Source organism: Pithys albifrons, chromosome 10, assembly GCF_047495875.1.
Source record: "Pithys albifrons albifrons isolate INPA30051 chromosome 10, PitAlb_v1, whole genome shotgun sequence".
Lineage (NCBI taxonomy): Eukaryota > Metazoa > Chordata > Aves > Passeriformes > Thamnophilidae > Pithys > Pithys albifrons.
Window position 1 is genome coordinate 16,093,874 of NC_092467.1, and position 547,558 is coordinate 16,641,431.

General features: G+C 39.1%; 15 protein-coding genes, 2 long non-coding RNA genes and 1 other non-coding gene across 40 annotated transcripts; 9 read left to right on the forward strand and 9 right to left on the reverse strand.

The window, feature by feature from the left end:
* Nucleotides 1–11,062: 11,062 nt before the first annotated feature.
* Nucleotides 11,063–40,512, reverse strand: LOC139676676 (uncharacterized). Its single transcript, XR_011698693.1, has 5 exons — nt 40,346–40,512; nt 34,301–34,632; nt 32,148–32,202; nt 12,568–12,671; nt 11,063–11,113 (listed from the first exon to the last, which is right to left on the reverse strand). It is a non-coding gene; the product is annotated as an uncharacterized lncRNA (long non-coding RNA).
* A 13,534-nt stretch (nt 40,513–54,046) lies between these two features.
* On the forward strand, nt 54,047–61,322 carry F3 (coagulation factor III, tissue factor). The gene is made up of 6 exons (XM_071565224.1): nt 54,047–54,155; nt 55,112–55,226; nt 57,290–57,474; nt 57,807–57,988; nt 58,103–58,262; nt 59,346–61,322. The coding sequence occupies exons 1-6, from the start codon at nt 54,092–54,094 to the stop codon at nt 59,483–59,485; spliced, it is 846 nt and encodes a 281-aa protein (XP_071421325.1). The 5' UTR covers nt 54,047–54,091; the 3' UTR covers nt 59,486–61,322.
* A 6,635-nt stretch (nt 61,323–67,957) lies between these two features.
* On the reverse strand, nt 67,958–96,489 carry ABCD3 (ATP binding cassette subfamily D member 3). The gene is made up of 23 exons (XM_071564781.1): nt 96,306–96,489; nt 86,591–86,627; nt 84,440–84,541; nt 82,787–82,875; nt 81,957–82,026; nt 81,041–81,138; nt 80,299–80,422; nt 79,288–79,344; nt 77,962–78,104; nt 77,551–77,620; nt 77,038–77,107; nt 76,829–76,926; nt 76,659–76,750; nt 76,091–76,179; nt 75,942–76,014; nt 74,849–74,912; nt 74,412–74,489; nt 74,254–74,319; nt 74,062–74,151; nt 73,721–73,840; nt 73,185–73,289; nt 71,748–71,804; nt 67,958–71,014 (listed from the first exon to the last, which is right to left on the reverse strand). Exons 1-23 carry the CDS (start codon nt 96,419–96,421, stop codon nt 70,937–70,939), a joined length of 1,986 nt encoding a protein of 661 aa, XP_071420882.1. The 5' UTR covers nt 96,422–96,489; the 3' UTR covers nt 67,958–70,936.
* Nucleotides 96,490–96,517: 28 nt separating this feature from the next.
* LOC139676157 (uncharacterized) lies at nt 96,518–112,980 on the forward strand. Its single transcript, XR_011698609.1, has 3 exons — nt 96,518–96,569; nt 96,969–97,026; nt 112,840–112,980. It is a non-coding gene; the product is annotated as an uncharacterized lncRNA (long non-coding RNA).
* Nucleotides 112,981–121,742: 8,762 nt separating this feature from the next.
* Nucleotides 121,743–172,236, forward strand: ARHGAP29 (Rho GTPase activating protein 29). Of its 7 annotated transcripts, XM_071564900.1 has the most exons (24): nt 121,743–121,876; nt 124,556–124,900; nt 145,976–146,119; nt 153,552–153,648; nt 154,007–154,079; nt 157,110–157,170; nt 157,654–157,791; nt 158,069–158,133; nt 158,590–158,700; nt 158,831–158,911; nt 159,196–159,384; nt 159,628–159,765; nt 161,067–161,257; nt 163,049–163,215; nt 163,743–163,871; nt 164,043–164,141; nt 165,569–165,732; nt 165,983–166,171; nt 166,322–166,459; nt 167,824–168,056; nt 168,815–169,121; nt 169,285–169,396; nt 169,777–169,896; nt 170,379–172,236. In XM_071564900.1, exons 2-24 carry the CDS (start codon nt 124,639–124,641, stop codon nt 171,275–171,277), a joined length of 4,107 nt encoding a protein of 1,368 aa, XP_071421001.1. In that variant the 5' UTR covers nt 121,743–121,876; nt 124,556–124,638; the 3' UTR covers nt 171,278–172,236. The 7 variants fall into 7 exon arrangements, with proteins under 7 accessions (XP_071421001.1, XP_071420994.1, XP_071420995.1 ...); XM_071564893.1 differs by lacking the exon at nt 169,777–169,896; XM_071564894.1 differs by lacking the exon at nt 169,777–169,896 and having other exon boundaries at nt 169,288–169,396.
* Nucleotides 172,237–181,892: 9,656 nt separating this feature from the next.
* On the forward strand, nt 181,893–243,064 carry ABCA4 (ATP binding cassette subfamily A member 4). The gene is made up of 49 exons (XM_071565668.1): nt 181,893–181,958; nt 183,914–184,007; nt 184,531–184,672; nt 186,468–186,607; nt 188,709–188,836; nt 193,447–193,644; nt 194,863–194,952; nt 195,328–195,568; nt 197,036–197,175; nt 198,200–198,316; nt 199,047–199,244; nt 201,270–201,475; nt 202,627–202,803; nt 205,054–205,276; nt 206,138–206,359; nt 208,188–208,392; nt 210,556–210,654; nt 211,177–211,308; nt 213,988–214,165; nt 215,512–215,643; nt 216,368–216,507; nt 217,375–217,512; nt 217,774–217,969; nt 218,894–218,970; nt 219,562–219,767; nt 220,191–220,239; nt 220,758–220,999; nt 221,434–221,558; nt 222,205–222,303; nt 223,260–223,449; nt 225,276–225,370; nt 226,265–226,297; nt 227,444–227,549; nt 227,689–227,763; nt 228,245–228,414; nt 229,291–229,468; nt 230,881–230,996; nt 232,137–232,284; nt 234,104–234,227; nt 234,675–234,804; nt 235,678–235,798; nt 236,756–236,818; nt 236,930–237,036; nt 238,009–238,150; nt 238,714–238,848; nt 240,009–240,112; nt 240,200–240,292; nt 240,624–240,873; nt 241,732–243,064. Exons 1-49 carry the CDS (start codon nt 181,893–181,895, stop codon nt 241,852–241,854), a joined length of 6,903 nt encoding a protein of 2,300 aa, XP_071421769.1. The 3' UTR covers nt 241,855–243,064.
* Nucleotides 243,065–243,479: 415 nt separating this feature from the next.
* On the reverse strand, nt 243,480–266,528 carry TECR (trans-2,3-enoyl-CoA reductase). Its single transcript, XM_071564972.1, has 13 exons — nt 266,502–266,528; nt 257,059–257,109; nt 256,592–256,643; nt 256,223–256,267; nt 254,785–254,888; nt 252,562–252,677; nt 252,348–252,453; nt 247,873–247,945; nt 247,743–247,786; nt 246,301–246,358; nt 245,481–245,569; nt 244,437–244,482; nt 243,480–244,337 (listed from the first exon to the last, which is right to left on the reverse strand). The coding sequence occupies exons 1-13, from the start codon at nt 266,526–266,528 to the stop codon at nt 244,210–244,212; spliced, it is 939 nt and encodes a 312-aa protein (XP_071421073.1). The 3' UTR covers nt 243,480–244,209.
* A 1,935-nt stretch (nt 266,529–268,463) lies between these two features.
* GCLM (glutamate-cysteine ligase modifier subunit) lies at nt 268,464–281,621 on the forward strand. Its single transcript, XM_071565870.1, has 7 exons — nt 268,464–268,730; nt 271,174–271,239; nt 273,305–273,389; nt 274,159–274,215; nt 275,411–275,613; nt 276,951–277,065; nt 279,949–281,621. The coding sequence occupies exons 1-7, from the start codon at nt 268,611–268,613 to the stop codon at nt 280,116–280,118; spliced, it is 816 nt and encodes a 271-aa protein (XP_071421971.1). The 5' UTR covers nt 268,464–268,610; the 3' UTR covers nt 280,119–281,621.
* Nucleotides 281,622–282,205: 584 nt separating this feature from the next.
* DNTTIP2 (deoxynucleotidyltransferase terminal interacting protein 2) lies at nt 282,206–291,158 on the forward strand. The gene is made up of 7 exons (XM_071565868.1): nt 282,206–282,448; nt 283,196–284,910; nt 285,466–285,598; nt 286,192–286,278; nt 286,658–286,822; nt 287,943–288,052; nt 289,365–291,158. The coding sequence occupies exons 1-7, from the start codon at nt 282,242–282,244 to the stop codon at nt 289,456–289,458; spliced, it is 2,511 nt and encodes an 836-aa protein (XP_071421969.1). The 5' UTR covers nt 282,206–282,241; the 3' UTR covers nt 289,459–291,158.
* Nucleotides 291,159–292,055: 897 nt separating this feature from the next.
* TRNAR-UCU (transfer RNA arginine (anticodon UCU)) lies at nt 292,056–292,141 on the reverse strand. Its single transcript is given in 2 exon segments — nt 292,056–292,091; nt 292,105–292,141. It is a non-coding gene; the product is annotated as a tRNA-Arg (tRNA).
* A 10,666-nt stretch (nt 292,142–302,807) lies between these two features.
* BCAR3 (BCAR3 adaptor protein, NSP family member) lies at nt 302,808–378,679 on the forward strand. Of its 9 annotated transcripts, none has more exons than XM_071564879.1 (15): nt 302,844–302,892; nt 307,815–307,904; nt 317,090–317,199; nt 317,580–317,694; nt 333,526–333,853; nt 343,112–343,151; nt 367,076–367,204; nt 368,273–368,715; nt 369,304–369,404; nt 371,179–371,816; nt 374,469–374,584; nt 375,369–375,540; nt 375,729–375,852; nt 376,708–376,920; nt 377,759–378,679. In XM_071564879.1, exons 3-15 carry the CDS (start codon nt 317,113–317,115, stop codon nt 377,944–377,946), a joined length of 2,694 nt encoding a protein of 897 aa, XP_071420980.1. In that variant the 5' UTR covers nt 302,844–302,892; nt 307,815–307,904; nt 317,090–317,112; the 3' UTR covers nt 377,947–378,679. The 9 variants fall into 9 exon arrangements, with proteins under 9 accessions (XP_071420978.1, XP_071420980.1, XP_071420979.1 ...); XM_071564878.1 differs by having other exon boundaries at nt 307,815–307,889; XM_071564877.1 differs by lacking the exon at nt 307,815–307,904 and having other exon boundaries at nt 302,808–302,892.
* A 59-nt stretch (nt 378,680–378,738) lies between these two features.
* Nucleotides 378,739–432,021, reverse strand: FNBP1L (formin binding protein 1 like). 3 transcript variants are annotated; one of them, XM_071564887.1, is made up of 17 exons: nt 431,830–432,021; nt 406,856–406,971; nt 400,343–400,396; nt 398,825–398,972; nt 398,367–398,429; nt 396,727–396,831; nt 395,453–395,581; nt 393,509–393,655; nt 392,578–392,781; nt 390,207–390,365; nt 386,825–386,839; nt 384,940–385,049; nt 384,204–384,336; nt 383,670–383,764; nt 383,023–383,171; nt 382,487–382,645; nt 378,739–381,404 (listed from the first exon to the last, which is right to left on the reverse strand). In XM_071564887.1, the coding sequence occupies exons 1-17, from the start codon at nt 431,851–431,853 to the stop codon at nt 381,397–381,399; spliced, it is 1,818 nt and encodes a 605-aa protein (XP_071420988.1). In that variant the 5' UTR covers nt 431,854–432,021; the 3' UTR covers nt 378,739–381,396. The 3 variants fall into 3 exon arrangements, with proteins under 3 accessions (XP_071420988.1, XP_071420987.1, XP_071420990.1); XM_071564886.1 differs by having other exon boundaries at nt 378,739–382,645; XM_071564889.1 differs by lacking the exons at nt 386,825–386,839; nt 390,207–390,365 and having other exon boundaries at nt 378,739–382,645.
* Nucleotides 432,022–439,515: 7,494 nt separating this feature from the next.
* DR1 (down-regulator of transcription 1) lies at nt 439,516–450,483 on the reverse strand. The gene is made up of 3 exons (XM_071565574.1): nt 449,896–450,483; nt 444,696–444,859; nt 439,516–441,621 (listed from the first exon to the last, which is right to left on the reverse strand). Exons 1-3 carry the CDS (start codon nt 450,113–450,115, stop codon nt 441,475–441,477), a joined length of 531 nt encoding a protein of 176 aa, XP_071421675.1. The 5' UTR covers nt 450,116–450,483; the 3' UTR covers nt 439,516–441,474.
* Nucleotides 450,484–451,841: 1,358 nt separating this feature from the next.
* On the reverse strand, nt 451,842–457,734 carry LOC139676372 (retinol dehydrogenase 8-like). The gene is made up of 5 exons (XM_071565272.1): nt 457,182–457,734; nt 455,740–455,919; nt 454,822–454,915; nt 453,010–453,193; nt 451,842–452,701 (listed from the first exon to the last, which is right to left on the reverse strand). Exons 1-5 carry the CDS (start codon nt 457,330–457,332, stop codon nt 452,468–452,470), a joined length of 843 nt encoding a protein of 280 aa, XP_071421373.1. The 5' UTR covers nt 457,333–457,734; the 3' UTR covers nt 451,842–452,467.
* Nucleotides 457,735–458,460: 726 nt separating this feature from the next.
* On the reverse strand, nt 458,461–481,339 carry CCDC18 (coiled-coil domain containing 18). Of its 7 annotated transcripts, XM_071565269.1 has the most exons (26): nt 481,242–481,339; nt 481,117–481,205; nt 480,642–480,789; nt 480,299–480,449; nt 479,550–479,717; nt 478,515–478,624; nt 477,825–477,953; nt 476,195–476,291; nt 475,364–475,485; nt 473,706–474,015; nt 473,414–473,517; nt 473,144–473,304; nt 472,368–472,588; nt 471,485–471,595; nt 470,735–470,866; nt 469,866–470,000; nt 469,224–469,301; nt 468,976–469,092; nt 468,446–468,613; nt 467,873–468,015; nt 467,253–467,416; nt 466,226–466,439; nt 465,555–465,654; nt 464,389–464,505; nt 463,805–463,950; nt 458,461–461,441 (listed from the first exon to the last, which is right to left on the reverse strand). In XM_071565269.1, the coding sequence occupies exons 3-25, from the start codon at nt 480,785–480,787 to the stop codon at nt 463,819–463,821; spliced, it is 3,330 nt and encodes a 1,109-aa protein (XP_071421370.1). In that variant the 5' UTR covers nt 480,788–480,789; nt 481,117–481,205; nt 481,242–481,339; the 3' UTR covers nt 458,461–461,441; nt 463,805–463,818. The 7 variants fall into 7 exon arrangements, 6 of the variants coding, with proteins under 6 accessions (XP_071421370.1, XP_071421366.1, XP_071421369.1 ...); XR_011698646.1 differs by lacking the exons at nt 481,117–481,205; nt 481,242–481,339 and adding an exon at nt 463,049–463,173 and having other exon boundaries at nt 480,642–480,814; XM_071565265.1 differs by having other exon boundaries at nt 481,117–481,339.
* Nucleotides 481,340–481,438: 99 nt separating this feature from the next.
* Nucleotides 481,439–489,382, forward strand: TMED5 (transmembrane p24 trafficking protein 5). The gene is made up of 4 exons (XM_071565122.1): nt 481,439–481,707; nt 483,292–483,389; nt 484,086–484,269; nt 486,507–489,382. The coding sequence occupies exons 1-4, from the start codon at nt 481,522–481,524 to the stop codon at nt 486,723–486,725; spliced, it is 687 nt and encodes a 228-aa protein (XP_071421223.1). The 5' UTR covers nt 481,439–481,521; the 3' UTR covers nt 486,726–489,382.
* A 7,157-nt stretch (nt 489,383–496,539) lies between these two features.
* Nucleotides 496,540–516,269, reverse strand: MTF2 (metal response element binding transcription factor 2). The gene is made up of 15 exons (XM_071564851.1): nt 516,061–516,269; nt 508,062–508,260; nt 507,834–507,915; nt 506,218–506,313; nt 505,734–505,834; nt 505,262–505,410; nt 503,991–504,086; nt 502,852–502,920; nt 501,879–502,002; nt 499,970–500,037; nt 499,457–499,627; nt 498,728–498,836; nt 498,504–498,562; nt 498,269–498,373; nt 496,540–497,441 (listed from the first exon to the last, which is right to left on the reverse strand). The coding sequence occupies exons 1-15, from the start codon at nt 516,063–516,065 to the stop codon at nt 497,087–497,089; spliced, it is 1,788 nt and encodes a 595-aa protein (XP_071420952.1). The 5' UTR covers nt 516,066–516,269; the 3' UTR covers nt 496,540–497,086.
* A 15,946-nt stretch (nt 516,270–532,215) lies between these two features.
* DIPK1A (divergent protein kinase domain 1A) lies at nt 532,216–546,237 on the forward strand. The gene is made up of 5 exons (XM_071565819.1): nt 532,216–532,575; nt 541,525–541,659; nt 541,947–542,054; nt 542,759–542,935; nt 544,210–546,237. The coding sequence occupies exons 1-5, from the start codon at nt 532,522–532,524 to the stop codon at nt 545,020–545,022; spliced, it is 1,287 nt and encodes a 428-aa protein (XP_071421920.1). The 5' UTR covers nt 532,216–532,521; the 3' UTR covers nt 545,023–546,237.
* The last annotated feature ends 1,321 nt before the right edge of the window (nt 546,238–547,558 follow it).

The following is a 547,558-nucleotide window of genomic DNA, read 5'->3' on the forward strand; positions in this document are numbered from 1 at the left end:
CCCTTTTTATGAGAAGTTCAGTATTTTGATTATATCAAGAAAAATAACCAAAATTATTAATAGTCTTTAACCTAGACCTAAGAATATTTTTAGACAGAATCATTATCTAAGAAAAATAATTTTAAAAGAACAATGCCAGTGATGAAAACTGATATCACAGTGTGATGACTTGCTGTCATCACATGCTAATATTAGTTTTGTTGTTCATCTGGCACTTTTTGAATGATCCTCCTTAAGCTTTGTGTTATATTCTTACTATGAAGAAAGGAAACAGCAAGTGGAACACTTATTTTTTAATAAAATCCAGATTCCAAGCCAATGAAGTTCATGTAAAAACACTGGAATCAGCAGTAAGGCCTGGTTTTACCGAGAAATAAAAGTCATAATTCTTGTATTTCTTCAACTAGCTTAGGAAAATTTATCTTATAAATGATAGAAAATAACTCCGATTAGAATAGGAATTTTTTAAATTTTGAATTTAATATTTAAAAGGTAATATTTTTTCCCCTGAGTTTCCATCATGATGAAATAAAGTATTTATTCTACTCAGTAGCAGATGAGTACTTTTACCGTGTGTCACTAGGTGGGGCTCCTCTCCGTGTTTCGAGCCGCAGCACCGAGTCTGGGATGGTGCGCAGGGACTCCTTCTGTGGTTACCCACTATTCACAAATGAGGACAAGCTACAGTCACAGAAAATACCAGGCAGCAAGGCTCTGATCGAAAAAGGGATTTAAACATCCACAACCAAAATGTAATACCCAAAACTCTTGCTTGTTATTTGTCCAGTCCTGCAAGTGCCCAAATTGCCAAGAATGATTTAAAATTTTGTGTCTTACCACTTTCACAGGATGGAGTGTAGTTCTGCAGCTGAGTCTTTCAAGCACTAAGTGAAGAGCAGGGAGTTTTAGAACTGAGATTTTGTAGGGTTGATTCAGTTTAATCTGAAATAGAAATGAGATTAAAATGAGTTCTGGAAAAAAGAATATTGGATTACAAAACTAATGACTTGGCCAGAGAGGTGTATGCTGGTTTGTGCTCTCTGTGGTGAGAAGCCCATGTTGGAGCCTTTGGTCTCAGTCCCTTTGTCTATACACACAAGATGCTGACTTTTTAATTTGCTTAATTTCTTTCTTGTATCCAACTACAGCCCTTTCCCTGGGTGATTAATGTGTGAGGGTCTGAGTTCATTCATAAGCCTTCACTGATCTTTCAAGTATGTACTGTTTGTTGTAAAGGGGGAAAAAAATAGTATTTACAATCCTGGAGTACCCAGGAACTCAGAGTGATTTAATTGTGTTTTAACACATTCACCATTCAACCTGCTTGGTGGGCTGTGGTGGGAGAACCACAACAAGGGAGATTAACATTTGCACATTCAGGACTGCTTATAGTTTTTAAAAGGTATTTTATATGTTAACCATCTTCAGAAATACCGCAGCAGTGAAACCTCATGAGAGTTTTCAGAGAATTTTTCTCTGGTTTTGATTTGTCATTTTTTCACAAAGTCACGCAGAATACAAGAAAAAAATGAAACATGAACTCAAGTTTCCTGACTCCAAGTCTCTGCTTCAATAACAAAATTCTCATTATTTCTTATGAGCCTGGTGTTTGTTCACTGAGAATGAATCCTGGTGGTGCCTGCACTTAAGGCTCAACTTTCTTACCAAGAAACTTACCTTGTTAAACTGGGGCAGGAATGCGGATTGGGAGAGGAAGCGTTTAAATTAAAGCATGACAGTTCCTCACTAGACTGGTTAAGTGAGATTACTACCCCTACCTGTATCCCTTGTGGGTCAGACAAGGAATGGAGACCAATTACTTTAATAGCAGGACACAGCAACTGAGAAACTCAACTTAAAAGCAAATATTTTCTGCCTAATTAGGGAAGGTGCAGCTGAGCATAATTTCCATCACTCTCAAATGAACTTGTTTATGTACAAGAGCTTAGCAGGCAGGTACTGTTCTCTGTATGTAGCTATGTTACTCAGAATATCCTGACCTGAAACACCCAGAAACTGAACATAATGCCTCCTATTATGTTCAAGCTGTTAGTCGGGTTTGCATTCTGAGACCTGGTGTTTATGATAATAATGCTGCAGGCAGTGGGTTGTGATCCTTCTGTTGAGCCACAGTAACAGACTGAAAGCTATAACTGGCTCAGCAAAGACACTAGAAACAGAAGTTTTGAATTAAAATGGAAGACTAGAACAGTAGGGGAATGGCAGCCAGAGAGAGAAGGCAGAGAGGGAACAGTATGCAGGATTCGAGGGAAGGGTAGGACTGGATGAGACAGAAAGCCAGGAGGAAATAGGTGGAAAAGGGCAGTGAAGATTGAACAAAGAAGGAACCTGAGAGCTAAGGGCAGTTAAAATTTGTATAGGGAGACATACAACTGGCCAGGGAAGAAGAGGGTAGATCAGAGAAGCATGAAAGCTGTGTGGAGATTAAAGAAGCAATAGCACAAATCTTAATGGTACATAAAAGTTTAAGACTGTGGTGAACAATCAAAAGAATTTTGGTCTCCTAACACTCATGTTCACGAGCAGAGTATCACCCTTCCTTTGCTGTCAGCAAATATCCACAATGTTGGCCTGAAAGTGCTGTGCCAGTCTCTGGCCTGGCTAACACCCTGCCAGGTTTCTGATGAGCCTGTTAGTACTGTCAGCTACTGCATTGGATCCACTGACAGGCATCTGCCCTATGTATCCAGGGAATCCAATCCTTGTGATGACTTGAGTTAGTTTCTTTACGATGCTCCATGTTAGCTTTTCTGTTTGTTTATCTAGAAAATCCCACCTAATAATGTATTTACAGCTGGAATGTTTAAACACTCTATTGTACATATAATGATGAAAATAGACAAAATATAAAATAAAAAATTTTTTTTCCTAGTAATCTGATGATTTCTGGGGTGTTCCACTTCTCAGCCTTAAAAGTCACTTGAATTTCAAAAATTAATCATCATCAAGGCTAGGCTTTGTGAACGAAGATTTGGGAAGGGTTCTCCCCATGTGGGTGTGCCCTTCCAGCCTGTGCAGTGGATTTTTTAGGTGAGGCTCAGCATGCACAGAACTGGCCCCACCCTTTAACTTCTCAGGTTCATCTGCCATGGCCGAGCGAGCTTGGACAGTGACAGTGAAGTCCTCAGTACCAGAACCTACAGCCCCCGGTATTCCCAGGAGGTCTCCCATCCAAGTACTAACTGAGGCTGACCCTGCTTAACTTCCTAGATCAGACACGATCAGGCATCAGAGTGGCATTTAACTGCCTTAAAAATTAATGACCAATTAATAAGCTATTTATTTCCAGCTTTTAATTAATGATAATCCCATGTTCTTCTGGATATCTCCTGTGCATTGAGAAGCTCTATTTTAATTTCAGGATAATGATTATTGAGTAGATTATCCAGGGATCCTGAAGAATAGAATATGCACATCTTGTTGCCAACCTCAATAGTTTTAGCTTACTCCTGCTAAAAACCATCCCTCCCGTGATTTACCAAACATATGAATCATTCAAGGAAGGAGTATAATGCCACGAAGTTAATTTGTTCCACTTTCCTCACAAGCAAGCAGAGATCCACGCAAAGAGCCCTTTATCCCTGTCAATACACAAGCTAGAGCACAGGCTGACCCTAGGAAACTGTTTGCCGAGTTGAGCCTGATAATAGACTTTAAAGGTGACTCATTTCAAGCTTTTAGAATAGAGCAAAAGGTTCAGTGTTTCAGGATTACATGTTACTTTACATACCAAACCAGACAAGAAGCAACACTAGAGCTGTACCTTTGCGGGATGTCAGAATTGCAATGTACTTAGGGCTCTGACTGCTAAATGGCATGGGCACCTCAAGACGCAAAAGCTTGAACTGGGACTATTTCTGTGGTTCAGGACTGTTATGTCCCTCTCTGGTCCAAAGAGTCGATGTACCAGTACATCTGAGTGCCTCAATATAGAGAATAGAGAAGTAATATTACTCTACAGAACACCTCCAAAAAACCAGGGAAGTGAATTGCTTGAATTTCAGAGAAACTGAAAAGTGAAACATGTGGATTTGTAAGACTGGAGAAGGGTGGCTTGTTCTCTAAACTTTGTAAATAGACGACAGGGTGGAAGACATTCTTGAGAGCACCAAAGAAAATGTAATTACCCAAGATAAACCCAAATCAAACAAAGTTGCAAAAGGCATACAGTTGGACCACATGGACTCTGTAGAACGATCTGTGACCTAAACAGTCATGTCTAGTTCTGAATGAAAAGAATAAGAGGTTTTCATTAGTTGGTGAAAACATAACTAAACAGGGCAGTGTTTTTTTTATGAACACTAAGTAGCAGAACCATTGCAAGGACTAGAGGGAAGTGTTTTCTGCCAGCACAAGATGCTTCATTGAACTTTACATTAATGGAATCAGCTACAGAGTGCCAATGAAAAATAATCATTTTGAATCCAGAGAGACATCTTGGACTGTAGGCTTGGCATTAGGCCCTTTCAAGGTGCTGCGACTGCACAAGAAGCAGCTGCCCCACACATTTCCCACTTGATGTCACTCTCGGGCAGTTCTGTCAACCCGTGCACAGCAGCTCCAGGTGGCAAAATAAAAAGCACCACTTTGTTACAGTATCTTCTAAGCAGCTTAAGTGCGATTTTATTGTTGCTTTTAGAGTTGGACTTTGTCAGCATTTCTTTTCACTGGTTCCTGTAGTGACATCAGCCTAATTCAATTTTATTGTGTCTAGAGGCTTATTGTACAGAGGTTTAAAAGCATGTACAATTCTCCCTGTATTAGTTGTCTTTTTAAAAGACAACTTTTAAGAGCATGTTAATGTCTAGCAAGGTTTGGACAGCAGCATATATTATTCTGCTTTTTCTTCTTAAAAATAACACAGTTTTTACATAGAGGCGATAGTAGACCATCTAGTTTATTCAAACCAAATGCTCCCAAGAACAGTGCAGGCAACCAGCAGAGAATCTACTCACATTGCTAGTCCATTTGTAGACTTCATTGTATTCACTGTGCAGTGTGGCCTATTACTGCAAATACTATAAATCAGAATAATCATTATTTTAATCAGGAGTTCCAGAATAAGGGTCTTCATGGGTAATACTGTACTGTTGCATACTTTTATAAAAGTGGGCAGGATCCAAAATTCTGCTGCAATGCACATTAAGGAGACTTGAAGACATGGCATCTTCATAGCAAAAAGGAAATACTTAACATGCTGCTTTGCTCAGCCTGTTAACAGTAGGAGGAAAGGTGCAATTTGCTTAGTGCCAGTAGGCTCCCTTGTCAAAGAATCATCAATGTGCTCTCTAAACACTGAGGTTTGAACAGCAAGTTTAAAAAAATCCATATGTGGCTAGTCATGTTGAGTCAGATAATGGCCCGCAGATGTCTATTATCTTAGATCTATTCTTTACACTACCTTTGGTTTACCTTCATGTTTTTACAGAGACTTCTCATAAATTATCTGCTCAATTTATGTATCACCTTAATTAGTCACGAGAAGAAAATCAACAGTGAGTGGAATGCAGTCATGAAACCAGCAGCCAGTGGCAATGTTTCAGAATATGTGATGTCATGACTTACATAAACAGTTTATTCATCTTCATTAAAGTTATATTGAATCAGCACCAAGGCCACTCTTCCAGGTGTAGTTCTAACTCATGGAATTTCTGTAGTCATCCTTATAGGTACAGCTATTTACAGGGTAAGAGCCCAATAGCTCAAATATGTGCTAACAACAGTGGTCCAGTACTGAAAAATAATTGTGTCGAATAGTTAGAGAAATAATTCATATTCTATTAAGAATTTCTGGGATCTAACATTGTAATGTACTATTTCAAAGAGAGGAAACCTGAAATCTAAAGACTCTTCCATAATACTTACTTTTTTCCCATTATCTGAAAAGATATAGAATACTGCTGCATGTTATATATCAAACTTTCTCATAAGATTTTATCCTGCACATATGCATGAAGTTCAGCTAGACAGAGCAGCTGCATTCTATAACCAGAAGCCTCAAATCAACATGTCTTTGGCCAGCCCTACTCTGCTTCAGGGCTCCATCCATTTGCCTCCCAGTACTTCCACTTCAATATACAGTTTCATACAATATTTAATCACTTTGTGTCAATGTTTCCATTGATCATTTAAAGTGAAAGAAGAAACAGTTTTCCTATAATAGCAGTAAGATCAATATTAACTGATTTTGTAGTATTGTCACTAAAGTTAATTTTTCTCCATTACTAGGATTAAAGAACTGTATTCTTCTGAGACTTCTTGTCAAGTAACAATGCTGCTTCTGCAATAACAACTCATCACTCTGTTCATAATGCTTGTTATGAGCAAAATCATTGCACAAATGTTTTGTGGAGGTAGGTGACATGAGATACAGTATTATACTGAGATGTATGTAAAGAGAAATATACGTAAATGTCTAGATATTTTTGAAGTTTTGATTTATTTTAATCTTTGCACGTAAACCAAGTAGTGTTACTCATCTGTTGGGATTAAATAATAGAACAACAGTATTCCTAGTCTGTCCCACTGTGGGTAAAGTTATGGAATTGTTACTGTACTTTGATAACATTCACACAATTAAAAAGATTTTTCTTTCTACTAGCATTCCCTTGAATCATTCTACTAGCTACAAGATCTGCATTTTTCCTAGTAACTGTATCATTGCAGTGGAGAAAACTATTAAGCAACGTATGACGGAAAAGCATTTGATAGAAGGTAAAAATATCTCCTTTGAGCAGCTATTTGAGGAAACTACATTTTGCAGCAATCATTGAGTGTTTAATAATGGAAAGATACTTTGAAAAAAGGATGTTGACCCTCTTTCTAGTGACTAAAATTTGAAGTTGTCTGAGCAATGGCAGTATAATAATTTCCTGTTCACGTAATATATTTGCACAACATAATATTGCTGATAGTGATAACTCATATGGTGTATAACCCAAAGAATGTGCATGTGTCTGGGAATTCCCATGATCCTTCCTGTCTACCAGTAAAGGATATTTGTAGGAATAAAACAAAACAAACATCTATGGGCTAATCATGCAAAGTCTTATTCACAGAGTTTACTACTCTTCACCTTGCTGACCTGTGAACTTTACACTTCAAGTTTCCCTGTTTAAAGTCAATTACTTAGCTAGTAGTGATCCAGCTTTCTGTCAACACTTGGCCCAGAAAATAAGTACATGCCATTAAAAAACCTATTTAGAAACTGATTGTTTTGTGTATGTAACTGTTCCAGGAGAGCTAGAGGCAAAGGATGTTTCTGCTCAGCTCCTGACTTCTCTTTGAACACATAGAAACCCATGGGTCAGGTAGTGGTCTGGCTGAAAATGGAGTATTTGGAAACACAACAGGACTTACCAGCAGCTTGCACTCACAGTGTGCCCCCATATGATTACTCATTTGTAGTAATTTGTTTGCTCATTCTTGTGAGAAAAATTTGCATAACATTTACGTTATATGTAGGGATATATATCCTTTAGGTAGTTTTTCTCTTCTGTGCCTCACTTTCTGATGTCAAACAAGTATATTCAACTCTCCATGCCACAGTCCTGCCTCTTGCTTGCTAAACTGGGAGCAGTTATGTTCATCTACTCTCCAAAAGCACTATCCTATTTATGTATAAAAAGCATGTTATCTTTGCCAGAAATGGCTTTGTTTATTGCATTAAACTGATTATGGTCTATTAGGCACTACACTCAGTGTAAGGAGAAAATTACTTATACTGCATGTAAGTTATAACTTTGATAGTACTCATGTAATAAGACTGTTGAAGGTTTTAAACCAGTGGTCAGAGTACAACAGTTTTCCTATTTCCAGCTGATTTATTAAAAAAATTTCAAACACTCAATTTTGCACTAGGATAACAGTTATCAAAATGAAAATACATTTATTTTAGATAATGTAATCTGAATAAAAACATTCAATTGTGATATGTTTCCCCCAGGAACAGCTATCTACAAAGAAATTTCAACATCCTCGTCACTAGGAGTCACAGCTGGAGCCAGATGTCCTTGAATTATTTTGAAAATCATTAATAAATGCAATAGTTTTGTCCCTCTCCACAGAACAAAGCAATTTCCATTCTCACCAAGATACAATCCCAGAAAAGTAATATTCAATGTGTATTTGATACTTTTAAAAGGGCAATAGGCATAACCCACAGAATTTTAATGTGTGTGGTCTGCAGTACTTACCACTCGTCTTTTGAGGCAGTTATGAAACAACTACTGGGGGCCAAGGTAAACAGTGTTTCAGCCATCACTTAACAATGCGTGTCATGGATGCAGCCTGTTAAATGGCATCTGATCAGTTCTCTGGGAAGTAGCTGCAAGTTTTCTTATCCACATTAACAAGCTATACTGCACGTTTCAGTTCTTGTCGCTGTGGAATGTCTTGAAGCCTTTGTTTAAAACTAGAAGTGTAAAGATAATTTGCAAATGTGGAATGTTGCTAGTCTGGGCAAAGCAGTGTGTTTCTTTACACCTTATTTTAGAAACTCCTCTGTTCATATATTTGTAAATCAAGCCACCAGCCTTTGGTGTTGCAGCTTGCTTTTCAGGCTTTTCTGTGAGAACCCAATGCTGGTACTTTAGTGTTCTACAACACTTCAGATTTCCGGAAATATCTGTAATTTTGGTAACTGGAAGGAAGTTCCTTATTGCTTAGACTCATGTCTGTCGGAAGTTTTTATAATTTAGAAATCCTCATGTGCAAATCTCACTTCCTCTAGATGTTTCCCAATATGATCCCTCTAGAGATCAGTGAAGTAGTTTTTTAACAGTGGCTGAGGAGTTTTGTTTTTCAGGCAGTTGTCCATTCTTCTTTAGATTCCATTACTAAATATTATCAGGCAATCAGTAGAGGAATAATATAGAAAATTCGGTGTGACAGAGCAAATAAAATGACCAATGTCTCAAAAGTTCCCAGGTCAGAAACAGAAGCTTCTGCCAGAAAAGCTAAGGAGAGGGAGAGAGAGGAGAGATGTGCTTTTAATGTGATATTGAGTGCTTGGGTCATCAGGGAGAAAACAGACATTAGGAGTGTGGACAGCAAGGTTTCTCACACAATCTCTTGGGGCTTTTTTCTTTGTTCTTATTTATAAGATTGAGTATTATAGAAAGAATGAATTCAGAAATTTTATGAATCTCAATCCTAGTCATTATTTCAATGTCAAAATACAGAAATGGACTAAATCCTGTTGGTCTATGAAGAATCATTCAGAAAGATTGTAAAATATTAAACAATAGAACAGTAAGGTTTGGGGACAAAACTAAAACAGGTATTCAATATGATTCTCATCTGTCATTGCTCACTGTGGTGAAGGGAAAAAAATGTATGGAAGAATATACATTGGTTGCTGATACTTACTGTCCTTTCTGATGCCTCAACAAATGAAGCCTGTACATGCCACACCTCATGCCTGAAGCTCTGCAGAGATGGAAACACCTTTGTCAGACTGTATCTGTTTTCTGTGTTTGGTGCATATTGATTCAGGGACTTTGAGTTAGCCACGCTGCTAGTTACCGATGCCGTGCAAACTTTGATGTTCCCAGAGTACAGTCCACATAATATCACTGCTGAGGCACACACTGTCTGTTACAGTAGTCACTGCATATACATTTTCCTCCTAAAACAAAACTGATTGCATAATGGGGTTTATGACTGATTCAGCCTTTTCTTCTGTTTATAAAATTATAGTGATGGATTTTTTTACGTTGTATTTTTTAACTTTTCCACCCCTTTATTGATGACCAGGTCTAAACCCAATTTGTCTGTTCAGCTGTGGCTGGCTGAACAGAAGTATGTGTTACCATTATTTACTGATGATAAGAATCTGAAAACTTTCATGGACCAAATACTGAATGGTCAGATGTTTCACACTGGCAAATTGGAATGCTCAAGTGCTCTTGCATGTAAAATAGATTTAAAAAATTGGTTAATTTATATACTCAGCTTGCTGAAAAGTGTATGCATTACTCACCCTGTGTTTTTTAAAATCTGATTGGCATATGGGTAGCAGCATGCACTTTTCGATACACTGCATGTAGTTAGCAATACTGAGGACATAATTGCCTGAATCACCTGTGTTTTAACAGTGATGATAAAATTATATCAGAGCCTGCTAAATACAACTACATTAATAGTTAAAAACCATAGTTGAATAACGCATAGTTAAAACTGTATTAAATCTAATGATTGATGCTAACCTACTTAGATGCAGGCCTACCAATTTGACAGCGTCTTTTCCAGGGATATATGGGACAGTTTACTGGTCGGCTGGAACCACACATTTAACCCGAAAGTAATAGCACTGGGAGGATACAGGTGACCAGATATTTATAGTTTCAGGGCATTCCTGAAAGGAAACATAACAAACCAGTTGGTAACCAGTTGCCTACGTGGCCACATTCACTTTGCATGGTTCTCTAAACTGACAATTGTTAAGTCACAATATTGTGAACCTGCAGTATGAATGTGAACAGCCAAAAGAGCAGTAAGAAGGGGTGGATATGTAAGCAGACAATGGACAGATGAGCAGACAATGCAAAACTATCCATCTGCACTTTGATTCATAGAAATGAGTGGGCCAGGCACAATGAGAGATGGGCAGAGTCATTACTTTGTTTCGTTTCATTCTTCTGAAAGGAAGTGATATAATGAGGACAGAAAATAGCATATGCAACACATTCCTTTTTTGTCTCTAATGTACTCCTTTTGTGCTTTACTTCATCTTTTTTTTCTTTATCCTCTTACACCAAAGTTAGAAAAGAGCACACAAATGAAAATAGATAAAGGAGAAATGAGTGGTAGAAACTGAGTCACTCTGATTCACAGCCCCATCAAATGGGCCTTGCACAGTTCAGGTGGTCTAAGTTGGGGTAGCTCTGTAGTTACAGCCTATTGGAGAGACAGAAAATGCCTCTGGAACTGCCAGGCTGGATTTTTTTACAAGAATTAGCATTGTTGTATTAAGAGACAAAGTGGGCAAACATACTCAGTAAAGTCTATTAAAAACAAACCTTGTGTGTATGCCTGTGCTTCCAGTTGAACTCCAGGCTGGCAGGAATCAGCCTGTTGCTGAGAGGCACCACTGCAGAACAGCAAGACATCAGAAGGCAATAAGCAAAATAACTTTATAAAGATTATTCCTCCGTTCACTTCACATATGCATAGCAGTGCACCCAGTTAGGAGAGTTGTGTCAGTGCATCCTGGCAAACACAGACTGCCTACAGGCTCCCACAGGCTCAAAAGTCACATTATATCTATACCCTCTGTGTTTCCCATTAATATGTGTAGAACAGCTAAGATGTAATACTGTAAAGCAATAAATAACACTGTTCTTACTCAAACAATTAGAACATACTTATCTTCCCAAGAAATACCAAACAGTAGTGGTTTACATAAAGGCTTTTGCTCAATACAGTTAAGCAGCCACCTTACCAGAAAAGGCAGCAAACACCAATCTAGACTAAATAGTATGTTCATCCATGCAATGATGGGACACAGTATAAGACAAATATTTTCCCTGCTGCAAGAGTCCGTATGAGACAGAAAAGTGGCCCCAGAATATATTTCAGGACCTGACTTTGCCTCTGTAGAACGGAACAGAAAGATTCCTCGTGCTCCAGCTCCTATCAGCCATAGTGCTTTGAAAATATATCATCTAATCCAGAATCTAGTAACCTTGGATAATCTAACTAAACATACATTTCGCAGACTGTATGAAATGCATTTGCTGGACTAATTGTTCTGCTCTAAGGTTTTAACGAGTGCCATACATGAACAGTTGAGTCTGGACCAATTTTAACGGAGGTGATCTAATCAAGATTTTGGCACTTTTGCAGGATATGTGTTTGATAGTCTAAATACATTGTCCCCAGAATTAATCTAGTAATCTTTTTTCTTTCCCATTCTACTGTTTACTGTTATAGTGCTATTCCATTCCCAGAATTGTCAGTAATCCTCTTAATTCCTCTGTCAGATCGTTGTTGACTGATTAAGGAAACAGTGTCAAAATGTCTGAAGTGAATCAGACTGAAAGTTTGTAAATAATGGAGGAAGGAGCTATGCAGTATCTTCACATTACAAAATATTTACATAACAATCATCTTGAAAGTGTGTTCTTTAGGAAGAAGTTGCTTCAAACAGCCTTCCCAAATTATGGCTTAAAATTAAAACAAAACAAAGTAAACCCATAAAAGTGGAAACAAGACAAGTCATTAACTCTCTTCATTTATATTATACAGGATCCATCCTGGTTCAATTTAATGCAAGTGTTTAGTCCTCTGTAAAGATGGACTAGGCATGACTGCCAAGAATAACAACTTGATGAATGATGATTGAGAGTAAATACAAAATGTTTATCTCATGTTGTGTATGGAGCCCTGAAAAAGTCATTACAATATTGAGTCATTGATTTGACTAACTTAAACAGACATAGAAGGTGTCTCAGATGGAGGAGGTGGTGCTGTGGAAAAGATTAAATATGAACACAAGACGCAGCCTCTTTTCAGACATACCCAAAGGATGATCACAACCATTACCTGCTTTGCCGTTTGCAGGACATTGCTATTGAAACAGGCTCTGGGAAGCAGGGCTTGAGGAACCATATGTAAGTAATGCTGGCTTCTTAAAAGTTACATTTATCCTGCAAAGACAGAAATGTCTTTCCGAAGTGACAAGGATTTTATATGTCAGTCCTGAAGGCACCCAATTCACTGCAGATGCTGCAGAATATGCAATGCCAGATTCATCTCTGGCATCAGAGCCACTGCTGGTTTTTGCAAGGTGCAACTGATGAAGCTTGCAAATGATGATCCCTTTGACATTCTTGTGTGATTTTAATACATTTTTTACTAGAAATGTTTTACTAGACAGTGCAAAGAATGGGGACATGAAACTTCTCAAACTCCATCTCCCTGAAGACACTGAAAGGAATACTGTTTCGTTCTGAATCAATTTGAAATGTAAGCAAGTGGATATTAAACGTTTCAGAATCATTAGTATTTCAATATGTGGAGTTTTTTTCTGACAATGACACAATGCAGTATTTTGGCATTCTGGTTCTTTTTTTCATTTCAGACCTCTACGAAAATGTCAATATTTTACTTATGATGAAAATACAATATGTATTTTAATGACAAATACTTCTGTTAAAACAAAAACGTTCTCAATGCACTAATGAAATATTATAAATATAATTGAAATTTTCACTCCAGATATGTTTCTGTAAAATAAAAGTATATTATTTACAATCTCGAAGTCTATGTAGTCTGAAACTTAACTGCAGTTCCCCTCTGCCAAATGAGTCTCAGAGTTTGAAGGGGATGTGGGTTTGCATTTGAGTTTTAAGACTCTAATTGTAGCTATTTATCAAGAAGGATCCAGTCGTCACTGGAACAGCATTTCAGACCCTAATAATTGATTTGACAATCCTCAGTAGTAATTTAGACTAACATAGGAACATGTCAAAACAAGATGAGAAGAGAACATTTGTTTTTACTAGTATATGTCAGAGACCCTATCACCAGAAATAAAATGTGTTTGTTTTCTTCTGATGATCAAGAGAGTACATGCTTAGGTAGTATATGAGAACTGTCTTGGTTATGATCTGAAACTAGAAAGGAGTTCATACTGCACACTTTCCTTTACTTAAGAAAAGAGGGGGAAAAAAGGAAGATAATTAGATAAAAATATGTAAAATTTACTTAATGCCATAATGAGAATAAGAAATTCAGAGAGACAGATTTCGTGTACTTTAAGAGTACTTGTAGTTTAGGAATAATGATAAGCACAGTTCTCAGTGGTCTCAGTATAAGGCTAAGAACGCCAGGACATAAAAAGTACAATATAGAAAGCACTCAATCATGTCAAGTCAGCCACAGAAGGTAGAGAATGAACGCACAACAGGTCAGTGCAGAGACCTGTCATCCCAGGAACCATCTGAGAGCTGTGATACTTGAAATCTTGTCCTGTATTTCATTTCATGCCTACGCAGAAGAACAACAAAGAGACCACTACACCTAGTAAAGCATAATCTCAGTGTTCATCTGAAGAGAATAAACCACAAATTAGCAAGGTTTTTGCAGTGTCTGTGTTTAATTTTACATATGCCACCAAGCAGTCATGACATAGGACAGTGGGACTGAGCTCAAAGTTTGCAGAAAGGGAGACTGGAGACAGAATCTGGAGCACTGGGAGGAGGTGTGGTGGCAGTGGGAGTGCAGCACAGAGCCTCAGGGCCCTGGGCTGAGAGAGGTGGTAGGACGGGCAGGGCAGCACTGAGGAGCTGTGGCCTCCTGCCGTTTTGGAAGCAGAGTAAACATGGTGGAGTAAAGCTTAGGGGTTGGGAGGATGACACCAGGTGTGGTGAGAAGGCAGATGGCAGGGCAGAGTTCCAGGGGCAAGGCAGGCACAAAGGAGTGAGACCTGGGGCAAGGGAGGATCATGAGAACAAACCTTGAGCATAATGAGGAGGTGCAGATCATGGCACCATTCAGATGTGAGGCAGGCACAGAGGTTGGGTCTTGTGGCTGAGGAGGGCCAGCAATGGGTCAGGCTGAGGGTGGGCCAGAAATAATAATGAGTCCCTGGCTTGGCTACAGAGAAGGCAGTTTCCAGCAGAGCTTCTGTACCATGGGCACATGCTGAGCTCCTGGGTCTCCACGGTTGGCTGCCAGGCCCAGCAGATGCTGATGACCTGGGACGGGACAGGCACAGGTGTGGCAACCAGGGTGTGGTGAGAACAACGAACAGCACAGCTGAGAGTGGAGTATCAAAGTGCCCAGACCTTGGTTCTGTGCCCAGACAATCATAATGAGAAAGGAGAAAGAAAGAAATCTCATACAGCAAGTGGCAACATGCTCTGTCCCATGATCTGCCCTGGAAATACTTGGCAAAAAATGGGTTGCGGTCCAGAGGGATTTGTGTCAAGTGACAACAATGTGTCTGAGAGGCCAAAAACTCTGTTCAGTGCACCACTGTGCAAGGCAGGAGGCTGCAGCCTGATGATACATTTTTTCTTTGTGGCAAAGTTGATTGAACAGTTTGTCATTTTTTCCTTTTCTCCTTCTCCATATACTTAGCTGAAGGGTTGCCTTTAATACATCCTCTGACATGGGACAACTCACATTTCTAAATTATTTTAAACTTCAGAAGTGAAATAGCTCATGGCACCGTTATTGTTGGTGGTGGTGGTGTTATGCTTGCTTTCTTTTAAATGTCTCCTTTCCCCAATTTAAAAAAGTGAACATGAATTATATACTCCCCATGGCCAGCTAAAACTGAACATCTGAAAACTCTAAACAAATGAAAAAAGTTGACTCCTACATGTTCAATTTGCTGAGTAATGCTACCCCTTAAAAATTCTACTCTAACTCTTGCAAACTATTTGCTATTCTTTCAAACCACATCCTTTGGAGACAGATCTTACTACTCTATGTTGCATAATGTCTGTGGCAGTCATGCTCTTTATCAGCTTTATTAGCACTTAACAACTCTACACTTAATAACTCTACAAATGTTTTCCATTTCTTTTGCTTGTTATGTCTCTGTATGGTTATACTAAACGCTCTGTCAGAAATTGCTATGAATAGGACTGTTACATTCCTTAGCAATGAGCAGTGATCTGCCTTTAGAAAGAAGAGGCATAATTTGGAAATGAGCTTTTTCCCTCTGTGTGGTGCATACATACTTAAACATACGTGTAGGTATGCGACAAGTATATTTATACATATGTACATAGCAGTACATATACATACTGCTAACACGTGTACATACTATGACACAAAATACAGTATTTCTGAATGTTACAGTTCAAATATGCTACAGTCTAAATATAATAGCTTCGATATAAAAGGTGGTACAACCAAGATGTGTTAGAGACACATTTTAGAGTTTAATGCCTCCTGGTAACAAGACACAAATAAATACCAAAACAGTTAATTTTTTGTCATAGAAAACAAAACTTAATACAGAAAAATAACAAAGAAATCAAAAGGGAAGAGCTGCCCTCTATCTACCTTACTGAAATCTTACCATATCTTAATATTACATTTGTTGTGAACCCTCAATTCCTATAACATTTGATATGGAAAAATAAAGTGAAAGTTGGTGTTTTAAAAATCCATTCACACAGATTAGCAAATGGATATTGACACAAGTACAGCAGTTCTTTTAGGACATTAGAATGGAGAAATGAAAGTTTGTTTACCTCAGAAACAGAACTTAGTGTAACAATAAGAAGTTGTATAATCAGACAATCTTCCATGTCTTATTTCTTTTGCTAGTTAAACAGTTCCGTGACTAAAGGTGTTCAGAAAAACACTGGGATGTGGAAGCTATGATAGCATACCTCCTGGTGCATAACATCTAAACACACTGGAGATGGGTTTATAAAAATATGAACTTCATTTTCTAACATTTATCAGAAAATGCAGTCAAATATGAAGTATTGGAATAGAAAACAGCAGTGAAATCTGGGATGTGTTCAGATTTGATAATAAGAAAACACCCTTCTCTATTTCAATAGAGCATTATTTGAAGTCATATAACCTTTAGACATTGTCTCTTACATGAGAAAAACTTTGTCTAATCTCTACATCAACATACTGATTTCAATATGATTGATTTCAAACTCTTTGCCAAAGGTTTTTTTCCACTGACTCGGAAACTTTGCTTATTATGCACATTACTTTACGCCACTTGCTTTGATGTGTCACTACAGTAAATCAATACTATTACCATTTCACAGGGCATTCATTTGACAAAATTGTGACTAAAGATCATGGTTCTAACAACTACATTTGAGCAGAGCTAACACTGAAAAGATATGCCCTATCCTTACAACAAAGGTACACATGTTTATAAACAAATGCACCATAGCTCAGTTCAGCAGAACTGACAGAAAAAGTTTGCACATGACTTTAACCAAGGCATTTAATTCTCCTTGACAGACAGTATCACCTAGACTTCCACCTTCCTTTTATGGTGTTTTTCAGATTAAAAAAAATGTTGTTAGTATTATTACTTTGGTTTGCTTTCTCCAAAATACCTTGTGATATAAGAAAAAATATAAACAAATGCTCCTTTGATAGTGGTCTGGTAGTAGGGAAAGAATACTAAATACCCTTACATTTCATCATTTCCTATTATACACTACCACAGTGAAGAAGTACTTTATGGAATATGATCAGTAATCACTACAGTGCTGAACTACTTGAAGAGGCAAGGACAGCTAAAAAAGGTAAAACTTGGGGTAGGTTTTAAATGAAGAGTAGGAATTTAACTGTATGTTTAAACTCTTTGAACCTACCAAGATTTCAAAATTGTGATGATGACTTTGTGAAAAATTATTATCCTCCCCAAAGCATTTCTGACTCGTATTTGCTTCTACTTGTAATAAAAACAATATAAGCACAGTATTTCTGAAGGAATTTCAATGCCTTTGTGTTTGATGCTGGTGAGAAGTTATAAGTCTCCATTTTAGGAGGCTGTTTGATCTTTTCTGTAGCATATGCAAATATGGTATGAGATAGCAGAACTTAATACTGTGATCAAGATTTTCATCTTTGGGAACTTAATCAAAATCTGGCTTGGATCAGATACACCAATAGTTTTAAATTTAACACTGGAAGAACATTTGAGTTTAGCAAATAATATAATGCCTAACTACTGAGTGCCCAGAACATGCAAGGAATAGGATACCAAATACTAAATGCAACTACCAAGCACTCAGTTCGGCCAACAACACTACAAATATGGACACACATTTTGTATAGTCATGGTCTCTTAAAATTGAGATTGTAACTTTTTATGTACTCATTTTCTAAGCTACTAAATAATTTTTAAGCAATGTAGTTTAGTAATGATAGTGTAAGATGTGTATCTGTTTGCCTGATGATGCAAACCATAAAGAATGCATGGAGTTCATTCTCTGTTAATTTCTGAGCATTCTTTCAGGTGGTGTTTCAGGCTATCTACATGACTGCTTACAGGATGTCTGTCTTTATGCAGTATTGTGACACTCGGAATCATCCAATACATTTTTGCCAATGAAAATGTCGTAGATTCAGAGAACTCTCAGCTCACATATTTGTTCTGAGAAAGCTTAGTCTTGTTGACTTTGAAGTCAGGAATCTGTTTTCAGGGGCTTTTTGCATAGGGTTTGGTGGTGGGAATTATGTTGACTTCTGCTGAAGTGGAATCTGTTAGGTATAAACATTTATCCACATATTCAGACTACACTTTAATAGCTCTGCTTATACAGTAGTTTAAACATAAGTGTGTCTTTGTAATTAAACTGTGTATCCAAACTCCGAACATGAGCCTGTGCTCATACATGGGCTCTGGGTGAGCGTGCTAACATTGGAATGGGACTTCTTGTGTGCCTTCTACCCTGTCATGCAGAACTATTGGTAGTGTGGATAAGAAACACAGACATAGCTATGTCTGCTCAGCCCAAGTGTGCCACTGTACATCCCATCATACTTTGCAGCAATATCAGATGCCAGCCAGGTTGCTATTCTGTTCAATGACTTCATGGTTCAATAGAAGTGCCTTACCAGAAGTGCATGTAACCAAGCCTGCCCTAAGCGTTGCAGGTATCCAGAGCACCTCAGGCTCTCAGCTTGCCTGGAATTGGGACTCCTATTTCCTTTGGCAGAATAAAGATAGGCTGCATATGAAAAGAGGGTTAGAGGTTGTTTCATACATGTTTCCGAACAAATATAGATGGGGTCTTTCTGTATAAATATTTTTCAACTTTTCCAATAGGCTTTGTTTTGAAATTTGTTATTTCCAAATACTCTGGAAGAACCAGAAAATCAGTAGGATCTTGGAACAGACTGCTGGAGTGGGAAACCTCTGGCAGAGTTCTGGGTAAACAGGAATCACACATAAAGAGCAAAGTTCCTTTGAGTTTGGAAAGAGTTCAGCCATACATTTGACTTTAAAAAACATCTGTCTTCAACCATTTCCAGCATATTTATTTAATTTGAGACAGATGACTCTCATTAGCCTGTTGGTGGGGCTTGGTCCCCTGAGGGAGTGTCGTGCTCTCCACTGCTAGCTGTGGCTTTTTTAGTTTCTGAATGAAGAGCTATAGAAGTTCCTCATTAGAACAGACACAAACATAAAGGGTCAGAAGCCAGACCACATTTTTTCTGCAGTAGAGTTCGTCAGTCCACCTATATATTTTCAAGTCTGTATTTGGATAGCATATTTTAAGAAACTGAAACAAATGCTACTGGATGCCAAACCTCCCATTTTTCAAAACAGTTTCTTCTAGTGCACTATCTCCTCATTACTTATCTGGTTTCTGTTTTCAATGAAGCTGCAATAATTCAGCAAATTCTTGGTATTGAGTGGGTCTACCTACTCACAAATGTGGTTGGACCAACAGTGGTTAGGAAATCTCAGTGCAGCTGCGTTTCTCAGAAACCAACAATCTGGAGTGCTGGCCCTATAACTGGCAAAAGAAGGGATCAAATTGTTTTGTTCAGCTTCCTTTTAACCAGACACGTACTGCACATATTAGGGGAAACACATTCTGCTGCAATAATTTGTCTGCAATTAAGTTTTTCCTTTCACCAGTGTGGGAAAAGAAATACATTCAGCTGCCTTCGCTGCTGTCCCCTCTGGCTATTCGATACAAAGGAGTCATTAGAATTACTTTGGGGTTTTTTTAACTGGAATTTTGTGTGCTAGGGAATAGAAAAATTGAGATAAATATCTCATCTGTGGCTTAAAATCTGTCCAAAGAAGATAAATGGGAGGTTCTTAAATTAAAATTTATACTCTACAGAAAAAAATTCCTTTGTTTCAAAAAATACCTGGTGTTTGTTTTTTGGTAGTTGTACTTTTTCAATTCAAAGACTAGCCAGTTTGTTTGTAGAGATTAAACAACTATTACTTTTTAAATTTAGAATCTTTCATCACATCTCTCAGTTCTCAAATGCTTTATATTTCTCTACTCCATGAATCTGGAAAAGACTGATGCAAAAGTGGGAGGCTATGGAAAAGGAAGAACATCTGACTCACACAGTTAAAAATCATGGCCAAACCACTCTGCAAGGAGGAGGTACAATGTCCTGGGAAAACTGAAAACTAGCTGTTGGAAACAAGAAATGCCAGCTGTGTTCAATAGTCTGTGTGAATCTGCGTATTTGGTGTACTGCTCTAAATATGAACTTACCTATGTGCATTTAAAATTAATGTGACAGAAACTGACATAAATAATTACTGAATTAATGAAACCAATTAAACTAAATGCAAACTTACTAAGGCCTCTCTGTGTTTGAAAGAAGAGTTGGGATATTTATATATTAAATTGTGTGTATATCTGTAAATATTAATAAGACTGATAATTACATAAGTAAAACAGAAGTTTTCTTTTGTCTAAAAATCCATTTTTATGCTCAAAAGTGATGTAATCAGTTGTTTAATTAAAAGTCTGTGCTCACAGACAACTCTGTTATGGAAAAGAAGAAACTAATTTTTGATTTTTGGAATTGTTACAGTAGACTGCAGTTATCCATGTGACTCAAGCCAGCAATTCTCTTTTTTTTTATTACTAGATAGCTTTTATTGCTATTTGTCTTTATTGTGTATATGGGAGGTCTGTTTTTAATGAGCAGAATTTTTTACAGTGATGTTCTCTAAGAAATGTATCAACAACTGAGATTTCAAAATATTTCTTTCACACATGAAAACTTAAGTAACTGAGGCACCATAACTGCGAGAATTCCGAAGGGCATAAGGGATCTCCCCAAACGCGATGAAGTGGAGAGGCCTGATGGAGACAGGAGCAGCACAGACACTGCCAAGTGCTGGCTACATTCCCAGCCCTCAGTGACAGCCACTTTACCTGCAGCAGGAGCAGTGCAAGAGGTGCTGGATGGATATCTAAGCGCAGGCACTGAAGCTTGTTCCCTCCTCATTAGACCCCAGATTGGCTTAAGGGCATAGGTGCTTAAGAAGATTATTTATTTTTTCATGCAGTGGCCTGAAATACTTCATTTTTTCAGATTTGACAAGCAAAAAGGCCAGAAAAGTTTTCTCTTGGAGCTGTGACAAACATTGCTTGGGGTGGGTTACCTGTATATCATGGAAAACATGAACAAACAGCTGTGAGAAAACTTGGATCCAGAAGATGTGGTAAAGGGGAAGGAGCAGTAAAACCAACTCCATAGCATATTCTGGTGAAGCAACAACTGCAACCACCAATAACAAATGCTATGAATAAGTATTAAAGCCCACTGATAACTAGCAGCAAATCCAACAGAAAATACAGGAAAAGCAGTGCTTTTTAGCAATTACAGCAATGCCTTGCCTAACATTGCAGTTTCAAAAGCAGAAATTCTAGAAAGAACTTAAAGCAATTTCTGCTCTTATCTATGAACCCACAAGAGCTGAAGTTCCTACTGTGGCACTGGGAATTGCTATAAGGAATATGGAAGTCCTCTTAAAAATGGAGTTAAGTCTACTCAGAAGTCACTGCAAAAACTTTTCAGATCAGTAATTTACAACGGGATGCAAGAGCCACTCAAATGGATTACTGTCTCACTGGGAAACGCCACACAGTGAGTATGAGGTGCAGGGTGTTAAAGCCACCAGAGACAGGTATCTCCATGAAGCTTATCCAGATAACATTGACCCAAGTAAGAAAACTTCAGAAATCAAGCTCTAAGCAGTAACTTAATAGTTCAGAGTTCTGTATGTGCATGGAGGCTGAAAACTGAGACATGTTGCAAAGGCCACACAGAGTAAGGCAGACTAAAACAAGCATGATGTATCTTCAAGATAGAACTTGGTCCCACTAGTGGCTTGTATTTCAGCTACCAGAGGCAAGAGATCTGATAAGAAATTACTTGAAAATGGTACTGGACTATCTACCAGCCGAGAATTGAAGGAGCAGTGCATCTTGTAAGGATCAAATCCAAATGTTGAACCCTTTCTGACACAGTTTGGCTTAGGTTATTCTATGTGTTGTCAGACAACATGAAGATTAAGCAGTTTCAAGAGGTGCATGAATGAAGAGAGAGGTCTTTTCTTATTTTATGTTGTGATCAGGAGGTAACAACAGCAGAGGCTGCCCGTTTGTGTGGCACCTCATTCTGTATTTCAGAATCCAGGGGAAGATCCACCAGATAATGTTGTTTGTCATGTCCATGTACGTATGTGGGCTGCCTCTGTGATGATGTGCATCTCTAGTCTATGCACAGGCAGACAAATAAGATATTAATTGTTACTAAGCAACTGTGGTACCTAGTAATATAGACCTAAGTTTGGGCTGCCGGGCCTGGCCCCTGAAAAGAGTCTTGGAAGATTTAATGGAAAAATACTGCCCTTTCTGACCCTCACTTGTTGATCATTAGCCAGTATGCTGCTGAAAACAGTGCTGAGGCAGCAGGGAGATGTCTGTAGCCCAAAGGAACCCGAGGGGGTCGGGGGTGGGGGGCGGAGGGGGGGGAAGCCTTGGAGTGCAGTGTAGTACCAAAGCTCTGGGAAAATATCTTAGGAAGCAGACTGCTCTAGCAAACCCTCTGTGACTGTTCAAGATTCTCCGGTATCAAGACAGACTTTATCCAAGGTCAGAGAACCTTGTGTTTTGTACACACTGTTCAGCAGATGGTTGAACTGCTTCCTTTATTCTGAAGCTTCCTGCAGATGATAATCCCCAACATGGTGGTAGGACAGGGAATTGAAAGCACACAAAAAGAAACAATATGTTCTTTGTGTTTTTCACCATTTTGAATGACTATGTGGAAGGCAGCCCAACAAAATACTGGAGTTCTGCTGGGAATACGATCAGAGGGCCTGTTTGTTCTTTTGTCTTTGGTAGTAAGTGTAGCATCCAAATGTAATGTTTACTCAATATCTTGGATTAATGAAACACTAGAAGGGTCCAGGCAGGCGTGATATTTGTATAGCCACACTTGATATGACACAGGCAAACAGCATGGGTCCCAGAATTCAGAGCAACTCCCTGCATGTTCAGAGTGTCCTGTTTAGAAAGAGTCTTAGTGATATTTTAGAACCTGATTTCCAGGCAGGTGATACACCTTGGTGGTCTCTAACAACCACTTCATGGGCAGAGCCGAGCTCTGGCAGAATGAGCAAATTGCCCAGGAGTCTCCAAGTCAGTTTGGCTAAAGGTTGAGTAAGGCATGAATAGAGAAAACACATGAAGTATGAGCTGAAGAATTGAGCTGCCTTTTGTCAAGAATTAAGACAAGATGTCTTTAGGTAAGGTAAGATTTTCACTGGAATCTCCTTTTGTATTAAGCAATATAGGAAACTTTAGGGATGGTTTCAGTGAACACAAAATCATTAGCTGATTTGCTTGGAACAGGAAAGCAGAAAGTACACTACAGTGTAGAGAAGACCTGTATAAATGCTTTTGGCAAGATACAAAGCCAAATGTATAGCATTCTAGATTTTACTCTGTAGGTGGGTGCTTCTCAATGGTGATCTTACACCTGTGGGATTTTGGTTGCTACTCAGTGGCTGACATAATTAGTTACTACTTACTATGTGTGGGTAATGTGGCCAGTATAAACTCATGGAAAAAATCTGCACATAACTCTTTCAAGAGATGCATGTAATTTCTTTGCTACAGGTAAAAGTTAATTAATTTCTGGTATCTTTTAGTATTCTATTGCTTTTTAATTTATTAGTGAAAGGTTTTGAATAGGCTGTGGAGTTCAGTGCTACAGTGGAAACTTATTCCTTATTCCAATGAATACATAATAAGAAATCTGTTCTCTGCTGGTGTTTTGCTTGGAATAGCACTCACAGGCCATGAACATCATTGGTATGAAACCTTGGCATTCTTTCGCTAAGGGTTGTGCACTTTTGTTCAGCATCCTGCTTGCAAACTGCTAGATGATGATGATTAGAGCCATAAAATCTTCACCATTTCATGTGATAAGAAGGAAAGAAATACAGGTTTGTATAAAATATCTGTGTTACAGAAATACACGTGCAGGTGATTGTAACTTCATCTAAGGTTGCTGTCTATCTAATAAAGCTGCCTAAAGCTTCCAGATGTCTTAGGGCAAAAGATTGTGGCTTTTTCAATGCAAAATGTATTACATGAAGTGGAGGCCCTTTTCAACCCATCAGAGGAAGACCTTGAAAGCAAACTCATTTCTGCCCTTTTTTCCACCCCCTTCAAGACACGGAACTATACTCATGCTAAAATACAAACTCCTCCTTGTTGTTCTAATCTGTTTCACAGTATGAAAATGCAGGAATTTTGCTGTAACTCCAACTACACTGTCTAGAATTCAAAAATTAGAAAAAATAAATTAAGTAGAATAAATACTATCTTTTCCTCCTGATTTTGAGAGGACTAAGCACCACCACTTGATGGATGTTTCTGCCATTTCTATCGCACACCTAAAAGAACCAAAGGAAAAGAGAACACCCAGAAGAAGTACTGGGAAGTGCATGCTGCTTTTACAGAGGAGCGAACTAGAGTGCAGGGTTACCTTTGACCTTTCACCCCTATGAAAGCATGACCTGCTGAGTTGAGTCCCAGGGAGTAGGACATCCCTAGGAGCACACCTGAGGAGAAATTTCATGCTTGGAAACTAAAACCATGGAGACTGTTCTTGGCAGTTTAGCAATCCTCCATCCAGAAATAGATTATGTTGCAGACTTTCCCCAGATGTGAAGTGCTGAAAGCCACAGCTGCACAGAAGCAAGCTGAAGGAGTTAGAAAGGAAGCAGCCAAGGCTCTCTAACAATGTACTGCAAGGTATCAGAAGCCCTAAAATAAATATTCTTTACTAATAACTCATTTAAACAAACATTCACTCATTTACTAGTGAAAACTACTATCACTTTTTTATAAGGCTTCCATTCACAATTGGAAGAAACACTATTTCTTACATAATTTGATCCCCTTGGCCTTTCAGAATAAGATGCAGCAGATCCAGCTAAAACTAAAAAGCCAAAGCCATAAAAACCTAGTCAGATGAAGGGAAAGCAATGACAATCTCACATTCCATATCCTCCTCCTGTGTTATGAAACCAAAATCAGAAATTTTTTAGACTCTATTAATCTCTAATAGGTTATCTTTAACAGACACAATTCAAGAGGTGCAACACTTATTGACTTTAAAGACCTTATGTGAGGCATAAACCTCTAATATTGCTTTGTGCTCTATTTTAAGAGCATACACAAATTTGCTGAGCTCTAAACTTTTTTCAAAGAAGTAAGTGCCATCTCTAAACTCTGTGCTCCCAGACAGACAAAACATCCTATGTGGATAGCAGTCTAATAACAAAATGTTCGTTTCTGAAAAGAAGCTGCATGCAGTTATTGTAAAAGCAGCTCTTCTTTCTGGAAGAGGTATGCATGACCTGATGGCTTACAGATGTGCACTGAAAACTGCCTTTGGCCTCCTTCATAGACTACCAGATGGTCTCACATCATGAGATTCCTCTCATGTATGACTATTGCAGTCTATGTGCTTAGTCACCAGAGCTATAAATAGTCTAATTTCTACTAATTTTTTTTCACCAGCAACATTCTTCAGCCATTTTCAAGATCTTTCTCAAGGAATTAGCAACAGCTTGAACACAGGGCTGGTTTATATAGTACTTGTTAAAATTTACAAACATAAGTATATCAAGTAGTTTCTGGAAAAAAATAATAAAAAAGGAAATAATTGTTGGAATTGCTGCCCTGAGTTCCCACAAAGAAGTTTAGCTTTTAGTGGTTGGTGTGGGAGGCACTGGTAGGAAGGAGCTGGTAATAATTACTAGTCAAAGTTTCAGCCTTTTGCTTAGTCTATATTCTTCTGAATCTTACCACATGTGTTCTTTATTGCAAAAATCTGTTAACAATAATTACACAGTTCTACAGAAAGCACCCTGGTAGTCATATCAGATTCCCATGGTTTGTGCTGGGAATGGTTCTTGAAAAAGCAGAAAGGAGCCTTCCTTAACCCTGTGCTCATTGCATTATTCTCAGCACGTCATCAATGATATCACACTTCTCTTGTATTGTGCTTTTACCAGAAAGCCATAAAGAAACTCAAAAGACAATTAAATGGTCTGGTCTAAAACTCATTGAGGAAATAATTGGAAAAAGACTAATGTTAAGTTCAGAGGATTTCGATTCGAAAGGATTCTTTTCACCCTGAAGTGCATGGCTCCTTCCTCTCTTTTCTGAAAAATGGTGGATTTGAAAGGGACCCAAACGTAAATTCCAGTTCCAAATTCTTCACATATCTTGAGGCTGTACTCACTGAGCTCTGAATTGTGCATCTGACTCCACACTAGTGGCTGAACCAAGCACCTCATTTGCAGGCACCTTAAGAGCATAGGTTATTTGTGCCTTTTAAAAAAATTAACCTATTTGATTGCCATACATATAATGCACCGTGGTGGAGGAGGGGGAAGGTCACTTGTAAAACACAAAGTTTAACCAATGGTTTGCCTGCAATTAAAATGAGAAAATACCTAAACCAAGTTTTATTATAGAACTAAACATTATTTGATTTCAGTTTGTTTAAGGGAAACCCTCAGTTTTGGGCCAATTCAGACATCTCTTCATTCCTTCTTTTTTAAATAAGAAGAGATAATTTCCTAGGCAGGTAACATAGTAAAATATCTGAATATGTTTTGTCAATGTTTAAGCATCAGTTTGAATTTTCTGGGGGTTTTGTTGTTTTGGGGGTTTTTTTGCTACAAATGAAATACGAGATACTAGTGAAATGATCTTCACAGTGACAGAGAAATAATTCCATTTTTAGAGGACAGTTTCTCTCAAATCCATTTCATACACTCCTCTCCCCAGGCATTGCAGACTTGACTCACGTACTGTGATGATCAGCGGAAAGCACTCCATGTGCTCACAGCTGTTTTCTGAGACACGTGTTGGAACTGGTATGAAATGCCTTATAAGGTGTTGCTCTGACTTGGCCTTCAGCATATTATTCTGAGATGTTTTTGCATGACTTATATGAAATAAAAAGTTATGTAATCCAAAACCTGCAGATGTACAATGAGGAAAAGCCTCGCAGGGATTAAGTGATGTGGGTTTAAAATAACTAAATACTACAAAAATAGCTATCAATTGTCTCCAGTGACACGGCTTAATCTACTTCCTTATGAGATATTCTTGAGTCTTTATCTTCTCACTTAATGGAAATAATTAAAATTTTAGAGAAAAAACTTAGTACAGTTCTTATAATGTTCACTGATATTCTTCAAGGGCACTGGCAGCCACACAGTGGGGAACATGAAATGTTTGTGGACCATGTAGTTTTCAGGATCAGTTTTGAACATAGTGGTACTTGATTATCATTTACAGAGAAAGAGCTGTTCAATCTCTCCATGCTAGCAGACACACCCACTGGTGAATGAGATAGTCCTTGACTAGCAGTTTGAAAAGCAGGAAATTACCCTTCATGTGACAGCACCTTCACGTGAAAAAAAAAAAAACAACCTTATCTCTGACTGTTTTAACTTTGCCATTTGTCAGCACGTGTTTTATGGAGCCATACCACTACCTGTCCCCTACCATTGGCTTTAAAGCATTTTAATACTGACATTTAAAAAATAAATTAGAAAGGAAAATGGTATCTTCATCAATGATTCCATTTGTTTCAGTAAACAAGATAATGAGAACGTTATTGCTGCACCTGAAACAGAAAGTCGCTGAGGATGAGGATACAAGTGAGTTGAAAGGACCCAGTGGGGTCTCCTGACTTTATTTATTTTCTTGTTATTGATCCAAACTAAAGTTCCTATACCAGTTCCACTTTTGATCAGTCACTTCACATGAGCATTAGAGCTGAACTTTACAGAAGAGGCATGTAACTTGAGAGCTACAGTTTGGTGTCTTGTGCTAGAGGATCCAACAATGTCCTCCTCTGTTTTTTCAGATGCGCTCTTCTTCTCATTTCCTCCAATACAGTGAAATACCCTGGTTGCCTAATAAATTCCTCTGATATAATGTTATTTTATGAAAGCTTGTATAAGAAAAGCCAACGGCTTCTAACCTTTCAGCTGACTAATTTCCAGTCCTTTTCTTTATAGGCAGAGGTGTTAGTCATTGCTTCCCACTGCCCTGCTCCAGGCTGTTGCCAAGCTAGTTTATAGTAAAGCCATATTTCGGAAGACCGCTGTACAGGTCCCAAAACCATCTTCATCCCACAATGGTTTTGGAAAGAGCACTTCATTATTCCCATTCCAGCCATGCCTGGAAACAGGTGAATGCAAAATCAGAATTCCCCCCTCAGCACTGGAATATCTGCTGACCATGCTCATAACCTTCATCCACTGCCAAAAGCTACCAGTGCTTCCAGGGCAGTAACACCTCAAGTCTGTGAGTTTCCCTTCACCTGACAGGAAACTACAGGTCTAGCCAGCAGTAGAACTATTTTCATTCTTTACGTTTTTCTGAAACCACAAGGTGCATGAACATTTAACTGTTTAGTTAGCTCATTCTTGAGTGCAATGCCCAGTGCCCCTGATGAACACCAGATACATTATAAGTTTGTGTGCAGTCTCTGGGAGAGGCATATTGAACATTCTGTCAAACTAGTGCTGTGACTGGATGAAGTCTGTTTGCCTGGGAAAGGGAAGCACTTCATTGTGAGAGCAACCGGACCTTCTTAGGGTGGAAAAGTTCTCAGGGTACAGCCTGGGGCAGCCACAGGGAGAGAGAAATGAGAAACTGTACAAACTGGGAGAGTCCTGTGAGAAGGGGTTGCACCTGCTGCGGGGAGCAGCTCCAGTGTCAGTATGACCCATAACAGGTAGAAGGCAGCTTTGACTGCAATAACATGTGAGGTAGGAGCAGATCTGGTCAGTTGGTTGTGCAGACCAGATATCTACAGTGGTCTTACTACAGTCAAGTTCTACACTAGTCCTGCGACCAAAAAGCCCTACTGTAGTTGTAAGACATGGAGTGTCCCGGAGCAAATCTTGCACTTCAGTTCCATCTGAAAGAAGTCCTGTTTGTGTGCTCTGAGTTTGCAATACATCTGTTTACAAGTCTTCTTTTTAGACTCCTATGCCCAGCAGAGCAGCATTTTCTATTATTACAGATTTACATTTTTAAGGTTTATTATTTGTGCATTCTAATGTATATAGTTATAATAATGTACAACCCATCTTAAAGGAAAAGGCCTATGTGGAATGGAAGGGTCCCAGTTCCTTCTCACATCTCTGACTGACACAGCTTAATATTGTGTCTTGTTTCTATAAGCCATACAATATTCAGCAAAACAACACAAAATGACTGAGAGGATACCTAAACAAACCCATAAGCTAAATTCTGCAATTTTCTCAAAGGATACAAATGCCTATTTCCCATTAAATTAATGAGTATGGGTTTTCCATGGTTTACTGAAAAGATAAGACTACAGACTGTAACAGTCAAAGTAAGTGGATTTTTCAGTCATCTGAAGAACATCAATCTTGTTCTTCCCTTAATAAACCAGTACCCCAGAAATTCTGAGCTGCTACTTATGTAACAATATTCAGGATCTATTCCTCTGCATTACTAAATTTACAAACATGAAGTGCTTTTGGTATTAATAATATATTCCTGACCTTTTTCATGCAGTCAGCTTCTCACCATTCATTCTGTGATGTGATGATGATAGAAGGAAATGAGAAATGGAAATTCTGGCACTGAAAGGCAAGCTCAGAGCAGACAGAAAGGGAAGTATCTGTACATTCAGATCATTGAAAAGGTGTATTACAGGAAAGCAGAGTCAAAAATCTTCTCCATGAACTCATATCTGAGGATAACAGTTTTCAGCTTGTGCTTTTTAATAGTACAAGATGTGAACTAATTTATTTAATTAGAAGAATGCAAATGTATTTTATAAAAATTTTTAAATCAGCATGTGTTTATCTGATTCCATTTTTACAGTGAAACTTTAGCTTCTCTATTATGACTTCCTTTTTGACCTTAGTCACTTCTGAAGAAAGGAGAAACGAGCTGTATTGCAGTCTAAAGCTTTTGTCATCAGCCATAGAAGACTCCAGCCAGCAACTGGAGTGTTAACACCCGAATTTGGTCTCCTGTTGACACTGCATCAGCCCTTGAGCCTTGTTGCCCTTGCACAGCCAATTTGGTCATATGAATACAAAAGGTGGGATCTGAGAAGACAAGACTGCAAATCACCTTGTATTTGCACAGGCTGGTCTTAAGATATCCCATCTAGCTAGCAGCTCCCTCCTCCTGCCCTTCCAGATTTTACGACTGACCAAAATTCTGAACTCTGCAGTTTTCCCAAGCAATGCTGCAATTCACCTGCATATTTCTAGATACACAATCATGACAAGTTTTATCTTTTTGATGTCTATTCAAAGCAGAACTCATAACCTCTATCACAAGGTCTCTCAGCATCTTGTCATTAAGGTGGACCAAGTGACGTGGGAGAATACTGAGAGGCATGAGGAGAATTTGAAACTAATTTTTCTTCTAAACATTGAGGAACATTCTTCTCTCTGGTACATGTACACTACGAGGTATCACCTGCCATTCCTTAAGAATGCTGTAGAGCAAGTACACTCACCCATGGCAAGGTCTGTTAGGTAAAATTATATTTCCCAGGCCATTCAGGTATTATTGCCTTTTTTGCAATTTCCTTTTAGCAAAACTGTGCTGATGGGATAACACATCAGCCAAAGGAGTATCAAATGGTCAAGTCACTTGTGGCTTGACAGCACAGTAGACTCTATATTTTGGCATGAATTTAACATGTACAGAAATAGATTACTCTCTCAGCAACTGCATGGTATGCCACACAATATTCATCAAAACAACACAAAAAGATTGAGAGGATACCTAAAGAAACTCATAAGCTAAAATTCTGCAGTTTTCTCAAAGGATACAAATGCCTTTTTCCCATTAAATTAATGAGTATGAATTTTCCATATCCCACATATAGCTTTGGCCTGTAAATATTTGATAAGGGTCCTTATAGGAATGGCTTGAGAGATCCCCTGCTCAGTAATTGCTGCAATACATTTGTTAATTTACTTGTTCTTGAGCAAAGAGTCAGTAATTGAGAATACTACAGACCAAATTAGATGATTTACTTCTGCTAAGCCTGTTATTGGGGTTATACTGTCACAGATGTAAGTAACGAGAATAAAAGTTTCTGGTAAAGCTCAAGACAGTAGTACTCAGCTCCTACTTTTAAATGTTTGTGGGGAATAAAATAAGAAGGAAAAGTACCGAAAGAAGAAAACAAACAGAAAAAAGAAAAACACACCAAAAAGCTCAACAAAATATACTTCTGAGACAGCAAAAGTTTTAAATGCATTGTTTCTATTTCATAAAAAGAATGAAATATTCTTCATACTGTATACTACCCTTTAGCAGTTAAATTAATTTTCTTCAATAAAACCTTGTAACACGGACTTGGAAAATGCATAATGAATTGTCTAGAAAAATTGATTTTCTGAAAATTTAAAGAACATCCATTTTATTTTTTCTGAACAGTTCACCTTTTTGTCATAATATCGTGCTGCAGATGTGTAGCTTTGTGACCTTTCAGACTCCTGTGTTTAATTCTGGCTTTGTGCTGCTCATTAACAACCTCAACAGATATGGAAAAATTTGCTCACAATATATTGATTGTTTGGGGGCTTTGTTATGGTTGATTTTTTTTTCACTTTGTCATTACGCTGTGGCTACAGGAATAAGAAATTAATTAGATCCTTTTCTGCTTACTCTAATGAAGCATACTTGACCTTAGCAGAGATATACTAGCACAAATAACAATTAAAACCCGAATAAGACATTTTGGCAGAAATTACACCATTAAAGGAGTTCCATGTGAACAGGGCATATTATGATACATTCACTCTAGAGATTTTCAAAAGCAGAGTTACACAAAGAATTAATTTGACCAAGGATAAGAAACTCAACTGTGCCAAGAGGAATGGCATTTGCTATGTCAATACATCCATCAGTCATCACTATAGGAACCTGATACAATAAACAACTTCAAATGCAGCTGGACTGTATAATCCCTTGAAAAATAAACTGATATGAACTCATCTGTATGGATAAACTAAACCCATCAGAGGTCAAGGACTGTTCCACAGAAGCAGTTATGCAAAAGGAACAAACTGTACTCACCTGTGAGCAGGCACAGGAAGACAGGCTGGGACATCTCCCAAAGTGTAGCAGAAACCTGAGCAGTGGGAAGGTAAACAAGCATAATCAGGTCTTAATCTCTCCAGAATGGTGCAAAGAAAAGATTTCTCATGATTTGTCCTTTCTCTTTGCTTGATGGGATTCAGGCTGCCCAGTACTGAGCAAATTACTGCCATTTACAGAAGTGACAGTAAACTATGACGAAAAACAGGTATTAATAAAGCCTAGACCAACACCGTATTTTCCAGAGTAGACAGCTGGGATGCCACAGGGCATTACAATTCTAATTCACTAACCCGTTGAACCTTATTACCTTAGGACTAAGCCTTTCATACTTAGTCTTCCTGACTAAAATAGACTAAGTTACATTTCCAAGATTTCAGTATCATGAAGATTTCAAGAACACAAGTTGTTTTTATAATCTGCCTTTCTACACCTTTTTGACTGATTTGCCCATAAATTGTGAAACTTTGTTATTTGATATAGCACCTTTGCCCAAATGATGCAGGTTTCATTAGACATGTAGAGAGGATGCAAAGGTGCATGACCAGAACATTTTTCTTTCATAATGAGAGATGATCCTAAAGCTGTTTCCACAATGGAAACAGTCTGGACCAGTCCTAGAGGTTTCAAATTTGCAAGTTGAAGCAGTATCTGAGTAATAGCATTTGCCTCATAAAGACATTTAGTCATTGTGAATAATCTCAAGCATTATAAAACCTATAATAATATTTGTATCTAATGTTCTGCTTTGCAGTGACTATTGAAAATTTACATCCTATTACTGATCTCTAGATTGCCTAATTTCAATTACCAAGCACTATCTGGCATCGTAAGTAGACTTAAGGGAGTCACCTCTTCTGCCAGCAGTTTCTTTTAGACTAACAGGAGTTGTATCTTGGTCTTCACATCAACAAGTAAACAGGTAGCGAATTAATTTATTATTGAACTAAGTAAGGCATGTTTTTCTATTCTAAAATTATTCTGTTATTCTACTAGTAATTTCTGTTATTAAGCTAAAAAGAAACAGTTAAACTCTCTATTGCTTATTGTTTCTAAAAGTGACACTGGATGGTGACTAAAACCAAATGGGATAGTTGAGTAATTAGAGAAAATAAAACAATTGGAAGAGATCATAATTTTTCTGATTCTGTGAGTGAAATCAGTTCCTGTGTCTAGCCAGGAAAGAGCCTGAAGGTTTTACAAAACATGATGCTTTGTTCTTTTTCCTTTTAGTCTTCAACTGGAAGGAAGGACAACAATTATCACTAGCATTAATTGTGCCTCTAATGCAGTACCAAAACATTTCAAATATGAGTTGGTACTACCACGATCTGACCCACGGTGAGTCAACTCAGGGAGCTAAGCTAGTAGAAAACTACTATTTTATATTACCAAATATAAAAACTTTTATGCCAAATGCTTATGCGAAAACATAAGGAAATAGGGCTGTGGCAAAACTTAATTACTTTACTAAAGTAATTCTGGAGCAACACTTTTACTGTAAGATTGATCTGATTCTAACACCTGCAAATGAAAGCATCTCTTATGAATCTATTTACTCTGTGCAACAAGAATGCCCTTGCAGATGACAGTGATTTATGCTCACACTTCTACGTTCTTTCCAGCAAGACAAGGCCAGCAAACAGCTAGAGATGTGAGTTAACTCCAGCTTTGTCTCTTGGTGTACTTGTAGCAGGGGTGTTAGAGAAACCAAAGAAGCATAGCATATAGGAAACTTTCAAACATCAGAAGAAAAGCTATGTCAAAATTAAATTTTTATGGCTTCAAGAATGAAGGCAACATTCAACTTTGCAGTGTCAGCAAAGATTCCAAAAATGAATAGGTGAGAGACCACCCAAGTTTGAACAGTCTTGGTGCAGTCAATAGGGTCTTCGGAGTGTCCTAGGAGTTGTCAGGGGAGTGACACAGGCTAACAGAGCTCCACCTGGCTGGAGGTTGAGGTCTTGTTCTAGATTTCCAATGAACAGTGTAATTGTGGACATGGCTGTGGCCTTGTGACTGAATATGGGCTCTAGGATTCCCAACTCTACCCAGCTGCCCCCCAGCATGTTCCTCCTCCTCTCCAGACCACAGTACAGAACTATCCCCCAGCCCAGTGTCTTATCACCCACCTCATCTCCCCGCTGTAGCATATCACCCATTGGTGCCCCAGACCCTGCTCAGCTCTGCTGCATTTCCTCCTCTGGCTCCTTCCACTACCAACAGCATGTGAGACACCATGGGAAGCAAGGATCTCTTCCAGCAGCGCTAAAGCTTGTGATTATGTTCAGGATGGCTCTTTACACAACGTGCAGTGCAACCAGCTCAGATGTCACACACCATCCGCAGAACAGGCTCTGTGGTCTTGCTTGAGCGCTGCCTCCTCAAAACCCCAACCAGGCTCTCCTGCCCTCTTTCAGGGGCCTCCTGTCCTCATGTGCCACATGTAAGCGGCTGATTAGCCCTGTGAAAGACACCGGGGGCAGAAAACAGAACAATGACAATTGGGTTTAGTGCTGTTGTGTTTACAGCATTCTGTTCTAGTTTTGAAAAGCTGTGGATGCTGGAGCCAGGGGAATTCTTGTAGCCAAAAGAGCCCTTCCAAGCTTTACACAGAGATGATAACCTCAACACAAATTACAGAAAAACAGGGGTAAAAGTAAAACCAGGCTTGGCTGACATTGGCTTTTTACTGACACAGTCTGGGTTTCTGCCCAAACTACCCACTAAAGAAAATATCATAAAATCTTTCTGCACCGCATTTGTGTGTCATGTCAGACTGGGCTTCAACCCAAACTATCGACTAAACAAACAAAACACTTGCTGCCCAGCGTTTGCACATCATACATCGCTTACTGCAAAATATTTATTGAACAGATCTATGTAGTGGAAGGCTACAAGTTCTTAACACGATTAGTTTTCAACTGGTCCATTTAATATTCACCTGTTCATTCACAGGTAAATAGACTTATTCCTTTTACCAAAATTCTCAATGCTTTTGAATTTAAACATTTTTTAGTTTTTTAGTATTTTTCTTATATGCTTTTATGGTGTATTAGTGGCACTTATTACAAGTGTTTGAGACAGTTGAAAGGGCTAAAGGGAAAGAGTGGCCAAAAAGTGAATATTTTAATAACAAGAACTTCAAAGGACTACACAACTACAGAGTGATTTTCAAATTCTACACCCATTGAACTAAATTTTACTCATATGAAGTTGTGTAACTGCTGAAGACAATGAATTTAGTTAATCTGAGGATCAATATGACAATGATACGGGAAAATAAACATCTATTACTTTAGATTTTAAGTTGTTTTTTTGAATCTGATCATGTTTTGAAATTGCGAAACTTTTCCTAATCTCAAAATATTTTTACATGCATTGATTTTATGTAGCAGAATATGGAAAGTAGAAGAACGATATTTAAATGAATAAATATTTGCACATTTCTGAGGAAATTGTGCAAATTTCCCCATTTAGAAACTCACACGTCAAACTGGCAGTTCTGCTGTTCAGAGATGTGACCCCACTAACCTGGACTTCCCTCTGACCCCATTCTCAGAAGTGACCATTCCAGGAGAGCAAATTATACTCTTCACTTGGGTTTTGGAAAGCTAACTACAGAAGGAAGCATTCTCAGTGCTCACCAGCACTATCATTATTGCCTTTTTATTTATGTATGCAGTTGCACTATTTACACTTCATGTTACAATATATTTTCTAATTCTAAACAAAGGAATCTGAGGAACAGCATATCACTTCAGCAGTATTACTATATTTTAGTCTGGAAAAATCATGAAGTTGCCATATTTATTTGCTCAGGCATTCTGAAAAACAGTTCAGAAAAGAACTTCTAAGACTTCAGATTTTTCAAATAGAGGAAAATTTGATGAGCATTACAGGCATACTAACCTCTCGGAGAGGGCCTTCCTCCTCATAATATCAGAAGAGAGTTTAAAGAGAGAGATCTTGCCATTTTTAATTTAAATATTTGAACAGCTTCCTCTGTTTGCCACATTTAGTCACTAAAATAACATTGTCCAATGTGAGCTGCAGGGTCACATGTTCAGTAACCAAGGAGTGTTTTGTGGAGTTGCTAAGTATTCTGGTTTTCTCTCCTCTACTCTGAGCCCGCCGTGCTCATTAGACAGTAGCTGCATGTGACCTGCCACACTTAACCCCAGTCAGTATTAGAAACTCCACTTAACACGTGTAATCATATCCACAGCCATATTTCTATTTCACTTCACTTTTTAGCACTACATCCCTTATCTTACTATATACCAAGACTGAGGAGGCAGTGAAAATTTATGTCTTCTCTGCATCTTATCTTCTTATCTTTAGGAAACAAAGCACACCAGTTACAGTACATTTCATGTATAACAAGTGCCCTTACAACAGACTGCATCTTGCAGGAATAGTCTACCTACACTGCCTGCAAAATAAATTCAGTAAGTATTTCTACAGTGCTTTTCACAGTAGCGACTAAGTCAGTTGACAGCATTTGTAAACAAATCGTCTGCTAGCATGGATTCCTCTCTACCTGAAATGAAAAAGCTCCCGAGTTAAACAAACTCCCCCTGCAAAAAGACTGCTCACTGTGTCATGTCATCACAAGCAAAGAAAGAGCTCTTTCCCATGCATCTTGCAAACTTCCTGAAACTTCTCAGAGTTCTCTAGCCCTCATTTCAGAAGTGATGTAATTTTCACAGTGATGGCATGTTGCCAACTGCCAAACTTAGGACTGAAGAACCAATCCATTCTAGTTTCAAATGCTTTCATGTTATGTTCTCTCTGCTCTCCAAGTAATTCCTATGGACATTCCCTAGAATACCTAAGGAGGCAAGGATAAGAACTTTTCTTAGACACCTATAACTGAGAAAGTTTCAGGAATTTATGAAGATTAGAAATGTACTGATAGGATCTTTTGATGTTTTACCTAAATAAGTTCTTTCTTGGCTGTAGATAAAATTCAGCTGTTTCATAAAGGACACGTATTTGAGTTTTGACATTGAAAGCTTTAGACCAAACTTCTGAATTCTTATCACACGCCTTTCTATATGCTTCACAGGTCTATCCAAGTCTGTGGAAATGGGCACAAAGATTAGAAATAACACCTCACTCCCTGGTCTGCCCTGCCTTACATTACATAGTAAATATTGCAGTACAAACGAGTGGATTGAACAAACATATGTGTGTATTTAGATTAATTAACATTCAACTTTAGCCTAAATTAGGAGGTCACTCCCTTCCTGTAGAACCATTAAAATCTAGCTAGGCTACTATGAAGGGTCATTCAGAACAAGATATGCTCCATCTCCACTGACTGAAAAGGGGGTGAGGCAAAACTGAAACTCCAAATCTCCGTATTTAAAGTTAAAAGCATAAAGATAAGCCATGTGAATATCCTCTTATCCTTATATCCAAAGTACATTCAATGTTGTTACTCGTATCCCTCCTGGTTCACTTCATTTTAAACACACATTCATTCTTCATTTTTCATTCAAAGTCATCAGCATATTTCAACAGGCATTAAAGATATCCAAATCAGATTTTATGTGGTCACAGTGTTTTATGTTCTATAAGTTATAGTTACTTTATCAAAATCATTGGCTTTTGACTCCAGAAATATTGTTCCAAGTTCAGGTAATGTATGGTAAACAAGTTTAAGAAAAATATTATGGCAAAGCAACCTATATATCTCTCTCACCTGAATAATGTTAGCAAATCTACTGGGTCAATAGTTTCACTATATCTACACAAAATAGTAAATTGACAAGTGCTGGTCATTAGGTTCTACCTTAAACTTTTATAAGGTTTTAGAGTAGACAGAAGAAATAAAATAAAATAAAATAAAATAAAATAAAATAAAAAAAAAACAACAGAGGTTTAATTAAACCTGCACCACCAAATCCCAAAAATCTTCTGGCATAAAATAGAGCCTTATTGGAAATAAACTTTAGGGTGAAAAAGTCCTGGGATATTAACTGATCACAGAACAGCAACCAGACACTATGGCTATCGCACCATGGCCAGTCTGCATGTGATACATGTGACCCTGTGCTGTACCAGAAGAGTTATTTCCAGCAGAGAACTATTAGTGCCTTTGTGCAAGTCATCACCCACGTTAAGGACAGGAGAACTGAAGGTTCTGGCCTAAAGGAGCTGGTACTTTGATCGGGGGAACAGAGATCCCAGCTGGCAGAAAAACCTCAGAGAACTCACCATGTTTAAAAGTAACACATGAAAATTTCCAAGCTATGATTTCTGTGCTAAGTGCACACAGATAAAACAAAGATGAGGGGAAAAAGCTAATCAGGTTAAAACCAAATTTGAGCACAATTAAAAGTGAGTGCAAAGTGACTTATAGTACTTTTAGGTTGATTATCAAAGGAATTACTTAACTATTACAAGTAATCATATTTTAGAACAGCATTATAGTGAGGAAAAATATCAAAACCCAAACCACATGTTCCTCGTGAAATTAAGCATTTTATGAAAGATTACATGATTTGGCATCTGCAATAGTCTCAAATTCCCACAGCTCTATGTTCCAATTTTTTTTAATATACATCCCAACATAGTAACATTGTATAACAGTGTATTTATCACTAGCTTACAGTCATAGCTAGTATGCTTACCTTTTGTCAAAGGTTTTACAGAAAGAAGACATAGGATTAAAATGAAATTATGGATCAAGAGAAATGCGGTGTTATAACAAAATCTGATTTGTTAGACTTCTTCCAATATATGCCTTTAAAATATGACTATTAGTAAACTTCGCTGGCTATGATCATAGGCTATGCTGAAAAATCATTTGAAAGGAAGATACTTGAAAAAAAGGTAATTCCCTAGATCCTGCAGACAAAGGCAACAGTGTACATTAGGGATTGAATCAACAGCAGGATTACATTGAGTCCTTTCTTGTGACAATTAGCCGGTTAAGTTTTCTATTGCTGCCGCTGAAGTCTATTTCAGGACAAATTCCTTTTGACCAGCCTTTTTTGTCATTCCAATGATTCACCAGTCATCTCATTCATTGTCTTATTCTTTATCTCTGTATCGCTCTCTCAAGTATCCTAAGGAGAGGTGAGATATTTCAGTGCTCCATTTTTTACTTGCTGCATGACTAATCTGAAAACTATATTAAAAACAAAATTGTATTCATCCTCCTATGACTATTAAAGGCTGAGGACCACAAAAATCTCTGTGATTATTTGGTATATAAGCAGGTTTAGCTGCTTATACTTACATATCACTATGGTGCTATCTAGACAGTATCTACTGCTGCTATTCTGAGTTACCAATACAATATACTAACTGTAAGAAAACCAAACAGAAGATAGGCTTCTGAAGTCATTATATGGTCTCATCTCCTGCTCCTGCCCCCAAAATGAAAAAATCAGTCTGAGGAAGAGCACACACATGACCAGCTACAGCAATTGCAATACTTAAAAGGACAAAAAATAAGAAACAAAACACATAATTCTGAAGGAGAGGGAAAGATATGGCAAGAGAGCTGCATGACAAACAAACCATTAAGGAATAAAACCTTGAATGCACCCAAGTCAGTTAATAACCCAAGCCAGGCATTTTGGGCTAGACTGCATAATGTACATAAAGGTCTGTGTTGAGGGTGTGACTCAGCTGCACTTTATCAAACAATTGTCACCACACTGTCTATTATAGTTGCATAGTGTTTTTGCAGCTCTAGTCCTTATTTCTCATCCTGTCCCTCAAGAGGAGGAAAGCTGGGGCACATGGATTTAACGAGCCTTAGTCTGTCTGGAGTACATTATTATTAGTTCACTGGAAAAAAATATGTTCTCAAGTCCCCACACTACACTTTGCGACATGTCCTTGTGCAAGTCATGAAACAAGACTGGAGAGAAACTCGTTCTGTGTAATCACCCACACTTATCTCTAAAATGATCTGTTGCAATTTTTACTGAAGGGCAAAGTAGTACCTATGAGCAGACACAGCACACACATGTGTCATTAAGCGGTAAATGGTACCTTGATCATTTTCTTTATTAGTGCCAACAGCTTTTAATCTCTTCAGTGAAACGTCTGTGTTTATTATAACAGTACACACCCAGAAGTGTCTCACTGAGGTTATGAATCCCAATCAACGTTAGAATAAGTAAATAAAATTTCTCTTATTAAATTTCTCTTACCTTACTAGGACGAATCATTTCCTATTGGTCTATTTATCTTGCTGGTTCAGTGAGACACAGGCTCATTCTTTTGCCATATTGCTTCAGTATTTTATTTCAGGAGATCAACAATTCCTTGGTCTTTGTCTTCTATGGTCACACAGATCAAATGGCTGCAATTCACTGACTACAAATACACAATTTCTGTTAGAGTGATGAAAATTTTTGCTTTCCATTTTATCAACATGCCAAGATTAGTACTTTAAATGTCACTCAAGATGCAAGTTAACCTACATAACATTTAGATTTATCAGAAGTCACCAAACCCCCTATAACTGCAATATTGATTGAAGCTATTTCCTAATATGGTGAAATGTTTGAAGTTATCACTGAGTTTAAGTTTGTGACATTTTGCTCAGTGAAGCAAGAAAACTTGTACTGACATGACTGAGCCCTAACCATGGAGGTGAGGAGAGTGCTGCTGAGCATGACAGGTGTTCTGCACAAAAACAAAAGAAAACGTGAAATGAAGATTTGGAGCTAAGAAAATTTACCACTGTTCTGCAGTTCTACAGCAGCAGAAATGGTCAGCTGACAGCACATACTACCTGGGAACAGTATGGCTGGTTCCTCAGTCTACAGCTTACTCACAAATGCCCCTCGAACACTGCATTTGTCAAAAAAAGGGCTTTCAGGAGATACAGTGCATGCCCTCAAGGGGAAACATGACTGATATCAAAGTTAAAATTTAGCACTGACTATGTGATGACTAGAGAAAAACAAAGTAATAAAGACACTTTAAAAACATAAATTCTGAAAATGGCAGTGGGATTACTTGAAGATATCTAAGGAAGTACTGGCAGAAATAAAGGAGAGAGATTGAAAAAAATGTACTATTGGATAAATACTATTAGATCTACTAATTTCAAATAAAAGCATAAGGAAATCCTATAACTGGGAGCAATTATGTTTTTATAGAGGCATGGCCTACATCACCTGAAAGACTTAAAAGCTATGGAAAAATCTATGACTTCATACAGTTATTGTAGGACAAGTACAGGAAGAATTATTCTGGTCTACTAACAAGAAAGAATACTGCCTGTTAGCAGCGAGAACTGTAAAAAGATTTTGCATATAGTTGAAAATAAAACATTCAAGTAACAACACAACATCCCTTCCTCTCTGTTTTGCATGATACAAAGAGGGGGAAAATACTCCTAGTTGTTTGTTACTGAAATCTTTATATATTATTGTTGGTCTGTTATAGCCAGTCTGTACCAAAATAGAAGGGATCTTGAAAATTGAAAAAGCGTAACTGTAAGCACTAATAAAGGATTGTTATGAAGCGATTTTAGCCTGTACCAAAACTAATATTTTTCTATTATAGTACAGTTCTATGACAGATTAATGTTTGTCATTTAGACATCTAGCATTTTGCTGTATCTCATGCTTCAGCACATCCAATACTTCTATATATTAGACATTAGATATAACTACTATTATTTCATAAGTAAACATATTTCAGACTCCACAGAGGTCAGAATCCCCTCTGTCCCTTTCCAAAGTAAGCCAAAATAATACAGAACAATAATGTAACTGATCATAGAGTCCCACTGATGGATCTGGCTTGAATGAATTATGAAGTCCAAACTGTTAAGGTCCCTTTTAAATACAATGCTTCCTTCTGAGTTTTGGAAGTATTCTCAGCCAAGCCCATAGGAAACATAGAATGATTCTTCTCTAAGAAGCCTGTTTGGGACAGGCAAGGAGAACAGACTCCATCTGCCTTCTGCCCAATAAGCCCCCCAAGCCCCTAAGCAGTCCTACTTTCTACTCTCCCCTTACCATGCCTTAGCTGACTCACAGGACAAAAATTTTCATGACTGAACTGCTGATAGATGCTTTAGCTGACTCACAGGACAATAATCTTCATGACTGAACTGCTAATAGATCAGAGTATTGTCTCTAATTGAAACCTACTGACACTCTCATATACTTTCTGTTGCAACAACTGAATTCATCAAGGTTCTTCTCTGAGAAGCACTAGAAGCAACAGCTGGTCTTTCCAGCTCCTGGGACAGCAGCTAAACTAAAATTCTGACATGGACAGTTCTTTTCCTACAGTGTTATTATCTTTCCTCCAACTAGAAAGCTCAAAACCTTGTCAAATCTTGCTGCTCAGATTTATTTCTAACCTGGTCTCCATGGCCTTACAAAGGCTCAACTTTTACTAGTAAAATCCTTTGTGTATTAAAGACTTACAACATTGGCTCAGAATCTTGTCTAACTGATAACATTGCAGTCTCTGCTAAAGATAACACTTCTTCAAGAAATAAAGTGGGTTTGACAAATATTTGATTAATACATCTATTATATAACAACTAATTGATTATTTACCATAAATACTGGGGCTGGCTGTAACCTAGTACATATTGTTGCACAACTTAAGTTATTAAAAAAATTACAACACACTGAAATTCTCATTGCACATCTGACAAGAATTTCTGCTTTAGGTAAGTAAAAGAACTCTATCACAGTGGTCATAGTAGAGAACAACAGAAAACTGAAATAAGTGGGATAAATCTATGATATAAGCCTACATTCTAGAACTGAAATGTACAATGTATCTTCATAACTAACGAACTTCTTTACAAAGCTGATCCTTTAAAACAACAGGGAGCTTCAGAGTAAAAGCAGGTATTGGAGGAAATGTTTTGTTGAGAACAATCTTTGGCTGGCTACAACCATCCCTTGTTCCAGTTCCCCGAATAATTAGGAGATCTTTAATGTTCCAAGAAAAAAGATTAATTACTACTCCTTAAAACCCTTTCCTGCTCTGGCTATCTGTCTTGGCAGAAGATCAACTCATCCCTGCTTGATTACATTCTGCTGATCTGAATATATTTAGAGTATGGTGAGCCTTTGGGACAGATGTCCTGGGATTATTTAGGATACAGCCAAGAATGTTGTACAATCATTATGCACATCCTGCAGTGACAGAAGACTAAAAGGGAGCTATATTCTATGCCTTTATTCTCATATTGCAAGTCATCATGGCAATACAGATTTTTTTGTTATGGTACAGATAAGCAAAGTCTGTAGAGTATTCTAAATGCAATTAAAAAGTTTTTGTAGAGAAAACAAATCTCAAGCTTTGAATATACTAAAAACAACATGATGGATGATAGCAGTATATAAAATTAATTTCATTAAACAATAATTTACATTTTATTCAGTGACCTCACTCTGTCTTCTTTACACTGTCAGCAAAAATCTTAGGGTCATAAAATCCTAAATGGTTTGAATTGGAAATGACCTTAAAGTATATTTTCTATTTTGCACGCCCATTGCTCTACTTCTCTGTCCTTCCTTAAAAATTAACTATTGATGTAATTGAAAATTTTTAAGTTACGGATAGATAAGATAAAACCACTTATAAATGTAAGGTAGCTGCAGTGTAAACTCCACTTATTTCACCAGTTTCTTGTTTGCCACCACACAGCCCCATCCCTGCACCAAAAAACCCCATACCTCTAAAGCCTTCAACATGATTCTTTGGCTCTTCATACATATACTGAAATAATCTTCATACATTCTTTCTGCAGAAACATATTTGCGTTGTTAAATATCTTTAAATTGAAAATACCATTAAATTGAAAATTGAAATTGAAAATACTCTTAGGAATCATAGAAAGTGTTTTACAAAATACCAACAGGGACCAAAGATAAAGGACCAAAAAATAAGCTTTATCCTCTGGCTACCACAAACTACAAAGAAATACCAGAAATATACACATCAAAACATGGAAAACAGAATTATCAGTTAGAATGTATGAAAAAAAAAAAGATAGAAAAAGTAGAGTGGTTACAGATGCAATAATACTTTACTTTTGGTGGAATTGATAAGACCTGAATTATAAAACCTAAATTACCTAATTTCAAAGAAAAAGAGGTTTGTGTTTGATGGTACAAGTAGTATTTTAAAAACTAATTGCTAACAAGAAGGAAACATTCAAATAAAGTGTCTGAGCACATTTTTACAGGCTTTTTTCCCCTCGTGGTTCACTGAAGTAGATGTAGACATGGTGCCTAGGGACCTGGGTTAGTGGTGGACTTGATGTAGTAATAACCATAGTGTACCATTTATATTGGGCGCTCTGTTAAAATCTTCAGTCATAGGAATAGTTAATGACTATTAACAGGTTAGATTATTATTATTACATGTGTCTAAATCTCATATACCCTGAACCTGATTTTCCTCTCTATCCTTTCTATCAACAAATTAAATCCATAAAGCTTAAGCTGTTATCCAGTCAATGTAAACAAGATTAGAATATGTGTCCTTGTAATAGGATTGCACAACTACATAAAGATTACAAATAAATGCAAATTGATTAGAACTAGGTTATCTAAAACTCAGTTCCATGTTCAACAGGTTCAAACTTGTCATGAACTACATACCTTCAAATTATAAATTTAAGTTGTAATTGAAGAATCTCCTGACAACTTCTCTCAGATCTAGAGAGAACTCATGCTTCTTTATTAATGGAAGGTAGGTTTTGATCTGTCTCAGTAGTACACACTTTGGCATTCAGCTAGAAGGGTAGAAGGAAAATCTCTGAACCTGAAGTAGGACATAAGTAATTGACTTTATTTACTGTCTTTCTCCTGAAAGCACTGTAGTGAAATTAGTAAAGGGTTGGGTCACTCATCTTCAAATCAGAGACACCTGAAAGAAGACAAAATCAAAAAAGCCATTATACACTGGGGAATAATTCCAAGACTAATGACAAAAATATTTATAAAACTGGAGTTGGGTCTCTGGGTATATCCAGCTTAAATATATTTTTTGCAATTAAAAGATGTCATTAAGAGAAAATGAAGTCTCTGGACAGATAAATATTTTGACTATGATTCTGGATTTATGGTTTGCTCATATACTTAAACCTGTGTAACTTTCTTGGTCAAAGGATTTCTGTATAGTTGTTTTCATAGTCCAGCCTTGCTGATACGGTTCACTTATCTGGCACAAGTAAGCTATACAGGAACACTAAACAAGAGCAGATGTAATAAATATATATATTTGGCATATCACTTCCTATATTAATTAGCCCTGTCTCTGGAAACGAGAGTAACACATTTCACCTTGAGCTACAGTTCTGAAGAATAAAGTTGAGGATATAAAAATATCTAATGTCAATTATATGTCCATTGCACTTAACAGTCTCTGTTATTTGCCACTTCTCTATTGAAGGAGAGAGAACTGGCAGAGTTGCTGGAACAGACGTGAAAGGAAACAGAGAACCCAGCAGGGCAAAGGCAATTAAACCTCACAACTAATAAGGGAATTAGTTGCTGAGCAACAACTATGGGAACATATGGAACACAAGCTCTGTTTACCAAGTGATCAAGGCAAAATAAAGAGCTATTATAGACACTAACTAGAGTGTAAGTTTAACTTGGCAGCATTTTTAGCTGTAATATTCCTTTTTAAAAATACAGTTTTCTTTCAGAATTAAATTAGATCAAATTATGAATGTAAGCTACAGAAGACAGAGAAAGGGGATATGGCAAAAAAGACTAATAAAGGTGGTCCCCCATCTGCCTTTATCAAATGGGAGTCTACACTGCTGATCACTGGCAAAATATCCAAAGAAGCAGAACAAAACTTGCTTGTTTCCTTTCTGGCAGCAAGAAAATGCATTTCTCTGTGCACTTTTGTTAGTTTCTTTTGACTTCAAGTTTCCTTTGTGACATCAAGTCTAAGTCCAAGAAAGTGTCTGTCTTCATTCATTCTTTCTTTACCACATAAAAGCTTTTGCGAGTCTAGTATTTTTTTGCTTCTCAGATTCCTGTTTCAAATAAATCATTGAGCAATGCATTAGTCAATTCATGGGTAAAGCAGGCCATATTTATATTCAAAAAATGTCCAAGTTCCTGTTCCTAGTGATATGTCCTTTCTTTCCTAGGAAATGGAATTATCATAATCTTTATCAGAAGAAGGTTTAGGAATTAGCACAATCAATGAAAAAGAAATTCCCAGTGCATGCTTAATTCAAAAATCTTGTTAAGAATCAAGACCTTTAGTTGTATATTTTGTACACCACTGCAAGACTTCTCAATTAATTCAGTCAGTCTTTTCAAACAAGTAATAAAGAATCAACACTCACTGAACTTTGAATGAGTCTGAGAATCTATTCACAAATATTTAAACAGAAGAGCACTAGGGCTGGATGTAATTATTCAGATTCTGAGGATATAGATTTGGACTCAACACAAGATAACAAGTCTGGATATAAGCAGAATAGTACAGTAAGAGTTTAAATACTGCATCAAAAGAACTTGGAAGCTGAAATCCAGCCAATTCTAGCCTCTCTTAATGGAATTCCACCTCCCCCACCGAATGACTGTCTCTGCCTGGCAGTCTCTGCCTGGCAGTACTACATGTTTGAAAAGGTAACACCTCGAGTTCAAATTCCTCCTGAGATTTCAAAATTCCAAGGCGATACAATCTCAGCTTAAGCCTCTGCTCTTTGTCAAGAGGTGCCTGTGTCAATCATGCTTCTCAGAATAAGAGGAGAGAGGGAGGAAATTGTTCTGTGAAACATTTGAAAAATGCAGTTCAAGACTTTGTAGCCCGATTTTAAGTTTAATGAAATACTTAAAACACCCACAAAGTTATTAACAAAATATAGTAATATTTAATATTGGAATTGGGTAACCTAGATAATAATTTAGACTTCTTTTTTCTAAAGCATTTCAGGAAAATTTATCAGGGCTGATTAGGAGAAAAAAAAAGACAGGAAAATGGAAACACTATGGCAACAGCAGGTCCACAGACTATTTTACTCTTCTTGGGACTGCTAATTGATCAATACATTGTTACCTATATTTAGTGTTTTGCAATATTGCACAATACTGTATTTGATAAGATCAGCATAGATGCTATAGATTATTCACAAGAAAGGGCAAAGCTATGCATATGTAGTTAAATCTTTCCAAATCTCTCTATATATTTCAAAACCTAGTATGCTGCTAGCACAGTTTTTCTTTGTTCTGAGGAAAACACTCAAGGTAAGAACATATTTCCTCTCTGCACTTTACATTCCTTTCAAATACACTCACAAAACCCCAAACACTGCTAATCAAACAGCTACATGTTTAAAGTTAACAGTTTGGAATGTCAGCATTTAGGCTTTACAAGAGACCCTAACTTGACTCCTAACATAATAAAATACAAAATACAATGACACAGTTGTTTCAAAATCCTTGAGACTTTCAGGGTTCAACATTCAGCTCTCTGCTACAAAACATACAGCTTTACTAGTGAAATACTGGTTACTGGTGTGTTACTCACCCCTTCTTTACTAACTGCTGAAACAATTCACACAATCACTAGAAGTGCACTTTGTCAGGCCCCTGATATGGTGAAGGAATGCATTTGGGTGCTGGCTGCTGCAGAAGGATCCTCCACACACAGGAACGGAATGCTCAAATCAGTGCTGCTGCATTAGCCTTTTATGTACTTTAATACTTTCTTTGTTCCTTGAAAATGAAATTTCAAGTCTGACACTGGGGGTACAAGTATACCTATTGCAGTAAATTTTATGTCTTATATAAATTGTTATTTCATTGGAAAAAAGTGATGTCACTTTACAGTGATATTTAATGATTCAGTAAGCAATTATGTCAAGTTAAATAGATATTACACAGTGTTTCCACTGTGTTCTTTCCATTATGATTTCATTAAAGAATAAGGTACAACTTTAGATCTATTCTTACAAACAATATGCCACTATTTATTTTCAAACTATCTAAACAACAGCCTTTCTTTAATTGCATACAGTAACTAATATTTTATGAAGCACAATTCTAGCTACCACTGACGTGCTTTGTTTTCTGAGGAAAAGAGAAACACAAGGATATTAAATTCCAATGATTATGATAATGTGTTTTCTTACTAAGTTAATTCCAATAGAAACTTGGAAAGCTCAAAAGACTGTGCTGTGACTGATACAAGATAATCGTTAGAAATCAGCCATTTTACATGGTACAGAAAACGTTCAGAATTTTAAAGGCTGACTAAAATCAAGGAGAGAATCAATGCTGATTCTTATTCTAAGTCATAGGAACATACAAAGTGCAGTGTACAACACTACTTAGCTAATGTTCCCCAGGAAGGAGAAAAATGGGGTACTGTGATGGAAGAGAAAGATGACAGAAAGGACACAGCAATCTACTGCCTGAAGCTGGAGAATCAAAGCCATATCTACAGAGATGCAGGTTATTAAAGAAATTCTCAATTTAATATTGCTGTTTAGTGCTGAATATATTTTTGTTGTATCAAATTACTCTAAAAGGGAAAGCTATTTCACAAGAGAATTAAACATTTTAATAGCAAAGTCAAACAGAGTGCTGTTTACCTTTTCATCTCTCACAGTTCCTAAGAATAAGTCTAATGACAGTCTAGAGACCACACTTGTTGAAAATGAAGCTTTGTTTATTTTACTGGTGTAATTGCCTAACCTTCAAGACACGCTTAAACAAATATTTTAAAAACCACTGAATTTGACTAGCTCTACCTTCACTGGGAAGTTATACATGCCACATCTAACATTAAAAAATCAGTACTTTTTAACAGTTGGTGAGAAAGGGAACTAAGTTTTACTAACAGTTTTAAATAACTGTCTACTAAAATGCACTTATTTCATCCCTCAGATGTAAAGGATCATGAGCTGAGATTGAATTCAGTATGAAAAAAGATGCTACTTTTAATATACTTGCCTCCTTTTAAGCAGCCTTTATTGTCAATTAATGTTTATGTTGCCTTTTGGTTTTTTCAGTTTAGTCTCTTCCTCATAAACTCAATGTACAAGACAAAAAAGTAAATAAGGTCTGGTAGTTGCACTTCTGTCTAGCATCATTTGTGAAAAATAAATCTTACAAGAAAGATGCACAGGAACTGCAAGATTAATTTGTGTCATTCAGATATTATGGGGTAAACTAAATACCCCCAGAGGCTACTTCACAGTTGTGATGGAACACCTGGAATAAAGGGAAGAGAGACAAAATCAAACAATAGGTTTAATCCTGGAACAGTTTGGTTTGGACACCCTAAAGCATCTTGGCCCAGAAGGAATTGATACAATTTAGTGTCTCTATCTTCATAGTTTCTGTTGTACTTCAGTGACATTTACTACTACTTTTGTGATTGCTTGCCCTCTGGCAGGAGGGAGTCACTAGTAAACAAACACAGCTGCACGCAGCTCTAGGGTTGTGCCCCAGCACTGCTCACAACACACTGTGGGACTGCTCTCGCCACCCGCTTTCTGAGGGCATCAAAATAACTGAAGCATAGTTTAAATTTTCATTTACACAATCTTATTTACCCCAAGGGGTTCCTGAAGATAATAGAAATTAAATGCACAAAAGTCCGCTGGTCAAATTCCTTTTTTTTAAATAATGCTGTAAAACAAAGATTCGAAAAGGATAATAAATGCATCCCACATCATTCTGTGAGTAAGAAATAGGAACTTGGAGTTAACACCAAAGCAAAGACAAAAATTTTCAGTGTGGGAAAGGTTCAAAGCCTCCCTTTCCTGGGATGTCTCCCTTGCCCCTCAAGCAGGCATCATTTCCACACAGGGATGCCAAGCCCGTCCAGACCCAAAAACTCCCATAAGATGTGTTCTTTTGCTAGGGTCTCTTTTTAAAGTACCCATATGAGGAGATGTCTGTATGACTAATGGGCTAACAACTCACATTTTGGAAGCAGAATGTCAGAAAAAACATTCAAATATTTGCTTCATGATTTCTACTATCAATGAGAAATTAATATTTTATGTGTGATTCCCCTGTAAGAAATATATTTTGCTAATTTCAAGAGTTTTATATCAGCTTTGCTTATTTGTTACTTTTCTTCAGAAAGTGAAAGGAAGATCCATTAATGTCAGAAATGGATTTAAAATATTTCTATCCCAGTGCAACTCTGTAGTTTTCAGTTAAGCTGCATGTGATTTTATAAAATCACCAGGCAGTTTTAGAATCACAGAACAATTTACTATAATTTAGGAAGGAAGAAAATCTGGGATGCACAAGGAACTCACTGTACTAGGTCTTCCATTGGTATGGGGATTTCAGGGATAAACACAGCTACTTTTAGGTATAAGTGTTGATTCTTCACTCCATTACACTAGTTTAATGACATTGCTTACCACAGGGTCAAGAAAACTATACTAATTAAGTTTCTACACATCAAAAAGGGAATGTGGTAACCAATTTTAATTAGAAGTACTGTTACACTGGTATTTATGAGTCTATGGATGCATTTATGACACAGTATTTGATACAGCAGCTCTTCAAGAGAAATGCTAAAATACTAAAGAAGCAGGTACCACATCAGAGATTGTTTACCTAGAGTTCTGGGTTTCCTAATTAAATACAATTAGTTGTATAATTACATTAATTACCCAATCATATGGGTCGTTGAGACAAATTAAAGATCTAAAATTCCAGAGAAATATCAAGAGCAGTTCCATTGTAGAAAAAGCTCCCAGGGGTTTCAGAACTTGCTCACATGAGTAAATTTTACACTATGGAGCGTGACAATATTGCTGACTTTTACATTACCACAGAATGATGAATGTTTTATAGCACTACAAAATTTCAAAACACTAGTAAGTATTACCAAATTTTACTTACAATCTTGCAAAAGCATCAGCGTAAAGAAACTAATCTGTTTCTGATGTCACCTGAGGCATTACACTTCAACAATTATACATGACTGTACGGAAAACACAATGTTGCATTGCTTTGCTAAGCACAGAATGATTTTGTAGCTCTCTCTAAGTGAACCAGTTTAGAAATCTGCATTTCTTTTTTAGAAAAGGGAATTTTACAGATATAGTTTTGCTTTTCTTTTCACTTTTCCTATAATCAATATGTGAATTGGTTCTGTAACTTGCATATCAAGACAAGAAAATCTGTAGAACCTGCTTGTAATCTGGCAAAGTGTTCCAATGGTGAACAACCTTCATTCCACTCAGGTCACCAGGGTGAAGATGTCACAGAGTGGAAGAGGTCATGTAACATAGAGCATCGAGCCAAGCTTGTGCTCTTGCATGTCTCCCACATATTCTAAATAGCCACAGCAAGATCTTGGCCTACACCAATAGAAATGTTCCATTTATTTCAACATACAAATAAATTATTTTGAATTGGTTTAGACGCCCATACTAGGACAATATGGATTTCACCTTAGGAATAATTTTTTCTGCTTGTTGTAAAATGAGCAGATGATGACTAAAATAGTTAGCAACATGTCTACATTTTGACATTTCACTATGGAAGCTAAATACTAAATTTCTAGACAAATTTCCAGAGCTCTACATCAGCAGAATTCTTGCCTGCATTTAGCAATATGTTTGAAAAAACACACAATTTTTCTGTGTTGAATGAGCTGCTGAAATACCATGAAGTGGGCAGGAAATGTGACCAGAATGTCAAAGTCAGTAGTTGCTGAACAGGCTTCTGGCGAGGGTCATCAGCTCATGCCAGGTAGTGCCAGTGAGGTTCCTCGCACTGGAGCCAGGCAGTGCCAAGCAGTTCTGAGTCTGTAATGAAGTCTGCACTTGGTCAAGAGGAGAAAGAAGAGCAGTGGCAGCAGCAGCTCTTCACCTCAAGTGCTTCTCTCTTTTCCATCACACAGTTACCCTGCTAACCTGATCTAGCTACACTGCCCCCTTGCCATGCTGTCTTTCCCCCATCTTTCTTTTCCTTTCAACTTCCTTCCCTCAAAATGGCTAGCTTGGGAAAGTTATCCTGTTTTCTCTAACCACACAACTCCCCTCAGCTGGTAGGTAAGCTGGTTTAAACAGTTTACTTTGGCAAACTGGTGGCCTCGTTCTCTCATTCTGCAGCACGGAGAAGGACATCTGAAAGTTTAGTTTTACTGAATATTGAAATATCTTGCTAGAAATTGAAATAAGGTAACAGCGGTCACACCAGTTAGCCTGGCCAGGGTCTGGATGCTTCCTTGCCTACCTCAAGAATGGGAGTTCATGACACAGGAGGTGGGAATGAGAAGGATGGGCAGGAGAAGGGGACCCTGAGACTATCTCCATAAAAACTGGAAACTCCTGCTGTCGCACTTTCCATCTTTTGTAACTGAACTACAAGAAAATTAAATGGAATTAAAGCCTGAAGGTGATTTTAAAGTTTTATATAAGCTTACCTTTTCTTTAAACAAGAGGTTACTGCTTCTCCTTGTAAAGTCTTCTGAAAATCAACTGTGATCTTATAAGATCTTGAAAAGCTAGACACACAAGGTCTGTATCCTACAAGTTAAAAGCATGCAATATTTTTGGCTGATGCAACACTGGCATACAACTACATAGAGACATGGTTGAAATTTGATCAAAAACAAGGCAGGAAAATAAGAAGGTATATGTCAGACTTTAATGAAGGTATGTTAGTAATTTAAAAATCCAGGGTTTAGTTGTGCCTTGAAACACAATATATGAATTTTAATGCAGACTCTAGTTTAAATAGATATTGTAGTTTCGTTCATATGCATTTATTCTGCGTTATGAGACAGAACTGATTGTTTCCATCTAAGTATGTGTCAATCATGAAAATTAAAGGCAATTAAATATGAAACTTCCCTATTACCTTCTTACCTATGTTTTCCAGGTACATTGTAGAAGTCAGCATCAAAATATAAAGAAGAGTCAGCTTAAGATTGTAAATGTATATATACCCCTGAATTATGATACAGGTTCTACTGCCTAGTCTGTTTGCCACATTCCTGCGTCAGATTCCTGAGCTCAGTACGAACAGAGCTCCCTCTAGAGCTTGAGCATTAGACAGAACCAAAGCACGCACCCCCCGATTCCGAAGCTTGGTTAAAGCTCCTAGAAAGGGAGCAACCGCGAGAGCCACACACATCCCAGAGGGGCCTAGGAGCCTGGCACAAAGGCTGAGATTAGGAAAACCTTCTGTCAGGGACTGATTCCCTGTTAACAGCGAAATTGGCATACCTTTCCAATGTGAGCTTGTAGGAAAAGGGCCAACAAGTCCCCGGTTTACGGGAGAGGTGAGGCACTAAGGCCCGAACACTTGAAACAGCTGGTGCCTGGTGTGACAGGTGAGCCTCGGCAGGGCTCACGTTTGCACTGCGTGAGGGAGTGGAGGATGTGACCCGGCTAAGCAGCTGTGTCCAACGTTCTCTGTGGTGAGGCAATGACTAATATATTTAGCCCTTCAGAATGTATAGGGTCAAAGCTAATTAACCCAACCACTTCTGCCTGACCAGCTGCCCCACAGAGCAGCCATTTCTGAGCTAGGATGCTGTTTGTCCCTTGACAGCCGACCAAAGGCTGGCAGTGGGTGAAGCTGGTTATCCACTAGTGTCCACTTTCACCAGTATTCCAAGAGGGGAAGGGAGGGCTAGTGCAGGTGTATGGTAACACCAAACAGGCAGGGGGACACGGACTGTCCAGGTGTGCCCACACATCCAGGTGGGGCTGCGCCCGGGAACGGGGTGGCGGGACTGGAGCCCGGGGGATACTCTGACCGCCCCTCAGTGCCCCTCCTCCTCATGACAACACCCCTTTCCTCGAAGATCCCCCCCGCTCCCCTTGCTCAAGCAGAGATATTCCCACCGCCCACGATCCGACTTGCCTTGCAGTCCCCGCCTCCAAGTCCATATAAGGCCGAACCTCCGGCCCCGCCGCACTCACCGTGCTGGACGCGCTATCCCTGCCGAGGATGCTGCGCTGCGCCGCCGGACGGGCCGTGCTGCTGAGCGCGCTGCTGAGCCGCCTGGCTGCGGGTGGGTGACCGACCGGGACCGAGACCGAGACCGCGGCGGGGGCGGAGGGAGCGGCGGCGGGACTCGGGCTGTCCCCGAGGGAGCCCGTGCCGGGGGAAAGGGGGCAGCGGCACTCACTGGGCACTCGCCCCTGGGCCGCGCTGGGGCAGCGGCACTCACCGGGCACTCGCCCCGAGCCCGCGGCGGGACAGCGGAACTCACCGGGCACTTTCCCTCGGACAGCGGCATTTACAGGGCACTCGCCCCAGGGCCGCGGCGGCCCCGCTCCAACCCGGCCCTGCTTCGGCTCCCGGGCGGCGGAGCGCTCGGGCCGCCAAGGGCTGGCTCCTCCTGAAGGGTATCCTCGCTGTTCATGACCGGGACAGCGTCGGGAGTCGGCAGTTGCAGTAAGGCTGCAAGATTTCCTCCCTTTATCCCCAGCTCCGAGATTGCCGAATAGGTAGAGAAGAGGGTAATTTGAAAACAACTAGGATACCACTCAGTTAAAGTGCTTGATTTCCAGAGGTTACAGGGGTGCGAGGGGTTTTCCCATCCGACTTCCTCCCAGGCAGTTCCCCGACGCGGCAGTGACTGTCATGGGCCACTGCGGCGGCCTCCCATCCGCTTGCGGGGGTCAGCGGCTCTAGCTCTGGTGTCTGAACATTCTCATGTCTATCTCCAAGCTTTTGTATCTTCTTCAGAGGCCTTGAATCAAAAAGGGTGCATTAGACAAAATTCCAAATAATTTAACTCATCAATTTCAGAGTTATAAGACAGAAAATAATATTCTTCTCATATTTCTTACTTCTGCCAGGACACATTCCTTTAGTGAGCTCACAGGGCAATACTAAGCCTTTTCCCCAAAAAAACTTTTCCAAGTAGGAATTAACAGTAACTGCTTCATTTAACTTAACAGTGAGTGCAGGGAAGCAGGAATTACATATGACTCATGGTACTCTTCTCTTTTCTGTTTAAAGGCTATTCAGAACTACCAACAGCAGTCAATATAACTTGGTCTTCAATCAATTTTAAAACTATACTACAGTGGCAGCCAAAACCGTCAGGTTACTTCTATACTGTAGAAATACATGGGTAAGTTGATAACTCCGAGGTATATCCACTAATGGCAATCGAAGAAGATGCAAGTAGAGCATGTTTGAATATTTCTGAGAGTAAATGTAACAGGAAAAGGGCCTGAACATTAGGATTTAGGAGAATGAGCCCAAACATTAGGGTTTAGGAGAATTGCCATCCCGGCTGTTAATACTTCTTTCTATCCAACTATAAGAACATGTGGTTCAGGCTTCTGGGTTTGCCCACTTCAGAAATGGAGGGTTGAGCTAGAGACCAGTATTTCAGTTCTGGGGTTTGATGCAGGCCAGCTGCCCAAGAGATCTAGGCCAGGATATTTTGAAGAAGTTGAGGCTCAGTTTAACATACCATGTATTAGATGGAACTTCCCCTATTTTGTTTTCAAAGTATCTGGTCTGAGTCTTTTGTCTTCAGTATTGGGAGGTGTCTAATAAATGAGTCTGCATTTTATTCTAATTGGTGAATCACAGTAAATGAATAATTTGTCTTGCTGGCTAATACTAAAAGTCACCTTAGTTTGTCTACCTCTGTCAAGATTTTCTCTGTCATCATGTATTATGTAAACTATAAAATATTGTGGAGATAAAAAGTAGCTGGTTTACCTAAGCATCTAACACCTCTTTCAGAACTGCACAAAAACTTCCACGAAGTTCAGTAATAGATCTCTGGTATTCTGAGATCCCATTTTAATACACAGAGCACTATCAAACATGTTCCAAAGGGAAAATGGGTCATCAAATCTTCTACATATTAATGAAAAACTGATTCTGCAGTTCCTTCTCTCTCTAAAAGTGGCATAGAAATGAGAGCTCTCTCATGATTTACAGATGAATTATCAGTGCAATGGCTTAATGTGCCCTTTCATTCTTTAAGGGAGTGATTAGATTAGTAAATTTAAAAGCACACCCATAGCATAACAAATCTTAGTAAATCTATGAATCTGGAGTTTCTTTCCAGTGATTTTGATTGTGAAAAATTGAAATCCATTTGCCCAAGATTCAGTGTAGAATCAGGTGTAGTTCCGTGACAGAGGCACCTCTTTAGACAAGTTGCTGTTCCAGCATAAGTAAGCTTAAATGTTTGCTTTCTTGTGTCTGTACATTTACAGAGTACTTTTGTTTCAGCACAAAGATCAAATCTCTGTCCCATTTCAATGCATCTCTTGTGACACTGTCAATAACTGATCTGTGGCATAAGAAATCTGGTGAAGTGAGAAAGGGAGTTCAAGTAGCTCTTAAAAATAAAACTTTATCTACTTTGAGGAAAACCCATGTGTTAATTTTCAAACAGTAAGCACTCTTGCTCTTCCAGCTGAGATCACACAATTTTTCTTTTCCTCAATTCACCAACAAAACAAGGAAAACAATTGAAGGAGTAAAATCCAACGTGGTTTTTTTCATTCCTTCTTGTATCATTACTATTTCTCAAGTAAATGGACGTGCTTTTTTTTTAAAAATCAAGATAAGTGCATGGGCCATGGTTTTGGTCAATATTTTAAAAATTTTGATTCTGCAATGAAATTTGCTGCTATTGTCTAGTTCTTACTGTCATTTGCCACTGCATAAACACAAAACCAAGTGACACATATGCAGAGAATCTGCTGTGACATTAAACAATCAGTATCAGTACAGCTTCCTATAAGATCTGATGTTTTTTAAGGCAATAGTTTTCAGATGTATCAAGGATAATATACGCAAAGTAATTTATCTTTCTTATACTTTTAAAAATAAATTCTGCCACCACAGAAAAATGCAAAATCAGAAATACTGTTTCTAATAAATTAATATTAAAGATTGAATGTTTAATTGATACATGTGTCCAATAACATATTTCTATCCTTAATATGGATCATACTTGATTCTGTTTTGAATTGTGAAATATAGCTGTACATGATAGGGTCTTTTGAGGTTTTCTCTTCCCTTTTTCAGTCGTATACCCCTCCAAGACTGTTCTAATGGATGAGAAAAATCTATACAGTTAGAGGGGAAAAATATTTTTCAACACATCTAAATATGTAAGTGTCGGGTTGGAAATTGTTGACACTTCTGTCTTGCTCTTTTCAGACAGACATCTGACATTAAAAAAAAATGCATACTGACAACAGAAACAGAGTGTGATGTTACTGATGCACTCCAGGATGTAAAAGAGACCTATATAGCCCACATACTGTCTATAACATCCACAGAGATGGACAACTTTGAAGAACCACCCTTTGCAGTGTCTGAAAAATTCACCCCTTATAGTCAGAGTAAGTAGGATTGCCAATTAAATCTTACTATCAACTTCCTTTCAAGATTACTTCCATTGACTTAAACAAAGTTTAGATTGAGTTTAAAGGTTTTTTCGATAGATTCTTACAGTAGCCATGCTCATACCAGAGAAGACATTCAAGTATAATGCTTTTGTTAAGATTGTGTACTAAATGAAAAGACTTGTTTACAATCCATGACTTCACTGTATTACTTTGGCTTCGTAAAATTAAAATAGACTTGAGAAGGGAAGGTAATGGAGGGTGGAAGAAAGAAGATATTGTGTAGAAAAGATGATGTCAATATGCTAATTCTAAAAATCTTTGTTTAGCTGTTATTGGAAAACCAGAGATAAAGAATTATACACAAAAAGGTTCTGAACTGACTGTTGTGATCAACGATCCAGTTACACCATATACATTTCCTAATGGAAGCTTTCAAACTATTCGAGATATTTTCCAGCATGATCTGGAATACAAACTCTATTACTGGAAAGATCAAAGTTCTGGAAAGGTAAAGTCTAATTCTAGTTTTTGTTCTGTGATACTTTTTATATTCTGTATAACACTTACACAGTTTCTGGGCTAGCTTAAGAGTTGACACTGGAAATATTTTTTTCCTCTTTAGAAAGATGCAACAACAAAAAGCCATACATTTGAAGTAAGTGTGGAGAGCACAAAGAACTATTGCTTCTATGCACGGGGAATCGTTCCGTCACGAAGAAAAAACCGGAATGGTCAGGACAGCACGATGAGTTGTACGAGTGTAGGAAGGAGTATCTTTGATGGTGAGTATCGGATGGCGTTTGTCACACAGTCTTTACATTCTAACAAAAAGACATATCTTATAATTGTGATGCCTGTTATAAAATGAACCATTTACTGTGTGAGTTAGTTAGAAGACACAGATGGAACATGGGAACTCATGGGAAGAATTCATTTCAAGAATCCAATGTCTTCAGCTAATTAGAGCTGGTTTTTAGGGTTTTGATTAAACTGTTTGAATTGATGGCTGGTCACTGAGGTTTCAGATCTCATCACTACACTTCAGCTTTGGGGTTTTTTCCCATTGTTTTCCTCAGATCCTTCCAATAGGAGGTACCATAGTAAGTGTTTGAAGGATTAGCTCTAAAATGTAGGTGTGCTGGAAACCTGTGTATCCACTGACTCACAGTTTGAACTGACCTTTAGTTACCCCTAAAGGAAGTGATGAGACTAAGACTTTCTTTACTATTACAAGGTCAGAGATTGGCAGGTTGACTTCTTTACTGGTAGATAAGTTAGGGAGTGGTCAGGGAATTGGCCAGTCAAATTTCAGACAAACAATCTGGATAACACTTTCTTCAATATCAAGTCATTGATATTATTTAAATAATATCACATTGCTGTACTCTATCTTTCTGCTCCACCAGGTAAAAATACTTTCACTCTAGAAAATCTCTTCTAAAGTTGGCAAATAAATTAACTTATCTAGATATGTATTTTTGTTTATCACAACAGTGATAAATTACAATTTAATTACAACTTAAACAGAAAACACTTCTCTTGGTGTTTTCTAGCTTATAACCTAGAATAAATTTCTACTTTGGTGAAAATAATGCAGGGAGAATGTATTGACTTATTCTTGTGATGTTAGCATGGTATTTTAGTGCACTAACTAAACAGATTAAAACCTAGTGTGAACAAGGTGAAACAAAACTTTACCTCAGTTCAACAAATTCATGTTAAAATGTATTCATTTCTAAAAATGTATCCAGTTCTAAAATATAGAAAGCATTCTTTCATTCAGTGGAATGAGTGCTAAGTTTGTAGCACTGTGTCATTATGGGTTCTGATAACTGAATCTTGCTTTTTTTTTTACTCTCCCACAGAATATGGAGCTGAAGTCTTTATCATCATAGCAGTGATAGCAATTGCAATCATCACTCTCGCCATTGTCCTACCAGTGATTCTGTGTAAACGCAAGAAAGCAAGAGCTCCAAGAGAAAAGGAACCACTTAATGTTATCTAAGGAAGAACTTTTGTGAACACTAGTGTCTGTACCAAGGAAAAAAAACCACCACAACAAAAATACCCAGAAATTGGGTAATTGGGTAGAGCTTTTTAGGCTCTCTGAAGCAGGAATTTTGAAGCCCAATCTTCATGTGGATTAAAAAAATCCATTAGGCAGTCACAGATGAAAAATCCAGACAGCAGAAAGCCTCTATGTCATTAGTGGCCCAGAGGCTGGAAGAGCATTCTGGTGATCTGTTGCAAGCACAGAACCATAGATTATGCTGAGTTGGAAGGAACCCATCATGATCATCGAGTCCAACTCCTGGCCCTGCATAGGATACCACAAGGCACACCACATGGTATGCCTGAGAACATTGTCTAAACACTTCTTGAACTCAGACAGGCTTGGTGCTGTGACCACATCCTCGGTGAGCCTGTTCAGTGCCCAACCACCCTTGGGGTGAAAAACCACCTTGTGATAGCCAACCTAAACCTCCCCTGGCTTGGCTTCATGCTCTTTTCTTCAGTCCTGTCACTGGTTATGAGACTGAAGAGATCAGTGTCTGCCCCTCAACATCCCATGGTGATGTTGAAGATCGCAATATGGTCTCCTCTCAGTCTTCTCTTCTCCAGGCTGAACAAACCAAGTGAGCTCAGCCACTCTTCAATGCCCTTCACCACCCTCGTGGCCCTCTCTTGGACACTCTGTAATAGCTTAATGTCTTATTTTTTATATTGTGGTGCCCCAACACTGCATCCAATATTGCAGGTGAGGCCGCCCCAGTGCAGAGCAGAGTGGGACAATCCCCTCCCTCGACTGGCTGGCAATGCTGTGCCTGATGCCCCCCAAAACAGGGTTCGCCCTCCTGCCTGTCAGGGCACTGCTGACTCACATTCAACGTGCCATGACCAGGATCCCCAGGTCTCTTCCTGCAGCACTGCTGTCCTTCCCCAGCCTTTACCCATAGCCAGGGTTGCCCTGTCCCAGGTGCACAATCCAGCACTTGCACTTGTTACACTTGGTATGGTTGGTGATTGCCCATGTCTCTAATTCATTGAGATCTCTCTGCAGAGTATAACCATGCTCATAACTGTTCCCAAGCCCCTTCTGTTGTCCTGTCTGAAACAGGATTCTGAACTAAAGGTACTTGTGACTTGATCAGTATGGCCTTATTGAGCCAGAAGATTTATGGTACTTATGAGGGAAAAGAACACTACTTTTGAAAAATACATGTCCTTTACCTAACTAAAGGAACCTCTTTTTGTTTCTGTGAAACAAAACCTGTATTTATCTGCCTTTTAATGTTAACTGGTGAAATGATCTGTTAGCTCAGATGTGACAAAATTGCTACTATTATTTCTGCACTTCTTGGATAAAATTAATTTGGTCTGTTTCTCTTTGGATATAGACAATCATAGGAAAACAAACTGAAACTACTGGTGACTTGTAAGGAACACTCTTGAAGCAGGTACCTGCTATCCACCTGCAAAGTATATCCAGATTACACTACACTGAGAGTTCTACAGACAAGGTAGTCTGGTAGTTCCAAGTAAGTGTTAGAAGAAATACTTTGCAGGCTTTGAGTCAGTAGTAACTCACTTCATGCAAGCACTGAATAGGTAGCAGTATTTACTATACTTTGAACACTATTTTTAACTAAACAGTTGATGAACAAATGATTTCTATGGCATAGATTCAAATCATCTTGGTATTGGGATTTGGAGGTACATTTTGCTTTGTCTTTTAGTATTTATTTTATAAATGAGAATCTAACTTTTATACTGGTGATACCTGTATTTATAATGGTAATTTATACTTTTCTAGTGAAATAAAGGTGACTGGAAAAATAAGACTTTCTTTTCCTTTTCAAAACAATGCTCCGTTTTTATCTAGAACTAAATTAAAAATATGTTTAGAAAACTTACTTTGCGGTAACAGGGTAGGCAAGCTGCCAGAAGTCTAACCAGGACTCCTCCTCAAAACAGACTACGAGAGCACCTACTACCTGTAAGGGTGAAACTATGAGAAGCCACAACTGACAAGCTGATGAAAGGTTTTGAAGACCCCTGAGTCACTTCCTGGCTGTCCACTTATGTGAGCACTTAGCCAGAGTTTGCATTCACAGCTCCTCGTTCTAATGGAAAGCATACCAGACATCTCTGGATATATTACATAGGGATTCACAGGCACAGAGGTGCCTGTACTGCTTGTGGTACTAACATTTATTCAAGGCAGCACAGGGCCTGGCCCCAAGACAAGAACTGCTAAAGAAAAAAAATCAAGAGAATGGAAAAAATTCATCTTGTAGTTGGCACTAATTGGCTGTGGACCTCAATACTTCATACATGCCTTAAAAGAAGATATCCATTGTATTCATGAGAAGGAATATATTACAAAATTAGTAATCTGATCTACCACTTTGTACAGAATTGTATTTTATAGTTTTCATCCCTACTGTGTTACAGATGCCATCTACATATGGATTATGACTCCAGTGAGTGTGTAGTAAGTGTGCTTTTATGGGGATCTCTTTTTGCAGAAGGGAGAAAACAAACACTACCATTCTCCCCCCAAGTCCTTTGCCTACTTAATATTGTGCAATAAATGCTTAATGTATTTTCTGCTGATACACAAGCCTTGTATGGAAAAGGAATCTTACAACAGCAATCAAAAAAAAAAAAAAAGCTTGTGGGAGTAAATTTAAAAACATTCCAAAGTTGTCATCATTACTTCCCTTCCCTGTGGTGTTCTGCTTCCTCAGCTTCATTCAGCACCCAGCTCAGAAAAGGGAAGAGCTAACAGGAAAAGGAAAGCCTGCAGATTACAGCATAGCATTTATTAAAGTAGACCATGCAGCTGCTTGTCATAAACTGCATAGAATGATGCCATAAATTGTACTTCATTACTTAAAGAGATTTTTGGGGTTTTTCTGAATATAAAGGAGGGAAAGGGAGAAGCAGGGGGTAAGGAAGGGGGAAGAAGGCGGAAAGGAGGAGGGAAGAGAACACTCAGTTTGCAAATAAGTGCCTTAAATGGCAAGAGTGTTCCATGATTGCACAAGTTCTGGAAACCTGAAGCACTTCTGTTTCCTAGCTGCAGTGTTATCATCCAACAATGCTGAGTAACCAGGGTCACGGGGCTCACAGATCCTATTTCAAAGATACTTTTTGCTCTTTCTGGAGACAGTTGAGAAAGAGGCTTTTTAATTGCAAACTTCCGTATGTATTATCCCTTGGACTGAGCCCAAGTAAAATGTTTTATGCAGAGATTTTTCTCAGAGTATCAGGGTGAGCAGAAGTTGTTGTACCAGTAAAGGTGTTGTCAGCAGGGAGAAGGAATAGATTCTATCTACAACACACATGCGGCCACTTCAGCACTGGATTTAAGATGGAGCCAGACACCCAGGGAACTGATAGGACATAGGGAAGGTTTTTCCTCTGCAACTAAATTTTCTGGCTCATCTTCTAAGCAGGTTCCTACTGATGCTCCCAATTACCCTGTTCTGTTTTGCCCATTGTCATACGAAAAAGTTATCCAGCTATTTCAAGTGGATAAATACATTTGCATAGTTCCCTGATACAATGTGTATGTCCTCTCCTCCACAAGTGAATGTGTAACATTGCATACTATAATAAGCCACTTTGATTTTATAGTACTGTTTTAAAATAACATTTTTCTTCACATGAATAAAGGTTGATATTGTTTTGCTACTTGTCTATCAGCCCTAACAGCATTACAGACAATAAAATTATTGCAATTACTTAAAATTAACAACTCTACAGGACTTCATAAAAGTATATATGATAGATATGGCAGCAAAGAGCTTAGCTAAACTATTTTTAGCAGATTCAGCTTTCTACTGTGAGAAGGCTGCTGGTGAAAGGCATGTAATGATAAGAACGTCATTATAAGCTTAACTTGGATCACTAGTTATGTGGCAACTCAGGACAAAGAGTTTCTGCATTAAGTGAGAATAAACAGCTGTGATAGATTACCCTCTCGGTTCAGATTTATAAAGCTGATTATTTTGCAGATTACTAGTGGTTGCCACACAGTTTCAGAACCTTGTAATACATAGTACCAGATCTAAGACTCAATCGAATCTTCTAATTACACCAAATTTATCCACATACAACTAACCATGCTTTCTACAGTCTCTGTTTGTCCTGGTGTTCATGTTTGAGAATGACAGGAAAAGAACAACCTGCTAGAGAGGACAGAAGCAGGAACTGGCCAGCAGAAAATCTTTCCCCAACCCTTAGGTGTGGTGTTACTCACCACAGCATACACTCCCTGACACAGTAAACCCGTTCCATTACAAAGAAACTGCCACAGAAATCTGCCCTTCCCTTACTTGATTGTGTGTGCCCTCCAGTGCCCTCCAGCAGGATTCTTTCAAAAGCCCGGGGTGTAAAATGCTGCAAATCACTTCCTTACACCATATGATGAGAAATTTTCCTACCAGTGAAATCCTTTTGCTTCTTCTGGCACAGGTTCTCATTCAGCCCACAGAGCCTCTAAGCATACCCACAAAGGACCAGAAAGAACATCTTTGTAATTCCTCAATCTCTAGCAGTATCTGAATTAGCCAAGCTCATAGGAAGATTTCCCTCAGGATGATTTCTACCAGTAAAAACTGGTTATAAACCCACAGCCACATTGACTGCCTCCAGGGTTTCTCAGCCAGGTCCTGTCTCACATGTCCAACAGCAGAGATTGTGCCTGTTTCTCATCTTGTCAGAATTTACACCCTGTTAGTGACACACTTTAGTGACTGGCTTCTGTAAGAAGCTGGCACCATTCTTGCTCCTGACTTCCCTTGGCTCCTTTGCTGATGTTCCCATTTCTCTCCCCATTCCCTACTCATTTCCATTACCCATTTTCCCCAGAGATGAAGCCACTGCCTCTTTCTGCAAACAACTGGGCAGATCTCATTCAAGTCAAAATATACTACCTGAATAAATCTATATCCCTTAATCACAATCAAGAACATACTAATATCATGGAAGGAATTTTTTGTTTTACACTCTACAGCTTTACTTGGGCAGTTAGTAAGCCAGTAACTTCCAGAACATTTGCTAGCACTGCTTTGAGTACCTTCTCATTGAACCTAGTATTTTTAGTACTTTATTTAAAATAGCAATAATCTTACTAATCTGAACTCAAAGAATATTCAAAGTTCCAGATCTCATTTATTCTCCCTGATGAACTTTCTTCTAGTTTTATTTTCAAATTTTCCACCTTAGTACTTCAAGACATATTTAAGTAGCAAAGTACCGTCACTGTTTCATTCACAAAACTATTTCATCAAAAGAGGTTTAATTAAAACTCACCTTCTTCTGAACAGAGAAATATTTTCCCAATGAGATCACATGGTAATTTTTTTAATTAGCTACTCAGTAATCACATAACTCAATTAAAAAGCTAGTGTAATAAAACAGTTTAGAATGACAAGTGAGGTTTTAAAACATTAATAAGGACTTCTTATTCCAGGAAGAAATGTGGGTTGTTGGGGTAATTTGTTTTTGGTTTTTTTGTTTATTGTTGTTTTTGTTTGTGGTTTTGTTTTGCCTTTTTTTTAGTGCATGCATTCTTGATTAACACAAACATTTTTCCCTTGGCTGCCTTCATACTTTACCATCCACTCACACTGAGCATCATCTCAGTCTCATTTCCTGTCTTTCCACTTTACTCTTACCCTGATCACTTGCTTCCACCAAGGGTACAACCACACCACTGTATGTCACCACAGTAACAGGCATTATAGCAGTGGGACTGTGAACACCAAAGATCTGTTCCTCCTCTGCCCTTCACATTGCAGGTTTCTTACACTGGAACAGTGACCCTGCAAACACAACTTGTACTCTGTGAACAATCTCTGCAACATTAATTCTGCAATCTGTCAGGTTCTTATGCTTCATGTGACCCCAAGCGGCAAAAAAAGGCATAATCAGCATGTTAACTATCAAAATGTTCCTAAATGGCTTGCACCTTGAGACCCAGTTAGAATCCAGATTTCACCAAAATTTCAAGGAAGAGGGCATATGAAATTTGTTAATCTTCTCTTTTCTAGTAATGAAGAGCAACAGATAGATCTCATTGAGTTGTTCAAACATATTAAGGGTGGGAGCAGCTCTCTCTTCCCAAACACTCCCTATCTTCCATTTAGTGCTTCCCTATGACAGGTTCTTCAGGAATCTTGGATTGCAACATACCTGTGTTGTCCAACTTTCAAGCACTGCTGGAAACCAGGCCCCAGTTAACAATCCATCAGTACTTATTTACCCATTGTTTGCACATTGGTGTTGAAGCTCACACAAAACCCATACTCCCTTCTCCTGACATACTTCTCCTTTAGTCTCAGAATCTAACTCAGGAGTAGCTCAGAATTAGGAGATTTTCATGCTGTTAAGCTTCTTACCAGACTTTCTTTTCTGAGTATACTTCAAACAGAAAACAGTTTCCTCTTGCTGCCCTTTTAACTCTTACAGAAATAGACCGAGAACCTCAGTCTTGTAGAAGCACTGAAAAAAGTTGTACATATCATACATGGAGAAGCCCTGTAAGTTACACTGAAGTACAAGCTGTTTGGGACTGTGACAATATGCTATCTGTCCAGCAGTGAGAAGAAAGGCACAGGTAGGAATAGCTGGAAGGCAGCTGTGTTTGTAACCAGGGCTATTTTGGGCTGTGTGTGCTTTGAGTTCTGCTGAGCTTGTCTTGAAAAAGCAACCCTAAGAACATCTTTCAAGGAAAATGACCTTCCACTCTAGAAGAGGCAGTGACAGGCACAACAAGTCAAAACAGGTCCCTGCTGAGAGGCTGCTCTTCGGTACCCAGTCTCTCAAGCAGGTCACTACACTATAGCACAAACTCAGGGACAATATACATGGTGTACACAGGAACTGTCCCTAAGACACATCTACTCAAGTACCTTCTATTCCACCAGCATGATGCACCCCAGGGCCTTTGAGGAAGTTTAGGGAGGTAACACCCAAAGTATGAAGAGAATTTTGTGAACTTTTTGTGAACTTACTGGAAGTAGCCTTTACAAACCCCTCTACTTAGCACTATTATAAATACAAGTATTCTAATAATAAAAAAAATTAAAGTGATATCTTTAGTTAGCATTTGTGGCTTAAAAAAAGGAAAGCATATCAAAGTGTAGATTTGACCTTGGCCCTTAATACCCTAGTAAGCTCCAAAAAAATTTTGCAAAAGGTTCCTGGCTTTTCAGAGAAGTCCTGTTGCAATATATGATTGGATCCAAATTTTAAGAAGCCTATGGCACAAAAGCCTTTGTCCAGAATGCTGTATTTTTGCTGCCTGGTCCTTTAGTAAACATTCAAAAATCCTGCACCAAGGCTATTGAACATGCTCAGAATATGGTGGATTGATCTTTGTAAAGGAGTTTGCATTTTCTGCTCCATGGCTTCAGTGCTACTGTTCAAGGAACTAGTGTCTTCCCACTATATAAGGAAAAATTTAAGTGTTGAGGCACACAAAGCAAGCATTTGGAAAAAACCGATAATTGAAAGCCCAGAGCAGAACAAGCAACAGACTTCATGCTAATCTAAAACAAATTTTAGTATCAAACATCCCACCCACAACACAGAAGTTCCTTTTTTTTTTTTACTCTCTAGCTCATCAGCTAAATTGAATGACAGATTTTCAAGACTGCATCCTTGGTTGAGACGTTTCTTTCAAAGGGAGCTCTACCCTTTAAGATTAGTAATGCAACAGATGGGTTGTGTAGCCATCTCAGTTACGAGAAGGAAAAATCAGTATTAGCATTAGAAAACACTGATCACTTTAAAATCAGTTAATTCAAGCATATCTTGGTTGCACTTTTACACTTCTGTGTTTCAAGTATCCTGATAGCTGATATATCTACCACAGCAAAGGAAAACCATTAAAAATCATAAACACAACAAAAGAGGAGAGTGATTATCTTATTTTCCCTTAAGGAGCACTCAGAAGAATTACCACAGTATGTACTATATTATGTTAATCCTGTTCAGGTCTATACTCTTCTAAAATCAATAAAGGGAAAAGAAATGGCCAGCAGACAAAGGAGAGAAAGATCAGAATCACAGAATATTCTGAGTTGGAAGGGACCCACAAAAACCTTCAAGTCCAGCTCTTAAGTGAATGGCCTGTACAGGGATTGAATCCAATGACCTTGGCATTACAAGCACCAAACCGTAATCAGTTGAGCTAATCCCAGTATGGGCTTAAAACAGATTACTGCACCTAGAATCCAATTGCTCTAAGTACATATCTTCAAGTACTGAGCTCGTGGACTTGGTTAAGCCTATAACTGGATGGCATCACCTGGCTGATTCTAGGTCAAATTTCAGACAGTACTGCAGACTAAGTGGAACACAAGTCAACTGGGTCACTGAGTTACTCTGCATTTGTTGAATATGCATTCTCTGTGTTATTACAAAATTCCTCATCATCAGTAAGAAACATAAAAAGCCTAGATACATTTTATCTTTAGATTTATTATTATTTCAGAGGCACTTAATGTCTTACATTTATATAGCGCCATTTCCCCCTCCAAAACACTTTACAGTATTTACACACAGGAATGTTTCCCACCACTGTTGAAATGCAGCCATCTGACTATTACCAGTACCGTCTTCAAAGCACCAACAGTTTGAGACTGAAAGTATTCATCAGTACTTGTCTTACTAAGAGAGTTCAGAATTCCGATTCATGAACTTCCAGCTTGTGCTATTAAAGAAACATAACAACTAAAATACAGTATCACAGTGCAAATCTGCAACAGAACCGAGACTTGGATCATTTTCATTAGTTTTTACAATCTTTCATTAGATCAAGTCTATCTCAAAACACTTAAGTGTAAGGCCTTTTAAGAATATAATTCTAAAACATCATTCCATTTTATACTTTCTTTATAAGTATCTCTTACAATCAAGCACAGAAGAGTATTTTAATTTCCTTCCAGTATATTTAGAAACACTAAGTCCTGGCCCTAAGGAGATACCAGTATCCTCAGTTTCAATGAGTTTCATGGCATCTAAAGGCAAACCTATTCCTCCTTGGTTTTGGAGATGGATTTTTTGTTTGTCTGTTGTTAGTTTTAAAAATAAATACAAGATTACACAAAATTCTGTTATAACGTGTTAAATTGTAAAGTACAATTGGGATTGGCTGCTGGGGGGCTATGTAAGTGTGCTGTGTGTGGTTTTGCTTGTCAGCATTAAAAATACATCTATCCCAAGTTTACTACTCCACTGCAAAAGACTGCCTGAATCACAAAGATCATAGCAACTTTCTCATTTTAGAGATTAATTTTTTTCTCCGTAAAAGGCTACTAAAACAGCCCTTCCAAGAGAAGTTGCATCTGTGCTAAGAACTTTCAAAAAATAAAATCCAAACAAAAAAACCCCCTGACACAATAACCTATGTGGCATCCCTATTTTCATGGTTACAATTAAAAAAAGACTATGACTCCCATACAGCATGCTGCTACCTGCTACCTTACAGCTGATGTGAGAATGTGAATGAACAGGAAAAGGAGATTAGTTAAATCAGGTATCTATTTGCCTTCTCATTAAACAAGCACAAAAAAATTATTCTGGTACCTTATTCTCTTGAATATGCTTTTTTGATTTTCATTGATGCATTATACTCTGAATCTACTGTGGTCACTAGACTCTTATACCACGATAGCTGTTTGCATTTGAGAACTTCAAAAGAATAGTGGCAGGAAGGGGCAAGAACCATGACAAAAGAAAAAATATTAACAGATAGCAATTTCAGCATGAAAGATTATGACTAATCAGACTGGGAAAAAATTAACAAATAGCAGTGCATCCAAGCATATGTCCATTTCATAGAAACTTGGGGTGTTTTTTTAAAATCTAAATCCTTGATAAAAGATGTACAGAGAACAGATGTATCGCATATTTTATGCATGCCTTCATTTAGTGCATTCCTATATTATATCTTACATGGAACACTAAAAAACTACTAGACCTTCACTGTACAACAAGTATCATAAATATTTGTTTTAAAGCCTAAACAGAAATTCAGTTTGAATTATACCTTCCTATTCCTTGATCACAAAAATCACCTTGCTGCATTTATGTTTGTCAGAGTCAAATGACAACCACGCTAATCACTTGTATGGAAAAAACAAACACAGTAAACTATTTTAAGAGTTTGGTTTCTTCAAGGGGATTTGGCAGCTCGTACAAGAAAACCAGCAAAGACTAGAGATTCTTAGACAACAGTGAGAATCACTGGTAAATAATTTGTATCAGAAATCAGGAAACACTATGACAAATAGGAGAATAAACAAAGAATGAAATCATTGCTCTCAGCTTCACAGCCTAGAAGGCCAGAATGGGAGTACCACTATCACTTACTTTCAAATTCAGGCCCGAAGGGTAGCTAAAACCAGAAGATCTGATTTTTTGAAGAGGGAGAAAAGGAGTAGCTTGGAAAAAGTAACTGCTGTATTACAGGACTGAACACAAGACAGACAACAGTCTGCTATTTCAGATTAACATTCTTGAGCCCATTCTAACCTCTACTGATTTAAGAAAAGGAATGACTGGACCCATACACTTTTCTCTGTTTCTTCTTGTGGGAGTCATTCATTTTTTCAGAGCTAAAAACATGCACAAGATTGTTCAATACAAGGATCATCACTCTTCTTGCCCACCTTTTTTTTTGTGCATCAGTCCTTTCCTCCCTCAACTTCCTCTCTACTATTCATTCCTACACTACTTCTCTGAGAGAAAAAGGACAGCTGGGGTAGGGGATGGATGAAGCTCTTGCTAAACTGGGAGAGAATGGGATTGCTGAGCTGCAGAGAGAACTGCATGGACAGACAGATGTTAAAGAGAATCCAACACCCAGCAAAGAACAAGCTTGATTTGTTGGGGTTTTTACCACCAGAAGGAATTAGTTTTGTCTTTTAGTTTCAGTTCATTCCTTTTCAGCAAGGGCACATTGGCTACATCACAAGGCTGGAACAAGGAAAAGGCTCTTTCATTTAACAGGGCACAGATCTGAAGATGGGACAATGTCGTGCACCACATGAGATCACTCTGAAATATGCATAGAACAGAGCAAAAATCCAAGACTGCTTTGCAGGAACAAGAGAGGTAGAAACCCTAATTTTAACAGGGCTTTTCACTGAAGGGAAAGAAGGTCTACAAAAGTCAAATCAGCTGATTTCAAATGGTTTGCATCCCAGGATGAATCAGGTTACACCAATTTAAGCCCAATTTAATTTAGGCAGGTTTTTAAACCACAAGAATAAGGACATTCTTAGTACATATCAATAATTAAACCAACATATACACAATTAGCAATATCCTACATAATAGTAAATGCTTAACAAGCTGACTAATTTTATGGTACATTGTCTGACATTCTACACACTTCCTGTAATCATCAGTCTCTGTAGCAGTTCAGTTTTTGACTTTAAGATCCAAATTCAACTGTGTCTTCAGTTATCTTCTTGAACTCGTAGTTTCCTCTGCCATCCATATGCAAATAGAACTGGAAAAGAAAAGGTACGTTATTAGCCACCTACAAGCTACTAGATCTATAAATGCCTTACTAAATTGTATTTTAAAGTAGTTTTAAAAATAAAAAAAAGCTTTAAAAAGTTTTAGCAAAATATTGAACTCAACTAACCAGCAGAGGGTGAGCTGCTTCTACATCATATTTCAGTAAATGCCTCTGTAAAAACCTTAAACTGTTTTTTTTGCATATCATACATCAGCCACCCTCAGGCTTAACACTGCTCTCTTGGGGTTTGTGACAATATACTTTAAGTTACACATTCATCCCTGTGTATTCATTCAGCATTTTTACCCACACATACGGTATGTCTGCATAAAAAGAAAAGTAAAATCTTAGTTTGCAAGAAAAGAAGTTCATGTATTAGAGACAAACTTTTTTTTACATCACAGATATATTACGTATAGTGAAAGCAAAACACCAGATTCTAATTCAAGGGTTTTTCTAAGAAAGAAGACTTAAGCATCTAGTGAGCCTTTCATATTTTTGTGGCTCCTTTTACAGATACATATAGGGATTTTTGGATAGTGTTCCTTCATAAATATAAGCATAACATTATTTCAAATACTGAAACTGGAATATGAAAGTAAAATATTAAAAAAAACCAAACAAACAAAATGCCATCTTGAATTTCAAAGTCAATTTAACAGTCAGTCAACAAAACCACCACCACCTACAAGGTATTCTGAGTAAAGCAAAGACTACATACATCATGATGTTTCCAGAGTGACTTCCTGTGGGAAACAGTGAAGAGAGTGATGCCAACCTATATGATGAAAATACCCACAAAACAGTTACTTTTTCTCATGGGTTAGACATTCTTTATTTTTCAGCATTACATCAGACGAAGATCTTAAATTCATAACCGCAAACTTCTAGATAATTATTAACACTATACATATATAGCCTTAATATAATACTTGCAGGGAGGGGGAAAAGCAAGCAGGAGGGATTTATCTTTTTTAATTGATTTCACCATTCTTTTGCTTCTAATGATTTATCAAACAGAATGGCAAACCAGGCAAAGGAGGTAAGGTAGGAGGCAGGTAAAACAATAAACCTGGTGAATAAAGAAAACCTGATAACAAAAAAACCCAAACCCACAGAAGTTATACTGAATTATAGAGCGATAATTTAAAGGTGACTAATCTTCCTTTGTTTCCTTGTAACTCAGTTAACTATTCATCCTTAACAGCAGCAGCAAGGACAAAATGGCTCTGATGATAAAACAAGGCAATTTTTTTCCTTCTGCAAGGCCAGCTTAACCAGGAATTCTATTTTTCAATAACATGTATTAGCCACTTGGCAAGTACAAATGAATATTCAAGTTAACAGAATAATAAATATATGGAAAATACACTTAAAAATTGTCAGCGTATTGATATCAGTGTCGTAAAATTATTTCATGAACTAATGTCCTTTCTTCTGCAGAGTCCTCACCTACTGTCCATTCACTACCTACAGAAGGCTCCTCAAGTTTCCACTTCAAGTTTCAAGCATGTATTTCAGTGGATGCACAGCTTTGCTCCATTATCATCCTGAGAATACTGCTACTAATAACTAACGTTATTTCAAGCCCATTCTTTCCCAGACTAGGAGTGTGAAATTGGATCTTACTGATATTTCACATGGCACTACATAGAATCTGAAATGGTGAGCTTAAGAGGAAAAGAAAAAACAAAATTATATTTAATATCATGTTTTCGGAGAGCGCTTGGCTTTTCCTATCTCAGAATAGATGGAAATGTAAACTTCCAGCCTTTCACTTCTGTTGCCCTGGCCAAAAGAAAGCTTATGATCAATAAAAAAGTCTAAAATTTTAGATCCTTTCATCCGGACATTCTAAGACTATCTGGAAAAGTAAGGTTGCTCAGCAGTTAGAAAGAGTTCTCTGTATATCACAGAGCCTACATGTACACCTAAATTGCCCTGATACAGAGGCTACATGTACACCTAAATGATCCTAAGACTACAAAACAATTACTGAATTCTAATGTGCAGAACATTGCATACAATTCTAAGCTTTTTTTTAGTTGGTTTTTTTTTAATTTTTAGTCTGCACTAGGTATAAGGAAGAGTGAAACTAATACTGCTGTTAAGTTTCCTCTTAACACAAAGTGATACAATTATAGAATAAAGAGCTTACCTTTCTGCAGTGGCTGTAAATGTAGCCTTCTACATCAACACTAACAGCACTGGTGCACTCATCCAGAATTGCAAACTGGGGCTTGTGATAGAATAACCTTGCCATCTGGAATACAAAGCAAAAAAAGCTGCTGTGGATACACAACTACAACCAATAGGGCAGTGTTGGAAGCTAAACCAAGAATTAGTGTCAAAAAATTTACTATGTCAAGGGAATTAAGTTGGTACTTACTGAAATCTGAAAATTCAAGAGTGGTATACTATCTTTGCTACTCCTTTCAAGACAATTTTTTAGAACTTCTGTTTATACAATGAAAGCATGAGGCATGGTAAAAGGGTGGTAAAAAGTCAACATTTCCTTTTAAATTTTGAGTGCAATAAACACAATTTTCAGTTGTTTTCTCCATATTCAGTTATTTCACCTTTTGGTGGTTTCTCCTACGTAAAATATTTAGTTAGCAAAGCTAGTTTACAATCCAGATTATATTTTTTACTTATGTTCTGCATTTGTTAAGCATTTATGCTTTTGAGACATACTGCCATTCTCTGTTTCTCTCCCCCGCTGAGGACATCCATCCAATCCTGAACGCTGTCCCAGCCTCCTTCACGTTCCAAGATCTGACCCAGCTGGACATTATCCAAGTACTCCTTCAGCACCTTTTACGGAAACAGGAATCACCAATAAAGCTTACATGAACTTAACAAAAAAATGGCTGAAAAAGGTTATAAAGGATTATACCTTTGTGTTATCAATCCTGATTTATCAGTATTAAAATCAAATTAAATGCAGTGTTTTTAATAGCAGTTTCAATATTACTAAATCTGAAGCATTATTCATCCTAAGTAAGACAAAGGGTTAATGAACTAAGTATCATTACCTGGTCAGAAATCCCTTTCTTTCTCTGATCTTCCAAAGTATCTGGATATATAACTTGATCTCTGAGAGTTCCAAGAGTCATATACGGTCTCTGAGATACAGTTAGAACCAAAGAAATATGTCAAATATTTCTAAACATAGTGAAAGTGGAAAGAAAGAGAACACTATTGTCAAGTAAAGCACTTGGTCTCACCTGGGGAACATAGAACAACTTTCCTCTTACAGGTTTTGTTAAACGTCCACCAAACAAGGGCCACAACTGCAAGAGGAAAAAGGTTAAAACTTGACAAAAAAGTCCGATTACAACAGTGCTTTGCACTCTCTCCTATTTGTCTCAAAAGGTTCCCTTACCTCACCAAGAACACGGAACAGTGAGCTCTTCCCACACCCATTTGGCCCACAAATAAGTACATTTGCACCAGATCGAACCTAAAAATCCAAATCCAACACATTAAAAAGGCAGTGAAGAAGTTCTGTTGAAAGGTTCTACAAACAGCAAGACAATGTGGTATCAGCATAGGCTTGTACACACATACTTGCTGGAATTCTAATGAGTAATTTCCAGCAATAATTGATTTTTCCCCCAATCAGTTTAGCGCCAACTGCTGGAAGACAATACATCTGTAGTAATAAAAACTTCTTGGGGGAAAATAGCTCATTGTCCCTTTTTAAAACTAACATGATGACTCGTTTGTACTTTTTTTATAAATCAGATGACCTTTGAAGTTGTCCTCTTCACTTGAAAATTTTATATTAATATACTTTTCTATGATATTAAAAAACCTTACCTCAAAGTTAAGATCTTGAATCAAAACATCTCCATTAGGTGTCACCAACGGAACATGATCAAACCTGTATGTATTGCAACATGGGGGGAAAAAATGAACAGTAAAAAAAGTTAATACTGCATCCTTACTTCAGAGATTTATGGAACAGGGCAAGACTTCAGCAGTACTTCATTCACTCTCCCAGTTTCAAACTATTAACAGCTGAGGAAGTCAAAGTACCAAAATGGTACTTTAGCATTGAAACATCTAAAGGGATTTTTTTTTATCGCCTTCACATATTTGTTTTCCAAATCCTTCTAAGCCTTTGGTCTCCAAAACATCTTGGGGATATAAATGTACATGTAAGGATGCACTTCATTTTAAACCTACTAGTGAAGTGTATTTCGTTACTTCTAGGATACACAATGAATGAATTCTTTGGTCACCTCCCCTTGCCTTTCTTTTAACATGAAAATACTAAAAATAGCTCTATCATCTCTTTCCTCTTTTCCCCCTTCCTCCAGTCTTTCTCCTCCACTTCCCTATCTTCTTTCCACACTGACCAGATTGAGGTTACTTAATCTCTTAACTGGTTGTATTTTATGCCTTTAAGTAGTAATACTATGTCAGTGCCATGTTCCTCTGACAGCACACAATGAAGGAACTGATCCCTACACAAGTACATCAATGACATCTCTAATCTAAGCATGTGGAATTACAAGCAAGTATTTTCAAAATGAGTACAGATTCGCCCCTGATTTTTACAGCTGAACTATATAATGGAATAAAATCTGTACTTAACATGTTATTTCTAAGAGGAAACAAAATGGTCTAGGAAGTCATTTTCCAAAGGACAGTAGGAAATGTTATCAAAAAGCCGAGGTTCAGGGAGCAGATTATGTCTTCTGCTACCATGAGTGGATAAGGATTGACTTACACAATAGAAAAGCTGAGTGGGCATGAGATGGAATTATTTGTAAATAAACAATAGCACAACAGGAACTGCAAATTGTAATCATGTGTATTAAAACCTCTATTAATAGTCACAAAGGAGAAGACTTAAAAGCCAATCTACATGAAAAATACCGAACTCAAGGAAACTTGGTACACATACTTGATAAGGTTATCAGTGTTGATAATTTCTCCAGATCCAGGTATCAAAGGCAAAGCTTGCTTTTTCTCCACATCTTAAATTAAGAAAAAAGTATTAGAGACTGGAACACTACACAGAGATGCATATATTACATATTATGTCACATCTACCTTTTTCTTGTGATATCATAGTACGTTGGTATTTGCCACTATTCAAGTCCTTCAGAACCTGCATTAATTCTGTAATTCGAGCTGTAAAGCTAAAAAAAAAAGAAAAAAATCCATAGAACCTCTAATAAAGACTGTTTAACTGTCAAAATGACAAAGTTATTTATCCCAGCATAGAAACAGAATGTTTACATTTTAGAGTTGCACCAGATTATCCAATATTCACAATATTTACATGGTCTTTTTAGTGTAATAGCCAAATTTTTTTTCTTAAGATACAAAAAAAAAGTTTGGTAAATAATCAATGTATAATTGATTTAAGAGCATTTGACAACACTTTTCAATTAAACAGTCGAACTGTATGCTGCTACTATTCAGATGTGAAATAGTGGACGTAATTAGCACATCTTCAGGTATGTTTCCAGCATAAAATGTTTTTAATGTTTAGATTTTTAGGGTGCTGCAAGGAACAAAGTACATAAGTTTATATTAATTCTACAGGTAGTTTCTTAAAGTGAGACGAGTAATAGCAACAAAAGTTTAAGAAAGATTCTTTTACAGAACTGCTTACCCAGCCAATCTTGTCATTTCACGGCCTGCTAGGACTATTCTCCCCAAAGCTTGCGACATTCTCAGTAACATTCTTCCACTTTGGTAGTAATCCTAGAGTAGAAGAAAGTCTCTTTATGTGGACTAACAAAACATAAAAACAGGAGATTGTTTTAATTCTGGTCTATTTACCTCCAAAAGTTCTGCATGAGTACTATTTTGATGACGAGGATCAGACAGGTTCAAAAATGGACGACTCACAACCAGGTAACCAACCACAGTGGCAAGGTCTGCAGTTTAAGAACAAATATTAGGCTACACAATAAGAAAAAAAGACAATTCTCATGTCAAAAATTTGTTTTGCTATTTACAGAAATTCATTAGCACTGACAAACACTTACATTTGGCAATGATTGTATCAATGAAACCCATAGAGAACCGGAACAGGATGAAATTATGCAAGTGTTCCACCTGGTAAGTTACAGAAGAAAAAAGTTCAAATTGTATCAGTACTTGTTTTACTATCCTTTATTATTTTACAGACAGTTGATTCCAAACAGTTTTTTTTCAGCATGTCATATACTTCAACACACCTCTAGCTGTAACAAGCCCTGCAAAGAGTTCATGCTGGCAAAGAATTGCACTTGAGATCAAAACAACCTACACATGAAACTGCATAATAAGAACAGTAATTGTGGTGGGTGAAAAGGAGGTAGGTGGCAAGGGAAAGACCATTCTATCAAAAATTTGTGTTCTGATTAAAGCCTTCTGGTTTACTTTCCAATCTAAGGACTGAAGCAGCAAAAACACCAAGTCACTGTAATTCAATTTCTATGAATACATGTCAAGGATCACCACAATAGAATTAAAGCATTTTAAGCAAAACTTCAACTAAGATATAAAAGAAGGCTTACCAGTTTATGGAAGGTTTTGTGAATAGTCTGCTTTTCTCTCAAGTTTCCATTATAAAAAGCAATTTCTTCACTACAAAAAAACAAATGGAAAGAACGCAACTTTTGTTAAAGACAGTCTTTGCTAAAAGTCAGCCATGAAGTATGGGAATGTAGCACTTTCAGTTACATTTTGAAATACAGGTTTGTACTTTTTCCTCACAGTAGAACATAAGCTTATTATATCCCAGCTACAGTTAGTCTTGATTATGGAATATAATACACTTACAAATTACTTTATAATACTCTACAGAAAGATGCGAACACTTGGCTCAGAACTGAAAGCACCAGACTTCCCAAATATATTTTAATGCACAGCTTCCATTTACCCCACAGTACTGTCCTTTATATCTTGCCATCCAAGTAAATCTATACCTGTTTGTAATGAGTCGTGAGTTGACATATCTGTACTCTCCTTCATATTTTTGTTCAATAATAGTCATCTTGCCAATTGGTCTCCTTAAACGTGTAAGGAAAAACCCTGATATAATCAAGTATGCCATCATGCTAGCTGGACCCTGTGAACATCAAAAAAGAATAAATCTTACCATCTACACAGTCTCAAATGGCAACATAAACACCCAGAATGCCCAGAAAGCATGAATCCCTTAATTCTTACCTCCTATGTACCTACATTACCAATTCAACTACATTTGCAATTCCCATCATGTTCCATTCTTTTGTGTTACAGATACTGCTTTACTAATTTTACTAATTCTCTGTCTCTAGAATCCCTTCCTACTCCAGCCTTCCACACAAGCTTTTATCATCACCCAGTGTCCTACTGTCACAGCTTTTTTAATTAATAAATTCCTGGTCCTCTCTCATTTCCTCTCCTATCTACCTAGTTCTTTGTCTCTATGTTTCCCACACTGTCATCGCAGTCAGTATTTCAATACCATTCTCTTCTTTGATCTGTATATCCCCAACACACTTCCTGGTTCCCTCCAGCAGTCCTGGCAGGAATCACTTACTCTTCTGAATCCTAAGCTTCCATAGACAAGGGCTCCCAAACAACACGCCTAAATATTACTGAAATGTGGTGTGGCATAAACTGCCTGTAGTAACTATCACAGAGAGCTATGCAAAGACATCTGAGACTGGAAAAGTTACATAGGTTCTGTTAAGCCTTACTGCAAGACTGCCTCAACAAAAACGGCATGATGTGTTCCAGAGCTACTTCTTCTCAATTCCTGAATTGATTTTGATAATGCATCATTTCACCATGCTGAAGAACTATTTCTGAAATGATTCAGTGTTTTGGTGGGAGGGGGGCGAGAAAACAGAGATCACACAGTTCAGTGCAAGGAATGGCTCCCCTTTACAGAGGTTGCACAGAAAACTTATTTTTGCCCTTAAATGGAATTCATGCAAGACATAAGCAGTGAGAAGGGTACTGTACTAAATGGGACTCTCAAATAACTGCAAGAAGAAAATAAAAAACTTTCTCATGTCTTCAAATTGTTGATCAAATGTCTAAAAATTCTGGGGGTTATTTTCCCTGCCTCAAAACAGAGTACACTAAAGCATACAAAACATTAAGTGTAAATGCATATTTTCAGTATATTCCTTCAAATAATGGAGGAATCTATAATTAACACCTAGAGTTTTCCTCAGATTCCAAACAAGTCTATACAGGTCTATACAAGGCTATAAGCAAAGAAGGGAAAATGTAATTCAAAAAAACCCGATTCAATTTACCTGTGCTCCTATTGCACTTGTTAGCTTGAAGATATACAAAACTATATCCAAGAAGGGCTGTAAGAAAAGCAGAGGAAAAAAAGCCTTAAAACACAAACACAAAGTAATATAAAATGGTACAGAAACCATGCACCACCCCAAGAACAGTTACAGCTCTACATAAAAAGAACAATAATGGTTAACCTACTACACAAACTAAAAGCTGAAACTAAAGTACTCTCAGCCACATGGTTTTTTCCTGAAAACATTAACTCAAGAATTGAGCACAGAAGCATCATGATCTTCAGATAAATACAAACCATTTAAAAAAGTACTTCACTGTTATAGGTCTGTAATAACACTCTGCTCACTAATCAAAGGTGGACTAGACTCCATAACTACTTAACCGAAATAACTGTAAGAAATAATAAAAGAAAGGATAATGCCATATATTTGGCTACATCTTGAAGGAACATTCCAAATTGCAAGCATCCTGTTCCATAACCTCTTTCTCAAAGCTAAAACAGCTAAAACAGATTTTGAAGTCAGAAGTTTTTGAGCAAAGTAACTTGTACTTTGCTAATACTTCAGCTTGTATGAAAAACATAGCATAAAAAAATTAGTCTAAAAATGTCCGTAAGTATTCTCCTTCACTACCTAAACCCCCTGAAATTTACACCAGAAATGGGAAAGAGCTTATTGAACCTCACTTCCCTACCCAAAGTAATATTTGTATGTATCTAAAAGCTATAGCTATTGATTTTCTTCTGAAAGTGGACTAGCTAAGAAAGCAAATTCATCACTGTTCAACTGCAAAAGAACCAACAAATTCTTTAAAAGAAAATGTAATACAAATTAGAACAATTCCCAAACAGCACTCTGAAAACCACAGAGTGTGAAATCATATAATACCATAAACAATTTTTTTTCATACCAAGTTCCAAGCAATCCACAGAAAAATGCACACACTTGTTGACACCACATCCTAAACATCTACAGCTGTTACACACAGTTCTCTCCTGAAAGACTTACCTTGCTTAGGTTTGAGTACAGGTCCACTACACTGTTACAGAATTTTTCCACATCCTGTGTAAGGAGTTGATCTGGATTAGCTATCCTGTTGTCCAGATTTCCCATTTTGTAGTACGTATAAGCTCTGAAACAAAACAATAGCTAAGCAGCAGAAAAAAAATCATTACCTGGGATCTGAAATAATTGGAACCCCCTTCCTTCACACAACTTATATGAAAAGCAGTGCAAACATTAAATGACTGTATGGAGTCAACATAGCTTGTGCTTCTGCCTGGCCAAATCTGCATTAAATCCTGCAGGGTTATAGGCTCCAGGATGTCTTAGTAAAAGCTCAGGCCCATGCTGCTATTGAACTTAGTTAGAAAATGCTCACAAACTCTGCTTCAGCACATCCCCCAACCAAAATTCAGCATAGGACAGAAGGAGCTACTCAAGCCTATGCATCCAACTCAGTCTGCACTAAATGAAAGGAACTGAGTACTTTGGAAGCTGACCCAGTCATGGAAGCAGTACTGTGCTTCTTTTTTAACCCCCATTTGAGCCAAATGCGCGGTCTTTGTGCCATATACAACCCGGACAAGCCACTTATCCTCAACTGCAAGTTAATGGAAACCAAAAGCCTTTCCTGAGCAACATACCTAACCTACTGAGCACCTTGCAACTTTCTTACAATATACTTAAAATTATTTGAATCCATTTTAAAAAACTTTATACTATAACCAGTTAAGAAGGTGTTACTTACTTAAGGTATTCCTCATAGAGGTATCTGGTAAGTCTGACTCGGAAACAAAGTTTCAATTCATTTAGACCATACTTCAGGAAGTTATTCACTAAAGAGATCTAAAATGAGAGACAGTATTTCAAAATTTGGCTAACACGCTTGAATATACTTAGATCAGTTTGCAGCATAAATTATGTAAAGACTTTAGAACAGGTCAATTCTTCCCTTAAAGTCAATAATACCATTAATACGCCTAAGACCAATCATACAGGGTCTGCAGGACCACTGTGTAGGTTTCTGTCTCCAGTTCCCAGTGGCTCTCACTACTTCAAAAAATTATGTTCATACAGCATATTTTCAGCTCATCTGATAAGCTCTAGAAAAGGAGCCATCACTTGAAAACCACTCCCTTAAAGTATCGATTTGTTTCAGGTACATTATCTATTAGACTGTAACAATTATTTCTGTCTGGTGCTGGTCAAAGATGTCAACATGACAGAAAGTTAAAAGATGGAAAAAATATAATAAATCTGTGAAATATAAAAGAATTACAAAAATTAAAGTCTAAAAAGAAACCTTCATCTTCAATGGTGCCAAAAGAATACCAAATCTACTGAGACATAATCCAATCCATAAGGCATTGTTATGCAACACTACAGATGGCACATTAAGCTATAGTTAAAATTGCCATCAATAAAGCCAACCTGAGAATCTAAATATATTGTTGGAAAAATAGTTGTCACCAATAAAGAAATATGCTGATAAAAGTCTCCCACATACTGGAGTCAGGAAATTAAATGTGTCTTAATACAGACACGTGTGTAAAATAACTCATTTCCATGAGTTTTAAGACACTCCTGAGAGATCTTTTCCTCAGATTCTTAATTTACATATAAAATACGTTCTGCTAAAAGGTAAGAACAAGTACAGCACTTACAGCGGGCATTGCGGCAATGAAGTTGAACAAATATTTCTTGAAATCTTTCCTGCTGCGGCCAATGATAGCACTGTAAGTGACCACAGCTAAGCGTTAGTTACAAGAGAAACAACAGTCTGAAGTGGATAAATTGTCAGTGACAGACCAAGCAGTTATCTCCCTTCTGCTCCTGCTGTAATTGCCCACATCAAGAGCTCAGAAATTCATGGTCTCTCCCTTCTCTGCTTTCAAAGATTCTCACACTAGAAAACAAAGCACTAAATGTGTCTCCTGAAACACAGTATCATTTGAATTCACACTTCAAGACACATTTTCGCTTGCTTCCATTGGTAAAAAGACCAACAAGAATAACCAGAGGTCTAAAAAACATTTTCTAACAGAGAACGACTGAAAGCACTGGCTTTACCCAGCTCAGTAGAAAGAACTAACACTCCTAGTATCTACATATCTAAGTCCATGACAGAAAACCACCATGTCACTATCATTCTGAAGTGCCTTCTTAGACACTCATTTCAACAAGATTTAGAGTTTTCAGCATACTAAATGTGACCAAAAGAATATGTAATAAATCACATATCATTTAATATTTCTATTAATGAACAAAAATAATTTAATAAATAAATCTTTGCTTAAAAAGTAAACAGTTCGCAACAGCAGAAGCTGATTAGTTTTTTTCTTTACAAAAATATAGTGATCCCTTCCCAAATTGCAACTACACCAGTTTTGTTTTAAACAAGCAAGATATAAAATGTCTGAATAAGTATTCTGACAGCCAACTTTCCCTGTTAAATACAAGAAAGAATGTTTAAAAATAACAAGTGTATGAGTACCTTTCAATGACTGTTCCATTCTGAATCATCCAAATATCACAGTAAGTGCGGACTACCAGCATCACAGCAATAAGCAGCAAATAACCTGTCTAGTACAACCACAGAAGTGTAACAGTTAAACAATGGGCAAAATTCACCATTTTTTTCCAGTAAGTAGTCCTATCATGTCTAGCAGAACCATATTACCCTGCTGCCCCAGCTACTGTAGTATTTGTTTACTTTGCAGGAAACGCACTAGCATACAATATTTTTAATAAACTATTGAATACATTTTTATGGGGGAAGTTTGTCTTTTAACAAAGCTGTATTTGTACCTATACCCTTTAAGATGGACGACTGCAGGGATAAAGATGTTACTGCTATTCTGACACCTTTCTGCCATAAGGTTGCAAAAGACCTCTGAACATCACCCACTCCTAACTCCCCACTGAAAACAGGGCCACTAGTAACCAGTCACGAGTCAGACCTTGTACCATTGACCAAAACTTTCAGCTAAACTAGTCCAGTCAGTTTTTCACCCACTTCACTGTCCATTCACCCTTCCAATTTCGTCTGGCTATCAGAGTCCTAAGTGAGACCTTAGAGTTAAGGTCTCACTGAAATCAAAGGAAGTACTCAACATCCTCTGTTCTTCCCTTATCCACACAGTCATTTGTCTCATTGCAAAGCAATCAGCCAGTAAGGCATTGTCTGCCATTGGTAAATCCATGCTGGCTGTTTGCTATCCCTTTTTTGCCCTTTGTGTGGCCAGAGTTAGCTTCCAGGAGAAATGGCTCATAGCTTTACTAGGAATATGATGAGGTGGACCAGCCTGTACCTTCCAGTGTACTTGTTTACAAATACAAGAGTAATACTTGGTTTTGGTGGATTGTAACCTCTTCTGATGGACATGACCTTGTGAAGTTGATGAAGGCCAGCTCTGTGAGCAATGTCACAGGCATTCCCATCCATGCTTCTACCTTCCATGTACCTTCATTTAGTAAATGAGGTGATGAAGGTCCCTGTTCATGCAGGCTAAGCTGGCTGTCAGGCTTGCTCTACATTCTGTACATTGGAATTCACTGCTTGTGCCCAATGTACGTTGAAGTTCTCACAGTTCATCACTTAGAAGTTCTGAGCTCAACTAATGCTCTTTTTAAAAAAAAAAAAAAAGTGTTCTGGAAAACATGAGAAAGATTTTGAGGTAAACAATTTTATTTTTCTGAATTCTACTCTGCATAGCTTTCCTAAAATTATGCAAAGAGATTTCTTAACAAATTCATTTTCTAATAAGGGTTGGCCTAGACAGAAGTCACTAAAGCAAAATTATGGATGAACTGCGGGCTATTTAAAGATAGGCAGCATTTGCAAACATAAGTGTACTACACTACATCAAACAAGCAAAACCCAGACGCCCTTTTAAAAGTTATGCTACAGACAATAGTTATCAGCTGACAGTAAATGGTTTCTCTTGTAATTGAAACCAGAATGTAACTTTTTAGTGATATAACAACTGAACATAACCATAGATTTTTATATTAATATGTTGCTATTTTAAAATACATCACACAATTTCCTCCTTTTCAAGTAATGTATATGCTTTTGTTTAAATTCTAATATAATTTCAAAAGAAACTTAAGTCCATCTTTATTTGTTACTGCAGGCAATGCTTACCTCTTTGCAAAGTGTTCTAGGGACCATTATTTTCAGAATTCGACATATTCTTGCAATAAACACTCTGTCCACCATTGCTCGCTCCTTCTTTCCCTCTTTCTGCTGCATATAAAACAAGCAAAACAAGGAAAGTGAGATTTTGTTTATTTGTAATGTATTATTTAACTGTTGATGTGGTATATTCTCTATCCAAGTTATTTACAGCTACCTTCCCTCTGAAGCATTTGCAGTATGTCCTTCCAACTTGCTCAGACAAACTAAATAAAATATAAGAACGGGGAGCTATCAAAACAAACTGGAAAAGGAAGTAGTTGACATGATACAAAATACTTTTATTTTAAATCTATGCTAAGGGTGACATACAAACAATGCAGACCACAGTACTAAAACATCCAACCACGAGTTGTAATGCAATGTATTATCCCTTAATATTGCCTGTCTCTAAAAGACACCATCAGCCAGTACTTCTAAAGATGCCTTCCAACATTTGCCTAGACAATCAATTATTTAAACTCTTTGACTGCACAGTTCGAACTTGCTTCAAGGGAAACCAGAATGTTTTATTTCTTTACTTCTACAAAATAGTGCAACACACTCCTAGTGAGCTACATCTGCCAGACTAAAAACCCTTATGTACCCAAACACCTTTTATTTGGGTTGGTTGCACTTGTTCATTCCATATAATCCTATCTTCTGTAACTTTTTGAAAGCTAATAGTCCAAGTATTTTTTCTGTTTTTAATTTTTTTTTACAAAAGGATGTTACAGAAGAATTCAGTCCTGAAAAACTGACCAAAAGGGCACATGTGTACTTCAAACAAGTCCTGTGTAATCACCCCAATCCTGCTATCTTTGCTATCCAAGGCTCATGTGAAGTTATCAATGCCTATATCAATATTATAAGATAGACAGGAAACCCGAAAGAAAAAAAAAATCACTCTGAAATGCTCTGTGAATAAGCCTATGCCTGTTTTTCACAGGATGAAGTCAACTATAGTCCCACCCTTTTCACACAACTATGTGAACACCAACTAGGAATAAAAATTCTAGTCAGATAGGCTGCTATGTGGTAGATGATGAAAACATTTTAATTAAAAGTTAGTAACACAAAAATCCAACCAATCTAAACAACTAAAGACTACTGCCCATGTCAAATGAAGCACAATCCTATTTATGTTATTGCTTTCCTGTAACAGAAACAAGAAACACAATGTCTGATGTGCTGCATTTTCCAGGAGTACCTGACTAAACATGTTTGATGCATGAGTTGAACCCAGTCTTCCTCTGTAATCAGCTCTTCCCCATTTCTATTTCTGCATTTCACTTGTATTCATTCTAGTATCTCCTTTCCCAGAAGGGTTTTTTTTTCCTTAGACTGTTAATTCTTCAGTCAGTGTAATTGTCTCCAAGATGGGTAGGAACAAGAGCAAGCTGGTTAAGATTTTTACAAATAGGTGTAGCTGTGCAAAATGCAAGCTCATGGCAGATAACACAGCCAAGGTGTGGCTCAAAGATAACATGATGCTTGCACACACCTCCAGATTTATCCAGTGCAAGCCATAAGTTTTCAGCAAAAGATTAAACTACATGAAATCTATTAAGACCATCATAAGACCTGATACTTCTAATCATGGACTTTGCCTTTTGATCTGTCATATTTTATTTGAATATAAACCAATAAACTTGGCTTAAAGGGATCTATGACAAATGAATGAACAAACAGACAAAAGATTGAGGATGTACCAAACCTCCTAGCAGAAGTTTAAAGAAGTTTTTAGAAATTGTCAGACTCTATATTTTTTCCCATGCTTTTTTCTTTTAAATAAAAGATACATACAAGTTATAGCAAATCTACACACAGCTGTTTGTTGTTATGCATACAGACAAACTTACAACACTAATCCTTACACATTCATAAGGCACTAAGAGATAAAAAAGCACATGGTACACATCAAGCGCAGGTCATCATGGAGTCAAACCTCCAGTGATTAACCTGATTCTTCCATTTGTTTCACCTGTGCAAGTCTGTATCATTCAAGCTACATTTGCACCATAGCCATCATTCTGTCCAAAGTTAAACTACAGCAAGGTTTAAAGTTTTAAAACATCAGATTTATTATTAAAGAATATATGGACATGAAGAAAGAATTACCTCATTGTTCTGCAATGCTTGTTTTCCACTTCTTTTGCTGTAGAGGGAAGAAAAAAAAGTTTTATTTGTTACTTACATACTTGTCTTTGTCTTGAATCTCTACACAGAAAAGAAAGCTTGCCATTTATCCCTGTTTCTTCCAAAGTAATGCAGCATGATTAGCAGGGCTACATTTTAGATCAAACCTATGTGCTGTTTTTATACAATGTCAATGAAACTTTACTCCTTCCACCAACCAGTGTCATGCAGGGAAACTAAGCCTCACTTTCATCTCAGAGTTCTGCTTTACCTTGGCTCTATCATGAACTCCCAGCATGTTTATGTTTCTCACATATACTCCACAAGAATGGCTACATGATTCCATTGACCACAAATGAGAACTACAGGAATGCAGATTCAGCAATCCAAGCAACTCAACTTTGATGTTTCCACATGATCTACATAAGCCAAACAGATTTGTTTGCATTGTGTGTATGTGTGTGTATGGCCAAACTTTAACTTTCACATAACACATTTTACTATATATGGAGATTATTTGTTCATAAACATATGATGCAGGGAAAAAAGATCCTCTGAAACCAAGATCCTGCAAAGGTGTGCACTGGAATGGGAGCTAGTTTTTATTCTGTCCATTTTCCTTCTCCTGCATTTTACAGAACAGTTAGAAGAAAAATATTGATCAACTAGTGCTAAACAAACATTCAAAAGCACAACGTTATTCTTTTTCCTCTACTTTTAAGAAAGACAAGCTGACATATAAGACAGTTACAGTTGGTCTTTCTCGCTTTTGGAACACTCAAGCATCAGACACGCACAGGAAGCCACTGGGGGAGTGTGTATTTACATAGTTTAAAACTGGCAGCCAACCATATAAATTGTAACTCATTATTTCTGAACCATGATACCAAAACACTGAGAGCAAGCTGCCTTAAAACTACAATATTCACATACTTTCAAGGCACCACTTCAAATTACAAGGAAGTAGAAACTAAGAAAGGCACTGCTCCCATCTGCCTACAACATCAGAACAACTGCAGACTGCCACATAACCAGCCATCCCACAACTTCATCAATAGCATCATTTCACACTTGTGCTTCAAAGCTCTGCGAAGAAAAATCTAGAATGAAACCATGCCTATTTTAATTTATGATGATTAGAAAGATCTATGAATGTCTGACCAATGAAAAGAAGTAACTTAATTACTCTGAAAGGAAGAGGCAAGGTAGCAGAGGAATATGAGAAAAGAAGGGAAGGAGGAGACCATGAAAGCAAGTATGGAGAGATGCCAATTTAGCAACAACTTAATTAAAGGTAACAGAGACAGAAGCCTCAGAGAAGACAAAAATCTTGTAAGACTACTTGTGCAAAAGACAAAATGAAGAACATGAAGGGCAGCAGAGGGCAGTTTGAGGGAGAAATAATACAAGTTCAGAAGAGTGGTAACGTTTAATCAGGCTGTGATGGACGGACATCTGTGGAAATGGTAACAGTGCACAGTCTAAGAAATAATCTAGTCAGAGACTGAATCCTGGTGACAGAAGAGCAATGTATTGCTGGTACAAGAAACTTCTCAATACATCTTGTAATTTTTCAAAGTAGAAAAGACTGACCTATATAACTAAAAGTGTCCTTGAATATGGATCATATCTGGTTTGGTGCTAGGAGAAAAGTAGTATTCTTAAGCAGAGTAAGTAGTTATCAAACTATGTGGTTATTTCACTAGATGATTCATGACTTGCCGCAATGTAAAATGAAAGCATGATGCTCTTCCAGATATGCTGTAATAATTCCTATAAGCTTTGTTGCTTCAAGCCTTGCCAATGTTTGAAGTCACAACACTTGTAATACACAACTATTTCAGCTTTAAAAGAATCAGAAGTGAATACATTAAGAAGGCCCAGAATTAATCTGGCAGTTAGTTGAATATCTTTGATGTATTTAGTGATATATTTTTCCTAGAGTAGCTGTTGAAGGAAACAGAGTAGCTGGAACTACTGAGCTGGAACTGATTATCCATTAAAGAGAGAGAAGGATTGTTCAGAAATCATAATCTTACAACTCGTTGTGAACTCACATTTAATTAGAATTTATATTTATTAACTTGAGATAAAAATTAAGTATTTTCAAATTTAAAACCTAATGGAAAAAGAGTTTTAACAGAGTTTTGTTCTCTTTTTCCAGAAAAAAAATGTGCAAGTTCAGAACAAGACCAATACTTCAAAAGGAAAAAAATCTTATATATGAAGTCTAGAAGCAAAAAAAAAAAAAATGCCTAAATAGCTCTCATGTGGCTCTTGGTACTAAAAAATAATAACCCATTGTTATTTTAACAGATAAAAACATTTTACTTGCAACAAAAGACTGTGCTACAGCTCTGCCTGGAATAAAACTTCCACCAGTTGATTACTGCAGAACTCTTTCTTCTCAAGAATCTCATTCTTTCAGTCCGATACCGACTGGCACTACTCCAGGCTCCATTACACTATTGCAGAACTTTTTCGTGAGAACTGTGGCTGCACTCTCATTGAATTTAAAGACTAAATAACACCCTCAGTTAGTCAGCAAGAATACAGCAAGACTATCTGCTTACAGCAGAGAGCTCTAACATTTGGAATAGATTCAAGCCCTCTGTTATTCCAGACCTCTCATTTACTTCATGCTGGAGCATCACAATCCTTATTGGTGGAGAAGGTAAGTGCTACATGCTGGCCAAGTAACTCCTCCGTATAGAGGCCACTGCTCTTTGTGCTCTGACAGGTAAGAAGGGGTGGTGATGAAGAAGTTCTTGAAAAGGGTTACCCAGACAATATATAGAAAAAAAAGAAAAAAATATAGTACTAAAACGTTTCTAATGCTGAGTCAAAAACTGTAGAATTTGTCATCAGATGCTTTCAAGATCCGACTGCATAAAGCACTCAACAAACCAGTCTGGATTCAATGTGGATCCTGCTTTGAGCAGACACTTAGATTAAGTGACTTCTTGAGGTACCTTCTATCCTAAGTCACTTTAAAAAGAATTAAGAAAGTAAATTTTTTTTAAGAACATGAGAAGCTAGAGGTATAACGGAATATGTATCACCTGAAGAAGTTTCAGGAAAAAGCATCTCAGATGTCTGTTATTTAACTGCTCAGAACTTTTACAGCAAACATACGCAAAAAACAGAGAAAAATATCAGCAGCACTGGAATGACATAACTAGACCAAAGTTGTCATTCATACATGCATGGAAACTGAGTAGCAACTCACTAAAGACAAGTAAATAGGCAAGTAATTACCCAACCCACAGTAGGCAATACAACAAAACACCTTTCTCCAACACTCCAACTCAATTTACATATCAGGTAAGGCTATTCTCTCTAAAAAAACATGCAACAATACTGGTTACTCAAAAAGGATCATTCTCAAGACCACTGAAGAAGAAAGTGATCTGAGAAATTGTGATGTCTTCAAGCGGCCACTGAGTCTACTTACTGAAAGGCCTCAGGCATACTAGTTCTGTGGTATTTATTAGCAAACAGGAAAAAGTTAAAGGATTACTGTCTTTAGAAACACCTGCCTCCATCCAGAACAAAGTTCTAAGGAAGCAACCTACACTGAGTTAAGTATAACAGGGAACTTAGATGAGAGTGATAAGCAAGACTTCCAGTTTAATGAGAGGTGAAGAGGAAATAAGGGCTTGAAAATCTTACATTGTCCTTAACTGGAAAAAACCTACAGATTTCAGGTCACCCTACCTTTCTTCTGTAAAGTAGGAGGACTAGCTCAATGCAGTGCAAAGGAAGAATATTCATTTTTGGATAAAGTGAGCATTTCAAAGAGCTGCTCCCTATAGGCAACCTTTATATTCTGCAGACCTTACACTGTAGAACAGCACTGGGCATTTTGCACACCTTTAAAAAAAACATGCAAGACAAATGATTTTGTAATAGTTCATGATCACTTGTGCAGTTTGCAGGTTAGTTTAGCAGAAAAGGTAACTACTGAGACATTATAAAGACAGAGTAAAACTGCATGAAGAAGTAATAGCTATAAAGAGAAAAGTGAGTTATTGCTCACCCCACATTCACTGGCAGGCACAGCTTCACCCTGTACACCCTGCACAGAGTGGAGAGCAACAGCCCAGTTACCTCAGGTCAAGGGCAGCAACCTTACTTGGAAGCCTGGGCACAGTCCAAAGCATGACCATTTGCACTGTAAACCCTGAGCGCACACACAAACCAAGAGCACAAGTTTCTTGGCTCGAGGTTGGTGCCTGGTTGCAGCATAACCAAAAATAATGAGGGGAATGTATTCAGGCAACCAAGAATTGGACTCTGAGAAGGTCACAGACATCTATGCCACTGCAAGCAGGAACTCTGGATTGCTCTGCAATGCTAAAGCTCAAAGGTTTTCTTTAAGAAGGCATCAGAGCCGTACTGTTGTGGTGGAAAGTCTAAGTTTCACTAGAAGAATGCATCTCAGAAACAAAGTTTACATGTAAGAAAATTCTTACCACTATTAATTTTGCCATAAGCTGTGCTCTGGCCTGAGCTGTGGCTCTAACTCTCCTTCAGGGATAACTGGAAAATGACTTCTAGCTAGTTACCCAAAAAAGGGAAAAAAAAAACCAAAATGGTTTCACAGTGTTACACACACTTACACTAGATCTTACCTTAGATAGAAAGCATTTTATGCACCTTAATAAGAGAGAAACCACTAATTAGCTATAGAGGCCCAAAACAAAGGCAGTCTAAATACAAGGAGAGGGGCTGAGTCATCTACTTTCTCCTGTCTCCATACCCTCCAGCTGAACACAAATTTTCTGAGCCCCAGGCAGGTTTTCCTATAAGATTGCCAATCCTATCTGTGTATTTTGTCTTTTTTTTTTTAATGCTAGCAGTAGACTGAACAGTCAAATTCACATCCTGGATAAATTTACTTCACTGTACTTAGCACAGAGGTTTTTTTGGTTTTGACACCTGTCACCTTTTACCCAAGTAACACAGGTTCTCTTTAATGCTTTTACATATAAGAAAGTCTATTAATCTGCAGCAATATAATTTCTCCCTTCCTGTCAAACAGCCAGGATTCAACTAGAACAGGTCCATTCATGCGAAGTACACTAGCAAGGCTCAATCAAACACCTTCAGAAACTAAAGAAATTAAGCCAACTGACAAGTGAGAATAACATTATAAATATACAAAAATTGTCACCTTGTTTCAAGTTACAACTACCACTTGCTCTGCTCAAACTCCTGTGTTACATGTGAAACCTTCTCCAAATGTTGTGTCTATCACCTCCAGTACATTGGTATCCATCACTGCCAAACTGCACTGCCACAGGCTGTGCAGCTAATGACACAGAGTGACACCCACTGAGTGACACCCACTGCCACTCTGTCAGAAGAGAATGGATGAGGAGCCCAGTGACAGGCAAGATGAACTGTGTAAAACTGAGTTGATACACACTGTGACTACAGCTCTGCTGACCTCCCTCCACTCAGGCCTTTTCCCTTGCTTTAGGCATGTCTAACCTCCAAGGCCCCTCCAAGGCCCCAGGCATGCACTATTGTTGCTTTATGCAATTCTTCCCTCACAGGAGGGATACCAAGCACTTGGATTTCAGAAGTTCAATTCATATAAAATTGAGTTCATGTCCTAGCACCCTCTTGAATGCTCATGGACACAGCTAGGTGACAGGAAAGGTCAGTGTGCTTAGGAACAGACTCTAAAATATTTTATTTTGTGACCTTTCCACATATTATAAATTCCTTCCTATTAACTCCGTTCTGTTTATTCCCTTTCCCTCACCTTGCAGTTCTAAACTCTTTACCTTAATTACCTTCTATTACTTCAGTCTCTCTTTCCAGCAGAAAATTATGAGTTAAACACATTCTTTTTGAAAGTAATCCAAGTTCATTCTCTAGTTGTGTAAATACTTTATTTTAAACTACATGAATAATCAAGAAAAATTCTCATTAGAGGGATAACAAAAAACATCCAGCTCTTTCATATAACATCCCTCAAGGTTTTAATTCTGAACCAATCAAATCTTAAGCAAATATTCTGTTGCTTCTTGTTTGAGACAGGATTAGGGAAACGGAACAAACAGAATGGAGCGACTGATTTTTCTGCATCATATACCCAGGATAATGCAGTTTCTCAAAAAATTCTTATGACTCTAAAAAACTCAAATACTCCGACTGAAGTCGCACTTCCATTTAGATATAAAAACTTTCCCCTTTCTAAGAAGACATGAAGCTTTTCTGGAAACAGACTTCTTGACAAGAACAACTTGAATAAAGAAGCAATGCATTTTTCTCCATGCTTTACTCCAAGGAAGTAACATGGAAAACTAAAAAGTTACTATAAGTAAACAGTTCTGTATCATTCTACTTTGGGAGAGTTCAAACAATTGCGGTTAAAATGTATTGCAAACTGCAAGAGATACCACCTCTCAGTTCTGCAAAACTAATGAGCAATGTAATAGCTCTTACAGAAGAACATCTGTGACTAATCCAGCCGGTACTAATTAAGTGATCTTTGACCTACTAAGGCAGGTTGGCATAACATATACAGCTTAATTATTCATACATTACTACTTGATACGAGTTGTACTGGACCTTGCTCCTATTGTTTGACAGTAGAAAAGTAGGTAAAAGTTACTCCCTGTCCTTCCTGTTATCAATTTCTGTAACTGGCTATTCTATATTAAAATTAGCACATGTACTATGAACAGCCTATAAAATAACTTTCTTATTACACATTCAAACACATTTGATTTGCTAAAAGGTGGTTTTCCTTTTTTTTTTTTCAATTTGTATGTTATTTTACTCTTCAACTTTGACCAGGAGCAGACCTGTTGCTGAGACTGCAGCAAAATTTAAAAAAAGCACACAAAATAAAACAGCAGTTACTCCAAGAAAACATAAAATAATAACACCTTATTTTAAACATAAAGTATGTGTAAGTATAAACACTGAAATGTGTATTCTGAAACTATGTGAGGAAGGAAAAAGTTTTGCAGGTAAAGTTTACAGTTGCACCAAAACACTTCCATGATTCTCTGCAATGTTAAGGCCAGTGTTTGGCTGTTTATATTCAAGTCTGCAACATTCGTCTTTGCCCTTAGGAAGCTTAAAACTAGATTTTCACCTTCCAGAATTCAAGCAGCTGAAATTCACCTCACATTAGCATGACACAACATTTTCAGGCATTATATACCAAGGTTAAGAAAGGAATTCACACACATAAAACTAAATCAGCACTATTCTTTACATATTTTAGCCAGTTAACCTAAAGCAACAAATACACTTCCAGTCCTCTTCTAAACTATCTACATTGTCAAGTTCTTCTCCATAGGAGTAAGTGCAAAAATTGAGGTCAGCCATACCCTCCCAACTTCTCCCTCTCCCCACAGAGGCAGGGAAATACAACACAGAAATTAAAGGGTACACAAGGCCCTGGAGATTTTTATCATTACTGCGCAAGGGCTGTGTGTTTTTTATTATATGTCAGCATCATATACCAGCACAGGAATGCCGAAAATATGTAAAGATCTGGCAGGATGACAATCCTTTCCAAAAGTATGCCATAATTTACCTTAGCCAAAAGCATGAAGAAATGAATGATACATGAACTAATGAGACTAAAGGAGGATGAGGCAATGGTAATAACCAGATGGTTTTGTCTAGGCTGGTGATATAGGCAAAGTAGCTTACCTACTGCCTAGTCCTCACAGGTAGCATTCTGTAAGGCTCCTGGCAAGGTTTGCCTCACAGGGAAACATGGAGAAAAGAATGAAGACCAGTGGGCAAAAACCATCCTCAAAATATCATTCAAGCAGCAGCACAGCTATTATTGAAACAACCAAATGTTGGACGTTGGAGTTCGGAATCCATAGCCACAATACAGTACCAGCAGTAAGTAAGACCTAAGCTGTGGAGGGACTCAAAAGCATAAAGCAACACACATACACAAGTGAAACAATCACGTTTGCAAGCCTGGTACTTACTTTAGCAACTCCATCTCTAATAGATTCAAGATGGCAAAATGACCAGAAAGAGAAGATTACAGAAGTAAAAGACAAGGGATCAGGAAGACTGCAGTATAGACAGAGGAAAAGGGACACATCAGGTCAGGCTCTCGCAAGTTCATTCAACTGCTGAATTAGCCGGAATCTAATTTTTAAGGTATCTCCGCTTTCCAATCCTCACTAATCTTGTAATAGTGTTTGGTCCACCTAATACATATGAATGCCTCTGTTTTTTAACACTGTACCTAGCAAAACTGAAGATGCATACAGGAAGGGACACATTCCAAATATAGTCTTCAGTATTAAGGCTAATGTTTACTTTCAGTACATAGACTGAAGCCCCATACATGCATTGCCATTGTCAAGTCCTGCAGATCAACATCAGAAGACATACAAGAAAACGGTTTAGTGGGAACAACGCAGGACCCACATAGTTGTTTCAGGGACAGGGAGATTACTATGGACAAGTTCTAGACTTCCATTAAATTAATACTATTTAGTAGCAGGAATATATTAAATGCACTTCAAACCTTTGCTGGACTTGCATCTATGTTTGAAGATGTGCTTCAATCTGAATGTAATCTGGTTTGTGTGCTCCAAGATCACACCTCAATAAAGGCAGAGCAACATAAGTGTGGACAATTAAGATTCCTCTTGACCCAACAACACATAGATGCTCCCAGTACATCTGCATGGCCTACTCTTTCTTACCAACACTATGATATATCAAGTGGGAAAATCTCACAATACACTTTAACTGTTCCGGTTCATCATTTTTGTGCCCTTCCACACAGCTCTTCTCCTTTTATACAACACTATTTCACTAAATTAGGCAGAGATATCTGAAAAAATAATCTCCCCCTATAAGTGTGATAGAAGAGTACTCTCAGCCACAGTTTGGGATCTAAAGCGAACAATATAAGGTAGGAAATACATGAATTGTCAGCAGCGTGTCAACGTCTGACATGTCGTATGACAGTTACCCAATTCCATGAAACTCTTGCAGATATCGTGTATGAAAGGATTTAGGTAAAATAAAACTGGATTGTTGCTTAATCACAGGTATGTTATTACTTAACTCTTGAGTAAGTCCCTTTCACGAGTATCACTACAAGATGCCTAACTGTAATTCTGTAACATACCAGATCTTTAGCATATGGTCATAAACCTACAGCCAAAAATAGAGACTTGTAAAAGCACTGAGTTTGAGATATATTCTTCCTCTGCCACATTTCATGGCACTAGTGCTTTGTAGGATATTAACAAATACACAGCCAAGCAGCACACACCTGCAAAGCAACCTCACAGGGAGCATAACCAGATTTTGCCTCTGAAATTGTAGTCCGTATACCTCATTTTCACACGGCTGCACTCAAACAACACCTGAGCTCCATGAGCGGTCTATGCAGACACGGACATCGCTAGAACTCAGATGTTAATACTTGGTCACTGCCAGGAAAACAAAAAGCTCGAGTACAATTTGGGTAACAAGGTGACAGTGATTGGATACTCCCAAGAGGGGCACCGATCTCACCTCGGGGGAGCGCCTGACCCCAAGCCCAGGAGCGCCCGGGGGTGGCCCGGGGGCGGCCCGGGGGCCGCGGCTGCCCATGCGCTGGGCCCGGGGAGGGCGAGCGCAGCTCCCGCCGCTGCGGCCTCTCCCGGCCCGGCCCGCCCCGCGCCCCCCGGCCCGCGCTCACCCGTGCTGCGCTGCCGCCCGCCGCTTGCCGAGCAGGCACAGCAGCGCGCAGGCGGCGGCGGCGGCGCCGGCGATGGCGGAGTGCCGCGCGGTCAGGAACTTGCTGTAGGCGGCCATGGCGAGCGCAGCGCAGAGCCGCCGAGCCGAGCGCAGCCGAGCCGAGAGTCGAGCGGGGGATGCCGGGAGGGGGCGGTGCCGGTCGGCCCCGCTCCGCCGGCGGGACAGGCCGCGCTGCGCCGGGAGCGAGTTGTGCAAGGGGGGCACGGTAATTACCCTCCCGCGCCGTTCCCCTGGCAAAGGGCGCGCCCCTGCCGGCCGCAGGGAAGGGGCGGGACGGAGCGCGGCTGGGCCGGGCCTGCTGCCGGCTGCCCTCGGCCGAGGTCGGGCTGAGGAGGACGAGGCTGGGCCTTCCCCCGCAGCCCCTCGGCTTGGCCCTCCCGGCACGGTCCCGCCGGCCTGGCCCCCCTGGGCTGCAGCCGTTCACTCCCACCGGGGACCGTGTACAGGGGTGCGGTGTGGCTCTCGAGTGTGTGTTGGGAAAGAGTTGTGGCAATACGAAATAAAAATTTGAAAACAATAATCAGAAAAACTTTGATGTAAGTTTTGCCATGCTGGTTTGTTTTCCCTTTCTTTTTTTTTTTTTGTTTTTGGTTTCTTTTGTTAGTGCCGTGAGAGGAGCTGCCAAGGCTGGCTGTCAGAGCATGGAATGAGTTGTCATCCATGTAAATACAGGAAAACAATCCCTATGAGGTACAGCAGGAGATACCAGCCGGCCTTCTTCCACAGAACCAGTTATACTTGCACAGGTGATTTTTCCAGCAGAATTAATAACAGGTTGCCAAGTCAAGTTGTACCAGCAAAAACACCCATGCCAGCATAACTGTATTTACACAGGATCTTCCCTTGTGACCATATACCTCAGAGACCTGATAATGTATACGAAGTGGTTGTACTTTCTCTAGGAACTGGTCAGTCATACATAGAAAACCTGTATTGGTGCAATGGCTGACACTGAAATGAAAAAACAATTCCTCTGAACAAACTTAAATTCAGATCAAAATGCAGTTAGAATCAACTTATCTGCTTCTGGTCTTAAAAAATGTTTTCATACAGCCTTTTAAACACGTTTGAATACCTTTGAATGTTGTGCTTTTGTTACTGTAGTATAAGAGTGTGCACAAAGGTCAGTCCATTTATCAAATATTCCCATTTCTTCCCAATATGTCTGCTTGGAGTAGCAGGGCTGAAGGTGCAGTTTGAGAAGTAATCCCTGGTTCTTCATTCTGAATCATCACATATACTTTTCTTTCTTCCTCTATCTCCTTGTCCTTGGTATCGTCAGATATTTTGAGGCAAGTTTGTGTTTTGATATAAAAGCCGGAGTCTCAAATTTGGGGCAGGTTTATGTTTTGATGTAAAAACCAGAGTCAAACCCTCAAACTGTTACCATTTTCTAGAGCAATAGGGGCAGGACTGCTACATCTAGTTCTCTGGCACTTTTCCTGTGACCTTGGACAAATCAGTAACCCCCTGCTGTATAGTATGGCTGTACATTGGTGTTTTTGACAGGGCAGGGTAGGAGGGATGGCTAAACCATTTGAAGTGTCCAGATCCTCAGGAAAATATACAGCAGAATCACACAGCATTGATAAATAAATTTCATTTTATAAGATGAATGTTTGTGAAAATATCTTGGTTATTAAAATCTTGGATACTTTGGCAGCAGATGAATGTGAGAACCTTAAAATAATGGTAGTTTCTTTATCAAGATAAGTTTCTTATATTAGAATCATTATAAAAATGAAAAATTCTGCAAGTTTTCCAGTTTATGAATCTTTATAGTACAGTTCTACTTTTAGTCTCAGTATCAGTTTCAGAGATCAAGAGCATTATGATATTGCTGCACTTTTCTTTAAAAGTCCTCTTCCCTCTTTAAGCTTAGGTTGATTGTCCCCTTCCACAGAACTTGCTATCTAACACAGCCTAACTTTGTTTACATGAAATGTCCATCAGTTTGGGCCATGCTGACCTTTGTTGTTTGCATGTCTGCGTGACTCCTGGTTTGCTGTTTGTCTGCTTCAGTGTCCTTATCCCACTTGGTGACACTAGTCAATACCATGTCCTACTACGTATTTTATTTGTCTTCTAACTAGTCCTTAAATAATTTTGCATGTATCTAACATCTTCTAAGAAATTTGTCTCATGCATCCAGTCCTCCACTGTCTCTTCTGCTGCCTCCACTCTTGAAAGCTGCTTTTTTTTTCCAGAATAACTTTCTTAGCATGATTGATAAGTGGGCACTTAGTTCAAAAGATGAGGTTTTCATTCATCCGTTATTTCATCAGTTGCCAACAGCACTCATGGCTAAACATGTCCTTGATAGAATCACACACACTGATCAAATGCTTTTGTCATAAAAGCTCTTTGTTTTTTCTATTCAGTTTGGAATCTGCTTCATTTCAATACTTTATACATTGCAGCCATTTTGCTTTCTTGGTATTCTTGGTACAAGTCAATCGTGAGGGTTTTTCAAGGTGGCAGAGTGACATTAATTCAAATGTATCTCAAGTGTAAAAGCTAGAGGTGAGAAGGTAGCTTGGAAGAAACAAAGAGTAGCATCTCTGTCACCTGTATTAGTAATACTGTTTCTCAGAAAAAGCAAGACTAACTTGACAACTGTCCTTTTAATACCGTCTATGGTATGGTTCAAACTTCTATGTAGAAAGCAAGCTATTTAAATGAGAAGTGCACTCTGGAAGACTGAAGCCTGTAGGAAGAAAAATGTGTATTTACTCTTAAAGCCTTAAATTCCTGTAGCAGACATCAGGAGACCTTCTAACAGCAAGGCTTAGGCTGTGGTCCTGTGTCTGAAGTGTTAAGCAGTGGTATCTGCCTACGCAGTTCTTCTGTTTTGCAATTTAAAAACAAAGTTTGATCAATAAAAAGCAGTAAGAAAATTCCTAAAGAGTTCAGATTCTCAGTTCATGTCCTCAGCCAATCTTGATTTTAGACTCTTGAGTTTTAAGGAGTCTAAGTCAGAAATATAAGAAATTTTTATGAAGCGAATATTTTGTCCCACTAATAGTTATGTGAATACATTTTTTTAATGGAGTCTAGGTAACCAAATAAGAAGATGCTCTGATTTGGTTTCTCCCAGAACAGGAAGAACCTGTATTATTTGCTGTTGGCACTTGGCATGCAACACCCAGCTATATTCTGAGAACAACATGTCATCTAATAACTAAATGAAAAATCATGTTGTTTATTGTACGTCCAATGTAACATACATTAATATCATGGAGAGCAATTTACCAATGCTGTGAAAGGTGGCAGAAGAATGAGATTAGTTTATGTGAGTTGAGGTAAGCTGTAAGATGCAAACTGTATCATGTAGGTTAGTTAAGTAGAGGTTGATTTCTGTAGTAATGGACTCCATTCTGTAGACTTAGATTTGCTTAATTTTTAAGTCCATATCAATTTGGTAGGATCATTCACTTGTTTAATGTTAAGTAAAGTACTATGATATTGAAAACTTAATAACTAGTGGAACAAGAAGGGAAGTTCCAGGAATTGATGTGGTCTCTTTTGTGAAATCTGTGTTATCTCCTATCTATATCTCATAGTTGTAGAATCTGGCATGGTTTGCAGGGAAATTAATGAATTTCTCTGTTAATGCAGTCATTAGCTTTAAGTAATAAGGTTTTGTCATTCAGCTGAAGAGCTGTACCAGAATATTAAGTTTGTTGCTTGACTTTTAACAGTTGAAAGTTACACTTCTGAAGTTGAGCTACAGTTTATTGTGTCAGTTCATAGATGTGCAAATGTGGGTATATGAATAATGGTACAGATTATCCCAAATGACAGCATCTTTAATACAATTTATGTCTGCCAAATGATATCACTGTAAGTTTAGTCACTTTGTAGAACTTCAAACCCCATTACTGGTGAAGTAGTGTCCATATGGTATCAGCCACTCCAAACCCATAAGCCTCCACCTCCGTGAAATGTATGCTGATGATAACACAGGTTTGTTCTTCAGAGTGGGGCCTACAGGGTGAAAATTAAATGGATATAAACTTTCTTTTCAACTGAGCTGTTCACATACTTCTTTTGTGAGTCAATTTCATTGAACAATCTGTGTAAAATACAGAATTAGATTTTCCTCTCAGATGCAGTGCTCTGCATTTCTAAACAGTCAGTGTCAAGTTACATTTAAAGCTTCTCTTGCCTACCTTGTTTGGACTAGGTGAGTGGGTAGAAAAAGGGTAACTGAAACTAGATGTTCCTGTTCAGCTTGTTCAGTTTTTTCCTGAAGTAGATCAGAGCTTAGTTTGATCTTGATAGCTTTTGGTGATCTGAATGGCAAGGTATTTCACTGCTCAACATTTATTTCTAGCTTATCTCAAATATTGTACTGTTTTATGTTTTATTTGATACATAATAAATAGAAGACCAGAAGTCATTGATGTTAACTTCTTATCCTACGTAGTATAATGTGTGGCTTACAAATTGTTCAGTTTTTCATCAAAAAGTGAGAAAACTGAAAGAAATTTGTAAGGAACATTTTACAGAAATGGAATTCATGAACAGTATCATGGATCTTTGTGAAGTCAAACTGTCAAGTTTCATATCTGAATTCAGTAATTTAAACCAAAGCATTTAAAATAGATTTGCAACTAATTTCTATTCCTAGATAAAGCTCTAATTCTTTTCTTGATATTGCTTCATAATTCCCTTAATAAGTAGTGTTTTTCAGCCACTTATATTTTTGTTGATTTATATAATACTGGATTTATAATGATGCAAACAAAGTTGGCATAAATTTTCCATCTCGGCTTAGATATTAATTTATTTAATAAAAAATGTCATGCCAGTGTGGTCCAATTATTTCCCAGAATGAAGCAATGGAATAGTAGATTACTTTCAATATCTTAATAAAATGTAACAAGCTTTTAGGTCCTTGTATTTTATTGCAATGCAGAGTTGAATTTGGCAGACTTGCTTATATGAAAGACATAACTTTTGAAAAACTATGTCATCATCACTGTTAGTGCTTCTTATTTGAGGTGATGAAGCTTGAATTGTTAAAACTGTTGAAAAAAAGGAATCATATCTCTCATATTTTTTCAAGAGATAGCAGACATTAAGTTTAAACCATAGTAACCTCATCAGACCCATCTTCCTGTTTTCCAGGAGCTATGGCCACAGATACATATCATGATTATGTGTTCTTTAAACAAGTGTAATTTGGTTTTAACATTGGTAATTTAGAAAGGATGCTAATGTAACAGAATAAGGATTTTAATACATTCTATGTACAGATCTATTTGCTTAGTTAATTACTGTCATGATCAGTAGTGAGGGTCCAGTTTTAAATTCCTCGAAATTCTTCTACCTATTGGCATAATTCTGGAAACTAATGTCTCCTACTTCCTCTCACTAGATGGTCTTTCAAACTATTTAGTATTAAGTGCATGTTACACACTAGACTTCTATCCTTGACATGTGATAATCATTGTTTTGAGTCAATGTAGTTCAGATCATTTTTTTAAAATAAAATTAGAATTTCTCCTCTATATGCAATACTTTGCATTTATTAACACACAAACTCAATTACCATTTTGCTACACACTCACCAGCTGAAGAAAGATAGGAGATGGAGGAGCAGTGTCATAACTTGAAGTGGATTTCTAAAATCAAAGTCCTGTCTCCACCCATTGTTTCACAAGTTGGTGGTTATTATGGGAGCCCTTCTGATTAACTGTGAAGAGACACTGAACATTCTGGGGGCCTAATGGTCTGCTCTTATACAGCAATAACAGGTGAAATATTGAATGTAGCATTATTGAATAAGTTTTTTACTTACTCCTTCACACTGCCAAATTACTTTCAAAACCAGATTTGTATGACTTCTGTAACAACTCTTAGGCTACCAGCAGGGCCTCAGATTCCATCTCTCAGTACGCTGACATTCCGTTCCTCACAGCTCCTGCTGCAAAGGAAACTCTATCACTCTGCAAAGCAAACATAAGCATCCGTTTCCTTACAGATGCTGCTATCCAACCTTACAGCTCCTGTTTTCCAAGTCTCTGCAACCTTCCTCCATAAAGACTCAGCAGTCAGCTGCTCAAGCATTGCACAGGCTCAAAGGTTTTTTCTGCAATGGGTGTTTTACACCAAAATGCAACTCAGGCTGGGGATGAAACTTAGGTAACAGTTTTTGACCTTAAGAATTATCCCACTCATCTGAATGCAAGCAGATAAAACCAGATTAAAGATGCATTAGGATGAGGCAAGACTGAGACAACGAAGAGAAAGCAAGTGGCTTAGCAAACAGTGTTTAGGACAGGAGTCTGAGCCACCTTGGTTCAGGAAAGCAGTGGAAGGAGAACCGAAAGACCAGCTGAACAAGGAGATTACATGGGCTGAACACTGATTCTGTTATTAGGAGGGAATTAAACTATTAGACAAGAAAATCAGAGTGGATATATGTGGCAAAGCAAGACTGTGACTCTTAGAGCTACTGAGCAAAGCAGAAAGGAGGGATTTAGAGCTAATTGACTGGAGAAGAAAAAGTTTGAGAGAAGCCATGATGGGGGAATCATGGTAGGAGTTCAAGTTCAGTTCTAGAATCACAGAACTATTTAGGTTGGAAAAGACCTTTAAGATCATTGAGTCCAAGTGCTAATGCAGCACTGCCAAGTCCAGCACTAAACCATGTCCCGGAGTGCCACATCTACATGTCTTTTATATACATCCAGGGATGGTGACTCAACTACTTGTCTGGGTAGCCTGTTCCAATGCTTAACAACTATTTTGGTCAAGAAATTTTTCCTAATGTCCCACCTAAACCTCTCCTGGTGCAACTTGAGGCCATTTCTTCTCATTCTAGCACTTATTACTTGAAAGACTAACACTCACCAGGCTACAACCTCCTTTCAGGTAGTTGTAGAGAGTGGTAAGGTCTCTTCTCAGCCTTCTTTTCTCCAGACTAAACACTTCCAGTTCCCTTCTTGCATGAACCTGTACTGGATTATGATTGTACAGGTAAGTAGGCTGTTGCCTACGGGCCTACTCTGTCATACGTTACAAAAATTTTGAGACACAGCATATGAGGCAGGTGGTGATGGAAAGAAGAATGACAGTTCTATGGCTAAGGCAGATAAATGCTGATAAGATGATCTGAACTACCACTTTAACTTTGTTAAAGAATCACTGTAGGATGCTGCCCCAGGGTAAGTTACTGAACACATTCAAAGTTGGCCCACTATTATTCCCCTTTTTCAGACTATTTGTCATGAGGTAAACCAGAGAGACATTTGCAGAAGTGTTTTGTGCTACTAAGTTGTTGCTGTTTGGTGGAGCTTTCTTTAAACAGAGTGGTTTTTAAAATACTTTGTATTTAGTAATATATTTTTAGATTTTGCATGTTATTTTGATGGTGTTCATTAAAGTCTAGTGCTAGATACTGATTACAAATTAATCCAGTATTACAAATTAGTATTAAATAGCTGTCTGCTCACTGAATGGGGCAGCAATACTGTGGTAAAAACCATATGAAGCCATATAATTAAGGGTTGCATCCTGATACAGCCCTAATTCAAGTTTCTTGGGCAGTTTGGGGCAGACTTATTTTGCACTGTTCCAGAAGACACACATGCAGAATCCATCTGCTTTACTTAGCAATATTTTCTGCAAAAGGGTGTTTTACTAGTGCAAGCACTGATACTTGTCTAGTGCTAAGAAAATAGAGAATGCAGTGGAACTATAGAGAAGGTACAGTAGTGGTGGATCTTCAAGTTCCACTGAGGAAACCGAGAGAGACTTTAGATCTCTGTGTTGATTAAAGGTCATAGAATCATAAAAAAAGAAGGCTGGAGGATCATCCAGATGATTTTTAGCAAAGATAGTATAGAGTGAGAAGAATGAAGAAGGCTAAGGAAACAAAGTTATTAACACAGTGAACCTCTGAGTTGCATGGAACAAGCAGGGACAGACACATTCCTAGTATACTGTAGAATATGTAACAAAATGTGTCACACAAGAAGTAAAATTCAGATATGTGAAACAAATAGTCTTTTGTTAAATAAGAATAGAATCAATACCAGTAAAAGAGAAGGCAAAAAAATAGACCCTGGAAGAATGTGAAAAAAATAGTAAAGTTTTAAAAAATTATGAATCTTCTCTCCATGAATATACATAGAAAGAGGCTGCTGGTATTGTGGTTTTCTCTTTTTTTTTTTTTATTTTTAAAGAAAGGATGTTGCTAAGTGTTATTACCATTACCACTACTTGCTAATATTACATATTGCTACTAATGCTATTTTTTGCTACTAATTTATTAATATTACATCTTGCTGATTACAGGGCTTTTTAGTCTAGCTCCTGTCCACTAGAAATTAAAATTTGAAACTGAATTTACTGGAGGATCTAGTGGACATAACTGTACAATGTAATACCCATTAGGATAGTTGCCTTCGTGCTATAGAGGTGAGTGTTCTACATTTTAGACAAAAAATTACGGAAGTTTCTCTAGGTATATAGATAGACATATGTGTGCATGTGTGTATATATAAATACACAGATTTATAACCACATTTGATCCTTTTTTGATACAGAAAATAATATTTCTTTCATAGGAAAACAGAAATAGTGAAGTTTTGTCACACTGTAGCAGAGGGAAGGAAAATATTACTCTTCAGCCTTAGGGGATAAAGTTGCATGTCTCCAACCAACGTGAGAAAGTTCTCGGTTCCTTCCTACGTAGAGCTACACCCTAAGCCACAGCTGGAAGCTCATCCTCTCTGACTGCCAGCCAAGGCACAGGTTCTAAGGTAGAGCAGGATTCTTAGCACCAGCTCATCAAGACTGAACCCACAGAGTCCATCTTAATGCAGAACATATAAATAGAAGATACCCAGTTTAACTATTAAGTAAATAATCATCCAAATTGCATCATTCCAAGTCAAAATTCAGCTGCCAATTGCCCTGTTATCTGAAATGAGAGTGAATTTTTAACACAAGTAAAGACATGTTTCTACGTGAATATCACAGCTTAGTTACTGCACTGAATGTTCACATGCTAATTTATTTCACACTAACTTGATGGAAATAGCATAAACAGCCAGCAGAAGTAACCAAATATTAAGTATGGAGCAAAACTAACAGTTGTGTATAACTAAGCGAAAAGAAATATAAACTTAATATTCCTAATTATTAACCTAAACTTAGTTGTGCTGAATATTTTACCCTCAGAAACACCTGTAGCATAATTTTTAATCTTATTATAGATTTCTTTTTGTAATCTGAAATTGTAAGTCGTAAGGCTTGGCTCACATGACTACCAGGATAAGTAAGAAGCACAGCAGTTGAGTTGTCTGGATTGTGTTGTTGAAATACCTTTCAGTCCAAGAAGCCCTGCAGCCTGGCAGAAGAGGAGGATGAATAGCTAGAAGTAGGCAAGAGATCAAGACATGCAAGTATTGAGTAGTTCTTGCAGGCAAATACTGAGAGTTTACTTCAGACACCATTGAAATTGCCATTTCTCCGATGAATGCTCAACAGGCTCCTCTTCTGTGCCTTCTCACAGCTTAAAGCAATTTTCCAATTACAGGGAGACCTTCACATATTAAGCAACATAAGTCTCTACTTCTTTCAAGATCATCTCAGCAAGGAAAACTGAAGTTTTTGTTCATAACAGAAATAAGATGTGTAGCAATGTAGCACAACCATAGCACCTGCTGCTGAGAAGAGAATATCTGTGAAGAAAAGATTACATGCCTGAATAAGGCAGGACTTTAGGGAAAGTGAAGCACTGACTCCTACACTGGATGAAGGAGGGAAGCAAAGTAGTAATTGAAATCCCAGAAAAGAAGGTTGAAATGAGCAACAAAAGTCTAGGGAAGGAGAAAAGAGAAAAGGGGAAGGTTTTTACAAGTGTAATTTAAAGTCATAAGGGTTGTTCCTGAGAAGTTCAGTGTTTTGAAAAGGACTCAAAATTACTGTATATAAGGTAGTGAATTCTTGAGCTGGGAAGCCAAACTCTTTACATATTTAGTTTGGTGGTTGGTTTTGTTCATTTGTTTGCTTTTCCAAGGCAATATTAATGCAAGCAAGAACCTAACAGTAGCACAAAAGCCTTCATCCACTTGTGCCATAAAACCAGAAATGTCACTATGCTAATGACCATTTACTCTATAGCCATTCCAGTATAGGTATCTTTGTGAACTATTTTCTTTCCTTTTGAAGGTAGACTTCTGCTTGTTCCTAGTCAGCTCTAGTACATTAATATCCTACCAGTCTCTAGTTGATAGGATCATCTAGGAAATACCCGATCCACCACAACTAAGTCTGAGCTGGCAGTTTATGGAAAACTCAGCATTTCCTGAAGGACGATTTGTTCAAGATGAACACTGGAGAGAGCAGTGCTATGCATGACACCATGCTGTGCTCTGGGTTTTTCCCTAGAAGTGTTCTAGGCAATTGGGGGCTAAAATGCGAATAGTATAAAGCTAATAATTTCATATTCCAGGATCATATTTGCAAAAAGGCACAATTAATCTTCAGAATAATAGTATAAAAAGAAGATACAGGAATCAAGTCCGGTTCTTGTCATCAGAAGCACTGGATCACTTAATTTCTTTTGTTTAGCTTTGCTATTGAAGACTTTGTTTACATGTTTCAGTTGGAAATCTGAAACTCACTCCTCTACATGAGTATCTTTCTCCTAAACTCCAATCTAAATTTTAAAATTGACAGTTTATACTGGCTTGTTCTTCATTGCCATTGCCCTTCCACTCCAGTGTATCTCCCACCTTGTTGTTTACCTGGTTAACATATTTACATGACACAATCACATGTAACCTCAGCCTTTTTTTTTTCCCTTTGGTCACCTCAGCAGTCATTTCTGCACTTGTGCCAGTGGAACACGTGTCTTTTCTGCATACTGATTTACTTGAATATTCCCATTTAAAGCTTTACCAGTGTCACCCTTATTTCTGCAGGCAATACCTCATGTTGCAAGTAAATCCTGATATTTTTGCAATTGTATCACACATCATCCTGTATAACACAGACAATTTCTTTTGGTATTTCAAAATATTGTATTCTCTTTATAGCACATTTTTGTTATTCTTCAGAAGTATGATGTTATTGTTTGTATTGCAGAATTTCATTCCATTTCATGCCTCCATTTCTTGGAATCAAGCTTTTTTTTCTGCATGATATTAATGATATGTTTGAATTATTTCTTGTCAAGAGAGCCCTGGTAACATTTATGTCAGGTCACTAACAACTGTACCTTACTGCTTTTACCAAGTTCCTTGCCTGAACTTTAATCCTTATAAAAATTATCAGTTTTCCCAACTTTGTTAATAAATTTCTGAGTGGCACCACATAATGTGTTTTATTGAGGTTCACTTCAATAAAGTGTCTTTGCCTGAAAATCAAGTTATTTTTGAGGAAAGTCCAGCTAAGTCAAATATAAGCTTGTGTACTCTGATTATTCACCACTTCACCATTTTCTTTAAATTATTGAAGATAACTGAATGCAAATTCAGGGACTTGTGAGATATGAATCACTTCTGGTCTTTACATCTCTTTTACAGTCAGATACTGTATTGTCTGTTCTCTAGTTAAACACCACTCTGACTCTACTGGAAATATTTCTCACAGAACTGATCCCACAGTCATCTTATTCTAGTTAGTTTCAGAATTTTGGAATGAATATTTGCAGCCCATCTGAGTAGTTTCTCTTCAAATACCAAGTCTATATTTTATTTGTATTTATCATACTAGCCATAGGTTGAGGAGTATATTTGAATCAACTTTAGGAGAGTAGGGAAAACTTCCTTTCCTTCAAGCCACTTTCCCAAGGACTCTACTTTATTAGAGTAGCCAATGTGATATTTAGCCACAGAAAGAGACATGACACTGAAGCTCCAAACCATCCTCTGCTCCCCCACGGTTGGTGGAACGGTCATAGGCAGGTAATAGCAACTGGAAAGCAGTCGAGAGCCATGCAAGTGCCAGATGTGCCACAGGATGGTGCCACAGGGTTAGATTTGTACATGACTCAGCTGCTGTTCACGTTAAGTTAAAAAAACCCAAATGCTAAAGTGAATTATGATATACACTAAAGAGCTGGCAACATCTGCATTTGCTATAATCTTGACAGACAATTTAAATTCTACAGTGGATTTGCTGTTTTCTTTATCCCTAAAGTAAACAAACTTTCGCGGAGAGAAAGGACTTCACCAACAAGCTTATGAAGTTTATAGTGAAGACCTTTTATTACACACAGCACACGGTTTATATAGGGTTAGAGGTACATCTTATTGGCTAAAAGGGTCTCACCCCAACACCCTAGAACTTCTAATTGGCTAAAAACCTATCTCTCACAAGTCCGGTGTTTGTATTGTCTCATCCCGATGTTTTGAGGTCCATGTCCGGAGATCAGGAAGGCAGTTGAGACGTTCTCATGAAAACACTTACAAGGAGTGACCGTCGCCTACCGGACAAACAGCAGGTGTGTGTCCTTGCAGGCTGAAATATCTGCATGATTCTCACGGAGCTAGAGCAGTTTGGATTGCTCAGAAATTAACTTTTTGCAAGCAATATCACAACATATCCCTACTCATCTGATCTTCATTTCCAAATCCCATGAATGTACAGTCTTATGTATGACTGTAGTTAGTCCACAGACAGTCACAAGTGAACATCTGTACAGCAGGGGCTTATTGATGATGAAACAGCATAGCGCTCTCTACCTTTGTAACTTTGATTTTCTAGAATACCTGTAAAACACACTGTGCAGAAATAATTTTAGTAGTCCAACTATGAAGCTAATAATCTACAGATCTCTTTGCATTCAGTTTTCCAAAGATGAATTACATGAGCATATTTCTTCTGCTGTCATAGTAGTTAAACCAGTCTAATGTTAGTCTGCTTTGGGTAATGTTTCAGTAATTCAAGGAGTAATGAAGAAGCATATTTGTACAAGACATCTAAGAAACAGGTATTCCATTCTTTTCTTGTGGAGTGATAGGGTTCTTTATACAAAGAAAAAAAAAGTTCTCAAGAATGCCTGTATAACTGAAGTAGTTGATGTGAGTATCCAGACTGATCTATAAAATAAAAGCAGTGAATGAACATTGTCAGATGCTTTTTTGTTGTTTGTCACAGAACTTAATTTTTTGAGCTTAAGAACAAAATGATACCATTAACTTCACTCTAGTAGGAGCCCGGAACACGTTTAAGACCCCTCTGTCTCTCAGGTTTATTTTGAAATTAATCACAAGCAGCTACAGGACTGGAAGCTGTAGCTTCCAGTATCTCTGAGTACAACCCAAAATATGGATTCATTGATACAGGATACATACAAAACTATGCAACATATGGTAACTGTATACCATTTTCAAAAAGCAATGTTTGTTTGTTTTACCCTTTTTTTTTGTCATTCCACTCTGTACTTGTCTCCCACTTACATAATTCTCTTATGTTGTTGTCAGAAGTCTTATACTAAATCATTACTGATCTAGATTTTTTCTTCAGTGGAACAAACATGGGTGAAAATGGAATTGTGAATAACTCTGTTGTCTATCATCCTGGTTGTGGTCTTGCACATTTTTGGAGTCATGTTTACCATGATTTTCAAGGCTTAGAAGCCTTCTGGTCTTACTTACCCTATTTTCATTTCTGTAGTGGACACATGAATAAAGAGCTGGTTTATGTTGAAACTTATTCTGACTACCTGTGCAATATTGTGACGATGCTGTCTAGTCAAACTCACTGGTATCTCATCAAACTGTCAAAATATTTTCAGGGAAACAACCGTTTTCAATTCTATTCCAGAGTTATTCTCTATAACATTAATGTTTCATGTCACTTGGAACAAAATCAGGCAACACAAGTGAGCTTTCAAACCTTATTACAAAATACTTCATAAGATATGTTAGGACCAGAACAAGCACATAAGAATGACAAACTGCTTGGTTTGAGTGCATATGCTTACATATTTTAATTTTTCTTGTCTAATTGGAAAAAGGTATAAATTTGTTGGCTTACTACTAATTTAGAATTTAAGTCTTGAGACTCCTTTTGGCATTCTGTGTGAATGGTAACTACAGAATGAGAAATTATGACCCAGTGTACTTGTTGACAATATTTTGTGACAAGAATTATTTATTGTCTGAATAGCTTTGCAAAATTTCAGCTGCCTTGTGGAATAACACTGCACACCTGATCATGAATTGTTACGGAAATGTATCTTTTTCACCACTAGTGAAAGCAAACCAGCAACATTCCCTTCTCTTGCAGACCATTCATTGTAAGGAAGCAAATATTTCACTCACTACCACAGCTTATTACAATAAACAGTTCTTCATCTTTCTCATATCTGTTCTAAGTCTTTACGGAGTAATTATGTTTGATGACACTTATAGACTCAGTTATAGGCACAGTTACACCCAAGAAACTCATAAATCTTCATATGCAAATGAACCTGTGAAACTGTTCATGACCATGGGGCTGGGTGCTTAACCCACTTTCATCAGAAAGAAATCGTAGTTCCTCTCTCAGTAGGTGCTGTATTAACTGACAGGAATGCAGGCAGTGGCCTCCAGGTGAAGACAATTAAGCTATCCTACCAGATCTGGAATGTGTTGGGAGCAATTCACTGACTGCTTATAAAGGAAGGAAGGAATGTGTCCTGCTTCTCCTTGTTAGGACTTGCTACCACTCTAGGGATAAGGGAACTGTTTATTTTCCTCCTGGAGGGATAAAAAAAAAAAAATAAAAAAAAATGGTTTTATGTTGGACATGAAGCAGGTGATCTGAGCAGCTTAAGCCTTCTTGCTGTATCTTCTAGATTCAACAACATTCCTTTTCACAGCTTCTTTTTCTTTTTTTAATTGCATGGATGCAAAGCAGGAAAAATCTGATCTACCTTATCATTTGCCTGTAAGCTTCTCTGTCCATATTGGAGGCTTCAGGAAATCAATGCTTTGACATTGGAACAACAAAAAAAAGTAAATTAAAAAGAAATCCATTTATGTTACGCATTCCCAGTGCAGAGATAGAGGTCCAGAGCTGTCACAGATTCTCCCATACTTGGTAACCCTGCAACTGCGTGCTGAAAATTGAAAACAGAACCTCACAAAAAGGAAAACACATAAATCAATGGAATTTTAACTACATCCCTGTGCACTCTGGCACCATGGTAAACCACAGAGAGCACACACAAGTATGCTCTAATGCATTTTGAACATGTCTTCCTGTGGTCATTTTGATGTTCAAGATCATATGCTGCTGCTATTTCCTTCTCTTTTCCAGTTTGTTTCACTTATTACACAGTGGCATTGATGGAAGACCCATTCCTGCAGCTTGCTCCAATAGAGTCTGTCTTCACAGAACAGGTTTTGTGGCAGGAGCCAGATTCAAAAACCCAGACTGAATCTCAGTACAGGAGATATGACTCTTAGATATCAAAACTTACCAAAAAAAAAAGGTGTAATTCTTAGTATTTCTTTGCAGTGGCTGTAAATCTGGGAATTCCTTGCTTCAGGATATTGTGTTTCCTAAAAATTAACTTTCAGGAGAGGATGACACAAGTACATGGGAGAGGAATTCACTGAGAATTTACACAAGACATGCTTGGCTCAGGAAGTTTCTGAGCTGTAAATGGTTGCAAGCTCAGGAATATATTCCTGTCCAAGGTTTCATATGTCTCTTAAGCATCTATTCATGGCTATTATGAGAATCAGGATACTGGTTCTACTGGACTCTTTGTCTTATCTACTCTGGTCATTCTTATTTTGAAGCCTTACCTATTTCCAGTTTCAGAGTTCCTTCTGCATAAATGCTATGCATTTTTTTCAGGTTTTTATTGATGAAAAATCCTTGCTTAAGAGATAAAGTACCAGAGATTATTAAAAAAAAAACCAAAATAAAAACCCTTGTACTATTGAGATTAATCCATAGCTGAATAAATTTCCTACATTAATGCCTTCACTTTTGGGTGTTTTAGGTTCCACATGTGGATTCTGGCAGGTTATGAGAAGGACCTGATCCTTAATGGTGGTGTCTTTCACTATTACATACTACACTGTGATAAACTATGTTATTTTTTAAAAAAATCATATTCATCATATTCTACAGTAAGTACCTTTAGGTATGCGAGTAAAAAGAAAAATGTGGATATCAATTACTGGTCTCCTTTTGAAGCATTAACTGTCTGTGTCAATATCCTGACCATAGCAATACATACACTTTGAAGAAAATACAGCATGTGCTTATACAGTGCATGTACACATGACCATAAAAAGCAGTACATATTTCTCCCTTTTATTTCCTTTCCCACTTCTACTCGTCAGAGAAAATTTTTGTTTCTCCATCTGATTTTGACCAGTGTTGTTAACTTCTTGCCTGTCTCCTACCTTTGAAGTCTTTTAACATTATCTCTGAGGATTTTCTTTTAGATTTTCAGTTTTCAGCCCTTGCAAAAGCGTTCTCTGACATACGTTTTGATGTTTTTGTAGGTCACTGACATACAGCTTTTACCTGCCAGCAGACTTCAAAGCCTGTAATGCTTGGCAGTCAAGCCTGTCTCAGAGATTTTTCTATTGGTTGGAAGAAGTTACTGAAATTAGATGGCAAATGCTCCAGCAGCACTGAAGTCACATTCCTACACTAAAGAAGATTGCCAGTGTGGCTTTCTTGATTATATGCTGCTTCCTGGCTGCATCTTGAACTGGAGGCTATCTGTCTGAAGAGGATGGTGTCCAAAGCTGCTCCACAGAACAATATCAGGGTGGCAAGGAAGGAAACAGCCCAGGTTTGTGCCCTGCCCTTGGTAAAGAACTCTGGTTCAAGAAGAATGGAATTTTCATCTCCAGTGACTTGTATGCACTTGCACTGTTCTTCCCAGAGCAGCTCCCAGCAGTCTGCCAAAGCAAAAGGACTGTCTGCAGTCACCTTGACATGACATGCAGCCTAAGCCTCCTCAAAGGGGCATCCCGTCTTTGTGAATCGTGGGACAACCTGGGGTACTCTCAGTGAATCCCCACGTGTGCCTGTTGCCTAAAATTGGTTCTTAAAAGAGGCCTCTAAAGACTCAATTTGTGAGTCTTTATACTCTCTGTTGCCCTATAACCATAAGTATCAGGTTGGATGATTTTACCTGGGCAAGATGACAGAAACAGATCAGCTCTATTACTCTAATCCTTCCATGATTAGTATCATATTTCAAAATATATACCGCTCTTTTAGATACAATTATATTTTCTCATGTTTATGCATAAAATAAGAATGCTCCTGATTTTGTACATATTATTCAGTAAAGAGTTTCAGAAAGAGCAGTAAGCCTGGCTTCAATAGCACAAGAAAATGTTAAATAATATTAAATAACAAGTCATTTAAAGCAAGGCTAGAGTCTGTTCTCACATCTGTTATTCAAATATTATATTGCCATAGCATCTGCTATCTTGCAGCTAATCAGATTCATCATTACTATTTAAAGCAAGAACAGGAAACAAAACAGACAAACCACTGTTGGTATTGGATTAGAAATTTGTTGGGCCAAGTCCGGTGAGACATTGATGGGCTGTAACGCTTGGTGTCCCAGCCCATGGCCTGCAGGGAATTCTGCATTAGGCACCTATGCTCCCTGTATTGTGAATAAGAAGATTTAAGAGCCTCATTATAGGACAGCTGAACAACCTTCGCCCTGAGCAAAGAGCAATTAAGGTCAGTAGGAAATCCCCTTAAGGAATTCAGGTGCTGCACCAAGGCTGAGAGCCACTCAGAAATTGCCCCTTGGGACCAAGCACCTACAACTGCTCCATCAGGAACTGGATGGAGTACACCATTTTCAGTTCAGGGATTAGCATACTCAAAGATATGTCAGAGGTGTTTAGTAACTTGCTTGGCTTTAAAGGACCCATACCTGTATCTTTTTTACTTGTGTTTGTTTATACAAGATCTGCTCACATGAACAATTCTCACAACTGCATGGCACATGTTTCTTCCCTGTTTGTAATTATGTCACTTGAGTGAAGATCCAGTATTTTGAAAGAAAGGAAATTGATGAGTGCAAAAACTCTGTTAGTGAGTCTTCTCCCAGAAGCTTTATCTGAAACTCATATTCATGATCAAGAAGTATTCATGATTGTCATTGACAGAGAGCAGACTTTTTTAGATGAGAAATATCACCAATGAATTACGTAAACTGTAATACAGGACTAAGAGCAGAGCCCTCTTCTCATGCTGGTGTAGAGACATGCTGCAGAATTCTTATGACAATATTGCCTCAGGAGACTGATCTGCATTCAGTGACACAAAAGACACAGGCACTAGCACTGTACTTTCCCTATGAACACTTCATAGTCACTTTAGCAACTTCATTGAACATTATTATACCCTCTAGCATATATGCTAACACCTGTGTTCAATAAAGTGTGATGTCATTTTAAAGACCTCAGTTAGTACAGGTGGTTAAAACTACTGTATGACAAAGCAGACTGTAATACATAATTTGGTAAGAAGATGTTAGGAAGAACTTGACCGAGATATTCAGGTTATGAAGTCCAGGATGAAAACTACTGAATGAGCTCCTTGTACAAAAAAATACTTCTTCAGGTAATGTGATCAGCATGTGAAATTCAGTAAAGCTTCAGATCAGCCATACATTATAGCTAGATTATGTTTTCTTAGCCTTACTAATATTATGGTCAAATGCTGCCTCTTTAGTTAGAGAGAAGAGTAATCACAAAGCTCTACTTTAGCATAGAGCTTAATTGTCTATGAGCTTTAGTAAAGATAAAATATATCTTGCTCTGTACTGATGAGAATAACCTTTACTTGCCAGTCCTTTTTGGTCCTGCAGTACCCAATAGTGGCCATTAGTTTTGCACAGGAGAATCCAGTTCATCCCCTTTCCCTCACAGTATCTGAGAAATTTCCTAGAGCAGCTCAGATACACTGTTGTACCAACACGCACAGTCAGAACACTCCAGTTTCACTGTGAGGAGCTCAATTGTCCTTGCCAGCCAATACTGGCCAGCTTTATATTTTAACTACACATTAAATAAGCTTCACTTACTTTATTGTGAAGATACCCATATTGAGAATATCTTACCTTGTTCCAATTGCAGTAAAAGACAGGGGTTTTCTTATTTAATTACAAGCAGCTAGAAATAGCTTTGGTTTAACTCTTCTTGTGTGTGTTCTCTCTTTTTTTTCCCCCAAGCAGGGAAAAAAATCACCAGAAAACATACATAATTGTGTCTGAAACAGTTAAATTGACATAAAAACTGAATATGAAACAGTTTCTTCCTGCACAAACCACATAACAGCAGAGGTAACAGCAGTGCTGATCTTTAGCTAAATCCTGCTTTTTTTGTCCAGGCTCCAACATAAAAATATGAGCCCTGGCAACAAAACTGCACATAGAAGCCAAGTAAAGTCCCTGAGACTAGCACAGAAAACCCTAAGCCACAATGAGAAAAGCTATTCCAGCTTCCCCTAAAGCAGGTCATGAGGTTGCAGCTCCCTACCCCGTCACAAAGTAGTACACTTAGGTTTGCCAGCATCAAGGCAAGCTGTGCTTGCTGTGTTGGCAAAATGATCCCAGTGAAATGCGTGACCTTTAACCATAAGGGTGGTTTTAACCCAGATCATTTTGTCAGCTCTGGATTTGAACAATCATGACACAACATCAATGGTGGGAGAAGGAAGGAAGAGGCAAAAGCATAGATCTGGAAATAGAAACCACTTAATCACATGGAGCGCATTTGATTGCTACTTAAGGACCTTACCTGCTTTCCCAACCTGAAATACACTCCATTTTTCCTCTAACAATTGTTCTTTACCAGAGAGAACAGTGTATGTTAAATAGTTCCGAAACTATGGAGGATTAAGGGGTTTGTTTGCTGCACTTGAATGGACTTAACTGTTATGTTAATAATTAGTCAAATTTGGGGGAAGGAAAAGTTTCTTGCCACACCTTTTTTTTTTTTTACCTTATTTATCAAACACTTTAACTAGTAAAACCTGTCAAGAAAGTACAAGTTAATTTTTGCTTTAACGCTGAGAGCAGCAACAGCCAGTGCTTTCAGAAGGACTTTGCATCTCTCCAGAGCAGTGAGACAGAAACCCAGCGACAGTAGGAGCCCTCCCAGCACCCTGAAGGCCCAGCATCAGGAGGGCTTCCAGAAACTGGGTGACACTGTCTCTGTATCTTATAATCTACTTCCAACCCTTAATTCAAATCAGAAAGCCAACAGAAGCTGTATCACAACCTCCTTCTCCTGCAAGGCAAATTCAACAGGACAGTTTTCCTTACCCCTCGCCCAGCTGGCAGACGGCAGAGCTGCTGCCCAGAGCACAGACCTGCAACTGCCTGGCGACAGCCTTTGGCAAGATACCACCAACAAGGAGTTCCCAGCCAAGCCTCCTGTTCCCTGTAGAAACAGGCTGTTTCTCTGCTGAGCATTAATTGTTGGGCTTTCTCTCCCTTCAATCCTGCTGGTACCGGTAGGGCAGGTGGGGCTAACTGAGCCAGGCTGGTTTAGCTTCAGGCCTCCTGGATCCCAGAGCAGCAGGTCCCTGAGCCCTAATTACTGTTGATTAATAGTATGTTTGGCAAGCTGCAAACGTTCTGGAAGTTGTTTCCTTCATGCAGTCTTTCCTCTCATTCCTCACCACCCACTGTTCTCCTTGGCAATTGCTAGTTAAGGTGGAAGTTTTTTAAGAAACTGCTTGTTAAAAGTTAGGAAATGGGGTGCTGCCCATGCCAGTGGCAATCCTTTTCCCTGGATAATCAGCAAATGGACTTGTTCGGTGTCCAGCTGCATTTCTCACATCATGCTTCCAGCCTTGCATAATTTTTGAGGAATAATTTAGGATGTTATGTAGCTCATTCTGAGCAGGACAGGATGCCATATAAATGAGAGAAGACCTGGAAATTGGATCAGTTGAACTAACTGAAAAGAAAAAGACAACAATTTGGGGGCTTCAGATTTGTGAATAGTTCTGCATCAAGCTAAAAACCTGCTAGATCAGATGAGACAAAAACCGGGCAATAATTGTGAAATAGAGGAGATATTAGTGGAGAAGAAGGCTATTAGCAAGGGGAGAGATGACTGAGTGATTATCTCCTGTAAAAAGAGACCTTGTTCATCGTGTTAAAAAGCATGGAGGGATTATCTTGGGGTTGAATTGCAATGAGCCATTAAAACAAAAAATGCATTTTTAAATGCCTGCTGAAGCTATGAATTTCATTTCCCATGGTCATCTTTTGAAGTATTTTGTGGCCTGCCTTGAAGATTGGGACTGAGAAGAGAGATGGCTGATCCCTGTGTGAGAAGGACTTCTGCAGGAGATGGGGTGCTCCTGTTTTCTCTCAGTTGCCTTTGCAGGTTCATTCCAGTGCATAGTGGCTGCTGCAGTTTCACCCACGTAGTTCCCCTAAGGGCATTTGGTGCACTGACTGAAATGTAGGGTGTTCTAGGAAGGGTGCATGAATCTTATATCTTGATGGGTTCTCAGGTAGGTGGGTGGCATTTATTACAACCAGAAAGTTCTTGTGAGAGAAAAAAAATATATATTTTTTAAATCATCAGAAGATGTAATGGGGCTGGGGGCTCAACCTTCTGAGTTTTCTCAGACTTTATACAAATAATTTTCAGACTACTCATTAAAACTTAAAATATAGCAGTGGGCAAAGTTTTTGTTTAAGCAACAATGTAACATTATTTCCTTTAACAGAAGCTGAATCTTGAATGGTTTTCTGATACACAGATTATGTTTGGCCTTTTGCAGGAGCCTGTATACATGTTCTTGAAAAGGAATGGTTTCTGGAAATACTTCCTGAGAGCAAAATTCTGCTCGCTGGAATGTAAGCAGGAAGTGGAGACTTCTACCAAGTTACCTCTCTAAGTGATTTGTTAAAAATTATTTAAAGTGATGCTCAGTGTGTGGCCAGGGTCAGGTTCCTTGCTGATGCTTCTCTCACAGACTTGCCAGTTAACAATAGTTACAAATGTCCAGCTCTGTCTCAAATGCTTATTGCTCACAGCAAGCTATATATTCATAATTTATGTCTTCCAACTAGTCTAGAATATCTGGCACTTCTACATGCACTGAATAGAGATAGTATTTTGAAATTGATTTCTTAAGGAAAGTCACTTTCTCAGTTCTAGTTCCATTAATGCTGCTACCTAGAAATGTTTCTTTCCTTAACAGTGATTGGAAGCTGCAATGTAGAATTTCAGAGAGACTTTTTCTGTGTGTATTCAGCACTAAGAAGGAAGAAACACATATTTGGAATTTTGGGTTTTGTTGGTTTGTATTTTTTATTGTGCCAGAATGGTGCTATATATAGGTTTTATTTCACTGTGTAGACACGTTCTATCGGGAAAAAAGCCTGTTAAAAGAATCATACAAGTGGCTCTTAATGAGTTAGAGATTTCAGTGGCTGCTCTCAGGAAAAAACAACATTTTTAATGAAAACATTCAATTTTAGTGTCTCTTCTTGGAAACTACATTGTTGAGACACTGTACTATTTTTATTGCCCCAGTGTTCTCTAGTTTCCTAATAACTGATTGTTCAGTTAAAGAACTGATTGTTCCAAGTAAACTATGATAGTTGGATAAAGCGCAGAAAAAAGGAGACTTTAAGCAACCTTTCACCTGCTCAGCTTCTGAAAATGCTCTGAAGCATTAGTGATGTTGTAGATTATCCTTGGCTAAAAAGGGGTGGTAGCCCTGTAAACTAGTAAAGGATGACCAACATCCAGCAGCTGTCAGACCCTTAATCCTCCTTCCAGTTTATCTGCAGCACCAGTAGTTGCAAACTGTGACGTACCCCATGCCTTACACAAACCATATTTTCTTGAAGGTACATCTGTAGGTTCCATTTCTCTTTCATGAAATATTTTCCAAGGAAGTTTAGGAGGTAATCAACACTACACAGTCTGGTACATGATTGCAGCTGTTTTGTGCTAGATTTGATTCAGGGGGAATGCAGAGGACTCTCTATTCAATTTGGCAGCCAAACTGAAAATGGGGAGGAAAAAAGCACTGAACAACTAAAATGCAAAAGGAATATTTGTTGTTTTACTTTGAGGAAAACCCAAAACTTCATTTAACATTCCCATAATGTGGCAGATGTGGGCTCAAATCCTTTTTTCAAAAGACGTTTGAAGCTAGGCCTCCCACAATGAAGAACACTTTCATGTTTCAAATCAAAAGTAACTGAAAAAATATTTCAAAAGCATAAAAACATGTAATCTTATTATTTCTATTTCTTTGTCACTTTCAGTTTGACATCTGGGTCTGATTCTTTTTTTGCACATAAACAATTCACCCATAACTTTGCTGAATTCTTGTATGGACTCAGGTTAGCTTATGTGGGAGCTGAGATAGAGAGTAGACTAATGCATGGAGGGGCTGAAGTCTAATAAAATGTATGTCTACTTCAGAAACAGTAAAAGGACTAGAGCCGGGTATGTACTTGGAACAGCTGAGTTCATTCTTCCTAGCATTTTCTGTATTATGCCTGGGAATGGTGAATCATGGCAAGATAAAGTCACTTCTATTTTCAAGAGGAGTGTCTGTAAGGGAGAGTCTGCTGTACCTGTATGCTTGTCTTTTGAACAAAGTTTTGACAGACCAAATAGTATCCATTGCTTTGCATTCTATCTATGGATAAGTATAGGTGGAATTTCTTGTTTCTCTTTTTTATTGCTATCTAACACTTACCTAATGGTTTCAATGTAAACACTTAATTCTTTTTTTGATGATGTGATTGTTGATTGTACTATTTAACTCGAATTCCCTACTGTAATTCCTTGCTTTCACATTTAATTAGTTTACAATTGTTTACTCTGGCCTGATTTTGACATCTGCAGAATCAATTACCTGAATGATCAAAATCTTTTTGAAGCTCAGGCTATTGTTTTCTTTGTTTGCTTTTCTCCATACTTAGAAACTTACAGAATTTATAACACTGGATTTCTAAATTTACATCACATTTTATTTAGGATTCTTTCAAGGTAAAGAAAAGTTATTGAACAATGCTTAACATTGACACTAAAGAAAAGAATTGTCACAACTTGTTTTAGTTTGGTGGCTTAGTTTCAGGCTTTAAAAATTCCAAAAGAAATTGAATAAAGTTCTTCCAAAAGAATAAATTATGGCAAATATGGAGAGGAAGGATGAACCAAGGAGAAGATTGGTGCTCTAGCACAAAATCTTGCATGGACCGTCTGCTGGAGTGTCTGGGGAAGGAGACTGGAGCAAGGATGGGTGAATTCAAGATGTAAAGCCTGGAACTGCTAGGGTCGAGGAACTGGGCTAAGAATTAGATGCTGAGGGCTTTGGTATATTATTGAAATTATGTTCCATTCCAGAGCCTGGGCATTGGATCTAAGGTTGCTGAATTTAAAAGGCTTTTTATAGCGAGGAATAAACTGTGGATTTATAGTCCCTGCCTCTAGAAGGTAGAAAAATTGCTGCTGCCATCAGTCACTGTGAGATGACATAACAGAACCCAGTAATGAGATCTAAAAGTCCTCATGTTGCTGGGAACTATTTGAGTTTCTGTTTGATTATGCAAATTTCTGCTTTTCCAACTTCTCCTTTAGCAGAAAACTCTGAATGTATCTGCACATGCAAATGAATTCAGAAGCTAAATTATGCTGAAATTTGGGCTGTCTGGATAGGTGAATCCACTCCCATCATGGGGGTAGAGTCTGATCTTGTTATGTTTTGATTTTGTTACTGCTTATGTTTTCCTTAAGTAGCCCACACAGCTTGTCCAGGAATAAAAGCAGGCTGAGTGTAGTAGAAAGCAAAGCGTGTCTGTGTGTGTCTGTGTACGCTCACGTTACCCATTCGTAACAATTCTGGAAGCCGTACAATGAATGATAAACTGCATTCAGGAGTAGAAAGCGTGGGAGGTTGAGCATGAGAAATATGTTCTCCTCTTTGCTACGGTGTTTTTGTTTCTTCTTGGGCAAATCACTTAAAAGTAAATCCTGTTTGCTAAACACCACGTATCCCAAATTTGGACTTTTCCTCGCTTCTGAAGCTTGTTTTGTGTACACCAGTTACTCCTGTGCCTCTCTCCTTTCCTCGAGCCGTGCACACACGCGGAACGCGCGGTCGGTCTGCGCTTCTTGCAGGAGGCGCGGGCTGTGCAGACGCTGCTCGACGGGGCCGCTGCGGGTGCGGAGGGGCCGCTGCGGCGGGAGCCGGAGGGCGAATCCTCCCTTTCCGAGTCCCACCTCCCATTGTTCACCTTATCGGCGCATCGCCCCCGGCCCCGCACTCCGGCGCCCGCTGCGCGCCCGCGGGGGCGTGTCCGCGCTCGCCTCGCCCCCCGGCGCGGCGGCCAATGGCGGGGCGGGGGCGGTCCCGCGGGGGGCGGCGGGGCCGGGCGGGGCGCGGAACGGGCGGATCGCGGGCTCTCCATGGGCAGCAGCGGGGCGGCCGTGCGAGGGGCCCGGGGCGGCCCGGCCCGGCTGCTGTTGCTGCTGCCGCCGCCGCCGCCGCCTGCTCGGCCGCCGCTCTCGGGTAAGGGTCGGCCGCGGGAGGGGGGGCGCGCCGCGGAGGGAAGGACGGTGGTGGCGAGGGAGCGTCGCCTGTCGTCGCTGTGAGGAGCCGCGGGCGAGCGTGTGCGGCAGGGTGGCGATGAGTGGCGGGGCCGCCGGGGGGGTCGCCGCCCCCGTCCCTGTGCCGGCCGGCGCAGGTCTGGCCCCTCCGCGCCCCGCCCTGCCCTACGCGGTGCCGGACGGGTCCCAGCGCCCACCGCCGCCTGCCCCGCTACCTGCCGCGGCCCCGGCCGGCGCTGCGGGCGCTGCGGGCACCGGGAGCGCGGCGGGGGCAGGGGCAGGACCGAGCGCCCATCCCCGCCCGGGGCACCGGGAGCGCCTGCCCTCGGCCCGCCAGCGATGTGGCCCCTTTCCCTTTTCCCCTTTTTGTTTTTGCTCTTTTTTTTTCCTCCTTTCTTCGCCTCCCTACCGGGGAAATTGTGCTAGGAGAGCAAATTTCTGAAATATCTGGCGCTTTAGTTTTTTTAACTTTTTTCCATCGGAACTGGCAGTGGCTCGCTCTGAGCCAGAGGAGTCTGGAGGCGTTTATAGCAAAGCTGGTGGACGCTTTTCGTGTTCAAAGCCAGAGTCTCCTGAAGAAATATGAAACACTTCTCAGTAATGAAAGGCATGTGTTCTGGGAGGGAAACTTTTCCCCATCTGCCTTGTAACACAGGAGGAACAGACGTAAGGGCTAATATTTATGAGGAAAAAGTGCCTTTTGTACTAAGCTGCTCAGTTTTGTTTATGCTTCTGCTTTACAGCAGAAGTTTCTCTCAGTTTTTTTCCCATTCAGAAACACTTTGTCATCACTTTTATAATTTCCAGAGTGGTGGCATTATTGTACTGCTTGTACAAAAGAAAGCAACATCTCTGAAATAGCACAGCTTTAAAAGTATGGACTTGCCACTGGAACAGGTCTAACACATCATGCTGCTTAAAGTTGACTTTGAAGCTGGCGGATTTAAAAGAGGCATGTCTTTTAAATAATATGAAAATATCTGTCTCGATATAAATAGATATCACACTTTTTAAAGGGAGAGAAGGTTATGTGGCTTGTTTTGCCTTAATTGGAAGGTGGAATTGCAAAGTAGCTTTATAGCCATGGGAATTATATGTGGGAACAGAAGAAACTTAGTTAAACACTGTGTTTAATGTAAACCCCACTTCAATCTACTTGAGGTGTTTGGAATTGCTTAATTATCTGCATTATTTGTATAGTGTCATGTGTACTCTTATTGGTACAGACTTTAAACAGTAAACAGAAATTAGAGCAGTTAATTTGTGTTAAATTCTGAAGTTTTCTTCTCTCTCCCCCCCACCAGTGCACGCTCCCTGGAAGGCCTGCCAGATTAATTACAAAAACAACTGCTTTGACCATGTTTCCTCCGATATTTTTGAAATGCAAAGAGAAATGAAACAGAAGTAATAGAAAAATAATTGAAGTGCATTAGCGTAATGCCTATTGAATTCATAGTTGGAGTGTTTGAATTGTTAGAGGTGCTACTGTTTCAGTTGGTCTAACCAAATACAAACATGCAGGAGAACCCGTTTCAACCTGCATTTTTTTAGTTCATCATAACTTTTATTTTTAAGTTAAATAATTGAATTTGAGAAACTGCTGCAGATGTGTCTGCAACTTATTTTAACTTTCTAGCCGTCATGTTCCAATTTGGTTTTTGGTATTTTTCCTCTGGTGTTTACGCTAGAGTGTAAACACTGAGTATTTCTCCTGGTGTTGAGAGAACAGCAGGCGTTGTGAGAGCTTCTGGAAGTGTACCTGACTCTGCCACCTGCAGTTTGCTGCTTTGAAATGAATCGCTTAACCCAACATGGTGAAATTAGCAATAGCTTGCTCTTTTTTTCCTAAATGAAAAAAGCAGTTAGTTGCTTAGTTATACTTCCCCAAATTTGTGCATTTTTATGGTGGAACGTTTAAAGTGTACTAAAGCAGCATAACATCCTTCAAGATAACTGCACTGAGATTTGCAGATAAACTTTGGTACTAAGGTATTTTTCAACCTCTTCACTTTACTATAGCTTGCTTTTGATTGCCTTTCATATTAAAAGATAGCAACCTGAAAAGCCTAAGTAACTTCTTTCAGTATGTTTTCCTTTGTGAGACAAATTGTGATAGGCCATGATGTTGGCACAATCTATACAAAATTCATCCTATCAGATCAAGGCTTTATCTTGAGAGACAGGATGCTGAATACAGCTTGGTGGTTTGTGCAAGAAGGGCTATTGGTTGTGGTCTGTATCACATCAAGTGTTTTTGCAGTTGTACTCAGTTGCAGTAACATTTCATGGTAAAGAATAGGTCTTGGTAAATGTAAAGTATGTGATTTTTAAGGTTTGCAGAATAAATATTAAAGGAAGAAACTTTTCCTATGAAATAAGTATGCATCATAATTTAGCTTTTGAAATAATTTCTGCATACTACTGATGTTTTTTATGCAACAATCTACCTACTTTACAAATTTAAATAACTTCAAACAGTTGAAAACCTTTATAATACTCAGTACAGCATTGTAATGTAAAGCAGTAGCATCTTTAAAGAAGTTCTGGATCTTGTCAGTACAAAAGTATTGCTTAATATGTATTTCTCTACTAATCAGCATTTTTCCTTCTCCATCGTGTTCCCCCTCCCCAATTTTTGAAGGCTTCACCTTTGGCTTGTCAGATGGGTATTAAGCGGCAGTGAGTGCAGAGTGCAGGAGCTCCATCAGCACAGTGGCTGCTGGGATGTTGCGACAGAACGGCGGAAGTAACAAGCGTGGTTTGGGATTAGCCCGACTGTCTACCTCCAACTTCTTCGCCATCTCCAATTCAGGAAATTGGGGAATGGGGCGCAGCACCAAGAGCAGCTCTCTGAGCAGCATTAGCTCCAACTCTGACTGCTATGATAATCCCGTTGTGGATCCAGAATATATCATGCAACTGGCAAACGATGTCAGAAAATTTGCAGATGTGCTACTCTATTTGAAGGAAGCCATTCTTTCAGAAGGTATGTCAATTGTTCTTTATTCTTAATTCTTAGTTTTATGAAACTCTTAGAACTCCATTGATATGTTTTAATTAGTGTTTACTGTGGTTGTCCTTTACCTTTGCTATTTATCCTCCCTTCCTCTCGCCTCTCCACCCCCACCATGATGATTACGGGAAATAGTGGTTTTTAGTTTGGGTTCTGTATTTCCTCATCAGAACAGTGCAGTCTGTTTCGTAATGATAACAAGGGAAAACAGGCTCTTAGCAGGTTGGTTAGGCTGATGCTAAAAGTTAGTGACACCATCAAGTGGTTTGTTTTTAACTGCTTCAATGTTTTTTGTAATTCCAAATAGTTCTGTTACTATTTTGGTGAGTGTTTCAGTTTTCTACGCTGGTTTGGTTTTCAAAAGTCTAAAACACTAGTAAGTTTGAGTTTTAAGGTAGACTAAAACTCTGCACTTTCTTCTTTTGCATGGAGAGTATTTATCGTCTTCTGCCAGCAGGTAGAAACTTCAAATTTTCTTGCTTATGAGAGGTGTGTACTGTGGGTTCCTGTTCCTTTAGGGAAATGCCATTAGCACATTTTTGGTCATCGGGAGGAAAGCTTTTATCTAATTTCTACAGAAACATTGTTAGGTTAATAGCTGAAATGACATCTGGAGCAGTTTTGTATAAGATGTCCTGAGTGCTGAGCATTGGCAGTCTGTGTTCAAATGAGTGTGCACACAGCTGAAACACCATTGCCAAAAGGTGTAAACAGCTAACAGAGCGATAATTTGACACTAGTGATCACTTGGTGTCCCCAAAGTTTTTGCTTGAGCACACAAGACAAGCAGAATTGGTTTTGAGTTTCAGTGTCTGGTGCCTACTGACACTGAAATAGACATCCTGTAGGAAAGGACTATCAAAATACTTGTGTTCCATTGCCATGCAGCAGCAGTTAATTAATGTTTAGTTTAAAATATTGAACTCAGAAGATCAAAAAACTAACATGGAAACCAGGAGTTGTCATCTTGTGTTATACTACATTATAGAATTAATTTGTGAAACAGCGTTGTCCATTTAAAGGATTGTTAATGTATAAAGGAGAGATGTTTCTTTTCCACAGTTGGGAGTGTTCTTTTGATCTCTGTCCCCATAATACAGTGAGTTCTGTAGTACTGGGCTTGCTTACTGCTGGCTGAAGAAAATATCCTGGAAACTGCATAGTTTGGTTTGCATTTCTCTGTCTTGCTAATCTTTGGATATGTTTACAATTATCCAGAAATTAACAAAAACTTACTAAGGTGGTCCTTACACATAAAATTCTGGTATGTAATGTTTGCAGCTTACCACTAAGTGCAATTAGTAATATTAATTATTCCAAGGTGGAATCAGTTGCAGGGATGAGAAATTTAATTTCTTCTTTTTTGGGTGGCATTAATCTATTGACTGGTTGTAGGCTTTATTGGATAGTAAAACCTTGCTCCAAAGTTGATGAAATAAGAACCAAAACTAAGTTTTGCTGCTGGCTGCGGGTGAACAAAGTGTATTTTGGAGCGCATGCGCTGGATGCATCTTCAGGCAGTGCGGAAGCGGCAAATATAAATGGTGCAACAGGGTTGCATCACTGAGTGTTTGCATTTGCCTTGTAAGCGTTCTTAGAGTCTGCTGTGGGTCCTTCAGCCTCTAACCACTATTCCCTCATCAGCTGTTAATCACAGTATTGCCTCTCCGGCAGATTGGCCTAAACTGCTTCTGATGCACAGGCGCTTCACTCTTGAGCACGCAGCTCCCTGTTGGCCTGGGCTGGCATTCCACTGCTGGGCTCTGTGTTGGCAGGGGGGCTGGCTGTGCCTTGGGTTTCATGCCCACTGGTGCCTGTATTCCGGGGTTGTGTTCCCTCAGCTGCCGTGGAAGAAGAGCCTAGCAGTTATTCACTCGTGGTTCACTTAACAGTCATACAATCTTGGATGAAAAATCTAAGATATTTTAGATGATAATGTGTATTTGAGTCTAAACTATATTGTAAGTGCCTTGGGATTACAGACATGAACTGTGTTTTGTTACAATATTAATGCAAGGAATGCATATGTAACAGGAAAATAAGTTGAGGTCTCCTTTAAGGGGATTGTTACATAAATTAAATGTTCTGTAGATTTCAAGGCAATTTTTTTGCATTCTTTATGCTAATACAATTCAATTTCTTACAGTAGTCTAGTTATCATAATACTGAATAAATTTTGGGTACCTTTCAACAAAGATAAACCCAGCATTGTACCATACTTTGTTTTCAGACTGTCACCCAACTAAGTTTTCTGTATAAGCTGAAATCTAAAAAACTTGGAATCTCCTTGCTGGTATCAATTAGGAAATGTTTTCCTTAATGATACTTCACATAAACGCCACCTCCTACCTCAAAAAGCCCAGACCAGCAACCAGGCAAACAAAACACCCCAAACCCACAAACAAAACACCCTCTGAATGTAACTGTAGAGTTTAAAAGTTTGTCAGCTGTTAGGACATGAGGGAGCTGCGGTTTGCTTTTGTGTTGAGTGAAATACTATGTGTTCCATACACTTCAGTTCTTGCTGTCTTCTTTTAAATTCTCTTTTGAATCTAGGCGTTGTACTAATTGGTTATAACATTCTGTTATTAGTCACCCAATCTGAGGCATAGGACCAAGATACTTTACCGTTGTCTTCATTAAGAAGCGCTCTGGGCAGTTTTTGAACCGAGGGCAATGTGCTGTTTTAGAAGAAATTTTGTATTTAATTTTACTTCTTGGCAGGCTGAAACTGTAGTGGTTGTTAGTGCATCTGATGCAGTTAATGCATCAGTCTCTTGGTCCAGTCTCCAGGTAAATTTCCGGAGTAGCAAGATTGTTGTGTGGCTGACACTAGTAAGAATAGTTATGTTGTCTTCATGGTTTTGTGTTTGAATTGAAAAGTTGTCTTCATTTGTGATGTTTGTACTTTATGAAGTCAGAGATAACCTAAATATATTAAGGAGACTTAAAATAAGTCAATCTTTCTTTTCTGATGAGAAGAAACCGAAAACAATTTCCGAGCAATCTCTTCCTGGAAGGCCAGTCTTGAGAGTATATGTAGAGTTAATACTCAGATCATTACCTGTAATTTGTGCTACTCTTAGCACTGTTCATTTGACTGTTCGGTTTTATTGATGGCCTTTTGTTTTCTTGATCTGCCCCAGATTTAGTTCTTTCGGTTTTGATGTACATTCCAAGTACCAACTGTTAAAGTGTAATGGCTTGAAAGCTGATGAATTTTCTCTTTATGCTTTGAGTTCTAATAGTAACTTTGGTTGAGTGTGTGTGAATCTATTTGTTGCCTTCAACTTGCACCCCTCTTTGGGCCAGTAGGACATGCAGTGAAGCACAGTCTTAAGTAAGGTCTGGAGCTGTCTGTGCTTTTCAGAGGTAGTGGCACTCAAGAAGTCACTTCCCATGGTAGAGAATGTTTTAGGAACTGAGAAGTTGTTTGCCTCCCATGGAGACCTGCAGGGGGATTAACAACCTGACCACAGTACTGAAAATACTGAAGAATTTGAAGTGTGTGAGGTATATTTAAGGTAAATCCTGCAACTTGAAAAGTCCTTAGTTCTTGTCCTAAAGCACGGGGTTAATGCGCCTGCAAGTAAATGATGTTAAATTTGGAGACTGGGTGGCTTCTGCACATGTGTAATAAGTGCTTTTGAAGAATAGGAGATGTGGGCTAATTGCTGTATACTGTCCAATCTTTGCAAAAGGTAAGAATGTCTGTACCTCATACAAGTTGTATAGAAAGTTTGTAAGCCACTTTTGGGGACTAAATATGCAGAAGCTGCCTCTGACAAACTTGTAAACTTGTATTGGACAATCTATCAGTGCAAAAATAGTATTGCTTTTTGCACTGATGTGTGAAGTTGAGAATCCTTCTAATAGGTATTTATGTATGAGATTGGTGACTACAGTCTGTGCTTTTACTGTATACAATAAATTTTACTGTTGGCAAATGATGTCTCTGTGTGGTCTTTGCTCAAATGAAATTCGTTTACTCAGGTTTAAAAGGACCACCCAAAAGAATATTTAAGATGGTAAAATATCCTGTAATTAGGAACTCAGACTAAGTATTTCATCTTTAAACAGTACATAGTATCTTTTACTTGTATTGCATAGAGAAGGGGGAGGCATTTCTTTTTCCATACTCTGAAGACAGTCAGCTACTATTTTTTTTAATGGAATGTAATGTATACTGTAAGGTCTGCCCTTGGGACTGTGGGAAATACTGTTCCATTATGAATAGCTCTAAGCTAAAATTTGCATGTGGTTTAAAAGTGCAGGAGTAATTACGATTTAATACATAGTCATCTTGACTGTACTCTAGAATATCTTTTGGAATTATTGCTTACTTTATCACAAACTTTAAAGTAACCTTCAAAGTGTGATATTGTGTGCTTCATGTGGGTAATTCTGCATCTCTTTCAAGAACAAAAACTTTTTCCTCAAGTTCCTCCCATCTTTGCCTAATGTAAATTCAAGTTCTTTCTAAAATGTCAGTATACTGTTTTTCCAGGTATCTTAGAAACCAGAGTAGCAAGATAAAGCTCTTACATTTCCTCACAGATTTCTCTGTGAGGATCAGATTTTGTCTTATTTCTTAGAGTTTGATAGAGTTTTTGTTTTTTTAAACTGAAGCAGAGTAACTGGTGAAGCTGGATGGCCTGGTCAGAAATGTCTGCATCCTCTGTACTGTGGCACCAATACTTTCAAAAGGATCAGGAATGCTACCTAACTTGAAACCTATCAGTTCCTTATTTTTGAAGGTTAAATATTTTCAGCCCAGTGGGACAATTTTAGAGGTGTGCCAAGTTAAATAGTTTCCTCAAAATAAGGAACTTGCAATCTCTAGTGACTTCAAAACCTGCTTTTAGCACCACAGACACTGCTGTTAATCGCATGCTACTGAGGCTCAAAGAAGAACGATTTCTCTTCAGCCCTTCCTGGCTTGATAACAAATACTGTCTGTATTTTTAGTATGATTAGGCACTGTAGTATTCTTAGCATTTGTTTTTCATTTCTTTATTTTCATGTAGTCTAAAATATTAACGCCCTTTTTCTGAGACAGTGTTTTTGAAAGTCAATTTGCCCTGTTTTGCTAGGGAAATCTGAGGTTCATTAGCTTTGCAGTGAAGATTACAGATTGAATTTATGATACTTTGTAATACCAGGTGTAATTTTGCTGTTTGTTCTTTATACTAATTTTGATGTTTCTCTGTGAAAGGTGCTGTCTTTGATACACCTTAAACTAGATGTATTTACCTGTCTAATGACACCTTATACTATTAATGCTTGGTAGGTGGGCAAACTGCTCTAAACAAGGATCTGATAAAGTTTACCTTTCTTTGCAACAGTTTCTGGAAGGAATGTGGGGCTTTTGGGGGGGGGAGGGGGGTTGTTTTGTTTTGAGGGAAGCTGGACTGATTTCTTTGAACGTTTTGTGGAAGACAGTGCTGGTTTTCTGCTCAGTAGTTCTTTGTGTGATAAATCAAAAACTTCTATGAGAGAAGGGGAAGTAAAATGCTGCCAGGGCACCTAACTTTTGGGGACTCTGAGAACACAGTGATTATCAAATGTGTCAACAATCTGCTTGTGAATTATTAAATGACCTTTGAGGATTGTTAGAAAAAGATGGAGGAATCTATGTAAAGTGTAGCATATTGTTTCTGTTATTCCATGTAGCACAAAAAAGTGGGAAACTAACTAGTTAGTAGCTAATTATTTTACAGAATTAAAAATATTTGAGGATGTTGACAAATAGACTAAAGTGGAATTTTAATTTTATCACTTCCAGAATTTACCAAAGTGCAATATACTTGCAATATCTGAAGAATAATTTTGTGATTTATTACTAAATTGTGAGCTTTTTCCTACTTTGTAGCTCTGTTTTAACTTGATCCACAAAGAACTAACTGCATGTTTTAAATGTATCTGCTTGTAATAAGATTGTTCATCTTCTTGCTGAACCAAATTAGGTGTTAAAATATGAATTCTGTCAGTTTGTATTTCCTGGTTTGGATGTTATTGTTCCTATGGCAGAGTTAGCAGAAGTGTCCTTGTTAACGGCAGTACCAGAGAGGCCAGGACTGAATTAAGCTGGGACTGGTGTGAGGCATCTGGAAGGAGGAACTTCTGAAGGTGCTCCTGCACAATTTCTTTTTTTTTCCTGCACACCAACAGCTGAATTGTTGGTATGGTTCTGTAATTTAAAATCTACAAGATGCATCTAAAACTGCTGTTTTCTTATTATAAAGCTTGTAATGTTTAGGCCTCTGTTTTAAACATGCTAATAGTTTATTTCTACAGCAACTTAGGGAATAAACTGAAGTGTGAGCTGCTGTGATCTCACTGCTCCCTCCTGGCACTCTGGTGACTGCATAGCAAGCCAGTTTTGATGGCAGATCTGCCTGAAAAATAATCCTTGGAAGAAAACTAGTTTTTAGGTAGATTTGCCTAAAGAAAGAAAGTTCCTTTCTTCCTAGGACTAGTTTTCAGGCAGATCAGTTCCGTGAGCTGACTGTAAGGGTTGTACTGAGTACCAGCAAAGAGGGAGAAGGTGGCTGGCAAAGGAACAAGAGGCCAGAGGTTAAAATGGAACAAGACTGTGAGGCTCTAGGCAGAGTTGGTGTGGCATTCCACCCTGGCATCCCAGCATACACTTCTAAACCCTCTACCAATCCTTTTGTCTCCTTTACTGAATGCTAAGTTTGACAGGGGTGTATGAGAGGTGGGATGGTGATGGGGAGAACAGCAGCAGAAAATGCCCTTTGGTTTGGTTTTGGGGTTTTTTTAGCAGTTTCCGGTGGGTTTTTATGGCAAAACTGAAAGGAAGAAATTAGACAGGCATATAAAGCGCTTCTCACGGTGGAGCTCCAGGACCACAGCAAGCCATGGACCTCCTGGTCATTTTCCCATGTTTCCCTTACTTTCACACCATCCTCTCCTGGTCCCTTCCATGAACGGAAAGCATTGAGATTCCTGGCTGTGAATCCTGTTCCTGTCCAATGCCAGATTCCTCAACCTTGAGAAGTTCTGCAAAGAAAGCAGAAGTTTGATGTACAGTGTTAATGAAGACAAACCCGTAACAACCCAACAAAAAGTAGTTTGTTTGTCTCCCATAAACTTTGACTGTATAACTGCAAACATGCTTTTCCCGGGAATGTTGCACTTAAGCTGAGAGAGAGAACTTTTCACCCTTCTTTCCATTTCACTCCAGATCATTCCACAATCTGTTTTGCCCAATTCTCTTGTTTTAGATGAGTCTATCTTGCAGGCTTTTGTTAGGGAGTCTTGAACTTCCAGATGGCTGTGAGCAGAGCCAGAGGAGCTGGACATTTTGTTTTGCTTTGCATGTGTGCAGTGGTGGAGCACTGCTTAAGTCACCTGGAGTCATGGAACCCTCCTGCAGTTTCCACTACTCTGAGGGAAAAAACAACCTGCTCTTGAAGTTGAGTTCAAGTAAATCCGTGTTCTTCATAGTCAAAGTGTAAACTGTCTGTTAAATGCAGGTTGCTAATGTTCAATAGTAAATGCTGTTTCTTCAGTTCCAGGGAAGACTGAAGTTAAATAATAACTTAGTGGACCAGGAGATAAGTTTGTGGCTGATAGTACTACCCCTCCCCCACTTGCATACTCCACATTCCTTCAGAACAAATGTTCACTTGTTGCTATAGTGTCTAAGATCAGCAGTCAGGAGGGGGGGGTGTCTTGAAGGCCTGTGAGTGTTTGAAATGTAAAATCAACCCTTATGTGCAGTCCGGATATTTTTGTTGACTTAATTAATATCCCTCTTTAGGAAAACCCTCAACTATTTATTTATAAGAGAGCATGAGCATTTGCCATTTTTGTGTTGGTTTTGAAGTGCAAAAAAAAATTGATACAAGGAAAACCTTCATTCTCCTGTTTGCATTTCTGATGTACAGAAGGACCTCAAAACACTTAGAGCCTTAGCTATTTTGTTAATTAAAATTGCTTCCCTTTTCCATCACAGCAACTAGAGTAATGAAACTGAAATTACAAGATTAGCAAGATGCAAGGTGACTAGTGAGGAAGAGGATGAAAAGTGAGATTTTCTGTTTTGAAAAGGTTTTTCAAGAACAAAAATTCTTCTAATATATTTTGAAGCTTAAGAAATGGGAACACTTGAAAAAAATTAACTTGTATCTCTCAAAGAACTCTGCCTTAACACCTGAAAGATAAGATTTGATCCATATCTAGTGTGAAGTCTTCTGTTCTAAACAGCAATTCCTGTGTACATGTAGGAGCTCATGTGTTTAAAAACAAAACAAAAACCCATTGCCCTAAATTAGTTTCCTGCTCTTGGCAAAATGGATTATAGTGTATCCACTAAAATATTCCATTTTCTCATTTCTCTGATGCATCAATTTATCAAAGTTCAACTTAAAACATCAATACAAATAATTTTTTTATGCCTAACAGCCTAGAGTTGAGAGCTGTGATTGTCATCTTAATGATCTTGGCTTCGTGAAGATTTTATGGATTAAAACATTCCTTTTCCACCAGGTTCATTGGAAGTGTTCGTTCTTCATATTTCTGTAGCTTGGTCACAGAACTGAAGCTGACTTGTTTCTCAGTTCTGAGCAATGTGGCAATTGCAGTGATTTGGTGGTTAGATTTAATGTCCTGGTAATGGAGTGGCGTTAGAACTGCGTGGCAGGATAGGAGATTTGATTTAGAGCCTGGACCTTGATCTTCATAGGGAGCTGTTTCCCTTTTTAATGGAAAGTGGGGATTTTATGAGGACTCATTCCCTTTTCTGCCTAAAGTGCCCCATTTTGTCCAAGATTGAGGTGATTCGTGTAAGGCTGTAGAAGATAGTTGCGTTTGAGTTAAACTTTCATCTTAATGACATTCATTACAGAACGGTGTAACTGCAAACCTAGGATTTGAGGAACTTTTTTTTGTAGAGGCTGTGATTCAGCTGAACAAAGTATTTTTTTCCTTTTTACCATTTTTTCCTTCTTTCCTGCTTGCATACTTTCTTGGACTAATTTTTTAAAGTATGTTGGAATTTCTGTTTGCCAATTCTGGTTATCTTTAGTTGATAAACCAGTTTTAAATTGAGAAAACTTACCTCTTCAGTGTTTTGTTCTTTGTCATGACTGGATTGCTTCAGATAGTTAAGCTATTTTAGTAGTATAACATGTTCCCTCTTAATGTGTTGATTCGCTGTGATGTTTATAATTTGGGTTCAGGGCCAACAGGTGGGTGTTGCAGTAGTTCATTGCATATCTGAAAGTTCTGTTAGTACTCCTTATCTGTGAGACAACAACCGTGGGATTATGTATATTGCTACATATGCAAAAGGGAAAGGGAGGATCTTATTTTGGAAAGAGTTGAGTGTTTCTTCTAAGTCTTGTAATGTCTCAATCCTTTTCGAGTTTTAGAAATCTGCAAGAAGTGGAAGGCCTGGTGAGGAAGTTTCAGCAAAGATGCTTTAAAAACAATTGAAAAAATGAATTGCAGGATTGTAGATCAGTAAGTTGCAGGAAGTGTATTTATACGGTGGAGTTAAAGCACAAGTGTGTCCTCTTTCTCACCTCATGCCTTTTCAACAAGAGGCTTTGACATCTTTAGGACTTGGGGGCAAATTTCAGTTTTGTAGCCCAGCATTTTCAAAGGGTGCTCTTCTCTGAGTATTGTATTTAATTTTTTCCAGTTTATGCAGGTGTGATGGTTTTAGGGCTCTGTCTTGTGAAGAAATGTAACAACCCAGTAAATGTTCTGCTTTTGGGCTACAGCACATTCTTAGCTCTATTTGTAAGATCAGATGTTTCTGAAATAGTTATGAACAAGGTATTCCTGAAGCATTATCTTAAAGACTGCTTAATGTTCATAAGTAGATCTTGATGATTGTCTTGATAGTGGTATGAATGGATTCACTAGTAGAATATTCAAGGTTTTTGGGGGGGTTTTTGTCTGATTTTTTTTTGTTTGTTTGTTTCTCCTGTGTACTTTTTCTTTCACTCATTGATTGTACAGAGAGCATATAAAGGACTTTGTGCTACCACAAATATGAAAGTGAAAGGTCTGTCCAGAAGTTCTCCAATGCTGATGAGTAGAAAAAAAACATTTACTGGAATGACTGCAGTGGAGGTGCAGAGAAACTGAAATGTACTGGTCAAGAAAATGGGCTGTGGTGTCAGCTGATGAGTAGGTTAATGGCTTCCAACAGAAGAGCCTTGAGGAAGTGACCATGAGAAATAGCTGATGCCAGTGGTGAAGGAGGAGGATTAAGACTGCAGAGTGGTCAGATTAAAGGCTTTTTGGTATTCATGTGTAAGCTTGTGTTAAGGACAAGCAAACAAATTTGTCAAGGAATGGAAAACTCCTTCTAGCTGTAGTTGGCTTCAGATAATGACTAGACATGAGGTTTTAGAGAAAGTGGCTGAGAACTTAATTGGAAAGGCACAATAGGTCTGGAGCATATAAATAAATTGGGTTCTTAATAACGAGATAAGCTTGTTCTACAGCATCAAATGCTGCATGCCATTGGATGAAGAATTAAATGCATGGGACTATTCAAATATGTACTTGACTAAGTTCCTTCTGTTTCTATTATAGCTCTCACATTCTGTAGGTTTTTTGTTTGTTTGGGGGTTTTGTTTGTTTGTTTTAAAGAAATGTTGACTAGGTGGAATGACAACTTCAGTAGTACCAGGGAGAAACAGCTGTGTAAATCCAGAACAACAAAGTAAACAAATTCTGTGGTTTGTCTGTTTCACCTTTCTATCGCAAAGTATTTATGAAGACATACTACTTAATTGGAAATTAATAATGAGATGTGCAGTGGGTTACAGTTGTCTTTGAGTGTGCACATAACAGTATGACATCAGTTACTGTGATAATGACAACATTGTTATGTTTTCACTTCATACAAAATCAAAGATATTTGAGTATGAAATAACTGATACCAAAACATTATATTGCAGAGGGGATTAACTGGTTTTGAGTCTAGGAAATGGGAAGATTTTAAAGTGTTTCCTTTGGAGCATTCAAATGGCTGTGTGTCACCTGTGTGAGTTATGCAGGCAGGCTTTACTCTCTTGGGTGGTTGTTTCAGCAGGACTTCAATGCAGGAACTTCAAATAATCCTTAATCCTTTATGTTCACCAGTTTTCTTGACCATTAATGTTACTGGCTGCTGCTTTGGTGATTTGAATACCACTTAAAATCTAAGTTGATTTTGTCACTTTTTTCTATTAATCAACAAAACAGAAATGAACTACTATCATATCCTATAGCAGTCCATAATTGTGTTTTAAAAGATTCTTTAAAAAATGCACAAAGTACTGCACCTCTTGTTTAACAGCATATAATCTCATAATCCTGGCTTTGTGTGGTCTTTTGAAAACTAGGTGGGCAGGCAGCAGTAAAACAGCTTCTTCATACAGGCAGTGACTTAGGCTAAAGGTGGAAGGAGCAGCCATGTAGAACAAACAGTATTTTAGACTAAAATTAAAATGAGCTGAAGGTTAAGTATTGTTTTATAATCTCTTGATGTTGGTTAGCAAAGGTTAAATTTATTTTATTTAGAATGAAAAAAACAGAATTTTCACGCTACCCTTTCTGTGTGCCAGTTTGATACGGTGTGATCAAATGGCTGGGGATTGTCTTTCATTTTCTGACTTGCTTTTTTTTCAGAACTTTGTGCTGTGAATGTTAAGTGAGTATTACTTCATATGCTTTCAGAACTTGAACCAACATGCAAGAAACATAGTTGCTTAAAGCATAAGATACTTATTTAAAGTGTCTTACATTGGCAGCTGTTCAGTCCAGTGACTGACGAAGTTTTAGTGAAATGTCTTTGAAGAAGAAGTAAGTAGCAAGTTGCTACTAGTGATATAGTCTCCTGTCCTGATGGGTATCACTTTCTGGTGAACTGTGACTGATCAGACTTATTGCAAATGTATTCATCATAAAGAATGGTATCTTATGTCCTCTTAACAATTTACAATTCCGACTCAAAATCTGTTCTGAATCATCTGCAGCATTTTCCTCACCTGGCTTTATTCTGAGGAAAGGCTGACAGACCTGGAGTTGTTCAGCCTGGAGAAGAGGAGGCTCAGGGGTGACCTCATCACTGTCTACAACTACCTGAAAGGATGTTGTAGCCAGGTGGGGATTGGTCTCTTCTCTCAGGCAACCAACAGTAGGACAAGAGGGCATGGGCTTAAGCTCTGCCAGGGGAGGTTTAGGTTGGATATCAGGAAGGAGTTCTTTACAGAGAGAGTGTTCGGGCATTGGAATGGCCTGCCCAGGGAGGTGGTGGATTCTCCGACCTTGGATGTTTAAGGTGAGACTGGATGTGGCACTGAATGCCATGGTCTGGTAATCAAAGTGGGGTTGGACTTGATGATCTTGGAGGTCTCTTCCAACCCAACTGATTCTATGATTCTATGATTTATCTCCTGAAAGATTCAGGGAAATTATATGAACAATGTCTAAAATGGCCATGTAGTGTTTTTACTCTCATTTGTGAGAAACAGGTAAATAAGGAAAAACTAGCAATTTTTATTACTGGTTTCTGGTCTTTAAATTTTGAGTTAATAAAAGATTAATGTATTCTAAAGATTAAACTGCATGGCTGAACACATCTAGGTTAGTTGACTGGAATTTCGGGGCTAGTAAAATAAAAAAGTTGAAGGCATGTAGTGTGCAGCATATTGAAGTAGATTAATGAAAAGCTGCATTGTGGCAGCTTTTTTCTGGAAGGCTTCCCCACATACACAAACAGGGAGTTCATCTATGAATTTAAATGCAAAGTGAATGTGAAGTAACAACTGTCCTGCTGATGTCAGTTGGCAAACCAACAAAAGGAAAATAGGTAACTGCTCTCAGTGTAGGTAGAATTACAAGATTTTGATTATTCTGATGTATTTTGCATGTGCACCAATTTTATTGACTTTTTGAGATTATTTTAAGACATCTTTATTTTTAATTTAGTCTTGGTTTGCTCTGTATCTCTAGTCAAGAAGGACTTCTTACTAAGTTTTGACTTCACAAGTACAGACCTGGTCTGTAACTGAAATGGAGTAGGAATGTTAGCCCAGTTTAATAAAAAACAAAACCCACCATAGCTCAAGGTCACATCAGAGGCTAATCAGCATGGTTAATGGTCGAATCTGCATGGATAGATTGATGTAGTTTGGCCAATCCCTGATAGCAAATGACAAATCTGTTTGGGTATTTGTGGTACACAACAAAAGGTCATCCTGCTCAAAATAGTTTGTTTTATCTAAGAACAATTTTTCTGCAAAAATTGCAAGCCTGAACAGTCACCCTGTTTATTTCAAAAAGTAGAGAGAGAATTTCCACCCTTAACACAAAAAGAAATGTATAAGTACGAGGTGCTTTGCATCTTAACCTAAACTTGTACAACCTAATTTTAAGATAAAACTTAGTACTTTAACAGTAAATAGGCAACTGACTTGTCAAATGTTAGAAGCATTCTTCTGTTATAAAAACATTATTTGCATATAAAAACTGAAGTCAAACATTGCTGCTGCTTTCAATATACTGTATTCAATGAGCTGTTTGCATTCTCACTGAATTAGGTCAGTATAATGCTCTTCTCCAAAAACCCCAAACTAACAAACTTACCAAACTTTAATGCTTTCATATCAAATGTAGGGTGTTCAATTACTATTTTTATTACTTTCTGTTCCTCATTACTAACCAAACTTCACATGTCCTTAGATTTTCTTAATTGAAATAATTGCTTAACTGATTATTTTCCATAAATTGTAATTTTTGCTGTGATATAATGTGATTAAAATATTGGTTGCAGTGGATTCTGGAGCACATGTTGCCAAAGACTTCATGAATTTGGTGTAGTGTCTTCTAATGATGCCATGGCAACAGGGGTTGCCGTGGTAATGATTAGCAAAAAATCTAGGATTGGCTATTTTTGAAGCTTCCAGTATGATGTTTCTTGGCAGAGGGATGAGTAGGCAGCTTCCAGTTCTTCACCATAACACAGGGGCGAGAGGTAATGACTTTACTTGTGCTTTTGGTGGCTTCCAGCCTTGGTAGAGAGTTTACAAGGATAAATTCATGCAGAAATTCTCTGAGTTTTTAGTTCTCAGTGAATTTAAAGTGCTACATTCCTTATTTATACAGAATGTAGCCCAATAAAGGAAGAAATGTGATAGCTAAGACTGCTGTGTTGTCATCACTCCTGAACTATGGCCATCAACAAACAAAATACACCACCATTAAAGGAAAAAAGTTTTTTTCATTTTATATCTGTACAATCAATGAAAATCACATTTAGCTTATACATTTATTGCCTTAAAAAAGCTTACTTGACACTAGACTAGACAGCAGTGACAGAGATAACTTTGCTATGGTCAAACCACAATGTAAAATGTGTTTTCACAGTGTGTTTGATTAATTCTTGTGGTCTTCCAAGTGTGGTAGTGACCTCTCTGAAATCAGACAAATATGACAGGCTGTGAATTATGTTAGAATGGGGACGACAGGGAGAGGAGGGCAAAAATAAAATGATGGTTTAATCTGGGACAATTTCCCAAACTGCAGATACAGGAATTCGGTGATTTCCACACAGTTCATTGTTGTATGATTGTTTTGCTGTGATGCTCACTGGAAAGTCTCATAGTCTGGATCATATTCAGACCTGAGTGCTGACAGCTTCCTGGTATGCAATATGGAGATGGGTGAAGAGGTTAGTAATATGATTTTAGTTTAAATCTGTTTTACTTTGGATCAGCCTTATTTCAATTCTGATTTTTTTCCCCCTGCCCTATGTGGTATAATCCTTCTATAAAACATAAAAGAAACAGGATGTAATTTACCTTAAGTCAAGAATTAGTTTTTTAGTAAATAAGAGTGGACAGTCTTTTAGCCAAGATGTTGGTCTTGCAGATCGAAATTTTGGTTACTCAAACTTCTTTCCTCTGAATCCTTCCAAGACTGAAAGTGGTGAGAAGTGAATATTTGCATGCCATAAGGTGAGTCGGTAATAAAAATTTCTAGATCCAAATAATCAGTTTTTGGGAAAATCGTTTCACAGCTTTTGGGCTTGTTCTCACCACCATCTGTTTTCTCTGGCTTCTCCTTTGTCCAGAAAGAGGTTGGGATTTTATGCAGAAGATGTGAAGTGATACTTAAAGCCAGAGTTAAGACTCCTGTATTTCAGTGGAAGTAAAAAAGGAGCTGAAGTACACACTCTTCAGCTGATCCCAGGACAACAGATTTACAAAGAGAATTTTTAAAATGAGGACTAGACCTGGTGAGGGTGGTGGTTACAACCAGCACTTGAGTGTTCTCACACAGTTGCATTTATTGCAGTGGTAACAGCCATACAGTGAGTGAGTTCATGGTGGACACTTTTCATAGTCGAGGCATTTTATCATGTTCATGAAGGTAGATGGAGAAAATATTTGTGCAAAAATAGAAGTTACCTTGATTGTAGGAAGATTTTTACAAGTGAGATGAGTTCATGCGTATTTTGCAGCCCCCACCCCTGGCAAAAGAGACTGGTCTGTGTCTGTAAATTGTGGCTGCAGGGAGTGTGCATGGCAGGTTCTTCCACACTAACATTGCTGAGAGCCGTTGAATGCATGACATAACTAAGCATACCTTTCTACTTGTAAAAAGGTTCTTACTGAAAGTAGGACCTTATTAGGTGGTATGAACCAGCATATCTGCTTTGAAAGTATCATATGTATTCAGACGTCAAGATTTTTTCACGGATATGTTACTTTTCATTTGTTTTCTGTAGATCGTTACCATGTCTTTCATCAGTGTGATCAACTTCAGTTCTAAACAAACTTTTAGCCACAAAATAACAGTAGTTGTATTAATGGTTTCCTTTCTCTTGTGACTGGTGAAAATTCGGTAGTGGAGTCTGCTGCTGTTAAAAAGCATTAATGTTCTAGGTGGAGAGTCTCTTCTGTGTGGGTCTGAACAGCAGTGTAGGATATGCAGTGGCCATGGAGGGGAAAACTGTTAGTCTGTATTTAAACTTGTCCTGGCAAACATTTGTTGACATAAACAGCTTCAGAAACGTTTGGGCCAACAATAAATCGGGTCAGACAAAAGAATGCCAGCCAACTGACACAGCAGTGCCTTTCCTGACTCTGTGTATTGTGGCCAGCCCTGACTTGGCAGGGAGGGTGACTGGCACTGACAAGCTTTATGAGCAAATTTGATTTTGTTGTGCGTGAATAGAATCCATAGCTGTAAGGCCATTATTGCTTAGTAACTTACTAAACAAAGGCTTCCCTTGGAGAAATATGTAAAATTAGAAAATACATAGATTATGGTGTTTTTACATTAAAGATGAGTAGTTATAAAATGTGGTGACCAAAACCATTGAGGAGTGGGATGCTAATCACAACAGCATGCTGCTGAGATGGCTTAGCAAACACTGACAGACTTCCCAGCTGCTTTGTACTGTCATTCTTGTGCATTAGGTTTGTCAGCTTTGAATACATGCTTTTTTCACCCTGTTCTCTCTCTACTTCTCCTACAGAGTATGCTTTCATTTTGGAAGAGCATGTTTTCAGCTATTGTAAATGACAGTTGAAACCCTAATGAAAGATTTGCAAATAGGCTACTGAGCTCTGTCCAAGTCCTGTTTTTTTCCCTCCTTCAGTTTTAAGGGCTGGTTTTTTCCTTTTGAGAGGTAAGGGGCTGACTCATTCCTCCAGGAGATTCCAGGAAATTGTGGTCACCTGAGTGAACAGCTGAACTCAAGTGCCCAGAGAGGTCCTCCTCCTTGCTCCTGCAGTCACAATCTTAGTCATGGTGTTGCAATTCAGATTATTAAGCTAGAGAGAGATTTTAAAACAATATAGCATCCTTTGTTGGAGAATTTCATGCTGGACTTCATGTAGATAAATGTGTACAGGGATGCAAGGGACAGAAAAACCCCTGAAATTAAGTATTTTTTATGACTACTTATGTCAGATTGAATTGCTGTGGGAACTTGTTGGACACTCGCTTCCTCCTGCATCCCTTTCACTCTAAGCAGTATTTGCTTTGCTTTTGTTTTGGTCTCAGCCATTTTTGGACTTCTTACGATCAAATTGTGTTTCTGTTGATCTGGCATATTTAGATTGTTTTGCTGCCTGAAGTGTCTAAATCTGCCCTGAACAGGAAGTCTCTGGTTCAGTGTCTGTTTGGTACCAATCACTGAATGCAGTGTAGTTGTGGTTCCTGATGATTTCTGCCCCCACCTCTCCCCAAGCACCACTTGTGTCACAGACCTTTTGTCTGTTGGAGGCAGAGAAACAATGTTTCAGATATTTTGTAAACAAATGATACCTAATGGAATACAAAGAAATCTCACTTGGGTGTAGCCAGACCGTTGCTTTTGAGAACACAAATAACTAATCTCGTGCTTGAGTGCATTATTTTAGTGATAGTGTTCTCCTGGATGGTATGATAAACATCTAATTCAACTCAGCAGATGTTTTCAGCTTGTATTTCCCTTTGAAACTTGCTGCTTCTATTTCAGACTTGAAGAGGCTTGTGTCCTCTTCAATTTTGGGGTTTTTTTTTCCTTTCTTCCCCTCCCACTTATTTTGCTTTTTTCCCCCAACTCTATTGTTCTGGTAAGATACTATAAAATTTTAATACTAAGAAACTGCATTTGAGATCAGATATGCATTAATAAGTCTTATATACTTTTTTCTGCCTTTGTGTAACCTATAAGGAACCTTAATAGACTTTTTTATCACATAATGACAAGTCTGTAGTTGTGGGTCACACTGAACTCCAAAGAGTAATTCATGCAGTTTGATGTATGTCTGTGATGCGTTCCTTCCTCAGCACTCTCAGACACGGAGAGTAATCTCTGAATTGGTTTGGCTGCTTTATGGCCTTGTTTCCCCTATCCTATTTGTTAGGGGTCCAAAAGTCCACCCACCACATTGCCTGATCATGTGATTAGGAACACTTCTTTCCAGACACGAGAGAGCATCTCTGCATCAGGAGCCAGGGACACCTTTGTCTTGACTGGGCAAGAGAGGCAATTCTAGTCAAACAATGCACCTGTGCAGACCATCTCTAGTCTATTGACCACAATATTCATGCCCTTTGTGTGAGGTCTGCACATAGTAGACAGAGGCAGCTTCTGGGGAAGGTTTGTGGCATATAGAGCCTTCCAATGCCTTCATAAAAGCCAGTCCCAGTCCTGCCAATATAAATCATTAGTTCCAATGAAAGATTGTGGAATATTTGTCTGCTTCTGGAGAACTGCGAGATGAGAACTCCTTAGACTAACAGATAGACTAATAGACTATCTCCTTTCTAAGTGCTTCAAAACTTGAGTCTACACACTAGACATTTCTTGGTGAACCAATATGAATTATCTTTAAATATCGTAATCCCTGAAGATAACATGTTGCTATAATTTTAAGATGCATTTTCTCTGCTGACTGATCCACTTTGGGTTTGTAGGCATCAGCACAACTCTGCTTTCATTTTCCTCATTGCCTTTGCCTGGAGCTGCCTGGTACTCACATCAACAATTTATTCCTGCACTGATGGGGTGCAATTGAGGCTTTGATGGATTAAAGCCTGAAGGGACCATTAAAATTATTTGGTTTCATTTTGACAGCTGCAACATTTCTCTGAGTGTTAGAAGGTGGGAATGGTCATACTGGCTTCGGCTAAAGCTGTGTCTAACAGTGTCTGAGCTCCAGTGATTGTCAAAAATGAATAGCTAGAGAAAAATAAAAATGACAAGTTTTACATACCCTCTGAACTGTTTTTGCTTGGGAGAATTCTTGAACTGTTGCACGTTACATTGTTTGTTTTATACAATGCTTAGCAGTTCCATGAAGAGTGGAGTAGTTGAGTGAAAAGAAGTTGTGGAGTCAGGTTCAAAAGGAATTAATTCAGACACCAAGGCTGTAAATAGTTACCGAAATGCGTAGGAACAGCTGTGGTGCCGCAGTTGTGGGTGCTGGGTGACTGGACTGTTCAAAGCAGCCAGTCTGGTGTAGTCTCCTAAGCAGCATCACCCACTGCTGTGAAAGGCACAAGCTGGCAGAACCCATGGCCAGACCCCCTGAGGCATTTATTGACTCATTAGTAATCCACAGGGAAACTTAAAAGAACTTGTCTAGTCTCTCCTGGTTTCCATGTAAACTTCTTGTGCCAATGCTGTTTTGGCAAGAAACTCCGCAGGTCTCTTACATGAAGAATCACCCTTTCCTGCTTTGAATTTGGCTCCTGCTTGCTCAGTTTAATTGTCTGATGTGTTTACATATAACTGAAAGACACGGATAAGCAATTGATTCTACCCGCTGTTGTAATAGGGTTTATAATTTTCTAATCTCTCATTAACTTCTGCTGTTGTTGCTTGCATGGAAACTACTTCAAGTCTGGGTTACTTTCCCCAATAAGTCCCAAACTCTGAGCTATAGTATGCCTTTAGATCAATGTGTGTTTGTCATAAACAACCTCTGCTGCTAATGTGGAAGCACTGAATCATGGCCCTGTTTAGTACCAGGCTTTTCACATTGTTTTTCCTTTGCTGTGTTTGAGTCCTAAGTTAAAAATCATTGTGTGTATGTGTAAATGAAGATAAAACCACAACTAAGTTTCTTTAACAAATTGCATAGAACTTTCTTAATTTACTGCTGTGTAAGATGGGTTTTCCTAAACTTTTGTGTGTCCTGTTACAGATAGAGCTTCCTATTCCCTTCCATTTCCCTTCAGGAAAAAACATACAAAGTGCCAGTGAATGGTAGATAAAGTCTTTGCCTTAGTCCACTTCCTGAGTCAAGGTTTTTCCTTTGACCATGTATAAACCACTCTGGCTTGGAGGAAAAAAAAAAGTCTGATATTTGTCATCTAGGGAGGTAAAGTCTGAAGCACAGCAGTCCTTGGGAGACTTGCTATTGCACCTGATACAATTGTATGCAATTTGTATGTAGTCCCCTGACAGCCGTGATAAACTGTACTGATGTACCCTATTGTACTCCATTTATTCCTCGGAAAATTTTAAGTGCCTCTAGCCTAAATACAATAAATGCAATAAAATAAAATGGCTCTGATTTGAAACTGTTCTCTGAGCAGCACTGGATCAATTTGCACTGTACTGTAATTGTCTGTATTGACCTGTTTGTTATCACGGCCATGGAGAACACAGAGTTGCTGTTCCTTTTTGCTCAGTGGGGAAGTGAGTCAGCTTATATTAGATCCTCTTTTTCTTTTTCATAAGCTAGACTTGCCTGAATTTCAAAGCTTTTTACCACAGCTTGCAACACAGCACTCTAGTGCATGTGAAACTTTAATTCCATGCACCAGCACCTCTTCTGTAACAGAATGGAAGAGCTTCTGGTTGAACCTGTGCTATGAATGCAACAAGAACTATTTTTGAAAAAAATCTAAGACAGAGTGGAATGTAGAGGCACATAGCAAGAGACATATGCTGTAAAAAGCATCACCATCTTGGAGTGTGTGTTTTGAGAATTTTTCTGATTAGGCTTAATTCACAAAATAATTTAAGTATTTAATTTATTTATCCAGACTGATGTGCTTCAAGACAGACCTTTGTAGATCAAGCATTATATACTAAGGATGCCTAAGTTTTCATGATACTTTTGCCAGAAATGTTTGTTTAATTCTAAAATATACAGAAATGGTCTAAAATTTGTATCAGGTGAAGAAATATTTAATGAACAGTCCACATCTGTTTATTTTGATACCTTTTTTCCATATGTATAATTATCAAAATAGTGATTGATGCAATGACATGAGAAAAAGATGGTTTAATTCAGAAACCTTAGGGTATTGGTGTAAATTCCCCCACACCTTTTTTTTTTTAAAGTTTGACTTTTCGTGAGAAATGAGTTTATATGTAAATGATGTACAACATTGCAAGTAACCTCTTGGCAACTGCCAGTACAACTACTTTTTAACAATTTCTTTGTTCTAAATAGACCCAGCTTCAACATAGCCTGAAAGTCCACGCAGCTGAATATCATCAACGTGGTTTGTAGTGTATTTGGGTGTTAATTCACTGCTCTAATGCAGTTTCTCCTTTACTTTTTTCAGAGAATCAAGATGACCTGCATCAAGTTGTGCATGAACGCCTGGGGGAGTTGCTACGCGTTTTAAAAGCAGTGATAAATAAACATCAGACTCTCAATTCAGTTGATGTTCTTAGTGCTGCAGGAACAGTTATTGCAAAAGTAAAAGGTAAGGAATTATTACCTTTCATATTCTTGGAACATTTTTGTAATTAGTGACTTAATTGACTCTGGCTTGGAGTTATAGATAGAATTCTATGTGTACAGAAGAACCTGGGGGTTTCTTAAGAGTAATGTTTCAATACTATTAAATAGCTTGTGCTCACATTGATGTGATAAAATTCTGTTTATAGGAAGCTAACTGTAAACCCACATCCAGTTTTAAAAGCACAAGCCTTTGTGACCTTGAGCTTTTCTTTAGCTGTGTATCACTGGACAACATCACAGAGTCATAAACCTCGCATTTATCCACTTGGAGATTTACCCAGAAACTTTGCCTAATTCTGTGCATGTATATGGATGGTATTGTTTTTATATCAAGTGAAGAAATATCTAAATGAGCAATCCAAATCTAAATGGCCTGACAGTTACTAATTAACAAGATGGATCATAGCCATGGTAAAGGTGTCAACAGCAACAAAAAAAGTGCCTTGCAGTCATAACATATGTTAATATTTTTATTGCTGACCTGTTTCCACAAAAGCAAATAGTTAAGCACTCAGTTGTTCCAACCCCATAAACCATAGCTCTGGTTCCCTGTGGAACCTTTGACTGCAGCTCTCCCCACTCTGGAATAAAGTCTGGTATGTTACTATGGAACTAGCTTTGTGTCAGGTCAAATCTCCACCTCTTGCCTGTGTTAAATAATAGAGAATACCTTCCTTCAGAGACACATAAATTGTGTTTCTCCTTGTTCTGGGGTTTTCCCCTCTTGTTTCCTAATTATCTTGGTATGTCTGAGAAGTTATGGCTTCTGTTTTTCTGTCAAATGTGTTCAAGTTGGTCGAGTTGTAAGACCATACTTTAGGTACAAAAGAAAAGTCTGTGCTCAGGCATAACTCACTTGAACTGTCTTAAAAATTATCTTGTATGATGAGACACTTCTTAAAGAAAAAAAGGCATGAAAGGAGTAGATGTTGTTATGGTAACAGTCTTTGTCCTTGAGCTGGAACAGAGCTCAAGTTTTGACTTTGTTCCCCAACTTAGTTACATTAACTCTGTGAATAATTTTCTCATTGGAATGGTTTGACAGTACTGAAAATTGAGCTATAAGACTCCTGCTACAGCATCCAAAGTACAGCGTTGTACCCTCAGAGGTTGGTATTGGCACTGATGTTGTTTAACATCTTAGCTGGGGACATGGACAGTGGGATCGCATGTAGCCTCCGCCAGTTTGATGCTGACACTGAGCTGTGTGGGGTGGCTGACACACTGGAGGGAAGGGATGCCACCAGAGGGACACTGACAGGCTTGAGAGGTGGTGGACCTGTGGAGACTTCGTGGTCAGTGCCACAAGGCCAAATGTGAGGTCCTGTACCTGAGTCAGGGCAATCCCAAGCACTAACACAGGCTGGGCAGAGAACGGATTGAGAGCAGCTCTGAGGAGCTGGGACATGTTGATTGGCAAGAAGCTCAACATGAACCAGTAAGGTGCACTCACAGCCCAGAAAGCCAGTCCTGGGCTGCATCAAAAGCAGCATGGCCAGCAGTGGGATTCTCCCCCTTTACTCTCCTCTCACGAGACCCCCCCATCACCTGTAGTACTGCACTGAGCTCCGGGGCGCCCAATATAAAGACATGGGCCTGCTGGAGTGAGTCCAGAGGAGGGTCACAAAGATCAGAGGGCTGGAGCCACCTCTCTTATGAAGACAGGTTGAAAGTTGGGGTTGTTCAGCCTGAAAAAGAGAGGGCTCTGGGGAGACCTTAGAGCCCCTTCCAGTACCTAAGGAGGCTACAAGAGGGCTGGAGAAGGACTTTCTACAAAGGGCATGTGGTGACAGGGCAAGGAGGAAATGGCTTTTAAACTGACAGAGGGCAGGTTTAGGTTAGATGCACAGAAGAAATTCTTCACTGTGAGGGTGGTGAGACACTAGAACAGGTTGTCCAGAGAAGCTGTGGATGCCCCATTCCTGGAAATGTTCATGACTAGGTTGGATGGAGCTTTAAACAACCTGGTTTAGTAGAAGGTGTCCCTGCCCATGGCAGGGGGGTTGGAACCAGATGATCTGTAAGGACCCTTCCAACCCAAACCATTCTATGATTCTTTGGCTAAAGTAAACACAAACATGCTCTGTGGCAAATTGTTGTTCCTGTGATCCAGACTGTGTGACCTGGCCACACAATTGCAAGGAAAGGGAACTCTAGATCACACTAAAGATGATGGTCTCAGTTAGTCCTACCTCAATATTTGTAGCCATTGATACAAACACCTACTTTAATATGAAGATTTTGGTAATGCCTGTCAGTTTTTGCTCTGACCGTATTGTATTCCTCACGTCTCTAGAGATGGAATTGGGGAGTTACGAGACTTCAGCTCTTTCTGAGTACTTAAGTCCTGCTTCTCTGAGAACAGCAAAACCTTTGTTGTATGAAAACAGACCCCCCAACATAACCTGTGGAATATGTGAAGACGATTTGTGTGTAGCACCTGTTTGGTTTGTGCAGCTGGTTTTTGTGTGAGGATCATACTGCTCCATGTTTGTGTTCAAACTGTTGATACTGAGGAAGTGGAAGTGAAAATACAGCACGTTCTGGTGAATTGTAAGCATGTTATTTAGGCTTCAAGTTTGCTTCCAGTGGCCTGTCTGTAACACATGCATTCACAGGTTTTCAGCTGTGGTTATTTCACTAATGTAGCTTTTGAATAAACAGGAAGCTACAAGAATGTGAGGAGCTGGTAGAACAGAACCAGTATCTTTTTTCCTCTGTCTTCCCTGTCTGTCTTCATGTGACATTATAAAAGAAGTTCATGTGACTCATCTGTTTCTTGTCATTAGAGGACAGAACTATAAAAAGATATGGAAGCACTGTGTATTTGTGGTCAGATTTATGACTGGGAAGAAAATTAACCTGGCATGGAAAACTTGTGATGTTTATTTAGGACAGGACGAAATAGAAACAAGCTGGGATTTATACGTGATTCCACCTCCTATTTTTTGAGTTGTTGTTTAATGCCAGGGTTTCAAATATAGTTTGTCTTTGGAGCTTCATACAGGGAAAAATTGCTGTTTTAACAAATTAATGCCATTTGCTCTTCATAAACCAGTTACAATAACTTTGGAACCTCAGTGACTGTCTAGTGAAGTATTCTCATAACTGACAGTTTGTGGTGTGCTTTAAACATAATGTCCAGTGCAGATAGACCATTCCCTTTAAATTACTGCAAGTGTAAGTATTTTGAATGCTAACAAAAATTAGGGTGTTTATGTCCCTCTTTCAAGCCTCTCAGAACCTTAGAATTGGAATGATACAAATGTGGTTGTAGTTCTCTCTGGATGCCTAATGCTTTTTCTTTTAGATAGATTGAAAGAAAAACTAGCTGTAACATGTTACCTGAATCTTGCTAAATGATGCTTGAGAATGGTGCTTGGCAGAACAGATAATGTCAGACTGGTACCTTTTGGGACTGAGGTTGAAGGAAAGTGGTGGGGTGGGGATAGGATGGGATGTAACACATTTGATTTCTCTGATTATATCTCAGACATGACTGGTTCACCGGGCCCCTTTGGACTCTATTACTTACACTGGAGTGTCTTTTAAATGACACCTTACTTGAGCTGGAAGGATTGAAACTTTATTGAAACGTCTTGCTTGGAACCTGTTTAGACTCCTGTTTACTTCCCAGTTTGACACACCATGATATTCATAGTTGTTATTTTCCCACTTAGTGCCTTTAAATAGTTGATGGCCCCAGAGTACATGATTCACCTGATCCCATGCTGAATTCAACTTTGTACTGTCCTTTTGTTCTAAATTACAGCTCTTGACTTAACGGAATCATTAGACTGAACATAGATTTCCTGGTAAAGCCGAAAATTGCACTTGTAGAAATTTCCTATTTAGGCATGGAGGCTTTTTGTAGTAGTTCTGCATCAAAATGAAATACCTCAAAGAAGATGAAGTAATTTAAATTTTGTTGGTTTATCTGTGATGTAAATTCAGAGCAAAATTTATTGTGGAGGGAAAGGAAAGCAGTTCTTCAAACTTGTCTTGTTGGCATCAAGCTCAAGTTGAGGAGGCTGCCAAACCTGGTATGAAGTACAGGCTGGTAAAATTATATGGCACTAAGAAAGGCCCGGACAGCCTGCTGATGCTTGCCGGCTGTGAGAGTCAAAGAATACTCTTCTGCCTCTTTCCCGTCTCTGTGCTGCTGGTCTTTACTCAGGCTTCTCTCCCCATTTATTTTATACAGTTTTAAAGAAGAGAGGTAATAGCAAGAAGTGTTGCAAGTCTTTGTTTTGGGGAGAGGGAGTGTTTTTTGGTCTTAACTGGGTTTTTTTGTTTGCTTGGGTGGTGGTTTTGTTTTTGAAATAGTTCTGAAAGTTTCTTGAAAGTGTTCTGGGGAGTTTAAAGATAAAATTGGTTGCAAAGGTATTCAGTTCTAAGAAGTCATCCAGTTGCTTACTGCTTAGCAGCCAGCTAATAAAGTATGGATTGAAGATGTATTCCTAGTCTAAAAAAAATAGATTATGATATTACCATGTATGTCTATTAGGTACGAGAAAATTGGCCTGAAAAGAGCAGATTCTGCAGGCTGGGTTTTGACTTGTCCAGGCTCTGCAGAGCTGGCAGGGCAGTGTTGCTGCTGCCAGTCCCGCATGTGTCTGTGGGGAGGGTGTTGAGGGAGCAGGTGAATTCTGCGTGGCTGTGTCCCATGGGTTGTGTGCCTGGGAGTTGTGCTGTGGTTGTGTGAACTGTCCAAGCATCACCTTCTAAAGGTGCTGGTTGCACTTGGATCTTGGCAGTTGTAGCCTCTTCTTCTTAGCTTTCCAGAGGCATTACTCAAATGGCCTCAGGCTGTGCTTCAGCTCTTGGGATTCTCACTTCCAAAATTGCATGGCTGTTTTGGGTTCCCCAGCCTGCTCTGTGCTCGATTCAGAAATGTTTTGATGGCATGACTGAAGAGCTGAAATGCTGCAGCATCTTGCAGCATTTTGATGAGATTGCCACACCCACCTCAGTTTTAAGACAGCTTTGGAAATAAAGGTCCACTATAAGCTAGATGTGCATTTCAGATACTTGATTTGGATTTTAATGTATCACTCTTGTATGATTTTTTTTCTGACGTTCATTGTGTGTCATCTGAAATTTTACTTAAAAGAGTTGACAAATTGTAAACTTGCTTTGAAATCTGTAAAACTATAGATAGATAGTTGTCATTTCCAGCCATGGCAGGATTACTGTAGTTCATTGTTGTCAGGAGCTATTGTGTGCAGTCAGGATGTCCTGGGGAAAGAGAGTGCGTGGTTTAAAGTTGATGTTAAGTACCTCAGCATTCCTTTGGTGGTAAGCTAGAAGAAAGCTGTTTGTATTCTACTGAATTACAAAGAAATTGCACTGATCTGTTTTGTGAGAAGGGGTAATTCAGAAAAAGTCGGTTGTTCCTTTTGGGATGGATCCTGAAAAGAAAGGATTTGCCTGGCATATGAACTGTAAACCTTAACAAAACTCTTCCTGGAACAGGAAGGCAGAGCGAAACAGGCGGCATTTCTTTAGAGAAAGTCTCCCTATATTAATCTCTTCTTAACTAAGTGAAAGAAGTTCTGTTTCTCTGAAGACACTCCGACTAATGGATATACAAATGTTTCAGTGGTAAGTGCTTTGAATGTATTGACAGTTTTTGTTAGTTCCTTTTAATTTTGAAACAGTTTGCAGTTCATGCTGGCACTCAAGTGATTTTTCCAGTCATTAGTGGCTGGTAATCAATAGGTCTCATAGTAACTGTTGCTGCTTAATAGTTTGGAATGCAAGGTTTGGATAAGCAGCATTATTTCTGGAAAGTTGAGATTTTCAACTAGCCTCAGTTAAAAAAAAAGAAAAGCCACTGCTGTTTACAGAGTTGTTAAAAAAATTTTCATCTGTTGACCTTTATTAAATCTGATTTCAATCAAAGGTGCCAGAGGCCTTTTTTTTATGCAATGACAAAGTGTAGCAGAATGAAGAGGTGGGAGAAGCTGTAGTTTAGCACTGAACCGTGGCAACAGAGACTGGTAATATTTTTGTAGTATATGGTGATTGTTTTTTGCTGTAGGCTTATTGGAACACATTATTCCATATCTGCAAGTAATTGTTAAAATAGGCCATGAGAAGAGTATGTATTTTCTGTAATAGCTTTGTATAGAAATAGTTACAAAAATGTTCTGCAGGCCTGTTGACGTGCTCTGTAGAAAGGAATGGATTTGGCTGTGTAACTTTACTGGTTAAGAACTTTTCCTTTCACAAAGGAAGTCTAATGGGAGAGCAGATTATTGTACTTTCTTTGTTTGTTACCCATTAGTGTTTAGGCACCTGGCAGGAAGTTTGAATACTTTTTAAGATTAAAGCCTGTTAATTTAATTTAGTAAGAAAATGTGTATAGAATGGGCAACATTTTAACATTATTTTGTTTTTGCTACTTCTATAAAACATTATAGCCTATTATTTCCATATTCCTACTTGAAATGTAAGGAAAATACAGAAATTAACCTTGTTATGGGTTTTGCAAAAAGTGGTGAATGGGGTGAATTACCTCTGCCTGAGTCATTGCTGCCAGTGATGGTGTGAAGTTGGAAATGGACAAAAATAGTTGCGCTTTTTGTCTTCTCCTTTCTCCCTCCTTCTTGTTTGGTAGTTGTTATTAGAAATTCCGGATGAATCATTCTTTTCTTGTCTCATTATTGCAGTTTGTCATGGAAGCTTCCTAAATATTCAGGGTTGAGTGACTGAGTATGTGATCAGTTTAAACTCCCTAGTTTGTCTAGCAACACTGCTCTTCTTATTGTGGATCTTATCAGCTGTTATGCTGAGTTTCTTATCCACTTTTAGCAGGAAAAACTGAGGGGCTTTTGTCAGACTGTGAAGCTAATTATGAAAGGGTTTTTGCAATGGACACTACTGTTTGATACCTTTCTGTTTGCTTGTACTCAAGCCAGAAATGCTGTGTTCTGGATTGCATTTGGGGAGGCAATCCCATAAATGACTGCTCCTGTTCTGAATTCTAAAACTTCTGCTCAGAAAAGAGTTTTTCAAATATCTGACTGCATTTTGAGCTGCTTTGCAGTGCTGCTGCTGTGTGCTTTGACTCTTGCTGGTGAATTACTGTTTTTTGACTTCCCATCACATTACCAACATGTTCCCACACAAAGCTGCTTCTTAAGTGGGAAGATACAGGAAGTGAAAACATAATCTGATTTCATTGTGGGAAGTATCTGGATTGTGTTAATTTCTTTCCTTTTGTGTTTACTTTCTAACTAATGTTGTTTAAAACTGTGTTTTTTCAATTATTCAGAAAAGTTTAATGTTGAGTGTTCTGCAGGAGACTGTGTAAAATTCATCTTTAGGCCTAGAAAACTCCCTTGACTGACCTCACCTCTCACCCTTTGGTTTTCTTTTTTTTATCTAAGCGGTGAACTTCAAAGAAGTTAACGAAGAAAACAGGAGAGAATTCTTCAGTGAAATATTTTCTTCCATTGACACATTGGCATTCACCTTTGGAAACGTGTAAGTTGGAATGCAGTAGTTTTTAAAGAGCTCAGTGGAGCTGAATCAAATTAAGACTAAACCCCAACAACAAAAACTTTAGTTTTCTTTTGGACAAATATTAATTGACAAACTAATTTAAATGAACCACATCTAGATTAATTTTACTGCTTTGTGTGTTTGTCTGTTTGGTTTTTTTCTTAACAAGGAAATCTGTGATGGTATAGAAATTGCAGGGAATATAAGACTTCTAAAAATGGTTTGTAGAACTTTCAAAGGATGTTAGACCTTATCCAAATTTTTATTTTCAGTGATACAAAATTGCTTGGTGAGGTAAAGTAATGAAGTAACACAATTCAATTCTTTGTTTTTCTGGCAGTGTTTCAGACTTCCTTATGGGAGATGTAGACAATGGCTCGTCATTGGGACTTCCTGTATCTCGGAGAAGTCGGGTAGGCTAAACACGTTCTCCTGGAGTGTGGAATGATATCTTTTAAAGGAGACTTCCATTTCCACTGGAGCTCTGTGCATCTTGGGGCTGGGATGCTTGGAGTCATCTGAGTGCTAAACCTACAATAAACTCATAAAAAATATGTATTCAAGGGTCCCAGTACTTCAATGGATTCTAAAAGATAGTGGTGACTCAACAGGGCAAGCGCTCAGATATGTAAATGATAACCTGCTGTAATTGCTTCTGAGATTTTTAAAGTGGTGAAGTGAAAATAAATACTAAAAAGTAAGATCAAGAATGATTTGCATGCTGTAGTAGTTAGAATATACCTGTTAAACTTAGAAACGAAAGACTTAATGACCTCTTCTTTGGCTTTTAAAGACTAATATTCATTACAAAATAAACCTCTCTTCTTCCAGAATTCATCTTGTGCTGTAACTGTTTCAGCAACAATTCACTAAGAGAACTATCAACTTAGAGGTAGTCAAAGAAAAACTTTAGCATTTTAAACTCCCCTTTAAACACTTTGAAGGTGTGACTAAAAAATGCTCTGTACTAAATTTTGTTCTGAATTTTTGTGTATCTAGAAGCAGACTTTCAAGTAAATTAAATAAAATTAGAAGTTACATGCAAAGCAAGCGCAGTTGGTAATCAGTATGTAAGACAAGCTCAGGTTAAAAATTTAACATTTTGGTATGTTTTTTTAAAGGCTTTGTTGAAACATACTTAAAGCTTTGCATTCCTTCACACAGACTTGATCACAGCAATGCTGTGCAGCCACAGCTGAGATGTGGTATTTTTAAATTGTCTCTGTTTGATAACACACATGAGAGAAAGATGGGTTATCATACAAATTCTGCTTCTGTAGTTGCTACTCATCTTCATTAAACAATATGTAGGCCACACAGAAAACTGTTTCCAGCAAACTTAGAATCAGGTTACTGATAAGAAGTATGAAATAAAATAGCATAGAAGCCAGCATGTCATGGAAGTTAAATGAGATTATTTGAAGAAGTACTAGTTCGTCTAACTGGTTCACCAGGAGAAGGAAGGTGATGAATTTGCCAACACTTTAATCTTGAAGTGGTTTTGCATTGCAAAAATATATGCCTGTGAAATAAGATGGTCTTTTATATATTGCATTTTGAAGTGAATGATTGCCTAAAAGATCACTCTTCTGAACACAGGAGTGGGGGAAGGCCAAAAAGAAGTTAGAATACACTAAAATGAAAAAGGAATTCTATTCTAGGTGCTTCAGAAGTCACCAGCTTATATTTAAAAGCCCTTCTTTATAGTGTCTCTTCTTGATGTGGAGGTGAACAATTACAAATTTTGGAGCAGGTAGAATAACATAGTTCAATTTCTTAGAAATCTGTCTTAAGTGCATTTTCATTTAGGCAAATAAATACACATTTAACAGATGAATAACTTCAGTTGGATCTGCAATTCGGAGAGCAGTTTGGAGGCCAGCTGGGAGTTCAGTGTTAGAAGGAACTAAATGCAAAATGTTTAAGAGTTATATTAACTTTTACTGTAGATGTTTGTGTTCAATGGTTGATCATAGCAGCCTGCTGTATCTTAGATAGAGCATAGCATTCTGGTAGAATTTAGCATGTAAATTTTTTGAGGGTTGATTAAGAAGTAAGATTTTAATTGCCGGTTTAGTTAGGGACTTCCCTTGAGAATCCGAGGAGGAGGAGGATGGGCAACACTGATCTTGCTTCTCTTGACTGCAGGGAAGTCTACATTCTTTACTTCAGGCATTCCACTTGGAAGTTTCAGTTGACTGATATGTATACCCCATCTTAGCAAATGTCCTTGTTCTCATTTTAGCCCTTTGTAGTGCAACCAGAAATACCAGGTGGAAGCAAAGATATTTTTTTAATTAAAAACAGAAGGACTTTAGAATACACTGGAAGAGACATGTCTGACTTTTCATTACTCAACAAGCTATTTGAATGCTATTTGATGCTATGCACATCTAAGAGCATAATAAAGGAGTTAGGATAAAGTTTTCAAAATGTGTGAAGAGATTTTCCTTTGTCATGTTTTAGTCTATGGAAAAACTGCTTTTTCTGTGAAGTAAGCAATTATTCTTGAGAGATCTTCATAGGATTTATGATCCATTTTCTTTTACATTAAGAAACCCCAACAAACCAAAACTACTTGCATTGTTGATACTGTGTCCTGTTTTAGCAAACGTCTGAAAATAAACCAGCACTAAATTTAAATGGAAAGAAGCTGTTCTTGTAAAACTTAAGGGCACTCTGCAGCTATTTCTTAGCCTTTGTTTTCTGTCTGCTCTGTGCTTCAAAGTTGTCAAGAGCAGTTTATCCATTTAAAATTATGTAGGGTTTGTAATTTTTCTTGGTTTTGGTTTGGTTTTTAAGGGGATAGTGTAAACTTTTTCTTCATTTAAATTTGTTGAGCAGTCAGATCTACAACACAGTCCTACAAATAGTTTAACTTGCACAATTAAAGGGGTAGCAAAATGCAGCATGAGGTCAAAGCTAGGGATGACATGATGTGCTAAATTCCTTTTATTATTGGATTACATTCTGTCAGGTTGTACTGATTGTCAGGGCTTCCATTAGCAAGTGCTACTAGTCAGCTGTGCACATTTGCAAGTAATTTAGGAGAAATAACTTTATTTCTTTGAGGAAGAAATCCAGAATTCTAATGGCTTGTAGAATTATGGCTGTTACATGACATTAGGTCTGTATGAAATGGTTTTTAGAAGATGGATAGGGATCTAAGAAAAGCTGGAACTCAATTGTTTAACAAATCTTGTTGACTCTTTCATGGTGGTTGATTTAAAGGTATATAATGATTCCTTACTGTTCATTATGTCTTATTTGACAGCTATAGGAGGTTAGAAAGAGTTGTGCCTTAGTTGAGAGGGAGTTACGGTGCAATTTGCTTTATCTGCAAAAAAAATAAAGGGGCAGATAATGCCATTTATTTTGTTATCCTGTCAGTTCCAGTGAGGGCTTTTCCTTGCTAACGTAATGTTTTGTTTCTTGTACACCAGTCTTTTGAGAATCTTTCTGTGGAGTCTGGGGGTTCACTGCATGAGAGGGATGATATTCAAGGTAGGCAATTCATTTAACATTGATAAACACCACTTTGTATCTGTGGGTTTTATTGTTTCTAAAAATGTTTTAAGTAAGGTGCTTGGCCACTTGTTTACACCCATGCTGCCATTAAAACTTCACTGTAAAAAAAGTGCTATTGCAAAGGTTTTATTAATTTGTAAATAATCAACTTGGTTGCTTTTTTGGGGGGGAAAACAAGCAAGGCCTGAAGCACTTCTGTATGTCATCATATGACTGGTGTTTTGTTGGGTCACTTTCTTGAAGAAAGTTATGCTGGCCATATGACTACTCCAGCTAAAATACTATGACCCTTTAATTTGTTCTAAAACCTCTGTCAGTGCTGTTTAGAGTCAACCAGCATTAAAGACCAACTCAAGATCAGAGCTGCTTAAGCATTCACAGTTGGCTAATACTGGCTTTGCTCTCAGTGTGTGGTCATGTCTAAAAATCACTCCTTTGTGTTTGCTGCTTTATTTGCAGGACATCTTCGAGCAGAGGAGGTGGATAGCATGCTCCTGAGGAATGACAGTGGGATCGAGTCGGCTCTGGCCTATGCCAAAGCGTGGTCAAAATACACCAAGGATGTAGTCGCCTGGGTAGAAAAAAAGCTTAGTGTGGGTGAGTGGCTCTTTCTGGCATTTAATCAGCTTTGTCATGATGAAATTAAATCTGTTGTCAGGCCTCTGTGCTGCAGACTGTCAATAATGTGATTTCTAAATTAGTAACTGTTCCACTGAAGTAGACAGAACTATCGTGCATTTCCTGTAATTAAGGGCCTGTAACAAAGTGAAGGTGGTCCCTCCTGTAGCCTGTTTGTTAAAGGAAGACTGTAAAAAGCATTTACCATGTGTTACAACTGTTAGTGTAAACACTAACTGTGAATTTTTTTTAACAGAAGTGGAGTGTGCTAAAAACGTAGCAAAAATGGCTGAAACTGCTAAAGCTATTGTTGGGCACCAGGTGAGTACACCTTATTAGGGGCTCTGTCACAGACTGAAATCTGTATTGAATGCCCAGCCCACATGCAAAATCTGGGGATGTTGAGAAGTGGGTTTTTAAGCTGATACAGAATGGGTTTATACCACAAAGCAGTGGTTAAAAGATCTGCTGTATTTTATGTTTTCCATTTGTTCTGGAAATTTGGTTACATTGTATTACTTTTGTTGAATATGCAGAATAGTTTTCACAATATGCTTTTTTCTGTCTAAAGTCTTGTATGCTTTGTGATTTGGACTTTTTTCCTAGTAAAATGAAATACAGCTGAGTAATTAGTAATACTCTGCATTCATACCTGACTTCCACACACATAAATTTCTTACTAAACTTAAGTGAAAATCTGATTCAGTTATACAAACATTTAGAATGTCAGTATACCTTTCTTACCTAGAACACTAATGTGTTTTGTGTAATTTTTAGGATTATATGCCATTCCAATCAATATTCATTAATGCTTTTCAAAATGATATCGAGAACAATCAACTTTGGCAACAAACAGCTGCTGCTCTCCAGTCTAACAAATTTGTGCAGGTAAGCTTAAAGAAAAAGGCCAAAATACTGTTTAGGGGTTTTAAAAGTTTTGTGACACCGCAGAATATTTAAAAGAATGAACTTGCAACTTATAAGCCTTTAATGAGCTCTCTTAATATTTCCTATTTAGCCTCTTCTTGGGAGGAAAAATGAATTGGATAGACAAAGGAAAGATATCAAGGAGCTTTGGCAGCGAGAACAGAAAAAAATGGTTGGTAATTCTTTCATATCTAATGGTTCAGTCTAAAATTCTTCAAAGGGATGAAACTTTCAAACTAGGCTGTTATGAACTTATATTCACATGTAGAGTTTGCAGGGCTTGTTGGAAGTAGCATGTAACTCTCAATTCCATGGCAATCTAGTATTTTAAGGGGTTATCTTTCAATGACTGCAGCGTACAAACCTTTACATAACACCCTCTTCAAACATCATATTAAATGACTGAAAAATTAATATCAGTTATTCTTCTGTTTTGTCTTTCATTACATTCTCCAGCAAGAGCTTGAAGCTGCTCTAAGAAAAGCAAAGTTGTTATATGCACAGCGTCAGGATGAGTATGAAAAGGCAAAATCCTGCACTGCTCGTGCTGAGGAGGAACATCTGAGCACAGGTGGAAGCTTTGTGAAAGATTTCAGCAAGCAATTGGAGAAAAAACGAAAGCTGGAAGAGGAAGCTCTTCAAAAGGTAGAAAGATTTTGTTCCTTGCTTTTAAAGTTAAGCCTATGCTGTCTGTATTCATGCTTTCCCAATGTAAGTGTTCAAGTAAGAGTTCAGTTTATAATTTAATTTTAATCGTGCTATGCTCTTTTGGGCTCTTATCCTAAATGGCAATCTCCAGTTACAAGCATCTGGTGTGGGTTTTTTTGTTTTTGCTTCTGTTATCAAGGCCTGCACTCCATCAGCCCTTTATACTTTTGTTTTCTCCAGGCTGAAGAGGCCAGTGAACACTATAAAGCAAGCATGGCAGAGGTTGAAGAAAAAAGAAATTATCTGGAAAGCTTTAAAAGTGATGTTTTAACACAGCTTCGGGAGCTTATTTACCAGTGTGATCTTACTCTTAAAGCTGTAAGCATGGTTTTTAAAACATATTTTGCACAGATTTATAAATATTGTTAAAAGTAAAAAAGCCCCATCTATAGTGTTACCACTTAAAATAGAAAGTTTTCAAAGGACAGAGGTTAAGCCAATAGAAAAAGAAAGAAAACTTTTAATTTTTTCTGTGGTGTTCTCCTTCTGATAGGCATTAGGGAAAAAAAAAGCGAGGGGGAGTTACATGTCTTGAACATTTCTGGGTGTTTCATGAGCTGTGGCCTTGCAAGCACCCTCACTACACAAACCTTGTAAAATATCCCTTAAGAGTATTGATAGCAGTTATGTTCCTCTGTTGCTTGAGTGCATTTGCCATTACTTTCATTAGTTCATTAACAAAGACATCTGGATCAAGCACAGAATGGTCATTAACACGCTTCAGCACAAAGCCTGCCAGTCTTGATGGCAGTCTTAATTACTGCAGGATCAATTGCAGCTAATTGAATGTATTAATTTATTGTGCGTAAATAAGGAAAGGATGGTCAAAACTGTACATGCACAATTTCTGAAAAAGCTTTAAGAACACATATGTCAAGAGATTGTTCTTTTGATTTTTCTTTTAGATGAGAAAAGGACAATTTAATGCCAGGACAGGGAGGGAAACTAAAACTTCAAACACACACACCTCTCCTCAGGCAACCCCAAAACCGACCTGTAAGACCAGTAGAAAGCTTAGACTTGTCAGGTCAAGTACATATAAATTGCAAACTACTTTGCAACCCCAAAGCTAAAGAAAGCAGCCACACAGAGTCCCCTTTTCTGGTCTCTGACTTGTGATAAAATCATTTAAAAGCGTTACGATGTAATTTATTGAAGAAAGTGTTCAGTTAGTCTTTCTGTAGGGATAGAGTTTTGTCTGTTTCATGTCTCAAGGCAACATGGAGTTCACCTGGGTTTGGAATTCCAAGTGCTTCATCATCACAGTGCTGACTGAAATTCCTTTCAGAGCATGAAAAATACATTTTGGTAGCAAAAAACCCTTGCTGCTTATCTTGATCAATGCAAATTGGGAAGCCATTGGAATTGTCTTTGCGACCAGGAGGATTTGATAACCCAGAGAGAAGAGAAATACTAATATCTGTATTACAGATGAAGTTCTTACAGTTGACTTTCAGGAATCTTCCACAAAATAACATATTTCTGAAATTTCTATTTTCTGAAATTTTTTTAGTCTTACTGTTTAAATAATCTTCTGTTTGGATATTAATTTGGGTTGAACAAAGTGTGAGTATCTAGTAAATGATCTCCAAATAATGAAAGTCTTTTTCTCTCAACAGGCAACCGTTAACCTGTTCCAGCTGCAGCATGCTCAGGTTGTATCTCTTCCAGTCAACTGCCAGTCCCTCTGTGAGAGTGCCAAGCTCTATGACCCTGGTCAGCAGTATTCAAAGTTTGTGAAAAGTTTGCCAAAGGATGGTGTTCCTATGGAATCAGGCTCTTTTGAAACCCAGAGCTCCCAGGTCGATGGGTAAGACCCAAAGAGCAAGTGGCATCTGCTTGGTCTAGAATGGAATACTAAGCAAATGGGCTTAGCAGTAAAATGTTGGTCTTGGAGGAATTAAAAGAATCCTGGTATTTTACCATGCTTTACCATTCTCTGTCTCTGTCCCATCTTTTGGTAGATTATATATAATGTTGGCATTAAAACCTGCCTCTAAATTCCAAAGCAGAATGTCATTTCATGCAATAAGACTTGCTAAAACATTGACAATTGTTGTGCTAGACTTGACTTGTTACTATTTTAATGTAGATACTGGTTAATAAGAAAAATGTGAATTTTGGACTTGGTAGTGCTGTGTGGCAGTAGTATTTGATAATCAGTTTAGAAAGTCTGAGGAGGTAGTTTTCCTCTCCTACAGGCCTTCCTGCTACGGTAGCTTCTTTCATATTGTTTACACTTGACAACTTTTTGGCAGGAAGTATTGCTCCATTTCTGTCTCTTGCTATGTGACTAAAAAAACCTGAGTCTGTTTGTAGGGACATGTTATAACTTAATCATTTTTCTTCCAACCTATATGAAATGGAAGTTTTTTACTGTTAATCTGTGAAAGATCCAGCTAATGTGGAAGTAAAGACTTCAAGACAAAAACCCAGCTCCTTGTGTCAGCGTGCCAAATGCTTTTCTACCTTTAATTTGTTGTAAAATAGTCATCTTGGCACTAAAGCACCAGCATATCCATTCCAATCTGTGTGTTTCACAGTTCTGCAGGAAAGTGTCGTCATAGTTTTTCAAAAGGAAACTAAGTACAAAAAACTGAATGCTTGAGTCAGACATCTACCAACAAAAGCCAGGAAATTCAAAGTTAAAGCTGAGATTCTTAGTTCTTGTCTGTAAATTTCCTGCCTTTTAAGACTGATTCAGGCTATACTCATAAACTTTGACTTAGGGGGATTTAACTATGTAGCTCTCTGAGAAACTGGTGAGCATGAAATTTCCAACTCTTTGTGTGCTCTCCCAGCTATTTACTGCTTAAGATTTATGGGAGTGTGTTTTTTCTCCTCCTCACTCCCCTTTTGTTATGTTTGTCAGGCCTTGTGATTCTTCATGTACTTGAAGTGATCATTTCTGTTGTTTAGGTCTGCATTAATTTAAGGGACAGTAGCTTGAAAAAATCCAAATCTTAATGTTTTTCAGTCTCTATTTCCTTACGCTTGATAGGGTAGAACTGATTAAGGAACAGCTTTCTGACTGCTAAACTTGGCCAGCAGGCCATTTTAGTCCACAGGGTGCTTCAGCTTTTACATTAATTACCATTAACAGTGTTCTGTCCTTATCGTGAGAGCAGATTTTCACAACAGATTGACTCTCTGGTACCATCAACATATTTTCTGTGCTTTTTAAAAAGCACAGCATATTAACATTATAGGTGGATGGTCCTGATGGCTGGGCAGAGAATCTTTTAGAGGGGAAAACATAGCCATAGGTGGCCATGGCTTCTGAATTATTCTGATGTTCAGATGAACAGATAGGCTGCTTTTTCAAAGTCTGCCAGATAACGTTCATAATATCATGCAGAGATGTGGAAAAGCTGATTCATGGCATAGAGAGGAAGCGCTGGAAAATCACACATATTTAATCTAAAGAAATGTCTACCTTTATTTTTTTTTAATTTGGACTTTAATAATTACATGTAAAATATATATGTTCATGAGTAGTGATTAAAGAAAGCATTTTTGGTGCCCAGGGATTTTAAAAATATGTTGATTTTCATTCATTTCTGTCTTATTCATTCTTCAAATTACTTTCTTCTTCCTGAAGGGTTTTTAATAAGCAGTCAACAAACAGCATCCATACATCACATGGTAACTTATCTCAGTGTTCAGGAGATTTTCCTGCGCAGACATTAGATGATGTGGGAAGCCCAATTTATCATCGTTCACAAAAAGTTAGAGAGAAGAGGTCTTCCAGCAACACAGATATTCAAGGTAGTTCTGTATTTCATCTGAAGCTCAGTCTCTGATAAGTAAAAAAGTAAAAATTAAAAAGTACACTTGATGTCTCAGTCAGAAGTGTAGCACTGAACAGTTAAAAATGTATTATAAAGTTTGAAGCCTAGAAAGCATTATGTACTTGAGCATAATAAGGACAAATGGAAAACTATATGCATACCCTAAATTCTTTGACAAGAAAGGAAAGATGCAATTCAAACAGCAAGTACTGTCAAGCTCAGTGGACTAAACTATTTCAATTAGCCTTAGCAATTGAAAATCCATTGGTTTTGTAAATACTGTGTTGATTTCTGTGAAAGCACAAATACCAGTTTCTAAAATTAATTTTCTTAGATCGAGAAGCTTTTACAGGAATATATGATGATGAGTCTTTTCACTATATTGCATGCTCATGTAGCTTTCGCAATGTTTTCCTATTTTGAATGTAATCAATAGTCTTTAAATAAAAGACAAAGTAATTTTTGTCCTTGACATTTGGAATTAGTGGATTTTCTTTTCAAAAGCAGTACGAGGGCCGCCACCGTTCAGATCGTGGTCAGTTGGCAACCAGAGTGGAGGAATGTGCAGTGATTCTGAAAGCGCAGGGGGAAGCAGCGAGTCACGCTCCATGGATTCTCCATCTGCCAGCCCAGGTACAGCTCTGCTCACTGCTGTACTAGTAGGAAGTTTTCTCTTTGTGCTGTTTTACAGTAATGGAGATATCACTGTTAGATAAGCAAGTATGGGGCAGAGCATATAACGAAAATGAACAGTTAGGTAAAAGTGATAATTACAGCTTCCTGAAAATTCTTCTCATCTGCTAGGGGATTTTAAGAGACGACTTCCCCGAACACCTTCCACTGGTACTATGTCATCTGCAGATGATCTTGATGAAAGAGAGCCACCATCTCCTTCAGACTGTGGTAATGTTGTTTCCATACCTGAAGTCCCCAGAAGATGCTTTTTGTTGCTTTTGTTTCTAATGTGCTTAAGAAAAGTACTTTAACAAGGCTCTGATTACCAACAGCGTTGTTTTGCAATACAGTATGTATCCACTTGAGGTTAAAAATAATGTTCAAGTCATGTTAATGAAGAGGTGCAGAATTGTCTTTGTACTTTCAGGTTAACTATATGGGCAGCCATTGAACATTTCTAGTGTCTTCTGGCTTATGTAAGGTAACTTCTAAACTTTGAAGTAAAATGCACAGATACATAGAGTTGGTAATTGGAAAATTGGAAAAGAGTGAATCCAAATGTTTAGGGTAATAACTGAGATTCTGCCCTTTTCAGCTAAGAGAAGCAAGTTCAGTAACATCTGTCCCAGATTTAACCTGGCCATTTCTAATTTTTAAATGAATTTTGACTGTATAAAGACAATGTTGCCAAAGGTAACCTGAGTAACTGGATTATCAGAAATAGTTCTATGGGAATAGTTCTACAGTACTCACAAACTAATTTTGAAATGTTTGTGGCACTTGCTCAGTAAAGCCTCTAGGAAATTCTTCAGTTAGTCCTTATTTCCTAAATGTATACATTGCTTTCTATCTATTAATGAATCTGTGGTTAACAATAATAATTTAGATCAAGATTTAATGTATGGCAGTGTGTTAATGAGTGCAAACTTTCACTTGTAGTGGTAATGCTTAATCAATGTTTGAGCTTTTAAGACGTTTTCTGAACAATTACTTCATGTGCTAATTTTAAGTTATCTGTAAAACAAAGGATTTTGGTTTACAGAGTTGTTGATAGCATTTTAAGTAAATTGCTTGAAAAAAACAGGACACAAAAAGGACCAGTTGCTGTTCTTTCCAGTTTAAGAATCCTCTAGAAAATAGTCTCATGTTGTTATAGGACACTGAGAATCAGTAATTTTTTTTTCTAAATTTTATATGCATTCTGCCATGGGTGTGGGTTAGCTCTTCCCTGCTGCAAAGCATTTTTTTAAAGTATTTCAGAAACACTACAGGCCAAAACATATTGCCATCTCTCATCTTCTTGTACAGGACCTTGAAATACATAAAATGAAACTTTCATGACTTGTTGCCTGACTGCAGGGCAGCTGGAATTAAATGTCCTCATATTTTCACATGCCATTAATACAGAAGAAAAATGGAATATTTAAAAATGCAAAAATCATTGTTTGATTCCACTTTTATGTAAAATTCTTTGATAGTTAATGTGTCTGTTATGTAAACTGTAATGTAATTTTGCTTCCATGTGACTGGAATGTTTTTGATAGTTGCTGTCACTTAGAGAATTGTGTGTTCTGCAGCATAGTTCTAAAAAATCAGAATAAATACTATCCTAATAGTAGATACTAAAATGATTATAACAGAGAAATTCTCTCCAGGCTTAAATGATCTGACATCTGAAACTGCCAGCTCTCCAGGACCTTTTAGAAATGCTATTATGTCTAAAGCAGCTCAAACACACAAACTAAGGAAGCTGAGAGCTCCATCTAAATGCAGAGAGTGTGACAGCTTAGTGGTATTTCACGGAGCTGAATGTGAGGAGGTAAGTGGAGAATCAGTTTACATTTCTGCTTGGGATTTATGTGAAGTTGGGAGTTTTGGAAACTTTAATTATGTTCCTGTATAAAGGCTATAGAGTTTGTGGCTCATATAATCACTATGAACTCAAAGCAGAGTCACAACATACTACTAAATCTTGCCTTTTGCTCATGTATGGGGTGACAAACATCAGAGATATTGTTTAGGGTGTCAATTTGCATCAAACTGTGTTGTTTTTTTTATCTCCCCTGTAGTGTTCACTTGCATGCCATAAAAAATGTTTAGAGACTTTAGCTATTCAGTGTGGGCACAAAAAGCTTCATGGAAGGCTTCACTTGTTTGGAGTGGAATTTGCCCAAGCTGCTAAAAATGTTCCTGATGGCATTCCTTTCATCATCAAAAAGTGTACATCAGAAATTGAAAGCAGAGCACTCAATGTCAAGGTATACTCAAGTTTGTTCATGCTTAAGTTTTATAGACAATCTCTTTAAAAACAAATTCTCTTTGGGTGTTAATGCTGTACTGTCAATATCTCTATGTTCTACACTTTCCTTTCAAATTGAAATAGGGTTGTGCTGCTCTTTTAATTTCAGGGCATCTATCGTGTGAATGGAGCCAAATCAAGAGTTGAAAAGCTTTGTCAAGCTTTTGAAAATGGAAAGGATTTGGTTGAGCTCTCTGAACTCTATGCACATGATATCAGCAATGTTCTCAAGCTGTATCTCCGCCAGGTATGCAATTGAGAGGTCAGATGGAAAACCAAAGTACTGTAATATATTTCTTCAGTGCAAGAGGGAAAACAAAATCCTTTTCAGCAGTCCCACAGCAGAAGGTTCAACGAGCGCCTTGTATTTTTGCAGACTTCTTTATTTTCACATGGAGCCTGTGACAAGGGCAGGAAAGCTGCCGGTATTACATGGTATTCCACATGGGTGTTACAGCTCCTTAAATATTAGTACCACACACAGCACAAGCTTTTGCTTGTCTGCTCTTGGTGAAGCTTTAGTTTCTATAACCTTTCTGATTAGTGAATATACCTGTCTTACCTGAAGCTTAAAAGATTCCCATGTTCTTGCCTCCTCGTGCAGACAGTTGCTGATATATTGTTAATATCTGCTAACAAAAATGTCATGAAACATTCATAAAGGTTAGGATGTGTTCATTATGTAGGGACTATCCATTTTTTTTTCTAAATGGAGCTCTAAAGTTTCATGATTGAATTTTCCAAACCAGTTTCAATAAGCATCTGAAAAAACAAAGCTGCGATGTTGCCAAGTGAAATTATTGAGTTGCTCTGAAAATTTGTTAACCCTGAAAGGAATAGTTCTTAGGTGCATAGTCCTGTCCTCTTCCTTACACTGGCTGTCAGAGATGAGCATTCCAGTCTTATGATCGTTGCCATTAAGTGATTTTAAAAAATTACAAGATGTACCCTGCCTACATATCCAAGTAAAAAGGTAGCATGCTACATACTGGGGTACCAGTTTGAGACACTGTGCTGTATTTTAAACAGGACTTTAAAAAAAAATCAAATGTTTTCTTCTGGTCTTACTACCTCCTTTGTAGCTGATCTGTTGGTGTTAGGTAAACCTGCTTGTTTTAAATACAGGAGCAGTCCTAGAAACATGCAGTTAAAACATTTTTAGACAGAATTCTGAGCTAAACCATTTGAGACTGATTATTAAAATTAATCATATACTACTGATAGACTATCAAAGACCGGAAAATTAAGTAATGCCTCTGTTATTACAGTAATTGAGCACATGCGGTGTAACATCTATCTCATAGCAGTCACATTCCTGAAATCTTACCTTTTTCTTGAAATCTTATTTCAATAAAGTATTGATAAATGCTCAGTCCTGCAGCTATTGTAGGAAGGGGCTGGCAAAAGATTTCTGGGAAATAGTGTAGGAAGAGTGTTTTCTTTACCTAGGATTGGGTTTGAAAAAATTGGGGTTTGAGCTAATGAACAAGAATTATACAATGTCATCATCTAAGAAAAGATGATAGACCAGACAAAGCTGAAGAGAATCAGGGAGAAAACAAATTAAAATTCAGTTTTGAGCATGTTTCTGAAATGTTCTTATTTCTTCAGCTTCCAGAGCCCTTGGTTTTGTTTCGGCTTTATAACGAGTTCATTGGACTTGCAAAAGAAAGCCAGCATGTTAATGAGGAGTTGGATGCTACACAAGCTAGTCCCAAATCAAAGAAAAGACAGTCAATCTGTATTGAACTGAATAGAATCATCATTAAAATTAAAGATCTTCTGAAACAACTCCCTGGACCAAACTATAACACTCTTCAGTACCTTATTGGACACCTTCACAGGTGAGAGAAGACTTCACATTCAAACTGATGCTGAAAAACAAACAGCTGCATGCTGGCAATCTCTTGTACCATTTTAATGACTGTAGAGGAAGTAATCACATATACCTTAGAAGACATTGTTCCATTGCTGTTGCTTTTTCCATGTAATGAGTTCTCAAGTGACAGAAGAATATGAAAGGGAAATAAAGCAGGGAAAGCGCTGAGCTCCATTATTATTGATTCACATCGTGGTCAGCCAGTAGTAACTACTGTCAGGTGCAGGGATCTAGATGAGATTTAATCATGATATGACCCAGACAGAGCAGTGATCTGGGGGCTGTTAACAGAAAATTGAGACTTGTATCATGTCTCTTAAATAACTATTCTCCAGTTACATTTCATTTCCTTGTCCTCCAAATGCTGGTTTGTATGACAATGTACAACCTGATGACTACCAATAAAAATGGGCAATATTGGACCACGACTATGTTATTACTTAGAGTGAGATGCTCTTTTTCCCAACACCAGAAATGCCAAATAGCCACAAATAACATTAAAATATAGGACATAAAAACATCCTATTTGGAGAGTCCAAGTTGCTGTTAAATGCAGTCTGCACTGAAGAATCTGCCTACCAAACCAACTTTGACTTTTTCATTGTCCTTTATCCCTCTTTAGACATAAGATAGTGTTTTAATATCTAAACTATTTTGGAAGCAATAAACCCCTCTAATTCCTGGGAATGTGTTTTGATTTTTCTTTTCCCCCTCCTTATGCAGAGTAACAGAACAGTCTGATGAAAATAAAATGTCAGCCAGCAACCTTGGCATAATATTTGGCCCGACTCTGCTCAGACCACGTCAAACCGATGCTACAGTTTCTCTGTCATCGCTTGTGGACTACCCTTATCAGGCTCGGGTGGTGGAGCTGCTCATAACACACTATGAAAAGATATTTGATGTTTCATTGAAGCCACTTCTGAGCACAACACAGTCCGAAGAAACAGCTGTTACGGTCAGAGTTGCTTTATCAGCAGATGAGAGGGAGCCACAGCAGCAGAGGAATTTGTTTGTTGCTGTAAAGGAAGTGAGTGACTCTTCTTGTGCTGCCAGAATGTTACTTGTGCCATCTTAACTTTTGTGTTAAATGCTGCAGCATTCCAGAGCCCATTTTTAATAAATCTTTGCTGGCTTCTTGTTAGTGCATTTTCTCTTGAGTTCTCATTTACTTTTTCTCTGACTTTTGTTAGCAGGGTTTTCTAATAGCTCCAAGTGAAGGCAGAGCTGCAGAAACAGCTGCACTGTTTTTGGAATCGAACAATAGGAAGAATACAAAAGAACAAGAAGAAACATCTGTAACTGGTTAGTATGCTGTTAACTCTAGCAGGGGGAATGAATAAGGACTTCTAGATGCATTAGATTATTGTGCATGTAGCTCTTCAAATTAGACAGAAGCAAGTGATAAAACCTGCTTGCCACTGCTCGATATGCTGTTTCTTTTTGTAAGAACAACAGAATTAAATCTTTCTAAAGGCATTCAAGAAACCTGTGTTTATGGAATCTGAGCTTAAAGTACTTGGTAAGAGAATACAACACTGTTTTAGTTTTTCCCTTTAAAAAAAAACCAAACAAAAAACAAAACAAAGCCATAATTACACTGTGATTGTGGATTTCTGAAATCTACTATAGTGTTACAAACTAATACCCAGCAATGAATGTGTTTTGACCATTGTTTCCCCCAGAATGTGTATCATTGCCACTTACTGGAATTAAACCAGAAGTCTTTGGGAAGAGTAATTCTCTGACAGAATCATCAGCTAAGAGCATTTTGGATATCAATATTTCTGCTCAAAAAAATCTAGGTTTGCTAACCTACTCTAAATTCTTTTCTGTTTATCTGCCTGTGCTATTGCAGTGGGTTGTTTTAATGTAGGTATGATTTCATCTACTTTATTTAGGAGTAGCTGTGCATAATCCCTTTTAATTATACTGATTTTCAACTGCTACCAGTTCAGTCATGTCTTGTACATTAACAGTGCCACATCCTGAAACATACTAAAACTGCAAATATTCAGGGATGGGAAGGTACCAGCCAAAAAAATATAGTGTGTGTCTGCCCGTTTTCTGTTTGGTGTCTTGGTTACAGCTGCATAGTACATGTTTTACTGCTATTGAAATGCTAACACTTGGTTAGAGTAGGATACTCCTAGTATGCATACAAGCTCTCCCTAAAAATTGTTATGCCATTAAAATACCGACTGCCAAAGGATCATTAATAAAGTCTTGCTGACTTCTCTTTATATGTAGTGCAAAGGTCCAGTTGCATCTATTTGTGTGTTTCTAGGTGATGCTGTGAGTCCAGCTTCAGAGAAGGACAATGATCCGTTAATTTCTGTAGGTGAAGACAGCTGTAAAATTAACTTACTTCCTGCAAAACCTAACCATCAGATTACCAGAGTCCCACTGCGGGTTCCAAGGACAAAAGCAGCTTCTCGCCCTGTGAGTCTGCCTGTAGACCGAATACTTCCTCCATGTGTTCTGAATGAAAGAAATTCACGAAATGCAGGCGCAGTAAGTTCAGAGAAGCTGGGCAGAAGCCCTACGATTGAAGAAGTTTCAGAGGTGAAGGCAGTCCCTGCTGTTAATCCCTGCTGTAGATTTCCTTGTTATGATACCCAGATGCTGCGAAAAACTTGGGACAAGCAATATAAACAGTATGATATCACAGCAAGGACAGCAATGATCGTGACTAATGTACCCCAGGAGAACCGAGCCCTTGAGAGTGGAACTGCAGGTGCTTTATCATCATCATCATGCACCACTGATAACTCAGTTACTGCCATTCTTCCTAGTAAGCCATATTCTGTTGTTGGATCAGGAACGACAGCTACAGAAGAGAATGGTCCTGATGTTAATCCTCTTGCTGCCGTCAGGGCACCAAGAACATTGCAACCACCCCCAGGGACATTTTATAAACCACCTGGTAACAAATCCAAAGAAAATGGAGATGGTTCTTCTGCTAAAGCTTGTGCACCAACCAGTGCTGGCTCTGTTCTTCACCAGGAAAATACTGTGAAACTGGCTAGGAGCTCTGCACTTCCAACAGGTGATCCTGAACAAAACACAAACGAACAGAAAGCTAGCTCAGAGGATATTCACCTCACAGATCTGAAGCCTGCTTACCAGAGACTGAGACCAAAGAGGATCCAAGAACTGGAACACAGGGAAGCTCATTTTGTATAGGGTGCAAATTTCTCTTGGACTGTATGCAATTTGTTGATGTTGCCGGTGGAGGCTTCCCTTTGCCCCCTTATCCTTTGCCTTCACTTTAGAATCCCACTTTTGTGCCATATTGGAGTTATTTTTATATATGCAGCATTTTAAAACCAGGGGGAGGGCTGGGGAATTGTGAATGAGGTAAGTCAAACTTTTTGTAGTTGAGTAGCTTTCAATAAAGATGTAATACATTCCCAGTGTAGATATAGTTAAAGATTTCATTGAATAAGACACTGAGCTTCATTTCATTGTGTGGAATGGAGTGTTTATTCGTAGAGAAACAGCTATTTTTCTTAATAGATGTTATAATAAAAATGGAAGATTTAATGTTCACCGTCTAAGCATAAACCAAAGCTTGTGCTTTGCTCTGTAAAAGCATTTGTTCATTTTTCTAATTTGTGCAATTAAAGCTTTGCTTATGAACAGACTTACATACTGGCCAGCATGGCCATAATTATGTATCATATGTGTATATTTTAAGCAGACTTGGTTATCTGTTGCCAGTTTTCTATGTTGTCAGTTTAATATTTTTTTTTGTACAGCGAGGATGCACTTACTGAGCTTTACTATTCAGAAGCAGCAATCAATTCACATCTGGTTTCTTGTATAGCTTAGCAAGTGCGGCAAATGTGCACAGCCTGTTTTGTTTGGATGCCCTGCTGGAGAGCCTATCAGTTGCAGTGGTGCTGTCTTTCCCAGGTGGATGAAAAGGCAGTGATTTGCTTGCTATAGATCAGTTTCACCACTTAAGCTGGTGTAACTGAAATGAAGAGCATAGTTTCCAAGATTCAGTGAAAGCTGAAAATAACCAAAAATCTGCATTAGTAGGTGCATCTAATGGTTTTCACTTTGTATTAAATGGTTTTAATGTGTACACTGTGTTATATTTGCTTTAAAATATATTAATGTGTTAACATTTCAGTGACTCTATGGTTTCTATATCTGGATTTCTTCTAACTTATTAAAATACAGACATTTGGCCTTTGCAATAGTCTGATACTCTGCTGCCTCTGTCTTCTGGGGCTGGGGGTGGAATGCTTCTCCTTAGAGGATTACAGTTCTCATGACCCTCTTTCACATACTGTAGAGCACAGTTACTTTGCCGTGGTACTTTCTACTGATGTAAGAATGAAGAGGATTCCCAAAGGACAGCAAAAGCAAAGAATCACTTTTTTTTTTTTTTACATTGTGAAATACACTGGACTTTCTTACTCCTTTACCTTTACCCATCTTCCCAAAACATCCCAAATAGAATCCCAAATTCCCATCAGTGGACATAATCTGATTTTAATTTCCAGAACAAGAGATACTCGACTCACAAAGCTGAACTTCTGATTCGATATCACGTTTCCACGGAAGCCTGGCTTGCATTCTTGGTACAAGCCATGCTATCACTAGATGGTTCTGGCCATGCAGGACCTGTTTCTGGGGGGAGCTGCCTCATCCTGCAGAAAAGCTGAAGATCCCAGATGCTGCTGTGTGCCCATACTGGTGGTGTGAGCTGCATAACACAGTAAGTGGAGGGGTAAAGACTTCTTGATGTAGATGGAAGTTTGTTCTACTTTGACAATAGAGGAGTGGAATATAATCCACACAACTGGTAATGAATCATTACAGATACTGTAGCAGAACTTAAAAGCACAGCTGTGAAAGGATGGTGCTGGTCTGTCTTGATTAGGGCAACAAGATGGCAAAATAATTTGTGAATTACCATTAAATTTATAAATCTATGTGTTTTAGCGTGTCTGGCACTGACTATGCTAATGGCTTAAGAAACAAGTTTTCTCTGTTTAATAATTTCTTAATTTGATAAGCCTGTTCCCCTAGTGGGATGGAGGATCTCTGGTACTCCCCAGAGCAGGCTGCTGAGATGGAGAATTTTATTACCGAATACTACTAATCTGTGAGAAACAGACAAATGTTTCTTAATCAAGTCATAATAGCAGTTACTACTACTAGTTGTTGCTATACTGCTTTTTATATATTATCTCCTTCTAGGTTTTGCTGCTGTGAGAGGTTTCTGCCCCTTGAGATGCAGTTGGGGTTTCTGTTCCGTGCTCACAGCGGGGCCGGCGGGGCTGTGCGTCCCCACTGTCAGTGCTCCTAACTCGCTTTATTTCATGGAAAATGCTAACTTCAAAAGATGAATCACGCGCCTCCCAGCTTTTTAATGCCTTCGCCCGGTTTTATGCAATACAGACGCAAGGACGCTTCTTTGGAAATAAAACCTTTGGAGCCCGTGTGGGAGCTGTGTCCCCGCTGCCCCGCGCGGGGCCGGGGCTGTCCCGGGGCGCTCCCGCCAGGCCGGGGAACAGGTCAAGGGGGCCAGCGGGGGAACTGCGAGGCAGCGGCTTAAGGGCCGGGGCCTGCCTGCTTAACTTGTAAACTCGTACACGTTCGCCCGTTGTGTTCGGGCCCGTGCCCTGAGGTGGAGGGAGCGCCTGGGCCGGCACGGGCAGGGCATGCAGGGCCGTGAGGAGCCGTGCGGGGCCACGAGGGGCTGTGCGGAGCCGTGAGGGGCCGGCCGCGGCACAGGCTTTGGCTTCCTTTTGGACTGGAAGTGTTACTAATGACCCCTGTGGTTTCTTTGGCCTCTGATGCAGATTTCCCCAGATCTAGCTTTGAAATGGCCTCAGTCAACCCGCCCACCTGCTCCAGGGGACCAGGCTGCGGGTCATGCAAAGTGCCACAACCCTGCGGCTTGTCCTCTGGAGAGGAAACCTTTTATGTCAGATTTGCCCGATAATTGCATTTTCTGAACTCGTAATGCACTGCCTCATCCCTCTTAAATCCTTGGCAGAGTACAAACTTCTCTAAGTCGCTGACCTAATAAGTGATAGCAGCTGTTTGTTTAGTAGGGCCCCCGGTGCTGCCAGAACTGCTCTTCTGAGACCATCTTTCAAATACAGTTTGCTCAGATCTGAAGAAATACATTCAGAAATATCAGCCTCCTCGTACAGACTTGATTTTGCTTGTGCTGGTCATACGGGTTATTTGGGAGTATTTTTATTCAGAAGTCCTTAAACTCGCTGATTAAGCTGTTCTGTGTCAAGTAGGGGATTAAGACAATCTCCTTACAACTGAGCAGTGTTACTCTGCAAGCACTGACTGCATCCAAGGGACACGTTATTTGCCACCAAGCTGAACATTCCTTCAGAAACCTTTCAGTAGTGCTCACACATGACGTAAGCTTTTGTGGTAAGTGCTCAAGCTTTTTATTGCTTCTATTTGAAAATCTGTGAATTTTTTACCTTCTGTGGCATAGCAGAGCCCTAATGGAGTTAATCTGAAAGGAGACACGAAATGCTCTGTGAAGACAGGTGTGCTAAAGTTGGTAACTGTGCTCAGAGCGTGTTTATACTTTTCAAGTGACTTCTCTACATGCCACTGTGGCTTACAGTATAGTGTGATCTCAGAGCACACAAACTCGATTCTGTTTGGGTGAGACTAAACTGGAACTTGTGCTTCAGCAGCACACCTGATGTGCTGCAGCTGCTTATGCATGTTCAGTCTGAAGTAACCCTTAGGCAAGCAGTGTGTGGGTCCTGGATCCTCAGCACTCACTCACTGTTTCACTGTAAAGCCGCTCTTATTGGGCCATCTCACTTGTCAACGTATACATAAGCTTAATATGTTGGGAAAATTGAACAAACCAAATGTTTTAACTTTCATTACTAAAGTTGGAGGAGGAAGGGACAGAGAATGTCTGATATTTACAAAGTATGTTATTTTGAATATTCATGCAAGTAAGTTTCACAGGAGGATTCTTTGGAGACAAGCCATTCTGAATAAAATGTTCTATCTGTGTGCCTATTTATATTCATAGAGAGAGGAGAAGTCTTTTTCTGATTTAGAGATCTGAGGGATCCGTGGAAAGTGTTTTTACTCACAGGTAGAAGAAAAACTATCCCAAATCTTCCAAAATGTAAAATGTTTGAGGAAGGTGAATTCTAGGAAAATCCTCACTCCTCAGCCCTTATGCAGCTGGATGACACAACAATGTCTACATGAAGTAAACTGAATTACACCAAAAGTAGAAAACACACCTTTTGATCTTCTGCTTGCTGTGCTTTGTGCATCTGTATGCACAGATTGGGGTGATTAGCCAACTGCTGGTTTTGCACATGCATGGGATCTGTTTAAGATTCCACATTTCTCTGCATTTGACATGTGGAAGAGTCTGATTTTGATTATCTTTGATTTGTAGAAATACACCTTTCAAACAGAAGTTTCATGGTGCACTTTCTTATTCTCTCTGATTTTTCTTTATCATTTGATCCCAGCTTGACAGAACTTGCTGTTCTTGTCCCTCAGGTCACTCCTTACCTATTTCATGGAGGGAAGCCTCTGAAATACACAGGAAACACCTAAAAACCTTCAGCTTATGTTTTCCCCAGCAGTTTAAGATAGCTGAGTGCAAAACTTACCTTAACTCAAAAAGCCCCAGCTTCTGTGTGTGTAGTTTTTTCTATACACACATAGATATGCCTGTTAATCTATATAAGATACATTTATACATACCCACTCCTACAGTTAGCCTAGGCAAAATTGTGTTAGCACTAATTGTGTTATGTTTCTAGTGAGGCTGTGTTTAGGGACATGCTCTTCTACATATGTAAGAATATCTCACTGGTTAAGAAATGGTTTGGGTGCTGGAAAGCATTATTCTTGAAAATTAGAAGTGTTGGTCCATAAGCATACCCAATATGCTGAGTGTGCATATTTTCAAAGCTATCTTTTCAGGGAATTTTTAAATTCTGTTATTTTTAGAGAAATATTTGATTGTGGTGCAGGAGAGATTAGCAGGGATGTTTGTATAATTTGCTGGACAAACAGAATTTAACCAGACTTGATTTTGTAGTAACAAGTCAGTAATCCGTCTGGAAAAAAGAAAAAATAAAATGCTGATATTTAAAACAGCTTTAAATCTATGGCATATGTGTGAGGTGAGGGAACACAACACACATGCCATGTGACCCTATGTGTGGCACGTAGGCGCTCGTGAAGCATTGTCACAGGGCTGGTAACTTGTAGGCACAGTGTGAGAACTATTACCAAATACGTATTCCACCTATTGCTTTCTTTATGTTCTGATATATAAATGGAATGTCTCATTTTTTGTTGCTGGTGGCAACAGCCAAGTACCAGTGACAACTGTGGGTAGAGCTACCAAAGAAATTGTGCAGTGTGCTCTATAAGCTGAACAGTGTTTTTCACTCCCATGTAAAATGTTAGGCCACACATAGACTTTCTCTTATTTACTTCCAAAGATCCCTTTGTAAAGCTACGAAGCAAAAATGTGTCACAGGAGCAGCTGATGTAGTTGACCATAAGGAAGCAAAATATACCCTACCATCATCCAATTGTGATGTAAAAAATCTAATTAGGAGAGATTAGTTTAATCTGTTAGAGCTGTCTCTGTGAATATGTGGACAACAAAAACAGACCCACTTTCTTAAAATAACTTGACTTAGGATTTTAGGGTTAAAATTCTTGTTTGCTGAATAAAACTATTTAAGTATCTGTTTGCCTCAGACATAGTAGTAGTACTTGAACACAGTTTACAGCTGAGCAGCAGCAGCAGTACTTGTTTCTCTGCTTTGCACTGCCAGTAATCAGAGTGAGCTTCCATCTGTGTCTTTAGGCAGTCTTTGTTTCTCTGTCCAGATGGAAGCAGGGTCAGTCTCAGCTGTAATATGAACATATGTCCATCAGAAGTTAGATCAAAGCTGCATGTAAAAGGAGATGTTGTCATAGGATGATAGAACAAAATCATAGAATCATTAAGGTTGGAAAAGACCTCCAAGATCAAGTACAACCTTTGAGCAAACACCACTTTGTCAACTAAACCATAGCACTAAGTGCCATGTCCAGTCATTTCTTGAACACTTCCAGGGGTGGTAACTCCACCACCTCCCTGAGCAGCCTGATTCAATGCTTGAACCTCCCCTGGCACAGATTTAGGCTATGTCCTTCTGTCCTTTTGCTGGTTGCCTGAGAAGAGAGACCCCCACCTTGCTACAACTTGCTTTCAGGTGGTTATAGAGAACATTAAGTTCTCCCCTGAATCTCCAGGCTAAACACCCCCAGCTCTCTCAGCTGCTTCTCATGTGATTTACTCTTTAGACCCTTCTCCAGCTCTGTTGCTCTCCTCTGGACACACTCCAGCACATCGTGTCTTTCTTGCAGTGTGGGGGGCAGAACTGGATATGGTACTCAAGGTGCAGCCTCACCAGTGCTGACTACAGGGGGACAATCACTGCTCTGGTCCTGCTGGGCACACTGTTTCTGACACAGGCCAGGATGCCTTTGGCCTTCTTGACTGCCTGGGCACACTGCTGGCTCCTGTTCAGTCTGTCAGTCAGGACCCCAAGATCCTTTTCTGCTGGGCTTTCAAGCCACTCTTCCCCAAACCTGTAGCGCTGCCTGGGGTTGTTTATGACCATTTTGCAAATGGTTGTCACATTGGCTTATCTCTGGTCCTCTGGAACCTCCCCAGTTAAGCAGGACATATACTAAATGATGGAGAGTGGCTTAGTGAGCTCTTCTGCCAGCTCCCTCAGTACTCTCAGGTGGATCCTATTCTGCCCCCTAGACTTGTGTGTGTCTGAGTGGCTCACCAGGTCCCTAACTACTTCCTACTGGATTGCAGGGAGTCTTTTCTGCTCCCCATCCCTGTCGACCAGCTCAGGGGGCTGGTTGCCCTAAGGATAACCAGTCTTTATGTTGAAGACTGAGGCAAGGAGGGCATGGAGTGCCTCAGCCTTTTCCTCATCCTTGGTTACAGTGTTCCCCTCTGTATGCAATAAAGGATCGAGATTTTCCTTGGCCCTTTTTTTGTTGTTAATGCATTTATAAAAACAGTTTTTATTATCTTTCACAGCAGTGGCCAGATTGAGTTCTAGATGAGCTTTTGCCATTCTCATTTTCTTTCTACATGACCTAACAACATCTTTGAGTTGCCCGTGCCTTCTTTCAAAGGTCATAAACTCTATTTTTCCCTGAGTTCCAGCAAAAGCACCCTATTCAGCCAAGGCCAGTCTTCTTCCCTGTCAGTGCATCTCTCCGCATGTAGGGATGGCCTGATCCTGTGCCCTGTCATCCTTTGTGAAGGAAGCCCAGTTAACTCAGTGGTTTAAGTGACACATCTGCACAGAGGCCCGAAGGTCCTGCGATAGCGCTGAGAAGGCAGTGGAGTGCTGAGTGAGCACTCTGCTGTCAGAGCTGCAGTGTGCTCTGGGGTAAATCTAGCTATTATTAAATCCAATGAAACAGTTTTGTGGAAGAATATTCCCAGCAAGGTAGTGAGAGAAGCTCCAATAGTGCTTATACAGAGCCACTGCCAGGCATGAGCACTGCTGCAAGGTTTTGCTGCATTGCTGTCTCAGCCGTTACAAGTGAAAATCTGTAAAGAATTCAGTGTTCACTCAGTGCTCTTTTGCTTCTGGATTTGACCATGCTCTCCTTGGGGGAAATTTAGGTTGGTGATGTGAAATGAGCCATTTAATGCTGATATGTAACTTCATCTAGTATATATTAGTTGAAGTAGGACAGAACTTGCTGAAAAGCTCTCAGAGTGCATCGCTGGAGCTCTGAGTCTAAACACATATGGTCATTTAGCTTAATGTATTCATCTGTGATAGGCAGTTAAATGCCACCCTGACACCCAGTCCCATCAGACCTCAGAAGCTCAGCAGGGTCAGCCCCGGTTAGTACTTGGATGGGAGACCTCCTGGCAATACCGGGGGCTGCAGGTTCTAGTCCTGAGGACTTCACTGGCACCATCCAAGCTCGCTCGGCTATGGCAGATGAACCTGAGGAGTTAAAGGGTGAGGCCAGTTCTGCACACGCTGTGCCTCACCTAAAAAATCCACTGTGCAGGCTGGAAGGACACACCCACGTGGGGAGAGCCCTTCCCAAATCTTTGTTCGTGAAGCCGAGCCATCATTTCTCTGTGAACCTGCAGTTTGCTGGCATTTTAGAAGTTCCAGAAAATAGAAAATTGAAAATTGGATTATAAGAATGAATTTTTTTTCTCCTCTCCTGGTGTTGTGAAACAGTCACTTTTGTGTTTCACTGTCTGTTCTTTGAGAAGGATGGTCCACAAAAAAATGTGGTAAATTACCTGTAGATCTCCACACATAGATGTTACAAGAACAAACTTCCCAGGCCTTTCACAAGAGAAGTATAGCAACAGCAAGGTCATTAATTTTGTCAGAAAATGTTGTGAGAAGTTATAGGTGACAAAATCAGAAAATTAATGAAGAAAAGGCTGTTTTTATTATCCTTTAAAGATATTTTTGACACTTATTTTTTTGCTCTGGTTTTCATAGGTGTATGGGTCTTTTTCTAATTTTAGAAGAGTGTTAATATCTATGCAATTAAACTTCTTTTCAAGAAACTGAATTACTTTCATTGCCTGTATTCTTTCTAATTGCAGCAGTCTCAAGCCATAACTGATGAGCAGGGTTGCCTCTAAAGAGGGATGATAGATGTCTACCATGACTAATCACTCCAGAAGTTCATCTACCTCCTCAGCCCAAGTGGAGTTCTCCACACATTGTTACTAGGTACTATTTTTATCATGGTTCTACTCCATTAGTTTACTATAGTGTTTTGCTCTACTTAAATTAGTAGAGCTTGAATCTTAACCACACAATTCTATGTTATTTTCTTTAAGTATTGCCCAGATAGAAAGGAAATTTCAGGATTGAAAATTATTTCTTATTTATTCTGTTTATTCCTTCTACAGAATCTGGGACTTATCTGTCCTGTGTCTTCTGACCACATTATTTAAGGGTTTTTTTCCCCCTATTCTTTTGTCTGTGTTCTAATTCATTTATTCTTTTATTCTGTCTTTTAATTTAATTCATTAAATCTGTCTGATTCAGATTGCTAAGCAGCACAAGATTAGCTCACATCTCTGAAGCTGTTCCATTTAGGAAAGCAAGGTTGTTTCCCAGTAGCTCCTAGTGAAGGTTTTATAAACCAGCCAGCCTGGGGAGATATAAGTTTGTCCTTGTTCATCCTAAAATGAGAGATGATCCTAATTCTGATGAGCAATATAGAAACTTACTTTGAATTTTATATATAGATTGGACTTCATGTATTAACGCCAGTGTTGCTTTATTATTTTATCCCCAGTAAGCAGCACAGCCAATTCTAACTATTTGGCCTTAAATACCCTTCTCCAATCTCTTTCATGCCCAGTATGTCAGAAGAGATCTGCGCATTCTTTAATGTCCCTTTTCACCAGGGTTAGTCAGGGCTGATGTCAGCCCTTCCCTAGTGCTGGCCACCTCCTCCCTTGAGGTCAACATTCCTTTTCAATTCATAAAATGTGACCTGAGATGATTTTCTGAAACAATCAAATCATTATTACTGATCTATATCTAATGTTTCTAACTATAGCTTTGTTGACACATTAGGCCAAAATACTCTGGTGTGTTTTCCAAACTTTGTCTCTTAAAATCCAACAAAATCTTCTTCAGTTAGTATGTTTTCCAGAAACAAAGTTCTAGAAGAACAGTGACAAGTGAGACTTAAAAAAAATTACCTAATCCATGAGCAGTTTTGCTTGCGTAGGTTTTGATAGAGCTTTGAGTAATCTCTATCAATAGAGACCCACAGCCCACCCACAAAATCAGTTCTGCTACTTCACATTCTTATAATTAGAGAGTGCTTTCCAACATCTAACTTCCCTTTCCTTTCCCACACTTTCCCAGTTACTAATTATTCATGAAGAAGCAACTCTTCAATCATTTAAATCCCATAAAGCAGCTATAAAGTAAGAAGTTGATATAGGTAGCAAATTTAAATGGATTTTTTAACAGGTCCCTGTACCTCATATTTGAATTGATATGTCCAACTCTCTTTTTCCTTTTGAAGGTAAAAATTCGTGGTGATTATAATGAGTCATGGATCTAAAAACAGAGTATAAAATAGTTTAAATTCTGTTGTATTCCTACTAAAATGTCATAGAAACTGTTGAATTTAAAAGCATAAAAATATGAGATCCTGTATTTTTAATGAAGTGGCAACAAAATGGATTTGCTTTTACAAAATTCATTCCAGACTGTTAATCAGTATATATTTATAGTGTCTGAATGGTAAACCTAATTGGGTCATAATAATGAAACAGTTTTGTATAAACTGATGTCTAGTAGTAAATTCATCTTTTCATTGAATAAATAGTTTGAAAACACAGATTTATTGTATTACACAATGCAACAGTTAACTGCCTTCATTACATACAAGTCCAAGTTAATAGCCGGATTTAATGTTAATGACTTCTTTTTTTCGAAAGAGATGCTTTTCCTCTCTACTGCTTTTTGGTGCTGATAAATGTGTCACAGGAAACAGCCTCCAAATAATGGAAAACCACAATTTTTCATGTATGATAGTGTATCAAGTGCAAAATTAAATGGTGCAGACAATGAAAGGAACCAATCTCTATGATAACATAATCTTATAAATAAGAAGAAAAAGCTGTTATTTTGCTCTAAGATCTGTTTCATCGGTCAGCTGAGAAATGACAAGGCATCCTTTGCTACAGGTTAACCAGAAGTGTTGATGCAGAAGAATGAGCTTCTTTAGACAAGTCAGACTTCTACTCTGGAAGAACTGGATCCTCCGGAAAAGACAAAAAGTAAAGTATTAGTCTTTGGATTTCAGCTTTGGACTGTGCACTCCACTGGATTAAGTGACTGGTACATTTATCAGCATATAAAAACCACTAATCTCTCAAAGAATCAAACATGATCTTCATATGGGCCACATTTCTCTGTGTATGTTGCTGGGATTTCTGACTATTTATCTTGTGGTTCTGCAGGCTTGTGGGCTGCTTTCTGATACTTAAGTGAATTCTGAGACACCTATGTGTCCTCAGGAGAAGGTTCACAGGAAAGAATCAGAGGGCAGACAGCATTTGGTCCGTCCTTACCGCACGACACACTGTGTACCAGCTTGAAAGAAAGCCTCCCTTGTGCTTTAGACTTTAATCCTTTCCAAACTAGTTAGCTCAGACAGAGAGGAATTACCAAATTCAAGTCTGAGGATTTTGTATTTCCTGGTGATGAAGAAAGAATCTACATCTGAGTATTAACAAAGATTAACTCTGCAACAAAGGTGATGACCTGTCTCCCCACATCTTGCCCATCTGAATTTATGGGTGTGTAGTGCTTGTCCCAAATGCCTTACCAAATGGATGGCAATGGGTGTTGATCAGCCCTTGTGGGCCCTGCAGGAAAGTCTGTAACGTTGTGTTTCTGAGCTGTGCACAACAGCTGTCAGGTTTCCTTCCCTAATTGTATCATCTGCCCTTTGCTGCTGGCAAGATTCTGTCTGGCTTTAAAAATATTAGGCAAGCATAACTTCCTAGGTGGTGGTAGGTGGGTTTTTTTGTTTTGTTCTGCTTTACAAAAGAAAGCCTCACAAGAGAAAAAAAATACTAAATAGGAAATTGTTGCCTCTGTAAAGCTTTCTACCCTTTTGCTGTAAGGGTTTGTTCTACTTAACCAAAGCTATTAGACAAAACTATAATGATAAAAACAGGGCTGCTCAAAAAAAACTTTTCTTAATTATGCTCTCTTGTCCAAAACAACATTCACATGTGACACATCCTGTCTTTTGGTTCTGCTGCTACATGCATCATTGTTATGTTTTTGGTACCTAGCTGGAAAGGAAGGAGCAAAGGTAAAGAAGCAAGGAGGGCTTTCCTGTGCATGTGCTACAACCCTGGTGCTGAAGGTACTTGTCCTGACTCTTGTTGGGAGGAGCAAAAAAGTGCCACGTGTCTGGACACAAAAATCCCACTGTTGTTCCTCAGAGCCCAAAGCCTGTGTCACAGGATGAAAGGATTGTAGTTTCAAGCCTCTGCCAAAGCACACAGAGGCAGTAAAACAAACTGAAACACAGGAGGGGAGGAAACAGACTGAAAACCAGGCAGGATGTTGCACTGTGGTATACCAGTGCCCTTGATTTTCTGTCATGACACAGGAGCCAGTGACTGTTCTAAGTGTACTGAAAGATCTAGACAATAAAGTGGCCTTTGGTGGGATCCTCTATGTTATTGACTAAAGTGTATGATTTTAATGTATAAAGTTCTACCTGTATTAGGAAATTAATAATGTTGAAATGAATGATGACAAAAAGAAGCAAAAATAAAGGTCAAAGAGTGTTAAGCTTGGGCTGAAGTCTTTTACCTTTCAGTAAGCACAGTGCACTGACAGCCTGCTAATGAGCCCAGCGCTGTTAGAGTGTGGATACAAACCCCACACTTTTTATGTCTTGTTATCTATTCCTTGTAGAGTCATCCACTACTTGCTGCCTGTTTTTACCTCAGACAGGGTGCTTAGATATTTCCTTAGAAGAGGTGGAGAACCCACTGAGTTAGTGGTACTGCTTCATGGCACTCTGATAAATGCTTGCTCTTTGTAGGTGTCCTGTTCAAATGGTGAAAGAGGCAAAGAATAGCCATGGGCACATGCTGCACTGGGCATTGCTGCTGGGAGAAGAGGCCTCATCCTGTTAGTTGCTTAGTGACTTTATGGTAGTTTATTTCTAACATTTATTTTTAAATTGTGTTGTTCTTTTTTTTTCCAGCTTCGTTTTCTAGTGGAGCTTGTATGGCCTCTGTCATTATTTCTTGCCCTTGTCTGGCTGAGGAAAGCGAATCCCCTGTATCGCCAACACGAATGTAAGAACATTTAAGATGTTATAATGATCTGACTTGTTCTAGGTAGTAGCTAGAAGTTCTTAGACAGAGATACCGGCACCTCTTTGTGGACTATTGTTTTCCAGTGGCAGAAGAACAGACTTTAGTTCAAGTAGCTTAGCTATTTATAGCCATATGTTGTAAGAATTACCAGTGAGGAGGAAAAAAAGTGCTCTAGTTTTCCCATGAGGTCCTTTCTGGTCAGACATACATGAAGTCCTGAGATGCTATCAAGTTTTGAATTTCTGTAATTCTGTTACTAAAAAAGTACTACCTCACTACCTATTAACACCCACACACTCACACAATAGTTCAAAATTTATTCCTGTTGAAAACAGCCTTATTGGTTATACTGATGACTTCTTTCTCCTTGGCAAAAGATAAACCTATAGGATTCCTATCACATTCCTTCTTTAGTGAGCCAACTCATCATGCTATTTAGATTCCCATAGGCCGCATTAGAAAAGACACCTAACAATTTATATTTTGTGTTTCCATACTTTAGGTCACTTCCCAAACAAGGCAATGCCATCGGCAGGAACATTGCCATGGTTACATGGCATCTTCTGTAACATGAACAATCCCTGTTTCCGCAGCCCAACCCATGGAGAGGGTCCAGGAGTAGTGTCCAACTACAAAAATTCCATGTAAGCAGAGTTGTATATATGAGACTGGGTTGCAGCAATACAGGCCTGCTAGGCAATGCTGGTGGCCTGCTCTTGGCACCTGTTGAGTGGGCATCAATTAAAGGATGGAGTATCCTCAGCCTGCTTAGAAAGGTCCCTTAGTGCACCCAGGAATATTTTAAAGAATAGTTCTGTGGTGTGAATGAAAAGGGAAAGGTGAGCATTAAGACACCAGCATGCAAACAGTGGAAGGCAAAAATTTTCAATTCTAGTATATGGGTGTCATGCTAACAATGGTCAGTGAAGTTGAAACAGCTTATGATGAGAGGTTTGGGCCTTTTGAAGGAAGACTTCACTTGTATTAGTCTCTAGGAAGCACATGTTCCTTTAAGAAAATTTATTCTTTCTGTTGTTGACTGCTTACTGAATGTCTGGGGGCAGATCTTTTTGATGTAAGAGCATGAAACCCCTAAGCCTTCTTTTCTCATCACTTGAGTTGTCCCTTCTGAATGAGAGTTCTAATGAAGTAGCAGAAAAGAAAAACCTTCACTGCCACTTCTTATGTGGCACCTGTCTTGGCTGTATCCTTGTGAGACTTTAATCAGCACAGTAACCTTCAGTACTAAGCTTGTCAGCAAAATAGAAGGATGGGAGGTTTCCTGACTGTTATTTAGAAAGAGCTGTGGGAGTGCTTTATTGCATTGTTTGTTATAGCTGAGTCATGAAAGACAGCATAGCAGACAAGGACCCTTAGAGTGAAAACCTATTAGAAAAAATACAAAAAATGCTCCAAGTCTTCCTTTGCAAATCCACTTTGGAGCATCCAGTGGTTAAAATTAATGAGCTATCTATGTCAAGGCCTTTGAAGCACCAGTCATGTGAAAGTCTGTAGCTTGGAGTTAACTTACCACTTGGCCTTTTTTTCCTAGCAAACAGGGTTGAAAAATAGCTGAACAGGTTTGGGGGGGTATAGCCAATCACACAGTGAAGCTAGAGGGTTCTGTTTCCTATACATTGTGGCCTTTCTAGGTTACTTACAGTGCAAACTGTCGCTTTGGCAGTCAGAGTAAATTCAGTGCATTACAGCGGAAATAAATACATTGTGTTTTATGAAAGAATTTGGTCCTTCCCATTTGCTGTTTCCTGTAAGCTAAAATAAGTCATGAGGGTTGACGTATGCAATTCCACATATGGAAAAACATAATACTGTTAAAGAAATATAATGGCCTCCCCTGATAATAAGAATTTTCTATACTTGTTCATAAGCACAGGACCTGATGGCATCTGCATGTTCTAACCCAGAAACAGTAGGTGAACAGCTGCCTGTGACCATTTGTCACTTGTGTTTTCCTGCCACTCCTAGAAGAAATGTTCTGAAGTGACCTAAACACCACCCTTACATTGGAGGGGACTGATGTTAGAGAGGGAGGAAGATTCTGTTTCTGAATGATTCTATGTGCCTTACCTGGCTGAGCAGTGCTGCATGTGCCCAGGGTGCCCCATTCAAATGCTGGAGCTGAGTCTGGGCCAGAACCAGAGCAGATTGGCACCATAACTGTGAGATGTGTGCAGTCTGGGGAAGGTCCTGTCTCCCCAGCAAGATCAGCATGGCTAATATAGGAGAGGCCAACCTTCTGCAACACCAGTAGCCCTCTTGAAGCTTCTGTGGACTTCCAAATTTAACTGAATCTCACACTACCTGAGACTGAGAAAAAAATAACACAGAGAAAGTCAACTTTGCCCTTTTTTTTAACATAAAAGTTTCTCAAGAATCATCAATCTGAAATTATTGTTTGTTCACTATTTCTTTTTACAGCCTTGCAAGGGTATATAAAGATGCTCAGGAACTCTTACTGGAAGCCCCTGAAATCCGCGACCTTGGCAGAATCTGGGAAGAACTGATCATTATGACTCAGTTTATGGAAACAATGAGAACTAATCCTGAAAGAATTGCAGGTAATTGTTTTGTCTATATCCTTTAGACTATATAATTTTTCCTTCTGAGAACTGGATAGTAGTTACTCTGTAGACTGGCAGCATTAAAATGTATTTCATGTGTAGCTGTTACTCTGCTTGCTGTTAGGGTAAGTTAAAACCTGTTCAGTGCTGTAACACTTGGCATTTAAGAGAGGAGAGGGATGATCAACTCCATTCTACAAGCATCTTCCTTAAATAAGAGTAGAAAAAACTCAAAACACAAAAGCATGGATATCTCACCACCCAAAGTAAAACATGTGGCTAAAGAGACTTCATTATTAATTATTACAGTAGAGGCAGAAGCAGTAAGAAAGTGTCACTGGAAGATGCAGAGGAATGGAATGCTGGGAACATCCCTGAACACATACTAGGAGCATAGCCCAGAGAAGTGCTTAGAGGTACCTTGTTACAAGTGTTACCTAAACCAGGTATGGAGCAGTGAAGAAGGAAACACTTTCCCCTTGTTTTGATAAAGAAGGCATTGAACACTTCATATAAAAAGACTGCAAATAGCAAATTGACTGCATTAATTTTTATTTAAAACAACCTTCCACACTTAAAACACAGTCCTGGAGGAAAATAAGAAATGATATAATAATAATTTTTTATTTAATATTTGAAATTTAAGCACAGAATTTGAAAATATATTCCTAAAACTAAAGGCATAAAAAGGGACTGGCTTTGAGAATTGATATGTCCCATTCTCCAAATCCTTTGCCATTTAGCAAATGTCAGAGTTGAGATTGCTCCTTCTTCTGATTCCTTAAACCATATCTAACTCTTGAGACCTTCCTTGTCCCATTCTCCCCCTGCACTGAACCGTTTGATGAGATGTATTCTTAAAATGTGCTTTTTCCTCCATGATGCCTGGGTGCCAGGAAAGGCATCAGTGAGAACGTGAGGGGCAGTCCCCTACTATTGTTTTCAGTGTTCACTGCTTGAATAAATCCATAGAGAAACAATTGAAGAAGTCCTGCTCAGCCCCTGCAGTCTTAGGCCAGAACATGCTTATTGCAGATGGAATTGTGGAAGTTAGTTAGTTGGCAAACTGTGCTAAGACTCTGCTTAACTCCCAGGTTGGAGTTCCCAGCAGTACATTTGTGCATGTTTATGTGGAGATACCTAAAGTTGTGTTCCCGATGCCAGTGGGATACGTGCTGCTCCTGGCAGTTTTTATTCCCTATTCTAAAGACTAGGAGAACTAGTGCTTTTCAAGCATTCTTTACCAGAGTTTCTTAATGCTGTATGAACTACCCTTTAAAAAGACTGTAGTATTCAATGGACATGAGCAACATTAACTTCCCAAGCTTTTGTCTTGGACCATACTGAGGCAGAATTCTCATTAGTATGATTTGTAAGCAAGACAATTTAAAAAGGATTGGCACTGTTTGACTTTTGAAGCAGCAGTACTTTTAATATTGTTCTAGACAGGATTAAGGAAGTTTGGTGACCTCTTACATGTGTTTAATTTAATGTTGATTTGCCTGAAGATTTGCCAGTTTTTAATTTAGTAGTTGTTAAACTAGTATAAAAAGAAGCATAAACTACAATTTCTGCTTCTCCAAGGAAACTGAGTTTTGTGTTGGGGAAGATTCTTAATGGTCACTTCTGTTATGCTAGAGAATAAGATGAACTAGCTAAAATTAATTGGGATAAATTAGTGTAAATGTAAAGGGTTGGCTAAAGTTATTTACACAAGGCCTAGAAGAAAGGACACTAACAACAGTAGTGTACTTGAATCTGAACATTTAAAATAAAACATTAAATTAAAAAAAAAGGCAGACACTTTCAAATGCAGTCAGAGCTGCTTTCAGTGCATCCATCACTGTAGCTCTAGTCTGAAACATCTTTGAGAGATCAGGTTTGCAGAGGCAGAACACTCAGCGTTTTCTGATTATCATTCCCCAACAAAGGATTAAAATGGTTTTGAATGGCAAAAATAATTTTAGACCCTGTTAGTCACTACTCAGTATATGAGCCAAAGTACATTCTTTTTGAAGGTGTAAGCCAGGGTGTGAGTTGTTCTTTAGGTTCCTTTGTTTGGTATCTCACTGATCTGTGCATTCCTTTCTTCATCCAGGAAGAGGAATACGAATTCTAGACATTTTGAAAGATGGGGAGACCCTCACTTCCTTCTTGCTGGAAAATGTTGGCCTCACAGATTTTGTTGTTTACCAGCTTATTAATGCTCAAGTGCGCCCTGAACAGGTGGGTAGAGTTTCACAGTTACCAAGCTGTTTTCTGTGAGGAAAGACTCTCTTGAGTTTTATGTGCAAAGTAGCCTCGGTGAGGGCCTTGGGCCCAGGGCACCTAATGTCGTATGGGTTGTTTGTGCAACTTCTCTCTTTGTTTTTTATAAATCTAGAAGAAGAGATTGTTTGTTTTGTCTTTAAAAAAGCATTTTGAATATGCATTAAATGTAGGTATTTATTCAATGCTGTTGTTGCTTCCAAATAATGAGCATCAAGAAACGATACTGCCAAGCAATGCATCCGTCCCCATGACCGAAGACTTGATTCAAAAGCATAAAGCACCCTTGTGCAACAGTAGTCCTGAGGAATAACAAGAGAGAATTATTGGAGGTTCTTAATTTATTATTCTCTGTCCCAGTGTCAGCAGAGTAATATGGCGGCTTTTTGGCATTGTCTCACATCATGAATAAGTGGGAGTAGAGAAGCAGATGCACTTTCTTAGATTCTGACTGAATAATAGATCCGCTCAGAAAATTCAGAGTGAAAACTACAGGTCAAATCCCTCCTGAAGCAGCTAAGCAGGGGACTGTTTGACCAAGCACAGGCTGTCTCTGCCTCTGCATATACTGGTGCTGGGAGCTGTGTGAGGAATGCTGTACTAATGAATGAATGTTGCTGAATCGGAATTCTGGAACAGTTTCTGCACTGTGTTAGTGTGTGGGTGGAAGCAAGTGAATAACTGAGGCTGAAAGACACAATTCCTTTTTTTCACTGCCACAAAAAACACAAATGCTGGAACTGTGTGTGACCAGAAAGAGGGAGGGCATTCATGCACTTGCATGCACTTCCTTTTTAGCAGCACAAGTTCCAGCTGGTGTAGTCAGTAATCAGATAACTTATCTGCTCTATTCTTGATTAGTACCAGGGAAGCCCAGCCCTCTCCTCACTTTATCATGAAGCAATACCACATGATCATACCAAAGCCACTGTCATTGATATGCACTCCTTATTTTCACACCTCCATATCGGCTGAGATGGTGAAAATTTACTTCCTTACTGCTTGTGACAAGAAGTAAATATATAGATATCTTACCGGGCTTCTCTTTCCCTGTTAGTCTCTGACTTCTTCTTCGCGGCAGATCTGCTGTGTCAGGAGGACTGGGTGCTTCTGTGTTAGTTTCTACTAGCTCCCTAGTGGCATTCATTCATCTGCTGTTGAAACTTCTGCTTGCTGGTGTGTGCAGGACTGAAGTTTTCAACACCACCACTGAAAATATCATTGAAACCTGCTGGTGTCTTTCTGCTGTGTTTTCTGTGCTAAAGCAGAAAGAGATATAGTTCTCTTATGCTGGAAATTGTATGTATGTATGGCCAAACTTCGTGAACGAAGATTTGGGAAGGGCTGTCCCCCACGTGGGTGTGCCCTTCCAGCCTGCGCAGTGGATTTTAGGTGAGGCTCAGCGTGCGCAGAACTGGCCCCACCGTTTAAGTCCTGAGGTTCATCTGCCACAGCCGAGCGAGCTTGGACAGTGCCAGTGAAGTCCTCAGGACTAGAACCTACAGCACCCGGCATTTCCCAGGAGGTCTCCCATCCAAGTACTAATCCGGGGCTGACCCTGCTTAGCTTCCGAGATCTGACGGGATCGGATGTCAGGGAGGCATTTAACTGCCCACGATTGCTGGAAATTAAAGATATCTGAACACTTCTTAGAGAGGAAGCTGAAGGACATCTGCTATTAAATACCACTTTTACTGTCCTGTCTTCTTTTTAGCAGTAATCACAGGAATACAAGATCATTTCACTAGAGCTGATTTACAACTAGGAGGAAAGAAATTGCTGTGAATACTTCCTCCAGGAGAAACTGATGCAGAAAAACTAATCTCAGAATTTTCAAGAGATGGCAAGAGAATTATTTTCAATAGGAACTGAACATTTCATGTGAGAGATAAATTGCTTCATATCTGTAGACCTTCTTGTTAAGCAAGTTTCTTGGGCTAGACTTAGTATGGTTGAAGTAGAAGTTGCAGAGCAATGACTAGATCCTGGATCTATGCTTGGCTTCATCCTGAACTGTGATAGTTCATCTCTAGTTCTTCAAGCTTCTCTGCCCTCTGTTTGCTTGCATATTGCTGTATACCCTTTCCCCCTCACTCTGATGGCACAGAGCTGATGAACCGAAAGCAACTTGTTTACAAAAGCCTGACTGTTGCCAACAGCTGGCTGCAGATCTAGGTCTGAGCCGCCCGGGAGTCAGGAAATGACACACAGAGCTAAAAGCTAAACCTGATCAAACAGCCAACTAGCTGAAAAAATAATTTGGGCTTCGTCTTGCCAGCTTTGGCCAAACAGTGACACATCAATTAAAAAAAAAAGTATTGACGTTTCCCTCTAAAGGCCTGCTTTTTTGAGTCATTCTAAGATAAGGATAAGAGACTGATGTTAAAACACAAAAAGAAGTTCAGGAAAGATTGGCAGCAGCCCACCCTACTGGAAAAATTGGAAGGGTGGAGGTTTAATGTTTTTCTAACCCCATCTGTTCATGAACATTCTTGAAATGCAGTTAGAGTTTGTAAATACCTCTCTTTTTTTGTGTGTGTGGGTTTTTTCTGTGTTTATCCTTCTCAGTGATGTTAATGTCACTGTTTCCTGATTTCACAAGTCAAAGCAAAGTTCCCTGGCTGCATCCCTGTGCAGCTCAGTTTCATTGCAGTTCACACTGCATGATGAGGGTCATGCCAGATCAGGCATATATGGCTAAAAAATGCTCTTATCACACGTCCTTGGGACGTAAATGACTAAACAAATAAGCAAATTCTGTCACTGACATAAACTCAGTTATTTCTGATTCATGTGTTCCAGTCTGAGGGAGGGCAGGGGTGTTTGAATTTGGAGGTTTTAAGCAAGATGGACTGTATTTCCCCTTAGCATTCCTTCTTTTGCATTCTGCCTCTCTCCACACTCTATCTCATGTTAACAATGCCTTTATATGAGTACAGGTGTAGTGATGATAGTGTCTCTCAGTTACTTTAGCTAGAAATTCACATCCCTTTTTTGCATCATAATTCCAATACACAGTCTGTGTGTAATTCAGATGCCTTTTTTATTTCCCAACTGCAGCTCCATAAGCTGGAACTCAGGGCAGCCATAGCAGACAAAATACAATGTGGTACTAGACCTCCCTGCAAATGCCTTTTGTATTCTGGATGCTGACTTTCCACAGCCACACTCACACTTTTGTTGATAGCTTCTGACAGATAAAGCACTTAATGCATAACTCCTCAAGCTTGAATCTATTCTCCAAAACAAATGATTAAGTTTTTTCTCATTCCTCCATGTGTTTAAATATTCTCTTTAGAGATACCACCAAACAAGTCGCAGCTGCAAACTGGAGGAGGTTTGCAGATATAAAATTTTCATGTTTAGAATCTCTTAGGTGAACTTCTTAATTTGCTAAATAAGAAACAAATATGCACCTATGTCTGACCTGGTATGGATGTGATGTGTTTGTTTTTATGTATAAGTCTTAGAGATTGCAATGCTCAGCATATTATTTTTCTAAAGAAAATTTTATTCTGGGTAGATTTTGACAATTTTTTTTCTATGCAGCTTATTAAATTCATTTAGCCTATTGATACTGTATCAGTGTATAGTTCTTTTTATGTGAAGGTCTGTGTTTGTCTCAAGCACAGTAAGCATTTACAGTCATCACGGTGTTCTGAGCTTTTTTTCCTTACAACTTGTACTGTGAAAGGAGATGAATAGAGGATGGGAACATGAGCTTATGAGCAATTTCCAGTGCTACTTTTTATTATATTGCAATGTATTCTGTCCATTATAAAGTAAGTAGGACTTAATCATAGACTACCAAGAGTATTCTATAACAAAAACGTAAATCCCAAGTAAATCTGATTTATATGGAGTTATTCTGCATTTACATTGGTTTAACTATGAACTAATCTGTTTCCAGTGGTTGAACACTAAAGATAAAAATTTGGGCTTTTTCTGTTTCATGTTTATATTAGAAGCAGTAATCAGTAGATGGGTGTGCTTTAATGTAAAATGGCTTTGTAAATCCTGGCTGTATGCCTGTGCACAGTGGTAATGGATAATGGGCTGTGGGAAAGCATTGCAGTGGAATAGTCATCACTATGAAATAAAACACTGAGGGAAATCAAAGCTTGAGATTCAGTGGAATGCAATTGACAGCAAAAATATAACCAAACTAAACATAAAAGGTATAGAGTGACGTAGTGCCATCAGTCAGTCCTGGAACAGTAATTTCCAGCAAGCTGTAGCTATCCCTCCTTAGCCACAAGGATGGGTGGCATGGCCTCAAGTGTGCTTAGATGAGAGAGAGGAAGGGAGAATGATTCACAAGAACTTTTGAAATGAGAGGAAGAATCACTAATGAGAAGAGGAAATATGTGCCTGAAGGCAAGGTGATTGAGCTTAGCATCTAGTGAAGTGATTCAAGAGTTGATGTTTCAGCTGACCACATTTTTCTGACGTTCATTAAAATAATAGCAGAGACTAGGATCAAGGTTACCACTTTTGATAAGTTTTAATTGTTCCTGGGCAATATGAAAGTTTCACAACAGTAAATGAAACACTGGTTTTGGTTGCAGTTTGCCTATGGGGTCCCTAGCTTGACTCTGAAGGACATTGCTTGCAGTGAGGAGCTCCTGGACCGCTTTATTATCTTCAGCAGCCGCAGAGGTCTCCCTTCTGTACACAAGGCCATGTGTGCCTTGTCCCAGGAAAGTCTACAGAGAGTAGAAGATGCCTTGTATGCAAATGTTGATTTCTTTAAGTTATTTCAGCTGGTAAGTAGTAACACAATCGTCCTGCCTTATGTTGTCATTTCTTTTGTCTGATATTGCATTGCCCTTCAAGAATTTTTTTGTAATATGTCACCAATTTTCCAAGTGGTCTTTGTTTATTTACCCCTGCAAATGTAAGGATATGGATATGGGATGATCATGCTTTTCCTTTTTCAACAATTAATTTAATTTGCTAGTTTTCACCTTATAATTTAGTGTCATGAAGCAATCACATTGTCAGTTTGCTGTATAGAACCTGGCAGGGTATATGAACCTAGGAATTATTGATTGGGCTTCTCTGCCGCAGCAGTGTAGCATCATCATTAATTTAACATGGATTTTTTTCAGCTCTGAGTTGCTCAAAACTGGGAGCATAGGATACCAGAAGCTTTAATTGACACACCAGCAAATCACTGATTATTATAGCACTGATTGTAGCGTTGTCAGTCATTGTTCCCATGTGATTTTACCAGTCCTGACAAAAGTCTTTAGTCAGCTTCTGAAACTGTTTTCCATTTCTAAAACTATACTCCTAAATTTTCATAAATCAGATGCTTGCAGAAGTAGCAGAGAATTCATGCCACAGTACTTTTAAGGTAGATCTTCAGCATTTAATACCTTCCTGTGAATATGCACACTACACTTCCCAGCTATTTACAGGTTGCTTACAATACCTGTTCTTCACAGTTTCAAAAAGACCAGGTAAAGGCAAGTGCTACAAGAACCCTGTATAATCTTTCCAGAGACTGGTTCCCCTTAGGGGACAAGAAAAGTGTATTTTGATGCACTGCGTGCATGGTAAATGGGAGCTTCTGTATCACACTGTGCTAAATTTGGAAGTTACCACGAGCTGGTAGATCTCACTGGAAGAGTAGCCTCTGTGTGAAGCAGCTTCTCAGAAATCCCAGTTCCTGCATTCCTCCTCCATTTTTGCACCTTTTGGCACGATGGGCTTAGATGTGCGGAACAATCCCAAGCTGTATTTTTGGTGACCTGTGATTATTTTGATCTTGTATTAGAAAGAATACTTACACCACAGCCCACTGTGTGAGTCTGCACATGAGTACTGGATTTGTGGCCCCACAAGACAGGCTTATAAGATACTGTTCCAAATAAAGTGTTTGAGCTAAAGAGATGCCATTTGGATTTTGTTTTCACTGTAATAGCTGTTGTCATGGAGAAACTATACAACACTCCTGTGTATATCTTGTGTGTTCACAGCTTCCCACTGTGTTGGACAGAAACTCACCAGGTGCTGACCTGAGAGCCTGGGGGAGGGTGCTGTCTAATGTCTCCCAGGCAGTACAAAAGGTAAGTGATCTAATAGATTGCTTTTCTGTGTAGCACAATAGTCCTTGTTTTCCTTTGTTCTTTTTATGTTCCAGTTCCCTGCTTTACCAGGGGAAAACCAGACTTGTTTGGAAGATCTGATTCCTTAAAAAATAATTATTCTATTATTACAGAATAAATGTAGACATAAGCACTGGCAATTGTGAAGTGTCTTCTTTTCTTCAGAAAAGATATGAAAGAACAAGAACTGAAAATGGTGCCTGTGGCCAGGACAGAGGAGATAAAATGATGAGGTTCTGACTGCATTAGTGCTTTACCATCTGGTCACAAGTGAGACCTCACCAGATACTTACCTGCTTTGAAGTTTGCAATTAACAAAGTCTTGTCTTACTGCAGCTAGCCAGGAAGCAAAGTGTTCAGGACTTTTTGGTGGTCCTGCAACCATTTGTACAAGATGGAAGGCCAGAATCCTTAGGCCACGTGGTGAGTTCCCTATCGGATCTTTTCTGTGGCTACCCTGAAGGAGGTGGATCCAGAGTGCTTTCATTCAACTGGTATGAAGATAACAACTACAAAGCTTTCCTGGGGATTGACTCAACAAGGAAGAAATCCAGTTATGTTTATGATAATACAACCAGTAAGTTTTTCCACCAAATCATTAAGAGATTGTAGACAGGTGCAACTTATGTTAGAATACCACTGTTCCTTTTATAAAATAACATTTTCAAGAAGTTAGTTCAGGAAATGAGAGGCAGTTGAAATGATTTTACTTCATAAGTACTCCATAGCTGCTGGAAAGAGAGAATCCCAGGAATTGACAACTGACAGACATATGCATTTGCTTTTAATATGGAGGCAGAAACACAGTCATCATCGAAATTAAGACAGTCCCTCTGTTTTATCTTATATGCTATTGATAACTGTAACAACAAGATGCCTCTGAAGAAGATTCAGGAAAAGACAGTGCTGTATTCTGGAATTACTTTTCTCCAAAATATTTTTTCTAAATTCTTTTTTTTCTCTTAACTTGTTTGATGACCTGGAACACAGGAGTTTAGTAATCTCTCCTTTTAAATAATACTCCATTTGATACATGGTGGCTGTTCTCTTACTGCATAAAAGTACATATGTTCTGTAGCAGTAATGTCTTACAGCATGATTACATTTTACGTAGAAAATATTTCAATTTACCACTTCCTGTTGCTTTGATTTCCTCAGTTCTTTCTATTGTAGTAGGAGACAATGCAAAGAGAAACCAATTGTACCTTTTCTACCTTTGGCTATTTTATCTTTTTATTAGGTCCTCTTCTGTTTGCAATTTAGTTTTTCTCTACAGTGAGCTCACCAGCAATTTTTTGTGTCCTACCACCCATGTTATAGCTGGCAGTGTGTTTCTGTGTCCCGTCTGCTGTGATAGATGTGGTTGCATATTTACGAAGTACAGAAAGTACAGCACACTTTGCTTATAGAGACTCCTACCTTTCACTGTTTGTGTTGATATTTGGCTCTACTTATGTATGAACATTCAAAAGACCTGTAAAAGTCCCAGTACTCCATTTCTTCAGCCAGGGAACAAAATAAGTGCATGCTATCCAAGTAAACTAATTACTTCGTAGTGCAGAAGTAAGATAAAAATATTTATATTAAAATGTTTAGTTGTAAGTTATTGTAGAATCCAGTTCTGAACTGTTCCAGATTTCAACATCCAAGCCTGCTGGATCTACTTTGTATCAGGATCAACTACAATACAACAGAGCTAGGTCATTAGAAGTAAAGCAATTAAAGCTCAAAATTGCTCAGTAAGTTTTGAGCTGTCTAGTTTCCTTCCATTTGAAATACCATATAATTAACAGTAACTTTCAAATGGTTATTTATGTTTGTTTTTCCAATTTCCATAGTGTGTACTTTACAACTCCAATATCTATGAAATAGTCTTTTCTAACCATTCAGATGTTGTACTTCTATATTGCAGAATGTGCTTTAACCCATTCAGATTCAAAATGCTTTAAACTGTACATATTGCCAATAAAAAACCCTGTAGGATGTTGTATATGACAGGATTTGTGTAGGGTTGCATAAAGACTGTCTCTCTTTTTGTCTTTAGCACCCTTTTGTAATGCATTGATCCAGAACTTGGAATCAAACCCTTTAACCAAAATAGCCTGGAGTGCTGTGAAGCCCCTGCTGATGGGAAAAATTCTCTTTGCTCCTGATTCACCTTCTGTACGGCAAATCCTAAAAAATGTAAGAAGTTCTGAAATTAAAAAATGTATATTTCTTAAAAACTGCATCTTTTGAAAAACAGTGACCTAACTATCTCAGCCTAATCAGATTTTCTTCTCAGAACTCCATTTGTTCTGATTCCAATCAGAGGAAGCACAGTTAATCTTTATTTAAAAAACAGGAGAGAGGTCTGCACTGATTCATTCCATCTTGGTCCTTGTACATGCTTTTTTCTGCTCACTCAGGCAGCCTTTTGTTGGTGTGATTCCACATTTACACTAGTGAAAATAGTAATATTTACATTTGTCTTACAGAGGTAGGAACATGAAGAGCTCTGTGCTAGTAAATATTTAAATGGGGCAGGTGTGAGGCTTGGATAGGCTCATGGAGACCTAACACCGAGAGACAGCAAACCAATTGCAACATCATGGCTTAATATTATATCTGTTGAAATTCTAAATAATTTTCACTTCATGAAAATATGATGGAATCTGGACTATTCAGCAAAAGGTTTGAAGTTGGGTGAAATTGATCTGAGCAGTTCAACCAAGGTCACATATGACCTGGGTTTTGGCCACCTAATAACCAGCAATTCACTTACTCTCAGCATCTGTACAAGGCACAGAACTGCTGCTCATATTCACACAGGAGAACATCAGATTTACAGCAGCTCAACATTTCACATCTTAACTATGAGAGTATCTGTCTTTTCCAATTGCCTCCTATTCATTCATCTACCCACATCATCTTTCTTTTTAGTTCTTAATGGAGAGAAACAGTCCAGGGGGAAAAGAGAGGAATAAATAGTTCTACCTGAAGTTTCAGTGTTTAAAGGAATTGAGGTTAACTATACTTAAGGTGCACTTGTTTTTTCCATTACATTTTTCCATTACAGAATTTTATCAATGTTTATTTAGTTTTGAAGGTAAAAACTACAGCATTTGTAAATTATAGGTTTCTGTCACTGAATCTTGGATGGGTCATAAGTTCTGTTAGTTTATCTCCTTTGACTTCTAACACTCTTTTCTGCTGTTTTTTTCATCAGGCAAACTCCACTTTTGAGGAACTTGAACGCCTCAGACTGTTGACCAAAGCTTGGGAAGAAATAGGACCTCAGCTGTGGTACTTCTTTCAAAGCAGCCTGCAAATGAATATGATCCGTGTATGTTGTAACTTAGCGGGGATCCCCAGTAAGAAAAGCTTTTCACCATCCTTTGTTTTTACTAATGGAGAAGATAATTAATTGTAAAGGTTTGGCTGGAAGCACAGCCTTTGCAGCAAGGAATCTGTGGCCTTCAAGGCTACTGGCTTGTTTACTGGGCCTAGTTTGAAGGCAAGTGATAGATGCATTACAGCATCTCTGCGACAAAAGCTCAGATCTGGGCAGTCAAGAATCTGGTTAATGCCTTCTTAATAAAGGCAGCAACTGCTTCTTCCCTGTCTCTCCAAAATGTCCCTCAAGAGCAGACAACTTGATTTGCTTTGATTCTGTACAGGCAAATATATAGGACCTTCCTTTTGCTGGGCCAACAGTTTGCTACTTTGGGAAATTGCTTATTTCTGCATCTGTCAGATATGACTTTGATCAGCTGCAATTACTGCCCATAGTTAAATTTTATGAAGCAGTTCTATATTGAATTAGACATTTATAATATTTATCTCTTGCTTATAAGGAAGGAATGCAATAGTCAAGGGTAAATTTCTTTTCATCCATTCTTCAAATCTCACATGCAGTTATGCAATTACCCATTTGTAAAATTAATTGCTTAGCATACCCTTTCATACTTGTTGCTATCTCAAAAGAGCTATGGAAATGGAAACCTTCCTAGCTAAACAGGGCCAGGGCATGGAAAGACAGCACTGTAGTGAAACTGTCCTGGTGTGTTTCTCAGGACTCTCTGAAGCACCCTACAGTGAGGGACTTCTTGAACAGCCAACTGGGTGCTGAAGGGTTAACTGCTGAGCACATAATCAACTTTCTCCACAATGGATCTCCAAGGAGCCGAGAGAAGGGAATGGCAGACTTTGACTGGCGGAACATCTTCAGTGTTGCAGACCAAGTTCTGCGTTTGCTCAGTCAGTATTTGGAGGTAAGGCCAGCCCTACCCTCTCTGGGAATAATTCTGGACGATATCTTAAAGATGGTTAGGCAGTACTGGGGTCTGTAGTAACAGACAAGTAGGTTAAAATCATAAGCTGCAACAAGTACCTTTAAAATAATTTTTCCTGGTAAAGAAATAGGAAATGATCCTCCAGACACTGAACTCAGTTAACCATGTGAGATAGATGTGCACTCAAAAAATTAATAGGACTTGAGCCATCAATCTGATTTGATTTCTCTTCTGGCAAGCAAATCAGAGACTTTTTCTACCTTATTTTGCTTTCTGATATGAAATTCTATGTAGTTTAATTTTCTGAAGCAAACTAGGAAAATGAACACTTGAAAACACCAGGAAGAGTAAAGTTCCAAATTTAAGGTTATCAGTTAAAACGCTGTTTTGTTGTGAGTTAAAAAATATATTTTCACGTAGATCCCATTAAATTGTGATAATTCAAGTTTTAAAGGCAACAGAGCATAATTTACCACAGGGAAAGGTTAAGTAAAGGAGTTTTTAAGATTAAATAACAAACTGCCTTTATAAGCCCTTTGATGTGGTGTGATTTTTGGTTTTTGACTTGGAAGAGATGGTTGCAAAGATAAGATCAAACAAGTTAGTTTGTTGGAATTTTATGAAGCAAGGTAATTCACAAAGCGTCTTTCCAGTCCATTGGGGTTAAATTCTTCTGCTCTCTCATAATGTCCTGCCAGTTCTGAAGGGCAGAACCTAAATATACAATTATAAGTCTTAATTTTACAGGCAACTAATGCTAGAGTTTATGATGTACAAAGTCTTTGTCTTAGCATGCCTTTTAAGCAGGAGCTAAATGGAGGAACATAAAGAGCTTAGATTTTGATGATTTTGTTTTGTATATGGAGTGGTAAGAATACATTTTGTAGCAATGACAGAGACTAGGAAAGAAGACAGTTAATTACCGAGGTAGCTGAAGCTTGTTAACTTAAGCCAGCACGTTAATCACATGTCAGAATTCAACAGGGACACAGTATTACCAGTAAGATAGATCAACTAATTGTCTGGTATTACATAGGAATAGATGTCTAAACACTTAAGAAACATTAAGATTTAAATACATGCTTTGACTTTCCCAGTGCTTAGCTTGACAAAATGTTTTTCAGCTGAAGTCCGTGGTCAACATGCTTTTCTTATGGATCAGTCATCCTTCGTCTCCCTAGTGTTCATTCAGTCACTTCCTAGGCTGAAAAAAAGTCCCAGAATGAAAAAGGATAATGTTTTGATTGAAATGGACTGCGAAAAGGTTCTTGTGGCTAGATTTATTTTATAGCTGAGTTAATTTAATGTTCTGGACAAGGACAGCGGAAACAGTTTCTGATACCAGGACCTCATCTGTGCTGTAGCTTTAGCCTTTCTAAGGCAGATATTTGCCTTTTTGAGGGAACCTTCCAAGCATAGTCCAAGTGGCAGAATTCATGTTTTCATGCCTGGATGATGACAGTGGCTTAAATATATTTTTAAAAATTCTTTTATTCTGTCTAATTAGTTAATGTGGAACTTAGTACTGGCTATACATTTTGTACAGGTATGTCAAAATTTACCCTGTCATACTTAGATTGCAACAGCAGCTGCTGCTTTTGTGGCCACCATTTCTTGATTTCTTACTTGTGAGGGTGGAAATGTCTTGAGCTTGAAGGAAGCAATCCTTAAATATCAGAAATAATCTACTTTCAAAATTATTCCTTCCACTCACACTGACCACAGCAATGTTAAATCTGAGAAGTACAGTTCTTTTCTTTTTAGGAAGAATTATGCTCTGAGCTTATATTCATAATGCTGTGTGTTTTGAATTTGTCTTTTTGAGGAGAGTTTCAGGAGGTAGGTAGAGTCAACTTTTAATAGTTTCAGCATAAACTTTTAAAGCTGAAAAGAGCAACTATTTCAGATGAACCTACCTTCCTTTTCAACCACTGATGTTTGCTTTAATGTATAGCTCTTACTAGTCTATTCCTATGAAATTTTTCTCTCTGTAATTATTTGTAGTGCTTGACCTTGGATAAATTTGAAGGTTATCTTGATGAAACTCAATTGACTCGTCAAGCCCTTTACCTACTAGAGGAAAACAAATTCTGGGCTGGTGTGGTTTTCCCAGACCTAGAACCTACAACCAGCAATCTCCCACCACATGTGACATACAAGATCCGGATGGACATAGATGCAGTGGAGAAAACAAACAAAATCAAAGACAGGTGAGTGACGGTTGCTTCACAGTTCTTGCCTGCCATAACATGAGACATAAGGATATTAGAACCTGCACTGGATACATAAGTGAAATCCAACTGTGTTTGTTAATAGTTACTATGTAATGCAGTGCAGAATCCATCTCCAGTTACCAGGTACAAACATAAGTGGTACCACTTTTGTAATAAGTGAAGCAGTGGGTATGTATGTATATGTATGGCAAGGCTTAGCAAAGGAAGATTTGGGAAGGGCTTTCCCCACGTGGGTGAGCCCTTCAAGCCTGCGCAGTGGTTTTTTTAGGTCAGGCACAGGGTGTGCAGAACTGGCCCCACCCTTTAACTCCTCAGGTTCATCTGCCACAGCCGAGCAAGCTTGAACAGTGACAGTGAAGTCCTCAGGACTAGAACCTACAGCCCCTGGTATTGCCAGGAGGTCTCCCATTCAAGTACTAACCGGGGCTGACCCTGCTGAGCTTCTGAGGTCTGATGGGATCGGGTGTCAGGGTGGCATTTAACTGCCTGAATCAGTGGATATGTGCAGGAATACATGGCAAAGGAAATTACTCTGCTCAGAATCTGTTCAGTAACCTGCTTAAGTTTATAGTTGGCTTCATCACTGGGAAAGGCAGACATGAAGTCCTACATGGATTGTCACTCATCTGTCCTCCACCTTGACTGCAGAACTTCTCTGCTGTTCCTTCTCAAGTCCTCTCCAAATGGATTCACTTAAAAGGACTCTCTTAAAATTTTGATAGCAGAAATTATTTCTCAGGAGTGTCTACAGAGGAATATAATCGTGTCTGGTAGTTGCAATCCAGCTGTTCCAGTTTAATCTCCAAGGATACTGTATTCCAAATACCATTATTTCTATTGTAGAACAGTTACTTTGATACATGATTATTTTATGTACATTTTTGGCCAAAATTGCTCTTCTGAGTCAGTGTAGAGAAAATGAAAGAAAACAAAAACCTTCCAGATCATACTTTTTCCAGCAATGTGGTCTGATAAAGTCTAGAAAAGACAAGTCCAGGCACTACCCCTACAATTTCAATATCTAAGATTAATTACTTTATTCATTAGTTCATTTATTTATTTCCCCCATGACCCTCCCCTAAAGCCACTGTTTACCCAAATAATTTCCATATGTATTTTCTTTTGAGGTACTGGGATCCTGGTCCAAGAGCTGATCCTGTGGATGATTTACGTTATATCTGGGGAGGTTTTGCGTATCTCCAAGACATGATTGAGCATGGGATTATAAAGACCCAGACCAGCACTGAAGTGCCATTGGGAATTTATCTGCAGCAAATGCCATATCCATGTTTTGTGGATGATGTGTGAGTAAAAGCAGTTTGTCTTAATTCTGTTGAATACCTGGATTGCTGAATATTTTAAGTCCCTCAAGCACCAGAATTAATCCTAGACCTAAAGTGTATATGCAAGAGCCAGATTGCTCTTCAGGAATGTCTTTGGTGAACAAGTGAAGATTTACCTTTTGTTTTGACAATGAAGTAGCTATGATAGCATATGGCAAAAGTGTAGTTCTGTGGGGCTCTGATTTAGGAAACTGAAGGCTCCTTGTTTTTAGCAGCTCCGAGCTTTTGGCCTTTAAAGAATCAACTCCATTTTATTTTCAGGGTAAATTCATTGAAAAAATTACAATGCCAAATTCATAGAAAATGTTTTCAGCTTTTTCACCCCAAAATCTCACCAGGTAATTTCTTTTGCCTGTTTATATTCTCTCAATCCTTTCTTCAATTTCCTTCTTAAGGGCTATCTTCTTGATCAGACCCTCTTCCTCTCCTCTCTCTCCTCTTCTTCCTCCCTTTCTAATCAATTATATGGACCTGTTCTCCTTGTCCACCTTTTCTTTTTCACTACTGGGCAATTACTGTAGTTGCTGTTTGGGTCCTATCTCAGCCATCAGGTCCTGGCCTCAAGTGTGAGTCTGAGGGTACCCAACTGTGGCTCAATGGGCACAGGCCAGGCTCCAGTACAGGATGAGAAGTTGCTGGTTTCCACTGGGGTAGGCCAGGCACCCTCCTCTCAGGGGAGATGTCAGTTTGCCAAGGTTGATTACCTGTTCAGGTGTAAATTCCCAGGGTATAGGGGGTGATAACTGTGCTATGAACCTGCTCAAATCCCTCCACATGCCCTGCCACACAGGCACCAGTTGCTCAACACCCTGCCCACCCGGGGCACATGGCAGTATCTCCTCAGCCAAAATTTGCTTTCTCATACACCAGGACAACACTGGATTCCACAAACCCGGTAATACATTGGTAGTGTCAGTTAGTAGTATTAAACAGCTCACATAAGGATGAAAAAGGACCCTGGGAGCCTGAGTGATAAAACCATCCACATCAATGCCAGCCAGGGAGATGGAGATGCATTCCCTCATCTTCTTCACAGGTTAACTCCACTGGCATGGCAAGGCCATCAATACCAGGGCAAAGCTTGGAGACAATATTTTTGTTAATGTGTTCCCAGACTCAGCAAAATAAAGAGATAAGCACTGCAGCTGACAAACTCCGTGTCCTGCACAGGACCTTGCTACTTAATAACCACTATAACTATAGCAAGCTTCTATGAAACTGCTGCTGTCTCACCTCGTGTTGGGTGCCAAGGACTGTGGTGAGTTGACTTTGACTGGATGCCAGGTGCCCATCGAGCTGCTCTATCACTCTCTTCCTTAGCAAGACGAAGAGAGAAATAAAGATGGAAAACAACTCATAGGTCAAGATAAGGCTCTTCACAAAAGTAAAACAAAAAAAAACTTCCCAAGATTTATTCTCTACTTCCCATCAGCAAGAAATGTCCAGCTGCTTCTGGAAAAAGTGACTTCAGAAGACTAACATTGTAAATATGGAATGCCCCTCACTTTCTCCTCCTTTTTCTTAGTTTTTATATCTGAGCAGCCATTGTACAGAATATGGAATATCTCTTTGATCAGTTTGGGTCAGCTGTACTAGTTGTGTCCTCTCCCAAAATTTTGCCCACCCCCAGCCTACTGGTGAAGTGGGAATGTTGGAGAGACAGTGCTGATGCTGTGCCACCACTGCTCAGCAGTAGCCAAAACACTGGTGTGTTATTAATGCCTTTGTAGCTACCAATGCAAAGCCCAGCACTGTGAGTGCTGCTATGGGGAAAATTATCTCCATCTCATCTAGATTCAATACCCTGAGTCATGGTTTTTATGAATTTCAGCAGTCTTGCTGGCAGCATCTGGTGCTTTTAATGGTTAATTTGATTAATTCTTTGGCCAGTGAATCTTAGAAGCGTAAAAAGAAAGCAACACTCCTAAATTGTGAACATTAGCATATGTCTTGAAATATTCTTTCCAGATAATAGTAAAATAATAGTGACTAGAAATAACATTTGTCTAGCTCATGGGAATGCAGCAACCATTAGTTCATTAATATTTAGGATGCTTGAGAAGTTCACTAGTGATACATTATTGATGTTTAAACTGAGAATTTCCAGTTCCATATTTAATAAATGCATTCTTTCCCACTCCTTTTACTTTTCATCTCAATATTTCTCTGTTTTACGAAATTTAATTTATTTCTTCCTTCTTGCTTTGGTAGCTTCATGATCACCCTTAACCGCGCCTTCCCCATCTTCATGGTGCTGGCTTGGATATATTCAGTGTCCATGACTGTGAAGAGTATCGTACTGGAGAAGGAAATGCGTCTCAAAGAGGCTATGAAGAACAGGGGTATAACTAATGGGGTGATTTGGTGCACTTGGTTCCTAGACAGCTTTCTCATGATGGCTGTGAGCACATTCCTCCTCACAGCACTGATTATGGTAAGGATTGCTACTTTCAAACTCACCGTTGTGTTTGCACTGCTCATATCTGTTTGCTGTTGGGGAAGAATAGTAGCCATTGATAGGGAGATGTGAATGGTGGTGGCCTGTTAGATCACAGCACGCAGCCTGCCCATTCTTCTAAGCAGACCCCATAACAGTGTCAGCACTTGGCAGAGAACAGAAGGATAAATTCAGTAGTAGAGACTTATTGTGAGATCCCTCACAGAACAATACATCAGGCTGATTTTTCTGTATGTTGTATTTTCTGTAGGCAGATGCACATCTCATGTAAATAATAATTGTTCTTTTAAATCAAAGAGATAATAATTTGAAGATTTTTCATCTTGTAACTCACTATATATGGTACATGTATAATATCCAGTACTTGCCTGCTTAGAAATTGTGCCACTATTTCCATGGAAAGAGAAACTGCATAAACAGAACTTTCAGGAAAACCTAAAAAAACAACCCACCTTTTGCTTCAATGGCTCAGAATTACTGTTATTTTTGTAATTTCTCAGGATAGTTCGGATGTTGTCTCTAGGGACTATATCTTATCTCAGTTACCTGCAAACCAAACATTACGGGCTTGCTGCTATATTTGATTATATAAATCTGTAGCCTTTTGATAAGGACTGACTTGAAGTCACAATCCAGGAGCAGGGATAAAGTTAGATGTAGAATTCATGACTGTAATGACCTCAGTTGTTGAAACTACAACCTGGGAGAGTTAGTAGTCTTATTAGGTGAGAAAGACCAGCTTATTACTCATTACTGTTACATGTTGATGGCAATTCTGACCTTTTCTGCCAGTTCAGAAAGCTGCAATATTTCTATATGTTTTCCTTTTGCTTACAGCGTGGACAAGTACTACATTATAGCAATCCAGTTCTCTTCTTTCTATTTCTACTGACATTCACCACAGCCACCATAATGCAGTGTTTCTTGTTCAGCACCTTCTTCTCCAAAGCAAATCTGGCAGCTGCCTGCAGTGGAGTCATCTACTTCACCTTGTACCTGCCCCACATCATCTGCTTTGTCTGGCAAGACCGTGTGACTGTTAATCTGAAGATCCTGGCAGTAAGCCTTTCACTGGTTCTCTGGTGTCTTTGCTCCCCTTCTCACAGTGCATATATGAATTACAAAGCATTGCACGTCTCTTCCTCTCTACTTTTTTGAGTCAGAGAGGGACACCTCTAAATCACTCTCAAATCATTAAGGACTGCAAGTGTGTAAGCCTTTAGCTGGCCTAGTGCAAGAGATATCTTCATGGTTTTTCGAAAATTCAGTAAAATTATATTTTACTTTTTGAAGGCTAGTAAATTAACATACTGTTTAAATTGTTTTGAACACCTCCTCAGAAGTCAAAGCAAATTTAACTTCTGGTGTGTTTAATAAATATGAAAGCAATTCACAAAATGGGGAGAGTTATCTTTCTCATGTACTATAACCTAATTAACACCATAATATCTAAGGATAAGAGGATATTCTTTACTTGACTGTAGAGCTGGGATTTGAACCCAAGTGCCAAGGCTCTGAGAAATACCTTTCATCTAAGAATTTGTAGGTGTTCTCCATGCAGTGTGTCCTTGTTGGTTCTCTTCCATTTTAGGTAAGATACTTAACAAGTCAGGGAAGCTGGAAAATTCTTGCTGTTTTTTTAAATGGAACTGTGATCTTACAAAATCATTCAGACTGATTTTATGTTGCCCAATGAGCCAGAAAGGGGAGCAAGTGTTTGAGACCAGTCTCCCCATCTTTACTGAGCATTCCAACAATACAGGTAAAAGAACACTGTTCTCCCTTTCCACTAGGAAATCTATAGGGAAAAAGAAAATTAAACACTTTAAAAGCTATAACTAAGTGTAAATATGGCTATGAATCAGCTTTCTTAACAGATGTACTCTACAGATGTAGAGTTCTACCATTTTGTGTTTCTCTTTAGTTCTACTAATTATGGCAATAAAGTGCAAAACTTGATCCCGTCATTGACTCTGGAAATCAATAAGGTTGGCCCCTGACAGACTCTGATTTAAGAGGAAACGTTGAGACTGGCACACGGTTTAAGCATAAAAGCAACTCTCTCTTCACCTTAAAGGGAAGGAGGAGGCTTCCATGTAAGGAAGGATATTTGCTGGCCAGAAGCCATGAATGTTTCTGTCTGTTCCTAAACTTTTGTCTTACCTTTGTTGTTTAGAGGTTAGTTTAAGGGATGACAAGGGCAGGGTGTGCACATGTAGGGGGTCAGATAGAGAAGTTTAAATTTAAAGGACAACAAATGTTCTGCTGAAAACCAGATTCTTCACTGAACACACTATGATAATGCCTCACTGAGAGTTGCCGTTGGAATCCCTCATTTTCCTGAGGTCTGGCATTTCTGGCTGAACTACATCCTCTTCTTCCTCTGTTTTTGCAATGGAGTATTGAAGAGGATGTTTAGATACTCTCTGGTTTATTAGTTTGTTGTGTGAGAACCAGCTAGCAGACATGATGGGGAAGAGATGGTTGTGGTTTTCCTTATCCTGTGCATCTGGTGTACTTTCTGTCTTGTTACTTGTAGTGGCCCTGCCCCATACACTCATGAAATATTTTTTTCTCCAAAATAGGCAGAGGTGTACACTGCAAACTTCTAGGTGCATCTATAGTATTTTCTGAACAGAGATATTAATGAAAAGGCTCCAATCTGTGAGGGTTGCCAGGTAAAGAAAGTACAGTCAAGGTTCAATTCAGTGTATTATGGCTAAAACCTGCTTAGAGTTTTTGCCATTCAGAAAATTAAACATTATAGGCCAATATAAAAGTGAAACAACTTTTGTAATTTTTTCCCATGTCCCTAAAAGGTGTCTTTTTTTTTTTTTCACAAAATATCCCCCTGTCTGAGTTTAACATAATTTTTCCTTTATTCCAGAGTTTGCTTTCTCAAGTAGCTTTTGGTTTTGGTACAGAATACTTGTCACGCTATGAAGAACAAGGTCTTGGCTTACAGTGGGGTAACATCAGAACCAGTCCCTTGGAAGGAGATGAATATAGTTTTCTTTTTTCCATTAACATGATGCTCTTTGATACATTTCTCTATGGAATACTTTCTTGGTACCTCGATAACGTTTTTCCAGGTATGTCAATTTCTTATCCATATGAAGTAGTGATAGTTTTTGTGAACTGTGTTAGTCCAATCAGTCTCTGAATGTTTCACTGTAAAAACAGAGTCTTTGGCATTGTAGACCATGAATCTTACCCACTTTAGCACCACTGGTTTATTAAGGGTTTCCACTTTTCTCTCTTTCTTTTTTCTTTCTTCTGTTTTATTCCTGAAAAGAATGAAAAAGGAGGAAGTAGTAAAAAGAAGGATGCAATTTCTGGTCCAGTTTTATAATTTAAATAGAAAATAAATCTAGAAAAATATCATCTGTTAAAATCCAAATTGTGTACATGTTTTCTTTTGAGAAGTTTCAACCTTTTTAAATTAAATATCTTTAAATTTTTAAAAATGCAGGAGTAACAGTTCTAGTTCACATATATATTATGGCCACATTAGGCAAACTGTTTCTTAAAGGTTGGTACTAATTCCTAAGGCACATACTTTGTTCCAAGCAGTTGTGAAAGTTCATGTCTGGATTTGTTTTATTTCTAAATGAGAATCATAGTCCTAGTGTGAGTTCACAAAAGGATTTTCTTTGTTATCAATTACAAAATTCTAGAACTTTCTTTGTGAGCTAATAGTCTGTTCTTCTAGCTTAAATGCTTATCTTGCTTCATACTGAATATGGTTACAATATATTTAATGCAAACTCTTATGCTGAACAAGCAAATGAACTTCTCATTAATTTATTACTCTTGCATGTGAACTGCAGTTACAGAATGTGTTCTTGGCAGATGGCAATTTTTTTTCTTTTTCTTTTCTGCAACTCATTTTGTTTAAAGGAGAGTGGACAATGTACTATTTCCATGAACACAGCAGGAATCAAACAACAGGAGTTTCTTCATTCATATATACAAATTGGGTTTTTCTCTGTCAGCACTTTACACAAAAGTAACACCTTTCAGGGCTTCTGTTCGTATTTTCACTTCCCTCCAGTATTTGCTCTGAATGTCTCATTGGCTTTGTGCTCCTCTGTTTCTGTAAGATTTCTCACAGCATTTCTCTGTCACGCACATTCAGACCTACCAAGTCAATGCTGTAGTCTCTGAGGTGACTATATGAGTTCCCCAGATAATCCTAGAATCCTAGCACAATGGTCCTTTGGCTACTTGAGCAGTCCGCTCCATAGCAAATTTCACTTGGGTTTTGCATTCATCCTGAATAAGAAGCTGTCATTTTAGCCACCAGTTTCAGAGGGGCATTGCCCAGTCCATAGCAAGGGCAAGGCAAACTGTGGATGCAGACAGAGCATTTGTGTACATTAATAGGAGTATAAGTGGTTGCCTGAAATACAGGTAATTTTTGTTAATTCAGAAATGAGCAGACACTTTTGTAAACGGTAGTTTTCAATTAAGAAAAACTGGCCATCTTTCAGTGAGTATCCCAGACTCCCTTTGCTTATTTTGAGTAAGTAGCACAAGGCAAATAACACCTGCTTTCACAAGGATGCCGGTTTTAAATATAGCAGCTCAAATTCTTGTATTCAATAAATCAATATGACCAGGAAAGCAGTGGTGACTGGCTGTAACTCTGATCTGGCCTGACAAGAATTAGTAATGCTGTCGTACCTTCTCTTACCCAAACTGAATTAACCTGTGATCAAAAAAAGCCCATTTTTGCTTAAGAAGAGGATTACTCTGTTGTCACTTTTCTTGAAAGGCTGTGTGCTGAAATAACAGTCAGCATGTCTTTTCTCATTGCTAGTTGTGAATTTGGCCCCAGGGTACTAGTTGTAAGTATAAAAAAGTTTTCAAGCATGTCAACCCTGAAGTGTTATGTGGACCTTAAAAGCCCTGAGTGAGGCTAGTATCCCATCTTAAACAGTCAGCTGCCCCCTGGTTTGTAAGGATTTGGGGAGTAGCTTCATTCTGTAATTAAATCACATTCTACTTATCACAAGGTAAGGCAAATCACATCAGATATTTTCTTAATATTTTTCTACTGCCCATAATTGAAAAAGTATCTGTAAACAATATCTGTTCTGTCAGGTACTGGGTGGAGGATTTGCCTTTCTGATATGCAACAATAGGACTGCAAGAGTGTTTATAACTATACTCAGATTTTGCTTAGTTGTATTTGTGCCTACTGAGAAATGGGGTTATGAAGTGCACTTTACCTACTTTTTTTTTTTGTTTAGGGGACTATGGGCTACCACAGCCTTGGTATTTCCCTGTACAGGAATCTTACTGGCTTGGCTCTAGAAACACACAAGATGAGAAAACAGCATCTGCTGATGGTGAGTTCTTTTAAAACTTTGGTGTTAGAAATAACTTCGTTGATCTGCTTAAAGAAGACTATGTAACATTTCCATTACCTGAGCTGCTGCAAAGGTGAGACAGCCATACACTGGGAATCTCAGCAGGTGCCTTTGAACTTGGAGTGGACTGCTGTTATGAGAGTTAGTAGAGGTGAGTCCCTCTTCCATCTGAGAGCCTTTAAAGTGTGGGTTAACAAGCAGCATCAGACTCCCACTCTCTAACCAACACCTTTTGAGACATTGAAGGTGTTGCTCAACACAACATTTTTGAAATGTTGATCTTATTTACACTGAGGTTCTATCTGATCTTGACACTGTGAAGCACATTTTAAGCTAGGTGGTTTTGGATGCTGTGTTCCTAACCTGAGTAAAACACTTGATGGTTAATGCTCTTGGAAAGCTCAAGGCTTAGGACTATCTCCTTTTCCTCAGAATACCTCTAGAGATAAGAGGATATTAAATTTTGATTAATTAAATCTTTGTTACTTTTGGTTTATATAGAAAAATGTCCAGGTTCAGAAGGTTGTATGGATCAGAAGACTATGGAAGGGGAAAAAAATGAAAGCAGAACAAATAAATCTGAAGAACCTGAAAAAACAGAAGAAAAGAATGACAACCAGGGGAAGAAGGATGGTAAAAACAAACAATGTAAACACAAACGAGAAAAAGAACCCGGCGAGCAGGGGAAGCCTAAGACAGATGTCCAGGACAAAGATGAAATTAATAGTAAGGAGAGAGAGCAAGCTGAGTACTTTTGAGATACTATACTCATTGTACTTCATTACAAACCAGACATAGGAATGATTAGAGCCAAAGTACAAGAGCCCAGTCGGGTAGGCTCAGATACATGCAACTGCCAGAGACACAGTGACTCTTACTGATGCCTGAACATTCATAATCCCTTAGAATATTTTAGCCACTACACCAGACAACTGCCTTCCAGAAGAGCTCTATAACTTGTTTTTTGTTGTGAAAATGCAGGCTGTTTCTTTGGCAAGTTAGTGTTCCCGCTGAGGGAAACCTCAGAGACAGATACATTGACTTCTTAGAATTAAACAGAGCTATGACTTCAATGAAAATACTTACGCTGACAGGAATGTTCTTTACTTCCAGCCCCACCCCTCCTTCTTTTTTTTGTCTATCTTTAGTGTGTCTTGCATCTGTAGGGAAAGGCTGTTTTCAAAGGGATTTATCTGAAGTGCTCTGTGTGTCTGTCTGCAGCCTTTTCTGATGCTGACATTAACCACCACCTAAGAATTCCTGAATGACCTGCCTTGTTTTCAAATCCCAATGTCTTCTTTTGTGGGAAGCCAGAGTTTTCTGTATGTGATGCTCAGAGGAATGCATGTGGATTCTGTAGCACAAATAACTGCTACAGGCAGCTCTGAGCCCATTCTGACTCTCTTGAAAAGATGGAGATAAAAGTGGGGTCATCAGAGCTCCTCATGCAGGCACTGAAAACATGCATTCAGGGTGAATGGAAACAGGACAGGACTTCAAAAGGAAAAAGACAGGCAGAGGTCAAAGGTTATTTTACCCAATCTTCTCCTAGTACTGCCTTATCTTTGTGGTGCTGTACTCATCAGTTCCCATGTTCCAGCTGCTCCATGGCCACAGAGGAAGGGCTTTTTGCCTGTCAATGCACAAAAAAAAGCCTGTCTTCCCTTTCAACTACCCACACAGGAACTGGAGAGCATGTGGAGAAGCCAAAACCAGACCTAATACAGTTCAATGACACAGTTTCCAACATGGTTTCAATATAAGAGCCTATGCTTCATGTAAGGGTAACAAGATTGGAAATGGAGAGTAGTTCTAGTGGCTTAACTGCAGTGTGATCCAATACTAGCAGAGGTTAGCAGAGCAGGGCCGATGCTAGAAATCTGCCCTAATTCTTTGATACATTTTAATTAGAGCTTTCACCAACCCCCTATCCATACCCCACAAATGATGGTATCTCTGAGGAAAGACCTGAATGGCCCAAAATTGCACTGAGGATATAGGATCAGAATGGAGAAATATGAAACACAAAAAAAAGGGAGCTCACCCTCTGCCAGCATCCTTCAGGTGATGGGGGAGATCATCAGAGAATTTGCCTCAGAACTTGTCAGTGAGCCTTGCAGGAAAATATGAATTGAGCTCATGAGACATATAAAACCAAGGAAGGTGTCTCAACTGCCAATATATGCATCAATCTAGCCAGACTCGATGTGAACTTCTGTGAATACAGAGATGTTTGAATTTGTCCCAGTAAGGTAAATGGAAGCACAGATTCACAAAGCAAAATAAAAGTTATGTATAAACGTAATTTTATTTAAAAGAAAGCTACCCATTCTAGATTGATTATTTCAGCTGCTTGGTAGTATGCACAGCTCTCTCATGTCCAATATATTTGTGACTTTTCCCTGAGTATTGTATGTAGTGACAGTCACACAAGCTACTGAAGGAGGAGCTGGTTTCACCCAGATAGCATTGGCTGCTCTCCACACAGGCCTACTGGGCACTGAACAATTTAAGTAAACTACAATTGCAAAACAAGCCTCCCTACAAAGCCTAAAGCATTCTGTGTAAACAAAAGTGGACAGGGTCTTTAGTTTCAATTTCTCAACTCCCATAATTCACATTGCCCAGAGGCTTAATTTGCTTCAAAGGAAGTTTGTTTTGTCTAGAAGCTGATGCAATAAAACATCCTGATGGTGCTATTTACAATAATGGGGTTTTAATCCTGAGAGAAAGCCATCTCACATAGTCCTTGTGTTAGGTACTGTCTCAGTCTTGAGCTGGCCTCAGCAAAGGGGTACATTTCACCCACCAGGATTGAAGGCATATTTTTTTGTTGGTTTTGTTTATGTTTGGGGGAGGTTTTTTAATCATCACTGTCAAAGAATGCACAGCTGGACAGATTATTTGAATGGCAGATTTCAGCCTGGCCAGAAAAGCAACCTGCTGCTTGTGTAATGTGATTTCTCAGCCTATTTAAGTATCTTCAGAAAACAATCCCAAAAATCGTCCTGCTACAGAATGAGAACAGAAATCATGTTCAGCTTCACTTGATCCAATGAGTTATCTCTCCACATACCACCACAATTCTGGGCTCCACTTTTCCTGTCATTGATATGAAGGTAAACCTAAATAAATTACACTGCAGTTAGAAATCTGGCCTCAGTTTGGTACTGGTGTGACTTGGAGAAACTAGCCCTGGACCATGATGCTGTAGTGCAATTGCTTCTGCACTTATTGATGTGTCATCATTGAACTAGGGTTAAACCAGATGCTTTTTATTCTCTTTTGATTCTTGATATCTTGCCTTTCAAGTAAATACCTTCTTTGAGCCTGAGCCAACAGGATTGATTCCAGGAGTACGCATTCAGAACCTGGTGAAGATTTTTGCTAACAGACCCAAGCCAGCAGTAGATGGGATGAATATTACTTTTTATGAGGGTCAGATCACTGCCTTCCTTGGTCACAATGGAGCAGGAAAGACAACCACCATGTAAGTCTGTTATTTTCGAAGAAGCAAATCCAGGGCAGTGCTCTATTGCTGTATCCCAAGGAGCAGTCTTCTCTTTTCACACTTCCCTTGTCTCCCTTACCATCCCTGCAGCTGGCTTGCCACACAACATCAGGCTTTTTCCATACAGGGAAATGCTGCCCTTAGGCACAGAGATATATCCTGGATTAGCTAAAGCCCTGGGAGAGCGGCAATGCATGACACAAACAAGCGAAAGTCTAGAGAGAAGGAAGAGATTCTCTCACTCAGAATTCGTTTCCCATGGCCAAACCACCCATAGGTGAAGAAGGAGAGGATCTTCTGGATGAAAGCACTGAAGATTTGCAAGCCACCACATTCTGTGTGCTCTTGTTTTCTCTAACTGGCTTTAAGTCAATCACATATTTTGGTCTGTGTGCAAAGGAGTATAAATTACAGGCCCTCTTTAGATAAAATGGTTACATGCTTGCAAGATCCATGTCCTGATTAAAATGTGCCTCTAGTCCTAGAACTCTAGCATCCCAGGAAGCTGGACTTTAGGAATGTTTCATTTTTTTTATAAAGAACTTTATTTGGCAAAATAGGATTAATTGGTGAACAAAACATTTCAAGAGTCTGTGACAAGCTCACCAAATGTTGAAAGAACCGAATGTGCTTCATTATGACTTTTTCCAGCAGAATACTTCAGGGTTTTTTAATTAAAAATACTTTCATTTCAAAGGCACTGTAAATTGCCTTTTAATTTTTTTAGTTGTTCCACAAGAAATATGTTCAATCCAAAATAAAAGCATTCTAATCTGTTGAAATGTTTTATAAATTTGGGGGAAGGTTATTCTCCTTATAAAACCCAAAGTCTTTATTGCTTTGAACTTTTTAGAATTGAAAAATCCAATATTCACCCAAATCTAGTAACAGATGCCACCCATTTGCAACATAACACTTGGTTCCCTTCTGTATTATAGAAAATAAAGGGGTAGGGCATGAGCCAGTACGGCTTGAGACCTGAAACCATCATTCTCCAACTTCATCCTAGTGAGCTTCATTTTAGACCCTTTTATGCGAGGGGTGATGTAACACACCAAACGACCTACTCTGAAACAGAGTAGCAGACTAGAACAGTTTTCTAATGGAAGCCAGAACCATACAGACAGGTGTATCAAAAATCATGTTAGCAGATCCTCTCTGTAGTAGGGCAAGAGTACTTACATGCATGCTTTTCACTGGAGCTTTTTCATCAAGGTCCATAGTAAGAGGTTGTCATGCTCCATCTAGTGGAATCGTGCACTCTAGGTTCCTAATCTAGCACAGAAAGATAGGAGAGTGGGAATTTCCTCATTTTATTTTCCCAGGTCGATACTGACGGGCCTCTTCCCACCCACATCTGGAACTGTGCTGATCAGTGGCCTGGATATTCAGACTCACATGGACTCCATTCGGCACAGATTAGGCATGTGCCCTCAACACAACATCTTATTCAATCAGTAAGTATCATTCCATACCAGCTTTAAGAGGCAGCATCCCAGTCTGCATGTGTGAAAATCCCCAAAGCCTGTGTTGTTTCTCTTAACTGTGCTGGCAGTACATGTATTTCAGAGGCATTTCTCCATCTCTTTATACTCAGGTGGGGGATAAGTGTCCTTCTGCAGTAGAAGTCTCCTGCATAATTTTGCTGAAAACACAGTAGTTTCTTAGGAAAGTGAGAGTGGTCTCGGTGTTTTCTGTTGCAGTGTGGGTTAGCAGTTCATCCTCAGGGTTCATACACTATAATTTAGGACTCCTTAAGCAAAAGAGTCTGAGCTGACAGTGCAATAGCAGGAAATTTTTATGCCCATTTTGCACTACCACACAACCACTTACAGCCTTCTCTGGTGATTTCCAGCTTTGCTGCCATTAGTTTGTGTTCATCTAAACAGCAGACTCTCTTCCTTAATGCAGCTCCTCAGTTTAGCTACCATTTTATTCCCATAAATGGATGGTTTGATGCCTGCTATACCTGTTCCTTTAGTAGCAGGTTCTGCTTTGAAAAGGCAGAGAAAGAGCCTATGACAACCAAGTGAAGTGTGTTGATCCCGAAGATCATCTTCTAGGGTAATGCAACCTCTCTTCTTTAGCAAGATAAAGCTAGAGTGAATTTATTGCTGCTTGGGAAAAGAACCCAGCTTATTCATTGAAATTGTTTTGATGCCTTTCTGTCTGATTTCACAGCCTTACTGTAGCAGAGCACATCTTGTTTTATTCTCAATTGAAAGGAAGATCCAGGGATGAAGCTGAACAAGAGCTGGAAACAATGCTAGAAGACATGGGCCTCATCCATAAAAGGAATGAAGAAGCTCAGAACTTATCAGGTGCCCACAGGAACATTCTAAGATCACAGAATGGTTTAAGTTGGAAGGGACCTTAAGGATCATCCAGTTTCAGCCCCTCTGTTATGGCCAGGGACAACTTTCACTAGACCAGGTTCCTCACGGTCCCATCCAACCCAGCCTTTGCACAATTACTGTTTGAGTCACATGTTTGAGGCCATGTTCTGACACATCAATGTGCACTGGGGAGGTCTTTATTCTCAAAGAGTAAATGGAACTGTACAAGTAGTAAAGCTGGTACAACTTGTCCCTAAAGCTTTAATTTCTTACAAATATACTTAAAGCTATTTGTTTAAAATAAATATATATTAAAGAGGTTGGTTAATATAGGGGGGGAAAATACAATGTTCTATTATTTCAAGGTAAATGAAATATTGTGGTATCATGCTGCCCCACTGTTTGGATCAGTGCTCTATAATACTGTATTATTTGGGATTAGTAATTTCTTTCGTTTTAAAGGTACAAATGCACAACTCTCACTTTCAGATTCCAAAGCTGATTTGAATAAATAGCCAGGTGTTCTGATGCTACTTTGTCCTGATTGCAATTATAAGTTGGCTTCTTTCACAAAAGAACATGAAAACCTCATGTCTTCCTGATTTTTCTTCTGGCAAGAAGCAGAAAATGCAGTATATAGATAAAAATATATTTATTTTTTAAAATTGAACAAGCTGTTATGAACTTCAGAAGAAAAATTCCTATTGATTTAACTTTGCAGAAATATTTGTCTGAAGATGAGTTTTGTTTTATTTGTAGCCATTTGCCCCCACACCAAAAAAGCAATGTTAATAAATCCCTGCCACTTATGTAACTCATATCAGACTCCTGGATGTGTCTGTCCTCTGGTAGGTGGAATGCAAAGGAAACTGTCTGTTGCCATTGCTTTCGTGGGTGAAGCAAAAGTGGTAATCCTGGATGAGCCCACTTCTGGAGTTGATCCCTATTCCAGGAGATCTATCTGGGATCTTCTGCTGAAGTATCGCTCAGGTAAGAGGTTTCAGAGTAGAAATTGTTTCAATTTTTGTGGGTTTTTTTAAACTTGACATAGATGATGCCTGTGCCTTCTGTGTAAACTGTCATGAGTAGTGGGATATGAATGCAAGCAAACAAGATTCTTTGAAGAGATACCTATGGTTGTGGCAAACCTGTAGTGCAGAAGAAACCCTGCATTAACTGACAAGAAACTAAGCACAACTTCAAGTTCCAGAGAGACTCCATGCCTTGAACATTCCTCCTTGTTCCTTATAGGCAGAACCATCATCCTATCAACCCACCATATGGATGAGGCAGACATCCTTGGAGACAGAGTAGCCATCATATCTCAGGGGAAACTCTTCTGCTCAGGCTCTCCTGTATTCCTAAAGAACTGCTTTGGCTCTGGCTTCTATCTCACTCTTGTTCGCAAGATGCGAAACATAAGAATGGAAAGGGCTACAGTAAGTATGTATCTCCCTCCCTGCATGTGTAATCTGAAAAATACTTGCCTGCACCAGGGTAAAAAGCAGTTAAGTGCTGCCTGAGACTGTGTGCAAAACTGACTTCAAAACGAATTGCAGAATGTTTTGGATTGGAGGGGAAACCTTAAAGATCATCTGGTTACAACCCTCCTGCCATGGGCAGGGACACCTTCCAGTAGACCAGAGTGCTCAAAGCCCTGTCCAACCTGGCCTTCCAGGGATGGGGCATCCACAACTTCTCTAGGCAATCTGTTCCAGTGCTTCACCACCCTCATAATGAAGAATTTCCTCCTAATATCTAATCTGAACTTACCCCTTTTCAGTTTAAAGCCATTCCCCTTTGTTCTATCACTACATGCCCTCTCAAGCTCTTTTGTAAACCCCTTAGAGGCTCCCCAGAGGCTTCTCTTCTCCAGGCTGAACAATTCCAACTCTCAGTTACCTTTGTCCATATACAGGTCTTTCTGATGCTTGCTTTTGCAGTACACTGATTTTAAACATTATGTAGTCTAGTAAGTAGTTCAGACACCAGAAGAGTCTACATTTATCCACAGCTAAAACAGCCTCTCACACCTTGAAAAGTAAGGTTCTCTATTCTTTCTGCTGCTGGTAGTGCTCCCAGTCCTAGTAGCAACACAATCTGTATACTGATGGCCACTGCTGGTCACATTTCCCCAGGGATTTTGCATTTTAGAATGTACCGATGTGATTTGTGCAGGTGGATTTATGTTTTCTGCATTTTATAGTCCAGTTTTCAGATGACTTTCAGTATACTGTGTTCAGGATGCTCTGGATATGACATATTTTTCACTGACTCAAGCTGTTTAAATACTGACAACCCTGAAATCCTGTTTTGTGTGTATCTGAAGCACATTCTTCTTTGTTCCTTGTCCATGCTAGTCACTTTGTAGCTGTGGATCTCAGTGCTCGTGCTCCTGCTCTAGCTGTGTGCACAGTGATGAAGGAGCACCAGACCAGGAATTGGATGGTAAGAAGTGGGGTGATTCAGCACTCCAGCACATAGCTATGTTTCCTGTTATGCTGCAATCTCTTCTTACAGATCAGTGCTGCTGAGGCCCCCTTCTTCAGTCTTGTAATCTAATATTTGTCTAGTGTATTGTAATATGAATTTGATAAGGATTCTCAGTGATTTTGCTTACCATTCCCCATTTGTGGTGTGTATGTGTTCTCAGGTACAGATGATGAAATGGAAGTTTGTGTGCTTTGAAAGTGTAGTATAGAGTTTTGAACTACTCTGCACCAAAATGTGTAGTTTCTTAGTGAAAACCGAAGCGTATCTAGAGCAAAGGAAACTGATTTTCTCTGGAAAAAAATTTACTCTTCTGCAAAAGAGAAGAATATTTTGTGGTGCTTTGTTAACAAATCTGAAATAATTTTCTGCTACATAGTTCCAAAGTATTAATAGCAACATAGCCCAGTCTAGTACAGAATTAACTGAAATATCTGTAAGTCATGTAATAAAGCAGTCCCCTTTTAGATTGTGCAAACATCAGCTTTTGAAATCATGCTTAGTATGGTTAAATATTTATTCTATGAACACTGTTTTGACTTTTCATAGGCGATCTAAATGAGCTTGCAGAAGTAATTCACCATCATATCCCAGAAGCAAAATTAATTGAAAGCATTGGTCAAGAACTCATTTACCTTTTGCCCAATAAAAACTTTAAACAGCGATCTTATGCTAGTCTCTTCAGAGAACTGGAGGAAACACTGGATGACTTGGGACTCAGCAGTTTTGGAGTTTCAGACACACCACTTGAAGAGGTAACAGACAGATTAAAATACCTGCTGATCTTACCACAGACCACCAAAATGTTTAATGAGACAGTTCCTATTCTTAAACATGTAATTCATAATTCCTAACATCTCCTTCAAAACCTAGTCACCTATACTTTGGCATACTCAGAGAATCTTTGAGAAGGGCACAGGGAAAGATCCAAGCTTTCATTGTAGCCTAGTGGAGCATGACTCATTAGCCTGAAATGTGTCCTCTTTTTTTATATCTTTGTTCATTCATTTATTTTCTGAGGATTTCATAAGAGACCTCTGATTGTGTAATAAGTTGAAGTACAGAAGAAGTATCCAAATTTTTTTTCTGTTACATTGAAGGATGATGTCTGATGTTTTAAAGGTCAGGTTATTGTAACTGTTCTGTTCTTAACCGAGAGATGTATTTGTCTATGGCAGGTTTTCCTAAAGGTCACAGCAGAAGCTGACCCTGGAATGCAAAAAACAGGTATAAATCCATGAATCTGTATTTGATAAACTTTTAGTGGGAGTGTTCTTTATACTGAACACCCTGTAAAGAGGAGCATCAGAACTTACAGATTTGTATGGTGTTTTTTGATAAAATAAATTTGGTCAGCAAGTATCTGTTTTTAGGGCCTGACATGATATCTGAGAAACAAGATTTAGTCAGCAGAAAGAGTTGTATTTGGATTAGATGAGGTTCTTAACTATGTAAATAAGAATGTGGTTTTAAGCACACAGACAGCAGTGGTTTTAGTAGTTTTATAAAAAGTATTTTACTGACCATTAGTCCATAAACTGCATACACAATTAACTTGTTCATCCTGCTGAGTAAGAGGAGTGTTAACCTCCTGGTGTCACTAAATACAACCACAGTGAAACATTTGTATTAAAGCAATCTGATGATGTTATATATATGGTTGGTGAAATCTGGAGCTTTTAAAAATGTTTATGCTACTTCATGTATGGAGGAAAAAGTGTCTTCTCTGCTGCTTCTCATCATAGGAGACACTCAAGAAAATAGTTCCACTCTTGGCAAAACATCTGCTGAGAACAAACCAGTTGAACAAACTGCACTGAAAACTAATGACACTTCTCGAATGCCAGTAGGCAAAGCAGGAGATCAAAATGAAGGCAAAGGGTCCCGACAGTATAAAGGTTTTCAGCTTGTGCATCAGCAGATCAAAGCACTGCTCATCAAACGGTTCCACCATGCCTCCCGCAGCCATAAGGACTTCCTAGCCCAGGTATTGACTGACTTTGGCTGTTCTTGATTCTTTCCCACAACATTCTCAACACTGTATTTCCAGCAATGATAGCACTATGGAAAGTAATGGGGTGCTGGAAATGGGTAACAGTGTTCCTAACTGTGTAATTATGATTTCAACTCTTCTGCCTCTTCTTCTATTTCTTTCTGCCTGGAGACTATCCCCTGCACAAAGTTCATTATTCAATCACCACTAGCCCAACATTTTATTTTTAATGTAAAACAGTTCTATGACAACAAGAATTTTAAGTGAAAGCATCGGAAATTAAATTATTTATGTTCAGGAACTAAACTAGATTCGAACTGTGTGTTCCTGCTGTCCCTCTTTTCTTTATATGTATTAGGAGGTGTGTACAATGTCACTCTACCATGTATATATAATAACCTAATGTGAAATTTTGATGTTTCCTGCAGGTTGTTCTCCCTGCTAGTTTTGTGTTGCTTTCTCTGATACTTACAGTCATTATTCCTCCATTTGGAGAATATCCTGCCTTAGTGTTACACCCTTGGATCTATGGACAACAGTTTACTTTTTTCAGGTAAGAGGAATCACTTAAAGTACATCTGTCATATAAACACCTTTTCCTCCCTAGCATTTAGGATTATGTGGCCCTGTCCCACTGAGCTTTCCTCACTCTGTGTGATATAAAAAAAGATTACCTCCACTAGAATCAGGAGATTTAAAATGGCATGAAATTGGTGCAAGTGGAGAATACAGCTGCTCATACATCTAACAAATAGTCCTTCAAGTACCTTGCTATCCTTGTTACTCTGTTCTTCCTACCTGAATTCATGACCTCTACACTTTCAAAGTCACATATCTGGCCTAACAGGAGATCCAGATCTCAGTAAATGAAAATGAAAAATTTCTTTTTCATCTTATGATTACTGACCATGACAGTGCTGAGAGGACAGAAATGGGGATTCCAGCTTTTTGAAGAGTACTGCTGTTGCACTACGTCAAAAGTTATGCTTTAATATTAGGAGAAAAAGACCATTGCTTAGCCAGTTAACCATTTCAGAAGGTTCTCGGGTTTTGCATAAATAAATGAAATAATTGAATTACCAACATTTGGAGCGGGGCAGTTGGTTCTACCGTATGGCAGTGCTTCCCTATTTGCTGTGTGTATTCCAGTACAGTGCTTTGAAAAAAATATTTTATGAAGTCCTATCTTATCCTCTCAGCAATGAACGTCCTGGCAATGAGCAGATGGTCTCCCTTACTCATGCTTTCTTGAATAAACCAGGATTTGGAAATCGCTGCATGAAGAATCAGCCTCTTCCGTAAGTTGCTAGCTGATTTCTCTTGCACAAGATCCTAGCAGGGTATTACGATGTGTTGTTGGCAATAATATCTAATATCAGGTCAAAAGTAACAAACAAACAGCAAGACACTGCCACTGGATTAAGAATGATTCACAGTGCTCAATGTGACTAACTAGAAAGCCAGCTCATGTAGCCTTGTAACGAGAGTTAAGCAACCTTGATATTTATGTCAGTAGGTCAGTGGGCTTGGGCCCAAATCTTCACAGCTTCCCTGGCACTTTCCAAGTGTGAATCTCTTCAGGTTCCTCTGTTCCCACTGGTGTTTATGGAAGCGATAACTTTAGCAATCGTTCAGATTGTGAAGTAGCAATAGGACAATTACTATTATTTGAAACTGTTCTTACTCTGAAGTGAGGGGAACATTAGGATTGCTCCAAGATCAACTTTTGTTCTCCTATTTGCTTGTGAGTTGTGCTTTGCAGGCAGTTGTCACTGGCTTGTATGCTTTGACATTTTTTCCCTTTCTGCCACCTCCCTCCCAGTCATGATACCCAATAACTAAACTTTTCTGACTATCCTCTCATTTTGCCTTCCTCTCTCTCCTACCTGGTACAGCAGGAACAAAGAAGAAACTTTAAAAAGAGAAAAGATACTGCATGAGCAAGGAAAAGGATAGTTTCTTCACAAAGATATGTGTCCACTGCAGATTTCATGTGTTCTCAGGGGCCAGACATAGTCCCCTTGTTCCTTCAGTGTCCGATCTGCAAGCTCAAGTCTATAAACTAGACAGAGATGTGCAGGGAAATTATATTTATTCATGTTTACCAAGTACTCTATAATGTTCTTCTTATTCATAACTCTCAGGATAAGGGCTAAGAGGGGAATGTCTGCTGAGTGTGTTGTGACATTGTGGATTTGCAAGTTCTCATGAACTGTTATCTCTGCACAGCTTAAAGCTCTGTTCCTCTGCACAGGAACTACCCATGCAGTAATATGCCAACTGCCTGGAACACACCTGCTGTTCATCCCAACCTAAGCAGCCTCCTGCTGAGCCAAGAGTGGAGCTCTGACAATCCATCACCTTCCTGCAAGTGCAGCACTCACAAGAAACTCACCATGCTGCCAGAATGTCCTGCAGGTGCAGGAGGCCTTCCACCCCCACAGGTTGTGTCCTTGTGCCATAAATCTTTGTAGAAAAGTTTCATGGCTAGTACTAGAAAAGGGATTAGTGTGTAAGTACCTTGCCATGCTAATAGACCTGGAAGGAATTGAGTACTTTTTTTTTTTGAGGGAGAAGAATTGCTGGGACTTGGAATTCAGTTTCAGCTTGAACATTTAAGTGAAATTTGATTACTCTTTTCATTCAAATTGCAAACTTTTCATGTAGAACAAAATCATAAAAATTTTAACAATTTGTCACATAATTTTGTGAAAAATCATGCTTTCTTTTGCCTCAAAGAATAATTCTATTTAGAAGATTACTTTTCTTTAAAGCAGGGAAGGGAAGGAGGGAAAAAGAGGAAAGAAATAAAATTCACAATTTTGAAAAATACAGAGTGGGGTCATCTCATTAAAATCGAAAAACTAATATTCAGTCAACTTCAAATTATTTTTTATTGTGTCTCTCAGTTCCATTTCTAGAAAGAATGTTCTCAGCTACCAAAATGAATGTTTGTATGCGTGTGCATGAAGATGAGTAATTTAATAACCACTGATGCTGTATGGAGGGGAATAAAGCTACATTCCCACCTGCTCCTATCAGTGAAGGATCTTAATAGTGCCCTTCATAAAATGTGCTTGCTCTTTTCAAGAGCAAAGGAAAATTACAGCCTGTTCATGTTTACATTTTATAAATGTTTTTCTAGGGGGTTAAACAGAACTGCAGCCACTCTCAGAGTAATAGCTCACTAATTTAATGTGTCACCATGCACACTGTTTGGCTTTAATATTCCTGTTTGCCAGGCTGCATGCATTAGTCAAATGACTAAAATATTTCTAGTTTTCATAGAATCATAGAATCCTTAAGTTTAGAATATACTTGTAAGATCTGAGTCCAACCATTAACCCAGCAGTGCCATTTTCACCACTAAACTATATCCCCAAGTGCCACATCTAGACATTTTTTAAACACTCCATTACACCACTTTCCATGATGATTTCTTAAAAATACATCTTTCTTTGACTGTTCGCAGTATGTAAATAACTGTGAATTACCTCTAAGCATAGACAACTCATTTAACGAAAGCACTGTAAGGGTGCTACCGATCTTCCAGTCTAGAATCAGTGAGACATCTGTAATGTGCCTTCTGTGTCATTTGGTACTGCCCCTTTGTGGACAACTGTAGGAACTTCTGGAAAGTTCAGTAGGCTTACTTTCTAGGTCATTATCAGATCATTTCAGGCTGCAAGCTTTGCCCTCTGAAACTGCCCAGGAACCTTTTAAAGCATATTCTACGTTGGGATAAACTTAGCAAGTGTGACATCTTGCATTTTACAGTGGTCCCGTATTTGCAAAAGACTCAGCAAAGTTGTCATGTGACATATTTTTTATTAGAAAAAAAGAGTGCTTTTCATTCATTGTATCTTATGTGCTAGTGAAGGTGAACATTTCATATTAATTTTTACCTAAAGTTGCTGAAGCATAGAAAACTGCCTTTTTTTTTTCTTTTTCCTGGGGCCTCAATATGTTTTAAAATCCTCCTTCTTTCACACAGAAGAAAAAGCCTTTAGCAACCCTGACTTGTGTTGCAAATAAGTTTCAGAGTGAAGTGGCACACATCACGAACTTCTTGATTTCTTCTCAAGTCTTAGTAAAGTTAGTAAAGGATGTTTGGGTTAGAAAGTGAATGATCCACTCTCAGGGATATTACAAATCTGAGCATTTCCTCTGAATCAAAATTAATTTTGCTGTTTTCCTGACAAACTCTTATTTAATAGCTTTAGACAGTGTAAAGTTTACTGTGATTGATTAGGTTTTCATTTCTTGTCAGAGAGTGCAACGCAGCACAGAAATTCTTCAAGATCTGACCCACAGAAATATTTCAGATTTTCTTGTGAAAACATATCCCACTTTGATAAAAGGAAGGTAGGGGTGAATCCCTCTCTGTTTTCCATATGCAGTATTTTGTACCTGGCCACGAAATTCTTGTTTAACAATAGTATAAGAGCTGATTTGCCACAGTATTCTGTAGATTTGAGCACCATGTCCATATTTCTGATGTAAGACTGGGAGAGGCTGATTTTAGGGGAGTTAAATATTTTCAGTTACTCCTATTTACATAATCGCATACTCCTTTATAGGCAGAGCTGTTTCAATGTTGATGGAAAGCCATGTTGATGGTAACTGTGTTAATAGTGAGAAAAATGTCGCCTTGAACAGCACGGGGAACTGCCTTGCAGAGATACTAGTTTGTCTCCCTAAAGAACTGTAGCACAAGCGCATGACCATCTGCCTAAGTTAATTATTACTTGTTTCCCAGAAGTGCTAAAGAGCAGCCAAAGGACAAGGCTAGACACATTTATCCCACTGATAGCAAGATCCTCAGCTTGCCCGAGTGCTGTGCAGCATCCATGGCCTATTGGTTTTGATTCAGGCCTTGCTACGTTCTCAGTTCGCAGCAGAGTTCTTGAAATTTACATTATATTAGCTGTGTGCTGACTGCCTTTGACTGATTTCTCTTAGTATGTGTAATAATTGCTTTAGATACATCTTTTAAATCTTTTAATTATGGATTAGGATAGCTCAGCATGGATCACTTTGGAATCTTACTTATGTCAGTGTGAATTGGAGATGAATCATGTCAGAAAACAAAATAAAAACAAAAAAAACACTGCAGGGAATGTCAAAAGTCCTGTCAACCTGACAATTCAAACTTATAAGCAGCACACTATAGGTCTGCAAAGTATAGGAATTCAACTTTGCTTTTCATTTAAGCCTGATAATATCATTGACTTTCGTTTTGTGCATTTTCTCTTTCAGCTTGAAGAGTAAATACTGGGTCAATGAGCAAAGGTAAGAAACCAATTCACAGGTTAAGGAGGTAGATAAAGTAACAGTGTTTAACCAGAGAGCCTCACAATGTTTCTGCAAATGGCCAAGGGAAATTGTGGCAGATAGTGTAGAACAAAGAGATGGCTTCAGTGGGTTGAGGATCAGGAAGTCTCATGAAGACAAGGGGTTATTTTTGTTTGAACTCCCTCAACTAGGATGAAGGCCAGAGGTGCACAATGGAACTGTCACAGTTTTATTATCTACAAGAGTCAAACTAATGGGAACTGAGTGGTGGAAAGTTACAATACAATAGTGCAGAATGTTGTGATAGCACACTGACACAGCTCTTTCAGAGTGCTGCAGAAAAAAATAAACCCTCCAAAGAAAAGGACCTGAAAAGATGAAACCTAGACATCAGCCTATCAAACACAGAAGGAACAACCACAAATTCCTTATCCCTGCTCTGTACATGTGCAGTAGTTACAAACCAGATTCCACTAGTGCTGTGCAGTCAGCGAGAGGCATCACCTAACCCCAGTGATGTCTATACTGCAGATAATAGGCTTAGAAAGATGACTGGTTAGCGTGAAACATATGCTTATTTCATTTTTTCAGCAGCAGTAGGAGTTCACTTCAAAGACAGCAACTGGATGACTGGCTTCCTTCATGGAATGTCTGCTTGTTCACATGCAAACATTGCCCTATGTGGGATTAGACTTCAGTTCATCTCGTGCAATAGTATTTACCATTATGGAGTGCTGGCTCGTACCAACATTGGTGAATGAATACCTGCTCCTTGCAGGGCATCTGCAGCTTTAACTGAAGTCCATGCTGTCCTCAGTCCTCCATGCTGTCTAAACCATTATATATCAATTATCTTGATTTAAAGATTTTGCACTGTAGAAATCACTGTTTGCTACAAATCTTCTATCTAAATAATTTTTTAGGATCCTGGCATGAATGTCTGAGAAACTGATAGAACTTCTATTATTTGTAAATCTTATAAAGACCTAATACAGCTTGTTAGGAAAAGAGTAGAAATTGCTATACATGAAATATATGATTTATAGAAATTAAACTTGCATTAAGTGGATTTTTAGGGTTTCCTTCAATATATGGTTTTGAGTCTGTGGTTCAAGTTATTGATGATACTTTTCTCTTTGCTAGATATGGAGGAATTTCTATAGGAGGAAGGCTTTCAGTCCTTCATGTCTCTGGAGATCAAGTTGTCAATTTTTTAAGTGATCTTGGCCGAATGATGAATGTGACAGGAGTAAGCAAGATTTTGTTTATTTGGTTGGTTGGTTTGTTGGGTTTGGTCCCTTACTAAAGCATTGTTAGAAAGATGAAAACCTGAAGCATCAGATTTCATCCAGACTGCTGATCTTTAGGCTTTTTTTTTTTTACCTTAGGGACAAACTTCACTGGCTGCTTCTAAAGAAATCCCTAATTTCCTTAAATACATGGAAACTGAAGATAATATTAAGGTATTTGCTGGAAGTAGTCTGCTAACTCACAGTCTCTCCTGAGGTAGACTTCAAATTGTGAGAATATTGCTGATGGTATTCCCAGATGCAAGAAGAGCTCAAATGCTATACTACAGAACTAACTTGGCATTAACACTGTATCCTACATTATAAATAATTCTTATTTATAGTATTTCAAGTATGAGATTTTTTTAAACCATGTTCTCCATACTTCTTGCTGTCCTAAATGCCTAGAGTATTACATTAAATTTTAAAATGTTTCTATAAAATCCCCTGACAGTAGTTGTCTAATGCTTTTAAAAGCACAGTATGTGAGCTCCTCCTGCAGGACTCTGCCTAGGAACAATGAATTCCTAGTGCTGGATTCACACCTGCTGACAATGCCCACTGACGTAGATAAAAGGCAGCCAAGTTTTCTCCTGCAGCTCAGGGTTATTAGTGAAGGCTTCTTAAATGAATCTGTGCTTTCTGACTCTTCTAGGTGTGGTTTAACAATAAAGGCTGGCATGCTATGGTTAGCTTCCTCAATGTAGCCAACAATGCAATCCTTAGGGCAAACCTGCGGACTGGCCAAGCCCCTGAGGAACATGGGATAACTGCTATAAACCATCCTCTTAACCTCACCAAGGAGCAACTCTCTGAAGTCACTGTGTAAGTCTGCTTGTGCTCTGTAACTGGCTTTTACTCCTCTATTTCCCTGAAGTTTTATTCTAAACAAGAATGTATTCATACCTCATTATATTCCTGTAAGAGTTCATCTCCATCTCAGATAGGAACTATGACCATTGGTTATACATGACTGCATATTTCTGTTGATTCCCAGGCACAAAGATTGTGAAATCTTTGTTCATGCTCCAAATCCAATACATGTACTTGTGAAATAAAACACATATTAAAAGTTGGAATAAGAAGTTGTCCTTAACCGAATACAGGTAGGCCATAGTCAACAACCCGGTCTTGGTACCAGGGATAGCACACAGGTAGATTTTCAATGGCATGTAGTTGGGATGGTATATTCCAGAATCTAAAAGTCATCATTTCTTTAAAAAGACATCCCTAAAAAAGACAAGACTTTTCATTCACATCTCCTTTAAGGTTCAAAATTCAGTGAAACTGAAAACTGTGCATTATAGCACAGAGGCAAAATCTGTGCTTCATCTCACTGTCTTCAACTTATCTTTTGAACTCCTTCTTTTCCCAGCTACCTGAGCACTTTGGCTATTGTGCCTTAATGTCCAGTTTGAGTTGCCTCATATGGGAAAGGCTGTCAAACTGAGATATATATAGGAGTTACACAGAATGAAGGCAAGTAAAAAATCAGGGACTGGTGCTATATTTGTTAGCTACAGTCTCCAAAACAATTTGGGAAAATACACCAGCACATACTGAAACTGGAGAATTCTTCTACTTAAAAAGTAGCCCTGCTACTTCTAGATCTTAAAACACCTTCCAGATCCCCTGTATGCTAATACAGTATTGTTTTACATCATTCCCTTGCTTACAGTCCCTTCTTGTGCTCTGTTTTAGACTGACCACTTCAGTGGATGCTGTTGTTGCCATCTGTGTGATTTTTTCCATGTCCTTTATACCAGCCAGTTTTGTTTTATACCTGATTCAAGAACGTGTAACAAAGGCCAAGCACCTCCAGTTTGTCAGTGGTGTGAGCCCTGTGATCTATTGGCTAACTAACTTCATGTGGGACATAGTAAGTAACTGCTGGTCTGATTTCACAGCCTGTGGTTATCCTGGGTGTGCATGAACTGGGGACTAATTGGTGAATCGACTGAAGGTGATTCTGAGTGTTGCAAAGTATTCATTTCTTTAAGTGTTTCTCAGAGAGCACACTAAGGATCAGACCTCTGAACTAATTACAGATGTAGAAATTAATTCAGGTGCACTAACTCACTGTTCAACTAATGAAGCTGAAATTTTTGTCATCTTAGGATTTCCAGTCCTTATAACTGAATATATAATAAAGTACAACTTACCATAGCAGGGAAAACCTCATTGTCTGGTGCTAGTCACTTCTATCCTCCAGAGGACTCAAAACTTGTTTCAAGATGTTCAAGAAATCTAAGTGGGGAAGATTCACAGGCTTCTGGAACAGTTGCTGTGTGCCTGAATCCAGGGTGTCTAAAATGACATAAATATGTTTATTTTAGGTCTCTGTACTGTGGTCACTGTATTGTTCTGAAAAGATTTATACCACAAGTCTAGGCTTGCTTAGGCAGGGCTCAGCTTCTCTCCTGTTACTCTGCTTTGTCACAAAGAAGAAAATTCTTCACCTGGTTGAGGCACAACAAGGTCTAGTTTTCTATTCATGTCAACAAAGAAAGCAGCCAAGGGCTTATGGAATAAGAAAAGCATGAATATGGAATTGAAAAAATTAAAAAGGAAAAAAATCTAAATACTTGAAAAGCCCCAAACTCTTCAGGCTTTTGAAAGTGCTCTCTCAGGAGAAGATAAAGCATTATTTTAGTAAATGAGGGAAAAGAAAGCAGGTCTTTGAGTTCTTGTTCCCTGCTGTTCACAACAGCCTCCCAGCATCTTCCTTGACAAGAATTCTGCTTGGCTGTTGCCCTTGACAGCATGATGCAAAGGTATTAAGTGGTGTTAGCAGTTCTGAGAAACACCACCTTCCATTCTGCATGGGGAGTTCTGTGCATTGCAGCACACTAGTGCTGCTAATACTGAGCAGAGAAATTGAGCAATAGCCAAGCATACTCACTTTAGCCTCCTCCCAGGAACGTGGCTCAAGTAACTAGCTTTTTCTTTTGTTTGAATCACCAGAAACACCATTTTCTTTGCATACCCATGGCCCCTTCTTGTAGGAAGCCTTAGCAGCAGGACCATGAAATAATTGACTCACAAACCATAATCTAAGAAATAATAATGTATGTTGTATTTTTGATGAACAGTCTTATCTAATAAGAGATTTCTCAGAAAAAGGTTGAGTGTTGCCAGGGATCCACTGATCCAAAAGCTTCACTATGACTAGTTAACTCAAATTCTGGTGCTCCTCAGTATAAAATCCTTTTGGAATGGTGTGTAGGATTTGGATATGTTTGCAGACCTTCTCAGGTATTACACACTGATCTTCACCCTGTGATGTGGCAGGTGAATTACACACTGAGTGCTGGAATGGTTGTGGCTATATTCACTGGATTCAACAAGAAAGCATACGCTTCTCCGACCAATCTCCCTGTGTTTGTTGCCTTGCTCCTTCTGTATGGGTGAGTGTTCAAGGTTATTCCTGCAGTTGTGCCCTGTATTTCACATGGAAATTACTTCATGTTACTGAGCATGGTACTTAGTGAAATCCAGCTTTAAAGAATAAAACTGAGTGGATTCAATACAGGTTAAAACTGGATTCTGTCTCTACTACAGGATGTTTACACATTCTGTCTGGCTACATGCTGCAAAAGAGATTCTTCTGTCACTGCCTTACATTTTTAAGCATTAAATGTGATCCTTGCAGGAAAATATATTTGTTTGGTTTGCTGCTTTCTTCCTTGTATATTGTGTAGAAATTTAGTGGTTGTTCATTTGCCACATTCACAGTGGCTACTAAATATCTTTCAGCATTCAACCCAAGGGCAAAGAGTACTGAGTCTTCAATACTTTGTTTAACTTCAAATAAGCATTTGTGTAGGCAAAACAGCATTTTATAAGGCTGACTGAAATTCTCTTTCTCTCATTTAATTAGTGATCCCATCTTTTTTCTATAAAATCATACTCCTGATAGCCCTTGGACAGATGTAGTCTAGGCAAAGCAGTTGACCAGATCTATTTCTAGCCTGAAAGAGAGAAATTAATCTTTTCAGATCCTCCTATCTATGTCACAAATTGAGCCTAAGAGGGAACCATTCTTTTCTATGCAAACCAGCTTAATATTCTGAAGTTATTGTGTTCTTTCAACAAAAATCCTGAGAAAATGTAAAGCATTGTCAGCATTTAATCTCTGTAAAACTGCTGTCAGAATGTTGATTTGTTTTAATTTTTCATTATATCCTTTTTAAAGTACAGTAGTGGTATCTTTAATAAGTTGTCTGTGGCATTATGTATTTTTTTAAAAAATATGGTAATTCATGACTGCATGGATGGGCATCTTAAATGTCTTTGCATATTTTAAAGCATTGGCCAAGATGAAATTTTCAGAAAAAGCATAATCACTTTTGACAGTCACTTCAATAATTTCATAATTCAAAATCTTATGTAGTAACAAAAGAGAGAATACTGTAGTGGATCTCTGGTTGGTTACACCATTTAGTTACACTTGGGATGAGAGGAAAGTTCAACTTCATGTTTTTCTTGGGTCAACTGACCTGAGAATACTGAGAAATTATCACAGTTTTTCTATCTTTTGCATGCAGATGGGCAGTAATTCCCATGATGTACCCTGCTTCTTCTTTCTTCAGTGTCCCTAGCACTGCTTATGTGGCATTGTCTTGTATCAATCTCTTTGTGGGGATCAACAGCAGTGCCATTACATTCATCCTGGAGTTATTTGAAAATAACCCAGTAAGTAACGTTTTTATTGACTCCTGGCTTTAGAGAGCTGTGCAAAGAGCATCCAAGCATAACCATTCCTAACAGTAACTGTCTTCCTCTACATTGCCAGTTTTTCTGGCAATAAATGAGTGAGAAACTTGCTGAGTAACTGCAGGTACAGGTTAGCAGAATAACCCAGAGAAGTGACTCAGAGCAGTTGGTATCTAGGGTTGCACACACAAGGAATGACACTGAGAGCAAACTTCTGTACACTTTCACAGTTGGGGAGGTGGAGATGTGGCACTTTGTGCTTGATTCTGCAGCCTGTGTTGTGTGGGAAGATGTAGATGGTAGGCACTTACTCCTTCTGGTTATTATGTTAGAGATGTTCTGCTTATAGTAGCATTTTGAGAATTGCCCAAAAATGAATTTAACACCACCAGGAAAGTGACAGAATACAGCGAGTGCCAAAATTAGTTCTTAGAGAGGCTAAGAGATCAGTTTATGAAGTGCTGTTGGCTTGCATGCACTACTGCTGTCACCTCTACAATTGCTGAAGCTCAGGCCACTGTATTAGCTATCATTACTGATAGTGCATTTTCAAACACTTTGTGCTGATCAAGCATTGTTCTGTGCTGTAAAGGAGAAACAGATCCTGGTTGAATTCATGGGTGTGAGGGCTGACTTGACAATACTTTCTGTCCCTAATGTTCTTGCATTCACAGACATGCTTCTTAATAGCACAGGGTTCAGTCTAGTGCCATTCAGTCTGTGGGACATCACGGCAGCATTGTTACCTTTGAAAACATGTCTGTTGTAGACATATCTCCAGAGGGCAGATGGCCCTTCTCTGGATTCAGTGCTGATGCAGCTGGACTGCTGCTGTTACTTACACTGTTTTGGGCATCTGTACATTGTACCAAAGTCTACTGTGTGGTTATGCCCAGACTAGTCCTTTCCAGTATTGTGGCAGCCCTGCCTATCATCATGGTTTCATCTCAGCCGTCAACCAAGCACTACACAGCCACTCATTCACTCCCTGCACCACCCACCCACCCCGCCTCCACATGGAATAGGGTAGAAAATCAGATGGCTAGAAGTGAGAAAACTCATGGGTTCAGATAAAGACAGTTTAATAGGTAAAGCAAAAGCTGCATGCACAAGCAAATCAAAACGAGGAATTAATTTACCATGTCCCATCAGCAGACAGATGTTCAGCCATCTCCAGAAAAGCAGGGCTCCATCACACATAAAGGTTACTTGGAAAGACAAATCCTGTAATTCTGAACACTCTTCTCGTGCTTCTTTTCCCCCCAGCTTTATGTGCTGAGCATGAGGCCATATGGTGTGGGGTATCTTTTGGGTCAGTTGGGGTCAGCTGTCCTGGTTGTGTCCCCTCCCAGCTCCTTATGCACCCCCAGCCTCCTCACTGGGGAGGTGGGGGGGAGGAACAGAAAGGGCCTTGACTTTGTGCAAGCACTGTTCAAAAGTAGCTAAAACATCAATGCTGTTTTCAGTGCAAATCCAAAACACAGCCCCACAGCAGCTTTACATGTTACCACCAGAATTATGTTACCTCTGCTGCATAGAGAAATACTTCATTACAAAGACTAGTTTTTCTCCCCGTTGACAGTTTTGCAAAGCACCTTGTCTAGTGCAGTGTATTCCAGCATTCTGCTGTGCTGTGTCTATGTTGTTCTGGGTGTAACTTGATACTCTGTTTTATTCTGTTGTAAGAACACAGAGCATCCAGTTTCCCTGACATGACAAAAAATTCTTCAGTTACGTTGCCATTTTCTTAAACAGGTCTGGTTTCAACAGCTTATTATGTTGTTTCTGTTTCTTATAGTCGTTGTTGAAGTTTAATAAAACATTGAAAAATGTCATGCTTGTCTTCCCACATTTTTGCTTGGGCCGTGGACTCATCGACTTGGCCATGAATCAAGCTGTGACTGAAGTATATGCAAGGTTTGGTAAGTAAAGCCAATAAGCAACAAGTTACATCAGTGTCACATGTCCTGACCTTGGATGAGATGTTTGGAAGCGTTATCTTAGAAACGTAGATGTTTTTGAAATTCTCACCTCTCGTATCATCAGATGGCTGAGGACTCTGAAAGCTCACCCTTTCTGAAAGGGTTTTATTCAGAAAATTTGTGTGTTTTCACATAATCCATGCTAGCTGTATGTTATGATATCCAGACTAGTACATATTCAGAGAGCTTATATTTATTTTTACTCTCCTGCAGCAGTGTACTCACCTCCAGAGCATTTTTAAGAATCTTCCAAGACACTGAAAAATGAAAACTATTGCCTGGTCATGAGCAAATAAAGTACAGTAAACTGTTTGGATTATACCTTTTGTACTGAGTAATGGTTTTTTCCAGCAGTATTTCACCTGTTCTGGTGCTCTTTCTCCAAAGGGGAGGAACATGTTTCCAATCCCTTTCAGTGGGACTTTGTTGGAAAGAACCTGGTTGCCATGGCTATTCAAGGGGTTGTGTTCTTCATTCTGAATCTCCTTATGCAGCACCGTTTGTTCTCCGCAAGATGGTATGTCTGAGAGCTTCTATTAATATTCCTTTGTTAACAGGATGAGCGTCTTTGTTATGTCTCTAGGTACCTCTCTTTTTTTCTTTAATTTGTCTCTGAATTTGTCAGCTTTTTTCTTTTCTGTTTACTTAACTGATCTCATGTTAATTTATTGATACCCCAATTCAAGAAAGCTTTTACAAATAAGCATTATCTTGACAGGATTTAAGAATATTTTGTTAAAGGAATTGGTTTTCTTGAATTAAGACTTTAATGTAATTTTTTTCATTTAAGACATCATAATAGTGAGATTTTAAAATTCCTTGGAAAGTTTGTAGTGTCCTACGTACTGTAATGAGGTACTAGCCTGACATGCCAAGACAGCAGTTCCAGTCTATGGCACACGACAGTTTTATCCTGGACACTGTGCAAACTTCTCCTCTCTGCTTTGCAAATGTGCCTCTTCCTTGGTGAAAACAGCTACTTACTAGGGGTCATTCACTCCTGTTCAAGATTGTCAATGAGAGTACTAATTGGCACAATTATCAAAATACTGTCTTACAGAGATCTACTCAAAACTTCTGCAGGACTATCTCTAGCTACTAAGAGCAGCCAAATAGCAAAAGCTGTGGCTAAGGGGCAGCTTTGTGTCATATCAGTGACTGACAAGGCATGTGGTTTTGATCAAGCCATTTCCTCACTTTTTACTAATTAGAGATGAACTTTCAAAGGTCAGAGATTCTTCCAACTGCGGGAATACTCCAGTCAATGTCATGTTGTGAAGTTTCCACCCTACTGCTTCCACCAGTCACATTTTTGGCAATTGATTAGCCATTGTTTCACACTGTTACTCTAATTGCACCCAGGATAACTCACTACCTTGGATTTTTCCAGGTTTGCTGAGACTGCCATGTCACCTATTATTAGTGAAGATGAGGATGTTGCAGAAGAAAGGAAAAGAATTATGAATGGAGGAAACAAAACACATATCTTAGAATTACAAGAACTGACCAAGGTAATATTTTAAGAATAAAATAAGTAACTCTAGTGTAAATTTCTTCTTTCATAATATATTTTAGGTGTGGATACAAATGGCATTGTTTTCAAAATCAACCTTATGCCTTAGAAAAAATTAAAGATTTTAGAAGTCCAGGTTATTTCCTTTGATTATAAATAAATAGGGAAGTCCTGCAAGGACAGTGCAGCTCCCCCTGCTTAAGCTGGGTTTTTTACCTCTAGTTGCCCACCATGACTTATCTATTGAGTGTCCATTTCTACTATCAGTCTTTTCTTCTACAGTGCTTTTTTTCCCCATAAGTGAGTTTCATTCTCAAGTTGCTTTCATGTTGAGAACTACAGTTATTCTTAATTTATCTTCTTTCCAGACATTGAAGGCATCTGAGTTATGCAATCATAATGCATCCAAGCTTGCGCTACACAAATATAAAGATTACACACATTGCTGGGATCTCATGAATAGATAACTGGAGTATCATTTTTCAGACTACCTTGCTGTATTGTTAGACTTTGGTTTGATTGTCAGAGATACTATGAGATTAACTCAGTTGGTTACAGCCTTGGTGCTAATAATGCTCGTGTTGTGTGTTCAATCTCTGTATGAGCCATCCACCCAAGAGTTGGACTCAGTGATCCTTGTGAGTCCCTTCCAACTCAGAATATTCTGTGACTCTGTGACACTTTGTTTCAGAAAAGCATTAAGTCTGTCTTCTAGTGCTCAATATATGAAATAAGTGGCTGTAAGCAGAAAAACTGGTATTTTTAGGAATCATCACATTTATTTAATGTAAATACATGACCTTGTAGATTGCTTCCTGTTTAATTTTTTTTATTTACTACTGTCTTAGTTCTAAAGTTGCTTCATCCCAATAGCATTAAACTAAAATATTCAGATTTTCTTTGCTGTAGATGTCTTGAAATAGGAATTTTCTTTTTTTTCCTCCCATCAATATAGATTTATGCAGGTCGGCGCAAGCCTGCAGTGGACAGACTCTGTGTTGGCATCCGTCCTGGAGAGGTAGGTTGTTCAGTAAGACTAGATTATGTTCCATGGATCAGTTCAGATTTTATGCCCCTACTGATTTGCAAGTTGGAAATACTAAAGAATATTATAAATTCTGCAATTTAGTGCTTTGGCCTTTTGGGAGTGAACGGCGCTGGCAAAACAACAACATTCAAAATGCTGACTGGAGATACTGATGTGACATCTGGAGATGCTGTAGTAGCTGGCAATAGGTAAGTACCTTAATAAAAACCCTGTGACCATCCATTTACTGCAGTAGAACTGTCCAGATCATACTGTCAGTGACCCAGCAGCTCTATGGCACTGACACCACAGCTAACACACTTAAAGCATTTAACACTTTGATGTAAAACCTGTGGATAAGTTGTAGTAATGCTAACAGTGGGACAAGGCAATCAGATCTAGTGGCAAGAGCCTGCAAACATAAGATAACCAGTCCAATAGGGTATTTTGACCTGAGCTTTGGAACTTTCCTCTGGCTGTTTCTAGCAGCTTCGTTTACACAGTGCATGCATAATGGCATAAGTTAGTACGGTATGATCTGGTATTCACTTATGTTAGTTTACTTCCAGCTTGTGTGCCTTGGTTTCTTAGGTGTAGTTGGGTTTTGATTCTTGTGTGTTGATGTGATTTGAACAATAAATATTTTGTTGCCAGGACATGGTCCTGGGTACCCTGTTCTAGGTGGCCCTGCCTGAGCAGGGCTGGTGGACAGGATGACCTCTAGAGCCCCTTCCAACCACAACCATCCTGTGATTTTGTACTTCTCCTACTACTACCAACAATGTGTTAGCCTTGTGTCCCACCTGTCTGTTCCTAGTGACCACACTGAGTTGAAATCAACTGCTATTTTTCTTCTAGAAATAAACACTGTTCTCAAAAAATAAGATTGGAGTGGCTAAACTGTTTAAAGAAATTCTTGTTAAGTTAACCTATACTTAAACAAGAAAATGGGTGAGGGGAAATGGGCTTACCCTCTTAACCAGGAGACAACTGACTTAAGAGTTACGAATATGCTCCTTGCTCTTACATACAGACATATTTTTGTAGGATGTTTTATCAGGAAGAATTCATTATCCTCTTACAAGAGTTGTTGCCTCAGAAAATAAAGACTTCATTCAAACTGTTCTTCTCTGTCTTAAACTAGTAGTACAGAACTAAGATTCTTTCCTTTGTTTCTCCAGTATATTGACCCACATTTCTAATGTCCATCAAAACATGGGATACTGCCCTCAGTTTGATGCCATTGATGACCTGCTCACGGGACGAGAACATCTCTACTTATATGCACGCCTGCGGGGGGTTCCAGCAGAGGAAATCAAGAGGGTAAAGTAATCTTGCTTTTAATAGTTATAGTGATGATTTGTTATGATTAACTGCATTCATAACACGCCAAGGGCCAGAATTTCCAAAGTGGACTTGCCATCTGGGGGCTAAAATCTGGCAGTGGTTCCTGTCATTTGGACAGTTAAGTACAAGACTGCATTAACAAATGCAGGTTCTCAGGCGTTAATGGCACTTGTAAAACTGTGGCAGCAAAAGTGGAATGCTAAAGATGCAATTACCCGACTTAGAACTGCACTGGTTGCTGTTCTCGTCTTTGACGTTGTTTATGTCTAAGAAAGAAAACTTGAAGGTTTCAGAAGAAAATAATTTAAATTTTTGCAGATAGGAAATCTACAGCCGAGGCTGCTTTGTGGCTTTCCCTCAAGTAGTTAGAACTCCCCTCATCTTCACCATCATAAATTTTTTGTATTTCCCTGGTCCAGTTCCAAAATGAATGTGCTAAAACCCAGCAGACTGTCATGTTTCTGCCAGAAGAGCGATGTGTCAGCAATCCTGTCTGTTATGCATTAGCCACTCTGTAAAAAAGATGGTCTCTCTCACAGGTTGCCGAGTGGGGCATCCAGAAGCTGGGACTTCCCCTGTATGCAGACCACCTGGCTGGCACCTACAGCGGGGGCAACAAGCGCAAGCTCTCCACTGCCATTGCACTCATAGGCTGCCCACCACTCGTCCTGCTGGTAAGTGTCATGGTAACACAGCCCTGTGACACTGCAGTGCAACATCTCATAACACTACATGCTAAAGAGGTGCAAAGATGTTTATGACAGTCCTTGCAAGCTTGTTTCTGCCCTCAACTTACATCTATTTTAATGGACTTTTGAGTTATATAATTTCAGGCATAGACTGGGGAACTGTTTCCAGTGGATCCCACGGGATTACAATAGAAAGATCTTCAACAAAGAATGTTTTGAGATAAAATCTATAATCCTGACAAATCTGAATTTAAATCCTTGTTTGGTTTCAGTCTGCCTCTCCTTGTCAGAGTGTATCTACTCATGTAAAATATGATCTTCTGGCAAATATCTTGCTGCTTTATCCACCACAACAGAGGAAGATTACTACACTTTCGCAGCCTTTAATATCTTTGGAATAAATTACATGAATTTATATTAAACTATACAAATGCTGAAATGTAGTTCTTGTCAAATAAAGTAAGTTATCAGATTTACTATAGAAATTCTTTATTTAGAGTATACTGTACTACCTTAATTTGTAGGCTAAAAGGAAGTATTTCAATAACATTTTAGTAGCATGGTTCCTAGTGCCATTTAATACACCTTTACATGTATTCTGCCTGTACATAGTAAACAAGCAAAGAAAAGGTTTTCCCATAGTTTCTGAAGACAAAATGTTCAATAAAAATTTTTCTATCCAAATTTTGTTTTACATTTTTTGGTACTAACTGGGTTAACTGATTTGTGCAGGACCAGATCCTTAGCTGGTGTCTATCAGGGTAATTTCACTAGTTTCTTGGATTGAGCAATGTCCTATACATTTATGTAAGTAAGAAGATAACTTAGTGAGAACTCATTCTCTTCTTACAAGCATTGTTGCCCAGAAAAGGCATTCCCTGTCCTGTATCTGTGCCCTACACAGGCAGCATTGCCTTCTTATCTGTAACTTCTTTCCTTACTGCTTTGTGCCAAGAGGTTGTCCATTGGTACCCATCCACTCATACAGTTCTCAAGGGGTATGTGCTTTCTCAAGGCACGGATTACAATAGAGAAGCAATTATATGCTATGGTCCAAACAATAAACAGATTTTCTTGATTATAAACAGATTTTCTCTTTTTTATCTGATTTTCTGATTCTGATTGTCTTAACATTTCCCTTACAGGATGAACCAACTACTGGAATGGACCCTCAGTCCCGGCGCCTCCTGTGGGACTCTATTGTTGGTGTGCTCAGAGATGGGCGAGCAGTGGTTCTAACCTCACATAGGTAAAAAGAGTTGGAATTCAGAATCCAAGAGTAGCTGAAGTTCATCTGTTGACTTTTATCTCAAATATCTGTTCTCTCTTTTGAAAGTATGGAAGAATGTGAAGCACTCTGTACTCGTTTAGCCATCATGGTGCAAGGTACCTTCAAATGCCTAGGCACAATTCAGGAGCTAAAATACAAGTAAGGAGAATATTTTTATGGTGGTTTTTTTAGTGGGAAAACTTGGTGTATGTCAAATGTACCATTTTTAATACAAGCAATTCAATGTTTAACCAGACCCATTTCTGGTTGCAACTCTGTGGTAATCCAGACAATCTGAGCAGATCTCATTTCAACTCTGTTATGCTACACACCACTTCTCAGGGCAAATACAGGGCTTCCTGCAAAGCTAGATCTTATGCAATAGCTTTCAGACACTGTTAATGTTTTCATAGCTGCAGAAAATTAATTCCCTTCCTGAAGGATGAAACCATCTCTGCATCCAATTCCCAAATCCACTTGTGCTTTCCAGGTTTGGAGATGGCTACATTGTCACTCTGAAAATCAAAGCTCCAAAGTCTGGGCTGCCTCCAGATCCTGCTCCTGCTGAGCAATTCATACGCATGAACTTCCCAGGGAGTGTACAGAGGGAGAAACACTACAACATGCTGCAGTATCAGATTTGCTCCTCCTCTTTGGCTAAGATTTTTCGGTTAATAATCTCCAACAAAGAAAACTTGCATATTGAAGAATATTCTGTGTCTCAAACAACTTTAGATCAGGTGAGTGAAAAGTAAAACATCCATGAGAAAGTCTGTCTAGTGAGAATTAGGCAACATAGTGGGGATATATCTAAACAACTGAAAGACCAAAAGGTTCACAGTACAGAATTATTGTGGCACCTCTTTCTCAGGCAAAATTCCCAGGCCTTTCATCAAGGAGGGTGGATCAGTATGAATCGGTATAATTAGGTGCCATTTGAAAGTTGGTAAGACAGCATTTCCCAGATGACAGAATTCGCATAACCCATTCCTTTGGGAGCAGCAGTCTGAGCAAGGTCACCAATTTGGAAATAAGGCTGAGCTGAGAATAACATTTTATTTTAAATGAGAGGTTTGGAAGGTGTTGTGTCAGAGATACTGTGAGAAGCAGTAAGACACACAAAACCTGGAAAGTCCACTGGGACTTTGGGCAACTCTCACTTGCTAGAGGGTATCGGCCCCATCTGCCTGCTTTCCTAAGTAACTGAGGGTCCACATATGCAAAGCTGCCTTCAATGGGATTGCTACAGAGACATTCCTGGCTGTCTTTCAGCTTCCTACTAAAATATTGTGTCTCCTCCTTCCTATCACAACCAAACTCACACTGTGTAAGCCATAAAAATGTTGCTGAACCCATCTCCTCCTTAGGAAAAAATTGAATTTTGGTTGCAAACAAGTACATCCAAAGGAAGTTTCAAGAAAGGAAGTTACAGAGAAGTTTATCACAATAGAGGAATTCATGATCCTGGCTGATAACGCAGTGCTTCATTTCAGTTGATGTCTATGGATTCCCCTTTCTGTCTCTTTCCTGCAGAGTGGTCATTCCACTAACTCATCTCAGTCAACAACATGGTGACCTTTTCTGCTTTCCTCACACAGGTTTTTGTGAACTTTGCTAAACAGCAGATGGAGGATGAGGAAATCCCTTTGCATCCCCGTGCAGCTGGAGCCAGCCGAGAAGCAAAGGTGTCCCCTGCTTTGCAACAGCAGGCAGTTGCATAGACTGTTCTTACAGTCACCAGTGCTCAGTGTGTGCACAGTGCAAAGATGTGTCATATCAGAGCAGAACAAGGGTACAACAAAGGTTCCCACACTCAGTATTACACTGATTCTTTTGCACCTTTTTGAGCACTGTGCTCTCAAAAACAGCCCTAGCAACAGCCAGCTTCTACTGCTCTACTAAGAACACTTCATGCTGACAGTGTCAGAGGAAAGGCAGGTCCTTGCTATGGAACAAAATCTTCCACTAAGTTGATTGTTCAATCTGAAAAGTCTCATCCCTCCTTTTTGACACATAAATAGCATCAAAGACAGTTTCTCTGTCTGGTACTTTCAGTCTGGTAGGTTTTTCTCGTTTAGCCCTTATGTCAACTGGTCCCAGCCAGCAGACAGGTCCCAAGGCAGAGAGCACTGCCCAGCTCAAAAGTGGATTTCTGCCATGCTGAGTGCATGGGACTTCCAAGGTCAGAACATCCATGCTGGCTGATGGGCCTAGTGCTGGGAGATTGCTTCACTGTCTCACCAGGCTGCCAGTGAAAACAGATGGTCATCTCAGCAAGCATGGAAAGAATTAATTCAGATCGCAGACCCAGAAACTTGCTTTAAAAAAAAATTAATTAAAATGATCTCATACGCATCTTCAAGTTGCCTCAAATAGAGGCCAAATGTCAAAATGGAAATTAAAAAGAGAGAATGTCCAAATCTGCCAAAAGTTTTGTTTGCTTTTGGAGCCCTGGAAAGATATCTTTTTTACTAAACAAGATCAAATTTTTCTTCTTTCCTGTGACTGGACATTAAGTGGATGTAAAGTGTGAGTAGGCTATGTGCTTTCTCTCTCCTCAGAAGGAAAATTTGAACCTGCTTGTTCTCCACACTGCACGTAGTGGAAAATCATTTGACATTTACCTCTTTTCTCTGGTTCACAGTTAAACTAGTTGAAAAAACCAACATTGAAAACAAACTCATAATGATGTATTGCTTCAGTTATCTATCAGATCTAACCATTCCTAAGAAAGGTTCTCTAAGATATGTTATACAGAAATAAAGTCTGGGTCATGTATTTTTGCTTTGAAAGGGTTTTTTTCTTCAGTTGATGTAGATATTTTTTTTGTAAGGACATTCTTGCTTTGTACTGTACAAAGCACTATGAAACTTCAGCAACCAGCTGTAGCCTTCTCTTTTTGCCATAATTATTTCAACTGATTTCAAAACATAGTCTAAAATTTATTGCATATTTCACCCTTACGGGTAGTTTCAAAAGTCTTTCTATACATCCATTTTAGATAAATAAAGTAATTGTGAAACAAAACAGTATCTATGCATTCTCTTCATATTCTAAAAAAGCTTCTTTAAGATGTCATTCAAATAGATTTGAATAGCCTTTTTTACTAGATTTACAAAAACCAACTAAGTCCCACTGAACATCTTGTGAAAAAGAAAACACAGGAAGTCCAAAGGGTAGCTGATTTTTCTCCCTGGCTCTGGAAATAGGAAGAGGATTCTGAGGAATAGCAATCACTTCATGTATTTACAAAGTGTATTAAAAACTGTTCCAAGAAGCCTGATGTAAAATGCTTTGGTAAAAGCTCCTTAAGAATTATAAGGACTTGTTATATGAAAACAGGCCAAATAGCAAAGATACAGCATAGATCAGATTGCTTCTGAACCTTATTTACTAGTATGCAATTTACTAATGAAGAAGACCAAAAATAAACAAAAAACCCCCCAACACAGGATGCTACATTCACAAATGCAACAAATCCTTCAGACTCTTTTGGCAAATTAGGGGTTAGACCCAAATCAGGTTTTTTGGCCTATTTCTTTATTCCTGGAACCATTCATATTCTTTGGTAATGTTATTTGTTACAAAGCACCTGCCTCCAGCTGCACTCTTCTTCAATCAAAGAAGGCAGATCATGCAACTGCCTTCAGGCCAGCTGGCCGTGCTGGCTGAACTGAGCTCTGGTAGTGAGCTGGTATGTCCTCCTTCCAACACACTTCTGTCTTGCAGAATGCCACTGCTAAATTTGGAGCTGCTTTTCAGCACAGACTTCTCAGTATCTCTGATCCATCAATCTAAATAGACTAGTACAGAAAAATCTAAGTCAATCAGGTTACAGTTAACTGCAGGGGCTTTTGACTACCAGCTGTGCAATGAGGGCCTATTTTTTAAGGTGCTTCTGAGTTGAGAGTTCTTGAACGTAAGGAAGTGTAGCTTTGAAGTGCATACAAGTTCCCTTAGCAGTGGTGATTCAACATGCACCAAAATCCTTTAAATTAATTCATTTACTTGGCAGGAGGTTTATGAGGTTTTTCTTCTTGAAGTTCTGTGCAACATTCAAATTAAATTTTCTTTTCTTATAACAAAAAGGGGATAATTGGCATTCTGTGACTTGGATAATCCTTGAATTCTCGTTGGTAGGTGCAGTGCTTATCCTTTGCCCAGACTGTCATCTGAATGAAGCAAAGCAAGGTAAACAGCCCCACTGGAAGGAAGGGAGAAAAAGATACATTTCATTATGAGATGAAAAACATGCTCTTCCTGCTGACATCACTTCAGGTTGAAGTACCAAAACATTACTCACCTGGAACACATTGAGTCATGATAGTGAAACTGATCCAGGTCCCCACCTGTTTTGGCCAAGGAAATTTAAAATATTTCTGGTGACAGCATTTGCATTTATGTCTCTATTGAGCAAAATAACCTTGTCCTAGTATAGGTAAATAAAAAAGCCAAGGTCAGCCAGGTCAATTTCTATTGTTAATAACTTTTAGCCAAGCTGGTGAACAGTGCCTTATTATCACAAACAAAACCTTCATGTTTGCTTCCATAGCTATGACAATGACAAAATTTTAAGCATTACAACAATGTCCTTTTTCTCTGCCTACTTAGTATACTTTTTTCAGACCTCCATCAGTGCTAGGAGTGGTAACTTTCTACAGTCTGAGACCAAATGCTCTTCTCATTAACATCTGTTAATTTCCTCTGAATTTAAAACCTGATGCTGTCCTTCTGTGCAAGAGTGAATGTTACACTGAATTGCACTGATTTTATCTGCTTTTGAACTCGATCAAGAGTTTGGCTCCTGATTAAGGAATATCAAACGATAAACTGATTCAAGCTTCCAAAGCAGTCACCACCAACACAAGTGACTGTGTAATTTCAGAATATGGGAAAGAAGAGTTCAGCCTATTTTCTCTATCACAATATCTTCTATTTGTCTGACCACTGTCTTCCTGCCTGCTGTGGTATTTCTGGGCTCTTATGTTATAAATCCACCAGACACCCCCATCCCCTCATTGCAAAACACATTCAGTGGGAATCTCCCTGCTGTTGGCTGCAGAATTTGCACTGCTTTGCAGTGTGTCTGGTCTAGCAGCCATACTGATACACAGGCTCAGCATCAGGGCTGTCTGCTCAAGGTTAGCCCCATCAGCACTGCCTCAAGGAAGAGGAGGAAGAACAGACAAGTTCCTGTCTGCAGTCTGATTTCATGGGGTGTAGGGGAGGAGTGGAACTGTATTGAGCTGAACTGTTTCAGAGGTTTCTTCCATGTTTAACATTCCAAAAGAAATGAAAATATATTCAGCAAAACTAAAATCTGCACATCTTGTCTGAAAATACATACCTCATATGTATAGTTAGGGCAAGATACAAAGAAAAACAGCCATGTGAAAGGATTCTTTGTTGGATATGGGATCTTACGGGTTTTGGATCCTATAGATTAGAAAACAAATCATAAAATATTCACACTCCTAAATACATTGTTTCCTATAAAGACAATCCAACTCTACCTACTCCTGTGTCTCATGACTGTGAGAGGGACAAGCAGGACAAGTGGGGAGACAGGATGTCCTCTGGACTCACAAGAAGGAATAGGATAACTGTGAGGAAATGTTCCAGGCATTAGAAAGTCATTTACTTTGCCTTTGATCACAGTCACTCCTGTAAGAAGAGGTACCTCAAGTTTTAAATTTAGTAGTCAAAGGTTTTCTCAGATTGTCACAGAATGGGATTTTACCAGCTATAATTGATTGTTTTAAGATATATGGCTTATGCCCAAGGAACCCTGATCTGCAGAGATCTTGTGCCCCCTACAGAAGTCAGTGGAACTACTTTCCCTTGCTCACCAATCCAGCTTTTACTAGCACTCTTACCTTTTGCACTGCCAGTGTAACCAAAATAACTGATCCCCACAGCACAACCCAGCCCTCACCAATGCAAATTACAGCAAGATAAGAAGTGCTGCTCAACAGTCTGATGTTGCATTCTTTGCACTGTCTAATCTCCCTTAGAATCCAGCCTTTACAGTGCTGAGAAACCTGTGCTGCCTCAGCAGTCAGCTGACAAGTATCAACATCCCCCAATATCAGGTCTTTCACAAGGCAGATAACTTAAGAAGGCCTGAATGGCTGTGCAAAAGTGAAAAGGGATCATGCAGTTTTTACCATTTCTCCGGAGGTCACTGAGTGCAACATGAATGGAAAAATTTCCAGCTTCACACAGCTGTAAGAAAAAGTATAACAGAGTTAAAAATGTACTTCCCTTCTTTTTGTTTTTCTTCCTTTTGTTATTTCCTGAGGTGTTTTAAAAATTTAAGGAAAGGAAAAGAATTTTTTATAAACATAATAAATATCCTTAACCAATATTGCTGTCTGACAGGAGGATGAAATGTCTTCATTCAAACATGAGTCCATATCACACTCTCTTATATCTTTATGATATTTTCCAGAAAATGTGGTCTCTGTGTCCAAAAGATCAAATTTACTACTTATATAATCTCTGTGAGATCTAAATGAGACAAAGGGGACAAAAGTAAACACAGGAGATACTTGCTTTATCTTTTGGTCATTCTTATGTCTTTAAAAACACCCAAAAATGGATTTGCATAGTTTTGGTTTCTCAAAAGTTCTTAAAATCCCAAGAAATATATGGGTTGGACTCTAAGTAAGTTTTCTCCTCTAGAGCATAATTGATATGAATCATGAAGTATAATTGACCCAGCTTCCTTCCCTCTTTTTAAAGGATGCTTCCCCAATCAATTCTAAAGGAAGTATATTGAAATGACCCATTTATATGATTATGAACAGTCCCCAGTGTCTGCAATACACAACTATTAAAGCAAATGACTAGTGTCAGAGCTCCTGAGTATTATTGTCAGCTCTGTGCTTTCAGTTATGGAGTGTCTCTACAAAATGTGAATAGGTTATGAACACAGAATTTTCATACTAGGAAGCTGCTTTGAGATCCTGCAGTCACTGATGACTAGTTTGTCAAAGTGAACAGCTGATGTTTTAAACAAGTTACACATACAAAGGAAAAATCTTTGTACATAGGTACATCTTTATTGGCTACAGTAACATTGCTTCTGCAGGTGTGAAATGCTCCTAGGAACTGTGAGAATGAAGTGACTGAAACATTTTGATTCATAAGGAAAGCTGTAAAATTTTCTCAATCTCAGCAAAATGACACTATCCCTGGACATTCTCAGTAACACACTTTCTTATTTGGCCAGTTCTCTGAGTTTTATGATCAGTTGTGAATCTTAACACTCAATAAACAGTTCACAAAATAAACTCACTAGCTTTTAAACATAGTGCCACAAACTATGTGACAAAAGTTCCAGCCTCTTTTAAAAGGTCATGAGAGATCATTCCAGCAGTTAAACATCCTACTCTTAGAATGGATATTGAATCAAAATATTCCCTTGTGTGCACAATCACATTAAAACCTGACAGATTTATCTATTCTGCATGCAAGTGCTCAGCTTTAGTAGTATGTTCCAAATGCAGGTCTAAGTACCTGCTTATCCTACTCACTCCTCTACTTATACGACAGAAGAAACAAAGTGAGATATTATAGCATTTTATAGAAAGAGCAACAAACCTACCAGAAACATGATCACAGCAAAATTTATCTGTTTTTTTCCATAAGCTATTAAAAAAAAGGTTTACATGTGATTAGTACTAATATAGAAACACCAAAGTACTTAAATCATTGTAGGTTGTTTTGCTACTTACAAGGAGGAGTGTAAAGAGGATGATTGATGTAATATGCAAGCCAAGCTGCAAATCCCCAATAATATAAGCAGTTCTGAAAAACAGGCAATTTTTCTTTGTTTTAGTACAATCCTCTAGGCCAGTATTCACTGCAAGGACTGTTGATAACAATGGGCTATTCAATTTACTGATAATACAACAAAGAATGGCAATACTAAGTGTGGTAAGGTGGGAGCAGATAACAGCAAATAACAGAAAGGATATAGTGCTCACAGAATTAAGATTTCCTCTCAAGTATCTTGGAGCTGCGAAGCTTATAAACAGTTTTAGAAAGTATGATCACACTACTGAAACCAAATTTATCTTGTCACACAAGCTACTGGGCAAAGTTGAAGTGCATGCAGACTGTCTGTTACAGAGAGATTTGGTTTGCTGACAAAAATATGCCCTTGTAAAACCAGGTTTCGGCACTGTCCTCTCTTCCCTGCTTATTACTTTGCACTGCCCAGTCTCTTACCTATCCTCTTCCCCTTCACTCCATCAGTTTTTTCTTTCCTGTGCTTTAACTTTTCCTACCTAAAATCATCATGCCTGATACTTTCCCCTGCACTCGCACTGTGGTATCTTTAGTTTGTCCCTTTTGCTGCTGTCCTTGTCTTTCTATGATCCAGCTTCCATTCTCTAAACTCTGACAACATAACTGTCATTAATGGCTGTACTGACTCATTCCTGACCAGTCTCAGGGCTTGTTCACAGACTTCATCCATGAAGAAAACTATTCACAATGACAATCTTTACCTCATGTTTGGTTTCCTTGGCCTTGCCTCCTGTGGGGTTTTTCTGACGCTCATTGCTGCTTATATGGGTTACAGGTTATCTTCTCCCTTCTTACATATTTATAGGTAGGAAGGAGGCCCCTTCTGGCCCCTTCCTCTTCTTCCTCTGTGCTCTAACCTCTAGGAACTATTTTCTTGCAGTCAGACTTTAACCCTCATCATAAATTTGCTTCTCATCACTTGAGTCTTCTTCTTTTATCAAACCTACTGCCTCAGTTATGAATGTTTTAGAGCATGTTTGTTTATCACCTGGACTTCAGAAAGACCAAAACTGAGCTCTCTATCTTCCTTTCATCACTTTCCTTGTTCTTTTCCTTCACTTTATCTTTCCTTGCATCCTATTTTTAATCTTGAGTAAAACACTGTTCCTCTTACTCTTCCTGGTGACAATTTTTTCTTGGCCTTCCAAATAGGTTCCAATACCTTAGACATTTCTAACTGTTTCTGTTTTCTCCTTCCCAGCTTTCCTTTCCTGCTCATGAAGGCAAAACTCTTATCCAAGGCTGCATCCTTCACTGTGCTGACTGGTTTAATGTTTTGGGTTTTTTTGCTTTGGATTATGCAGTCTTTTCCCCCTGTATACACCAGAACTGCATTTCTAGCAATAATACCCTGAAAAAGTGATTACCTCAGTGTCTGCAACCTGCACTAGCTGACTGCAGTGTCTGATGGTGCATTTTTCTGAAAATGTTGGTGCTCCCTCATCTGCTGCAAACAGTTGTGTCAAACATTCAGTTGCATTTCCACCTTCTTTTCAGAGACAACTGAACCACTGAAGTGGCCAGAGGCCTTTTGGGTATACTGTAATAAAAGCACATAATATGTCCTTGCTCTGAGGTTATATATGAAGAGATAACTGATGAGAAAGGGCAAATTATTAAGCAATAATTACAGATTAGGTGGGACAAATGAGCAGAGAAATAACTTCCCTGTGATTACTTCATTTTTCCTCAGGAAATGCATCAGAACCAGAAAAGGGACTTCAGTTAGGGACAATCTAGTTAGTGTCCTGTCCATAAACTACTGCTCCCTCCCTAGCACTTCTTCAACCAGCTCTAGCAATTTACTACCTGCTGTACAAACTTAGGTGGAAACAGTTTCTTGTAATCTTGGAATGGCATATTCAGAAAAAACCTTCCCTAGCTTCACAGCTTGGCACAGGAAGGAACATATGGCAATGGATTTCAGTAAAGTAAAATTAAATAAATTCATTATCATGGCTCAGCCCCCAACAATACATGTTGTAATTAAATTAAACAAGTACTATTCAGCCAAAGAACATGATTCACTGCAAGAGTATTCATCAGTTACAAGAAAATGAGCCTTAAGATGAGTAGAGTCTCCCACTGCTAAGGACCTTAACAGTAACACTATAAATGTCTAGATCCTACTAGAAGCCTTGTTGCTCTTACAAAAACCTCCAGTGAGGTTTAGATAGGAATATGCAGACTTCATAAATTCACTTGAAAGAAAAGTGTTTCTTTTGTAAAGAAAGTGAATCTTTCATATTCCAGGTGAATAATACAGCTTTACAACAACCTCTTATAAAGTTGTGAACCAAGTTCAGATATTGCAGGGATCCCATAAATAAATTATTCCTAAATTCACAAAGTTATGGTTAGGATTTTTGTCTTCTCTACTGCAACTGATGATCCCTATTTCTTGATGTCCTGCCTATGTTTATTCATGACCAGCATGTTTGTCTTGTTATATTATCTTCTGATTTAATGGTATTCATTTAGGTCTAATGTTTTCTTTCCTCCTGACATTTGTCTAAAAAGCAATGATATCCCTTTTTTTACTAAAAAAAATATTCATGGGTAAAGAAAGATCATGTTAGGCTAGTCACAAAACTAATTTTTCAGGAATTCCACTGGTACCTTCCTATTAAAGGTCTGACAGATCCTTTTCTGCACCACCATAATCATCCTTCCTTCAACCAGTTTCCTTATCCCCACACAATTTTTACATATTAATCCCTATTTTATTCACCCTGAGCCAGTTATTTACTAAGTCCAGATAAACCAGGTATTCTACGTTTCCAATGCCTAGAAAAATCATGTATCTTAAAAAGAATTATACAGTGTTAGTATGTAGCATGAAATGGTTCTGGTGAAGCTGCTGTATTGTAGAGCATAATTTATTCCTATTTCCATTTGGCAAGCAAAGGATGAAAATTATAAATCTCACGATTAGTGTTCTGTCTCAGATTTCTGAAGTGTCTTCTGTAAAGGTAGCATTGCATTGTACTTAGGAAATAAGCTGCCTATACCTGCCGTGTATGTGATCAAACACTGAAAGGAGGAAGCTTTGTCCACCATTTGTATGTGATGGAAAAAAAAGCAAAGACTATGTGATATTTTTCTCACAGTTACAATTTTGGAGTAACACCACCAAGGTCAAGGAAACTACAAAAGCATTGCTAAGCAGGTGGAATAACGACTGTAAGCAACTTTACAGATGAAGGCAAGTGCCACCAGCCTGAGAGGATGGAAAAGAGGAAGTGATCAGAATGACTGCTACAAATGTAAATTTTAGCAACAACAGTTTGTATGATCTGACAGGAACAAGCAGTTGTCAGAGATGGCAGTGAGAAAAAGATTTATCATACTGAATGGATTTTTTTTCCAAGGTAAAGTTGCTTGTTTATCTGCTGTTAGTATGCATTAGCTACCATGGTGTCAAAAACAAGAGATTTGCAAACCTTTTAACAATGCCTGTGCTCTTCTGCAGGAAGCACAATAAATTGCAAGGGAAGATCCCTTTGGATGGCCACTGCTCCACTACAGGCCCTCCTTTCATTTCAAAAGCTCTCACCAGACTGACCAGAGCCACTGGACAGGAAGAAGTTAGCCAGGAGGCAGAGCTTCCACTGCTGGAAGTATCACTGCCATAATGCAAATTACAAGGGACTGTCTAAATCCCAAATGTTAAATACCCAAGTGCTGATACTTTAGGCTTCGCCAGTTGAGATGATACTTTCTTGTCTTCATTAGTATAAGGCGTACTTTTGACTACTAGTGTGTACCCTGTTGCAAACATTTGTAAATAAGTAGAGGCCATGCATAACCATGCAGTCATTGTACTACTTCGCAGACATCTGAGAACCAGGGAGTGCATCCCAACAGCTGCCCTGAGCTACAGCAGCGATGGCAACACTAGAGAACACTCCAGTGGAAAAGAAAATGCAGAACAATCACGCTGCTTTGCAGTGGATCAAAGGTAAATTAATAGGTGCTTAACAGCAAAGAGAGTATATAGGGCAAAGATGTAAAATGGTTGTTACAAAAAATAGGTTGTTTTTTTTTTTTAAAAAAGCAACTCCCAACATTGTGCCTGCCTGTGCTACCTTTGAAGCTAACATTGTTTCTAAAACCTTCACACACAAGGAGCTAGCTGAGTAAAAAGGAAAGGGTATGCTTAAGGTCTAAAGTTCTAAAAAGTAATGAGACTGCTATAATATTAGTAACAGCATGGCAGCATGTGGGTTATACAATAGTGACATTAAGAAATCTGAAAGAACTACAGCTTTATGGGTGAGATTTGTTGTGCATTGCTACAAAAACCACACCAAAAAGTCTGTGCTGCAGAGGCAGAGAGCATAGGTTGGCTAGGTTGGATTTGTAAGGGGGGCTATGGATAGATTCTGACACAATTTACCTTCACAATTTTCCTCAGTGGCATAGTCCCATGGGAGAATCGATGAACAAATACTGTTTCAATCAACCTTTTGATGTAGTGGAAAGAATGGCAGATACATGCCAAGCTAGAAACAGCAAGACAAAAGCATTTAAGAGTGCTTAAAAAATCAAGTGTGGCAAGACATTTGGAATAAGGCTAAAAGAAACACTGCTCACACTTCAAATGGACTTACTTAACTACTGGGTGCGGACTTGATGTAAATCTCTCATCCAGTCCATAGACAAAAGTCATGCGGAAATAAAACAGAAAATAGATGAACAATGGACCTGTATATTCTATCAAAAATACCTGCAAAAAGAGAGAAAATAATTAGACAGCTGAATTAGATGATAGTTTTGCTCTGGTTTCTTTGTGATAACTATTGCAGTGGGATAAACACCTCCACCGACCCAGGATGGCATTAAGAGAGGTAGGGAGGGAATAGGAGGTTTGGGCTTGAGCCATGAAACTCGTAGACATGCACGTAAATATTTTGCAATTATTTGCCTCAGTTGCATTCAAACAGCCATTGCCAGTGCAGCAGACACATTATGGGTATGAAAAGATAATAGTGTCAGCCCATAGACCATGACAAATATGCATGCATGTTACATTTATGCATCTCTCACCCTTCTCTTGCACTCAAAAACTGTTTCTTTATTTTGGGTTAAAATGAAATTTGGTGAAGAATGTTGTCTTGAAGAAGAAGAATTCTGCTTCTGCTAAATGATTTTTGTTTAAACTGAAAACACAGCTTGTTCACTGCGACCCCGTCTGTGTGAACAGTTAGCACAGCAGTTGTCCTGGGAAACAGTAATTTCATTCTATGTTCAAATAAGCTTTAATTTTAACTCAAAGAGAAAAATAAAAAGAAAGGACAAAAAATTTTAAAAGGAGAAGAAACCAAAGAAGCTATTCTCTAGCTTGATTTCATTTCAGATAGGTGTGCATTTCTTAGGAACATCACTTTAAACTGAAGTTATCTTTGGACCAAACATTAACAGTTCAGTTTTCCACACTTCTGTAAGCCAGGAAAGTAGTCCCACACCTTGTTTACAGAGAAAGAAGGGAAATTGATTGTATTCCTGTCAGAAAAACCGCAAACAAAAAAGCCCAAACAAACAAAAACCCAACAACAAAACAAAGCAAACAAAAAACCCTAAACAATCACTGTTTTCTAATGTGTTTAGAGTTACTTTGATACTCAGAAAACCTGTGTCATTGACTTCTGTTACAATCACCATTTTCTCTGGGGAAGATAAGATTTGGTTGCAGATGAGAAGTTCATCTTTTTAATTTGAAAATATTGAAGTATTTCTTGGCTTATGTTTGAATGAAGTAGCTTGAAGGGCAGGGAGAGCACAATGTAAAAGAAAGATTATGGAATGGCAGCAGCCTGGTGTTACTCTGCACTGTGAAATTTTGGTATGTATTAATGTATGTGTGTCTTGGAGTCTTCACTGCCATTAGATAATTGTGCCTGTCTTCCTGTTCTTTTGAGTTGTGTAATAACTGCCTGATTTATCAGCATTACACCCAAAGAAATGACATGAAGATTCAGTCCTGCAGAACATGACTATTGTCTTTGTCCTCCTATTGTCTTTGTTATTTGTAGTCAACACAAGATTTTATTAATGTCTCATAGCTAAGAAATGGTAAATATGCCTTTAAATTAGGGGCTACTATTTCCTTGATGTTGTACTGTTTTATTGAAATATTTTATTGAAAGTATGTGCAGCAAGGACCTTCTAAAGAGCTGGAAGGGTCAATGGTCACCTCACTGCATAAACAGCAGTGCTGTGTTGCCTCCCAAATGAGTTGTGATAGAATTTGCATTTGAACTAAGACAGTAAATATGCAAGGTCTTTGTGGATGGCTGCTAATTTTGCAGAAATTACCAGCTGTCATTAACCTGCCACGAGCACCCTGGGACACAGTCACATGCAGACAGCTAACTGATCTTACTGTCTGCATTTTCTTGCTAAAGTCACTTCAGGCACTGATGTGAAGTTGCTCCCATGCCTCACTGCAGGACCAACTCATAGGAGTATAATCCTAATCTTTGCCAGGAGTTACACAGGTCCTGTGAAGCAGATCCCCAAAGGCATTTAGGCACCTAGTTCCTAGTGATTTTGCAGTAGACATCTAAATCCATTTGAGAATCTGGACCTTAGTTCTGCAGAGACAACCCACCCTGCAGCAAGTTTTCCACTGCTGCTCTCCCAGGGAACCAGGCATTCAGAGTAACTGTTACTGCTTTCCCTGATTACATTACTGAAGCAATGAGGATTCATTGCCTGCATCCACTCTCAGAGCAGACATCATGCAGAAGTATTGGAGAGAGACAAAAAGTGGTGTAAGGATTAATTATGGAAAATCAGCCATTAAAATGGCTCAGACTTGAAGCATAGCTCACCGTTGTCCATCCTATCTGTGGCCCTAAATCTTTAAAGTATAAGGTAGCAGTTGTGCCAACAGGGAGGTGCTGCAGGATTTCTTCATCCCTCAGGGACTTTCCTTCTGAGAAGGAAAGAAGTAATTACATCTCAGTGGAATTCAAGTAACTTTGGTAGCATACTAGCTTTATATGGTGTTTTAACCAATCTGTGAGATTCTTTTATGTGATGTGGGTTTACTGGAATCTCAATAAAAAGACTATTTAATTTTTATTTATCCTGTAATCACATATAAGCCTGGATCCTCTATTCACACTGAGACAGCTAAGCGAATTCGCAATCCTGTGTGCCTGCCTATTCTGGCAGATTTGCTTCATCACTGCTAACAGCAGAATTTGCTGATGGGTCACTGCCCTCTATCATAGTTCACTGACCTCCCAGTCACCTGCACCTCTCTCTCTTTCCTCTCTCTTCCACGCTTCTCATTGCTCATCATCAAACAAACAGAAGATAGGATAAGCTGTGACTGGAAATCTCTCCTACAAAAATTTTCATTGCCTTTGTTTTCCCAAACAACCAGCTAGGAGGTGATTCCCCAGGGCTTGAGCTTGCACTCAGGCTTTAAATGCCTAGATTTGGGGGAAATATCCAGAAGGCCAGCATTTTCTCATGGCAAGTCTCACAACATTCATGGACGAATCTGACAAGGCAGACCTTCAAAGAAGGAAATAAGATACTCATACATCTGTTTTCCATGGATAGATTTTACACAATGAACTAATCTTCACCAGCATACTTCTAAGGGACTGTTTAAATAAAATTATGCTTAATGAAAGCAAAGGGAGAAACTCTTATGTTTCATACCAAATGCTACGATGAAGTAACACAATTTGGCAATTAAGACTTTCTTTTGTGCACCCAGACCATGTACTAAGAGGCTTCTAGTAGCAATACCTACAGCTGTATTAATGAAGTCAGCCAGCTGGCATCAGCTTTGTCAGCAATTGCTACATCCATGGCAATGTGTTTTGCATTAGCTTACCTCAAAAGAACTGTAATTCCTGCCTGAGAGCAGAGGATTATGTGAATTGATTGCTCAAACTCACAGCCCTTTTTAGTACTACCAACTGAGCATCCCTGTGGAGATCATTTCACTGCAACTAAGGGAAATTAATATCTAGATTCTGTGCTGCCTGTCTTGAGAGTAGGAGTGCTCAGTAGTTAGAAGGTGCATTGGAACAATGTGCAAACTCCTGAGTTAATTACCAAGCACCAGGCACATGGGTGGAACGCTGTTCAGTGCTTCCAAAGAATTGTATTTGTTCTGGATTCTCTTCAGCCTTCACAGTGCTAATTAAAATAGCTGGAGCTCTCTTAAGAGCTAATACCCATTAAAAGTACACTCTTCATGCCAGGGCCCTGCTCAGTTTCGTTACTGTAGCCTTCACAAGCACTTACTTGGATCGAGTTTTATTGCCTGCCTTGCTGGATACCACCGAGGATCTGTAAGACCATACAGAATAGTGTGATATACAATGTTTGGGTTAGATCATCCACTATTGTAATGAATGCAACACAAGATAAGATTTAGTTAAAGATTTTTATGAACATTTATTCAACATTAATATCAGTGATAATTTATGTAGCAGAAAAATTGGTGTACTCAGATAGTATAAAATAATTATACTGAAAGCTCACTGTGATCACAGTCACGTGCAAGTTATCAGCATTATGTGTGTGCATATCATATTTCAAATTACATAATTTTTTTCCTATTTATACTGGATATGCTGGTGTGATGTGAGCTGCTGCAGAAGTTATACTCACATAATTTATGGAACATCAATCTGATCTCTCTAATTGTGGCATTTGGTTCCACCTAGGCAACAAAAACATTGCATATGTAAGATCCATATTTTGAAATACAACTACCAGGTGTAAGACTACCGAGTCAAATGGAAATGTGACTTAGGCAATGTAACAGTGTAACTTTCTTACAGATGTCTAGACTTGGTATGAATGATTCAGCGCTGACAGAAAAAAGGGAGGACAATTTTTGACACCTGTTTCAGAGGCAGCTTCTCTACCAGTGACCAAGAGTTACTACAACAGCAGTGAAAGCTGGAAAAGGGCTGAGGTACCCAGCAGTCAGTATGAAGTTCACATAACTGTTACAAGGGGCCAAAGAAAAGCTACCAGGAGATAAAATACCCTTCATAAACACTAAGTTTACTTAAGAAAAGATGTTAATTTCTAAAAAGTCTCCTAGCCTTTTAAACAGATTTTTGTTTTACCTTATCTAGGAAGCATAGTTGTTTCTTTGTCTCCCAGTCAAGGATTTCCACCTGATAGGACACAAAATTATAATTAATAATTATTGGCTAATACCTACACACTTACTTAATTTCTAAAATCACAATCATTGTTCAGAGTGAGCCACCATTTTTCTCTGTTTTGTGAATTGTGTTAAAAATCCTCTTGTTGTTCTCAAGAGACAGCTTTAATCAAAGCCAGGTTCCAAAAGCACTCAACTTACAAAAAAAAAATTGTCAAATGAATTGTCTTCCTGTATATATTCAGAAGCAGATGTAGCTAAAAACACATTGATCTGGGGTATTGTCTTATGCTAGAGCAAGAGGAACAAATAAGGGATAGATAAGTTTCACAGGAATCAGTCTTTTTTATTATTCATCAAATTTGACAATTTGAGAAAAAAAAATTAAATGCGTATATATATGCATATAAGAAAATATTCTGAGTGCATACTGCTTAAAGCTAAATGTGTATTGTCCCCAAAATATTTTAATTGTAAAGAGAGTGGAAAATATTGCTGGACATAATGAACAAATGGACTTCACAAACCCTTAAGCTATTACAGGAATACTCAGTGTTATTCTTGCCTCTCAGATCACCTGTTTTTGTAAATACATATTAGCATTTTATATTCCAACCAGTGGTTTAGGGACAGCTCTGAAAAGGAAAGAAAAGTTTACTCCCGTGATCAAATGGCACTTTGGCAAAAGGTTTTGATTTTCATCAACAGCCAAGCAGAGAAGTCCCCAAACACTTCAAAGCCTGGGTGCAGCAGGCTACGAAACCCTAAAATACAGTGATGGTGTTTTAATGTAATTTGTTCTCATCAAACACTGTAATGGAACTTTGTGGTATGGCTGATATAAAGTGAAAGTCCAAAGTTTATCTGTTGCAGTAAATGATAGGGACGTAGTACCAGAAGAGTTTGTTGCAGTTGTTGGGGTTTTTTATATAAGCATCTAGCATTAATAATGTTTGGTATGAACTGGACAAGAGGATAGATTAACATTAGACTTTAAATATGATTCCTCACTAAAAATAGGAGTCACAGTCCAGTGTCTTTCTAATAGGGTTGCTTTAAGGAGATCACTTGGTTAGAGTATCTTATTTCCTTGTTTTACTTGTCCCAAATGGTTCTTTCTCTATTGGTGCAGCAATGGAGCACTTCAGCTCCAGCCAGAACTATCAAATCTGACCTCCACAAAGGATATTAATGCATGATATTTTCTACCTGTGCTTTGTAAGCTCTAACTGGGACATCAAGGGAGGTAAGCACTGTTCCTCCTCTGTGATAGGTAACAAATGTGACAGATTATTGGGATGTTTCCCCTTAATTTTTTATATGAGAAATAATACAAATTTCAAGTTTCAATGTCTGTTCGTGTGAAATCTCCATGGGAGAGCAAATGAAGTGGATTCCTTTCCCAGAGGACTATTCTTGAAATACATTGTTCTGACTCTTGTAGTCCACAAAACAAGTGCAGGGCAGGGAAAAGGCTGTATACCATTTCCTGTCCCTTCTGATGCCAAGTTACTACAAGGCCTATTGAAAATTTTGGTGTATCTCAAAGCCCTTTTGTCAGTGAATACCACTGGGCTGCTCTACAGACTGCAGCATTGCTCAATACAGTGTCCTTCCCATTCCATACCCAATCCCAAAATACACATTTTTTTAATCGGAATCCTCCAGGGGCAGTTTTAATCTATGGCCTTCAGCGGTTGTATTGGAAAGATCTTCTCCAGGTCAATTACAGAATGGTTTGAGTATGTTTATGCCCTCTGCGGTATTTTAATTGGATTATCTTGTCATGCACAAGGCCAGACTGAAAATTATAGAGCCTTTTCTTTTGCTCTGTGGTTTTCATGGGAGTGGCTGTACAGAAATTTAGGTACTTCTGTGAACCTTTGGACTCAGTGTGGAAAACAAACAAATCATCCAAGATGTTTAATTTTAGTTGGTTCTAATCTGGCATGATTCTTTGAAGTGCCAAACTGTCATACTTGCCTCTACTAGCCCCTTGCTGCAAACACCTAAAGGAAGCCTAGAGAGATGACAGATCCAGACTCTTCCTGAGGGTGCACAGTGCTAATGGTGGGAGGCAATGTGTCTGCTTGCAATCTGGGAAAACCCAGACACAAGAAATTCTTTTCACCATGAGCTTGGTCAAATATTGGAAGAAGTTGCTCAGAGAGGATGTGGAATCTTCGTCCTTGGAGATATTTAAAACTGGCCTAGACAAGACCCATTGCCATTTGATCTGGTTGTATCTGCTTTGAGCAGGACTTGGACTACATAACTTCCAGAAGGCCCTTCCAACCTAAATTGCTCAACATTGCTTTTTATTTTTTGTTTTACTTCAAATATTTTATTTACTTTCAGTTACTTTCAAGATCCATGCAAATATCAAACATTCTTTCCCTCTTCAGAAACATGGATGCAGGAACACAGTTGTTTCCTCTAATTATCACATTTCTTGGCTTTCTCAGAACAACCCCAGTGTGTAGATGTTCCCTACATAAGAGACAGAAGAGTGTGATACAAAGCAAGAAATGGTGTCTTTTCCAAACCTCATGGCCAATCCCATGAACTGAGTAGCACTGAACACGGTGTTTCCAGTCTTCAGGCACAGCACCAACTCAGTTAATGTATTGGTTGGCAACAGTTTTTAGATATCCGGCAATCTGTTCTTGGAACATCTCCTTTAAACAAAAATTCTTTAGCTCAGAGAATTTAATTTCCTTTGTGTTCTCAAAGCATTTAGCACAATAGGACACTGACTGTTGGCCTGCACTAGAGCAGCATGATGTACAGTGCACTTATTTGGTGAATTTTCAAAGGCATGTTAAATTACAGCTTCTCTAAAACTACTTTGAGTAGAACTTAATCAATAGGCAGATTTGTGCAAGATGTTAAACACTCTTGTATAAGCGACTATAAATATATATCTTTGAGGCTTAGAAGACAAATTTGTTCCTTGCATAAGGATTAAAGATTGATAGTGTCATTAACAAAAGAAAAAAAAAGCTTGGTTATTAATATTTAGAACAGGTTGAAGGGAAAGAATAATCAATACACAATATCAGCAGAGAAAAGTACATTCAGTTGTTAAATTTTAATTCAGAAAATAGAAATGTTAAATAAACGGAGGGAACGTTTATTCATAAAACAGCTGAACAAAGTATTTTAAGAGCGTTTTTAAGATGCAGTGTCTCTGCAATAGGATTACAAAAATATAGTCAATCAAATTCCTGTAGTTTAAAGCCATGTCAAGTGCTGAAGGATCAACAGATCTTCAAAAATGATGTAATACCTATTACAGAAATACTGACACATTTATCATGTCTGTGCATCTTAGAAGTTTTACTTGAAGCCATTTGTAATCAGCAGATTAAGTAAACTGTTGCTGAGACTTTGTAAGCACTGACATAAGCATATATTGTATTGATTTCTTTTGAAATTACTCAGTTAAAAAAAAAAAGCTTATTTCACAATGTAGGAACCAACCAGTCTGAGTAATGCAGAATGAATTCTCCCTGAGCTGTTAGAATGCTTATGTAAGTCAGTTTCCTTGAATTTAACTTTAAAAAGCAATCCAGTCACAATTAAATCTTTCTAAACGTATTTCCTATGGAATTAGCTATTTTCTCTATCTCCTTTGACTTTTCTGGTAGACTGTGTTGTTCCTGAAGGAAGTAAGCAAGCCTTAGTGTGATCTCACACTAGGGCATATCAAGAATAGCTTTCTTGAAGTCAGTAGTTAGGCCAAAGGGAAATTGCCACAAGTGTACTTACACTGAAAATTATATTTGTGCTGTTGTAACAATTGACACTCAGTCTGAAACCTTCCTGGCACAGGAATGTGCTGTTGCAGATGATGAGTCTAAGGATCCCTCTAGAATTGCATCTTTCTGTAACTGTCAGCAGTGGGTGACTCAGAAAAAAGTAATACAACAGGACAAGAATGTAGTAACCCCAGGGAAGGGAAGAGACAGACATGGTGATTGTGATTCTTCTGCACCAGAAGTGCTGCCGGTGTATTTAACAACTTCTCGTGGATTATTTCCTCAATGAGTTTATCCACTTGCCTTTTAAACCTGTGTAAACTTCTTGCATGCACAGAGTCCTGAGGCAGGGAGTCCCATAGCTTGGCCACATGCTGCATGAGGAATCCCCAAAGCAGAACCAAGGCAAATATTCAACCACAAAGCAGTATTTCATCATCTTACCTGTGGAGTGCTGTAAGGAGTCCAATAAGTAAAGCCTGACCTCTCTGAAGCAATTGGCTCATATTTCATGAGACTAGAAATTTATTACATTATTTCTCTGTGTATAAAGAGATACAGTGATGCCCATACTCTAAAGGTTTTGTAAAATTAATTTTCACTTTTTGTAGCATTTAGATGTCTAACATTTACAAGTTCACAAGATACACACTAGGTACTTACTCCTCAGCTTCCTAAGTTCTGCTCCCATGCAAGCCAAGTGTCTGACCAGTGCTGAAACTCAGAGGGCATTTTGATCTCTTCCACCTGTTTCAGGTTTGTTAGTTAGACAAGCTCTCGTCTAAATCCCTGAAGACCTTGATCCGGTAAGCATCTTTATTGCAAGGTCAGCACAATGCACAGCATTCAGATTATTTCTGAATGAAACTAAAATGTCAGCAAAGGAGATGCTCTTGTTCTTCCTGCTTTATATGAAATAGTTTGACACACTGCCAGGAAGTGGGAAAATTGATTTAGAATGTCTTCGGCCATTCCCCACTCCTCCCACAGGCAGACCAAAAAGTACGGGCAGGAGAGGAGGGGAGTGTATTCCAGTGAAAAGGGCAGTCTCCTACCAAAGAGAAATCCTGAATTTCTGCTCTCTGGGCTTCTTCAAGCACTACTCACTTCCACTGTAATTCTGTTCAGTATTTCTCTACAGTGGATGCCTTTTGGGATAGAACACAATAAAGGGATAGAGTTAAAGTAAACTTGGATACCTTAACCAAGTTGTCATTATCTCACCTCAGAGCTGGGTGCCTAACACAAAGACATGGGAAAAACCAAGTCGCTTTGTGGGCACAGATCTAACAATCATAACAGGTATAGAGCTACAAATGGTCATCCTTCAGAAAGACAAATCCATTTGTATAATTGTCAGGGATAAAATGAGTCAGTATAACAATGGTCAGGAAGGAAAAGGAAGGTCTACTCACTCGGCTGGGGGAGTCAGTTTATTTTTCAGAAAAGGAAGAGCTGTTAGGGGTTTCAGAGTGAACTCTGGCTCTTGAAACTCTATGAAAGCTTTTCACCTTTTACTACTATGGCGTTTTTCAGGAGGATGAACAAGATGAAAAAAGAACCTGCACCAGTTAGTACTGACTCAGTGGGTATTTACTTACATTGGCTAACATAGAGCTGCATGTTGCCAATTTCCCAGGCACACTAAAAAGTCACATCATTCACTGAGTGTCACTGTCACTTTGAAGCTCATTGGAGTGCCTCCATCTAAGAACCTGAGCCAGCTTTGACTCAAAGCTAAGTAGACATTCAGATTTTTCAACACCACTGCATAGCCCTTTTCCATGTGCAAGAGAATATTCATTGCCTCGAGGCTTTAGTTTGTGGTGATTATTTTCTACAACAATACTGAAGTAGAAGACATTAGAAATGCTTTATGAAATCACAATCCAATCTTTACATCAGCACTGTGACTTGCAATGTTGAACTTCAGTATCTCTAATTTCATTACAACTCTTCATGCATCATTTGGTGTAGGGATGCCAAAATGTATATCCAGTGAATGCTTTTGACATGGAATGGAAGAAACTGAAGAGAGATTTTTTTTCATTGTTTTTCACCTAGTGGCATTAAGAGTGGGTCTGCTGCCTTTTTATAGGGCTGGATGACTGGAAGCCCTGGGAAGTTCAGAGACATTATACAGACATGTGAACTCACAAAATTTGTATTGATTAAATATACTTCAAAGAAGCACAATATTTTTTTCTAAAACAAGCCTTTTAATTTCAAATGTAGCATTGAAATTCTGAATAGCTCCAGGTACTTCCTGCCAAGTAATGTTTAACTACCACCTTCTCCTATACAAAATTTTCTCCCTCAAGATTCATTGAGAAAAAGCACAAATTGCTGTCTTTTAAGTGAAGCAACTCAACACAGTACTGAAAATCCTGGTATGTGTGTGGAGAAATGGTGACAGAAGAGAAAGGGAAGTTTTTCCCTATAGTCTGATCTCTTTCTGTGATAATTATCTTAAGTGTTACTTGTGAAAACAGAGCAGATGTCTTCAAATAGCAGGGCAATTTTCAGGAGTGTCCCTTTATATGACTGTTCAAATATCTCACATGTGGCCTTGTCTTTTCAGGCAATTCTTGGAGGATACAGAACCTCAGAATGTTCTGCAGTCCTGCTTCTGGCACTTGCCCCCAGTGCTCTTACTTGACGAGGCTTTAGACAGCACAGCTCTGAGTGGGAGAAGCCTTTGTAAGAGGAGCTGTGACATCTCAACCATGCCAGCCACGCAGCAACCGCCATCCCCCTTACATTCAGAGGGTTTTCATCTCAGACAGAAGTGGGGGGAGAACTTTAAATGCCAGCAAGGGGGGCCAGTACATTATTGCTTTTAGACTGTACTGCATAGGTCAGTTCAATCTATCCTCAGGGAGTGAACACTCCAAAACATTTTTGAGTGTCACTGCTCACAAAAAGCATTTGCCATACAAACCAGCCAAGGACACAAAAGTACAACTATGCCTCTTGTGACACTCATTTTCTACAGTGTGAACATGTGTATTTGTTCAAGGATCTTTCCTATAGGAAGTCAGAATGCCATACTTATTTCTTTATATGAAATGCTTTTGAGGACTTAAACCTGCAAGTAGAAAAAAAAGGTAGAATTCATTAAGCTAAATTCAGAGCTCTAATATAGATATTTACATCTTAGCATGTCACAGAGACATCCCTTGTGTGGAAAGGAGGAAAGTAGGCGCTTTTAGGATAAACTATACCATAAGCTCTGAAATATATCTCAAATAAGTCATTAGAGTTGTTCTCTAATCAATCTGGAGAAATGAGCACTCTGAGAGAACATTAATCTAGACACAAATCTCTGTCATACATTTCTCAATCTTTGGGGCCGAATCAGGCACAGTATTTTCAGATATACAGATACTTCTTTATAGCTGTCTTTGCCACGCTTCTTCTGAGCTATTAGTGATTAAAAAAACCCTGAGGTGAAATTAGAAACATAGCAATATCTGAAGTAAACAAAATAGTTTGGTGATTGTAAAGTGCTCTGTGATTCTTATCAGGATGCACCACAGAACAGCAATAAAGGGTAAATGGTTCAGCAGTGTACTGGGGAAAGTACAGATCTACACAGTTCCTCTAACAGAGAATGCTGAAGTTGAGAACACCAATAGAGATTCCCCCCACCCTCCCCAGGAACTACTGGGAGAAGTGGGACACTCACCTTCTCTCTCTTGATAGCTCAGTTTTGAATGTATGGTGGAGAAATATAATTCAGAATTCAAAGTCGATGACTTTGTAACAGAAAGCACATCAGCAGAGAGAACAGTGCAGAAAGCGCTATGTAACAGCACTGCCCAGTGCTACCTCGCCAGTCTTTGTCCACATCCTACCCTCTGAGCCAGCTCAGACACACACTGGAGTAGCTGGGCAAATCTGTTTTCACCACATTATCTGCTGTAAAGAGAAAAGGACTAAGACATACAAGGCTGTATGTAAATTCATGAACCATACTGAGTTTGGATTAGTGTTGCTTAGACACAGGATCTTGATTTAAGGCTCAAAAGACCTGTATCTGCTACTATTGTACTGCCTAGGAAGACAGAGCGTATCATTCAGCTTGACAAAAATGATGTCCATAGGTTTTAGGTTTTCTAGTAACTAGTTCTATTCAGTTCAAGTAAGGCTGAGACAGAAGAGCAAACATGAAGACCAGACAATGACTAAAGACAATCAGGAGCATCATACACGTGTCTGCTCCTGCATTTTGCTCTCACTATAGTTTGGGACACTGGTAGAAATGCAAGAGGCAGTGAAAAGCTTGGCTGTTTTTCCTAAAAAAAAAAACAAACACGGAGGTCAACATTTCTGAGGAAAAGGCATGGTGCAGGTGTGCTATACGACAGCAATAGGCAGCTAATTTTGCTGAATTGATTTCCACAACATTTTTATAGTTTTGAAAAGCAAATCGGAACTTCTATGTCATGGTAAGCAGCAGATGCTTTTCAGATAGTTTTGGATTCTGTTTGTGTTATAACTGCCTTGTAATTTGCACGAGGGGAAGGAATTGTTCCTCCCCCTGTGCATTGCTTTTAGGCAAGTCGTGATGGACAAACTGAAGTATAAAGCCTGGAGAAATACATTCAGGATTGCTGTCATTTAGCTGGTACAGCCCTTCAGCCGCTCTTAAATTTTTTTCTTTTTGTATTAGCCAGCCTAACTAATTCTAACAAAGAGTCAGTGTGGCTGTTTATAATGTTACCCTTGACGCTCCCCAGGTGCGCGGTACTCTGCGCTGTCTGTAAGCACAGGAGCTGACTGTACTAAACTCCGCCCGGCAGTTTCCCCGTTCCCACGAACGACTGGACGCTCCGTGTCAGCAGAGGCCCCCTCGCTCTGCCGCCGCACGGTGGGAGCCGAGGCGGGATCCGTCCCCTGTGCCAGGGCACCATCTCGCTCCCCGGCTCCGTGCCGCCGAGCCGGGCCGAGCCGAGCCGAGCCGAGCCGAGCCGAGCCGAGCCGAGCCGGGGGCGCTGCCGCCCGGGGCCACGCCTGCACCGGGCCAGAAGGCTGCGCGGGACAGCTCCGGGTGCTCGGTGGCTGGCGACGGGGTTTTCCGAGAAGTTGGGGACAGAAGGTGCCGAGAACATTCCTCGGTCTCTCCGTACGGCCGGGACGCGCTGCCAGACCCACCCGAGGCAGGATCCGCGGGAATCCCACAGCCACTGACGCGGCGCCTCCGCCGACCGCCGGGGATTCCCCCCCGCGCCGCTCTCCGGAACCACGTCCGAGGAACACCGGGGACGCGGGGATGAGAAACGGCGGGGGAAACGTGCCCGGGGAAGGAAAAGACGGGGCGGGCGACAGCTTCTTTCGCCCCCTCGCCCCAATGAAACGCCCGGCAAGCAGCGTGCCCCCCCCCCCGGCTCCCCCTGCGCGGCTCCACCGGCGGTCACTTCCCTTGGCAGACCCTGGAGTGGATGGCTCCGGCTCCCCGGTGCTTCAATGCAGATGGAGAGGGAAGAGAGAGGAGCCTGCCGGGATCCCGGGCAGCCCCGTTCGCCGGCGGCAGGAGACTGCGGGGCCGGACCGGCCCGGCCCGGCCCGGCCCAGCCCAGCCCAGGCTCGCCTCGCCTTGCCTTGTCCGCCCCCCGCCCCCGGCGCCGCCGGCACCCACCTCGAAGAAGCCGGCTCTGCCGCCCATGCTGCGGGACCGCCGCGCCGCCGCCGCCCCGGCACCTTCCGCGGGCCCCGCGCCGCGGCCAATCAGGCGGAGCCGGACCCCCCGCCCCGCCCGGGGCCGGGTCGCTGCCCGGCGGGACCGGGGGGCGGCGGCGGGAGCGGTGAGCGGCGGGGCCGGGAGCGGGACCGGGAGCGCTCCCGCGGAGGCGGCGGCGCTGCCCCGGCAGCCGCAGCGGTGCGGGACCGCCGGCACCCGCGCACGCCAAGTTCTGCAGCTCCCGCTGTTCGGAAGCGGAGAGGAGACCAGTATTCACCAGCCGCCGGGAGTGACGATTCAGCGGCATTTCATTCAAACAGGGTGATTTATTTTCCTTCGAGCATTACAGAATTACTGCAGGAAATCAGTCACTTTTTTTTTTAAGAGCTGAAGTAACTTAATGAGAAAACCTGCAAAATACAACTGATCATGAGCTCAGAAACATTCTCCTTTCTTTCTCTGATAGTTTACGTGATGTTTCAGGGGTGATTGGACTGGCAGAGGAACTCGCTGAGATCTCTTCTCCTGTGATCCGTTTCTGCTGCCACTGAGAATGAAATGCATGGCATAAAGAGGCTGACACTGTTTTCCTCCACCCATTTGATATCCATTTTTTTCTAGAGCTAAGATAATTAAATATCAGCAAAATCTACGAGGCTACAAAGGAACATGGCTTTTTCACTGCCATAAATTTCCATTAGACAGAAAGATTTATGTATGCAGTTTGAAAACCTTCTGCTATCTCCAAGTTTAACCTGCTTCCATACAATTATAACCATCAAAGCTATTTAAATGAAATAACAATTAATAAATTCCACCAAAAGAAAAGGCCTCTACCAGAAAGCCTGAAGTCTGATCAGAAAGACCAAACAGAACAGCATTCATTACTATGGGGAAATATGGAGAGGTACACTCCTTCCCAAGCCAACCCTGAGCCTGGAGTATTACCCTTTGGACCATTTTAATCTTCTGGATTTTTATGTTACAGAAAAAGAAAAAAAATACTATTTTTCCAAATAAGCTGGCATTTCTTTCAGTACATGTCATTTCCACATGCTTTGTAATCATATACGAGGCAAACGTTTCCCAACATGAAAAATTAATCAGAACACAAATATAAGGAATATTTAAACTAACCTTCTGTACCAAATCTGATCAAGCAGTGCTTCAGACAGACAGAAGTTATGCAAATTGGTTCTCTTTATTAGCACAACATGCAGCCTGAGAAAGGAAAATCTATTAGAAACACAATTCAAATTCCTGAGCTGACAGCAAAATTACAATTTGTGACTCACTGTTGCCTTTCACTGGTGTAACAGGGGGCAAAAAGCGCCTGCCCCCTGATTGTCTAGTACAGAAGGACTTAAATGGTCACAGTGTGGCATTCCAGAAGACTTGTACTCTTAAAAAAATTCCCCAAATCACAATTTTTCCAGAATGACCTGGTGTAAAACTGGAGTCCTGCTCTGACATGGTTTCACCTAAATGCAAACATAGCCAGACGGGATAAGCACTTGGGTGCCTTTTCTGGGCCTTTTGGCTTGGTGTCTATCAATGTCTGCCTGTTCCTTGAGTGCGCCATGGCCACAGTTCAGGTGGTTTCATTAATTTACTGAGACTGCAGAGCAGCCCACGGCCCGGGCGTGTTACCGCACGCTGGGCCGCTGCGGCTGGCCAGCGCCACATGTGCCGCCGGTACTGCTGCGGGTGCCGCGGCCGCTGCTGCCCCGGGCCGGCCCTCGGACGGACACACGGACACGAACAGACAGACACGGACAGGCGCACGCCCCGCCCCGCCCCGCCTCGCCGGCCCCGCCCCAGCACCGCCCCCCCCCCCCGTCCGCCGGCAGGGGGCGCCCGCGGCGCGGCCCGCGCGCCGTGAGGGAGCGCCGGGCGGGGCCGCTCCGCTCCGCGCCGGGCCCGCCCCGCTCCGCTCCGCGCCGGGCCCGCCCCGCTCCCATTGTCCCCGCACCGCCCCCGGCCCGCTGAGTCACGGCCGGCGCTCTCCGGGGCCGCGGGTATCGTGCAGAGCCCGGCGGTCGCGGCCGCCGCAGCGCCAGGCTCCCCATGGGTACGGAGGGCGCCCGCGCGCTGCTGGGGCGCGCCGCGGCGCTCACGCTGCAAACCGGCAACCTGCTTAACTGGGGCTGCCTGCGCAAGAAGTGCCCCGCCACCCCCGGCGAGGAGGTGAGGGCGGGCCGGGCTTCCCCCGGGGCTCGCGGGGGCCGGGCCCGGAGCGGGGTTGGTGTCCCGGTGCCGTCTCCGCCGGGCAGAGACTTCGGCCGGTCGCGCTCCGCGCCCGCGAGGCGGGAGGTGGGAAGGCAGAGCTGGGGTTTATTCCTTTGCGTGTGTTCGGCGCGTTCTGCCCGCGGGGAGCGCGGCCCCGCCTGCCCCCGGAAACACTTGGCCTGGGAAGGAGCCGGCCCGGGCTCTGATCTGGGGAAGGAAGGGTTAAAACCCCTGTAAAGTTTAAGTGCTGTCTGTAATGGCAGAGAAGATCCCTGATACTTGTGTAGCAAACTAATATGAGTAGATACGAGCTTGCATTACCAGATGATGAAAATTCTTTTTCTAATCTGAGCTAATTTAATTTCTTGGTAGTGACAGGTCTTGGCAAAAATAGTCATCGCTGTCTTCTTTAAAGAGTATAGCTGTCATTCTTTGTTAAAAAGTTGAAAAGAACTTTTTAATCACCACTTTAAAAGTATTGCCTTAAGCACTATGTGTCAACACTAGAAGAGTTCGCTTGAAATATCTGGAGATCCTACAGCCATGAACTTCAGTATTTGCTGTCTCATCATGACACAGTAATCTCAGAATGGCCACTTAATAAGTAGAAAAACTACAGGTTTGGCCAGTTATTGCTGTGTAGTGACACTGTGGATAGCCTGGAAGCTGGTTGAGTGCATACTAATCATGCAAAAATGGTAAGCAAGGTGTTTGGGAGGATGATGTAACAAGAAGGAGGAATTCATCATACTCTTGTTTAGTTGTCCATGTGGTAATAACTTTTTTATTTGTCCTGATTGCTTCTTAAACAATCTGTGATGTGTGAAATACAGCCAGATTCTGTAGCAAAGACATAGCTGTATCATTATGGCCACCCTTGTGCAAGTAGTTTCTGGAGGGCTTTTAAATAAAGAGTGGCCAGTGTACATAACTAATCAGTCGAGGTATTTAAATTCAGTTGTTTACAGAGGAATCTGCCTGCTTTCCAGAGTTGGTGAGTTTCCAAAAGCAAATACTGTATTAATTATCAAATATAAATTAGCTTTTAACTCTTCTATTTGGTGCAGTTAGTGTGTATATAGATCTCAGTGGCAGAATGTAAGCTACAATTTTGCAAACTGTAAACCCAGTGTTAGGAGTTTGGGGATGCAGCTGTTTGGGAAAATCAAATACACTGCAGTTTGCACATGGTCTGAGGGCAGGATGTGCTGTGGAGTCAGAGGCTTGTGCACACCTGCAGGAGAAATATGAACTGTGACAGTTGCAGAGCAGCAATATATAGAATATATATATATTTAGCACTGCCTCACTTGCCCTCGGAAAGGAAAAGATAACATTATAAATTGCATCAAAATAGGATCAAGAGTTATTTTATTAAAGATTTATTGTGGTTAGCTATTTACTGGGTGGTCAATTCTGGCCTTTTGACTCAGGTTTTTTTATGCCATTTTAAATGACTGGGAAAGAATGTATAGAATTTGTGCTCACAAAGTATATTACTGTATTGTGTCTTTGTGATGTCGAGGGTCATGTTGACTTCTAGTTGGCACATGTTCTGAGCTCTCTGAATTAATGTTAGGTGTCACAGGAAATTGCTGTTTAATGGTACTGCAAACTGGTATGCACACAGTTATGTACTGTTGAGAGTGAAGCACAGCAGCAGCTCGTGGCAGTGCCCCTACCTGTGGCAGGGGGCAGGCAGGCAGCACCTGTACTGAACTCCCAGATGGATCAGAGGGAAGCTGGAGCACTGACCCAGCTGTCATGCTGCCAGAGGATGCATTTAATCATTTGATTTAGACTCACTAGTTATGTCTTGCTATGTTCAAGAAAATCCACGATCAGAATCTTAGTCAAGTTTATTTTGCATCTGTGAACGCAGAAAAAATGCAAGTGTGGGTTAGGATCTGAAGATTCCCTCTATAGCAATGAAGGGCTTAAAAGCATTAGTGGTTTGGGAGTAGGTAGGCAGTGATTGAGAAGGGTTGGATGCATCTTGAAAAGAGAACGAAGTAGTAAAATGAGTATTTAGCAATTTATTGTAAAGTCTGATTTCTACAATGTTACAGCACATTTGCTCTTATTTGACTACTTTGTAACTTAGGAATCTCCGCACAAAAAACCCGAAACCACCCCTCACCCAGCTATTGCTTGCTTAGCATTGTTCTTTCCTGGCATTGAAATAAATGAAGTACTTCTGCTAAAACTCTGTGAAAGAGGCTAGAAAAATATGTAAATAAACTAGTCTGAACAATTTTCACATAGAAGATACGAAGGAAGGATCTTTTGTGGAATGGTGTTACTAGTTCACCTGCTCAGTCTGCCCTACATGCCTACGAGCCCTTGTATTTCTCTGCAGCTCTGACATTCCTGAGCTTCAGTGTGAAAAACTGTTTTGTAGGTGCGGGACTGCATCCAGAAAACACTGACTGAATGGAGCTCAAAGGTTGGGCAAGACCTAAATCAGGTAGGAGAGATGTTATGCATGTTATCCACATTACATGTTAAATCAGACAAATAGGAACGTGGTTACACTTCTAAAATATAAATCAATCTATTAAATTTCTGTAAAAGTATCTGCAACTCCAGATACCTTAAAGGAATATTTTTAACTCCCTTTTTTTTCTCCTTAATATTTAGTAAATTTGGAGAGGTTAAGATATATCAAAGCAAAAAAAGAATCCTGTGGATGGCAGATAAGACAATTCTTACAAAATAAAAGTTCTGGGCTGTAAGATTTTAAATGAATTTTTGGGACAATTACATTACTCATCTATATACCTTAGAAGTTTGCTAGCTTGCTTATTAAAACTCAGTGGAAAATTCTCTAAACTATGGAGATCATAGAGAGCTGAGACCATCCCATTTGGAGGGGAACTCTGAAGCTCTGAAACTGAAGGGAAAATCTGTTGTTTCAGAAATACATCTGAAGATTCAAAAGTGGCAATTTTTCCCTTGAGAGAGAAAAGCTTCTACATAAGTCTTAATGCCACAGACATGGGCATCTGATATTAAGATCTTGGTGTCTTTGCCTGCTACGCTTTCACTTTTGCTTCTGAAATTCAGCAAAGCAATAGTGTATGTATGGACAAACTTCGCGAACGAAGATTTGGGAAGGGCTGTCCCCACATGGGTGTGCCCTTCCAGCCTGCGCAGTGGATTTTAGGTGAGGCTCAGCGTGTGCAGAACTGGCCCCACCGTTTAAGTCCTGAGGTTCATCTGCCACGGCCGAGCGAGCTTGGACAGTGCCAGTGAAGTCCTCAGGACTAGAACCTACAGCACCCGGCATTTCCCAGGAGGTCTCCCATCCAAGTACTAATCTGGGGCTGACCCTGCTTAGCTTCCGAGATCTGACGGGATCGGATGTCAGGGAGGCATTTAACTGCCCGAAGTAAAGCAATAGTAGGTTCCCACTAAATACATTATTTGCTCTGTGAAATATTAGCATGTTTCAGGAAAACAAAAGGCACCCAAAAAACCCCCAAAAATTCCAAACCACAACAATAACAAAAGAAACTTAAAAGATCTTTCCTGATCGTTTCTTTGCATTTTATTACCAGTTCTTGTGTAAAGGTGGCATCAGCTGCACTTTGCTGCCTTCCAAACTGGAGTGTATAAGGCAGTTATTGCTGAATGATTTGTGGAAGAACTAATGATTGCTCAAGAAGAGAACATGAACAACCACTTGTCTCTGTAAGATGTAGGGATCCATTAAAGTAACTGATTTAGTGTAAGCTAGATTTTACTGTCAAAACATGCTAACTGCATAATTCCAAACTCTGTCTTGAATTATACTGATATCCAATAGTTTTTTAAAAAAAGTTGACTTTTGTTTAAAATGCTGGCTGCATGGAATAACTCAAAGGCTCACTGGAGGGCAGCAAAAATTACCAGTTTTGGGTTGGGGCAAACTGGTGTGTGTGTGTATAATACAAGGTCTCATGTAGGTAAAGACTTTAAAAAGTCAGTGTCAGCTGACATGAAATGTTAGCCTACTCTTAAATGAGGTCAGAGGGTGAAAAGTCTGAAACTTTCCTAGCTTGTAGTTTCAAAATCACTTTCTTATATCTGTGTTTTGCAGCATTTTCACTGTAAGTTTTTCAAAAGCTTCTCTGAAATTGCAAAATACTTTTATGCAAAGATGTTCCCATCCAACACTCAAACCCCCTCATTCTCATGTGGTTTTTTTCAGCTGGTCATGAGGCTTTTTTAAAAACAAGGTATTTTGAATTAACACAGCAGCATTTTGGCATCACAAAATCAAAATTACATCTTATTCCAATAATTCTTCTCTCGTGTATTTTTATTTACATTAGGGGTATCTAGGGCCTATCTTCATTTTTTGACTTTCCTTCAGAGATCAAAAAGCCTTGGATTACTTTCTTTTTGTCGTTCCATTTTTCTACTATTTTTGTTTCTAAATGCTGTAAGGTGCTTTTTTAACAAAAAATTTATAATTCTGAAAAACATTCTTCAGGAACTTACTGTCTCCTCTTAGTGAGTTGCTCCTAAGTGTCCTGTACTTACTACAGGAAACACTGGACGTTCTGGAATGCACTGTAGCTCAAGCTATAGAAAAAATAAGTCCTGAAGAAAGGGATGAGTTGAAGGTATCAGGTAAGAACATAGTCAAAAATCCAGTAGCATAAAAAAATTTCATATGCAATCATTAATGGGATATTCATACCTGTATGTTTTCTGCTGCATTTTGTAATTGCCAAGCCAAGTTACACCAGTGCACACCAATGTGCTTTGGGTAATCTAGACATTGGCTGTGAAAGGCTTAAATTCATATTGCAGGTTTTAAAGCAGCTTTGCATTTTTCTAGGTTAACTTAGATCACCTCAAGGTATTTTAAATGTATTTTTTGAGTATTTGACTTTCTGAAGCAAAATATTACAGATAATACTGGAATCAAGAAATAGCATTGGAAGCACATTTATTTGCATAATTTTTCCAGGTTGACTATGATGAACTTGAAGGAGGCAGTCCAAACTAACACTAACACATTTTGAGTCTCAGTAAGTGGTGAAGAAATGTGTTTGTACTACTACTACATTTGGGGTTTTTAGACAGGTTGTTATGCTTATTGCTTAGTGTCTTGATGCTTTACAGCTTACAAGATTATCTAACTGGATGATTTCTTGTTCTGAGACTGCACAACAACATTGAAAGTTAAGAGAACAGCGTCTTTATGGGGTAGTCACCTTCAGAGAGTTGGGGTTTTTGCAATTTTTTAAGTAATCAGTGTATATTCTAAAAACCTTTTACCCAAGAACTCTTTAGTAGTGTATATAGAAAAATAAATGGTTATATGTTAATAATACCTGGCTTGTTTATAATACGTGGCTTGTTTAGTTATTGATTCCAGTTTCTTTGAAAATAGCAAAGCTTTTCATGGTTGGATCAAACTCTTCATCGATCAGAGATGCAGTTGACCTGGGTAAGTGTGAAATGCAAAATTGTGGTAGGATTTCTTTTTTACTCTAGAACTTAGATGGATTAAGTTCTAATTTTGTTTCAAAGAGGTGTATTTAGTCACTGTCACAAAAATATCCTGTTTTCCTTTTAAGAGGCACTTCAGTAATCAAATCTATTTGCACATTCATTCAATCCATAAACTTATTAAATGTGAATCACTGTGGCCTTGGGTACCCACAAACTCAGATGTGATTCCTTGCTCCAAGCAGGAGCAAGTCTTTATTCTTTCACACAAAGCTTGTTAAAAAGTGAATAGCATGTGATGTTTTAATAACAGTGATACAGTAGTTCTTGTTAGTTGCCTGTTATTTTTAACATTATAAACTTTGCTACTAACTGTGCAGTATTTCAGAGATTATTTAGGAAATCAAATAATGCTGCAAGTAGCTGATGCAATAGTTTTATTGAAAATACCATATAATGTCTGTACTGATATATAAAGTTATGTTGGCCTAATGTAGCATTTGTGAGCAGCACTGAACTTCACTACTTTGGAAAATTGTTGGGCATAAGGAATGACCAAAAAAAGAGGGTCACATATAGTTCTTTGCTAATAGAGTCCTCCTCTAGAAGAAAATTATGTATTTAGCTACTTAGTTTTATTCATTTTGCTGTGCTGAAGAGGCCTCATGACTTGCATTTTTCCTATAACTCAGTGATACTCCAAGACTTCCACTTCTCTCTGTCAAATTAAATCTCCTTATCTGGTGTGCTGTTAGTCTAACTCCTCATGTGCATTAAGTAGTTTTCCGAGTCCATTCCCTGTACTTGAGTTATAGTTCAGAGTTACAAAATTTGGAAGAAATTGAGAGTGAAGTAATAGAGAATTGTGTGTCACCACTGACTTCAGAGAAAAATATAGTTTTAACATTGAAAAGAAGAAAAAAGCTTCATGCTTTTGTTCATTTTCTGTAGGTTTTGGGTTTGCTTTTTTGTTTCTTTCCCAAGACCTACAGTTGAAATTCAGTCTTCAGCTGTACCTTTGACTCTGCTAAATGGGTTGTGTTACTATTCTCGACTGCTGAGACACTCATCGTTTCAAATGGTGAATGGGAAGCTGGTGGAGTGAAGCAGGAGGTGTGATTTTTGCTGAGTTTGACAAGTCCTGGTGTTTGTCTCAAAAAAGATTTTGCAGTGTCTCTGTTCTTTTTCCTCAGCCTGTTCTGCCCTTGGAGTTGCTCAGTTGGACTCGGTCATTATTGCCCCACCTCCCCTTGAAGATGGAACTACCCTCTCTTTGGAATATTTGCAACCTTACTGGCAAGAACTTCAAAGTTTAGTTCAAAACAAAAAGATTGTTGCTATAGGTACCTCTGACCTGGATAAAACACTGTTAGAGCAGCTGTATCTGTGGGCACAGGTGAGAACAAACTTCCTACTCATAACATTTCTTAGGTCAGAGTAACTGCTTGTTTTATTGGCTGACACACTGTTATAAATGTCTGTTTATATACAAAATATTAATTAGGCCTGTTATTTTCAGTGTTTTGTGGATGGTCACAATGTTGTTCAAGGCGGGGGAGGCTCAGTGTGTGGCTGTTGCTTGTTCAGTGTTCTTATGTACTGACCACCAAGGGCTGGAAACCACATACCTATTCAGTAGCAGGTTCTTTGAAGTACTGAAGGTTTGAGTTTTGAATGCTTTTATATTTAGAAAGGAGTATAAACAGTACACTTAAACCTTCAGAATTATTATTCCAGTGACTCTGAAAATGTAGATATTTTCCCTTTAAAGTATGTTATGAGTAGAGGGATTTCCCTTAGGAAAAATGCTGTTTGAATGGTAAGCTTAAATGTAAAGAGGAAGGCAGACTCTCAATATTTTGTTGTCCATTGAGACTAATTAATAGAATTGTAGAAGGATTTGAAAGATCATCTAGTTCCAACCCCCCTGTTGTGGGCAGGGACACCTTCCACTAGACCAGGTTGCTCAAAGCCCAGTTCCTTGTAGCCTTGAACACTTTTGGGGCAGCCACTACTTATCTGGGCAACTTATTCCAGTGCCTCACCATCCTCATAGTAAAGAATATTCAATCTAAAGCTGCCTTGACAGTTCAAAGCCATTCCCTCTTGTTTTGTCACCACATGCCCATGGTGAAAGTCCCTCCCCAGCTCTCTTGGAGCCCCTTTGGGTACTGGAGGGTGCTCTAAAGTCTCCCTGGGGCCTTCTCTTCTCCAGGCTGAACAGCCCCAACTCTCTCAGCCTGTCTGCATAGGAGAGGTCTCCAGCCCTCTGATCCTCTTTGTGACCCTCCTGTAGACTCACTACACCAGGTCCACACCCTTCCCATGGTGGGGCTCTCAGAGCTGAGTGCAGGACTCAAACTGGCCCCAGCACCTGACTGATGGATGGCAGTGCTGGCCTGTGCTCACATCAGCTTTGTCAGAGAGGGGGAAAAAGCTGCTGCTGCTCAGGGAGCAAGCAGACAGAAAGCCAGAGTGGAGTGGGTTAGCACTCATCTTGCTATGGCAGCACCTACTCTTGTTTTGGGCTCTGTCCTGCAGGGAATTACAGATGTTGGAGTTGCCTACATTAATTAATCATGTAGAATTAATTAGCCTTGCTCAGACTTCAAAACAATGGTCAAAGGCAAATTATTCAAAGCAGAACTTCTGCTGTAATAGAGGGCATGGGGGAAACAACTAAAGTAAGTCTGTTAGTGTTTTTTTCTTATAAAAGTGTTTTGTTACTTTCAGGTGAAACCAAGCAGTAATCAGGTGAACCTGGCTTCCTGTTGTGTGATGCCACCTGATCTCACAGCATTTGCTAAAGAATTTGACATACAGCTGTTAACTCACAATGACCCAAAAGGTAAGACTTGGCTAGCTAAATTAACAGAAGACTTCTAAATGCATTTATTCAGTACAGAATTAGGAATAATCTTCCCCTGAACTTCAGAGTTTGTTACATTTGAATCCTGAGCCAAGGATTCTAAAAGCTTCTCCTTTAGAAAATATTTCTATTAAGTTCTTGCTGTTGCTTTAAGGAGGAGTGAGGAAAAGGCAATCTTGCAGGCTCAGATAGTTTCTTGAAATTGTTTTAATCAGAGAAAATAAAGTAAATAAAAGAACAACCTACTGAGAAATTTGTAATGCATTTGTTAAAGAAATCATGTATTTCCACAAAACAAAGAATAAAATGAAACTTGTATTGCTGAAGATCAGTTGTCACGTGAAAGGGAGGAGGGAGACAGAATTCAAAGATTTCTTAACTGTATTAATTAAAAGTTATTAGCTGTAAGTGCTTCCAGACAATCAGATCCTTATGTACCCAACACTGTCTGTCTTTTAACTGACAGCACACAGGATGGAAGGGGTTCTGACCTCTGATGTGAAGCCACATTTAAGCCAAAAAACAACAGCTCCCGAAATAACATTTATTAATATAAATATGTGACAGTTATTGTGGGTTCTGCTTTGCCAGTGATAACGTTCAGCTGCAAGATTGTATTTAATTGATAATAAAAGACCCCAAAAGAAACCAGCACAAAACACATTCTACAGAGACAAACACACTAAACTCAAGTTACAATACGGCAATGCGTCCCATTTTCCCAACAGACAGAAACTAGCAACAAAGAACTACTAACTATAAACACAGCCACCTAAAACATTTATCCAGACACTCTCTCAATAACATAGGACAATAAAATATCTTGCACACCACTCTCTCTGTAACACAAAACAAAAGGGAAGAGCAGAGCTGCTTCTTATCAACATACATGTGAAAAAAGAAACTGCACCTTGAAAGTAAAGCAAGTTACTGTAGTTGCAAAGTAAGAATAGCAAAAAGCAATAACCAATATAAAGTAGCAAAATGTGAAGCAAGTTACTGTTATTAGTATTAAGGTAGCAAAACACATTTAGTAAAAGAAAGGCTTATAAAGTAAGAATCAAAGTGAGAAAGGAAGAAAGTAAATTAAGAAAGTAAAGTTAGAAAAAATAGAAAGCACATGGTCTCCTCACCCCTACATTGTTCCAGGAGAAGCTGCAGCAGTTACCCTCACAGAGACACACTGGCATTTTTCCCTCTCCTACTGGAGTTTAAACCTCCAAAACTTTTTTTTTACCTTTTTTTTCTTTCCTGTGGTTTGTATGGCTAAAATTCAATCTGTTGGGGAGGTGACATTGATGCAGATGCCTGAGGGGAGGTGGCTCTTTGAGTGGCTATAGAAGATATCACGCAGGGAGGCCATGTCATTCCTTAAACAACACTCCACCCTATGTTAATCTTACCAGTTTGAAAGCCTTTGTCCTCGGCTTGGATCATCTCTCCAGAGGGCTGAGACATCTCCTTCAACCCATCAGGCCTTATCAGGGGCCATCACCCCACAATCAGTAAATGGCAAATCAAAGTCTGCTTGCCCAGTACTTGTCTGTGAAATAGATTAAATAGAAATACTAATGGTCAGTTTATTTTTGAGTAGTTTGGTAATACTAGATCTGTAAAATTTTGATGCTTTAACATTTTTTCAAAGTCTTCTTAAAATAACATGATTACAGAAAGAGTTGTAAATTCTTCACTTGTTTTATGCAGTGATTCATTTGCTAAATGATTGAAGACATTGGAGGCTTTCCTTTGGGCTGCAGAACTGAGTTACCAGCTCTAGAATTTTCTGGGATTTACATGAGTTTCTCTCAAACATCATATAATCTTCTTCACTATAAGGACACTTTAAATACCTTGCTGTAATAATGAGAAGTCTTAAACAATATTTAGTTAATTCCTTTCTTACATTCTTCGTTATGATCAGCTGTTCATGATGATCATACTTTTCCTTCCTTCTCCTTCCTTTCCATTTGGCAAAACGTATATTAAGTACTACTTTTGAAGTACATGCTTTGTAGTACCACTGTTACAACTAAGGAATTTCGTCAGTGCCTGAGCACGATTTATCACTGCTGTGGCAGGATGCAAAATGAATTTCCACTCAATCCGGCAATTTCCATATCCGTTAAGTCCAAAATGCAACATGCAATTTAATAAATACCCTCCATCAAAAGTCATGAAATGAAGGAGAAGAGGATTTGATAGAAAACAGTGCAAGTAGTGATTTCTTTATACATTGTTTGCTAAGTTTAACTTTTGTGTAATGGTTGCTGAAGAGTATTGAGACTCTTTTGGGATCACTCCTCATCAAAGAGATTGTTCTCTTGACTAACTTTTTGGAAGAAGCTTGGAGGGTTTGTATTTGCCTCTCTTTCCTCCTTTCTGGCATTTTAAACCCATTTTTCTTAATGGTTTCCAGGCTTGTGGTTATTGAGCCCAGTTACAGGAGATGCTATAAATGTTGAGCTTCCAGTGACTGCAGAAGTAACTCCGAATGCTCAGTACTTGGGTGATTTCAGCCTTATGCTTAACTTACCTCTAGTTTGTCTGGCTGGCTTCTCAAATTAAATTTTCATTTTCTCCTGCTAATAGCTCTACTTACCAACTCCATTTGATATGGTCAGAATCTCAGTCAATTAGTTTTGTGGGAAATACTCAATATTGCAAAAAAAGGGGTCCTGAAGATTTATTCTGTAATATTCAGCTGCTTTTACCCTACCTGCATTCTGGAAGAGTGGATCTGTGGAGTGTGTGGCACCACTTAAGATGTTTGACTGTAAGAAAAGGCCTTTCTTACTAAGTGTTGCTTTTTGCAGCTGATTACATGACATTATTTTAAGCACAAATGTCCCTTTTTAACTTTAGAATTACTTTGTGAAGCAAGTTTCCAAGAAGTTCTTCAGGAAAGCATCCAGAACGTGAAAGCAAACGAGTGGATTCCTTTATGGCTTCTGCGGTATTCAGTCATTGTTAAAAGCAGAGGAATTATCAAGTCCAAAGGCTATATCATGCAAGCTAAAAGAAATGCATCTTAAATCACTTTTTTTTTAATGGCTAACTGTTTAAATTTCTTTGGGATAGGGGAACATTGCATTTTTCATAGTAACACTTTTACAGCATTTATAACAAAGTACCAAGAGTTGTAATTATTCAGTGTGATGTCAGCAGGAGTGTCTGTACTGTTCTATCATTATCTTTCTTTCTTGACCTATTGACCAGTTCATTTAAAATATGGTTTTTTCAAATTGAAGTTATCTAGACAGTAACAGTTTAAAACATTTTTCTTTTTATGACCAGTTCACTGTAAAAATTATCATTATATTTTAGCTGCCATTAGGTAGTATAGAGAAACATATATTTTTGGTTTTTTAAAAAAACAGATTTCTCTTAAATAATACTTATCTGATAGATGAATAGATTTCAAGCATTCAAGGACTAGTTTTTATAGAAATTTGTCATCTTTTATGAAAAATTACTCAAAAAAACTAAGCTGGTATCTCATTGCTTGGTATGTATATATAGGCAAGTTGGTTTAATTTATGGGGATGGGAAAATTGGTTTATTTTTAATAGGGTGTAAAAGATCTCTATGATTTAGAAAAAAAATGCTTCTTCCAAATTACTTTCTGACTGTTACTTGAATTCCTTCTGGCTTCTTTGTGCCTCAATACGCTTTGTTTAATGTTCGCACAAGTGTGATGGCATTTTTACTGTTTGAAATTGAAAATGCATTATTTGTGAATGTTTAAAATAAGATTTGAAAATAAGTGATGAAGAAATCTGTTAACAAAAACTGTGCCTGTCTCCTTCTCAACTGTGGCTTGTTTTTCTGATATTTGTGACCTGCGCAATCAATTGGCCAACTAGAATAGACAGTAACTATTGGTGCTGTTCATTTTAGGATTGTGTACAATTAATTACTTCTTTTGCAGTTGCCTAGGAAACATTGTTGCTTGAGTGCCATTCCGAAATGATGAAGCAAAGTTCAGCTTGAGGTTAGGTATCTTTCTGACTGGTGGGGTTTTGAATCCTAGAGAGCTTGTGGCAGCTAAGGCAAGGGTTTTGGCTTAACAGTCTATCAAAAAGGCCTTTTACTTCTCTTGGCCATTAATTCACAATAGATAGCAAAAGTTCAACTTGTAGTTCAGCAGGACTTTTGATACAGAGTGTCCACGATAATAAATTTGGGTTTGATTTCAGATGGGGGCATGACCCCATACTAGTAGAAGGCATTAACCTAGTTGTACATATTTTGAGATTTGGACTGTAAGGAAATGAATTTTCACCAATAGCTTTCAAATTTTGTCATGTAGGCAGCTAGTGGAATTTGAATGCCTGTAGGTAGTATCTAGAGCACGAGGTTCCTCTAGTCCATTCCACAGTTAAAAGGTGAAGGTTTTTCAAGATACCTTTTAAGTCTTCAAATATCTTATTTGTAGCAAATACTGGGAAACTTTCTTTGCTTCTTCAGTTCTTTTGGTAAATGAGAGAGACGGGGAATTGGAACTATCAATAAAAGTTTGGATTTTTTTCTCCTAATCAAAATGTAGTGGGTTTTTTTTTTAATGTTGACCAAGGGTGTATCAGAGTTCAAAATTACATGAGTTTATTTTTAAACTTCACTACCAGCTGTGAGTTGTGTGCTGCTGCTGATTAACTACTGCCTTGAAGTTCTGTCTGTATTTGGCTGATGACATCCTGCATTTTATTAGTCTTGAGTGTGTGTGTGTGCTCAGTTTTATAAACTGAAACAAAACACGAATTGTTCTAAAACAATGGAAAGGCTGTTCTAATTTATGTTCTTTCTGTAAACCGTTAAGTTTGCTTGCTGTAGAAAAGCAGCTTTTAAGACATGGTATTTCTCGAGACACTTTACCAGGTTATCGAATTTTCTCATTCGTTGGTTTTGCCTCAAGGTGGAAGAGATGGGATTTCTTTCCCTGAGAAACCTGAAAGCTTAACTAAATTTTAAATTCTTGTCAGCTTGTAGCTTATGCTTCTCATCTCAACTTATTTGCATCTCAGTAACAGTATTTAACACTTAAGTGCCCTGCCCACCGAGAGACAGCCCGGCCGCGCTGCCCGGCGGGGCGGGCCCGGAAAGGGCGGGCGGCAGGAAGGGAGGAGGGAAGGAAGGAAGGGACGGGCGCGGCGGCAACATGGTGAACACCAGGCCGGCGGCGGCGGCGCGGAGCGAGGCGCGGGCCCGGGCGGGCGGCAGGAAAGGAGCAGGGAGGGAAGGAAGGGACGGGCGCGGCGGCAATATGGTGAACACCACGCGGGCGGCGGCGGCGCGGAGCGGGGCGCGGGCCGGGGCGAGCGGCAGCCCCCGAGGGCCTGGCCCCGATGCGCCCGCTGCGGAGGAGGTGAGTGCTGGCGGGAGCGGGGCCGCCACCCTCGCACACCGGGCGGGTGCGGGGCCGCCACCCTCGCCCGCCGGGCGGGCGGGTGCGGGCGGGCGGTGCAGCCCCCGCCGGTACCGCGGGGCCGGGGCCGGGCGGCAGCAGCAGCAGCAGGGACCGACCGGGCATCGCTGCCCTGCCCGTGCCGCACCCACCCTGCGGGACGGGGCAGCCGCCGTAGGGCCTTAAGCCATTTAGCATTCAGCTTTAAAGGTACGCTTTTTTTCTTTGCATTACAGATTAACCTCTCTCTGTTACTTACAATAATTTTTGGCAGATTATACCTAGTGTTGCAGTTGTTGTGAGGCCTGCTTGTTCCAGAACATGCGAATACCGGTTTTGGAAACCATTTTGGGGCACATTCTGACAGTTCTAGTCTTTAATGTTTTATAGTTGAGCAGATTATTGAATATTTCTGAACGTTGCTGCTGCATTTGCTTCTCGTGATGCTTGCCAGGACTTTTTAGAATTGGAAGTTATTTGTTTATGTTTCTTAAAGGTTGTGTGTTTTTCTGCCTTGACCACAAGACAGTGGAAGATAAGCAAGGGATAGTTTGTTCACACTTCTTCCACATAGATGAGACTGCACAGATATGTAATGTCAGTTTGGGTAGATTTGTTTAGAAAGATTCTTTGTGATTTTTATAGCATCCTTTTTATAGGGTTATTTTATGTGTCAATAGAATACTTTTTTTTCCACACCTTTTCTAGGTGGGATCTGCTGAAAGAAGCACTCCTGTGACTAGGAGCATGACTAGAAGAAGAACTAAATCCATTCATAAGCCAGAGGTGATTCAGGAATCTCAGTTTGAAGAGCTGGAACATGCAGAAATAAAGTCAGATGTCAGTGATAGGTCAGAGGTGCAGATTACTAGGAATGAGAACACAACTGTTCCTCCAGCACAATCAGTTGCTGAACCACCAATTGATGGGGATGTGTCAGAAACAGAATCCAACTGCTCTTCTGTGTCTGGTTTCCAGACACCTTTGTTTGTAAGAGTAACACGAAGACGACAAATTGTAATTCCTTATCAACCAGATTCTGCTGACAAAAAAAGACGTGACAATACATCTTTTGTAAATAAGTTAAGCAGGATTCTGGATGAGGAGATCTCTGAAGCTGAGTCTTGTTCCTCTGCTATTTCTGGTGTCCAGATGTCTAATGTTACCAGAACTACAAGAAGCAGGCAAAGCAAAAAGAAATTGCAGACAGATACAGTTTGTGAAGCTCAGAGTGAAGATACTTCTGATGCAGAATCGTGTTGCCTGAGTTCTCCTATGGAACCATCCAGCACTACCAAACGAATTACTAGGAGCATGCAAATGAAATCACAAGCAGAAAATACTAAGGAGAGTGAGAAAAAAATTATTTCAAAAGATGAGGATTTAACTGAGGACACCGTTAAATCTGAGCCCATAATAATTTCTGATTCTGGACCTGCAGAACTTGTCTCTGACACAGAAGATGCTTCCATTGTCATTAAGGGTAATAAAGAACCCATTTCACCTATAAGCAAAGGTTCTTCGAAATCTGCTACTACAACCCAGAGTGAAAACACAGAAAAAGTTTTAAATTATGTGACACCCAAGAGTCTTACAAAACTGAAACAAAGTGACGCTAAATCACCTGTGAAAAAAACAAGAAAAAACACAGAGTCCATTGAGGTAGACCAAGCAGCATGTGGCCAAATACAAGATCACAATAAAGTACTTGAGAGGGAAGGGAAATTAGAGCGTATGGATATTTCTTTGACTGAGTGCATGAGTCCAAAACAATTACTAGAATCCCAAGGGCAAGTAATACCAGATGAAAACAAAAAAATTCCAGAATGCAAAAGAGTAAATACTGAGGCACATGCACAGCAGTCTTTCACACATGCTGATAAATTAGGAAAGACTAAGCGAGCTAGTGCAGTGAGTAGCCTGCCAAAGGATGTAGCTGTTGCACAGAGAACTAGTAGCATTGATAAAGGCAGGGTGCTTGAAATTGATGCAGACAGTGGTGAAAACCAAATAAAAGAATATGAGGTATCCCACAGCTGTGAAAGATCAAGTACGGGTAATGATTCTGTTGCATTGTTTCTGAGCAACAGTGAAAGTGAGGAATCTGAAAATAGTGATGTGGTGGACGTAGACAGTGAGAATCTGTGTTACAAAAAGTCAGATGGAGGGACTCCTTCCCTCAGCAAATCTTTAGAAAACAGTTCATTGCATGTTGAAGGTCTTTTTGCAATTGATACTGAGCCTGGCATGAGTTCCAGCCAAAAGTACTATCTAGATGAGGTAGACCAAGATAGTGATGCTGAAAGTAAGCATGAAGGAAGTGAAAAAGCTGAAGAATCAGATTTGGAAGACACTGAAGAGGAATTGATAGATGAAAATGACAAAGATGAAGATGATGATTTATTGAATAATAACATTGATGTGTAAGTATCTTTCTGGGAGTAGCTAAAGTGTTGCCTGAAATCAAAGAAAAATTCTCCGGACAGTTTTAATATAGTTAAGGTAGAGAGTCTTTAATTAAAGCACTTTAGGGTGAACAAAATACATTAGCCCACACACATACAGCTTTTACAGTTTTATAATACTAGCTAATTATCATGTCTAGTGGATACACCCATCTCGAAAACGGTCTGTCCCCAGAGTTCTTTTGGCAAGGTGAAGCAAATTTAAGAATTGAATTTTATAGAGTGTATTAAATAAGAATTCAGTGTCAAAGTTAATATGAAGGATTTGTGGAAGTGATTCCATGGGTACTTTTTAATAATAAAGTCTCATTTCATATAATGGCACAAATCCCCCCCACCTTCTGTCACTCCTGAATTACATAGTCTAGATATCAAGACTTGAAATCATTGCAGAACCAAACCTAAATAGGAAGAACAAGAAAAATATTTTTTGTTTCTCTTTTTCAAAGAACAGTAGAAGGTTTTGCTGCAGGCATGTCACAATATTCTAGTAATTAACTATTTCTCTTCTAGTTTACATCTTTCCAGCAGCATAGACCCTGGTTTGAATATTAAGAAGCTTGGCGGTTTATATATTAGTTTTGATACAAAAAAGCAGAAGCCTAAACCGAGTGTAATTGAACAACTGAAGGGGAAGAAGGATAAGGTAATGTGTTTACAAATATTCTGTGAGTACAGTAACACAAAGATGTTAATTTAATAAGATTAGTTTGTTTGCCTTTAAAGAAGTATGCTTTTTGTGGTTTGCTGAGAACTTCCATTCTTTTTGGCCAAAGTGTGGATTTACAGTTGATTTTAATGGTAAAAAATTTAGTTATACATGATACTGTAGAAACTGAAAAGCAGTGCAAATTCCAGCATTATCTTGTAAAATAAACTGATTATATCTGCAGTTTTGTCTAATGAAACATGAGCTGAAGGTCTTCTGATAAGATATATAGTCCACAACCAGAATGAATTTCAGTAAATAAAGGTCTGTAGTCTCCCTAACTTATTCCAGAGCTTTTGCTATCTCACTTCTTCCAGAGCAAGCCAAGTGCCTTCTGTTGTTGGCCAGGATTCTGTTCTGAAGATCCCTGCTGCACTTTTTGTGGATCAAGCAGCTCAAATATTGCATTATACGACTTGTTTAGGTTCTGCATGATTCCTTTAGTAGGTTCAGTAAATACAGTTAAGCAGTAAAATTTCTATCAGTGAGGTGACTGTCTAATGCTAAAAAAATCCTTACACCTCTTGCAGAAGAGTGTAATAACTCCAGACTTTGAAAAAAAGGAATGTGTCCCACCCTTGAGGGAATCGCTTCACCAGCTAAAGAAACAGCGCAGGGTAAGTGAAGAGCTGGTAATGCCTCAAATAACAAAACAAGCTGTGGGAGAAAGCTTTGTGCTGGGACTGTGTGCATACACTGGCCTTGCTGGAAGTGGAGTGAGGGACTGCAATTTAGCAGCATCTTTGAGCTGTCCTGTGAAAAGCCGCCCATTCAGTCACCAGGACAGTGAAGTGACAGACAATGTACTGGGATAGTACGAATCTGTCATTGATACAGTGCTGATGACCTTCTTTATAATGAGTCATAAAATACACATTTTAAAGGTACATATTTACATTCTATATGCTTTATACATCTTTTGGAGGAAAGAGTTTTCTGTTCTATCCCATTCTAGTTCCTGAATGCAAATTCATTTTTCTTGGTGTTGCATCCTAGGCAGAGCGAGAGAAAACAGCAGGTGATGGTTGGTTTGGTATGAGAGCCCCAGAAATCACAAGTGAACTGAAAAATGATCTTAAAGTTTTGAAGATGAGAGCTTCATTGGACCCTAAGCATTTTTACAAGAAGAATGATAGAGATGGTCTGCCCAAGTACTTCCAGGTAAGGAAACAGGAGAAAGTGGCATTTTACTGCTGAAGTTTTGAACAGCTCTTTAAGAATGCCTATTTTGTAGGTAGTCTCTATGTTGATTTAATTTCATATCTTAATTATTAAACCATTTTGATTACTTGGCTGGAGTTTGCAAGTGTTTATCTGTATTACGTGTAAGTATATGCTGGGGTTTTTTAGTTTTTGCTGATCTCGTAGTAGGGAACAAATATCTGACTAAATCCATATTCTGAACCATCAGAGGACTAGATTTTCATTGCTTTTTTTCAAGTATTAGCCTTTTTAAACAGGCATGTAGAAAATAATTGGTATCTATTTTTTTACTAGCTAATACAGTTTGGAGACACCTACCTTTGTGATCAGCCAAAACTGCTGCTGCTGTAGCTCTCAAGTGATTTACACAAAGAAAGAAATTACGCAAAAGCCATGGAAATAGGCTTCCAGCAATTTTGAACACTTAGCATACATAAGGAAATGTTTTCATTTCTCAAAGTATCACCACTTCACTCTAAAGCATGGGGGCAGTGTTCTATGTTTTGAAGTTAGAAAAACTTAGATTGAAGTGTTCCACATAATTAGATACATGCAGGTTTATTTTCATTGCGTGAAATGTTCTCCATGTGTCTCTACTACTGACCTGAACTATCAGAGCTGAGCAACATGCTGGTTGGAAAAAACGTGATGCATTTCAGGATGAAGCCCTTGTATTAAGCCAACTGTTCTGTAGTCATCTAGCAAAAACACCACAGTGACAGAGACAGGAAAGAATTAAGGTGGTCATAAGGGTTTCTTTCCTTTATACTTCAAATGTTTAAAGGTTGAGAACTGGATTTTATTTATGAATAAAAGCATTGATAGAGCAGTCCAGCACTGAAAACTGTACCATCTTAAAGCTCAGGCTCTCCTCTCTGTGCCACGCAATGAGACCCGAAGTGACTCTGCATACAAAATATGACTTCGTTATTTGTGTGCTTTGTGCTTTCATTAAGCAGCTGTCATTCTGATCTGCTCTGTAAGTGTCTTTACATTTGTCATTGAGTATTAAAAAAACCCCCTGCAAAATAATCAACATCTTGCTGTACAGTAAGGTTGTTTTCATTTTGGTTTTTAGGTTGGAACTGTGGTTGATTCTCCCATAGACTTTTACCATAGTCGAATCCCTAAGAAACAAAGGAAGAGAACAATTGTTGAAGAGCTGCTTGCGGATTCTGAGTTCAGAAGGTATTTTAAAATAGTTTTGTAATATTAATATCCCATTTAAGAGAGGAGTATTTTTAACTGTGTAACTTTTTTTTGTTTTATTCAGCTTGTATGGTGTTATTTTTATACTTCAAAGAAAAATTTTTCATCTTTTAGCATTTTGATAGCACTGGCATCTAGAAGGACAGGCGATAATTAGACTGCGATAACATGTATTTTATCTTCATAAAAGGGTTTTATCCAACTTGGGTTATTGCTACTAGCAGTCAGTCTTAAAGACTGATAACTTTTTCTGGGCATAATTGATAGAAAAGAGCAGACTAATTCTGTGAATGTTTATATTATTTCATTTTATAAGTATATCAGTCTGCCACCTATCATGGGAATCAAAATTGTGATAGAAGACTTGAAGATTGGTTGGATTAATTAGTATCTGCATAACCTACGGTTTTTGGAGTAGATCCTTTAGTTGATCCATTTTTGTACTGGTTATTACAAGATGTTAATCTGCACTTTTCGCATAATGACATGTTTTCTTTGAAGTAGTGCATGATTTGGGATTATAACGTTAATGCTGCCAGACTTGTAAATTAACTGTATAATGTTGGGAATGCAAGTTAGTATAGCTATTTCTTAACTAGTTTTCTGGCTTGACCTAATTTGTAAGGTATTTATTAGAAGGTGGTTTTAAACATTAATGTATTTGAAATGTGATCAGTTAATTTATGTTGTGGCTAATTAAGGGCTTTAACCAAATACTTCAGCATTAGTTCAGATACTTGTCAGATCTCAGTGTTGCATTTAAAAGCCTCAGTACTGCTCAGTGTGCGGTGTCTGTCACAGTAATCGGTACAGGTACGTCAGGATCTGTATTAGAGGAGCTGGCAACTCAGTAAGTGTATCCTGTTTAGTGTTCATCTTAATCAGTTTTCAGCCTCCAGTAGAGCAAGGTTTCTTATCTTGAGTTTGGTGAGAAGGCAGTATAAAAATGGGTAAAATTTGTTCACAGTATTGTCAAAATTGATGAGTCTTCCCCTTATGAGCAGCAGCAGTTTCAGCAAACTATCCAAAATGGAATTGTATATGCAGTGAAGAAGCCCCTACTGAAATTAGTGATTCTTCAATGCAAGTTACTTCCAAAACAAATTTACCTGCATTTATCATTGATCCAGCTGTTGATTTCCCTTTACCTATGCATAAGTGTATAAAATCAAAGAAATCTGATTCAGAAAACAGAATTCAGTTTGGCAAATTACGTATGTAAAGTACTTTCCAATGTTATCTTTTCTTGAACTTTGGTTTACCATGCTTTAAAATTATCTATTTTGTTCAGATATAATAAAAAGAAGTATCAGGAGATCATGAGTGAAAAAGCAGCTTTTGCAGCAGGGAAGAGGAATCGGAAGAAGAAGAAATTTCACAATTAAGAATTGAAGAAAAATACCAAGCTGGAACAACTTATAAAACCTTTTACAGAACGCTTTGGTTGTGGTGGTTTTTTCCTTTTTTAAGATTGCAGGTCATGTGCAAATTGAGGTTTAGGGAAATTCTTGCAGTGAGAATGTGGTAGGGAGCTTTATGAAATTATCAAGTATCTAAATTTAAATTAATTAGGTTTTGAAATTAATTTTATTTAAATTTATTTAAGATAATATTTATATAAAAACATATTGTTAAATCTGAGTACTGAATCCAGCTTCATACGTTGTGAATTCAGGCTTCAGTCTTTACATCAATTAATTAGTAAACTCAGTTTAAAGTTATATGTGTGATTCACTTTGGCACATACTGTGTGCCAGAACAAATTTTGCCATGGCTCGTCAGAGGTGCTGCTGGCCAAGACTGTAATAGAAGGTATTGAAAAATAGTTTGGTTGTAAAGGGTTTATTTCAACACTGACCATAATAGGATTGAGAATAACCTGGAATTCAGTGTCTATACATATACTTTTATATTTGTGTGTATATTGTAGATTATATATATAATTTATAAATAAATAAGAAACCAGTTACATATTGTTTAACAAATAAGATAAATAAGCAATATTTTTCTATAACATTTTAACAGCCATATATTGCTTTTATTAGTTTTTACCATTTGGTAATTCTCTAATCATTTTGAAAGCAATGGGACATTGACATCCATTGTGTAGTGTGTGGTGTGCAGATTGTGTCTGGTGGCTGACCTGGCATAGTCTGAAGGTAAACAAATCCAGTGGGTCTGGAAGGCCCCTGCTACCATTGCAGAGCCACAGATTCCTCAGCTCAGTTCCCCATTAGTGACGAGTGACCTTTTGTGATTGTCAGAACTGTTGTGGAAGTGTTCTGAAAAAGTGTGTAGGCTGTGCAATATTTTTCATAAGAGTATATTGTGGGATTGTGTTCTGTACTTTTCCACTAGAATTCACAATAGAATCTGTTACACAGCCAGTATCTCGGGAACTGTCCTCGTGCTTACCGGTAGAAAATGTCCGGCTCCTTGAACCAGAATTTTTTTTTTTTACTATATCTGTAATTAACTTTTGCATTTTTATAATATTGATTATGTAATAATTACTTGCAACTTGCCAAGATGTATGTCAGAGCCTCTGCCTTCAATTTTTTTCAGTAGGAACTGAGGAAAATTTTATCAAGCTTAAATACAAAAAGTAGGAAGGGAGGCAGTATTTGGATTGAAATACATTGGGAAGTGACTCAACAAGGAGAAACATTTTGTCTTCTGTCATCTGATTTAGTTGCTTTTGTGAGTTTACTGTAGAGAGGTTTTGGTTTTGCTCTTTGCAAATTGTGAGGAGTCTGTTTTTGTGAAGGGCTGTATTTTATTAGGCAGATGGCATTTTTGAGTGGGTTAGTGCTGCAAAACTGATGGTTATTGGTCCCGATGGTGTGTTTCATTTTCAAGTTTTCCTTTATTCTTTTTAAATAAGCATTGTTACTCTTGGAAAGTTACACGTGCAGGATAAAAATAATTTATAGAAAAAATCAAATTGAATAATTCAGGAATAATAAATTATATTAATTTATGATTTCATCCTCCCTGCACAAAATCGAGGAGGTTTGTTTAGTGCTGCTGCTGTCTTGATTTACTACCTGATTTGATTGCTGTTATTAAAACTGCTCTTCATCTATATGTGAGTATCTGTAGGTCAGAAAAGATGGTGTTCAGGTGTTCAGTTTGGCTGCTGCACCTAGTGGGCTTGGTTTTTTGCTTGAAAGTAACCAGGAATTTACCATGGTGGCCGATTGTAACTGAGGTGCCTCCAGGAAAGACAGTCTTGGTTTTTCAAGTAAAACCCCTTTCCGAAGACTGTCCGGAGGCGCGGAGCGCCTGAGGGAGGGCGGGCGTGTCTGTCCCGGCGGGACCGAGGGGGGCAAGGCGCGTGTGTCCCGGCGGGACCGAGGGGGGCAAGGCGTGTGTGTCCCGGCGGGACCGAGGGGGGCAAGGCGTGTGTGTCCCGGCGGGACCGAGGGGGGCAAGGCGTGTGTGTCCCGGCGGGGCCGGGGGGGGAGCAAGGCGTGTGTGTCCCGGCGGGGCCGGGGAGGGGAGCAAGGCGTGTGTGTCCCGGCGGGGCCGGGGAGGGGAGCAAGGCGTGTGTGTCCCGGCGGGGCCGGGGAGGGGAGCAAGGCGTGTGTGTCCCGGCGGGGCCGGGGGGGAGCAAGGCGTGTGTGTCCCGGCGGGGCCGGGGGGGAGCAAGGCGTGTGTGTCCCGGCGGGGCCGGGGGGGAGCAAGGCGTGTGTGTCCCGGCGGGGGGCAGGCTCGGGGTCGCTCTCGCACTCCGCCCGCTCGGGGCACGCCCGCAGGTCCGTGTGGCGGCCCGCGCTGACACGGCAAGTTCGCTCCCTCGTCTCGGCTGTCTCCACCCACTGCCGGCCCGGCGGGGCCCAGCGGGCCCAGCTGCGGGAGCCGCGGCCCGGACAGGGCGGCGCTGAGGGAGGTGCCGGCAGAGCGGGGCGGGAGGATTTCCGCCGAAAGGTGAGGGGGCGGGGAGGGGAAATAAATAGTAAAAAAAAAAAAAGAGAAGACACGACTCCGCCGGGACTCGAACCCGGAACCTTTGAATCCCTTCAACCCTCTAGAAGTCCAATGCGCTATCCATTGCGCCACGGAGCCACCTGTTGGATTTTCTCCGCACCGCCCATAGAGCCTGCGCCCAGCGTCACGCGTTAGCAGCTAATTCTTTGGCTTTTTTCTTTTTTTTTTAATTTTATTTTTCCTTAAGCTGTACGAACTGGCTCAGTCTCACACGCTGCCGGACACAGGGGCCCCGCGGCCCCCCCACACGCCGCCCCAGCGCTGCCCACGGCCCATGGGCATGGCCTCATCTCCTGCAGGAGTGCAGCAGCGAGCAGTATAAAATACGTGCTGACATCCACTCGGGCATTTTCAGTATTAATCTCTGTGTTTGTGGGAATTGAATAACATTCGTCAATTGCCTTGTAGTTATGAACTCTTCCTCCAAACGGCCATGAGCTCAGAGTGACACCCGCCCGCCCCCCGGCCTTCCCCGTGGATTCCGTAAAACAAGATATTCACTTAAAAGCTGTAATTGTAGCCTGAAACAAGTCTATGATACTACTTTTTAAGATCATGAGTAGGCATATGAGAAAGCCCAGGAGATGAGTGTGAGGTTATTCTGCCTCTAACTCTCCCCGCGGTATATCCGAGCGGAGCGGTGGGTTCTGCCCCGGCGCGGCCCGGCCCGGCAGTGCCCGGTGGTGCCACGGCCCGGGGTATGCACCGAAACGGCTCTGTGAGAACCTCCTGTGGCACTTCTATCATCACTTAAAAGCACCAGTATTGGTAAGAGTGGAGAACGTGGAAATGGGCGCACCCAAAAACCCAAAAATCGAGTCAAATAACGTGACTGGGACACGTCTCCGCTTGCCATTGCACCCAGGGCAGAGGTGCCGAGGGTAATGGATAACCGGCGTGACTCAGGCACAGGCAGCGTGTCCCGTGATCCCAGAGCTAGCCGGGGCCAGCAGCGAGGCAGTCAGGAGCTGGCTGAGGACTAAACAGATCCTGCAGTGCTGACCAAAACCGGGGTTGCTGGAAGGGTTCAGTAGTTACAGCAAGTACCAGGTTGGAGAAGCACTCCCCAAACTAACAGACTGTAATTGTAGACACAGACCAAGAATCACTAAGTTGTACAAGATTCAGAACAGGTCTGGTTGAATTTATAAGCTCTGGCCCCATGTGGTCTTGCCACAACTGTTCTGCTACGGGCAGAACTCCTCAGAGGTGCTCCTGGTAAAGGAATGCAAAGTATGGAAAGTTTGAGTCCTCAAAGACTTGTACTGCATAAAAAATAGAAATCTTGTTTTTAAGAACTGAGTTGATCTTCAGAATAATAAGCTTGAAATAATGCTTGTGCAACTCAAACAAACCACTTGTAAGTAACTAAGAATGACCATAAACATCTTGTAGTTTGTGAATACTTGGGCACGTTTATTGTGGGTGGAAGGGAGTGTCAGGACCCCACCAGTGTGATCTGTAACAGGCCCCTTTGGACAGCAGATGGTGAAGAATCAGTTTGCTGTCAGAAGACTGGTTCTGAAGCTGTGAGAGTCAAGAATTGTGACACATATGTTTGTTATTTCCTCTCATGTTTTCGTTTTGGTTAGCTGATTTATAAAGGTAGGTAAAGGCTGTTGGTTCCATTCATGCAGAAGGACTAACTGTGGAGGCGTTTGGAAATTTTCCAGAAATATTTCAAATTATTCAAGTCAGTATGCTTTTTTATTCTGTGAATGTAGTCCCAAATGCAAAGTCCACCTTTGCATATGGGCAGCAGATGGAGCTGCTGCATGAGGAAACAGGACAGCTCTCAGGTCATGAACTTACAAAATGTGATGTGCTAGGCAAAAACGACAGACCTGATTAACCTTTGCTGGTGCCTGGACCTACATCCGTCCTTTGGACTTTACCATTTCTGGGAATGTCTGAAGTCCACTTCTATTGCAAGCTGGCTCTTTATGCTCTGTTTCAGGGAGCAGAAGTTTCTTGGAATACAGTTGTGCTGGTTTTAGTTAATGGCACTTAGAGAAATTTTGCTGACCTCAACTAGGTGCCATTTTGCTAATCTTAAATAGGAGGAGAAACTGAGGTAAGAATACCTTGACACAAGACAGCAAACGCATCAGTGCCAGGCCAGAAACAGAACTGTTATAAACCACTCTTCTATTGATTAAAAAAAATCTGGAAAGTATTGATGAAATTGAAGTGTTCTTTGAGAGACTTTTTACAATTTGGGTTTCAACATTAACTTCTATTAATATACTGTAGTGCTAAGTACTGTATATTCAATTACTTTTGGTAAGATTTGAGCTTAAAAATTTATTTAAAAGAATTTTCAAAGTTGCAGCAGTTCCAGAGATGTTTGTTGGAAGTAGCATCATCTTTCTCTAACAAGTGTAGTTAATACACTTGTTGAAAGAGGAGGTGAAAGAAGGCTACAGGCAAAGAGGCTGTTATGTGTAGATCACCTGAATGGGACCCTTACATAGCCTGTATATTTCAGGTTCTTTTCTTTCTCTCAGGGATTATTCCAACCCTACTGCCATAATGATTCACCTGTGCAGTGCAGCAAGAGAAAGCACTCTTCAAACTGGCAGAAAAAATGCTTGGGGGCACAAGGTCTGAGGGTACTGAAATAACTCCTTGAGGGATGTTTTCTTTTGGTAATTTACAGTTTGAATTTTTTAAAATTTTCTTAACATGAAAATAAATGCTTTATATTGTAGATGCTTCTGCATCTCTGCCTTTTCCTCAGTGGGGGCTGTAATTGCCATGTGACTATGAGGGGATGGGAGAATTACTCGTCCTTGTTTGCCAGGCTGCCAGCAGGCAGAGTGCTGTTATGAACCTCTTCCAATTTTCTTATTTATGGCCATTGTTGGACTAATGCATGTTCTGTCCTCTTGAGTGTATTTGGGTACAAAGGAGTAATTCCTGAGGGAAATGCCTTGCAGAGTTGGGGAAACACGAGCAATCGTGCCAAGCCACTTCTACAGGGGATTATAATGTTAATTCTGTGTAGCTCTATTAACAGATCAGCTGCTGCAAAGCCAACTGTGAGATGAATACAGTCTTTTGATGGAAAAGTAAAAATTTTTTTATTCGTGTTCCATAAGTCATTTTTTTCATAGTAATTTTGACATTCCTGTTGCACAGACCGTAGGTCTTAGTGATTGTTCTCTGTGATGAGGCAGTTGGTGAAGAGCCTAGGAACTGGTTAAATGGTATCACTGCAGTTCATTCATACTTGCTCCAATTCCTTCTAATATCTTCTTTTGGAATAAATGCAAAATTATATTTTCATTATTTACAGTTTAACTATGTTTATGTACCATGCACTTGTTATTAATTTTAGTAATTTGTCATTATTATTGTATTTCTATATTTACTGTTGCATTTTCTTCAGAAGGCAAAGTACAGAAAGCCAGGTATCTACACTGACTTTGGTTTTGTGAGGGTTTTTCTGCCCTGCTTTTCCTGCTTCTTGAATATCTATGTTTGAAGGCCATTCACTGCAATGGTATAGATAGATGGTCAAAGGAACATTTTGAATAAATGCAGGTTATTGCAGTCATGGTCAAGAGTATTTTCTCCATATTACACAAGAATGAAAGTCATGGCTCCAAGGTATCACATTGTTTCACATTTCTGAATGCCCATTTATGTCCTTTGTGATAATTGCAATTGACTGTTTTCACTGAAAATAGTTGGAGCATGAACATCGTGCAGGAAATCCTCAACACTTACAGAAATCAATTGCAGTAATCACACATACAGATTGGTTGGTTGGTTTGTTTGAAGTGGCAAATGCTTGACCAACATTGACTTCAGGAGTGCTCCCTAATCCTGCCAAACCTATGCAGCCGTATGGAATCTCTCAGAGCACTGCAACAGGACATTTGGAGAAGTCCTAGTGCCACCTGCCAGCAGTGGAGGACATCTGACTTCCAGAGATGGGAGTCTGTTTCAAGACAATTTCAATGCTTCCTTTTGCTAACTGGATCTGGTTTTTTTTTCATGAGAGAATGAATGTCATCTTTTTTTTTTTGTTCAGAAATGCATAAGATTTGCGCCAAACACCCTTCAAAAATATCCAAAGTGATGCCTTTAACTGTATTTTAAAATTCTATTCTTAAAAAGCCCCATTTTTTGTTTTTCTTAAAAATCACCTTTTATTAGAGTTTTCATAATTTCATGCTTGTTTACACTGGGAGTTTGCTTAACAGACTTTTTTGTTGCTTCCTTGGTGGACCTTTTCTGCTTCGAAATTTTCTGTTTATATTCTGCAGCTTAACACTGTGAGAATTAGCTATTAGCATCTTTTCAGTGGTGCAACACAGTTCTGCATTTCCCTTGTCTGGCATTGCACTGCATTTCAGCAGCATAACTTCCTGTGCATTTCTGCTGCCAAAGGAGAGCCTGTCCATGTTATATGTTTTCTGAAAAGATACACATAGTCTTTTTATTAACATTTCAGGTTTAGTAATAAGCTCAAGTTTCTAATTTCTTGGTTTCTCATGCAGCTCTTTTCAGTGTCCTTTTGTCTACTTTTCTCAAGTTATAATCTGTGCTAAGTACTCTGTGATGTATTTTGAATGAATTGTCTTAACTGCAACTACCCTTGATCTTTGGCCTCCCCCGTTAGGATTTCTTCCTGTGCTGCAGCTCTCCACTTCCTTTTGCTTAGTTCCATTCCTTTTTCCTTTTTTTTTTTTTTTTTATGAAATGCCAGACAAGTTTTCATTCCCCTTATATTTCTGTAAGCATTTGTATTTATTTATCTTAGAGTATTTGTAAAAAAAAATCTCTTTGGTATTATGAAATTTTATCTAGTCTCTTTTTAAGTTACTTCTAATTTTCAGAGCAAAGTGATAAGCAATACCTATTTTTGTGTCAAGTTAATCTTCAGATTTATAGGGAATACACCTCAGTTTCCCTCATTGCCAAAGCAGTATTGAAGGCTGCATCCTACACTTAATTATCGAAGATAAAGTTAACAGTGCCAAATTTTGTTCCTGTCTTACATTTTGAATGTAGGTGTAAGCTCTGGGCTTTTATTTCTTTAAATTAACACTAAGCTAATGAATATTTACAGCCAACTTGTTTCTTTAAAGCTTTTCAGGTGACACTGTAACTCTGCTCCTCCTATGCAGTTTAGAAGAAAAAGGTGTATCTGTGGAGTAGTGATTTAATCCTGAACTTCTGGATTCTAATTCCAGCTGTACAACGACCGTGCTGTGTGACTGCAGGCAGTCTGCTGCATTTTCCTCTCTGTGAAATACAGACAGCAAACACTTTCTTATTCCACGTTGTGTAAGTCAGTCATCTGCAAGGTAACTTTAAAAAAATTGGGATGCAACTTCCTCTGGAAATTCCTTATTATTGTGTACTTTATTTTTTTTGTCACTTCATACCTATCAAAACTGAGTGGCAAAAGGTATATAGTAGAATCTCCACAGATGGCTTAGCTACTTTTCAAAAAGTTTCCCTTCTCCTTTGAACAGGTTTACTAAATGCCATTGGGTGATGGAGTCCTCCATTTCCTGTTTATTTGGTTACTTCCTCAGTTCAGTTACTTGGTTCTTCATGTTGTAAGAATGAGGCACTCGTATTGTCCAAAGAAACTTGAGGCACTGACAAGCGGATGTTGCCTCTGCAGCACAGCATATTTTTTCATTAGAAACCCAACAACAAGTGTACACATTCGGTCTCAGGACTTCCAAAACAATGGAGAGGGGTAGGGACATGTTTCTCTAGCATATGCACTGAGGTACAGTACTTTGAGATGACCAATATATTCATTTTGCTCATTACCAAGTGTGCAGATTAAAAGCAAGAATTTGAATGTACAATTAAAAGATAATTAACCTGAAACAACTAAAAAAGTCTTACCTTCTGCTGCACTGTTTAAATGCAGTATTTGTTTTCTGTCCTCCTCCATGTACTCTGGGAACCATGTGTGGGGTTGAATCAGTGGTTCAGGGCACTCCTCTGGTTCAGTGCAGAGAACAGGAATGTTCTGGGTTAACTTCTGCTTTCATTTGAATCAGTCTGAATCTGAACTAACAAAACAAACAGTGGAGTTATTTCAAGGCTATATTAATGTTACTAAGAATGTAATTTGGCCTGAAGTGCTTTGCTTTTTGTAATGAACAGAGTCATCATGCTCAGGTTAACAGAAAAAAAAGCTATTAATCTTTATTGATTGAGATTTTTTTCTGATTAAGGCTAGAAAGAGAAATGGCTGCAGACTCTTGTCTCTTCGATGAGGGATACATTAGTATCATGGGTTTTATTTCTGGTTTTAAATCTCCCAGAGTGTGGCGTTAGTACTGTGTGGACTATTTTTCTTGACAGCCAAAAGTTATTGTGGGGTCACAGTGTCCTATCTACTGTTTGGATCATTGCTAGGTACAAGTTGTGCCCCAAGGGTGGATGTGTGTGGACACTGCCATTGCTGGAAAGAGCTTTGCAAGCATCCTCTAAAAGGATGACAAGCTTTTACTCTGGGTTAAATTTTGCTTTTCACTCAGTCATGAATATAAGTGACTAACTCAGGATACCATTTGAATACTGACTGATCTAATCACAGAAACAATGCTATTTGAACATCATGTTCTTTTGTCACACCTTTAATTACACATATTATACATGCTAAAAATCTAGCCCTGAATTATATGTACGCTTTTCTCCATCCCCCAGCAAAATTTTGTTAGATCTGTTTCAAATGTGTGTTGATTTTAGTGTACTGGGAATTTTCAGCAGAATTATCCCTCTTGGATTTTAGAACCAGTAAATGTGGATTTTATTTTAAAGGGTTTTTTTTTTGTAAATTTGCTTTACTTGAATATTCCCTTAATGAAACTGGATCAGAATTTATTAATTTGATTTTTGTAGCTGAGGTCATTGTGCAGTATGAGGTCATGGACTGGATGGCAGGAGTTCCCAAATTCTAACCCTATGTTTGTCCTGGCCTTGCAGCAGAGCTTGCCAAGCCATTCACATTTTCTTGTAGGTAAAGTGAGGGTGATAGCCAATGCGTGTTCTGCACAATTTTAGCTCTGTAATATTCCTGTGAAATTCACTAATGCTTCAGTCAGTATCCATAGCCTTTCTTAGACTTTCTTAGGTATTCCTAGCCTTTTAAAATTTGATAATATCAAAGGGTTCTATATCAAAGACATCTGCCAGTCCCTAGCAGAGCCAGGTCAGCTTTGGGTTACCTGTCTGGAGTTCTACTCCAATCTTCTTATTTTCCATCCATAAAATTGTATAAAGAATGTGGTTATGTAATGCAGTTAGACTAGTATTTGCAGAACTGTAGATTTTCTAAATGTGTTGCTACTGGCAACAGATTATGCTCATTTGACACAGATTTACCATCTTATACTGGCCAGCTTGAAATCTGGTTAATTTGTATCACAGTTGCAAGACTTAATTTACCATGTGTTGAAGATAATAGATGTATGTAATGAAAGTGAAAACAGCGAAGTTCATACACCAAGTAAATTAAACTTTGCTCTTGAGAATATTTATTTCATAAATGGGCAGCTGCATTGCATACTGGTATATTATAATGGAGAATATTATAGTTTGATCAGTGCTTCAAGACCAACAAATGAAAAATATTATTTTTATGTGTAAGTAATAATTATCATCTACTTTTATTTTTATTAAATTTGTTGTTGTTATTATCGTATCTGTAAGCAAATTTAAATGTTTTGGAAGTCATTTAGGTATTGTGTAAGTGAATGCCATGTTGCAATTTTGCACTTCGCTTGAAAGCAGAACACCAAACTCAGATCCTACACTTGTGGAATCTATCAGTACACTTTATTTCTCATCCCTAGTGGAAGAATGCTGAACTAGCAAGTGATTTTTATAGCTAATCCTTGCATAGTTGTTGCTCTATATTCTTCCTTCCAATTTTTGTCTCATAAAACCAGTCATTGAAGTTAATGCAACTTATCACCCAGCAGAAGTTACAGTATGAGGGAAAAAATGCACATTAAGGAGTCTTCTGTGCAGACAGAGCAGACACAAAGGTTTCTTTGTCATGAACGTGCAGAGTTAGCTCTGCCACTCTAAATCAGCAGTGAATTTTCTTCAATTCTAGCATTGAAGTAAAAGAATGTTCTTTGTTCTTGTAGTGGGTTTTACTTCTGTTTCAAATATGCTGGCAGGCAAAAAGCATTGATTTAACAACCTAAAAAATTAATTTCCTCTGTTTAGGATTGTGATAAACTTTTACAGAAGTTTATCTTGGTTTATTCAATTTAGTGACAGGTATCAGACATTTCTGCAGCAAAGTGAAACAAGCAGCTTCCAGAGTCAGTGATATCTGTAATTCATAGGAATCACTGATAACAAGAGCCCTAATTTTTTGCCACATCCACCATAGAAGTAATGTTCTTCTTATTATTGCAATATATGACTGTAGTTAATTTTGTAAATATCAGAGTTTTCATCCACTAGGGTGGGGTATTCAGAAAAATAATCTGAAAAAGACAAAAGAAATGCTATCACAGCTCCCATCCAAAATTACAGAAATTAAGGTAGACATTTACACCCAGATAAGAGAGTCAGGGAGATTTCAGTCTTGTTTTTATACAAGTTGCCTTTGTTCCACACCACACCATGCCATGCCATTCCATTCCATTCCTACAAAATTATGGCTTGCTTTTGTTAGTGTTGGGATGACAAGATATCCTCCTGTGTGTCTGAAAGTGGGAATATGGCTTCTTAATTTACCTTCAAGCTCTAATCCTATTCACAGCTAGTTTGGAAAGGGAAAAGGCACTTTTTGTATTTGGTATTAATTGCTATGTAGTCGGTCTTAATTACATAGAGGATTTGCTTTCTTGACTGATGGTTTTGAATCTTGTTTTCAGCAATGCAGTTACTGACTAGAGACAGTTGTGTGTTTTATGGTACCAATCAGAAAGAGAAAAAGCAAAACAACATTTGGTGATAGTGTGAGAAATGGTATCTCTGGACAATCTGGACAAGTAACATTCACACTGAGTTAAAATTCAGTAGTCAAATCTGGCAGAGGAGTTAGTTTGGAATCCTTGGAAGATCTGAGAGTACAGGTGAAAAAAAGAAGTAGCAAAGGAGAAACATAAAGACCTGGGCTATGGGGAATGAAAATAGTGTTTATTGTGCTAATAAAACTTCGGTAGAAAGTTGGCTTTGGTTTGAGATTGTTTTTTCAGGGTCTTCATTCTTGCAGTGTAGGATGGGTTTGGGGTGAGTGTGCAGCTAATCCATGGTAGAACATGATGAAAGGAGTGCCAAACAGCTTGTACTACTTTGCTTCTTGATAAAATCAGAAATTCAGGTTGTTTTTAGCCTCTGTGCTGGCAGAGCTTGCGTGACATATATCCAGCATGGGAATTTACACCTGCAAGCCATGTATAGCTTAGCTTAAATATAATTAAGTGATAAAATCACTAGTTTTCACCTTATGAGTTTTAATATTCCTGATGTAGTACCTCACTTTCTTTGGATCATACCTAAAAGCAATTTAGTGACCTGTTGATTTGTACCAGGAGATAGTGGTTTGGTTTTGTCCCAGTAAGGAAGACACTCAGACTATGAGGTATTGCTTTAAATACCATTTATTGTGGCTAACTCTGTAAAGAAAAAGGACAACATGTAGTTTTATGTCCTTGCAGATGCTGAGTTGTGTGGTATTGAACAGGTCTTACATCAGAGCCCACCATGCTGGGGAGATCCTGTCAGGAAAAGGTCATCTGACACTTTGGTCTTTTGAGTGTGTGCAGGATGTTCTTGGAACAGCTCTAGTTCTCACTTCTCCTGTCAAACAGAAAGCCAGTTCACTTAAGAACCGTTTGCTCCCTTTTTATGTTAAGACAAGGGCAGGCAGGCATGTAATCCCCAGCACTGAGCGGGCGCTGCCCGCGGGCTCCGCGGTCCGGCTGCCCGTGTGTCCGGCGGCCCCGGGACGGGACACGCGCGGCTCAGCGCGAGCCGGCAGCGCAGCATCCGTGTGTGCCTCGGATGGGCAGCACCAACCCCGCAATAAAATGATCCTCTGGTCACCATCAATACACCTGGCATGGAGGAAAAGATTCCTTGGATGAAGAATTAAAAAGTGATGCAGTTACACATGTAGGTTTGGGGAGCATCTGTGTGTTCAGGGCAGATACACAGCCTAGGCAAGGGGGGAGTGATCCCAACTGAAACTTCTAAGTGGTTTCCATAATCTAATAATCGTAAAAATGATAGTGATAATAGTACTAATGCATGATAATAATACATGATAAAATATAATGTGATGCCTGGAGTAAAGTTTGCCTCTCCCTATTAGTCTGTTGAGCTCTGGACTGATGGAGGGTGTTTTGAGCTTGTGCATAGTTTTACATTGATGTAAATGAGTTAATTTTGGTTTTGTTGTTTGAGGGGGGTTTTGTTTGGATTTTTAATTTCTTCCAGTTTATAAGTAAACTTTTTAAAAATAAATTTTTAATAGGAAATATTTTTTTAAAGTTGCCTGCAAAACTCTTCAGCTGAAAGTAGGAGCTTCTTTTATAATGGCTCATTAGCAAATAGGTAGCACATTTTTCACTTAGTAGAAAAGTAATAATAAAAGTTAAAAATGAGTTGTGAAACAATTTACTCAACACAATATACAGCTTCTCCTTGATTTAGTGGGGAAAAACCCAACCTCAGTGCTCAGCTATCGTCACTGTGATTCATCAGCTGCTGCCTTGGGCAGGTCTGAGTGCTGATTGGGCACAGCACTTCTCAAGGTGTGTCTTTCGCCAAGAAGCTTTTGCATTCTAAGAGCACGCAGTAGACCATGACAGCCTCCTTCTGTGGTAAGAACTTTGTATGTCGATTTATTCTTATGTTGTATATCTGTTCTTATTGTTATGAACAGTGCTCGGTGGTTAGTTACAAATAATTAGGTGTGCTAGCAGATGTTTGCAAACCAACTTTTTGTGGGTTTAAAATCCGAAAAGATCTTAATCTTGGATCTTAATTATGGCAGCTGTTGCTCAATATAATAGTAATGTTTTTTAAAGTTCTGAATTAAAATAAATGTGATTATATAATAGTGAGGGTACTCTCAAATCCGCAGACAATTAAATTTAAGTATTTTTGTAATATTGTAATATTTTGAGAGAGAAATGTTTATAAGATTTTATGTGGTCTTTATTTTTCCTAAAAATTGTATGTATTAACTATTTGCATTTTAAGTAACATAAGGAAACTTTCTTCTCGTGTTGTACCATGTTCAGGGGAATTTTATTTTTTCACAGATATAAACTAGCTTTATATATATTTTTGTTGATTTATCAGTCTAAATTATTTGGAAGATAAAATTAATCTTATTTTAACATATATTTTCAGTTGCCTTTGAAAAAATAAGGGAGAATCTTGAAGAAAAATACAGGAATATATTGGATAAATTTTTGGGTTGTAATTGCTAGTTTTATGTCAGCTTTGCAATCGAATGAAAAGATGCAATCATGGCTTTGAGAGAGACACACAGGGACTGAAAAGATTTAAACTACATACACAAGTTTGCATATAAATGTCTGTTGGACTATGGTAGAAAAGGCTTAGGAAAACAGCAACTGTAAATACCCAGCCAGTGTAATGTCTGCTCTCCTGCTTTTACAGCAGCTGGGAGCTCAGAGCTCATTTCACATGACCGTACTTGTTTCTGCTCTTGGAAAAATGTTGCAGTCATGGCACAACCACCAACTTCTTTGTGAGGGATGATACAGTGAGCCATACTAAAAGAGGGGTTTGGTTTAATATTGCAGTAGTAAAGAAGTTAATTTTAGCAGAATATATTACTGAAAACAAAAAACCTTTTAATTATAAAGAACTGATTTTTAAGAGATATTTAAGAAGTTACCAAATGATATCAGAAGTACAATGATTTGCTTAGATAGTCAGAGAAAGGTTTCTTGCTATTGAATTACATAGACTGGGTTCTAGTGCTTCTGTATATTTCTTGGGTTTAAAGCACGAATTTTGTGCTTTAGAATAATGGGATCCTGGTTTTATGGACATCAGGGGTGTCTTCACAGTTAGTAATGTTAGAGTGGATTTTTGCTCAGAATTTTAACTCTCAGGACCAGTCAACACCAGAGGGTGCCAAAATGCAATGCAATATTCTCAATTTCCTACTAAAATAGCGATATATCCATATATACTTTTTCCAAATATAGTTGTTTTTGTATCTCCCAGCCTTTGCTTGTTTGCATATCCACCACTCTGATACTGTAAAACCAGCACACTCCTGGTTCTAGGTTTCCTTATAATGGCAGCAGCACATTCCTCTCACCAGCAGCTAGCACTGTCAAAGAAAGATTTTTAAGTATGCAGATAAACTTTGCTTAGGTACAACAGCAATTTGTGTAACTTGTGTCATGTTCTTGTCTTGCTTGTCCTGGCCTTAGTTGTACGTGCAGGGGTCAGAGATTGCTGACAGCATGGCATATATAAATAGAAACAAAGGAAGAAGTTAGTAAGAACTTTGAAATGCATTAATCATTCTTGGTCAAGACCTCATGGTGCAATTAATTTTACCATTCCCTTATTTATGTGTGTGATGTTTTTGTCTGGGCTGAAGCTTTTAGCAGACATGTGTGTTCCTCTCTTCAAGCTCATTTCTTTATGCTGTGACACAAGAGGGACCTAAGTGCAAATACTATTGAAAGAGGCAGTTGCATTTTATGAGCTTAGAAATTTGACTTCAAGAAATCAGGTGTTGTGCCTTTGTTGCTTGGATGGCAAAATTATAAGATACTCTGACTGAATTCCATATATTTTGGTGAGTTTTGCTTTCAAAAGAGAAAGCATATCATACCTTGTAGTCCCACTGCTGACCAACCACAGGGTGTTCCTGAAGTTGGTTATGTATCTGGCTGAAGAATTCTCTCAGACAGTGTTTGTCAGAACTGAGTCAGGCAAATCATTCAGCAGTTTACAGTCATTACAATGGTGGACCAGGGATGTCTGCTGTGTACATGTGCATTCAGACAAGTGCTTGTAAAAGAGCAAATGCTTCCTTCTTTGTGTCTTCCTCTCTGGTCACACTCAGTAATAAACTGTGTTCAAAGAATAAACTGCTAGGTCTAAAATTCTTGAAAGGAACCATTAATTTCATGCCCATAACTTTCTCTTTTTGTCCCAGCAGCTGATGGCAGTCACCAGTGCCAGTGCTGGGACACTTACATATCTCATTTGTTGCACTGAAGTCACATATCTAGGTGCTTTATTGGTTCCTGCAGTAAAGTAGACTTTCAAATTGTGCAAAGATTGCAGAATCCTTTGCAGTGGATTATATGATTTGAATTAAAGTAGATGCCAGGCTAAGAATGCTTTTTGTCATATAAAAGGCTTTCTGAAAAAAAAAAAAAAAAGGGAAAATAATCTATTCACTGTTGTAGTCTTTTCTGTATATCCTTAATGAAAGACCTGCCACTTTATTTGATCGAGTAGAGTCTTCAGATTAGTGCTGCTTTCTTAACTGTGTCTAATCTCATTTGATTCAAGCATGATGGAATAAGAAAAAATCAGTGTAGCATAGGTTTGTTTTGAAGTCAAGGAGGGGGTGAGAAAAACAGTAAACATCAGTGCATCCTGTTTAATTAGCTAACAGGAATTTTCTGAAGCTGTTAACCAGAATTTTAACAAGCAAATTGGATGTAGGCTTATTAATTTATAGGGAAGTTCTGGTGTGGAAAGTGAAAACTTTAAATCTGATTTCCTTTATACGGAAATTAAAAAATAGTTTGTCTATATAGTTTCAGTAGCTCCTTCAATGTTTCTTTTAGTGACCTTCCACTAAGCTATGAAATTGAGAAGATTAGTATTTGTCTCCATCTTTGGATCCTTTGCAGGAACTAAAAGATCATAAACTCAGAAATTCCTTTACATAACAATATATCAAATGCAAATTAAGTGAAATGTGCAGTGTTAGAGCACTGACCTTCAACCAGACTCCGAGTTAAGAATTTCTGTTTCCAAGGCTTCTCATTCTTGCTGAGTATTTTGCTGGCATAATGTATGGATCTTTTGTGTTGTGTTGTTCACTGGAGAATAATGAAGGCCCTCCGGCTCATTTATCCCACTGTCTCACTTGGGACTTGAACTGTGTTGCTAGAAAAGAACGTCTAGTGCTCTCACTTGCAATTCTAATCCCCCCATCATTAAGCTATAGCAGTTCCCTGTTGCATGACTTTTTTTTCAGCTATAAAGACCAGTGGTAGCTTTGGGGAGTTCACAGAGGCTGAGGGGTTTGAACAGTAGCTAATATTTACTGGATATTGTATGGTTGTGCTTTCAGAGCAATCCATCATAAACATTTTGTATCTTAAAAAGAGAAAAAATACCTCTATTTTAATATCTTTATTTCACTTCCTCCATTCACTTTCTTTTTTCAGTTTAGCTGGTCTCTTTTTGTATTGTCCTTGTCTCACACAGTTGAAATGATGGTTAGCTGATATGTTGTTATAACACTGACATAAAAGCTGTAGTAGACTAAAAAACAGTGAATTGTTTTGGTTGGTTTTTTAGGAGGGTGGAGTGTTTGTTGGTTTTGTTTGTTTTTACAAAAAATAATTTTAAAAAAGATTCATTTTGTATGCAGGCAGATGCCATTTAAGAAGAAAAATGTTATTAAATATAATTGTTTTGATTTCCAAGTCAAGGAAAAACAAATTTTCTTGGAATAGATCATGGCTTTTTTGTTCACTACATGTAAGACACAAGAGTTCATATATATAATTAAAGGTTTCTCTTGAAAAAATATTAATTAGACCCAAGGGGGGAAAATTTCAGTGTAACCATTGAAATTGCACATAGGTTCTGTTTTAAATTGTGTGTTTACAGCGTAAGGACATTGATTTTTATGTGAAGCTCATTTAGCAGGTTCAGAAATACATATAAACATTTAATTTGGTGCACATTTTCTTAATGAAGCAAGGAACAAACTCCATTTCAAGCATTCTTTAGTGGGCATATATGATTCATTTTGTAGTAAAGAACTGGATTATGTAACAGTATTTGCATTTATTAACCTCCCGTTAAATTTAAAAACTGGAAACCTCTTATCTAGGCAAGTGCTGATTTGCTTCTACAGTTATTAGCATGTTTACAGTCTCTTCCCCTGGTGAAAATGCACTGTTGCTCAGGTAAGGGTGGGAAAAAATTAACAAGGAAAAATCTAGTCATTCTTGCGTGTCACTTTTTTCTCTAATCATGGTTTACTGCAGGTTTTCAGCTTTGGCCTGTGCTAGATTCATTTTCTCTTTACTCTTCTTACTAACTTCAGCTTAAAATTTTCTTGTTGTCTTTTCTTCTGGCTGGTTTTAGCTACTGCTTTTCTTCTTCTACTGCATCTCAATTCTATCTGTCTGTGCCTTTGTTATTAATATGGAGTTTATTTCCTGCATTTTGAAACTACTCTTAGAATAACTTCTCTGAAGTACAGTCTATGTAGGAGGGAAAGTGAGAAGTTAAAAGGACAGGATGGCATGAGAAGGAGGATAAAATTTGTTGTTTAGCTTTACCAAGAGAGAGAATGACTTAAGAAAAAAACTGCAGTAAAATTTAAAAATGTCAGAATTAGCAAAAACTAATTAGGAAACTAATTTCTGGATTTATCAGTTAATGTTAGTGTGACTTTTAAAATGAACACAGATACTTGTGCTAATAAACTTCAGGCTTTACAATGCAATGCTGTCAGTCTTCACACTTGCCTGCCCTCTTGTCCTGACAGAGACAGACCCTCCTCCCAGCAAGACTCATGTAGGCTCACTTTGGAAGCCTGTCTGTTGAACGAGCCCTCCAGGAGGTGAGCTGGTTCTGGGTTAGTTTCATTTTGTGGAATATTGCTGCTGATGTGCAAGTCTGTGTTGCTTTTGTATGCAGATGGAGTTTTGTATTGTAAACACTTGGAATGTCTTTGAAATAGGTGGAGTATTAAATGCAGGGAAATATATCAAAGCAGAGCTGCTGTTAGTACTGCAGAGGGTTGTAAATGAGCTGTTTCTGTCCTCTTTTGCTCTTCTAATGAGAATACATAAAGTTTCAGACAGATGTCAGGGAAATGTTTAGGTTGTTAAACTTCAGTTCTTGAAAGCACTGAAGGTCTCCTTTCAGGTTGTACTTGATACAGCATAAGATTTGAGAGGATCTGGTAATTGCAAGATTACAGACAGCACAATCAAAGGCAAAATAATTCAGAAGCCCAGAGCTTCAGCTGCAGTGTTGGGATTAACCCAATCTAAGACACACCTGTGTCACTGGACAGGTGTTCAGATATTGCTGCAAATTAAGGGTGTGGCTAAAGCAATCAGTTTGGCTCTGAGTCTCAGCTGAGCTTCATTAAGTTCCACTTGAGAACCGAAGTTCTGCTTGAAGGTCTCCTGTACTGCAGCCTTGTGGATCATCCTGTCTCCATTTTCGTGCTGTTAGTGGAGCAGTTTGGTACAGAATATGGGGAGGCAGGGCTGGAGAGCCTCCTGCTGTAGGGTGCACAGCGTGGATGGAAGCTTGTTATGAGGAATGCTGTGGTACAGAAGTCAGCAGGTAAGAAAAGCTCAGTGGTGATGACAGAAATGAATAGAATCCAGCCTTCACTTAGAAGTGGTTCATGGCTGGAATGCAGTAACACTGCATCACAGAGTAGGAGGGAAACAGGAAAGGACTGGAAAGAAATCCTTTGGGCTATCTGCAGAAATAGCAATAAAACTGCTGTGTAGAAAGACTTGGTAAAGAATTGAGTTTGCTACCACAAAATTAATCAAAAATACTCTGAACAAATTTGAATTGGCATTGCAAGTTTAGACTGGCTCAGCATTTTGTGTTATCTACCTGTGGTGTTTTTTATCTGGCTCTAAGACTTCTGGCACTGCCTGTACTGTATCTTCAAAGGGAAAGGAAACAGTCTCTTTTTATGAGACTTGCCCTGCATTCACAGAAGTATGACTGGTAGCTTTTTTGCCTGTAAGCTCAGTTGATTCAAAAGAATTCCAGACTTGATACTAGTATTTTCTCCAGGCATTTTAATGTTTCAGCTCACTGGCAGTTTGGGTCCAAAGGGGCAGGACAGAAACAAGCTATTGCTTTTTGCACATCTGATCAGATGTAAGTGAAGGATCTGTCTGACTCCTATGGGCAGATTGATTTACAAAGAAAGTTGACGAGATTATGACTCATCTGGCCCTTTATGGCTGAGCCACCATAAAGCAGTTTCTTCAGGGTTGCAATTTCTAGCCCAAGTTGTAATGATACTTGGACTTTTTTATTGCTGGTTGTCTCAGTGTAAGTTCTGTAGCATTGTGAGTTCTGGCCCTAACTCTCATGTATGCCAGGAACATTCAGTTAAGAAAACAGAACATCAATCTAAAATTAAAACACAATTTATATTACAATTTCATTTCTTCTGGCTTTGTGCCCAGTGGCCTACAGAATTATTCTCACTGAACACAGTAGTTTATTTTAGTAAACCCACTTATTTGATCTTGACCATAGTTTCCAACCAAATGATTCTATGATTAGTGATCATCTTCAGGAAAAGCACTATTTTTCTTTTCCTTTGTAATTATCAGTTGGTTAAAAAGAAACAAATCAGTGAGTGATTTTTTTTTTTCTGATGGTGTTGAATTTACAACTACATTATTTTTAATTGCAAAGTTAATTTATTCTTATTATGCAGCTTTTTGAAGTATATCTGGGGGTAGCAACTAACATGCTCTGTTCTGCTCTAAACCCCTAGACAGTTCTTATCACCTCTTTGTAAAATAAAAGTCAAGGAAAATAGATAGGAAAATGCACCAGGCATGACTGTGGCTTGGAGTACCAGCCTAATGGGGAGGAGTGAGAGGCAAAGAGTAGGAAGGAGGAGACACATCCTGTTGTTAGACACAATTCAGAAGCTCAGAACAGCCAAGAATATATAGATAGATAGATAGATAGATAGATAGATAGATAGATAGATAGATAGATAGATAGATAGATATATAAGGAAATATATAGATATATAAGAAAAAATATATATAATGCATACATGAGAGCAAAGGCAGATTGCAGAGTGAAAACTCAGGACTACTAAACTCTTGCAGAAAAGGAGAAACTAAGTTCAGATAAACTGAAACTTTTGTTCTAATCCATTTCAATGCAAAATCAGCTGGATTTGCTGGAACCACATTTATCAGTCTTAGGCTAAGAAAATTGATGTAGCACTGGCATATGTGAGAAGTGCCACCACAGTAATTTTTGTTACACTGCAAAAAACTGCAGTGTAGGTGCGTAATGAAGCACAGCTTGAGAGCTCCTTTGTCCCTTGGTCATAATTTAGTAAATGCACCTGGGATCTATTTTGTTGTTATTTCTGCTGCCAGTTTGCCATAAATCTATTTTGGTAGGTTAGGTAGCACTCATGTCTTTGAATTAATTAGTCATGTGACTATCTTAGCTTTTTTAAAAAAAAAGTTATATTGTTTTTAGAACACTTTGAAAGAAAGACCTAAATTAACCATAAAAGTTCAAGAACCAGAAGGCAAATATAAAGCATATTGTTTAAAACAATGTAATTGTGGAGTTTGATTCAGCAGTTCTGTGTCTATGAGCAGCCTTATTTAAAAAAATGGGGCAGTCCTACCATTTCCTTCCCGTTCTGAAGGACAGAAGAGACGAAGAACATAGTAAATAATAAAACATTTCAGAAACCTATTGCAGTAGAACTAGTAGTTAAAGAAGTTGAGACAGGCTCTTTTAGTGGTCCTTGATGTGCACATTTTTGAAAAATGCACACTCTGCGGGGGCATGGTTTGGTTTTGTTTGTTGAGTAAAATTAGGAGCATTTCATATGTCCAGTTTAGCATTTTACCACACAAACGGTAGACTTGTTGCAAGAGAGGTGATGTTGCTGTGGCTGAGGAACTGAAAGGAGCAGGACTAGTGTGTTGTAAATTGGATCAGTCCACAGTAAAACTTTAGCGTGGAATCACAGCTGTAACTTCATTTTCTCTGGGTCTCCTCTCTCTCCAGAGAGTGTAGTGTGCTGGCTTTAACCAGATTTCTGATGGTGTGGCATGTGCACTTCCAGTCTGTGACTGGTGGGTGCCCTACAGGCTCTGGCTGCTCAAGCTGAGCGGCAGCTGTGGAGTCTTTTCAGCGGTGTCCTCTGGCTCTGGTCCAGCACTGAACTAACAGACTGCTTGTGACTGGCTTCATGTGCAGGTAGGATGGACTCCCACCCAGCTACAAAAGACCACACAGAGGGAAAGAGTAAAGTCTTACTAGGCTGCAGTGATCACCACTTTCTGTTGAAGTGTTTTATTATCTTAGTTCTCTTTATTTATTTATCTTAGTTCTCTTTATTTATTTGAGTCTGATCAGATAAATACTGTTACAATTAGCCCCACCCTTCAAAATACCTAAGTTGCATGTACTGAATGTATTTGGAGATTTTTATTAGTCTTTTCTGGTGACATGCTAGGTTCATTAATATTTGATCCCCTGATTGCTGTCATATCACCTGCATTAAGCACAAATACTTACCATTTCTGTGAATCAAAAAAACATACACAGTACACTATTCATTTTAATTTGGCCAGTTGTGGAATGATGTACAATAACTAGTCTGGGCACAGAGACAGAGTTATAGAATTGCCCATGTTCTGGGTCAAGTATTGTTGAAGTCTGCAAAAGCAAAGTGACACTTTCAAAACTTTGAACTAATTTGTACTAGTGGGCAGCTTTGTGCCACATCCACACTCTGAGTCAAATGCAAGAATATTTGCATGAATTGGACCGACTATCAGTCTCTTCCTACAATAAGCTTATGCTTATAGAAATGTTGTAAGAAGATAAACTTATAGGGATATTTATTGCCCCAGCATCTCATCACAGCTGCTGGTAGTTCATCCTGTTTCAGAGCTTTGGCTTAATAATTAAAAATATGTTGATGATATGAAATGGAAAAGGTTGCACTCCTCTACATAAGGAAAGTAAGTGAAGAGTGGTTGGTCTATGCCTTCCATAAGAAGTACATAAATAATGATGAACCCCTGTTTTAGTTGTTTCATGTAAGCTACTGGTCATAATTATTGACTACCCACCAACTGAATATACTTGATTTGAAGTCTGACACAAGGCTCAAGTAGATCAGTATTTGCGGTATTATTTGTGAAATGTCTGGAATGAAGATCTGCTGTGTGGTTGCTGAGTTAGTTTGTATTCAAGTACTGATTGGTACATTGTAGACTATTTATCTTTACATAAACATTGGCCAGAACAGTTTATACAAGTTGAGTAATGTTTTGTATTTTTTCTCTGCAGTCTGCAACAGATTTGCTAAATGTTGGATTGATGTAAAAATCCATGTTAAAAGTATGACTTGAGTAACTAGATTGCCAACAGTATTTCTGCTAATATTTCTTTTCAAAGAATTCAGTATCTGACCTTCACAACAATTTGTCCAAATTTTACCAAAAATATATGGAGTGTAATAGCTCAAAGCAACTTGAACAAGAAAACATGAAGCAAACCAGGTACTAAAGTGAAGGAATGAGAGTACTGATAGTCTGTTCAGCATATTGTGTGAAACTGCATATTCCTATTAGCTCTGTCTGCTCTAAGCTATTGTAGAAACCACTCCTCTAGGTTCAGGCTGAACAGCATGTGTAATGTCTGTGACAGTTTGAGCCTTGGAGATGGAATTGGTTGAACAGAGTAGTCTATTCAGATAAATGTAGGAGATTCATTCACATGGAAATCATTCCTGGCACAGCTGAAACAAAGTGTGAGTGAAAGAGGAAACAAAAAGGAGCCATGGAGAGCTGCACTCCCAGCACCAGTAAATCAGCAGAACTTCATTGTTCATGATAAATGTAAGTTACTTTACATCACATCAGTCTCACCCAAAGGTTTAAGAGGTAGTGGTGACACACAGTCCTCCAGTAAAAGATTGCTTTAGAATAATTTGAAGCTTGATTCTCATTTATGTGTACAAATAAACCATATTATGCTAGTATAACAGTGAAATTATTTTCATCTTCCTTAAAAGCCCATAGATGTTTCTCTATAGCCCTGAGAAATTAGATGAGACTAGTTTAAATCAGTAAAGAGTACAAAGAATGCAGAGCTAACTAGTACCAGCAAAACCCTAGTATGATACCTGGCAAACCTGTGTTTGCCAGATGTGCTTCCACTAGGAGGAGTTCTCATCATATCCTTACCCTGCAAGATTAGCAGACTTGTGCTTTAATTTAACTAATTTGATGAAAATGCGATTCCTTATAGTTACACTGTGAAATATATATAAAGTTTGCCTGTATATACCTAGCTTGTAGTACATAAACAGCTGATTGGTATCAATGTAAATATGAAAGAAAGCTTGCAGTTTGTGATATCCTACAAGCAAGCTTATATTTGTCAAAAAATTGAGTGCATTTCCTAGCGATTACAATTTTATTTTCAATTTTATGTTTTCCGTAGAATGTTGTGATAACTTGAGAATTTCAGAGTTTTAATAGTCACAGTTAAGGGAAAAAGCTTAATATGAAATGTCTTGAAAGTTCAAGAAAGAGGCAAGAAAGGTAAAAGTTAAATCACATATATACACAGTCTTAGGATTTTTAGGTATTTTTGTTTAACATTGATAGTTGCAAATACTGATTATGACTTTTAAATATGGTGATTTAGAAGTTCCAAAGGGACATTGTTTCATTTGTATTTTAAATTCAGTGTAATACAGTTACTGCTTGGATTTAAGTGCTTCTTTTGATCTGTTTGCTGCTCAAGTGTTACAAGATAATGACATACTTGGAGATGCAGTTTTGCTTTGAGTCTCCTACAGTTTTCAGGTGTTCATCTGTTTTTCTCAAATCCTGAAATATGGTTCTAGTAAAGTGTATGTTCTGGTCACTTTTCAGCAATGCAGCTACTACATAGGCTCCCATGGGATAAAGAGATAGAGACCTTAATCATAGAATGGATTGAGTTGGAAAAGACCTCCAAGATCATGAAGTCCCAACCTTTGGTCCAACTCCAGTCCCTTTACCAGATCATGGCACTCAGTGCCACGGCCAATCTCAGTTTAAAAACCTCCAGGGATGGTGAATCCACCACCTCTCTGAGCAGGCCCTTCCAATGCCTGATTACTCTTCTCTGGAAAGAAATTTTTTTTGATATCCAACTTAAATTTCCCCTGGCAGAGCTTGAGCCCGTGCCCCCTTGTCCCATTGCTGAGTGCCTGGGAGAAGAGACCAGCCCCCACCTGGCTAGAACTGCCCTTCAGGTAGTTATAGACAGTGATGAGGTCACCTCTGAGCTTCCTCTTCTCCAGGCTAAACAACCCCACCTCCCTCAGCCTCTCCCCATAGGGCTTGTGCTCCAGTCCCTTCAACAGCCTTGTTGCTCTTCTCTGGACCCACTCCAGCACCTCAATATTTCTCCTGAACTGAGGGAGTTACCTTCTGAGAGAAAGGAGATTCTTTTTTTTTTTTTGTCCTGCAGTTAAAGGGATAAATCTACATAACTGTTAACCAGGACTTAATAGCACATAAAAGTGTGCCATGAAATAATCCTATCCTCAGGTGTAATTGCACTACATTTGAAAGCAATGCATCTTGTATCTCTTAGTACCTTGTCATGTGGTAACATCTTTTGCTTTGAATTTTGCCTTGCCTGGGCATTTGGAGGTGGGGGCTATTGTCATGTTAGTTTGATTTCTTTGGGTTTTTTTTTCATTTGGTATAAATTAATAACAAAGCAAATGCAGCTGGCCAAGTAAGATTAGACAGCCACTGTTTATCACTGTATTGTTAAAGAGAATACTGCTCTGTGGAAATTCCAGGATTCCTTTCATGCTTAGTGCAGAGTTCCTCTTTGTTCTGGAGTGATAAGTGTGATGATTCTCCATGGATTCTTGTAGACAGTTTTTTTTAATTGTCATGTACTAACCTAGAATCTAAGTATTCACAATGAAATACAAAATTTGTAGTCTTAAAAATATATTCTTAGTAAACTCATGAAATAGTTTTGGAAACAAGTTCGTTTATGACAACAAATTTAAAGTGTTACTTTAAAATGTATGAACCAGAAAAAAGCTACTTATCCACAGCTTTACTTCTGTTCTAACCAAGTAGCTGTGTCTCTCCTTTTATCTCTCTGACAATCATATGCCTTTCATGCTGACCATCTTGCAATCTGAAAGTACCTGTTTAAAGCAAGCCAATAAATGGAAGATGTCAGTGGCTGAGCCTGTCCTCGCCTCACGTAAGAATGTTCTCTGTGGCTTTTACATTCCTCAAGGAAATTCTTTTGTGGTGTGTCAATTAAATGCTGAGATTTTCTGGTTAATGTTACTCCACAAGATGCTCTTAGTTACTGTAACACCACCATTCTTTAGATCTAGTTTACTTATCAATCGTTGCCTGCGATATTTTCACAAAAATAGCAAACTTACAATAAAGCAAGTAATATAGCAGAGTATTCCAGTGGACGATAGAGGGATTTCATAATGTGATTTGCAAATGAGCAGGTTTGTTCTTTAATCATGAAGTGAGGAATTCCAGCTTTCACAGTGTAATGGTGTATGTGTCTCTAAAGTGTAACCATTTTGACTTGTTTCCAAGGTTGAGCACTGAGGCAAAATTCATAAAGGCTTCCAAAACTGTCTGGGCCAAACCACTGTGTGTGTTACTAACAGTATTTGTTCTCACTGAAATGCTTTTAAAATCTTTCTAGGAATGTATTGTACTTCAATACAGGCAATACTGCTACTGTGGCCTATCTTTCTGAAGAACAGTAGTTTTAGGTTTGCAATTTGTATTAAAAAAATAATTACAAAAATGCTGAATGTCTTTCCCTGTCTGACAGAGCAGCGCTGACTCTTTGCCGACCTTTACATGTCAGCCTTTGGACGGCTTCTTGTGTGTTCAGAGTAGGGAGATACCTTGGAACATGTGGTGTGTAGCTGAAAAGTCGTAATTCCCATTGGTTTATACAGAGCTAATGAACAAGTACTTTTCCTGGAGTAATGAAATGAGAGGAAAATCTTCAACTAAAAATAAAATATCAAAAATGTATGATTAAAGACATTAGTGGTCTGAACATGAGCATTTCCTGCCTCTGGCCTCAGTGTTCTGGTAGGAAATGTTCAGATCACAAGTTACAGACTGGGCATCCTTGGATTGATTTAGGATATGCTCAAACTTGCACATAGAAATCTCATCAGAAACTCAGCAATTCTTGGAAGCTTAAGTATTTGTCTATGTAGATCTTGCATATCTGCTTACATAGAGCAGTGACATTGGGAGAGTATTTTGTGTGTCTGTCTTTTATCTTCCAGTGTCTATCATGTCCATCTTAATGTCCATCTTTTATTTCATTTTAGCAACTGAGAAAAAGTAACAAAAATATTTTTATTTACAGATAACTCGAATTCAGACATGATGGAGAGCAAACTGTAAAAAACTCTTGGTTGCTTTTTCTTTAGAAATACTCCATAATAGGTTGACTTTAGCTATGTTCCCATCTTCAACAAACACCACAGACTCTTAGACACTTGGGCTGTCCTACAGAGAATGCAGTTCCTTCACATCTCCTACAGAAAACGCTGGTCCTTCTGCTATTATTCTTCATTTAATGCATTTTGTCCTATGTGTCACACATGTAAGAAAATGGTGTTATCACTGAATGAGCATATTGAGGAACATCCTCTTTGAATACAAAAGCTGAGCACACTTTAATTGATATTATGGTATCAAGTAACTCTGATTCATATTCTAAAAGATTAACTGAGCTGTGAGAGCTAAACAAAATACAGTGTTCAACATTCCCTGCTTGCATGAGGATTACACTGAAACAATGAACTAAATGTAAAAATATTAATGCACAGATAACTAACACCTTCTTGGCCACTTAGGAAGAGGTAATCTCTTTGGCCATAGCAGTGAAACTTGCATGTTATAAAGTGCTTTCTGTGTTCAGTCATGTAACATTCCTAAGCAATGTTATTGGCCATTTGGTTTTGTTTTTCAGAGGCATTGTGGGGGGAATAGATAATGAAGTACCTACCCGTTTCTAACTGGCTGAGCCAGCTTGGTCTTGCAGAATATTGCACACTCTTTGAACAATATGATGGCATAGAGGTAAGAATCATCCTCTTTCAATAAAGCTCTTGAGAAAATGTTACGCAAGATGATGTAACACAAGTGATTAATGTTCTGTGATATGATGTTGGAGCAAAAAAACCAAAGGGGAATAGTTTGTTTTTGTTTTGGGAAAGGGGAAAATAAAAACAATGTCTCTTGCAACTGTGAGAAAGAGACAGTGAATTAATGTTCTAAAATAAAAATTCTTCATCCCTTCAATGACATAGCTAAACATGACAAAGAGGCTTCATATAAATATACTTATGTTTGCTACTGTGTAGCTTATGGTGTCAGAAACAGCAAAGCTATCTGACAGAAATTTGAATTCTCCTGTACTAATATGTATAATATGTTCCTTACTCTGGCATTTGCTACAGGACTTATTGCATCTTACAGACGTTGATCTGAGAAAACTGGGAATTGAAAACCAAGGCCACCGAACACACCTCATTTCCAATATCCTGCTGCTTCAGGAGGTGAAAAAAAAGAGAGGTAAGATTTCCATGTTGTCTCCTAAAGACTAAGAGAATGAGTTAAGGCAACCCAAGCTTTCCTGTCACAAAGGGTGGTAAACTGATTCAGCCTAGGATACTGCTCTAATATCACAGGGGTACTTTACACAGACGATAAGAATAGTTAAACATTAGTTTAACAAAAGTTAAACATTATTATTTTGTCACAGTTTTACAAAATAATATAACCTGTACATTTTTAAAAAGTTGTCATTTAGAAAAGGTTCCACTTTCATTTCAGTTTTTATTGCTCTCACAGTCTTCACCTTAACAAGACAGAGTGATGTTAGCATACCATGATTGGTAGAAGACTATCACAAATGCCTTCCTCGCTTGGAAAGGTGGTATCCAAAGGTCTAAACCAAGCTAACTGGTGTATATGCCATCTTATCCCTCCTGAGGAGAGAGGGAGGGAGCTTGCACAGGCAGTTCGGACCCTTCTTTTCCATTAGGAACTTTGCTATAAATTAAGACTTGATCACTCCATCATTTGCTGCTTTTATGATGCTTTTATCAGTTCAGTACCAAAATTCAGTTCAAGTTCATGCGAGTTGTAACAAGCCCTATAAGACATTCTGTTCTGAGTGGAAGGATATAGTGAGATGTTACTCAACTAGGACTTGTTATACAGGATATTTTGAGAATTTTTCACAAGATAACAAGATGCAAGTATTATGCATTCTGGTCAATAATTCTAAAGATCACTGTCTAAGGCTTTTACAAATTTAATGTGAAGCAGTTATTTATTTGGCTAACAAGTAAATAACTTCTACCTTCTCTTAGTCAAGATAAAACTTTTGGAGCATGTGTAGAAATCAAGTATTCGTAGAATATTTTTAGCTGCCTAAGTTTTCAGAAGCAACTGAAACTAGGACTGGTTGGTGTACAAGTAGGTTGGGGTATGTCTTCAGTGTTGAAAATCAGTTCAACAATTTCATATCTTCTACAGTTCTTTGGTTTGACACTGTTAAAATTTGAATATAAATATTAAATTTTTGTAACTGTCACAGAGAACAGATTAAGAAATTGTTTGTCTGCAGCAAAACTAGGTGTGTTTCAATTGGTATCTGTTTTCACGTGGCATTGAGCCTGCATTTTGTAGTCTTTCCAGGTAGTGGAGGGAGGAAGGTATTACAGTTGTCAACATAACACTTGTTTTCAGAAAAAGGACTGTTCAAACTGTCATTCATATGGTAAATTGATTCATAGATAGTTATGTAACATTTCAGTCAACTCATTGGAATGTTCCAACTCAAGGAATGTTCAGCTTCAGGTATGTTAAGCTACATCTAATCTTACCATATTGCTGATGATTTCAGTGAATTTGAGCTGAACATCTTTTTTCTTGACTGGTGTGTATGAATGGGGGGTTTTTGTCCTTCAGACACAGGTATTACAAAGTGACAGCATGATAGCTCTTGGGGTTTGGGGTGGTTTTTTGGCAGTTGAGTGCTAGAACTCTTTAAGTTCAGTAAAAGTAGTGCTGGTTCATATTTAGATGGGCATTTATCTTGAGCAATGTTTCCATTTACAGTTTGGTTAATGAAAATAATTAAGTGTATAATTGAATTTTGTGCTTGAAAAATGAGACAAATTGATCTCTGAGTTCTGTTTACACCAGGGTATTTCTATACTAGGTAGCTTTGCCTATTGTATTCAAGAATTCTGGGAAGGTTGCAAAGCAGTCGGTTCAGTCAGTCATACACTAGTGCAGACTGGTCTGTTTTCACAGGAGGGATTAATGGTTGTTATCTGGTCTCTACCCTATTATGACATGGCTGTGTTTTGTGTCTGACACAATGCTGTGTCTAGGAGCAAAGTGCCTAATCAGTTAGACTGAAATGCTTGTTTTCTAGAACTGAACTGTGCTGCAGTTGGACATTAGGAAATTTTTTTTTTAAATTTTCATTCTATTAAATAAATACTTATGTCCTACTAATGAACTTACCAGAACAGAATAAAGGCTGTCTTGTTCTCTTTGCTGTTATTGTGAGCTTTAAACAACAGCATTGTATTTGTTGCTGGTTCAACAGTTGCCAGACAGCGCTTGGTGTGATAAGTCACTTTAATATATAAGAATTTCCACAAGGTTAATTTGATATGATATTTCTTTGTACAGTAAAGTTAAATTTTGGAAGATTTTGTGAAAACACTTTCTGTTTTCTAAAATGTTATCTTCATTCTGAAACTACTTTGAATAGTCTCACTACACTAACATTTGAATTCATCCTTTTCGAACTCGGGTTACTCAGACTGTGTTTCCACAGTAATTAATATCAAGATCTGTGCATTGACATAATGCCCAACAACACGTTTGACTTGGATGAAATATGTGCATATGATCACATATCTGTTGACTTATGCAGTGGATGCTTTTATGCTATCTTTATGCCAGCCAGTGATACGAAAGTGGCTGGGATAACTGGCTGGTGTAAGTAGCATTAGCTAATCAATAGGAAAATAACCATTCAAAATTGTTAAACCTCCTCAGTGCAGCAGAATAAATTTCACAGTGGATCAGTGTGTAGAATAATGGAGCTCCAATACTTTTGATCAGGATCAGAAAATTCAGCTGCTGTGCTGATGATTTTTGACCTTAAATGAAGTTGGGGTTCCAAAATGTCAGCCTAAGCACTCTGTGCCTTCTTCTTCTGCTTTACTTTAGCTGCTTTTTTCCTGTCTCTGTAATTCCTTTTGTTGTCAGCAAAACTATCCTGCAGCTGCATGGTGAACCCATTGGGGAATACATCCAGCTGAATAACAACCTTTTTCCCCCTCATGTTCGTCCACATCCCCATGCCAGTTCACTGTTTAGCTGCACAAACACTTGTACAAGCATGAATGGTCATGGAAGGCACAGCAGAGCTGAGCCCTGGTGGCTGGAACAGCCCTGCTGCCTGAACTGGAACCACAGCTGAAGGTGCTGGTGGGAGGCCAGTCACGCTCTGCTCCCTTCACTATCGAAGAGAGATAGATGAATTCAGCAGATAATTCAGTTCACTACCTTTTGTAGGTGTGTGTATTTTTTTTGGTGATTGTAGAGATATCTGAGGATGGATTATTTCCTGACAGATCACTTAGCAAATGCAGGTGGAATTAATTCAGACCTAAAAACTGCAGCTGTGGTTGGCCTGAAACATTTAATTTCTTCTTTTGAGTGCAGCCTTATAAGTTTTAAGCAAGCATTTGTTTCTTTTTCTCTAAATATTTATGAACACCAGTATTTGCTTAGGTCTTATCACTGTATTTCATTTTCTTGCAAATCAAAGTCTGCAAGTGAAAAAATGTTTCTAATTTGTAAAGACTTTGTTCCTAAGTGCAAAATTGTTATCAGTTCTAAACATACTTTCTACCACTGTTCCAAGAAGAGAAGACCAGGTGGCTGTGTAGAGTCAAACTGGTAGTTGCTGAAGTCAAGGATCTTGTATCAGGTAGTGCCAAAGTAGATGTCAAGTGAAAACAGGAAAGAGCACATCAATCCATGGTGATGCTTTCCCAGAATACTTTCTCAGCCTCTAAGCATTTAATCTAATAAAAATGAAGTTTCAAAAAGGTGTGAATGTGAAAAGACGTAAATACTCTTTCCACAGGCCTTTTGCCTGTACCTTAACTTAGGTTTTTATGTGCACTGCAGCACACCCTGGGTCCTAATGTCCTGCCATCTGTGCCAGTAGCCATTCATGTATTCATAGGATGTTGTGCCTCCTTTGAGATGTACATTTGCTTTCAGTTTCAGGGAAATTGTAGAGCCAGGAGGTGAGGCCTGCAGCTTGCCTGGGCTTGTCAGACAATGGGATCCAGAGGCATCCAAAATTTGGGTACTAGCTGCTTCTAAGAAAGCAGAATATGGGCTATGCTCATAGGAATGTTATCAGTGGCTATCTGGCACCTTTTTGAAATATTTGTTTGGCATCCTAGAAAAGTCAGGAAATGACATATCCTTCTAGAAGTACCTTCTGGTATGAGAGAAACTGATGACAGATTAGGTATAATCTGACTCCTGTATTACTCAGAAAGGTCTTCCTTCCTTGAGCATGAGGCACAGCACTCTGTCCTGTAAGAATCAGCTCAGATTGTTTGCACAAGACAAACATCCTGAAAGTTGTACTGCAGTACTTGCAGAGTAGTGCTCCAGGAAGGAGCTGTGGTTTACTCAGTATCCTCTAACACAACTAAAGCAGAGTTTGGTGCTGTGTGGGATTGGAACAGACCCTTATTTTAATCATGTTACTATACTGTGCTACAGTCCTTAGGAGAATGGTTTTATTATGACTTCTTATGACCTATAGTAAAAGAATGAATCATGCCTCAGGTGTGTGGAGGAATCCTGCTGGGATGTGACCAGCTCCTTCAGTGCAGTAGAAATGTTACCTATACAGAGGGTGCTGTAATGGTATAAATGAAAATGTTTAATTTAATACAATAGGAAAAGTACTCTGGGTATTTCTAGACATGGAAGATATTTCTTGGTTCCTTTATGAGCATGAATTTAAATATGAAATTGTATTTGAAAGCTTTCTATCATTTGACTATTAAAATATTTGTGTACACTTGTATGTATTTGTGAGGTTCTTTTCTACTCACTGATAGTTTTGAGTGGAAAGATATATAAAAAACAAAGTGGCAAGGTGTTTTTTTAAGGAGGTGTTCTAAGAGCTAGAACTTTGTTTTTCCGTAGCTTCTTTACTGAGGTGAATTCTGAATTTTATGACTTAATGCAATTTCATTTGCATCTTGGAGTGTTTTTCTTTGAGAGGGAAAAGATAGAGTATTTCCATTTTGTCTTGTACAAGTTTTCTTACACAGAGATTTTTAATAAAATATACATTTAGATCTATTATGATTTCATTTATCATACAAAGAAGGCCAGCTTTAATGGATTTAAATAAAATATATGCACTGGCATAATTTATTGTGAGTAAATATAAAATAATATGCAAAATCTGAGATTAAATGCAATTAATATTCCATAGTGTCCTGATTTGGTAGGGAAAATAGAATTGCATTTCAGTTGCTAAATAACTGTTTCTGCCTATGTAGTATTTCTTGCCTTGCTGCAGTAGTGTGAAGTTAAATATGAAGTGCTTTCTTGCCGTGTGGGTCTTTTCTTTGTCATTGTATAGAAGACCTAAGTTGTATTAAGAAGGAAGCCGAGCAAGCAATACAGAGCCTGACTTGTGCTTGGGAGACAAACACCTCTTCAAAGAAGGTGTGAAATAACTGAGGGACTCCCTTATGTGTTTTTATTAGACGACCATTGTAATTAGCATAAAGCCATGACTGGTTTTGCCTTGTCAGCCCCAAGTACATTGTCTTTGTCACTCTTGGGTAAAGTCCTTTTACTTATTCTGGTTCTTTTGCTTCTCTTGGAAACATCACAAATGCACCCAGAGTGCTTTGGAGCAGTGGTATGTGGTGTCAACCTGTCAGATTCCAGACTCGTGCTGGAGAATGCTGGTAGCTTGGCCAGTAGATGGAGAGAAAGCTGCTTTGAGCACTTTGATCTGCATGATAGTTAGAGGTGGCATTGCTACCTGTGTGGTCTATTTTGCTTTCACTGAGAGAGACAAGGATTTGAGGGGTTTTGCCATTTTTGAGAAGGTCATAAACGTAAATGCTGTTACACAGTTGTTAACAGACACATCTGAGAGTACCATTTCATCTGTTGGAAGTTCCAAATTTGCATATTGTTGCCTTCTGTTTTTCCTTGCCTCTATGTCAGTTATGTTCTAAATGAAAAACATCTGTCATGTGTAAAGAGAGGCTGTTTATTCTCCTGTATTTGAGACTTTTTACAGAAACATGGAAAACCAGACACTTACAGGGAAGTTTTGGCTCCACTAACAGTTCTTCCACTGCTAAAAGCAAAGAGGAACACAGACCCTCTGGTAAAAGGGGACCCATAAAACTTTGTCCAGCTTCTTTCCAGTTTAAAATGCCATTTATGAAAACTAGTCAGTAAAAGAAAACCAGGTTTAGTGCCATTTTACCCATGTATTTCAAGTTTCTGAGACAGGTGTGTCTAATCAATGCCAGCAAAACTTGCTTCAATACCAAACTGAAAGAGGGAGAGAGGAACACAAAATATTATTGACCTGGAATCCATGAATAATTTATTTTTAATAATTGTTTAAATTATTATTTTTTGTTAAAGATTATTCTCTGTTTTCTTCAATTATATCTAACAATGACTGTTCTTGGGGGGTTTGCCTTCAGCAGTGGCTGATACTGGCTGACTCAAAACACTTGGAATTCTGTAGCTTTGTGAACTTTAAATAGCTGTTAACAGTCATTTTTTCCCACATTCTTCCAAAAGTTTCATTTTATTTCTGGCTTAAGACTTTCAATAGTGAGCTGGAGATTAGGGGAGTTTAATAATAAACTAATTCCTATTGGAAAACACTGATTTGTGAGACCTAAATTTTTTAACTAGTAATGAATAAAGATGAGCCTTCTCGTATCATAGCCAGTCTGTACATACCTAAGTCTGCAAAAGTTAAATGTGCTGTAGCCAGAAACTCTAGCAAGCCAGAGCACGTTCTTGTTCCAGTTTGTCCCTGAATGAGCTGAGGTTTATATAACTCCTGAAACTCCCATGTCATACTACAGCATTGTTTACAGGATCATCATCTATGGCCATTTCTACTTGCAAACTTTTCTGAGGCTAGGGGTGGTGAGGTTTCTTAACACTGACTCACAACAGATAACACTTTGGGAGTTTCTGAAAGACCTCGTGTCTTCAGAAAGTTGTTGGTAGTTTCATTATGGAGGTCTGGATTACTGCTGACTGAACTTGTCTGCTTCGGTTGGCAGCCAGGGAGGACCTGAGGAAGCACAGTTGCCATAGCTCATAATTTTCAAACTAAATATTGTCAGATTTCAAGTGCTGGAGCATTTGTCTTTGCATATTGCCATTTTTATTTGCCCTGATGTCTTCAATTAATTTGAAAATTACCAGTTAATAAACTTGATTTCCTAGCTAATAATTATGCTAATCACTACTTTTTCTATGTGGCATCTGTGGGAAGTTGAGGCTTGAGTGTAGCATTTTGTTTGTGTCCTTTTTCTTCTGAGACAGGTCTACAGTAGAAACTTGTTTTGCCTTTTGTTTATCAGGGAATAAGAACTGCTGTGTGAGCAATCCATGCATACCGTGCTCATCATGTGTAGTTACTTCTGCATTTTGTAATTGCAGCTGCAGAACGGTGCTTTTGGAGTAAATGCATTTTCTCCTGGTTATTTTAGGACTGGAATTCTGATGCTTAAGGTCAAACTGAAAAGTTCCAATGAATCCTCTTGTTTTGTCCCATTTTTTTCCCCTTTGTTTCTGTAAGCCACATTTGAAAATGGTCTCAAGAACTGGCAAGGACACAACTTGGTATAATTAAGGCATACAAGCTACAGCATCAGTCCCAGTTGTGTTCCTCCTCATTTATCTGTTCAGTTAGCTGCTTGTGTAGGTGTCCTTGCACTGGGTGAAGAGATGCACCTGTACATAGTCCCTTCCTTCAGCAAACAAGAGTCAGGGGTGACCACAGAAGGGCACAGTTAACATGGAATGCTGGTGGAGAAGGCTTGACAGAGGTGCTGTGCTTCTTTAATGCTTCCACATTTCATCCCACATCTCAGTAAACCCATTTCCAAAGTGGATATAAAATATGAAAACAAAAAAATTTTGCAATGAGGAATCTAATGTAGATTAATTCAAAGTAACGCAACTAATGGAGTCCTGTGAGTTCTTCCTTCTTGCAGCTTGTAGAAAAATTCTCTTTAAGAACTTTGCATCAAGTATGTGCAAGGATGGGTTGTGTAAATTGTCATATATGAAGAAAATGACCAGTTTTCAATTTCACCAGAAGACAGAATAAAATTTTAGGAAAAGAATGTAATGACTCATGCGAGAGTCATCACAGTTCAGGCAGGGCTGCCCAGCTACCAGTCCCACTGTTCAGCACGTGGTCATGTTACTGAGGAAATTACAGCTCCTTTTCTGGCTCTTACTCATAGAAAATGACAGCATGACACTACTTCCTACTTAATTACAGTGCCTGAAAATTTCCTGAGTTATTAGAATCAGCCAATAGAGATCATCTTATGTGCTAACGGATCAGAGTTTTTGGCGTGGTTTTAGATGTCTTTTACCTGAACAGTGGAATGTGTGGTTTAGATAGAGGAGCAAGACATTTTCCTTTATGCAATTAGGAAACTAATAGTTTGCACTGCTGTGGCATCTTCCACTTGATAAGCTAATCAAACACTATACAGTCTTCCCTGTGAAATATTTTCCACTCTGACATATGTTACAAAAATGTAAGTATGTGTCATTCGGGAAGTAAGTGGGTCAGAAAAAACTGACTGTGGAATCCAGGTAACTTCTCTTTCCCTGTCCTCACCATAATCCCATTTTTCCTGCAGTGGACATATTAGTGAGGCATTTTGGTGTCCAAAACAAGATGACAGTCTGTTGTTCTTTGGTTCCTTTCCCTTCCCTCTAAAGTCTCCTTCCCCCAAGTATATTTTGAAGAAATATTCTGCGTAAAATACCCTATGGGAAATCTCCACAGACTGTTATTGTGGCAGAGAAATTCTAGGATCTGTCACTGTGCCTGAAACATTTCCGGTACCTCTGTGTTCTCAGTACTTACCTGTTTTTTCACAACTGGCAATGACAAAAATATAGTGTCATCAGCTATTCAAGATTTTCTAGCTTTCCTAGTTCATCAGTAGCTCAAATAACAATGCATTTGGGGAAAAACAGTTGGCAAAAAAACGGAGTGAGGTTTTGTGTGCATTTAGGCCTTCTTTTATGTGAAATTAGTTTGAATTTAGATCTTTACTATTTGACAGCTATTTGACCCTTTGTTGCAGAAAACGCGTTTTATCTCACCAACCTCTTGCACAGGTAACTTCACGGGACCTGGTGGGATGGAGGCAAATCTGCTGGCATGAGTAACTTCTGTGTGTGAAGTACACAGTAATAGTCTCCGAATTGCGCGCACACAGGGTGGATTTAGAAAACTATTACATTTTGCTGTAGTGCTCATTCGAGAGGCGAAATTATGGAAGTCACGTTCTTAAATCAATGTAAAAGGGCACTGAGAGGTCACGGCACGCCAGCGGCTGGTGTGCCGGGGGCTCGGCGAGACCCAGCCCGGGCGGGGCGGAGGATGAGCTCGGGAGCCCCTCCTGCGGCCTCGGGAGCTGTGCCTGTCATCCGGGAGCCGTCCCTGTGCCCCGGGTGGCTCCGCAGCGCCCGCGGCCACCGGCTGAGCCGCGGGGGCTCGTGCCGGCCGGCACCGTCCCCGCGCTGCAGGTGAGCGGCGCCCAGGGGCTGAACGCGGGAGAGGCACCGAACCCGGTCTGGGCTGCCCCGGCTCGGGCGAGGGAGCCGGAGGGTGCTCTTAGAAGGCTCCGGTTGAGTCACCCCTACTTAAGTTATCGCGAACTGCGCGTCTTTAGGGCAGGCCGGTGCTGGTGTACGTGCCGGCTCCTGCCGCGGCACGGCCAGCCTTGTGCTCTCCCGAGGAGGTCCCGGTTCATCCACGGGAAGCGCTCGGGACCGCTGGTGTTGCGGGTCCGGCCCCGGCCACCCGTTGGTGCTGCCGCTCCCCGAGCGACCCCGGCGGGACTCGCTGCCAGGAGAGCGCTTCGCCGGGACAAGACCTCCAGCTGATCCACAGAAAGCCTGGAAAGAAGCAGCAGCGATCAGACCCGGTAACTGCGGGCACAGCGCTGTTCTCTCGGGCAGAGAATGAAGGGTCGGGTTTGCGTGTGAGTGTGTGCGAGCGTCCCCTGTCCCCGCTCCGCCATCGGGGCAGGGACGGGCGGCACGGCGGGCCCGCACCCCGTCCGCGGGCTCGGAGATGCCGTAGCTGCGGCAGTGACTACCGAGGCGTTTGATCCGGTGCTCAGGTTTGGTGGGATGGATTCCATGGACATGTGTTAAATGCTCTTTAAGTATAAAACACTGGTGTGTAGTCGAGATAATTCACAGAGTAGAAAGAAAAGAAAGGCAGTGTTCTTTTCTACTTCTTTTATCAGTTGAAGAGGGGCATATGTGAAAGCATTTCTTTCTGCCGGAATTTGTAGTTTCCATAAGTTGGTTGTTAGTTTGACATAACAATACTGAAAAAGTTTTTTAAATGCTTCATTTTCAGTTATAGTGAGGTTGTTGTTTTGTAGTAACATTGTGGGAATAGAGAAGCCAGCAAAATAGTAAATGACTTCCTATGCCAGAGAAGGAACAAAAGATTGTATTTTGAACATTAGCTAAAGAACACTTAGATTTGACTGTAACCTTGGCGAAGTTCTCTGTTTATGCCAGAAAAAAATGGGGAGGGAATGTTTACTTCAAGTCAAGGCTTCATACTATTCAGGATTACTGATTGGACACCCAAATTTCAGAAATGGGGCCACATGAGAGCTCTACTTAGAATTGAATCCTCTTCAGTGATTACTTTTTCATGGCGTTTTTTAGAGGTATGAAGGCATTCTGCATGTAAAAACTCAGAAAGAAATTGTGGGGTTTGTCTGTTTCTCTAATCTTGGGGGGAAAAGGCATTTCAAAGATAACTTATGCTGACCTGTGTGTCTTCTGTTGTATGAGAATAACAGTTAAAAATAACTTTTTATAGAGGCTGTTAGATCACAGCGCAAGATGTACTGGGGGGGTGGCAATTGCATGACGTATATAAGGAGAGAGAAGGAAAGCATGAACATTGTGATAGCACTTCAAGACTCTTTGGAAGCACTGACCTGACTAATCTTGTGGGGAGTTTTTGATGTTTGACAGATGCATATTTTTTCTGATAGTAGCTTAAAGCCTTTGAACTACTGCATATGCTTTCTCAGTCTGTGTCTCTGTATCATAACAGGCTGTAGGTTCTTGAACCTTACTGTTCTTCTCAAAGTCCTGTGATCTGTTTGCTATAGCAGCTACTTTATCAACTTAGTTTTTAAAAAACAAAAGCAGAAAATAGAGGTTGTAGAAGACTGCTTCTAAGCCATTTGGGGGAGCAAGAATCCTCTTGTTACACTAATGAAGAAGACTACATTGCTTCCTAGGGAGACAGTCCACCTTGAATTTATAGTGGCTATGGTTTTAACTGTTTTTCTCCCTATGAAATGTTAACTTTAGTGGCTTTTCAGTCATGCTACACAAAAAAAAAATCTGAGGAAATTGATCTGTCTTTTTGTCCTGAACTTGGCTTTCTTCACCATTAAGGCAGATCACTTTCATTATTTTCTCTGTGTGTCTGCAAAGTGCATGCAAACGTGCCAAGTAACTTAGCAGGGAAAAGGGAGTAATGTATCTCCCACTCATCATAATTTATTGTTGCTGCTTTGGAGAGAGGGGGGGCAGGTGGGTGGGAGGAATTTGTGAGATTTGATGCGGTGAAAGAAAATAGAGTTGTTACAAAAGTTGACTCCATCTTTTAAAGGCATGAGAACATAAAGCAGTTGTTCTTCAGCTGAATGTATTAAACCATATTCAAGCCCTCTTAGCTTCATAGCATATATAATGGAAAAGACATGGTAATACTTTGAGTAACACGTTGCCACAACACCAGGTTTAGATTTCGGAGAATTTGATCTAACAGGGAGAATCACCCAGATTTCAGGTCAATAAGACTGAGAGAAACATGAACCCTGTGATGTCCAAAACTGGTTTAGGTATAACTCAGGGTTTTGAGATACCTTGAGAGTCTGATTTGGAACTCTGAAATTGCTTTTCTGTTACCTTTTATGAAGTTTATATTGGCATGAGCATATACAGTGTTGAACTGTCTGTTATGCCATTCTTGCATGTCTGAGGCCAAACTGGAGATTTCCCTTTCCCTCACTTCCCTTCCTCCAATATATTGAAACAACAAAGTAGAAGCCATTGCCACTAGTTGTGTTATGTTGTGGTATGAAAGGAGCACTTACTTCTGTACCTGTGTCTGTTTGAATGAACCATCAGAGCACTTCTTCAGACTGTATGAACATCAGAAAGTTTTCATGAAGATAAACTGAGCTAGAAAGTTTGGATTTGCATCCCAAAGCCAAGGAGGCATGAGCAGAAGGGTATTTAGTATGTTGCTTTAGGGAGATGGAAGTTATTTGTTTCATTGTTCCTATGGCTCATTTTTATTTCAAGCATTGATATGAAGAGATGCACATCCCAAAGGTCAGAACTTTGTGCATGTTTGGTCTTGCCCACTAGATATGTAGTTTATTCTGTGTTCTGATCTCATACTGTTGTACTAAATGTCATGTTGATTTTAGAGGCTTCTTAGTTTGTATTTCCTCACCCTCTCTCATAATCAAAAACTGGAACATGTCAGAAGTTACCTGCAAACCTTTCATGTCCTCCACTTCTCTGAATTCACAATCTGACTCCTGATGATTCTGTTCCCATATATTTTTCCTATTTATAGAAAGAAAAATGCCACTCTCTATATAAAAAGAAATTCACTTAGCATTTCTAACATTATATTGGCATTAGTCCATCTTGTTTGCACCTAGCTGGGGGAAATTTGTGTGCTTTCCAGAGTGCTGCGGTTTTTTTGGGTGCTGCATTTTGACAAATAGGAATGTGTACCATTAAATTTCATTTCCTTTGAACTATCATTCTGTTGCAATTTCAGCCATTTCCATTGCTGATTGCAGATGTTCACAGAACAGTTTCTTGGGGAGTAACCTTTTCAGGGTTTCTGTGTCTAGTGAAGTCAAACATTCTTTGAACCATATACTAAAATATTTGAGACATTCCAGAGTCTTCAGCTGAAGAGGCTCCCTCTTTGCAGTGTTTATATTCAATATAAGAAAAACGTATGGATAGTTTGGCAGGACTTTTGTTACTGAGCTGATTGTTGTAGTATTTGTTTACATTTATGAAGGGTATATAGACCCACAGCACATGGGCACACAGATAAATTTACGGGTAGAACTTAGCAGACCTGTTGTTTGGGGCTTCTGTGTTTTTTTTTGTTTTGGGGGGGGGTTTGTTTTCTTGGGGGTTTTTTTGCTTTTTTGAGAGATTTTGCAGGGGGGATAGTTTGAAATATAATCAAAGCTTCTGCACACATAATTGTGGCTAAGTGTCTTCCAAATGCTGGTATTTTTGTACTGACTTTGGAAAGCTACCCTCATTCCTCAAAACAAAACTCAGGTGAGAATTTCAGATTTGGATTTGTAAGTCATGTGCTGTTACTGAGAGTACTTCTTAAGAGAAGCAAAAATTAGGACAACTCTGGGAGTTTGGTTTTCATTTTAGGGGCTTCTTAGGAGTGAAGGTTAAATGGAAAATGCTGTACGTCAGGGGGTCATTGTTTATTTGTTGAATACTCTGACTGTTGGATTGGAAATCTACTAGATTGCTGTAATAATTACCCCGTAAGTTGGTTAGGAGAGTGAATTCTCAGCTTTCTTTATGATCCTCAAACATGAAGTGGTTGACAATTTAATGTCATAATAAGCCTATTGTGGACTCATCTGGTATCAGCCATTAAACCAAAGCTTTCACTGCTTATATTTATATGTGCTTGGGTTTATGCCTGTTTGCGTGTACTGTCACATGTTTCATTTCAGCCTAGCAGTTGGAACCTTGCAGGGAAGGTTAAGGAAGATCTCTCACTGGATAATCTCCACTAAAATAGTTGGAATTCAGAGGTTTGGAGGTGTTTTTTTCATAAACCAGTAAGAAAGTACAATAATTAAGTACAGAATCTCAGCAGCCCCAAAAGGAGAACATGCTTGTGCAATATAAGCAGGTTGGCTTCCAGTTTTTCAGACTCTGTAAGTGGCATTTGACAAAAAAAAGCTGAGTTTTCAAGTGATTGTGTGAATTCTAGGAAGACTTTTCCCCCTTACTGTCAGAGGTAACTTTTATCATTCTGTTCTGCTAACAAAGCTAAATTGACAAGGAACAAGCTCTGAGTTTGCTTTAGCTACAGGACATTGTAGCTTTGTGATAAGCATTTGCATTTTAGATCTTCCTATCTGTGGACTAGTTGTTTTGCTTAATTGTAATGCAAAACTGACTTTACAACAAGTATTGTGACAATAGTTATGTGATATTTTTAATACTAGCCAGCAGAAAGCATCCTTCAACCACATGATAAATGCAGAGAAGATTTAGTGTTTCACATCAAGGGCCTGTGTGGCAGAATTTTTGTGAGAGTGTGTTTTGGTTCTATTTGGATCCACATAGCTAAAACGTCGGTTCTTATTAACTCTTCAACTCTTTTCTACTCTTTTCATGAAGAAACCTGACAGAGTCAAACAGATTCTCCATAGGCAGAAATGCTATTTCTGGGGAGTTTTCTACTATATCACATACATAGTGCTGTGCTCTGACTGAGGCTTGGCAAATTGAAGAGTAAAAAAAAAGGATATTATTCATCATCTGTAATTACTGAATATTTATTGTAGGACTTTCAGTAAGGGAGAGAGGAAAGGGATTTGTTGTTGAAGTCTGAAAACCTTATCCAATCTGTGAATCTCTGCAGTGCAGTTGACAGGAAGAAGCAGAATTTTTTTATAATTTGATATCAGCTTTAGTGTTACTGTAAAACTAATCCTGTGACGATAACCTCTGAGTAGAAGTAACAGTACCTCCAGAGCAGAAATGCTTCGATAGTAGCTGCGATGCTGAGACTGGAGAAGGGAGCAGGAGGACTATAGAGGCACCTCTGTTTTCCTTGCCACACCTGTGCATTCCCAAGACAGAAGGAATTCTGGTGCAGCTGTAAGCAGCTGACATCCAGGGTGCTGGACTTGTTTTCCATCATGAAACGTGACCAAGGTGAGAACAGATTCCCCCTGTCCATAACTGTTATTTCCAAAAGTGCTTCAGCTTTCTGATTTCAAATCAATCTCTGCTGCTCCTGTGGCATTTCCAGTTTTTATGGGAAGCACCTGGTTGACTAACACCTGGGCTAAATAGAGGATTGATTGCCCTTTGGATTTGGTGGTAGGTTCACAGAGTGGCTTTTGCAGGCTAATACAACTGGATAGGATAAGACAGCCTGTCTTCTGTAATACACCACTGTAAACTGAGCACAAGGCAGCATTTTTTTGAGGAACAGAACTGCAGTTTGTTAATGTGCCTGAAGTGTTTGTTTTGCTCACGAGAACAGAAACCCCTGTACTGTATGGGAGACTGTAATTGATTGTACAGGAGACTGACAGCTCTGAGAATCTATAATGTCAACAGCGATTTGAGCCAGCAGGCTGGGCTGGCTGAAGAGGAGAATTCCAGTAATCTGCTCCTGCCCTTATCTCTCGGTAGAGCCGCTTAGTTTACAACTGTTAGAAATATGTGACCAGTTATCTGCTAGATTTATTACTTGAGCAAGGCTGCTCAGCAATAGTTTTTTCCTCACAGTGCGCCAGCTACAGGATTTAGAAACACAGTCTTCCAAACCAAGCTGAAGTGTCCTTTATTTATTGACAAAATGTTCTTAAAACTTTGATTTTTTGAGTGATTTGAAGGTAATGTCTGAGTCTTGAGAGGATGTGAAGGAGCAAAAAAGAAACACTGGATGAAAATGGAGAATTGTGCAGGGCCTGCTCTTGCATGTGTGTCCAGATTGGTTGTTTTTTGGTGTGACTTTTCGCATATGTGAAAGTTACGTACGGGTGTGCTTGATGTGCAGCTGGGAGCAACATGCCTGGAACAGGCTGCACCTTGAGGTGTCTCACTGCCTCAAAGTAGAGCAGCAGTTCAGTTTCAAATACCTCTGTTAGTCATGCTCATTAATTTCCATTAAAGTGAGGGCTTTGATGATTGATACACTAAAAGAAATCTTGGGTTTTGTTTTCCCAGAACCAAAAATGATAGCTGCAGGAAAATTTTCAAGTCTTCCCAGAAATGGCCCAGTGAACCATCAGTTCTCATTAGCTTCTTCCATGGACCTTTTGACCTCTAAACCTTCACCAACTGAGCATCGCTCAAACTCCTTTCAAGGCATCTCTATCCATGGCACTCTCCCCAGGAAGAAGAAGGGGGCAATTCCCACTAGGTCTTTGGATATGTTTAGCCCCATGGGAACATTGCCTTACACCAGAACACAACGTCAGCAGCCACCTTTTGTACAGGATGTTATAGAAGAGTACCCTCCAGAAAATGGGAAGAGCAGCAAACTCCATGCCAGGTATGTTGTAAAACCCTTATTTACATTGTGTCAGTCACATAGGAATTCTTATATATTCTTCTAGATCTCTAAATGTTTGGTTAGAGGTATAGCTGTTTATTATTCTGTGTTCTAAGTTGAGTTTTCTCCCTAGTATTCAATTTAGGTCAAATTTAAAAGTCATTGAATTGCTTTGATGTGACCCTTTGCATTGTTGTACTGTTCAGACTGGCTTGGAATCAAAATACTTTTTGCATTTCTCTAAGTGATGTATAATGCCCTGACTGCTTTGCTTTGTCACTATTCATGAGAGGTTCTGACCTAGCAGCTGGTCAGAATTAGATTCTTTCTCCCTGTTTTTAAAGCTTTACTTTTAACTGTGTATGAATTTGAAGAGTAGAGTTCTACCTACAGAGGTATAATTTTAGTCTTTCCTTCTGGCTTGGTTTTCTGTTTTCAAGCCCAGCGAATTCCTGGCTATGCTGTAAGTCCCGACTGTGATGGCAGTTACAGCACCATTTCTGTTTGTGTGGATGTGGCCACAAACTATTCATTTTGGTAGGCAGGCAAGGAGCAACAGCTTTTCTTCACTCTGCCAAGATCTCAAGCGTGAACTGTTCATATCTAGCTGTTCTTATTTTCTGACATAGTTCAAGCATGTTAAAAAAGAAAAATTGGCTCTAATGGGTATGGGGAGGGGAGGGAAGAGGTTTAGGTTGGCTCCATTCTGTCCTTGAGGAAGGCAACAGCCCAGGAGCTCTGACATTTCCAGTGCTGCTGAACCTGTTGCGAAAGATCAAAATGCAACAAATAATTGGTAAACTAAAGTGTGTTTTGTGGACTGACCCTGAGTATTTGCATACAGATGGAAAGAATACAGTTTCTGTAGTGCTGAAAGTATGACCAGCTGCATGTTTGACTAGGCTGCAGACTCTTTCAGCACTGGTTGGCAGACTTCTTTTCCTCTTGTTTTTCTGTCAGCTCTTTTCCCCATCCCTTCAGATAAAGTGCTATCATCTAGCATTGGACTTTGTATTGCTGTAGCAGAGTTACTGTACAGTAGATTAGTTTATCTAGTCATTTAGGATGTTCTGTACTCTTCAAAATTTCTAATCTTCAAGGCTCTGCATGTTTGGCTGGGTGATATTTGCATACTTGTCTTGTAGAACTGTCCAGGAAAAAAACGTATGTCCAGTTTTAACCTTGACTAATAGCGCTGACATTAACAGAATGACTTCATCAGCATCAGGCTAAGCAGGCTTACTGTCCTCTGCAGGAGGGCACTACATTTGGAATTTGACAAGGTGTTATTCTTGAAGTATAGAACTTTAAATGACTGAATTCTGGGTTCTTGAAACTTTTCTCGTCGTGGTATTAGCACAATAAATGAGGCCAGCTGAAATCCTTGCATTGACAGTTGAATTGTAAGGGAGAAGGGTTTTCAAGGCAGTACTTGGTGAGGAGCACACTGTTCCGGGATTTGCTTCTTCCTTGTCAGAATTTGCTGCCTGATTAGTTCCTCCAGATGCTGCAAAGTCTGTTTGAGTTTGGGTTTTGAGAATGGGGTGGATCAGGTATTTCGTCAGCATTTATTTTTTTTCTGTTGATTTTGAAAATGTTATTTGTTGGATAACTTTAGTTTGATGATGTGTGACTTTATTATATGAATACTGTTTGTATACTTACAGCATATGGTTAGGTGCACTTGGGAAATTAAATTAAAAAAAATTTTATCAAGATTTTAGTATATCAAGTAAAATGTGTATTTTCTGTCTTTCCTGTGTGGAGAAAAGTAAACAGTACTGTTTGATTTATAAGTATGAAAATATTTGCAAGATTAACAGGAAGAAGATCAATACCTTTGATTCCCTTTAAATTTTAGGGTAAGGTAGTGAGGGAATTTTTATAAAACCACAGAATTTTTAAAGTAAAAGTAGTTATGGTTTTGGCTTAATGCCTGAAACTACCTCTTAGTATGTGTTTTGTTTTCAAAAATACCTGAACCAAACTGTGAGTTTGTGGTTGTGTTTCTTTAAGAGAAGTAAGATAAGTGTGTTGAAATTGAGGCTCCTGAGTATTTTGTTGACTTCTTCTATGCACTGCTAAATGGATTTTTTAAAAGGAAGGATTCCTTAGATGTTGCCAGTACTTCATGCTTTTTGTCACAAAACTTCCCATTCTTTCTCTTGATGTGCACCTGCAGATCTGACCTTTGCTGTCCCAGAGCTGGAGCAGAGCTCCCACCAGAGCTGGTAGATGTTTGTGCTGGAAGAGATGCTGTGTCGTATAAACAGAGAATGGCTGATGTTATCTGCTTACATTCAGTAGCAAATCCTCTTATCCTTTAACTCTGTGGATTATTTCTGTTCTGGCTTGTCTGCCTTTCCTTTTCAGCCCCTCTGTCCATTGTTGGGTTCAGATTCTTCTGTTGTGCTTCACCCTCTTGTTCCCATTTGGTGCTGACATCCTCTGTCTTTGCTTAGTGAACACAGACCTGCAGAACCAAAGCTGCACTTCATGATTTTTATGGGGATTTTGTAAAACTGACTACAGGTGACAGTTATTGGAAACCTGCTCGTGTGGGATCCTGGGAGAGGGAAATGAGGGAAACAGGACAAAATTCCCCAAAAGAGAGACCATCTCTCTGGTATTGGAGATGAATTAAATCATAGTCACTCAGCTTCTGAGCAGAGAAACTGAAGTGCCATATAGGATGGGCACCGTTGTATCATTGTTTGAAATTAATTATGGGATCGGGACCCTATTGTTAATGAATGACTTGCCAGGGAAACTTGAGCCCAAATTCCTCAAAAGCCTCAATCAAAACTAGTTGATGTTATTTTTCAAAAACTTCCTGAAAACTTCTATCTTTTCTGTCTGTTTCCCTTTTGAGCAAAGGACGCTCTATGTTGTGGAAATGTTCTTGAATTACTCCTGCCATCACACCGAGTTCCTCTCCTGGCTCTCTGCTGTTTCCTGGTCCCTTTTGTAAAGACTGTGCAGTGCCCTACTCGGTTGTACCAAGTTCTGTATTGCTTCCTCAACTTGCCTCCTGTCCACATGTGACCATTTATTTTCCTTTCTGCCCCTTTTATGCTTGAAATAGTAGTCAAATGTTACATAGGGGGATATATTCCTACTGTTTGTTTGCAGTATCCAGTGCAGGGAGGCATCTGATGCAACAAGCTTTTTAAACGAATAGACAAGGAAGACAATTCTTCCTCCATACCATTATCTTCTTCAGTACTAAAGCAAAGGATTAGCATTACTCTGCTTCAGTTCAAATACATATTCCTGAAAGACGTGTCAGCCAGGTGAAAACCCATACTTTGTGAATAAACTGCACTGACTCAAATGAATTTCAGACAAATTGATGGAGACTGAGATTCTGCTGAACATCTGTTGGTGTTTTGGGAACATGCATATTCATTTCATAAGCTTAAATGATTTTGAACACTCACAATTTTGTGAGGCTGGATTCTGAATAACTGCACAGCAACTAAGGCACCGACTATGAAGAGTTGCCAGCTGAAGGTGTAAGTCAACAGGCAACACCAACATATAAACACCTCTGTAGAAACAGTGACTGTATTGGATAAGCAATAGTCTTGCTGCCCAACCACTGCTTACACAGCATAGGTCTTGGGATAGAAGATTTAAGAAGGGCTTTGAAGGACAAAGTTTTGAATCTGGTAATCCTAAATGTTAAGAAAAATAGAGGAGAAAGAATGGAGTAGCCTAGTCTGAGCTTTTGAACAAATTGTAGAGGCCAGTATTGTATGCGGTGCAGAAATGGAGATTCTCTCAGAAGAAGGGAGAAGAAACAGTGCATGTTTTTCAGCTGTGATAGGTAAAATGGAGCAAGTTGGAGGGATGCAGATTGAAGGGATTAAAAGGCTATAACGTCTCTGCTGGGGCATTCTGAACAGGTAGGAGCAAATTGATCTTTTATTTAATGCAAGGAAAAGTACATTGTATCTTCTTGAGTTTTAATTACTGAAGAGTCCCTGCTGTTCAGTGAACTGCAGGTCATTACACGGGTAGTCATAGCAGTTTGCACTTGTTTCCACTGGTGTTTGGATGAGTCATGTCCATGGTGCTGTGCAGCTGGAGACAGAAAGGTGGAATGCCCTTAGGAATGTAGTAGGAGTGTGTGTGCGAAGCAGAAACTGCTGGGGGATAAAATCATTGGGTCTTTTACTCTAGTTTACAGTACAAATAACATCATTCTGCACTACATATGCTTAAACAAACCATGTCCAGCGTGCTCAAACTTGCACCTTCATACTTTAGTAGTGTGTTTCAAAAATGTACATGGATGGAGAGATTTCAAAGACACAAATTGAAGAAGGCATTTGATCCCATCTGGTCGCTTTGTAGCAGTTGTGTCTGTGTTAGCAGCCATGCAACACCTTGGTGCATTTTCACTTTCTCAGGCTTCCTTTGAGCCTCTATTGTCTTATCCTCAGATTTGGCATTGGCACCACTGGTGTTGGAACTATGGAGAAGATAGTTCTTCTCAAGGTCACTCTTTCCGTGTAATAGAAAGGAGATGCTTTTAAAAATTTCCCCAGCAACAGTCACTTTAAACAAGCAAACGTATCTTCGTACATCAAGTCTGGCAACATGTCCTGATGTTTTTCCCACAAGTACATTTGTAAGAGTGTGAAGGAACACAGTGTTGCTTCAGGGCCATTCAGCAGGTTCCACCACTGTAAGAAACCTATGTGGGGAGTTGAATAATAGTGAGGATTTGGACATCTCTGATTGTACTCTTGTGTCTGCATTTAAACTTTGTTAAAGTCATCACTGCTAATTTATAATTGTAGCCAGTATGTCTGTGAGGGTGCCAAAGGCCTGGAAGAAGCAAATCTGTAATATGGCTTAGTCTGTCAAAGTCTCTGTGTTGTAGGATTCTTTACAGCAACAACAGGAAGAGATAATATACAGTGTTAGTAAAAGGTAGAGTTTTTTGTAAAATAAACAGCTAAAGATTACAGATATCTGCTTAAAGGTTCTTTATTGAAGGAGTGCTGTAGAGAACTATTGGCCAAACCTCAAAGTCTGAAAAATAGACTGTACCTCAGTTACTGAGGTTCTACATATTCTGCACCCACTGAACTGAACAATTTGAGTTGAACTCCAGCATTTGGCTTTTCAATTACATTGATTATCAGTGCAAAACATTTTATCAAATATGTTAGAAGAGTGACTAGTTAATTGGATGTTAAAGTTTTCTTTACCAAATTTCATGTTTTGGGACTCATTGTCTTCAAATCCATGCAGGATTTGAAGTTGTCAGCATGATAGTATTTAGTTTGTCATAGTAGAAGTATGATTCCAGTTGCTTACAGGGATTTTTTAAATTCCTTTCCTACACATTTGACTGTCATTTGGAAGTGTTGGGAAGTGGAAGAATAGCATCCAATAAATATGAATTCCTTTCCCTTTTCTCATCTCAGTCAGCTTTAGCTGTATCTTGAAGGAGTCCACATACAGTAATAATGTCTTTTTTCTGAGAGGTTACATTGGTCCTCACAGTTATCAAAGGTATCAGTACTTGCTCACAGAGAGTCAATTCCAACCAGTGTGACCCCAGCCTCTCCATTGTTGCAACAGATGTTGCTATGGGAAGAAGGCAGAGAAGAGGAGGGAAGCAAAAGAGCAACTCCACATTTTCTGCTGTCTTGTCATCTTTCTGTGGGGTTGCTGAAGCCACACACTTGACTTGCCAGCTCTGTCTATTTTCTTGGCAGTATCAACAGGAAACCTACATGTGAAAAAAGAAGTGCATCATTCTTTTGAGAAACCTGAAGCTGGACTGAAAGAAATCAATGAGGCTTCCAAGGACTGCTAGGGAAAGATTCAAGTGTTGTATGTCTGCAAGATCAGCCAGCAGAGAAGATGATGATGTCAGATACCAGTCTCTAGAGAGACTGGGTTTCTGGCTAGGAAAGTCTCAGACTCATGAAGGTTCAGGTTGTGATGACTGCTTTCTTTTAGTGATCAATCATTATTGGAGGAGTGTTTATGCTGCTGCAGTTTCCACACAGACTTCTGCACGTGGAGGAGGGTCAAGAGAGGGTTTACACTACTCAGGAGAATGACCTAATTACATGTATCAAGTCAAGTGCTTTTATTTCTTCTGGTTTTATGCTATGAGCAATAAAGTGCTGGAAAGGGATTTTGTTTTGCCATGGAATGAGATGATAGAGTCTGGCAGCAATGTGAATACCCAAAATAGATGTGGGAGTGTGTTTGCATCCCTTTCTTAACTTCCTTTCTGTGACAGAATGAGTATGAAAAGAGCATGAAGCCAATACTGTGTGTCCCGCTGCATCCTTACCCAGCACCTTAGCTTGAGGTGCTCTGAAAATTTCTGTATTCCAGGTGACAACTTTCTGTATTAAATATCCTTTTTATGTGAGTGCAGGTAGGTCTTATCTAATTATCTGATCTGTGAGCCCACAGTTTGCATAGCACTGGCTGACTTGTGTGCAGACTCTAATGCATAAGTATCATAGGTAAAGAGGTGCAAATGAATACAGCTGTAAAGTCAAGAGTACTATGAAGATAAATGTTAGCATTACTTGAAAGGTAATAAAATGTGATGAAAGGTGAGAACTTCATATTATTGAAACAAACCTTCAGTTTAATTGATTTTGAGAGATGGCAGAACCATTTTCTGTTATCAGATCTGGTAGTTATCTGAAAGTATTAAATTTTTTTTTCTGCAGATCATCTAATACAAGAAGTAAGAATGTGAGTTCACCATTTTTTATTAAGATTCCTTGAGAGAGAAAATGGAAAGGAAGAGAAGTGCTTTATATTTTTTGTAAGTTCATGGCATTATAGGATTCCTTCACTGGGAGCACATGACATAAAGAAGCACGTCATCATTGCTAACAGAGAGCTGAGATTCAGGACTTAGTTTTATTTTGTTGGATTCTAGTTATTTGAGGCAACTGCTAAATCTGGTTTTCTGCATATAATATATGACAGGCTTGTGGTGGAATTGAATGACAGGAAAATGCAGTAGTTAGTTTTTACTATTAGTGTGTATCAAGGGAAGTTACCATTCCTTGAAAATAACTTCAGAAAAATTAGCACAAAGACAAAGGCTTAGGCAACAAGGGAAGATGGAAGAGAGAAGGGTAGATCTTCTTGGAGACAGGTATCTGAGGTGAACATCTTTCTATATGACCTGTACTTGTGGTGAATTGCAGGGTTTCGTGCATTTTGTTGTGGGACAGCTTAACAGATAAAATGTTACAATACCTGTGAAGTTACTTGTTACAGCATCCATTTCCTACAGCCCAAAATTTTCAAAGCACTTTTATTGTGTGGATGCTGAAGGAAATGTAGGTCACTTCTTTCCCCACTCTCTCCTGGATTTCCTGCTTTATATAGCAGTAAATAAGCTACTTTATCATAAAGCTTTTCTGCCTCTCTCATTTTGCTTTGGCTTTATCTGTCCTAAGGATCTTTTGCGTTGTACCAGATGGTGGGAACGGTGGGGTCTGTGGCAAGGCTGGGCAGCAGGAGGGGAGGTTGTATTGCAGGCCGTAACAGAACGTGCTGGCTGGCAGAATAAGCAGTTTTGTTCTTTTAGAGTGTGTTGCACTTGCAGTGCTGGTAGACCTTTGTCTTCAAAGATTCCACAGGCAAGTGAAGGACTAAACTGAAAAGTTTTTCAAAAGCCCTTGGTACTGGCACAACTTCCCACGGATCATTTGAATGTGAGAAGAATTCAGCCATGCCTAATGACTTTGCTGAACTGGTTAAGAATGGGAGATTATTTTTGCCAGTCAAATTGCAAAGTGTTGAGAATGAAAATGTCTCTTTGGTTTAGAAACTTCCTTTTCTCTTTCCCCTGTGCCTCACCCCTGTTTTCTCTGGTATACTTGTACATATTTTATGCTCACACAGTTACCAAGCTGCCCCTTCTTTGTATATTGCACTGGAAAGTTTCAAATGGCCTTAACTCTATTTTCACTGCATTTTCCAGCTGTTTTGTTTTTTAAAGCACCAAGTTGAGAATGGAACTTGACCCTTGGTAAATATTGGGATATACAGTACAGATAAACAGTAACACGTGATACACCCTGAAATGCTGAATACCATCATTTTATGGGCAGGGCTGAGAGGTGGGAAGGCTTGGTTTGGCCTCTGTGTAGGTGTTCTGGATTAAAAGCTGTTAGGGAACCAGACTAAAAACTAAGATAATAGCATAGTTTCAGATTATATGCAGTTACATTCAAAACAACACAGGGAGTTTAGAGACTGTTTTCTGGATTGATTGATTCCCCTGTAACCCCAATTCTACATTTTCGAAGCTGCTTATTAGGACTCCAGTGTTACATCATTGTCACAACTTCCACCAAAGAGCATTCTGTTTCTACATTTGTAGGGTAAATGTTGGCCATGGGGCACACTTGGTTGCTTCCCCAAGCACCTGATCCTCTGTAAGTTTGCACAGTTTGTATGTAAGGGCAGCACCGTGTGTGCCATCCCAGGTTCTGGAGCAAACAGCCAGTCATGTACTGCAGACTCTGTTTACCTGCTAGTTCTCAAGCAAAAGCAAATACACAAAGTGCTTTGAAATACAAATAAAAATAAACACATATTTTATAAAAAATATTCTTCACTTAGGCTCCTGTGCCCTTTGCTGTCTGTTTGTGTAGAAAACCTGTGACAAGATCTTTTCTTCATAAATTAGGGCAATGATTTGATTATCTGGCTTTCAAATAATTGTGATGCTGAATGAGGATAATTTTGAGAACTTCGTATGTATGAAAAGTGAATGTTTTACTTTCTATTTTCTGTTACTAGTGCCCTCTCACTGCTGTCAGAGGCAGTAGCTTAAATGGGAAAACATACAAACAAATAAATTCAAAAGTCATTGAGAGAGCTCTCTTTTAAATTTATTTCAGATATTTTAGATGGCCTGTAAGTATTTCAGCCATCTGTTGAAATTTCAAGATTGTTTCTGATTTGCTTAAAGTGATATAATTAACTCTATTCCCCAAATTAATTACTATTGGCTCCACTACGAATCCTTTTAGAAGAAATCAATGGTTTATATATTAGTTACAAGTTAGATAACATAGGCCATCTGGCTCTAACACACAGTTTTTAACAAGGATTTTAATGTGACCTGGTAGCCTGTAGCTCATATGAAAGTGTCTCTTCAGTATCATGTTATATTTGGACTCAACATTTTTTTGTTTGTTTATTTTCTATCCTTTCTTCCTCACTTCTTGCCCTGTTTTCTTACAGAGATCAGAATATTCTGGATCCTACTTTGGAATATGTTAAGGTAAGGTACCATTTCTTACCCTCAAAATATGTTATTTGGTGTATATACCCAGGACTGCCAGAGCATTTTCAGTCACTTGTAGTTAACTAGTGCAGCTGTCTGTCTTTTGCCACAGAGAAACTAATTATACATGTCTGACTATTCTCTTAATTCTTCAGTGAAATAACTCTGGGCATTGTGCTTTGGCTGTGGGTTGCATTTTTATATTGGTGCTTCTTTACAGGTACATGTTGACTACCTAAATTATGGCTGTTGTTAATGGATTAAAGCAATCTGTATTTCTTGCTTATGGATTTCTAAGTAAAGGAACACATCTGAAAATACCATAAAAATGTCAGATTTAGGTTTATGGTTTTAGCAATATACTTATTAACATTACAGTTAAAAATTCACTTCTGGTCCAAAACGTAAGTGGAATCCTGGAAAAGTTGAGAGTTCTGCTTTCCTTTTGCACAAGATTAGAGTGTGTATTTTGTTAGAGTAAATGAAAAGTACTCTGGAGCATTCATAAATTTTATTCAAAAATCAATCCTGGATTGATACAGAAATTTTGGAAGAAGACTTAGGGATGTGATTGTGTACTGGGAGTCTCATGTAATGCTGCAATTTCTGCTGAATTAGTACCTTTCGACATGTTCAAGTGAACATTGTTTTTCAGAACATTGCAAGGACCTGGTTTATGTGTCGTGTCTCTCAGCAATGGGCTTCTCTAATTGCTGAGCTTTTTCCCTGTCTTCTAGAAGCCTCTAGTTTTCTGAGGACTGTCAAATAAATGCAGGTTATCCTTAATGTTGGATATTTCCGTGGCTGTTCCTGCGAATCTGAGTTTCTCAGGCACCTGAATTTCTGCTGCAGGTCAGAGTTCAGGTGAGGGAGAGACTGAGGAGAGCCAGCCTGGGTTTGGCTAGTACAATTCCCTCTGTGTATGTTTATAGTTGAGGGAAATAGAGAGGTGTCCAGCCTAGGGCTCAGATTGATTGAAGAAATAAATTAGGAGAGGGGGTTGTCAGAGGAACGTGCTGAGAATTAATTAATCTGAAAGTGTGACAGGGTTGTCTGCTGGACTTTCTGCCTGGGGTTGGGGTAGATGTAGAAATTGCGGTTTCAAAGACGAGGAGGGTAAGAGCAGAGCACAAAGGTCCATGGGAAAATGACTGCCAAAGGAGTCTCAAAACAGCTGCTGCATTTCTGCTCTGAACAGCCTGGTGGTGTGAGGTGCCTCAATCCCAGCCTAAAGTTGGAGCATGGTAAAGTAGCAGAGACGGAGAAGGCCAAAAGCCGCCTCGGGACTGCTGTAGGAGAGGGTATGCTGGAGGCAACAGTGTGGTGGGCATGGTAATTGCTCTCTTTAAATTGCTCTGTATCTTGCACTATCCTGCAGAGTATGTTGTTACAATTTTAATAACATGACCAAGTAGAAGGCAGAGGTATCATGTGCCACTTCATCAATATGTGTCTTGTCTTGTTGCAGCAAGTTCTATATTAAAAATGTGGTTTCTGATCTTTTCAACTTTTCTAGTAGAAGCTTGTCTTGGACTCTTGTCAGTAGCAGTGGTGCTAAGCTTAGTTATTAAAACTTTGATGTTGAGGAGGAAAGCCTGGGGAAAAGAGGCATATGAGGGAGAAGACAAGGGTTATTTATCATCCCCTTCCTTCTCCTTCCTTTTTCAGTTTTTCCTGTCTGTATCCCACCTTCAGTGAGTTTGGACCCCAGTTCAGTGGTATTATAACAGGAATTCTAGTCAAGAAATCTCAGAACTACAACTTGGAAAAATATGCAGAAGCTGTTTTCTAACAAATATGACCCCACCCCCACCCCCCACCCCCCTTTTTTGTCTGTAAAAGTCTGGGCTACTAACAAAACTGATTCCAGAAATGTGTTCTTACCCAGAAAATGGTCATTAATGTCAAGAAAGCAAGACTAATTTGTTATCAGTTAACTCTAACTGTGAAAGTGCCTGAATTCATACCACAGGATCTTGCCCCTTTGTTGGCTTAAGTTTCAGCAAGTATGTGTTCATTGTCTTCCACAGATTACCCTGTGTTAGATATTACGTTAATGTTTATAAATTTCCAGATCCTTGAATACGTTATCATGGCAGTGTTAAGTCAGGTATGAACTGCAGAACACTAACCTACCCATAGGTAACCTACAAAAATAGATTGCTGTAGCATCTCACAATATTTATACCTCTATTGCCATTTGCACAAGTCTTCTTGATATATAATCTGTGCATATGTAGTTTGAAAATAGCAGGTAGGCTTTGACAGTTGTTGCTCAAGTTGTGAAAAAAATACCTTTAAGTGAAGAAGAGATAGTAAGAGAAGAGGGAGAAAACAAGAGCACTTTTGGGAATGCTATTTTGCTGATTTGGGATACTGACGTTCTGAGCAACAGGTTTATATTTCTGAGCCACAGGAAACTATAGTTAGTATTGTCTCTTGACAGAGAAGTGTTGATTTACTGACTGAAAATACATAAACTTGAGTATGAAGCTTGTATGATGTATCAGGCACACATAAGAACTAACACTGAAACTAATTGTACACAAAACCTTGGTACTGATTCTCCTGTTGCTATTCTGACTGTGAAGACAAAAGAGACTTTGGATTAATTTGCCTTGTAAAATATTGCACTATCTTGAAAGCAATACATGGCCCAAATTTTGGTTGTATTAGGGTAGTTTGGCTGCTGCTGAGTCTACCAAGGAGTTACAGTCCCAAATAAGCTGCACTGTCAGGGCCCTGAGGGCACTACTTATTTTCAAATGTCCTGGCCAGCCTCTCTTAGGACCTCTACCCACACCCCACACACACAGGCTCTACCAGGCTGGGGCCTCAAACCCTGCCCTGAGTTCCTTGGTGGCTGTGCCTGCCTCTGGTCCTGTTCCTCAGGTGCTGTGTGGGAAGTCCTGGACAGACCTTAGACCTGGGCTGTCATCTGTCATGCCTGAGGCTCACGGGAACGCAATAGGACCTGTTGGTGTCCTCCCCCTGCTCACCTTGCCTGCTCTTGGTGTGTGGGATTGCCCCTTGCTGGAGAGCAGGTTCCCACCCTGTGCTCCAGATGCCCTTCCTGGGGGAGCAGCCCCACTCCTGTTGCTCCTTAGAGGAGGCTGCTTTGAAAGGTACAATATAATGAAATAGGTGCCATTCTCATAACTGGTCACTTTGTCAGGCTGCACAGCCAGACCTATTCTCCTTCAAGACAAGCAGCTAGTTTTAAACTAGCCACATTTAAAAAGTAATTTTACCAAAGGAAGCTGGGCACAGAGGAGACCCTGAGGCTTTATGGTTGCACATTAGCACTGTTTCTGCAGTGATACAAACGTGCTACTGGAATTTCTTGTGAGTCCTGTGAGAAAGATAAGTAATACTTGTTTAGAATGTGCTCCAGCATCTCTTCAAAACTGGACTCTGCTGTAAATGGAATGCAGAGGATCCATTCAGGCTTGAGGAATAGTAATACAGTTAATGTTTCTGATTCACTGTGCTGGTTCACAGTGAAAAGAATAACGTCATGTTTGTTGTGGCAGTAGTGACTACAAGCAGAGAGACTTGATAAACTGTGAAGCTGAGTGTATCAATTTGCTTTTTAACAAACCTTTCCTTGCTGGAATCTGGAGGCCAAAAGTAATGCAAATAAATCCTTGTATTCAGAAATACTCTGAACAGAAGAAAGGCAAAACAAATTGTTTTGCTGCTGTTTTGTTCTGTTCAAGATACAAGACAGAAAAGTGCTGGTTATAGTGGGTTTTTTTAGAGAATGTTCTCTATAGACACATTATGGTTTCTAATTCTTTAATCTAAACCACAGCTCACAAATGGCAGTTTGCTACATCTTTCATATTGATGTATTAGTTCATTCAAGATATAAAGAAAGCTAATTACACAAAAGCAAGTTCTAAGAGGGGTGGGGAATGTACTGATTTGCCAGTCACAGTACTGAAGTGTCCATATGGCTTCAGCCCTGCCTTTGTCTGCACATGCTGCTGAAAGCACGGTCACAGTTAAAGGGCTCTTTCAAACAACCCTTTTATGATAGAAGTGAAATCAGGCCAGACTGCTTTGAGTCAGACTGCTACCCAAGTCATGAAAGAGATTTAGGGACACAATAGCACGTTGTACTTTCTGTGAGATTTTTACAAGTTTTATGAGCCAAATAATAGATCCATTGGTAGTCTCTGCAGGTTCTTCCCACACCCTGAGTCTGCACATCCACCAACAGTGGCAGAAAGAGTCGAGTGCTGGCAGATTTGAGTGTATCAGAAAACTTTTTGTGAGTCATTTTGATCAAATTCATGTGAACTAAAGATAGCTTTTTGTCCCATTCCTATTCACTATAAATACTTCAGGGTCTTTTTATAGAAGTCTATGCTGTAATCATTGAAGCTATATCAGGGTGAAAGAAAAAACACAAAACCAGGTTTCTCTCTTCCTCTCATGGAAACCTTTCAAGCATTTCCTGTGGAAATAGTGCTTAATACTACATATCAGAAATGAGTTGATGAGTATTACTATGGCCTGAGGTTTTGGAGTTATATTTTAATCCATTAGTGGAAAATTACAAATTTTATGACTGATTGTCTGCTCAGCAGGGTCATGAGAGAAGTTTATATTTAGATTCAGACTTGAAAAAAACTGTTGCTGGCCTAAGGAAGTTACAGCTGCAGAAGAACATCTCTTGTGAAGTTCTGCTGTAGGATTGTTGTTTGTCTCAGCCCCGTGGTGTTCATTTTTTCCCTATTTTTACAGCTCCTTGATTTTGTTAGAAAGCAAACTGTCATAAGAATTACAGTCATTTATCATGGCTTTGGATAATGCAACTGAAAATAAAATTTTGATGACATTCCAATGTGTTGATCTTTATCTGTAGCTTAGCAAGATAGGACAATATTTTGTGCGTTTAATTCAACTTTAGGGAACTTAGATCAGGTGAAGAGATTTATTGATGCACAGTTTATATAGTTAATTGCACAAATTCATAATATTGTGGATGTCAATATGTGTGGGTGTTTGACTCACATTGTTCTTTTGGCTATGCCAAGAAGATACTATGGGAAGAGAATCATCAGAAGTAAAGTTTCTATGTGTGTTTGGGAAAGTTAAGTTGAAAATCTGTGTCGGCATGAGAAGTAGCCACAGTTTGGGAAACACTTCTTCCTGATGACAACAAAATTTCATTGCAAACAGCCTTTTTAGACATGGCAAATGTATTCGAGAAACCCCCACCTCCCTGGAAGAGCTGCCAGCTCTGGTGAACTCCTGCAGATGCTGTATGTCACATCCTGTGGAGACTTGCCTGCTGGGCTGCGAGCTGGGACTTGTGAGCCTGTTGGGTTTCTGCAGGGTCTGGCAGTGCTGTGCGCTCGGTGTCTGAGCTGGGAGGAATGCCTGGCACTGGCACCGTGTGAGCAGGATGCTCTGCCTGGGTCTGTATGCTGGTTGGGAATTTAGTTTTTCCCACGCTTTTTGCAGCTGCTGCAAGGGCAACAGTATCACAGAGGGTGGAATCATCAGATGGAACGTGTTTTGTTGAGGAGCAAAGGAGTATGGCCATATGACTGACTTGGACTTTACACATCTCTCTGTCATTACAGATTTGTCATCCAACTCGAAGAGCATCAGGGCTATCAGTAACGTTTCAGTCAGAGATACTTGCTCTCTTTCCATGTTTCTATACTTGCAGGAACCAAAGCTTCATGAACATCATTCCACAGCAGTTGCCTCTTGTATGCAAGCTTTATAATTCAGAAATACAAGATTCTGTTAGAGCCAATCTGACGTTAAATACGTGTAATGTTCTGTCTGACAATAAAACCCTCCGGTTTGGTTCCGGGTGGGTCGTTGTTAGTTATACGCTGCCCTCTGCTGGAGAAGAAACACACTAACTGGATATTTTTTAAATTAAGCCATGGCTATTAAAATAATATTTTCATAATAATTTAATTGTAACTTTTGTAGTAGCCTGACTATTGAAAGTTGGTATCTTTTTTCTCAAGAGGCCCAGAATGGGGAGAAGCGGAATTTTTCCCTTCCTCCCTGTCATTAAGTTATAGAAGTAGGTCTTAGAGGGAACTTGAGAATTCTTTTTTTTTTCTCACAGTAATAATCTTGCCATGTTTATTTGGAGTTAAGGAAAACTTGTTTTATTTGATAGAATGCAGTTATCCCTAATTGGTGGTAGGAGTTTACACCCAAGTTTGAGTATTTTCTAATGTTGAATTTGGTTTGACCAACAGGCTTGTCTCTGAAAATATAGTTGAGCCAACAGTAATCTGTAATCTATAGGCTGCAAAGTGATGAACGAAATCCAAGCTGGTGTTTGCACGGAACTGTTCAGGAAGTGTGATCCTGCAGCTCTGCACCCTCGGGGTACTGCCCTAGCTCATGTTTCCCTCGTACAGATAATCCCAGGTTAGCTTGTTACTGTTGGGAGCTCTTTGCTCTTTCCCAGCTGCCAATTCCTCAATGACCTGATTAGCTCAAGATCTGTGGGGCTTTTGTTTCGGGTTTTTTTGAATGAGTGGGGGTTTTTGCCTCTTCCTTTTTGGTGTTTCTGTTTGTTTGTGGTTTGGGGGGTGTTTTAGCATACTGTGAAAAGGGATTTTTTTTCTTTGTGAATGATAATCCATATTTGAATTGGGTCAAGTGGATAGTGGCTTTCTAATTATTCTGACCTTAATTGTGAAGTCTTTTAGCAGTGGCTCTTGCCTTTCCTTCTTCTGATGCTGAAATGGAGTTTAGGGTATTTATCTTATGGAGCATCTTCTGTAATGCTGAGTATGCTTTGGTAAATACAGAATGCTGATAATTCATGAAGCAGTGAGCATTCTCTCTGCTTGCATGTTAATGGTTAATCTTACATCTTGTCCTGTTGTGAATTTGACCCTGTTAATGTCTGTATTCTACTTCTTCTGTTATTATTCATTAACTCTTAAAGGATGTCTGGTCTGGAGTCACCAAAAGCCACTACATGCACTGAGGGTGCACTGAGCTTTGAGTTGGGAACTCTGAGAGTACTTTGCACTGATTACCTTGGCACCAGTAGTAATACTTAGTGGCAGTAGCTGCTTAGCTGACATTTTCAATATTGTTGTTAGATGATCAGTAATTACTATCAAGTCTTATTTATAGATGAGAAACATAAGCTGGCAATGTCTGAATCTGAAACACAGGATAGAGTTTTTAAGTTACAAAAAACTATTCATATTTTATCTCTAGTGATCTTGTGAAACTTGGATTTAAATGAATTACCCTTTTTCTCCAAAATATTAGTCCCAGTGGCTCTCCAATGCTGACAGTTATCATAGAATCACAGAATAGTTTGGTTTGGAAGGGACCTTAGAGAGATCTAGTTCCAATCCACTGCCATGGACAGGGACACCTTCTAGACCAGGTTGCTCAGAGCCCCGTCCAGCCTGGCCTTGAACACTTACAAGTTGTTATTGATAATATACCTAAGTAAAAATGTCCATGTCAGGGAAAGCAAATGCTTGTACTTGGTGACGTGCATTTACTTTCCAAAGAAAGAAAGAAAAGAAAAGAGAAAAGGGATTTTTTTTCTTTTTCCTTTTAAGACATAGTCTGGTTCATCTTGTTTTGTGATTGTTGTAGTGACTAACCATTTCTAACAAACAGTGCTTTCATGTCCCGAATTAAGCCAAGGTGTCGTCATGGACCCAATCCATTGCATTGTTCATTTGCCAGAGAAGAACATGCCATTCCCCACAAAAGTGGTACCTGTGGGGAAGCAGGAAAAGTGTCGAATTGTAATATTGCCATAGCTCATTTTTTCTGCATCGTGTATTGTACATTTTACCTGTCTTGGCAAGAGCAGCCTCGTGCATAATGGAAAGGATTGAAAGGTTTGAGTGGAGGCTAAGCAGTAAAATGCCTAGAACTTAATCTACTTGTAGAGTTTGGTTTTCCTTCAGTTTTCAATTTTTGTGCAAATACTTGTGTCAATTGACACAAAGAGAAGAACAAGATGCCTGTCTGTGTGGTGGCCTCAGCTGGAGTTCTTACAGCTTACAGTTTTATACACATATATGAATAGGTATGTATATACAGAAAATGCATGAGTGCCACACATAATGTTACTCCTTTTCATGTGAGGTATTTAACTATTAATAACATCAAAGATCTGACTACAGTTTACCATCTTTCCTGTTGATCTTTTTGTAGCTGTTGGTGAGCTGTGTCTCAGAATACTTATTTTTCTGTTGACTTTGGGCTTTCAGGATTGTTCCACAGGAACTGTGTTAGTGATGATTGGATCCTTTTCATAGCTTTGAAGATGGACTAATAGCACGAGCTGACTGGCACATGGAAGTATTTACACTTAACTCCATGCAATACCTGCTGAAGTTGATCTTTCGATGTCTGTAGACCCATGAGCCACAAGGGGGAGCGAGTTTATAGTGTTTGGAAAGCACTCTGGGTCCTCTTACCGAGAAAGCCTGGAGAGGTAAAGCTCCCAATCTCTCCGAGCTGTGTTTATGGCAAAAATTAGAGTAAGGCTGTAACACTAAGTGTGATCTGTATATCTTGCCTCTTTTTGGAGAGTTTAGCCTGTGGGAAGGGCAGCAGGAGCAGGACTGGGATGTTTCAGCTGGGATAACATCTATTCATAGGCGCTGTCAAAGGAGTAGGTTGATCTGATATTCTTGTATGTTGGGTACTTCTAGAAAATAAGCATCTACACAAATGATGGAGTGTAATGGTATGCTGGCTGTCTGGAATACTCAGAGATAATTTGCCTCCGTGTCCTCAAATCCTTGTGTTAGTTGAAACATTGAAAGGGTGGTAAAGACTTTGGAAAAGCTGAGCTCAGGAGCTGTAGATAAATAGTTGATATTTTAAAGGCATCCACTTTCCTTAGTGAAATAACAGAATTTTTTTCATGTTTGAATTCTGTTTGAAATTGGTGTAAACACTTTGCTTTAACAGGACTGGGGAGGATTTCCAAAACAGAAGTCTGAAGTTAGCAATTGTGTTAATGGCTTGTGTTTCTGTGGAGAGAACTTTTGTGTGCTGACCAGCAAAGCAAGTTAGACTAATGACCACTACTTCAGCAGGAATAGTATTAGCCATAAATTGTGAGCTAATTCTGGATGAAAAGGAACTTCATGCCTTTTCATATTTTCTTTTTTTTTCCCCAATCCAAGGAATGCATTGAAAGAGAAACAGGTGAGACATTACAAAATTGTTTCCGGTTTGTACATGGCTTGGCAGGGAGTAGATGGAGCTCAAGAATGGGTATGCTGGTTTTTGAGTTTTTGGTTGGATCAGTAAAATCAGCTAGTGGATTTGTAATAGGAAGGTGTCTAGTAGGGAACCAGACCTGCTGCCAGATGACTTAGGGAAAACCTGATCTTTTACAGCTAAAGCATACAACTCTCAAAGAAACTTGAAAGTCTTAAAGTGCAAATTAGGACCTAAAGGGAAGCTCATGAGCAGGTTGGGTGTTTATTTCTTATAGCTGCCAATTTGGGGTTTTATATGAGGCACATTTTCAAAGTGATTTATTCAAGCAGCAGTGTAAACTAAATAGATGCAAATTCTGTTTTCTCACTATTCCTGTACAACTGCAGTGTATTTCTGAGACTGCCACGATAGAGGAGAAAGAAATTACATTGACCTCTCCCATACCACACCTGTGCAGCGCAAACAAGTGTAATTACAGCTGCAGCTCTGTCTCTTTATTTATGATCAGAAACTACACTAACAACAGTTTGCAGGAAGTGAGGTTGTATAAGAACACATGAAAGAGTCAGTTCTGTTTAAGAATTGACACAGGAATGGTTGGACATGAGCTGGGTGGTGGCACTTCATGAGCCTGTAGGCGTATGAGTTAGGAACAGATAAAAGTAAGCTACACTTTCTGACAGTATTGTCTTCCTCTTTCTTCCCTTTATTCTGCACTGTAAAAGGTGCTCAGCTGTAAACACTTGAGCAGTACCTGTTTTTGGAGGCATCCCCCACAGAGCTTTGTTAGAGGTGATGGCCATATCTGAAGGACTTACTACTAAAACTAAATGGTAGTGGGCATTGTGAAGATGTTTGTGTGGACAAATTATTTATCAGTTGTCCCTGTTTCCTGACTTTTCCTTAAATTAAAAAGAAAAAATAACTAGGTATAGAGAAAAACTCTTACGTAGTAAACAAAGAAAGTTTCTACTGAAGATGTACGTCCTTGATTTTCCTTGGTTTTTTCTTTCAAATTTTATTCATATTGTACTTTATTGCAGGTGCCATTGTGTAGCCACAGGGACTCAAGCCCCTGGTTGGTCATGCATGTTCACTGTGTGATGGTGGGACGTGTCTGTGTGCCATGTGACTTCATTAGAGCAGCAGCAGAGCCACGTGCCCTGGGCTGGCCGTGTGCTCTGTCACATCAGGCTGATGTTGTTGACCCTTGCCCAGTACATCATGCCTCCTTTCATTTACAGCTGCCTTCCTGCCTGGATTGTTTACTTGCATTTGCTGGAGTGAAATCTAAAGCATTACATGTATTTCACTGAATACTGTTAGGCTGATTTGATTGCTTAAATGATTTGTTGGTGTAGTACAAAGTAAGGGGGCAAGCCACCAATTCCCTCATCCAAGTTAGCCTGAAATTATTTCTCTTTCCCTAGTATGAAATCACAGATCATAATAATTCTGAATTATAAACACTTCCATGAGCATGACTTGTATTTGGTTCAGCATAACTTTGTGTAGCTCTGCAGATTGTTTCAATAACTTCAGCCTGCTTGTGAGTTTTCAAGTGTTTATATTTTTATGGTGTTTGGTTGCTTTACTTGAGCCACTCAAAACTTTCAAGCCAAATAATTGTTTGGTTGGTTTTTGTTTTGGGGGTTTTTTTGTGATGAGGAAAAAAAGAAACCAAGTTCCACTAAAGAAATTATTTAGACATTTTACCTTGTTTGACCTGTACAATTAAAGCAGTCTAAGAGGATTCCCCCCAGGCAGGTTCACCCTATCCCATGTGAAGCCCTCGAGCTCCTGCATGTGCAGTGTAAGTAGGGCTGGACACAGTTCAGGTGTGTCAGGGGAACTCTGGGTAAGTGTAATTTAAACCAGACCTTGGAAACACCCTAAATAACTCTAGAGGCTTTGTATTAACAGATGGGGTTAGTAGAGACTCCTTAATTTCTCTTCCTGATGTACTGTTAGGAACTAAACACAGAATATAAGTTCAAGTGTCCTTGAATTCATGTGGCCTTGAATTCTATGAATTTAGAAATCTTTCCTTAGGAAGTTTAGTTATCGAAGTTACCAAAAATACTCTAGCCAGCCATCCTTAGAAACAGACAAAGGGATTATCAGACATTGAGATTCTAGGTAAGAATCTTTGACAACAAAGAAAGAAAGCTGATGGTTGATCTTTTTGTGCTGGAGAGCATTAGAAATACATCATAATAGATGACTTAGCAAAAGGATTGTATTTGATGTTTTTAAGCTACAAGAAAGAGATGGTTTATTTCTCATGTGCAGAGTCTAAGACCCTGAAGTACCAGCAAAAAATTGGACAGGAGAGTGAAAATGGGGCTGAACTACCCTGTTTCTCTGAGTCAGTAACTAAAAGTGCAAATCTTACCTATGTATGAATCATAATTTGGAGCAGCCTGAAGGCTGTTGTCAGTCATGCTGCCTGAAACAGCTCCATGTTAGCCATCAGTGCAGGAAATACCATACCATTACCCAGAGCTTTCTCACGTTCTCTTTGAGATTCGTTCCACTAATCTTGATTTTCATACTGCAGTGTCACACAAAGGTTCTCATCCATTTGGTGAACTATATAGGTAGAAGTCATGTCAACCTTTAATAAAAGAAAAATTCTCTTAGTTTATTCTTAAATTCTCTATCTAAATACAATATCATCTTTCCTATGAGTTATACTGTTGATAAAAAGCATCAGCTGCTGCTATATGAAATTGTACAGTATTATTTGTTAAGGTTCTTTATTTTTTACATTCTCACAACATACATAGTTTTTGATTCTTCACCTCATTACATACATGAAACAAGGAGCTGGCAATTATCATTTGTAATTTATGCCCTGCTGTTCATGTTGAGCTGTAAATGTAACACTTAAACTTTTTCAGAACTGTTTAGTAGCAAGCCTTTCACATGAAAACCAGACAGACCCACATTGAATACCGAGCAGGCCAGATTTGCTTTCCATTTTGAGCTGTGCTGTTCCCATCAAAGGAGGGAGATTTTGCCATTTTTTTTTTTTATTCCATGAAGAACTCCTTTTTGTAATTTCTAATTCTTTTCAGAGAAGCTGACCCACTTTATTTTGCAGTGCTAAATCAGTTGTTTCTGCTGCCAAAAATAGATCAGCCATCCTAATAGCCCCTCTTGTCACCTGATGTAGTTTGAGTTACTTGTTTTGATAGTTTTTGTTTCCGATATTCCAAGTGAAACCTTAGTGTGTCGTGCAGTGATGCTAATCCTGTCTTGTCACCATTGTAAAACAAAAATGCCTTGACTGATGCAATCTTCAATTTCCTTTCCCTTTTTATCATTCTTCCTCTTCCCCCCACCCCCTTTTTAAAGTTTGATTAGTTATGAGAACTTTTGATGCATTTGTCAGAAATACAGTCCTTATGAGATGTCCTGCCACAGTATCAAAAAATGTCAGACAAGAGATAAGAATTACAGTTGAGGATTTTGTGTTTGGAGTTCTGCAGGGTATCTTTTAATCTTCTTTTCTCTGGCTACCTACTAAAGCAATCCTATGGATTTCCTCAAAGGGGAAGAACTCAAATTAAATTAGGCTGCAGAACAGAGCAAAGAGAAGAGGAGGGTACCTTCATATTCTCATTACATTATCTACTCATTCATTGTTTGAGTTTGTCATAAACTGCTCCGATAAGCATTTCTTCTCCCCAGCTCTACAGCAGGACTCCATCGTCCAAGTCAGTATTTTCAGCTTCTTTTCTGGCCAGGCTTTTATCCTTTTTCTTGCCAGATTTATCATTTTACCACACATTTGTCATTCTTTTATTCCTACATTGTTTTCCTTTTCTCAAAAGGATCACAGGCAGAACATTTCCAACACATGGCCAAGTAGTGTGACCAGCTTTATGAGCATTCTGGTTTTAGGAACTTGATGCTTGGTACCTGCAAACTTTACACCTTTACACAACACACTTCCTTCTCCTTGTTAATCTACACTGAGGTTTCCTTTTCTTTTTGGATAGGCATTCTGTTCCTTTTGCCTTGAAAGGCAGTGCACACTTTGTCTTTCCTTTGCTCAGTGCTGCTGCTTGTTTATGTGCCAAGTTCCATTGTTGGATGCAGGCACTGAGGGCACTTCACACTGTTTAGTCAGTGCAGGAAGGAATTGGGTGAGAAGTATTGCCTTGCAAGGGATACCTGAGGACACCAGTAAGCATTTAATGTATGTGCCTTCCTAATTACGTGATTGTTTGTGGCTGATGAAAAAGACAAGGGACTATTCATTTTAACTGTGCCTTGGGATTAATTTATTCCTAATTCAAGATCTGAAATATCTCTGACTTCTGGATTTTTTGGCACTATCCAAGTAATAAATGACTGACTTCTTCAAAGTTTCTCTTTCTTAAGTCTTACAGGCTTTCCTGTACCCCCCAATCCAGTCCATTTTGTTTCCTCTCAACAACTCTCTTCACTGGGCTGCTGTCAAGGTGATCTTGTCTCTTACAACTATTATGATTACCCAAGTTGTTTGCCTTTTTTATCTGGATTCTTTAGAGGGCTTTGAGGTTTGTAGGACAGATTCTTTGCTGGTGAGCAGTTTGCTGACCTGTCAGTAAGCTATGTCCAATGAAAGAGAATCACAGGCATAAATAAAACTGCTGCTCTTTATTTTGTTGTCGTGCTTACTTTTACTTTGCCAAATCAGATGTGTCCATGAATTCAGTTCTTTCTTTCTCAAGCAGTTTGCACAATTCCATGGGACTGTCACCAAGCTAAACCTGTCCAGTAATAGCTTTAAATGCTAAAGGTACCTTGGTTGCACCACTAATACCAACTATGCTGACAGGGCTGGTTTTCTTGCTATTTTTTCCAAGGACTGTTTGCCAGAAGCTTCCTAATTAAAAATAAACAGATTTATCATTTTCCTTGGTTACTGAAGCTCAGAGAGTATAATTCTTACAGTCGTCAAACAGTAGTCAACTGCTTTTCCTCTTCTTTTTTTTTTAATGTGTATATTATTGATGATGCAGATAGAGATGTTGCATGTTCAGCTGGAGCAACTGATTAAGCCTTTACCAGCACAGGGAGCCAGTCAGGTATTGTAACTCTCAGAGGAGAGAAGTTTGCCCTGTGCTGGTGACTTAAATGAATCTCTGAGCCAGGGGACACCAAGACAGAGGAGCTTGGATTTCACTGGTGAGTGACAGAGATCACGTGAGGGCTCTGGCCCTCTCTCCATGGCATGCTGAAGCAAACGTGCCAGCAGCACTGCATTGATGGTATCAGCTTCAGCTGCCAAAGGGGCCTGCACTGATATGTGAGTAGGGCAGTGGAGCAGCTCTGGGAGGCAGTGGTGATACTGAAGAGCTTGCTTAAATCTCAGAAAACTGCTAGTAGTGACAGTTCATCTTCAGTCTTGAGGAACCACAAACAGCAGAAGCAAAAATGCCGAAGGACTATAACATTTTTCAAGTGCTGACTGCAGCACTCTGCTGCTTTTATCATCGTAAATCTGTTATCAGAGTCAAGGTAGGTGTTCTTTTTCAGTAACATAACAGTGTGCTAGCCAGTAATGCAGTTAATTTTGTTTAGGAGTATTTGTTTTCATACCATGGTTGGGTACAGTGTGTTTCTCTTCTAAAGAACACCTTTAGAATTCACCATTGTGTCAGAGAGAAGCTTAAACAACTTGCTGTTTTATGAGCCTGAAGCTGACTGTATTTATGTTTAGGCACTAAGTTAAAAAATGCTCTGGTTTGGGACTTGCTGAGGAGAATTTCAGCAAACTTTGAAGGTTTTGGAATTTAACTGATCATTTAACTGAAAATTGTTTTTGAAACACTGCCAGCTCTGTAAGTCACTGTGTAAAGTGTGTACATTTTCTGGAGCACCTGCAATGAGGAAGGATGTGAAGGTTGCTATCTTCTGGCCTGTTGGCTTTCAAACTTCAATGCGAGGCACTTAAAAGTTGGGACCAGCTGCCCCCTTCTCTCTCCTTCAGTGATTTAGCCTTTTAACTGCCCATTTCTGGACATGGGCTGTGTTGCTCAGTCTTCTGGGCGCACTGAAAAAGTGACCAATTGGATTGACTTCTCTTTCTGGCCAGGACAAGTGTCACAAGTTATTGTCACACTGGAGCACTAAAGATGCTCTATTGTGCTGTAAGTCATTTTCATTCCTGTTCTAAGCATAAGCCTTAATTCTTCTACAACTTTTTTAGTGACATTGGGTTTTATTGTTGGCAGCCAGAACAGTTAGAGAACTTGTTATTGCCCATGCATGCCCTTTGTTTAACTTGGCATGAATTTCTGATACCTAAAATAACAGTGATGTTCCCATGGCAACTTTCCATTTAGTCTAATCCATACAGTCTCTAGAGAAACTGAAACATTAATAGTGTTTGCTGTATGGAGGGTGAAAAATAAAACCCTTTATGTAGAAACAAATTACAGTTGGGATCTTTTAAAAATAAGGTTCTATTTAAAGAGATTTACAGCATTTAAAATAGTTTTGAATGCGAGTGTTCCAGTATGCAGATTTAGCATTAGTTGAATCTGAGGAACTGCTATTCTAAGAAGTTTGAATGGTAGGGAACTGGGGTGCATTTGCTGAAAAGTGGCTGTAGGTATAGAAACAGATGGTGATCAAATCACGTAAGGTCTGAACCGTGGGGCTGAATGGTGTGGATTCTGTGAAATGCCAAAGGGCCTAGAATGGTATCAACAATAGGATGGCATGAAATGAAGTTGTAGTCTTTTTTAATTTTTGAGAACGTATCACTTCAAGCAAAATCAGTTTGTGAAATTAGATGAGGTTAATTCTTGGTTTTAATAGGAATTACAGTTGTAATGAAGTATGAGATTGATCCATAAATAAACATGCTGAAGTCGTCAACTACCACTGAGAGGTTCAGATTTTTTGCCACATTGAGATAAATTCATTATGTTGTCCAATTTAATTGAAAACAGTATGTGGCCAAGCTGAGAGATGCCTTGTTGTGTCCCATCAAAGGACAGGAAACAGTACAGCAGTTGCACTCACATTTTGCTGCACTTCATTGTAGTGTGTGAAATCAGGATCTCAACAGCAGATGTTGGGCTTATTTCCCCGTGCATTAATAGAAAATATAATGGCCAAGGCAGAACATCTGAACTTGGATCAACTCATTCTTCAGTTGTGATGTGCCAGTACCTTTCATGATCCCATTTGGTTTTTGTAGCTGTTTACTGTCAAGGTCAACTTTTATATTTCAGGAAAATAGAAACTTCAAGGTAAAAGGCTCCTGTTTGTGCTGAAAAAAAAGAAGAGGAAGTACTTAATTGTGACTTATGCTACTTCCAAGCTAAAGTATTGTTCTTCAAATTTGCATTTTTTGGAAGAGAATTATGTTAAGACTAAATCAGTGATACATGGTGTTTAAAAATGTAGAGATCTGAATTAATAAAGTCAGCTTTGCCACAAGACAAGGTTTTTTTAGTACTGGTTGGTATGGTTGTCATGATCAGAGGGGAAAAGGCCTTTGAAGTTCAAGTATTTTCATTCTTAATTCTCTGCTATGATTCACCCTCAGCTGAAGTTGTGCTAAAGGGGAAAACCACTCCAGTCATGGGGGCTGGCGAGTTTTAAACCTTGCAGCACGTTGCTGTAGCTCATTGTTGGGTGATGTGCTCATGCTACGAATGTGACGTGCATAAGAAGCCTTTTATAAGAAGCTACTTATTGCAAGTGCCATCTCTTATCTTGGATGAATTGCAAGCATTTTTATAGATAGTAGATCTTAATTAATATTTGTTCAGTGTGTGATGATCTAAATCTGTTTTCTGGCATCCTCAGGCTTCATATATCCAGTTTCAGCATGTATGTGGAGGCAGTTGGATTTAATAACATGTGAGCTACAAGTGGTCACCACCCAGCATTATGGGGCTGCCTTTCTGATGTTGGGTTTGCTGTTATTGGAGAGGGGCAGATGTGAAAAGAATGACTTTCAAAAGTATGTGAAATTTTGTATAGCTCCCTGAACTTAGATTCCCCATTGTCTTGGTGCTGAGTTTGAGTTTTGATGAATCTTATACCATAAATTTTTTTTCAATTTTCCATGGTAATTTTATAGTTTATCAACGTTTCACTGCAGTGCACCCTCTGTCATAAATATATAGGTAGCACAGGGACCAATGGTGCTCTATGAGCAATTTCTCTTTGATGGGAATAGGAACATTCTTCAGTAGGTATTTATGCATTTAACTTCTTAGTAATAACTTTTCTTCAGGGATGTCTCACATTAAAACAAACAAAAAAACCCTACACAGCTGCTGAAATCCTTTCACTTTGGTAGTCAGTATCCCTGTGGTCCCTGATTGAGGAGAGTACAGTTTGACTGACTCTCAGCTCAGGGTCTGTCTGGATCCACGTTCTGGGAATGAGGCTGTCCTAGCTCTGAATGTGGTTACCTAGAAAACTAAGAATTTGTTACCAGTGTAGTGTTGTAGTGGAAAGTGGATGTTGAATCCACTAGAATTAGGTTTTCCCATTACCTTCAATTAATATTAGACTGAACTTTGTACTAAAAGACTTTTTATTTTCCTCATCCTAAACAAATATCTTTCTTACTAATTGTGGTTTAAGCCCAGCTGGTAACTAAGCACCACACAGCCACTCACTCACCCACCCTCCCACCCCTCACTGGAATGGGGAGAAGAATCAGAAGTAAACTTCTAGGCTGAGGTAAGAACAGTTTAACAATTGAAATAAAGTAAAATATAATAGTATTAAATAATCATAACCATAATAGGAGAAATCCCAAGTGATACACAGTACAATTGCCTACCAGCTGCTGATCCCACCCCAAACCCCAGTCCACCTCTCGTCCAGGTAACTCCCCAGTTTGTGTGCCAGGCATGATGTTCTGTGGTGTGGAATATCCCTCCAGCCAGTTCTGTCACCTGTCCCAGCTGTGCTCCCTCCCAGGTTTTTGTGTAGCTCCTCACTGGTGGAACATGAGACACAAAGGAATCCTTCGCTTAGAATAAACATGGCTTAGAAACAATCAAAACCTCAGTGTGTTCTGACATTGTTCTCATACTGACTCTAAAGAACAGCACTTCACCAGCTCCTGAGGAGAAATGAACTCTCTCACAGCTGAAACCAGGACATGAGTGGATAAACATCGGCTGCTTTTCTGTGACTGTCAGGCAGGTTCTGTTGTTCGTAGTGGCAGACTGGAAACATGCACATGATGAAGTTTATTTGGGTTAAAGGAGCTGTCACAGTCACAGGGAAAATTTTCATGGTAATCTGTTATCTTTTCATCAGTAACCTCAAAACTTGTCACCTGTTACCTAAACAAGGTTATGAAAATCTTGTGGCTTCCAAGTTGCTGTTCTGCTGTGTTCATCTCTCTGAGTAGTTTGAGAATTCTTCTCTGTATTTTGGGCATGGCAAAAGTTTGTATTTGGTTTGTCTCAACCAACCAATTAAGCCACTCAAAAATAAAAATAAAATCCTGCGGAAGTTGGCATTCATCTATGCTACGAGACTTTTATCACCCATTTTGTACCTCCTGTTGCTTAACACAGCACTTGCTAAAGTCCTGTGTGAACTTTGTGCCGTGTGGGAGGTTAGATAAAACCACCTCATAAAGAGCATTGCAGCAGTTGTAGTTCAAAATGTCCAAGTTAATCAGAAAATGGATTCTTGTGTTTAGAAACTCCCTTTTTCCAATTAGTTCTTTCTCAAAAAATCTATTAAGTCACTCTGTCCATGTGTTTTTGTCATTTTTTAAGTTCTTGGCCAATGGTGCTGCTTTTCTGTAAGGAAAAAATAAGGACTGACAAGGATGTTTTCCAGTAGTGATGGAGAGTTTGGTTCCATGCTCAGTGCAAGTCTGTTTGGTGGCCAATTAGTAGAGTTATAAGTGAAATTAAATACATTGTACTAATTATAAATAAAATTAAAGCATATTCTAAATTGATGTAACTATTTTTAAGTGCTTGTATTTGTAGTGCCAGATGGGCAGTCTGATTAGGATCACAAGAGCACAGGAATAAAGAAGGGAATCCCTGCAGCCAGGGAAATATATCTTGATCCAGAATTGGAACTTTGACAGGAAAATGTTCATTTTCTATACGAACAAGTCGATTGCTCTCTAGTGGCTTGGAAATAGAGGAATTTCATTAGTTTTTCACTTTTCCAGATGTTTTTAGTGGCCTATGTCTGTGTGTCCTCTCTATTCTTTCTTGTTTCAGATCTTTGTCTTCCCTCTTGATATTTCCTGTCCCTGGCCAAGCATCCCCTTCGTATTTTCTGTTGACTAATCTTTCTGTTCAGGACATTTATTAAATGTTTCAGAAAAGTACTAAAAGTTTAGGAAAGGTACTGACTTGACTTTTTTCCTCAATCAGATCACACTTCAGTTTTCACAAAGCTGTTCTCATTTATCCTTAATAATCATCTCCTTTCTTTTTTTTTTTTTTTGAAACCTTCAAGGCCACAAGAAATCAGATGGTGCCAGGCCTGCCTGTTGGGCTCATTTAAATATCAGCTGGCAGAACTGTGCTAAGCACGAGGAAGTAACTGAGATTGGATGGAAATATGGCCACCTTTAGTCTTGTAATCCTTGGCTGTGCTTTGTGAAATAATAATTTGCCAGAAGGATAAAAAGAGAGATGATGTGAATTTTGGCTGTATCAGAACTGAATAAGGTGATTTGGCATGACAGATTGGGACCACTTCCAGACACTGTCTACAAGTAAAAGTCTTTCCCTCGTAATTCGAGCTCTTAAAAAACCTCAAAAAACCAACACCAACAACAGTAAAAAAAAAACAAAAACAAACACAATCAACCAAACAAAAACCCTACATGAATACACCAAACCAAACACTTGATCCCTGTAGGGAGTAATTAATTAATGACAGTTGAGATAGGACGTGAAAACTAGAACACATAAGATGCAGCTTTGGGTTTCCATGTAGGGATCTGTGTGGTTCTCCTCTCGGGTGTTTTCATGGTACATGTACCTCCCCGGAGTTGTTGCAGATGTGAACTGGAGAAAGAATTCACTGCCAATAGACAACAGAAATTACTGTGGGACTTGTTTTGTTTTTCTACCAAACACAATCTGTATTTGAAAGCAGTTCTGCTGACCTGATTTGTTTTTATATTCCAGCTATATTGACAGAATTGCTGCTGTTAAAACTCTCAAAGAATTTAAACTGAAAGCTTTCCTGTGTTGCTTCAACCATGTTTTGTTGCAGAATACATGGAAGTCTTTAATTTTTGCCCTAAATTTTAAGATTTCTTTTTACCATCCACTTCCCTATCTGGCTGTGAATGTATATTCATCTTGCTTTCTGTTGTTGAGTAGGAGCCAACAAAGTGTCTTAGACAAAGAAATAAAATGAAGGCATTCTCTAAAGGAAGGTTTGTCACTATGAATTAGTGCAACTTCAGAGCATGCCATTGCAGCCCATTAACTGCTGGGCTCTGCTGGGACATGAGGCTGCAGTCTCTGCATCCCGTGGTGTGGAACAGCTCACCTACTCCTTTACAGGAAAGCCACTGACATAGCTGGTTACTCTGCTCTAAGCTCACACTCTTCGTTATTCCCAGACTGCCATGCTTGCAGCAGGCTCTGCCTGGGGGAAGGGTTTGAGCCCTTGCATGATTCAGCTCAGCCTGTGCAGAGATTCTTGCAGGGCCAGAGCCTTGGGTATAGAAAGGTATAGGCTGGTGAGATTACAGACGGTGCCTCAGTCACAGCTCTCCTTAAAGGACATAGGTTGTATAAGAAATCTGTTTCAGAGAGCAAAAAACTGTCCAGGAAGACATGCTATTACTAAACTTGCTTACCTAGGCAGTTTTCCCCTTGGGTATTTTGGGATTTGTGCTAGCCACAGTTCTTTCATTAAGTTCAGAGTTGCATAAGGGCTATTTAAGCATGTTTGCTTCACCTCTGGAGATGTCTGACCTCTGGCAGTCAGAGTATACTCCATGCGGTAGACCATGCTGGAGAGGATTTTTAACAAACCAATAATTATGAATGTTAACAATTCACTTGATTTGGATTCCTTAAATGTTTTTCTTGTTGTGTTCTTAGATGTAATTCAAGTGCAATATGTGTCTCATTACATTTGAGTAGTGAAAAATCCTTTTAACCACCAGAAGTTCTAGATTTCTGTGCTCTATTTGTAATTGATGTCTATCTCCAACTTGATCATCCTGAGTTTTTTAAGATCATTTGTGTCAGCACCATGGATGAAATTAGTCCATACCCAAAGACCTATAGTTCTTTTTGTCTAAGAATCTACTCTCCTAAGCAAATTCGGGTACTGCCTGTGTATGCTGAAGTCTGCCACTGAGATACAGTGAGATGCTTTTGGAAAGATGGTAGTGGTTTGTACAGTAGCTTTGGGTTCTTTAAGATCTCTATTCAGTCAAAAGCATCTTTCAAAACCTTAAATACAATTCACATTAAAGTAGTAGTTCCTTTCAGAAGATCAGCAAAACGCAGCTGTGAATGTAAGAGTTTGGTATTCCCCAAAGCTGGATGCTGTTGTTTACACTGGAGGGAGGCCTTTAAAAGTTCTCCAGCGATTTCCTTCTGCAGTCAGGGTTAAAGGGGCTCTTGAAAAGTCTTGGCTCAATTTGTGCGCTCTTCACTCTACATTCAGGTTATGTAAATGCTGTAATACTTGCTATTGTTCTGTAAGATGTGCCAGTGAAATGGCTGTTAATGTTGGAATCAATGCCAGTCAGCTTTAAATGGCTACCCAGCCATTTGAGTTGGGAAATACATGTGCCAGGCACGTGCCATGGTCCATCAGCTATGCTGGTCTGAGGGGGCACAGGGGTTTGGAGTGGAGGGGGGATTTTTGGCCTTACTTGACTATGTTTTGACATTTCAGTATGCTTCTGGACCTACCAGTCCCCTTCTGTGACTCTTTCTACATCCAGTAACTTCACCTCTTCACATTGTACATGGCTTTATGAATAAGCCCTTGCAGTGCAGGCCTTCTGTTTCTGTGGCTTGGTTTCATCCTGCACAGGCTTCTCATAAAGCTTGGGGGAAGTTAATGAGAGACCTTAATGTACAAAAACACAAAATATTTACTCCTGGTTGAAAAGGCTTGTCCATTTTGAACCACATATGTATAGTTCATATATTATAGTTCACAGAAGGGAAACTGGAGTAAGAAGTGATTCTTTACCAAGTTGTTTTTATGTTTTGCCCTTCTGCATAAGCTGCTACATTCACTTGTGTTTGTCTAAGAGAAGCCTTAGTTTTCTCTGAGAAAACTAGAGAGGAGAGGATAATTTATCTCAGAATTTCTCTGGACTCCCAGCATGCTTAAATAGTCTTGGCAGCAGGATGCCTCTTCTGGCATTATTCCACCAAAAATCTGCTGTCTCGTAGTCTGTTGTGATTCAGTCTGCTTGAAATTGCAGGGAGGATTGCTGAAAGAAGTGTTAAATGTGTGCCACCTGTTCCCACAGTCAGGTGCTGTGAGTATTCAGTGTGAAGAAAGTGCTATAGAGAGCAGTGTTCATGGAAAGAACAGGGTTGGTGGGCAAGCATTCCCAGTTCTTTTTAAAATAATGCATGTGCTTCATATTTGCATCAGTGTATCAGTGAAAGGAACCTGTGAGCTTTGGCTCATATACAGAGCTAAGAAAAAAATCCATAATGCACTAAAGCAAAATGTTGCATTTTATCCTGTGCTCCAGCTGGAAGCCCTCTCTCCCTGTCTCTCTTTCATTTTAAGTGATCTTTCTTTGAAGAGAGTGTATATTCTGATTCTTTGATGGTGGAGAACATGTTCCTGGGCTTGTTCCCAGGCTTTTGAAACTCTTCAGCACAACAAAGATGGGCTGGAGTCCCAGGCCTAGGAGAATGAAAGGAAGTCCAAAGTACTTCCCTCCTCTGAGTGCTTATGAAAGAGCATGTGGCCTCTTTCTAGAGAAGATACTGCACCTTACTTTGTTACTGACACTGCATCCATAAAGACTAGTGAGCCAGAGTGGTCCAGCATGAAAGCTGGACTCCAGAAGAGATGAAAATAGAAATTTTCCAGAAAACTTTACAGTGGTTGTACAGTAGTGGTGCAGATATCTTCAAGCAACTCTCATAGTTTTTGTGCTTAGGGGCAAAGAGCTTTTTTCCTTTAGGAAGGGAACATCTTGGACATGAAGATTTAGACAGATAATGACCACCAGAAGTAAGCACTTTAAGGCTGAAACTTTACTTTGGCAAATTGTTTTTTAGTGCAGCAGAAATACTGAACAACTGTGTGTGTCCAGGTTGGCCTGTTTTGATGCATTTGGGATGTTCTTAATTGGAAGGCTTCAAAGGTGTTGGGGGAAAGAATCTGAAGTTAAAATGGAAGTTTAAACAGGAGGAAGGATACTGGAGCAGGGCATTTGAATCCAGCTCCATCTTTCTGGATATAGTTAGAATTCACGTTGGAAAGAGGAAGTAAGAGAAGTGACTTTGTGGGTGCGTAGTTACTGGTGTGGTTCACAGACAGAACACTTTGCTCTGTTCTGTGCATGCAGAACAATCACATGTTATCTCACTCAACGCTGGGTTTGCAAATACAATCTAGAGCAAAGCCAGGCCAGGCTGCTGAAAGCAGCACCTGCATTCCAGTGCAGGTCATGTGATGGAAGCTATAACCCAGGTAAAATGTTAATCACTGAACTTGGCACAGTGAAAGCTTTTAATCTTTTATTGCAGTTTTCTAGGGAGAGGCAGGTTATGGACAACAGCCCGGAAAAGCTGAAGAAGGAGCTGGAGGAGGAACTGCAGCTGAGCAGTGAGGACCTGCGCAGCCATGCCTGGTACCACGGGCGGATTCCTCGGCAGGTACGTGCCCCTTGCATTGCCAAATGTGCTTTGAGCTTCTGGAGGCAAGCAGGATTTTTCTGAAGTACTGCACACAATTCTGATATCTGCACTGATTTGGTAGAAACATAATGCCTATCTGTAGGGAAGCTATAGTACTTACCACGGCTTGGCATAAAACGAGACTGAGGAAGGATTTAGGGCAGACTTGGTGGAAAACAGATATTTCAGGATTGTTGTACACTGAATAAAGGTGGAAATGGAATTTAAGCTTTATATGAGAATAATGTGCCCACATATTGTTCAGCCACACTGACATTAATTTGGTTCAGTGTTTGTAACCAAAGTTAAAATGTTCTTATTTATTTTTTTTCTTGCCTTTGGAATTTGGGGGAGAGAGCAAAAACTGCAACAAAATCTATGCAGTAACTTAATTTTGATCCTTATAAACGCAGTAAAGCCCGTGTTGAGGCTGTGGTTGGATCGGAGCTGCGGTTCCCGAGTACCCGGAGCTCCCCCTGCGGGCTCCCGCGGCAGGGAGAGTGCTCAGCACCCGCTCGGAGCACATGAAACAAAACAGAAAAACTAGATTTCTCTGGCTCTTCCTAAGCCGTAGTGTTCATGTGCAGTATTCACAAGAAATAAAAAATGAAAGCTTCTGTCACTTAAGGTAATAAGCAAAGGGCAAATTCGGGGATCTTGTAGTAATGGCTTCCAAACTTCAGTGTGACTGTCTATTCAGATTCTTTAAACTCTAAAATTCTGGGCCATTGCTTTCCCTTCATGCCTAATTTTCTATTAGCAAACTAGAAGAAATGTATAGGCAAAAGTGGGTCATGTTTCTGGCTGCTGGCTCCTTCCAAGAAGTCCCTCCAGATCTCTGCTGTGGGATGAGCTTTTAATTTTAGAATTGGAGACATTATTCTTATACCACACTTAATGCTTTGCTTTATGTTTGGGGCTTTGTCTGCCTTCCAAGAGTAGACAAATTAATTCATGTGTTTAAGAATACTTTGTTGCTATATGTTGTTTGACTACTTGTTTTCTGATTCCGAAAGTTACTTTTTGTGTAATTCTTTTTCCTTAAAGGTGGCAGAAGGCCTAGTTCAGAGAGATGGAGATTTTCTTATCAGGGACTCTCTCTCCAGTCCTGGGAACTTTGTTCTTACCTGTCAGTGGAAAAATACCTCTCAGCATTTTAAAATCAACAGAACAGTTCTAAGACTCAATGAAGCCTACTGCCGTGTTCAGTATCAGTTTGAGCTGGAGAGCTTTGACAGTGTCCCTGGCTTAGTCAGATACTATGTTGGGAATCGCACACCGATATCAAAGCAGAGTGGAGCAATTATTTTTCAGCCTATCAACAGGACTGTGCCTCTCAGGTGTCTAGAAGAAAAGTATGGTGTAACTCTAGTCCAACAAAAGGAGCCAAGCACCCCTGAAGGAAAAACAGAAGCTGCAAAAAGGCTGAGTCTTGGTCTATCCAGCATGCAGTCCCCGGAGCAGAGCATACCCAGAGGAAATCTTTTGAGGTATTTAATTTTGCTGTCCTTATGGAAGGAAATGAAGTAACTGTATCAGCTTCTGCTGTAGTGATGTGAGTTTTCACACTGATTTGAGATGGGAGACTAGGCAGGAGGGTTTGCTCACTTTTAGCAAAGAATCAGCAAACTCACAAAGCAAGAGCAAATGTAGGGTCTGGAAGCTCAACACCACTGCAGCTTGTTCTTCAGTGACTTGGCAAGGCTTGACTGTGTGAGACAAAGGATTAAAGTAAAATCTTTTTGCTGCTTCACAGAAATCTGTTGTTCCATATTTGACTCCTGAAATAAAAAAGACAAGTGTGGAATACTGGATCCCAATTTCAGTGTCCAAATCAAGTGTTCCATTAGAAAGTCTCAACGTTCAAAGAAATACCCTCACAGATGTGCAAGGTGACACATGGTATAGCCCATTTCACTGCCACTACAACAGCATGAAGTACCTTTTATTATTAAAAGCTGCCCAAGTGGAAAGCTCATGATCTTTGCACTGGTTATGATGTGTTCTGGCAGTCGGATGTGCATGTTAAGAGTGTTGCATATGTTGATACGTTTTTGTTTGTGGTTCTTTTACCCTAGAAACAAAGAAAAAAGTGGTAGCCAGCCAGCTAGTTTGGATCATGTTCTGGAGAAAAGATTCCCTTTGAAGGCTCACCAGTCAGAGAGCTATCTGCTAACAGGTATGTTTTGTAATTAAATGTTTCACATGTAGAATCAGTGTGTGTCCAGGTGGTCTGTTACTCTTCAGAGCAAAGTGAGACTACTGAGTGTTCTGAGTACTGTAAATACAGTTAAATTTAATGGCCAGTGTAAGCTGTGTTAGGACACTGCTTGCTGTTCAGGTCACTGGAACAGGATCTTTATTTACAGTGCACCAGCTACTTGAGTGCCTTAGCATACAACTCAGCAGGCTTCCACACCATAAAAATGACAGCTTAAGTTGGCATAAATATCTTTTTAAATGGTATTAGCTTTCCCCACTTGTGCTTTACAAGAACTGACTTGCCTCAGCCATGCCTTTCTGACAGAAGTCTATTAAGTAGCAGTGGTGTTCCATGGAAACTCTGGTAACCATTTTTTCTCAGGGTAAAGTATGTGGCTGTGGTGATGTTCCTCACTTGGAGAACTGCACTGCCATGGCTTTTGTGCTCAGCTCTGCCCTTCTGTTCCCCTCACTCTCTCTACCTCCATCCCTTTTGCTTTTCATTGCTTTTGCTGCTGTCTGGTTCTACAGCCACTATCATCTTACTCCAGGAATACAAGGTGTGCTAACAATTGACTAGTTGTTAATTGTGGCTTTTTCTTTCTCATATTCTTCAGAGGTTTAAGCAATTATTTCCATACTGATACACTGTGTATGGAAGCTTGCAATAATGCATCTGTTCCCATGTGGACAAACTAGTGTTTGACTTCCAAGGCTGGTAGTCATTTTGAATACAGTCCTGTTAAAATTCATAGTGCCTATTATGGAAAGACTTCTCATGACAAAAAGAATATTTAGTGTTTATATAGTGAGATTGTATTCTGATAGAAAGGGTTTAATAGTGGGACAGACAGACATTTATGAAGCAAGTTTCTGTCCATTTGTAGCTGAATTGGTTATTCCAAGCCATGGCTGCAAAAACTTTTCTTTTGGTACTATAATAGCCTATAAGATCCCCAACATTTTGTCACGGGATCCTTCAAGCAGGTTCTGGTATCATAGTGTTCATGAACAGAGACAGTCTGTGACATGCAGTTTCTGTCTGGAATCAAGTAGTAAAACCCACATGATGCAACTGGCTGCTTTGCTATAGGTACCAGCAAATGCACTGAGAATTGCAGATTGGGAATGTCTGATAGAGGGGTCAGTCCTGTCCTGGATGCAGAGGTTTGCATATGCAGCAGGTACAGATGAGGCATAAATACACAGAAGTATGTGGATGTGTTTCTCTAGCTCTTCAAATCACTTTCACAGAAAGATTAGCATCCCTGAAATTCATTCTTCCCATACCTTACTGCAGGTTTAGGCTTGACTTTGGGAAGTTTTGCTTTCATCTCAGATTTGTCATTCTCAGAAATGACTCATCCTTTATGTGGTGTGCCTGGAAGTTGCTGTTTTTATAGCCTAGATCAGGTTACAAAGAGACTTCCTATTCCAAGCCATAGAGGCCATCCAGCTCTGACAGTATAGCCTATGGTTGTGGCAGAGACTGGAATTATTGTCAGCGTTACCACAGAGTAGCACTGTGGTGCAGCTGTTCCATGTACTTGGCATTTTGGGAGGATCAGCAAGTGAATGGAATTTGCTGGCTAGCTCATTCAAAATATAATTTCATATTCATTTTTGCCAGTGAATAACTGACATGATCTGACAATATTTTCTTTAGGAAATAGCATTAAGAGATGAAGCCTGGAACAGAAATCAGGAGTTGTATATATTTTGGCCTTCTAAAATGCCATTTTCCCCTGCAGGTTCAAGACATCCCTCTCGATTGCCTGAAGCAGATGTAAAGTCTTGTCCAAGCTCACCTGCGTTTAGAACAGGCAGTGAACCATCTCTAAGCCCCACAGTTGTTCAGAAACTCACCTCAGAGTCACAGGTAGGGGAAGCTCTCAGAGGATCAGATGGTCAGCTCTGTCCAAAGCCTCCACCTAAACCCAGCAAACTCTTGATGAAGGCACCAGACTCCCCTTTGGCCTCCCACAGTTCAGAAGGACACTATTGTGAACTAAACCCTGACAGACTTCCTGCAGCAACAAAACAACACTTATGTCAGAAAAACAGCTATGTGGAACATCTGACCCAAAAGGAGAGGGGACCACACTCATTCAGGAACTCTGAAACAAGCTATTTGATCCTTGACGATGATCCTACAGTGAACTCTGCAGATCCTTTAGAAGCTTCAACTCAGATGGCTGAAGAAGACAGCATCTTTTCTGCACCTGTTTTTGAGATGGTGTCTAGTTTTAAACCAAATGATTTTGAATCCAAACTACTTCCTCCTGAAAACAAGCCATTGGAAACATCCATGTTAAGAAGAGTTAAGGAGCTTTTCACCAACAATAACCCAAAGATTATTGCACAACATATTCTTCTAATGGACTGCAAGGTAAAAAAAAATGAAACACAAGTTCATGCATTTTATTTTGTATTGTGCAAGTTTATACTTTTCAAAGTACTGATTTGAAAAGATTAATGGGTAGATTTGCAGCTAATGTAATGTTTGTATTGTTCGCAGGAATTTTTAGGGTGGTTTTTTTCCATTTGAAGAACAAGAATGTTCACAAACTCCTTGGACCAAAGGTCTCTCATCATCCTTGACTTTGGACTCAAACTCTCAATGTTCCTTAAACCTCCTATCAGTTGCTGTATCTCCATGATTCAGCCTTGTCCCTGTATTGCAGGAAGTGCTCTCTGTGCTGTAAAGCACTGTGGAAAGAACTGCTCGTGGCAGGAAGTGGCTTGTTAGGTTGCCTGGGCAGGGTAGACTTACCTGGCTGCCATATGGCTGGCTGTAATATACCACGGTCAGTGGAAGTAAATATATTTAAACTTCTAAACCAACTGCTCTTCTAATCTGTATCTGATTTCTTGTCTTACAGCTGGACAGGTGGTGTAGGAAAATAGTTATCAGGACTAATGCACTTCTCTCCTATGAGAGAACTGTATTGTTAGTGGAACCGCTTAGAAAGATGTAAAAACACAAAACTGTTTTTCACAGTGTAGACTTTGGACAGCTGATAAGGCTTGGGCTCAGCTTCTGGATCAGAAGACAGGAGAATCACCTAATGAGATGATGGCTTTGTGTAATTAACAAAAGAAGTATAACTGCAGTTGAATCTGCACCACTTCCCTGGGATGACTGAGTGCTGTACCTGCCATAGAGCTGCTAGAGGAACCAAGTGGTATTGTGGGTATCCAACCCCCAGGCTTTATTGGGTTTTGGTTGTTTGGGTTTTTTAAGAGCAGTTTGAGAAGCAAAACATGTGGCTACTTACTGGGCAACTCCATTGCAGACAAGAAAGGAAGTGGGAATGGTGATGCTCCAGAAGAAACATGTGTGTAGCTCTCTGCTGGTGCTGCTGCACTGAGGGACACTGTGGGTGTGAGGGGGGGCGGTTCCCTGGAGCAGCAGTGGGGTGGGGGGTGTGAGTGTCTGCCAGCTCCTGGGTCCTGCCAACAGCAAACACAGCTCCTCTCCTCAGTAGCTGCTGCTATCTGAGGCTTAATGCAGACGAGGTGACTCAGAAAAACTCAGCGGCACAACGCCTTGCTCTTTTCAGAAATCGTAGATTAAGACTTCTTAGTTCCAGAGTAGTAACAGCATTATCTAATGTTTTAGTTCCAAAATTCACTTCTCCCCTCCTTCAACCTAATAACAACAACTAGAAAATCTTAAATATGTTGTTAAAGAGTGCATTGCTTGAAGGTGTAGGATGTGCATGCCTTAGAGAAGTAGTAAGTGTTTATGTGTGTGTATGTATTGTATTCAATTAGCTCATTATTAGACTCCTTATTTTAAATACTACACTTTGCAATAGTGCTAAGGAGCCAGCTGGCCTGCTGGCCTTCCAGAGTCCCTGGAAGGTTTTACAGAAACAGATTTTTTGATTTTGGAGCAGAAACAGTAACTAGCTGGGACAGGTAGAGACGTCTGTTTGATCTCTGTCTCTCAGTGCCAAACCAATGCCTGCCATTCACTGGCAACTTGTTGCATAGACTGCACTGATAAGAACTGCATGATACAGACATTGGCATGTGAATTGGGGCAGAATGAATGCTTTGTACTGAGATCACTGATAAGGCTGAAGTTCTTAGGTCTTCTGTGTGGCATCAGTCATTCAGTTTGCCTTTTAAATAATGGCATTTCTAATAAAGAATCACCCATATGGTAAGTGATGAGGTGAATATTTGCCACTGGTATGTCTGTGATGGAGAAGCAATCAGTGTGACTCCAGGGGCTTTCTATCATTCCTGTGTGGCCAGAAGTGAAACAGGTTTCTCTGCAGTGCTACCTTCTGTACTGGTGATGGTTGTGCAGTCCATGTGGCTTCCATCTTCCATAACCAAGAAAGCTGCTGATGAGTGTATCAGAAAATGACAGGCAGATTGGTTTGTAAATGTGTCAACATACAGGCCTTAAACCAGCAGATAATCTTACATTATCATATTAATGTGGTTTTTCTTAGCATATATAATTGTTACTGAGATAACCAGTAGCTAATAGAATAAGTTGAAAAAGCAAAGACAAATTGGTGAGGGTGTCAGAGCTTTCACACACTGACTTCATTAGGCACTCAACATTCAGGGTCCTCCTCAAGTCCTTTATCTTTATGAGGACCCTGTGATGTAACCGAAAACATTCTGAGCAGTCATCTTTTTAGAAAGGAAAAAAGTGTGTACATCTTTAAGGCCAAAGAGCAGTGCCTGTCTCACAAGGATCAGACTGAGAAAGCATTTCCTGGATCTTGCTTCATAAACTCCTTCTGGAAGCAGAGGATGAAGTTTGATAAAGCATTTTTGTCACACCTTTTATGTTTTCTTATGGCTGAATCATGTGAAAAAAAATTACTGGCCTTTTTGTGCAAGGCACTGAATGTGCACAAGTTAAACTTTTAAGTTTTGATGCCAGTATTCTAATGTTGCCTTTTATGCAGTTAGCTCTGTATGGCCTGCACTAACTTGGAGGATTTCTGTGTGGCTGGGGTTTTTTTTGAAGAAAGTTAGTTTCAGAACTCATGCAGTTTTTTGCACTGGACAGGTGGCAAGGATAGTAGAAGTTTCTGAAGAGATGAGGAGGAATATGGGAGGGAACTCTGGCCTAGAACTGATTACGTTGCCTTATGGACATCAGCTGCGCCTTGACCTCATTGAAAGGTAAATGTTCCTGTTACTCATTTCGGGGGCAGATGGCCTGTAGCAGAATAGTCTCCTGCAGGTCTCCTGAATTCACATGTACAGATTATTTAGTGAGATGACTGTGACTTCTTTTTGCATAGGAAAAATTCTTTAAGGTCCTAAGGCAACTCTCCATGTCTGTAATACAGGGAAAGGGGGATGGTGTTGAAAGCAGGGCCTTGGAGCAGTTGGATGCCATCAGCTCTCCTTTACAAGCTCAAGTAAACTAAACTTGAGGGAACCTATAATCTATCTGAGCATCTGAGTGTGTGGGGAGGAGATGAATGGTAGCAGCCTTCTGCAACTGGGGAAGAGGCCAGTGGATCTAATAAAGTAAAAAATTATCAGCAAAGCTTTCTGTAAAACCTCTGCACAGGTTAAGGGGGAAGATTAAGGTGTTCTAACCCTGATCTACAGTTTCTGTTTCATATTTCAGTAGTTTGATTGCTGAAATCTAGGAGGGAATGGCACAGGATTTGAGAGTGGAAGACAAAGAGAATTAGGGCAATTTTCCAAAAATTGTTCATTCATTCATTGCTTGAGCAAATTTTGTACAGTTAGTAGTATTTTAGGAGAATATATTAAAATATTCGTATATATTCATGTTATATTCAATATGATGTCATTATTGCTTTTGATGCAAAGATGTTGATAAGACTAAGTTTGCTGGGCACACCAAGGTAGAAATAAACCTTTGAACTGATCTTTGAACACATGAAATACAATAATTTGTAACTAGTCATATAAATTGATCCACTTACAGGCACAATACTATGGCAATAGGAATAGCTGTGGATATCTTGGGGTGCACAGGAGGTGTAGAAGATAGAGCAGCAACATTGAACAGGATCATCCAAGTTGCTGTGGAGCTGAAGGATTCACTGGGGGATTTATATGCATTTTCTGCCATTATGAAAGCACTAGAAATGCCACAGGTAAAAATCTGTTTCTCTTTATGTTCCAAAATGTGAAATTGTTTGATGGTTTGTTTCATTTAATTTAAGCAATTTCTTCAAGACATCATCAGAACAGAGTTTTCATGGCTATTCTATGAGTAGCAGTGTCCTTTCCCTGTGGATTGCTGTGGAGTCAATAATGTGTATTCTCTGTATTGCATGAACAGGTCACGAGATTAGAACAAACCTGGACTGCTCTAAGACATCACTATACCCAGACTGCCATTATGTATGAAAAACAGCTGAAACCATCTTGCAAAGCTTTGCATGAAGGACAAGATGAGTGGAATAGTGAGTATGAGTGACACTGGTTTGTTGAGCCTTTTAACTCTCCCACCTATTGATTTCCTGTGCAGGGAGGTTGAGGCAGCTGCTTTTCCATAGCTGTGCATTCTATGTTAAAATGACTATGTAAACTTGTATAATGTGATATGACAATGAAACAGAAGCAAACAGTCTGCCAACCAAACATCAGTATGTATTTGTGTGCCTGGATCCCTGCAGAATGTATCATTCTTCCCACACCCATAACTTCCTCTTTGGGGACAGAAACTGAAACACAGCATCATCTTGCCTTATAGACGGCACAAAATCTCCTTACTCACAGGAGAGTTAATTTTGGCAGATTTTACTTTTTAGTTGCTTTGTTTTGCCTGTTGGATCAGAAGATGAATAATCCTCAAACAGAAAAAATCAGCTAGGCAGTTACTCTGGTCACATTAAATGCTCCTGCACCCGATTCTCTGCAGCTCTGGTTTTCAAAGGGGTGCGAGGCAGAGAAAAACACTTCTCAAAACATTTTTCCAAGAGAATGAGTAGACAGTGAAAACTTTTTAGCCTCATGGAATTTATTGGAATGACTCAGATTCTGAAAATGTTTAAAATCTCTGTGTCACTGTGTAGTAATTCAGCAGAGCTTTCTCCTGTAGCAAGTACAGCTTTCCAACACTAATTTGTCTTGGTCTTCTCCCCCAACCAGTTCACTGGAAACAGGTAGGGCAGGTATAGCTGAGGTAAGGTGTTAATTTGAAAGATGGAAGACAAACAGTACTTCCCACCTTAAAAGAAGAATACTACAGTTACAGTACCTTCTTCAATTAGCAAGTTTTATAATGTCTGATGGTATGTTTGTTACTCTCTATCCAGAGACCATCAGTGCTCCACGGAACAACGTAACAGTTCCACTGCTGATGCCTCTCATTACCCTGATGGAGCGCCAAGCCGTTGTTTTTGAAAGCATGGACCTGTGGGAGAGTAGTGACCAGAGTGGTGAAGTGATGCTCAGGCACCTGGGCACAGCCCGTGCCATGGCGCAGGGCGCGGACACGTTCCGGCGGGCGGCGGAGCAGGCGCTGCATGGTACGGGGGCGGCGGCACGGGCGGGGAGCGGCACAGGGGGCAGCGGAGCGGGCGCTGCACGGTACGAGTGGGGGCGGGGGGGGGGGCCGGCACGGACAGGGAGCAGCACGGGGGGCTGTGCCCAAGGGCACCACATATGTGTGAGGAAGTGTCTCTGATGAGAGCTGAGATAGCAGCAAATGTCCTGCAGGAAACTCAGTCTGAGGACATCAATATTGTTTAAAAGCAGAGAGTAAATATTCATCAGTAAAGTTCCCCAACAAGCATTTCTGCTAAACAAAGTTCTCCTGGCTTAATATGCTGACCCTGCTAGCAAAAGAATAGAAGTATAGCAAGGATTGAGGATAACTTCCTGTCTTCTGTACAATTTAAATTCCTACTCTGATCATTGCAAATAAACAGTAAGAGTCTTTACAGCAGTGCAAGATGCAACACAGAGATCCTGACTGCTTACAGCCAGAAAGGGGCAACTTGGTAGTTGTGTGACTTAACCTTTCCACTGCAAGTACAAAAAAATGAAGGGAGAAATACAACCATTTCTGCAGGCAGCGTGTATACATCACTGGTGATATTTAAGGTCAGATTATAATGACAATTCTAGACCATCAGAAATGAGGAAAGGGTAGCCTGTCCCAGTGTCCCTAGAGCCATCTCTGTGCTACTAGAATGTCAGGGATGGAAAGGATTGGCACTGTTTTACTAGCTTGTTAAAATCGTTATGCAAAAGGAACCCAGCAGGCTAAAACTTATTTGGGAAAAATACAGTTTAAAGGCAGTTTCTACAGAATAAAAAATATCTGCCTGATGGCGGTATTATGGGATTCTTTTTACTTCCCAGGTTTCCAGCCAGATGAAGAGCTGAGTGAAATCTTCAAGACAGAATTTCAAATGAGATTGCTCTGGGGCAGCAAAGGAGCACAAGTTAATCAAAGTGAAAGATACGAGAAGTTCAGCCAGATTTTAACTGCACTCTCCCGAAAACTGGAACCTCCTCTAGTGAAGCTGGTGGAACAATTAAGTATATAAGACTCTGTAAACACTCTTGAAGTGATATACTTGAAATAACCTTAGCATTCTTCTGGCAATTTGATACTGCACAAATTTCTTGCATTTCACAAGATGTTTAGAACTTTTTAACTGCACAATGCACACTTGTTTTAAAACTACTGATTTCTAAACAATTTATTTATTTACTGTGTCACCAAGTCATTTAATAATCCCTTTAAAGAGCTGGCTATCCCTTTATTTCCCCCGAGTTGCAATGTTTTAATGATGCCAAGGAGTAAGGGCACTGGCATCTTAGTATTAAGATGAAGAAAATAGTGTAAATAAAATGATAGACCAAGTATCTGACAAGGCAGAAAAACTGTTGTATAATATTCCTTTAATGAATATGAAACACTGTAAATAGAATTGTGATTTGAAGTGTATCTTTATGCAAGATAATTTGCATATTTACAGATCACAGAAATACTGCAGGTAGTAAAAATGATCCTTTATCTGTGGCCACAACAGATGGCTCAAGTATCACTGTGCCTATGAAAGCAGAAAATGTTTGTGTATGTGTTAGGACAACATGCTTTTTTTTAAGACAGCATCTGTAGTACTTTGGCTTTTGCTGGAGCCTGCACAACAGCTACACTGCCAGGAATGGATGATGAAATGGCAAGAACAAACAATCCAGATAATTAAAATGCTTTCAGACATGAGTAGATGTGGGTGTATGTATGTATTAAACTTGCTTCATTTACTGAGGTGACTGACCTTGGTAAGTACTTCTGATTTTTCCTTGGATAAAGGCAAAGTATAAGGCGTTAGTACTTTTTACAGGAAATCTGTGTGCACAGTGTTTATTATATAAAGAGTGTTTTAGCAAAGAATTCCACTTTGTCACATACAGAATCGGTACAAGCATTATGTTCAGAAGTTGTACAAGTATTTAAGTAAGAACTACAGTTAAAGCTGCATGTGCTTGTTGTCAGTAAGCCTATTTCTGGAGTGAGATGTTACTAAGAGCATTTGAAAGTATTTGAGTACACTAAAAACAAAACCAACACCAAAATCTGTTCCTCCTCCCCACTCTCACAGCAGAGGCTTCTACCACCCTAACAAGAGTTTACAGACCTCACACTGAAAGTCTCCCTGTCACTCTAAACAGAAGACAAATAGGGAAGCTAATTACTTAGACCATGAAAAGATTCTTTTATTTCATGAAAATATTCTCAACAGAGAACACTATTTTTAAACAAAGCATTTAACATTTAGGAAATCAACATGTGCACAAAAAAGGATTAAAAAATTACTGGAAAATGTCAGATTCTTTAAGACAACTCACATTCAGAATTTTAGAATAAGGGATTTATAACTAGCTGTGCAAGTACAAATGTTTTTCCTATGTTTAATAACCCTCATACAAGTTGCACTATCCATCTTGAAAGCAACCCACCTCCAAAGGAAGCAAATCCTGGTTTTAGAAAAACAAACAGTAGCATGAAAAGAACATTTAGTCCTTTACCAGGAAGTGTTATTACTGACCTGCAAGGCTGTTAGCCAGGCAGACCACAGGCCCTTTAGCAGAAAATACACAGATCACATTTCCTCCTTTTCACAGAATTACAGAATCACAGAATATTCGAGTTGGAAGGGACCCCCCCAAGGATCATCGAGTTCTTCTAACTTCAAAATAAAAAAAGCACTAGATTTAAAAAAAGAAAAACAAAAAACCAACCCCAAGCCCAACAAACCCCCCAAAACCCCAAGCCCAAAAAAACTACCTAAGTAGTTTTGTCAGTATTGAGTAATGTGACATTATTATATAAATAACCCTGTATACAAGCTCCAAAAATCTAAACTTTAGAGTTTAATAGGCCCCATAGTACACTAGGTCAAGCTGTGTAATAGTGGTATACATAACAAAAGGAATCAACCTCTACACAAGTCACTCAGATTCAGTTTCACTGGTAGTACAGTTTCTAATAACACTGAAATGAAAGAATCCAGCACTGCTGCATCCAAATATTGCTTCAGACCCCAGAAAAACAGGATGTTTTAATTATTATTTCGTAATATGCTGTCAAGCAGCAGGTGGCTGGGTTGACAAGCTTTCTTTGATACAAGTATCCCTCCCCCCAACATCTCTAGTCTAATTCTTATCACTTTAATCAATCAGACATGATGTATTTATTAATAGAACCACAAATGGGAGGCAAGACAACATAAGCAACAGGGGCACTGCAGACAACTATATTTACACGTATAAACATATCCAAATTTCAATTGTTTACAAGTAAAAGTGCACATAGATCATTACAAAGTATCACTCAAATTTCAACTGGTCCATACAATGAAGCATCACCTGGAAATGGACTAGCACTGCAGTAATTAAACTTGGAAATTCATAGTGAAAAACTAAAAGACAGTTTCCATAAAAATATTTTAAAAAAATATTGAAGTCAAATGAAGAGATACACATTTCAATGTATAAAATTCATGATGCACCATGTATCCAGTAAAGCAGAGCTCTAGAAAACACCTACCGTGGCGACCTCAGCAGCTGCAGCACTGTGAGAAGAGCTGAGACACAAAGCCCTTTGTGGGATACTGTAAGTGGTAGTGTTGGCAAACAAGATTTTAGGCACTCTAGTTTAAGGCAGCATTTGAATGGCGAGTGGTTGACTTCTGAAAACAGTCATTAGCTCGCAGTGGTGAATCCTCTGGTTGTGTTCCAGGTTTTCAGTGCTCACAACAGGTTACCCGAGGGCTGAAGATGGACCACAGTTCTAGGAGTTTCTCTTGATTGCATTGTAGGCTAGAGCTGAGATGTATTAGTTCCCCAAATTAACAAAACACATTATGGTCTCTTATCAGTTATGCCAAAAATCTGGAATGTAATGATGGTTGCAGTGGTATTGTTATAGCAGCACACATGGATACAGGGATGAAACTCTAGTGCTGAAGACACTTGAAGAAAATGATTTGTTACAAAATAAGACAAGCAGTGATGGCAGAGTGTTACACAGAACATGCCTGACTGTCCTAGGCATGCAGGAGGTTAACGGCGAGCACAGAGGTGGCACAGGCAGACTGACAACTGACTGACAGTTCTAAATGACTGCCAATTAAAATGAGTTGGAAAAGAGCATCATTGAGAAAATCAAAACATAGCACAAGCTAAAACAGTTTGTGCACCTGGGACAACCTAGGACAATGAAAATAAAGCAATTTTAGGAGCAGTAGCCTTTTTAGTCTGGTAATGGAACTCTATTTTCCTGCACAAATTGAAGATTTTGTAATACATCCTTACCTATATATGGAGATGCTAAGATGTTAGTGACTAAATGTATGTCTGCATGCATTCATGCAACTAGCTTTTACCCTTGGGCCTCCCAGTCTAGTTCCCTCCCCTCCCACCCCCACCCCCCCAGCAGCTGCATGTAACCTCCTTCAAGATCTCGCCCATTTTCTCAGAAACCCGCTTCAGGAACCTGCAGTCCAAGAGGAAAAAGAAAAGAACAAAGTTACTGAAGGCCTTTAGAAGACAGAGAAGCGTGCTCAGTTCTTACAGGCCATTTCAGTGGCTACACATCAGCCTTGTACTTAATCCCACAAACTCTCAATAGAAATATGAGCTACAGTTTTCAGATAAGCTTCTTTTTTTCCCCTAGTAAGTAAGTAGTGCAATGCAGTTTCCAATCCTCAGTAATTTAACAATGAGGAGAATTACTGTACATTTAAGACCTTGATTTCACACTAAACATGATACAACTCAAAGGCTTTGCTTACAGGCACAGATTAAGAATATAAAATCATTCCCTTATCAGGAGCAGAGAGAGGTTTCAGTAAGACATCAAGCATTACATGTGGTTGCTTTTTTTTGTTCAAGGTGTCTAGTGTTAAAACAATGACGTAGTGTCCAATACAGAACATTCTACATTACAAGTACTGAAAAGGAAGGAGATAGGCAGGTCAGCGAACTTTCTGTCCTTCTTAATCATAATGTTTTTTCCTGAGCATTTTTCTTGAACTTTGAGAATCAGAAAACATTTTCCTGTTTAAGAAGTGAAAGCTGCCAAGTATTTGCTAAGGAAGGAAATTAATAATTTTCAGTAACTGAGTTCAGTTAGTTATTAGAGGAAAAAGCCCTCTGTTTTAAGCATATAATTTAAGTCTTTAAATTGGGAAGAGTAAATCTTAGAGATCTTTAAAACTTAAGTATTTTCTCAGTTCTCTATAAAAGCAAGATATTCTATAGAACAAGCACAAATTCCGGTCTTTTTCAGTTTAAGAGCTATATTGGATTTAATGCTTTGTAAAGCAGGAACTCTGGATCAGTTCAACAAAGCAGAAGACGGTCAAAATTACAGACCCAGTGTAAGATGCATAATTTAATGTGGTCATTTCTGAAAGGAACTACAGCGAATTCCCAACGCAAACAACAGATCATTGCTGACTTCTGATACTGTAATTCCTTCCATGAACCTGTGTAACTTACTATTTTCCCACTGTTTTCCCTGGGGAATGTACAACTGAAAGCTGCCAGTTTACTGTTAGATATAGGTTACTGCACCTTTGCTGTTTTTCTCTAGCGTTACATCTATATATGATGTTGGCACATAGCCTTCCTCTCCATTATGTCTTCGAGCTCTTGTCCATCCATCTCCTTTGTCCTCCTCTATAATGTACAAAACTTCCCCTTCTTTCATTGCTAGAGTGCCTTCATTATGACCTGGGAAAAACAAGAGGAAAAAAAGTCTCAATGTTCAGATTTCAAGTCATCTTTTCCCCAGGGCAGAGTTTTCAAATCATATATAAAGAGGAAGAATGAAAAATCTATGCAAAAGAACATATTGCCAAACAGACTTACAGGGAAAAAAATAGTCCAATTTGTAAACCTGAATATTTGCCAATAGCTGTGCTAATATTTATCTCAATACAAAAATACTGCTCATGAGTTAAAGTAATTTAAAAGGTATTTTTAATGATCTTATAAGCAACTGGCTGCTCAAACAGTTAATTTACTTTACAAGATTTTACCTGTCTTCTCTATAACAAATAACTCATGCCTTACAGCCAAGGAATCACAGTGCACGTTGTTAACCTTACCATCAAATGGATATATTGCCTTGCAATGTCCTATAGCTGGTAATGGATCGTCATCTTCAAACTCATCATCGAACTCGTTGGGGTGCGCGTGTTGCTGGGGGGGGCTGCGAACCTCCTGGTTGGCATCGTCCGTGTAACTCCCCTCAGGGCTGCAACGCAGGGAGTGGAGCATGAGGGCTCTGAGGGGCTCCTGGCTCTAAACCTCAGAGCACAGAGCAGCACAGAAGGGGCAGCTCATGGACAGCACTCTGGGAATGCTGTTGGCACCTTTTATATTACTGCCAGAGGTGATTTTCTGAAAAGACTGATCTAGGAAAAGCTTAGACTGAATTCTGGTACAGAAACAAACATAAATTCAACATACCTGTCTCCCCAGAACATGGAAAACTAGTGAGCCTTACACAATGGAGTAAGACAGGTTATTTAAAAGTCACTGCCATTTGAGGAGCAGGTGTTTCAACTACACCATACTTGTATGTTCTCAGAGTGGCACAAAGTGACCTCTAGAAGTCAGAACCAGTAAGATTTTCCTTTGGAAGGGCAAAGATTTTCAGAGGATAAGTAACAACCATCACCTGCTGTTAACTACTAGAGAGATGTACTGATTCCAGCATAAGAAATAAAAGCAATAGAGACAGAATAGTGACCTCTCTCGGCCCTGTGTTACAAGGTGGTTGATGTCGCTGCTGTGCCGCCTGTCGCTTCTGGCTGCCACTTTACCTTCAACTTCAGAGAGCCAGGCCTTGAGGAAGAAAAGACAAATACTGGTGTAAAACTTGATTCCAAACCAGCAAATTTAACAAATGCAATTAACTGCATACAGTTCACAGCCACAGAGAGACTGTACCACATGTCAAGTCTCATAATTACTTCAAGTGAAGCATGAACTTATCCCTTAGCCTATACTCCATACTAGTCTTAAGGAAAAAATCTTTAATCACGTGTGAATTTCAGAATAAGTGAATAATAATACATTCTTCTGAACACTTTACATCTTTAACGACATAAATCCTTATTCTAGCTAGATAAACACAATTGAAAATATAGTAGCCCACAAAAAATTTTACCAGGAGCACCTTCTTAACTCAAGTAGTTTTTCTAGGTGCTATATTAAAAGCTGTAGGGCAATGTACAATTGTACCAATCATTCACATTTTCCAAGAAACTCCTTACAGTCTAACCTCATTCTTGTGTATTTCCATCCGAAGACGGTCCATGTTGCTCATAGTCTCAGTTAATTTTGGTTGCAAACTGCTTGGATCACCCATCTGGGGATTTTTCTCATAAACATCCTTCATCTTGATAAGGGCATCTCTGAAAACATACAAAACATGACAATAATTACAAAAATCACATACATCAGTACTGATACATTAAAGCTGAAATAATGTGTATGAGATCCTGACCCACAATTAGCTACTAAGCACAGAGATGAGGAACTGCTGGTTCCCACACCTGGCCTAAATGCTTCTCCCCATTCTATCATTTTAGCCTGTTGCCTTCCTTTCTAGTGTTGTGCACAGGCACACAAGCACTCCAGTTTGACTCTTCTCTGTCCAGTCTCAGTACTGTTTCCCATATTGTTTGTTATCCACAATTTCCTAAACATTAAGAACATTCTTCTCTCAAGGCACTAAGTTGCAGGTATCTTGCTTAACAGACCTGCATTTTTTAATGCATGACTTTAATGTTTCCTATGCAATATTAGGATCAAAATGAGTAATAAAATAAAGCAGAAGGAAGCAATGCTAACAGAACCTGCACACAACAAACTATGACCTTAAAAATGCTTTACAATGGCCTGGCCTAGTGTATTGTCTCCGAGCTTCTGAGCACTGTTGGCTTAGCTATGTAGAGGACTTCAGAAGAAACAGACAGGGAGAGAACCATGACAGAGCTCCAGAAAAACGCACTCACTTTTGGTCTGTTTCCTTCTGTAGCTCTCTGTTAAGTTCATCGATTCTCTGCTGCAGTTTCTTGCGTCTTTGTTCTGGAGGGAGGTGGCTGAAGTCCTCCAGTGCAGGGCCCTGCAAGCAGAAATACTATGAAACAAATTGCATGCACAGATCTGAGCATGAACTGACATATCCACACATGGACAGTGTTCACTGGAAGCAGGATGGACCTTCTTAAAAACTCTAATCGACAAACAGCTCTACAAAAAACCGCAACAGAATAAATGCATGTTCTTGCTGCCATTGTAGTCATTCATTCAAGGTTCTCTCTGCCTTCTGCAACAGTTGGCTCACAGAGGTAATGCAAAATTTGTACAGTTAATTATTTTTCTGAAAAGCTGAGTCATGAACCTCCTGTTACATCCACTGCACTTAAAGCAGATTTAGAAAGGACAGAATTCATTATTACAGACAAGTGTATATAATAATAGTATGTATAGATAATTGTTCCTTTTTCTGGAGTGTGTCTATGGTGAATTGGATGGTATCACAAGAAAAATACTGTATTTTGGATCTTCATTTCAAAGTACTATTATAGTTCTCTTCCAGAAGTTCAGCAATCCTAGAAAACATACTAAAACTTACAATGTTCTGATGGATTTTGCCTTGAGTAAAACTAGTTCACAGAGCACAGAAAAAGCATTTATAATTTCAAAATTTTTACTTAAGTTTGTGCATCTGAATCCAAACTAGCTTAAATATTCCAAGTCATCATTTTACTATTAAAAAAACCCAAAACCTTCAGCAGGGGAAAAAAACCCTCTTACTTCCCAAACCTTACAAAAACCCCAAACCAATAAAATTAAAGACCACCTACTGTTAGAAATCCAAACCTGCAAACTTGTGCCAAGATTATAAGCAGGATGGAAGGACCAGGGTATGAAATGCATGGGAAGAGTTAAATATCTTATGAGTTTGTTGAGAAAACCCTTCTCCTCGGGGTGACAGACAGCGTTAAGAAGGAAATATGGTGCATGTCATAGTCACGGAAAGTTAAGTTACATTTTTTGTGTTCCCAGTTGCCTAAGGAAGTTGGTTTTAGCACAAGAAACCTACTTGCCATTACAGTAACCCTCCATGGTGGCAAACCAAACTGGCCACCGTTTCTTTTGTCAAGAAGAAACTTTACAGAAACTTGACTGTTGAGATTTTTACACAAGCAGCCTTAGGCTCAGGTGCCTGAAAAACGAAGTGTTCCTTTCTGGGGGACAAAAAAACCCCTGAAATCCTTTCAGGTGTTTTTACACACTACAAAGAAACAAAAATATAATCACATCCTCTGTCTCATTCTTCCTTACAGGTCAGTTAAAATCAGGGTATCCTAAAAGAAGAACTGGAAGAACAGAGGTCTTTTTGTGAATTTTTTACTGATTTACTCTGCAAAACAACAATATTGATTAAGTTGTGGTTTTCATTTAACGTAACAGCCTTCTGTATTTCTAAGTGTAAAGGACCATCTCCCCTGCAACCTCTGTTTCAAAATTCAAAGCAGTGCAGTATTCAGTATTTTTTCTTTACACAAATTTTGTAATCTTTTCATACAGTATTCTACGCTGCTTGAACAATTTTCCTGGCAAAGAGAGATGCCCAAGCATTTCCATCATGCCCAACTGGTGGCTGCTGGTCAGCTCCAACCCCCCCAAACGGCAGGTTTGGCTGCAGCCAGATCACAGCTCTCACTGCCTTACATTAAGCATGGATGATTAAGAAGACTGTGCATATGAGTGGAAAATCTGCAGATGTATTTCAGCACCTGGCTTAAAGCAGTTATGATATGGACACACTGTCAAAAGGTTATTTCATGCTATCTTAGCAGAAGTACAGCAGACAGATCAGCACACGCTTACCATCTTCACCGACCACTGCACAGGTCATTGAAAACAGAAAGAAACGGGAAATTATTTACAGGAAACAACCAGTTACCAAAATGATTAATGCCTCAAAATTTATCTTTAAAGTATTACTTACGGATTGACATTTTCATTTATAAAAATACATTTTATTATAAGCACAAAAAAGAATTGCTTTAAGAATTGCTGATTAAAAAATTACTAGTAATAATGGGTACATTAACTTATGAAATTCTTATACACACCTTCATTAAACTACTTTTGAATTTTAGTCTTTTGAATAATAGGCTAAAGACCTTCGATTGTAGGAAAAGAAACACACACAGAGCCAACACTGCACAAAATAGCAGAATTTGATGAGGATGGACTGATCAGCCATAAACAAATAATTTGCTAATCACAGCTCAAAATCCACTACCACCACTTTTACAAAGGTAATTTTTACAATGGATTTACTTTACTATCACAGAAGATCTGGAATAAATGAAGATAGTTTCAAGTTTAGAAGTAAGTGATTTTACTTTCTGTAAACAGTATTTGGGCCATTGTTATCAAAAATGTTTTAGTCCAGATAAAAATAAAGACACTTAAGACTTTATCCTTAGAAGAAGCAAATAAAACATGGGTGCCAGGAATTGAATCTTGCAGCATTTTGAACATCTACTGTGCTGTCAGTGACTGTGGATAACCCTTTCCAGAGAAACACCAAGCAACTCAGAAGACAGGTATCTCAACCTCTCTCATGACCCTCAGCAATCATTAGGGGTGTTGACTGGGGCACACACCCAAAATCAGAATTTCTAGCAATGAGGGAAGTAAAACACCTTCACAAATGATACTTTGGTAGAAAACTCAACACAGTCCAAGGATGCAAAATGGGATAAATAAACTTCTGTTCCCTTTAGAAAGAGCCTTCCAAGGAAACATTATTAAGGTTTACATATCACTACTCCTGGTGCATCTGTTTATGGCCCAAAGAGGCACTGAGCTCAGGCTCTCAGGAGCACTGTCTGGAGCAGACAGGATTGCACAGGAGCAGCAGCAGCACAGAACAGCAGTGCTAATGCAGAAGTTACACCGACTGACACCTTTTGTCAATAACCTGCTCTGCAGCTACTGTTTGCTGCTTTTGCTCTTCATCATGATAGGGAATCTACTGGACAAAGCACAGAGTGAAGGGTGACTGGTTTGGTGATCTCCAGTGCCCTGAGAGAAACCTTGCCCAGGGCTCGTTGAACACAGTAACCAGCCTGCCTGCAGCATGGTGGGTGCCAGCCCATGGACAGAGCTCGGCAGCAGCAAAGTAACTACCACAAGCAGACAGTGATGGGACAAAGGGAATGGTTTTAAACTAAAAGAAGTCAGATTTAGATTAGATGTTAGAAGGAAATTCTTTATTCAGAGGGTGGTGAGACACTGGCACAGGCTGACCATGGACACTGCGGATGCCCATCCCTGGCAATATCCAGGGCAGGGCTGGAAGGGGCTCTGAGCAACCTGACCCAGTGCAAGGTGTCCCTGTCTGGGGCAGGGGGTTGGGACCAGGTGATTTTTACAGTCCCCTCCAAACCAAACCATTCTGTGATTCTATAGTTTGGTAGTTCTCCATGTCCATACCACTCAGACATCATTTTTCAGGGACAGAAATGTGAAAAGCAGCATCATGTACAAGCAACTATTAAGCATTTAATTGAGATACATTATAAAGATAAGACTGATCAATGACATAAAAAAGTCTGTTAGCATTCCAGTATAAATTAATGCTGAAAAGACATAAAAAATATGTGATAATGTGATGTCTCTAAAGATGCTTGCAAGGAAATTCAAAATATATAAAAATTAAATGTTCATCTTGAAGATTTTAGAGATTGTTAAATCTTGTAGTATATTTGAGTTAATCTAGATCTTTAGAATACCAGTGATCCTAATATTCTATATTTAATTAATTGAATTTTACAACATGAACAAAGTATTTTAAAAAATCAAATAAAGATACAGTTTCATTTTCCATTAGCATTCTGTAGCTATTAGGAGATGATCTTTTCCTTGAGGAAGTGGTTCTAGAACTACTGGTACTACAAGGTGACGATTTGTAAGCCAGGAGTCAATACATTTAGTGATCAACAACATCAAGGTGTAATCAAGACCTGTGCTATCTAATCCAGTCAGTACTAAAGAAGCAGCATTATCTTCATGACCAGACCAAATTATATAATGACTCAGAAGGGGAAAGGAGAAACTGTCCTCCATGTATTCATAGAGGACCACAGAATTTTCTATAAAATGGTGGCAGTAGAAAGGGCATTTCCAAGAGATCCATGGGTTTGAAATTAGTGAAGTTTTAACAGTAACTCACTCTAGTTCAGAATTACAACAAGGGAGTCTCTAAATTATAACTTTGCTGCAATGTAACATTGTTCTACCTTGATCTCCACATTATGTCAACAGTGTCAACCATTCTGCACATGAGGCAGCAAGTCAATATGGGTTTGAAATAGCAAAAAATTATTTACTACGTATCATCAAATGCAGCCAATTATCTCATTATTTGGATCAATAAATATCATTAAATATACATAAAAGGGCAGCCTATGCTCTTCTGACATAACAGGAAAATGCCAGTACATTTATCACTAGTACTACAAATGTTGCTAGGAAACCACTTAGTTCCCTTCCACTGACTTCCAAATAAATTCTATTTGCAGAATATGCCACTATAAATAAGTAAATTAATTGGTAAGTCTCAGTAGGTGGCATTTGGTAGTAATTTTTTCAATATTTGTACCCAAAAGAACCTAGGACAGACAAGAACAATTAATTAATAAGAAAATGCATTCAAATTGTAATGCTTTAAAAATTAGCATTCCAAAATGTGCAAGCACCACGGGCTATAGCATTTGATGTACAAAAGAAATTAAAATTTTCCCTTCTTAGTTCAGTATCTCATAATCCACTACTACTATTTCAATTCCAAGTCAGCAAATAAGACACCTGATCTGCCAGATGATTTTTGTGTTGACTATATATCCAATGATAAATTACTGCAAAAATATGTTACATGATGGTAGGAAAACATTTGTGAATGTGAACAACCATGAAGAAAGGTATCAAACACATGCTGAGCACCCTCTTTATAACACCTTTCTTTCAGGCATGAGTATTTCAAATGTGATGAAGAGTATTTCCACTTTGAATTTTTTTTAATCTGTTGGAAACTTCTGTATAGTATGAAACAAAGTATCCTAACAGCGACCTGACAGCTGAAGAGTTACTTTAAACCAAGTAAGCCTTATAATGAGGGTGCAGAGCACTCGAAAAGCCACATCACAGACACACTGTTCATAGCCCATCATGCATTTCAACTTGTTATTGAACTTACCCCTCTTTTGAGGCTTCTGAAAGAAGGAATTCTGGGCTTCCCTGTTTTTATGTCACTCATGCAATAATGCACTGGTTCAATGGAGAATATGGGATACTGGGACCCATTAGGAGTACTGGATGTGTATAAACTAGTAGGGGTTAGGGGTGGGGATTGTGGCTAATGTGGAAATAAAGAAAGCAACAAATAAGCCAAATGTTCAAAGTGATTTTAAAATGAAAATTCTGTCTTACAAAAGTAAAATTTCCCTCCAACACAGAAACAGCTTGTAACATTCCAGACACATTAATACTCTAACTGTACTGGGTTTAAAAGTTTCTGCCGTGAATTAGTCCTCAGAGTTACAGGTTGCTGCAGAGAATGAAGAATATTCAGAAAAGCTTTAGACTCAATACTGCCACAAGATCCCGAAGTTCTCCGTCTCCTTTCTTGAAACAAAAGTTCTGCTATTGCCAATTTAGTTACAGTCATTCTGGAAGCTTGTGCATTCCAGCTCCTGCTTCCTCGACCTACCAGATTAGCCCAAATGAAAATATTAGGTGTATCTATGGAGAATGACTAAAACAAAAAGTATTCTCAATCTCTGTAGTCAAGCTGGACTGACACAATGCCAGTTCAATTTTTCTGTACCATTTCCACTGCTGCACAAGTCATTCCCTTTCAAAAAGACTTTTATGTCTTTGACAACATCAAAAATAGGTAAATGCGTAATCTGGAAGCCACAGTTTCAGCTAAATAAAAGTCCAAGGACTACCACAAATACCTTCTGCTGTAATAGATCACCTGTTTTTATATTAGCTAAGAATATGGTATTTGGAATTAAATATGAATCTTCTGATATGTATTTTCCTTCCAGCTGCTGTTTTATAGAGCACTTCTTCATCCTCCCAAAAAACAGGTGAAAAAAAAAGAAACAAAATCTTTTCTTTTGTGCAGGTCCTTAAGGCAGAGACACGTGTGCCACACACACACGAACACACGTATGTGCACCTGTGGCCCCACACAAACAGCACAGCTGCCTCTGAACGCACACAAGGAGGAAACCCACAGGGGAGAAGGGAGAGCAGGGCAGGTCCTGGCAGCTTCCTGCAGCTGCCACCACACTGAGGGGCCTCTCACATCTGCAGGGAATGCCAAGGTCCAGAGTGAAAACCAGCACAGACTTACGAACTCTCAGAAAGATGTCCTGTGGGCAAACTGGCAATTCTGATCTAATTTTAGAACAGGCTGAATCTCACCCACCTCTGCAGACAAATGCAATAAATATGCTCATATATTAGTGCATTTCAACTATTATCATGAACTATACTGCATGAAAGGCAAACAATCAGTTTTCACTTTAACACACAGCTGCAGTTCCATGATATACTGAGGATGGAAGAACGAATCAGCTCTATCCCTCCCTTCTGGAAAGATCTGCTTTCTCGGAATACTATCAAGTGAAAAATAACTCCTACCACTAACAAGCTCTGAGAATAGTTTCCTGTAATAAATGACAGAAACTGGCTTAGACTATTAAAATAAACTCATAGAAATTTGTGGGAATCATTAAAATGGCTCACGGATATCTTCCACTACTAAATAAATACATAGCATAAAATTTAAATATGTATATGCTCCATTATTCATTTTTATATAACTAATGCATGCACTGACAATATTTTTTGTTGATCCATGAAGGCACCTTGCACAGAAAGTGTTAATTGTAACTCATATCATAAGACAACAAAGGAGTCATTTCTATGCTTTCAATTTCTTCTTGAGCATAGAAATATTTTAACCAATTTCATGGTAATATTTTCTAGGACATTTACCAGTATGGAGCTTCCAGTGTGTTTTATCAATGTAGTATTATAAACTTTAATGTTTTCAGACAAACCTCAGAAGTTTGCAAAAGCAGCAGGTATAATAAAAACCTGTATAACTTCTCTATATAAATGTAACATTTAGACAGGTATTACAGCTTTTGGTATTATAAAAGAGGTATCTGAAGTCTGCCCAATTCCACAGCATGCTCCCCCTTATTTTTATATTCACAATTAACACCTTTTCCAGGCAACTGCAGCATCTTACAATTGCAGAATCTTAGAAACATTACAGTAATGGGAAGCTATTTGTATCAAATAACTATTAAAAATATTCCCAGACACAAATCACTAGCAGGAAATCTGAAAAAATTCCCCCAGTGAGAAATTGATTTTTAACACGGTAACTCAGCCAACCCTGCTCAAAGTTTCAGATCTCCTTACACATATTTTAAAAGACAGTGGCAGGCAAGGGGAAGGTTATTTTAAAATAAATAAATTGCTGCTTTCATGCACTCTAGATGTTCACATTTTAATTTTCCAAATAGTAATTTCGTAACTGTTACCTTTGGTTTCTTCCCAAATAGCCACAGCTTTCCTTTAGCTTTGCCGACTGTAGTTTTTGAGTCAATTCTCATTCCTTCCTGCTTTGGTGTACTGATGGTTCCATCAGAGATAGTTCTGTAAATATTCTGGCTGTAGTCTTCAAATGGAAAATCTCCAGGAGGTTCAAAACCGGATTTGAAGCAGTCTATCACTAGTTGAGAGTCCTAAACACAGGGCATTAAGGAGTTCATTGCAAACCCACCAAGAACCAGACAGAAAAAACACAGAGACAGACTTTCCTTCAGCTGCAGAAATGCACAGCTGGGAGGGTAAGAGCTGCTCCAAGGCACGTGTTGGGACAGAGACTGTGATGGTCCCGCGCGCTCCTGGATCTCGGCACATGCTGCTGTCCAGAGCCCAGCAAACACTGCCCAGGGGTTATCACAGACCTAACACAGCACGTGCTCAAGGGGTAAACTACACCTTCTGATCTTTCAACATGGGCACTGAAATGAAGACAACACTAAGAAACAAGATGTAGTGAGGTATAACTGGGAAGAACCCTTTTTAAAACAAGTAAGAAAGAAGTGCCAACAGCTGCACTCAAACAGGACACGGAACGAGACTTTGTTAACTGAGCACCCTTGATTTAATGCCCCAAAGGAGAACACACCAACCACGCTGGCATTCTAGGATATTTATGGATAACCAAAACAATGTGTCCAGAATCAAACAGTGGGAAAGTGTCAGAGATCTTCAGAGCACACAAAATCAATAAAACAGGCACCGAAAGCATAAGTAATCCTTCTGGCTAAAACTGAAGGCACAACACGTTTCAAGCAGAGAGATATTTGACAACAAAAGATGAATGTGCAGGGTTAAGTCACCCTTTCCCCTCTCCACAGCTTCATATCAGTTAGCACTTTTAAAAAGTCACCCAGTTCTACTTACTCTGTGTTCATCAACTGACTTTGCTGCAAGGATCATCCCTTCTAAACATTTGGAGATAATTGGAATCACTTTGCGCTCAGAATCAGCAAAGCCTTTGTAACATTCACTAAGTTTGATAGTCCTTCTTTCATCCATTTCTTGAAGTTGCTGCAAGTACAGAGAAAGATTAAGGAAAGCTTTCATTTGCAGATTTTCATCCCTTGATCCTGTTATATGCAGTTATTGTGGTCACCACAGCTTGGTACAGAATTTCTGTGCTTTCCTAATATTTTTAAGTTCTGTTTTGTTAAGCAAGTAAAAGTCCCTTCAGACATAGACTTAAGATGCCCAAAACAGTAGCTACAAAGAATTTATACTCTTTGATTATTAAAAATTATGTAAAGGACTGGACTATCTTTTCCTCCTTCTTTTATAAGCACATGTACAGTGTCTATAGGAAACTACTTAGCTTAAAGTATATGCTTCATGCAGAAGTGAAAACCACAGGGAAGAAATTTTACTGATTTCTACATGTCCTCACTCTCTCCTTCTAGTTCCAAGCAATTTCTCTCTGGTGATAAGTATATCCATCTTGCTTTTAGTTTTATACTTTTCAATAAATACCATTTATTTTAAAAACAGGAAAAATAGGAAAAATTAAAATTATCTGCAATTTAGACATGATCTCTGATTTGAAATACAAACCATTTCCTTTAAAAGTGTGCAAGAAAATAAAGAAAAGAATACCATTACATAAGATTCATAATAAAACTTCACTGGAATAGAACAAAAAAAGAACAAATTAAATAGAAATACTATTAAGGTAATAACCCTGGACCCTTCACCTAATGCAAGGTGGAAATCAAAGAAAACAAAACCTAATAGCACATACACAATAGGTTGACAATAACTGGGTAAGAAGTTGCATCTTTCCTGTTTCTGCAGTAAGGTAGCTGTCCCAAACAGTATTCAACTTCATCTTTCTAAAATAAAAAACCCAACCTATTCCTGCTAAACCCCTTCCCCTGGTTTTCCCACAGAATGTTACCAAATACCTGCAAGGAAATAATAAAGTGCAGTCCCAAGAGAAAGGAGGACTAGACCTTTTTGCTCTTACTGTAGAGTTCAAAAAATGTAAGTAATATCTTACAATAATAATGGATTTTAACCCTAGAGAAATAAAGGCAGTAAAGCAAAACTCTGATCCAAGATACAAAGATGATGGAACTGTTTCTCCTGGGAGCTGACTGCAATTCGTCCACCAGTGTGATGTCAGATCTACTGTGGTGCTGCTTATCAGTTAAAATATTAGAAAACTCTTTAATAAGCCAAGGCAATTTTCTCCTGTGAATCCCAGACCTTCTAGTATATATTTTTAAAAAACCTACAAACTGCCTTGTGCTTAAGTCAATACACCTTCAAACAAAGCCAGTACTTCACCTTCCATTTCCTCACTCTCAGCCTCAGAATCAGTTCCCACATCTGTTCTCCCAAAAGGCTGAAGGTACCTGCCAACACACCCCTGAACTCTCCTCACCTGATGCACCCCAAGTACTTTAAGCAGTTTTGCAGTCCTCTGGTTTTGAAAGAAGGTTTAAAGATATCTTAATAGTTACATAAAGCAACCTCAGGAAATCCCCATTGTAGATGCAATTTATTGATCTTTAACTGGTTTTATTATTCTGGGGTTGCTGATAACACTGATGAAGCAATGACCTTATAGGGGGATGCTTGCTGTCACCCACGTCTCAAATGTTTATTTTGTCAGACCTCTTCAGCAATATTTAAACACAGAGTCCATAAAACCTAAGCATAAATATGGTAAGTCTCATGATAAAACACTGGTTGTATCAAGATTATGCTAATGTCTTGATAAAGTTACCCACTAAAAATAAATTTAAAAATTTTTAAATGTACTCCTTCTTCAGAAAAAGATCAGACATACTTATCTGTTAATTATTTTACCTTGTAAATCTGAGGAATGACAACGTAGTAGTGTTTGTGCTGTTCCCCGTTAAAATTCTGTAGTTGTGCAGCATATTCATTTTTGTTTTCATCAGCCATATGTGTGCGAAGGTTTAACTGTTGCTTGGCCTAATAGAAAGTGTTTCCAAGTTAAACATGTCTTGTGCTTTTCAATGACACACAGCATTATTTTATTTTACCAACTATGCAAAAACACCAGTCACGAGTCGTCAAAAGCAACATCCTTATAACTGGAATAAAGACTTCAATATATGGACACCCACACACCTCACTTGTTATACTCAGAGAAAGCAAAGATCACTTTAGTCCCTCAGCTACCCTGCTTAAATGCACATTCTGAACAGCACAGAAGTAATTGAACATATAAACCACAAGACACCAAACATCAGAAAGCTGCCTGTTTAAGGAGGACAGCCATCACAGCCATCCAGAGGGACCATCATCAAGGCCAACAAGCCCAAGTGCAATGTTCTACACCCGGGCTGGGGCAACCCCAAGCACTAACATGGGTTGGGCAGAGAAAGGACTGAGAGCAGTCCTGAGGAAAAGGACCTGGAGCTTCCTGCAATGAGCATTCACAGCCCAGAAAACCAACTGTGTCCTGGGCTGCATCAAAAGCAGCGTGACCAGCAGGTCGAGGGAGGCAACTCTGCCCTCTACTCCGCTCTGGTGAGACCCCACCCGGAGTGTCCCCAGCACAGAAAGAACATGGACCTGTTGAGGAGTCCAGAGAGGGTCACATAAAAAAGAGAAGGCGGCTGGACAGACAGGCTGAGAGAGCTGGGATGGTTCAGCCCGGAGAAGAGGCAGCTTTTGGGGACACCTTCCAGTACCTAAAGGGGCTAAGAGAGCTGGAGAGAGCCTTTTTACAAGGGCACATGGTGACAGGCCAAGGGGGAATGGCTTCAAACTCCTAGAGGGCAGGTTTACATTAGACATTAGGAAACATTTTTCGCTATGGGTGTGGTGAGGCACTGGAACAGGTTGCCCAGAGCAGCTGTGGATGCCCCTGGCACTGTTCAAGGCCAGGCTGGATGGGGGTCTTCAAGATCCCTTCCAAGCCAAACCATTCTGACAACCCTAAGCAGCATTGTCTTGAGACTAAGGAAGCATCCACTGTACCTTTGACTTTGCACATAATAAGCAAGCATATTTATACACAGTTCTATACAATCACTGAACATTGTTCCAGTAGTGATGATAAACATACAAATAAAATATTATTTATAGTAAAGGCAGGCCACTGCCCTTACCTTCTCAACATCAGCCTTTGTTGCATTAGTGTCATTGTCCAGTCGTTCATAGCTTTGCTGTGCCTTCTCTGCCTCTCTGCATTCTCTCTCAAATTTCTTTTTGCTCTGCAAAAGGCACAAAACTACTGCATCAACATCTGCTATTCCCATTCGGTTTCATAAATTAATTCTGAATTTTGAGTATCGAAGCTTCCATTTAAGTATCTTAAATCCACTAAGTACCTTTAAATAAGCACATTCTTATCACAGCAACTAGATTTAAAAAACTTTCAACTTTTCTACTTATAACTTATTTCCTTGAAGTATCAGCAAGGAGCCTGTAACTATGCTACAAAGTACAAAATAACCCATTACAAAGATCCACAGTTTATAATAAACACACAAGTCCACTTTATACTCTGACTTCAATAACCTAAATAAAAGTTATGGGTCAGAAAACTTAAGACTGGACCTGCATGAGCAAACTTAAGACTGGACCTGCATGAGCAAACTTAAGACTGGACCTGCATGAGCAAAATTTTCAAGTTCCTTATTCAGTGACCAATTTGACTAATGACATCCAACTAAATTACTTGAAAGGCAGTCTGAAAGGATGTATCTGCATTACAACCATCATCAGTATTCAGATCACTGGTGCAGCTGTAGGTATCACAGGCAACAGTATTCAATGTACCTGATGTTCAATATATCCAGCTGTTGTCAAGACAACTGCTATAGGAGAACCTGTCGCAGCTCAAGAACTTGGCCTCTCTAGAGACAAACTGCAGCAGAGGCTGTGTGAGCACTGCTCTCCTGCTTCAAGGCAAAGTCAGGCAGCTGAGGTCAGTATGTCCCCTCAGGGCTGTAGCATGTAAAACACTCACTTTGCACTCGAGTAAATACAGTGCACACCACACAACAGACAGAGAATTATCTTTGTGATGGCATCTAAAACTCCCTCATCTGCCTCTATTCTGATCCTTTGACAATGAATTAAAGTGACAACAATAAAGCAAGACTTGGCTCATCTGGGACCACAACAACAAAAATAGAAATTCACCTCTCCAGTATTACTTCACAATAATCTGGATCAAAGGTATAATCAATTTTTAAGACACAAACCCAGCAGAACATCAAAATGCAACTTGGTTCAATTTTTTATTTTCTTATCTTAAAAGCATTTCTTTCAAGAAAAAGAGGCTTATAGTCTGTTCCAGGGACACTCACTTTCTGCATTTCTCTTTTAAAAAGTAATTCCACTCCTGTAAGTACAATAGCCTATAGCAGTATTCTTGAATAAACCACATGTAACAGGCCCTCAGACTCAAGTCAAATACATTAACTTTTCACCCTCATATAAATCGTCATTATCAGTAGCCCAAGGAGAAGCAATCAAAGTCTGTACCCATGTTAAAAACAGATTCCTTTATGCTGATTACACTGGATGAAAGCCAAGACTTCACTCAAACATACACATGGAAACTGTTCACAGGAGATTTAACCAGGAAACTATAAATACATTGAACTGTATTTTGGATGTTACTAAATTACTTGGACATTCACTACAGTAAACATTAAAATCTAAGCAAGGCAGTTGACAACAGCCCTATTTGCACATTGTACATTATTTAACAGCAAAAAAAACCCAAACACAAACTCACATTATCCATCTGTTTCCAGCACATGTCCAGATACTGCTGAGCCTTTCGCCCTTCCTGAAGATGCTAAAAAACACCAAAAATAAGTTTAACTTGCCTGTCTTATTAGTATTATTGCCATCAGTTATTCCCCACTCCAGCTGACAGCCTGTGATGGGCAGTGCCTCCCACAAGCTACTGGTACTCTTTGGAAGACATCCCTAGTCATGGAACAGTACCACAGATGAAAATGACACTGGCAAAGTGAGCACTGCCTCCCAAGATATTAAATTTTATGTTTTATAACTACAGTAAATGAGTACATGAAAATACAGAATAACTTTAATTGTGCTTTATAAATGTATTACAATGTATTACAAAAGTTACTGCCATGTTCATTAAACTGGGTAAAGAAATACATGACTTCATTAAAAAACATACATTCTGATATCCTACTTTTAAATAAGAAACATACAAATTACCATTTTTCTCTCAGTTTTGAGATCATGAGAATATCTCATCAATTCTCCATACACTCTGTGTCCCATTTCTTCTGCAACTACTTCTCGTTGTCCTGCATAGTCATTCAACTCATTGAGGATGTTAAAAAAGGCAATACACGAAGTAAACCTGACAGAAAGCACACACAGAGAAACATACACACACAAAAAACCAGGTTTTTTAGATAGATTTCTTTTAGTATAGTCTGTATTCCTCACTAAATAAAAAAACCAAAACATACACACTTTACAATAAACCTTATCTTAATGCTAATTGAGTTACAGCAGAAATACAGGCTGGAAAGCCAACATTAAGCCTCGCAGGTAAGATAGGTTGCAGTTTCTCTTCAAACACATTTTATAAGAATACGGGGGTTTGTGGATGGAAAAGAAAGAAGAAGAATACTACCTGGAAAGCCCTGTGGTATAGTGGTATCTCCTAAGCTGCCCACTGAGAGGCCTGAGCCTGGGAACGATACGAACGTCCCTAGGCTCGGAGGCTGCAGAGATGATGGGCTTGGTGGTCTTGAGGGTGGAACATGCCAATCATACCACTCCTATGCATCCCGATGGATGTTCTACTGAACAAGTTTGCTACCAGCTCTGGAGACAGCTGCCTGTTTGCCTGCCCACCTCTTGGCTGGAAGTAAGGTGCCACTATGGCTGGCACTAAAAAGGGGGAAGAGGAGGGGCAAAGGGTAGAAAGTGTGTGTGGAAGGGAAGGAAGGGAAAAAAAAACAGGCACCACATTAAAATATACATCTTTCTCTCTTAAATGTGGAATACTGCCATCTCCATAGGCTTGGCTCTTGGGAATTTCAAATGCCACCCTAGCACTGGAAAGCCTATTCCCTGTGGTCCAGGATCTTTACACAGTTAAAAGAACTAGAAGAAATCCTGCCATGAATTCTCAGGCACTCTCCACAGCACGTGCTCTGGCTGCAACTTGAAGCTTGCCCACTTTTTTTATTTCCTAAGACTTACCACTAAAGAAAAAAGTATTGTGCTTTTCTAAATAAATTTTAAAAATGGCTATGGCCATAGACAGCAAAACAAGCACATCTCTGATAAAGAAAGTTGCTCAGCACAATTGTTCCTCCACCATTAGACATTCACTTATTTTGTCCCGGAGCCAAAGCAAATCAGCATTTTAAGAGCCCTTCTTGCCTGAAACATGTCAGTTGTGTGTACACCTGAGGCTCAGAATACAGATGCACAGCTACATAATTGCTTTTCTTTAAAAAAAAAAGTACTACACTGTACATAGTTTTCAAAATTTCAGTTACCTAAAGATCAACTTGGAAGGGAGCGAGTACAACCTGCCATGTTAAAATACTAACAGGAGTAAAGAAAAGTTTTAATTACAGCAAAACTACAAGAAGCCAAGCACAATTCTTCTGTTGTCCTAGACAATCAAATGCTTTATGTTAAAAATAAAAACTCACAAAAGGACGGCATATACTGGTTTTGACACATAGAACTTGAACTGCACATTTTTACCTGGGCTCCTCATCTTTTGGTGAACGTTTAGGACAGTACTTCTTAACCAGATTCCTGATAAGGAAGAAAGAAAAAAAGATGCTATTTTAGAGTCCCTTTTGAGAAGACAAACACACATAGAAAACTGCATGAACAAATTATTTCTTTTTAATGACTTCTAGGAACAAATCTATTCCCTCTGTCATTTTATCAGGGTTCTTTAGACAACACAAGGCAGAAACTTATGGCATTTTCAAAGTTTTAAGTCACTTTGACCTACAACAATACGTAAGTATTTTAAAACTGCACAGTGACTAGACATAAAATAACAAGTTCTCCATTTAACATCCTTTTCACACATGCAGAAGCAGCTTGCAGACAAGAACAAAGCAAATGTATGATCAGTGTGTAACATACAGGCAGTGCACTCTGCATGTGTACCCATCAGCACAAATCTCCATGCCTGAATTAAGCTTTGGGTGTAGGTTCAGGTTGAAAGTTTTAATATCTTCAATAAGGACACTTCCACAACAGAAGAGGGGACACCTCTTTTCAGAAAAGAGATTTTACAATTTGCTTTACCAGCAGCACTGCAAATACCAGATTCTTAGAAACCAAGCAAATCATTAAAAGACAATCCCATAGGACCAGCACTTAACACAGTATCACAAACCAATTTCTGAGGAAATTGATATGAAATAAACTGCTCATCACAGAGTGCAGAAAAAGAGGAAAGAAGGAGGAAAAAATATTCTAGAAGAAAAAATCTTGCATACAATGTTGCATTCCTCATCCCACTGTCTCTGTAACTTCAGTTGTTACAAACGATGAACTGCCTTACCATTAAAAGAAGAGGTAATTCTGCTTTCATCTAAAATAACCTGGTGCAGTTTCTCAAATCCATTTCTGTGGAAGTCACCTCTAGAGTGCAAAGGCACTCTAGAGGATGCCCAGCCATGTATACCAGAACACGAGCAGGGAGTTGGTGTGGAAATGCCAAGCTTAGACCTTCTCTCTGATTCCACACCCTCAGACTACAAACCAAAAACACAGCTATGAGAAGACAAGTCCTTTTCCTAGCGATGCTCAAGCAAGAATCTCTTCTCACTACCACCAGAATCCACTGCCTGCTGTAACATTCTGCTTGGTAGGGATTGAAGGCAGGTATTTTCATAGAAAAATGCATAAACCTGAATAACAGGATAAAACCCATTAATATTACTAAGTAACTTTCCCGTGTTTCGTTTTCCTTTACATTAGTGCTTTGCTGCTCCTCTGTGCTTATTAATGAATAGGAAACTCCTACAATTCACCTTATTATTACTGACAAAGTGAAATGCATAACACACATGCAATGCTGTAGCTGAGCAACCACACATGATCCTTTTCACGGACAGATTTTCAGAGTTGTTAAAAATGAGAAAAGAAATGACTTACCAAAAGCCATACAGTTTAAAGAGACAGAAGAGAAGGGTCACAAATACAGATTATTTACTGATCATAATATAGATTATTATGTTGATTTCTGTTCTGGTTTCATTCTTTAATGCAATTGTTTACTACTTCTAGAAAGAAGAGTACTATATAATCCTTCCTCCTACTAAAAATCAGTTTTATTAGTCAGTCCTGTCTACCTTAGGATCAAAGGAACACACGGTTTTAAGACACTGTGTGACGAGGATTTAAAGTTCAATAACAGCATGAGGTAAAAAAAAAATCAAAGGAAATAAATACAAACAACAAGCAAATGCAGACGTTAAAGATCAAAGAAAAAGCCAGTGCTCATGTGAACAGTTAAGGATAAATGGCTTTTCCAAGAAGTGAATACCAACACCCCAAAAATCAGGGAAATTAAATTTAAATCTTTGAAAGAGCTCAGGCTGGCACACAGCTGGTGTGACTGTGGGTCTGGAGAGTGAGGCATTGTTTCAAAGAGGAGCCAGTTGACACTTTTAAGGGGACATAACATTCTCTAACATTTTTTATCTAAATCCATGCCTAAACCTCAGATTCCAAATACGGATGTGGACTAGTTTGTAAGAAAATTGCACAAGTAATTGCAGACCATTAGAACTGAGCCAAACCTACAAGATAAATTGCTTTATGCTTCCTTAGAAAGTGTAATTGCTGACACTTTAATCCTCTTCGGAAGCCCAATTTAGACGACTCCCACCACACTCTGTCTTACACCCATCTGGGAGCAGATCTCCTGCAGGACCCAGTTGTGCTCCCCCTGTAATTTTATCAACCTCTCTTCTTGCTCTCAGGTCAGCACCAGTGAGACAGGAACCTGATTTCTAAGAGAAGTAGCACTGCAGTCACATAGGCAGAGGTTTCAAGAAGCACTCCAGTTAATAAATTAGAATTACTTATAGTCAGGTACATAAAACATCCACACAAAATTTTACAGGCATGTACAAAAATTGTGTTTATCAACTCAAAACTTCAAAACTACATTTTTCCATCAATTAATACAGAACATAAAGAACAGGAGCATCAGTATGGTGTGATTTCTATTAAGGAAGCAGCTCAGGTACTGTGGTATCTGCTTACGCTAAACCTCTACAGCCTCAACATCATACTACAAATGAGCCTGGGAACAAACCTTTTTTTGCCTTCATAAGTTACTAGAACTGCACTAAGTATTTAAAGGCATTTCACGTTCATATGTAAAGTAACAGTTTCAATACAGCTTTGATGGCTTTGGTGTTTGATTATCAGCGTTTTGGATTGAGTGAAAATAATGACAATTAACTGTATTTAGTAACATCAGAAAAAGTTTTAACCAAAGCAATGAATATTAAAAAATTGTAACCTGGAAGTTGAGTTTACAAAGCAGGATATCCTTGAAACCATTAAGAACTCCTACGTGTAGGCTTGCAGAAACATCACTGTAAAAAAACCTGCCACTACCATATTTGGATAATAAGCAACAGAGTAAATTCTCAGCTCCAATCAAAGGAAGGGAAATTTGAGAATTATCATATGTGGTGATAAGCTGTGTCCCCAGCTTTACATTTGAGCTTACACCCATTCTCAATAATGTTTCCAAGATTCTGCATATAAAACTGTGGAGACTAGGTCTCAGTTTGAGTAGGCATATGCATATATTGATGCTGTATTTTGGAAAACACCACTTGTACACAACAGCATGCAGAAGAAACATGAAAAACAATTTTCTCAAAATGTCTCCAGAGACCACAATGTACAATTTGAATGGGCAACAAACAGCTCAAGAACAATCATCACTATCTGCGTTAAACTGACAAGAGAGAAGCTGACAATGTTCAGAAATTTTATTCCGCGTGGTAGTTTCATCTACAACTGCAGGTATAACTTGTCTGACTGCCCAACATCACAGCAAGAACTGCTCTGTCTGCTTGAGCGTCATAATGTTTCAGACAGGACAAAAAGGGAGTGAACCCGCACAACTGTTTTGTGTGATGCAGAAGCAAAAAAGGCAGAACTTCCACCTCGCCCCTTTGAACAAACAATGCTGACCAAAAACAGCACCTGAGAATTCAATTTAAAAATTCAGCCAAGAGACCAGTAATTTAGCCCATACTAAATTTATTTTTTCCAATTATAAAATATAAACAAAATAAGCAATCTTACCATTAAAATGGAACATGTTCATCTACAGTGTACACTGCAATATGTTTGTCCTGATTCACATCTCTGTAACTCAGTAACAGCACAGAGTAAACTTTGCAATCCTTAGGGTGACACAGGACATTACTGGAGACCTCTGCTATGTAAAACTTTCCATTTTCCTTTAAATAAGCTCAAAGAAAATGAAATTATACTTGCCTTTTCGCAGAACAAGTTACATTGCAAAGACAAGACAAGCTCTCTAAGACAGATTTCAGTTCTTCTTATACTTTATCTCAGTATCAAAAAATAGCAAGGAATTACTTGCAGCCTAAAAACAGCATTTGGACACGATTCTCACAAACTATCATTCCTGGAATTACTCAGCAATCATAAACTGCAATAACTGCATACAGTAAGAATACAGTGAATTCACTCAAGCAGTTCTTTGTATGCTGTACATGCATCACTTGTCATCTCATAGAAGACTTGGAACAGCTGCTACACCTGGGAAAGCCTCATCACTAAGTTGTGACAGTATAAAGAAAAAAAGAGTTATCAAAATGCAAGGATATATGCAAAGTGAATGTGAATTTCTGCCAGGACATAGACTGAAAACTGTTCTGAAAAATCCACTCGAGTTTTCATTGCTGGGTTTAGGTCTGTCAGAATAAGATCCATCAATGACCTCAACAGAATGGTCATGGCCACACTGAAACTGAGACAGAAAAAATGCCACCACACATCACTACCACTATCTCCCTGATTAAACTGGTTTCTTCTTGGTCTACCACTCAAGTACTGAGAGCCACAGAACTACCAAGAGGTGACCACTCACTGTAGTGTTTATACATCTACTAAAAACTGCGTAATTAAATTCAGTTATAAAGTTCATTATTAAGAGAGTCACAACACATTGTATTTCAGATTGTATTTCATTACAAAAGGAAAAAACAGTGATTGATATACTAGAAATTTCCATCAGAGACATTAATATCTATGTCACAGGCTATATGCCACCAGCACCAAAGCTCACAGAACAACAGTCCATCCCACAGGACCTTCTGTCTCAGAACTGCAAGCTGCAGGATGGTAAACTCCTCTGAAGGTAAAAATTTTGCTTGATCTCAACCTACTCTGGGTCTCTTGACTGTTTTGCATGGTAAAAAATGGTGAGTGTCCTCAAGAGCAATGATGGCTGAAAACAACTTGTTATCATAAGACAGTTCACTACTAAGCAATTGAGTCTCCCCTAAAGAATACACAGGGCAAGAGTCTCAAAGAGTAGCTTTGTGAACAGGTCTACTGGCAGAAAATCAGTCACCCTCTGACGTGAGTGCTGCCCAGACCCTGGCTGGCATCAGGCAGAGGTGCATGCATGCACTGTACAACGTGCAAGACCTGTGCTTCCCAAAGCTGTCATACTTACTGCACACAGTCAGTCAGTCCAGCCATCTGACAGAAGGGGCACTCGACAAAACTCTTTCATTTTTGAAAGACACTTCAAGAAAAATCAATAGTTTTACCCCGAGTAAAACGCTGAACAGAGAAAACTTCCCATTTTTAGTCAAAAATGTGAAGTAATGTTGTGATGTCTCATCTTGCTAGCTGTAGAATGAACCTTTAAATACAATTAAGCAAAATGGCATTTGTTCATACTATTTAATGAAAATATCTCAATAGATCTGTGCAAATAAAACATGTTTCTATTTTTAAACAAACAACTGAAAACAAATCAGAACTGGGCCATGAGCTGTGTTGTGCACGCTTCCAAACTTCCTTTACCTTCTCAAGTTCTTCTACACCAATTTAGGAAAAGTTGTATGTATTTCCCCCCTTTTAAGAAAAAAAATCCTTCAGTAAAGTAACATGTTATTATGTTAGGTGAATATACTCAACCAGATCAAAAGAAACTGATAAGAAAATCAAAAAGAAAATGAGCAGCCAAGGCAGAGAACACCCATAGCTCAGCTGTGAACGTCATTACTGTATTTATGAGGAAGGATTTCTGAACTCTCTATCTGGTGACAATCTAGTTTGCCAATGAAGAGACGATGGAAGAAAACACAGGAGAGGAGCTGCTATCAGCTTCAGCCTGACCAGGGCTGGGCAGCAGCTTCAGCTGAATCCCCAAAGGAATTCAAGACAGCAAAGAATATGGTGAAGGCCAAGTTCACAGGACTGTCTTACCTTAAATTTTGTTCTTCAAGCACTGAGTTACCTTGTGGTAAAAATCAATCCTACTCTATTCTGAAGAAAGTGCTTCTCTGTCATTTCATTGCTGCTGCTTACCTTGCATGATCCTGAAGGGAAATTCCTACTGGACCTAAAAGATGCCTCACTTGGCAGCAACACCAAGTAAAGTGCAAAGGTCTGAAGGGCTGGCTGGGTTACAGTCTCACCCAAGGGAACAGATCGGCTATGGAAAGGGCACACAGTAAGGACAGGAAGACCTGTGGCTTTCTCAAGTTCTACTCAATCATTTAAATGAGATTTCTTAACACAACACAGTGCACCTCTTGCCAATTCACCATGAGAAATTAATTAGCAGCACAGGCTTGTGGAGTGATCACACACACACACACACACACAACTGTAGATAAGGATAATGCACTTTACAATAAACATGCTGAGAGTCAGTGAAAAAAAATTACTATGGTTTTCCTTTATCTTTAATTTTCCTTTAATTTTAAGTCTTAAACCTTTTTTGTTCAAAGATCTGAAGGGTGGGAGGAAATAGTAGGAGAGAAAGCAAAAACAAGCAAGCAAGTGCACACCCAAAGATAATTTTCTTTTTTGGACTGGTCTGTCATGAAAACAACTACTGATCTAATTCACTGGGTAAATGAAAACCAGTCATTAATCACATTACATATTTGCTCATCATCTGATACAGTGATTTTAAGTAATTGTTAAGATCCTTTTGACAAGAAAAAACCTTACCTCAGTTGTTTTGCATAGTTTTGCTCAATTTCTATCCTTTCTTTTACAAATTTTGCGTATTTCTCCAAGAAGTCTATGCCCCACTGTGTATGCTTATCCAAGTTATCAAACTGATCCTGTAAAAACAAAAGGAAACAAAAATCCCCAGAATTAGTTAAGAATCACAATGACACATGGTTTCTTTATGAGTTGTGCTGTGAGGGAATGCTTGTTACTTGAGTAGAGGTTATTTCAGTTATAAACCAGTCACGTGTCTATAAACATTTACCCACCACACACCAGGCTGTGTGTGAGGCACAGAGCTACCTCTTTTTGTAAAAACAGCTCTAAATGCTTGCATTTTAAGTTGTAAGCAGCCCTTGATCACTTTCACAATGCAAATGTGTCTCCTTTTTCCCTCTGAAAATCCTTTATTTCAAAAGACAGCACACACACCCAAAGATCAGTATTCAGTAAATAGGCAGTTTTAAAACATAAGAAATTATAATTACAAAAAACTACTTTCACGATTACCCACTGAAAAAAATATTATAAATTATGGCTGCATGATTAAATTGGGTGTAGTCCACATATCAAAGACATTTATTAAATCAAAACTACATACCCAATTCATATCAGCTCTAGAAGGAGATTCCAAAGAAAGCAAACCTGTCCTTAGCCATTAAGAGAGTTAGAGCAAAGCAAGGGCACAAAACAAAGAGGAGAAACAGCCAAAAATAAGCCACACTTCAAAAAAAGTAGGAGAATTTTTGATATATTAAACATCCTCAAGACCAATCTTGCACTGTATTCTGTACTGATCAACAGGTGGAGGATACACCTCTTGGGACAAGTTGAAAATTCAAAAAACAAGTGGAAATATGGGGATTACAAAGCAGGCAGGACTGAATAAAGGTACAAAATACAGCCCAGCAAACATTGTCTAACACATATTCGTATTTTACACTAAAATATCTACCACAGTGGAATAATCAAGGATTTTCAGCTTGCAGCAACATTTAAGTAAATTTTTAACAGTTACTTAGTAACAAATTTTGTGTCTTATAGATGCTGAATCCAAATACACTTCACAGTTAATTTAAAAAATAAAAAGCAGAAAAAGGAGCTAAGAAAGCAATAAGGCTCAAAGTTTATTTAACTTACACAAAAAACTGTGAGGGGTGTTTATCAAGAGGGTTGCAGATTCAGGAACTTGCCTGACCCTAATGAATAATGTCAAACCTTTGGCATTAGCAACTAAAGTTCAGTTTCTCAACACACACTAGGATGATCTCAAGTTAAATCAAAAAGTGACACAAAACGCTGCAGGGCTTAAGACTTAAGGAAAACATGTCACCTAAAGAGACACCACATCAACACACCTCTATACAACCAACAAGAATAAAAATAAAAAGAACGTAACGGGATTAAAGTTGCTCTCAAATTCCACCTTGCAGGTCTTAGTTCCTACACCAGAGTACCAACCACAGCCATCAGTGCCCTGAACACTCCAGTCCTGTGGCTTGCACGTGCTGCCAACCAAAAGAATCCACCCTGTCCCATCACAGCCTCTGCATCCCTCTCGCCACCAAAACCATACCCACTTTCCCGGATCTGTTTCACCAGAGAACCACATAAACAGCCCAGAGACAGGAGAGGGACTGAAGATGAGATTTTAATGGTTTTGGGAAAACATGGCCTGTATCTCATATTATTCTTATGTGTCCACTTCACACCAACTGGACATTTCCACTCTAATGTTTTGTCAAATAAAGTGACACTCCTGGCATTGTTTTTGGAAAACCTGTACATGCATTGTTTGGGTGTGTGCAGAGGGAGAGAGCTGCCATACATTGTCAAAACACAGTTGAAAATATGCAAAAAATACATCCTCAATCTCAAGAAGCATTTCTTTATTATATTCCACTCATTTTTGTAAGGACTCCTACAAAAGTAACCTAGCATCCAAATGAAGTTTCTAAAAGGTGCCTCTGGCATGGAGTCAGTATCTAACCCCATTCAGCACTGCCCTCCCTCAGCACACAGCAGGACAAAGCCTGGGCTGACCTAATTAGGCTCTGCAGGGCACAAGGCTCTCATTTGCTGCTAAGGTTTCATTGGCACTACTGACCTCCACAGTACTTGTGTTTCCAAACATGCAACCAAGACAGGGTGGCTTTCCAAAGGTTTTTTTCAAACAAAAAAGGACTCTACTGGTCAAACTTCATTATCTGCAACTAATACAAAACTGGAATAGAAAAAGTAACATTTAACATGCTGTCACTCTTTACCAGAAGCATTTCATCACTGACCAAGTGAAAAAACTCTTCTTTTTCCCCTCAGTTATTCATCTGATTCTAGAAACAGCATGCCCTGTGCAAAGACAGCTTTGTAGAATTATCCCACAGCTGCACAATTTTTCCAATTCTCTATAAACAATAAACCAGAGGATGAAAGTCCACCGAGATAAATGAGCAGAAGATAAAGGCAACAAATAGGCAGAAAGGAATGGCCTTCTCTAAAGGCTTCTGGAGGTGAGTTACAAATTTACTCACAGTCCTTCCAACTTCTCTACAGAAGCATAAACGTTTGAGCTCTGGGCCTCAATTAAGCAAAAAGTTGTCTTTTCACACAGGAACACAAGCACAAATCTGCCAGACTACTGCAAAGGAAATCAAATTAATGCACTGAGATACAGGACAAGTGATGTCTTCAATGGGGAAAAAAATGAGCAATGATAAATGACTTGTATCAGGCAATATCGTACAGATGAAAAAATGGACCGAATACTTGCAGTAAAATTTAGGCCTATAATTGCAAAATAAATATATCAGTGTATTAATTTGGCTAGCTCCTTTATAAGAAATCTGAAAACTGCATTAACTAGAGATCAGCAAAAAGCAATTAAAAAAAAAGTGCACATCCTACAACATCTTGCGATCTACACCTCAATAATTAAGTGTGTTCTCAACAATGTTTCCAGGCAAATACATTTTGCTGTTTGTCTGGTACCTCCCCACACCTCTTAGCAGCTGAGCAGACAATTTTTGTAAAAGAGTTTATTAAAACTGCAGCTGACTATCATTAAACTGATTAAGGTCAGCTAATGAACGGTGGCCCTAAGGAGAAACTACCCACTCAAAAGCTGCCCTGTAGCCCAAACTCTGCAAAACAAACAAACAAACCTGACACTTGACAAGGAGTTTGTGGTAGGTCAATACAGACTATTCCAAAACTAATGTCACCTCCCTAAATTTTAGTTCCAGATTATTGACCAGAGCCACAGATCAGTGTTATAAACACTCCAGGTCTGCAGTTCTAAAGCTGTCCTGTACTTGCAGATAGCAGGAGGCTTTACAATAACAGCGGCTGAAGCACCAAAGAGGGAGCTGAGTTGAAACAAATCTGCAACGCAGACAAAACAGACTCTCCCCAGTTAAACTCTCCCCACTCTTACAGACACATGTTATTTTCCCCAAACAAGCCTCAAGAACCAATAAAAAGAAAACATGGAGATCTCTTCAAAAGAATAAGCATGAAAGGAATGCTACAGCATAAAAACCAAACCCTCAGTCCTCCTAAAGCTCCCAGTACCTACCGCAGACTCTGGGCTAGTGTAGGAGGTTCAGATAACAGGCATTAAACCTGGCTGAGAGTTTTAAAGGGTTAACGTTCCCAATTTTCATAACTTTGGAAAGCAATTTTACTTGCATTTGAAGCTAAGATTGTGGTATCACATTCTATTAAAAAATGCTTCTGTTTTACCATCTTATTCCTTTACGTTAAGTAAACAGTTTTCTGCATCAACATCAAGCTGCTGATCAGTCTCTCATTTCACTGACCCCCAAACAACGCAGCTGAAGCTTTGAGTCACATTACACAGACGTACATAGACTTACAAGTTTAAGAAACCTACCCCAATTAATTACATCTGCAATATCTTTAAAATGTACTTAATAAAGTGTTTTATTTGAAATCATGATACTTTGCATTAATTATTCTACAATAATTTTCTTGTCTTTTGACTCAACTGTACATCACGATTTCCATACTTTTATCTGACCAAGTTTAATCAGCAGTTACTCAAGGGAACTTATTTGCAGTTTTGAAGCACTGGCTCAAGGTAAGTTCTTTTCCCTATTCCTCATTCTCAGGTTGCCCAGCCAGTCTAAATTTCCAAGTTAGTGTGTGGGAGATTAAAAACTCCATCCCCTGTTTTGGTCTCTGAATTCTTAACACTTATGCAGTCTGATATAAGAAAATAAATACTATGCCAGTGTCCAGAGCATGGAATAGCAGGAATTAGGACTTGTTCAGGGACAAAACCCTCAAAATACTTGGCATCAAAAAAAGCCCCTGTCCATTTATGGATAGAAATGTGCACTTTATTATCACTTTATGAAAAGCAATGAATTACTTAAGCACACAACTGCAAGCCCACAGTAATCCAAGTGAGAAAGTGTGGCTGATTATGTAACTTAACCCTGATCACAGCAGTTCTTGTTTACTCAAAAAAAGCCCATGAGGGTTTATCAAATGAACCTGAATTACAGATACATTTAAACGACAGGTTAAATCTGCACAATGTCCTTCTCTCCTGCATGAGCAGTACTGCAGAAGAGAGACCCAACTCTATTCAAGAAGTTAAATATTTTAAGTTACAAAACATTATAAAGTGATTACTTCACATCCTAAGATTTTATAAAACTCATGAAATATCTGAATTGTTTCTGTGAAACATTATGCAGCTTGACTTTGATTTTAATTTTTTAAAATGAAGATCAAGGCCTTGAATTAATTTCAACTGATCCAACATTTTACATGAATGAGGCACCTCCAGGTAAATTCATTTATTTAAAACAACAAACAAACCAACAAGCAAAAGTAATAAAAATAAAGACACAAACCAACCAACCAAAAAACAACCACCACACTTGCAGTGTCCTACAAAGAACTTCCTGATGAGGGAACCATAATGAGACATAAATATATTAATGAGACATTAACAGTACACTGTAGTGTATCCTTCCCTGTTTGTCTTCAGTACAAGTTAATTATAAGACTGTATTTTAATTAGAGCATTTTGCACTAATCTACTTCTGGCAATACATTTCAGTTTTTTCTGATCATGGATACCTCTTCACTGTCTGTTTTTGGTTTGTACTTTTGTCTCCATGCATTCCTGGGTCCTTTTCTAACCTAGAACAAAAGCTCTTCTATTTTCCTGTCTGAACTGATTATCAGTTCCCTGTATTCCTGCCTGCTTGTTTTTATAATTATCAATTTGGTCTTCTGGTCTTTCTTTTTCCTTGCAACTGCAATATGCTTCTTCCTAACAGGCTGACAAAAGCTGCTTCCAGCTAAACAGTAGTTTATTTTTTTCAAAACACCCTGTTAGTTTTATGACTAAAAACTAACAAAGAGCTGTTTCTGTATCAGGAACAAAAAAGAAAGTGCTTTGCTTTTCTGCTTTCTACAAGTTCTGGATTGCAGCTTCCAGAGTAATCTGCAAATTGTACCTCATTCCTCTCTGAAAACCATCCAGGTATTACAGTCAAGAGAGTGGAAAAAATGTGGCTGTGAGCAAACAATGGCTAAGCATTTTACAGACTCAAAGACTCAGTGAGAAGTTTCAGAGCAGCAACATCAAAGCCACATCTACACTGGAAATAAAGCAGAGGCCCTCAGACTGTTACAGATCCATATACAGAAATTAAACAGTACTTCAAATTTTAATCTCATATTAAAAAAAGTTCACTACAGACTGTATGAGCAAATCCACTGGATACTATGAAGAAAAATCTGCTAGTCTTTTGGAGACATAAAAAAGAAAAATACATCCTAAAAGAAGTTTTGAAAACAGTTTGTAGGTTGACCTTCAGGACACAGAACAATTTTGTTTGCAAAAAATTAAGATGTGGTGTTAACAGTAAACTATGTCACAGCTTGAAATTATTTAAGTGAGAAACTGCTAGAAATGCACAGGGCTTGATATGCAAAATGAAAACAACAGGAATTAAAAAATCACTTTTAGCTTGACAAAAGACTACTTTGTTTTAAGAATTAATCAACTTGGAGCATGAACACAGTATGAAAAATCCATCTGCCTGTTAAGCTTTTGCATATAATCTTAAAAAGTAATACCAGTGACAACTTGGATTCTAAAAAGTCAATTTCTATGATTAGAAAAACATTTGCATGATGAAGTGAGCAAAACCCTCAAAAGTAGTACTGAACCCCTGGAGATTCAGCCATACTGTAAGATGAAGGTTTCTAAAGCAAAACTAAAAATGGAGAGCTGCAATTGAGGAAGAGAAATCCAAAGTCTGTTTTTCTTTTTAAAGGTGTTCTCAGACCATCAGCAAAGGAACTGCTTTGGAAACTTTAGATGAAAGTCAGGTCTGGCAGAAGGGGATGTCTTGTCTGACAATTATCAACTTCACAGGTGTGGAACACACTCATTTTCCAGGAAAGGGCAGGAATCTCTCACAGGCAGACTATGAGTGGAGAAATTTGTGACTGCTTTTGGAACAAGCAGCTAGAATTGCAGCAGAACCAAGTTCTGCCTCTGGAGATTGGCAGATCAGCTGAGAGACATTAGAGATCCCAGCTGTGCACTCCATTCACCCACAGCACTGACTGCAGCAGTCGGACTAATGATCAGGTTGTAACAGCACCAGTTTTCTACCAGCAGAGCAAACTGATTGAAAGAATTCATGGCTGGGATACTGAACACCCACGTTAAGTGAAGAGAGGAAAGAACACACTGCCACAGACAGCACCTCAACTCCTGCTTGTCCTACTAATGAATCACCTCCAGAATTCCGCAGTTAATAGAAGGGCACGTTCGTAAGAACAAACACAGTGCATCTGCCTCACCGAATCACACTGTAGAAGAAAACCTCAATCCTTGCAGGTGCATCTCTGGCTCTGCTCTCTCTTTCTCCCAGGGCACCCCTGCTGTCTGCTGTGGAGCCCACGGGCTGCAGGAGGGCAGGTTCCCAAATGCACCGTCTCCTCCTGCTCAGGAATGCCTACTGACAGTGTGCAGTGCCCAGCACATGGTTACAGGTGTCCTCCCTCTCTGCTACCGACCACAGACTCTCCACATTGTGCCTGTCAAGGAACAGGCTTGCTCACTGTGGGTACGTGTCAGCTTTTACATCTTTACATGGAGGTTAGAAGGAGGTAGGACACTGTCCCAGGCAAACAGAACAGACTTCCTTGCCACCACCACCTGAGAAAAATATAAACACACACCTGTGCTCATGTGAAGCAATTATCACTGGAATATACATATACATAAAATATGGACCAGGAACTCCTGCTTTGAAAACCAGACCAGAATCTGCTCACTCAGCTTTCAAACAGCTCCTTAATCTTAATAAACTTTTAATTGGGAGGATATTTCTTTTAAATACTTAGTTCTATTTTAAGCTTAATTCTCACTATAAGACACAATAGGCCATTTTCAAAGATCTCCACCCAAGACAATAGCAGATTACAAATCATATATATTTATATATTTTCAAGGATTATTGGATTAAAATAGTTGCAACCTTAAGACAAGAACAGCATTATACTTGCTTTGTATTAAAAAAAAAAGGACAAAATTATGTCCATTCCTCTAAAGACAAAAAAAAATCTTATTTTCACCATAGCCAAGCCAGAAACAGGCACTTCCTGAGTCTCCTGAGAATGGCTGAATGCTGTTAATAAACAGACTGAAGTGTAAGTACTGAAGCATTTCAGTTCTAGTTATGTCCCTTGGAAAAGGAGACAGGAAGACTAAGTTTAACCCTAAATGAAGTAAGCATGATATGATGCACCACAGTAAAAAATGTTGTACAACGCTTAGAGACGCTGTTGCTCATTGTAAGAAATAGCTGGAGAGTATCCCATCTTTACAGCAAAAATGGAATAACAGAGTGTAAAGCAGTGGGTCTATCTATCAACGAAGCAAAATACTCAATTTGCCGTATGACCAAGAGCCATGAGAGGTCTCAGGTGAAGCAGAAGTTCTGTACAAAACCAGCATATTTATTGCATGATCAACAGCAACCTGCAGAAAATCTGCAAGAACAAAATATCTGGCTTAGGAAACAATGCTGCAAGGCTTGTTTTGAAACATTGTGTAAAGAATCATTTAGTTCTTCAGTTAGAAAATATTATTATATGGCTCAACACTCAATGCACAAGGTTAGTGTTTTAGTGCATGACTAAATAACCCACCGGTGAAACTACTGAAAACTTGAAAAACTTTTAAAAGCTTCTCAAGTTCCATAATACAGATAGTTCCATAATATTATTAAAAATGCATCCACAGAACACTGACTCAGCAAGCAACCCTGACACTGTCCAGTTCTTGCACAGATGACAAACCCTTTCTGCATTCTGAAGGATGTTCTTTAAAAACTTGTAGAAACAGGAAGGAGATCTTTCCTACTGCCAAGTACTTCAGCAAATGGTTAAGTTCCTGCTGTGGCCAGTCTGGCAAGCATCTCACAGGCAGAGTATGCACTGGTATTCTCCTCTCCCTACACTAGGAGAGTGAACAGTGCCCTCCAGACAAGAAGGGAGTGGTACTGATGATAGAAAGAGAGACAATGGGGGAAAGATAAAGGTTTAGCACATGGAATATTATTACAGAACACCTAGATGCTCAACATCACAAATTCAGAAAACAAGATCCACTGGCTTTGCTGCTCATTCTGTTGCAATGAGCCTGGGCCCTCTGCTTTGCAGGACAGTCATTGCTCCATCCTATAAATGTACATTGTATTACAACATGAACATGGTAATACAATGGACATGACCATGAAATCACCTTACCCTGCACTATTTACTGAGCTTCACTAAACTGAAATATGATATTTAATGTAACTATGAGTTGGCATTCAACTTTGAGGCTAAAATATAGACTGTACTAGAGTTCAGAACCGCAACAGTCATACTCTGAACTCATTAAAAAGCCGAGGTGCCCATGACAGCAAGTGATTCAAATTGAAAACAAGGAAGTACTTTCTGCCAGTTGGGGGAAGTGAAAAAGAAGGGAGAGTATCAACTTCCCTCCTATCCAAATATCACTTCCTTGTCTTTATCTGCTCGGCTAATAAGTAGACTGTTTTGAGGATACCATTTTAAACTGACCTAAAAACTATAAACAGTTTAACTGGTATGATGCACAAATCCCATGCAGACAAGTGAATTTAGTGTGTTTCACAATTAAAAGGTGCATATTTAAGCCTTGCCTCAATAGAATAATTAGAAAGAAAAGAACCTATTTGTACAGGTTGAACCATACTGTTTATTATTCTGACAATTAGGGCAAATACAGTATAAAATATCTATACAAAATCCAGGCACTGAGTATAAGCTGTAGAATTTCACCATTTCAACACACAGAGAGCAAGATATATCCCTGATATATCCCTTACAACTTTCCTCATGTTTATTTAATATGGGTGCACATTGTTTGGAACCTTAAACTCATGTCAACGGTTCCCGAAAATAAATATATTGCATAATTTCTAAACAGCAACTGGAGCAAACAATGAACTCATAAGATAAAACTTAAGAGCACAAGAATAAAACATATCCTGGTCTTAACTTTCAGTTGACTTCTCACAATCGGTGTAATTACAATACCCAGTAAACCTACAAGAACTTTGTACTAAAATACTCTACAGTGGCCCTTCTGGTAAGATGCATCCTTTAGCTGTGAGCACACACAGACAAAATCTCCTCATTTAGCACAGCTCTGACAAACTGTTTCAACTACTGTCTGTACCACGATGTGTAGGAGCCTCCAGTGAACACAGCTGAGATATGAGAAGGTATGTCCCAGTGTTATCAGCTCCCATCAGACAGATTTGAGACAAAGTCATACCCCTTACATTTGTTGGTGCCGGTATTGAAAAGACAGAACGGTACTATGTAACTTGTCAGTATTTGCTCTCCTAAGGATGCCCGTACACAGGTATTTTGATCAGCCCCTTCAATCTTACTGAACTAAATCATTAGACTTTTACAGCATGGGAAAGGCTGCAAATACTATCAGAGTTAATCCCCACTGACTGTTCTGAGCACGCTCCCCATTCCCTGGCAGCAGACACTGCTCAGCACTCCAGAGGATCAGAGATCATGGGGGTCAGGTAGATACTCAAGGCCATGAACTGAACTGCCAAATGCTGTTTGGTTTTCTCAACTCCACAGACTAGGAGATTTTCCTGTAAAAACTCCTACTGTAAGGTCAACTTCCCTTCTCAGTATCACCTGTGAATATTTTGGTGTTCAAGACAAAGACTACAGCAGCAATAACTTTTTCCCTTCAAAAATATCTTGCAACAGTAAATACTTTTCCAACTTGATTATAAAACCAGATCCATATACTTAACAGGAAATTACCATGGCAAAAAATTAGAGCCTTTCTATCTTCTTTGGAGCATTATTTCTGATATAAATAACACCCTGGAAGAAAAAACCCAAACATATACACACAAAAACCCCAACAACAACAAACCAACAAACACCCAAATGCAAAAAAAACCCCAAACAAAACCAACACCCACACAAAAAAACATCCTCTCTTTTCAATGGAACCTACTGTACTCATTGTTTTTAAAGCAAAATTCATAGTAACATAACTGAATAAAGAATTTAAACTAAAACCAGATGTTACTACTGGCACCTCCAAAACAATGGAATTTTTCAAGCTTTTGTGATTCAGATAACATTAAAATGTAACACAATTCTGCTGTGTATCAGTTTATCTGAGAGTTTTTAAGATGTGAGCCAAGAAATGCACAGTAAAGTCTTCCTATATTTCACCACAGGCTTCAGAATCATAACCAGTACTGTAAGAATAAAATTACTTATAAAACTTTCTTTTTTCTAGTAGAAAAGTGCCTTTTTTAGTAAATCAAATAATACAAATATGCACTGTTTCTCTTCCATATTAGAAAAGTACTTCTGCTTGCCAAATGCCTTAAATTACAAACAAAACAAAGAGAGTGATGTAACTTAACCATAAGTGTATGCACTCCCATTACGACAGTCATGTTTTTGAAAAGGTAAAACAACCCTATTACAGCACGTTTGAACATAGATGTTGTAGGCACAAAAGCTGAGAACAAACTTCCATGTACTGAAAAGAAAACTCCACATTTTCAACCTGTCATAGTTGGGTTCCTCACTCTTTTCAAAGCAAACACAAAGCCCAGGCCTGAACCAGCTTAATCAAAAATTGTTATGCCTCTCAAGAATATACAGCAGCACAAAATAAATAATTGCCAGCATTCCACAAACCAGCTCACCTCACAAACAAATGTATCAATTAGTTACTTCATAGACACAATCAACAGTAACAAGAGAGCAATTTAAATGTAATTTAATGCTCTCTAAACTGTTACAGTTCTCAGCGTTCATCTTAATGGTTGTCACCAACATTAGTGTCCTTTGTTCTCCCTGTTGAGAGATACAATGTACTAACACCTTAATAACCCTTTTTTAACTAAGCCTATATGAAGTCTTTTGATTGATTCTGAACTTTGTTGCTCAAATTATTGCAATACTTCACATCAAGGATTCCAAACTCAACAATAAACTAAAACTCTTAATTAAAATCTTCACCCCCTCTTTTCCCCATTTCAACAAACAACTCGAGAGATTACACAATACATTTATCACCACATCTGCACAGTCACAGACATCTCTGATACCTGTGTATCTTGGAAAGAATTCTATTAACTTTTACAACTCTAATGCATAAAATAGTAACAACTATTTGGGAATAAAACAGACTTAATAGGTAAGGAAGTCAAATGGAAACAAGTAGATTCCCAGTACCTACAGCAGAAAATTGAATAGCAATAAAACTGGGCCCCAACACTAATAAATGCACAACTAGTAGATAAACACTGAGGTGGAATCAGGTATGTAAAATCCTGGAGAAAATACTGAATAAAGGTGTTTTTCCAAGATGTAACTTGGGTTTTCAAATACTAATGAAGGGTAATAGCACACCAAAAGTAATTCAAATAAACCACGTGCAGCTGAAACAGGGAACAGTTTCCAGCCAGATTAATGTAACTGGATGAGAAACAGTGTCAGCTGCAATTAAACACAGCTTTGTTGGAAAAGTCTCCACATACTGTTCTTCAAAGATAAACACATAAACTACATTATTTAAGCACTACCTCACACTTGCCTACTATTGTTTCCACTCAAAACAGTTAAAGCAATGACGGCTGCTGAAAAGTGTTCACATGGAAATCCTGATTCTGAAAGCCTGAAATACTCACGTGAACGCCCTCGGTAACACTCTACAGGTGTTGCAGATGTTTTACACCATATTGCAAGGATGATCAACACAGATGATACAAAGCCCAGAAGGGAACTACACACATCAGAAATCCTGCTGTACCCTGGGAGACAACCCTACAAGTAACTTCATGAAACTCCTTCTCCTTCACTGCCAACTTGCCATGCTCTTTGCTCCTCTTTTCCTCATAAAACAGAATTTAATACTACACAGAATACAGAAACTAATGCTGCTGAAACAACTGAATGAATTGTAATGTCAAAGAAATAAAAGACTATGAATAAAAATACAACAAGAAGATAGTCTAAACAAACTAAAAATGGAGCAAGTAAATTGTTAGGAACTTCTAGCAAATGAAGTCAAAAGAAACTGCTTTCAGGAAAAAGACATGCAGATACTGATGGGAAAAAAATTGCTTGAGATGTCAGGGTGCCATTTCCATTTCCTCCAACTTACTATTGGATTAGCTGTAGGGCAGAGACTATTGAAAGATAAAGGATCAAAAATGAGCAAAGCCTCAAATCCCTTTACTTATGATAGGAATATGTAAATTTTTACTTAAATTTTTCAAGTGCTCTCATCAGCTCTTTAAAAAATACAGTAACATCTTAAAAAAATATTTCTTACAATTAGATTAAGCTGCATATTGTGCTACTCTGAGATAAATAAAATCAACTGGAAATAAATGAAAAATTTGCAAAGTGTTCTTGAAGAAATACTTTAAAACTCACTACCTTCCTTAAGGAACAAAAACCCCTTTACATCACATGAAAGATTTTTTTACCTTGATCGAGAAAGGATAGGAAGAACCAACATTGTGAAAAGTTACTGTGTCTTCCTACGAGAGTAACTGTAACATCCTAAAAGTATCACATCCAAACAACTGTCAGATTAACTTGGGATATGGGGGCAGGAGCCTTCTCCCACAAACCAACACAAGTCAGCAAAAAAATCAAACCTCTTTTCCAATGACATAATGAAGAAAAACAGCCAGGAAAGCCGCAAGTTTCAGGTTTGACTTACAGACTTACTATGCCTGCATGATAAAAACATGATAAAAGTCTGAAGTGCTAAGTACAAAGTACTACAAACAGTCTATCTTGTATCATAAGAAACATGTACATGTAAGGTCTTTGAAATTCCCTATTCCCACTCTCCCAGCAAGCAGGACACACAAACCAACAGCAGCACTCCCTCCTAAGATCTGTGTGAAGATGAAACAACAGCTCTCCCTCATTTCAGAACTGACACTCAAGGTTGAAACCTGTGTTTGAAGCACTGACATTCCATTGTACCTCATAACTGAAAGCAGCAGGAATCCTGGCCATTCAGTACTATCACCTTCAGATGATTACATATCTCCTCAAGAACTGCAAGGCATTTTCTACAAATGATGTCAAAATGTATTCATTACCCAGCCCACAATTACAGCCTTGAAATATAAACCAGAGAGAACACAGAAAAACATTTTATCTAAGAATCACTAAGCATAAATACCACTGGCAACTCATCTTCAAGACTTTATTTTAAACCTCTAAATAAATTACTTCAGTTCAGCTATGGAACTTTCAGTGAAACTAAATGACAAGCCCCCAGAACCCAAACAGTTGGAAGTCACTGGGCACTGAGACATACAAGGACAAAGAACAGCGAGCATGGTCAGACTCACAGCGGGCTTGTTTGCCCCTGTTATGGTTTTAACATGCAGAACCAATCCCTGGCTTTACAAAACTCCAATTCACTAATGGGATGTTCTGGAAAAAACTTCTTGTTGAGCACAACTAACTACTCCTTCCTCACAATTTCCCTCTCAGGAATGCAGAACATAAAGCCGAACCTCAGGGAATGACACTGATCCCCCAGTGCTGGGCTGGCCCAGGAGGAACCACAACACTGATCCTGGAAACACAATAATTTCACTGCACAGCACCAGCACTCAAGTGCAAAAACGCCATTTTAGAAAGAAGTTGCTCTTGTTATTAGAGAGAAATATTAGTAGTAGCAGGGCCTCAGACTTGGGGAGATAGGTTAAAAGATCCCGGTTAAGTGAACGCAAAACTTCAGCAGAAATAACACAAAAGGCCTCACATCTCTTGCAAAACAAAAAAGCAATCCAGATAAAGCAAAACAAATAACCCACAGCCCTTGTCTCCCCAGTCTCAGTCTAAAGACTTAATCAGACCACCACACCTCTTGCTACAGGAGTAAATATTTGAGTATCAGGTGGTCAGGACACTCCACAGAACTGCTCAGCTTGGCTCCTGTGCCGACATTTCTACTGAAGTTTCAGAGAATGTCTACATTCCCCTCACATTACTTATGATGTAGAAAAATCCCAAGCATTTGGATTTTCCTGATAAGTTACTATTTATTTTCAAGAAATTAATTTTTCCTCTTTGAAACATGCCATCTTCTCAGACATGAGACCCATCCAGATAATCCAGTCTGGTTTTTGCCATCAACATGCTGAAGAACCTTTTAAGACAAGTTCAACCTTTCCCTTCCCTCCTCCAAACAAATATGTAACATCTTGATCATACTTCAGATCTCAAATGTCATCATCTACTGTTTAGCAAATTTCCCAGATAATAAACCCCACAGTTATTAGGATAAAATATTTAATTAAATAGATTAATTATAAATCCTTTAAAAGCAAAATTTTCACAACCATAAATACTTGTTCTTATCCTTGTTCTCCTAAATCACAATTCACAGCAGTCAAGGCTCATAAGCCTGAAATGAGACCCATTAAATAATTAAAGAAATAACAAAACATCAGCAATTGGTGCTGATTTAAATAATGCAGTGCAGCAAATACAAGCTACAGGTAGTGTGAGTGTACAAATACTCCCTCTCAAAGAAAAAATCTGCTCTGGAAATTTCCTGGTATGCAACACTTATTGTCAAGCACATTAATGAGTTTGACTGATCCTGTGAGATCTTTGCTCATAAAATGAACAAATATTGGTGAAATTGAATATGTAGATGAGTATCTACACTATTAGGGTCTAAATAAAAGTAGATCATAGGGGGATGAGGAAACCCTTATTTGACTCTTCAGAACAAAATTATTTTATCAGTACTAATTAATAGACCTTTAAACATTTTTCCATTGCTAATCAAAAATTCAAACTTGTTTTCAAAGAAAAACTAAGATAAAACATGTTTCATTAAAATGCATACAATGTGCATCATATCTCTGCAGCTATTGCACTTTATTGTTTTGTACCTTTTATAAACTAGGATATTAAGCTTTCTCTCACCTCAGCATTTGACTTCCTTCCTGAACCTCAAATCTATGTCCTACCCTAAAATTTTTTTTTAATTTCTACCTTTTTTTTTTCTTTTCTGAAAACTGGTCTCTTTCTAACCATTCCAATATCTGCAATCTTTACCCATTCTCCAGCCATCTCGTTTCTCAATTATAGCACATCCTTTCCTCTGGGATTGAGAGACTATCATTTCACCCCCATGTTTCTCAGGCATTATCTCTTCCTGTCTCTTCGCATCCTTCTCTATCGCATCAAACATGAGCTGCTTAACCTCCCTTTCCAGGGCATTGCTGCCTGATTCCAGCTTATTACCTCATTATACCAAAGGATTTGCTTTCCCTCAGACTCCAACGATCCCCTGCACATTTCCAGAGTATTTCCTGCATTCTCTCGGGCTGCCCCCGTGTCTGCCCTTTGCTCGCAGGGCTCACCAGCAGGAAGGTCCGAGGCTGCAGGTGGGATCACTGCCCATCGTGCTGAGCAATACTGGGGTTTGCACGGCTTTCATTTGGCATGATCCCTAAATGACCCAGACTCTGCTAGAACTCAAAGTTAATTGGATTTGGGATGCTTTTCATACTCTGAGTTTGTGTGGAACACAGCACAATACAAGGCTGTGACTAACAGTACCAGGTACGACATAAATACAAACATAAAATACACTCCAACTATTGATTACAGATGACAAATACCCTAAATACTCCTCTAATTGTGACTAACTTCATATAGATAGGAAAAAAAATGCAGGACAATTAGACACCATAACAGAGAGCTGAAACAGGCACAATTTATTCACTTACACGGATTAAAAAGTGTTGGGCATTATAAACAATGTAATTCCCTCTTCCAGAATATTCCTCTGCTGCAGAGACAGCCAAGTGCACTGCAGCACAGGTCTTGTCTTGGGTTCACACATATCAATTATTTTCCCACTCACAGCTACAAGAAAACCCTATGCAACCTAGACCAAATGCTTATTTAAAGACATTATTAGAAAAGTAAAATACTATTTACCTTCTCTGAAAGAAATGAACCATCTGGGGTGGAAACAAAGTGTATAAGACACACTCAAAGAAAACTCCCTCAATTACTCTGCCAACCAGAGTTTACAAAGTGAGGTTTTCACACCCCCTTGAATTGGGCAGCCATCAGCAGAAAGATTCCTGCAATCAAACACTCTCTTTACAATAGGATTACAAAGCAGATGAAGATCCAGAAGGCACACCCATTTTCATCACCTGCACTCACATCTTGTGCCCTCAAGTGTGCCAAAAGTCAGGGCTGCCTCTCAACTCTCCACTGCAATTGCTGTCATTCCTCAGAAGTTCTTTACTGCTTAAATAACTCCAAATACAAACCGAGTGCATGTCATTTCACTGCACAACGCTGAAAAAAAATAGCCCTTGCTTAATATGGAACTACAAAAACCCAGCCATGTCCCAGCCATGAAGAAGTGACTTGAATAGTACTTGCCTTGCCCCCTGAACATCTGAAACTCAGCTACTGTACCAGCTACTAAGGAGTAAATTAACTATCCCCGCCAAAATCAGGGTAAGCATAAGGGTTACATGGATACTATGAAAAAACTGGTGATATTTCTCATTAGTACACAGCAGATTTTACCCACTTAATGAGAAGATTTAAATGGTTACTCCAAGCAGATGATCCAACCAAAGACTATCAGGTCAGGTAATTATAATTTGTTGCTTCCTGTGTTTTGCTTTTAACATTTTAAAGCACTATATTGCTTTGCCCTTACACATTAAGGAATGCTGAAGTATTCTACAAATACAGGTATTGTCACAATATTTGTTTAAAACAAATAAACAAACTTTATTCCAATTTTACAACCCAACTAACAGAGACAAAAAGTAAGTTTACTTCCCTAAGACGACACAAGAGTTCCACAGTAAAGTCCAAGAAAAATTCAGGTACTGTAATACTACAATTTTAGCTCATAGTAAGACTGCACTTCTCATTTGAAAGATGTAAAAAGTAAGAAAATTATGGACAAATGTACAAATCACAATGCCAAAAAGCAGTTATAGCAGTCTCATGTCCTTTTCGTTGTAAATGACAAAGCAGAACCAGAGCTCTGATTTAAAAAAACAAACAAACAAACAAATAAATAAAATATATTTGTGAATCTCACATGTAACTATATCAAATTTCCATACAGTAGGAATTACCAGAAAATTTAGTACCCCTAAGATTAAGCCCTTTCTTGTTCTTTCCACTTAGCAGGAAATCCAATACTGCTACCACTCTCCTCTTAGACTGGAAGTTGTAGCTGACAAAAAAAAGAGCAACAACACTCCTACCACTCTCCTCTCAGACTAGAACTTGAAGCTGAGAAACAAACAGCAACTCATAAATTTATTGCAGATAATTCCATAAACAAAGTCAGTGTAGAGGGTCTGCATTTTAATGAAAACCAGAAGGCTTTTATTAGTATAATCCTTTTTTTCCCTTCTTTTCCCATCCAGCTGAAGCACTGACACACATCTGAAGACAAACCTCCAAACTTTCTGCCAAGAGAGCACTGGGCCTGGGGTACGTAAACTCACTGGGGGCAAAATGAAACAAGCTGACTGGAATTTCAGCTTTCACTGAACAGTTTGTTCCCCATTACCAGGAAAAAGCTGAACACATCTGGACTTTGGGGAATTCTTTTTCTACCAAAAAGAATTCATGTTGCTTAAAAAGTATGCACATGTGTGCTACAAAGAATGAAAATTTAATCTGAAACGTGTTAAATAACTTCCCCTCCATAAAAAAAAACAAACGAAACCAAAAAAACACCTTGTGTTACTCAATTTCTGGCTTTACCAAGCACACCAAAAAGTGCTCTGCAAATGTAAGGACTGAAGTATTTAACTACTGTATTAATAACAGAGGGTCTCACCCAGATCAATCCAGTGTAAGAACTAATTTAAATACAACTCTAATTAACTCTTAGACATTTTAGACTTAGTTCAGTAAGTCTGCAGCATCAGTGACAACTCCACACAAGCATTAACACAAACCTTCTGCCTTCCAGTATTTACCTGCCAACAGCTGAAGGCACAAATAACACCCACCTGGGCACCCTCACCACATGAACACGTTGACAACACACTTTGCTCTACTCGTGCTTTTCTCCATCCTGAATTCTGATGCATTTGCCATTCCAAAGGATCATTATTTTGACAGATACACTCTTAAAAGAAATCCTCTGCTTGGTTGAGATAAAAGATCTTGCAATCTCCAACAACCTCCTGCTATTGTTACTCAGGAAATAAAATGACAGCTGTAGCATTTGGAATCTTGATACAGGCACCTCTCAGATTTTGTATTATGGATAAGGATACTGCACATATTTTAAAAAAGACAGCAATATTTTTCCAGTGTTCAGAATACCCAGATTAGTGAAGTCCCATGAATGTTTGTACAAACTTCATTGAAAAGCATACGCATTTCCAAGGACATAAACAAGTGGGGCCATAAATAAAAAGATGCCTTTTTCATAGATATCAGGTGATAAAATTTTCAGATAACAGATAGTCAAGGACATATGTATGCATTCTTAAGTCAAATTATGTTCAACATCAAGCCCAAACTGATACAGTCTCATGACACTGACACACCCCTTCCTGGAAAAACCAGTAAAAAGGTCAAATGTTTATGAACCAGACAATTGCTGGAAAAATGTGGACAAACATTATTTCCAATCAAAGCCCAATTGTTTTCACTCCAAAGCCTAAAGTAACTACACTTTCACTAATCAAGTATTTGCTCTTTACATAACTTTCCATTTGGACGTCTCAGAGGTCTTCACAAGGATGGGACAAGACAAGCCCCACCGCACCCCTTGAGAAAGGCCCAAACATCACAAAGGCTCTGCATCCTCGAGATTCAGGAAATGCACAGCCAGCCCAGGCATCTGGAAAACTCCGTAATTTTATACTTCAGCCACAAGACATTCTTTGCACACATTTGCAGCCCACAATAGCAATAGCACTGAATGGAAGGAGAATCCACACACAGTGCTGCCTGCAAACTGCGGGGCAGGTCAGAGGAGAAATCTGGCGGTGGGGGGTGGAAATCCATGGTCCATCTCTCAAACATTAAACAGGATATTGCCTTTAACAAATATGTTAGCACACAGGAATGTAAGTTTACAAAATATTAAGATGCAAAAGCACAGAAGAACTTCCACATGGGATATGGTTTGATATTTACAATTATTTACAATGCTACTGACTACATAACCACAGTCACATCAACTGCAAAGAAAGGTTTCTCAGTTTCAAACCACATGGAAAAAAACCTTTATTTAGCTAAAAAATAACCATATTTCCTAATCTATCAAACAAAAATACGATAAATAATTACAACAGAAATATGCTACCTAACATTAGCTACTTTTTGAAGCTAACTTTTACATATTTACATTGTGTAGATGTCTTCCATATACAATTACACTTGATAACTCTTCAGATTAGACAACACCATCACAATTTATCTCCTGAAAAAGAGACATGAAGGAAACAATGTCTGAAACAGGCACTGAAAACATAAGAAAACTCTTAACAGCTTTTGAAAAATTACTGATGCAACTGAGTTATTTAATATTTTTATAAATAGAACTTGGGTTTAGGCACAGAATAATTTTTGTTTAAGGAAAGATTAAAAAGAGCATATACCCAAATATACTTTGATCTTTCTTTGGTCCAACATAACTAATTTCTAAAATACTATTGTACAGTGCCAGTGATTTCTTAATTATAAAAGATGGTGTGCTTCTGGCCCCAGGGAACTCACAACAATAGTATCATTAAATCTTCTATAGACTTTTTTTAATCATGAAATCTTAGCACAAAAGCCCTCAGCAAAATTTCTGCTTTAAATATTTATCAAGAGGTGAGAAACAGATGGCTAGACTGGTTCTACAGACTGAAAATGTTCTGACATGGTATTCAAAGTCTTTTTCTGCCAAGTGCTATTAAGGGGCTCACAGAGGTTCGAAAGACAGAAAGTGTATCCAAAGTCAAAAAACATCCTTCCTGGTTTGCTGGTTTGGTTTTTTTTTTAAAGAGACAGCACAAACTCTGTAATTAATTTCCAAAGAATCCACTTCAGAGTGCCAATCACACGGTGTTTCCACTCATTAAGCCAAGAACTTCATTATCGACTGTTCCAGTCCCCAAAGCTCAGTGATCTTCAGCATCAAAGCCAAGGCACTACATATTCAGTTTAACAGCACAATAACCCAAGATGACAATAACCAGGGACATTTGGTTAAATATTCGACGTTAATGTTATTTGTGCACTTCTTCACGCCCATCACAAAAGGAACCCCAGACGTACAGAAACACACACACTGAACAGATGCTCATGCTGAGCAGATTCTCAAACAGATCATAATCCATCACTTTTATTTCCAAATATTTAAAGTGAGTAAAAACCCCCCACAATTTTAGTTCCATTCATCTATTCATAATTTTAGTTCCATTCATCTATTCATAATATGACCCGTGTATTGCAGCACTATTCAATGGAAGTCATAGAGGCACCTTATAGTGCAAATATGCAAGTCTGACCACAACTTCAATGTGTAAACCTTCTTACTCTTCATGAGGTGAACATGAATGTGCTGCATTTGAAGAAAGCATGAAAAAATCCAGAGAGTTCATTCTGAAAAGAGTATCTAAATTAACAGCAACAATTTGCTATCACTCATGAAGTGCAGCAATTCTACTTTGCAAGTATGTGCTCTCTTTTATGAGATGATTACTGCTTTACAAATGCTACCTAGGAACAAGTTAAATGTCACAGACGGAAAAATTTGACACACAACAGTCAAATTCTCAGAAAATAAAATTTCAACTGGATTACAGAAGACAAGACTTCCCAGTTCTCACTACTCTGTTCTAACCATTAAGAAAATATTATGCAAAGCAGTTCACTGAAGTATCTGAGGTTTTGTGTGGTCATACCATAAGGAACATGCTGCAAAGTGACCACAAAGATATATACACTGATGAGAATAAAACTCTTGGTGGAAAATTGCTTTCAAATCAGAATTTTCTGTTGCAATGAGAAAGCAGAAAAAGGGAGCATATTTCCCACAGCACAGAAAATGTTGTGGAACGAAACAATTCTAATGGCAGAATAGCTTATAGTATTCAATACTTATTTTACTATTATTAATTTACATTATTTTATACATTGCTATTAAAAGAAACACAACAAGGAGCAAGCTGTTTAGTCAAGACACACTGAAAAGCACCAAGTGCCTCTAAGTGCTTCAGCCTGCTCAAGACATGCAGGTTCTGTACAATGCACACCCACTTCAGAGCATGGGGGTGTAGTCAAAAAAAAGAAAAGTTGCTGAAAAACAAAAAAACCCACCAAAATTCACAAACAGAAAGACCAGCTACCAAATTAGAAAATACTGGCCAATCAAAGAGTATCTTTCCCTTGTCCTATCCCTAATGTAAACATTTAATTAGCATATGTATCATTTCAACAGCAGAATGGCCACACTAAACAAGTAACACATCAATACCAGACATGAGTTGCTTACCTATTTACTTTATTTTTCTTCTAGCTCCTTATTTGCCTCTATATTCATTTATGCCCACTTTTTACTTTATCAGAAATAGCATACAGTCTAAGATGCCAGAAATGATGAAAAAAAAAGTCAGAACTGTGAACCAGCATAAAATACTAATGAAAAGGATGAAAACAGATATAACTTAATGTGGCCGTTAAGGAGATATTAAAACACCTGACACACAACCATCAAAATCACTTCAGTGAATCAGCAGAGCATGCGTACAGCTCTGCAAATGTTCTGAAAAACTATCAGCTAGATACCAGTCTTAATCCTGCAAAATTCCACCTTATGACAGGTGAAAGCACTAACGAAGGAGAGCTTGAGGCACAGTGAGGTCTCCAGATGAGCAAACCCAGAGCAGCTCCAGCTCCTCCTGAAGCTCCATTGCTCCAGCTACAGTAGAACACAAACATGACTAATAGTTTATTCATTCATTGTTCAGAGTCTTGTCTTTAAAGACCCACAAATACTGTTTTTCCTTGTGTTTTTTACCTAGATTAAAGCTAATGTTTAATTATTTAATTTTGTGCCAGATCTTGAAAAAGTAACCTTTACTTGCAAATTGTTCAGTTAGTGTTTGATACTCTTTACAGTCAGTAAGAGAAGCACTGAATATTTTTCCAACTAAGAAACCAGTTTGCTTTATAACCCTAACAGATTTTTTAAGTATAATTAGATTCAACAGAAAAAAACCCAAACATTTAAAAGGTACACTGTAATGTAAAAACTTGCATTGGCAAAGTCTAGTTGTATAGTTACACACTGACCATTTTATACATAAAGTTACCTCATTCATGTAGAGTTGCAGAACATCTCCTGATATCAAGGAAATAATATATTAAATTTTGCTGAAATAAAAGTTTTGCGGTAAAACTTCTAGCTTAAACTTTTAGCATTATTTTTTCAAATTAGCACATAACAATCAGTGACTTAGGACCAAAAAAATATAACAAGTTAAGATAAATTTCAGCTAGGTTCATAACACTGTGAATGAAATGCCTCTCATTAAAAGGAAGTCTGAGGTCACAATTCATCTTTTTGTATATATTTCTGAAGCGTGGTAGAAATACGCTTTCTTACAAAACTGAAAAGACAAGACAACTGTCGCTTACAAGCTCAACAAAGAAAATTACAACTAAGAGACTACAAAAATGAGCAGATATGAGTAAGCTAAAACTGTTTTCTAAAGCAATACATATGCGAGTGCTTACAGAAGAAAATTCAGTGCTTATCTCAAATCACAAACTCCACTCTTCTAAAGTGACACCGACCTACACCACTCACCTGAAAAATATCCTAGTATGACCTGCACACACTGGTGCAGCCAACATAAATGACAGCTTTTACTTACTCTTTATCATCCATGTTACAATAGTTTTACATGTCAGGCTTGTTACAGCAGTGCTACCAGTACCTCAAAAGTGTCTTTTATCTGAATTCTCATCATGCCTATAAATCCTAGTTAAGTACAAGGTACTATGCAAAACACCAAAGTAACCCCTAAATACCTTTAAATCAGGCTTCTCCACGCAGTACACTTGATGCAACGTTATTACATCTTCATTTTGCATAGTCAGACACGACTTGCTCAGGTGGCCCGAGGAGCTCGCTGGCATTCCCAGCCCGTCCGCCCCACCCAGGCACTGCCTGCAGCGCCGCGGCTGTCCCGGCTCCTCGGGCAACCCCTTGGCTCGGCGAGGAGCAGATCTTTGCTCCTCCAGACACAAACAGCCCTTTACTACGCAGTGCTGATAAGGGGATTTAATTCCACTTTAAAAAAAATATAATACTAGGTCCAGGTTAAGAGTCCCTGAGCAGACTTCAAGACGCAATGTTTAGCTTTGTTTTGTTTGTTGTTTTTTTTTCTTTAGCACAAGTGCCTGCCCTTCACAGTCTTTGCAAGCAAATAAATGAAGGGCAGGCGGCATTTACAGCGGGGAGGTTAAACCCTCCTTGGTACTCTTCTCTTTTGTGCCTAAGCTTTCCCACGACCGGTGTGAGCGCCAGTCGGGGCGGGCAGCCCCCAGAGGAGATGGAGCTCCCACCGCTCCGAGCCCATCCCGGGGCAGCGCCCGCCCCGTCGCCGGCACTGCCGGGGAGCCTCCCGAGGGCGACGCTACTTCGGCAGAGCGCGAACGCGAGGCAGACACTCCGTCTCCCTGCTGCCAATTCTTCGTATTTAAAACAATTACAGTAAAGCGCCATCCAATGTTCGAGGGTACTTTTAGAGACAAAGCTACAGAATAGCTGCTTCTAATTAAGGCCCACAGCTCAAAACGCTTTGCTCTCCTAAGCGGCCCGGCGGCTTTCCGGGGAGCAGCAGCTCCGCGGCCGCCCGGCCTCGCCGCCCCAAGGGCGGCCCGTGCGGGGCGCGGCCGCTGCCCAAACCCGGGACCCCGCCCCGCCCGGCCCGGCCCGGCAGCGCGGCCCGGCCCCGACCCCCGGGGTGAGCCCCGCGGAGGCTGCGCTCACCGCGGGCCGGCCCCGACCCTCGAACCCCGTGGGGGCTGCGCTCACCGCGGGCCGGCCCCGACCCTCGAACCCCGTGGGGGCTGCGCTCACCGCGGGTCGGCGGAGGGGCCGCCCCGGCCCCGCCATGGCCGCGCTGGCGGCGCCCCCGCCCCGCCCCGCCGCGGCCCCCACGGCCCGGAGCTGCCGCCGCCGCCCCCCGCGCCGGCCCCGCCGCCCCAGCGCCGAACAAAGCGGCGCGCATCGGCCCGCGCCTCCCCGGAGCGGCCGCCCCAGCAGACAAGGGAAGGCGGCGAATCTCAGACACAATGAGAGGCGAGCCGGGACTCACCCACAGCTCCGTGCCCCAGCTCATGGCTGCTCCGCGGGCAGCGCCGGCTCCGGCAGAGGCGGGGATGAAGCGTCGGGCGGCAGCCGCAGAACGGGTCCCCCCCGGGCAGCGCCGGCGCCCTCGGTCACCGGGGAGAGGCGGCGGCGAGGAACAACGTCGCTGCCAGCTCCAGCTCCGGCTCAGCCCCGCCTGGCTCGGGCGGGGAGCGCGGAGCAGCCTGGGAGAGGGGCGGTCCCAGGCCGGGCAGCGGCGGCGCCCCGAGCCCCGCCGGTTCCATTAACGAGGGTACCCATTAACCCGGTCCGGCCCGCGCTGAGTCACCGCCCGAGGAACAGCCCCGGCTCTGTTCGTGACACCGCAGCGCTGTGCCCAAAATCAGACACTGAGGTGCGGGGCTGGCAGCGCGGGAGGGAAAAAAAGCCAATTTCTGATGGATTAGTCGGATGAATCACAGTGTTGACTGTAACAGGGAGTTTCCGCAGCTGCCAGGAAAGGACAGGTGTGAAATCCTTCTCAAAGATTGTTTTGCCACCAAAGCGTTATGAAGCTACTAATAGGAAGCAAATGTTGAAAGTCATCTGAATTAAATTTCCCTCTCAAGGCATTAATTTCTTGGGTTTTCTCTCATTTCTGCTTAGAAGTCATTTTTATAAGCTGCAATAAAATCTCACTATAATAACAAGTCTCTATATCATGAAAAAAAATTTACTCAAATCCAATCATTTTTTTCATTTCCAAGTCACCTCTCAGGTAATGCTCCTTTGCATCACACCTAATTTTAGTTCCATTTTCCATACGAAAGAAAAATGCAAGTTTTTTTTCAATAGATATGAAATTACAGTATTAGAATAACACTAACATCAGAACATCAAAATAAGCAGATGAGCTCACAGATCAGTGTAACTTCTGGAGTGAAATGTTAGAGGTACTCACAGTACACAAGAAATGCATTTGGGTCCCAAAAAATGAGTAAATGTTCCACGTGCTGTGGTGACCTGTGTGTGTTTTAGGAACCTGGTGGTCATAACTCCCAAGAGCTGAGACTCTGAGGATGAAACTCCACATATGGACACAGTGCAATTGAAGTCTGCACATACCTCAGTTGGTGCACCATATGCATGACTGAAAATATTCAGCAAGCAGAATACATGTTGAGGGTTCAGGTAATGAAGCAGAAATAAGTAAATTATTAAAATTATTAATAAATATATATTTGAATTCACTCAACTTACATGTCTTTCAGGATTAGGAAAAAACAATTTCCATTAAATGCTATAAAGATCAATAAGCCTTTTGCTTAGCTACCAGCTTGTCACATATCTTTATATATAAATCCTTAAAATATATATAATCAGATGACATAATGGCACTCCCTGTGGGCACACTTTTTAAAGAGAGAAGCATTTTACTTTTCCACTGTCACAAAAATCAGCAGGACCAAACAAATTACTTCCAAATTTGTCTGTCTCAGTGTGAGGTGCCATTAAACCTTTTCTCTGCTAGCCAGCAGTCTCCTTGTCATACTAAAGTTGGATTTTTACTCCACGAAGACAATAAGTGTTACAAAAGACATATCTTTTTGCTTCAAAACCAAAAGAATTTAGCTCCCTTCTTCCTTTACACATGTATTTCCCCATCACCAGCCCTCTTTAAGTGTTCTAATTTTAAAAAATATCGATGTTCCTAACACTTCCATGTGGTGAGTGGGTAATCATTACTTCACAGCTCAGGAAATACTTTGAAACAAAAGAATAGGTGTCTTGACACTCCAGCTTGTGCTGAGCTCCCCACAGACTTCCTGTGTCTGCCAGAGGCTGGTTAACCATAACCATCAGTATGCGGAGTTGGTAGCTGTGCCCCTGCCTAGAGGCTTATTTCCACTGGGCTCCAATCTCAACTGTTAGGCTAAATAAACTTACAGTTCTACTCTGAGTACCGAATTATTTTCCTTTTAAACAGAAAATTATCAGGAAACTATATTAGTTAGACCACACCACTCCTGCTTTAAGGCAGAAGGAAAATTGCACCTATTAGTGCAACCCAAGCCACTACTTAAAATTCTAATTTTTCTCCCATCTCCGAATTTTTGTGGGAAGAACTGTACCCCTCCATCTTTTCTTGTCCAGTTTGTGTATTGGAATGCATTTTATGTAACAGAACAAAGGTCTGTTTCTTTTATTTCTTCCTCTCAGCAAACAGAAAGGTATGGTCATGGTGAATTCTAATAGTAATTTTTTGACAATACCATATTATTTACAGGCATAAAGATTATTAGTTTGAGATAACAACCAAAGGCTTGAGTAGTCACTGCTGTTGGCATCAATAGTCGCTTTCTGGCAGTGTATGAATTGACACACTGTGAGATACTGAAAGATGGAAACTGTCACTCTACTAATTCAAGCTGTAGCAAAATGAACAGTGCATGAATGTGTAGCAAAGGATCAGCATCACCCACTTCCAGACTCGCTGAAATACTTTACTGTCATCTGAGTTATGATCAGAAACACAGGTGTACATGCACTTGTGCAAAATCTGCCCTAACACTGAATGTAATCAGTGTCCTACGCTCCTTTTGAATCTCGCTAAAGGCGTTTTAGTTTAGAACCGGTTCACACAGACGGCCCGGCCCGGCTCAGCTCACACTTTCAGCGGGTAGGTCGCATCCAGCCGAAGGTCATTCCCGGAGCTCGGCAACCTCCTGCGGGCAGGGCAGGGAAAGGGCAGGGACAGGGGCAGGGGCAGGGCAGCCTCGACGGCACCGACCTGGCAGCGCCGCACCCGGAGCAGGGACCTCTGCTGGGCACTGCGACGGCGACGGTCCCTGCATTGTCCCGCCTTCTACACACTGCAGGTCTTGACTTCTCTCCTTTAAAGGATTTCACTTCGGTGATCAGTGGTTTAATTTCAGGTGTCCTTCCCTTAATTTACATCTGTGGTGGTTGCTCCTTTTCTCAGGAGAAAGCGGATGTCCACAGTGCATAACAGCACTTTTAACTGATGCATGAAAAACTTTAGAGGGACCACAGTCTGGTGGGAAGCTCAAAAGTAATTCACATATCCAAGAAAACTGCCTGCTACTATTAATCACTTTAGAAGAACAAGAATCAGCAAATAAATCAATGAGATAAGAACAGAGTGTGCTGTGCATAGAATAGATATCCCACTGAACAAATCATTTACCGTTCTATGTCTCTGTCTCACATTAATAAAGAGCTACAACGGGTTTATCATCTCTATTTGTTCTGAGGGAGATTCTGATCAAAGACTAACTGCAGAAATTTTCAAATAATCCCAAAGAAACAAAACCAAAAGTAAAGAAATCACTTGTTCATGAAGGAACTTTAGTTTTGTGTCATTACATTCTTGAATCTGTTTAACTAAATTCAAACCCCAATGCTTGCTCTTTGGACTGCAAAGACAGAACAAATCCAACAAGAAGCCAACTGCATTCTAGTAGGAGTCTTGTCCTCCACACCCCTTATCTCTGTACATTCTTCCCCTTCTCTCTACTATAAGGTGAAATGCAAAGGGAAGAATATTTTATTTATTAAGATCGTTCTTTTCCCTCCCTAACACACTCATCTTCTAGAAGCCAAGGCTTTCCCCTTTGGATTTACCACTACCTTGGGTACTCTCCTTATGTTTCGATCTCATCAGCAGATGAACTTATAAAAATTAAATACACAGAACATGAGTGTTGAGTTGTGTTGCTACTACCTTTGTGTCCTTAGTAGCTAATCCACAAAAAGAAGTAATCATGTTACTATTTCCTATGACCTTTTTTCACTTGAAAAAAAGCAACATTTTCAGCACCAAATAAAATATTTTACTAAATTTGAGGAATACATTGCCCCTGTGGGATATACAGACCACAGAGGCAGGTTACAAAAATAAATCCCAAGCGGGATATAGATATGAAACTCTATTGCAGCATTCAGAATCTCTACTGTGTGTTCATAAAGGAGAGACTTTTAAAATATGCTATTGTAGCGCAGTTAATACCAGAGATTTCATTTTAGGGAAATATCCAATTCTCAATCCCATTTTCACATGATTAAAGGACAAACACAGTTAAAGTGATCAAAGAAACATCCTCCCTCCAGGCTCATCTGCTACTCTAGTTCTTCCTGCAGACTGTGTAGTTCATGCCCTACATCCCTTGCCCCTACCAATGCCAGCTGGTCATCCTCCTGAGAGAAAGGTCTGAGGGGTGATTTTTGTCTCAGAACATTAACTAACACTGTTAAAAAAGGTAAAAGAACATTTTTTTCCTACACATTTTGGAAAAGATAATTCACTAACAGTAGTGACAGACAGTTTGGACCTGTGTTTTCATTCCTGCAGACAGGATAAACACCTTTCTCATGTTCAGTCAAAAACTGTGCCTTTCATTTTAATTATATATTAAGATAATCTAGCATCTTTTGTTTATAAAGCTTTAGTTTTGTTTAAAATTTTTCTAGAACTGTATTTTTAAAAACACTTTTTGAAGCATCTCAAAACCTGTATAATTTTTATACAAATGAAAACATGATTGTTTCCAACATTAGACCATATTGAAAGCAAGAAAAGAACAAGCTCTTCATAATTTAAGGGCAATGAGTTGAGTTGCACACAAATACCAGACAAATTACCACAGGTATAGGACACCTAAGACCACCAGACAATATGGACAATGTAAGTAAATACACATTGAAGAAGCAACTGTATTTACATTCTGAATTTTACCTGTTTGAATATTAATTACCTGCATGTGAAAATTGTACCTGTTAGATGTTCACAATACAGCAGGGGAGGAAAAAAGTATCTTTGTTGCTCCTTCATACATATTTTCTAACATTTTCATAGAGTGAAGTCTCCATTACCATAGGGTGGGATGGAGAAGACTTTCAGATTTTGCACTAACACTGCCACTGTCCTTACAAATTTAGTTCTCTTCCCTGGGTTATACTGCTGCCCAACTAAGAATACAAACTCTACCTGAAACAAAAACAACATTGAATTTGATTTCTAATTTGGCTGTGATTTTTCACTCTGAGGTGACAGAATGAAACTTGAACACACCATTACTGAACCAAGTCCTGGCCCATACCCAGCAATCCCAAGCACTGTACTATGACAAATAAATGCTTTCACCTCTGACAAGGATTTTTTCAAGAAGTCTGTTTGTTTTCCTAATAACTTGCTCTCTAGATGAGTCACTCCACCATAAAGATAACATCTTCTCCCTCTACATAGTGCACCACCTTTCAGTTCTGTAGCATGTGAGAATGTTAACTTCAAAGCACAGTGTAACATTGCCCACACCTAATTAACACTTGTATAATGCTTTGAAGACGTAAAACTTTATGATTACTGACTAGTAAGTTTTGAACTAATACCAAAACTAGACTAATTAGTACCAAAATGAGAGTGGAAATCATTTAAAGTTACATCATGTAACAGCACTACTCCAACATCAGTTTGAGCCCTGGGTGAGGGCTGAGGGAGAAATAAATTACTTCCTTTGAAACAAGAAAAAAAAAATCTCTGAAGTACTACACAAAATGAACCACATGAACATTCAGCCCTAAAATTACATGTAATCTTTACATAGTTTAATATGCCTGTTATAAATCTTCATCCTATATGTAAAACAGAGTATTGTCCATCCTTACCTCAACTTTCGGTTCGAGCTGGGGGACAGAAGTCTTCGTGTATTCCAGTAGTTGATGTAACAATAAATCATGGCCATGAAGAGTTAAAATAAAATGTCCCTTTCCCCAATACATGCAGAAGCATCATTTGTTACAGATTTCTGCCCTAGGTTATTGAAGTTTATGCTACGCTCACCCACACAGCAAAACCCACACTTACAGGATGTATCAACAACTGATGTAAGGAATTTGGTGCACCCAATTCGATTCACTGTCTAATCACTTTGCTGCAATCCCACCCCAGTACTGGCCTCAGTTATAGAACACCACAGCATTCACTCAATCTCTTTCCAGGAATGCACTTGTTAGTGCCTCACATACCCAAGAACTGGGATAAGTACTTCCAATGCCATTATTAAATTTTTAATCACCCATTTCTGTAGCTATGTTTGCATGGAATCAGAAAGAAAAGCACTCAATCAGGAAGAAAAGGTTTTGAATTAAGCACAAATATGTTTTGTACAGGATCCTACTCCTGATCGCCGGCAAACCTTGACTGGCCCACACTCCTTTTCATTACAGTTACACCAGCACAGCAAACTCTAATTGCAGCTGGCACATGCACTGAGTGAACTTTCAACAATCCAAGGGCTCCAGGAGCCACACTCTGTAGCTCTGACTGTAGGCAAAATCCATGTTAACACTGCCAGCATCCCAGTGCCGTGCTCTGCCTGTGTAAGCTGCCAAGTGAAACTCTCCCACCTTAGGCAGGTTCATAGTGTAATACCAAAAGTAAATTAACCACAGCATGTTTTATCTTTCATATTACACTTCTCTTCCTCCTCCATCCGTGTTGTTTTGTGCATGGTTTACACAAAATACAATCCAACAGCAGGAGACTGAAGTGAGGTACACATTTCAGAGTAAGGGTTTTGCTGTTCCACAATGATTGTTTAAGTCACTTGATTTGGCATGACTTCAAATTAAAACAATTTTTCCATACAAAATAAGCAACCAGAAATTATTACACAAGTCCTTCTTAGTGGAGGCCCTTTTACAAAATCTGAAAAGCATCACTTACATTTGTGGCTTTCTGGGACTTTTTCCATTCTTGCAGAAGTGCAAGTGTTTCAAAACCAAACTCAACTAACTACATGTAAATACTGAAATTCAAATGCCATTTTAAGCATTTGATGTTTAGAATCCCTAGACACTCCTTTAAAAGTACCTCAGTGTAGTAAATACAACTACATTCATTACCCACAATGTCATGCAGACATACACTTTATTAAAGTAACAGAAAAGAAAGATTTTGTAAGAAAGTTACTTAGTGAAAGCACTCTGAAACAGACTGCCAGAATAATTATGGAAAATCCACAGATAATCTCATCAACTCAATATTTAAGAAACAGACACATCCTTACATATGCTTGTTATGAGAAAAAGTAACAATACAGTTCACTAACCAAACTTTATGCTCTATGTATCTTGTGTAGCAAAAACTCAGGTGTACCACAAATTCACAAACCTGTCTTCACTGAACATCTAGTCCATGGAAGCACAATAGGCAACGACATAAAATTCTTCATTTGTTGAAAGAGCAGTGAAGATTCTTCCCCTGTAAGTACCAGAGTTTATTTTTCATATTTGAGGTGGAATGGCTGAATAAGTAATCTGTAAACACAACTATCTATATACTAAATTAAATACTTATTTCCTCAGCCTCCCTTTGTGGAAGTATTCCAGTAGCTGACACACAATCTACAGGGGTTTTGTTCAACTTCTCAGGTGAAGAATGTCAGATCATAAAAATGCATATATACAGAACACAATTCCCAAAAGGAAAGAGAGGAGGCCAGGCCCAGAAATACTGTTTGCAGGCATTAACAACCCCAGTGAACAGCTAAGCCATCCAAGAGCACTCGGGTTGTAAAAACTTCAGCTCACAAAGAGTGTTCAGTGGGCCAAAATAACATCGGGGTTTCAGTAGTCTTAACTTTTTTTGTTTATAAATGCAATGAAGAAGACAGACTATTCATTAAATATAAAAGCAATTTTATAAAAACACATCAGAATTTTATTGCTTGAAGAATACAGCATATGAAAAAGCACAAGAATGTCCAAAAAGAAAGGTCACAAGAATCCAAACATATTACACCATACATACCAGATGCAGTAAAATGTTAACCTGATTTCTGCATCAGAAAAGAAAGGTGTGAAAATATATCTAATATTATTTAGAAGGAAAAGACTCATTTAAAATAGAAAGTGTGAAGGTGTTACAGTACAAATTAGAAAAGCCAACACTGCACATTAACATTGTATCACTAGACTAGATTTTCTACCTTTGGTACTTAAACCTTTGCAGAAAACCACTTCCTTGGTCAAACCTTGCCTAACATCTTTCATACAGTATCCACAAAAGTTTTTTGTTTTGTTTTTCTTTCTAAACTTAAACATTCAAACAAATACTTTTCTGAGTTTTCACTGCACTAATGCATTTATTCAATATTCAACTTAACACATCCCAAATTTAAACCAAAAGTCACTATGTGACTGAGATCTGAATATATGCCAATTATATCTTGTCCAGATCTTTATGTAAAAATGGGCTCACCATTTTCTGTCTGCATTCTCATGTAAACAGACTGCTGCAGCCCCCCTCCAGAATTCTAACCAGACCAGCTTGCTGAGGATGTAAGTTAATAGAACAATCCACATTGTTAGAGAGCTAGAGATCATCTACAGCAGCATGCAAGTGGCTTTTCTAGTCTGCTCAGATTACTGTACCAGAAGATATGCCAGTATTACTTCAAGTAACACATTAAAACTCAGCAATGGACACTACTGTGCTTTATTTCAACACAAAGGACAGCTGCTCATCCATTAAATCAACAGAACTATTCAAAGGACAAGTACGTAATTTCTGTTTCATGTATTGCTGATCACTCTTGGGGAATAGTTTACCAAAAACCTGGACTTACCTACAAACCAATCTGAATGAAGAAATTGCTGTCTTTCAACAAGGTATCTTAGTAATCCAGTGGCAACCTAGTCTGGAGAATGTTAGCATTATGCTGACAACAAGGCCTAACTGAGGTTAACTGAAGTCCCTCTTTTATGATAAGCATGCTCTTAGAGTCAGCTTTGCCTTCTTAGGCTTGAATACTTAATCACTCCCAGTCACATCAGCAGAACAAACAGTTTTGTTTAAGTTCCAGCTTTATATTTCAACAATATGAATAAACCTGGACTATGAAATACCATCAACAACAGTTAACATTAAACTGGAGTGAAATAATAGAAGAGTTAGTTCTTCAAACCAGGCAGTCTTTGAAGAGAAATATGCAGTTAGAACTGTCAAAAGATGTCATAATAAAACCACGGGTTTATATTTTTTTCACCCCTATACAAAAAAATGACTGAATTTGTACAACTCCTATTAAACATACCTTTTCCTAGCTTGGTGAAAATTATCATTTTCAAATTTCAACCAGTGTGGTATTTGAGCATATATAATGTTTATTGCCATTTTAAAAAGAACTAAGAATTCAGACTCTTCTATGCTGAACTCTGCTTTTCCCCATTAACAGATTATGTCTACTGTACCACTCCCCAAAAAATAATTAAAAATTCTAAGTAAGATTTTATAGTTTAGTTAAAAGGGAGGAAATGCAAATGTGGATTTAGAGTTTTTTGTATAAATCTCACTATATTTTATAAACTTGTTGTTTATTGTAACACTGTTTATTGATCAAATAAATGACGCACTGCTATCTAAAATTTCCATATACACCATTAAAAATCCAAAGTTGATATGATACTGAACCTTAATTCTTCAAGAGTTCAAAAAAAGACAGTTTATACATGTACAGCACACAACAGCAGACACCCCTAGAATACCAACTGCCAGTCCACGATGCATACAAACTTACAGGTAAGCATTCATTTCATTGTTTTCGTTGTGCAGGAAAAGTATTTCTTAGTAAGACAACTCAGCTGGTGATGTTCAGATATCATCTTCATCATCTTCATCCTGAGAGGACCCTGCCTGGTTGGATGCGCTGGCTGAGGCCGCCGCGAGCTGTGCCTGCTGAGCTGCTTGTTGCATCTGTAGCCACTCCTGCTGCGCCAGCTCTGCTTGCTGCTGTCTGGCCTAGAGACAGGAATTTCATTGTTAAGGCCATCCCGAGCTTGTGAAGAATCTCCAGAACACATTGTTTTTAAAAGCATTTTTACCTGTACCTGCAGATTCCTTTTGTATCATTTTTTGTTAATTTTACATGGAAAAGCACATCTAGAAGTACCTGAATTATTTATACCAAGATGCTTGGTTATATTCCATCTTCCTCTGAAGACACCACTGTTTCGAGGCCTTACAGTTATAAAAACAACAGACAGTGTACTTAAGTTTCACTGTAAGGACTGTATTGAACCACTTCCTAATGAAAATTCAAGTGAAGCACAGCAATGGAAACTTTAGACTTCAGTTTCAAGGGATCTTAACATTTAATCACAGTTCAGAGATGAGAACAGCCTCACTTTGTTGATTACAATACCACAACTCCCAGTTGTGAAATCACACCATTGTACCACAGGGCACACATTGCGACAAAAGCACAAAGAAAGCCATTATTTTGCTTTGCCAAGCAATCCTTGGAAAACAGAGCTAGCTAGGTAAGGTCTTCTCAAATTCAGGTATGCAGACTGAGGATGGCTTTGCTATAAAAAGGTGAAGTAAAATACAAGACATTCTAACAAAACATTTCAAGTAGTTCAACTGATGAACCCTTGTGTTTCAATGCAGGGTTTTCATAAACTCCTGTTGATTTCAAAGGTATACTAATCAATTGTGTTAACACTAAAACTTTACTTTCTATTTTGAGTGAACTTTATGAAATAGCTCTTAAAATTAAAATTTTTCAGTTTTCTTTACTTTTTTATTTTTACAAGTCACCACTAAGACTGTAATAATTTTCTTTCTAATCCTATTGCACTCACTGAATTTTCCTATTTTTTTCCAAAGCATCAATGTGTTTTATAGTTTTGCAAACTTCAAGATGCCTAAAGATGATGTTTTGGAAAGCGACCGAACCCAGTTTATCTACTTAGGGATGCAAAAAAACCAGGAGTCTTCCCTTTTTATAATTGTCACAATGCCTCAGTCTGTTCTAGCAGTAAAAGAATACTTCTACAGAAGTAGAAATCTCTTCTCAAGGAAGGCTTGTCAGTATTTCAACTTCAAGTGGTAGCACAGTTACAAGGGCTGGAAAACAATTTAAGACATCATAAAGTTTCAGAGGAAGACAGGAGGGTCTGTGCACACGGGAGAGGCATCAACACTCATCACACATGGGATAACAACAGGGCTGCTGCAACTCCCACCCCTGCACCCATGGATTTTACTGCCCACTCCACGAGGTGGCACATCATGCACCAGGAAACAGGCTCAGCACCTCCCCCGGATGGATCACGGTGTCAGTGCCCACCCTCACTGCCGGATTTACAACACTTGGCCATTGCAAAAATGAGGGAAAAAATAAAATACTTAACAGCCATAATATTGGGATAAGCCATTCCCTTGACTTCCAATATTTACAGTCACCCAAGACACAGGTGTCAAACACTCCTAACACGAACAGGCAGGTATTTTAAAACTAGAAACTCGAGCAATGACTCTGCATTAGCATCATGCTCTAGAAATTTAACAAGATTAACACAAGTAAATAAACATGCACTTGTATAACTATTTTTAAAAACAGTTACACTACCTCCAACAGTAGATCACTGCTACTCTTTTTGAAAAGTAAGACTCCCATCTTTGTATCCAAGCAAGCATTTTCCATATTACCAGTCTTTAAAATCATGCATACAATCTTATCAAACTGGCATGTATTGCCTTAATTAAGGCACAGTAACACAGAATTTTAAAACAACAAACTTAAAGTTATCATTCCTTAGACAAAGCAAGGCTTGCATACGGAGGCTGCTGTTTCAGCATTTTTTCTTTTTATTTTTTTTATTTTTTTTAATGATACTCAGGAGCTAATACTCCCTTAACACACCCTGGTTTTCCTGCTTTTTTATTTTGTACACCATACTGAGATGTTTGAACAAAATAGCAAGTAAAAGGTTTCAAACTGACTATTATTTATAAATCTTCCCCAAAATCCAGCAGGAGCCATATTCTCTTTCCAATGTTAGTACAGTCAAACAGGAGTTAGTCCCACGTGACTCGACCATAACCAGTTCACAGCGTGCTGGCAAGAGCTACATGGTGTGCTGAAACACCAAATGTCTTAAACTCATCACGTAATTAAGATTAAAGTAGTTGGCATGTTGCAATGTGAAAAACAACAGTTTCAGCAAGATATGAGTATAGTAAAGAGGAGAGAAGGTTGCAGTAATCAGACATTGAATGAATAAGCACTTTCATCAGAGGAAATTAAAGTAAGCAAATTGAGAAAATAAGACTCGTGCCTTGGTTAAGAGGAAAGAAATTCCAGAAAACTTTCCCCTCTCTTAGTTTAGAGAAAGGTCCTGTCAAACTAAGGGAAGAGTAGAGAGAAAGATGGTCTAGGAAGGGAAATAAATAAAATTGAGTTTTAGTCATTTAAACTGAGAGATGTTCACAAACTATCTGGGAAAGCTGGAATAGGATGAAACTGGGATGAAGGACAATGTGTGTGTGCAGTACAGGCAAGCAAATGCTTTTTCCACACCTCAATTGCCTCTTTAAAAATTTATGCATGAATTCACCCAATTAGAGTCTTGCCAAGAGTAAAGTCCCTTTCAAGGGACAAGAAATAACATTTTTGCACTGATGGTCAGAAACAGAAAAGCTATTTTCACTTTTTAATGCTTCCAAACTGGTAATTTCCTAGAACACCAGCTGTCATTCTTTTATTTCCTCAGGCAAGTAATTCTTAATGTATTCTCTACAGAAGACTGGAAATGCCTGAGTAGTAGCAACCCCCCCTGCTTTTTAAACCTATAGTATAAAATTCCTTTGTATACAAGGTCCTGTATGTCAGATGACAGAAGCAACGAGCAGCAATATTATTTGTTGACTTCCCATTCCTCACATTGAACAGGACAAGGCCAACAGCACCTTATGTGCCACAGCAATTCACAAGGGGATACTTCTTGAGGTGTGCACGTGCTTTTGTGGGCCTAGACCTGCAGCATTAATTACTCCAACAACAGCAGTGCAAGTATTGCTTCACTTACTTGTGCAAATAATTCCTGTTGCTGCCTTAGTAGCTCTTCTTCCGGAATGCCGAGGTTCTCCAGGCGTGAACTGGCCTTTCTTCTCTTTAGTGCTACTGTTTTGCATTCTTGTAAGACTTCTTTCACTTCACTGATATAGGAGCCAAACCCCAAACTTTCTAGTGCTAGAAAGAAAGAAAACATAGTTTATCTTTTGCAAAGCTTTCAATAATAGACATTGATTTGTTTATTCAAAAGACAGGAAAAAAAAGTGAAACATTTGATCACTCTTCCATCATCTGGTGACAAAAGTTCAGAAAAAAGACCTGCCAGCTATTTTCCCTATCTCTTCTCCTGTGCCACTCAAGAGTACATGTTTTGAGGCTAAAAAAAATTAAGGTTAGTCAAGTACAACCAAAGAGGTCTGCACTGACAGAGGATTCAAGACTTTCAAACACACTTTTCTATAGACAGGCATTATTCTTCAAGACATCTTTTCCCCATCTTCCGTTTATCAGAATCAAGAGAACTTTTACATCCAAGAAGTCCTTCCCATCTGAATTGTTAACCTTTAAATCTCTCAGGGACTGTATCTTTCCAGTTCTATTGCAAGTCTTCAGAAAAAGGTAAATTAACAACCTATAACACAGCAAAAGTGATGCATGTAAAATGAGCACAGATCCTTTATTAAGGCAGAAATAATTAGTATTACCTTAGATTGCTGAATTTTAGCTTTTGTCTTTTAATATCTAAAATCCTATTCATAAAATGCATCATTCACACATATAAAGTTATCTAAACTTATGTATAAGCTTTTTGTCATTTTATTTCTCAGCACAGACCCTTTTATTTATCTCCACATTCAAAGGTACTCAGAAACTAAAGCCTTGCACTTTTATCTGCCAAAGAAATCACGAATGCAGCTACATCCTGCAACAGCAGTTTTTTTGAAGAATGCCAAGGTAGCAGGAAGGATTATAAAAGCCCAGGTAGAATATGTGACAAAAGGCACCATTTACTGGGACGTGCCTCCACACACACCCAAAGAGAAGCTATTACAGAATAAGCTGAAACATTACATAAACATCAATTATACTAGAAACAAGTATCAGTTTAATAAAATACGTAGTTCATTTCCAGTATTTACACAATCAGAGTTTACAGTACAGTAGTTGTTTTAACCTTTCTCTTTATTTATTTAAATTACTTTATGTGACAAGTTTTTCAAGAAATAGCACTGGCATAAACTGAACAGCCATCAATAATTTGTTATAAAAACTCTTAGTTACACTAACTCAGACTATATTTGAATACTAATTTTGTAAGCAACCTTTTCCTACCCATAATTATGGCACCTGAACAATGACTCAAAGGCATTTCTCCAAGTTTTCAGCTTTCAACCTGTCCTCAGCAGAGCTGTCAGTGCAGCTGTACAGTCAGGCAGTGCTACCATCCCCTTAACAGGTAACATTTGGCAAATGAATTTACATAATACTTGTTTCTTAAAAAAATAAAGTTAAAAGACAAACTGATTTAGAGATAATCAAATTGCTTCAGAGACAGTTTGCCAGTTCAGCCTCAGCCCACACACAGACACTGGAAACCTTTTTTCCAATTACCCCCCAGTTTCTAGGAGAATTACCAAAAGAATCTCAGAAGCTTGTTTAATCCAGCCTCAGCAGACAGGAGGCAAATCCATGTCTCATGGTCCAGAACTATCTAAACAAACTATAAACATTTAAGAAGTTCTTCAATTTTAAAATGCAAACAATATATACAGTAAACTGAAGTCATATCCTTCTTTTAACCAAAGTATAAAATTTTAAGAAATCTACAACTGTAACACCAGCAAGACAAACCATCACAGCACAGAGGTGTGTGTCAAAAGAGCATTCACAGGGATCAGGGCTGGCATCTGCTGCATCAGAACACAAACAACTGCCCAGGCTGAAGTTACAGCAAGATGTGTTTTGAGAAAAAATTTAAACAGCTTCTAGAAGAAAATAAATTAATAGAAAGAACTTACAGTTGTGTATTGAATATAGGATGCACACACACACAAAAATAAATAAAACGCCTCATGTGATATAACCAAGACAGATTTGTATAACTGTTCAATATAACACAGCTATGAAGAATGACATACACATCACAGGTCTACTGTGCCAAAATTCTGCAGCTGTGAAACAACTTACAAATTTACTATCTTCCTGAAGCACATCAGGGCTTTATGGAACACATGCATGGAAGGATACAGATCCTTTTACACCAGCATGGTGGTAAATGTGGGAAAAGTGATTACTACCTTATTGGAGCTGCTGTTCCATCAAAACTCAGAGACTTCCTATTTTTTGAGTCTGAAACTTACCAGTCTACCCAGATTGCTGAAAATTCAGTCTCTTACTGAGGCTGGGATGACTGCACCAAACGTACACAGCTGAGTCCCAAAACACACCATTTGAGGGGCGACGATACAACGACTCGTACTTAAAAGTGCCAGATCACAACTATCCTTTCAGTACCCCAACACCCAGGAAAGGAAGCGACAGGATTTGCCAACAACCCACAGCCTACCTTCCTGCGCAACAGTTCTATGAAACCAAAGTAACCAAACTCATGAAAATGGTTATTTAACAAGCCACCATTTTCAGAATTCAATTCAAGTTTAATTTTGCACAAAAAGCCTGCTTTGCCACAACTCACCTAACTGTCAAATGAGTCTGTTTTCTGTTCCAGGATGAAAGAATGCTCATTTGCTTACTAAAGCTGCAGACTCACAGCTGGGCTCCTGATGCTGGGATTCAACAATCAATCAATGTGAATCTGTCTCCACTTACAACTATTACACAGCCTTGATGCCTTTGGGTACTCTCCAAGGAAGCTCTTTTGTGTTTTATTACTAGTAGTGAGTGCTTGGCATGGTCTGAGTACATCTATCAGATCATATCTCTCATGGGATGCAAGAAGCCTCTGCTTTCCTTTCCCTGTGCTGTTGACAGCCCTGTGCCAGTCAGGTGTTTGTGCTGCCACACAATAACACACAGCAGGGCCTTCATCCCTCTGAAGCACAACCCAAGGGTAGGGGCAGAGTCCTTGCTCAGCACAGGACCACACAATCACGTTAAGAGCACAGCACAGGAGGGGTGTCTCAGGCACCACTGCTGCAAACAGGACAGCAACAAAGCACAGCTCCACCTCATACAGGCAAAGGCAGAGTGTCACCAACTGCACAGTGCCTATTTCCCTTCCTCCTTTCCCAGTGAAATACCCTTCCCGCTTCTTGTTTCCAAACTGGTAACGTTTTGTTTACAGCCCCCGTCAGACCAGCAAACACACCTGAAAGGCAACCACGCTCCCCACTAAACTCTCCAAAGCCACAGGGTCAGCTGTACCTGCAATTGCCAATCGGCTCCAGGAGGGTGCTCAGGTGTGACACAAGGGCCATTGGCCTCATTTTGCTGCTAAGCATTCAAAGGGAACAAGGTAGATGGGTGACCACAACAAACACGCTTCAATTACCTAATTTGTTAACATCACTGTCACGTAAGAGGCAGTCAGAATAGTCAGTGTTTAGATGGTACGAAGATGGATGAAAATACTCTACCTATAAACACATAATGGTTGTTTCCAAAACTGGCAATCTAAACCCTCACTCCTCACAGAAGCATCACCTGCCAACTGAGCAGCAGCACCTGAAAGGAGCTAAGAGCACCTACACCTCCCTAACAACAGGAACAGCAGAAAATCCAAGAACAACTCTTTCCAGCTCCAGAGTATTACAAAAATGGGTACAGCTCCAAGGTTTTTCTTTGCCATATTTCACTAAAAAGTATAAATTTAATTTGAAATTAACTCTTCCTAACTCTAAAATGACATAAAATCCAGTGAAATACATGGTATGCAACCACCTACTGATGACATGCACATACATTTCAGTTTCTATTTTCCGAAAAACCCAGACTTAACCCTAGGACAACAATAGGTGAAACCTTTCCTAAGGATCACCATTATTGGGCACAAAATACATCCACACATGAATTCCTTATTGTCCTCAGAATTAAAGATCATGCCTATTCCCCTGTTAAGAACTAAGCTCAAATGCTTTTGTGGCGAGTTGAAGAAACCATCCATGTATTAAAGAGCATTACACCCAAAATATACTTCCACGTGCAAGCACAGGTTTTACTCTTTATACCCTCAGGTTCTGTGATGGAGCTATTTTCCTAAACTTTCAAGTTTACATGTATTTTATTTAATATTAAAGCTCATACATGCTACATATTTTCTTTTACTGATCACAATCCAGTCAAGTACTTGAACCTCTTCTAGTGAACAAGATGATACAATTCAAAACAAATCTTTTTTTTGGTTCCAGACAGCAAATCAATACTGAAAAAAACGCCGAAAAACCTTTTTTTTAACTAAGTTGATACCACCACAGTCCTGAAAACAGCTCTACTACAATTGCTGCCGTTAACATCTCTGTGAGGCAGCAAAGTACTCCTCCACTATGGCTGCAACAGACGGGGGACCAACAACCTCGTCTTAAGGCAAAGTGAGTAAGTCCTGGCAAAAGATGCCTGATGCAGACTTCACCATGAGGCAAGAAAACTCCCTGTTTGCAGCAGAATTTAAAAAAGGGCAAATGAGACATAGAGACAGAACTCGCCTTTTATTCAAGCAAGGGGAAGTGGAAGTCAGTAGCAGAAAAAGATACAAGGGCACAGCTCACGTTTAAATGTTTTCTGCAACAGACACAAAGATTCCCTATTAAACAATCAGATTGTAAAGACAGCCCTAGAGAAATATTATACTCCTCACAGGTTCCAGAGAGGACTTCCAGGGATAAAAGCCTGGGCCCCACATACTCAATCAATCTCCAATTAGAAAGATATTTAACACATTAAAGCATGCTGCATATGCATTCGAAAAAGCAGACCTCGTTTCACAGGCACGAAGAAGAGGAAGGGACTGGTGACTTCACTCAGAGCATCACAGGCTTCTCTGAGCCACAAACCCAGAGCTGGTCCCGAACACAGCAGCAGCTGCTCTGGCCACACAAAGACAACCTCGCTCGCAGTGCCACTGGCAAGCCGGACAACACACGCTTGTCCTCCAGACACTTACGAGATCCTGCCGTTTGTCTTCCGCACCGCTCGGAGCACCCGGGGAGCGCGGGGGCGGCGGTGCCCGACCGGCAGCAGCGCCTGCGGAAGCTCACCTTGTATGACATGCTCCGGGGAGATGGTTTTCTTCTCCGATTTGTTGCAGATCTCGTTAGCCTCGGAGGAGATGAGGTGGATGAATTCAGTGCAGCAGTTCACCACCAGCTCCCGGGCGTCGTTGGCCACGCGGACGTTGGGCAGGGTCTCTTTGATCATCTTGTTGATGGCAGCCCTAGGGATGGTGAGGTCGTCGTCGTTGCCGGACGACGAGGCCATCCTGGCTGCGCGGGGCTGCGGGGCTGGGCGAGGCGGGGGCCAGGGCGCGGGGACCCAGCGGGGGCGGGCGGGGCCGCGGGGCGACGCCGAGGAGGGGCGGGGGGCGGCAGGGCCGGGCCGGGGGTCGGGGGGCCGGGAAGCGCCGCTCTGGCTCAGGGGTGCCTCGGCCGCGGCGCCTGCCACTGCCGCCTCCACCACATCCTTCGGGCGCCGGCGCCGCCGCCTTATGACCAAGCTGAGGGGAAGCGAGCGGCCAAATGCCCCGCGGTCAGGCCGGGCCGGGCTGTGCCGGGCTGGGCTGCGCTCACCGCGGGCCCGGCGGACGCGAGGCGGAAACGCTGCGGCTCCGGCTCAACCTGCAAGGCGCTTCCGCCGGAACCGGGGGCGGCTTCCGCCGCCGCGCCGGAAGGGCCGCGGCGCCACGTGCGGACGGCGGCGGCGAGAGGCGGTGCGGGCACAGCCTCGGGCATTGCCCGCCTTGCGGCCCCCCGGGCACGGCCTCGGGCGCTGCCCGCCCTGCTCCCCTCTGGGGACTGCGCTGCCCCCCGGGCACTGCCCGCCCTGCGGTCCGTGTTCTGCCGCCGGGACGTTGGCCCCGGCCCGCCTGGGCTGGGCCCGCTCTTCGCTCGGCTCCGGTTCCGGTTCCGGACGTACCGGGGGGTTTCACCCCCGCGGCAGGCTCGTTCCCAGAGCAGGACGCGCGGGTGGCGCTCGGCTTTTCCTCCGCGGTTTATGTGCGCCCCGCAGCCGTGGCTGGATTTGCTCGGCGTCCGTCTGCGAGGCTGCGCTTTCTGCTTTCACGTGCTCCATAAGCAGCAGCGAGAGGGCTGCGTGAGACACGATTAACCCGAGGGCGCTGTTGTTGGTGCCGGCCCCGTTACAGCCCACGGCCCTGGTCACATCGTGCTGCCCGGAAAGCCGCAGGGAAGGCGGCCCAGCCCCAGCTGCGGCCCGGGACAGGCCCGGCTGGGCCATACCGGGGCGCTCCGGGCAGGCTCTGCCCCTCCCGGGTGTCTCTGGCCGGGCTGTGCGCGGCGCTGGCCCCCCCAGCCCTGCTGTGCTTTAACTCTGCCTTCTCCTTCCCAGCCCAGCTGCTGTTCCCACGCCTGTGCCATCCCCGCGCCCATGCCGAGTGCGGTGCAGGAGGGTTGGGTTAGGAGCGGACGGGGGAGGTGAGGCCGCAGCATGGCCACGGCTGCAGAGCCAGCCATGCAGTCCCTGCAGTGCCCGCTACCCACAGGAGCTGCCCACGCCTGGGCTGCTGCTCCGCTCCTTGAGCTCCTCTGGGGAGAGGCAGGGCAGGACGGGGCAAGTCCCAGCACGGAGTTGGATCTTGGTTTAGTGAGAAAGTATTGAAGGAAAGACAATTCCTATATCCCCAGTGAGCTCCAGCTGGGCTCTGGGTGACACAAGGACAGCTGCAGGAATGTGCTGAGAAACAGCAGCCTGGAGGTCAGGGAACAGGAATGCCATGAAAGAACAGCACTTAAACCAGGTCCCCAGCTTGGCCTCAGATGACTTGTTGGACTAGAGTGAGAGAAGAGAAGGAAAAGACCTGCCCTCTCTGCTAGAATTTTGGTTTAACACCTGCTTATTAGGATAGCTTAGAACAGGGGAGCCTGTGGCTCTGCTTCAGACACTCAAGGCACTGAAAGCATTGAATGGATTGACATTACTGACAGTGGTACTATTTTAGAAAAACAAAGACAGTAAGAAGGTATTTATTTTAAGTCGGTTTTAAAAAACATTTTATTGTTCACTAAGTGTAATACACTAGTAACCATTGCACATAAAGGAAGCATTCAGAATATTAGAATAACTATATATGAATAATAAATATTCCACTCCTGACATTTTAAGATTGATGAAACTTTCTCTTATGTTGCTGATAAATAGATTTGACTTCCGAAAATAAGAATTCAACTGTGATGGAAGGATTACTGCTTATATCCTATTCTAAGAAGTAAAAAGATACAATATTTTTATGATATTGAGAATCTAAATAGTTTATATACTGTACACATCTCAGTATGTATTATATTCTACTAAGTGAAGGGGATTGGGCTAACATTGAATACACAAGTGTCAGTCAATGTTCATGTTCCCATGAAAATAGATCTCTGTAAAAAGCAAACACTGAACAGGAGAAAACAATAGTTAGAGGATTTTAAATGCAAAGTTCTGCAAACTGTAACATTCAAGATTTACACACTGAGATGAATCTTAGCTAAGGTCAAATAAACATCTTGAATGCCTTTTCACAATTACTGAGCAAAGGCATTTAAATAACAACATACTGAGTCATCAGTAGCTACACCAAGTAATTCCAATTTGCACTATATAATCTCATACTTATTGTGAGGGTTTTCCCAGGTCAAAGCTTTTTCTACTTCTCCACCGAAGCAATTTGATGAAGTTCAGACTTGCACTGAAGACTTTGTCATGCTGAAAAACCATTTTGTAAAATATATCAATGGGTAGGTCTCCATTTGGATCTGCATACTTCAGAGTTGTCATGGGAGTATACAAGGTGTTGGTCTGATGGCGAAAAGGTGGATTTTCTGCAAGAATTATCTTTACTGTATGCTGCAGAGAAGGAGAAATAGAATTTTAAAAGAACCTTTACCAAAATAGTGAAGTAAAACCCAGTTTCCAGTTACACAGTGGAAAAGTGAAAGAATAAAATCCTAGAGTTATGTAAAACCCTGTACAGTTTTATTAGAATTGCATTAGAAATTTTTCTTGAGTTTTTAAAAACCCTTTTGAATTGTATTACATTTCATTAAATCTAATGCTTCTATTGGAAAAACCCACCAACCAACTGCTGATTTGTAAATTACAAAGGAAAACAAATCCAGAATAAAAAAGAAGACTGAGAATTGCCCATGAGCTACCTCTGCAATATCTTCAGCACTTTGTCCCAGGCTCTGGAAAATCTGTTTGTAATTTTTAAGGTAAATATTAGTAAACATCTCAGCTGTTTCTTCATCTGCAGCTGAAAGATCCATTTTCATTCCATCTTCAAACACTTTTCTTTCAAACTCTGTAACCACTGGGCCTGGTTCAATCAAACTTAACCTGTTCAAAAAGCAAAGATATACTGGGTTTTGACTATCCCTCCATGGAAAATACACAATCCTTCCCAAAAAAGGAATGCTGAAAAGCTGCACAGTTGGCAAACAATATTAAACAGTACATTCTATAAAGGCAACCCCTGAGGCATTACTGCTCTCATGCTCCTCCTACCCATCCACACGTAGTGGTAGAAATCTGTGTAGTTCACTTTTCAGAGAAGTGCTGTAACTGAATTCATGGCATAAGTGAGTGCAGTTGTTACTTGCTGTCTCGCAGCTGTGGATGATAAAATTCAGTACTTTCTGGATAAAAGTCTGCATAGATTTCTGTTTCCCATCATAAAACTAGAAGTAGCTGAAAGAGATGGGGGAATTGCCCAAACCTGGATTTTCTTTGTCAAGCTGTCAGTGTTAGATAATTCAAGATCCCTCTGCTGTATAGTAATAAAATACAATACAGAGACTTTTGCTGTGGGGGGACAGATTTTAGCTGCTGCCAAATCTGAAAAATTTTATTTTGCTCAGTAGCATATTATAGCAAATGACTGAAATACAGTTACTGTTCAGTTTTTTGCCCAGTTCTTTTCTCAGGCAGTAATAACTCCCAACCACTGTTTTTATCAAAACACTCTTTGGGATAGGACCTCTTTCTAGACTTGAGTTCTTTATGGGATGTTCTAAAGGTTCTTTAGAACTAAATCAAGCTATGTTAATAGCAGAATTCCAGCTAGTGCTGGAATTAAAGCCAGTTCTCATGTCACTCTTCCCACTGGAACTCTTCCCATTACACTTCCTTTTTTAATCTCCTTTTTGCTGTGTCTTACACTCTTGAAATCTAATTATGAATTCTGATATATCCTGTGTATCATCACAATACATTTATTTTAAATCCCTCTGAACTTTGCAGAGCACTATGTAGAATCACGGTTTTGCCTTCAAAACCCCACAACAGCAGGTGTGTCTTCTTCCACAGCACAAGGGCTAAATGCTTTGGCACACAGAGATGCACTGCATATTTACCAGTTGTTGGACTTCACACAAAGAACAGTAGCAGAATTACATGAGTGTGACTATGCATGTGACAAATCAAACTGCCAAGTCCACAGATGATGAACAGGATAGGTCTCTTAAATAACTGTCTAAAACATTAGAAATAGTACAGCACACTCTTCTTTACTCCCACCTGCTGTCATTACAGGTGTCTCACCCAGTGTTCCATTCTGATGGGTTTGCCCTAGCTCACTCTATAGTGAACCCTTGAACTTTTTCATCTGTGAATAGCCCAAGAAGATCATTATCCCTTCTAAAGGAAAAGGTCACAGGCTGATGTTACAATTTTATTCCTCTGATGTTGTATGCAAGAATCTGTTTTCAGAAGTGTTACATAAACTGTATTTTATCCACAGCTAAACAGCCTTTAACTATTCAAGAGAACATGTTTATTTTAACATCCAGATCTCTTTTTCTGCTTATGTAGTGTGAAGAGTGTGGACATTTCTCTGCCTTTTGTGATGCACAGTTTTCAAAGGCTTTTCAATCTGTTTAGCAGCAAGCTTTAAATATTTTTTCAGTAGGTCTGAATATATTTAGGACTATCTAAAATACAGTTTACACCAGTGGCTCAGTACTTACTGCAGTTTGAACTTGAGTGCTTGTATAGCTAAACTTTCGCAGAATCCTTCCACAGCAAACTTAGATGCAGCATAAACATCATTAAATAAAATACCTGATGGTACAAACAAAACACTCCTTAGAATGTGACTGTGTTCAACATACTAATAGTTTAATTTTAAAAACCCATGTGTTTTCCCAAACTTTCTATAGTCCTGCTGGAAAAACATTAGAAAAATCCTTGTGTATACTGAATCTAAATACTGATTTTTGCCTAAGTTCCCAAAACTGCTTAGTCTAGGAAAGGATGCTTGACTAATACTTTTCCTCCTCCTAGCCAAGGCTGTGATCTCTTTGGATGATGTTATTTTGGAGTCTAAGATATGAAAGTGTCTGTACATATAATACCATCTGCATTATTTATCAGCAAGACTTTAGGAGATGACCACAGAAGCTGAGTGTAATGCAAGAGATCCAATTATGCAAGAGATCCAGCTTGCATCTGAGTTAGAAAAAACACTACATCAATCCATTTCAGTAAGTAAGTAAAGGTAAGTATTGTAGTAATACAACTCTTGCAGTTTGATGGAGGACCCTTGCTCACCAGAATAATCCAGGTTAGTTGTAGTAATTGAAACAAATAGAGCTAGACAGGATGGGACACGAGAGTGTCATCCGGCACTAACATTTGACTCTCGAGTTTTATGAGATGAGAAACTTGTTGTTCAGGATTGGATTTTGTTCTATAATTATTGTGCAGACTGTAGTACCACTCAGATGCATAAAACCCATCAGGTGCTTTTTATAGTTGGAACTTCAGCATTAAAAAATACAACAGTTAGATAGGCCAGCTCCTACTCTTTTTTAGATAAGAAGAGGAAAGGTTTAGATTTTGAATACTGAACTCTTAGTACAAACAAACAAACAAACAAACTTTACCTTGTATTCCCATAACACTGCTAATTATAACTATATGCCCACTCTTTCTCCTCTTCATGTCAGGCAAAATCTCCTTCAGGAGTCGAACCAGTCCGAAGAAGTTGGTATCCATCACAGTTTTCATTTCATCTATGGTCTGACACTCAATAGGTCCAATGAGCCCCATTCCAGCATTGCTCACTGGGCAAAATGGGAGACAATAGTGAGCAACAACCTCCATAGACAACAACTTGTAATCTTAAATGGAAAGCATTTGAAAGTAAAATGAGGATTAAGGGTTAAATGATCCTTAAATAATCCTTAAAGAAAGCATTAAAAGTTATTACTCTGTCACTAATGCTTTGAAAATACACGTGACATTTCCATTATTTCTTTATTTTTAATTACGCTTTTAATCCAATTTAAATGATCAGATACTTTGCATTTGAGCTAATTTATTTATAATTAGTCCTGTTTTAAAAAAAAATTAAAGGATTACAGGAAAATGAAGCAAGAATTACCTGTATTTGTTTATAATTCAGTATTAAGAATTAGAAGCTACAGTCAAAACCCACAGGAATGAACAGAAGTTTCCAAAATGTGATAGACCAGGCCATATTTTGGTCTGGTTTTTGTTTTGTTAATGTTCATACCTTCAGGAGGAACTGAAACTTCAACAAAACAAACAAACCAACCAAAACACACACTTCTATTGATTTTTATTTGCCTCCTGGCTATCTGTAAGTGGAGAATGTTGATAGGACTGACATTCTGCACCACAACTAGTATGTCAAATTAGAGTATAATACATTTTGCAGAAACAGCTTGTTAAGCACTGCTTTAATCATTAATCAAAATAAATGCAAGTCCATAATTCTCTATCAGAGAAGATTTAATAGCTGATAGTGCAAGCAATTTCCTTCTTACTAAGATTACATTTATTCTTAGCAAAACAGCATGAAAACACTTCTTGCTGAATGACTTGTAAAGTACAATTTAAATTCTCAATATGAAATGAAAATATCCTTACTTTCTTTGCATTTGTTCTTTCACTTGCTAATTCCCAAATGCTGTTGCTTTCTTACTACAAAGAGTTGTTGCCTTCCCTGTAAACAGGACTGTGCTTCACCAATAGGGTAAAACGTCTTGCTCATGAAGGTGCCCGTTTAGATAAAAGTTCTCACATTTACTAAAAACTGTATCATCCTCTGTAAGATGTTTCCCTGTGATCAAGTTTCTCCTTTGTAAGTAAGGAAAATGAGCTTCCCTACTTGAAGGAAACAGGGTGAGATTTAATCTGTACATGTCTGCATGAAGTCCTAAGATCTTGAACAGAATATACTGTGTAATTACTATTAGATGGATAATTTAAAAAATATACCAATGAAACTTATGCAGGGTACTTGAGATGATGTTATACAGAAACCTGGTATCTATTCATAGCACACACATCCTGTACTTGCCTAGGACATCGATCCTTCTGTCAGGGATACTATTAACACAAGTTTTAATAGACTGTTCATCACAGACATCCAACTGTTTGATTTCGAGGGTTTTGCCTAGCCTGTGACCTGCAGCTTCCTCCAGTGGCTCCTTCTTGGCCAGGTTCCTCATTGTGGCATAAACTGCAACACACCAGAAGCAACAGTTACCAGAAATAAAATCTTTACTGTGTTAGTCTTGCTGAGAAGTATTAAAGAATATTGCTTTTACATCTAGATCTTAAATATCAGTGATAGAAACCAGGTAAAAACTAGAAGCAAGAAGACTATTTTCAACAAATATTCACTGATTTCCTGGAGTCTGGTTCTGAAACCTTGAAGAAATTCAAAAGAAGAATTAAAGCCCTATGCACAATGAAGAATATGCAGTGTATAAAGATATTATCACCAAAACGTTAAATAATGGGTATCAAGTTATGCAGCTAAATTGTTTTTAAGTACCCAAAACTTAATTCTGGATTTCAGATATCCCCTTTTCCTTTTTTTATAAATCACCATCAATGTGCTTAGTAGAAAGCCATAATTTTATTAGAAAACTCGAAGACACATAATTTCCTAGGTGGAAAAAAATACCTATTTTTTTGCAAACTACTTCTCAAAATAGAAATTAGTTTTAATATTATTGTGGTCTAATTACTCAGAAAGCTCTGAATCTTCATCCAGTCAATTAGTAGTAAAATACTGTGAGAGTAAGTATGAGAAACTGCATTACCCCCGATTGCTGTGGTCACTTTGCCACCCATTTTCAATCATAGCAAATACCTTACCAGCAGTGAGACAAATCCCAGCCCTTTGTTCACCCAGTTATGCCTGCACAGGATTGAAGTAATGAAATGTGCTTTAACGAAAAAATGGCAAATTTAGGAACTGTTTCCATAAATTCCTTTCTTTGCTCCTCAAATGGGCACAGGCACACGTTTCAATACAGGTACCGGAATATAAACTGCTTACAGAAAACAGTGTATTTTTCACTCTACTGTATTTTCTTTGCAGTGGAAAACTAACAAGAAAGTCACCAAACTGAATACAACTGACTGTAAAATCACAGAGAAAAAACCAGCAGTGTCTTGAATAACAGTTCTTTATAAAGCTAAATAACAGATACATTGTTACCTTTAAATCTTTTCTGTTCATCTTTTGCCATTTTTACAGCTAATGCCAGTCCAATTCCCGAGGAGCAACCTGTAATGAGGACATTTCTTCTTGCCATTCTTCACTTAGTGGTTCAAGCAAGAGCTCTTCTTCAGAGGAGCAACAACCTAAATCTAACTACAGTATAATGTGACTGGCCTTTAATGTCATCTCCAACTTCCCTGAGTCAACAAATCCGAAAATGCACACCTAGGCCTTGCATGATTAAGGGATAATCTCCAAGTAGACAAAAACAGAAGCAGATGCTCCTGCATGTGCTTATAATCTGCATTATCAACATAGATTATATTTAATAGAAAATTAGATTAAACTTAAAAATAAAACATTTGTAAACTATATGGATTTTTTTAATAGAAAAACCAGCTTGCACACTACTGGCAGGAAAAGCCAGACAATTACAATCAGTCTGTAATATCGAGTTCTCCACTCACATCTATGGAAAGTAAACAACACCCAAAGTGGGATCCCTCTGCTAAAGCTGTTCAGATGTCCTGCACCTACTGCACCCTCCTTGTTCTCCTGCAACAGAATGAGGCATGGATTTCTTCCCTGATGCCTTACTAGTAGGAGTCCTAATAGACATTACAGAAAAAAAATGAAAAATGGGATGTGGATCTTGACAGAGATAGGTTGTTAGACAGATACCCCACCTTTCCTCTTGGCAGTGTTCCCAACCAAGAACAGGGAAAGCAAGCAAGGACACTGGCAGCAGGGAACTGACAGGAAGGTGCTGAACGGACCAGCTTCACTACATTCTTGCTAAGACTGGAATCTCTCAACACTTTCAACTGTGCAACTGGCAAGTTGGAAATTTAAAAAAGTCAGAACTAGCATGATGTCTGAGTTTTGGACTGTTCCAGTTTGGGAGAAAATATTCAATTGATTTTGCATATAAACTGTGGATTAAATAGAGGGGCACTTGGACTGGCACTTCAGTGCAATTTGTGCTTGACAAACAGTAACTGTAGGTACACTGCAGAAAGATACTCAGTCTGTTGTTTCTGTCCTGAGTGACCAAAAAACCAGAAAGACCTTAATAAGCCATTAGCCTTATGAGCAGCGTTCAGCTAATTGCAATGCTATTATACCCAGTAAGATGTTTTCCTGGACTCAACAACCCCACGTGATTCAATGCACTTCAGAAGAATGAACCTGGTGTTCCAGTGCATAGATGTAAATTGGTAATTCAAGAAAAGTAGGATCCTACAGAAATATTTAACTGAAATTGCGTTTTAAAAAAACCTCCATCCTTCCCTAAAGAAACAGTTACTTGAACAGTATAAGTTGAATCATTAACTTCTCAGACAAGCAACAAAATAGCAAAACATCTAAAGTTACAGGGAAAATGTAACTAATGATTCTGATGGTTTATCGGGCTTGACCCACAGTTTAACCAGAGAAGTTCGTATACAGACAAAATTTTAGTGCAAATGCTATTTAGCTGATTCAGAGATTAGGCAAATTGCTTTTGCTGCTCATGCACATTTATATTTAGTGCATGAGGGAGGAGCAGGCAAGGCTTTATGCAGTGCTAGTTAGTGGAATTCCACTAGTGTTGTAATGCAGCTGTAATTACAGATTGCTTGTGTTTTCCAAGTGAAATCCTGGTTTGAAGGGCTTACATGTTCCACTGTTTTAACAATCTGTCTGAAATTTGAAGCATAGATTTCTAGCCTGAAGGCAAAATGATGTGCCTAAAGAGAGGAAAAAAATAATAGTTTAATTTGCAATTATTATACTGGTCAACCTACTTCTAATATTTTTCCTTTACTGTTATGTAGAGAAACACATAGCTTGATTTAAAACACACAATATATTTCTGTAAGTGACAGTATTTTTTGCTAGATCATAATTTTCATACTAGCAGAATAAATAATCTGAAACTGCAGAAATACTTCAGGTAAGTGTATCTTGACCTTGTCATAGCAGAAAGTGTGGCTCCTTTTGTAAAAGCACTTAAAGTGTGGCATTTGTGGAATGTGTTTACATAAACAGTGAAAGGCCCAAGGACTTCAGCACAGGACCACTTAGAATCATAGAATCGGTTGGGTTGGAAAAGACCTCTGAGATCATCAAGTCCAACCCTTGGTCCAGCTCCAGTCCGTTTACCAGATCATGGCACTCAGTGCCACGTCCAATTACAGAGGTGCAGAAATACAACAGATACATTTGCTGGCCAACATACACTTTAATATACAAAACACTTTACCGAGGCCTAGTATTTAAATTGCAACACATTCAGTTCTGTTCCTCATCTTTAAGTCAAGTGGCTTTACTAACTTGATTTTCTGAAGTATGAACCACATGTCTGAATGCACAGAAATCAAGTGTGCATTAATCAGACTCAGAGGCCTCATACCCATATTGCAGCTTCTGATCCTTATGTAAAAATAAAAGTGGGGCCTCTAGCCATTGGTACTAGCTAAAATGTGTAGTACTTTTGGAAAAATGGGAAGAAATGTGGTTTACAGCGCATAGTTATGATGCCATTTTAATCAATGGTCATTTTTGTATGCATTTATGTTACAAACAACTCTCAAAGCTCAGAAAGCTTTATGGCCTTGTCCCACACCCCTTTGCATCATAAAAATACTGCCTGGAGCAAAGCAGCAGGTTTTGTCTATGATCAAACCAGTGTCCTAAAACATCTTACAAACAAGTCAGTTTAAATAAGATGTTGTGTCTGCAACATCACATGTGTACAAAAATAAAGATAAAATATTCCCAAACAAAAATTGTTAATAATACCATTGTGCTTTTAATTAAAAGTGAGCTATGAAAACAGTACACCATTCAAAATCCTTGGAAAAAGATGACAGCTGAAATTAATTCCTACAACTCAAGTATAAAAAATAAATTAATATGTTATTATATCAAGCCAATAATCTCAAAAACAGTTGGAAAAATAAAAAAACTTGTAATCTGCTTCAGTACAAATAACTACATTCCTCATTTGGAAACACAATGTCAAAATTTCCTCTTTGAATGCACAGTTATGGTGCCAGCAATAACATTCCTGGGTCGCTGCTTGTCCAACGGGCAACATTTATTTCTTCACAATTCTTGCCCCTGAAACAAAGTATCTGCAATCAGAACTTTCCTTTAAACTTCTGCGTTCAAATTACAGCATCTAAATCAATTTGTACCAAAATGTTACTTTTCATCACTAAGATTTATCTTACAAATTCAAAAAAACTAAGGCAGGTCTCAAGTCCATGGCTGCTTTCTCAAATTTTTACCCCTAGACTGATATTGTTAATGCGTTTTTGTTCAGTGCTCCTGTAACTGAAGTGTATTTCCTTTCTCAAAGAGCACAATTTACAAATTTTCCAGCACATACTAAGGTCTAGCAGGTAAGTAGGCAAACGTTATGCAGAGTATTTTGAGAAGGAATCTTCATATACAAATCCCTGTAAAAATTTTGTACAGTTTAAAGGAGCACTGTCTTTTGAAATTACTCCTCCGTGTAAGGCTTAAGGTTTCATGTTGTATTGCATTATTGTGTTTAAGTTCCTAGCAACTGAAGTTTCTAACAATTCAGGAATTGTTTGTAAAACAACAGTATCAAGGTGTCAATGATCAAGAGGAAAAAACAGCAACATGAATCTAAGCTATTTCCTACAGTAAATAGAAACAAACGCAGCCAAACAGTGTGTGTGAGCTTGGGTGGGTTTTTGTTAGTTTCCAGAGATTTAACTTTGCCAACCACTGCTTTAAAAAAACCAAAAAGTTGTGACAAATCTGCCTTTTTACTTCAATTGCCTTGAAAAATGAAAAAGCCATTCTTAATATTCAGTAAGATATTTTCAGTTCCTTTAAGTGGAATACTTAAAAATTCTCAGGGTAGCAGAGTTGTTACAAGATCCTCACTGCAGATTGAAACAGCATAAGAACAAAGAACAATTCAACTGAAAAATCCTGACCTGGTTATTTTGTGAGTCCCAAAGGGACGGAGTGGACCAGGACAGAAATCAAACCTCTCTAACAACTCCTTCTCTGAACTAACACATTTTCTGTAATAAGCAGGCAAGGTCGTGTATTAAGAGGAGAAAGAACAACACAGACTATATCCCTGGGCAAGACAAAAAGCACCCCCCATAGACAGATTAGGCAACTGAGTTTTTAGAACTAGGATAGAAAGTTGCTGTGGTCAGTCAGTCTGCAGTGTGTTACTAACGGAGAAAGTGTTTTCTTACGTCATCTTAACATACACAATTTTTAAACAAAGAAGGAATCACATCATATTCTAAGTGGAGCCAGAAGCCCTCTGAAATGTATTTCATATTTTATGCAGAATATTTTCAAATCCAGTTTTTTAACTAATTCACTACATTGAAAATAAAACTTCATTTCCTTCATCCCAAGTCTCTAAAGCAACATGACTGAAGTAGATCTATATTCAAAGCCTTTCTTATACCATTCTTAGGCCTCTCACTACCTGGTATGCCTTACAAAAACTATAATAAGGCAATTTGTCTGCAAAGAAAGGGTCTAGTCAGCAGCTGTATAGGGGCTAGCTAGGAAATTCTTTCCTTCAGAGTCATCCCTTAGAAAAAGTTGGAAAAATGTTAATGCACCAGTCACTGTCCTGCTCTCAAACAACAGGTCACTGCCCTGTCACTGCCCTGTTCTCATGACCAACCTAACAGAAGAGAAGATAGGAGAGCTGACAGTGCCTTAATTTGCAGTGAAACAGCCTTCACATTCAGCTGTTATACAGCCAAGCCCCCGTGACACAGGATTCAGATCAAGTGCATCTGGTGACCACACAGTAAAAAATGAGGCTTCTCCAATATCTCACCTGCAGGAAAGGAAATACACAAATGCAGCATAACCAAAGTGGCAGGAGCCATTCAGGCTTTGGATTTACCTCTAGCTGGCAATCATCTGTGACTGAACTTATTCTGCACAAACCCTACTGATTTCAGATCATATTTGCACTTGCAGTAACTGATTCCACCAAGGCAAAGACTCGTATCATTATAAAGCTGTCTATCTTCCCTATCCATACGCCCCCACTCACTGCCAAAAATTCTCACTTCTCGTTCCTATGAACATGCTCCCTCTCAGTGCTCTTTGGATGCAATGACAGACAGCACCTAAGCCTAAGAAGCTCCCATCATACAGCACACTGTTTTGTTTTGTTTCATTTCAAGGAAGACCATGTTGTCCACAGGCAGACAATTGGTATTCAAATTTCTCCACTGAAAGCAGACAATTAAGAGTGTGCCATCAGATTTCTAACTTTTAAATAATTACACTAGTTTAATTTTAGGGGATTAAGATTCAGCAAACACCAAGATATAAAATATGGTGATTCCAGGAGAAGTAATGATGCTTATGTTAAAGAGACATTGTATTGTTCCTTCTAGGCAGGTACAGTAATGGCATTAAAAACTGATAATTTGTTGTGTATCCATGGTACATTTTACCTTTCCAAGAGCTTCTAGGCCATGTTGTTTTCTTTCATTATTTTCTTCTTCAGCTGATTTATTTCTTGATCTCTTTGGAGCAATTCAAACTCTTTCTCACGAAGCTCATCTTTAGAATGCTGAAGTTTCTTCTCTAAGTTCTCAATCTGATTAGAAAATGAAATTAAACCAGAACTGGTATTTTACCAAAGTCTGAGCGATTTAAAAAAACAAAAGCACAAAATGAACAAACCTCACAAATACCATCAGTATTACCTTGACTTTGGATTCCCTTGTCAAGTTTTTATTTTGTCAACATTTGCCTTTACTAAAAGAGCAGTTTGGCAACTACATGATATGAAGTGAAAAAAATATGTTTTCATTTTTGCACTGTTATATCCCTGAAAAAGGTTATAGTTTCAATTGATAAGTGGGATACTTTTGCTGATACCTTACTAAGGTACTTCCTTCCCCTTTTCCTACAATAAGAAACCAGTTTTCATTTTCTAGATTAAACCTGGCCAGCTACTTTGTCCCAGGACCAGATTTTCCCATCAAATTAGCTGCCATTTGTTAGGGAAACTTTCTAATTAAGCAAGAATTACCTGTTTATTGCATTCCTTAATTTCCAACTCTGACTTTTCTAAATTGCACTGTAATTGAATTATTTGTTGTTCCATTTCTCCCCTGTGCTCATGAACTGTCATATCCAGCTGCACAATCTAGAGGAAGGAAAGGAAGAAAAGGAAATAATTTGTTTTGACCCAGTATGCAGATTTCAAGAAGTAGTATTACAAACTATGACAGCAAAATGAATGAAATTAATCCTTTGTAGACTCAATAGTATTCTCTCAAGTAGTCAAAATAAACTGCACTCCAGCTATTTTGTTTAAAAAATAGTGGCCAAACATAAAAAATTGGGGGAAAGTTCATAACTGAATATATTAAGTCCTCATATACACAGAATACAAGCCTATTTCTCATTATAAAAGAAAGGCAATGATTATTTTATTATACTAATCCACCTTATTATAAAGTGCCAAATTTTGCCACATGAAAAAAAAAGTCATGAAATGCTTTGATGAATTTCTGGAGCAGCTCAAGGGTACTGGGGCAAAAATATATTGCAAGGTCTGGCCTCCTTATGGTGCCAGTTGTTTGGACAGATTTATTCAAATTCCCACCCTCTCTCTGATCCTCAAATATTCTTGAATAGGAAACCTGGTAACTCCTGCAGGAAGGGCTAATTATAAGTGGCAGAAGAATTTCCCAGGATGGGCATCAAATCCTGAGGCCAGACTGAAAGACTGAAAATACTTCAAGTGAGCTACAGAAATTTATTCTCAACAAAGATACCATTTCATATTTAAAGGCTGCTTTAGAGCTAATCAAACATGCTCCAGTGCAGACAAGGAAAGGAGTCTACCATCTCCAAGCACACTTCAGCACAGCTCTTTCCTTCCTCTTAGCAAACATCAGGATGAGCACAGTTGTCTTACAACTTCATCACTAATGGAGAACTATGAGACAGGTTTGGACGAGGCTTCTGTTCCATCCAGACAGCCTGTGGTGCCTTGGGGGAGCACAGCCTGATTTCCCTGGTACCTCAAGGCTGCAGTAACTCAGAGCTGGTTTTGCAGTAGCCACTGTGACTACAGGCACAGTACAGAGTGAGACAATAACTCAAAGCAATCAAACCAAGGAGGCTTTTTATAAGTTACCCACTGCATAACAGGAACAATTGTCAGTAGCATACTTAAAATAATCTGACCTGAGCTGCTCTTTGTTTCAGTTCCCAATTCCTTTCTTTCAGTGCTTGGTCCATTTCAAGGAGTTCTTGCTTTTTGTCTTCAATTTCCCCCTTGCAACACCTGAAATTCTCATATGTTTAATTGCTTAATGCACATACAGCTGCTTAGTTTCATGTATGCAGCTTGAAAATCATGAGACCTGTTACTTAAAGCCATATTACCCTAAACATGAATCAACTAATTGATTGCAAACAAAGAAACCCAAATGGAGTAATTCTGTTTACTATCTTCTAGCTGGATATTTCCCAATAACTTCTTTATTCAAGGTATTTAATTGGCTATATCAGGACAACATGTTCTTTAAAAACAATAGTACAGAAGTAAGTATAATTGATTTATGGTCAGAAAGGAAACTGGACAATTTAACTATTCTTCTTACAATTACTTCACAGCTTTGGGATTCAGAAAGTAATTTCAGCAGATTTTAAAACAGAATTCCCAAAAAAGAATTCAGCACCACTTTTAGAAATTAGAAGTGAGCTGAGAAGCTCAAGTATCAAGTTATCTTACAGCCACAAATCACCTAAAAATTATAGACAGCTGCTAAGAACATTAAGAAACTCCATCCAAACTACTTGCTATTCCTAAGGAAAAACTAACACAGTAAGTTTTGGAAAAGATGTCAGCTCACCTGAGCTCAGTTGTTAACTCCACAATAGCAATGTGCTTCTCCTCCAGAGAGAACTGTGCATTCTGCAATGCATCTTGCACTTTCTGAAGCTGTGCTAAAGCAATTTTTAATTCTTCACGGGCATTCTGTAATGCAGATTTTAGTTCTGCTATTTTCTGTAAGGCTTCCCTGTGGCAAGTGTCACTTTGAAGCAGCTTATCTTCTAAATCACTCACTATTTCACACACACCACAAAAGACAAAACGTTTAATCATCAGTACATCAGGGTCTTTATGCAACACCACTACCCAGCAGCAATTGTGGTCATTATGAATTTTCAGTATCATTATTTTTTAGGACAATCTAGAAAAACAGTGACTTGTTATACAAAAACCTTTTTTATGGCACCTAAATCTTCGCTGTTTTTATTCAATTCATAACCTACAACTGGTTAGAAATATGATGATATATCTAAAAACATCTGGCCAAAGTACAGGGACCTTCTAGTAATTGAATATGATATGTAGTGCTATGAAAAATGCAAGCAGAATTGGTGGTATTTCTCTGGTGTAAAACAATGGTACAATTATATTAAATGGGACACAATGGATTGGAAAGTTTATTTCAAAAGACTTCCTTTTGGGGTTTCCGTTTCTTTTAAAGAGCTGAATTTTTGTGAATAGCATATGCCTTTATTAAATGTATGTGTCTCATTTGATTATCACATGAAGAATCTGCATTACCAATTTACACGGAAACAACTTACTCATTTCACCTGGGGTAAAGGTATATACCACAGAAGTGAGACTTTGCAAAGGTATGTTACAAAAAAGGTTGGTGATTTTTTTGGATTGTGGAGGTGTTGTTTGGTTGGCTTTGCCTTTGGTTGTTTGGGCTTTTTTAAACTATGGAATTACCAAGACATTAAAAAAGAAATTATCATTTTTTGACTGTCAAGTACTTGATTATGAAACAGAAATAGGGAAAGTGTCTATATAGAGAAGTAGCACAATGAAAGGAAACCTGAGAAAGAAAACAGCCAAATTACCCTCATTTGCCTTTTTATTGAGCTCTGATCTTGCTTCTTCCAAAGTGACATCCAACAGATTTATCTGTACTGCTTTGTTTTCACCATCTTGTTTTAATTGCACTACTTCTTTTTCCATACCAGTAAGTTCATTCTTGCACTGATCCATCTCCAATTTAATCTGCCTAATAGAAGCAGCCAGAAAAAAATGAACCATGTAATAACAAAACCAACATATGTATGTCCTTACATACTCTAAGACAAGTGTTTGTGCATAAAATAGAAAGAAAAAACTCACATTAAGTAGGCTTTCCTTGCAATCAAAAGCATTCTACAAGAGTAGCAAGCTGCCCCAGAATGCATTATCTACAATTACAAGCAAGTTGATACATTTATGAATTGAACTGCACTATGAAGTGCCATCTTAAGGCTAACAGTGCCAGGACATGCATTAATTCCACTGGAAAACTGTTTTGGAAACTGATGCCTCTGCTGGTTAGAAGCTTCCCTCCTGATGCCCAGTCTGTGCTCACACAGAGGCTGAAGTTTTAACTGCACAGCAGAACAGCATTTCAGAAGCAGCCTTTCTGATCCACACATCTGGGTGCAGAATACAGACACACACGTAATACTGAACCTACCTCACTGTGCAGGTAAGTTCATCCACCTCCTGTCTGTTCACATCTGCTTCCTGAACAGCTAAGTGAAGTTTCTCCTCTACCTTTCTCAACTCATCTTCTGCACATGCTTTCTGCTTCTGAAGCTCTTTTTCCAGAGTGGATACCTGGCAAACAGCATCAAAGAGTACTTTTAAATTGCATACCAAAAAACACACATCCTTGTCTTGCAACTCACATAACGTAATGAGGGGTTTAACACAACAGATGTCTATAGTCTGTATATAATTTAAGACTAGAACTTTGCATATTTGAAAGACAAATAGTAGTGAATATAACTAGACCCAGCGTTCTGGATTACATTGCAGTCTAGGGTTTGATTTTCCAAGTACCAAGCCACTCTAATGTGAGCTACAGATCCTGACAGCACAGAACCTGGTTTAAGATAAAACTAAACTCTTTATTTTAGATATATCTAAAATAATAATTATCAACTCAGTTACCAAAGAAACATTCAGATTTTAAAGGTATTACAAAAACATATGTAAAGGCATTTCATTTTCTGTCTTTATGTAGACACTTATCACCATATTGTACCTGTTGTTCAAGTTTAATTTGATTATCTTCCAGCTCCCCATTTCTAATAGTTTCTTGTTGTAACATTTGCTGATGATGATGCAAAGATTGTTGTAGGAGAATATTTTGTTCACTTATGTCCTGAATATTCTGATCTTTTATTTTTATTTCTTTCTGTAAATAACAAATCTGAAAAGACATTTATTTTCTATTACAATAAAACATTTTTATTTGCACTTGCATTAGCTATTCTCTTTTTAATGAACACAGAATCACATCTGTGATTCAATAAAACTTTCTGAATTTATTTGTTTCACATAATTCTGATTTTGTTACTTCTTTCAACAATTCACTTATCTTGGTGCTTATCCAGTGTTTCTTAGTTATGATTTTGCCATTTGCCTCATAAAATGTATCATCTTTTTCCAACTTACTTCCTATTCACAGTTCCTGTTGCAAATGTTTTGGCTGTTATTTCACAAACTGTCAGATCAAATCAATCATAAACAGTGTTCTCTGCAACACAGAAGAGTTGTAAAACAAGCTGTTACCTCTTCAGACCTGTCTTTGAGCTGATTCTCGAACATCTCCTTATTTTCTTGCGACTGCCTCAAGTACAATGCAACTTCTTCCTTACATACATTTAGTGCTGCCTCAAGTTGTTGTACCTAGTTGAATGCAATAGATTACTTAAAATTGCATGGCATGGTTTCTATTAACTAGTCTAAAAATGGTGCTAAAAGATATCTTTGTGTAAAATGTCCAAAAAGCTACATTTTTATCAAAAGAGCTTACTAACTTTGATTGTTTCCTCCGTTAACTGACTTTCCAGCATCTTCAATCCTTGATCTTTCTTGACATTTTGATTTTCCATTTCCTGTTTGTACACATATTTTTACTCAAGAGAACACAATGTAAATATAGCAACAGTAATTTAGTAAGAACTCATATTAAGAATCAGAAAAGAACCCCAGATCAGTGTATTAAAACACAACTGCTTGTATAATGTATTTGTGTACATGACACTCTGAAGCGCATTTGGCCCCTGGCAGATGTCCCTTCACATTCTGCAGCAGCAGGCATGATCACACTAGAACATTCTTGGGCTTTCACCTAGTGTATTATAGATGTAATTGTTCTTTATCCACCAGATCTGTTTCCTTTGATTAGAGCAAGAAGCCCAAGGGGCAAACAAGAGACATAAAGAGAATGCTGAGACAAAATAATGAAAGGTCACTCCAGTTTCTACAATATATAGTAGTAGTAGCAGTAACTGGTGACTATACTAGATTCAGTCAATTACTCAAACAAGAATTAAAAAGCAAAAAACATAAGCATCTTTAATTTTCTCCAATTTTTCCATGTATTTATGGATATGCTTTTCATTATTATTGGTCCCTTGTTCGATTTGCATTTAAAGAAAGTGAAGAGCCAACCTCACCTCTCTGCTTCCTTTCAGCAGCCCATCCAGTGATTCAATATGATGCTGTTTATGTATAACCTCTTGTTGTAAAATTGATATTATTTTCTCTTGCTCAGTGAATTGTTGATGTTTCTTCTCTATCTGTGCCTGAAGCTGTCCATTAGTAAATCATCATTTGTTATTTTAATAAGAATTGGTGCATCTAAATGTCATTCAGTTCTATTCACCCACCATTTTTCTAATGAAAAATACATCCCTCCATCAGCAGTACTGCACAACCCTAAAAGTATCAAGAAATTCCAAACACTTAATGTCTTAAATCAAGAGAATAAGGGCAGACAGTTTAACTGTGTCCTCAGCCAAGACAGTAAGGCATGCATGCATTCTTTAGGAAAATATGACAAGCTTCTTGAACAGCTAGAAATAGAAACAGGTATTTTTCTAATTGCATGAAGCAACAGAATTCTTCTTCAAAGATTGAGAAACCTACGAACAGTTCTTGAACTCAGATGCTCATAAGGCTTAGGCTGGCAGAGGTTCTGTCAAGAAGACAGCATTGTTAGGAGCTGTCATGGTTTAGACCCAGTAGGCAATAAAGCTTTCCTTTTTTTTGCTAGTTGTTGGAGTAAAGAACAATAGGACTCTTTCTAAGTCCTTATTTCTCTTTAGCTGAGCAGGAGAGAGGATATGAATATTTCAGAGGAAAAGTTGTGTAGAGTTAGATGGAAAATGTAGTAAAATCAGGAAACATAGGGAGAAGAAAGAACTTCTTAATATAACTTTCAAAATGGACATGTATCTCAGAATTTTGAGAAAGACAAAGACATTAACAGAAACAGTTGTCAGGTATAACACCCATACATATTAGCACACAAGGAAGGTCTTACTAGTTCAATCTGTTTGTTCATCTCTTTGTGCTGCTCCAGGTGAATCAACTTTGCATTTTCAAAAGCAGAATTTATTTTCTCATGTTCTTCACTGATAGTTGCTTCCAACTCGTGAATGCGTCTCCTTTTTCCCTGGGAAACAGCAACAACAAAAAGGAATTAATAAAAATATTTAGCATTTTATCATCTAGTTTCTAGATTTTGTAAAGGAACAACACAGAAAATACTGAATTTACACACAGCATGTGTCACCTGAAAGGATGTTACTCCAGTAACATGGGTACAGAGGGTCAGTAAATGCAGCCACCAGAGACAAGGTGCCTGCCAAGGTGGACTATGGCTCAGGTAACTTCTGACGGACAAAAAGAAATTCTGTGCTCTCATGGAGAGATGGCATCTTTAAAATACCATTTTGAAGACTTTTTTATTCACAGGTCTACATGTATTTCACTGAAACAAATGGCAATGGTCCTACTGACTTCAACAGAACCTGATCTTCATTGCACATATCATAAGGAGAACGTAACATGTCCATTAATAACTTATCACATTCAAAGGCAGGAAAAAAGGGATGTTCTGTCTGAAACAAGATTAGGTTTTCAAAAACTGATACTTAAAAACTGCACAGATTGTTTAGCAGATCCGAAAGTCCATCCATTTTGAATATGTGGAATACTAGTGTTAAATTAAAGTTTAAGCTCCACTTATGTCTTTATACATTAATGTAGTTTCTCACTAAGAATATTTTACCATAAGTTCCTGTTCCAACTCAGCATTTCTTGCTGCAGCAGTGGAATAAGCAATATTCTTTTCTTCCAACTGTTTCTCAAGTGCAGAAAGTTGGGAAGATTTCCTTCTTATCTGAAATAAAATATAGCAGAAAACACCATGTAGGCAATTGTTTATTCAAGTATTTGTACATACTTTCTTATCACCAATTCCATTTTGGCTACTCCCATAGTATCTTTAATTAATTGCTGGGGTTTTTTAATCTATTAAATTTTATTACTTACAGAGAAAGATTCAGGACAATTCACCTAAAATTTATCCAATTAACAATAATTATCAGTGACATAGCTATCCCATATTTCTAACATTTATGTCCTTTATTAGGAAATCTTGCTAATCCCATTATACTGAACTCTATAAACACGTCATTACCAGAATGTAAACATTAGCATTTTAACATATTCAACCTGAGAAGAGCTGAAGTTTAATTTCTTTCTTTTGTGACTCTCTGCTAACAATGTTTACCTCTGGCAACTGTACTAACATTTAATGAGGGAAAATACAAGTGTATTTCAACATCTATTTCCTAAGATTACACATTAATTCAACCATACCAAAGCAACAAGACTGAGCCTGTTTTCCACATAACAAATCAAAGTAGTAGTAGAAAAGTCCACTAACTACATCAGCTTTAAAACCAAATTTCCAACAACTAACAAATGCAGGCTGATACGTTTAAGTTTTCCTACTTGCTGAAAAGTTTAGTTCAAATTTTTCTCAAATGAATCAGATTTCAAAAATAATCTGGCAGTTGCCATTTTCCCATAACTACTGTCTTCACTATCCTTGATTATTGAACTAAAAAGAAAGTGACATATTTTCTTCAGTGCTGGTAAACACTTACTTCTCTCTCTAAGCTACCAGTTTTTGAAGCCTTCTTCAATAGGTCTTCCTGTATGACTTGAAACTGCTGGGTTCTTTGAGCCATGCTGGTCTTCAAAGAAGAATTCTCATCATCTGCCTTTGTCAGTTTTGCACGTAACTCCTCTCTCTCTTTCTGGAATCTTTGCCTCATCTTTTCAAATTGCTTGCTTATAAGTTCCAACTGTTGACATTTTCTCCTTTCTCAAAGTAGAAAAAACAAGTTTAAGATTAACTTATAAAAGAACATCCAAACCTACAATGTAACTGAAAGATATAACTCAAGAGAACAAACCAAAAAGCCCCCAACAAAAAACCAACAAACAAACAAGGAGAAATGAAGACAGCATCATTTTATATATAGGTGTCCTGAGGTAATTTTTTTGGAGCAGTCCTAATAGTAATCACAGAAGCAATTGCACAAATACTGCAACAGCAGGATATAGAGAAAAGTAACAGCAAAAATATGGAGACCTTAGCATAATCTGCATAAAGAAAAAAAATACGTGGTTCCATTTCAACACAACTCCCAGCTTAGCTATTGCTGAACAAGTAACTTAACTAGCAAAAGAAACAACAATGCTGGGCCTGGAGAACGTGAGAGTTTCCAAGGGGGCAAAACACTCACTGTTCAACCAAACCATACCTGATAACTCACAGATACACATTTAAAAAATAAAACTACAAAAACAAGTTAAACCCCACCAGAACATCTCTGGCATTAATTAGACAGAACTGCACAGCCCTTTCAGAGCTTACCTCCTTCACTTCTGATCAATTTGACAGGCTCTGTTTCCAGGCCATATAACCTGCTATTTTCTTGTCCTTTGTTACCATTAGAAAGATGCTCAGCTCCAGTACAGGTAGTTGAGTTTGTACATGGCTTTTGAATTTCTGCTTCTTTCATTGGCAATTTAATGCTATTATAAAGGAGGAGACAACTATTTAACATTCTTTCTACATGCTAGTTCTAGTATCATCTTATTATCTGACTATTCTTGCTGTAATTCAGTAACTAAAAAGTTATACCTTAAGTGTGCAATCAAAGGTTTACTTGATTCACCACAAGATTCAGAGATAGCTTCTTTTGTTGAAGAATTCAAAAGCTGGTGTTTGAAATGATGCCATTTAAACTAAAAGTCAAGGGAAACCAAATATTAATGACAAATCAATTTTTTATTGCTTCAGAGCATGATTAATTCATGTATTATACCAGTATATAAATTTTAAGACACACATATCAGGATGTTAAAGTTTGGATAACTTGATCCTTAGTATTATTCAATACATAATACACTTCTAAGGCTGTAAGTTACTGTACCTCTTCAGATGTATTTGAAGATAACTGAGAAATAACGGTTTCTAAGATGTTGAGCTGTTCCCTTGAATCCTCAATTTCTTGATGATATAATTTCAATTGGTTATGTTGCTGTGCAGTAAGTGCTCTCAGTTCTGCATTTTCACTTATTAAAGCATTTTTCTTTTTAAGTACTATTTCTTTTTCAGAAAGTTCACTCTCAAGCTTGATGATCTTCTGATCAGACCGACTCAGCATTGATGTCATTTCAGTGTTCTTTGCCTCTAGAGTCTTAATTTCTTCTTTTGTGCTATTATTCTCTTCCTTTAATTGCCTAAAAAGGCATTTAAAAGGTATAGCTCAACACTGAGGATTTTTGTTATTAGGAGTACCAGAACACACCATACTACTTCTCATAATCCAGGCTTAGCTCTATACTATACAAAGGACAGAAAAAGTTTCACTGCTTTACTAAGCTGTCACTGCTCCTAAGGATGAAGAAGTAAACTGCTATCAGCAAACAAAAGGAGAGAGTCAACTACTCCCATTCTCAAGCAACTTCATTAAGCTTTGAGCACTGCCAGGACAGTCATTAGTAGGAAACAGACCAAATGGCTTTAACAGTGCTGAAACCAGGGCAACATAAGAACAGCATAAAATAACTATGTAACAAAAGCAAAATGGATGAAAATACCAAGACTGAGCTACTAACTCTGTTACTAACAAGACAGGGAGGGGTCCAATTTCTCCCTTCATATCTGCTTGTACACCAAGACAATTGTATTTTTAGTTCATCCCAAATTATTTGCCTTTTTAGGTACTTGTTGGTTTACCAAACTAAATTATCTTAGGAAAGTTACAAACCTGGTGTAACTTAGCAGAAAGAAGAGAACAGTCCAGAGAAACAAACCTCATCATCATCAGAGACCTGCTAAGCAGGCTCAGACTAGTGGAAGGGTGTTCACACGCTGCCTGCTCTTGCCAAAATGGCCCAAAGAACAACTGTTTAGACTGGACTGTGAGCATGGACAACACACTAAATGGAACACCCCAAAATGTCTGTGCAGGTGTTTGTGCAAACCTAACCACTCTAAAGACAGCCAGCTGGCTGTCTTCCCTCATTACACCAATGAGGGAACGACCAAAGGACTTCTGAAAAAAGAGGGGCTCAGCTTGAAAAGAAACATAAAAGGAGCATAAAGAATTGAAACAGTGGGAAAGGGCCTTGGAGTTGGGATTGACCACTCAGGAAGCTGCAGTCAGCACCACAGCGTCCACAGCAGCCTGAGCACAGCCTCCCATTGGGTGCCAAGGTTATCTCCCCTGTATCCAGGGACAGACACCACGGTGTGCAAGGAGTGGGGACTGGCCCTGGCAGTGCAAAGGAGCTCACAGGGTGCCTCTCATGGGCAGGTGCCTGAGCAGAGCACAGGCAGCAGAACTGGGACATGTGAAACCAGAGCGCCCACAACAGCCAAAGAACCAGCATCCCCAGAAAGCTTGGGGGTGGCACCTTACTGTGAATGTGTGGCAGCGTGTGGGATTAAAACATTGAAGGGTTAGTTATAGAAAATAATGTAGAAAAATTTACTGGTTCAAGCTAGATGAATGGAGCAGCACATTCACAGTGACAACTGTGGCATGCAAGTTCTTCTCAAATAACTGTACAGCCTTTGCATTACCTCAGTTGCTCTTCTAGGATGCTTAGATCCTTTCTGTAGCTGATACATTGTTCATTCAACTTCTCTTTTTCTTTTTCACAATTAATTAAACGTTTTCCCAAGATTACTTCTTCAGCTTTAACCTTAAAAAGTAATTTTATTACATTACTGCACAACAATAAACTCAGCTTCCATGGCACGCAGGCTACTTTTAAAAGAATACTATAAACACTATGCTCTTTCTTTTTTTTCTTTCTGGTAAGTCTGTAGATAATTCTATTTCTCACTGTTGTGATGAAAAGGAGAGGGGCAAAGAAGTTCTCCTGCAATTTGGAAAAAAATTAATATTTTAGGGCATATTTGCAGTTGGCAATCTCCTTCCACACAGAAAGAAGTCTAATAAAAAGAAAAATTCTCTTCCCACAAGGCAGGAAGAATTAACAATATTGATCACTGGAACTTTGGGAGATGACTTCATCTTAGTTGTTCTCTAGCTCGTGTTTCATTGAACAGGTTATACAAATGGAATAAAAGAGTTCTTTTAAAAGGATCTTATACTTTTTAAATGTAAAATTCCCAGCTGGCAAGCAGGGGACAGAAGAAACAGCAGCAGTATTAAGATACTCCAAAGACACAGACTGTCCAGACTGTGCAAAGACAGTGTAAAATTGTATAACTGAATTTATCACCACAAACAGCTGCTTACCCTGCCCCATCTTGCTTAGGACTTTGCCAGCAACAAGCAGAAACAATTGACTCCCTGGTGAACCTGTTGCTGTTAGCTGCCTAGTTTACTGGAAGAAGACAAATTTCAATGGCAATGGCAAAAACTAGTGAAGAAAAAATTCTCACCTTTTCTAATTTTTCAGTGGTTTCTGCTTTATACTTTTTGAAAGTTCTTGTCAGCTCCTCCATGTTCAACAAAGCTTCATTTTTTTGCTGTTCTGCTCTGCAAAGCAAAAGAAGCAAACCAATTTTAAAAACCACAAATTCCATTATGTAACTATCTACTCCAGTTACTAAAAACAGCTCCTAAATTAATTGCTCCAGGTAGTTCCTTTCTTCTTCCAACTTTTCAAGGTGTAGATATCACTATAAGAAACTGCTCAAAGCAACAACCCAGACTCCCCACTACTTCTCTCTATGGCTCCTGCCCCTTCCCCTGTCATTGCTCACTAGGGCAGAAGTTGGAACAGTAACCTCAGCTATGCAATCTGTTCAGGACACCCAACACAGGCACGCAAAGAATTCCTGCTGCCCAGTAACTGTGGGCATGGGGCAGTGGCTCATCTAAGTACAGCTGCCCCTCAGGTCGGTGTTTCTCAGGCTGAGGACCACTGCCCACCCAGAGATGGAAAAAGTACTCAGGAGAGGGGATCAAAGGATTTCAGAATAACAAAACAGTGTTAGTCTAAAGCACTTCAGTTCGCTTGGCCCACAACTAGTAAGTTGCAGCAATTAATGATTCAAAGAAAACTGTAATAATTGCTAATACTAACCATAACAACATATGTTGCCTTTAACATCTGGCAGAAGTTCAGCTTTTCTGAAACACCAAAACATTTACATTTGCAACTAGTAACTAAGTACAGCTTCCAACCCCACATGTTCTGAAGAAATAGTGATCATAAAGCAACACATTTCTTCAACCAGCAGCGCAAACCCCACACTATTACCATTTGTCTTGCTATAAGAAGAGGTTAGAGGTAATTTGATTGGTAGATACACAAGCCGAAGAAAGAGTTTGCATTCAAAAGGTTGAAAACATGCTTTTCTAAGTAATTAATTCAGTCAATTTTCACCCCAGGTAATGGAATTAAATGATTAGGGCAGGTAGGAATCTTTTCATTTATTCCTCTCACTTTTGCAAAATGACATTGTGAAGGTGATAGAACTGTACATGGTAAATTCCAACAGTCAAAGAAATTACCTACCCCTCCCAGCAGCCACAGAGCCACTCAGCTAAAGAGGCAATAGGAAAGGAAAATGGGGATTGAGATGGAATTACAGCACCCTTTTCAACAGTACCACATAGACAGGTATGATTAAGGATACAAAAATGTTCTCTCCATTAAGTTGTGCTTTTATCACTTTCCTTGCACCAACCCCAAGAATACAGCACTCCTGAATGCTGAGTACTGAGCATACATTGTAGATTCTTGCAAGACAAAGACAAAAATAAGTCAGGAAAAACATATGGATGCTTTCCAGCTTTCCACTGCAGTACATCTGTCCTGAAGGGAAAAACCCAGCTGGTAAACTGGATATTAGTGTACAGTATCAGCCCGCAACTACCAGCTAATTTCAAGATTTTAAATGGGTCTATTTAAATAATCAGTACCTTCACCCAGAATTTTCCCTTTTTTAAAAAATAACATACTTAAAGCAGAAAAATAACTTGATTCCACAAAATAAACAACTATCAATGAAAATAAACACATACTTATTATTCAGTATTCCATTTATTAAAATAACTTCGTACCTCTTTTCTTGCTTACTTCGTTCAATTAACTCCATTTTCAGCTTTCTATAGCCCTTTTGATATCTGTGTAACAAGTTTTCTCTTTGCATTGCTGTTTTCTGGTTTTGATCTAGTCTGTCTTCTGCATCTCTAGCAAATAAACAAAGCATAATAAAAAAATAAGAACTTTTTGGTAATTTTTCTGCACACAATGTTTAAGCAGCACTAGTCAAACCCACTGCAACTCTCAAAACTAGGCTTGGAACACCCACAGTCTCCAGACTCCCCAGGAGTACGTCTGCAGTTTTAGAGTGGTGTCCAAACCTCATCAACAGGCATCAGGTGTCACACCTGCCAAGTGACTGACCCTTTATATGACAAAGGGCACTAACATGTTTGAAAATGTATGCTTGTTACAACAGAACGTATGCAGTCGTAGCACGCACTCACTCTGTTACCAGGGCACACTTGTGTTTAGCACACATTCTAAACCGGTTTCTTCCACTAGCCTTCAATATTTTTTCTCAATGTCTTAAAGTACATTCAGCACAAAATACATCACTTCCCTCCTCCTGTATTTGGCTTTAAAATTAAAGTTTCAGACCCCAGATTCCATGACCCACACAGTACCAGCAATTATGTCATTCCCAAAAAAGACTGGACTAGCAAGCAGACAACAACAAAACGTTGATTTGAAAGTACACTTATTACTTTAGAATTTTATCTTGAGCTGAAACTTCTGCTTCCAAGTTTACAATCTGTTCTTTCAGCTTGGCAATGCTGACTGAACGCGTCCCTAACGCAGATTCAAGATACGAAATCTGAAATACAAACATAATTGGGGTTTCATTAACACTTGCATATGGATCTTCGGGTTACGCACATAAGAACACCCTGCACTGAATGACAGTGCTCTTAACCTCATTGTAAATTACATTTGTTCATCTACACCAACTGACCTCTGATTCTCTGCTCATTTAACATCCCTTCCAGTTCCAGAGTGATATGCTGTCTAGCAGAGTGATTTCTTCATATGTCAATCTTGTCTCTTCGTTTTCGCAAAAGGTTTATATTCAACTATTTCTTCTTTCAGTGTCAGGCAGTCAAATGTTTTGTTTATCTATTTATTTGTACTGTATTGGAGATAACATTTCTCAAACAAAAACCACTAAGCATAGCTATGTTTTATTAATATTTCATGCAAACCAAATACAAGAACATAGTTATCACAAAATAAACCTGTACAGACAAGTGTATAGTAACTCAGTAATGATTTATTATATATAACATTTCCTGCTAACCTGTCTTCACTTTTTAATTTATTAATTTGGATTAATGAGGTCAACTCTTCTTTTCCTAGGCAAATGAGTACTGTGCCATTATTATTCACATTAATCTCAATGTAGCTCAGACATGTGAATGTACAGTACCAAATAAACACACTGAACTACATTCTTTACTAAAGTATTCTATGGCTTGCTGGCTTTAGACTGGAACATGAATAGATAGAATTCATAATTAATATAATTGTTTTGCCCATGCAGAAATAGAACCTAAATTATTACATACCAGATTAATACTTAATATTAAATATATATTAAACATTAAACTTATATAGGTTAGGATAAGACCAAAAAAAATAGCATGCTCTGTTTGGAATTATAAACTCAAAAATCATGGTCACTGGGATGTTTGGGGGGGTTGGGGTTTGTTTTTCTTTTTGATGAATACCCTAAAGATACATACTTTTGGTTTTGACTGCATCAATTCAAAGTTCATTGTTTCCACTCTGCTCTTTAGGTAGTAGTTCTGAGAAGTCAAAGATGCATTTTGCTCATGAAGGGCATCCAGCTTCTCCTGAAGACGTTCATTTTCTTCCGCAGTTTTATTTGAAGTTGTGGATACCAAGTAAGACTAGACATAAAAATACATTTTGAGATATAGACATGCACACAGATTTATATATGCATACATAAACAATATATACATCAAGGAATCAAAAACAGTTTCGGTTCAAAGAGACCTCTAAAGGTCATCTGGTCCAACCACCTTGCAATGATCAGGGACAATCTCAACTAGATCAACTTGCTTAGACTCTTGTCCAACCTGACCTTGAATGTTACCAGGGATGTGGGATCTACCACCACTCTGGGTAACCTGTGCCAGTGTTTTACCACCATCATAGTAAAAAACTTGCTTGTTACATCTAATCTAAATCAACCTCCTTTCAGCTTAAAACCATTACCCCTTGTCTTATTGCAACGGGCCCTGTTAAAAACTTTGACCACATCTTTCTTATAAACCTTCTTCAAGTACCAGGCAGCCATAATGGAAACTCTGATGAAAAACCATATTCAAATGATATTGAGTGCTCCACTGATATCATTGTCCAGTGCTACAGTGTATTCACTCCAGGCTCTACCAGCCAAAAAAGGGTCAAAACCATAGCAAAGATTAGAAAACCAAAGCAATAAGTAATAAAGAGCAATATTTACTTTGGATTTTCTTTGAAAATCCTGGTGAGATGTTTTACCAGAATTCTTCTTAGGGTTGGAACAGTCTGGACAGCTGCAATCAGGCTGAACGAGGTCCTCCAGCACAAAGCCCATCCCCTCAGCAAAGCAGTGGCCGTGATGTTCACCTGTACTGGTGTTAGGAGGGAGAGCAAAAAGTCACTACTCCATTTTTTCTTTACTAAGTGACTTATTAGAGCTGTTTATCAAAGACTATTCAAAGGAAAAGCACAAAAGGAGCTAACTGCAGCAATCCATTACACTGAATAAGGGGCAGCTTCACATCCTGAGAGACAGGTGGTTCTCATTCCCAACAGACTCATACCTGGAAAGCTCTTTCTCTACTGACTGCAGGTTTTTTTCAGTTCTCCTCAGCTGATTCTGTAAGGACTGTACGTTTGCAAGCAGGTCCTTGTCAGCACCACTTTTAGAGCAAGTCCACATACTACATTCCACTGGTACCTCGCACATAGCTAAAATAATATTTAATATCAAAACACTGTTAAACATATGTGAAAACTATTTGCAAAGATACTTTTAAAGATAACAAAATAAGGTGAAGGGAAAAAAAGGAAAGGAGAAAAAATTAAAAAAAAGGAAAATATTATTTTCTTTCTAAGCAAAAATACAAATTTCCAAATGTCAAGGTACATTTCACACAGTACCTCTCCCCATGCTCACTAGATAAAAATAACTGTACAAATTGTCTCTTTTGAGAACAGGAGCTCTGCGTGCATTCAGGAGGCACAGAAAGCACAGACTTGCCGTATGAGAAAACGGGCCCAGCCCGCTGTACATGCCTTGCCACAGGTGCCTCACGCCGCGCCCCGCAGCGACCCCGGCCCGGCCCCGCCTCGCTGCCGACAGGAGCGGAGCGACACCCGACAGCGCGGTGGCGGTGGCACAGGCGGTGCCGGTGGCACAGGCGGTGGCGGTGGCACAGGCGGTGCCGGTGGCACAGGCGGGACCCGCAGGAGAGTCCGCAGCGGCTCCCACAGCACCTCCCGATCCCGCCCCGAGCGCGCTCGAACGGCGCGGGGCGCGCAGTGCGCAGGCGCGGCAGGCGCGGTGCAGTGTGGGCGGGAGCGGCGCGGCGGCGATTGGCGGGACCGGGGCCGGGGGCGGGTCGGTGTGTGCGGGCCGGGCCAGGCCGGGCCGGGCCGGGCCGGGGGCGGGTCGGCGTGTACGGGCCGGGCCGCGCCGCGATGGGGCCGCGGCTGCTGTTGCTGGTGCCGCTCGGGTGCCTTGCGCTGCTGCTGCTGCCGCCGCCCCGCAGCGCCGAGTTCAGCCCCTCCCTCGACAGCGACTTCACGTTCACGCTGCCCGCCGGCCGCAAGGAGTGCTTCTACCAGCCCATGCGCAGGGAGGCCTCGCTGGAGCTCGAGTACCAGGTCGGGCGGGGTGGGACGGGCCGGGCCGGGTCAGGTCAGGCGGCGGTGCCCGCGGGGTGGGACGGGGGTCCCGCATCCCGGCGCTGCCCCGCGGTGCTGCCCCCGGTCGCAGCCCCGCCCTGCCCGCACGGCCACGCTGCCTCCGGCGCCGCAGGGAGCGCTGCCCGGCGTGCAGAGAATTACTTTGGCGACCTTTGTAATTATTCCAGTAGGGGGTTGTTACTTTATACTTCACGAGATTTCAAGTCGCCATCCTTTAAACCGGCGGAACGCAGAAAGTTCACGGCTGCGGTCTTGTGTTGTAGCTCTGAAGCCCTAAGGAACTTTGTGCTGATGCACAGAGCCTCTACTTGCCTGGCTGTGTTGGTGTTAAACACCTTTTATCTCGATAAACGTTTCACAAAACCATCCCTATTTAACTGGACTGACATTAAGCTCTTGATGTCCTGCTTGAGATTTCGATCTCAGGCCTTTTTCCCTCCATAAAACAAAGACTTTTTCCCAGTAGAACAGGTACAGTGAGGGAAGCTGCAGTGAGTATTTTCCCACCCTGCTTCTGCACGGATCTGTCTCTCTTCCCACCCTCCATTTTTTCTCCTCTGCTCCCCAGCTGAAAGTACAAAGCTAAGGTTCCTGATAGTTTTCTAATTTGTGATACTGTCATGCACAGAACTGAAAAGGAATGAAAGGCTGAGGTGTTCAAGATTTGTTCAGATCCCTATCTAAGCAAAACATGTTTATTTTGCGCTGAGTTGGATTTTATTTTAATCATCTTCTAAATAAAGACATTATTTTAGAGAGAACAAATGCATATAATAGTACTTGGACATAAATGTCTCATCACCATTGCCATCAGTAATTCTATTTAAATGTGTAGAATAGGAGCTCTGTATGTTATTGGAATTTCATTTTGTACTTAGTTGTGTTATAGCTCTGTAATACTGTATATGCTTCTGATGAGCTTAGGAAGCTCAATGACTTCAATTCCTCCTACCTTTGGGAAAAGAGAATGTCCTGGCAGAGTTCAGCCCTGAAATCTGCATCAAAAGTTGAGAAGGTCTGTGGGACACCTTTGATTGGTGTAAGAATTCTGGTCCTGTTATTTCACCCAACAGATGAGGGTGCATGGTGATGACAGTGCATGGTGTTCTTGTACAGATATCTGTGTTTATACATACAAGTGACCTTTGTTGTAAAAGCTCTGCCACTGAACTGGTGCTGACCAATCAGTGCCATCTGCCACAGAAAGGCCAGACTTAGCCGTCTGTTCTTGCTGTTTTTACAGGTTGCCCATTAATAAAAATTCTTTAAAGGATTTAGGGAAAGGTTTGGTATATAAGCCCAGCCTAGTGGAATTAGATCATATTAAGTTTAACATTTTGAAATTGCTAAAATGCTTTTGGGTTGAACTAGTTTTTAATCTGTTTCTAGTTAACTTATGTGAACTCATACAGACAGATTAATCTTTCAGATTCTGTGTCAGTTCCCTTACCTAAAAACGTTTGTCCTCCCTAAAAGTGTTGCCATCAGCAATGCAAGCAGGAATTTCACTGGTTGGAGATTGGTTTTTTGTTTGTTTCACAGGTTTTGGATGGAGCAGGATTAGATGTTGATTTTCATCTGCTGTCTCCAAAGGGAGAAACTCTAGTTTTTGATGAAAGAAAATCAGATGGAGTTCATACGTAAGTTTAAAATATTCAAACTCAGAAGTGTTACATGAAGTACTTTCCTGATTTCTATAACAAATATAACTAAAATAAAGGTTAAGTACTTTTTATTCCTTAGTATTACAAAAGACTTTCTAATAGCACAGTTTGAGAATACCAGTTTTCTTTTTATAAACACTGAATGCTTTTTACATGGATTGCATCATTATGTAAAGAATATTTTTGTTTTAATGATAGCTGTTAAGGGTCAGTGAGCAAAAATAATTATTGTGGACTTGAAAAAGGTCTCCACATCTAGTATTAAAAGGTCTTGTCAGTCATATAAATCAGAAGTTAATGTCCCCTATTTTTCAAATCCCTTTATCAAACTATGTAATAATTGTTGTAATTTTACTATAGAGTATAAGAATTCCACTCATTAGAGGTTTTTTGTAATGATTAACAATGATAAAAAAATCCAAAAAAAGAAAAATGAAAGCATGCTGTTTTCATCATTTTAAGCCTTTAGAGACAGTGGGAATGTTTCGCAGTGACTGTGTGATCTGTAACATGTCCTTAGGAGTTCTTATTTTTATACAAAAAGAACATTTGGTTATTTCTAAGTGCATGATTGTCAGTCTTAAAGGGGAAAGGTTGCTTACAAAAACTCACTTTTTGAGAACTAAAACAGAAAGTGTAGTTAATTTAATCACATTTTGCTTATATTCACAGGGTGGAAACAGAAGATGGGGATTACATGTTCTGCTTTGACAACACATTCAGTACCATTTCTGAAAAGGTGATTTTCTTTGAACTGATCCTGGACAATATGGGAGAAGATGGACAAGACCAGGAAGACTGGAAGAAGTATGTTACAGGCACAGATCTCCTAGATATGAAATTGGAAGATATTCTGGTTAGTATTGATCTTAATACTTCTCAGTGTAAGAACATTTGGAAAAAAACTCAGTGTCACACAGCCATTGTGCCTTGGTCTGGTGTGTCATCCTGCAAACTACTCCAGTTCCATACATTGCTTTTACTGGTAGAGGAAGTCTGGCACACTGGATCTCTTGCTTACAAACAGAAATATGAAAATATTTTCAGAATAGGCCCTTCATCAGCAAGAAGAAACTGCCTAGATCTCAAAGTCACTCTGTTTCCAATTCAGTTTCCTCTCTTCCTGCTGCTGAAATGGTTTTTTTCCCTAGCAGCAATGATATGAGTATTTATAGCATTAAAGTATTGCTTAATCCCAACAATATAGTTGGAACCACTGCATAGATTTTTATCAATATTTGAAAATAAAGTAGCACAGATTAATATTTCTATCTTCAATAACTTAGATATTACTGTTAGGTTTTTTGCCCCCAAATTTTACAATGTCTTTCAAACTAATAAACAGGAGTTCACTTGCATCACACCACAGATTCACCTCTACAGACATTCTTTGAATGATTATGTTTGCTTGAACTGTGTGCTGACCCTGTTGTATGTAAGATTCAGAGTACTGCTGAGGCAAAGCTTTTATTCCCTTTACGGTCATTACATGTTGAGATTACTCCAGAAGCAAAGGATTGTTTGGTGTTCTGCTGTTCTTAGGGCTTGGTAGGATGCAGTGAGCTATTGTTTGTCTGATTGTAGCTACAATTGGTATCTTAAAAAAACTCAAATCAACATCCACACACACTTACTGAATACACTATGTAGAAAGTTGCATTGTTTGTATTATTTATTGCCATAGACAAAATGTAGATTTTTAAACAACAAAACATTTAGAATCTTTTGTAGATGTGTGATACACTTTGAAATAATAATATAACTGAATACAGAATCTGAAAACCTGGCTAAGTCACTAAAATTGACAGTCAAGACAATTAGAAAAAACCTAAGTTAATAGGGGAAGTTGTGAAGAAATTCCTTCTCACACTAATCACAATACAATATTTGACAGATACTTGTTTACATACAAGTATCTCTTCCAAAAGAAAAGTATCTGGTATCTCTTCCAAAAGAAAAAGAAATGCAGAAAGAATTTGTCTTTGAGAGCCTTAAAAATTTTACAAAATAGGTAATTTTTGTAACATTAACATTAGTATTTGATGCCATTATTTACTTAGTCGAGGTATTACTTTCCTTGGAAGGTCTGTGAGGATTTACATACACACTTAATAGTTTAAGTTTTTAACAATCACACATTTTCTGGAGAAAGCAGGGAATTGTGTCTTAAAGTTTTTTTATAGTGTTGATGTTCCTTATTGTGTAACAGTGAACTTTATCATTATAAAATTGTTTGGCTCCTCAAAATAGCTATTTTGAAATATTTTTATTAACTATGGAACATAGAAGATGTCCATGGAGAAAATGTTAGTGTTGGGTTTAACCCTGTGGGGTTTGTTTTAATTTATAGCCTCCTGTTACTGCACACATTACTCTGCTCACTAGAAGTTACTTCAGGGTCCCATAATTATATAAAGAACACAAATCAGCACTTTATGAGATCAGCTTTTATGTTGTTACTGTCCATTATGTGATGGATGAAACTTCAGCAGAGGACAGGGCCGGGTGTTTATTTGTGAGTGCAGGATAAGGGGCAGCTCTGGAGCTGCTGTTGTCATGTGCTCCCCCAGTTCCAGGACACTCCGTATGGCCTCTGTGGGACCTCCACTTGTCCTAGTCACAATTACTGTCAAAATTCTTCTGTATCAAAGCTGAAACAGCAGTTCATTGCCACTATAGTGGAAGCACCAGAAGTAGATGGAAATATAATATTATTGTACTTCTCCTTAGCGACAGTCCTGATGGGAGTTTCCATTAAAAAGTGCATTAATTTTATTATCCAGCAGGAAAAAAACCCTGCATTTGTCTGCCACTACATAACTTGTTTTGAGACTAGTTCTGCAGAATTCACTGCTTTTTACTTGTCCAAATAGGTTTGATTTCTCTCTCACCTCCCTAGCCCTTAAAAAGGAAAAAACAAATTACTACAAAACCTTAATGCTTTGTTAATTAAGCCTTTTTATGTGATACACTTGCCAAGAAATTAAATTACAGGTGGAAATGTAGTATTAATATTTCTGTATGTGCTGCAAGCTATAAATTTAATTCAGGTATTCTTTTTTCTTCTAAAAATACTCCTTTGTTACTTACCAGGAATCCATCAACAGTGTCAAAGCCAGATTAAGCAAAAGTGTCCAGATTCAGACCCTGCTCAGAGCGTTCGAGGCTCGTGACCGCAACATACAGGAAAGCAACTTCGACAGAGTGAATTTCTGGTCTATGGTCAACTTGGGAGTCATGGTGGTGGTGTCGGCCGTGCAGGTTTACATGTTGAAAAGTCTCTTTGAAGATAAGAGGAAAAGTAGAACTTAATATTCAGTATGATCATACCAATATTGACAGGTATGGAGGAGAGGGGGAGCAATAACCTACAGTAAAAAAAAGACCCCTTTCACATTCTTTCGAACAAACAGTAAAAATCAGGTTTTCAATTCATCTTGGGCTTTTTGGTTGTGATGATGGTGGGTCTTGTTTGTGTTTGGGGGTTTTCTGCTGTTTTTTGTGGTGGGGTTTTTTTTAAACACAAACATGATGCCTCACCCCAAGCTCTCCCGTCCTTCCAAATGCTACTAACTATTTTTTGTAATTGTAGGATTTGTTAATGATTGTGAATGACTACCTTAGGCATAGCACATGTGATGCATTTGCAAAGTAATGTTAATACTGTCTTTTTCATTTTCACATAAAACTTAAAGTAGTAACTTAGACATTGGTTTAGTTGCTGTTACTTACTGAGTGAATTTACATATGTGCCTGAGTGTTTACAAGATTGGGGCCCACAGGGATAGTTTGTAATTACTGTCATTTATCTTCAAAATAACGTCTTTAAAAATTCTCAGCTTTTGTTCTGTGGCATCAAGGAAAAACATTGTAAGAACATGAGAACTCTCTTTATACAAATGACTAATATCAGCACTTTAAAAAAGCACCATCAATGTGAAATTGAGTCAGTGTTGAAAAGATTTGGAGAAAATAGGTACAATTCCTGTTCATAAACCTTTCTGTCCTGTAGTTGCACAACCCTGTTTTCCTTTTTGGCTGTTACATGAGACAAGTGAGTACACAGTATGCAAACAAATACACACACAGCTTAAAGTATGGTTTGCAAATTCTTCATTGCTGTAAACTTGTGTAATAGGTAATTTTAAAAAAGTAATTTCTTGTGATTTTTTCCTTTTAATAAAGGAAGAGGTGGCATGGTATGCCAAAACATTACATAAACATTGATTTTTATAGTCTCAAATTCCCTCTTGTTGACCAATTTATTTTTATTTGTTCTCATCTATTACAGCTGTGACTAATGTAACAATTAATAGGGTGACTTACATAGGCACATAAAACCAAAGCTGTTCACCTAAACTTCCCCTTTTTGCTCACTCTCACAAGTCTTTTAGCTGGATAAGCACACTCTGTTCACTATATTTAGCTCTTCATAGGAATAAAGCATGAATTACAGGAGCAGTAAGGCCAGGCTTCAAGTTTTATGATCAACTGAATATGTAGGATCTTTTAACTAGGGCAAAGCTAATATCAAATGAGAAATTTATAATTTCTGGATGAAGTGGCTTTTCACAGTGTAGTGAGAGTACAAATTTTTGCCAAAACCCCTGGTGCATGAGAATTTTTTTTTAATAGATCCAAGTGAGCCATTTCTACAATGTGCCAAGTCGTTGATTGAAATCTTGTATAAATGTGTTAACTATGTTTCATCAGTAGAGTTTTTTAAAACTTTCTTAAAAACACTTTTTTAAAAGGTGTTTTAAAAAAACTGGATGCAGTGGAGTTGTGCCTGTTGTGGAGTCATCTGCGTATGAATGGCAGAATTGCAACTTGGGGTCTGTGATTGAGCATTATTTTACGGAGATAAAAGAGGGTCATGAAGAAACATTTTGTTCAAATGAAGCAGATGCTAGCAAGGGCTACAGAACATAGAAACAGCGCTTCACTTTCAACTGCAGACAACAGAACCTAGCAATAATATTTCTAAATAGTTTTTATAAGCAAAAGTATTATTATTACAGAATACTTACAGAGGGCTACAAAAGCTACTTCATCTTTCTGCAAAGCTCTGTCCAAAATAAGACTGTACTCCTTTAGGGATTTGCATATCTTATTTCCACATGATGCTTTGTATTCTAAACTAGAATTAGAAAGTAAGTTCTGTGATCAGGACAAAAGCTAGGAAAAAAATAATTCTTTCAGCTAGAGTGGCAAATAATGTTTTCCTGCCAGTTCCCTGTCCCTCTCCCAGTAGCAGTTATCCTTCCTTGCATCACCATGAGTGTGATGCTACAAACCATCTGCAAAATGCTGAACCAGCTCTGGGAAGCTGCAACTAAGACATCTACCTCTTCTATCAAAGCTATTAGGTTATAGATTTCATCTTAGAACACCAACAGATAAGCTCTGCCAAGTTTTCCAGGGGCACCTTAGGAGATTGGGTCCCCCAGCTGCTCTGCTGTGCCTCTCTGACAGTGGAGGAACAGTTTGTTGTGTTGGTTTAACCTGCTAATGAGTGCAGACTGCTCTGATCAGACACAGGACTGCTGCAGTTCAGTTTCTCCCATCACAAACAGCAGTCCCTGGTAGAAGGAAAATAATGCAACAATTGTCAGCAGTTCATCTGGAAGAACATACGGATTTGCAACTCAGAGCTCTGATGGTATTTTCTCCTCTTTCAAAGTCAGCTGTAGAAAATGAAAGAGGGAATAACCAGAAAGCTAACTGTGCATTGACTTTGGCAGCTAGAATATGGTTATCCTGGGTGAAGGATTTGGCATTTAACTTGCAGTTAAAAAACATTTCTGAAGAGTAGATTGCTTTTGATTATATAAAATTTACAATGGAGAATATAAATCTACTTTTTTTTTCCTTAATGGACTTTTTGCTCAGAATTAAATGTTTTAAGAATTGCAGATGTTGAACAATTATGCAAAATTGAGATTTTCAATAAATCAAGTTTAAACCTGGTTTTGTGTTGTTTTATAATGAGGGAAGAATGCTTTACCTGTGAATGCTGCAATAGATCAAGGATGCTCAGCTAACAAGAACTTTGTTCTTATTAATTCAGCTTTTTCATTTCTTCCTCATGCAGTGTTCCAGTTCTGTACTTATTCACTGTAACCAAAATCAACTTTATCAATGCAAATAATTTAAGATTTGCACAGGAGTCATATCTAAATGACACCAACTGCTGGCCCTTGTAACAGAAAATATTTAAAGCTACCAGATACGTATCAGATAAGTCCTTTATTTTTATTTTCAATATTTGCAGCTTAATGCTTATATTCCATATTGCACCAGCAGTTTATTACACACACACACAGAGAACAGCTGAGTTCCCACTTCAGTGGGCAGTAAATTTAGGTGCAATTGGAGGATGAATAGTAAGTACCATCTTGTTCAGAATTACAGCAGAGGTCAATGATACTACTGGGACTAGTAAAGGTCTGTGTTCAAAGCCAGAGACAGTAAGATACACACACCTCCATGCCAGTCTGAGTCTAGAGAGCTTGGTATTAAAGAAGCACCTCTGACTTTTGGAAACTGCCTGGTTGAGTGGGTTTTGTTAGTAACTAATCCAAGTTTCTCACCTCAGAAAGTGAGAGGAAATACACCCTAAGAAACAGATTATGGGAATGTGTGAGCTTGTGATATCACAGAAAGCAGCACATTGACACTTTAGCTCAAAAAGCACTTTACTGCTCTAACCCAATAGCCATCTGTCCTCACAAGCACTTTTTAGAAAGGATTTCACACAGGTACTTTGTTTGGATACATTTTCAAGCTTGTATCCATGTTTGTGTTTCCCATTATCAGCAGTACATGTCACATCAAACAATAAGAATTTTATAAGTGTCTTTTTCAGCAGCAAGCATCAACTGACACCATCTGATAACCTGTTGAGTGCTTCCATCAATTCCTGTATTTCCCTCCTCTCAATAAATATTTCATAATATGTGTTTTTGTTTCTGATTAGGTATAGTGAACATAATAAAAATCAACACCTAGGGAAAAACAGGAGGTAAACAGGAAGTAGTATCACAATATCAAACTCACAATTAAGAATGTCATAAAGTAAATTACTACTAGTTACTCATATGTAGTATTTTCACATTCCTCCTAAGATAATGTACAAGATCCCAAGAAAAAAGCTCAAAACTTTGGAGCAATTTTTTCAGGTTAAGCAAGTAATACACACGACAAATCTGAGCTTGTTTACCATTTCATAAGACTCCTGAACAAGCCGGGCCTGCCGGAAGCCTCCTAACCACACTGGTCACAGAATGAAACAGGAACTTCCTTGGTGTGCTGGGCTTTCAATCGATGCAGCAGACACCGTAACACAGTCGAGTGTAATGTTGCATGGTCAGATCGGCAGTTATTGGTAGAAGGAACAGTGGTTTGAATTGACAGGGACATGCACAGTAAAAACTATGAAGAGCCATTTTTGGACACAGACTTCAGAACTGTGTGCAGAAGTTCTCTTTTCTGCTCTCTGGAAGTGTGCACCATGAGAAATGACACCTGCCTTCACTTATCATGTACAGCATAACACCCTTGTACCTCAGACTGGCACAAGTCCATTGCTTCTCATGTTCAGCAGCGCTTCAGAGAACAAGTCTCTTCAAGACACTTTAAAACTTAGCAACTTGTGGTATAGAGGAAACACAGAACTCTTAGTTACTGCTGACAAATGGCTTATGTTAAGCCCTTCCTTTTCCATGCTTTCCCACTGCTCCAGCAGTACCTTGTCACAGAAAAGCACCATTCCCACAGGAGGAATGCTGTACGAGTGAAGAGGTACAGAGGTGAGCAAGTGCGATTTTTGCAAATGACCATAGGCAAGAGCAGATCAAATGCTATATATGCCTTATTTTAGGATTTGGTTTTCAAAATCAACAGTTCATATCAGATAACGGTTGATTTTTATAAAAGCTAAAGATAATAGAATAGTAAATAAGGATGAAAAAGTTAAAAATAGTAGTGAACACACCTACAATACTGGTTTCACCAGAGGTATCTGAATTGCACCTCTTACACTATCTAGTGCTATAGTTGACAACAGTTAATGAGACTTGGAACCCATACAATTCACAAATCCCTTTCTTCCCTTAGTGCACACCAAGTTTCTGGAAAAAAGATACGTTTCTTCACTCTGCTACCTGCCAAATTGGTGCATAAGGTGCATAAGGAAGAGTTGCCAAAAGTTCTAGAAGCATTTATCTATAGATTTCAACCTTATGTTAAGGGACCTGACATTAACCATCTAATTAAAGTCATTTTTCTCTTATGCTGAAGGATTTCACGGAGTAGTAAAAATCAGTGTGAAAGATACCTGACTGCCCATACCAAAAGCTGCTGAGAGTTCACTCAATCCCAGTTCCAAACAGTTAATGAGAAGGTGCTTAATCACATTCTCTGGAGAGACAGAAAAAAGGGAGAAACAGACCCCACAACTCCCTCTTCAAAGCCCTGCAAATGCTTCAGCCATTACTGACTTCTGGTGCTTCTCCTGAAATCTTTCTTCCCAGTCCCTTCTCTCCTACAGCATGACACAAGACTGGGAAGAAGGAAGCAGGCTCAGGGGCCAGATGACCAACAAACAGCAGCTCCCATTCCGAAGCTTCAGCACTGACCTCTCAGTGACTGTGGGGCAGGAGAACACCTACAAGTTCTGGGGGCTCATTACCACAAGCAGAGAAGAAAAGCCATGGGAGTGAAAAAGGCAAGGACTGAATCAACAATTTGTATTGTGGGTTGATTTTGTTCTGGTTTGGTTGCAGTCTGTTAAAGGCTGTCTTTCCACTACATATTTCATAGCCCACTTAAAGACTTCTTTAAAAATAGTAAGTTACCACTGAAATCAAACATTGAAGTTGTTTCTCACTGTGTTTTTCAGACTTGTGTATTTCTGCACATAAACGTACATATTACACACACACACACACTTTTCTGCAAGAAGGCATTTAAGTCTCCCTAGTCAGTTTGGCAGAAAGGACAATTCTGAGTGTAGATTTTGTATGAAAAGTATCCGTACTTTCCCTAATCAAGGAATTCTGCATTGTTATCTTGATCAACTCTTTGTTATACCTTATGTATTCTTCCCCTTCTTAGGCTCCCTTTTCCTCCTACTATGACTACAAAAATATTTCAGCATCCTACAGCCTGAAAACATTTCCAATTGTTCATTCACTAATTCCCAACCATTACTGATGAACTCTAGAATTCTACTTAGTGTTTTCTAATCTCTGCTATCAAGCAAGCACTTTTTGAAGTTATCAATACCAAATTACACCAACCAAAAACACAAATTAGGCAACCTCAGTAATGTTCATGAATGAGAAAACATATACATACCAAAGCAGTAACTATCCCATCAAAGAGTGACATAAGTGAATGCAACAATAACAAGTTTTGTGAGTATTCATCAGGGAATGGCAAAGCACAAATGAAGGACTTGGAAGTTATGCTTACAGAAAAACAAACTTTATTTAGAGCAAGACAGAATTATTTATTAGCTTCCTGCTATAAAGCAGGTTTTGAAGCAAGTGAGCTTGTTACAGTAAGAATGCAGATGTCAAGATTGGAATTAACGCTACCACACTAAACATTAAGTAAACATAAGACTAGGAAACCAAAACCACATGGAAGTCAAACACTGCAAACACAAAATTGCTAACGAGAAACAAACAGACTATTGTCAAATTCAGAAGCTGGAAACAAACTAAAAAAGCAAAAGAGAAACACACTGGTGAAATAGCATGAGTGAATATATTAGAAAAAAGGCTATATGAAAAGAACTGTATGAGCTACAGCTGTATTTGAAAAACTAATTTCTGCACACAAAATATTGCATTGGTACCCACGAAAACCAGGACAACTGTTGATGTTACAGCATATGGATGTCAGTGCTGGAATATGCACAAATCTGATTTAAAAAACAGCAGAGATGAGTGGAACAGTAAGGGATACAAAAATGCAGAACATTAGAACATTAAGACAATAAAAATCTTGTTTCATTGTTGCTGCATGATAAAAGTGAAAGACAGCAAAAGCATCAAATTCCAAGCTCATTCTCAGACAGTGCACAGCTTGTAGTAGTACTCATCTTTTGCTTTTCCTTTCTATTGTCCTGCACTCTCTTTTCTAGAAGACAGTCATTTCACCTTCAACCTTCTTAAGGGGCTCCAAAGGACACTCTTCCCATGTCGTTTTCTTCTTTACACCTCACCTATAGATGATCCAATTTACAATAAAAACAAATTAACTTTACTACAAGCATTGACAATTCTGATTTTTATCACATGCACATGTTTCTCTGACCAAACCAAGATATCAGTAGACCTGACACCCCCACCTGGGCGTTTAGCCATCAGGTTAAGTTCAGCATTGACCAGACACAAATCAGTATATTTTTCTCTATTTCTACAGAATGTATTTTTCTGCCATGATACCCTTAACTGCAGTTACTTTTTATTCAGACAGATGGGAGGAAACTAGAAACCTGAAAATTTTACCTGCATAGCATTTGCAAGATTCATCCTCTTTCCTCTGTGCACAGATCTGATGCTTCTGTCCAGTTCATCTTTATCGCTGTGTTCTGACTATTGCTCCTTCATCAGCCTTGGCAAGTTCCATCTCAATTCACCAACTTCCTTTTAAAATATAACACTGAAGATCACTTTAGTAGGATATTCCAAAGACAAAACCATTTTTCATTTTCTTAAATTATCTTTCCCTCCACTCCCTAGACAATAAAGTGCTTGTCTTCACCTTCAATGCCTTTATTTCTGTCTTCATATTAAATCAAAATATTGACCTTATTCCACATATCATGCTGGGAGGTTTTTCAAAATTCCTTCATAATCTCACTCAAACTGCCTGTTATGCATAGACAAGCATGGTTTTATTTAACATTTCTGCTGAAGTTTTTGTTGAGAACAATGATTCGACAAGTATTTGCTACGATGCTTATTTTACAATTCTGACCAGTATCGTGCCATTATTTCTTTGCTGTCTTGTTCATGCAATACCTACATTTTTAGAACAGTCACAAGAGACTTCTCCTACCTAAATACTACTGTAATACAAATAATATAGAATGGAAAAATATCAAATCTCATACACATAGAAATGGTTCTAAATCAGTGACCACAAGAAAGCTGAATTACATATATTTACACACATGCATACATACAAATGAAATCATTACATACAGCAACACTTGTCTTTTTCCTTTAGATACACCACTACTACATACAATGGAATCCACATAAAATGAGAAAGGCATTTGTAGCTGTGCTTTAACTACTCCTCTAGCTCTATCTCCAGCAGCACTATTGCAGCATTTTCTGTACATTACACCTTGCAACAAAGCATCCCGCAGCCATAGCTGGAACACCAGTTGGTGTCTATGTGCAGGGCAAGTGTCTCCAGGACAGGAACAGGAAAGCCGGAGGCAGGGAAATAATGGGGATGGGAGGATGTCACCGAGTATGTGCTTCAAGAATACAGAATCAAAACTCGTTCTTCTCTCGCAAAAAATATACACATTTAATGTTGGTCTTTTAATTCTAAGAAAAAAGCAATTCCAAAAATACAAACTGAACATCAGAGTTAAATCAACCACCGTAATAAAATGAAATGACATTCACAATAGTTAAGAAGTCTATGGACAGCTTAAGTTTGACAAATAATTTCTCCCCACAACCTCTCCCAACTAATGTCCCCAAATACATTCCAATATTTATCTTTAAATGAAGCTTTATGAAAAATACTGCTGGTGTTCAGTTAGAATTAAAGGATTTGGATAAAGTGAAACAATAAAGACAAATACAGATGGTGTGAGTAAGGTTACAAAGGCTTAATATTTTGCATTATCTCAAGATATAAACATTCAAAAATTAACATGAAGTTGCTGTGTTATCAAAATATTGCAGCTATAGGCAAGGCAACATTAAATTAATAGCTGAGGGTGTGAGAAAAACCCCCACATATTTTAGTGAAGGTAAACAGAAGCAGCAGTTTTTAATTAGCATTTTTATAAAGCTAATATAACCCAGCCAGCCATAAGCCAAGCACAGGATAAAAAGCTTTCTCTGCTTCCTTTGGCTATAGGGTGAAAGAAAAAAATCCAGGGGGAAAAAAAAAATCACCTTTTTAAGATGTTCAAGATGAGCAGAAAAAGTCAAATAACCAAGTAATGGAATAAATAGGTACTAACTCAAGTAGTACACTTTAAACCACTCTGTCATTTGTTAATGTTACATAATTTTATTCTGGTGGTAAACTGTAAGCATGTAAGAAAACTAACCTTTTACAGTACAGTGAATAACCACCAAAGTAAAAATATTCTTCTGTTTACTCTTTGGCTAAAACCCCCTCAAAAGTAGCAGACAAAGAAAAAAACCATCTAATACTGGCAAGAGATTTTTTTGACTTTTTTTTCAAAAAGTAAAACAAACTCCTCGATTTAAAACTTGGTACATTTTATAAACACAAAAGAGGTAATGTTGTAATAAAATCAGTAATGTTACTTCAAATGGCAACATTTGTTGACCCTGTGCAACAATACACTTAATTCATACTACATTTATCAAAATATGACTGTTTCTACATAGATGTAGAAATCCTGCATATGACTCCTGTCAACTTACTTTATAACTGGAACACAAAATTTACAATCAGAGTGCCACAAGAACTTCCAAATTGTTATTTCCAGTAGAGTTAATTTCAAAATGTTCAGATCCTTAATTATTTTTTAACAGTCAATTCAAATGGAAAACCATGGAATATAGAGCACATGAACATCAATGACCGCACCCACTGCCAGAACACACTGCACTGGTTGGACACTTTTCCTTAGTACATAAAAAGCAACAGCACCCAATAAGCCTGAGATGAAATGCTGCTGCATAAATACTGGCAACTATTCCTGAAAAAAGAATTATGGGATGAATTCTCAGAAGCTGCCCAATCCCATAATTGTATTGCATAGGTCACAATCACACATATATATACACACTCAGGTCAGTGTGTGCATACATACATTACATACAGATGTATATACACACACACGCGCACACACACACAGAGAATATATTAAGAAGACAATGAAGTCTGGTCACAGAGCAATTTACAGGCTCAATATATTTTTTCTTTTTTTTTTTTTTTTACACTTTGTTTGAAAGAAAACTTCAGTATTTTACAGTCTTCAGTAGGCATTATATACACTGCACTTATGAAATCTAGAAAGTATTGAAATAGAAATACATTTCTGCAAACATTTGGGTAAGAAAACAAACCAAGATTCTTCAAATATTTGTGCTATCTACATAATATTTTCTCTAAATCACAATAACTGTATCCATGGAATGTTCTCTAGAAAATGTCATCTTTTTTTAACACCATGCACATTTTTAAACAATTGTAACCCAAAATATCCCAACCTAAAACAATCTAACAATGTTCAGATTAAAAAATTTAAGTCTCAGATCAGATTTTAAAAAGATAAGTCTTTATCACAACAGCTGTAATGATAACAATTACATGTTAAGGCTAAACGGGTTTATTTTTTAGAAACACACTTAAAGACCATTTCTCTGGTGGCTCTGCATTATGAACTGTACTTACAGATGACAGTGCAGTGAACATAATGTTCAGTCCTACAGTCAGGATGCAGTTGCTCCTTCCCACTCCACAAGATACTGCACCTTTCCATCAAGTGTCACCCGACGAGCCAACACACGGTATTTCTCCCCACAAGCTATTCTACCTGCTGCACCAAAATAACTAGTAATCGAGTTCTTTAGATGATTGAGCTGCAACTCCTGATCTGCTAAGTTGTTAAGTATCTCTGTATTGAGTTCATCATACTGGTAATCTTCCTTGCTCTCATCATCTTTTACAATTTCTGAATTTTGAGTCTGGAGTGCTTTTCGTGGAAAGCGACCTCTCCTCCTCAAATGTGGTATTGCAGCAGGCCAAGTTCTTCCTGTACGAGTCCTTTTTCTCGAGTCAGATAAACTAGTGAAAATAAAACCCCACAGCATTAACCCCAAGCAATCTACTCACGATGCATGCTTCATCCTCAGCTATTTCCAGGCCACTCATGCAATAACTTTCATTCTATTTTTCACTGATAATACTTATTGCCTATAAATAGGTAACTCTAAGTATGGTACTTAGGTAACAATTTCAGAACTCTTATATAAAACATGACTGTTTTGAAAACAGGCCTTTTATAGCAGTAAGGCACACAAAATTACTCATGAAAGCACTTGATAGCACTAACCAGAAAGAGGAGACAAATGAGTACAATTCATGTACCTCAGTAAAGCAGAAATTTATATTTGCTGAATTGAGACAGGGAAAAGTTCAAGTAACAATTTATTTGCAGGAAAGTCGACTATAGTTAATAATTTATTTATGAAAACTGTTCCAGAATTTTTTTCATGCTCTATTGACTGTAGAAAATCACAGCATACTTAGTATTCTTTAACATGAATACACGAACCTACAAAAACAAAAGCTGCTAAAATTAATTCAGGGTACACATCAGTTCTTTTGTGGTCTTTATTAGAAAACTAAGCTCAGCCAGTGTTTATGGAGTTTAACTCTTTCCAGCAAATGTAACTTAGATACACATTTTATGTTGAAGAACAACATCTGGTGAGCACCAAAAATTCCAACCCCCTGAGTTGTAAGCAGAGCTAATCAAGACTAATTTTTCACTTGTCCTGTTTCTTTAGACTTCCCCATGCAATTTATAGCTCCACTCTGAGAAAACTCTATCACAGTAAATATACTGCAATTCTTAATTTTTATAGCAGACAGAGTAAATTAATGGTTACCTATAATGTCTGGAAATGCTAGATGAGGTAGTTTCTTTCATACTGGCAGCACCTGTGGATTCCACATCTGAGGTATTGGATGAATGTGCAGTTCCATCAGATTTCCTGTTTTGCAATATAACAGGATTGCCATGCAATGAAAATAATCTTATATTAAAAACTGAGCTGACATTTCAGAAGCAAATAGATAAGTTATGATATTATAATGTTTCATGGTATTTTTTTTTTAATTTACCCAACAGTGCAGGGTAATTCCAAGGCTGGGTTCTCCATCATCGGAACTGGTTCATTATCCTAAAGGAAAAAAAAAGGTACCTCAACTTCAGGTTTGATTGTTGTATCAATTTTGTTTGAGAGCAAATGGGGGAATATCACAATTTATATTAACTGGTTATGTTTTTCTTCAACAATTGTGATGCAGTTAGAGGGAAGGGGGGAAGGGGAAAGAAATATCCTTACCAGAGGAGACGACTCTGGAGTTTTGTGAATCATTTTTCTTGTATAGGGACCAGGTGGACGACCTACTGATTTTTTTTTCCCCTTTTTTTCTATACCATTACTTAATTCCCTAGAAGAAAATTTTTATTTTGTTCTGTATTACTTATGATAATGTTCATTGAAAACGTTTTCCTTTGGCAATGAATACACAATTAAGTTGTCTGTTACTGAAACATTGTACTAAATAAGGTTATTCTGGCGAATTAACATTGTCAAGTTCAAAGCTACATGTTTTTGTATGTATAACATTAACAGATACAAGATATTTCTAGGGACATTACTGATTCCCAAATGTTGAAGAGGAATGAACAAGTGTTAAATGTTGTTTATCCATATAATCATACTTGGTCAAAATGATGGAATATTTACCAATACAAGTTACAATTTCACAGCATACCTCCTGTTCAGAATTCTAGTTAGTTATTGCTTAAGATATCCAGAAAGGCAAGACATTGTTTCCCAAATGGCAGCAAAGCTGGGATATTTTCTGTTGTTGTTACTGCTAAATTTCATGTTGTTTTTTTAGAAGAATCCTAATAGAAACTTAACTACATTTGTTCTAAATCTTGTTCTCACTAATAATCCATCTTTACAGTTACTTTTAAAAAATACATTCTACAATGAAAAGGCTTTTTTTTTGGCAACAAAAAACAATGTAGCCCCATTGGTAGAATGACTGGATTATTTTACCTCACATCAGGGATTGGTTTAGATGACTTTCTGCCTTTAATTTTGAACTCGTGGGAAGTTCCTTCTGGTTCTTTCTCAGCCCTGAAAGCAGCATTTGGTGGCACAGGAGGAACACGAATTCTCAAGCCAAACAAATGCTTCTTTTTCTTTATTTCTTTTCCAGACATAAACCTGGATGATTTAAAATTAATTGTTACAATTCTGATCACAGGGAAAGCAACTTTTAAAATAACATTGTGAATGCAAACCAAAATTATTCAAGTAGAATGTTTATTCAAATGCTACTTTACACAATCCTCACTCTCAAATACAAAAAGGGGAAGTGGGAAGAGGATGGAAGTTAAAAATTTTTTTCTCATGGTGTGGGCTCCCCTCAGATAATATGTAATGTTAGCATTTCAAATAGAAATAGTATTAACATTTATATGTTATCTGTAGACAAGGCAATTACCACATAGACTGGTCAGGGTAAATAGGCAAACAACATTTAAAGCAGAAAGTCCCAAAACTTACATGGTCTTGTAATCATTTAATGCCTCCAGGACATGCTCATATCTTTCAGATTTTGGTGTATCTGCCAGCTGTAAAGTAGTAAGAAATCATTTAACCTGTTGAATTCTTCACTAATAGAAAGATTCCAGTTACTCTGAGTCATTCTAACTACAGAATTGAGGTACATTAACCTGTGGTTGATATTAGTCATTATCCCATATATTCCATGATTTACATCCACAGAAATAATGCCAGAATCAAGCCCAGACCAAAGAATTTGAGTTTCACTTTCATGAAGTACAAGTAAAGCATCTCAAAAAAATTTAGTATACTGAAGGAACATAACATTAGCCTGTCCTCCCAAGATTGTTAACAAAAGACCTTCTACTGCATTACATTCTCCCAAATTATTTGAGATTTTTAATGAAAATCCTGCCACAGGGCCCAATTCCCATTTTTTCCAATATTACTCAAAATGATCCAAAAAAAAAAACCACGCAGAAAAGTTATTAAAAAGAAATAAAAAAAGGAGAATGGTCAATCCATTTTCCTGTCCCTTTTGCCAAGACCCCATCTAACCTTACTCCCTTCACTGAAGCCTGACAGAGCTAATCCTTTCAAGCTTTTAAAACATGGAATCTTCTCTCAAAAATTGCACACTTAAGAACAAATTTCTTCTACATTTCCCTCAATACTAAGAAAAACATAAGTCAAAATTAAACACAGTTTACATATTTGTTAAACTATGAAGTAAGATTAATTCTATTGAAAAGATGGTGTGAGAATTATATTTTGTCCAACCTTTTTTTAATAAAAGCTCAAGACTTGATATCACAGAATTATTGATTTGGTATGACTTAGGTAAGAGATGCCGTACATATCAAAGTAAACCAGGTATCTCTTCATAATGACACTAATTTTTTAGCAATGCTTTAGTGTTTGCTTGCCTTTTTAACAAAGTACTGACACTGACAGTCTAAACATTGTTATTTTAAACTATTTTCTGTTATTAGAAATAGTTATTCATTTAAACCAAGAACATATATTTGATTCTCAAATTGTGTCTGCTAGTAAAAATGGATTACAGATGTGTGAATTTACTGAAAAGAAGTATGAAAAAGGATGTACTCATGATAAGAAAATTCCAACCTCGTTATATGCCACCTGTATTTAAAAAAACCCTTTCAAAACCCTAAACAATTTTCATGCACCAACTAGCAATTTGCCAATTTGAACCTAGAAATAGATTTTTTGCATATAACGTTACATGCAGAAACAAAGATCATCACTGCTTCTCTTAGTTAAATATAAAGTCAATCTACTCGAGTAAAGGCATTTCCCAGTAATCAAATAGATGGAAAAATAACTAGTATAGTAATGGACCAAAAACTTGACAAGTAGCTGAATCAGACTGGAAAAGGATCAAAACCGTTTTTAGGCTGGGACACAAACCAACTACCTCTATTGTTTGAAGGAGGAAGGAAAGAAGAAATGTTTGGGTACCATATTTTGTTATGGTTATATCTTAGAGACTTTGGATATACCTCCATGTGCAACATACTCTGCATTCAGTTCTACATTAGATTTTCTGGTCAGAGCACATGAAAATATCAAAGTAGTATGAGAACTATAAAGTAAAAGGAAAATAGAGATATGACACAGAATAAACCATTGAGAATAAATAATTAAAAGTTCTCATGCAAATAATGATTCACATGGATAACTTGAAATTTTACAGCTTAGAAAAACATCCACCCCTTAAAAAGCATTCTGTTTCTGCAAGGAAATTTATTATCGCATTGTTTAGGATTACCAGATTTTAAGGTACTAAAGGATTTAACATGCAGAATAAAACAGTTCTTAGGTCGTCAACTTTCAGGACAGAGATGCACTGTGGGGAAAACCAAGAAAGGGCATTCCCATCCCTTACCTCACCAGGATGCAATCTATCCCAGTTTTCATTAATGTAGGCCATAAGTTCAAGCTCCGAATCAAAATACTTCTTCTTATGAATAACACTTAGGTTGTAAAGGCATAGATGTGCTATATCTACCCTAGAATATTTGAATTAAAAAAAAAAGAGAGAAAACAAGTATTTTTCTTCCATTGCTTTCCTTTGAAATAATTTAGTAGAAAAGATATTAGCATGATACTGTTGGAGGAACACACAGCACAACTTAAAACAGTCAATCCACACATCATCACAAAGCCTCCTGTAATTTCTCTGAACACGATTCCTTCTGTTTTGCATTTTACTTTCATTTCTGCCTCATCACATTGTCATAACCTTCTTTTAAACTCCAAAGCTGGTCTGAACCATGGGATATTTAAGCAAGTCTGAATTCCCGCTTGAATGTATCAATTCCGAATTCATCCAAGTATTTTGGTGAACTAACATTTAGCAACGTCATTTTCACCATATATTTAGCACTAGGCGTATTTCCACTAAATTTGATCTAATTTCTAATACAGGTGAGTTCAAAGATTCCAAAGTACAACTAACCAGTAAGTATCATCAAGGACACTATCATAAGATGTGTCAAGATCTACTCTAGTATTAACTACATCTGGTTATGTAACGGCAGGATCCTGAGCCTGCAAAAAATACTTAACTCAGGTGTCTCAATCTTCTTGTATACAACCAGGGAGCACTTGCTTGTTACTTCACTGAACAATCCCAGGAATAAACCCAAGAGCATGCAACCACAATATATCTCTACATTTAAAGGTAAACTTTGAAAGAAATTTATCCCTGGTCACATAAACAGCAAGAACAACTCAGGAGACAGCTCAAGCTAACCAGTGGATTTCCATTTTAGCAGAGAGAACCAAAACACAAAAAAGAAAAGCAGAGCATGTATTCAACTCACCCCTTTGTTATTTTTAATTTAATTCACACTTACCATCTCAAGGGTAAACGTTTGAGGTATTCTGGTCCAGAACTGCAAACTGAGCAAATGAATGTATAAAACCTAAAAATACACACATATGTGTATGTACATGTGTCTGGGTAGTGGGTATGCATACACACACAGACACAGCTAATGTTTTAACAGCCTGGTTATGAAAAAAATGAGAGTTAAACAAGCTAGAAACCCAGCCATGACATTTGTGAGTCCCTTTATTCTCCACCTTAGCAACTTCCACAGTCTGTGCGGATACCTACCAAGTCAGACACAAGGTACTTCCTCGATGTCATCCCTGTGCCCACTGTTTCACACTGCCAGAAACTCCCTCAACATGTGACTGCACCAGTGAAGATGCTCTGTGATGTCCCCATCACATTCTCTCACATGCCAAAACCTGTGCACCAGTGTAAGCACACATTTCAAGGACTTGTGTTCCTGGGTCCTAACTCAGTTCTTTTATCCAAACATTCCAGCACAACCAATAGGTAAAAGAAAGCGTAATAGATAACAAAGGAGATACTCCTTGATTCACTTCTCCAGTTTTCTCTTATCTGCAGCAAGTGCTCCAAGTTCCTCTTAAAATGAAAGCACAGACCAGCATTCTTTTTCCTTTCTTTTTGTCCTGACACATGAACAGAGGACACAGAGTTCCCCTCAGCCTAAATGTTATTCTAGCTCCCTCCAGTACCCCACACTGTCATGACAGGGAACTGCCACTGCACACACACTGACAATCCACCTCCAAGCACGTGTCCATGGCATGCAAGACACAGGCCACCCACACAATGTGAACACCAAAGCCCTTATCCTAACTTTAAAACTTTCCATCTCCCAGTTGGCAGCACCTAAAGTATTAATGAACTTCCACACAAAGGGAAGTCAGTAACATCTGGAATTCAACTAACCCTTGGTTATGACTCCACCACCCACCACCACACTCTCCTTCATGCAGCTGATGAAGAACTGCATTTTCCTGGCACCTGAACACACGCTTTATTTTGTATTATATACTCAAATCACAACCCTTTTGGAAAGTACTGATGTAGTATGGATGCCCTGATAAAATCCCATACATGAGATTTCCTTCACATTTCTAAGAGAGAAAACTATGAAGTACAGCTTAATTTTCTTACCTGTCACCAAAAAGCATTGGCTTTTGGAGGCACTGCACACAAGCCTCATGAAACCACTGCTTACATTTGCAGCACTGCAACATCTTTAGATACCAGCTTCACCAACAGAAAGAACAAAAAGATGTGTTAAAAAAGTTATTGAAAATTGTTCTTCATTATGTTTAAATTAAATAGCAAGAGATCTTCTGACCCAAACTCATTTTCACAGTTTATCAAGCAGTCATCTCTAGGGATATTTCAGTAATGTTTACTTCCATAATGAATCACTACTAGAAAAGAGAGACTAGGAATAGAAAAAGGTGTGCAGTAAAAGAGTGAACTAAATTATTACATGAAGAAAGTAAATACTTCATTTACTCTGACAACCACCTTTTAATTCTCAATAAGAATTTAGTAACTCCATAAAAGCTCCTTCGTGCAAACCAGATTAGCTTCCTTGTTATTTTCCAAAGCACAACACAGCTGCACTAAATCACAAACACTTGTTCTGGCAATTCAGCTACTTGAATCCTCAAAAGAAACCTCACAGTTTACAGGGGTTGTTCTCCTCCTTTTTCATCTTCTCCCTTGAGAAAAGGAACCACACAAGACTGAAGGTGATGTTTGTCCAAGTCTCCAAAATCCTCAAACCAGAGCTCTGTCCCGTGCGTGTCAACTCAAAAATGTTGCTTCTGACTTTTTGACTCTTTACTTGCCTTAACCTCAAATCTTCAATGCTATCTTACTCATTCACTCATTCATGCAGACACCAGAGTACTTATCTCTAACTGTTTAAGAAGTCCTCTTCTTGTCTTTCTTGTAAAAAAGAACCAGCAGAGGACTCTGTAATGCCATAAGAGGAAAAAGAATCTTTCCCTTGCCAGTGATTGAAAACCAGGGTATGATGTTATGGTAGAATCAGACAGCTGTGTATTCCAACCAAACCAAATAAATTAATCCCTAGGCACATTTATTTTTGTGACTTATGACAGAGTTAACATCAGAAAAATACTGTCTCTTTCTTATTGTAGAATATACTGTGATGTTATGTGATGGTCACATGACAAAATTAAAACAAAACTAAATATTTTATGGGAGAAGAAACAAAGTATTTCCCATGAGACATTTAAAAATGTATATAGAATTCAAAAGCTCACTTTGCATCCAGTGTTTAATACCTACACACAACAGAAACATAAACTAACAAGTTCACAAGAAAGTCTACAAGAAAAGAGTGAAAGTTTGCAGCTGTACTATAGAGAGCAGTTCTTACATATTATCCATTTACTTACTCTCCAGGTCCTCCACAATAGCAGTAACACTGCTGCACGTTGGTTTTATGACCTGCATCCCACTCAAGGTCTGTTGCATTATATGGTAACGTTTGTTTCATGACTTGCAGTGCTTTGGCATTTGGTCCTTTCTTAAGCGCACCACCTCTCTGGGCCAAAACAAATACATTAGTTGACAAAAACAATAATACATTCCTGAAACTTTCAAAGCTATTAATCTGAACGTTATGAAAATTTGTCTATAATCAAGTCAAATACTTTCATTCATTTATGTTTTAATACCAGCATGTTTGTTTAAAAGCAAAACATCATCTATTTCTAAAATAACTACTACTTCTCAGTATTCAAAACTCGCACTCAGACAAAGATAAAAAACACTGAAAAAAATGCTGTATCTTTTTACTGTTTCAATCTCAAAAACAAAGATGCATGCAATATGAAACATACTAAAACTTTTTTTCTAGAAACACACCTTTGTTGTTGTTGCAAAAACACACTGTCGACAGAGCCATTTATCATCTGAATCAATCACGCTGGAATCAATATTGGGTGTGTGACAGAGCTGATGGTAACCTGCATAAAAAATGATCAGCCAAACTGTTATTAACATGGCAAAAGAAGCTTACACAGAATTAACAATATATAACTTCAATGCAACTGTAAGGCATTAGCCACCACCATTAAGTGCCAAAAACCTGATAAAAAAAGATTAGTAATAAATTCAAAATGGTATTTTAAATTTTCTTAGTAGAAAAAATAATCTTGACTTACAGAATGGATGTTAGTCACTTTAACATGGATTCTCATCATTCACTGAGCTGTTAATAGCCACTAAGGGCTACAAAATTTAAGATCAGTTGAGCAGTCAGTCATTGCCAGGCAAATATCCTCCTTTGTGAAACAAATCAAAACATCTTTTAAAATGCAGTAAATAGAAGAAAAAGAAATCTAGTTACCTTGCCCACATTTATCACATATAACCATTTCATTCGGTGCTTCTGAATACTCTTCCTGACATATTGTACAGACCATTTCCCCACCTTCAGTGGCTCCTAGACAAAGATGAGAGTGTGATTTTTTTCAGATTACATCTCCACACATGTACAGCTTTTTTTGTAATTTCAGTTACAGATGGATGCATTGTAGAAACACATTGTACAGAGGCAAACATCTTAACAAGAATATATTCAGACATTTTGTACAGACTGTATTAGAAATAGTTATATCACTTATCATAAGCTATAAGATATTTAAAGGCTTTACATTGCCTACTTACTATGCAGTCTGTGGTTCTTTAACATCAACAATAAAAATTCAGTAACTTAATAAAGGATGTAAATTCAGGCTAAAAATACATATACATAAATCCCATCTGGACAACTACTAGATATCTTTCATATTTATATTACTTTGTGTTCCTTTCCATGTAAATACATACACAGTTTGGTGCCTATTTTTTGACAGATTTGCCCAAGATGCTTTAATATTAAACTCCAACATTCTTAGGAAAGATGTTATTACTACTTATACATATCTGCAAGCATACAAAAGCACACAGTCACAGTACAGGTAAGGAAAAAAAGTAAGCTTGCAAACTGGAAACAAAACTACATCTCAGTCCATTTATACCATGGGTCAGTGTAAAAATCTGGATTAACATACAAGCTTCTTAATCATAGAATATTCTGAGTTGAAATGTCCTCATATGTATTCATTAAATCTTGATAGTTACAATAAATGAATCAAAGATCATAAACTTGTACTATACAGAAACAGAACAGCATTTTTTACAAGCTTCTCAGAAATAAAGCAGGTGATTTTTTGCTATTATGAATACAAAGGTTCTCCTTTTAGCAGCCAGTGTTTAGTTTAAATATCAAGAATCAACAAGAGCCAGATCAGATTTCCACTGCTTTTATATGATAGGGAAATTGTAAGATTTTCAGAAAAAATTGTCATCCACACTTCATTTGCATTAGCTTATAAAAATATTAAGGACTCTCCAAACATCTGAAAACCAAAAAGGTACTATACAATAGGTGTCTCATTTGATAATGGTACATTTCTTTATATGACAAGAATACTCCAAAACCCATAATGGTTTCTTACGTGCAACAATTACAGTGTCACTTTTAAGTGTCAAAACTCCATTTATGATTGTCCAGGTTTTAATTTCTTTCCACATCATGTTGTTTCAACTGAAAACAGTAGGAGGACATAAACTTGGTGTAAATTAAGGCCCAGAGTTTTCTGTTTAGAGAAGAGACTCTGTCCCCATCCAAACAAACTCATATGTAGTCATTTTTAAGAAGACTTCACTCCCTGCACATAGTTACATGAAAACAAACAAAAAAACCAAAGTAACAAAAAAAACTCCAAAACCAAACAGTAACTTGAGTGATAGAGAGTTGTTTGAAGAGATTTTTTTTTTCATTTGCCTAGTTTGAGATCCTGGATCACTTTAAATTATATCCATTTTTAGGATACAAGAATATAATGTAAGCAATTATTTCAACATATATAGTAATCTAAACAAGATACCAAACAACAACTACTTCATTGAAGTTCTTGCCTGTTTGTATGTCCTTCCAGAGAACCCAGGATTTGGAACTGTCTTCAAATATAATGAAGCAGTTCTGTTTCAGTTTGTTTATCTGCAAAACAAGAACACAGTGGAGTCATGAGTAAAAGGACTAAACAGAAAAATGTACTTAATCCTACATAAGTGAGACAATAATACTGCAATTTTCAAAAACCTAAAATAATTTAAGACTCCAGTGAAGTTAAAAAATTTGTTTACCTTTTTGATAGTTCCAAGGTAAAACAAGCCATCTGACCATCTAGCTAGGACATCCTGACCTTCCTCAAATTTACAAAGTGGCTTTTTGGCTTTCTGTCCATCACGCACCGAGGGCTTGGTCAGAGACGCTGCAGTCTTGTGGCTGCGACGGACAGGAGAGCGCTTGTGGACCAGTGAGTTACCCACCGCTGTGGAGTCTCTGCAGAACAGGGAGCAACAGGAAAGGTAATCGCAGTTACATTACAGAAATCATGTGTTTTAAACATTAGTATGACTAACTCTGGGACTTCAGGTAACTAATGACCTGCTGGTGTTTTCAAACTTTTGACACCTTTAGTAGTGGTGTCTCTGCTACTACAAAAGTCTACAAAATTTAAAAGGGACAAGTTCACAGAGAGAAAAATGTTCCATGAAATCAACTAGTGTAAATAAGGATGAGGAGACATCAACTTTCCAGCTCAGAGATACATCATTAATATCACCAGAAGCATCAAAGAACACATCAAAACCATTCAGTACAGGATTACTTAAGCAAAACTTTAGTCACTCAAATTATTGACAGTTTTCTAAAATTCTAAGGAAGCTAAAAAGGTCTTAAGCCAATTTTCAGTGCATTGTCTAGGCAGGGAGAGCAGCAGCTGACAATTAGCTCGGTGCTCAGCAGTTACTCAGAATCAAAACAAAACAAAAACGAGGGGCCGAGGTGTGAAGAAAGCGGGCTGAGCACTGTGCTGACCCAAGGTAAATGCTAACAGTACTTCCAACACAGCATCACGCTGGGCCACCAGGCATGGCTGTAGAGCTTTCCAGCACAGAAAGAATTACTACATGTTAAATCTCTAAGGTAAAATAAGTTATCCTCTCTTTTACAATAAGAGTGGAAAACTAGTAAGAAAGGAAAAACAACACCTTGCAACCTTTCTTCATACATGAAACCCAAAATTATAAAGTTACTTAAATCAATCATTTTGCCTCCTACAATTCCACAATATATCAGCCATTTATATATGTGTGAATCTGCTTTTATGCAAGTCTAGCTATCAAACACTACACACCAAATAAAGGAGTAAATATAAAAAAAAACAGGACCAAAAAGTGCACAAGGAAGACTCTTCATAAACAATAAGCAGAATTTGAGTCTATGTAACAAAGTTACCACCTGTATATCCAAACGTATTTTCTCTAGAAACTAAATGTATGTATAGCTATGATGCAAACACAAAGATAGATTAGGGAATTAAATAGGACACAGACAGTTGAAAGAGCAGTTTCACCTCCCTCAGGACAGCTTAGGTATATCAGCACCAGAAATATCTGAATTCATCTCAAAGTACCAACAAAAGCAGTAAATTAATCAATGTCCCATATAGTTTAAGAATTGCTATAGAAATGTCACAGAAGTTGCTCTATAGCTTCAAAGAGAAGGGAGTCTTCTCCCTAGAGTTTACTATTCACATTCAACATGACTGTAAAATTGGACAGGTAATGGCTTAAACATCATATTAACCAGTTCAAACCAAGGAAGTCAGGCACAAGAAAATCAGCTGCTTTATGCTCAGTGTGACTCTAAACAATGACATGGCAGTAAGAGCAGCCATAATGGGCCTCTGGCATCCTCATGTACAACTGGGTCACCAATTTAAGTCCTGCTTCATCCCAAATCAAAAAATATTCAAACAGGTGACTGGGGCAGACCAGAGGGACAGGAAAATCTTCTGGCATGTTTCACAGCTGGTACCTTGTCACTCCACCTGACACCCTCCATCACCGCAGCATCAGAAAGCTAAACTGTCATTTTCCATCTTCTCTTTTCATGGCCCACTAACAACGTTTAGACCCACCACCCAGCCAGATTTCCCAAATAAAGCATCCTAACAATTATGTTGCTTCTTATGCCAAAGCTGTTTCAAGTTATTGCTGCTTTTCCCCAGTTCTATTCCAACCTGTGATAAATGGGACAGGATACATGCAGCATTCAAAGTAAGCTTACAACAACAGAGCAAAAGCACTGCAGCCCAGGACACATTTTTTCCTGCTTTCTTGGCAGTAATATCTGTTTACAAGTGTTTTGACAGAACTAGTCTCTTACAGAGGTTCAAAGATTTTCTTTCCAGATTTTCACCTGGTTTGAGATCCTAGAAAAAGCAGCTACAAGGCAGGACTGTTTGTTCTTCTTTTTCAGCACTTGAAAAAGTGTGAAAGATCTCATACAGACTACGCAAAAAGACACAATAAATTCATTTCTTATAAATAATACAATTTCCATTGAAAAAAACAACTATGAGCTCTACATTACAAAAAGTCTTCAAAAGCATTCCTTTAAGTACAGAAGTTTGTTGCACAACTCCATTGCAATGATAACAAGAGAGGGTGCATCACTTTCTGGCACAAAGCACTCCAGTCTACACACTGATTTCTACAACAGCATAAATTCACAATAGCAGCTTCAGACACTGAAGAATCTTGATACACAGTAAAAACGTGAGCCAATAAAGCAGACACCTCTCCACTGCCTACACTGCTCTCTTTGTGAGTGATAGCAGTGCTCAAGTGAGGACGGAGCAGCTCAGGCAGCAGCTCCTGCTGTGGCAGTTTGTGGTTTATCTCATGGAGACTGAAAATAGCATCAGTTATCACAACAGGCTGACAGTAGCTTAACAGTTGCTTTCCACATGGATAGGAAGTTTCTCTTCAGGGAAACATTCCCTCAATGTCTGTGATGAAGTAGGAAGAGCTACTATTTTTAACAAGTTGACTTTAATGAACAGGACCTAAGTTACCTAAAGCAGGTGTGTCTGAAGTACCTTCTGGGACCACTGAACCAGAAATGCTGTGCAGGTCAGCGCAAAAACCACACACATAAAATGTTACCAACTTGCTTGTTGGTCTTACTGCAGCTCTCTGGGCTGGAGGGGAGGACCAAAAAGTCAAACTTATCATTAAAGTAAAACTTTCGTTGGAAGTTAACTTCAGTTTGCACTTTAACTTCTTGCTTGCCAATTTTGAAATTAATTTCAAGGTTCACATTTTCCTGAAACTTGCTCTCAAGTTTCCCCTAAAGTTAGCTTGATAGCACCTTCAGACCATACTATTTATAGTTACCAACAAAATTAGTAAGCTTCAAATTAACAGTTTTCCCCCATCTTAAAAAAAACTTTTCCCCAAGAACTGGTAATTGCATAATACCCAACAGTTGCCTTGTTTTTCAGAAAAATGTATGATGTAAAAATCTGTACTTTACATCCATTACTCAGTACAAAGTATGTTGTGCTGTATTCTTACTTGGGCACTTAAAATGAAGGGAAAAAAAAAAGAAGTATTTACACACCCATACAATATTTCATAAGTTGATGGTGAAAGTCAGTAAAATGTGTCAGCACACTAAAATATGTTTGAAAATAGAAATGCACTTTCACCATTTCTTGAGAGGCTGATCCCATTAAATACTGCAAATGCCCATTAGTTTCTCACCTTGGAGTCTAGATCACAACCAGATATTGTCAAGCAAGACAGGCAGAAGATCTAGAAAACCTTCAATTCATCTACTATTTAATGAATTAGTTTATAATATGCTGCATAAGCAGGACATTACTGCCATTGTCAACACAAATGTCCAACTCTCTCTGAAGGTAAACTACCTGAATTAGACTGATTTGTGAACCATGAGCAGTTACTATCCATAGCAGTGTATTTATCAAAATTAGATTTGTTAGTTTTGACTCGCTTGTAACCTTTTTATTAGCAGTGAGAAAATTTTGCTGTTCAATTGGTGCCTCTGACTCCTGCATTCCCACAGCAATCCTACAGAAGGAGGTGGAAAAGCTAGGGAAAAAGATGTGAAGAGGCTGGAGGATTAAAAAGACTGAGCACTCTTGTTTCCAAGTGTTTGTTCCTTAAGATATTTGTACTCCTGTACTGCTTCAGTTGCAACAACTGCGTGAAACAACTTCTGTTAAGAAAAACTCCCTTAACGGGTTTTTTTTCCCAGCCATCTCAGTTCACTGATTTGTTTCACAGAATGGTTTGTAAGCACAACTAACTGAATAAATGCAAACAAGCAACTTGGGACACAAACTCCCTCAGCTGTCACTGCCAGACTGTGTGACTACAGTCACAGGTTCACTGACAATCCACACAATTTCAGGAAACTTCTTCCAGAAGGGCTGTCTGATTCCCAAATGCTGCAACAGTAACAGGTAAGCTCTACCCTATGAGTACAGATAGTTTGTGGCAGTTCATTTAATGACACAAAGTTTTAACAAAGTGCCCAAACAATAGTAAGAGGAAATTTTAATCTACTAAGAAAACTCAAAGTGGGACAATTTTTTTATTCCTAGTAAATACAAATCACACTGAAGGAAGATGAGTGTAAAGATTTATCAGAGATAAATTCAGATTAGAAATCATACACAGAGCATCCTACTAAGAAAATTCATGTAGGTTTAGGATCTATCTCAAAACTGGAAAATGTGGTATCTTACAGGAGAGGAAGAGCTACTCCAAAAACTTGTAACTGGAGATGATCAGTTCAAACTGCTGAATAATCATAATTTCTTTGTCCAGAGTTGTAAATTAAACTTTCATCAAACTTTAAGGAAAACTGAACTATGAAGAAGTTGTAAAGGAGGTTGTGAAGTACCAGCAGTTTGTTCTCCTCTCCTTGAAACAGTAGAGTTCACATCTCATAGGGAATCAGGGGAGTGGAGGCCTAGCAAGGGCTCAGATCGCAGAGAACTGATGGCAGTTTCACACATGGCTTATCCCATGCAGCAGCTTCCTTCCCTCCCAGCAGCTCTGGAATGACAAGCTGGCTTCTCCATAAACTTCCTATTCAGTTTTCTTTCCCTTATATATCAATAAGGGAATCTATATTGAAACCAATTAAAGTGCCTCACAGAAATATCTGGTGACTAGACAAGCCAGATAAAGCAGCAAGTGCTCAGGGCCAGAGGCAGCAGAAAAGCAAAATTAATCTTTCCTGAGAGCCACAGTCTTAGCTTGTTTCCCCAGTCCCACACAACGAAGCTAAAACCATGGTTTCAATATTGCTGCTAACCTGTGACTGGGATATAGCACCTACATTAGCAGCTGGGGAGATGCTGGATCCTACCCACATTGCTTTCTCATCTTGTTTCCAGCTTCTCCACCACTTATGAGATCTCATGCCAAACATTTTCAGTTCACTGCGTCAGACACACCTTCCTCCCCCCAATAAGGGTTCTGCTGAGCCAAGACCGGCAAACTGTTAAGGAGGATGCTTCCTCCACACCAACCCAGGCCCAAACTTTGGAACAGGCCGATTCAACTGACAACAAAAAAGAAAAAAATCCCTTTGCTTTTCATAATGCCAACTTTATTGCAACAGCCACCGTTCAATTATACATGAACAGGGTATTATATTAGTGCATTGCATTAACTTCCATTAAGCAGAGGATCAAGTACAAATCCAGATTATAGTCTACTCTTTTACACGACTCCATAGACCCAAATGGATATTGAGTTTCAAATGTGCTGTATCATAGAATACCTATAAAACACACTTGAAGCTCCTTATCTTTACACTATTTTACATGCTAGTACAATCAAAAGCCAACTGTACCAAAGAAGGATAAAGGGACTCGTATCTAAGCATCCCTCAGTCTGGAAAAGTAGAGAGTAATGATTGCAGGATAAGAAAAACATTATCCAAATCATTTTCAGTTTTTACAGTTGTTTGGGACAATAGAGTAATTCAGGATAGAAAGGATTTCAGGAGTTCTGTAGTCCTGCTCAGCATCAGCCATGAGGTCAAACCAGGTGGATTTACCCAGTGAGCCCTTGAAAGCCTCCAGTGATGGGGGCCACACAACCACCCCCTCTCCCTGTTCTGCTGCTGAACTGACTCCGTGGGCAGGGAGGTGTTCCCTCCCCCATCAGAATCTCTCTTATTCCAACATATGTGTATTACCTCCTGTCCTCCTGCCATGCACCACTGTGAAGAGACTAATTGCATCTCACTGATTATCTCGTAGGAGCTGGAAGGCTGCTGTTGGGTCTCCCTGAAGCCTTTTCTTCTCCAGGCTAAATGAACTTGGTTCCCTCAGTCCCCTCTCATAGGGCAAGTGCTCCAGTCCCCGAGTGTCTTGGTCCCCCCACCAAACTCATCTACTTTGATGTCTGTCTTGCACTGGGAGAATGAAAACACACTATTCCAGCTAGACGCCATCTGCAAGGAAGGGCTGGAAAGAAGGTGAAACCAACTCTGCAGCAAACTCAAGGGCCAGGCACACAAAAAGTGCTGTAAATTCACAAAGCAAGAGAAGATTCATATTGGCTTCTGGTCACATGCACTTCTTCTCTCCAAACTTCCTCCTCCACAACTTGCAGGAGGAGCACAAAATATGCTTTACTACCTGTAGTTCTGCATTAATTCACATCTATTTACAAGGAATACAGAAGTCCACTCTCTACAAGAAAAAGAATTGTAACTTATTTGTTATAGCTGCTCTTCTCATAAATTTTACCCGATCTCATAATGCAGGAAAGGACAAACATAATTTGGTACTACCGATACATGTGTCTCTCATTTATCAAAATATATATATATACACACCTCAATAACTGCTGACTAGTCACATTAAGTTAACTTTTGGAAAGTATCTACATCTGATTTAAAAATCCTCCAAGAGCAGAAAAGGCAAGTTGTTGAAAAGCCACACATCTCTATTTGACAAAATAAGGGTTAACTGTGGAAAACATTACTACATTATACTCTTAATACAGATCCACATTTCACAGCTTGTACCTTCTTGCAAAGATCCTTCTCATTTTCACTATATTATGCCCCTTCTTCCATGTTTTCAACCTTTGTTTTCCCTTAGTGTCCTTTCACTGAAAAGCTATGAACTCATTACCCTGTGCTATAATAATACAGAAACTAAACTTCTTCCCCTCTTTGAACCTCAAATGCTTTCAAATTAAATGTAATTTGAGCTCTCAAAAAAGGGATAAATATTAATGTGTTAACTTTCACCAACCTGATTACAGATCAAAAGGAAAAAAACAGGAAAATTGTTTTGTTATTATCCCATGCTTTTACCAGGTTAGCTGTACAGTATTGATCACATTCCCTTACACTAAAGTCAGGAGAAAATCATGCCATTACCCATGACTACGTTTGACCTTTTAAAGTTATGAGCTGGGTCTACCTATCCCAGGTTCCAGAAAGAACCATAATGCTACACTTCTTTCCTGGCAGACCTTTAATTTCATTATGCAGGCCTTCTCATTTTAATAGCACCCTGATACTTCACAGGTGAACGACAACTCCACGTATTTCAACACTAATACCAGTGTCCAGGGCATGCAGCTCAGAACCATTTTGTTCTCTTTGACTTACAGAGGCATCAGTCCATTCTTCCTACAGAATTCAATACCAAAGAAAAGAAAATGCGTTACTGCACATCCTTTCAGGCAGCAACAGTCACCACATTTTAGTGGACTAAAAACCTGCTGTGCGCATTCAAATCGTCACGCCTGACAGAGATTGAGGTGAGGCGTTGCAAACACACAAGCAAAAAACCAACAAAAAGAAACCAAAAACAAAGTTACCAGTGAGCAGCACCACCTCTTTGTGCCGCTCTCTGGGCCCTGGAGCGGCCGCAGCCAGGTCGGCCAATATCCTTCCAGGGGAGGACGCGCACACAGCTGGCGAGGCTGATGCCCCTCCGCGCCGCGGCCCCGGCCGGCCCTCCTGCCCGCCTTTGTTTTGGTCACCGGGAGCACCGCTGACCCTCTCTCGCTGCCGGCGGCGCTCGGAGGGAGCTCCCTCTCCCTTCCCTTCCCTTCCCCGAGGCCTGGGGGCCCCCCGCGCCGGAGCGCGGCCCCGCTGCCCGCGGCCCCTCTGCCCGCCCGCCCGCCCGGCGGGGATGCGGGTGCGGCACCGCCGGCCCGGGCCGCGGGGATCGGCCCCCCCGCCCCGCGCGGGCCCGGCCGCCCCTCCCTCCCCCCCACCCCTCACCTCATTCGGTCTCTCCAGTAGTGCCAACCGCCTCATACAGGGAAATGGGCGAGCTCGGGAGCCCCTGCCGGCGGCGGCGCGGTGCGGCCGGGCGCTCGGGGCGCGGCGGGCCCCCGGGCGCGGCGCCGCGGCGGCGGAGGGTCAGACCCGGCTCACGGGCAGCCCGGCCGCGGCGCAGCCTCTCGCCATTTTTGTTTCCCGCGGAGGAGGCGCTGGTGCATTCTGGGAGCACAAAGGGCCGCGGCCCCGCCCCGGGGCCCCGCCTGCGCCGACAGCGCCGGGGGCGGGCGCGGGCGCGGGGCCGCGCGGCGGAGGGACACGGCCGCGACCGGAGATGCGCCGCCGCGAACAAAGAGGGACTACTTTGGGAGTGCGGTGCTCACGGATCCCTGCGCGCCGCCGGCGCTCGCTGCGACGGGGCCGGGCATTGTTCGCGCCGCACTTGCGGGACACGCAGCTCCCGATCCCCGCCACCCCGGGGCACCTCCCCGGGCCCCGCCGCGCTCACCGCCGCGGGGCACACCCCCCCTCCCCGGGCACCGCCGCGCCCACCGCCCCGGGACACACACCCCCCTCCCCGGGCCCCGCCGCGCCCACCGCCCCGGGGCACACACCCCCCTCCCCGGGCCTCGCCGCGCTCACCGCCCCGGGACACCCCCCACAACACCCCCCCCCCTCGCCAGGCCCCGCTGCAGCTCCCCGCCTTGGGGGAGCTGGCCCCGCAGACTAAAATGACCCAGGCCGCGCCTTCCCGCCCCGAGGCCCGGCCAGGTGCCGGCGTTGCCGCGGCCGGGCCCTGGGACCGCAGGCTGGGCAGCGCGGTGGGCCATTTTAGGGAATGAGTTGAACCTCGGCTTGAGTTGTTGGCGGCAGCTGTGCCAGCTAAGCTAATGGAACGGTGTGTTCAGGGGGGTCGTGGAGTCTCCACCTTGGAAGGCATTCCAAGCCCACCTGGACGCGTTCCTCTGCCGCCTGCCCCAGGTCACCCTGCCTTGGCAGGGGCTTGGATCTGGAGGTGATATCCAGAGGTCTCTTCCAAGACCAACAATTCATGATTCTGTGAAATAGGCTTTTTTGTTTTCTGTCAGTTGAGTTGTGCCGTTGTTCAGGCGCCAGTGCTGTGCTGGTCTCCGTGTCCCCATCCATGGTCAGGCACAGCCATTGCCCACTCCAGTCCGGGCGCAGGTCCAGCCTGTGCAGCGCTGGAATTGCAGGGCCTTCGTGGTCAGAGTTCACCAGCTGCTGTCACAGACACTCGGGAATGGCTGAACCCCATGGACTGGAGAGTGAATTTGTGATTCCAGTCCCTTATTCAAAATGCCCCAGTTCTCAAAGCAACCTTCCCTTCTTGATATAAGCCACCCAAAATAAGATACTGGAACAGTTTGCCATCCCTGGAACAGGGCACAGAAGGAATCCTGGGCAGAACACTGTAGTACAGCTTAGTCTAATTCCTAGTTCCATCATAATAGAGCAATATTTATGATCAAAATCTCCTATTTACAATTGTTTTAAATACAAGTTCTAGGGGTTAGTTCTTTCCTGGATGCACTAACTAGACACTGTTGTGATGATACGCTAAAAACAGACTTGGACAGCAAAAGGGCTGCTCTTCATGGATTTTCATGTATTTTGAGCAGCAGTCAGATACTGCTAGTACTAAAGGTAAAGGGTCACCAGCAGGAGGAAAAAACATTGCTCTCGATCTGAGGTATATCTGCATACAAATTCTTATTTTTAGATCACAACTGAGATGTGAGAACCAGTGGTCAGCTAAGTTAAAAAGCAAACTTTCTAGTCAATAACAGAATAAACATCAATAATTGGCTACCTCACAACTTCCTTTTTCAGTGTCATACTTGGAGGGTCTTACCAGCCTGTTGTCATGCTGTATCTTTATTTATTTGATCAAAATCTGTCAAAGTAGAATAACTCACCTATAACGTGAATTGTTGCACCACCAACCCCAAAATCCCCTAGACACATGGTAGCTTTACCCTCCTAATTCTCAGAATACTGTTCCCAGAAGGAGTTTGCAGAACCTCATTGCAGAGCTGCAGAGCTGCATGGCCCTGTCCTATCCATTAAAGCATCATTTGTCACAAAGCTCAGAATTGCTGCCAAAAATAGGATTATCTGAGGGCAGCACAAAAAGAAACTAGCAATCCCTATGTTACATAAGAACAATAAGGGTTTGATAAACTAATTAGTTTGCTATTACAAGGATTGCATTAGTCAGGCCAGAATGTACCCCCAAAGCTTGTTACAATTAGCTTTATTACTAAAACCAGCAGACAACTTGAGTATTTTACCACAAACTAGATTCCATGTAATTCTCCTGTAATATCCAAGAAGTAAATATGAGCTCATAGCCAGACAGCAAATACAGTAAATTTAAACTCTGTTTCCTTTAAGATCAGGTATTACTGATAGCTAGAAAAATTCCAAGCTGTGTACCTCCCACACAGACACCTCATCTCCCACCACCTTAGTTTAGTAACTCACACTGTAACACCTTTTTTGATCACTTTTGCAAGTCACCATCTGACAGAAAGCTCCTTTCTAGAGCGGAAACTGTGACTCCTCCCCATCTGATCTGTCTGCTAGACCAAGTAAGTCAAATGGCTGAGGGATACAGAGACACAGGTGACCTAAGTTCAATAACTTGTAATCAAGGACAAGAAATTTGCACTGAAAAAGTAACATTCATTATTCCTCTGCCCAGCCTGACCAGATTATTACAGCATTGGGGATCTTACTGGAAATGTCCAAATGATCCTTTACAAATGGTTTTCAAGTTAAGATGCTCAAATGGGCAAACGTATGTTGGCAGAAGGAGGACCTTTGTCTGCTGGCATATGTGGGGCAAAGAAATCAACAGCAATAGCAAAAATTGCTATTTTTAGTATATTTGAATGTTTAAGTGATGCTTTCCACCTTCCCATTACTAAACTATGAGATATGTAAGATTAATCTGATTTGGAACAAACTAAAATCTTTGTGTGTTATCTATTCAGTAATAAAACAACCAGTTATTTCTTCTGTTAATACTTGGCAAGACTGTATGTCATGGCTTTAGAAGGAACTTTCTTGACTTATTTTCTTTTTTGTCTTCTGCTAATATATCAAATGTATTTGAAGATACAGTTTAAGCAATCTCTCATGGTGTGTTTTCAATTTCAGACATATTATGTATGTATTTAGAGGTACAGAGTGACCAAAGCCAAATTAAATTACTTTACCCCCAATGTCAGTAAGAGCTTTCTTGTATAGACGTTTTGGGGAAAGAAATAGTCTTTGGTTGTCTGTCAGATTTTGCTTAATAATAGATATATTCAGCTTTATTCTACATTATCTTACAAACAGCTGTATTTCATAAAGGAGCTAAATAATAACAACCTGGCACTGTCTTTACATCTGTGTGTATTTGTCCCCATGTTGTTAGGCAATCTCATGACATAAAGACATGCAAAAGCAAAGTCTTTCATTTTTGAAATTGTGTCTTGGCTTGCTGGCACAGCAGAGAAAAATTAAATTTCATATTTAACACATAAATTCTCTGGTACTCAGTAGAAATTGATAAATTTGACAAACCAGAACAGTGGCACTTCCCTTAGCCAGTGGCCCTTCTCTCAAATGTTTATGTATTTTTTAAAAGATGTTGTTATGGTTTTTTATACTTTCATTGCCACAATGTCCAAATAAATATTAAACAAGCAAACCAAAACACACAGAAACCCAAAGTTAAAGTCAGCAGTGTAAGTAGATCAGAGCACCAACTGCTGCACAGTATTATTTTCCATTACCTTACTGAATCACACAACATAAAGTAAAAATTATACCCTTGAACAAGACAATGCTGTAAAGCTTATCCTTGTACAGATGGTTGTCATGACCACAATTCAGCAAGGAGGGAAAATTAGATCCCAGGACATTTTCTCTGCATTGCTTAAGCATGGGAACAGCAAGGAAGCTCACCTGGGATCTTCCTATCTTAAGTCAATACAAATATGGTACAGCCATTTTTACATAAACATAATAATTAGTGAGACAATATGCATTGCTGCATTTATTAGGACTCAGCTCAGAAAAGAATCTTCCATTGCAAAATTTAAATAATAGGCAAGTGATGCTGTAAGATACAAAGAATTTTGAATTGTCTTACAACTAGCTAACAATTTTTCTCATAAAATGACATTAATTATTCTCTATACTGAAGACAAAAATAGTACTGAAAAAAATTAAAAATAGTAATATTTAAATATTTTTCTAGATAAATAAGAATATGAATAATTTTTCATCCTCACATAACAACAATACAGAGGAAAGTAAATTAGTACTACTAGTGGTAAGGTACCCTGATACTGGTCTTCACATAAACCCACATTCTTTCTAGTACAAGCACTTTGCCATTTCCATCTTCTTTACTTTCTCAGGGGTCAGGAAATCCTGAAAAAATGTCCTGTACCTCATCTTCTTCTTGTGAATGTCATGATCTTGCTGATAAATCTACTGTGTTCTTACTGCTAATACTGTCTTTTCTGTATTGAAGACTTATGAGGATATGCAGCAGTATTTTAGGTCCATAAAACAGCTGTGAGAGAACTGCAACTTACTACTATTCTAGCTAGTGGGAATTTTGCAAGGGTATGCAAGCATAGTTCTGAGCAATCTTTTTTCATTTTTCTTATGAGACCAGTTCATAAAATTGTGAGCTCATTACCCAGAGATGAAATTTAAGAGAGGTTTACTACTCTCCCTGCACTGTCATTCTGCTGTGATCATATAATTGCCTCCTTTCAGAAAACAAACAGGTGCCAAGACTTGAAATTTTGGTTAATTGCTTGGATTGGAAAGATATTCCAATTCTCAAACTCTCTGAGAATTCAGTTGTGCACCAGGAGGATGCATTCCTTCCCCTACTCTCTGAGCACAGATCTGAAAGCAGTTACTGAAGCTCTAGTTAGTGACTAAAGTTAAAATGCAGAGTCAGCATTTCAGAGTTGATGCCTAAGCAAGCATTTTATTCATTCACTTTAGCTCTGCTCTGCTGATTTGCAAAAGTAATTGCAGTCTCAAATATTTTACATTGTGATGGGTTGTATCATAACTTCTTGAAGACTGTAGCATTATACAGTTTTATGGTAAGGTTTTGTCTGTCAGCATCTATGCTCCTTTGTGGACTGTAAAAATGTCTGCTAGAGCTGAATTTCCAGCTCTTTTGTGGTTAAACTTTGTAGCAGTACAGACCAGACTTACCTCTTAACTCTAAACTGAAGTTAAAATATGTTTAGCAGCCCCCTAGGACAAAGTTACATGGCACAGAATTGCCGTTTCATCTGCAGTGAAAAATCTGTTCTGGACATCAGTGTGGCTGGAGGGAGAATTAGTAGAGCATTCCTTCTGCTCTCCCACCACCTGGAATGCAGTATGAGCCTTCTCACAAGCTTTCAGCAAGTCTGCCAAGCCCACTCTGATGGAAAATTCCTCACTTCTCTTATTATTTTCTTCTTTTTTCCCCTTCCTGATAACATCTCTTTATCTGTGAAGATGGAGACAAAATACTTTTGAACAGTGCAGCATGACAGGACCCTGCTAACGCTTAGAGCTGTTTCACTTAACACTGAAGAGCTTTTTGCAGCTGCAGGGACTGAAGATAAGGCAGTAGCCCTCTCTGTAGCTGCCAACCCAAGGGGGCTGCGCAGAAAGAACCATAACTGATCCCAGGCCAGCACACTCACCAGCTCGTCAGTTCCAAGCTTCCTTCTCGCACTGCTTATGAAATAACGATACTGTTACATTTGTTAACTTCGATATGCTTACTTACTTAAAAGGTGCAATATAAGTATCATTGTTTTAGCTAATCCAAATGTAATAGCTATTGTCAGTCAGACACGTTTTGATCACTTCACACTGATGTCCTGTTATCTCAGCCTGAAAGCCAAGATTCTGTTCTAACATAGCACAGCTTATCTGCATTCAGCTAAAAAAAAGTATACAGAAACAGGATCAAAATCAGTTCTTATTACATCAGTCATTCATTTTGTATTTCGACATGTTTCACACCAGCACTGACATCCCCATCTATACAGTCCTGACTCTATCCCTAAAATTTGGGGCTGATGGGACAGACAATTTTTTTCTAATTTTTTTCTTCATACTATGTGCTTTTGTGATGAGTCTATAAACATTAGTTAAATATCAACATAAAATCAAAGTAACAGTACTTTCAGTTGCAACATCATCAGGCTGCAAAAGCATAACATAAGCCAGATTGTGTCTCAGTAAACTAGTGATGTTCTTCTAATGCATCATTAAAATAGTAGAAAAAATGGTCTTATCAACACAGAAGAGCTGTATTTCTATTAGATTAGGTGGTTAAAGTGGTACAATCTGAAGTTGTTGTAGCATGGCTGTAGGTACCAGACAGCTGAAAGTAAAGATGGGTTTGGGAGACCTGTGGGAATGTGACACACATGCACAGCCAGCTGAGTCTGTGGAGACGGGGGGGAAGTGTGAATTTTACAAAGCAGCTACAGTGAGCTGAGAGCAGCCCCACTCCTTCCCTCCCGGGGTGCTGCATGGCTCCAGTGAGCCTGCCAGGGTGCTCCTCTGACCTGCTCCACAGCCTCAGTAGTATAAAGTAAGCCCATGCCAGTGGTGAAATGTTTTCTGCTGCTTCAGCCCCTTGAGCCTACTCCTCACAGAGGCAGGGGCAGGGGAGGCCTGGGCTGAAGAAGGGAGTGGGGAGAAGAGCCCCAGCAAGGGGCTGTGAGTCTGTCTCTTGTCCACAGTTGCAGCTGAGGGTACAGTTACCTGAGCCAGCCACACTTGTCCAACAGCTGCTGCCATCTAAGGTTGCACTCACTTCTGCTCGGGGGACTGCTGGTGTCATCTGACGTGTTGACGGTTCCCTGTGCCAGGAGCCACGCAGATGTGGCAGGTCAGTGAACTGCTGTAGCTGAAAGACATTTATGCATATATGTGTAGATAACACATATATGTATGTGCAAAAATTGGTTTGTTTGCAGACAGGTCAACCTGCAGTAACTCCATGGGTGTAGGAGCTGAGAGTATGTATACATTGAAAAGGGAGTACAGAACCAAGGTAGCAGAAGTGGTGATAAAAATATTCATATAAAAATGGAAATGCAGAGACAAAAGGCTTATTTCTTCCTCTGTTCCAATTATAGAATGAAACAATTACAACAAACCAAAAGGGAAACATAAACTGACCTTCAGTTTGATGCCATGGGCTGCCATCTCTTTCAGATGGCCAAATGGGTATTACATGGTCGTGGGCAGCTTATGAAGTGAACAACTGAAATATTTCTGACTATGTGACAAATGAGCTGCTTCTTGAGTCAGGAAAGCAGAAGTTTGCCAAGCAGGACTTGAAGGAAGCTCACTGGCCCTGTGAATTTGCTGCTACTGAAAAGCATCACATGAGCCTCAGCCCGACTGGAATCAAGGACCACATGCTTTCCTCACCTGAGCAGCCCTGATGGCCATACAGGGGTCCAGATGGCTCTGCTCTGCTGTGCTCCATGACAGCAAATCAAAATCCATCCACCCACGAGGAATGCAAAGGGGAATACCCAGACCTGGCAAGGCAGATGTGAAGACAACTGCAGGATAAGAAAGGCCATATTCAAAGGGCTTGTCAATAGGAAAACACCCTAAAAAGCTGAGACAAATTAAAGAGGACAATGCACAAAAGGGAAAGCCTAATAAGCGTGTGTAAGCATTATGTAATTCAGAAGTCAGATTGCTATGGTCTAATTCTCCTTCAAGTTACGTCAGACTGTTGTCAGCTTGCCTCTCCCAGGAACTTCACCAGCTGTCTCAAACTTCTCAGATAGGATCAATTCTAGAGCTGTACCTGCGAAGGGTAGGAGGAAATGCAGGCAAGCATTGACAAGACACTGCACTAGTGTGCAGGAGTGCTAAAAGTAGAACCGATTTTCTTTTACCCTGCCTGGAATTCGGCAGACCAAGAGGTCAAGTAGTGATGGCCTCCAAGGACTTTTTAATTTACTGCAGGTTCTAGGACGTAAAATGCCTGCAACAGTGCTATCATACTAGTAAACATATAAAGCTGCATCAGATTACTGGTGTGATTTAATTACCAACGCATAGCCTGTGGTGAAAAGGGCATCCTTACTTGCTAGACCTGTAAATCCAGATCTTATTTAAACACATGTTTTATCAGAAATAGAAAATTTTGAATATGCAATTGAATGTGTAATTTTCTTTTGTTTAGAATGCACTTTCAATCATATGTGATGGCCAGGAAGAGGGATGGAAAAAAAGAGATGGAAAAGTTGTGTAGTTTTCACTCTGTTCTGGTTTTAAATTAAAACAAATTGTAACCAATGGGGAACAATAATTGTGGTTAGAGTTTGACTTGAAGTAAAACCGGACCTAAATTTGTATCCTCAGCTGTGTAAATGAGTTCAGGTTCAAACAGTACTGTGCAGAAGGCATTTTTGTGTGGACTGTGCAGGATGTGAACAAGAGGCTGGGATAAAACATAGGTAAAAGGAGGTCAGCTGGGATGTCAACACACAGGAAATCTTTGTTTGTGTATAAAGACTCAGTCACAAAATAATTTGCCTGAAAACTCTGCAAATCTCACATCAAAGCTGACCTAAACTATAACAAGTTATTTCATATGTATCTAGACAAAACAGAAAATAAATCTCTGTAGTAATTTGAAGTATTTTCAAAGAAATCACCCTATCTGTATCAAATACAATGACTGCATTGGCCAGCTACCAGATATCCCATGCTAGAGATGTAAAAGTCTAACAAAGACTCTCTGTGTCTTCAGAGAACTGTTCAGTTTACTTCACCCACTACTTTTTGCAGGTATACTCTCAAATCCCAAACCAAAACAGTGTTGTGGGTTTGTGAATTAAATTTCCTTTTTTGCAGTTACATTGCAATATAAAAGATGTAGAAAGGGTCTGATTGCCTGAAAATGCTTTATCTGCTGTACCTTCTGTCCGAGAGTGATGGTGGTGTCATTGAATGCTGTGTTTGGAAAGTGGGCTCTGAACACTTACAGTGAGAACTCGGGGCATCCACAACATTGCACTGTTCACTGTAGTGACACAATATATTCAGTTTATCACGAAAGATAAATGTTCAGTGTGTTTCCTCTGAGATAATAAAAGATTTAATTAACTGCAATAGTTAATTCTTTACATATTGAGACAAATTATAGCAATTTTTAATAGACTTGATTGTATGTAAAATGCAGCCTTGGTTTCTTTTAAACAAAAGACAGGGAAACAAATAGCAGGATTCCTGATGTAGACTCTCACAGAGCAATCTTAAATTACATCTTTGAGGCCTATGTTCTCTACAGATATCACCAAATAACAAAATTACTTCAGTTGCAGTTCTGTTATGCATTTTCTTTAGCAGCTGGGCTGGTTTAAGCAGTTCTGACCACAACCTGCTTCTTGGGTGCTCTCCACACACTTCTAGTGCAGGCAAAAACTTTGTTCAGCTGTGCTGCAAATTTCATAAGAGAAATAATCTGGATTAAAAACAATGTGTTGTCGTTCTTTTATTATTTTGTAGAGATGGATTAAAAACATCTGTTGTTAGGAATTGTGTACTATTAAACACAAAAAGAACTCAAAAATATATTTTAGACTACTGAATTTATTCTGCCTGGGTATTTTTAATGATGTAAGAAAATTGGTGTCTGAATGCAGTTCCCTACTCTGCTTAAAACAGCATGTTTTCTTAAAAAAAATCAGTCTACATATAAAATAGTTTTATTTTATTCTAGTAATTATATTTACAGTTGGAATTCTTGCTAAGTACTGTAGAATTTTAGATGTTGACAAATTTAAAATAATTCAATTAATACCTTACGTCTACTGGCATTTTTGGTCAATGATCCTGCAGCACTTTATATAAAGTAGGCTACAAGAATCAATTAATATACAATCAATACACTGCCTACCCTAGGGATCGAAAAAGGCATATGCTGTGGGCCAGGAGTATCCTTGATTGTCTGTTGTTTCATTTATTTAAAGGGAAGTGAAAACTAGAACCAAAATAAGATAAATAATTAAGTAGATCAACTGTGCATATAGTTAGTTAACAGCTCAGAAGTGCAGTAATATAGCTGCTTCCTTCGTAACAAGGGAGAAGCTTTTTAAGAAAGTTCATGTACTGTAAATTGCCTCAAAATTCCCAATTTCAATAAGATTATACAAAAAATACATTTAGAAAAAAAAGGATTTGGACCTAACAAATTGACAATCCTTACCATTAGAGGTTTCCTGAAAGGAAACATTTCTTTCCTAAAGATTTCTGCTAATCATTACTGCTTTCCAGGGTGCTATCAGAATCTTCTAACAATTCTGTACAAAATTTCTGCATTTCACTTATAGAGGTTTTGAGTGCAGCAAAACAAGTAAGACAAAGTGTTATGTTCTGAGTAATTTTTGCCAATATCATGAAAACTGATAAGACATGCCACTACATTGTACTAATTCTTGCATATGGGGCCAGATTTCCAGCTTCATTAAAGCCTGTGAACTGAAGCAGATTTACTTCTGTAAGATTTAAGGCCTGACACAATGATTAGTTCTGTTCAAACTCCTGCATAACACACAATTCATTCACTCTGCCCAACAAATCACTGGGTTGGAGCATATATTTTAAGAACATATCAGTTTTAGAGCAGACTTGAAGGGCTTTTCTTCTTATCCCATTTTAAGCTGTTCCTGTCTCTGCCACTTCTTCCAAAGTCAAGCTATTCCTGCATTTCTAAGTATGACAGACTGAAGTGGCATGCAGAATGAAAACGGAGAACCAATGTGGCTTTTTTCTTTCTCAGTGTTATTTTGAATTCAGCAAACAGTTCACCATTCAGCTACACAGAGTGGCATGGCAGAAGTGAGAGAACAGCAGGGGAGTAAGTGTAAGTAGTGGAGGATGAGCAAGGAAAGGGTTCACATGGCAGCTCTGTTGTCTATAGTGGCTCCTCTGCCCATTTTTCTCCTCTGTTCCATAGCTGGCAGGAGGCAGGGCAGAGCTGTAACTCACTAGTTGAGGTTCACAGTCCAGCATTTTAGTTGAACTGACTTCTCAGGCAATTAAAGCAAATGTGCTCGACTGTGAACTGAAACAGTTCCATAGTGGAAATGTCCTCCGGCAGAGGGAATGGCAGGACAGCTGCGGGCAGCAATGCATCAAACCATTGCAGCTGTTTGCCTATTTGTGTTTCAGTCAGAGCTCTTAATTAAGTCCACCATGTGATGAAAAAGGTACTACCCTGCCAGGTAATTTGTTCCAATGTTAAACTTCCTTAAGAGTTAAAAATTAACATTTTCTTTCTACTTGAATTCTGCTGACATCTCATCCTCACCACTGACCTTCCTGTATCAGCATGTTAGCTCCAGTATTGGAATCCTGCACTTAGAACCTAAGAGGATTTTTGAAGAGTGTGGGCTAGAACTTGGATGTTTCCTAGCTGTCTGAGCTACCTTAAAAAGTAAGCAGGAAGGTGGAAGTGCTGACTCTGGGAAACAAGATTTTTGGGAAATGGGAGTAGGGCAATAAGAAAATGCCAACTAGACTGTCTATTGGGAAATTCATAAATAGGAATTAAGACTCTAACATTTCTATTCTAAAAATATTTGTGTTTTAACAGATGACTACCATGAGCATAAAATAAACAGAACAAGGAAGTCTTTTATTTCAAATAGTGTGAATAGAAGTTCTTAGTGGATTATAACTTTATTTTCCCATTAATTCAAAGAAGGAAACAGCCTGGATAATTCAGCAAAATAACTATGTGGAAAGCTGGGTACATTTTAAAAATCATAAACCCAAATAAGCTCTCTGAAAATATAAAAGGTTTTGCAAATTAGAAATAGATTAATGCTAGCAAGTGGCATTTTAACTTACGACCTCAATCAATCTCAAGTGAAATTCTTGAACCGCGTAACTCCAGTAATTATAGAGGAAATAGTCTTGAAAGGACAAATATGTACAAATGAACCTTAATTTTATTGGTTGATTGAATCTGAACTGTGTTGTCTTTGTAGACTTTGAAACAATACAAACACAAATGTGAACTGTTGTTCAGCATTTGCTTACAATTGACCATTAATGACATAATGATCACCTTCAGATCTTTTTTTCTGAGCACAGTATTCCTGAAGTTTTTTGAGTCCTCTAAGGTATACAGGCCTGTAGCATGTAAAGCTTTCTATTCTGGATTTATGAAGACCTATTTACTCTAAACATGGTATGCTATTAAGACCTATTTACTGTAATGTTTTCTAGTACATTTTGAATTTTAAAAAATTTACCCAAATAGAACAGTAGACATTGTGTCTCTTAAAGCAAAGACTTTTATCTCAAATTAATAAGTATCTCCAAATGTTTAATAATAGTGGTTGTTTCTAATCTCAGTCAAGAGCTACCAATGAGTCACATACATGTATATAATTTATCTGACTGTATTAAAACACAATTTTTTATAAATATATGTGTTTAAATAAGATAAAAGTTTCAGTGGTTACAAACAGCCAGTTTACTCTAGTGTTAAGTCCAAGCCACTGATGAAAGCAATTGGACTGCCTCTAACCCAACTCAGAGGACAAAAGAATCAAAGTTAGCTTTTAGTTCAGATTATTGATCTAGTTCTTTATACAACAGCAGAAATGGTTGTGCCAACCCAAGGGAGAAGGTAGGTACCAACAGCTTCTGCAGCAGGGTGGATTTATGTGAGATTGAAGTGACCATGTAAATACAGCCTTAGAAATGAAACCTGGTTGTTGAAGAGAGTGTTTACTCAAATAGATTAATGATTTGTTTATACCAAGTGAAGCCACAAGGGAATCCTCAGCAGGCTGTGTCTGCTTTCTGGATGAAAGATGGCTCCACCTATTCATGCAATAGAAGCATTAGCATTTATAAAAATCTGAATGTGATAGAAAACAATTTCTTAGGATAAAACTGAAGTTAACACACTGATTAAGACAGACTTCACAGAAATTTGCAAAAGGGAAGGAAACTACTCTCACTACTAAAGGAACAGAAGGAAAAGTTTTGGGTCTAAAGGTTGGATGGGCCCCCATTTTCATTCACAAGAATAGGTCTAAGGAAGTAGGGTCTGTATAAAGCACACTCCTAGAGAGTTATCTAAGTAGATAGCTGAGTAATACGAAAGGAGAGAAACCTCTAATTTTTTCTAGACTTCATTTTAGAAAGTGTAGATAATTTTCTTTTGAATCATTGTCATTTTGTGTATTGTATAAATACCCTTATTAAACATAGCAACAAACCAAAGCAACAGGCAAATGCTAAGGCATTTCTTTCCTAGTAGTGCTGTAAAATTTTAAAACTGTGGCAACTGCTCAGGATCACAGAATATTTCTTAGGCATATCCAAAGAAAAAGAGCACTAGTCTAGGAAGCCATGCTAGGCAGACTGGAAGTTGGCAAAGCTGCTGTGAGAAAGAGAAGTCATGTGATTATCAACATTAGAGGTCTTGTGATTATCAACATTAGAAGTCTTGTGATTATTAACATTAGCCAGAGGCTCCCTGCATGTAATATGATGGTGGGGACAATGTGTGGAGCCTGAGGATTCCCCATGGAGTCTCTTATGATAGCACTGAAGTTAAATCGGTACGTGGGTGCAGCTGCTTCAAATGACTGAAAGAAGCAAGTCCAGAACTACTGCAATAAGTTGATGTTAATTCATTTAATGTTAAAGCCTGTATTACTTGCTCAAGTAGAAGAAACTTTCCTTCAAAAGAAATTGGATGAAATTCTTTATTATATTTTTAAAGGTGCACATTATACTATCTTGAAGAATTGAGATTCTTCTCTGTAGTTTTTCAGTAGTCTCATCTGTCTCATATTTTCAATCTTTGTATGTCCAGAATTCCTGGATGCTTCAGCATCTGCAACCATTCTTTGATATTTCTGAGTTATTCTCAAGCTGTAATAAGCTCCAAGTTGTCATAGAACTGCAGATGAAGGTAAGATGGTATTATAAAACCACATTTACCTTTTGACACTGTGAGTGACAAATGCTGCTATTGTATAAATTGCAGCTGATTTCTGTCATACACAAACCGTGCATCACTAGAATAACAACATTCAGTGTTGTTATAGCTGGATAGGAGACTTAAATATTAATAGGTAGCAATAAATCAACATAACTTCTACTGCTTGGACATAAAGATATACCAAACTTTTGGCATAGTGTACAAAAATGGATAATGTGTGAACTGCAGAACTGAAAGGCTGTACAGTAAATAATACATCAACATCACATATTCCACTCATGTGGTTTTCCTGCCTCTGCTCTCCCAGTCTTTAGAATGTTCCTTTGGTTTTGCACATCCAGTGAACACCAAGTCAGTGCAAGTTACAGCTTTTCTGTTACTCTTCTAGCTTACGTGGCCTCTGCTTTCTATGGGAGTTGCCTCTACTGAGGCTTAACTGGGAATTTAAGAGATAACTGGAAAAGGAAGGCTGAAATGACCTTATTTTTTAGCATTTGGCAAAGCCTGGGCACAAAGAGTGCTCCAGTGCTGGAATAAAGCATCTCACAGATGATGAAGATCTGATGTACTCAGTGAAAAATACATTCCCTAATAAACATATGCCAGGAACTGTTTGGATCTCGATGTAACAGGAAGGAGACATTTAGATCCTTGCCAGCCATATGGGAGACCCACATTTCACAATTATTCCCAGCCTGTCATTCCAAGGGTTGGCATAGGGAACTGGATGAAGTAAGGGCTTGAGATTATTCAGGAAAATGTTAAAGTGTTTGCTCTATGGCCTCCTCTGTGCTGCTGATGCGCTGCGTGCCCACAATCCAGTCCAGCTTGTGGCAGCCACGAACTGTGGAGGGAGGGGATGCAGAGGGCGTGGCCATCTGGGCCTGCTGCGCAGGAGGGGAAGAAAACCCCCCAAGTGTGAGAGTCGCTGGCTGTTATTAAAACCAGGATTGCTTCTACAGGAGTGCCAAATCATACTAAATAATTTTCATAGTTATAATTCAGGGTGACTCTGTCAGTGATTATATTATTCAAAAACCAGCCACAGACACATCTTTCTTTAAGAGTAAGCCCTGCCAAAAAATGGCAGCTTATCCTTACAGTAGTATTTTTGTGACTCATCTTTTCATCAAAGCTGCCTTCTTTGGTAAGGGCACTGAACACCCAAAGCTGTATTATGGTCTGTTTATCTCATTTTTATGCCCACACTGTGGCACAATCTTTGTGCCCAAAGTCTCCCAGTCAAAAAGCATCAGAGCTGGAGACGCCCAGCCCCTGACTTTGGCTGCCTCAGGCCCCAAAGTCTTCTGAGGGCTCAGGGACTCCTTGGGCCCTGTAAGCCCCACAGCCCCTGTGCTAACAGACGTCACAATCAAGTCATAAACACAAGAAGGCTGGACAAAAATCAAACTGTACTTAAGAAAGGGTGATTCTATTGGAAGTTAACAGTGTTCCCACAAACTTCAATTGGGCTGAGAGATACTCTGGTGAAGAAGAAATTAGTAACTCTTTCCCTGCTTTATGGCACTAGTGTAGAATCACAGAATGGGTTGGGTTGGAAGGGTCCTTAAAGCCCATGGTGTTCCACCCCCGCACCGGCAGGGCCCCTCACCAGCCCAGGCTCTGAGCCACGTCTCGCCCGGCCTTGGCCACTGCCGGGGATGGAACGGCCACTGCCGAGATGGGGCCGCCACTGCCGGGGATGGGGCCGCCACTGCCGGGGATGAGGCAGCCACGGCCGGGGATGGACCACGGCTTCTCTGGGGAACCCGTTCCAGCGCCTCGCCACCCTCGTAGGAAAGAATTCCCTTATCTGTGTTAATATGGGCTCGGGCAAACGCTCCTTCCTTATTTTGAAGGAAATACTTGTCTTTTTTTCTAAGACTGTTAACAAACGTGGAGCTGTTTTAATACCCTGCCCAGCAAATGACAAGAGCCTGCTCGCAATCAACACGTTATTTATTAACTGAGTTCTGCATGCTTGTCCCCAGACAGCGCCCGAGCGCCTTCTGGCAGCGAGGGGCGGCCCTGGGGGCGGCAGTGCCGGGCGGGCACCGAGCCGGGACAGCCCCGCGGGGCGGCTCTGGGGGCGGCGGTGCCGGGACAGCCCCGGGGGCCGGCGGGGCGTGGGCTCCCCGCGCCTCGCCCCTCGCAGCCGCCGCGTTCGGCCCTGCGGGAGCGGCGGGAGCGGGCGGTGCGGCGGCTGGGCCGGCAGCTGGGGCGGCAGCCGCCCGCCCGCCCTGCCCGCTGACAGCCACCGTCTGTCGGCGGCCGCCGGTGCACGAGGCAGCGCTTCCCTCGCCGTGCCGAGCCCCTCGGAGCCGGCGGCGCGGCTGCCGCGGCAGGCGGGGAGCGCTCCTCGCCGCTCCGCCTCCGACCGCCGCCCGCTGCGGGGATGTGTGACTGCCATGGCGAGACGGCTCTTCCCGGGGGCCTGGCTGAGGAAGCCCCACTCGGCGCAGGTAGGCCGGCGAGGGGCCGCTGCCCGCGCCCGTCCCCAAGCGCCAAGTTCCCCCCGGGCCGAGCTTCCCGCGGGGCTCTCGCCGCTGCCCCGGCCCGGCGCGGCCGCCGCTCCTCTCGCCAGCGCCTGGCGGCAACTGGGGCTCGGCCGGGGCGGGGACGGCGCCGGGGCGGCTGTCGGGGCACCGGAGCAGGTGGCGGCGGCCCCGGGGCCGCGGTGCCCCTCGCCGCCCCCGCGCCGGCCGGGCCGGGCCTTTGGCCTCCCCGAGCGCCGCGGGACCTGTTACGCGGGGCCGGTTCGCGGTGCCCCCTGCGGGCCGCGGGGCAGCCACACCTGCGGCACCGGCAGCCTCTCCTCTCCGCCGCCCGCCGGGACACCCACCGCGGCCCGCGCCTGTCCCGGCGCCGCGGGGCCAGAGCTGGCACCAGCAGACTCTTTTTCCCATGCGTTCTAAAATATTTAACGTCAGGCACTTTTCTTCTGCTGCCCTGTAGGTGGTTGCTCCGTGCACTTGTGTGTGCGTGTGCGTAGACGCGCTTTTGTATTTACATATACAGGGACACGTTTGCACTACTTAAGTTACCTCGGTAATGATGTTTTGGTTGGAAGCGCCGTGGCTATCGTGTAGTGGGAAGTTCTGCTGTGAAATGTCAGTCAGATAAGACCCTGTGGTTTCTTGACAGTTATCCTCCGTGTTTTCTTTTTATCGGTCGTATTGTATTTTAATTAAATGGTAACTAAAATGACCATTTGTTGAGTTGGAGGAGATGAATAATATTTACTTTTCTTACATATGCAACTGACGTGTCCATCATCTGTTGATATGCTTTGCGATCATTGGATTTAAAAAAAATTAAACTTGGTTTTGCTACATTTTGAAATCTTGAATGTTTTAATTTCTCCTCATCTGGAACTTTTCCAATCTTATTCTGGTTTTGAAGTACCCATAACAGGGTATAATGTTTAAGGAGAAGCATACAAATACAGTATAATCTTACACTCTTTAGTATTTTATGGCATGTATCTGCAAATCTGGGTCAGTATCACTTGGGTTTTAGACCAGAAAAGATTACTGTAGATCTGCTTACTGAAGTAGATGCTTGTACAGCATTTGAATTCCTATAGGAGAAAACCTTCAAGGCAAATAAAAAGGAATTCATTATCTATACCCTACCTTTCAAATTAGGGTTCTTCAAACTGTTTGCCTCATTTGCCATGGTAACATCTCTCTGATCATTATATAATGATGTCTGAAAACATTCTTCTCAACATTTAATTGAAGGCCTTCCAAGCAAAATATGTTATTTTAAAATCCACTGATAAACAGGAAGACAGCAAAATTATATATTAGAAAAGCCAAAGAAGTTAATATTTTGTTTGTGTTGCAGATTAAAAAAGTGTTTCTTTTACTGTGCTTTCTTATACTGGAAGCTGCTTTTGGATATTCTACAGATTTGTTTTAGGAGATCTAATAGTGGTTTTGTGAACATAAACATATTTTTCTGTGTTAGACAGTGAATGTATGTTGATATTTGATGCATCCATAGAATGGCAGCAAGCTATCAATGTATTGGCTTTGCTTGTCACTGCGCGCTACTGTTGGAAATGATAAATGTAGTGATGATTTAACTACACTAATTGCTGAGTGCTTCGTGGAGACTGTCTCCAAAGAAGCCAGCACTCTAAGTAAATGTTAGCCTTAACTCACTGAGGGCTATGAGCAAGATGAAAAGATTTGTGTAGTGTTTCTGTGCAGCATTTCAAGTAGCACACAGGGAAGGTGTTTGTACAGTGGAAGGTTATCACTGAGTGGATTCCAACTTTTGATGGCTGGTGTTCCAGACTTTTTGAAAACTGTTGTGAAATGAGTTCACAGAGTATCAGGTTCTGCAAGACAACATTTAATACCTTTTCCAGTTTTCCTGCTGTGATAGGAGCAGGATGTTATGAGATGATTTGCATCAGATAGTCTGTGGCAAATGTACGTGCTCTTCAGTTTTTATGCAAAATGCTAGACCCATATGTAATGAGTTGATGATCTCTGCCTTGCTACTTTTATATGAGCAGAACAGCAGCACAAACTCTGAGATGTCTTAGCTCAGCCCAAAACTTAGTGGTTAGGGACTCTCTGAGACAATGGTAAAGTTCTGTCCCAGCATAATAACTCTGAAGTACAAAATTTTGCCTTTGCAAATCATGTAATAATAGTAAACAAAATCAACAAAAATACCCTAAAACCTGACAAACTTGTGAATGCTACTAAAAACCACCAAAAGAAGAGTAATCTATTTGTATTTATAGGATTTTACAGTGAGGTCAATAACACTGGGATTTTATGTCTTATGAAGAGAGGTCCAAAATTTAGGAGACATTGACCTGAAATTCTTTCTGATAGCTGTAGTTAACAACTGTATTGTGAGGCTTAGAACAATAATCATGTAAAGAGCACTTGCATGCTTGGATGCTTTTTGGCCTCTAGAGACTCTGGACCAACTTTACAGACTCTTTAGAAGTGCTCCATGGACTTCAGTAATGTGCAAGGGACTGTCTTTGAAGGGCCAAAGAATAAGCAAGTTTAAAGCCCTACATAACAGAAATTTCCTGTATCATCTCTTTGCTTTAAGATTGTAATCCCTTTTGTTTTCTTTAACCTTTTAAGGAGAGTTATCCCCTTTTCCATCTTGGTCATTATTTTATTTCAAAAGATACCTCAGCTCTGTTTTACTCAGTTTGGTTACTTGGGATACAAAATAATTTAAGACACTGGCATAATCTTAGGAATTCACTTCTGCTCTTAAAGATGTGACCGTGCCCAGTATGTGGCATCTAACACAATGTGGGCTAATGCTCTTGGACATCATGTCAGCATACCTGAAGTGCATCCAGTGATCCACAAACCAATCTGAACAGAGAACAAAGTAGGGTTTCTAACATGATTGGCCTACATTTTTATCTGTCCTTTCCTATTGCTAGTATATTTTAAAAAAGGAGTAAGCAGCTCTGAGTTGCAGGAGATTAGTGCACTATGGTTATGTGGAATACTTTGTAGAATTAAGGTCTCTGTAATACTCAACAAAGGAATGCTTTCATACTCTTTAACCATAAAAATGTTTCAAATAAAAAGTACACTTACCAAAAAACTGTCAAGTTATGTTGCATGTTGATTCACTACTCTCCATATGCTTTGGAGTGCATCCAGACTTGAGTTTTGCCAGAAGTGGTTTTCCAGTTCTATTTCAGGGGATGAATGTCTGATTATTATTCAATGCACATGACTTAGCAAAATATGCAAGTGATGGAAGAGGTTAACTTTGTAATATTACAAGTGCTTTCTCTCTTTCTTGCATTTCCTGGCTCATATTTAAGCATCTTGATGGAATAGTGGAATTGAAAAGAGAAATTGTTTCCTGGTTTTGAACACTTTCTTCCTTTTCTGATAATTTTGGAACTCTCAGGTCCTCCTGTTGCCCTGAATATGTTCTTATTACAAGTTTCCTAGCAGTTTGTCACAATTTCAAATGAAGTCTGTATGTGTTGCTCCCTATAGGCTGTCTGGGACCTCTTGCTCAGGGTTGTGTTCAGATGATCTGCACAGTATGCGTGCAGTGAGTGCTCTGTACTGTGGCTGTGTTGGTGCTCCTGTGAGCAAACCAGGCTCTGTGAATCCCTGTCCCTGCTGTGTTGGTGCCCCTGTGAGCGAACCAGGCTCTGTGAATCCCTGTCCCTGCTGTGTTGGTGCTCCTGTGAGCGAACCAGGCTCTGTGAATCCCTGTCCCTGCTGTGTTGGTGCCCCTGTGAGCGAACCAGGCTCTGTGAATCCCTGTCCCTGCTGTGTTGGTGCTCCTGTGAGCGAACCAGGCTCTGTGAATCCCTGTCCCTGCTGTGTTGGTGCTCCTGTGAGCGAACCAGGCTCTGTGAATCCCTGTCCCTGCTGTGTTGGCGCCCCTGTGAGCGAACCAGGCTCTGTGAATCCCTGTCCCTGCTGTGTTGGCGCTCCTGTGAGCGAACCAGGCTCTGTGAATCCCTGTCCCTGCTGTGTTGGTGCTCCTGTGAGCGAACCAGGCTCTGTGAATCCCTGTCCCTGCTGTGTTGGTGCTCCTGTGAGCGAACCAGGCTCTGTGAATCCCTGTCCCTGCTGTGTTGGTGCTCCTGTGAGCGAACCAGGCTCTCTGAATCCCTGTCCCTGCTGTGTTGGTGCTCCTGTGAGCGAACCAGGCTCTGTGAATCCCTGTCCCTGCTGTGTTGGCGCTCCTGTGAGCGAACCAGGCTCTGTGAATCCCTGTCCCTGCTGTGTTGGCGCTCCTGTGAGCGAACCAGGCTCTGTGAATCCCTGTCCCTGCTGTGTTGGCACTCCTGTGAGCGAACCAGGCTCTGTGAATCCCTGTCCCTGCTGTGTTGGTGCTCCTGTGAGCGAACCAGGCTCTGTGAATCCCTGTCCCTGCTGCGTTAGTGCAGCACATGCATGTGTGGGATGGAGTGCACTGTGTGTCTATGCTCAGAGACCAATGGGGTTGAGGAAGTAGAAATTGGATAGGGGGAATGTATGGGAAGAAACCAAATAATGAGCACACCTTTTGCTGAATGTGCTAAGGAAGTCCTTAGAAAAGTAATTCCCTTTGAATCAGAGAGTGGAACACTGTGGTTATCTGTAAGCAGATGGATGCTGCTGTCCGTGCTCTGAGCTGGCAGGATGGCTCCTGCAAGGCAAAAGCTGTGCAAGGGCATTGGCACAGTGCTGAGCTCAAAATAAACCTGGCTTCTCTGGAACTTCCTGCCAAATATATGAGGGTAGTCAAATGGTAGTTGGGAAGGATTTTCTGTCTCAAACACATTCTTTTTCTACCTGAGAAGGAGGACAACTTTGGATGAACCCATGTATACAGTATTCTATACTATGAATATAATCAATATTCTGTAGTGGTCCTGACACCTGCAGGCCATTGCTGATCTCTAAGGCTGTACTAAATGGTATGCAGTTAATACAAAGTTGCATTAAATAGCACATCGTGTATTTCAAATTGTGACCATTTCTGACGAATCATACTTGTCCTGGGAGAAATAAAATAAAAATTGTTTTTGAGAGAGCACTTAAAGTTGCCAGAAGGCATATTGCTTGTCAGAAGATATGAGGTATCTTGCTATATCTTCTGCCTTGATGTGATTGTTTTGGGGTGATACCCATTTTGGAGCAAAAAGATTATTTCCTCTTACGTTGCTTGTGTCCAGCTTGAATAAAAGAACTTAAAGGAAATACTTAGAATGCTGTGTAGAATGCAATGTGGGTTAAACTGGGACTTGACACCATGTGAGTGGGTCCCTTATATCCTGGCCCAAAGAAGCTGAGTAAAGGTAACATTGAACCTTTATCAGCATGGACTGCAGGTATTTCATGCATGTGGTTTTTTGTCATAGAGTTTTAGAACTGTTTAGATGTAAGTTAAGTTTAGATGCAAGTTTAGGATGTAGTTTATTTATATGTAGCAGTCTTGAAGTGGAAGGAAGTAGGAAATGCTATAACTGAACACACCTTGTGTTAACTTGATCCCCACCCCAGATTTGCATACGTGGTCCTGCCCTTGTTGCAGCCTGCCCTTTTGTGGTTCAAAGGAGAAAGCCATGAACTAACATGTTCTGATTTAATCAAATTATGCAGCTTTGATTGGAAACATTTTTAGTTTATTCTTAACTGGTACTTTTATTTACTTTCTGAAAAAAATGGTGCTTAGACTCACCTGACGAACAGGATTTGTAGAGAAAGTGTTTCCTGCAAGAATGTGCAACGGGTATGTCAAGATATGAGATGACTTCTGATAGAAATCAAAAAAGTTAATTTGAAGAAACATAATTGAAGTTCATAAATTAAAAACACCTGAAAATTAAACTACATGAGGTAACAGAGAAAGCACCCAGCTTGTATAGTGTATCTCAGCAGCTCTAGGCTGAGGAAAGAACATGATGTTGCTGAATCTCCTGGTGCTTGCAAAGGCACAGAAAGTCATTCATTCTGTTGCATATATCTTGTTACAGAAGCGTTAAGCTGAAGTAAAAATAGATGAATGACTCACCTAGTTAGATAATTTCAGGCACTGAACTATAGAACTCTCATTGGTATTATTACTAGCTTGAAACCTAGTAATTAAAAAAAAATTATGGAACCATCAATTTTTTTGTGATATAACAAATAAAAATGAGAAACTTACAGAAGACATTGAACCTGCATGACTATGCTGCAGTAGTTCTTGTTTATAAGTGCCAAAATTACTATGTCTCATTTGTAATTCCACCAGCAGAAAGTGTGAAGGGAGTAAAGAAAAAGCCCATCATGTCCTGTAGGTGGATGGAGAACAATCTGTTTTTGTGCTTACAAGTAGTGCAGCTCTGCTGCTGTGGTTCCCTCAGTTCAGAGCTGCTTGAAGGGACGCTGCTGGAGGGAGGGCTCGGGGCTGGCACCCTGGGCTTCCCAGGACAGACCTGCTGGGAACAATGGGTTTGTTTGGGTTGATTTTGTGTAGTGAAGATGTAAGAACTAAACTAGGGAAAGAATCCATCTGCCCTGCTTACAGCTTTCCTTTGGAAGTGAGAACAGGGAGAGAGACAGTCTATTGCTTTGCCCTACCATCTCTGCTGGTTTCCCAAAGCTGTGAAAGAAGGGTAAGGCTTGTGGATGGTAAGCACATTTTGTACAGGGACAGTAGTTCAGGACAAGGATTCTGAAGTAGGAAAGTTGTGCTGGACAAACTGAAGTGGATGAGGTGGTGAGCTGGAACTTGAGAATGGACGACAAAGTGGAAAACAGGAACTGAGGCCAGTGTTGCAGAGTCAGATGAAAACAGAATGGAAATAACTGGAAGAAAAAGAATAGCAGATGATGTGTGGTTCAAAAGGGGGACACTGAAACTGTCTAAAAAATGATTTGAGATGAGTACTGGACAGAAAAAATTAGTAAGTGAAAATTGTAAATGACTAAATACAGAAAACGATCTGGAAGAAGGAACAGATGAGACTGAGTCCACCTGTGCTGGAACTGAGATTTCAGTTTTCCTCTGTAGGGGGTGGAAGTAGTTCTGAACCCATAAGTTCTCACTTAACTGCTGGTTCACGTGTAGAATGACTTCTGCTGCTTTTCATCCGTCTGTTCAAGTAGTGTGGTTTGCAAGAAAGTTTGTGATGCTTCATGTTGTAAGCATGTAGGTGTGGTATTTTGTCTTTTTTTAAGCTAGGAAATTGCATAAAAGGCTTGCAGTTCTGTCACTTTAGTAGTGTTCTTGCCTTGGGAAAGGCTTATGTTTGCTGTTGCTTTTTCTGATGCTACCCAGTCCCTTACTGTCAGATTTGTTTTCTTGCGTGTTCTACACTCAGCTTTCTCATACATTTTCTTAGCTGTTTCTAAATGTGCTGTAAACCACACAGCATTACTATTGGTCTCCCCTGGTACTCCATCCAATGTATATCCATGTTGTGGATGCCACATGTTAGAGGAAATTACATGTTACTCCAACTGAAGTCTTTGTGGCTCTGAGAAAAACAGGAATTATTTCTGTCTTTACAGTACTCACAATAAAATATTGTAAAAGAAGAATTGGTTGAAGGATCTCCCTGGTCAAGATTTATCACTGGAATAAAAGCAGTTAGTTGTATCTCCCTTTTTTTTAAGTAGGTAGTTTTAAGATTGTCGAGTGAGTGAGTGAGTGTGAAGGCATGAAGGAATAGAGATGCACTGCTGAGGCGCTTGGCAGGGCCACAGCAGTGTGGACTGGAATCATCTCTGTGTGTTTTGAAACTGCCCTTTGTTGGATCATTTCTTCCCAAGAGGAAAGGGTGTAATCCATGCTGGTTGTCTGTCATATTTTAATAAATTATTGCAATTTTTCTAGTTAAAAATAACTGATTTATGTCTGCTGTAGTTCTATGGATGGATGGATGGATGGATGGATGTGACAGCAAAACTGCTCATCATCACTACCTTTCTTGGAACTTTTTCCAAACATACAGAATAATTTCTCTATGAGGAACAGCTAAGTTAGAACCTGCCAATCTGGGATATATAATATGTTCTCAGTTTTGGATAGCATCTTCCTATAGCTACTGCAGAAGATCAGGATGCTCACAGAAATGGATCTCGTACTGACCCAATACAGCTGCTCTCATGCACTTGCCTTATATCCTGTAGCTAAAGCCAATGCTGACTTGCTAATTATTTTCTAATCCTGATGTGAGAAAGAAAATCAAACTGTTTGCACACCAGACACTGAGGAGGGGAAAAAAAATCAGAACATCCCTTCTACTTTGCCAGACACTTAGCTCCCCCTCAGTTCTTATTTTTTGAATACTTTTTTTCTCTGTCTCTAGTGAAAATTGTAAATATGAGGCCACGGAAATGACAGGAAAGTCTTGCATGCAGTTGTGGGAAAGACTGCTGAAGGTGAGGTTAGTACAGAGAAATTTTATTTGCATAATTAAATGGTGTAGTTTCAAGGAAGGAGGGGGAGACTTCAGCACATGCAACCTGACCCTGATAGCCACCATGCCCTTTGTGTATCTATCTTGCACTTTTACACATTAACACAGAGTATTTTTTGACCAACGTCCTGGTCTGCTGGATTTGATTTACCCTGAGTGGAACATAAGTAGCTGGCCTTAGAGAGAAATGCATGTAATTGAGCTCTGGCAGTTTATGATTTTGATCAAATTGGTTCCTGCAGCCTGGCTTGCCCTGTGAGGGACTGACACCTTTTCTTCTATTTATTTATCTCTCAATTTTCTTTCCACTTACATGAGTCAAACTGACCTCCCCTGTCAGTTTTGCTCACTGAAGGAAGCAAATGTTCCGTGTAATGCAGTCTGCTTATTTTATCACTGTGGAAGTCAAATTCCTTAAAGGTGAAATAGTAAATCATGTTTACTGCTGCTCAGTGAATTGCAAATAATATTTTCTCTTTGTGTCCTCCAGGTACGTTTGTCGTATGTGCGGACGAAGTATCTCTTCATCTCGTGGTTGGTTGTGTTCATTGGCAGCTGGGTGATCTATGTTCAGTACTCCACCTACACAGAGCTGTGCAGAGGACATGACTGTAGGAAAATAATAGTAAGTATATTTAGCATAGTTTTCTAAAGTATTTGACTAATTCCACAGCCAATTCAGTCAGCATCACATGTAATTGAATCAAGTTCTCTTATTCCATCATGTTGAAGTAAGATTACAACTTCAGCTACAGATAAAACCAGTTGTGGCTCTTAACATTATTTTGGTATAGGGTTACTAAAATTGTTTCCCTGGTTTTTTTCTTTCAAGAGTCAGGTGTTGGAAGAGATACAGTTGTTGCCTCCTTTCTTAGGCAATTTAGTAAATATTTTTCTCCTTGTTTGTTTCAGTGTGATAAATACAAGACTGGAGTTATTGATGGATCAGCATGTAGTAGTCTTTGTGCTAAAGAAACATTATATTTTGGAAAATGTTTGTCAACAAAACCCCAAAACCAGGTAAGGCTTTACTCATCCCATCTAGTTTTATTATTTCCCACTGAAATGTCGTTCTCTGGAACATCAAGTAGACCTTAATGTCTGCAAGTTGCATCTGTTTAATACAGATTATTTCAAACTTCATTTGCTGTGACATGCAGAGCATGTTTGTGTGTGTGTGTATAAACACACATACATACCTAAAAGTACCTATATAGAGAAGATATAATACATACTATTGATGTACACAGTATGTTCCTATATACAGTAGGCTATATTATTCCTGTAAGTAGAGGGATATATCATTGTTTTACAATGGATGTATTTTGGAAATACATATTATATATAATATATATAATATATACTGGATCCTTTCACATTTTGACAGAATAATCATAGTTTTGTACAGCATACTGCTCCTCTGCTGCCCTGCTTCACAAATGGAAGCAGCAGCCTTGGAACTGCCTCTGCCAAGGTGGCAGCAATGCCAATATTCTGCATGTGAGGCCGTCTGTGTTTTGCCAGTGTGGATCCCTGAGGACCCACTGCAGTGTGCTGGGTTTGAAGTTGCCATTGTTTGAATTGCTCTCTGCGTTGTCTGTGTACAGGGCTCTGTTTTCTGATCTGTGTTCCTATTTGACTCCTGAAGCAGTGGTTAAAGGACAGGCAGTCTTCAGATGAACTTGTACAGTGTTTTTTACCTTTTCCCCTCTTTCTCTGCCTAGATGTATTTAGGAATCTGGGGAAATCTGCAAAGTGTTATAAAATGCCAGATGGAGGAAGCTGCTCAACTTGATTTTGGTACTGACCCAGAACCAAGGAAGGAAGTAGTCCTATTTGATAAACCAACAAGAGGAACCACTGTTGAGAAATTCAAAGAAATGGTATATGGTCTTTTTAAAGTACGTATATGTTTATTTATTCTATTTTGACTGACAGGCTTGTTTTCCTGAAGCTGGAGATAATACCCTATTGTATGAGCCATGTTTAAGTACATATTAGAAAAATAATAAACACAAAACTAGTTTTTCTGAGAGTTGCTTATCTTGAAGTTTGAAGTAACTAATTATCAGGTTTTTTCTTTACTTTTTAAATTATGGAAACTGGCATTCATCTTGCATGTTTACTGCTTTCACTTGCATTTGTATAGAAAATATGGTAAAAACATTTATTTTTTGGTGCTTTTAAGGTTATTGTTCATGCTTGGGAAGAGTTCCTGTGTTAACTGAGCAGGAGGAATCTCTTTATCCAGAGTGACCACTTGTACTTGTCCTTTCTGTGTTAACATGATGCTTATTTTGATTGCCTTAATGCTGCTCCAGAATTTTGATAATATAATCACTTTGATGCTCTGTTAATTCTGATTTTTGGTTTTCTTTCTTAAAATTCTCTTGCTATTGTCATAGTTCTGATGTCTCCATGATGGAAGCACTGTCATAGCTGAGCAAATGTGCACATGTGCACCCACATGTAACAGTGATTGAAGCTGATGTCAGTTGTCGTGCATTACAGCAGCTTTATCTCTAAGAATGAGTGAGCAGCAGGTGTGCTAGGGTAGTTTTTAGGAGAATTTGGAAAAAGTTTATCTGTCTTTGTGTGTGCATTCATGGTAGGTGAAAATAGAACAGTTCTGATCCAGCAGTGGCTTCTATGTATCAACACAATTGAAGTGGTTATGTCAAGTAACAAAATGAAGTACTTCAGTACACTTACCTTGCAGGATTTATACCCAGTGTGTCTTGGTACTTTGTATCATTGGCCAAAATGTAGCTGATAATGTAATTTCTCTACATCTGTAAGGTCTAATCAGCTGAAAGCTAAACCTGATCTAAACATTTGGATTCTGCATATGCCTTCTAAGAGAATATTGAACAAGCTACTTGATGGGATTTTTCTAAAGACTGATCTGACCAAGAATAATGTTTGAATTTTAATGTTTGCATTTTGAAATGCAGAGAACACTAGTACTTTCAGATCATACGCTCAGTGCCTATGAAAACAGAACAAAAAGGAAGCTCTTCAGGCATCCGATAGCAGGTGCTGTGATATCCATAACCAGTGAAAACCAGACCATACACTACCATATTATTCTTAGAAGATTAACAGGAGGTAGAATGACAGATGGATTGATGGTAGTTAATGAAGTCACACTTAATCTTTTGTTTGTTGCTTTTAGGCAAAGTTGGGTGAACAAGGAAATCTTTCAGAACTGGTTAATATGATCCTGTCCTTTGCTGATGGAAACAAAGATGGCAGAGTCTCTTTGCCGGAGGCAAAATCTGCATGGGCCCTTCTGCAGCTGGAGGAGTTTCTGTTAATGGTGATCTTGCAGGATAAAGAACATACTCCCAAACTGATGGGGTTTTGTGGGGATCTCTATGTGACAGAAAGAGTTGAATATACCTCTCTCTATGGGATCAGCCTTCCATGGATTATAGAACTTTTCATTCCCTCGGGCTTCAGAAGAAGCATGGACCAGTGGTTCACTCCATCATGGCCAAGAAAGGCAAAAATAGCTATAGGGCTTTTAGAATTTGTGGAAGATATTTTCCATGGACCTTATGGAAACTTTCTTATGTGTGATACAAGTGCCAAAAACTTGGGATATAATGATAAATATGATTTGAAAATGATGGACATGAGAAAAATTGTGCCAGAAATGAATCTGAAGGAAATAATTAAAGATCGTCAGTGTGACTCAGATTTGGACTGCATTTATGGTACAGACTGTAGAACACTGTGTGACCAAAGCAAAATGAGGTGCACCACAGAAGTAATTCAGCCAAATTTGGCAAAAGCCTGTCAGCTTCTTAAAGACTATCTGCTTCGTGGTGCTCCTTCTGATATCCATGAGGAACTAGAAAAACAACTGTACTTGTGTATTGCCCTTAAAGTCACAGCAAATCAGATGGAAATGGAGCATTCTTTAATACTCAATAACTTAAAAACTCTACTGTGGAAGAAAATTTCTCATACCAATGACTCTTAGCTTCTCCACCAGCAGAAGTGAACACTGATGCCATTACAGGTGACCTGCTGCACTGGATAAGAACAATCAGCACATTTTTAAAAAGATATTTCTTTACTCAGATTTTATTAATGGTTCTTTCACTCTGGCTCTTCAGTAAGTATCTTATGACAGGGCTTTTCAATGAATGAACATCGGGCAGAGGCCAGAAGTACTTCTGGTGTTCAGTGCTGTGTTATGGAAACAAAAACTCTGCATGCTTGACTGTTCTGTGCACTTTGTCAGATCTTGAACAGGATGAAAGTATTCACTGTGCCACCACATCAACTGATGGAACATCCTACAGGTCTGTGAAAATCATTCCTCACTTGTGAAATACCTGTGAAGGATTTTTATCCTAAGTAGTTTTATGATGAATCACCACTACTGCAAATAATGTGTCCAAGTCCAAGCTGCTGTTAAGAAAAAACTGAACTGTGAGATTAAAGTTTACTAATACCTTGGCATGGCAGAATTTGCACATTAATAATTTTTTAACTGTGGAAAATAAGGTTGTAATATGAGTCTGAAATCAGATTGTTTACACATTTGTTACCTCATGCTTACATTTTGAATGTTTAAGTAGTTCAACACTTTTTAATTAAGTCATTGGACGGTGAACCAGGGTGGGAGCCAAGAACCTTAGAATCTTATCTCTTAAAATCACCAGTGTGGTCTATCAGCAATAGCATAATCTGTTTCCAAACTATAAATTATTGTACTTCATTTGAAGACTTTAAACCAAATTAAGGTATAGCAAATACTGAAAAGTGAGGAGTTTGTGGACTAAGTTATTGTATGAAAACTGAAGTTAATTAACTTGCAGAAATACTGATAGCAAAAGTGTCCTACCAGTTAAAAAAGGAAGCTTGCATAGTCCAGGAATCTGCTGTGAGACATAAGAAACAAGTTACTAGTTGAGGGAAGTCTTGACTCTTTACTGTCCCTCCGAATTTAGCTACAGACTTGTACTTAAATCTTGAACTATTGAAGGAAGTGTGTGAGCAAGAGGAACTGCAGGACAGAAGCTGGATTGTTCAGGACCATGGAATATTGTTTAAATGGAAGCTTATGAGGGAGTAACAGCTTGGAATGAGATGGAAAGTAAGTGAGCTGCAGTGTGTTACCTTTGTTTTTCCTAGTAGCATCTATGAGTCATTGTTAAGTTTGAAGTAAATAAACACCATCTGATCCTGGCACTCCACGTGGCATGACCACTGTACCACCTGTAATATCCCATTGTTGCTTTTCAGACTTAGATGTGTGTTCATAATTCTGCAGAATTGCATGTCCATAGAACACCTCAATACTGTACTCAGTTCTTATCTGTTAAATTTATACATGCTTTAGGTATAAAGTTTTTCAATCCTTAACAATTCCAAAGCCAGTCACTCATATATTTCTGAATCCTGGCCCCTTAATTAATTCTCAGCATAGGTAAGAAGAAAAAGCTTTACTGAAGTGTTTGAAAGGTTAATTGCTTTAGGTATCCTGTCTTAAATGCATTCCTTGAATGATTAAACAGGGCCACAATAATTTCTCCTTGCCCTATGTAATATGCAGCTTGGGTTAAAAGGGTACTGTTTTGTGAACAGCAGCTTTGTAAGAAATCCTGTGCTCATGTTAATTCTTGTCTCAAACTTGCCACTGTGCTCCAGCCACAAACTAGTCAGTATTGTAACCAGCAATGCACTCAAGTGGAAAGTGGTCATGGTCTTGGTGAAAAAATCTGAGTGACTACTAAGAGGGTTTGGGCAGATTCCTGCCATAAACAACAGGAAAACATGTTTAACAGTGCAGTTGGTTGTACAGAACCTTAATTTTTACTGCTGTTGTATCAAGTTGAAGCTTTTGTTGGAAAAAAAATACACTTTTGTTTACAATAAATCACAGGCCTCCTATTTCAAGAGCAGTATTTACACCAACCATCAGTTTCTTAAAGCAAAATATTCCTCCTGTAGCCTACTATCATGTTTGAACTGCACAAACAACTTCTGGAAATCTAATAGGAAACAAATCAAGCAGCACCTCTGAAGCTGTAGGAGGAGCTGGGGGCTCAGGGCTGGGGGATGCTCCGTAGAGGGACCATCCGGTGTCATGTCACTGCACTGGGATAACTTGTCTTGGACTCTGCTAAGGGAAACCTGGGGCTGAAAGGGTAAGGAACCCTGGTGTGGCTGTGGGGTGGGGTGTGTGGGGAGGCAAACAGGGCACCCCTCACCACAGGGGAGCCACCCACAGTTCCCAGCAGCAACAGTCTCTGGTGTCGTGGCTGCCAGGGAGTCTGAAAAGGGTCAGACTGGCAAGTTTCCTTACCCAGGCCTCTCTAACAAAGCACATACATGCAGCTCAGAATGGAATTTTCTTACCTATCACTAAATCATATGAAGTATTCATTCAGCTTAAGACAGTACTTGTTTCAGTAGCAGCCAGAGCTTGGAGGTGAGTGTGTGAAGTGCCTGAAAGCCTAAGGGTATCTTTGGGCAAAGGCTTTAGAAGCTACTCTGACTTCCTTTTC

Excerpts from the sequence above, each read along its gene's own strand:
- GCLM (XM_071565870.1), top strand. The coding sequence starts at position 268,611 with ATGGGTACGGAGGGCGCCCGCGCGCTGCTGGGGCGCGCCGCGGCGCTC. Across the intron at positions 268,731-271,173 it reads CCGCCACCCCCGGCGAGGAG|GTGCGGGACTGCATCCAGAA; the intron begins GTGAGGGCGGGC and ends ACTGTTTTGTAG. Across the intron at positions 275,614-276,950 it reads AGCTGTATCTGTGGGCACAG|GTGAAACCAAGCAGTAATCA; the intron begins GTGAGAACAAAC and ends TGTTACTTTCAG.
- TECR (XM_071564972.1), bottom strand. The coding sequence starts at position 266,528 with ATGGGCGGCAGAGCCGGCTTCTTCGAG. Across the intron at positions 254,889-256,222 it reads GGCAATAAAACTCGATCCAA|AAGGAAAGTCCCTGAGGGAT; the intron begins GTAAGTGCTTGT and ends TTTCCTTCTCAG. Across the intron at positions 247,946-252,347 it reads CACTGAGGAAAATTGTGAAG|AACTGCTTATATTATTGGGG; the intron begins GTAAATTGTGTC and ends CCTGTTTTTCAG.
- LOC139676372 (XM_071565272.1), bottom strand. The coding sequence starts at position 457,332 with ATGAGGAACCTGGCCAAGAAGGAGCCACTGGAGGAAGCTGCAGGTCAC. Across the intron at positions 455,920-457,181 it reads CAGAAGGATCGATGTCCTAG|TGAGCAATGCTGGAATGGGG; the intron begins GCAAGTACAGGA and ends CATTTTGCCCAG. Across the intron at positions 453,194-454,821 it reads GCACTCAAGTTCAAACTGCA|GTTAAGTTTGATTGAACCAG; the intron begins GTAAGTACTGAG and ends CTTTTTGAACAG.
- MTF2 (XM_071564851.1), bottom strand. Across the intron at positions 504,087-505,261 it reads TATTGTGGAGGACCTGGAGA|CTGGTATCTAAAGATGTTGC; the intron begins GTAAGTAAATGG and ends CTGTTGGTGAAG. Across the intron at positions 502,921-503,990 it reads CCAATGCTTTTTGGTGACAG|GTTTTATACATTCATTTGCT; the intron begins GTAAGAAAATTA and ends GTGTATTTTTAG.
- ABCA4 (XM_071565668.1), top strand. The coding sequence starts at position 181,893 with ATGAGCTTCTTTAGACAAGTCAGACTTCTACTCTGGAAGAACTGGATC. Across the intron at positions 230,997-232,136 it reads GCCTTGCTCCTTCTGTATGG|ATGGGCAGTAATTCCCATGA; the intron begins GTGAGTGTTCAA and ends TTTTGCATGCAG. Across the intron at positions 234,228-234,674 it reads TGAAGTATATGCAAGGTTTG|GGGAGGAACATGTTTCCAAT; the intron begins GTAAGTAAAGCC and ends CTTTCTCCAAAG.
- ABCD3 (XM_071564781.1), bottom strand. The coding sequence starts at position 96,421 with ATGGCCGCCTACAGCAAGTTCCTGACCGCGCGGCACTCCGCCATCGCC. Across the intron at positions 74,913-75,941 it reads AACACTGATAACCTTATCAA|GTTTGATCATGTTCCGTTGG; the intron begins GTATGTGTACCA and ends CAATACATACAG. Across the intron at positions 71,805-73,184 it reads TTTACAGCCACTGCAGAAAG|GTTGGCATCACTCTCTTCAC; the intron begins GTAAGCTCTTTA and ends TTCATCATATAG.
- DIPK1A (XM_071565819.1), top strand. The coding sequence starts at position 532,522 with ATGGCGAGACGGCTCTTCCCGGGGGCCTGGCTGAGGAAGCCCCACTCG. Across the intron at positions 532,576-541,524 it reads GGAAGCCCCACTCGGCGCAG|GTACGTTTGTCGTATGTGCG; the intron begins GTAGGCCGGCGA and ends TGTGTCCTCCAG. Across the intron at positions 541,660-541,946 it reads ATGACTGTAGGAAAATAATA|TGTGATAAATACAAGACTGG; the intron begins GTAAGTATATTT and ends TGTTTGTTTCAG.
- FNBP1L (XM_071564886.1), bottom strand. The coding sequence starts at position 431,853 with ATGAGCTGGGGCACGGAGCTGTGG. Across the intron at positions 390,366-392,577 it reads TATTTGGGAAGAAACCAAAG|CCACAATCCCCACCCCTAAC; the intron begins GTAACAGTTACG and ends TTTCCACATTAG. Across the intron at positions 383,172-383,669 it reads GTAACACAGGGCCGAGAGAG|CCCTGAGGGGAGTTACACGG; the intron begins GTCACTATTCTG and ends CCTGCGTTGCAG.
- F3 (XM_071565224.1), top strand. The coding sequence starts at position 54,092 with ATGCTGCGCTGCGCCGCCGGACGGGCCGTGCTGCTGAGCGCGCTGCTG. Across the intron at positions 57,475-57,806 it reads ATTCACCCCTTATAGTCAGA|CTGTTATTGGAAAACCAGAG; the intron begins GTAAGTAGGATT and ends ATCTTTGTTTAG. Across the intron at positions 58,263-59,345 it reads AGGAAGGAGTATCTTTGATG|AATATGGAGCTGAAGTCTTT; the intron begins GTGAGTATCGGA and ends ACTCTCCCACAG.
- TMED5 (XM_071565122.1), top strand. The coding sequence starts at position 481,522 with ATGGGGCCGCGGCTGCTGTTGCTGGTGCCGCTCGGGTGCCTTGCGCTG. Across the intron at positions 483,390-484,085 it reads AAATCAGATGGAGTTCATAC|GGTGGAAACAGAAGATGGGG; the intron begins GTAAGTTTAAAA and ends TTATATTCACAG. Across the intron at positions 484,270-486,506 it reads TGAAATTGGAAGATATTCTG|GAATCCATCAACAGTGTCAA; the intron begins GTTAGTATTGAT and ends GTTACTTACCAG.
- CCDC18 (XM_071565269.1), bottom strand. The coding sequence starts at position 480,787 with ATGTGCGAGGTACCAGTGGAATGTAGTATGTGGACTTGCTCTAAAAGT. Across the intron at positions 469,302-469,865 it reads TGCTGAAAGGAAGCAGAGAG|GAAATGGAAAATCAAAATGT; the intron begins GTGAGGTTGGCT and ends GTGTACAAACAG. Across the intron at positions 465,655-466,225 it reads GAGTTAACAACTGAGCTCAG|GTGTTGCAAGGGGGAAATTG; the intron begins GTGAGCTGACAT and ends TGAGAATTTCAG.
- DR1 (XM_071565574.1), bottom strand. The coding sequence starts at position 450,115 with ATGGCCTCGTCGTCCGGCAACGACGACGACCTCACCATCCCTAGGGCT. Across the intron at positions 444,860-449,895 it reads CCCGGAGCATGTCATACAAG|CACTAGAAAGTTTGGGGTTT; the intron begins GTGAGCTTCCGC and ends CTTTCTTTCTAG. Across the intron at positions 441,622-444,695 it reads AACAGGAATTATTTGCACAA|GCCAGACAGCAGCAAGCAGA; the intron begins GTAAGTGAAGCA and ends TCCTGTCTCTAG.
- BCAR3 (XM_071564877.1), top strand. The coding sequence starts at position 317,113 with ATGAAGTACCTACCCGTTTCTAACTGGCTGAGCCAGCTTGGTCTTGCA. Across the intron at positions 369,405-371,178 it reads AGAGAGCTATCTGCTAACAG|GTTCAAGACATCCCTCTCGA; the intron begins GTATGTTTTGTA and ends TTTCCCCTGCAG. Across the intron at positions 374,585-375,368 it reads CGCCTTGACCTCATTGAAAG|GCACAATACTATGGCAATAG; the intron begins GTAAATGTTCCT and ends ATCCACTTACAG.
- DNTTIP2 (XM_071565868.1), top strand. The coding sequence starts at position 282,242 with ATGGTGAACACCAGGCCGGCGGCGGCGGCGCGGAGCGAGGCGCGGGCC. Across the intron at positions 282,449-283,195 it reads ATGCGCCCGCTGCGGAGGAG|GTGGGATCTGCTGAAAGAAG; the intron begins GTGAGTGCTGGC and ends CACCTTTTCTAG. Across the intron at positions 288,053-289,364 it reads GCGGATTCTGAGTTCAGAAG|ATATAATAAAAAGAAGTATC; the intron begins GTATTTTAAAAT and ends TATTTTGTTCAG.
- ARHGAP29 (XM_071564900.1), top strand. The coding sequence starts at position 124,639 with ATGTTGCGACAGAACGGCGGAAGTAACAAGCGTGGTTTGGGATTAGCC. Across the intron at positions 159,385-159,627 it reads AAGAGGAAGCTCTTCAAAAG|GCTGAAGAGGCCAGTGAACA; the intron begins GTAGAAAGATTT and ends TGTTTTCTCCAG. Across the intron at positions 159,766-161,066 it reads GTGATCTTACTCTTAAAGCT|GCAACCGTTAACCTGTTCCA; the intron begins GTAAGCATGGTT and ends TTCTCTCAACAG.